Here is a 576,716-nt window from a genome sequence, read left to right as displayed (position 1 = left end):
ACACAATTTAGTAAGGTAGAAGTATATGAATTAGCTCTGCAAATATCCAAACTTTTATATGAATTAAAATATACCATACTCCACAGTTTATTATTTTCTAGCAACCAAATGATCAACATGGAAGAAGAATATAAATGATTTTGTGGGAGGTTATTTAATAGAAAAGCTTATACTGAAGAAGCAGTGTAGCCTAAGGGTTTCAGTTAAAAAAACTATGAGTGAGCCTATCAGTGAGCTTTCAGTTAAAAAAAAAAAAAAAACAGAGAAGAGAGTGCTAAATGAGAAAAATATGCAGCCAATAATAGTTTATCCAGCAAAGCTGTCATTCAAAATAGGAGAGGTAAAAAGCTTCCAGGACAAACAGAAACTAAAAGAATTTGTGATCACTAAACCAGCCTTCCAATAATATTAAAGGGGATCCTTAGCAAAGAGAGAGCCCAAAAGTAACACAGACCAGAAAGAAACAGAGACAATATACAGAAACAGTGACTTTGCAGGTAATACAATAACACTAAATTCATGTCTTTCAATAGTTACTCTGAATGTAAATGGGCTAAATGCCCCAATCAAAAGACACAGGGTATCAGATTGGATTAAAAAAAAAATGGGACGCCTGGATGGCTCAGTCGGTTAAGCGTCTGCCTTCAGCTCAGGTCATGATCCCAGGGTCCTGGGATCGAGTCCCACATCAGGGTCCTTGCTTGGCAGAGAACCTGCTTCTCCCTCTACCTGCTCTGCCTGCCACTCCCACTGCTTGTGCTCTCTCTCTCTCTCTCTCTGACAAAAAAATAAATAAAATCTTAAAAAAAAAGCAAGACGCATTGATATTGCTGTCTGCAAGAGACTCATTTTAGACCAAATTCACCTCTAGATTGAAAGTGAGAGGGTGGAAAACCATCTATCATGCCAATGGACATCAAAGGAAAACTGGGGTGACAATCCTTATATCCGACAAGTTATATTTTAAACCAAAGAATTATAATAGGCAAGGAAGGGTGCTATATCATAATTAAAGGGTCTATCCAACAGGAAGACCTAACAATTGTAAATATTTATGCCCCTAACATGGGAGCAGCCAATTATATAAACCAATTAATAAAAGAATTAAAGAAACACATTGATAACAATAAAATAAGAGTAGGGGACTTTAACACCCCACTCATTGAAATGAACAGGTCATCTAACCAGAAGATCAACAAGGAAATAAGGGCTTTGAATGACGCACTGGACCAGATGGACTTCACCAATATATTCAGAGCATTCCATCCTAAAGCAACAGAATACACATTCTTCTCAAGTGCACATGGAACCTTCTCCAGAATAGATCACATACTGGGTCACAAATCATGTCTCAACTGGCAACAAAAGATTGGGATCATTCCCTGCATATTTTTCAGACCACAGTGCTTTGAAACTTGAACTCAATCACAAAAGGAAATTTGGAAAGAACTCAAATACATGGAGGTTGAAGAGCATCCTTCTAAAGATTGAATGGGTCAACCTGGAAATTAAAGAAGAATTTTAAAAAATCATGGAAACAAATGAAATGAAAACAACTATTCACAACCTTTGGGATGCTGCAAAGGCAGTCCTAAGAGGGAAGTATATAGCAATACAAGTCTTTCTCAAGAAACAAGAAAGGTCTCAAATACACAACTTAACCCTACACCTAAAGGAGCTGGAGAAAGAACAGCAAATAAAGCCAAAACCCAGCAGGAGAAGAGAATAAAGATCAGAGCAGAAATCAATGAAATAGAAACCAAAAGAATAGTAGAACAGATCAACAAAACTGGGAGTTGGTTCTTTGAGAGAATTAATAAGATTGATAAACCCCTGGCCAGACTTATCAAAAAGATAAACCCCTGGCCAGACTTATCATTCCAAATAAATGGAATGAAAGAGGAGAGATCACAACCAACATCAAAGAAATACAATTATAAGAATATATTATGAGCAACTATATGCCAACAAATTAGGCAATTTGGAAGAAATGGATGAATTCCTAGAAACGTAATAAACTACCAAAACTGAAACAGGAAGAAATAGAAAACCTGAACAAACCCATAACCAGCAAGAAAATTGAAGCAGTAATCAAAAATCTCCCAACAATGAAGAGTCCAGGGCTAGATGGCTTCCCAGAGGAATTCTACCAAACATTTAAAGAAGAATTAATACCTATTCTTCTGAAACTGTTTCAAAAAATAGAAATGGAAGGAAAACTTCCAGACTCTTTCTATGAGGCCAACATTACCTTGATCCCCAAACAAGACAAAGACCCCCACCAAAAAGGAGAATTAAAGATAAATATCCCTGATGAACATGGATGCCAAAACTCTCACCAAGACACTAGCCAGTAGGATCCAACAGTACATTAAAAGGATTATTGACCATGACCACGTGGGATTTATGCCTGGGCCACAAAGGTGGTTCAACATCCACAAATCAATCAATGTGATACACTACGTTAATAAAAGAAAGGACAAGAACCATATGAACCTCTCAATAGATGCAGAAAATGCATTTGACAAAGTACAGCATTCTTTCTTGATTAAAGCTCTGCACAGTGTAGGGATAGAGGGAAAATACCTCAATTTCATAAGAGCCATTTATGAAAAGCCCACAGCAAATATCATTCTCAATGGGGAAAAGCTGAGAGCTTTCCCCCTAAGGTCAGGAACACAACAGGGATGTGCACCCTCAGCCCTGTTGTTCAACATAGTACTAGAAGTCCTGGCCTCAGCAGACAAAAAAAGAAATCAAAAGCTTCTGAATCAGCAAAGAAGAAGTCAAACTCTTACTCTCTGCAGTTGACTTGATACTCTATATGAAAAACTCAAAAGACTCCACCCCAAAATTGCTGAATTCCTGTATGAGTACTAGCAAAGTGGCAGGATATAAAATCAATGCACAGAAATCAGTTGCATTTCTATACACTAACAAACAGAAGAAAAAGAAATTAAGGAGTCAATCCCATTTACAATTGCACCCAAAACCATAAGATACCTAGGAATGAACCTAATGAAAGAGGCAAAAGATCTGTATTCTGAAAACTATAGAACACTCATGAAAGAAATTGAGGAAGACACAAAGAAATGGAAAAACATTCCATGTTCATGGATTGGAAGAACAAATATTGTTAAAATGTCTATGCTACCTAGAGCAATCTACACATTCAATGCAATCCCTATCAAAATACCATCAACTTTTTTTCACAGAGCTGGAACAAATAATCCTAAAATTTGTATGGAACCAGAAAAGACCCCAAATAGCCAAAGGAAGGTTGAAAAAGAAAAATAAAGCTGGTGGCATCACAATTTTGGACTTCAAGCTCTATTACAAAGCTGTAATCATCAAGACAGTATGGTACTGGCACAAAAACAGACACATAGATCAACGGGACAGAATAGAGAATCCAGAAATGGACCCTCAACTCTATGGTCAACTAATCTTCAACAAAGCAGGAAAGAATATCCAATGGAAAAAGGTCTGTTCAACAAATGGTGTTGGGAAAATTGGACAGCCACATGCAGAAGAATGAAACTGGACCATTTCCTTATACCATACACAAAAATACTCAAAATGGATGAAAGACCTAAATGTGAGACAGGAATCCATCAAAGTCCTAGAGGAGAACACAGGCAGTAAGTAACATCTTTGACATTCGTCATAGCAACTTCTTAGTAGATAGGTGTGCTGAGACAAGGGAAACAAAGGCAAAAATGAACTACTGGGACTTCAGCAAGATAAAGAGCCTTTGCACAGCAAAGGAAACAGTTGACAAAACCAAAAGACAACCAACAGAATGGGAGGAGATATTTGAAAATGTCTTATCAGATAAAGGGCTAGTATCCAAAATCTATAAAGAACTTATCAAATTCAACACCCAAAGAACAAATAATCCAATCAAGAAATGGGCAGAAGACATGAACAGACATTTCTGCAAAGAAGACATCCAAATGGCCAACAGACACATAAAAAAGTGCTCAACATCACTTGGATTAGGGAAATACAAATCAAAACCCCACTGAGATACCACTCACACCAGTCAGAATGGCTAAAATTAACAAGTTAGGAAAGGACAGATGCTGGTGAGGATATGGAGAAAGGGGAACTCTTTTGCACTGTTGGTGGAAATGCAAGCTGGTGTAGCTACTCTGGAAAACAGTATGGAGGTTCCTGAAAAAGTTTAAAATAGAGCTATCCTATGACTCAGCAATTGCACTACTAGGTATTTACTCCTAAGATACAAATGCAGTATCCGAAGGGGCACCTGCACCCCAATGTCCATAGCAGCAATGTCCACAATAGCCGAACTATGGAAAGAGCCTAGATGTCCATCAACAGATGAATGGATACAGAAGATGTGGTATATATACAATGGAATACTACTCAGCCATCAAAAAAAAAATGAAATCTTGCCATTTGCGACAACGTGGATGGAACTAGAGGGTATTATGCTAAGAAAGGTAAGTCAGTCAGAGAAAGACAATTATTATATGATTTTACTCATATGTGGAATTTAAGAAACAAAACAGAGGATCACAGGGAAAGGAGGGAAAAATAAAACAAGGTGAAATCAGGGAGACAAACCATAAGTGACTCTTAATCACAGGAAACAAACTGAGGGTTGCTGGAGGGCGATGGTAACTGTGTGATGGACATTAAGGAGAGCATGTGATGTAATGATACTAGGTATTATATAAGATTAATGAATCACTGAACTCTACCTCTGAAACTAATAATACACTATATGTTATTTAATTGAATTTAAATTTAAAAAAAGATTTACTCAAGAGATTAATACAGATAATTAGAAGCTTGCAAAATTGTTGGGAATATTGGAGGAATGAGAATCAGGGAAAGCTACTGCAAAATCTCAGGTTTACTCCCAAATTTTAGAGAATCAGGAAGTTGCAGGACACATAAGAAACTACCACGAGTGATCAAAGCTCCCTGTCACAGAGACGCATGGCTTGCAAGAATGCTGTGAGTCCACCAAAGCACATGCTACTTCCTTCTGCTGTGAGAGGAGCAATAGTATCACTTCTATCTCTCTTCTGCCCTCCAAACATCATTTGAGTAGCTTTTGTTGTCTGTGGCTAACATGGAACTCTGCTGGCAAGGTTAGATACAAAGAAATGCAATGAAGGATATGGGAATGCTGATGAGTTGGGAATAACCATATGGGATAGTCTGTTCCTTTGACTACTCAGCATTCTTACACATCTATGCATGTTGAACTTCCAAATTACAAGATTAACAGTATCAGTCTTCTGTCTAAATTGGTGAAAATCTTTCTCATGGAATTGGAGATGTGCTTACCCTCTTTCCAAATATGGGAAACCCATCAGGCACTGTATCCATTTCTGTGTGATGCTCATTCCTCTTTGAAGTCACTCATAATCCTCCTTATATCCAGTAATCTGAAGACTAATTATAAATTTAATCACTACCAATATGCATTATATGTTACACTAGTGGAAGGGACAGAAGGTATATTAAAAAAACTAGTGCACACACAGAGATATTACCTAAGAAAGCAAGAGGAAAATATTCATAATCAATATAGCCTTCATTTATGCACTTAGTATTAGATTAGAATTGATATTTGTGACTTCATTCACTACTTATTCATTGTCAATTTGATCTCAGTAGGGATGTTTACTGGTTTTGTTCTTTACCAAGTTGACTGATCCAAACTTTCATTCTTGGTGTCCCACCTGTACTGGGTTGTTGTAGATTCCATTTAGTTTTACCACTGAATGTGGAAGTATTAAGAAAATCTTCTAGAATCTAGACATACCTTCATTGCATGTAACAACAACCCTACATCCCCATAATAATCTGATAAATCCCTTCAAATCATGCAGCAATCTTCTTCTTTGCCTCCTGGTTAGATGGCACTATGATAGTTAAATGAGTTCTCAATTACCCATTCATTGGAGCTATTTTTGTGTTTCCTGATGGTGGTACTCTTCATTATGAACCAAAAATTTAAACTAGAAATGCTTAAAGATGTAGGGCTATAATGGAAAAATTTTTTCAGTTGGATTACTATGAGTACTAGGGAAAGGAATCACTGCTGTACTCTGGTATAAGGCCTGTGTATTCTGTTATGGGAAAAACAGCATACAGTGGTTGTTTGTGTTTCAGAGAAAATAGAGCAATTTGTAGGACTGACTTCATTCTGAAAGGTGTTGTTTCCCAAGGAGATGGTCTATTATTCCTGAGTGATAGTTTCCATGGAAATACCAGTGGATCCATTGGATACCATATGATTGCTTTCCTTCTTTTTCTGTAAAATATTTCTGGAGCAGAAGTACAATGGGCAATGTGCCTTGAAAATGACTCATGTATTTAGTAAGTGTTAGATAGTAGTACTGACAAAAGTGTTGCAGGAGGAAAGATAAATCGATATCCATAGTAAGAGTCTATTTTAGTAAGGAACAAATCTTACTGCAATGATGTTAGCCATTGCATCAAAAAGGGAAACTCATGTTATTGAACCCATATATAATATCCATGGATATTCTATTGATAAACCAGTTAACTAAGCACAGGGTAGCTTGGGAAAGAGATGGGTAACTACCTAGATTATGTCATATTATGTACCTCAGAACAGAGTGTCTCCATTTCGTGGGCATTCACATGAAACATGACCTCACAACCTGTGTTCATTTATTTTTTTAAAAAGATTTTATTTACTTATTTGAGAGAGAGCGTGAGCAAGAAAGAGAGAGCACACAAGCAGGGGCAGAGGGAGAGGAAGAAGCAGACTCCCCACTGAGCAGGGAGCCCAATGTGGGGCTCGATCCCAGAACCCTGGGATTACGACCTGAGCCGAAGGCAGAAGCTTAACCAACTGAGCCACCCAGGCACCCCACCTGTGTTCATTTAAATTGCCTGTTCTATATACTTCATTCCCAGACCCCATATCAGCAGTCCTCCAGCCTTGGTCAATTAGTCATTGATAATTAATCACTATATATTCATATCTTTGGTAATCTCTCATGGCAGACAAACTACACAAGATGACTAATCAATTTTCTATCCACCAAGAAGATTTCCTTTTCCTGATGCTCCTCAGAGCCACTCACTCCTAAACCGTCTTTTTCTGGTTTGTGTCCACATCCTATGGAACCATTCAGCTTTTCATGAGGAATTCTGCAGGATGCCTTAAGTGCAGATAGAGAGAGGGGTGGTAATACAGCAAAAGGAGATGTGATAGGTGTGTGAGCTTACCTGTATAACTCATTTGTAATTTCAGGACTTACTCAAGTCTGATCATGTATATTCCAATTCACCTGTAAAGTTTGGTAGATCAGAAAATACCCAGAGCACATTAAACAAATCAGGCCACATGGTCATTTATTTTTCCATTGTCAGCAGTTCTGTCTCAACCTAAGCACAGTGACAAGCTAGAAACTGTTTTTGAAAAGGTCATTTGCCATTTTCAAAGGAGAATATGTGTATGCTGGAAAACCCTTGGGACTGGCTCTGTTTTTCTCACCCTAGAGTTGCCTGAATTTCCATTCATCATCCCTACCTGTCACAGATCTTTCAAACACAGTTGGATCTCTATGATCTTAAGGCCCAAGTGGCACAGCAACTCATGCCACTGCCTTAATCTGCTGCAAAACCTTCCATTGCTCTGGGCTCTGCTAAAATTTTGCAACTATTAGTGTTATTTAGTAAATACATCAGTAATCTGTAGTAAATATTGTTTACAGAAGTAAGATGAGCTCATCAAGGGCTGTGCTTCTTAGTTGTTGGATACAAGATGAAGCAACGGGCTTTCCTTTTGGTCGGGTAACTCTTCATGCCTTGGATTATTATTCCCCTGGAAGCTTCATTAAGGTGGCAGGTTCCTGAATTTTTGTGGAGACTATCTCCTACCCTCCGGCACCTATGTGTCTTATCAAGGCATCTACTCTATTGGCTAATTTCTATTCACCAGCTCTGATTAATATAATTTCATCATTTTAGTAGACCAGTAACTGGAAGGTGAGCAAGGTCCCTGCAAGCTAGATTATGAAACAGAGCTGAAGAATTTATATAGTTCAACATAACCTTGAGGTAAAGGAATGAAGATATACTATTGTCTCTGAACAGTGAAAGCAAATTAGTTCTTGTAGACTTTGGCCATGGCATAGAGAAAGAGATTTTTCAAAGAACTGCATACTGGGTTCCAGGGGCTTTGCTGATTCATTCCTGTAATACACGTACTTCTGGAATAGTAAACTCAATGAGAATCAATAGTAGATTTAAATTACAATAAGACTGTCATTCTCCAAGATCTGTCTTCTTTTTTTCTCCACCTAAAAAAATCTATTTAACATTTGTGGGTAATTGATAGAGAACTGCACAAATTCAGTGTGCACAATTTGATCAGTTTGGACATACACTGTACACCCATGATACCATCAACACAGTCAAGGTAGTAGACCTATCCAACAGACCCCAGTTTCCTGGTATTTCTTTGTTTTGGCTTTATTTTGTGGTAAGAACACTTAATACAAGATCTATCCCCTTAACAAATTTTGAAATGCACAATACCAAAGTGTTAGTGATATGTACTATGTTGTATAGCAGATCTCCGGAACTTATTCATCTAGCATAGCAAACTTTATATCCATTGAATACGAACTTCCCATTCTCCTCATTCCTAGCTCCTGGCAACCACTATTCTTTGCTTCTATGCGTTTGACTATTTTAGATACTTCATGTACTATTTGTCCTTCTGTGACTGGCTTATTTCACTTAGCATAATGTCCTGTAGCTCCATGCATGTTGTCAAAAATGGCAAGATTTCCTCCTATTTTCAGGCTGAATAATATTCCATCATATGTATATATTATATTTTCTTTATCCTTTCATCTGTTGATGGACAGTTGGGTTGTTTCTATATTTTAACTATTATGAATGATACTGCAGTGAACATGAGAGTGCAGATATATCTCTTTAAGATCTGAATTTCAATTCATTTGGATATATACCCAGATTTCTGGATCATATGGAAGTTCCATTTTTAATTTTTTGAGGAATCTCCATGGTTTTTTTCTTCCAAGTTTTTATTTAAATTCCAGTTAGTTAACATACAGTGTATTTGTTTCATGTGTAGGATTTAGTGATTCATCACTTAAATACAACACCCAGTGCTCATCACTGGTGTCCTCCTTAATACCCATCACCCATTTAACCTATCCTCTTGCCCATCTCCCTTCCAGCAATCCTCAATTTATTCTCTATAGTTAAGAGTCAGCTTTCTGGTTTACCTCTCTTTTTTCCTCTATGTTCATCTGTTATGTTTCTTAAATTCCACATAGGAGTGAAATCATATAGTATTTGTCTTTCTCTGACTGACTTGCTTAATATAATACTCTCTAGCTCCATCCATGTCATTGCAAATGGCAAGATTTCATTCTTTATGATGGCTGAGTAATATTCCTCTGTGTGTGTGTGTGTATGTGTGTGTGTGTGTGTGTGTGTGTGTGTGTACCACCTCTTTTTCCATTCATCAGTCAATGGACATTTGGACTCTTTCCATAATTTGGCTATTTTTGATAATGCTGCTATAAACATTGGGGTATATGTATCCCTTCGAATCAGTATTTTTGTATTCTTTGGGTAAATACCTAGTAGTGCAATTGCTGGATCATAGGTTAGTTCTATTTTTAAATTTTGAGGAACGTCCATACTGTTTTCCAGAGTAGTTGCACCAGCTTGCTTTCCCACCAACAGTGTAACGGGGTTCCCCTTTCTCCACATCCCTGCCAACACCTGTTGCTTCATGTCTTGTCAATTTTAGTCATTCTGACAAGTGTGAGGTGACATCCCATTGTAGTTTTTATTTCTATTTCCCTGATGATGAGTGATGTTGAGCATCTTTTCATGTGTCTGTTAGCCATCTGGATGTCTTCTTTAGGAAAATGTCTATGCATGTCTTCTGCCCATTTTGCAACAAAATTATTTATCTTTCAGGTATTCAGTTTTATAAGTTCTTTATGTATTTTGGATACTACCCCTTTATCAGATATATCATTTGCAAATATCTTCTCCCATTCTGAAGGCTGCCTTTTAATTTTGTTGTTTCTTTTGCTTTGCAGAAGCTTTTTATCTTGATGAAATCCCAATAATTTATTTTTGCTTTTGTTTCCCTTGCCTCAGGAGACCTATCTAGGAAGAAGTTGCTACAGCCCATGTCAAAGAAGTTACTTACTTCCTGTGTTCTCCTCTAGGATTTTGATGGTTTCCTTTCTCACATTAGGTCTTTCATCCATTTTGAATTTATTTTTGTGTATAGTGTAAGAAAGTCATTCAGTTTCATTCTTTTGCATGTTGTTGTCCAGTTTTCCCAACACCATTTGTTGAAGAGACTGTCTTTTTTCCATTGGATATCTTTCCTGTTTTGTTGAAGATTAGTTGACCATAGAGTTGAGGGTCCATTTCTAGGTTCTCTCTTCTGTTCCATTGACCTATGTGTCTGTTTTTGTTCCAGTACCATACTGTTTTGATCACTAGAGCATTTTAATATATCTTGAAGTCCAGAATTGTGATGCCTCTGGCTTTGCTTTTCTTTTTCAAGATTGCTTTGGCTATTCAGGCTATTTTATTTGATAAAAACCCTCAACAAAATGAGAATAAAGACAACATACCTCAATATCATAAATGCCATATATGAAAAACCCACAGCTAATATCATCTTCAATGGGGGAAAACTGAGAATCTTTCCTCTACAGTCAGAAACAAGAAAGTGATGTCCACTCTCAGGACTGTTATTTAACATAGTACTGGAAGTCCTAGCCTCAGCAATCAGACAACAAAAAGAAATAAAAGGCTTTCAAATCAGCAAAGAAGAAGTCAAACTTTCACTATTTGCAGATGACATGATACTGTATGTAGAAAACCTGAAAGACTCTACCAAAAATTTGCTAGAACTGATACATGAATTCAGTAAAGTTGCAGGATACAAAATCAATGTAGAGAAATCTGTATAGAAATCTGTTTCTATACACCACTAATGAAGCAGTGGAAAGAGAAACCAAGGAATCAGTCCTATTTACAATTGCACCCAAAACGATAAGATCCTAGGAATCAACCAAATCAAAGAGGTAAAAGATCTTTACCCTGAAAACTATAAAACACTTAGGAAAGAAATTGAAGATGACACAAAGAAATGTAAAAACATTCCATGTTCATGGGTTGAAAGAACAAATATTGTTAAAATGTCTATCCTACCTAAAGCAATCTACACATTTAATGCAATCCCATCAAAATATCACCAGAGTTTTTTTTTTAATATGGTTTCTTTTTTTTTAAGATTTTATTTATTTATTTATTTATTTATTTATTTATTTGAGAGAGAGCATGAGAGGGGGGAGGGTCAGAGGGAGAAGCAGGATCCCTGCTGAGCAGGGAGCCCGATGCGGGACCCGGGATCATGACCTGAGCCGAAGGCAGTCCCTTAACCAACTGAACCACCCAGGCGCCCTCACCAGAGTTTTTTACAGAGCCAGAACACACAATCCAAACATTTCTATGGATCCACATGTTTTCATAGCTGCTGCACCAATTTACATTCCCACCAACAGTGTACAAGGATTGTAGTTTCTCCACAACCTACTAACACCTATTATTGTTTAAAAAACTTAACAGCTATCTGTCTTCTTTACATCACAAATAGGTAAACTTGAATGTTAGAATGAACAACTCTGTCTTTGAGGTCTTGGATAGTGGCACCAATCTCTACATTGCTTCCAGGGATTTAGTAATTGTTTTTGGTTTGTTATCTTTGCTGGGAAGAGGAAGTTATAGGGTCTTAAACTTGACTCTTCCTACCCTAATATCAGTAAATTTATGGATCAGGGAACCAAAGTGGGAATGATTCCAACTTACAACCATTGCAAATTTATATATAGTTATCGAGGGGAGAAAAGAGCCATTGTGTGTTTGCAGACCCATTGTAAGAGAGACCCAGGCTGAAATATCATTATCACCTGACCTAAGTCTCCACTATGACCTGTGATTTATATTACTATTTTGGGAACCCACATATTAATAATACAGGAAATCCCAGAAGATCTGGTTATTTTTTGCCCAGAGAATCATCATTATCTTTACAATTAACTACAATTTCTTTTATTAAAATATTTATGAAAATATTTGAGGTAGTGATGCATAATGCTTCCTCAGGTGAATCCAACTTTCCATTTATTTGAGAGACTTTGAGTCTGTGATGTGGTTCTTATCTGGAAATTGGGTGAAAGATTATGGTTTTCCATTGTAGTGGCTTGAGGTAAGTATCTAATCTTCATTCCTAAAATACGACTTTAAGAAGTTGACCTACTTTAATTCAGGTCAGTAGCATCTTGCAGTGATCTCTGTGAGTCAACAATTCTTACTACAAAATTGAACATGCTTCTAAATATTAGGATAAGCACACTCACTTTTTGTTACATGCTGCTCTTGTCTCTGTGCCTCCAAGATCCTGGAGGTGATACCTGGAGTTGAGAATGTAAAGCCCTGAGCTTGTCATTATTTGGGGAAAGGTCAGAAACCAGATCACCTGAGTCCTTATAATCATACTTCCACCATAAAGCCCTAATATAGCAGCTGCTTGGACATTCCAAATCTTGTCTTCAGTAGGTACTTTGTTCCATTCAAACACCTGTGATAATTTAACTCGTTTGCCCCTGCATGCTATAGGTTACAAGTATTCCATTTTCCACTGGTAGCGAGGTCATCATTTAATCAAACTACATTAAATAACCAATCTTTGATTGCCATTTTTGAGCTTCTATTTTGTCAAACCATTTAGATACTTAACACAATGCCAGTCACAGTTCTGTCAGAAGAACAGTCTCCTAATAAGAGAAAGGCATTTAATTCAGGGAATTATATGTTCACAAAAGCATCAAGTGTACTGGAGAATCAATAATCAGGGAAAGCTGCTACTAGCTCTGTTTCTCTATCAGGTTTCTGAAAATCAGGAAGCTGGGGAACCAATTATCTTATCTGACTGCAAAGCTGAAATTCACAACTTAGAGAGTACTCAGAGGTTAATGAAAGACTTTATGTCTGCGGCAGCCCATACAGCTGCCTGTCATTCATTGCTGGAGGAGCAAAATGATCTCTTATAAGATTTTTGTCATATTCTGTCCCTTGAAAGCAAACCACCAGGTCCAGTGCCCATTCAAGGAAGAGGGCATAGATAGCAGGAGGAAGAAGTCATTTGGGGTTATTTTAGAAAGATCCTCCACAAGGTGGTAAAAGTAATTCCTTCTATCAGAAAAAATGGTATTCTAGAAAAGACGTGGGTGATAGGGAAAAAATGAAATTGATGAAATAGGCAAGTGGCAAATTGTGGGGAATATTTTAGTATCCTAGTGAAATGACAGGAGAGCTTTTATAAGAGAGACACACTGTTCCTGTGTTGTGGCTAAGGAATGCTAATATTTGTCACCAGAGAGATTCCAGAACAAAAGGGCTTCAAGTGCCTCAGCAAAGGCCTGACAGCTTACAGAGGAACACAGCACTGGCCTGCAGTGGTGGGGACACTTGTTCCTATCCCACAGGTGTGCTGCTGCCAGAGAGATCCTTGCAGCCTCACCTGCCTGCCAAGTATGAACAGGGACATAAGAGGCAAATGACAGAGGGCAATATCAATGCATCTGGGTGCCCAATGGTCAAAGAAATATGAAACAAAGCACCTGGCACAGGGGGCTCAGAGAAAAACAGAACTGAACATGACAGATAGTTTGCACAAATAGTACTGAGAACATTACAAAATTAAAATTAAAGCTTAAAAAGACTTTGTAAAAGAAAAAAAAACATCATTATAATGGAATCAAATTATTCTGTAGGCAAGTGGAAAGAATGTTAAGAATCAAGAACTAAATCAGTGACCTAGAATATCAAGTTAAAGAAATTGTTCTCTGAAAATAGTGAGACACAAAATAGGATGAGATGGATATAACGGATGCTTAAAATGTAAATAATATAAATTCTAGAAGAAAAAGTAATGGAGAAATAACAAGCAGTTAATAAGTAAAGTGTGTGAATAATGCTGCAGTGACCGTAGGGATGTATATTCTTTGGGTAAATACCCAGTAGCAGAATTACTGGATCATATGGTAATTCTATTTTTAATTTTTGAGGAATCTCCATACTATTTTCCCCTGTGGCTGCAGCAGTTTGCATTCCCATCAACAGTGCACAAGTGTCTTTTTCTCCACATCCTCACCAACACTTGTTTTTCGTGTTTTTTATTTTAACCATTCTGACCAGTATGAGGTGATATCTCATTGTGGGTTTTTTTTTTTTAAGATTTTGTTTATTTATTAGAGAGAGAAAGAGAGCACAAGGAGGGTGAGGGGCAAAGGGAGAAGCAGACTCCCCTGCTGAGCAGGGAGACGGATGCAGCCTCGATCCTGGGACTCCGGGATCATGACCTGAGATGAAGACAGACACCCAACTGACTGAACCACCCAGGTTCCCCTCATTGTGATTTTGATTTGCTTTTCCCTGATGAGTGATGTTGAGCATATTTTCATGTGTTTGTTGGCCGTCTGTATGTCTTCTTAGGAGAAATGTCTGTTCATGTCTACTGCCCATTTTTTTTTAATTGATTTATTTTTATGGTGTTGAGTTGTATAAGTTCTTTATATATTTTGGATACTAACCACTTTTTAGATATGTCATTTGTAAATATCTTCTCCCATTAAGTAAGCTGTCTTTTTGTTTTGAATGTTTCCTTTGTGCAAAAGCTTTTTATTTTGATTTAGTCCTAATAACTTATTTTTGATTTTGTTTCCCTGGCCTCAGGAGACATATCTAGAAAGATGTTGCCATGGCCAATGTCAGAGAAATGAGTGCTTGTGCTCTCTTCTAGGATTTTTATCATTTCAGGCTTCAGATTTAGATCTTAAATTCATTTTGAGTTTATTTTTGTGTATGGTGTGAGAAGTGGTCCAGTTTCATTCTTTTCCATGCAGCTGTCCAGGTTTCCCACCATTTTGTGAAGAGACTGTCTTTTTCCCCTTGCATATTCTTGCTTCCTTTGTCATAAATTAATTGACCATACAGTCATGGGTTTATTCTAGGGTCTCTATTTTGTTCCATTGATCTATGTGGCTATTTTTGTGCTGGTACCATACTGTTTTGATTACTACAGCTTTGTAGTATATCTTGAAATTGGGGATTGTTATATCTCCAGTTTTGTTCCTCTTTTTCAACATTGGTTTCACTATTTGGGGTCTTTTGTGATTCCATACAAATTTTTAGGATTGTTTGCTCTAATTCTGTGAAAAATGCTGTTGGTGTTTTGATAGGGATTGTATTAAATGTGTAGATCACTTTGGGTAGTATAGACATTTTAACAATATTTGTTCTTCCAATCCATGAGCATTGGAATATCTTTCCATTTGTGTCATCTTCAATGTCCTTCATCAGTGTTTTCTAGTTTTCAGAGTATAGGTATCTCACTTCCTTGGTTAAGTTTATTCCTAGGTATTTTATTCTTTTTGGTGTAATTGTGAATGTGGTTGTTTTCTTACTTTCTCTTTCTGCTACATCGTATTGGTGCATAGACATGCAAAAAATGAAAACAAAATGTAAAAATCCTGTTTTTTTTCGTTTTTATCCTTTCTCTTGTTGATGTGATGTATCATGCAGATATATTGGCAAATATTGAACCATACTTGCATCCTAGGAATGAATTCCACTTGATCGTAGTGTATGATTTTTTTAATGTTTTGTTGGATTAGGTTTGCTAATATTTTGTGAGGATTTCTGCATTTATGTTCATTAGAGATGTTGGTCAGTAGTACTCTTTTTTTGTAGTGTCATTATCTGGTTTTGGTATTAAGGTAATGATGGCCTTGAAGAATACATTTGGAAGCTTTCCTTCCTCTTTTATTTTTTGGAATAGTTTGAGAAGAATAGGAATGAACTCTTCTTTAAATGTTTGGTAAATTCACCTGTGAAGCCATCTGGTCCTGGACTTTTGTTTGTTGGGGAGTTTTCTGATTATGGATTCAATTTCATCACTGTTAATCAATGTGTTCAAATTTCCTATGTCTTCCAGGTTCTGTTTTGGGATCTTATATGTTTCTAGGAATTTATTCATTTCTTCTAGGTTGTCCAGTTGGTTGACATATAATTTTTCATAATATTCTCTTGTAATACTTTGAATATCTGTGATGTCAGTTGTTATTTTTTCTCTTTCCTTTCTAATTTTGTTTGAGTCCTCTCTTCTGTTTTTGTTTTTGTTTTTTGATAAGTCTGGCTGAAAGCTTATCAATTTTTTTAAAATTTTATTTTATCGTTATGTTAGTCACCATATAATACATCTTTAGTTTTTGATGTAGTGTTCCATGATTCACTGTTTTCGTGTAACACCCAGTACTCCATGAAGTACGTGTCCTCCTTAATACCCATCACCGGGCTAACCCATCCCCCCGCCCCCTCCCCTCTAGAACCCTCAATTTGTTTCTTGAAGTCCATAGTCTCTCATGGTTCATCTCCCCCTCTGATTTCCCCCCCTTCATTTTTCCTTTCCTTCTCCTAATGTCCTCCATGCTATTCCTCATGTTCCACAAATAAGTGAAACCATATGATAATTGACTTTCTCTGCTTGACTTATTTCACTTAGCATAATCTCCTCCAGTCCCATCCATGTTGATGTAAAAGTTGGGTATTCATCCTTTCTGATGGCTGAGTAATATTCCATTGTATATATGGACCACATCTGAAAGTTTATTAATTTGTTGATCTTTTCAAAGAACCAGCTCCTGGTTTCATTGATCAGTTCTACTGTTCTTTTTAGTTTTTATTTTGTTTAATTTTACTCTCATCTTTATTATTTCCTTCCTTCTACTGGTTTTGCATTTTGTTTATTCTTTTTCCTAGCTCCTTTAGGTCTAAAGTTAGGTTGTTTATTTGACATTTTACTTGCTTCTTGAGGTAAGCCCGTATTGCTGTAAAATTCCCTCTTAGAATACCTTTTGCTACATCCTCCAAATTTTGGATTTTTTTTTTTTCATTTTCATTTGTCACTATTTTTTTTTATTTCCTCTTTGATTTCTTGGTTGACCTATTCCTTGTTTAGTAGCATGATATTTACCTTCATGTATTTGTGTTCTTTCCAGACTTTTTCTTTTGGTTGATTTCTAGTTTCTTAGCACTGTGGTCAGAAAAGACTACAATCTTTTTAAATTTGTTGAGACTTATTTTGTGGCCTAACATATAATCTCTTCTGGAGAACGTTCCGTGTGTACTATAAAAGAATGTGTTCTGCTGTTTTATGATGGGATGTTCTGAATATACCTGTTAGATCCATCTGGTCCAATGTGTCATTCAAAGCCACCATTTAGTTGTTGATTTTCTTTTTGGGTAATCTATCCATTGATGTAAGGGGGTGTGAAAGTCCCCTACTATTATTGTATTACTATCAATTTCTTCCTTTATGTTTCTTAGTAGTTGCTTTATGTATTTAGGTGCTCTCATGTGTGCATAAATATTTACAATTATTTTATCTTCTTATTGAATTTTTCCCTCTATGATTATGTAGTGTTCTTTGTTTCTTGTTAACATTCTTTGTTTTAAAGTCTATTTTTTTCTGATATAAGTATTGTTACTCCAGCTTTTTTTTTCATTTCCATTTGTATGATAAGTGCTTTTCCATCCCTTCACTTTCGATCTACATGTATCTTTAGGTCTGAAATGAATCTCTTGTAGGTAGCATGTAGATGGGTTTTGCTTTTTTATCCATTCCATCACCCTATGTCTTTTGATTAGAGCATTTAGTCCATTTACATTCAAAGCAATTACTGATAGGTATGTACTTATTGCTGTTTTGTTACTTGTTTTATGATTGTTTTGTAGTTCTTCTCTGTTCCCTTTCTTGCTTTCTTCTCTCACAGTCTTTCTTTGTCTAGTGATATACTTATATTCCTTTTCCTTTATTTTTTTGCATATCTATTTTTGGTTTTTGATTTGTGCTTACCATTATGTTTATATATAACATCTTATACATATAGCAGTCTATATTAAGTTGATGGTCACTTAAGTTTGAACCCATTTCAAAAGCACTAAATTTTTACTCCTCTCCTTCCTACATTTTAGGTGTGTGGTGTCATACTTTATACCCTTCTGTATTATGAATCTCTTGGCTGGTTTTTATAGATCTATTTAATTTTACCTCTTCTGTGCTTTTTAATTTTCTTACTCCTGCTTATGGCCTTTCCACTTAAAAAAATCCCATTTAAACATTTCTTGTAAGGCTAGTTTAGAAACTATGAATTCCTTTAACTTATGTTAAATGTGCGGGAAACTCATTATCTCTTCTTCTATGCTCAATGATAGCCTCAATGGATAGAGTATTCTTGATTGCAGGGTTTCTTTCTTTCTTTCTTTCAGCACTTTTAATATACCATGCGACTCTCTTCTGGCCCGCAAAGTTTCTGCTGAAAAATCAGCTGATAGCCTTATGGGGTTTCCCTTGTATGTAACTGTTTTCTTTTCTCTTGCTGCTTTTAGAATTCTCTGTTTATCACTACTTTTTGCTATTTTAATTACTGTGTATCTTGGTGTACATCTCCTTGAGTTGATTTTGTTGGGGACTCCGTCTCCTGGATCTGGATTTCAGTTTCTTTCCCTACATTTGGGAAGTTTTCAGCTTTTTTTTTTTTTCAAATAAATTTTCCACCTCTCTCCCCCTTCTCTCTCTTCTCCTTCTGGGATCTTTATAATGTGAACATTACTATGCTTGATGGTGTCACTGAGTTTTCTTAATCAATTCTCATTTTTTATTACTTTTCAGCTTGATTGCTTTCCATTACTGTTTTCCAGATCGCTGATCCATTCTTCTGCTTCCTCTAATCTACTATTTATTTCCTCTAGTGTATTTTTAATTTCAGTTATTGAGTGTTCATCTATGATTCGTTCTTTTTTATGTTTATCTCTTTGTTGAGTGTATCACTGAGATCCTCCACTCTTTTCTCAAGTCCATTGAGTATCTTTATGATCATTACTTTAAATTTGCTATCAGACATATTACTTATCTCTGTTTCACTTAACTCTCTTGCTGCGATTTTGTCCTGTTCTTTCATTTGAGACCTAGTCTTCTGTCTCCACATTTTATCTAACTCTCTATTTTTATGTGTTAGGAAAGTCAGCTATGTCTCCTGCTATTGAAAGTAGTGACCTTATGAAGAGGTTCTATAGTGCCCTGCATTGCAGTGTTCCCTGATTACCGGAATCTGACACCTCAAGGGTGTCTCCTATGTATGTTGTGTATTCCCTACCATTGTGGCTAAGCTGCATTTGCCTTCAGTCCAATCATCTACAATGGCTCTCTCTCTGCCTATTGTGGGTAGGGTTTAGTCCCTGTGTTTAATGGGCTACCTGGGCTGCCTAAAGCTTGATTTGGGTTAGACCAAGCATTTGCCACAGCTGTGGTAGCACCAAAGTTCAGAGCACTGTCCTTGTGTTGTCCCTGAGAAGTTTCACTGGTGGACTGGGCCTTCAGGCCAGCCAGATCTGCCCTTTGCCCACTGCTTGGGCCACAGCAGAACTCAAGTGTGTGGTTTTCTTCCCCTCTCCCTAGGCAAGAGTCAGCTGGGGTGGTGCTGACCTCTGGAGGCTGCTTGCACACTGCCATCCTTGTGGTACCACTTTGGATGGACCCCTGCCAAGGTCAGATTGGATGAGGCAGGCCTGCAGGAGAATGGAGGGGTAAAGACATGCTGTTAGCAAACTAGATGGAGAGTGTTCAGGCTGCACTTGTTCCCACAGGTGTCTACATATCTAGGCTGAGGGGTGCAGGAGGGAATTGGTGCCTTCCAGCTCTTTTGTTCTTCTAGAAGTCTCCCAAATATCCCTGCCCCGCCAGCATATGCTCTGAAATAAACAAGTCTTCCTTCCATTTACTCCAGGTGTTTTTCAAACTGCTGCTTTGCTGTATCTCAGCAGGGCTATTATTTATGCTGTCTCTTTAAGGGTAGGAACTCAGTTTCTTTTCACCCTCCTGCTCTCCCAGAGCTGACCCCACTAATTTTTAAAATTCCAGGAGTTAAGCCCCACTGATTGTAAGAACTTTTGAGGTTACACCCCTCTCATTTTAAAAGTTAAATATTACAGAGATTTGTCTTCCCAGTGCAGGTCCCTCATGCCTGGGGTACCTGGTGTGCCTGACTTGAGGTCTGTTCTTCTCCTGTCTCCACACTTGCAGCCTCCCTTCCTCCCATGGACAGTCCTACAAGTTAGTTGGCTCCCGACCACATCTCCACCCTTTTTGCCCTCCTTGATGTGGCCTCTTCTCTACATTTATCTGTGGAGAGTCCGTTTTGCCAGGCTTCAGGTTATTTTCTGAATTATTTACACTAATGTGGGTGTTATTTAGGTGTATCCAGGGGAACTAGGTGAGCCTAAGATCTTCCTACTCTGCCATTTTCTCCAAAAGTCCTCTTTTCTCATTTATTATTATTATTATTTTTCTTTCTCCTGTTCAGCATGATTGCTTTCCATTATTTTATCCTCCAGGTTGCTAATCCATCTTCTACTTCCCCTAGTCTGCTCCTTATTCCTTCTAGTGTATTTTTTATTTCAGTTATTGAGTCCTTCATCTCCAATTGCTTCTTCTTTATATTTTCTAGCTCTTTGTTGAGGGTCTCACTCCAGTAGTCCCTGCTCTTTAAGAGAAAGGGACAGCTGATTCTATCCTAGTTTTAAGTATGGGGTATTTAATTGAGGCCTTATCAGTGCTATGAAAAAGAGCTTTCTGCAGTGATGGACATGTTCCATATTTCTCCTATCCAGTACAGTAGCCAGCAGTTAGCTACTGAGTACTTGATGTGGTAGTATCTATCATGGTAGATAGTGCAGCCTCAGCTAATCAGTGTAATATCATCTGACCACCGTGATTACTTCAAGAATGGTCATGTAACCTGACTCAGATCATTGAGACTCATGGAGTTTTCTGAGGATCTCGAGAGAGAGAATTTTTCTTCCTCTTTTGGAAAAGATGCTTTTGGCAATATCCCTAGATGTGGATGAGGCATCATGTAATCTCAGGAGTAATTGGGAGCCACTCTGGAAATATGAAAGGTAGCTATTTTAAAAATAGGTAGACATGATTCAAGACAATGTAAACAGAAATAAACCAGTTTTTTTAATGTTAATCTACTGAATCCAATCAAGTTTGTAGTTGAACTTACTTCTATATTTTCTGGTAACATCGCCATAAAATCACTCTTATTGTTAAACACATCTGCGATGGGTCTTCTCTTGTATCTGAGTATATCCTGATTCAATATTTGTAATGTGGAATATTGTGTATCAATTAATATATAACTGTTTTAGTTGAACTAAAATGAGTTCTAAGAAATATTTTTAAAGCAAGAAAGCAAGACACAAAAGAGAATATGTGATATCACATTTAAATGAATGATTTTTAAAAATCCCTGTAAGCGGCAGTTTACAGACAAGTAAGCGGGGGAGGCTGGGGTGGTCTATATGGTAATGGATTAGAGTTGGAAACATCAGTGTCAACTCATGTTTAGTTTAATATAGATAAACATGGTTACTAGAAATATTTATAGGTATGCATATATACAGGAGTTAGTATACATCTCTATTTCCTTGTTCTATCCTAAAATTTCAGAAAAAGACATTAGGTAAAAATTAAGGTAATATGAATAAAATATAGACTTTGTTAATAATGTGTCAATATTTGTTAATAAATGCACCACACTAATATAAAATGTTAATAGGGAAAACCAAGTTTGGAGTACATGAGAACTTTCTGTATGATGTTTATTTAAAAATCCCTATATATGTGTTACTGTGGAATTTAAGATGGAGAATAGTATACAGTTATGCACAGTGGCCATGTAGTAAAGATTGAGGTAGTGAGAAATGGGAAGAAAGAGTTAGAAGAAAAAACACTGAAGCAAAAGGGAAAATATCCAAGGCATAAATTAATCAAGGCATGGAATATAAAATACATCAGTGATGTTGTAAAAATAGTTAAATATACTTGTGAACAAAAAATATTTTAAGAATAAATGACAGTATTGATGAAAGGATGAATCAGATTTTCTTCCTGTATTTCTGTCATTTTTTTTGTAGTATCTGTAGTAAAATATCAGAAACAAATAATGTTGAAACTCATTGAGAGAAAAACATAATTTTGGGTACCATCAACAGAAGTTATGATTCAACAGATCTGGGGTTACTTCTCATAGAACCTGTGTTTTTAGCACCCTCCCAATATTTCTCATATACAAATAAGTATAAGAAACAAACATAAATGCAGTGAGTGTCAATAACGTTTGGTAAATCTCACCCTTCAGAGACTATAGATTCTTGAAGAAGAGTGTAATTAATTGTCAAGTTCGAGGGACTTGCAGGAATTGACATTTTATTGATTTTTAGAGATTGAATAGGATTTTATAGTTGTGAGGAAAAGAACAGATCCCACAGCCAAGGCAGAAAGGATGGAACGAAGCACTTTATATGTTATGGAACCTGGACTGGATCGCCTGACAGAAGAACCAAGTGGCACTCGGAGATCTTGGAGGATAGGAGGTTTATTTAACACTGGCAGGCCCAGAGGAGAGTGGTCTCCAAAGGTCTGAGCCCTGAGCACAAACAAAGGGGGCAATTTATACACTTCTACTTCTGCACACTTGGCACTTTTGGCACTTTTGGCACGTGCGCGAAGGGGGGCAGGGAGAAGGACACATACTGGTGCGTGCGGGAAGCAGAGCAGGGAGAAAAACCTGGAAGAGCCCTGGGGCAAGTACTGGAACTCTCTCACTGGCTTGTTTGGCCATCTTAGGACATAGATTTTCCTTATCATTCCCCCTTTTGATGCCCCTTTATATACCTAGTTTACAGGGCATCATCTTCATCTTCTAAGGGGCGATAATGAGTGAGGAGTAACTGGAGTCTAATTTTAGCAATTTGAGTGGTAATAAACCTAGTAAGGGCATTAAGAATACAAGGACTAAATGCCACTATGAGGAGAAGCAATAGGAGGGGGCCAATGAGGGGGGGTGAACCAAGGGAACCATAGGTGAGAGGGTATCCCACCAAGTTGTCGGCTGGAGTGTTTCCCACCAGTGATGTACTCATTCCTGTAATTGGGTCAGAGTTTCTCCGACCACCCCTGACTCATTAGCAGAGAAACAACATTCCTCCTGTAGGAAGAGGCAGAGCCCCCCTTGCACAGCCATGAGCAAGTTAAGGCCGCATCTGTTTTGGAGGACCACTGCAGCCAGTGAATCGAGTTGGCACTGCAGGGCCAGGGCCAACTGAGTGAGGGCAGAAAAAAATCTGCCATGAGTTGTTGAGTTAACCCCTGGTACTGAACCTGAGACATCCCGGCACCACTGGCGCTGAGGGCAACACCTGATGCAGCCAGCAGGCTCACAATAAGAGGGATGGCTGTGGGGGAGCCTCAAGGGTGCCTAGGAGGTCTCCATATGAGTGGGGCATCGCTCCCAGGGAGGACTGAAAGGTTGGGTAAGAGACTGACAAGTGTGCAGGATTGATTGTGCAGGGTGATGCAGCTGTATACAACTTGATCACAAGCTAAAAAAGTGTTGTTAGGCACACAGACCCGACTATGGCCCGTGATGGGAGAGGAAGAGTTGCCATACAGCGGTACTGGGGCCAGAAAGGGATACTCTGAGGTCCCTGGTGCCAAGGTGGGAGGTGACACGGTAGATTGGTTGAGGATGACACCTAGGTATTGGATGGGACCGGGCTACATACAGATCCAGCAGTCAGATGCTAGAGCTGGATTTGAGTGGTTAAGCGCTTGGTGGGAGGCGTTAATCATACCTAACAGTTGCGCTATAGATGCTTGCAGCGTGTGGATGGGGGACCCAGGGATGTGCCAGGGTGAGTTATTTTCTTTCTGACTCTGGGGGTTGACTGTAAGGCTTGGAGTGAACATGGACTTAATCATAAATTTGGCCATGGGGTCGATTCCCATAGGGTGATAGTGCCCCAACAGGGGAATGATTCCTGTAGCCCATGATGTGGCATTGGGTTCTAAGACTGAGAGGGTGAGCAGTGTACAGTGATTGTTAGAGCAAGAGGATGGGGTGGCCTTGCATGACAAGGAAATCTGGATGTCACTGTGATGTTTGAGGTGCCACCACCTACCTGGTGGACCATCATTCCATTCCTGACCAAGTTGCCACCCATGACTCACAACCCCAGGCTTGCGAGCAGAACTGAGGGGAAGTGTTTGACTGTTGAGGTGTAGGGCCCCCACAGATGTACATATCTACCAGCTGGTAACCTGAGGGAGGGCCATGGTAGGAACACCATCTATGAGGTTCCCAGGAGGTATCAAGAAGCTGGCATCCATCAAAATGGAGGTTGACCTTTGGTGTTTGCCCATCCCAGGTGGAAGAAGTCAGTGGGGGCACTGGTGCGGGATTAAGGGGGATAAGCTGGACAGTCCATTTGCCAGTAACGGTGATACGAGAGTTTGCTCCCCTTGCCTGGTCAGTGCAAGCTAGAGGCAGTCAGGAGGAATAGCACACCAGGTAGCAGAAGACCAGGACTGACTGGGGCCAGGAAAACCGTGGTGAAATGTGCTCAGGGGTAGACAGACAGCAGAGGACCAGTAAAAGTGGGATTTATCACCTTAGGTAGAGGGAGCCATCATGGCCAACCTGTCAGCAGAAGAAATCCGTGGACAAGTAAGTGCAGTAATATACCCTAGGGACACCCAATAAGCAAAGACAATAGTAAGCCTCTGGGGGAAAGTCCAGTCAGGCGGGGCAACAGTGTAGAGTTTGACTCCCAAGATGAGGGAACTCACGCCGATGAGAGCCAGGGACCACAGTGAGCAGGTCTCCATCAGTTGGTGGGGTCTTATTGAAGGTGAAGCTGGAGTGGGTTCATGAAGTCTGGCTGGAGACTCTGCTGGCGCGGCTCCTCGTCTGAATGATAAGCTTTCTTCACTCTGGAGTGGTGGACCCACAGGTGACACCTGAGACCTTGAGGGCAGTAGGGGCAGTTAGAACAACAGTGCGGGGCCCTGTCCACTGTGGTCCACTAATCTTTGACCCAAATTGAGTCCCCTGTCTGGAAGGAGTGTACCTTAGACCCTAAAGAGATTGGGGCCCTCAATGGTGTACTTTCGTAATTTATTTAGGATGGCCCCCCAGGGTTTGAAGCTGCTCCTTTATCCCTTTATCTTCAACCTGATGCAAGTTTCCTGGAAGGCCTCCCAAGCACGGGGGAGGCCGTCCATATATTAAATCAAATGGGCAGAAAACTGATGTCCTGGGCATGCAGCGAGCACGCAGGAGAGCTAGGGGTAGCAGATCGAGCCATGGGAGGTTAGTCTCCTGACAAAACTTTGCTAAGGTTCCCTTGAGGGTACAGTTCATTCGCTTTATTTTCCCTGAATTTTGGGGCCAGTAAGCGGTGTGGAATCTCCAAGTGATGTAGAGAGATCTGGTCAAGACCTGTACAATGTCTGCCACAAATGTGGGTCCATTGTCACCATGGATTGTTAATGGCAGGCCAAACCGGGGCATGATCTCCCGCAAGAGGACTTTAGCTACTTCCCAGCTTTGCTTCATCCTGGTCAGGAAGGCTTCGACCCACCCAGAGTATGTGCATACTATTACTAGGAGATATCTGAACCCCCTGCTTGGCTGCACATCTGTGAAGTCTACCTCTAGATCTTCGAAGGGGGTTGCTCCATCCTCTGGACACCTGGTGGGGGCCATGGTGCAGACCGAGCATTATTTTTAGCACATGTTATGCATCATTCACTCGTTGCTCAGCATAGTGCTGGCAGCTGACTGATGTAGTAGTGCTTCTTGAGAAGGGCCTCTAATGCAGTTTTTTCCAGATGAGTGAGTTGGTGGTATTCCTTGACTAGATGCTCTCTAGTTACTGTTGAAACAACATGTGCCCATCTGGCATTATCCACCATCCCTTTTCAGTCAGAGTGGCCCCCTCAGCCATGGCCCATTCCTTTTCCTTTTTAGTGTAACTGGGCAGAGGGACTTCTTCTGGGGGTGTTAGGGCCATGGTGAGGGAAGGGGCTCTGTCTATGTTCTCACTGGCTGTGGTCTTCGCTGCCTCATCAGCCAGATGATTTCCCCATGTTATGGGGCTGTCTCCTTTTTGGTGTCCCTTAACAGTGCAGAATTGCTAACTCCTTTGGAAGCCACACGGCTTTGAGGAGTCTTCTCAGTATCTCCTCCTTGTTCTTGATAGTTTTTTCCTGTGGCAGTTAGGAGGCCCCCTTCCTTTTTTATTTTTTTAAGATTTTATTTATTTGAGAGAAAGAATGAGAGAGAGAGAGCACATGAGAGGGGTAGGGTCAGAGGGAGAAGCAGACTCCCTGCTGAGCAGGGAGCCTGATGTGGGACTCAATCCCAGGACTCCAGGATCATGACCTGAGCCGAAGGCAGTCTCTTAACCAACTGAGCCACCCAGGCACCCACGAGGCCCCTTTCCTTGTAGGTGGCTCCATGTATATGTACAGTAGCAAAGGCATACCGAAAGTCAGTATAGACGTTGACTCGTTTGCCTTCACTGAGGGTGAGGGCTCGGACTAAGGCATATAACTCAGCCCGTTGAGCTGACCATCCAGCTGGTAATGCCTTAGCTTCTAGGACTTCAGTGGTGTGGTTACTACATAACCCGCTTTCCGGGCACCCTCTTGTAGGTAACTGCTGCCATTGCTGAACAGCGTGAGCTCTGGATTCTTTATGGCTTGATCCCACAGATCTGGGTGGCTCATGCAGACTTCATCAGTCACCTCAAAGCAGTCATGATCTTGTTCCCCCTCTTCCATGGGGAGAAAGGTTGCTGGATTTAATGTCCTTACTGTTTCAAGAGTGACCCACGGGTTTTTGCAGAGGAGCCCTGGGTATTGTGTTAGCCAAGAGTTGGAAAGGAAGTGGTGCCCTTGTGCGTTCATGAGGGACACAACTGCATGAGGGACCTTCACATTAAGTTCTTACCCAAGGGTAAGTTCTTTCCTCCTTGATGAGTTGGACTGTGGAAGCCAGCGCCCTGAGGCATGGTGGCCATCCTGCTGCCACAGGGCCCAGCTTCTTTGACAGGTAAGCAATTGGCCATTGCCAGGGTCCAACAGTCTGGGTGAGTACCCTGAGCGCTATTTTTTTCCTTTTCATGCACAAAGAGATTGAAGGGTTTTTCTACATCTGGTAGGCCCAGGGCTGGAGCCCTCCCCGGGGTGGTCTTTATCTCTGTGAAAGTGGCTTCTGCTTCCTCAGTCCAGGCAGGGGCTTCTCGATCTGGTCCCCTTAAGAGATCATAAAGGGGTCTTGCTATTGCTGAGAACCCAGGGATCCAGATGCGGCAGAGTCCTGCAGCCCCCAGGAATTCTCGTAGGCCCCTTTTTGTTTGGGGCTGTGGCAGGGAGATGATGACCCTTTTCCTCTCTGGCCCTAGTTCTCTTTTCCCTTGGGTGAGGAGGAAACCAAGGTTGGACCTGTTGTTGGCAGATTTGTGCCTTCTTCCATGAGGCTCAGTATCCCAAGTCTGACAGGAGCTGTAGGAGCACCTTGGTGCCTTTTGTGCAGTCTTCTTGTGTGTCATTGGCAAGGAGGAGGTCATCCACATACTGGAGGAGGGTGCATCGTGTGGCCTCTCTTGGGAAGCTGGCGAGGTCCACGGCCAGCACTTCCCTAAAGAGGGTTGGTGAGTTTTTAAACCCCTGTGGGAGGCACATCCAAGTCAGTTGTCTCTGGCGCCCTGTATCAGGTTCAGTCCATTCAAAGGCAAACAGTGGCTGGCTCGGGGGAGCTAAGCAGAGGCAGAAGGCATCCTTCAAATCTAGGCAAGTGAACCATCTGGCAGACCAAGGAGGGTATATGGATTCGGGACCAAGGATGGGATTTGGCCAAGGAGGGTGTATGGATTTGGGACCACTGGGTGCAGAGAGATGGTCACCTTGCTGATGGCCTGCAGGTCTTGAACTGGTTGGTATCCCCTTCCTGGCTTCTTGACTGGCAGGAGTGGCGTATTCCAGGCTGACTGGCACTCGACTAGAATACCTGCTTCTTTGAGTTTGGTCAGATGTTCTTGGATGCCAATCATATCTTCTTGTGGAAGGGGGTATTGCCTTTGCCTCTGAGGTTGGGCTCCTGGGATCAGTTCAATAATGATAGGGGCCCAATTCTGGGCTAGTCCAGGCAGGTTGTTTTCAGCCCAAACTGAAGGGAAGGCGAGTCTGAACTCCGGCAGGCTGCTCAACTGGGCCTGGGCAGAGAATAGCCTCCATTCTTCTTTCCTTGGTGTGGTAATTGCTAGTATTAGAGACCCCGTCTCCCCTTGCCTTGGGTTCAATTAGAGGCTAGTGTGTCCAGTGGGTTCAAAGGTTATTTGAACCCTAAGCTCGGAGAGTATGTCTTGGCCCAGGAGAGGGATGGGGTAATCAGGCAGATAAAGGAATTCATGTCAGACCTTGTGGCCCCCAAGTTCGCACTGGTGAGCCTGGCAAAAGGGCTGTTGTATCACCCGCATCCCGGTGGCCCCAAGGATGGTTGCCGTCCTTTTGGTGAAAGGGGCCACTGGGGAAGTGACAACAGAGTGCTCGGCCCCAGTATCAACCATAAGAGTCACTGGTTGGCCCCCCACCTTCATTCTGACTGTGGGCTCATGGAGACCTTTCATTTTTCTTCTTCTCTCCTCTGTGTTAAACAGGGTGTGGAGTAACTGTTGGCAGTCTTCCCATATTGGCTGATGAGTCTGGAATAGGGATTATATGAGGTCTACCATAGCCTGTGATTTCTCAGAGTAGGATGGGTGTTATGTTTCCACTTGAGGAGGTCAGTGGTGGAGAAGGGCTGATAATACATCATGGAATGGCCGGGTTGGACCATCCCATCTTCATCACGCCTCTCGTGTTCCCACCTCTCTTGTACTGGCATTTGGAGGGTGCTTGCTCCTGGCCTGGGGCACAGCCTGGCTGCTGGTCCTAGAGAAAGGACGTCCATGGTGACGTCCCTGTGTGCGGTGGTGCAGAGACAGACAAAGGGGGGGTGCCTCCTGAGGTGAGGAGACCAATCAGATGCCCATCTGGCTGTGTCCCGAAGGAGCTTAGATGAAGCTTAGCCATAGCGGTCTCAGCATTGTGACTTATAATCAGAAACTATTCCGATGCCACCATAGACCGTATGCCATTCACCATGGAATTGCAGACAGGCCCACTCAGACTCCATAGGCTTCTGGGGATCTTAAGGGTGCCTACCCGTGGAGTCACAGAATCAGTCCACTTGAACAAGCCGGGTTGGACTGCACATTCACTCACACATTCACACTCCAGAAGTTATTACATTCCCTCCCTGGGAATCCCTACCTGTGAGACCTCTAAGAGGTCTCCTGGAAGTGATCAGGCTCCCCTTCCACCCCAGTGGGGGTGGGCCTGTCTGGGTCCTGGGGCTCCAGGCCTTACCAGAATCCGACGTTGGGACCAGGTCCTCACCTGCCAGGTCTCCTTGAGTCCGGCAGGAACAGCAGAGCAGAGACATTGACATTGATAGAGTTAAGACACAGAACATTTCCATCCACAAAGATCCCTCTTGTTGTACTTTTATAATTACATCTACTTCCCTCTCACCTGCACCACCTCAGCCCCTGGCAACCACTCATCCATTCTCTCATTCCATTTCAAGAATGTTATAAAGATGGAACCATACAGTTTGTGATTTGGGGATTTTTTTTTTTTTCCACTGAGCACCATACCCTGGAGATTTATCCAGGTTGTTGTATCTACTGATAATTCATTTCTTTTTATTGCTAAGGAATATTCCGTGCTTTAGATGTTTCACAGTTTTCATAATTAACTCTGTCTACTTCACTTCCAGGTAGACATAGAAGTCTAGGTTTCCCACTCAGGTGGGTCCAAGGGTGAATGGGTGATGGTTATTGCTGGGTAGGGGGTAGGAGTCCTAATTCTCCAATAGCTCTCTATTGATTCCTTCCTGACCCTGAGAGCTATGTTTGCCTCATAACTGCTTCCAAGTAGCCATCACTGACACTGGATGGGGAGGGCTTGTTACCACCTGCAGTGATGAAAGTCCTAGCTCTCTACTTAGTTTCCTCTGATGCCACCATAGTAAGGGGTAGGCCTTGCTAGAAGTTTAGTCTAACCTCTTGGCCTTTGCTGGAGCCAAAGTTTTTGTGTGTTTTTGTCTGGAGTAGGGCGATTATTGTTTAAAAGTTTGTTGTCATACTAGTCTTTCTCATTTTGGGTTCTTTGGCTAAGGAGAGCAGGCTTTTGAGCACCCATTGGCATTTCCAGTTTGCTTGATTCTACAGCTTCAAGTCTGAAATACATGAGGAGCAAAGAAAACACAGGGAACTCTCCACCATGTCATTCTTTGAATCCAAATATTTCTAGCTGGTCTGCTTTCTTCTTTCCCCTATTCAGAATCTTCTTGTATTTGCTTTATATAACACCCGTTGTTTTTAGTGGGAAAAATAGGGGAAGGATGCATACTCTGTCTTCCCAGATGCAGAAGCATTTTCCTAGTTTATGCAATTGGGAAAAATTCTGAATACAGTTAAAATGAAATGTCTTTCTAATCTGTGTCTATATGGGGTGACCTGATTTTGCTGGAGAAAAAAAAAATCATACAATTACATAACTGATCATTTAATTTCATTAATGAAGACTTGGTCTTTGGCTTTCATTCTACAATTCCCTGTAAGTTCTATTTTTCTCTTATTTAGATAACAATTTCCTAACTTCTCTCTTTGAATCTCTAGTAAACTTTTCTCCCTGTACTTTGCTCTCAACTGGTAACTTTATTCATTAATACATTAATACTTTATTCATCAATATTCAGTAACACCTTATTCATAATATGTTAATTTAACTAATAATTATTCATTAATACTTTATTCATGAATGCATTATACCATTCTAAGAATAAGTATAAATATCTAAGAATATCCATAAATGAGGACATGTCTTAGAATTAGTGGTGCCTAACAATCACTTTCAGCAAAGTGACAGTCGTAATATAGTTGTCATTGGTTACATTGGACAGTTTTAGCTATTCATACTGTTATCATTTCTCTGTCTAAATCTAAAAACACACTATTAATAAGCTCAAAATAATATAAGGGGTAAAAAGTGTGGAGTGTTTAATTGTCGACATTTTTTCTTTCTTGGCAGTATGTAAAATAAAGTTGCATCTTACAATTTACCACGTCTTACATTTGATGAGACATAATGTATTATGAAATTAAAAACAATCTGAGATGTCACTCCATTTGTGCAAATACATATTTCTACATAGGTAGATGAATGGACAGACAGATAGATACTTCAAACACATGCAGTGGCTGGTCAGGGAAAAGAGCTTTATTTATATTCACAGAAAGACAGCTGCCAGAATAACATTATAACATAGGTCCCCTATGCCCAGCAACCCTGTAGATTGGCACAATGTGTGCCAGATGGAGAAATTACCTACACAATTGGCAGATTTCATTTGGTAGGTGAAGGAATTAGAAAAAAATGAATTTTTTTTTTTGCATTTATAAAGAGAAAAAAAAATCCCTGCCCCCTTTCCTGAGAGAGATTCCTGAAGATGTAATGGAAAGAATTTGCACTCTAGTTCTTTTGTATATATATAAATAAATCTCTTTAGGGGCCAAATAAGCCCAGTGTGTCCAGCATTCACAACCTAGGGATGTCACCAAGGGCCTGGGATTCATCTCTTTTGAAGTATAAATACCTAGGAGGATAACACTAAAGTCTTCTGGAAATCTCTGGGATATTCAGTCACTTTGAGAGTTAACATAAATGCCTATTCCACGATGTAACCATTTGGCTCTTGGGAAGACACTAGATTTATTAGCTTTTTGTGAGAGCAATTAACTTCATCAGGGAAACAAATGAGTACAGATCTAATCTAAATGTTTCTAGAGGAAATGAAAGCAAACATTCTCTGTATTTATACTATATACATTTCTATGTTTCATGGACCTAAGGCTTTGTTATGGAAACCCTGAAAATTCTAGGGAAGATTAATTTTCCCACAGTTATATAATGCTAAAATGACACTCTTTCTGTCTCGATTTCATCTGCAGTTCCAAGATAGAACATACCAATTTGTTCTAGTGCCAACTTTATTTATTACACTGGGAACTGTGTTTCCTAGAATCTCCCTAACCTGTATATTTCCACCTTAGATTTGGATAAAAGAGGAAATCTCAGGAAATTAGGGAAGTTAAAGGGAAACAGTAACCATTACTCTTGGAAGGAACTAAAAGTGAGAGGAGTGACAAATAGATGAAGTGCTCAGCTTTTGCTCATTCTACTCTGCTCCGCATCAAACTCTTCTTCCCAAATGCTGATCCTGGGGACAAGCAGAGGCAGTAGCCACACTGAGACCCCAGCTTCACACAGACCTCTCTATAATTCCCTTTATACTGTCTTTGTAAAGCCGTTGAACTTGCTTGGCTTCCCAGATGTCCTCTGCACCAGTGCTTCAGAAATGACAGTTTAGTGACTTTTCTGTGATCCTACAACACTCCCCTCTGTAAGTTCACTTTCCCAGCAACTCCCACTCTTATGTAAAGCAGGGGCTATATTATCTACAGCCCCACTGCCCACTTTCCTTTTTTAAAATAAAGCTCTGTTGAAACAGAACTATGCATTTGTTTATGTATTGTTTATAGCTGTTTTGTGTTGCAGAGGAGAGTGGAGTAGTTGTAACAGAAAACTTTTTGGCCCACAAAGCCAAAAATATGTACTATCTGGCTCTTTGCTGAAAAATTTGTTGACCGGTGGTGTGAAGTATTAATTCCTACAATAGAGCCCATATCCCACATGGTTCTTCTTTCTGGACTGAATCCTTACTGATATGTCACCTAACCAGGACAAATAAAGGAGGTGGCTAATCAATTGACCTAGTAATTCTTTGTTGACCCCCACTACCCACCTCTCAAAATTTTAGAGGCTCAGAATGCAGGTAACAATTGGAGAAGGAATGTTGCTGGAACAAAATTGTGAAGGGCTGTAGGGTTTTCCTTGTCCACTGTTGCCCCATCCTACTCATGAACACACATACACACTTGAGAAGCAGGGATATTCCTAATAACATCAAGCCTAGTTAGGGTGTGAGATGGAGGTGAGAGTGAATTTAAGGAAACTACCATGAGTGTGAGACTAAAGACTTGTAACTGATTCAGACTTAATGGGTGGGGAATCTGGTTGATGCTGCCTATGGTACCAAATAGATGACTGTGTTAGGAAAGTAACTGTACTCCCATTACAACTTCAATAAGGACGCATGTTTCCCATGGAACAGATAGAAGAACTGTAGAGACATCAGCATGGGATTAGTTTAGAAATATCTTCTTCCAAGATGGCTTCCTTCAAGGAATAGGAGGAGTTCAGCAAAAAGATTGGAAGTGTTCCATATAATGAAGTAGACAGAGGAGAGTATCTTCTCTCGGAATTACTCCTTGTCATTGCAATCATGCTTTCTTCCTACCACCTCTAGCAAAGATAATCTTGTATAGTTTATCCATAATATCTATTTTGCTAAATCCAATGACCACTCTTTTGTTCTCTTATTCAATAGCTTAGCAGCTTTTAAATATTTGACATAATTGACTATTCTGTCCTTCTTAAAATACTTTCCTCTCTTAGCTTTAGTAACACCACACTTTCCTGGCTTTTTGTTACCCCACTAAGTCCCCCTTGCCAATCTCCTTCACTGGTTTGACCTTCTATGCCTAAATTCTAAATATCGGAGGACCTTGAGCTTGGCTCTGGACCTCTCCTCTTCCTATCTACCTACCCCTTTCCATATGTGACATCATCAGATTCCATAACTTAAAATTCCATCAACATGCTAATAATTTCCAAATTGATCTCATCAGCCCTTATCTCTTCCCTGAGCCCCAATTCATATAGCCAATACTTTCCATCTTCGTTTGGGCTTCTAAAAAATATCTTATATGTAATATATCCAAAAGCATATACACTTCCTAATTTAAATAAATATTGCCACATCCCATTCAGTTCTCAAGCCAACCCAGAGTCTGTTTGCTTGTTCTATTCCTTTGTACCCAACTCATATCCAATTCATTGGCAAACAAAATTAGTACTACCACCACCAAAGATCACCAATTCATCCTTCTGTCTATATTTGCAATGCTGTCACCTAATGTAAGTGATCAGCATTTTCCATGTGAACTGGAATCACTTCTTCACTGATTTTCCTGCTTCCATTCCTACCCCCTCCTCTGCCCAATCCATTCTACATATAACAACCAGGAAAATATTAAATTGTAGATCAGATCATTTCCTCCCTAGCTTAAAATGCTTTCTATTAGAATAAAATTGATTCTTTTTATTATGACTTCTAAGAATTTACCTGATTTTTGTCTTTGCCCTCTTGTCTCAATTCTACAAAGGAATAGGAAACAGCATGTTGCCGCTGGGAAAATGCAAATACTTTAATATGGCTGAGGATAAAACCTGTGGAAATTTGGAAAGTGATGACACTGGAAACATATGAAGGATCAAAGTGAGAAGGACTTAGGAACTTAAAAGTTCAGATCCTCTGAAGAATTTGAGCAATACAATGACTAGATCAAAAATTACATGAGCATTTTTAAGACCAATTGATTGGAACTAAATCAGCTTTTCTTGTCTTAAATAGTGATTTTTTAAACAATGGTTCAGATTCATGTTTGTAGTAGATGTTTTAAGTGACCCACTCATTCTGTCAGCCTTCCTCTGATTTCAGCAGCAGCTGTAGTGGACAGTTGCTGCACGATACCAGCTTTCTATCTTCAAGGTCTCTCCACTCTGGATTCTCTGTTTCAGTGTTTCCCTGGAGGCAGCAGGTCTTTCAGCTTGGGATGTGAGACACTTACTGTCCTGACAGGCAATGCTCAAGTAACAGGAGTCTGCAATCCGACTGTTAGGCTTTCAACACATTTACTCAGAATCCTCCTTTGTCCACAGTGGTAACCAGCTTGAGAACTCATCTTTATTGGTTTTTCTTTTACTTTCTTGTTCATCTTGCTCATTCATTCTTAATTCCTGGAATTTCCTCCCAAATAAACTACCTGCACCCAAGTCCTTGTCTTAGTCTCTGCTTTAAGTGGAACCCCAAAATACCTTCCTTTTTTTTTTCAAGAACTATTGAGAACATTATGCAATGTGTTAAGAAAAAGTCATTAAAAAGACATGTCATATAATAGTGGCAATTCTTCTAAGAGTATAATTAGAAATCTATGGGACAAAAAAGAAACACCAACAATATTAACACTCTTTTCTACATTCTGTAGCCATGTCTGTTTTTTCCCCTAGTTATTACAACTGACATGAGGTGGCTTTCAGCTAATCATAGAATTATTATTTGTTCCAAGATTTATTTCTTATGTCATTGCTATGTCAAACTTCTCTGAAACTAAATAATCTTCAGTTATGAAAGAGGAGAAAAGAAAATGTGTTATGACAAAGGGCTTACAATTGGATTTTGCTTTTTTGTATTTTGCATTTCAAGATTCAAGATTGGTGGTGGTATTGGTGGTGGTACTTTTCCCAGCATTTTTTTGTTTCATTTTGTTCTTACTCCCCTTCCCCTATATGCCTTAATCTATTTTTTTCTTCTGTTCAAGTAGATATAGGCCATGTTGAGATTAGCATAGCATAAAACATGTCTTTTAATTTTAGAGTTGTTGTTTCTGCCTAATTGCCTTGGCAAATGGTGTTCTAATATTAATTTTTTCCACCTTTTATTGATATAATTATTGATTAAGGAGAGCAACTGAATTATGACAGGTTCAATGAACTAGGCCCATAAGACAATTTAGACACAAAGAAGTGTTAATCATTATCTAATTAAAAGCAAAAGCTTCTGAACCCTCCTACACTGACTACCCTTTCACCCCACTCTGTAGCACATGATTTCTTAGTAGAGAAAATAAAATTTTGAGATGAAATTAATGGGTAAAAATCAAATGACCTTTTGGTAATTTCTAAGACTATCAGTTTAGATGTACATGCAGATTGCCACAGTAAGCCAAAATCTAAGAGGAAAGAATGAAGTAGAAAGGTGGCTTTCCTCATCTTATAAGCTGCAGGAGAGCAGGGGCTGTGTCTGGCTTATGTGATACATACTAGGATGTTTGGTAACAGCTGCTGGTTCTCAATGTGCCCTTACAAGGTCATTGTGAGCATTCTTTATATAAAGCATATAAGATTATTGAGTACCAAGCATATGTATACACACACACACACACACACACACACACACACACAGGTGCAAAATAAATGTCTTTTTTTTTTTTTTTTGGTATCCCCTATTTCTTGTTTGGTGATCAGAGTATCAATCACTGCTCTCTGTTGAAGGTTAAAAGTAATTTTAGTCCATGAACTAGTTTAGATAGGATACAAAGATTGACACCCCTTTTGTTGTGCAATAAGAAAAAGTTTTTAGCTTTTGAAGCCCTCAAAGTCTTCTAAGTAAGTACTACTTTAATGGTCCAGAATACGGATCTCATTAACAACTGTGTTTCTGTGTGCCTGTAGGCAGGCTACATAATTTGAAATTATTCTTGCTACCTGTAATGTTCTATTTACACCTTTTAGCATATAAAGGCCTTTAGCATATCATTGATAGACTGACAATTAAAAATTAGTTCTTAATTTTAAGTAAAGATATTCTGGAAATTCAGATACTGAGAAGTAATCTATGTATTTTTCTGATTTTCTTAGTGGTTAAAAGGAGATAACTTTATATCTATTTACTTGAATATTTTAAACTGGATCTCAGAGCAAAACTTTGAAATTGATTTATTACATTAATTTTGTTTAGTATTCAGAATACTTTAAAATCACATTACTGCTATTGTATGCCACTCTTCCAAAACGGATTCTCTTAAGGTTATTTTGGAAGAGTATTAACAGCTTATAATTCATGATAAATGGCAAAATGATTGTTGGTAGAGACTGAGTTGAATATTACCAGTATAAGATGACATCGTGCTTAAGAAAGAGGTATGCATCTTTTGGAAACACAAAATATGTCTTTTGGATAACTAAACTGTTGATAAACTTTGGTATGAATATTTAATGACCAAAAAATTATTATTTTTATGGGTCTGTAATTTCCTCATAGACAGTGTTAAAAAAATTGGGAGACAAAAACAAAACTTTTAAAAATCTTTATTTAGCATTAGAAGAGTGTTAGACTCCATCAGAAATGCCAACTGGAGTTTAAGAGGTTATGTCATGCTAATGTTACTTCAGTGATGTGCATGAGTATTCTGACGTGTGGTTTGTGTCCTGAAGGTACTTGACAGCTTGTAGGATTTTGATTTTTAACACTCACCTCTGATCACTGAAAAATCTGAGTTATGGTCCACACAGCAGCTTGCTAGAAATATGTCTAAGACCCACTAGAGATTCTGGGAATTGTTTTACTAAAGTCTTTGTTTGCACTGTCCCTAATGCACTGGAAAGAAAATCAAAATAACACATAAACACACAAAAATTTCCATGACTTCTGGTGTTTTCCCTGGAAAGACAGATAATATGATTTTTTATTGCCTTCTGCTTACAGAGATTGTTAGAAGGGCAGACAAACCAGGCTAAAAATATAATCTAGAAAAATGTATATTAAAACTTGAAATTTTGCTGGTTATTTGGGGTTGCTAAGTGTTAGTAAATGATCAAGCATTAGTAAATGATTCCCTTGTTTATATAACATTTCTTCAGTTGTTATGGGCCAAGGCCCCTCTAAAGGATCTAGAAGAAGATTCAGAGGAATAAGCTAACTTTCTGAATAATAAGATGACAAGAATTTGAGAACTTTCCTTAGGCTGAGGATGAAAGGGGATTTGTTTGCTTTCTGGAAGGTGTTTGCTAGGATTGGTGGAAGAGAAAATTAAAGGGACCAAATGCAGAGAGTAAGAGCAGTTCCCACTGGTTGTTGCTATAGAAAAGGAATTTCTCCCGAAGGTAACACCTCTTCATGGTAGACATGGCTGAGAGACTTAATATTTTAATTTTTTAAATTTATTTTATTTTTTAAAATTTTATTTTATTTTATTATGTTATGTTAGTCACCATACAATACATCATTAGTTTTTCATGTAGTGATCCACAATTCATTGTTTTCATATAACACCCAGTGCTCCATGCGCTACGTGCCCTCCTTAATATTCATCACTGGGCTAACCCAGCCCCCTGGCCCCTCCGCTCTAAAACCCTCAGTTTGTTTCTTGGAGTCCATAGTCTCTCATGGTTCATCTCCCCCTCTGATTCCACCCCCCCCTTCATTTTTCCCTTCCTTCTCCTAATGTGTTTCTGGTTTCTAATTCATTGATCTCTGCTGTAATCTTAATTATTTATCTTCTAATGCATGGCTTAGGCATCATTTGTTGCTTTTTCTCTAGTTCTTTAAGGTGTAAAGTTAGTTGGTGAATTTGGGATTTTTCTATTTTTTTGAGTAAGGCTTGGATGGCTATGTATTTCCCCCCTAGGACTGCCTTTACAGTATCCCATAAGTTTTGGACCGATGTGTTTTCGTTCTCATTGGTTTCCATGAATTGTTTAAGTTCTTCTTTGATTTCTTGGTTGACCCAAACATTCTTGAGCAGAGTGGTCTTTAGCTTCCAAGTTTTTTAATTTCTTCCAAATTTTGTCTTGTGATTGAGTTCCAGTTTTAAAGCATTATGGTCTGAGAATATTCAGGGACTAATCTCAATCTTTTGGTATTGGATGAGACCTGATTTGTGACCTAGTATGTGGTCTATTCTGGAGAAAGTTCCATGTGCGCTCAAGAAGAATGAGTATTCCGTTGCTTTAGGATAGAATGTTCTATATATATATCTATGAGGTCCATCTGGTCCAGTGTGTCATTCAAAGCTCTTATTTCTTTGTTGATTTTCTGCTTAAATGATCTGTCTATTGCTGAGACTGGAGTATTGAGGTCTGCTACAATTAACGTATTGTTATCAATACGACTCTTTATTTTGGTTAACTGGTGGCTTATGTAGATGGCTGCTCCCATGTTGGGTGTGTAGATATTTACAATTGTTAGATCTCCTTGTTGGATAGACACTTTAAGGATGATATAGTGTCCCTCTGTGTCTCTAACTAAAGTCTTTAGCTTAAAATCTAATTTGTCTGATATAAGAAGTACTACCCCAGCTTTCTTTTGAGGTCCGTTGGCATGGAAGATGGCTCTCCATCCCTTCACTTTCAGTTTGGATATATCTTTCGGTTTAAAATAAATCTCTTGTAGACAGCATATGGATGGGTCCCGTCTTTTTATCCAGTCTGCAACCCTGTGCCATTTTATGGGAGTATTTAGGCCATTCACGTTCAGAGTGATTATTGAAAGATATGAATTTATTGTCATCATGTTGTCTGTGAAGACCTTGTTTCTATAGATTGTCTCTGTAAATTTCTGTTCTGTATCATTCTTGGGGTCTTTCTCCTTTTATAGAACCCCGCTTAATATTTCTTGCAGGTCCGGCCTAGTGGTCACATATTCTTTCAGTTTCTGCTGGTCTTGGAAGCTCTGCATCCCTCCATCCATTCTATATGACAGCCTTACCAGATAAAGTATCCTTGGTTGCATGTTCTTCTCATTTAGCACCCTGAATATGTCTTGCCAGCCCTTCCTGCCTTGCCAGGTCTCTGTGGATAGGTCTGACATTATTCTGATGTTCCTCCCTCTGTACATAAGGCATCTCTTCCCCCTAACTGCCCTTAAGATGGTTTCCTTGGTTCTAAGATTTGCAAGTTTTACTATTACATGCCAGGGTGTTGGCCTGTTTTCCTTGATCTTGGGAGGGGTCCTCTCTGCCTCTAAGACATGAATGTTTGTTTCATTCCCCAGATCAGGGAAGTTCTCAGCTACGATTTGCTCAAATATATCTTCTAGTCCTCTCTTTCTCTCCCCCTGCTTCAGGGATCCCAATAATTCTGACATTGGAACATTTCGTGGTGTCACCTATTTCTCTGATTCTATTTTCATGGATTTTGAGTTGCTTTTACCTGGCCTCCTCTTCTTCCTTCTTTTCTATCAATTGGTCTTCTAGATCACTAATTTGTTCTTCTGCCTCACTTACCCCTAGCTGTTAGATTATCTAGATTAGATCGGATCTCATTGATATCATTTTTAAGTTCTGCCAATTCAGCTTTCATTTCTGCCCTTAGAGACTCTATGTTGCCATTAGTTGATTTCTCCATTCTAACTATTGTCTTCACAACCACTACCCTGAATTCCATGTCTGACATCTTGGTTATATCTGTATCTATTTGTAAATCTGTGGCAAAAGTCACAGTCTCTGAGTCTTTCCTATTTTGGGGGTTCCTCCTCCTATGCATTCTGGTGAGGGGTGATTGAAGGAATGTACAGAGTCCAAATTATTGACCAAAACCCAAGCAAGATGCACATGTTTTATAGGGACCTTAAGGTTGCTGGCCTCTTATTCTCCCAGCCTGTCTTCTGGGGGAGGGACCTGCCTTATGTAACTCAGGCAACCCTGTTTGGGCAGAGTTGCCCTGCCCTCTGTGGAGGGGCGAGAATGGACTCAGTGAAAACCAGTTTTGGGGGGCTTTTGTTCTCTGGAGGCTTTCCCTGGTGGCTTTCCGTGTCTCTTCCAAGAGTCAGAGCAGAAGAGATCATTTTCAACGCTCTGCCTCAGAGCAGAGATCACAGTCTGTTCTTCAGCAAGCTCTCCAGGCCACACTATCTCTATTTCTGTCTGTGCTACTATAAACTGCAGCATCTTGGGTTGTGCGCCCCTCAGCAGGGCTCCCAGTCTTCGCCTCCATGTTCGGGCAGGTCTCTGCCCTTTGTGCTTCTAAAACCACCGGCCACCCCCAGTTCGCACATGTGGCCCTGCCACTCCAGGTTTCAGTATGGGGGGCTACCCTAAATTCCTTTCCCCACCACGACCGGTCTCAGAGTCTGTGCCCGGTCCCCAGCGTGGGAGGCCTTTGTGCTCCTGTGTTATTTCACCTTCCCAGTGCCAGCACTTATGGCAGCTCCCTCCCCCTTCCCTTTATCTTCCAATATCTGCCCTTGGAATCATGGCTTTCCACTTCGTACCTCGAAACCAACCACCTGTGATATTCTGTTGGGGAGTTTCAGATATATCTTCTTACATCTCAGGCTGATTTCGTGGATGTTCAGAGTGGTCTGGTAGATATCCTGCTCAATTCCATGGGCCAGCTGGAATTGGGTCCCCTACTCCTCCGCCATCTTTCTTGGGCATCTCAGACTTAATATTTTTAAATAGAATGTATTCAATTTAAGGGGAGCCTGAGTGGCTCAGTCAGTTGAGCTTCTGACTCTTGATTTCAGTACAGGTCATGGTCTCAGGCTCTGTTCTTGGCTCAGAGACTGCTGGAGATTCTCTCTCTCCCTCTGCCCCTCCCCTGCTCACAGGTGTGGTGCATGCTCTCTCTCTCTCTCTCAAATAGATAAATAAAATCTTTTAAAAATGTATTCAATTTAAAATTACTCTTAAATTTTAGAATAAAAAAATGGAAGTGAAACTAAAGGAATTGCTACACTTTACTGAGATTTTCTAATCTGGTTGGTGAGAAGAATCACTCTTCCAGATCTTATATAAACCCCAAGAACCTCTTATTTATCCTTTTGGGAGGGGAAGAATAGAGAGTTTCTCTTCAGTACTCCATCTTGAGAGCTCTAGTTACCTTGGTCTCCATGGGTTTCCAACTCCATCTTCCTAATTCAGGAAGTCCACAGGATTCTGCCAGGATTCCCACTCTTTGTGCTGCAGTCTCCTAACTCTCAAAGCCACAGGCATCACAGAGCTCATCCCATTTTCCCCATCTCTCAGTGATAACTGTCCTTCCTGCCTGATATCCACTATATTTCAAACCATTATTTCAATATATTTTGTCCATTATTTGGTTGTTTTAGGTGGGAGAGTAAATCCTCCCCATTATTCTATCTTGGCTAGAAGCAGCGGCTCCAACTTGATATTTATGCAAATAAAAGACTGTTTTTCAAATTGTGCTGTTGCTATGGATGGTTTAGCATTGTTTCTTTAACTGCTTCACTAATTCTCTAACTTTTAAAGACTAACTGAAGCATTAAATAAAATATTAGATGGTGAAGGGCACCTGGCGGGCTCAGTTGATTAAGCGGCTGCCTTCAGCTCAGGTCATGATCCCAGGGTCCTGGGATCGAGCCCCACATTGGGCTCCCTGCTCAGTGAGGAGTCTGCTTTTCCCTCTCCCTCTGCCCCTCCCCCCTGCTTGTGCTCTCTCTCTCAAACAGATAACATCTTTTACAAAAATTAGATGGTGAAGCCTTGACGGAATGAAAGATGCCAAGTAAGTATTTGTAATTTTAAGAAAGATGATTTGTAGGGCATATGTTCTGGTTTTAGAATAGGACATCATATCTGTATTTGCCTTTTTTGAACCTAAAGCTAAACATTGTAATGCTTCTACTGTTTTTGTATAGTGTTCATATACAAAACAAGCCTATGTTCTATTAAAGCAACAATAATGTGTCTCCTATTCACAATGTGCATTCATCATCAAGCCTAGGGTTTAGTAAATAGAAGACACTTCATAAATGTTGAATTAATATACAGTTTTGAGAACTGTATATTATGGAATTTATATAGTTTTAAGAACATATCAAAATTAAAATTCTTGAAAACATACTTTAAATACTGCTTGAAGAGAGCTACATCAATATGCTTTTAATAAAGTTTACCCATCTCTGGGAATTTTGCAAGAACTAATTAGTAGCACGTTTATATACATGAGAGATTTGTGGTCACTCCCTTGTAAATTCACATATTCATTGTCACATTCATTTGGCCCAAACTTGTCTTATTACTTCACCTAGATGCAGGAAGCTCAGAAATGTCTTCCTGTCTGCCTAGGAGGAAAACAAACACACACAAAAATTTACTGATTAGCATATAATATTGTCTCTAGATCAGTTGCCAAGTATCTAAGAATTAAGTCAATTTGTGCAGGCAACTTAAAAAAGGACAGTTTACTTATAGAGTTCTTCAATTTTCTTCCCCTTCTTCTCCTCCTCCTCCTTCTTTTTACAATCCAGAGGTCTTTTATTTATTTTTTTTAGACCTACCATGGATGAATTCATAGGAAATGAGTTCCAGCAGCTCAGACTTCTTTGTATTGTTTCTCACAAAATACGCTTCTCTGAGTGGAGCCGGCTAGCATTTCAGTTGAACACAAGTAACTTTCTCTTTGGCTTCCTTCTTTTTCTGATTATTTTCCTTTACATGCTTCAGAAAGCTATTTTGGCTCTTAGAGTGCTTAACATATGCTCAATACAACACTGATTCTCTTGGCAAGAATCTTACCCTTGTTTGTTTACAACAATGCCAATAGCATTCTGGGTAACACTGTACACTCTTTCAGTTTTGCCATGGTAACATTTGTGGGGCATAACTTTTTGAACAGTGCCAGTTCCCTTGATGTCCACAATATCACCTTTCTTGTAGGTTTGCATATATGTGGCCGAAGGAACGACTCCATGTTTTCTAAAAGGCCTAGAGAACATACAGCAGGTGCCTCTCCTCTTTCTCTTTGTGTTGGTCATTCTGTCAACTCACTGGAAGATGGTGGTTCCGGCCACAAGGCCTTCAATTTTATTCTTACCACTATACTCCAAAGTATTTTCTTCATATAATCATTAAATTACAAATATAAAAAGCTCACTCCAAGCAAGAAAGCATAACAATCACATATATGCATTTTAGCTCTGTTGAGCTCTTATTCCATCTACTTTCTGATAAATTGCTGTTTGTAAATATTGTATCAATGTCTGTTGAACCCACATGATGCATCTGTTAAAAATTGATTTAACTGAGATACATAGGGTGAAGTTTATCTTTTCCTTATTTTACCTTTAAGGACATACCAATAGAACCATTCCTTTTTAAAAAAAATTCAACATTTTATTACTTTAATAAGGGTTATTGGAATGTCTTTATGCTACTATTCCTAGAGAACAGACATGTGTACTGTGAATATATGAGACCAGTACAGAAGCATACAAATGGCACACATAAAGTTAACAATCTCAAAATAAAAATACTAATTTGAAAAGATATATGCACCCCTGTGTTTTCTGGAGCATTATTTATAATAGTCAAGATATGGAAGCAACCTAATTGTCCACTAATAAACAAATGGATAAGGAAGTATAGATGCAATGGGATATTACATAGCCATAAAAAAGGATGAGATTGTGCTATTTGAGACAACATGGATGGACCTAGAAGCTATTATGCTAAGTGAAATAAGTCATTATTCCATATGAGAAAGACAAATACCATATGATTTCATTCATGTGGAATCTAAAAAATAAATGAAAAAATAAAAAGCCGTATCAGACCCATAAATGCAGAGAACAAACTGATGGTTGCCAGAGGCAAGGGGTCTGGGGAGGTTGACAAAATGGGTGAAGTGGAATAGGAGATACAGGCTTCCAGTTATGCAGTGAATAAGTCATTGGAATAAAAGGCACAGCATAAGGGATATAGTCAATGATATTATAACAGTGTTGTGTGGTGACAGATGGTAGCTACACTTGTGGTGAGCACAGTATAGCATATAGAGAAGTTGAATTACTATGTTGTACACCTGAAACTAATGAAACGTGTGTCAACAATATTCAAATATTTTATTAATTTTTAATATTTGAATTGTTATTAAAAGGACATGAAAAATGAATAACAAAATTAAGTCTTTATTGCAAAATACATAACATTTGAAATTTTTTAAAAAAGATTTTTATTTATTTATTTGACAGAGACACAGGGAAAGAGGGAACACAAGCAGGGGGAGTGGGAGAGGGAGAAGCAGACTTCCCGCCGAGCAGGGAGCCCGATATGGGGCTCGATCGCAGGATCCCGGGATCGTGACCTGAGCCGAAGGCAGACGCTCAACGCCTGAACCACCCAGGTACCCCTGAATTTTTTTTAAAGTTAGTAATTTTAGCATAGACCTACTGTTAGAATTTGTACCTCCAAAATTATTAAAATATTTTAATCCCTAAAAATAAGTTTAGGTCATTTGTGCTTAAATTCTAACTTCATATTTTATATACAAATTTGGTATCTAACTTAATATATGATAATTCTGCTCAGATAATATGTTTTCAACAGTCCACATTTTGTGCTTCAAAAAGTAAATTTTTGGGGTGCCTGGGTGGCTCAGTCAGTTAAGTGACAGATTCTTGGTTTTGGCTCAGGTCATGATCTTGTGGTTGTGGGATCGAGCCCCATGTCCAGCTCTATGCTCAGTGCAGAGTCTGCTTCAGATTCATTCTCTCTCTCTCAAATAAACAAAATCTTTTAAAAAATTTCATTCCAAATATAACTAAGAAATATAAGCAAAACATTACAGAATAAAATCATGTAGGATTTGGTCTCCATAATATACAAATGAAGAAACTGCTTACTACTGGCTAAGATGAATCAGTAACTCAAGACTTGAGTTATAACTTAAGATTTGTGAAGAGGGCCGCCTGGGTGGCTCAGTCGGTTGACCATCTGACTCTTGAATTCTGTGCAGGTCATGATCTCAAGGTTGTGAGATGAGCTCCACACTGGGGGTGGAGCCTGCTTGAGATCCTCCCTCTGTCTCTGTGCCCGCCCCCCCACTGGTATACTCTTTCTCTCTTGCTCTCAAAAAATAAAAGGAAGGAAGGAAGGAAGGAAGGAAAGAAGGAAGGAAGGAAGGAAGGAAGGAAGGAAGGAAGGAAGGAAGGAAGGAAGGAAAAAGGAAAGGGAAAAAAGAAAAAGAAAAAAATTGTAAAAAAAAAACTACAAATTCTGGATTCAGACACCCTTGAATTCAAATTTTGGTTCTTTTGTTAAATTTCTGTGTGATGGTGTGTAAGTTATTTAATCTTCCTAACTCAATCTTTCATTTATAAAATGGGGATAATAATACATGAATTTCAGAGTTGCTGTGATGTTTAAATGAAATAATGACTGTAAAGCAGCGAATACGTGGCTCAATAGAATTTTAGTTATTACTACTAAATTCCTGTCTCTGATAGTAATAATAATGTCATTTTTTTTCCAGTTGCAGACTTAGCAAATTATCTTCAAACTAAGATAGTATCGAAAGGTTTGCTTGGTTTTGTTTTCCTTTGCATACCATCATTAGTGGATTGAGTTTTGGCAAGGAGGTTTCCTATTAAGACAATTTCTTGAAATTGTTTAACACGTAAAAAATGTCATTTAAACACAGAAGTAATTATATTGTAATTGAACATAACAAAGGGTAGAAATTTAAAAGTGATGTAGACTTCAAAAATTTCCTGTGTTAGAAAACTGCCAGCAGGAAGATGGTTAATTTTAGGGCTGTTGTCATTTTAAATCATCTAGGCAGAACTCAGAGGTCTGAGAAGTATCTTTCCACGCATTTTCCACTCTCAGAGCTTTATATTGAGAGAAATAGTTCCATTTTCTTGTCAATGATAGTATCCAGTTGCCAAAATATAATTACTTGAAAACAGTCTTCAAGAGCTATTTTTCACTTTACAGGAAAAAGAAATATCTATGCTCTGTCCACTTACTTACACATTAAATAATAAAGGTCCATTAAGAAAAATAAAAAATGCTTGGTCACAAAAATCAGTCTTTGTTCTGCACATTACTTCATTTTATTTTAACAAATTTATTGAGATAATTCACATACCATATAGTTCACTGATTTCTGCTTATTACTTCTTGAACAAGATATACCTAAGCCCATGCAATCTAAGCTTCCAAAGATAAAAGCTAAATAAATATATATTAAATACTAAATCCATAAAAAAAGTCTAGAGTAGAACAGAGTAGGTGCACAGGAGGAGACAGATATTTACAACTTTTTTTCCCTCAAGACATTAACGTTTAGAGGAAATAGACATATGTACACAGGTATTTAAAATACTGAAACATAATGTTATATGTAACAGAAGAGAGATCATAAGATATTCAATGATGATTAAAAATCAACTACATGACATAAAATTGAGTTAGGAATTTGAGGGAAGAATACATATTTCACACTAGACTAGTCAGAATTTCCTAGATGAGATAAGATTTATGTTGGGGGTTTAAAGAAGATAAAGGGGAACGGAAATGTCCTGGGTAAAGATGAAAGAAGGCGTAAAATTATGAACAGAAGCAAAGAAGTGGGAAACAGTAAGACGCCTTCAAGGAACAATGTGAGGGAAAAAAAAGAAATCAGCCAGAGTGAAGTGTTCCTCTTGAGGAACACTACAATATATTCTGCAACTGGGATATTCCTGAGTAAGGTTGTTAGCCAGCACTTCCACAAAACCACAGGATATGTAGCATAGTTTCCTGAAATGTTGCATTTTTACAGGAGTTAATGAATTGAAAATACGACTTTTGTTTTTAGAAACTCAGATATATTAAATGTAATCTAAGTCATTTTTAACTGTTCCATGGCTCCCGCAAAATCCACAAGTATGTGCTCATTCTCCTTAGCCATTTGAGTAATTTTGTGGACAAACCTGAGTATTGAGACTTGAAGGAAACATGGCTGATGAGATCCATTGGGTTTAGCCTGTGGAGGAACTTGAATGCCAGATAAATGAGTGGACTTTACTCAGTAGGAGTGAGAAGGCTTTGAAAAAAGCTAAACAAACAGCTGGGGAAACATGAAAAAGTATTTTAGAAAGTTACTAAGGCAACTTAATATACAGGATGGATAAATGAGGAGAGATTATAGGCTGAGACCCGCTTAGAAGATGCAAATACCAATGATTTATTGAGAGTTGCACTGTTTTGAGAGCCAGTTCCAGGTATGATTCATAAAAAACTGTTTAGGGCCCTTTCTTACTAATTTAAAATCTAAGAACTGTTTGTAGTCAGAGAGAAATACTACAAAGGCAGTAGACTTGCCTTTAAGGAAACACGGTGACACTAAATTAGTTGATAGTGCTATGTTATTTCTAAACTGGACTAATAGAAAATTTTAGCCACTGATAATCTGTGTTGAATTCTTCATCAGAAAACAAGTGCCTTCCAAATAAATTTTATCAGATGTCATTCAAGAAATACATCTCATTTTATATGAGAAATTAGACTCAATCATAAACTACCCTAAGTCACAAATGTTCATCTGATCATCTATCTTTTAAGAAAAATATCAATGTTCTGAAATCATTCTCAAAAAATTAGGGATTACCTCAAAAAGCGGTAATGTTTTTTGAGGACTAGTATTCTTGGTGGAATGTTTAATGAACAGTTTAGTTGTGGTTCCTTGGCAGAATGAAGAGGTCTTGGAATGGTAAAAACCATGAGGAAGTAAATGGCAAAGTCAGGTTTCTGGATCTCTGCTGTAGCCCACACAAGCCTTCAGCCACATTTAATTCTCCCCATTTCTGCAGATAGTAAAACATTCTTTCACAGGAAGTAAAGAAGCTACCATGAGAATAAAAGGTCTTAGGGTACCTCATCAGGCCTAAGTTCCCCTGGATGATAAGGCTGTTATTTTGGGCTTTTATTCATCTTCTTTGGAGCATGGAACCTTGATTCATAGTAAGTAGGACCTCAATTTCTTGAAGCTGCCAGGATAACCTATATTCTGGCTACTACTTCTTCACAAATGCTTACAACATGGTGTATGGTGAAATCCCTGATTAAAAACGCAAAATGTTTTTATATGTTTCTGAAGAGTGGTAAACTACTTAGTTTAAATGCTCCTTTGTTCATTTTCCACTCAAATCATCTAAGAATCAAGCTTCACAACCCCAGAGTATACATAACTGGGAGTGGGATAAAGTGGGCTGGGGATGCCTAGGACCAGTTATGTTCGCATTAGAAATGACTCAGAAATAGTTTCTCTTCTTGATTCTTCCCTTGTGCTTCTCTTCATATGGTCTTTCTAGAAGATATGGGTATTCTTAACTCCTGGAAATCAGTTCTTCCTTCAAAATGGGTCTAAGCATAAAACCAGAAGTATGCTATTAATATCAAAGGAATATTCAAGTTAAAGAAGGTTTTATATGCAAATATATATATTGATAGGGCATTGTTAGGTGCCACAGGAACTTGGGAAATCTGTTCTCCTTCTGTAGTCCAAATGTTTAAGGATCAACTACAGAAACATATTATGTAAGAAAGAATGATGAACAACTGTAGTACAATGGCAATTTTTAGTCAGATTTTAAAAGCATATGAAGTCCTGACAATTAAGTGGTATGACTTATATTTAATATTTTCAAGGGATATATAAGTGATATATCTGAAAAACTTCTTAATTTTCAACATGACATATATACTTAGGCAAGTAAATTTAGGTGTTCAGAAAGAAAACAAAGAGCAGCCAAATTTCTGCAGGATTCACAGGAGCACATGTATTTGAGTAATGTTAACTCAGAACATGAAGGAAATTTAGTTAAAATTCAGATTTAAGATAACTCCATTTCCATTTTAAAGGGCTCCTTCAAATGAATAATATAGAAGTGATATATAATTAAAATTATAAAATATAAAACATATTTTAAATACTATAAAATGTGAATACTTACATGCTTCCAGAAAAAAAAATTTTAGAGAAAATACAAAGAAATAATATATTTTACTACATAAACATATGTAGTATGTTTTTTAATCTAAAAACACTGTAAAATTTAAGTGGGGAATTGCTAGCTAGAAATGGCATATAAAATATATGTAACAAAGGGTAAAATGTCCAATAAGAAAGCTTTTATGAACCATTAACAACAACCAAAAAAATGAATACTTCAATATGAAAAAAGACAAAAGAAATGAACGGTTCACTTAAAATACAAATTCCAAACATCTGGAACTAAAGTTCAACTTTATTAATATTTTTAAAAGTACACTTAAATAAGTTAACCATTTTTTTAAATAGTAAATTGGAAAAATTTGAAAAGTGTGGGGGGAGCTTAGTGCCTAGTATTAGCTAGACAGAAGGAACATTTTTTTATAGGATTTATTTATTTTAGAGAGAGTGAGCGGAAGGGAGGGGCAGAGGGAGAAAGAGGGAGAGAGAATCTCAAGCAGACTCCCCACTAAGCGTAGAGCCCCCATGGGGCTCAATCTCAGAATCTTGATATCAAGACCTGAGCCAAAATCAAGAGTCAGACACTTAACCAACTGAGCCACTCAGGCACCCCAACAGAAGGAATATTTTTAAGCACCCCTGGAATAAATGTGAATTAAGATCAGCATCTTAACAGACAGTAAGTAATATCTATCATGAGCAGAAAAATTATGATTTTTTTATCTATTCCCCATCCTAAGAATATTTTAGAAAATTCTAATAAGTGATAAAATATCAAAATATTACTTTAATTTCAGAAAAGTTGGAAATTTTTAAATTGTCCAACAGCAGGTGAAAGGTCAAATAAATTATACATCTCGTAACAGATCAATTAACCAATGAAAACTTATTCTTGGAAAGAGTGCTTTTTGATATGAACAAAACGTCCAGTATATCCTTAAGTGACAAAAATAATATAAACTTTTTTTAGTACAATTCTGATTTCAAACATGAGTGTTGCTTGCTAGGATATTCCCAGATCCTCATGCCTTTAGGGTTTATCCTTCTTATAATTATATAACAGAATATTAAAATTAAACTATTCTCCGGGCATCTGTCTGGCTCAGTCGTGGAGCATGCAACCCTTGGTCTCATGGTTGTGAGTTCGAGCCCCACACTGTGTGTAGAGATTACTTAAAAATAGAATCTTTAAAAAAAAATTCTGGTTGTAGTTTCAGCTAAAACCCCAAGACAGTTTTGTGGGACCACCATACAGACTTGTAAAGGAAGGTACCAAGGAACATTTATCCTCAGGTTGAAGAGATTAAAAGGCCCAGAATTACAGATCAGAAGAGAATTGAGAGAGGTTTGCTGAGGTGTGGTGAATGACACTTACAAGATGGAGAAGTGGGGGCGCTTGCCCCCAACTCGTGCTTAGAAGAGGGACTGACAAAGACCTGCAGAGAGTTTAACATATGAACCTAGTATTTCAGAGAACACAGTGAACTTGTCTCTGCCTCATGCGCAAGACGTTCAAAGTGCTAGGACCTGGCTGGCTTGTTTCTCTGACAGCAGTTGGTGGCATTGGCCAGCCTACATTCTTAGAGTCTTTCTGGACAAAAGCTATATGTGTTAACTGTGGGCCAGGGTGATTGGCCCATCTGCATGATGGTTAACACACATGCTTTATGGCAGGGTGAACAACTGGATTTCTCGAGGCTGAAGAAAGAGTCAGAAGCCAGAGATGAAATTTTCTCACATGAAGAGAACTGTTGATGAGAGATCCAAAGCAATAGTTTAGCATCTCTAAAGAGCCCAGGAAAGTGCCTACAAAAGTGAGGGTCAACTTTAAAATGCTCTCTAGTCCAAGAATACCTCACACAACCCTGGAAAGAAAAGTAGGACTTTTCCTGCCCCTTTCTACCACCCTAACCTTGTCCCCCCACAACTCTGACAAGGATGGGAACTGAGAATGTCAAGATGGCGGGGGAGATAACTGCAGAGCAAGTCAGCAAAGAGAAAAGACAAGGAGGCATCCTGTGGACATTTAAAATGTTGTTTATTATACTGGACTAGATGTACTAATTCCTATACTGTTTTTATTGTCAGGAAATGATTAGAAAATAAAACTTTTTTCAAATTTCACCTAGAGTCAAGGAAGAAATTGGCCTCAAATAATAAAATTAAAGGATCAACAGAACAGGAATATAGTTGCTTTCACACCGCATCAGACAGGCCATGCTTGTTCACTGTAGCTGTTATACACAAACTGCCTCATGTGCTTTGGAGAATCCGGCATCCAGCTCTCTCTCTCCCTCCCCCAGTATCTCCAGGAACTCTCTAGATCTATATAATGTGTTCTTGTTCCTGTCTTATTCTTTGTAGATGCTTTTTTCTCTCTGCCTTACACTAACCCCAAACATTAGAACACTTCCCTTGATATTTGACAAATAACCCCCACAAAGGCAGTTAGTGTTTAATAGACTCTTGCTGACAGTTTTGGGTTATAAGCAGGGAGTAGTTTTCTGTGTAATATAAAAGTTAGTTTGAAATTAAACGTTAGACATGGCAGATTCTAGACATTCCTTGGCCATATCCATCTCCTGGAACTTCACTCTGGTCAGTTTCTAACTCTCAAGTTGCCCACCCCCAGCTATGTTGCTTTCATACTCTTAGGAGACCCTCTTTATAGGGTTTCTGCCTCTTCCAGTTATTCGTTGTGGAACCTGGATCAGATTACTTAACATCTCCTGTCTTATCTTCTTTATATACTAAATTGGGATGCTTTCAGTAGCTACTTCACACTGGAAGATTAAACAGGTCAACACATATAAAGCAATTCATATAGTGCTCAGCACAGAATAGATATCAAAATACTCAAAATATAATAAAGTCATTAAGGTAATAATTTAAATATCATAAAGTACTTTGGATATTCTACTCATTGTTATTATGCCCTAGAGGGTGAGGTTGTATGCGAGTGGTCTCCTTCTCCTATAAAGGCAATTCCTCAAAGTATTTTTCTAAATGAAACAGTTCTTACCCCAATAGAATATGTTACTTCCTTGTAAATAGTATTATTTTTCTTTCCAGGATATTTATGTAAAAATATAAAGTAAAAACATTGGTAGGAGATCTACTAAAATATTAGATTGTGTATTTCCAGACATAAGAGTATGAAAGACTACTTAATTCTCCATGCATATTGGATTTTATAGCTAAAACCTGAATTTCTTTTTTAAAGTCAGAGATCTTACTCATTTCCGTGCTTTACTAATTGATGTCCAAAGATATAAGCAATCAAGGAGCATAATCAAAGAAGGTATGGGACATTGAGGGTGGCTTTTTAGGACCCCTCTTCCTGCATCAGATGTTCACTCTCTGGCTCAGAGTAATAGATGAGGTCTCCAAGTAAGGTTTAGTCGTATTACCGAACAGCAAAGTGAGTGTTCCAGCCATGAAATATCTCCATTTTATATCCCAGTTTTAATGGCATTTTCTAGGGAGTCAGTTCACACCGCATAAATCCAGAGATTGTGTTTACTTACTATAAGCAATATTTATCCAGGAATATCCTATTAAAAACTTTAAATAGGTGAAGGCTTATCATCCTAGCAAATATCATGACCCTACCTTGAGCTACAGTCACTATGTCCACAAGTACATTAGTCTGAATCATCAGTCTTCCTTTCTTTCCCCGGCGGCATTCTCCTGATGTCTGGGGGATTGGATTACTGGCTGGCTGCTTTAACATCTTTTACCAATTCTTTTTGACCTCAGTGTTTCTTTGCCACATATTTCTCATTGTTATTATATGTCTTACTCCATTTTCTTTAATATTTTCAATAGGGAATAGCGTTTCTAATGCCATGATGACCACCATGATTTGAAGGCCCCGTGAGGGTAGGAATAAAGCATGTTCACAGTGACTGTATCTCTATCTTGATATCATTTTGCGATCTCAAGTACTGTTTATCTTCAATTGTGCAGTTACTTGAAACTTTTTGTATGATTTGATGGAGACATTGAATTGAATATTCAAGGTTTCTAAAGTCCAATTCTCTTCCTCCCCTGGATAACCAGTTTTAACATGTTTTCTATCAATCAGGTTCAGCTCAGCTTCCTAATGCATTACCATATCCTGGGGAGCATCATTTGCTTTAAGTCTGGTTTTCATTTTAATTTTACCAGTGAAATTACTGACCCTCTAGTATTTGATTTAGCTGCAGCAGAGATTCATGCAACATTTGGCACCCCATGCTTTAGTAAACCTTACAGTATCTTTCAGGGCCATGTGTTTCTTCTTTTTTTCAGATTACAGATTAATGGGAAACCAGTTTTTTTCCAGCGAAAAGCAGTCCACTGATTTTTCTCCCAATATTGGCTATTAATCAGCACCATATCTGAGAGAGTGGCACTGGCAAAGTTCCTTCCCTCTCCAATGCTTCCAGACTGGTTTCTGGTTTTTGTTTGTTTTGCTCCAAGAGAGGGCTGGACTCTCTCCTCAGGAAACCTGGACTTCTACAAAGACTCACTCATCTTTCCTATTCAGTCCTGTCTAGGCTTTATCTCAGGGCGGTGGAAGGGACTGGGGCCAGCTCATGGGCTCCTGCTGGGTCCAGAGCCATATGAGGTTGGTCTGACTCTTACTCAGTTCACAGGTGGGTAAGACTCCCCCTCCACAGCTTTGGCCTTTGGTGCTGGATCCCACAGCTCCCACAGAAGCACTTCTGTTCACAGACAGATGCTGAATTTTAGTTGTTAAAAGGGCATGCAAAAAAGAGGGAAGTCTTATGCTTCCACGATGCTAATGTCCTATGGTGATACATTTGAAAGTGCTTTGAAAATTTAAATATTAGGCATTATTACTGACTCATAATGATTGCCAATGATTCACCCCCAGTTTGAGCATGTGCATTTGTAACATGTCTGTCCTTCCCATTTTCCCTATCTCTCCTTTTCAATTATTTTAGCAATTTGTCATAAATTGGTTACTTAATAACTATAATTCTGTTTAGTGATAATCACCAGAGTTTAGTTTAGATCATCCAACATAGATGGACGTAAATACTGCCACCTTCCTGTCTTTGAGCCCTTGTACTCTGGGGGGAAGAAAAGGAAAAAAAAGAACACAGTAAAATTAATAATAAATACTACAGTAATAGAGGCAACAGGGCAAAGCCCAAGGAGAGATGGATGTCCCAAATGGGGAGTACTGGCCATAGTTCACTTGCATGGGTCTGGTAGTCTGGGTAGCCCATGACTGGTGACAATTTATTGCAGACTTCATCACTTTAATGAGTATTTGATACAGAAATGAAGAATATAGACTCTTTTCCAGATGACCAATTCTTTAGATGATATGTATGAAACAGTACATTTAAACATCATAGGTTAGAGTCTATGGATTCTTTCTTAATTGAAATTGGGAGACATATCTATTTTAGGTAAAATAAAACCAATACTAGCCAGTGTATGACTTACTATGATTGTGAATTTATAAGAATTTAAGCTATGTCATCTGGTTTTATTCTATATAATTGAATTCAGATAATGATATGATAACACATTTTTTCCAGATTATAAAAAAAAAATCTGGAAACAGGAAAAAAGTTGAGAAATATAGAAAACACAAATATATAATAATATCCAACCAGTCCATCTCCTACTGAGTAATTCACTGTTAGTGTTTTGGCAAATACAATTACAGGAAGGAAAATTTTTAAATGACTTCCTCTCCTGATTTCTCTTTCTGAAGACACAGACACTCTTTCTAAAGATAAGAATTAGGGTCTGGACAAGTCATACTAACTTGGGTTCTAAATGGAGCTCAGGCAGTTTAACCTTTATCTGCTTCCTCCCCAGAGTGGAAGATGAAGGAACGATAAAGCCCACACCAAGCATTTTATTCATCGCATATATTTCCACGTAGAAATAATGAATATAAGACTAATTAGTGGTAAGATGGCCTACAATTCATTTATTCAACATGTAAATACTAACTTACAAAATTTAGACTTTGCTACTAAAAGACATTACACATTACACATTTTCAGTGGAATATTCTAAAACGATTGAATCATTAATATAGGCAGAGTATAAATCTGCATTCCAGAAACTGGCATGCACAAATTTCTTAGTCCTTATATTTTTTCATCTATAGAATTAATATGATGCAAGAATATACTTTAATTCTAGTCTTAAAGGTATTCAATTGAAGGGTGATTTTATTTAAAGCTTTTTAATCAACTGGATAGAACTTTTAAGTGCCCAGTGAAAAGATGCCAGATGCAAGAATACCAAAGAGCAGTTTTCCTTGGTGTATTAAATTGAGATAAGGGGATCTTCTCAGGATCAATCAGAACCTGGCTTTTCTCTGCCTCACTACCATAATACTATGGGTGATGGTATTATCCCATCCTCCATTATAGGTTAATCCAATAATCAAATAATCAAAGCTCATACATTTTTACAATTATGTATCAGGAGGAAAGAATGCTTAAATATTACACGTCCTTCCACTACTCCTCTGTAATGCATGTTTCATGTTTTCTTGCCACATAGAGTTATCAAGCCAATAATAGGAATAGTAAAATCCATTTTGGCCCCTGAAACAAAATCTGATTTTAGTTTATCAGTAATCCACTGAAAGAGGAGGAAAAGCAACATCTCCCAAAAAACTGACATGGAGGTGAAGTTGATACGCAGGAAGGTTTTGAAAACCTTGTTCCATCTCAACATTCCTCATACCCTTATCTTAACACATACACAATGCCTGCATCTCTGCTTCTGAAACATGTGGTGGCTTTCAGCTAGTGTATAAGGAAAAAGAATGTGAACATATAAAGCATTACCTCTTATGACATATTCCACCCAATATATTTTCCAGCTGTACCTGAATCTGTGGACAGATGTTTCTTAGCAGTAACTTTTAGCTACCTACAGTGTTCTCATGCGTTCTCATTTATGTTTACAGCATTTCCTTGCTTTAGATACAAATGCCTTTAAATATTTGTTGAATGCTTTTCTTTTGGATACTTTGAAATGATTTTTATCAAGCTAGCGGATATTCTGTCAGGCTGTGACAGACCCCCAGACATTCTCAGCTTGATTCTGTCTAGCAGAATACATCTAGTCTTACTCAAATCCTATTTCCTTCTCTCCAGGCCCTCACCTTATCCCACACTCACTTTCTTTTCATTTTTCATTTTTATTTGGGCTCAGGGACATTAAATATTGAAAAGCGGAGATGAGCTTTAAAAATTAGAAGGGAATAGGGAAGAATGAGGGGGGGAAATCGGAGGGGGAGACAAACCATGAGAGACGATGGACTCTGAAAAACAAACTGAGGGTTCTAGAGGGGAGAGGGGTGGGAGGATGGGTTAGCCTGGTGATGGGTATTAAAGAGGGCACGTTCTGCATGGAGCACTGGGTGTTATGAACAAACAATGAATCATGGAACACTACATCAAAAACAAATGATGTAATATATGGTGATTAACATAACACTAAAAAGATTTAAAAAAATTAGAAGGGAAGAAATAAAATGGCAAAATATTGGAGAAAAATCACTTTTTATTGGCTTGTTTTATATTTATATACTTGTTTTATAGTAACTTACCTTGTTCACTCTTCCCTGTACCTAAAACAGAGAAAACTATCCAAAGTATCTGAAATGAGTACTACATATCTTAATCTTTATTTATATTTACAAGAATAAACATGCTCCCCTTAATGATACAGATATGTGCTTGAAAGACTGGAAAATAGAGTGATAATGAGGTCACTACTGGAAACTGGGGTCTGATTATCTCACCAGTTCAAAGTCCCTGAAATTATCCCCCCCAAAAAAGGGAAGCTTTTTGGGGGGAGCTCAGTTGTGTAAGTCTACTGCCAAATTCCTTTTCCTTTAAAGGCACATATAATCTTCTGTCCAACCAATTTAGAAGGTATGCAGGAAAGAGTTAACAAGCAGGCCTGAGCCTGCTATCTTTAGAAAGGACTGCTTGCAAGGTCTGCCCTTGGTTAGAGTATAGGAACTTAAGTCTAAAACAGTTCCCTATATTGATATAAAGTGTCCATAAATGACAAGAGTGGCTTATTATACCTAATCTGTACAAACAACATTGTTCCTGCTGCACACCTACTTTCCATCAGGGAGTCTGAAATTTTGAGACTGCTAGGAGGAAGGTACCATGTGACCATTCTCCAATTAAAAACCCAGGGCACTGAGTTTCTAATGAGCTTCCCTGGTAGACAACACTTCACACATGTTGTCAAACTCATTGCAGGAGGGATTAACTCACTGTTGTGACTTCACTGAGAGAGACTCTTAGAAGCTGGTTCCCTGCAGATTTTACCTTATGTGCCTTATTAGTTGCTGATTTTGCTTTGTATCCTTTTTGTTTTTTTTTCTTTATGTTGTCTCAAAAAAATCTTTTCAACTTTTTTTACTATTCTTTTTTTATTTTATGTTAATCACCATACATTACATCATTAGTTTTTGATGTAGTGTTCCATGAGTCATTGTTTGCATATAACACCCAGTGCTCTATTCAATACGTGCCCTCTTTAATACCCATCACCAGGCTAACCCATCCCCCCCACTAGAACCCTCAGTTTGTTTCTCAGAGTCCATAGTTTCTCATGGTTTGTCTCCCCCTCCAATTCCCCCCCCTTCATTTTTCCCTTCCTACTATCTTTTTTTTTTAACATATAATGTATTATTTATTTCAGAGGTACAGGTCTGTGATTCAACAGTCTTACACAATTCACAGCGCTCACCATAGCACATACTAGCACATACCCTCCCTAATGTCTATCACCCAGTCACCCCAACCCCCACCACTCCAGCAATCCACAGTTTGTTTCCTGAGATTAAGAATTCCTGATATCAGTGAGATCATATGATACATGTCTTTTCTCTGACTTATTTCACTCAGCATAATACCCTCCAGTTCAATCCACGTCACTGCAAATGGCCGGATTTCATTCCTTTTGACGGCTGCATAATATTCCAGTGTGTGTGTGTGTGTGTGTGTGTGTGTGTGTGTATGTATGTGTGTGTGTGTGTGTGTGTGTGTGTATATACCACATCTTCTTTATCCATCTATTGATGGACATCTTGGCTCTTTACATAGTTTGGCTACTGTGGACATTGCTGCTATAAACATCGGGGTGCATGTACCCCTTTGGATCCCTACATTTGTATCTTTGGGGTAAATACCCAGTAGTGCAATTGCTGGATCACATGGTAGCTCTATTTTCAACTTTTTGAGGAACCTCCATACTATTTTCCGGAGTGGCTGCACCAGCTTGCATTCCCACCAACAGTGTAGGAGGGTTCCCCTTTCTCCACATCCCTGCCAACATCTGTAGTTTCTGACTTGTTAATTTTAGCCATTCTGACTGGTGTGAGGTGGTATCTCAATGAGGTTTTGATTTGGATTTCCCTGATGCCGAGCGATGTTGAGCACTTTTTCATGTGTCTGTTGGCCATTTGGATGTCTTCTTTAGAAAAATGTCTGTTCATGTCTTCTGCCCATTTCTTGATTGGATTATTTGTTCTTTGGGTGTTGAGTTGGGTAAGTTCTTTATACATTTTGGATACTAGCCCTTTATCTGATATGTCATGCCCAGGTTTGATGATCTACTGGAAGAATTCTTGCTATAATATTAGCTGTGAATACACTATATGCTAAGTCCTCTGAATCCTTCCAGTAAATCACCAAACCTGGGCATGTTCTTGAGGACCTCTGACACAAAAGGTTGACTGAAATGTCCACGTGAAGATATATAGATTCTAAATAAAAATATTTATTGAATACATTCTATGTGAATGGAATTATGTAAAGTGAAACCAAGGCAAGTGTGGACTTATTTTAAGAAATTCATAGTATAGTGGCTATCCATGCATATATAAAAAGAATATTCAATTAATTCACTCAAAGCAGAATAAGGAATCTATAAGAAGCTTATTTCAAAGACAGTTTTGAAGATGTAGACACATCATCTTGTTTAAATTGCCAGGAAAGCTAAAAACCTGTAAGTTAGTTAGCCTTAAAGGAACAAGTAGGTTTTGACAGGTTATGATACCTGGAGACAGGAGAAAGGGAGTTTTAAAAGGTCTCACTTAGAGTTTCCCTTGAAACTTTGCAAATGGATAGGAGGTATAATAAAGTGAAATACAGAGCATATTGAGGACATAAAAAAATAATACTTATTGTTACTTATGAAACAAAGTAGAAATTTCAATCTTCTTGGTTAAAATCCTAATAATTTGAATGCTTTATTTATAACTCTGTTCCATGCAAAATTAAAGGATTATTATAGAAGGACCATCAAAATCCCCTAGCATTTTAAAAGTGTTCTTTTTAAACTCGGGTACAGAACTTATGTTCTACCAGCTTCTAATTATGCTTTTTCTTTTCTACCTCTCCTTTGTTCAGGTCCATCATGAGTGAGAGATGGGACTCAAACTCTTCAGAAAACTGGCATGACATTTGGAGTGTCAATGACACAAAGTATCACCTATATTCAGATATCAATATCACCTATGTGGACTACTATCTTCACCAGCCTCAAGTGGCAGCAATCTTCATTATTTCCTACTTTCTGATCTTCTTCCTGTGCATGGTGGGAAATACAGTGGTTTGCTTTACTGTAATGAGGAACAAACATATGCATACAGTCACTAATCTCTTTATCTTGAACCTGGCAATAAGTGATTTACTGGTTGGCATATTTTGTATGCCTATCACGCTGCTGGACAATATCATAACAGGTATGTTGACTTGTGTACAGTGCAAGGATGATAGGAGGAAACTTCTGTCCCCTATCCCTGCACCGATGGCAGGGCCATCCATTCATTTGCAAATATTTATGGAGTTCCAAGAATTGCTCCGGGTACCTGCCCTCATAGAGTCTACATTCTGAAGGAGGAGAAAGAAAATGAGCAAATAGATATAACATAAGTAGTCAGAGGTTAATAAGAATTAGGGATAAAAAATAAAGCAGGTAACAGAGAGGGAGAGTAGAAACTCATTTTTAGGGTATTCACTGGAAGGTCATCAGAAAATGAGATCTAACATTTCTTACTAAAGACTTTGAATTTGCTTGATATAGTTCAGGGCACCTATAATGTGTTAGAATTATTGGTAATAGTATGCACTGTAAAGTTCAAGGAAGTGGTTAAGTGTGGTTTCAACTGATCCAATGTCTTCAATTTAACAGGCAGATATTGAGGCCCTCTTGTGGTTAGCTAGGGAGATTTCCAATAGTTTTTGAGGGAAGATGGAGCAGCAGTCCCAATGATTTCTCAAAAAGTGGTTGTTCATCAGTGATAATGTACGTATGCAACAAAAGTCACTTCACATTGTAGTGGTGGTTAGAGTACTACCCTAGAGTACTTCTGGCCTATATTACTACTTCTCTAGTACTACCTTATATACCCTGGAAGTGCAGGGGCACTGTATCTCCAGCTCCCAGAACCATTTTGGCGCATAGTACCTGCTTAACAAGTATTTGTTGTATTAATTAATGAACAGTATTCAAGATATTCATATTCCAAATCTGTATAAGAAAAAAAACGATGGAATGTGGGTGGGGGATGGGGTAACTGGGTGATGGGCATTCAGGAGGGCACTTGAAGTAAGGAGCACTGGGTGTTGTATGCAACTGTTGAATCACTAAATTCTACCTCTGAAGATAATAATACAGTACATGTTAATTAAACTGAATTTAAATTTAAAAAATTTTAAATGATACCATAGTTGCATATCAAAAATATTTAGAGCAGCCATGAGCCCTATTGTAGTTCTTAGCCTTTCATAGCATTATCAGTTTACTGAAGAATAAGAGGTTTCTCTTTAGACTTGACTTCTGTTTCCTTCCTTTCTCTGGAGTGGGAGCCGGGGAGAGTTTAAGAGTGCCTCTTTTAGCATCTGTACTCATAGATTCTGCATTTTTGTGAGGTCTAGCATTAAAAAAATATTTATCGAGAATGTACATTTTTAAGATACTGTGCTAGGCAAAAAGAATGAAAGAATTGATTTAAATTATTGTTATTGCTCTCAAGAAACTTATTTTGCCAGTAAGAAATGCTCTCAGTATCTCCCTCCTATAAGTATTTATAATGAAATTATTATCTCAACTTTTCCATACACATTATTACCCTTCCTTACCCCTGATTCCCATTTGCGGGAGGCAGCCACATTCAGCATGTTGCCTTTATTTTCTGTAGTTACTCTCCTATTTCTAAGCAACCTGTTTCCATTATTATGTATTATCTTCACACGTGGGAGATGTACTTTGGTTGTCTTAATCCTCTCCTACCACAAGAGGAAGTGTCCCTCACCAGACTCCACTGAAATGATACACAGCAAAAGAACATAAATCCATAGAAACTGTCAGATACTGCTGAGTGTGAAGTTGGGAAAGCAGGATTAGCGGGAATCATGTACAAATGCAATCAGATGCATTTATATAGACATACAAATACACATTCACACTCTTTCCCAATGTAATGATAATTTTTTGTTGTCAGTATGCAGAGAATACATTCCTATTGTTTCATGTAGCTTAGCCCTGCTGAGGCATGTTGAGTGCTAGGGCATCAATTTCTTTCTTATAAAATGTTTTCTTGGATTTAATAAGGGCATCGTGTTTTGATTTACTTAGTTTGGGGTACGTATATTTAAGTAATATATTCTCAAATTGTCTTCCAGGAGTGTTAATTTCTTGTAAATACCTTCAAACATATCAGGCAACATGTGAATTGCATCTTTTTTCTAGATATTCCCCCCCCTGCCCCAGCTATGCTCTCTACCCTATGGTCCCTATTCAGACATTTTGCTCTTCAGGCAAGGAGCTCAGCAGCTACTGCTCTGGGATGTCCCTTCACTGAGAACCTAACGATTCTCTTCACCTCTCTTAGTGCTTGATCCCCTGTTTTCTGGAGGCATGTCTTCTTTCTTGGTTTATTTGTCTATCACTTTCCTGAGAAAGTGTGCATTAAGATTAAAAAAAAATTTGAGATCTGGTTGTCTGTAATTATCATTATTCTGCCCTCATATTTGATTTATAGTTAGCTGTATAAAGTATTCAAGACTGGACATTTTAACAGAGATGTCTCTATTGTTACTGCTGAGAAACCTGATACTACTGCTAAAAAATCTAAATGACATTACACTCTTGCTTTTATCCTGATTTGCATTTTGTTTTTTCTCCTGAAAACTCCTGGAACTTCTCTTTATCTTTAGTGTTCTGAATTTCAGGCAATTATGCCTTGGAAAAGTCTTGTTATTTTTCATTTATTGTGTTGGAGACAAACCAGGTACTTCCATTCAAAAATAGAATGCTTCTTAATCCTGGGGAATTTTCTTGTATAATTCTCTTCCATTTTACTTTTTTCAATTCCTATTAGATAGTGGAGGTTCTGGCTTGCCGTTTTTTTAAATCTTTTTCATTTTCTGTCCTTATTCCATTTTCAAAGATTTTCTCAATTTTCTAGACATATTGAGTTCTACATTTGTCATATTTTAAATTCTTTGAGCTATTTTTATTTTCTGCATGTTTCTTATACTGTCATGCACATTTCATGGATAAAATTTGTTGTATCTGAGGTTTATTTTTTGTTTTTATTTTAATTCCAGTTAGTTGTTATATTACTTTCAGGTGTACAATATAGTGATTCAAAAATTACACACATTACCTGGTGCTCATCATGCCAAGTGCACTCCTTAATCCCCATCACTTACTTAACTCATCCTCCTACCCACCTCCCCTCTGATGACCATCAGTTTGTTCTCTATAGTTAAGACCCTGTTTCTTGGTTTGTTTTTTTTTCCTATGCTTGTTTGTTTTGTTTCTTAAATTCCACATAGGAGTGAAATCATATGGTATTTGTCTTTTTCTGACAGGCTTACTTCACTTAGCATGATACTCTCTAGGTCCACCCATGTAGTTGCAAATGGCAAGATTTCTTTTTTTTTTTTGTGGCTGAATAATATTCAGCCTTTGCATGTACACACACACATATATATACACACATCTGTGTGTGTGTGTGTATATATATGTGTGTGTATATATATATATACACACACATATACCACATTGCGTCTACATACATAGACATACCACATCGCAGATATATATATACACACACACACACACCACATCTTCTTTATCTATCTATCATCTATCTATCTATATACCACATCTTGTTTATCCATTCATCAATCAGTGGACACGTGGGCTGTTTTCCTGATGGTAAGTGCTGATGAGCATCTTTCATGCGCCTATTGGCCTCCTGTATGTTGTCATTGGAGAAATGTCTGTTCATGTCTTCTGCCCATTTTTTAATGGGGTTATTTGGTTTGGGGGTGTTAAGCTGTTTATCTTCTCCCGTCACATAGGTTGCCTTTTAGTTTTGTTGATTGTTTCCTTCGCTGTGCCAAAGCTTTCTATTTTGATAAAGTCCCAATAGTTTATTTTTGTGTTTCCTTTGCCTCAGGAGACATATCTAGAAAAAAGTTGCTATGATGTCGGAGAAATTACTGCCTGTGTTCTCTTCTAGGATTGTTATGGTTTCAAGTCTTTAATACATTTCAAGTTTATTTCTGTGTATGGTATAAGAAAGTGGCCCAGTTTTCCCAACACTATTTGTTGAAGAGACTGTCTTTTTCCCACTGGATATTCTTTCCTGCTTTGTTGAAGATTAACTGGCTATATAATTGTGGGTTTATTTTTGGGTTTTCTATTTTGTTTCATTGATCTGTGTGTCTAATTTTCTGCCAGTACAATACTGTTTTGATTACTACAGCTTTGTAATATAACTTGAAGTCCAGAATTGTGATGCCTCCAGCTTTTTCTTTTTCAAGATTGCTTTGGTTATTTGGGGTCTTTTGTGGTTCCATACAAATTTTAGGATTGTTTGTTCTAGTTCTGTGAAAAGTGCTCTTTGTATTTTTATAGGCATTGGGAGTATAAACATTTTCACAATATTCGTTTTTCCAATCCATGAGCATGAAATGTCTTTCCATTTCTTTGTGTCCTCTTCAGATTCTTTCATCAGTGTTTTATGGTTTCCAGAGTACAGGTCTTTCACCTCTTTGGTTAGGTTTCTTCCTAGGTATCTTATTTGTGGTGCAATTTTAAATGGGATTGTTTTCTTAATTTTTCTTTCTGCTGCTTCATTACTAGTATATAGAAATGCAACAGATTTCTGTACATTGATTTTGTATCCTTTACTGAATTCGTGTATCAGTCCTAGCAGTTTTTTGGCGGAGTCTTTCAGATTTTCAGTATAGAGCATCAGGTCATCTGCAAATAGTGAAAGTTTTACTTCTTCCTTACTGATTTGGATGCCTTTTACTTCTTTTTCTTGTCTGATTGCTGTGGCTAGGACTTATGGTACTATGTTGAAAAAAAGTGGTGAGGGTGGACATCCTTCTCTATACATCTGGCTCTTTTCATCTACTTGATTCATACTGGTTTTCTGTTAAGTTTCTTTTTTCCTATTTGTTATAGTCACTTCTATATTTGAGGTTTCCCTTATGTCAATTGCTACTTAGCTGCTTGTGTTTCAAAGTGAGACACAGTGTGGCTGTCTTGGACCTCTGCCTGCCTTAGGTTTGAGGTTTGGCCCACTCTCAGCTTCTTTAGTTTGCGCCACTCGCTGGGAAATCCACGACTGTCAAAATCTGCACATCAGTGTTCTTGGAAGGATCACATTCCCCAGAAGGAAATTCTCTGATCTATTGCTAGAGGAATCATAAGACTGGCTGCTGCATTCCAGAGCTCAGTGGGTCCCTGGGCAACAGAACTGAGTGCAGAGTATATATTTTTACTTAATCCTTGTGCATCATTGTGGTACCCACTCCTAGTGAGTCAGAGTCTAGAGCCCCTTTGCTTCCACCTCCTCAGAGAGTAACTTCCATCCTTCTGCTGGCCAGGGGAAAAGCAAGTGGCATCTGATTACATTTATTCATAATTCAGCCCCATTGTCTTATTTTCCCAGCTTCACATTCTTTCTATTTGAGTTTTCTTTTCCCTAGTGCTTTCATTTTAGTGGAATTTAGTGAGGGAGGTGAGATAAATCATATGCTTTTTTTTTTGACCAAAGGCTATTCACACTCCTTTTTGCTTTTTTTGTTTAATATTGTAACAGCCAAATAATTTTAGGACTGGGAAAACATGCTCTCTCTTGGTTTCTATTCAGTAGAGTAACTCAAGCATCTATTTTAAAATGGTCTGGATAGATGACAAAATATTTTCTTTTAGATATGCTTGGATTATTTAGATTTTGGGGGAATATTTTAAATTAGGTAAAAATAGGGGCACCTGACTCAGTTGGTTAAGCATCTGCCTTCAGCTCAGGTCACTATCCCAGGGTCCTGGGATCGAGTCCCATGTCGGGGGCTTCCTGCTCAGTGGGGAGCCTGCTTCTCACTCTCCCTCTGTCTGCCACTCTCTCTCTCTCTGTCAAATAAATAAATAAAATCTAAAAAAAAAATAGGTAAAAATAAATTGCATGATCTTTTAAAAAAAAAGAATGTTGCCTATTCCTCAGATTTTTAAATTTTATCTTTTGGGAAACTAGAATAGTTGCTTATTTTCCTATAATAGCAGATGGGTGGTTATTTCCTTTATAAACATTTCAGTAAATGAGGTTTGATTAGAAAGTAATTCAAATAGACTACTTTTGTAAAGTGCTCTTGATTCTCAAAGTATGTTTTAGTCAGCTCAGGCTGCTATAACAAAATACCATAGACTAGGTGGCTTAAACAACAGATATTTATTTTCTCACTATTTCAGAGGCAAGAAGTCTGACATCAGGGTGATACATGGTCAGGTTGTTGGTGAGGGTCCTTTTTTTGGTTTGTAGACAGCCGCCTTCTTGCTGTGTGCTCGCATGGACTTTCCTCAATGCATGTTCATGGAAAGGAAAGCTCTCTCTCTTCTAATGGCACTAATCCCATCATGTAGGTACCACCCTTGTGGCACTATCTAAAAATATTTATTTTCCAGAGGCCCCTCCTCCAAATACACTAGGGCTTAAGGCTTCAATATATGCATCTGAACGGGGAAGGGGCACAAACATTCACTCTATAACAATGTACCTCTGAGGTAAATTGTCTCATTACATTATATATGAATAAATTCTAATCTTATTTATTCTACATGTACCTCCTGTTCCTCATAATTTATGGGGTATATTTCCAAATTATAAAACCAATATTCTTCCTGTCTTATTCATTTAAAGGGCTTTATTGCATAAGGGTTAATGGTTTAGGCTCTGGAACCATACAGCTGGGGTTGAAATCCTAAATATGCTAACTAGCTGTGGCAAGGTATGTGATATTTGTGTATTTATTACTTATTCTATATCATGAGGAGGAGAATAAAGCCTTCAAAAGCCTTGGGGAATTAGATAAATTAATAGATACAAAGCACTTACTACAGTGCCTAGAAGTTATAACTGACATTAGTAGTAGTATATTAAAAAGTTATAATTAAGTTCTGACATTAGTAGTAGTATACTAAAAATAGAGCTCTGGAGATATTAATGAAAATAATGGAAAACAATGACTGTTCCCTGGACATCATTTAGGAAATAGTTGCATCAGTTTTGATTTCATGCTTTTCTGTTCATATTTTTGGTGAAATTTAAAAAAAAATATATATGATCTATTCAAAGACTGTTTCATATCCCTTTCAGGATGGCCCTTTGGAAGCACAGTGTGCAAGATCAGTGGATTCATCCAAGGAATATCAGTCGCAGCTTCAGTCTTTACTTTGGTTGCGATAGCTGTGGATAGGTAAGTCGGTACCAAAATCTGAATCTAGTGAAAACTGTATAATCTATTAAATTTGGTTATATCTGCCCAAAATTATATTTATAATATCTACTCTTTTAAGAGCATGGCATATATCTGCTAAAGGTTTAGTAATAAACTAAAACTATTAAAATTTCCATTTTTTAAATTAAATAATTAGGGATGACATGTGTCTTAGTTTGTACTGCTGTCACAAGATGCCAGAGAGTGTGTCTGAAACAACAGAAATTTGTTTCTCACAGTTCTGGAGGCTGGGCTGTCCAAGGTCAGGATGCCAGGAGCTTCTGTGTCTGGTGAGAGACCTTTTCCTGGTTTTGCAAAAGGCCATCTTCTCTGTGGAACCAGGAGCTCTAGTCTCCTCTTTTTACACTAATCCCATCCTGGGGACACCACCCTCTTGATCTCATCTGAACCGAATTACCTCCATCTACCATTTGAAACCCTAACCCTTATTCGAGGAATGAATTTTGGGGGGACACAAACATAAAGTCCATACCATCATAGTTATACTGTTTTTCACTAGAACCTTCAATTTTCTAATGGTGGAAATGTGGTGAAATAAACCTGAAATTTTATCCAGATTTTAAGAGAAAATGTACTAATACATTCATTTACACATAGTGTTGAGGTGTGCCTGTACTGGGCATATATCATCTAAAACATATCAGACAGGGGGCACCTGGGTGACTCAGATGTTAGGTGTCTGCCTTCAGCTCAGATCACAATCTCCAGGTCCTAGGATTGAGCCCCACGTCGGGCTCTCTGTTCAGCAGGGAGTCTGCCTCTTCCCCTGCTTGTGCTGTTTCTCAAATGAATAAATACAATCTTAAAAAATAAAACAAATTAGACAAAGTGCTACCTAAAGAAGCCCACACTCTGGCAGAGGTAGACAGACACATTAACAAATACTTACAAATAATACTCTCTAACATAACAACTGTACAAAGGAGAAAGTGATCAAGTTACCTCTCAGGACAGAGAGTGTTGGGTTCACCTCCTGATCCCTCAAGATTTAGAAATTAACCTTGAGAAGAAACAGAGGAAAGAGCATCTCTTAAGACAGGGATATATATATAGGGCACTTGAAATAGGAGGATATTTATCAAGAGAAGTGCAGAGAGGCAGGCCAGCTAGAACATGGGAGGGTGGAATGGCACATTAGGTGTGACCACCCGTAGGTTTTCTATGGGCCTGTCTTCCATTCGTCCTGAAGACAGCAGGGAGCTACTGAAGTCTTTTATACGGGGGAAATAATGACTAGATTTTCAATTTAGAAAAACAGAAAGGGTTTGGAGTTGTGTAAGATTGGAGAAAGGAAGAACAGTTAAACTTCTGTAACAACCTAGATGGGAGAGGATGTAAGGCAATGGCAATTAAGAGAGATTTGAGAGGGAAACCGAACCATGACCCCAAAATATGTAAAATGCTATATAGAATTGTTGACATCAAAAAACAACTTGGTAGATTCTATTTTCAATATTAATCTAAGAACCTATCTTATAGATCTAGCTTTTTGGTTTCCATATAAAGAGAACAGAATTTACAATATATGCTAACCAACAAATGCCAAAGATAGCTTTTTACATTAAAATTTGGGAGCTAATTATTTCCAAATTTACTACATCCTGTTACTACTAATTTTTTGCATACTAATTTATACTAGTAAATAATGCTACTACTAAATTATTTTGTTATGAATGTTTGTAATACTATTACAATTATTTGTTATCTCTACTGTGAATAAAAAAACTAATATCCTTTGCATTTTCTACTTGAATCTTGAGCTTATCAGGTTTACTTGCACATTGCATTTAGCATTAAATATCCCTAAATTTCTCTTTCACTGTTTCTAGGATGACTCCTAAACAGAGATTTCATTTTAAAAAGGTTAAAACAATAAGTATATTGTGCTATATTTATTCAATGGATAACTGTATGCTGGCTAAAATCAATTAACTAGGTCAATGTATATCAAAATGCATAAATTTCAAAAGCATACAATCTCAAAGCTATAAATTGATACATATAATATGGTGCCATAATATAGAATTTAAAATGTTATAAATGCGGACTAATACTGTCAAAGCATAAAAATACCGACAGGAAGGATATATAGCAACTTTAGGATTTCTGAGGAAAATGGAATAGGATTAGGATTGCATAGCGCTACCAAAAAAATTTCATCTGTATCTGTCACATTTTAGGTCTTTTAAAAAGTGATGAAACTACGGTCCCCTGCCGTGACATACCCTTTGCTCTCTGCCTTCACATCCATGTATCATTTCTCTATATTTCAGTTATCTATTGCAATATAACAAGTCACCTCCCAAGACAAACCACTTAGTGGCTCATGATGCTCATGAATCTATAATGAGGGAAGCTTCACTGATTGGAAACATATACCCTGTCTCTGCTCCACTTGGCATCAGAGAGGGAGTTCTAAGGCCAGGAATGCAGCCTTCCCCTTATGTTGGTGCCCAGACTGGGAAGCCTTGAACAGCTAGGAGATAGAACTGGGGCTTCCCAAGCACTACATGGGCTCCACTGCATGGCAGCTTCAAGGTAGCTGAACTTCTCATATCAGTCCAAGGCATGTGTGTCCTAAGAGAGTGTGCCAGTGAAAGTCATGCAGTGTCCCTTCTGCATCCTATTCATTAAGTGAGTCACATAGTGCATTCAATGGACTTTGGAAAGCATGTTCAAGAATTTAGACCTGTTTTAAAACCACCACACCTTCATCTCTCTCTGAACTACTGGCACCAAAATGCCTTTCTCAGGGTCTCTTCTACAAAAAAATCTCCCAAACCTATTTCTCCAGATGAAGTTTTTCTCCTAAATTTCATATCTATGCTTCTGAATAACTTCACCTGAACATCCAACAACAACCACCTCAAAATAAACAGACCCAGAATTGAACTTTCTTCACTACCAGTCCTCCACAAAAAAACTAAACGAAAAGCTCTTTTTCCCATTTTCCCCAGTCAGGGAATGGCAGGATCACATATCCAATCTAAGTGAAAATCTTGAGATTTATCCTTGAACCTTCCTCTTCTCTCCAACTTCTTTCTAGTCACTCTTCAAACCCCATCAATTCTGGTTGCTCACTGGTCCTGAACAAGGCACCATCCCCCATTGCTTGAGATAGAATACTGAGATTTTTTTTTTCCCCTAACTGGTTGTCATGATTAATTTTACATGTGAACTTGACTGTGTCATGGGGAGCCCAGATATTTGATCAAACATTATTCTGGGTGTGCCTGGCGAGACTAACATTTGAATCAATAGGCTGAGTAAAAGATTGCCCTCCCTAATCTGGGTGGCCCTTATTCAGTCAGCTGAAGGCCCAAATACAAACAAAAAGGCTGACCTTCCTGCAAGTAAGAGAGCATTCCTCCTGCCTGACTTTTTGAGCTGAGGCATCAGTCTTTTTCTTTCTTCCAACTCGAACTACCTTAGCTCTTCTGGGGTTTGAGCCTGATGGCTTTTAGAGTGTAACTTATATCCATGGCTGTCCTGTTCTCAAGCCTTCGGATATGAACTGGAACTATACCATTGGCTCTCCTGTGTCTCCATTTTGCCAACTGCAGATCTTGGGACTTCTCAACTTCCATAACCGCATGAGCCAATCCCTTAAAATAAATATCTTTCTATATACTTACACATACTGTTGGCTCTGTTTCCCTAGAGAACCCTGACTAATGCAGTGGCCAAGTCTAAACTCTAGCATGATTTTAGCATAATTACACAATATTTTCATTGACTATTTCCTGGCAGAGAGCATTTTCTTCATGTTCATCTTTGTCTCTTTGAATATATCTATGTATTTGTTGAATAAATGAAAAAATATGTGAAGCCCCAATAGTTGGTTTACAAAAAGAACAAGATACCTAGAATTGTGCCTATGAAGTTACCCATAATTTAAGGATGAGTAGATGGGGAGACTCATTAATTAGAAGACTAAAAGAAAATTTGGAGGTTAAGACAGCAGACTTTACACATGAAATAAAGGACAACAGAGCAATCAATGTTCAAGTTAATTAGTATATGAAGAGTTGTCAGATAAATTAATATGGAGTTGGGCGCCTGGGTGGCTCAGTTGGTTAAGCGACTGCCTTCGGCTCAGGTCATGATCCTGGAGTCCAGGGATCGAGTCCCGCATCGGGCTCCCTGCTCAGCAGGGAGTCTGCTTCTCCCTCTGACCCTCCCCCCTCTCATGTGCTCTCTCTCTCTCATTCTCGCTCTCTCAAATAAATAAATAAAATCTTTAAAAAAAATTAATATGGAGTTGCTGCTGAGCCACTAAAAGCTTTGTTTTCTTACCTGCAGATCTGGAAAGTAATAATTTTCATATTTCCACTTTACAGAGTCATTACAAAAACCAAAGATTAAATAGGTGATAGTACTTTGGAAAATATAGTATTCTATAGATGTATATGGTATGATTATAATTATCATAGCGAGTATGAATAATAATGCCAAGACTCGCAATAGCAAAATTGCAGTTAAATGAAATCAGGGTTATGCTATGTACTGACATTGAATTTCCATGCTCATCAGAGGACATAGAACTTCTGGAAGGCATGAAATCAGAACTCATAATGGAAACTCTCAGACTGTTATAGCTGTGAATCAAGCCACCAAAACACTTACTGGCCTAAAACAAAAATGCTTAAACATTTGTCATGATTCTATGGTTTGGTTGGGTGCCTCTGTGCCATCACTCAGGCTTCTATTTATGTCATGCTTGCTAATGTTCAATTGGCCAAGCACAAAGATGACATGGGAAGGGAGCACAATAGGTCATGAAGGAGAGTTTAACAATATGGACTCTGGAGCCAAACTACCTGTGTTAAAATTATGTGTAGTTGTGGGCAAGATTTTTTTACTTTTTCTAAGCCTATTTTGCCATCTTTTAAGTGGGGAAGTTTAAAAAGAGTCTGGAACAGAATACTAAATATTCATGTTCAATATCTGCTAGTTACCATGGTCACCTATTATTAATAGTGACTAATATAGTGTCTGATACTCAACTTATTCATATTTTGACTTGAAATTTGTATCAGTCACAAAAAATATCAATGCATGCTTCTCTATTGCTAATGGTAACTTTATGTTTTTGAGGGGAACATGAGTGGGAGAATTAAGTTTAATTCACAACTTGGTCAGAAGGTATAAGGCAGTGCTCCACTGATACTTACCTTTAACTGCAGGTTCTGGTGCATTGTCTACCCTTTTAAACCAAAGTTCACTATCAAGACAGCATTTGTCATTATTGTGATCATCTGGGTCCTGGCCATTGTCATTATGTCCCCATCTGCAATAATGTTACATGTACAAGAAGAAAAATATTACCAAGTGAAACTCAACTCCCAGAATAAAACCAGTCCAGTCTACTGGTGCCGGGAAGACTGGCCAAATCAGGAAATGAGGAAGATCTACACCACCGTGCTATTTGCCAACATCTACCTGGTTCCCCTGTCCCTCATTGTCATCATGTATGGAAGGATTGGAATTTCACTCTTCAAGATGACAGTGCCCCACACAGGCAAACAGAACCAGGAACAGTGGCACATGGTGTCCAAGAAGAAGCAGAAGGTCATTAAAATGCTCCTGATCGTGGCCCTGCTTTTTATTCTCTCCTGGCTGCCTCTGTGGACACTGATGATGCTCTCAGACTACGCTGACCTGTCTCCAAATGAACTACGGGTCATCAATATCTACATCTACCCTTTTGCACACTGGCTGGCCTTTTGCAACAGCAGCGTCAATCCCATCATTTATGGTTTCTTCAATGAGAATTTTCACCGTGCTTTCCAAGATGCTTTTCACCTCCAGCTCTGCCAAAAAAGAGCAAGACCCAAGGAAACCTACACCCTAAGAGCTAAAGACAATGTGATTATAAATACGTCTCATCAGTTAGCCCAGGTACCTACCGTTCAAAATTCACATGAGGAAAATTTGCCTTGTAGGAAAAGTGCTGAAAAACCCAAACAAGAATTGATGATGGAAGAATTAGGGGAAGCTATCCACAGCAATGAGATTTTAAAAGAGCTGGTATGATGATTTTAACTATACTGTGTGTTATATATGGAAATACTCTTGCTTTAACTTTGTACTTCAATTGTTTCTGAGAATGTTCTAAAGAAAACATGTACTGAAAGACCTCTATGAACAGAAATGAAAAAAAAGCTGTCTTATGTTCATATTCAATCTTATGGTATATAAAATATATAGATACATACAACTTTGCCTGGATAAATCCATTTTCTAGGAATAATTTTCAAAGCTTGACCTTTTCCATTTTAGCCATTTGTATATGAGTCAAACCTGTGTATTTTGGGTATACCAATAAAGACAACATACACACATACCCATTTTCCCCAAATGGTGATAAATGGGCAATTCTTTGCATAAGAGTACATTTTGTCAATCCATCTTTACTTTTGGGGTTGGAATTTTAGACTGCAGAATTATTTGTGCTTTTAAAATACACTTAGCCTTCTTAGAAATAAGAACTACAATAGCAAATAGACACTATTTCTTTGTGTTTAAAGGTTGATTGTTTTTTCTTTTAAAGTTGGTGAAATCATAACATTGTTGACTTTTTAATATTTTCATAAATAGGGGTGCCTGTGTGGCTCAGTTGGTTAAGCATCCGACTCTTGTCAAATATTTTTTATTATTTTTAAATAGCCAATATATAGTACATCATTAGTTTTTGATTTCAGCTCAGGTCATGATCTCGGAGTCCTGGGATCCAGCCTGTGTTGGGCTCCTAGCTCAGCAGGAAGTCTGCTTCTCCCTCTGCCCCTCCCCCTGCTCGTGCTCTCTCTCTCTCTTTCTCTCTCAAATGAATAAATCTTTAAAAAAAATATTTTCATAAATAAAATTCATGCCCTAGCTGAACCCATGTTTCTTACAGAGGTGACTCAGGATCCCAATTTGACCCCCTCTCTGAAAGAATCTCTGACATAAAGAAGCAAATCCTTGAACAATGCAGCAGTTGGCAGAAGAATGACAACTCTCCTTTCTAGTGTTTAGTCAAAGACGTTCAACAATCATTAAAAGACTCCCATAAAGTCTGTACAGAACAGGGCCAATTATTCCAGATTTCCTGCTGGGCACAGCATTTAAGCCTGGCACTCTTACTGAATTTATAAGTTAGTACCACTGTTAAAAAAGAGACTCGCAAACCCTTGGATTCTACTATGTTTCAATTATGTAATGATAACAGCTGTAAATGCTAGCTTTTACTCTAGGGTAAGATTAGTCCCTAGAAAGTTTGAAAATATAATAGATAGTTTGGCAAATAAAAATAAATCTCTTGGTTTAGACCTGTTGTGTTTTTCCAGTTATTTATGTGGTTCAAGCTAAAAGTCTTTTAACATTATAGGCCTTTGAGAAAATAACTGTTGAGTTTTCAACTGAATTGAGCTATGTGGTATCTGAATATACAAGTGTTATTTCCTGCAACCAGGAAGGGCAACTTCTGAAGTTTATGTATAGAATTTGATCTTCTATTCCTTTGCCCTCATTTACCAAAATACTATGTACAGTAGATGTTGAAGACTATTTTGTTAGACTATTTTCTGATGGGCATCCTCACATTCTACCAGCCCCTCAAACTCATAACTAAACCCCACACCCTTACCTGTCATTAACCTAACTTTTATCCACTTTAACCCCCTTTCACATGTGTGTTTCCACCAACAGTCTGCTTATGACCATGAAGGTATTATCTAAGGTGACATTTTTTTAAACTTTTTTTAAAGATTTTATTTATTTATTTGACAGAGAGAGACACAGCGAGAGAGGGAATACAAGCAGGGGGAATGGGAGAGGGAGAAGCAGGCTTCCTGCCCAGCAGGGAGCCTGATGCAGGGCTCGATCCCAGGACCCTGGGATCATGACCTGAGCCGAAGGCAGCCGCTTAATGACTGAGCCACCCAGGCGCCCCGGTGATATATTTTCTTTACCATGCTCATTTTCTTAAATCCTCACAAGCAGAGTTGTTAATACCCATATTTTTACTAACAGCCTGTTCAAGACAACCTAAGCCACAGAGTATTGTTTCCAGACCTTTAGACCCAATGAAATTTGCCTGACTGGATTTAAGAATTTCTTGGGATTGGTGAACCTTTTTTCTTCCATGTTCTCCCTTTTTGAACAGATATGCCATATAAATGTTACTCCATGCTTGTCCCACCATTGTGTTTTGGGAGCAAATAACCTGCTTCTTTAGTTTTAGAGGTCCATAGATGGACAGAAATTGTGCCACTAAATTTGTGGTATTCTTTTTTATAGTTAATTCTTTGGTACATTCGAAGTGTATTTTTCATAAGAGAAAAATATAAATTTTTTTATGGTATTTAAGCAGTTTTTCCATTCAATCATCTCTCTGCCTGGTTTGTGCTCATTAAGAGATTCTAGATAGAGAATGCCCTCCCTTCTAGGTAGCAGCCAGCTCTACTGGATTGGTTGCCTGTGCTACTCCCTTGCTTAGGGGCTGTGCTGTGATGCATTGCCTCCCTCTGGGTAGGAAGTTTGGGGGGTGGGGTGGGGGCTGGCCTTTGAAGTATACCATGTACAGATTAAACACAAGTTCAATTCAGCAAATGCATAAAATAAGAAAAATCCAGCTTTGATGAATTTATACAGAAAGTTGTACTCCGAAGAACATAAAAAGCTATATGAATTTCAGTATAGATATGTTTTATGTTTCAGTTTCTAATCACAACATGGAACAAGGATCAGCATGGTCAGTGGTTAAGACCAGCACAGCACAAAGGCAGTATGTGTGGTAGTTAGGATGACAGATATTAGGGAAGGGCAGACAGGTTCAAATCAAGGATTCTCTGCTTGTTACCAACTGCATGAGTATGTGCAAATTACTTAATCCCTCTGTGTGCTGGTGTCTTCAGCTGTAAAACTGCGTGATAATAGTACCTGTTCGTAAGGTTGTCCTTAAATGAGTTATATTACATAAAGCATTTGAAATAGTGCTTAGTCTTCAAATAATCATGTGTGTAATTTATGTACCAAATATTCAAGTGGAAAAAGTCAAAATTTCTTACTGGATAAAAAAATAAAAGTAAAGGGAGTTTCTTCACTTGATACATAATCCCTGAGTATTTGTGTATAAGCTTTTACTTATGTCACATACTGACTGACTTACAGAGGCTGACATATATATGTAACATATAAATACTAATTAAAGGGAAAATGGAAAAAAGTAAATGTAAGTGAACATCTCAAGCCTGGATGAAAGACAGTGGGCTAAAAATGGATAAGAAATATGCATCTCTTCTCTGTACATAGCATATGTGTTTTCTCATGTTTTTGTCTTCCTCTTTAAACTACGGACTTCTGAGGGTGAAGAAGCAGCTTTTTAATCTTTGCATCTCTAGAGCTCAGCATGTTGTCCTGAACACGTAGGTGAATAATAACTGATTTTAAGTAAATTGAATATCAGAACAAGTATTCTTATGCATTTGTTACTCTACCATCTTCATTAGGATAGAACATTATGATCTGTAACTGTGAATTGTAATAAAATAAATAAAACATTTCCCTAATAAGAACTATTGTTTTTCAATTAAATATTTCTCATAAACAAATACATTACTGAAGGACTCAGAACAGTACTTTTGATTTTACTGTAAAATCCAAAGTAAATGATGAGTAAAATTTCAGATAAAGAACTTTGCCAGGAATTTTATTACTAGTTTTTTAAATTAGTTATTTAATATAATTTCTGAAAATATATTTTAAAAATTTTAGAGTCTGACTTCTGAGTAAGATGGTGGAGTAGGAGGATCCTAAGCTTACCTCATCCCATGGATATACCTAGATAACACCCACATCAGTGTAAATAAGCCAGAAAACAACCCAAAGACTGGCAGAACAGACTCTATACCTAAATGTAGAGAAGTAGGCCACATCGAAAAAGGTAGGAAGGGCTGATGTATAGTCAGAAATCAAACTGACCGGCAAGACTGTCCATGGGAGGGAGGAACACCACAGGCATGAGAAAAGGAGAAGAGCAGACCTCACATCAGCCACCCCAGGCATCGAGGGCCCACACAGGAAGACGAATCCCCACGTTTGGCTTTGAAACCAGAGGGTTTTAACTTTGTGAGTTCTTACAGTCAGTGGGGCTTAACAATTAGAAGCTTAAAAATAGTGGACTCCCCTCTGGGAGAGCTGGAGGGCGATAGGAAACTGAATCCCCGTCCTTAAAGAGACAGCGTAATAAACAGCCCCACTGATATACAGCATAGAAACAGAAGTTTGAAAAACACCTATGGTATATGGGAAAAAAGATTTGTTTACTAATCTTAGAGTATGTGCTAGAGGGGCAGGGATCTTTAGGACACTTTAAGAACAGAATTGCTGACAGGTGCTATTTCCCTCACTCACCTCAGCACACCCAGCCCCTGTGCTCTTCCCCAGCCTGCCCCCACCAGCTGGGCCTCACCAGTTCTCCAAAACAACTACAGATCCCTCCCACAGCAGACCAGGACACACAGCTGGCCCCACACTGTCTTGTAAGCTGGACTCTTCCAACCCACCATCAGCAAGAGTCCATCTAAAGCATGGCATTGTGCAAGCAACACCTAGAGGGGCTGGCACCAGTCCAAAGTGACTCCTACCCAGGGAGAGGAAGAAAACCACACATAAAACTTTGGGTCCCAGACATTTGGTCTGATTGCAGTCCCCGCCAACCAAAAAAAGCTTCTCAGGGCACAACACAGGAGAGTGCCCTGCAGATTGGTGTGACCACAGCTCTGACAAACCCTGCTCTGACCCAACTCAAGCCTAAGGCAGCCCAGGTGGCCCACCAACACCACAGGGACCAAACTGCCTACAACAGGTAAAGAGAACTATTGTGGACAATTGGACTGAAGACTAATTCAGCTTAGTCATAACAGTAGGGCACAGACACAGCACACAGAGGAGACACCCCTGAAACACCAGGTCCCAGTGACTAGGGGGAGTCAGTGGAGGCACTATAGGGCCTCTTCTTCATATGGCCACTACTTTCAAGAGCAGGAGACATAGGTGACTTCACTAACACACAGAAACAGACACAGAGAGTTAGACAAAATGAGGAGACAGAGGAATAGGTCCCAAATGAAATAACAGGACAAAATCACAGCAAGAGAGCTTAATGAAATGGACATAATGTGCCTGATAGAGAATTTAAAGTAATGGTCATAAATATAAACAATGGACTTGAGAAAAGAGTGGAGGACCTCCGTGAGACCCTCAACAAAGAGAAAACATAAAAAGGAACCAATTAGAGATGAGAATTCAATAAGTGAATTTAAAAATACATGAGAGAATAAATAGTAGACTACAGGAAGCAGAAGGGATCAACAACCTGGAGAATAAGGTAATGGAAATCAAGCTGAATAGGAGAAAGAAAAAATAAAAATAAAAAATGAAAATAGACTAAGGGAAATCAGTGACACCATCAAACATAATAACATTTGAATTATAGGGATCCCAGAAGGAGGAGGGACAGAAGGGGGGGCAGAAAATTTATTTGAAGAAATAATAGCTGAAAACTTCCCAAATCTGAGGAAGGAAACAGAAATCCAGATTCAGAAGGCACAGAGTCCCCAACAAAATCAACCCAGGGAGGTGCACACCAAGACATACAGTAATTAAAATAGCAAAAAGTAGTGATAAACAAAGAATTCCAAAAGCAACAAGAGAAAACAGTTACATACAAGGGGAACCCCATAAGGCTTTCAGCTCACTTTTCAGCAGAAACTTTGCAGACCAGAATAGAGTGACATGATATATTCAAAGTGGTGAAAGAAAAAGCCTAGAAGCAAGAATACTCCATCAATCAAGGTTATCATTAAGTATACAAGAAGAGATGAAGAGTTTCCCAGAAAAATATAAGTTAAAGGAATTCATCAGCACTAAACAAGCCTTACAAGAAATGATAAATGGGATTCCTTGAGTGGAAAGGAAAGACCATAAGCAGGAATAAGAAAAAAAGGACACACAGGGATAAAATTAAGTATACCTATAAAAAGGGAATCACAAAGTAAAATGATGTAAAGTATGACACTATATACCTAAAATGTGGGGAGGAAAGAGAAGTAAAAATTTAGTACTTTTAGAATGAGTTCAAACTTAATGATTTAAATGACTGCTATATGCATAAGATGTTATATATAAACATAGTAAGCACACACACACACACACAAAACAGAAATACATATGCAAAAAATAAAGAGAAAGGAATACAAGTATATCACTATAGAAAGCCAGCAAACCATGAGAGCAAGAAAACAAAGGAAAGAGAACTGCAAAAAACAATCATAAAACAAGTAACAAAATGGCAATAAGTACATATCTATCAATAATTACTTTGAATGTAAATAGACTAAATACCCCAATCAAAAGACATACGGTGACAGAATGGATAACAAAAAAAGCAAGACCCATCCATATGCTACCTACAAGAGACTCATTTCAGACCCAAAGACACATGCAGATTGAAAGTGAAGGAATAGAAAAGCATTTATCATGCAAATGGAAGTGAAAAGAAAGCTGGGGTAGCAGTACTTACATCAGAAAAAGATAGATTTTGAAAAAAAGACTATCACAAGAGACAAAGAAGGACACTACATAATCATAAAGGAAACAACCAACAAAAAGATATAACAATTGTCAATATTCATGCACCCAACACGGGAGCACCTAAATATATAAAGCAACTACTAAGAAACATAAAGGAAGAAATTGATAGTAATACAATAATAGAGTAGGGGACTTTCACACCTCACTTACATCAATGAATAGATTACCCAAACAGAAAATCAACAACTAAACGGTGGCTTTGAATGACACATTGGACCAGACAGACTTAACAGGTACTTTCAGATCATTCCATCATAAAACAGCAGAATACACATTCTTTTTAAGTTCACATGGGACATTTTCCAGAACAGATTATATGTTAGGCCACAAAATAAGTCTTGGCAAATACAAAAAGATCGAAGTTTTTCTGACCACAGTGCTATGAAACTATAAATCAACCAAAAGAAAGTCTGGAAAGAACACAAATACATGGAGATAAATAACATTCTACTAAACAAGAAATGGGTCAACCAAGAAATCAAAGAGGAAATCAAAAAATACCTGGTGACAAATGAAAATGAAAAAACAACAGTCCAAAATTTGGGGGATGCAGCAAAAGATATTCTAAGAGGGAAGTTTACGGCAATACAGGCTTACCTCAAGAAGCAAGCAAAATGTCAAATAAATAACCTAACTTTAGACCTAAAGGAGCTAGAAAAAAACAAACAAAATGCAAAACCAGTAGAAGGAAGGAAATAATAAAGATGAGAGCAAAAGTAAACAAAATAGAAACAAAAAACCCACAACGAAACAGATCAAAATAGAAATAAAAAAACCCACAATGAAACCAGGAGCTGGTTCTTTGAACAGATCAGCAAAATTGATACACTTTAGCCAGACTCATCAAAAACAAAAACAAAAACAAAACAGAGACAGAGAGAGGACTCAACCAAATCAGAAATGAAAGAGGAGAAATTACCACTGACACCACAGAAATACAAAGGATTATAAGAAATTATTATGAAAAAGTATATGCCAACAAAGTGGACAACCTAGAAGAAATAGATAAATATAGAAACATAACTTCCTAAAACTGAATCAGGAAGATACAGAAAATTTGAACAAACCAATTACCAGCAATGAAATAAAATCAGTAATCAAAAAATTCCCAACAAACAAAAGCTCAGGGCTAGATGGCTTCACAGGTGAAATCTATCAAACATTTAAAGAAAAGTTAATACCTGTTTTTCTCAAACTATTATAAAAAATAAAAGAGGAAGGAAAGCTTCCAAATTCAACCTATGGGGCCAGCATTACCCTGATACCAAAACCAGATAAAGACACTGCAAAAAACTGAACTACATACAGGCCAATATCTCTCATGAACATAGATGTAAAAATCCTCAACAAAATACAAGCAAATTAAATCCAACCATACATTTTAAAAATTCATTCACCACAATCAAGTGGGATTTATTCCTGGGATGTGAGGATGGCTCAATATTCACAAATCAATCAGCATGATACCTCACATCAACAAGGAAAGAAAAAAAAATATGATTATTTTGACAGAGGCAGAAAAAGCATTTGACAAGTACAACATCCACTCATGACAAAAACCCTCAACAAAACAGGTTTAGAGGAAAACATGCCTCAACATAATAAAGGCCATATATGAAAAGCCCACAGTCACCATCATACTCAATGGTGAAAACCTGAGAACTTTCCCTCTAAGATCAGGTTCAGGACAAGGATGCCCACTCTTACCACTTTTATTCAACATAGTATTACAAGCCCTAGCCACAGCCATCAGACAACAAAAAGAGATAAAAGGCATCCAAACTGGTAAGGAAAAAGTCAAACTTTCCTTATTTGCAGATGCATATTATATTTAGGAAATCCTAAAGACTCCATTAAAAACTACTAGAACTGAAAAATGAATTCAGTAAGGATACAAAATCAATATAGAGAAATCTGTTACATTTCTATATACAGTAGCAGAAAGGAAATTAAGAAAATACCACTAATTATAATTGCACAAAAAGTAATAAAATACCTAGGAATACACCTCACCGAGGAGGTGAAAGACTTATACTCTAAAAACTATAAAACACTGATGAAAGAAACTGAGGATGACACAAATAGAAAGGTATTCCATGTTCACAGATTGGAAGAACAAATGGTGTTAAAATGTCCACACTACCCAAAGCAATCTACACATTTAATGCAATTCCTATCAAAATAGCAATAGCATGTTTCACAAAACCAAAACAAATAATCCTAAAATTAGTGTGGAGCCACAAAAGACCCTAAATAGCCAAAGCAATCTTGAAAAAGAAAAAACATAACTGGAGCTATTATGGTCTCAGATTTCTAGTTTTATTACAGAGCTATAGTATTCAAAACATTATCATACTGGCACAAAAATAGATACATAGATCAACAGAACAGAATAGAAAGCCTAGAAATAAACCCACAATTATGTGGTCAATTAATCTTTGACAAAGAGGTAAGAATATGCAGTGGGAAAAAGACGACTTCTGTAACAAACGGTGTTGGGAAAACTGGACAGCCACATGCAAAAGAATAAAAATGAACCACTTTCTTACACCATACTAAAACAAAACAAAACAAAACAAAACCTCAAAATAGATTAAAGATCTAAATGTGAGACCTGAAACCATAAAATCCTACAAAAGATCACAGGCAATAATTTCTCTTACATCAGCCATAGCAACATTATTCTAGATATGTCTCCTGAGGTAAGGGAAGCAAAAGCAAAGATAAACTATTGGGGCTACATCAAAATAAAAAGCTTCTGCACAGCAAAGGAAATAATCAACAAAACTAAAAGACAACTTACTAAATAGGAGAAGATATTTGCAAATGACATATCCAATAAGGGATTAGTATCCAAAATGTATAAAGAACTTCTACAACTCAACACCAAAAAGCCAAATAATCCAATTTGAAAAGGGCAGAAGACATGAACATTTCTCCAGAGAAGACATAGAGGCCAACAAACACATGAAAAGATGCTCAATATCACTCATCATCAGGAAATCATCAAAACTACAATCAGATATCACCTTACATCTGTCAGAATGGCTAAAATCAATAGGACAAGAAACAAGTGTTGGCAAGGATGTGGGGAAAAAGGAACCCTCATGCACTGTTGGTAGGAATGCAAATTGGTGCAGCCACCATGGAAGACGGTATGGAGATTCTTCAAAAAATTAAAAACAGAGCTACCATATGATCCAGTAATTCTATTACTGGGTATTTACCCAAAGAAAATGAAAACACTAATTCAAAGAGATAGGTGCACCCCTGTGTTTATTGTAACATTATTTACAATAGCCAAATTATGGAAGCAACCCAAATGTCCATCCACAGATGGATGGATTAAAAAAACGGTATGTATATATATATATATATATATATACATACACACACACACAATGGAATATTCCTCAGCCATAAAAAAGAATGAGATCTTGCCATTTGCAACAACATAGATGGATCTAGAGGGTATAATGCTAAGCGAAATAGATCAGCCAGAGAAAGACAAATACTGTATGATTTCTTTCATGTGTTGAATTTAAGAAACAAAACAAATGAAGAAAAAAAGGAGTCAAACAAAAAAATAGACTCTTTATTATAGAGAACAAACTAGTGGTTGCCAGAGGAGAGGTGAGTGGGGGGGATGGGTAAAGTAGGTGGAGGGGATGAAGCGTACACTTATCTTGATGAGCACTGAGTAACGTACAGAATTGCTGAATCACTATTTTGTACATATGAAATCAGTGTAACTACCAGAGAAGTTATTGTTTATCCCCATTCTTACAGATATAAAAACTGGAACTTAGAGACATCAAGTAACTTATACAGCCAAACTCGAAGTAAGCTCTGAATGGGATATAGGTCCATGTTTTCCAAAGCCTATGCTCTTTTATCAGCTCATACTTCCATAATGGAGCTTCCTTAAATGTTCCAACATCATACATATTTCTTACCTCTCAGTATTTCTTATAAATACCTAGTAGCAGCAGAGTAACCAGAAAGATGTGTTTTCTCACCAAAATTGCAGGGGAGAGAACACAATGATAAACAATGCATAATTAATCTCAGATGAATCTAATATTTTACTTAGAATACATTTTTTAGGCCATTTTTTTCCATATAGTAATTTTACTTCTGACAAAGACTACTAAGGGAATAAAGAAATAAAAACAAAGAAAGTGAAAACACTAATTCAAAAAGATAGATGCACACCTATGTTTACTGCAGCATTACTTACAATAGCCAAGATATGGAAGCAGCCCAAGTGTCCATTGACAGATGAAAGGATAAAGAAGCAGTGTGTGTGTGTGTGTGTGTGTGTGTGTGTGTGTGTGTACACACACACACACACAATGGAATACTTATTCAGCCATAAAAATCTTGCCATTTACAACATGGATGGATCTAGAGTGTATAATGCTAGTCTGTCAAAGAAAGACAAATACCATGTGATTTCACCCATATATGGAATTTAAGAAACAAAACAAAACAAAACAAAAAAGAGATAAACAAAAGAACAGACTCTTCACTATAGAGAATAAACTGGTTGTTACCAGAGGGGAGGTGAAGGGGGCTGGGTGAAATAGGTGAAGGGGATTAAGAGTACACTCATCATGATGAGCACTGAGTAATGCATAGAATTGTTCAATCACTATACTGTACACCTGAAATGAATATCACACTGTCCATTAATTGGAATTTAAAAAATTTAATTAAAAAATGAGTTTTCTATCAAAAGAAAGCTGATACAAAACTAAAATTTGTTTCTTATGTTAAAAAGAAAATGTTTTAGGATTATTGGTCTTTTTTCTAAGATTTTATTTATTTATTTGGGAGGGAGAGAGAACAGAGGGAGAGCAAGAGGGAGAAGCAGACTCCCTGCTGAGCAAGAAGACTGACACGGGACTTGATCCCAGGACCCTGAGATCACCACCAGAGCCAAAGGCAGAGGGGTTAACTGACTGAGCCACCCAGGCGCCCCCTAGGATTACTGGTCTTTTTTTACAGGAAATTACAAACAAACGTTTTTCTTTACCTTCTATGTAATCTACCTGGAAAAACAAAGATTCTGTTTTGTCTTTATTAGGCCTTTGATTACTTACTGGAAAAAAACTGAATCTATTCAATATTAGAAGAACTAAGACTTTTTAACAACTAGTTAACTTTCTGAATTTGCCTATGATGCCTTTAAATGCCACCTTGGTTAAATGGTTAACTAACTATTGTTTCATAATGACCAGTGATCCTATTTAATCAAATGTCCAGATCTTTTGGTATTTGTTGATACACTTCCCAAAATCAAATTCTGAAATAAAGTCTTTTTTTTTTTTTAAGATTTTATTTATTTATTTGACAGAGAGAGAGACCCAGCGAGAGAGGGAACACAAGCAGGGGGAGCAGGAGAGGGAGAAGAAGGCTTCCTGCGGAGCAGGGAGCCTGACATGGGGCTCGATCCCAGGACCCTAGGATCACGACCCGAGCCGAAGGCAGACGCTTAACAACTGAGCCACCCAGGTGCCCCTGAAATAAAGTCTTATAACCTCAAAAAGGGTCCCTGGAACAAGTCAAAGGATTTGTTCTCCTCATAAAAGAGAGATACTAAATAGATGTATTTGATATGTTAAATTACATGGGAAACATTGTCAAATAATTGATGCTAAACCTTCCTAGATTATATTTGTAGAAATAAATATTAAAATAAGCATTCTAGAAATTGTAGGGAACTCCTAAAAATCTGATCTGTCCTGGTATGTTATCCCTTATAATTCTAGTTATTATCTTGAAGTGCTGTATGTCACAGAAATAACCAAATTTCCTTGTCAATTGCATATTTAAACATTGTGAAAAAAATAAAAAATAAAAAACCCTTTTCAGAGTTCTTGTTTGCTGGTTAATCTCCTAAACTAAAAATAATGTTATTGCTCATTCAAGGCAGTTTGGTATAAAGGGCACAGACTGGATTTGTAGGCCCTGGGATTTTAACTCTGCAACTTGCCACCTGTATAATTACAGGAAATTTTCTAAGCTATTATAGGACTTATTTTCCTTATTGATGAAAGAGAAAAAACACATCACATTATTTATAGCAAATAACACAGGATTTCATATATACAGAAAACTGACTATTACCAGTATAAGCAACAATTAATTTCCAGATATTTGAGTTTGAATGTACATAAGTAACAACTTATTATTTAAGCCCAAGGACCAGAGACATTAGTGCAAAGATAGTCTATCAATATTTAAAAGCCTTAAGTAGGCTTACTGGAACATAAGTAAATGTTTTCCAGTCTTAAGTACTTAAAATCGATCATGTTCCGATTACAGCGTATTTCATCTTGTAATGTTCAAAAAAAATTTATCTTTCTTTTTATGAAATTTCAGTTTTTCTGAAGGAAATGATGCTTTGTATGGTTTTTTTTTGGACTGATTGCATTGCACTCTGTTATTACTCATGAGTAATAGGAAGTGTATGTGCCATTAGGTAAATATTCCAAAGCACTCTTTATGAAGACAATTTTGAGGGAGGCTGGACAATTACAAGTCATCTCCAAGTTTTATTACTCCAGCAGACATATTACTGCATAAGCATTTTAATATAAATTTTAAGTTATAGAAGTAAACTTTACATCGAACTACCAGAAATAAAGCCACATGAATTACTCTAATTTTGTGATTTAAAAATTCTAAAAACAAATACCCAGTCTCTTGAAGGGAAAAATAAAATTGCAGATCCTGAGAAAATATTTTCTAATTTTAAGATATACAATTTTATCCTCTCAGAGAGTCACGGAATATAGGAATTCAAAGGAAGCTTAGACAGCAAGTATGTCCTTATAACTCCAAAAAATTTCACTCAGTCTTAAAAACATCCAAGCTGGTGTAAAATAGTTTACTAGCCTGAATCTTGGAGCTAAAACACCTGTATCCTTTGGGAGAAAAAGGTTTTATTTTGAAGAAGAGTAAAGCAATAAGCAAAGATAAATTCTATAGATGAGGGAAGACAGAAACAGCAAGAGGATAACGTAGAAACATTCCCCTCAAGAGAAATTTAGAAAGCTAAGGATTTCCTTGACTATAATTAAGGCTTTGCATATGGAGCACCTGTTCCTGGGATTGCAGAGTAACTTGCAGAGCAGACAGTCTTCAGTTAGGCACTGGGAGTCCACTTCCTCAGCACTGGATCTATTACTTCTGCATCTTTAGCCTGCTAGTCGCCCCTTTTGTGGGGATAGAGCCTTACGCAGCTCTGAGTTGACTAGTCTTGTCTTGTCCTTTCTATGGTACTGCTCCGCTCTAGCTGGACTGCATGGAAGAAGTCTCTAGTTCCGGGAAGGACAGCAGGAGAAAAGTTCAGGGCCATTGTCTAATTCTGGGTTGGAAATCCCACTCGTTTCTCTATTCCTGTCATTGAGAGTCCTTGAAAACAATGAATAAATGGAGGTTGGTCCTTAGCAATGACATATACTAGTGTGTGATTTCTTCCTTCTCCTGCCATTAGTTAGCTGCCTAATGATCACTGTGAATTAAGTAAATAAACACTCTGATCACCTAATATGTGTGAGGAACTATACCAGATTCTGGAGATTAAAAAGTACAGAAAACACAGAGCTGTCTCCAGGCAGCTCAGAGTTTAGTGGATCTCAGAAAATAGGCAGGCTTTATCTTCCGATATAATAGCTGAAGGGCAATAGGGGAAATGCATCCAAGTGAATTAAGCAAAGAATAACAACCCAGAGAAGGTAGAACCCAGAATGTCCAACTCAGCCTGAAGGAGATAAAGACATTTGCACTGAAGGAGTGACATTGAACCCAATGCTCAGAAGTGCAAAGAGGCAGAAGTGGCAGAGGGTTAAACAGGCATAACAGCATTGAGTTGGACATAGGACAGCTGGAAAGGAACCTGGTATGTTCAGGCAAGAAGGAAATTGTGGCAGGAAGAAGGAGCAATTAGTGTGAGAAAGGAAACTGGAACCAGATTCAAATGGTATTCTATAACCAGGTAAGACCTATAATAGGTCTTCCTAGTAGAGTCTCTTCTTCTTCCTCTGTTTTCTTCTTATTTTCATACATTGCATCTTTGGTTTTCCTCCAGCCTTCTTTCCTTTTCTTCAACTTGAGATCTTTTCAGAGAAAAGCATGGCTACATTTAATCACAGCACTGTTTGCTTTTGGCCTTCTCAGAGAATGGATTTGATTAAGTAAAAATACACTTGCTGGGGCACCTGGGTGGCTCAGTCATTAAGCGTCTGCCTTCGACTCAGGTCATGATCCCAGGGTCCTGGGATGGAGCCTGACATCGGGCTCCCTGCTCCGCGGGAAGGCTGCTTCTCCCTCCCCCACTCCTCCTGCTTGTGTTCCCTCTTTCGCGGTGTCTCTCTCTGTCAAATAAATAAAATCTTTCAAAAAAAAAATACACTTGCTGCCTTTGCACAGCCATTGGCAATAAACCCCTTCTCAACTGGAGTGTGTGCTGTATTTGGCTATGCGGCAGCTGGTCACCATGGTCTGAACCAATTGAGGACAGTTAAACAAAATATATTTCATCAATGAGCTGAGCTCAAATAAGAGAAACCATACTGGTTTTCCTGATGAGCTCCAGACTCAGTCTGTGGACTCCTTCTTCCCTGTGCTTCGAGAGGGTCTCTATAGCAGGTCCCACAGCCTTTCTGGTCATTCTCAGTTAGTAAATAACCTATTTTTCTGGGCATTGAAATTTTAATCCAGTGAAGTACAATTTTAAAACCCTCATAAATGGCTCCCCTTGTAGCTCATGTGCACTCAAGGCAGAGAAATATATACCGAGCAGCAGGGGCCTCTTCATTTCTCCTTCCCTCTCCTGCCAGTGGCTGTTTGCGGCTCCTCCAGGATCATTGAGCCTGGAGAAATGGCCACGTTAGTGATGGAGAAGAGGTAGGGAAACAGAAAATGTCCTACTTGATGGGTGAAAATTTCTTCCAGCGATCTGGTTTTATGTGCCTTGTGTGTGACAGCCATATAGTTAGCAAGTAGCTAATTCATTCTCACCTAGAATATACATGACCATTCCCTAGCTGCAGGATGGCCTCATCCCACTGGCCACTTTTACACTTGGTTTCCGCATTCAGTCCTGCATACCTAGCCTCCCTCATACTGGGGTCACTTGGTAGGACTGCTCCGGGGAGGGAGGAGTCCTCTTCAGCATGACGCTACTCAAGAGATATGTGTTGAATCAAATGGAAACAGATAGCTTTCATACAAAACTTGCTGTTACAAACCTATGTTTATGGACCAAAAGGACATTTTGAGAAGAAAAAATATCCATGCTCCTGCCGTCAGGAATTTATGCTTGCTGTTCTCTTTGCTTCTAAGACTCTTCCTTGGAACTGCATGGCTTGCTCCCTTACCTTTTAAGAAATAGTCCCACTTAGAGCCAGGTTTTCCCTGGAAGACATCAAAGCTGAATTCTAGGTTTCATTATGGCTATTCTAACCAGCTAAAGTTACTAAAGCACTAGGAGCTTGGAGGCATCCTGGTATGCCAGACTTTGACAGGACCTAATTGAAGACCCTTTCCCAACCAATGTCCTGTGGACATATTCCCTCCTCTCCAGAGTAATAGTTTTCAATCTTCTACAAGCATGTCCATCACGACCGTCCTGTGGTAGAACCATAGTAAGGAGCACTCGACAGATATTGGTTGAACAAATAACTGAAACAATGTAAACCAAGTTTTCCCTCGTACCCACAAATGTCAAGTGTTTTCATGACAGGTTGTAATTCAAAGAGTAAATTGGGAAGGAAAGGGATGCCTGGGTGGTTCAGTCATTAAGCATCTGCCTTCAGCTCAGGTCATAATCCCAGGGTCCTGGGATTGAGACCCACATTGGGCTCTCTGTTTGGCGGGAAGCCTGCTTCTCCCTCTCCCACTCCCCCTGCTTGTGTTCCCTCTCTCGCTGTGTCTCTCTCTGTCAAATAAATAAATAAAAATCTTTTAAAAAAAATTGGGAAGGAAAATAATGATGTTGATTTTAAATTAGATTGCGAAAAGTGTTTACAAATTTTTGACAGATTTTGTGATGTAGATATTCTCTCTCTGATACCATTATCATGTAAGAAGCAAAATAGAGCTTTCCAAAGAATCATACAAGTAACCCAATTTACTATTTACCGCTACAATTTGATGAAATGAAAAGGTACAAATTTGTACTAAAACACTAAAAGGGATCTTTGTTTTAAAATATTGTACTTAGCAGAGAATCTGTAACAGAACAAGCTGAGCTAATTTACATTGGCAATTATGTTGAATCTAGTTCATTCAAAATTATACACAGAGCACTGTGTGTATATTTGCATACATGTGTTTTTCTGTAAAATTCCCAAATGTCTACTGGTGTCTCAGCTTGAGGAAAACATTTTCAACAGAGATATCAAAACTTCCCAGGTTGAAAAAAATCTATTGGTTTTAGGCTTTAATGTGAGCTTACCACATTTGCTTTCTGACTTCCATCCAAATATCTACAACCCCCCTTTTGAAAACACATTTTTGATCAGTCCATTCTCCTACTTAATGATTAATGATAATTTCCCCAGCATCTACATAATAAAGCCCAAGGTCTGAACACATTCAAATGTACAAGGCAACTCTCAATCCACCAGTAACCTACTCTGCAAAGCTCACCTCTTACTATTTCTTTCCATGTACCAGATTAGCCTAGCCCCGAAGCCTACAAACTTTTTTCTCACATACCTGCATTTTTGCTCATGATGTGGTCTTTGTTAATAAATAAATAAGCAAAAAATGATTTTAAAAAGTTTTTAAAAAATACCAGAACACGCGAGAGCTGGTAATTCTAAAATAATCTCGCTATTTTATAGATGAAATTGAAAGGGTCAGAAAAGATCCTCCATGCACAATTGCCATAGAATTTATCAATTTTACTGCCATTGACTGCTCTTGTCCAATTATCTAGAGGCAAACTTTCCACATGCGCACTGTCATCCTTCTCATCCATTCAAGGACTGTCTCTTGTGTTCATCTGCCTCTCTCTCACACATCATAAATTCCCCACCTCATTCTTTGCTGGACTGTCTTGAGAATCAAACATACCGTATAATCTGCAATCCTTAAAAACACCACACACAAACTTTCTCCTGATTTCTCATCTCTTTCCAGGTCCCTCTGCTTCTCTTTACAGCAAAATCCTCAAGAGGTTTGTTAAAGTGAGTGTGTCTCCACTTTCTCTACTCATTCTCTGTGAAGATTCCGTCAGTCAGTCTTTCACCTCCACCACTCCATCAAAAGTGCTCCAGTCAAGGTCCAGTCAAGGTCACCACTGACCACCATGTTGCTGCCCAATGGCCCATGATCAGGCCTTATTTATTATCAGTAGCATTACTGCCAGTTGATCATTCCTTCTTCCTGAAAACACTTTTTCTACTTAGCTTTTAATTATTACTCCCAAGGAGTTTATCTCCTCCCTTACTCAAAATACATTCCCATTGTCCTTTCTGGCACTTCTCTCCTGTTAGAGACCAGGAACTCACTTTCTTTCTTTCTTTCTTTCTTTTTTCCTTTCTGAGACTTCAATTTCATATGCCAGACAACAGAAAATCCACATAGCAATTAAGAGCATTATATGGTAGACCTATGGAGGTGATGTGATTGGATGTGATTAGAAGATTATTCCATTTATTTCCATTTATATGGAAGTAACAGACAAAAGCCCAATCCAGGAAAAAGGAAGAACTTTTTACTTGTTTTGGGATGGCCTTAACTGACATGGAGAGAGAAATACTTGAAAGCTTACAGAGAGAAAAACCCATAACACTGAGAGATTGAAAGGCAGTGGGAGGAAAAAAACAGAATAATTTAAGATAATGGTTCTTTTGACAAGCTAATCCAATACGGTTTGAAAGATTTTTCGCTTTATACCTTTACATACATAAAACAACAATTGGGGCAAACGATTTGTAGGGGAAAATTCCACAGTCAAGTAGAATCATAGTACCAAATTAAATATGCCTTGGCTTACTGGGGTTTGTGGAAGAAACAGGTTGAAATGTTTTTTGTAGATGATGCTGCAGGCAAGTTGGGTTGAAAGGGGAAGAAACATACTTTCATAGAAGCCCACGTTGCCTTTTCTTTGAAAAAAAATAAATGCACACTGGATATTGTTACTAGCGCTGTCATTTTCAGCAGGTGGTATGTCCCCTCACTGTGTTATCTGGGCTGTCTTCAGTGAACACCTGCCAGAGCTCCCGGACAAGACATGAAAGGGCCTTAGCTACTCTTTCCTCGGTTATCGGGGGCGGGGGGGGAGGGGAGATGGGGGGAACTAATTAGAAGCTGTCCTGCATCAGTTCTCAATTTTGGGCATAGAGTGGAAGAGGTCAGCCTGACATAAAGTACTGTGTTACTGACAAAGGAGAAAGTGAAGATGGAAGGGGCTTGGAGAAGGAGTGGGGTCACCTGTCAATGCAGAGAGGAAGTCAGGTATGACTTTTGAAATACAGCCTAATAGGGGTATCGGGCAGTTTTCTAAAGCCACTATTCATCTGTTTTATCGCATTTGCAAAGCGTACTAAATCTGACATCTATTGACAGCTCTGTCTCCAAGTTAGAGAATGAAGAAACAGACCGGCCTTTTCATTGTTCCCCATTGTTTCCAGAGACGGCAGTTTTCCGCTGACTCTCCCTTTTTTGTGAGTCTGCATCTATTGGGTTCTGTTCAATTTCTGGTTCAGCCCTTGGCTCAGTATCCCTTCGCTTCCCTTCAAACTTGGATGCCAGTGCACATACAGCCGCACGGAAAAGGATTCCTTTTCGTTATGAGTATACTCTGGGCACACGTGCTTTGGATTTATGCCAACGCTTCTAACAGCAGCCCGATCATATCCGCCCCCTCAAAATCCAGTTCGATCTGAAGTCTTTGCTGAGAAATCCAGAAATAAATGATCCTTCCATGTTTTGGATTATGACAGCATGTTTTCTGAGCGGCAGGTATACCAGATCCGTCATCTGCTGTCATCCACTGTTTCCTAATGGTCCCGTGAGTTTTCTCGTTTCCCTAGTGAAAATAAGTTTGATTTCATGCTTTTGTTTTAAATGCTTTTGGCTCTACCCCATGCTGAACATACAGCAGGGACTCAACAGGTGCTGGGTTGAATTATGCATTCTGACTGATTTCGGAAGAGAATCTGGTAAAATCACAGAAATGCACACTTCTCTGTGCATAACTCTCTGGGATGTTTTCTTCAGAGTGTCCTTGTATCTGTTGTTGTGAAAGAGGGGAACTGAGAATTAGGGTTTCTGTGGCACAAAATTTTGAATTTTTCTAGGGTGAGGTTCAAGAGGTGTCATATGAGCACAAGAGGTTAGAAGAATTCTGATTTCACATAGAAAACATTGTATGGATATGAAGGACCTTGAAATTATGACCTCAAAGTGGCAAAGTCAAAGGCTGCTCTGACTGGCAGACCTGAGCCAAGGGCTGCTCACGGAATTCAGTGTGGGGCATAAGCGAGCAAACTTGGGGCAAAGAGAGAGGGAGTTTCCTATGGGGCTCTCCGATCAAGGTCAATGCTGTATAACCTGTGTGCCAAGAAAGATTATAGATGAAGAGAGGAGTGAGAAAATTGGGCCACCTCTTGATCATCCAGACTTATCCCAGTGCTCAAAATAAAGTAGACTGATATATGGGAACTGCTAGTTGCTGGCCTATGATTCTTGCCAACTCCAGAACTTTATCTTTTGTCCTTGAGAATCTAATAAACCCCAAAGAACACTAATGTCAAGTAGATTGATGGTCTTACGGATTTATATGGACACATAAAGACAAATCCTTATGTCTACAGCATTTACCATTTCAAGGAAGGGAAAACCTGAATTTGATCTCTAAATAATTTTGCAATTAATTTGCTATCATTGAATATGCTTGGGAAGCTGATGTAACATGTAGCATGAAATAAGGATGTGTGATACATATTTTAAAAATTGAACATATTTTAAGTACTTAAAGTTTTTCGAGAAACAGTTCTGATTATCTTCCTTGTATCTCATAATGACATTAAAATTTTAATACAGAACATGCAAAAAGCAATAAATGTATAGCATTGCTGAGAACAGGAGATTGTAATCAGCTTATCAAGTACTTTTTGCAAATATATGGAAAATGGGAAGTGGATAGAATCCCACTGATGGATAAACTACAAAAGAATACAGAACACACAGAGAGGAAGATTACAGAGAACCGAGGAACATTTTTCCTGAACAAGCAAGGTTTTCCAGTTCTGACAACCTACTCCTCACCTTTCATGTCCTCTCCTTCTACCACCAAATACAGAGGCATTTGCCTATAGGCTGGATTATAACTGTGGTATGTATATGCTGCTGACAAAAACAGAAACATAAACTGTTTTAGTTGTTAGTTTTAAATGTGTTGAAATAGGTCCTTTAAGATCAATGCCCTATAAATTCAAACATAAAATCAAATTTTTAAAAGAAACATAAAATTGATGGAATTGAGGTTTCCTAGCACATGCAATGACAACACGTCAAGGACCACAGAAGACAGACATACCTGTTTCCACTCTGTCCTGGATTTGCTACTACCTAGAAAGTCACTCGCACATCTTCTGAAACTATAGTTCCAAATCAATTTTTCTATACATCAGCCGAAATCCCTTGTTTTCCCTTTTCTCCAAATATGAACATGAGCAAAGCCGATCACAGGCATCAAGGAGGACCACATATGCTAAACCATCCCTTGCGAATACCTTAAGTTCTTTTGCTTATGGTACTTACTTAGGTCTGGCTTTGCTGTGTGTATAGCCCTATGGCTGTACTGCATGATGTTCTCAACCACTACAGGGGTAATTACAGAAAGACCACAAGGCCATCTGTTTGCTCCTCCTGTGCCGATCAATGTCTTATTCTCTCCTCCCTGAGAGAATCAGGGTAATTATAAATAATAGGAAAAATACTGCATACCATAATTTCTAATTAGTATACAAGCCTATAGTGCTTAGAACAGCTGGGAGCAAGGGAAGGGCATGACACTATCTATTTTGCTTTGTGCTCATTTGCTGAACTGTTAGGTATCCTCAGACAACGTAGTCTTTTCATTCACTGCTTTACCATTGGCTATATGCTTGGAGCCTTATGAGTATTTTTGTGAATTGCTTCCATTACGTCTTTGATGTCTCATCTATAAACAAACACCAAGGTGCCAGGCATCTTAATGACACTAAAAGCAAAATTACCATGAGATAGTTTTATCCCATTTTATATTGTAAACTTAGCATTGTCAGTGATTTTTTTTATTCTCAGAAACTTTATGGATTTGTTACTGAATATTTAATAAACTTAAGTACCTAACATTTAATAAACTTAAGCACCTCAAGTTTTTCATCTTTGAAATGACAAAAGGAGCGGTTTTTCTACTATCTTTTCAACTGAAATATCACACCAAGGTGTAAAACAAACAACAAAAATGGAATTTCCCCATTGGAATGGAGATGAAGCTTCCAGCCTTGTCTGCACCCTCCCACACCTCCCAAGTGTCCCTCTCAGGCCTCTGTGCTTTGGAAAGCACATCTGAAACCACCAGCCAGGTCATCTTTAAGTTTGTTTTCAAATCTTAATATCCAGATGGTGTAAAAACAGGAAGCCCAATGCCACAACTCACAAGGGATCATGCTATTTAACAGGAGAGAGATACATCATGTCCATAAAATTTGCACTTGGTGAACATTGATTAATAAAGGTGACATACTAGGAAAGCCATGTTTCAGTGTGAGATTAAAACCATTAAGAAGGAACCAAGAACTTCAAAAGCCTTTCTACTCAAAGTGTGGTCCTCAGAGCAGCATCACCTACTAGAAATGCAGGCTCTCAGGCCCTGCGCCACACATACTGATCAGAATCTGAATTTTAACAAGATATGTAGGTGATTCATTTTATCTTGAGAGTTTGAGGTTAAGCAATACTAAAGTAGTGGCTCCCAATGCTGGCTGCCCATTAGAATCACCTGGAGAATTTTAAAGAAACACTGATAGTGCTGACCATCCCCAGATATTCTTTTAGTTGGTCTGTAGTGGGACAGTGATAGTTTTATACAATTTCCAGATGACTTAAACATGCAGCCAGGAGTGAAAAACACCACTCTAAATAAACAACAGAATCCCCTACTCAAGAAAATTAAGAAAATCTCCCAGGCAAAACCAAACAGCAGGCATGTTTCCATCTGGCCCCCAGAGGGGAGACTAGACATTGTGATTAATGACTGAGACACTATTAAAAAGCATGCGTGTCACCTAATAGTGATCTGACAAGCTTCGATGGAATGTGTTCTGGCATTCTGAAGCAAGTTTCTGAAGATGTCAAAACTCCTCTGACAAACTGATGGCTGAGTCTTGTGGAGACAGAGATATAAAAACATTAACTATGAAAAATGAAGAGATAGATGACTAAGATAGTTTCAAGGGATTTTGATTTTCAGATCATAAACTATGAAAACAAACTTGGACACGTGTGGCTAACCATCTCATGAAGGATGAAACAAACATTATTTTTTTTAAGTTAAATAAGAGTTAATTTGTCCATGACTGATTCCTTCCAGGTTCTTTATTCAGAGAAGATGTTGGCCTCCAACAGAGCTTTATGGAAACCAACTAGAGCCAAAACCTTAAGGCAATTAATTCAAGAATATTAAGGAGGCAGATGAGGCCCCCTACACACCATGCTATATAGCTAAAAATGCAAGACTTAAAGCATAGACCACTCATTACAATGCAAGAAGAGGGACTCATGATCTTCCAAACAATGAATGTGAAGTGGCAAAATTGGCCTAGATCCTAACCCATGATTATGATACAGTAGCAGCTCTTACTTCAGTAATCATGAAGCTCAAGTTCCATATCATGACAAACAGAGTCTCTCTCCTGGAATCTGATGTCTGGTGTGATAAGATCCCTATGTACTATTCCAGAATTTTATGGGCAGCGCTATTACCCGCACACACCTCATACTGATACTCTCTCTGTGAGTCTGTCCCCACAAGTACCATTCGATAGGACTGGATGTGTTGTGATTGCCAATGTTTTCTCAACAAATATGTTTGCTGGAGAACTGTGAAAATTATCAATAAAGATACAGAATGAAATTTGTAGGAAAGAGATGAAAATATCCAAAGAAAACCGGAAGATGGGTACTATGGAAACTGTGATATTTAATTTCATGTATTAACTTGGCTGGGCCATGTGTCCAGATATATGACTAAACGTTATTGTGGACATCTCTGTGAGGCTGTTTTTGGATGAAATCAGCAGATGCTGAGTAAAGCAAATGCTCTCCATATTGTGGGTGGCCTTCACCCAGTCAGTTGAATGCCTGAACAGAACAAAAGACTGACTTCCTCCAAGCTAGAGAGAATTCTTGCTAGCAGATAGCTTGCATGGGTCTCCAGCCTGCCAGCCCACCCTGCAGATTTCAGATTTGCCAATTTCTATAATCACATAATCACGTGGGCCAATTCCTTAAAATAAACACACACACACACACACACGCACGTGCACACGCACACACACACACACACACACACCCTATTGGTTCTGCTTCTCTGGAGAACACTGACAAATACAGAGCAGGCACAACATAGGGGGAAAATGTTTTCAAACAATCCTAGTAGGAAACAAAGGAGCCAAGTATCAGGAGCAATAATTTGGAATTTAAAGTCTATATGCCAATTCACAGAATGTGGGGATAAACCTAAATTTGAAGGGTTTACTCCTAGTGACAAACAGGTCATTGGTATCACTGAGATGAGGACACTGAACTTAAAAAGGCAATATCACATAGATCAAATATAGGTTATTTGTAAGAAATCAATAAAATTATTCATATGCAATAATTAATGGTTAAGAAGCAAAAATTCTAAAGAAGTAAAAAAAAAATGTTACTGTCTCTTCATCTATAACAAAATGAATTTGAGCCAGATAATTTTTTTCTTTTTTTTTTAGCCAGATAATTTCTAAACATGCTCTGAGAGATTAACATAAAGGATTAGATGGTCGAAACAGACACCTACAAATCAGATCTCCCCTCGTATCAGGCTTTACTGATAATTTCAAGGATACAAGCATTTGTGAGGCCCATGTGAAGGAGGAAACGTCTGGAACCCCCAGTGCAACATCTAGATATGCTATGGCCCCACACCATATGATGTGGGTGATCTCTTTGCTACATATTTCTCAGATATATTTTCATTATTTGTCTTACAACAACTTCTGTCATACTTTATTAACAGATTCCCTCTACAAAGGGTATTAATCATGAGCATATCCCTTCACAAATCTTTTGATATTCTCTCTATAGCTCAATTATTTTTTTTCCTCCATCACCCAGAGTAATTAGAAATTTTTTACAAGTATTGAGGGAGTAGAGCAAGATGGCGGAGGAGTAGGAGACCTGGATTTCGTCTGGTCTCAGGAATTCAGCTGGATAGGGATCAAACCATTCTGAACACCTACAAACTCAACAGGAGATCGAAGAGAAGAATAGCAACAACTCTCTGAACAGAAAAGCGACCACATTCTGGAAGGTAGGACGTGAGGAGAAGTGAATCCGAGGCGATATTCAGGATGATAGACGGCGGGGGAGGGGGCCTCTGTCGGCTACTACCGGCAAGTGATAGAGCCGCGGAGCACAAAATCGGAACTTTTAGAAGTCGGCTCTGCTGAGGGACGTCGCTCCAGTGGCTAAGCGGGGGGGGGTGGAACCCTCACGGGTCAGTGTGGTCTCAGGACCCTCGGGGTCACAGAAAGACCGGGGGTGCCTGAGTGCGGCAGAGCTCCTGGGTATCAGAGCGGGGAAGCCAGCTGTAGAGACGAAGCCAAGGTGTGGGCTCTCAGCTCGGGGTTGCCATAAACTGTGATCCGTGGCCCAGTCGGGCCACTGCTCCTCCAGCAGGGACCCAACAAGCGGCAGAGCTGGGGAGACTCCCCTCCCTCCCCTGGGAGGAGAGGTGCAGGAGTGCACTGGTTTTGGAGATTCCACAGCGAGTCGGGTGCCAGAGATAGAAACACTCGGTCACAGGCCGGGTGAGCACAGAGTGCGGCCAGAGACCGGGGACACGGGAGTGACTCACTGCTTTTCTCTGGGGATGCACTGAGGAGTGGGGCCCCGAGTTCTCGGCTCCTCCAGGACGGAGATTGGGAGGCTGCCATTCTCACTCTTGTCCTCCAAAGCTGTGCTGAAAGCTTGCAGGGAACAAAATCTCCCGAGAGCAAACCCGAGCAGATTACTTTGCCCAGACAAAAAGGGTAGGGCAATTCTGCCTCCCGCAAAGATATTTGGGAACCACGGCAACAGGCCCCTCCCCCAGAAGATCAGCAAGAACAGCCAGCCAAGACCAAGTTTACCGATCAATGAGAATGGCAGAACTCCAGCGCTAGGGGAATACTGCACATAGAATTCATGGCTTTTTTACCATGATTCTTTAGTCTATCAAAAAATTTTTTTAAATGTCTTTTATTTTTCTTTTTCCCTTTTTCAACCAACATCTTATCAATCCCTTTTTTAAAAAAAATTTTTATTTTTCATTTTTAGAGTCATATTCTATCCCTTCATAGTAGTTACCCTTCTTTTTGGCATATATATATATAAGTTGTTCTCTCTTTAAAATTTTGAGATACAGTTCCGTCTAACAGATCAAAATATACCCTAAATCTCTAGTGTATGGCTTTGTTCTAGTCTCCTGCCTGATCACATTCTCTCCCCTTTTCTTTCTTTCTTTTTTTTTAATCCTCTTCTTTCTTTTTTCAAACAACTTCTTATCAATTCCTTTTATAAATTTTTTTATAATTTTCATCTTTACAGTCATATTCCATCCCTTCATCATATCAACCCTTATTTTGTACATATATGTCTTTCTTTCTTTAAAATTTTGGGAGGCACTTTCTTCTAACAGACCAAAATACACCCAAAATCTAGTGTGTGGCACTGATCTATGCACCAGCCTGAACATATTTGATCATATTCTATTTTTTTTGTTTTGTTCTGTTTTTGTTTGTTTTTATCTTTTTCTTTTTCTTTTTTTCCCCCTCTTTCTTTTTTCTTTCTTTTCCCCTGATTTCAGGTCTTTTCTGATTTGTTTAGAGTATATTTTCTGGGGACATTGTTACCCCATTAGCATTTTGTTCTCTCATTCATCTATTCCCTGGACAAAATGACAAGATGGAAAAAATCACCTCAACAAAAAGAACAAGAGGTAGTACCATCTGCCAGGGACCTACGCAATACGGACATTAGTACAATGTTGGACCTAGAGTTCAGAATCATGATTTTAAAAGATACTAGCTGGGCTTGAAAAAAGCATGGAAGTTATTAGAGAAGCCCTTTCTGGAGAAATAAAAGAACAAAAATCTAACCAAGTTAAAATCAAAAAGGCTATTAATGAGGTGCAATCAAAAATGGGGGCACAAAGTGCCAGGATAAATGAGGCAGAAGAGAGAATCAGCTATATAGAAGACCAAATGATGGAAAATAAAGAAGCTGAGAAAAAGAGAGATAAACAACTACTGGATCACGAGGGCAGAATTCGAGAGATAAGTGATACCATAAGACGAAACAACATTAGAATAATTGGGATCCCAGAAGAAGAAGAAAGAGAGAGAGGGGCAGAAGGTATATTGGAGCAAATTATAACAGAGAACTTCCCTAATGTGGGGAAGGAAAAAGGCATCAAAATCCAGGAGGCACAGAGACCCATCTCAAAATCAATAAAAATAGGTCAACACCCTGACATCTAACAGTAAAACTTATGAGTCTCAGAGACAAAGAGAAAATCCTGAAAGCAGCTCGGGAGAAGAGATATGTAACCTATAATGGTAGAAACATTAGATTGGCAACAGACCTATCCACAGAGACCTGGTAGCCCAGAAAGGACTGGCATGATATCTTCAGAGCACTAAATGAGAAAAATATGCAGCCAAGAATACCATATCCAGCTAGGCTGTCACTGAAAATAGGAGAGATCAAAAGCTTCCAGGACAAACAAAAACTAAAGCAATTTGCAAATACAAAACCAGCCCTACAAGAAATACTGAAAGGGGTCCTCTCAGCAAAGAGAGAGCCTAAAAGCAGCATAGACCAGAAAGGAACACAGACAATATACAGTAACAGTCACCTTATAGGCAATACAGTGCCATTAAATTCATATCTTTCAATAGTTACCCTGAATGTAAATGGGGTAAATGCCCCAGTGAAAAGACACAGGCTATCAGATTGGATTAAAAAACAAGACCCATCAATATGCTGTCTGCAAGAGACTCATTTTAGACCCAAAGACACCTCCAGATTGAAAGTGAGGGGGTGGAAAACCATTTACCATGCTAATGGACACCAACAGAAAGCTGGGGTGGCAATCCTTAAATCAGATAAATTAGATTTTAAACCAAAGACTATAATAAGAGATGAGGAAGGACACTATATCCTACTTAAAGGGTCTATCCAACAAGAAGATCTAACAATTGTAAATATCTATGCCCCTAACATGGGAGCAGCCAATTATATAAGCCAATTAATAACAAAAGCAAAGAAACACATCGACAACAATACAATAATAGTAGGGGACTTTAACACCCCCCTGACTGAAATGGACAGATCATCTAAGCAAATGATCAACAAGGAAATAAAGACTTTAAGTGACACACTGGACCAAATGGACTTCACAGACATAGTCAGAACATTCCATCCCAAAGCAATGGAATACACATTCTTCTCTAGTGCCCATGGAACATTCTCCAGAATAGATCACATCCTAGGTCACAAACCAGGTCTCAACTGGTACCAAAAGATTGGGATTATTCCCTGCATATTTTCAGACCACAGTGCTTTGAAACTAGAACTCAATCACAGGAGGAAAGTCGGAAAGAACTCAAAGACATGGAGGCTAAAGAGCATCCTACTAAAGAATGGATGTGTCAACCAGGAAATTAAAGAAGAATTAAAAAATTCACGGAAACCAATGAAAATGAAAACACAACTGTTCAAAATCTTTGGGATGCAGCAAAGGCAGTCCTGAGAGGAAAGTATATAGCAATACAAGCCTTTCTCAAGAAACAAGAAAGGTCTCAAATACACAACCTAACCCTACACCTAAAGGAGCTAGAGAAAAAACAGCAAATAAAGCCTAAACCCAGCAGGAGAAGAGAAATAATAAAGATCAGAGCAGAAATCAATGAAATAGAAACCAAAAGAACAGTAGAACAGATCAACGAAACTAGGAGCTGGTTCTTTGAAAGAATTAACAAGATTGATAAACCCCTGGCCAGACTTATCAAAAAGAAAAGAGAAATGACCCAAATCAACAAAATCATGAATGAAAGAGGAGAGATCACAACCAACACCAAAGAAACACAAACAATTATAAGAACATATTATGAGCAACTCTATGCCAGCAAATTAGATAACCTGGAAGAAATGGATGCACTCCTAGAGATGTATCAACTACCAAAATTGAACTAGGAAGAAAGAGAAAACCTGGACAGACCTATAACCACTAAGGAAATTGAAGCAGTCATCAATAATCTCCCAACAAACAAAAGCCCAGGGCCAGATGGCTTCCTAGGGGAATTCTACCAAACATTTAAAGAAGAATTAATACCTATTCTCCTGAAACTGTTCCAAAAAAAAGAAATGGAAGGAAAACTTCCAAATTTGTTTTATGAGGCCACCATTACCTTGATCCCCAAACCAGACAAAGACCCCATCAAAAAGGAGAATTACAGACCAATATCCTTGATGAACAGGGATGCAAAAATTCTCACCAAAATACTAGCCAACAGGATTCAACAGTACATTAAAAGGATTATTCACCACGACCAAATGGGATTTATCCCTGGGCTGCAAGGTTGGTTCAACATCCACAAATCAATCAACGTGATATAATACATTAACAAATGAAAGAACAAGAATCATATGATCCTCTCAATACATGCAGAAAAAGCATTTGACAAATTACAGGATACTTTCTTGATCAAAACTCTTCAGAGTATATGCATAGAGGGTACATACCTCAATATCATAAAAGCCATCTATGAAAAGCCTACAGTGAATATCATTCTCAATGGGGAAAAACTGAGAGCTTTCCCCCTAAGGTCAGGAACGTGGCAGGGATGTCCACTATCACCACTGCTATTCAACGTAGTATTAAAAGTCCTAGCCACAGCAATCACACAACAAAAAGAAATCAAAGGCATCCAAATCGGCAAAGAAGTCAAACTCTCACTGTTTGCAGATGATATGATACTTTATGTGGAAAACCCAAAAGACTCCACCCCAAAACTGCTAGAACTCATACAGGAATTCAGTCAAGTGGCAGGATATAAAATCAATGCCCAAAAATCAGTGGCATTCCTATACACCAACAACAAGACAGAAGAGAGAGAAATTAAGGAGTCAATCCCATTTACAATTGCACCCAAAACCCATAAGACACCTAGGAATAAATCTAGCCAAAGAGGCAAAGTATCTGTACTCAGAAAACTATAAAATACTCATGAAAGAAATTGAGGAAGACACAAAGAAATGGAAAAACATTCCATGCTCATGGATTGGAAGAGCAAATATTGTGAAGATATCAATGCTACCTAGAGCAATCTACACATTCAATTCAATCCCCATCAAAATACCATCCACTTTTTTCAAAGAAATGGAACAAATAATCCTAAAATTTGTATGGAACCAGAAGAGACCCCAAATAGCCAGAGGAATGTTGAAAAAGCAAAGCCAAGCTGCGGCATCACAATTCCGGATTTCCAGCTCTATTACAAAGCTGTCATCATCCAGACAGTACGGTACTGGCACAAAAACAGACACATAGATCAGTGGAACAGAATAGAGAGCCCAGAAATGGACCCTCAACTCTATGGTCAACTAATCTTTGACAAAGCAGGAAAGAATGTCCAATGGAAAAAAGACAGTCTCTTCAACAAATGGTGTTGGGAAAATTGGACAGCCACATGCAGAAGAATGAAACTGGACCATTTCCTTACACCACACACAAAAATAGACTCCAAATGGTTGGAAGACCTAAATGTGAGACAGGAGTCCATCAAAATCCTAAAGGAGAACACAGGCAGCAACCTCTTCGACCTCAGCCGCAGCAACTTCTTCCTAGAAACATCACCAAAAGCACGGGAAGCCAGGGCAAAAATGAACTATTGGGATTTCATCAAGATAAAAAGCTTTTGCACAGCAAAAGAAACAGTCCACAAAACCAAAAGACAACTGACAGAATGGGAGAAGTTATTTGCAAATGACATATCAGATAAAGGGCTAGTATCCAAAATCTACAAAGAACTTATCAAACTCAACACCCAAAGAATAATCAAATCAAGAAATAGGCAGAAGACATGAACAGACATTATCCCAAAGATATTTGCAAATGACATATCAGATAAAGGGCTAGTATCCAAAATCTATAAAGAACTTATCAAACTCAACACCCAAAGAACAAATAATCCAATCAAGAAATGGGCAGAAGACATGAACAGACATTTTTCCAAAGAAGACATCCAAATGGCCAACAGACACATGAAAATGTGCTCAACATCGCTCGGCATCAGGGAAATCCAAATCAAAACCTCAATGAGATACCACCTCACACCAGTCAGAATGGCTAAAATTAACAAGTCAGGAAACGACAGATGTTGGCGGGGATGTGGAGAAAGGGGAACCCTCCTACACTGTTGGTGGGAAGGCAAGCTGGTGCAGCCACTCTGGAAAACAGTATGGAGGTTCCTCAAACAGTTGAAAATAGAGCTACCATATGATCCAGCAATTGCACTACTGGGTATTTACCCCAAAGATTCAAATGTAGGGATCCGAAGGGGTACGTGCACCCTGATGTTTATAGCAGCAATGTCCACAATAGTCAACCTGTGGAAAGAGCCAAGATGTCCATCGACAGATGAATGGATAAAGAAGATGTGGTATATATATATATATATACACACACAATGGAATATTATGCAGCCAACAAAAGGAATGAGATCTTGCCATTTGCAAGGACGTGGATGGAACTGGAGGGTATTATGCTGAGTGAAATAAGTCAATCAGAGAAAGACATGTATCAAATGACCTCACTGATATGAGGCATTCTTGATCCCAGGAAACAAACTGAGGGTTGCTGGAGTGGTGGGGAGTGGGAGGGATGGGGTGGCTGGGTGATGGACATTGGGGAGGGTATGTGCTATGGTGAGCGCTGTGAATTGTGCAAGACTGTTGAATCACACATCTGTACCTCTGAAACAAATAATGCAACATATGTTAAGAAAAAAAAAAAAGGATAGCAGTAGGGGAAGAATGAAGGGGGGTAAATCGGAGGGGGAGGCGAACCATGAGAGACGATGGACTCTGAAAACAAACTGAGGGTTCTAGAGGGGAGAGGGGTGGGGGGATGGGTTAGCCTGGTGATGGGTATTAAAGAGGGCACATTCTGCATGGAGCACTGGGTGTTATGCACAAATAATGAATCATGGAACACTACATCACAAACTAATGATGTAATGTATGGTGATTAACATAACAATAAAAAATTTAAAGTTAAAAAAAGGAAATTTTTTACAAGTATTGTTGGAGACAGTTTATCAACTGTGATTTTTTTTTAAGATTTTGTTTATTTATTTGCCAGAGGGAGAGAGAAAGAGAGAGAGGGAGGGAGGGAGGGAGGGAGAGCACAAGCAGGGGGAGTGGCAGACAGAGGGAGAAGCAGCTCCACTGAGCAAGGAGCCTGATGCAGGACTTGATCCCAGGGTCCTGGGATCATGACCTGAGCCGAAGGCAGACGCTTAACGACTGAGCCACCCAGGTGCCCAAGACTTTAACACTCTTATGAACTAGAGATAACTGGGGCAAGGGGGAGGGGCTATGGGCATGCTCCAAGAGCAGGCATAAAGTAGATGGGGTATTGGGCTCCTTATCTTGGGTAAGGAATGCAGGGTCTTGTTCACCTTTGAAATAGCACTGGGAGTTTTTACCATGGATTTGTTCTCTCTGATGTGGTTGGGCTATTTCCTGGTCTGGTAGAGGCTTTTACAGTTTTTGCATTCCCCATGTTCCCTTGAAATCCTTAACTACTGAGGTTTTTGTATTTTTCTGTAATTCTGACACCTCCTAAGAAGTTCTGCAAGTGGGCATGTAGGACAAAGCTTAGGGAAGGGACGGGGTGGCAGGATGGATAGCTGGGGGACTAAAATGACTTGTGTCACAAAGCTATGTCTGTCTTTGTCTGGGGACCCCTAACTCTGTTTACACAGAGATATCCTGCCCTGACTTGGGCTTACCATGTAGCGTTCTCATCAATGCACCCCCTAGCCTGGCTTACCTGTAAGTCTTTTTTCCTTCCTATGTAGGAAAAACCCAGATCTTCTCTGGGGGCTCCTTCCCTGTGAGTCTCCTTTACTCTCACTTTGCCAACTCAATTCTGACACCATCTACCCAGGGATGGCATCAGATCCCATGTTAAGTCTGTCCCCCAGGACTGCTCTCCATCCTGCTCCCTCCCCCTCGGACTGGAGTTGAGAGCCCAACTTATCGCCTGAGCTTAAGACCAACCAGCTACAGACTGGAGATTCCAATAACCTTAGGTTCGCTCTCGCCACTCATAGAACACAGGGAAAGAGTTACTTAAATTTCCAGTCTATTAAAGAAACAAAGACAGAAGGAAATGTAGATAAAATTAAATATCCTTATAACATGCAGCCATTGACAAGTATTTTGTGGCAGAGTATAATGTTCCTCCGGGAAGCTCCCAACTGTCTTAACGTTGATGCCTTGCTGGGGGGAAAAACAACCTTGGTTGGACAATAGCAAAGGCCTCCAGTATCCTGTGAGTCTTCTTTCACATATGAAAATCCTTTTGGAAGTTCCCTTATCTTTACTTCTTCCCACCCCAAAGTATATAATCAGTTTCCCCTCACAATCTTGGGGCAGCAGCTCTTTCTGCCCACAGGTCCTGTCCCTGCGCTTTAGTAAAACCACCTGTTTTGCACCAAAGACAGCTCAAGCATTCTTTCTTGGCCGTTGGCTTAGGACCCCACCAAACACACCAACATCCCAAAACTACATCAAAGGGATAGGATAAAGGATTCAGATGAACAGCCAGATGAGATAAATGAATAAGGTCAGGAAGGACCCTAAAAACAGGAGCTTCTGTCACCTGGAGTTGGGGTGAGTCATCCACCTGGTGTGGATGTGTTCACCAACCTGGAAGTTCTCCAAACCCTGTCTTTTTGGATTTTTATGGAGGAAGCTTCATTATATAGGTATGATTGATGTCATCATTGGCCGTTAGCTCTTGATGCAACTTCTAGCTCCTCTTCCCTCCCCAGAGGTTGTGTGGGTGGAGTACTGAAAGTTCCAACCCTCTAATCACAGGGTGTGTGCCCGGCCAACCAGCCCCCAGCCTCAGGTTACCTAAGGGCTTTCCAAAAGTCATCCACTAACATAACAAAAAATACCTTGAATACTCTTATCACTGGAAATTCCAAGGGTTTTAGGAGTTGGTCCCAGGGACAGGGTCGAAAACCAAATACATGTATATATATCTTTTTATAAATCACAATATCACACACTCCTAGATTGACCTTTAAAGACATAAGATTTCATAGTGTTCAGAATAACCAACAGTTGGGGCGTCTGGGTGGCTCAGTCGTTAAGCGTCTGCCTTCGGCTCAGGTCATGATCCCAGGGTCCTGGGATCGAGCCCCACATCGGGCTCCCTGCTCCGCGGGGAGCCTGCTTCTCCCTCTCTCACTCCCCCTGCTTGTGTTCCCTCTCTTGCTGTGTGTCTCTCTCTCTGTCAAATAAATAAATAAAATCTTTAAAAAAAAATAGCCAATATAGTCTGTCCATGGGTGAGGGCACAAGCTATCTCCCAGCATTAAACTCACTTTACTAGTCCATTCACTTACAGCATTGATCATCAAAACTATGAGCCATCAGGCAGTCCTGTGTCACTACATTTATCCAGAAAATTGTGATGGAATCTTTAGATAAAGCTTTTAAGTTCTTCTCTGGAGAATACAGTTCCAGCGATTTCCCTAGCATCAGCCATTAGACATAGATTTGTTACTAATAGATTTTATGTAAACTATATTTATTAATGTAGTAATAATGCTAACTAAATATAGTACTATTTAACTATGCCAATAAATAAGTAAATTACCTAGCAATAACTAATATTAGTATTATCTCTTGCTCTGAGGTGCTCCCTCAGAAATTCCTCACTTCATTCCTTCCCCTGGTCAGGCACTCTTCACTTTAGGAGCACCGCTTCCATTGCCAAGATCTCTAGTTTCCAGTGATAACAAGTCCTAACACAACTCCTTCCCTCAGTGCTCAGCCTTTTTGGTGCTGTTTAACCATAGAACCAGCTATACTCTCATTCTTACTAATGCTTCTCCTTGACTCTACTGAAGGCAGTTGTTGGATATACATTTGTACAAGATTTTAGCCATTAATCTCGGTAGTTCCTAACTGCAACTATTCTGACTTCTGACTTCAATACCACTGTCTGCAAAGTTTTTTTCTGCAATTGATTTATGTTCTGCATTTTCTATTTCTCTCTTTGTGTTCTAGCAGTGGAGTCTAAATTCTTCTTTGCTTGTGCTTATGAAGGAGTCTAACTTTTATGTCAGAGGATTCCTCAAGGGTTTTGGGACTCTCCCACTATGTTCTTTAGTCATTAAAAAAAAAAAAAAAAAAAGCAGGGGGAGAGAAATCTGTCCCACTGGAGGGATTTATAATTATTCAAAATGTAAATGACTTGCTGGTAGCCTCAGAAAGGAGAGAACAATGCTAAATTGATTCTTTGGCTTTGTTACAATCCTAGGCTTCACATGGCCACAAAACCTCACTAGACAATATGTAATATTGCTCAACTGAGCTAAAATATTATGGCATATGTTATCAGCGGTGGGCCACAGAGCCTTACAATCTAGGAGTCAGCCCATTTTGCAGATAAAATCACTTGCTACTATACAAAACAAATACAAAACCAGACAATTTCAGGCTGAGTACAGAATAGTAGACAGTGGAGTCCAGCTTTTGCAGAGTGAACAAAATCTCTGAATGAGCAATTAATTGCATGATTCTCTGGAGTCTCTGATTTTGTCCCTAGAATCACAAGAGGCTTTTACACAATGAAATTGACTATAGCCTCTCCCCAGCTTCAGTAATTCCATTTTAAAACAAACAACAAAACAAACACCTGACTAACTTGTCTCCAGGACAGTAAGAACTGAACTCCAAAAGTTTGTCATAAAGATGAGAAGTTTATTTTTCCTTGGGATAAAGCCAATTAGCTAACGCGAATGGCTACCCTGATTACCAAGTAGATTTAGGATAAACACCGTGTGACATATGGTGCTGTCAAGTCCTCTTACTTGAGGATTAGTTATTGCTCACCTGTGAACATGTATGTAATGGGTTGTATCTGCCTGGCTATATAAGACGGTGAGATTTCTCTCTGTCTTTACAGTCTTTGTAGTGAATTGCCTATAATGCACATCACATTCTGATTTAATGCTTATTCAGTAATAAAACTTATCTTCTTTCTCTTCTATGATTTTGGAGAGGTTTTCTGGTTTGACAAGAGATTTTGCTTTTAATTATGTTTCCCCAGTACATACAGACCACTCCTACTGTTTCAGAACAAGTATTCACTTTGTGGGGAGGTGTGTCAGTTACCCTTCTCAGAGTCAGTCCGTCAATGCCCCGCCTTTGTCAAATAGGGGAGGTCAGCTGTCATACCATCAGGAGAGACCTGCTCAAGGAAGCTCTCAGCCACTTGGACATCAGTCATCAAGCACAATGCCTTCCATTCTGCAGTATCTGTCATACTAATGTACCAATAATGATTTGGCAGCCTTCTGCTAGTATTCTCCGTAAAGAGGCTTAGTTCTTAACAGAATACCCTAGGGATTCTGTAGTCGCATAGCCGTGGCTTCCCCCTAGCTGTTTAGATTTTTATCAATTTAATTACTTTTGAATGAATATATCTTTGCAGGTAGCCAAAAGAGCACTGGGAGGCTTTACAAGGGAAAAACAGTATTACTGAGTTTTTTTCCTCCAACTGCCACATCTTTTAGAGGGCTGTGAAGAAAATGTTCACTAATTTCCTCTCTGCCTGCTTTTTTCTACCTACTCTTTTCCTACCTACTTAGGCATTTCACCCAGATCTAAGTCTATTTCCACCATATCCCATGGTTAAGATTCCCCTCCCCCACCCCTGTAATCTGTCCAAGGCTCTTCCTACTTCAGTCCAAAGCTGGGTAGGCAGCCAACCTGACATCTGAGTCCTCATCATTTTTTTACATCTCAGTCTGTTTGAGCTGCTGTAACAAAATACCACAGACTGGGTGGCTTAAACAACATTTATGTCTCACAGTTCTGGAGGCTGGGAAGTCCAAGATCAAGGTGCTGGGAGATTCAGTTCTTGGTGAGGACCCTCTTCCTGGCTTTCCAGACTTTCACTGTGGCCTCTCTTCTTATATGGTCACTGACCCCATCATGGCAGCACTACCCTCACAAGCTCATCTAAACCTAAATATCTCCTAAAAGCCCACCTCCTAATACTATCCCACTGAGGGTCAGGGCTTCAAAATAAGAATTCTGAGGAGGACACAAACATTCAGTTCATAACTCATTCCATCCTTTTTTCTTACCAAAAATTGTATTAGCCATTGTTCATGGGTCTAAAAAACAGTCCTGTCATAGTGACAATCTGATAATTGAAAGAATTGGGTTGTCCAGATGCCCACAGATCAGAAATCTTGCTCAGAATTAAGAATTACTAATTATCTCAAGGGTATAAAAATTAAGAAGTACAGGTAGAGCCTGGAGAAATCTCAGATCTCTAGTGTGGTTCCCCAGGTCCTATCTTGCTGCCCCAAGATGGGAGAGTGGTTTATGCTGAAAACGTAAATTATATGAATACAGGATGGTTGAGACTAGGTTTTCTTTGGCCATAAAATAATATGTACTATGGTTAAGAGTCTCTTATGTTTGTCTCCCTCTCTGATTCATCTTGTTCTATTTTCCCTCCCTTCCCCTATGCTCCTCTGCCTTGTTTCTTAAATTCCACATATGAAGGAGATCATATAATTGTCTGTCTCTGATGGACTTATTTCACTTAGCATAATACCCTCTAGCTCTATCCATGTCATTGCAAATGGCAAGAATTCATTTTTTTTTTGATGGCTGAGTGGTATTCCATTGTGTGTGTGTGTGTGTGTGTGTGTGTGTGTGTGTGTGTGTGTGTGTATATATATATATATATATATATATTACAGGGATTGTAAACTAAGGGAAACATGGATACATTTTAGAACATCCAAAAGGAAGCAAGGAGAACAATGAAGCCATTTTATATGAAGAACATTTGAAGACTTTAAGATTAGTTCATCCAGGAAAAGACCAAAACAAGAATCAAGCATAGAAATTAACGGAGCAAGATTTCACCTTAGAAACAAACTTTTCAAGTAATTAGAGCTCTCTAGACAGAAACAGAAACTTTCTGATTTGTGAGCAAAGCTGGAAAAGATGGCACCCAAACCCCTATTTCTGATAGTCTATATTTCATTCCAATATAGAAAAACTTACATAAGCAAAGTAACTCCCAAAGTCTAGGAAACATATTTTTTGTTTAGCCAAAAAATTCATTTGAGACTTTACGTAACTTCAGAGGAATTGTTGATGTAAATATAGTTATTAATAGCACTGAAGATCAGAACACAATAGTGACTAACATTTAACAGAAAAGAAGAAACATTAAATGCCAAGATTTTTATGTCCTTTTATAATGTATGCTTAACTATTCAGTAGAGATAATATCTTCCTCCCTCTGAAGATCATCATTAATATAAAATATGACATTTCTGACAAATAACCAACTCTAAGGAAATCTAGTAATTTTATGGACAAACTACCAATTTAATTTCTTTTGACAGTATGTTTATAGATAAATATCCTAATTCACCAAAGTAACTTTTACTACTCCTTCATAAGCAACTATTTTCTGGCCTCCTTAACATGCAGATTAGTAGCTATTCCTTTATTTCTGCATTCTCTTAGCACACATCTTGGAGAAAAGGGTACTAAACTATTGTAACCACATTTGGGAGTAGTTACTTGTAAAAGCTCACTCACGATTTGAGAGGTTTTTTTTGTTTTTGTTTTTGTTTTTATGTTATGTTAGTCACCATACAATACATCATTAGTTTTTGATGTAGTGATCCGGGATTCATTGTTTTCGTATAACACCCGGTGCTCCACGCAGTACGTGCCCTCCTTAATGCCCATCGCCAGACTAACCCATCCCCCCACCCCCTCCCCTCTAAAACCCTCGGTTTGTTTCTCAGAGTCCATAGTCTCTCATGGTTCATCTCTCCCTCCGATCCCCCCCTTCATTTTCCCCTTCCTTCTCCTAATGTCCTCCATGTTATTCCTTATGTTCCACAAATAAGTGAAACCACATGATAATTGACTTTCTCTGCTTGACTTATTTCACTTAGCATAATCTCCTCCAGTCCCATCCATGTTGATGTGAAAGTTGGGTATTCATCCTTTCTGATGGCTGAGTAATATTCCATTGTATATATGGACCACATCTTCTTTTTTTTCTTTTTTTGATGTTGATTCTGTTTTTTTTTACTTTAATTTTATTATGTTATGTTAGTCACCATACAATACATCATTAGTTTCTGATGTAGTGATCCACGATCCATTGTTTTCTCATAACACCCAGTGCTCCATGCAGTAATACCCATCACAGGGCTAGCCCATCCCCCACCCCCCTCCCCTCTAAAACCCTCAGTTTGTTTCTCAGAGTCCATCGTCTCTCATGGTTCATCTCCCCTTCTGATTCCCCCCCCCTTCATTTTTCCCTTCCTTCTCCTAATGTCCTCCATGCTATTCCTTATGTTGCACAAATAAGTGAAACCATATGATAATTGACTTTCTCTGCTTGACTCATTTCACTTAGCATAATCTCCTCCAGTCCCACCCATGGTGATGTAAAAGTTGGGTATTCATCCTTTCTGATGGCAAAAGACTCCACCCAAAATTAATAGAACTCATACAGCAATTCAGTAATGTGGCAGGATACAAAATACAGAAATCAGTTGCTTTCTTATACACTAACAATGCTTCTGTAGAAAGAGAAATTAGAGAAACAATTCCATTTACAATAGCACCAAAAACCATAAGATACCTCGGAATAAACCTAACCGAAGAGGTAAAGGATCTATACTCCAGGAACTATAGAACACTCATGAAAGAAATTGAAAATGACACAAAAAGATGGAAAAACATTCCATGCTCATGGATTGGAAGAACAAGTATTGTTAAAATGTCTATGCTACCCAGAGCAATCTATACCTTCGACGCCATCCCGATTAAAATTACAATGACACTTTTCAAAGGGCTGGAACAGACAATCCTAAAATTTGTATGGAATCAGAAAAGACCCCGAATTGCCAAGGAAATGTTGAAAAAGAAAAACAAAGCTGGGGGCATCACATTGCCGGATTTCAAGCTATATTACAAAGCAGTGATCACCAAGACAGCAGGTACTGGCACAAAAACAGACATATAGACCAATGGAACAGAATAGAGAGCCCAGATAAGGACCCTCAACTCTATGGTCAACTAATCTTCGACAAAGCAGGAAAAAATATGCAATGGAAAAAAAAGAGTCTCTTCAATAAATGGTGCTGGGAAAATTGGACAGCCACATGCAGAAGAATGAAACTCGACCATTCTCTAACACCATACACAAAGATAAACTCAAAATGGATGAAAGACCTCAACGTGAGACAGGAATCCATCAAAATCCTAGAGGAGAACATAGGCAGTCACCTCTTTGACATTGGCCACAGCAACTTCTTTCAAGTTACATCTCCAAAGGCTAGTGAAACAAAAGCAAAAATGAACTTTTGGGACTTCATCAAGATAAAAAGCTTCTGCACAGCAAAGGAAACAGTCAACAAAACAAAGAGGCAACCCCCAGAATGGGAGAAGATATTTGCAAATGACACTACAGATAAAGGGCTGGCATCCAAGACCTATAAAGAACTTCTCAAATTCAACACCCAAAAAACAAATAATCAAGTCAAAAAATGGGCAGAAGACATGAGAGTTCTTTCCTCTGTGTGTTCATCACGTAGCATGTTATGCCTTTTTCACAACTCGAAAATTCCAGAACTGTGTACTCCTAAAATTGCAACATACTGATTTAGGCCCAGAAAATACAGAGATAGTATACAATCATGCACTTGCTGCAGGGGAATACATCATAATTAGGCGAGGCAATTTAGTAAATTTTGTTTGTCAAGATCACTAGAGGGTATAAATTCTATCTGAGCTTCACAATATTTTCTAGGCCTTACCCACTTTTATGAATCCACTTCCATTTTTTACCCCCAATTCCATTTTGTGAATAGGAATTGTTAAGGGCTTTTAAACAAGGATACTGTGGTGTCTCATGGAAAATTTAGGGCATCTTCTGAAGTGTCCATCAAGCTCATACCCATATTTTTTAAAACCCTTATTGCAGGTGTAGCCACCAACATTCATGCTTGTACCATTGCATTTCTGGAAATAATTGAGCAAGCCTGGAATGTATACCTGACTCAAGATGGGTTAGTGAGGTGAGAAGCAAAGAATAAAACAGGGTCCTCAGATGAATGATAGGTCATGAATCTCTAGGCGTCTGAACAGGATTGCCAACAATTTGAGAAACCACCTACTCCTCTGCCTGTGTCAACTACACTCAGCCTCTCTGGGCTCTTGTTTCTTCCCCTATAACATGGATCTCTCTGACCTGGAGATGACACCATCAGGTAAGCAAAGAACATGTAGAGAGAATTCCAAGTGCCTTCTCCATGCTGTCTGGCTCAGCGTGGGCCAAGAGTGCAATCTCTTTCCCCAAATTCCTCCTCAGTATTACTCAACACAGAGGACTTAATGACATTGTGTTCACTGATCTGTAGATGTTCATCCTGTCCAGATGTAAACTAAGACTCTGAAAAATGATGCCACGCTCAGAACGATGGAGGTAGAAGCACTATTAGGTCCCCATCATGTATCTCCCAAGTCCTTACCATTTTCTCTTTGCTGTATGGCACTGTTCTCTACTATCAGATGCATTTAACTGGTGATAGGGAAATGAAATGGAATGACAAGCTGTGTTCTGTAGAGAATGGAGAGCCTGGAGATAGAAAATAAATTTCTGCCAAACCAAGAGAGTAAACAGATAGCAAACAACCTTCATTAACTTTGTCTTCAGTTACTTTGGATTTTTCAATGGCACAAATCTCTCCTTAGAGAAACCTAATTTTTATATAAATATATGTAAGATGAATACAAGAAAATTATATCATGAGATTCCAAATGAAACCTCTAGAAAAAGATGTGAATAGCTGGAATCCAAAAGAACCTCTAAAATCATCTGCAAGCTCTCTGCCTAGTAAGTGCTTTCCCCTTCAGAGAGTGAACCAAATGCAGAGACAGAAGAACCTTACATGGACTGCATTCACTTTCTACTGAACACCTGAATTGAGGTTAAAACATGCTCTAACATTAAAATCACATTTTTCAAAGGGTCTTTATTTTTTATCTCATTATTATCTCTTTTTAGCTCTCACTAAAAAAGACAGGTTCAATGATACTTACTAGCAAACTTTTAAAAACAATTATGGCTAAATTTTATGAGTAATCAAAATTAGCCTCTATTTTACAGATGAAGAATTCCTCAAGGTCACACAGATAGTTTGTAATAAGTCAAGTCTGGGAATCAGGTCCCCTAATAGAGAGTTGAATGCTATGTCTACCGTAAGTCACTGTCTTTGCTGAACTCAGAGTAAAACAAGACAAATAAAAACATAGGGTACTATAAAAACAAAAAAACAAACAAAAAACACATAATTTTGGTGAATTAGGTTTTTTTTAAAGATTTTATTTATTCATTTTGAGAGAGAGAGAGAGAGCACAAGCAGAGGGAGAGGCGGAGGCAGAGGGAGAAGCAGACTCCCCGCTAAGCTGGGAGCCTGATGTGGGGCTTGATCCCAGGACCCTGGGATCATGACCTGAGCTGAAGGCAGACGCTTAACAACTGAGCCACCCAGGCACCCCTGGTGAATTAGCTTTTAATTTCAATTATTTCCTCAATGACATGCCTTAATTTGTTTTAATAACTAATTATGTGCCAGACACTCTTCCAAATGATTTTATATTAACTCATTCAATACCAATTTAATACAGCAGATAATCAGATTAAAGAAGTCAGAGAAGAATGTGCCTATGAGGTAAGCAGTATTGCTACCCCCATTTTACCCATGAGGAAACAGGCTCAGAATGTTAAGTTGTCCACAGTTACATAGACAGGGAGTGGTGGCTCTGTGATGTGAACCCAGAACCTCCAAATAACTACTACATTATGCAGAATCCTCAGTGACCCTATAAAGCATTCAGTGTCTCCCACTTGAAATGCCCCACTTCAAGACGGGCATCACGGCTTCACTGTTTAATCATATCTTACGTATACTTTCCTTTTAATTTTTTAAATTTATTTTAAAACTTGAAGAGACACTAAAATAAAGTCACCTATAATTCTACCAATAACCTAAAAGCTAGCACTGTTCTCATTTTCGTTTTGGAATATTTCTGTCTTTTCTCAGACTTTCTATTCTTTTTTCTTTTTTTTTATAAATATGAACCGTTTTTCATTCAAGCTTCCGTGTCTGTGGGTAGAGATAAAATCCTGTTTTCATAAGTCCCCAGGCCCAAGTACTTCTGAAAGTCCCTACGGGGATCCAGCACATGCTAGCACGTAAACTAAACACCCAGCATTATGCCCCAGCCAACATGGTTCTCCCACCGGGTGCTGCTATCCTGCAAATGCCACAATTCCAAATGGAATGTCCCTTCTTTCCATTGGTCACCGTGGTCTCCACTGGCCACCACTGTCACCCTACCACGTGTCACCACTGGTATTTTAGATCCCACAAATTGCCAAAGCGCACGGCAAACAAGCTGAGGAAAGTAGAAGACCCTTCCCTGGCAGGATGAGTGTATAAATGAGGAAACCCCCGAGACACCTGCTTGGTCCACAGTGGTTTGCAAAGTTTCACCCTAGCAACTGTTTTCCGTTTCTCCTCCAGCTTGCATGCAGCGTGGATCTGTACAGTGTCAGCCCCCATGCGAATCACAGGTTCTGGTTGGGCTCACTGAGGCTTCGTATTCACAGAAGGGGCCTGAATCCTCCACACAAAGACTTCTTGGCCTAACTGGCTCATGTGTCAGACAGAGACAACAAGCTTGAGTATCCCGCAAGAGGCCCCTTATTTGCCAGCAAGTAAATTATTGTGAACTTGATGTGTTGTTGTCTCTTCCTCCTGGCTTGGGTCCTGCGCCCATCTGTACTACATCCTTTAACACATTCCCTTCTTGGTAGCAAGTATTCTTGTTTTTTGTATTTTCTCTGTTGCAAGACAAAAATGATATAACAGCCCTTTTTAAGTATTTTCTATCGTCAGTGACACTGAATGCTTGCTATGTTTGTTAGCCATTATTATTTGCTCAATAATCTATATATGCCTTTTAGACTATCGTGTAAGATACTACTGCTCAGCTAAATCAGTTCATGAGAACCCTCCATATGTTAAGAATTTATTATTTTACTGGCTTCGTTAATTTTTATATGAATAATTTCCTCTTTTTAAAATAAGAGCATCTCTTAGCTGAATGGTATCTTGTATCTATTTAAACAGAAGTTTACATAAATCATTGTTTTAGGAAATTGAAAAATTCTGTTTGTGAGCGAATAACCATGATGTGATTTTCCTTCAGCTGAGAAGAGATGGAATTGATAAACTTGTGCTGTTGACTCCAGAGCAAGGACACCACAAGGACTTGGAATAAGTCCTCCAGGAGAAAATATAGAAGTGCTGCAGGAACATTTGAAAGACTGATGGAATAATGCAAAGTAATCATTTGCAAAGTTCTTATTTTTCTTCCCAGGTCCAGAAAAGTTATGCATCTTGCTCTTTTTGTGACATGCCTACTAGAAAATAGGGAGGGCTGGCTCTCAGTGGCCCTTACTCAAAAAAGAAAAAAAATGTAATTAGAAATGATCACCGTCGGTCATTTGGGTTATAAACGAGTGGTTAGGACAGCATCCCCATTGGAAGCAGTTGCCGGGCTCTCACTGTTCATGAAGCTTCTTTGTGAACAGGAGTGACTCTGTTCCTAAGATGGAGGAACCGGACAGCAGGGGCATTTCAACTAAGGCAGGACCTGGGCCACCTGTCCACACAACACCTGGCAGTCACCTAGTATTATTTATATTATTTTGAGTGGAAGTCTTTTTTCTTTGGCAAGCTCTCTTTTTTGGTATTCTGAATATATATATTCTCTATCACTTTTTTTTTTTTAAAGATTTTATTTATTTATTCATGAGAGACAGAGAGAGAGAGAGGCAGAGGGAGAAGCAGGCTCCCAAGGAGCAGGGATCCTGACGCGGGACTCGATCCCAGGACTCCAGGATCATGACCTGAGCCGAAGGCAGACGCTTAACCATCTGAGCCACCCAGGCGCCCCTCTCTATCACTTTTAAAAGAATCAAGTAATTAAGGAGGATGCGGAAAAGGAGTTACTCTTGATTGTGGTAAGATTTCTAAAACAGCTGTATTTGTATATCCGAGACCGTTCTCTTCACACATGAATGAAAATCGACTGAGTATAAAATTATGACATCATAAATTTCCTCTCAGAATTGCATTTTCGGAAATTTAGCACTGTGCAGGAAAATTTAGTCAGACTGACTTCTGCCACATGGCTATCTATTTTGGTCTTGGTTTTTTATTGCTTACATTTTTTAAACTGAATTCTGGGTGAGCTTTTTGTTTTTAAATTTCAAGACTAATGCTTTCATCAAATTTAATGAGAATATGGAGAATTCTTGCAGTGTCAAGCCTCAAGGTTGTTGTTTATATGCTTATTTTAATCAAAAAATTTTCCTCTCTCATAGATTTCATTATTATTTTGGCTTCATTTTTTTTTTTTTCTGCTTGGGCGTGCTTGCTTTCTAAGATCTGATCCCCACTTTATACCGTACATTTTTTCCATCACTCCTCTAATCTGCCTCCTCTTTGCGTTCATCAGTGGTCTTTTGCTGCTATGGCTAATTTTAAACATGAAACAAATTAGATGTTAAGGCAAATAGCATTACTAGCAATAAAATCAGCAATTATAGGATGAGAAAAGATGTATTTCACAAGAAAATTTTTAAAATTCTGATGGTAAAAAAAATAAAAAATAAAAATTCTGATCTTATATGCAAGTATATGCAGATAAAAATATAGCCCCCAAATATATAAAGTCTATATTGACAGATCTGCAGATCTGTGTAAGATAATCCTCAGAACTGGTGACTACGTTACCTTACGTGGTAAAAGGGACACTGAAAATGTGATTAGGGTGAAGGACCCAGAAATGGGGAGATTACCCTGGGTTAATACAGGTGGGTCCAATAGAATCACATGAGTACTCAAAAGCAGATCTTTCCTAGCTATTGTCAGAGAAAGATGGCAGCATGGGAAAGATCTGATACTGCCCCATTGCTGTTATTGAAATGTAGGGGACTATGTGCAAGGACCAGAGAGAGGTCTCTGGAAGCTGGAAAGGCAAGGAAATGTAGTCTCTTCTTGAGCCTCCAGAAAGGAATGCCTGCTGACACCTTGATTTTAGCTCAATGATACGTATATTGGACTTCTGACCTACAGAATGATAACATAATAAAGTTGGATTGTTTTAAGCTATATGCATATATATATATATATATATATATATATATATATATAAGATAGATATGTTGTTATAGTAATTAAACAAGGAAGCCATTAAATCAAGGTGGTTCAAATGCCTTGGTAGCCTATATAAGCAAACCAAAACCTAATCAGAGTAAATGCACTCAACTAGGCTTTCCCAAATAAGGAAAACTCTTAAGCTATAACCAATCAAATAATTTCCTTGCTTTGCTTCCTGGTCTTTCTATAAAAACCTCTCTCCTGGCTCCTGTTCTGGGAGCAACCCTAACCACTTTCAGTTTGGCGCTGTCATATTGGAACAGATGTATGCTCAAACTCCTGAAAATTTTATTATGCCTCAGCTTCTCTTTTAACAATATCTATATCTATCTCTACATCTTTGTATCTATTCAAATTCCTATTTCCCACTCCAACCCGAAACCATAGGGTCCATTCTAGAATTCCAGCATCCCCCTTTGCTCATTTATAACTTCTTTCTCTGACAATGAGAAACCTGGGTATGTTTATCTAAAATATATATACTTACTTGTTCAACAATAGTACGCGTGGAAAGTAATTTCAAAATTGCTAACTCAAACTTCCATGAGAAAAAAACTTACCAACTGTTTGTATATAGTTCCTTCTGGCTTTGGCCCTATGGTATCTAGTAGAAAGGCTGCTTTACCAAATGACTTAAGTCAGCTCCCTTCCTTCCCGCCACAGGTGAATTTCTCAACCTCTCGGCAGCCACTTCCTAGTCAGCATCTCTGCCTCTGGGTTAGGATCACTTAGGAATCACCAAATGCCTACAGCAGAAAAGCAGCTGAGGCGATTAGGCTCACTTCTCTGTGTTTCTTTCTCGGGTATTTTTACCTCATTTTTTGGGTTACCTTGTCTCTTTTGAACTTTTTCGGTTCAAAGGCCCAGAAGATTGCTAAAACCTCTCTAGCTTCTTAACTTTTTAACAACCATTTTCTGCTTGGCTTGTAAGTATCTCTAACCATGCAGCTTACAAAGCAACAGATGCTTCAAAAGAAAGGTGGTAAAGAATGTCAAGCTGGGGGCGCCTGGGTGGTTCAGTGAGTTAAGCTCAGGTCATGATCCCAGGGGCCAGCGGGGAGTCTGCTTCTCCCTCTGACCCTCCCCCCTGCTTGTGCTCTCCCTTGCTCTCTCTCTCAAATAAATAAATAAAATCTTAAAAAAAAAAAAAAGGAGAACGTGAAGCGCATCTCAGTGAGTTCCATTCTCCTCTGGAATCTTAGCTTCTTAAGTGTTGGCTGCCTTAGTTGCATTCCAAAGCTTTCAAACAGATGGAGTATTGTTTTGTTCTCCTTCAGCTTTTCAGTGGTTAGTGGGAACATGGTCAGCAACAAGCTAGTCCTGAGAGCTACAAGGGGGAATCTCCAAAGCCTGTAACTGTTTCACTGGGTAGTATTCCTAGTGTTTAGTTTTAGTTTGTGTTTCTCAGTTAATCCAAAGTGAACAGCCTGCAACTGTAACATCTTCTGTCCCTATTTCTTATGGGGGATTATGTTTGGTTTTAAATGGTATTGCACTTCTTTGCCATTTTAGACCTTTTTTTTCAGATTTTATTTATTTATTTGACAGAGAGAGTGAGAGAGCACAAGCAGGGGGAGCAGTAGAAGGAGAGGGAGAAGCAGGCTCCCCACTGAGCAGGGAGCCCGATGTAGGGCTTGATCCCAGGACCCTGAGATCGTGACCTGAGCTGAAGGCAGACGCTTAATGACTGAGCCACCCAGGGGCCCCCAGATATAGGTTCCTAGTAGGAAGAGAAAAGTACCCGCAGTCTGCAGACTTGCCTTATGATCCAGCAATCCCACTACTGGGTATTTACCAAAGAATACAAAAATACTAATTCAAGGGGATACATGCACCCTATGCTTATAGCAGCATTATTTACAATAACCAACATATGGAAGCAGCCCGTGTTCATTAATTGATAAATGGATAAAGAAGATGTGAGATATGTGTATGTGTGTATACACACACAATGAAATATTATTTAGACATAAAAAAGAATGAAATCTTGCCATTTACGATGACATGGCTAGAGCTAGAGAATATAATTCTAAGCGAAATAAGACAGAGAGAGACAAACACCATATGATTTCACTCATATGTGGAATTTAAGAAACAAAACAAACAAGCAAAGGGGGAAAAAATATCCCACCAGCGAGAGGGATGGGAGGATGGGTTAAATGGGTGATGGTGATTAAGGGGTGTACTTGTGATAAGCACAGGGGGATATATGCAAGTGTTGAATTACTGTATTACACACCCAATATAACACTGTATGTAAACTAGCTGAAATTAAAATAAAAACTTTAAGTAAAAAAAAAAAAAATGACCAGGGCATATTTCGTTAATGTGAAGATATCTTGGAAACTCCTCTTTCACTGTTCCCATTAACTTGGCAAAATATAGAACTAACAAATTAATAGAATCAATATAAAGAATATAAACTAATTCTCCCTATTAACACGTACTTCTCTTGCCAGTTATGTCTTTCCTTTCATATGCAAAGCAGTCAGTCATGTTTCATTTAGCCTGATTTTGTCAGGTGAGACACGGGTCAGGGAGTAAAGGAGGTAGAGCTGGCTATGAGATTTCAGAGTCCTTGAAGCATGCACTTACTCACTTACTCATCAAATACTCATCTAACAATGTGAGAGTGTTAAGAAAATAAAAGTGACATGACATAAGCCATATTTTCAAGAAGGCTTGTTGTTTTGGAGGACAGATATCTTTATAAACAGATTTTACACAAAGAATAAAAATAATCAATTTGTGTGGTGCTTCACAGGTTATACCATATTCTTGCATGCAATATATAAATTAACTCCTATACAAATGGTATTTTAAATGTCTATCTTCAGTGTATGAAATACTACATGTAAATGTTAGTAAAGATGGTTACTCCCAGGCAGCATATAAAAGTAAGAAGAGAGAATTGACTGAGGGGTGAGGAGAAATGCCCTTTCCTCTGGTCCAGTAGAATTATCAATAGACACCAAAGAATACAATAGTGGAACAATGTACTTTATATCTTTTCCATTCATTTGCCAACCATGTGCCTTCTTTGTGCACTCACACTTTAGGGGAGTAAAATCTTTTTTCCTCTATGATTCTTAGGCAGATCTTCTGTCTCCAGTGTTCTCTGGAACATGAGACTTATAAACTGACCCACCATCCTATTCTATTTGGAAGAAGACAAGATCTACATAAAACTCTTTAGGTTTCCTGTTTTAACCTGCATTCTGCCTATACTCCAGAATCTACTGCTTTATTTTTACATATGGCAAAAGTGCCCACCTTTAAGTAGCTACGGCAGAGTAGAAACCTAATAAAGATTCATCGGATGGATAAATTATCAGCCAGTAGTTCATATTAGCCACTCATTTCAAAAGTGCTGTGTGTTAGACACAGTTCTAATGCATCTCAAGATGGCCTCAACTAATCCTCAGACATGAATATTTTCACTATCATCCTCATTTTATAAAGGAGAAAATGAAAGCACAGAGAAATAAAGTAGCTTAACAAAGGTCCCGTAACTTGTAACTGAGATGGGATCAGGAAGTCTGACTCCAAATACCATGTCCTCAAACATGATGCTATATGCTGCCCTTCTCATTTGAACAATTGTATACATATTTTCGTTAAGAATGTCTTAATTTGATTAGTCATTGAGATCCATGGGTTTTTTTTTTCCAAATGTATTACACTTCTCAATTTTATTCTGAAACAACAAAACGAACTCTTAGTGCTTCAATAAATATCTCAGTGTCGATCACCTTCAGCCTACATTTTAACTGCAAAAATCACACCAAGGATTCTTATACCTCAAACTCCAGATCCTGGTAAGATTCAGCTGCAAACAGAATATTCCTAACATCAAAATAACAGCTAGCTTGAGAACACTAATTACTATCACTTTAATTCTCCAACATTGAGATATAGAAGACTCACAGTGAAGAGAATATTTTCATTGAAATTTTCTCAATGTAATCACTTACCAAAGTAAAAATTTCAAAAGCATGTAAAATAATCTTTTAAAATAGACTACTATATCAGGAATGTCTACCACTATTAAATGGTTCAATAGAGAAAAATGCCTTGAAGCATTTCATGTTCTGAAAAATTATCTTATAAAGATGATTGACATCAATTTTTTTTGTCATCCAATATCACACAAATCATCGGCAATGTCACAACAGTTTCACTGAATTCTTATTAAGTTCTACTGGTCACTATTATATATACATAATATATATGATTACTATTTATTCACAGACATGATTACTATTAATTTACAGAATTGTTTTTCTTGATTTTTTTTGTAAAGTCATCGAAAAGCATGGACAAAATCATTTAAGTTTTTACATGAAATTGTGAAATTTTGCTTAAGTAGATGTCATTTCATATTTTTTGTTTCTAAATAAATATTGACTTTGAATAGTATCCATTCTGCATTTATGTTTGCAAGTGTTTTCACTAACAACTCATTTAGTTTCAGAGAACGGAGACTTATTCAAGTTACTTGGAGAAATGAAGCTCATTGTAAGGCTGCCCATGTCCACTATAAGGTACACAGGCATCTCAGGAAAGGCAAAGATATTGGTAATTCACAATCCAATTCCTCCCCCTCCAACCCCCAGCAGCAAGAGCTGGTGGAACCGTCTGTGGTACTTCTCATAAACGTGATGCTGAGACTGGGAAGACACTCATTTCCAATTAAGGTAACTAAGAGTATATCCTCAGTTCTAAGATCTAAGAAAACTCTTATCCTTTGATGTATTATATTGTAAGCAGATTGTCTCAAATAAGAATTAGGCAATGTTGCTTCAGAGACATGAACTAACATGTTGTCTCTGAAAGAAAACATTTTGGATAATATTAATTAAGGTACCATGTTCAGGGTAACAAATGAAGGGTGGTATAGGGTGTGGGAGAAAAGGATGTGTAGGAAAAGATACTTCATATATAACTCTTTTCTTATACATATATTCTAGCTTGCTCATTGTAGCTCCATGCCAGAGCTCAGTAGAATTTTGCAGGACATTTTGGCTTGACTCAGTCAATCTTTTTCACCCATATTGAAACAACCTCCCTGCTAACATACAAGACCACAGTTCCAAGGTCATAGTATGTTTTGAGGTCGCTTTATTTCTCTAATGAAAGTAAATAAAAACTTCTATTTTGCCATCCATTTTAGCCATCTTCTTAACTCTGCGTTATCTAAAAATTAGCAACATAACAGAGAGAAAAACATGAACTTTGGATACTGCCTGACCTTGCCAGATTATTCACACCACTTGGGTTGCCAAGAACAGTCATCCTCAGGTACACTTATATGAATAAAATGGAAAGCAACATGGAGGTACGCCTTCATAGATTCTTAATATCATGTCCATATTTTGCATTGCTTGTATACTAGTGTTCCATGGCTGCTGTAATAAATTACCACAATCTTGGTGACTTAAAAACAACAGAAATGTATTCCTGCACAGTTCTGGAGGCCAGGATCTAAACTCAAGCTTTTGGTCGGGCCACACTTCCTCCCGAGGCTATAGGGGAGAAGCCATTCATTGCTTCTTCCTGTTTCTGGGGGCTACCAGCACTCCTTGGCTGGTGACCACACCATTCCAATATTCAAGGCCACATTCTTCAAATTTCTCTCTGCTCCACCATTGTGCCACTTTCTCTTGTGTGTGTGTAGTCAAATTTCCCTCTGCCTCCCTCTTACTTTTAAAAATACATGGGATTGTATTTAGGCCCACTCTAGTAATCCAGTTTACTCTCTTCATCTCAAAATCCATAATTTAATCATATCTGCAAAGATCTTGTTTTCTTATGAGATAACATTCACAGATTCCAGGAATTAGGACACGGAAATATTTTGGGGGGCAATTTTCAGCGTACCCCAATTTGTTAGTTGGTTGACAAGTAAAAGCAAAGAAATAGAACCTCAGCTGGGTCTAAATTATCTTTCTTAAACTTCCTCAAGCAGCCTTGGGGTCTGACCCAGCTTGGAGACATACCAGGATCCTAATGGTGGATCTGTAAAGTACTCTTGAGAAGACTTAGGGAGATGACTCAATTTCTCCATTTTGTAAGAGAAATATTACATTCATTTAACTTATGTAACAGTTTTTTTTTAATTAGCATAGTATAGTATAACCTTGATTCTAAGATCTACATTCATTTTCCTTACTAATGTTTTTTAAATCAGAATGTGACTTTTCATCAATGAGTACCTTTTCTACGGTAGTTTTAAAACTCTGTTGCCCACGAGAAAGCTATAATTAAATTGATGATGCATCAGATTTGATATACTCTCATTAAAAGATAGTATGTCAATATCTATCTTCCAAAATAATTATGAAGACTTCACGAATCAATGGCCATGTAGATATAAATATATTATATCCAGTAGAAAGCAGTGTTTCTGTTACAAGAGAGGCACATTCTACTGTGAGTCAAGAATAATTTCTCAGATTATCCTATAGTTTAATGAAATATTCCTCAAGGTAATTCAACTCCATTAATTTTGAATACAGTTATCCCAAGATTTCTGATAATCAATAATGTTTTCTTCATACAGTATTAATCCTAGAGCTACATTATGTGGTTATATCAACAATATTCAGATCTTATTGAAATTATTTCCATAGTACACTAATGACCTGAGAACAAATCTCATGACCTTGAATGTGGAATATTGGGAGTTGTGGAAACAAGAATGAATCTATTTATTCTTTTTTTTTTTTTTTGCTTTATTCCTAATAGGCAATGACTCTACATGCTAATAGCTATAGTCAAATAAATGATGCTTTAGGGGGGAATTCAATTCACCCCTTATACTCTAAGTATGAGTTAATGCTGCTTATTCATGATGCTGTGTATCACAGAATTAGGCATTTCCATAACTGTTGAACTACTAAATTGGCAGTTCTCCATTGATAAGCATGGTGATAATTTCCTGCAATCATTAAAATCTAGCACTTGTTAGAAATTAAATGCCAAATATGTAAAATCTATCCACATCTCCTAAGTCACACTCATGATGAAGGAATTATTAGATTATTTCTGGTTAAATCAGCATCCTATACCTATAGAATTGATGATTTAACCCTTGACCCCACTGACATCTCCAGATACTGCTACCATTGTTGAGAATCAGCTTAAAAAGCCAGTTAACCCTTCTCTTTACATCTTTCCAACTATAATTTTATGCAGTAATTGAATATTTATCAGGAAAAGACACAAACATTGGTTTGTTTGTTTTCAAACCAACCTCTAGAGGAGCAACTTCCATTCAAAGTTCAATAAGAACAAGGAACTTGCCTGTTCTGTTCACTATTATGTTCTGCAGAGCCTAGCACAGTTCTTGTACAAATATTCAGTAATTATTGGATGAATCAACTAACCAATTAATCAGTTACTCATAGTAAAACACTAGGTCTTATAACTGAGAAAAAAATGTAGATACAGATACATTGTTTACCCTGGGATAATTTTCATTTTATCCTTACAACTCAGTATTGATCTGTATATAATTTATATGTTGACAATTAAACAGCAATTTAGGAAATTGTGGATATTTTTAATATGTATGTTTAAACAATCTAAATCCTATTATCTGTTGCAAATGTATTGGTATAAAATATGTATTTTTCTAAAAATTCTGAATAATTGATATAATCAGCATGGAGATGAATGCAAAAAAAATTATATTAAGTTGAAATGCCTGCTAATGTAATAAAAATTCATCTAAGACCCAAGTTTTCTCCTAATGAAAATATAGTATGTAAATTATTTGAAGTAATATCTTAAAAATTAGAGCTACAAAGATATGATTTTACTTCCTTATAATTTAAATTTGAATTAAAATAAAATGGTAAAAAGTTTAACTGCAGCTAAATATATAACCTCACCTTTTAAAAAAATATACCTATATATATTTTAAAGATTTTATTTATTTGACAGAGAGAGAGCACAGTAGGAGGAGTGGCAGAGGGACAGGGAGGAACAGACTCTCCACTGAGCAGGAAGCCCAACCTGGAGCTGGAGCCCAAAGTCGGGCGGGGGGGCGGCTTGATCCCAGGACCCTGGAATCATGACCCAGGCTGAAGGCAGACACACTTAACCAACTGAGCCACCCAGGAGTCCCTTAAATATATTTTTTAAAGATTTTATTTGTCTTAGAGAGTGAGTGAGCAGGGGAGGAGCAGAAGGAGAGGAGAGGAAGATAATTTCTAGCCGACTCTGTATCAGCACAGAGCCTGAAATCATGACCTGACCTGAAACCAAGAGTCAGTCACTTAACTGACTGAGCCACCCAGGCACTCCCCCTAACCTTACCTTTTTTACATGTTGTCTATTCCTCCAGCCACCGTGGAGCCCACACTGAATTAAGTTCAGGGTAAAAGTCTGTCTTGTATGGGAAGCTGGGAATTAGAATTTGTTCCAGTGAAAGAAACTAAAACTAAAAAAATAAAAACAAGGTGCAAAAAAAGTTAAAAAAAGTAATATAGTTGAGTCTTTAGGGGTACATAGGATCAAAACCAGGAAAGAAAAACTGTCACTGTTTCCATTAACAGTGTTTTCCATAAATAATGATAAATAATGGTATCTCAGGGATGATTTTGCTGATCCGAATTGTTAAACAGGTAATACCTTCCTCCCTCATTGTTTCGTGTGCGCTGATACCACCACATCTTTCCCACCAAACCAGTTCTGTGAAGTTGGATTATCAAGATTGAAGAGGACGGTTGACACACAAAATCACAAGTATTTATTGATTATCTTATTGTGCCAAATCATAGTAGGTTCAGTGGAGAGATGGTGGTTGTAACTGAGGAGGGTTTTAGAGTTTGGCACCAACAGAACATTCTCTTAGCTGCAAGGGTTAGTGTGTGTTGGCTATATTCAAAAAACAAGAGGATGTCAGCAAAAGAGAAGAGAATATAAGGCCACAAGGAAGAATAAGCCAAGGGAGTTCAAGTTACAAGTCAGGATAACTTAGAGGTGCTAAGTATTTTCAACTCATACTGCCACTTGGTGTAGGGACAGGTGGACTGACATATGGGCAGGAGGCTGAGCGGAACCTCTGTCAAACACTGCAGGTTAATGTGATCTATCGAAATAGACTCCACATGGAATCACAAAATGTTAGAGTAGAAAAACTAATACATTTCCAACTGGTATAAGGCAGTTTAGGTATTCGACAGATATAGCTATATTCATGTGGTTCATAATGTTTTCTCTTAGTTTTTATTAATAATTTTATTTTTTAAATTTTTAAAAAGATTTTATTTATTTATTTGACAGAGAGAGAGAGAGAGACAGTGAGAGAGGGAACACAAGCAGGGGGAGTGGGAGAGGGAGAAGCAGGCTTCCCGCTGAGCGGGGAGCCCGATGCAGGGCTTGATCCCAGGACCCCCAGATCATGGCCTGAGCCGAAGGCAGACGCTTAACCAACTGAGCCACCCAGGTGCCCCAGTAATAATTTTAAACAGAGAAAAGGAAGAAAAACAGTAAGAGCTACTATGAATTGTTGAGTGCTTATTATGTGTGAAGCATAGTACCAAATACAGTTGACCCTTGAACACTGGGGTTAGGGGTGCCAACCTCCCCCACAATTAAAAACCCATGAATAAATTTTGACTCCCCAAAAACATTACTAGTAGCTTACTGTTGACTGGAAGCCTTACTGATTGCATAAACAATTAACACATATTTTTATATGTATTATATACTGTATTTTTACAGTAAAGTTAGCTAAAGAAAATGTTACTAAGAAAATCATAAAGAAGAGAAAATACGTTTACAGTACTGTATTTCTATAAAAAATATCCAGGTATAAGTGGGCCCACATAGTCCAAACCCATTTTATTCAAGGGTCAACTCTACATATACTATTTTGTTTGTGAGATAGGAATTATTTTTTTAAAAGATTTTTATTTATTTATGTGAGAGAGAGAGACACAGCGAGAGAGCTCAAACAGGGAGCGGCAGGTAGAGGGAGAAGCAGGCTCCCCACTGAGCAAGGAGCCTGATGCGGTACTCGATCCCAGGGCCCTGAGATCATGACCTGAGCCAAAGGCAGACGCTTAACCAACTGAGCCACCCAGGCGTCGCCAGAGGAACATTTTCTTATAGAGAAAAGTTTTTAATGGTAACTTTCTTCTCGTGGCTATAACTTTGTTATTAAATTTATCTTATCAAAGCAGATTAATTTAGGTTACTCAGTAAGTCCTTTGCCTATGTAATCTAATCCTAAAACAACTTTTCTCCGGTCTCATTTTTCCAAAATTGTAATATGCTATCTTGCCTCTGCAAAGACAATGATACTGACCTGTCTCCAGTGAAAAGTACACTTTCATTTTTTAACCTTAAATAGACTCTTCTAATCCAATCATAGTCCTAACAAACTAAAAATGTTAACCAAACAATTCTAACTGTACTAACCATAGTAATCAAATTTACTTTAAATACAAGAAAATTATTTCTATCTTTGTCTTTTTCTTTACTCACTCTGAGAACTGGAGAGACGCTTCCCTCTTAAGTATTTAACACTTAATTCTATGGACATGATTAGTATTCAACATATATTGTATAATGTTTTCCATATGTTTAAGAATTTTAGGTATTTATTCCTTAATACACTATTATGCATAACTGAGTAATTTCTAAAGATTACGAAAAAATTTGAGAAAATAGAGGTCATCAGAAAAGAACTTTAACTCACTTCTGCCACCATATTTACCAACCCACCAAAGTTGTATGCACCATGTGGGTGACAGTGGACAAACATATCTCTTGTTCTACTGTATATCAATGCCTCCACTTGGAATCTGCTTCCCACCCTCCTACCTAGTGAAATACACTGTTCCTGGAATCTTTCTGTTCTTTCTTGTGGCGTCAAGTTCTTTCCCTTCTCTGGGATCATTCCCTTCTGCATGCTGTTACAACTTTCACGTTCATGAAGATTTCCCCCTGCTACCACCTCTCCCAGGCACTGCCAAATTCTCAGTTTTCCTTAGACAGTTCTTGAAAGGGTTATCCACATTTGCTGCGCCTCTTCTCCTCTCTCATTCTCTCTGGAAACATTCCAATCAGCATTTTTTCCAACCACTCCACTCAAAACCCTTTCACTGTGATCACACGTGAACCCATGCTATCAGACTCAGTGGTCAATTCTCAGTCTTCACCTTCCTTAAGCTGTTAACAGTTTTGTTTTGTTTTGTTTTTGGTTTGTCACTCCCTTCTCGAATTCCTTTTTCATTTGATTTCCTTGAAACTCCTCTCTTGTTTCTCCTCCTGTCTCCCTGGCCATTCCTTTCCACTGTCCTTTGTTATTCCTTTATAATATTAGCAATCTCTGTGACTTGGCATGGACCAGGGCTCAATCCTTGGATTTCTCCCCTCAAATACTCAATTGTTAAAGAAATCTGTCCTGTAATTTAAATACCATCAAAATACTGTACAAGCCCAAATTTGTATGTCTAGAGAAGACAACTACCCTGAATTCTAGTTTCAAATGTCCCAATGCCTATTGAGCAAAGGTACTTGAATGTCTAACATGGATGTCTACTACAGACAATTCAGATGTAGCATGTATCCAACAAGACTTAACTACACCCCTTTCAACATACTTCTCCATCACTGTTCTCCTCAGTATATGGCATCTCTTTTCTTCCAGTAGCTTGGGTCAAAAGCCTGAAAATCTCCGTTGGTTTATCTTCTTCTCTCATACTGCTCTAATCTATTAGGAAATCTTATCAGCTCTAACTTCAAAATGCATCAGAATCAGACTACTTCTCCCTAAGTTCAGTATTACCCACCCATTTCAGGATACTGGTCTTTCACCTTAACTATTTTTGTAATCTCTTAGCCAGTCTCCCTGTTTCAACCTCTGCCTCACTATATTATAGTTTGCCCGGAAGCCTTAGCAGTCCTTCTAAAGCAAGATGTCAGGTCACATCACTCTTCTGGTTAAAACCCTCCAGTGTCTTTCCACCTGTCTCAGAATACAACCATACCCTCACCATGGAGTATAAGGACCTACGTGACCCACCCTTGCCCAGCTCCACTCTCTCTCGGCATTCATTTCCAACCAATCAATCCTCGTGCACATTTCTGCAGCCATACTAGCCTCTGTGTTCTTTCTCAAATACATAAGACATACTTCTCTCCAGGCATATATTTGCTGTTTCCTCTTCCCAGAATAAGTCAATTAGATTTTGGTTCAAATGTCACTTCATCAGAGGGGCTTTTTTTGGCTACCATATATCAAATAGCAGCATCCCTCATCACTATGTATCCTCAGGGCCCTGGCTTTATTACTTCATACTCAAGATTACCACCTGAATGTTTATGGAGTCTCTTCCTACTATAATGTAAGGTCTTGAAAGTAAGGACTTTATCTCTACTATGCCTAGAACATGGTAAGCACTCAATACACTTTTGTTTGATGAATGAATTGCATATCTTGAAATTTGGGGGATAAAATAATTTTCTAAGTAGAATATTTATCTTGCTCCTAAATTTATAATCTTTTTATAAATCCTATGTAAGGAAAGTAATGACCAGAGGGGAAGGCTTTCCATTTTTTCAGGTAACTATAATACATAAATCAAACCATGTTTGAAGAGTACAATATTTCAGACTACACAATATATTTTCTCATGTTTTTTTCTTTGATGTTAAAAAGAGTCATAGAAGAAGTTTTGAAAGGCCAAAATGATTCTTATATTCTTATGTATTATAAGTAAAAGACCAGTCATAGGAGTAATACAAAGCAGGTAAAGGCTTTTAAAGCTCCAAGAGGCCTTTCAAACTCAATTGGCTACATGGATAAGAGAGCTAACATGAAAGAGTGAAACAGGCCAATTAAAAACTGAAAGATAAAGTAGGAATATGTCGAACTGGAGGTTGTACGCTCAGTCTAAAGGTATTAGTATTCAACAACAATAATAAAAAACCTCTGTAAGTAAAAATAAATGTATATTTGTAGATATTCCCAAATATGGTCAGTTTGTAAAAGATATCAGAGGAAGAATATCCTAAGATAGCCTGTGAAAGATATAAGAAATGTATCAGAGGAAACAGCAAGTATCACAGAGCTACAAGGTTTCCTATCGGAAATTAAGAGTGAATCTTCGTAAAAGCTGAATGCAGAGTACCAGATTCAGGAATTCAAATGTAGATGAGAGTAGGATTCTATTCTGTGGTTAAATGAAAAGGAGAACTTAAAAGAATATCTACCCATCCCATTTAGGAAAATAAGGGGAAAGAGAATTGTAATCCTTTCCACAATGTTTTTTAAAAATATTATTACAACTAATTGCTGGTCATTACTCCTCCTCAGGGTAGAAAGTTAAGGATTCACAGAGCTCCTAATTATATTCATTTTGGGCTTCATGTATCAGTTGACATATAGAGACTCTAATCATAAGTGTACGCATTTGTGAAGTGAATTTTTCAATGTCATTCTTATTACCCAAATAGCTCATCTTTTATGCTCAAGTTCACTTTAATGTGCCAGCAGAGCATATCCAGGTGCTACAAATAACTAGAAGTTCTTAGACCTGATTTGCAGAGTGAAGCTAAGCCCTTGATAAAACTGTCGCAGAGAGCTAATATAAAGCTAAATCTTCCCATGAGAAATGAAATATAAATTAGAAACTACTATAATCCAAAATTCATTTCAATCAATGTTAGTGCTAAGAATTTTTTTTGTTTTCTTTTAAAAAATCAGTATATATTATTGTTATATAGCAAATAAATGTTCTTGTGCCAGATAATGCTGTAGCAGAAAGGGCTTGAATAATTTTCTGGAGAGTCTGCTACAACCTAGTGTCCTCCAGAAGCTTTCAAATGATGAAGCATTTCCCAATTTGCATATCTAAAGCAATGAAGTATATAATGTAAATTAAGCACATGAGCATTTTATTAGCAAGCTCCCTTGCACACATGCATGCATGCACATGCACGCACATGAATATGAATACACATATATTCATTCATACAGTGAATGAACGTTTAAGAGAAGTTTAAAATTAAGATTAGCTCAATTGGTTCCCAGTAAAAACAGTCAACATCAGAGCATAATAATCATAATTTCTCTTGCAACTCTAAGATTTCATATCAAGTAGGAAATATAGAGGGTTCTCCTCCCTGTGATGTCCACATAGTTGTGTGTGTCTACCTGGTACATTAGGTGATCATCTCCTCTTTTTCTCACTCTTCTGTGTCCTACTACCAAAGATGAAAGCACTCTTTCAAAAAGGAGATTAATATTCTTCTTTCCTTTTTTAAATTTCCAAAAAAGGCACAAGAAGAAAATGATGATTATGGTCAAGGACCAGGAAACAAAGTATGGAGCTATTCTAGACCAAAGATGAGGAGCTGCTAAATGGGGTAGGCGGGTGAGGGAGAGACAACAGTAATACTCAGCATTGTTCCGACTGAGCTTTAGCTAGACTTTTGAAGGCATGCACCATGGAGAACAGTCATTTTGTATCCATAATGCTACAGAAGACCAGAAGCACTCCTTAGTTTAGCAGCACTTTCAAGGCAGTTGGAGGGAGACACTATTTCAAACTGGTATAATAAATCTCCCATAATCTCTTGGGGGGCACATCCCAGATACCTTAAGTTGCTGCTAGTGATTGGTTCAGAGTCCTGGGTTGACTTCACTCTTACACACTGATAAGCTCGCCATGAGAACAGTTGGCTGCTGCTGAATTGTTTGAAGTGTGTTCGTTTTTAGCTTTATTCACTAGTTGATTTATAAAATAATTTTCACGTTTTTCTTTTTCTTTGAAGGTATATTTTATCTTCCAGACAGCATAAATTCTGTATTTATAGGTGAACTTATTGCACACTCTCTTCCTTTCTCTTTTGCTCTTTCTCTACGATCTAGGGGAAATCTAACAAATATGCTGGACTAGAGATTATTATTTTGGACCAAGAGATTTACTTCTCACCAAGAGGGTGTAGGTAGCAGCTTTTCTCCCACAAAAAAAAGTTGAGTTCCTTGGTAAGGAAGCCTGCCTTTCTCATCATTGCAATCCCTGTGTCCTCACACGGCAAGCCTCAAAAAAATAATTGTTTAGTTCTAAACTGTTAAGTTCTAAACGATTGTCTACACAATCTGAGGATTGTCTAATTAACCTATGGTGGCTTTAAAATATAAAAAATGGGGGCGCCTGGGTGACTCAGTCATTAAACGTCTGCCTTCAGCTCAGGTCATGATCCCAGGGTCCTGGGATTGAGCCCCGCATCAGGCTCCCTGCTCAGCAGGAAGCCTGCTTCTCCCTCTCCCACTCCCCCTGCTTGTGTTCCCTCTCTCTCTGTGTCTCTCTCTGTCAAATAAATAAATAAAATCTTTAAAAAATAAAAAATAAAATATATAAAAATGGTTCTGGTTCTGAGATTGTGGTTAAATGATTTGTTCTTTAACAATTTTATTTACTCATTTTTTTAATTTCAGCTATTATCTATTTAATGCCTATTGTATCAGGAGCTGTTCCCTACAGCAGCGAATCTATCCTCAGGGAGCTGACAATTTAGAGGAAGATGACACACCGTAAATAAGCCAGCAAATAAATATATAATATGCAATGTGGCACCAAGTTCAATGGTAAAGCTAAAACTGCTGTGCTAGCAGATGCCATTTAACAGATGTTAGGGAAGACCACTTGAAGGAAGAGGGAGCATGAACTATTTATCTGTGGAAGAGCATTTTAGACAGAGGGAATGAGAAGTATAAAGGTCCTGTGGCAGGAGTGTGTTTAACACACTCAAGGAACAGCACAGAAGCCAATGTGGCTGTAGAGTGGTGAGGTCGTGAGTGTATGAGTGTGGCAGAGGTTCAGAGGGCTATGTTCAAGTAGGGAGAGCGAGCGTGCAGGACCTTTCAGCCTTGTTCAGACCATACAATGATGCCAAAGGAAAATTTTAAGCAGAAGAGTAAGACCCAGCTAATATTTTTGAAGGCTCAATGTGGATGCTGGGTGGAGAGACACAAAGGATCTTGGATAGAAAAGGCTAATTAAAGCTAATGAACCAGGCAGAAGTGTTCAGATTGTGGATACAGTCAGTTCTTGTTACCCACAGAAGTTATGTTCTATAAAGTTGCTAGGAACACTGAATAAGCAAATTCTGAACAACTGTTCCTGGGATATATATGCTTAGGCTACTGTGAGCTTCTGGTCACAATATTTTCATCAACCAATCAATACATTTTTTGTATTATATGCATATCTGTTTGAAGACACCTTATTTAATGTATATCTTGTTGAATCACTACCGTTGAATTCAGTCAACAGCACTATCACTCATGCTTATCTAGCACATGGATTTTCTCTTTAAGGCACATCACAGCCCTCCTACATGTAGGAACACTGGACAGCACTTCAACATCTTGGGCAGGGGCCATTTTAAACAGCGAAATCAACAAAACCAAAAAGTACACTGGTTCGTAGTATGAGAGCTGACATGATAATGCAGTGTCACCTCGTTGCATTGCAGCTGTAAATACGATGTAGGGTGACTCACATTTTTGGCTACACTGTGCATGTCTGCAAAAGCACTTTGGGTATTGATTTGGAGATAACAAATGTTAGTGTGTAGGTGAATTCACAGATAGTTGCCTTGAATAGTGAGGATCAACTCTACTTTGTATGTAGGGCTAGTCAGATTTGCTGATTACTTGAAATTCTTTGTTTTCTTTTAAATTCTATCTCCTATTTTTTCATTCCTTGTTCAATAGTTTATTCCTCTAATTCACTTAATTTTAATCTGAAAAACTGGATCCATAAAAATTTTCACAAGTTTTATACTACAGTGAAATACTCATTTAGTTCAGCTGTTTGTATAGAGGAAGTATTTCCAACCTGGTTTTTTTTTTTTTGGTTTTGTTTTGTTTTGTTTTGTTTTGTTTTGCTAAAACTGGAAATAGGATGCAGAGAAAGTTGCTAGCAGTTAAAGAGTTTACAATATTGAACTAAACTGGACTGTGTTCCTCAAAAGAGTCCTAAGAATCTAAATTTCTTTTCTAAGCAAAGGGGAAAATGATTTTTGTTTTTAAAATTTGCTTGATACTTTAGCAATCTCTTTGGAATTTCCAGTCTATAATGTAGTCAGTTATCTTTGCAAACATTTATTTGAAGTCACGTGAGAAGGTTCCAGAAAATATTTTGTTGCATTAAATATTGAAGTCCTGTCAGGTACCCTCGCATCCCTAGTCCCTTTCCCATGCATTTTCTTTTTATCATTTTAACATGCTATATATTTACTTGTATACTTATTATTCCTACTAAAAAGCAATTTCCAAGAAAAAAGTCTATTTTATTTACTCCAGTGCCTAGAACAGTGTCAGGCTTATGATAGGTGACCACTAAATATTTCTTGAATAAATGAATGAATGAGTACCCAAATTAAAGAATGACAGTGGTAAGTCCCATTTATAAACCATCTCTTTATGTCACATACTACCAAGTGTTAACCGTGCTTTTAGTAAAAAGCCCTGCTGAAATGTTTAAAGACACATTTTTTTGTCACCATTTAGTTCAATACCATTCCCTTATTGGAAATGTCTGGATCTAAATTATTGAAAGATTGAGTATCGATTGCTTGAATATCTTGCTTTCATTAACATACATATTTGTTTTTTTGAATGTCAGACTTTTTATTGCATGGTTTATCATATTTAAGGAAACTATTTTTTGATCTCTGTTTATAATAGAAATTCTACAACTCTTTTGAATAATGTTACCCCATTTCTTTGATGGATGAGAAAAAGTCCAAACTTCATGAGAAGGTGACAAATGAGGGAATTCATCTCTGTAAATTTGTTTTAGAGCTAAAAAGCCAAGAACACCATAGAAGATATCTATACAAGAAACACTTATAGGCATTCAGTCCTTAGTCATGCATTTAGTGACTCTACCTGCTCCTTCTTCTGCACCTTGGGTGAAAATAATATTTATGTTTTTGAAAACCTTCCTAAACCTTTTCTTGATATTTCTCAAAATGTAGTTTATGGACACTGTACTCAAACTACTTGGAGGAGTTTGTTGAAAAATCAGCTTCCTTATTCCATTTGTAAAACTTGGATAATTAAAATATTCACCTAATATGTTAGGACTACATGAGTTAATAGAATGCAGGTGTGATATTTGAAACATATTAGATATTCAAAAAATGGAAATCAAAGAGTCTATTTTATACTTATTTTCAACCATGCCTTAAACACAGTCTTGCACGTTATGGGTGCTTGACAAATGTAGTTTGTTTTAATTACAAGAGGATGATGCTTGTTGGAATTCAGATTATAGATGAGTGAATATATATAGGCACTGATATGAATTAGAAGCAGGCATGTTTTTCTTACGTTATACTCAAGTTCTACAGGAAGTCATTCATGTTTTTTTTTCCAAAAATATTTATTGAACACCTACTATGGATCAAGCACAGCTCAAGGGCTACTTCAGTGAACAAAATAAGCCAAAATTCCCAATGTAGCATATATTCAAGTAAGGACACTATTAGTACGTTTTAGAGTATGTTAGAAGGTCACACACACACACGCACCTGTGCACACACACACACACTCTTCTTTAGTCAGTCACACTTAGAGCCTGACATATGGAAAAGGAGACAGTTAAATAGAATGAAAAGGGAAAGAAATAGTATAATAGAGATTATCTATATCTGGATTCTCCCACTTTTTCCTAGATTATGACCTACTTATCTCATTGTTTCAGTCCAAACAGTATCGCAAAGATCTCTATGCTTCTTGTTCCAAGGTTCTAAGTTCCTAAGTTCCTAACTAAGGATAGAAAAGCAAAAAGATTAATTTTTCCCACTAAATTTCTATGATTATTTAGAAAGACTCTCAATAGTTCATAAATCAACAATGCTGGACACAAGGTACAATGCTAGGCTCTCTGTGGACATAGTATCATCTTTCAAGAAGCCATTTTCTCTTTTCTACAGAGAGAGCATTCCTTCCCCACCCAAAGAGATAGCTCTTATATATATTTATGATTTTTCTGATAAAGCAAAGTAAGATTTAGGATACTTGCCAGAATAGATTTAATTCTATAGCAAAAATTGCCTGTCTGGTCTAGAGCTGTTTGGGTTATGTCTGCCTGTAAGCAACAAATGGTACATAACTCAGTAAATTCAGGTAAAATGCTCATAGTTCACCCTGTCACCTTTCAATATCAGTCAACTCTCAATACCTGTTTAAAGTCTCCGTATTTCATTCCACCTTCTCTGATCTATTCAGCCTACACTGAACTGTCCAGCTTCTGAAATTCTATGTACTATTTATGTGAGCATTTACTTATCATCTCTCTTGATTTGCCATGTAAAAGTTTTCTGTTTATGTGGCATATCTTTGCAATAGGACTGTAAAATCCTTTAAGTCAGTGATTTTTTTTTTCCCCTCTTTATTTCCAAACATAAGCATTTAGCAAAGGTCTGGGTGAATTTGACTAAAGCCTATTCACCAAAAAATAGTTCACCAAAGATCTCAGAACATAGGGAAATCTTGTCCTTAGGGAACATGCAGAAGAGAATAAAACATTTACATGAATAACTGTAATATGGTAAAAAAATCTACCAAGTGCCATCAGATTCATAGAGACAAATTACAATTCTTTTTATTTAAATTCAATTAACCAACATATAGTACATCATTAGTTTTTGATGTAGTGTTTATTGATTCATTAGTTGTGCATAACACCCAGTGCTCATCACATCACATGCCCTCCTTAATTGCCCATCACGCATTTACCCCATCCCTCCACCCACCTCCCCTTCCCCAACCCTCAGTTTGTTTCCCAGAGTCAAGAGTCTCTCATTGTCTGTCTCCCTGATTTCTTCCCAGTTTTCCCTCCCTTCCCCCATGATCCTCTGTGCTAGTTTTTATATTCCACATATGAGTGAAACCATATAATTGTCTTTTTCCGATTGACTTACTTCACTTAGCATAATACTCTCTAGTTCCACCCATGTCAATGGAAATGGTAGGTATTCATCCTTTCTGATGGCTAAGGAATTTTCCATTGTATATATGAACCATATCTTCTTTATCTATTCATCTGTTAAAGTACATTTTGGCTCCTTCCACATATTGTGGACATTGCTGCTATGAACATGGGGGTGCAGGTACCCCTTCTTTTCACTACATCTGTATCTTTGGGATACAAACCCAGTAGTACAATTGCTGGGTCATAAGGTAGCTCTATTTTTAACTTCTTGAGGAACCTCCATACTGTTTTCCGGAGTGGCTATACCAGCTTGCATTCCCACCAACAGTGTAAGAGGGTTCCCCTTTCTCTGCATCCCCACCAACATTTGTTGTTTCCTGACTTGTTAATTTTAGCCATTCTGACTGGTGTGAAGTGGTATCTCATTGTGGTTTTGATTTGTATTTCCCTCATGCTGAGTGATGTTGAGCTTCTTTTCATGTGTCTCTTAGCCATCTGGATGTCTTCTTCGGAAAAAAGTCTATTCATGTCTTCTGCCCATGTTTTAACTGGATTATTTGTTTTTGGTGTGTTGAGTTTGATAAGTTCTTTATAGATTTTGGACACACTAACCCTGTGTTCTCCTCTAGGATTTTGATGGATTCCTGAGACAAAGTACAATTGATTTCAGTAAAGGGAAATGTTACTTTCAGTTTGGTAAGAGGAGTGGGGTGGATGATAGGAAGAGATTTTCAAATAAAAACAACAATGTAATCGATGACTCAGCAATAAGAAAGTGAAAAACAAATAGCAAACATTTTCAGTGGTATGTTGAAGACTAGTGGGAAATAAAATTAGAAAGGAAGCTTGAAAATAGACTGTGGAAGTCTTGAATACCAGACTGAGGATTTTTGCTTTCCTAGGCTGGGTCAACACTAGGGTGTTTGAGCAAGGATGTGATATCATCACAGCTGTGCTTTGACTAAATCAATCTGCCATCAAAGAATAATAGAGACACTAAAATGAAGAGTAGATATAACAAAATCTTTTCTCTGTAGAGTAAATGAAAACACTCAAATGCTGATTGTTACTTGAGGGGAATGATTAAGCTCTTGGTTTCCTGAAGTTTGGGTACAGATACTGCTTTTAGGATTACCATCCAGAGCAAGTCATATTACCTTTCTTGTCTTCTCTTTGTAAAATGGGGAATGAGATAGATCATTTTGTATTGCAGCAGACTCCCATTGAGAAGCCAAGTTCTGGGCCCATTTTCATCAGTAATTAGCTATGTGATTTGGGGTAGGATCATAAAATCTCCAACTGTTGTATTTTCAGTGTGATAAAATTAGATTCTTTCTAAAAGTTTTTTGAGCTCAAAAATTCAAATCTTGATTCAGTTAAATCAAAATATGATCACACTATGATCATTACAGGGATGCTCAGAATAATTAGGCATAGCATAGAGTAATTTTATATTTAAATCTGTAATTAAATGAAAACATTATAAAAAATTTTATTGATACCATGCTCAATTTGATTAAAAAATATTTAATGAATCCCCCTGTTAAGTGTGAATTCTAGTTGAGTGGAGTAACCAGTCACTTTACCTAAAACCTGTTCATTCCAAACCAACTGATTTGTTTTACCTAATGACAAACTCATGTAAAATTCACTCTTTTGGATTTCTCCAGATGTCCCCAAAATATGAAAAGGATATGTATGTTGAAAAATGAAAACAATTTCTAAATGGTTTGATAAAAAAATCTAAAAGATCTACCTACATGGAGAATGCAATGTATTCATCAATTAATAGATTCAATATTATTTAGATGTCAGATCTCCTCAGTTTGATCTATAGATTTAACAAAATCCCAGTCAATACAACTAATATTTGGTCAGTATATACCATGCTGACCATGCTATGTTAAACATTTTACATGTGGTATCCCACTTAATGTTCCACACAGTTCTATGAATTAGGTACTAGGATTATCGGCATTTATAACTGAATAGGATAAAGCATAGAGCTGTCAAGACTTACCCACGATCAAGACTTAACCAGTGGTAAAAGACTGCAACATCCTTTTTGGGGCGCCTGGGTGGCTCAGTTGGTTAAGCGACTGCCTTCGGCTCAGGTCATGATCCTGGAGTCCCGGGATGGAGTCCCCGCATCCGGCTCCCTGCTCAGCAGGGAGTCTGCTTCTCCCTCTGACCCTCCCCCCTCTCATGTACTCTCTCTCTCTCATTCTCTCTCAAAATAAATAATAAATAAATCTTTAAAAAAAAAAAAAAAAGACTTAACCAGTGGTGGAGCACGTATGACCACTGGCTGGCTGATTCCAGAGCCTGTTCTTTTAACCACTGCAGCTACAATACAATGGCTAATATTTATTGATTACTATCAGCCAGGCACTATTCTAAGCATCTCACATATATTAACTCATTTCTTTCTCACAAAATCCTTTGACCTACATACTATGATTATTTTCATTTTATAGGTGAGGATTCTAAAGCAGAGAGCAGTTAGTGACTTACCTGATGTCAAGAAGCTGTCTGAGCCAGTGACTTGGGCTGCTGTTGGTCAGCAAAGAGCTCATGTTTTAATCACCATACTACATGTGCCTTTCCATGTACAGTACGCATCCTGCCTCTTTCTACAGAGAGAATCTTCAAGATTTTCTAGAAAATTCCCTATATTCTATATTATCTCACTTTGGAGCAAGAGAAAACAAAAAGCAGTTGCCAACCCATGAATGGACACTTTCCTAAAGAATTTTATGATTATCTCCACTTGAGGATTTAAAAAAAATCATTTTAACTATGTATTAAGTCTATTTTTTTATTTTTATATGCCACAAATGGGTGACAATTTTGACCAGTCAACAGACCTGACCCCAGAAAGTTTTTGTCTCTCATATGAACCAGGCTTTGCCCATGTAAGATAAAACACATTAGCCAATAATTAGTCTAGAGCTCCACTCCTCTCATGAGGGAGCAAGATAATATTAACAGTAATAATATGGCCAACCTAAGATCTGATAGTCTTAGGAGATAAAAGTGGGTGAGAAGTGGGTTTCTTCTGAAAGAAGGAAATAGGAGTGAGGCATGGAAGTTTTGACATCAGCCAAAGATCTGAGCAGGACTGCTGTGGGGGCGCATCTTCCTTCTCCAGCTGATGCTTTGAGAACCACTGATTTCTCCCAGAAGCACAGGCCCAGGTTTGTAAAAGCTCCTGTGCAGCTGTACCATAGTCCACAAGGGGTCACTAGCAGCACATGCGTTGCCAGCCACATCCATCATGACAAACACCTAGGTCAAATCACAAGAGTGTCCTGGCCATGGGAGGAAAATAGAAATACGAATCCTAAGTACAACTCTTTTTTTTTTTTTTTTAATTTGTTCTACAGTGTCCAATAAATGAGCCCATGTTCTTCCTTAAGTATCTGATGCAAAAATTGCTGGCTTTGGATCACATAAATAGTTGAGACAGGATTTAGTTAAAATAAATTAAAATTAAAATTGGCATTCAAATATCATTTTTAGTAGAGTTCTGCCCACTGGTTACAGTGACAACTGTAACTCACATAGAGGTTGACGGGTATCCTGATTGTGAAGTAATGGGGTACAAAATGACAGGCACTCTCACGGCTAGGTTTTTGAAGCTCTAAAGTGAAAAGCATGCCTCTCCCTCCTAAACAGGATTTTCACAATATCAGAAATTTATCTTTTAAGCCTGGACACAAAAAATGGAATTAACTATACTCAGTTCAGTGCACATCATTATTATCAACAATCCCTGCAAAACTCTTGTTTATATTTTTCTTCTTCTTCCTCAGTCTCTGTTATGTGCTTCAAGGATGTCTTAAAAGAATGCCTTACTGTAGCATTTAATGTTATCTTACTTGCCTGTTTTGCTAACTTACATAATTAAGGCTGTGTTTATAGATCTGTGGCTTCCTATTTTCTCAAATGTGTAAAAAAAAAAAAGTTTTAATTATTTTGCTAATAATTATTACATAATAGTCTAAAACATATGTATCTTTGTATGTGTCAGGTTTCCTCATTGATTTATGCATTAATGTGTCCAGGACTGAAATGTTGAAAGGGTATGTTCATACTTAGGTGTACTAAGAACCCCTGGAATGCTTTCCAGAAGGGCTGTGCCAAGCTACACTCCCACCGGCAGCGCATCCCAGTTTCCTCTTTCTCCACTGCTGTATTTACATCTGACATTATCCACCGTATTCCCAGTTTTGACCAGCATTGGGCATATAAAAAAGGACTTCATCACCACTGTAGTTTGGAATTCAGTTAGCAAAGAATACATGCAACTTTTTTTTTTTTGAGAGAGAGAGAGAGAGAGCGCACGCAAGTGGGGAGGACAGAGAGAGAAGAAGGGTCTCTGCGCAGCAGGGAGCCCCATGTGGGGCTCGATCCCAGGACCCTGGGATCATGACCCGAGCTGAAGGCAGAAGCTTAACGACTGAGCCACCCAGGCGCCCCTACAAGCAACTTTTGAAGAGAAAAATTTCAAGATCTCATAAAGGATATTATAAATGATCTGAAGAAATGGGGAGGTATACTATGTCCAAAGACAGTATGAATTCATGTTGTAAATACACAAAATATTACTAGTTTTAATTTTCTATACTATCTGATATTCATTAATTTGTTAATCTGACTACTCTGTGCATCCTCATCCAAAAACCCATCTGGACTTTTTTTTGAGGAATAGGAAATATATATTCTAAAGTCAATGTGGACTAGTTAAGGGTTTGAAAAGATAATTTCGGTTTTGCAAAAAAAAAAAAAAAAAAAGAGCAAAGCAACGGGATGAGTCATACACTGAGATCAAAATAGGATGATATCTTATGAACAGACAGCACAGAAATAGCCTTATGTTTAAATTGGATATGGATATATGACCAAGGTAGCCCTGCCAACTGAAGGAGAACAAACTGTGATACGTGGTGCTGAGAAAACTCTTTAGTTTATATGGAGAAAAATAGAGCTGGGCCCCATTTGACATCATGTGGGAAAGTACACTTCAGAAGGACTGATGACCTGAATGAGAAAGGAAAACAAATCCAATAGAGGAAAATATTCAACATTTGTGAAATTGGCACCAGAGAAGGACTTCTTACTAGAAATTATATGTTTAAAAATTTAGATGGATTTGCTTATATCAAAATCAGTGATTTCTATTAAAAATACACAATGTTAACATACAGATGACAGAATAATCAAAGATACCTATTCAAAACTGGCAACGTTTAATCTGTATTATAATTAGATCGTAGCATATGAAATTGTCAATTTTTGACCTACAAGAATAGCAATTACATATGGCTTGAGCTAGAACAAGAAACTCTTTCCTAGCCTAAGAAAAATAGGAAAAGAAAAAGAAAATAAACAAAGGATAGGAATAGGGCAGAGAAGGAAAACCTCAAATGGCTATAAGATAGTATTTAAAACAACCAAATTCATTAGTAAGAAGAAAAAAATAAAACATGGTAGTATGCAAATTCCATTATATCACTTAATAATTTAATCATGTGTTACCTTAAAAATGAGTCTAAGGACATACCTCAAACGGATATAAATACCAAGGAAGCACTCAGCTAGGTTCAAGTTAATGCTTGTAATCAAACGCATGTAACTTCCATACGCACGTTTTCAGTAGGAGACAGAGGAGACAGTCGATTGTCAGTAGAGGGTAAGTAAGATGAAGAAGGTACTTAGGGATTAAGAGAAAGAACGATGGAGCTTGACTCCTGTCAGGACTCCAGCCCTAGCTCTTCCCACTGTAGGATTTTAACAAAGTTCATTCTGGTCTAAATCCTGAGGTCCTCCTCTATAAATCTGCAGTAATTGCAGCACATAGCTCAGTGTTGTGAGAATTAAATGACAGAACACACAAACAGGGCTTCACTAAATGCTTGGTATATAATGTATACAATGTAGGGTTCATTAGGGTTACCTGAAGCAGTGCATTCCTTTTCTTTAGGCATGCCTATTTTGTTAAAACTTCTAATATTTTTATTTCTAATTGCAACAACTTTTTATTTTTATTTTTTTTAAAGATTTTTATTTGTTTGACAGAGAGAGACACAGCGAGAGAGGGAACACAAGCAGGGGGAGTGGGAGAGGGAGAAGCAGACCTCCCACCAAGCAAGGAGCCCGATGCGGGACTCGATGCCAGGACCCTGGGATCAGGACCTGAGCGGAAGGCAGACGCTTAACGACTGAGCCACCCAGGCGCCCCCCCCCTCTTTTTTTTTTCTAATTGCAACAACTTTTTAGATTGTAGTGTAAATTTAGGATACCATATCCTAGAAGAAAATTCTAGTCTGTACAGTATCATAATATATCCAATATAAAATCTACACAATATTTGTCTTAAACTAGGCGTATATCTAAATTTACCATAAGCTGATCCCGCATCGGGCTCCCTGCTCTGAGGGGAGCCTGCTTCTCCCTCCCCCTCTGCCTGCAGCTCCCCCTGCTTGTGCTCTGTCAGGTAAAATCTTTAAAGATAAATAAATTTACCACAAGTATCATTGTTCAAGCAAGATAGATTTCTAATTTTTTATCTCAGGAGTTTCTTCACATGTTTTGGGGGGGGCTGGGAGGAGGAGGGGCATTGGCAGAATCAAAGTATTAGCCAAAAGATGTAAATCTTTATTAATATTCATGGAACGCTCAGGCAGAAAGCAAGTTGCAAGCATCGGATATGAAGAAAGGAGGTGGGTAGTCAGGATAAAGGAGGAAAGAAGAAAGGCAAGTCAACTGAAAATAGAAGACAAATAGCATAAGGCACTGCTTTACTCCATATCTTACTTAAATCAGCTCATCTGTTTCCAAAGTATTCTGCTATCCCGAGAATAATAACAGGCAACCATTAATAATGATTCTAGATTGGGCATGAATACACTATTTCATATAGACAGCATCTTATAAATATTTTCACCCCAACTTGTAGATGACAAACTGAGGCACAGAGTATTAAATACCCAAAAAGTGATAATTCATGATTTGAGTCAAAATCTGTGTGACCCCAAAGCCTATGCTGTACTTTCCCAAACAACTTCCCAAGAAAAAAAACAACATAAAGGGGATTCCGAGGAACCTCTGATGGCCATCCCTGAGAGCTACTGAGAGGCTGACTCAAAATGACACTGCTCTATTCATAAAACCTACCTGAACAACTTCATAACATTGCTCTCTCAAAAACATGGTGGGAGGGGCGCCTGGGTGGCTTAGTCGTTTTAGTGTCTGCCTTTGGCTCAGGTCATGATCTCAGGGTCCTGGGATCAAGCCCCCCATGGGGGGGGGGTCCCTGCTCAGCAGGGAGTCTGCTTCTCTCTCTCCCTCTGCCACTACCCCCTGCTCATGCTCTTTCTCTGACTAGCTCTCTCTCAAATAAAATCTTAAAAAAAAAAAAAAGTATTTCCCATGGTGGGAAATACATCTCTCACCAGGGGAGACAGAAGCCTGGTGAGAAGTAAAATCAGTGACCCACATCATGCTATTCTTTCAATCCCAGTGCAATTTACTCTAGTGATTGTCTATTTAAGGAAAAAAGAAATTTTTTTTTTTTGCTAATAAAAATCCTCTTGCAGTCAAAGACCTAACAAATGTATACAGAGCCCTGAGGTTTGAAGTGAACCTTTTGAAATATAATTTGAAACATTAATTTTAATTAACTGAACAAATATTTTAATAGTATATGCTAGTTGATACCCAGTCAGGCACAATTTCCTACTGGGCCGGAAACTGCAATTCCTTAATTTCTGTTATTACTAGATAATAACATTCATTTTTATTCATTCATTCAGATAAATCAAATTGGATAGGAGGATTCATTAGCTCTACTTACAAAAGCTATGAATGTGTAGGCATGCTGTTATTTGCCCCTAGAAATGGTCTCCCCTCAGCTTTGCTTATCTGTATGATCTGTAAAGAAAGAGGGAAAGATCTGTGGATGTGGATGTGCCATCCTATCTGGGACCAACTTTTTTGTACCTTTAACACACAGTGTGCATACCTTCCAGCAAACATCAATTTATATATCTGTGTCACCCACCGTACATAATTTGACAATTCAGTATTGGGAATACAAAGGTGAGCAAGACAGATGTAGTTCCTGCCCCCCTGTACAATATATTCTAGTCGGTGACATATGTAAATTACAAATAAAAACAAGACAATGAACAAATAAAATGATAGAAAAGTACTGTGTAGAATAACGTAACAAAGAAAACAAGAGGTGACCTCATTTAGATATATTCATAAAGAAAGAACTTTCAGCAGAGCTAACATTTTCTCATGCTGAGAACTGAAGGCTAAGAGGAAAATAATCATTTAAAGAACATTCCAGGCACAGGAAGCTGTGTGTGCTACAGCCCTGTGGTATGGGAGGTTTCGCTGTGTCGGAGGAACTGAGAAGCATCCAACTGGGTGAAAAGTCATGATGGAGAGAAGGAAAAGCAAAATGAACTTGCAGAGATGGGTAGCACCGGATCATGGAGGACCTTGCAGGCCATACTTGGAGATTTTATTCTAAATGCAATCAGAAGTACCTCACTTGGTTAGGATGGGAGGGGAATAGGATTCTGATTTGAGGTTTAAGAGAAATCACTTTAACTGGCCTGTGGAATGTGGATTGTCAAGAAAATAAGTCGGAGATTATTTATCATCCAGGTGAGTGATGATGGTAACCAAGACTCAGGTGGCTTCTACAATTAGGAATTCAGTAAGTGAGGGCAGGTGAGATGAATAAATTGTGGCTCTATCTAATCAACAAGCTGTCAGAACCAAGTCCTTTGGAAGATGTACTTCAATGACAGGAAGCAAATATTGAGGCTAAATGCGTCACTAGTTTAGTGGAAGCGCAAACACTCCAGAGAACAACAGGAAACCCAAATGACTTAGGAAAATGATGTGGGAAACAAAGGCAGAAGAAAAATTATTAAATTTCCTTACTACTTACAGCCCATTGACAGTCCTTAAAACAGGCAGAGTGACATTCCTCTAGGGACTCAACTCTCAATGTTAATACTTTGCTAAGGGCAAAAGGCAATCCTAGCCCGACACCCCCCATCCCAGGATCCTCTAAGTCTACTTTAACATATAGAAATTCTTTTGGAAACCTCCTTTATCTCTAAACCCCCAAGATATATGTTGGCAATCATCCCCCAAGCATATGGCCCACCGATATACATCTGAAGGGTGTCATGACTAAGGTTTTATTAGGCTGTAATAAATGACCTTTCCCAATAACAGCGAGCCCCTTCGAGGTCCTAGAAACCTTGCTTCCAAAATTCCTCAGAGACTTATGCTATCCCTAACCCCCTCCCAACTTGCAAGTATATAATGGGCCACTCCTCATGACCCCAGTGCAGCGCTTCCTGCCCACGGGTCCTGCCCCTGTGCTTTAATAAAACCACCTTTTTGCACCAAAGACAGATCAAGAATTCTTTCTTGGCCATCGGCTTCAAACCCTAATGTCTTTCCTACAGCAGAAAAGTTTTTAATTATCGAGTTTCCCTAAGTATAGACACTTACTTCATCTTACTGTGGAATCCTTCCTGCCAGAGTACTTATTTGAATTTGCTATTTATAGTTAACACATCATTGGTGTGACATTTGAAGTGCTATCATAAAAATTAATACTGTGGCTGAACCTATTCTGACTCTTCAAGGCCTAAACTTTTAGAGAGCACCTACCAGGAACTCAGCAGGGCCTTTTTCCTCCATTTTCTCATTGAATTCTCACTGTGAAGTAGAGATAATCACCCCCATGTTAAAACAAAGAAACACATATTCAAAACCCTTCAGTGTAGGTCTCATAGAGTATGAATTCTATTCTAAGTTTGCCTGACCAGAAAGACTACTGTATTTTTACTCCATGCTGACTCTTACTTGCAATTTGTTACAAATTGAGAGGTTGTCTGAAGCTTCATTAAGCTTCTACATTTGTATAAATTAGATTTATTTGAATCTATGCATAATTTGCCAATTTATATAAATGAGTATATAAATTCCTCAGTCTTCATTACCATCCAATCTAATTTAGCAAAGCTTATCACTCACTAGAGTTGGGAAATGATGACAAGTAAATATTGGCCATAAAAGTCACTCAGAGCCAATGAACTAAGTTTAGTAATTTCTTAAACCTAATAAAGCAACATGTTAGCATACTGAACAAGCTTGATGAGCATGCTCCTTAACATCTTGATATTTTAAGTGAATTCTTGTGTAATACTAGAAATAAAAAAAGAAATCATTCTTGATGCCTTTATATTTTCCTGGCACTCACAATCTTTTTCTCTTTTCTACATTATTTACATTAGATAATGTCAGAATTGAGTTCAGTTGTAGAGACCCAGCTGGTGTCCAAGAATGGCTCAGTAGTGTTGGAAAAAAACACGATCATAATTGGTACCAGGATCCTACTGTTATTTGTGAAGGGGTCATGATTTACTAACATGTAAGTGTTCCTCACACTGCTCCCCTCCGGCTCTGGAACCCAAAAGGGAATCTTGGTTAACTCAGCTCTTGGAATTTTTTACTGACTCAGAATCAAGGCAATAGGTAAAGAGAGCTACAACTAGAAAGGCAGTTGGGAACTAGGGAGGATGACACCCAGAGTGGTGATAGCAATCTGCATAATAAAAACCCATGTAAGAGAGAGCCTGGCAAAATCTACTGGGGCCTTTATGGCCTTGGGGATTTGTCTCTGAGAGGGACTGCCACAGGTACAGAGTGAAAAAGACTGAAAAGTGTGCAAGAGGCTTTTCATATTTCTGTGGGTGGCGATTTACCTCCTGCCAATTTTTTTAAGATTCAAAATTTGGAATTCCTGTTTAATTATAATTTGGCAGTTGGACTATTTCTTTGGGTGCGACTATAGGTTCAGATGGAGGTAGAAGAGGTCCAAGATTACCTAGGTTATATTTTAAAATTGGAGGGAACTGGTGGGGATTATTCAAAGTGAAATAAGTCAAGCAGAGAAAGACAATCATCATCCGGTTTCACTCATATGTGGAACGTAAGGAATAGTGCGGAGGACCACAGGGGGAGGGAAAAAGGAATGGGAAGAAATCAGAGAGGGAGACAAACCATGAGAGACTCTGGACTCCGGGAACCAAACTGAGGGTTACAGAAGGGAGGGGGATGGGGGGATGGGGGAACCAGGTGCTGGGTATTAAGTAGGGCACGTGTGGTGATGAGCACTGGGTGTTATATGCAACTAGTGAATCGTTGAACACTACATCAAAAGCTAATGATGTACTATATGTTGCTAACTGAACATAATAAAAAAATTGATATTCGCATAGTTGAGGGAACAGAAACAGAAAAAAAAAAAAACAAGTTCCATATCCTCTGAATCTTGAAAAAGAATTTGAAGTTCACAAGCAGTTAATAGTGGAGAGTTTTCCACATATTTGTGTTTACTTTATTACTTAGCAAATGCTGTATTAAATGATTTGCATACCTGATGTCACTGAATAGCTAAAAGCTTTTACAAGCAAGGGAGACTGGCCCTAGAGCCGTTACTTTGTGCATGCCCACAAAGCTAGTATATGGAATAGGGAGGGTATAAACACAGGTGTCTGATTTCAAAGCCATTCCACTTTCTACTCCACCATATTGATAATTTATATATCTTCTGAAGTCCATGTCAGAAACAATCTAACACATTACAAAAGATGCCCAATAAATTATATTTATACTTGTGTATTTTATATTACTTAGCATATATTGAACAGAGGAGGTGCTTTAAAATCTCTTCTGTATTCAAAACATGTTTAATAGTCTTCAAAGTGGAAAGAGACAGTTCTTTTGAGGATCTATGTTTAAAAACTTTCTGGGAGAATGCCAGTTGAAGGTATACTCTTGAGCCAAAAACTAGATTTTAAAATGCAAAATTGAGTTAAATATTTTCAGCATTCTTTGGACAAGTAGTTTAGCTTTCCAACTTAAATAAGAAATATTCTCAAGTTACTCGAGGGAAATATAGCCAAGGGATATAGACGTTAAGGAAGTGCTATCTAAGGCAGTCCTCAGACCAGCACTACCAATATTGTTGTAGTTTTTGAACATGGGTGAGGTCCGGAGCCCATGGCTAGGAAAGAATTCTTGAAAATTCTTCGGTGCAAAAGGTGATTTTTATTTTGTTTTTTTTTAAGATTTTATTTATTTATTTGAGAGAGAGAGAATGAGAGATAGAGAGCACGAGAGGGAAGACGGTCAGAGGGAGAAGCAGACTCCCTGCCGAGCAGGGAGCCCGATGTGGGACTCCATCCCGGGACTCCAGGATCATGACCTGAGCCAAAGGCAGTCGCTTAACCAACTGAGCCACCCAGGCGCCCAAAAGGTGATTTTATTAAAGCATGGGGACAGGACCCGTGGGCAGAAAGAGCTGCTGCCCTGGGGGTGTCAGGGATGGCCGATGATATACCTGGGAGTTGGGGGAGATAGGGAAAAAGGGAGGTACCCAAAAGGACTTTGATTTGCTAAAGAGGACTCTCAGGATACTGGAGGCCTTGCTATTGTCAAGTTGCTCCCTCAATAAACATCACTGGGCAGCTTTTTAGAAATGCAAATTATGAGATCTGGCCCCAAAGCCAGTGAGTCAGAATTTTGGGGATGGGGACACAAGACAGACTGGAGCCACACTTGTGAGCATGGCAGAAGACATGGACATAGACAGCTGAATCACTGTATACCTGAAATTAATGCAACATTGTGTATCAATTTTACTTCAATTAAAGAAAACATAGCTTCTAATAGACCCAATATGAAACAACATAATATAGTCCTAAATATGCCTTTAAAAAGTAAACAAACCAGTTGAGTAAGGAAAGGGTTAAGGTATAGGCAGGGAGAGATAGGAGGCCCCTGACTCCCCTGACCAGGCTCACAGAAATCCCAAATGTGGAGAAATGCTGAGGAGTAGAAAACCACAGATAGGGGAACAAAGCAGACCACCTGGCCCTGGATGTCAAGGAGCATATTTTGGGGCAGCTACATTGTAATCCCAGAAAAATGAGCAGACCTTGAAGAAGTAAACCATTAAGGATGTGATCGCTAGTCCTTGCTCAGACCAAGTCTGCACAAGAATCTGAAGGCCACAAGCTTCCCAGTCAGTTCTCCATAAAAGACTGACACTAAAAGCCTTAATGGCAACCCATTCGGGACCTCTGTCACTCTAGAGCTTTTTTCTTTCCTTTCTGCTCTCACCTCCACTTAATAGACTTTCACTTCACCTTTTGCGAGATTCATTCTTTGACTCCGTTTAGACAAGAATCAAGCAATCGTGCAACACAGTGAGGTCTAAATCGTGTCTGAATGTGTTTGAATTGCATTCAGACTCCAAAGAAAACGTATGCATCCCCCTCCCTGAAGGTAGATAGAGTGGTGAGCTGACAGAAGTGAGGGAAAGTAGGGAAAAGAAGAAGAGAGGGAAAGGGAAGACAAGAGGGAGGGCAAAAGAAAGCCTATCAGTCTGTGGAAACTGAAGAAACACTGGAGAAAGGAAGGGGAGAAAAGATCCTGGAAGTTGAATGTCCAGAAGGGAACGTGCAAAAGAGAGAGCTAAAGAATACATTACAAAGAGTTCCCTGAGTTCTTGGTGACATTGTGCTGCCAGTCGAATCATGTGCTCCACAACCAGCAGTGATACAAATGATACAATTCATTCTAGAACGAATCCTGTGCTTTTTGTTTTTCCTGACTACCCTCAATGACCTCATCATGGGATTTTAGGAAGAGGATGATGATTAGGAAAATCTAGATAAGGAAATTTCTCATTTAATGAAATTGAATATGAACTCTAAGAATATATATTCAGTTAATTAAATTGGACAATTAAAGTCTTAGAGGAGCTGTACTTCTACTTGGCTTTTTTGTCAGCTTGTTGGTTTTGATCATTTTAATATTCACTGGTATTTTCATGAGAAAAAAAAAAAACCCACCTAATTAAAAAGTTAAAATTTGAGGAAAGTCAAGTTGCTGTTAGTGTAGTAACTAGGGATTAGCTGGGGGCGGGGCGGGCGGCGCAGGGAAGGGAAAGGTAAAACTGCAATCCAAAATGAAGGTTAAACACTATTTTAAAATTATGATTATGAATTCAATCTGATAATTAGCCATATCCCATGTGTTATCAAAGGTATCTAGATATTGCTATTGAGTTGTATTATTTATTTTTTGCTCCAAAGAAAGGAGTGGACGCCAGTAATGTTTTTCTGCCGTTGGACCACCTCTGAAGAACAAGCACCTGCCTTTTTTTTTTTTTTTTTTGAAAAACAGAGTAAACACTCAGAATAAGTGTGTGGGGGAGAGGGGTCTGTGATACATTTGATGAATTACCAATGCAATTACCTTTATAAAATTAAGTTTGTCTTGTGAAAATAAAGGGAACCTCATTTAAAATGGAGACTCCCTGAAGGGGGCGCTCTCACCCACGTACCACTCACAGTCTGCATAACCAACCAGCAGCAAGAGGGAAGACGACGATTATTTTGACAAGAAAGGGCACCTTTCACACAGGAATTTTATTTCCTGTCTTCCAGAAAATGAACAAATATCCCTCCCCGCCCAGCAACAATATACTATTGCTTGCAGCCAATGAGAAACCACCGCAACTTCAGTGAACTCTTGTTCTTCTCCAAAAAATTTTTGTTCAAAACAACCTTCCCTAATTTCCTCCTAAAATGTAGTTAAAGCTGACCTTCTATTGGTCCCTTTAGATTTGCCTATGGTTCACCATAGTTTGCTTTTCCCAAATTGCAATCCCTCTGCTATTGCCAAGTAAACTTTTTTTTTTTTTTTACTCTTTGCTGTGTTTAAAATTAACAGAATTTGTGTCAAAAACAAACAAAAAAACCCCAGAGAGGTCACCATAAGTATTTATATTAAAATATTATATTAAAATATTTCGTCCACACTTATAGACCCAAAGCATAGTAAGCATTTCCCAAAGTTCATTTTAAGGAACAGTAATCCCATTAGATATTTTTCAAAAAAGGAGGAGGAAGATGTTTTATAGTCAAGTAAGTTTGGGGGAAAATATACATTATGGGAGCCTCCTGTAGTACCGAGAGCAAGTACCATGGGACACTATTCTTGAATCAACATACTGGTTCATTCTGCAGAGCTCAGATAGTATTACTAACAATATGCACTATCTAGTAATTTCCTATGTTAAAAATTATTCTTGCTAACAAGGTGCTAAGCTTTTTTACTAGTATTTAAAAATTTGCAACTTCTAAATTCTGAGGTTTAAGGGCAAGTATTTCTATTGCTATGCTTTAATTTGATTCTAACTTATGTTATACTTTACAAGACTTATAATTGACTTAAACATGTTCAAGTCTATGTAAAGTCCTGCAGCTAAGAAATCTGTTTAATTTTGTTTTACCTGGACCTTTCTTTCCCAACAGTCTGACCATATTTTAAACAATTGGTTTGTGTTTTTACTCTTTTCTTCTGCATTTTTTTAAGCCACTTCAATAAATATTATTTTAAGTTACAAAACTATTGTGGACTCTGTAATCAAGATGCAAATGGCAGGGGGACATAGCATAGAGAGATGCAACGTTAGTTCTGGGCCAAACGTTCACTTGCGTTTCTCTCTTTTCTCATAACTTTCTCAGAGTATATGGTCTTTTAAGTCTATTTTAATGTCTAATTTGTGCCTGTGGCCACACTCATTGTTATAGCTGCTCTAGAACGAATGCATTGGAGGAAAAGATAATATCAAGAAGATGAAAGAATTATATTTTGATCTTTAGAGATTTCATAATCCTGTTCCTGCAAGTATTTATTAAACCTCTTTCCTATCTGTCTGAATAGTATGCAGGAGTGAGATGGAGCAGTAAGAGTTGAGAGAGAGGTTATCACAGGTCACAAGAAATTTTCTATCTAATAACAGAGACCAAATATTTGAGGAAAATAATCAGTAAAGTTGGAGCAGGTGCTATTCTCAGTCTAGAGATTACAATACAAAAGACCAAGTTCCTGGAAGGTTGGAGTTCGGTCTGACAGAAAGCATAATGATCTTCAAAAACCGGAAGGATGCCAGTACATGTATATTTAATATGTGAAGAATATTCATGTATTCACTTTGTATATATACACATTAGATTTTGGCTAGTGAGTTATTATTTTAAAATGCATTTTCTCTTCCAGGACTTCTGGTAAGCTTGCAATCAGCTCTTTATGCTTTTTGATGATTAATGGTTATATTATTACACTAGTTAGATATTAAAGAAAGCAAGGTCTCAAACATAGCCAATTGGTAGAATTTCCCCTTAGCGCTGACAGAAAAGGAATGTATTAGCTTTCTCATTTTGCTGGAAGTACTGCTTTAATGCATGTAACTGTCATTCATTCCTTTCACTGCTACATGACAGTCCATTGTGTGAATATATCAAAATAGACTTATTTGTTCTACTGTAGATGATCTTTCTGTATTTTCCATGTCTTGTACTTACAAACCATGTTGCTAGGGACACAGTTCCTGGTGCAAATACACAAGGATTTCTCTAGAGTATACACCCAGGAGTAGAACTGCTGGGTTGAAGGCCTATGCACCTTCATTACTGTTAAAATGCCCAGTGGTTTTTCATAAATATAACCAAGTTATACTCCCTGAAACAATGTACAACAGTTGCCATTGCTCTACTATTTTGCCATCATTGGGACTTTTGTCCTTTAATATTTTGTCAATCTGATGGGTATAAAATAGTTTTTGATTGTGGCTTTCATTTGAATTTTTATGATTGCCCAGATCAAACATTTTTCTGTATTTGTGTTATCTTCTGTGAAAGGGCTTCCTGTTTTTTCCCCCAATTTTTTTCTATTGAATTATCTTTCTTTTATTGACTGTAGACATACCTTATTCTAGATCACAAATCCTTTAGATTATATGTGTTTCAAATATTTTCCGCTGATCTCAGCCTAACTGCCTTTTTCTCTGCAGGTCTTTTAATTGAAAATAAGGGTTAATTTTAAAGTCATCAATCTTGTATCTTGCTAAAAAATTATTTGCTATTCTGAGGACATAATATTTATTTATATTAACTTTTTAAGCTTTAAAATTTTACTTTTGTCTTTTAGTCTTCAACCTACCTGTATAGATGGGGTGATGCAAGAATCCCATTTAATGTTCTCCTATATGGATGCCTAAGTGTCCCAGTACCATTTATTAAAAATCTTCTTTACCTACCAGTCTGCAATGCCACACATACAGTTTTGTTTTTAAGACAAAAATAGGATGTTTCTATCTATAATTTGTACCAAACCCTTTTTTACATAGTAATCTATCTCTCATAACTGTCAATATATTGATGCCTACTTCATTACTTTAAATGGTCGACAGACATTTGTTGAATGAAATGGTCACAATTTCAACAATCCTTTTGTTAATAACCAAGTTGTTTCTATTCTTTGCCATTAAATATGTCATATCAAATATCCTAGTACATTTATTTTTGCAACTTTTAAGTATGTTTTTGTAGAAGGCATTTTGAAAAGCAAAAATATTGGATCAAAAAGGTGACTGTGTGAAGGAGGAGATAGAGGCTTCCAGTTGTGGAATGAATAAGTCATGGGGATGAAAGGTGGAGCATAGGGAGTAGTCAATGGTATTGCGACAGTGTTGTATGGTGACAGATGGCAGCTACACTTGAGCATAGCAAAAGGTAGAGAGTTGTCAAATCACTGTGTTGTACACCTGAAACTAGTGTAGCATTGTGTGTCAACTATACTTCAATTAAAAACATTTATAAAAAGAAGTCAGATGAAAATTACAACCTAGGGAATATAGTCAATAATACTGAAGTAATCTTGTATGGTGACAGATGGGGACTACATGTAGTATTGAGCGATGTATACAACTGTTGAATCACTGGGCTATACACCTGAAACTAACATAACATTGTAGGTCAACTGTACTTCGATATGAAAAAAATTTAAAAAACCCAAAGGGTGTCTATTTGCAATATTGGTATTTTCAAATCGCTCTCAGAATTGTCCCAGTTTACACTCCCACTAGCGATGAATTTCCAGGCCTTTTTCCCATGATTCTTGGCAACGTTATGAATTATCACTTTAGTCACTGCGATTCTGAAAGGTGAAAATTATACTGTACCATTATTTTAATATCTTTGATTTTTATGGGCTTCAGATTGTATAGCATTTTATAGGCTTTCTTGATGAATTTATCTTCTACCTATTTTTCCAGATCTTTTCAAATCTGTTTTTCATCTTTTCTTTTCATTCCCTTTACCCTGATATCTCTTCATCACCACTTCACATTTTACATGTTTATATTTATTGATCATTGGCGCGAGCCAAGCTACTCATGCTGTTTGACAAAGTCCAAGTACGGGGGACAATCCTGAAGATCAGGAGACTCCACAGCTGGCTCCTGCTACTTCCTTTCATTTTATTTGCGGCAATCTTTATAATCATGGGATTTTTTCTGGGGTTTCATGATAAAATGATTTATAAACTTAGTTATGCCTATGCAAGCAATCATAATGAAACTGATTCCAAAAAAGGCTGACGATGGGCCAAGAAGTAAAATTACCCAATGTCCTCCGATCTGTAATTCATCTAACATGAGCAACGCGGAGTTCTTTGATAAGCTTCGTTTAAGGGAGCTGTTGGATCCAGGCCCAGTAAAAATTCCTGTTGATGAGATTCCTCAGGCACCTCTGAAACATCAGGATTCTAGGAAAGGAAAATCTCATGTCATTCCCACAGTACAGGGACCTCCCTATGTTGCATACAAAATAGGAGGCCACCTTTGGTATGCCCCTCAAGGCAAGCCCTGGAGTAGGATTAACTTCCTTACCCCTACTCCTCCCATTCCTTATACTGGAGTTGATGATGAGGACAGGAACAAATGGTGTAAGATTAAAGGAAAAAAGGGTGAGGGCATCATCTGTCGGCCTCTGGGTAAAGATTAAGAGGAGTAATCCTCCGTGGTGTCTATGGAGCAAGGACAAGAGACGAAAACATATAGAAATGGAATAAGTACTTTGATAAGATAGGGTGCACACATTGTAAGCTGCCTTTGGAGAAAGAATAAACTTAAGATAAACCTTTGAACAAGAGGAAAAATATAACTTTTTCGCTTTAGCACACAATAGCAGATAGGTCACGCTTTGTCTCGCACTGTCACGCTCTGTTTAGCACCTTTGTTTTTAAATCCGAAATGGTTGCAATAAAATGTAAAAAACAAAATCACATGTTATGAAAGAATGGAAAAACAAGGAGATATTCTAATGAATAAATAAAGTTCCTCCGAGGCTATCAGGGAGGAGATGCTTCCAACCCGATCCTTTGTCTGTGTCTCCTCACTCGCCGACGCCAACCTTTCCTTCAAGGACCCTTCCCCTGCTGGAGCTGGACTCCGGCAGATCATCTGTCTCACCACTTGAATGAAAGTTCCTGAGAGTGAGGACTTTGCTTTTCTCATTTATTTTTATGGTCTAGCACAGGGATCGGTGAGCAACAGCTTCTGGGTCAAACACAGCCCACTGCCGGGTTCTGCCAACAGCTCTGCTGGAGCACAGCCATGCCCATTCCTCCTGTACCTGCTCTAGCTGCTTTCGTGCTACAGTGCACAGAAGTTGCAACGGAGACTTTATGGCCTGCACAGCCAAAAATGTTTACTATCTAATCCTTCAAAGAAAAAAAGTTTGCCCAACCTGGCCTAGAAAACTACCATACCATTAGTAAAATGAATACATGAAAGAGAAAGAAAGATAAATAGGTTTGTAGATGTTCTTTATGTATGAAGGCTATCACTCATTTTAGTCAATATAATTGATTTTCTTAGATTTGTTTGATATTCGACTTCCAATGTCCAAGAATTTTAAGTTTTAATGTGGTTACATGTATCAACATTTTATTCAGTGGTTTCAGGATTTGATGAGATGCTAATAAAGCCCCACCCGATACCATCATCCTTCCCCACATAAATTCAGTTAAGTGTTCTTTGTGGACTAATAGAGAATTGTTGAAAGAAGGGATATTCTTTAGGTACTGAAAAAAAGGCACTTCACTTAATAGAAGGGTTTGTTCAAAACATTTATTCCATAAATGGAGATTATTCTATCATTCAGATCCTCCATATTATATTATTCCTACTCGATCTGCCAGACTGAGAAATATACGTTTAACATCACCCACTTCTACCATACAATTGTATTATGTTCCTCTTTATCATAATACATGTCTAAATCAGAGAAATTTTTTAAAATATTGTAAAGCAGGGGTAAAATCTTATCACAGTTTCTCTTGGTTTATTTTCAAATAGCTTTTATCCTTTGGTAATAATCAAGAGGTTATCAATAAAAGTCTAAATTTTTTCTTCTGTATGATAGGGATATTAACTCATTTCATTTGCTTCCACTCAAAATATTTGTAAAAGTTTATTCATCTTTCTTGGTGAAATAACATTTTGCAGGTCACATGTTCTATTTTTGTAATAGCAACAATGCCTTAAAACCTGGATTAACTCTTGTTTTGAATGTTATGTGAGTGAATAAATAGGATTAGCAATCTCAAGTGTTACCTTCATCACCTGGTTAGAAAAAGGAGGAGATTATGTTTGAGAAAGGATTTTATAAACTCTCCTGGGCAATTAAAATGCATGGTTTCATAATTATTGACATCATGTTATACCTACTGGCTGCAACGAGAGAGAGAGAGAGAGAGAGAGAGACAGAGCGAGAGAGAATGTGTGTATAGAGACTTTCTTCCTTTAACTTGTTCTCCCTTGCGTGTAAATAATGAGCCATCAGAAATTGTAAGGAAATCTACAGCTCGCTTTCAAAAAAATTGCTGACAGCTCTGTGTTCCACCTTCAGATTTAAAGCAATCTAACATTTGACCAGAAATGAGTTGCATGATTGTGTATTATTCATCTGTGGCCTTTCAAAGGGAAAATTCTTGCCAGAGGACAACTGGAGTGTAAGATAAAATATACATGAACTTAAATGAAAGCCGGAATTCTGAGGCTTTGGAGAAAGAGATCACAACTCATATGTACTTAAACTAATCTCATCCAAAAGGGATAAATTGCTCTACATGAATTCTTATTTTAAAATAACAAATGTGAAACAGTATCTTCCAAGACTGTTTCCCTTTATAAAATTTCTATACAGCGAGGCAACTCCCCAAGGACATCAACATGGCTCCTAACCAAGTTGGCGAGGCTCCAAATGGGTCCTCTAGACATAAATACAAAACAATCCACTGAATCCACACATGAGGCTCTGTGGGTGATGCCAGGTCCTTGATGTTTGCTAAACCTGTGTCCATTTTATTCTTTAGGAACTACAGGCACAGTGCTCAAGGACAGTGTGCTTTTCAGGGGCCTATACAATTTTGAAACCAGAAAATATTGGCTCAGCAAATAGGATAAAATAAGGATTAACAAATATTTAGTGGTCAACAAAACATAACTTTATGCTAGCTACACTATTTGGTATTAATAAGATTTCTATTATATTTGGGAACTATTTATAAACTCAATTTTCTTCACTTTGCAAGAATTTACACACTGACCTGATTTGAGAGAAATCAGAGCCACTTATTAATTGCTCATAGCCAAATATTTTTCAAAACAATATTACAATCATTTTTTTGTGTCAAGTATTATATGTAATGTAGGTGTATACATTTTAATGCACTTAATGTGTTATAAAGCCAGAAATCTACTGAGCAATTTTATCTCCACCCTTTTCCTTTTATGTGCTGTTGACCCCTGAACACTTGAAATTCATCTTCTCAGTACTTCATCTATCACTTAGTCTAATTGCTTTCATCCCTTTTCAGGATTTCCTGCCAGAGCCTCCTGGTGGTGGAAATGAAGACAGCCAGGTAAGTGAGACTGGCTTCCACAGAAAAGTGCCTGGTGCTTCCTTCCAGAGGAAAGATTAGAAGCCTGGAAAGAGAGGCGTCAGGAGTTTTGGGGGCAGCATAGAGCACTCCCAGAAGTAGCTGTTTGAAATAGTGAGGTTTGGGGGAGGACACTTATGAAAAGGACCTTTTAAAAAGATACACTTTTTGTTGTATGGCAACCTGTTCTCTCTCCTCTTCAGCCACACAGGTACTATCCACAGGCTTCAGTAAAACTACTTTGGAGTCTCAAATGCTGCCCTTTGCAGGAACAGGAAGGGAAACGTGTGTGTGCATGCACCCTACTGCCTGAGAGCAACTGACATGTAATCAATGGGAAGATAAGACTACAACCATAGAATACAAAGAATCCACATGCTAACAGAAGTATCTGGAAATTACTTTGCTGTGGTGGTTGTTTTCTACTCTGTGCTCTTTTCTTCATGATTGTCAACCACATACTAGCCCACCTGGTGAATGAGGATGTGATACAATATTTCTCCCATCTCTAAATTTCAACTATAATTATTAAATGCCTCTTTGCATGAGATAAAATTTGCATAAATTCAGTGTTACATAATACTAGAGTAATCTGTTTCAGATACTTTTAGGGGTGCTGTGGTAGAATATGCCCATCTATACATAATACAAATGACTAGTTACTTGAAGGAATAAAATATCAATGAAACTCAATATAGTATGTTACTGATATTTGTGAATTGCTGAAATGTGAAACTGTCACAGTTTTAACTGGGAAGATGCTGGGACACAAACCAAATGAATGCAAATCATAAAATTGTCTTCAATGCCCCTAAGAAGATGCCTAATTCTAGTGGAGAAAAGTAACACTTCATATACGGTAAAGTGATAACAGAAACAGGCATACAGTGCTTACTATGCTCAACGTGTTTTATTCATAAGTCTATTAGCCTATTGTAGGCCTCCTAGGTGTTTGTAGTTTCTACATCTTACAAATGAGTAGGCAGCAGCAGGAGTGATGATGTAAACCACCCAAAGCTAGTACAGAAGTTCTACAGAGCTAGTAAAGCTGTAGAGCAGCATCCAAAACCAGGTGGTCCAGCTCGACCTAAAGCCCCTTATCTCTCCGATAATCATTGTTAGTAGAGAAAAATACAGCACACTCAATTTCCATCGACTATCTCTTGTTTGAGAGACATTTTCAATTCTCTCTCTCCCTTGAAGACCATTCTCTTTTTTTCCCTGAAAATGCACATATTGAAGACTTGCCTTTAAAAAAAAAAAAAAGTGTGTTTGGTCCTTTATCTAAATCTTCATCTTTGTTTTTTGTTTTTTAATCTTTAGTTTGCCAATTTCCACCATGCCGAGTACTGCTTTGATTTGTCTCTGTGTAAATCTCAAGCTTCTCTTCTTCCCCATTGCACACTGTAGCAGGTGCTTTGAGACCTGGGGCTTAACTCTTCTGTGTCCTTACCTTTCTTAGGGCTTCGCTGCAAAATTTTAACATAAACATAACGACTCATATTGAAGTAAATTTACATATAGTGAGCCACTGTAAGTAGAACTTGGAATTAGGACAGCATTGCGAAACTTAGGGTTTTTATCAAATTTTTTTTTTTTGTATATTGCATTCTATTCAAATAACCACTTCAAGTGGGACCCTAAAGCCCTTCAAAGGCCTCAGTAACATTTTTGTCCCTCAGGGCCCTACCTCTTCTCAACTAGAATTAAGCATCTACTTAGGGGCATTGAAGACCATTTTATGATTTGCATTCATTTGGTTTGCGTCCCAGCATGTCCCCAGTTAAAATTGTGACAATTTGTAAGGAGTACCAGATACAAAATATATTCCGACAACTATTAACCTAAAACATAAGTGCAGGGTGGGTAATAATTTAACATAAAGCAGATATATATATCCTGAATGTGATCACTTGTCATATAAGAAACCAATGCCAAAAAAACTATCTTTTAGCTAAATGAGCTTTTGGCGATTTTTAAATTTTCTCTGGTTATTACATCTTCTCACTTTAAGAGTTTACCCACCTCTTAGTCTTTTTTTTTTCCCCTCCTAACAACAGTACTGAAAACATTTAACACTTACAAAATGTCAGAAGATCGGGCATCAAGACAAGTTTTCATGCAGACATGTATTTCTGTCTATATTTATCTGAAATTGTTGGTCAACAAGGTAAATTTTGCAAATGGCTAACTTTATCGATGAAGTAAATTCATCCTTGATTTATAAACATTTTTATTGCATTATTAAAGAAGGATGTCAAGTACTTCTTCCTTTTTTAGATAGAAAAGATGGAACATAATTTAAATCATGACTTTATCAATAAAACTTAAGTGACCTCATCAATGAAATTTGCTGTGTGAAGTTTGAATCTTTTCTGTTAGTCTGTCTTTTCTGTTAAGCGGTCATTCATAATTTCTGTTATTGTGTCTACTTAATCATTCATTGATGTATCCCTTCATTCATTATTTGGCATCCTCGGCATCTAGTACTGAGCTGGAAGAAGGCCTTCCGCTTTATAAATTTTACAGTCCAATAAAGGAGACAGACAAGCAATAAGAATGTCATTTCATTATTAAAGTAGTTGAAGTCTGTACATGGTACACTGGAAATACCGAAGAGTCAGTGTGGGAAGAGGCAGAAAAAGTCTGAGATAGTTTTCCATTATGAAAAGGAGTGAAAAGAGGTGAACGGGGAGTGGTTTTGGGGGGAGGCGCAGACTTAGGACGAGGAGCAGCGGAAGCTGCTCCGCGTGATGAGCTACTGAAGACGTGGGAGGAGGAGGAGGAGGTGATCAGACTTCTGCTTTCAAAACGCTATAGCTACCTGTAAGAGTACGTTGGAAAGCTTTCGTTTTTTTCAATTGAGAATATTCATACTGTAGATCTAACTTGAGAAAGTAAATGTTCTCCGTTACTGTCAAAGAGTTATCCAAATGGAAAATCTGAAGAGTATGGTTTTAGTCTAACAGAGGCTCTAATATGATATCAGGACAGTGGTTCTAGGAGGTTCCAGAAGAGATTCCAATAGGAATATCAGCTTTACTTCAGAGTCCTATAATTTGCAGCCCTGATTTCTTCTGTGACCGCCAAAATTTGGTCCCGGATTGTTTTTCTGTACATGATGATGAATACTGGTATGTCATTTCTTCTATTAAGTATCTGCTTTTAAATAATACATGTTATATGTGTACATGTCTATTAGTCTTTACTCTAGCTACCTATGTAATTAAAGAGCTACAATGAATTGGCAATAACTCAAATGTGATTCCAGAAGTAGGAATTGTGCCAAAACAAGAAACCAACCAATTCCAGTTTTTTTTTTTTTTTTTTTTTTTTTTTTTATAATATGAAGGTAGGCAGAGGGTTGAGCAGTCCATTGTAAGAAAAGTCTGGTAAGCAGGACAAAGTAGAGATGACCACACAGCCCCAGTGCCCAGTCTTGAGAATAAAACCTTCATGTGATCCCATCAAGTAGAATGAAATAGTCGCGAAATAGGAGGGAAACCAAAAGCATATTGCAATAACCAGCAACCAGGACTTAACAGACATGGGCAAAGAGAAAAAAGAGGCTCTAAAAATGTAAGTATTGGGGGCGCCTGGGTGGCTCAGTTGGTTAAGCGACTGCCTTTGGCTTAGGTCATGATCCTGGAGTCCCGGGATGGAGTCCCACATCGGGCTCCCTGCTCAGCAAAGGAGCCTGCTTCTCCCTCTGACCCTCCCCCCTCTCGTGTACTTTCTCTCTCTCTCTCTCTCTCTCATTCTCTCTCTCAAATAAATAAATAAAAATTTTTTAAAAATGTAAGTATTGGAGGATCAAAGAAAAGTTGGTGGTGCCGGGGGCTGGGGGGGGGGGGAGGAACAGGGTCTTTATATTGTTTTATTCATTTAATCATTCGACATTCAACACAAACTTGAGTGCCTGCCAGTTACTCTAAGTGTTTGAACACAAAACAGATGACCCTGCCTTTGTAGAACTTATATTTTAATAAAGGAAAGTCATTAATGTGATAAATTAGAAGGTAGTAAATGCTACAGAAAAAGGAAAAGTAGAACAGAGTAAGACTGGGGGTCCTGTGGGGAGGGGTATGGGTTGCTGTGCTAGAGAGAATGGCCAAGGGTCCCCATTGAGCAGGTGACTTTTGAACAAGCACTAGAAAGAGGGGAGAGATTCAGCCACTGGATATCTTCAGAAAGAGCTCCTGGCAGAGAGTACAGCTAACGCGCATGCTCTAATGCAGACCTAGAGCTGGAAAGTCTGCAGGAGAGGAAAGAGGCTGCTCTCACCGGCACAGAGAGACTAGTAAGAAAGGAGAGGAGTGAAGGAAAGAGTTTGGAGGTGGGGTGGGATATACAGGGGGCAGATGCACGTAGACCATCAATTGTCATCCCAAATATTCTGAGTAAAACAAAGAGCTACCCAGGGCAAGGGTAGTTAGAAGAAGAGCTAGGAAGTGATAATGATGCAGACCGAAAAGGAGTTGCTGCTGCTGGTTTTGAAGATACCACAAGCAGAGGAATGCACCCAGGTTGCTGCCAGAAGCTGGAAAAGGCAAGGAAATGCATTCTGTTCTTGAGCCTCCAGAAAGCAGTGCAGGCCTCTGACACCTTCATATTGGCTTGAGTCTTGTGTTACACCTCTGACCGGCAGAACTATAAGATAATAATGAAACAGACACAAATAATAATTTGTATTGTTTAAGCCAGTAAGTTTGTGGCAATTTGCTATAGCAGCAATAGAAAAGGAACACAGGGAGGCATGGGTGACTGATTTGGGCATGAGACACTCAGAGGAATGAAAATTCTGGAAGAAAGAGGCTGGGGGACAATACGGTGGGAAGAATTTAACTTTGGGCTTTTCCTGTGAGGAATTTATATCACTGTTCAAGTGGAAATGTCAAGGAAGTACATGGAGTTCAGAAGAGCATAGGGGCTAGAGAAATAAATTTGGGAGTTTAAAATACCAGCTATGAGATGCTTTTTAAAGACAGAAGACTAGACAATATCACCAGCCTATCTTACTGCATTTAGAAATCCCTGTCTAGGTTGCTTTAGTCCAGTTACCCAGATTCCACTCATCGCTTAGAAGTGAATTCAACAGTATGGATACAAATTTTTTTTCCACCTAGTAGTTTAAAAATATTCTAATAATGTGATCAAAATAAGGGCTGTGAATTTCAGGTCACTGGGCTTAATTATTTTAGTTTTCCCCATGGAAATCATGTTCTCAACTGGAAGCAATGAATTGGTTATCCCTGGCCAAGCAAATCTGCAGAACCCGTAAGCAGAGAAAGGCAAGGGCAGGTGAGAGAGGTGTGCCTCTTATAAGGAATGGTTACGCACAATTATTTACTCGCTCTGTAAACATCTGCTGAGCACCAGTGTCTGCAAGACTTTTGGGTAAATAAAGATTGCGACATGGCCCTTGCTGTCTTTCACGAAAATCAAAACCACAGAGAGTGGACCAAAGGAAAAAAAAAAAAAAAGCTTTTCACAGGGCCTAAAAAAGCTGGAGTTGGTTCTATGCGGACAATAAGGGTATCAAGATAGATCTGGGCTGAGATTTTGTGAGATAGGAATATAAGAAGTTGCAGAGGGACTCCGAGATATGAAAGAGAAACCAGACACGCTTGGCTGAGTTGGTGTCGTTTTGGTAGGTCAGTTGCCTCCACGACGGGAAATCTGACGGTAGGGTGATCATAATGTTGGAAAAAACAGAAACAGACAATCCCAAGGCAATTGCGATCATTCCCTTTAGGGAATGATTCGGATTAGGCAGAGACCGTGGGGACAGAGAGGAGGGAACAGACACAGGAGACATTTCGGAAGTAGAATCAACAGGACAAGGAAGCTGATGGAATACGCAGAGCAAAAGAACAAGAGTGGAAAGTACATAGGCTAAGTCTAGGGGGACACACAGACCATCAAGCTACCGTTATGGGTAAGGGTGTCCTCATTCGGTCTTAACAGGCTACAGTGCTGGGGGGGGCAGCAGAGGTCAACTACCCAGCAGACATTTGCACATGTGTCTGTGGCTTGGAACAGAAGGTTTATACACAGAGATTTGGGAGTCAACTTTTTCTAAGCGGTGAGGAGCTGGAGGAGCCAGCCAAAGGGGCTACGAAGGAGGAGTCAGAGATCCTACAAAATCCCTCTGACTCACAGATTGCATAATGTCAATAAAAGGGAAATTGGCAAAGCTGATGACATGAAAATTAAGAAGGTTTACTTGTAATAAAAAACATTTGTAATAGCATTAAAAAAAAAAAAACCTTTTCAGACACATGAACTCATTTGATTTACACTAGCAGTCTGTTAGAAAGGATCCTAATTCTATTTTGTAGATGAGGGAACGAAGAGAAGTTAAAAGTCCCACAGTTCATGAAAGCAAAGTTGTCTGGGATCCAATCCTAGACTGTTTTCACTAGACCATGAAAGGCTATGGAGAATCTGGGAAAAGTAAGTCCTTAAAATGACCCATTAGGTCTTGGTGATTTTCCATCAGACCTTCTCTCCTACTACTCACCCCTCAAACACTCCCATCCAGCTCACTGAACTCATTGTTTCCTGAACATGCCAGACATTATTCTACCTGAGGGCCTTTGCACTGGTCACTTATTCCTCCTGGAATGTTCTTAAATAAAAATCCTCTGGGCGGGGGGCGGGGGGGGAGGACCACCACTAAAATAAAAAAGACCAATATCACATAAATAAGGAAACAGAAGTACTAACTCCACACACAATTATGGAAATACATGGACAGACAGGGACATAGAGGAACACATGCCTTATATAAGTGGTTCACAGAAAGAAATCTTAAGTTTATCTGGCAGGACATAAGAAGTGCATTACAAGGGTGCATCATATGTAAACAGAGGACAGACAAATATAGGTCCACTGCTCCAACAGATGCAGATAAACCTACCATGTCTAATTTATAATACAAATAGATTTCATGGGACTCTTAAATCACAGTTACCAACAGAAGTATGCCACCAGTCATTAAGCATCTGCCTTCGGCTCAGGTCATGATCCCAGGGTCCTAGGATCGAGTCCCGCATCGGGCTCCCTGCTCTGCTGGAGGCCTGCTTCTCCCTCTCCCACTCCCCCTGCTTACGTTCCCTCTCTTGCTGTCTCACTCTCTCTCTCTGTCAAATAAATAAAATATTAAAAAAAAAATATGCCACCAACCACCATGGTAGACAGAAATACAGGACTGGGGACAGCTCTGGCTGCCTCCAGCCCTTCAGTCCATGCAACAAAAAGAACTCTAAAATCATGGGATGCTCACTTTGGAGCACCAATGAGAGCAGAAAATGATCAGTAAATGCATTTTACAGCTGCCTCAGTTAAAAAGCTCCATGATCTATGGGACTTACTATGGAATTACCATTTAGCCTACAACCCTATGGCCACTGGATATATAGCGAGATTTAATGGATGATTAAAAAGAATTACAACTGGGGACGCCTGGGTGGCTCGGTCGGTTAGGCGTCTGCCTTCGGCTCAGGTCATGATCCCAGGATCCTGGGATCAAGTCCCGCATCGGGCTCCTTGCTCAGCGGGGAGCCTGCTTCTCCCTCTGCTTGTGCGCTCTCTCTCTCTCTCTCTGACAAATGAATAAATAAAAAAATCTTAAAAAAAAAAAAAAAAGAATTACAACTGATAGAAAGACAAGGGAGTTTTCGATAGGCCCCGGATGTGGCTTGCTTTATGCTACATCAAAGCGATTACCAAAAGATAGTCCTCATACGATGTTAAGCACTTCTGCCCCAGATGTAGGAAAAAGGGAGGCATCAATACACAGCAAAGCTTCCCTAGAATGCAGCAACAAAAACAGAGACAATTCTGTCTCCTTATAGGATATTGTTGCTCACAGACATGGAAACACTTTGGGACTACAGGGGCTGGTGGACAGCTACAATTAAAAGAAAATCCAGGCCCTTCTCCCAAGGACATACTTAAGAATAAGTGGAGGAAAGGGACATACCAGCCAGGTCTCATATTGCAGATTAGAACACTGCTGTAGACTTCATCCAATTCTTGTGCCCCTGCTCGCTTGTGCAATGGCCACGTTTGCACTTGTCCTTATAAGACAAGTCGGATACCTGCACTCAGTTGCACCATCGGTTAAGATACAAATGTGGAGTGTCAATCTTGTTTCCTGCATAAATTCCTCATAATCACCAATATTCTCCTAATTTTTTGTCTTGCCAAGTCAACCAAATACTTCACCTATTGCCACCACAGAAATGGCCATAGCAATAACAGGACTCCACTATCGCGCAGAAACTTGACTACACTAGCCGCTTGATTAGCACAGCATTAAGAGAGTCAGATTATTCCCATTAGGGAAGAGAGAGATGCACCAAATACTGGTGTCTCCTACTAGACTCCCCAGAATCTCCTAACAATCTAGACTTGGCACAATTCATGGGGGAGGATGATCCAGAAATTACCCCGCTGGTTGAAGGAGCCTGGGAAGACCTCTCAGAAGATACGTTAGATGATGACACCTGGCCACAACAGGTACCTGCTGGTTGGTCTGAGTGCCAACATGTGGTGACTCCCGTGAGGCATCTGCATTTCAATGACTGCTTCTTAACTGAACTAGCAGCAGCACTAGCAACTTTATAGGGACAAATGACTCAACTAATATTTATTGGCTTTTAATATACTAATGTCACTGTCTACAAGGGCTGATGGATCAGAAAGATAATGGAGGACATAACTTTAGGTTACAAATATACCCACCTGTACCACGTGATAGCCCAGATTTGGTGTCTGGTCTTACGTATTACAGCCATAAATATGGCCGATATCCTGATGAGCTCAGGAGATACCAATAATACTTTAGCCCTAAATACCATATACCTAGACCACAAAACCAGCCTACACTGAAACTCAATTTTTCAAATCATGCCCCAACCATACCAGTACTGCCTATAAACATACCAGGTTATATTTTATACAACAACCTCTTCCTCTTTTCAGAGCTAATTATATATGCACATAAGTCTACTAAAAAAAAAAGGCAGCTTTAAGACACTTTTGCACTTACAGTGAGGATATTAAGCTTTGCCAACAAACTTTTTATTCGCTGCACACCTTTACCAAGCTATACATAAATCACTTAGTACAGGATTGCAGACAAAATGATAAAGTGTGAAAGACCAGAATTATGTTCATTCAATGAAGACTTTAATAGTGTCTCAAACCAACAGGCCACTCACATTAAAAATAAAACTTTAAGTGAAAACATAGAATCCACCACATCCATTAAATTTAAAAATATTACCATCCTGCCTAATCTCTCCACACAAACATATGTACTGAACATAGAGCCATATACTGCAGGGTATCCAGACATCACACGCATGAACCCTTATCATATACTCAGACAAATCCCTTGTCAACACATGGTATGAATTTTGGTACCAACTGGACATGGAACAAGAGGATTATATAGGAGAAATATGAATATAAATACTGATGAATATGACAAATATGAATATCTTGAAATTATTACTAGTAAACCCTCATCATATCACTTTCCATACTTTAATACACCCCTAGACAAGGTTCCAGTGCCAATGGGATACCCAAGGAATTACAACATATCCAGAAATGAAAATTCACATACTATGATTGTTATTGAACAGATTTTCCAAGCTTTTCATTCTTTGGCAATTTTTATAGGAGACATAAAGATACACAATGGGCTAACATACGTGGCACTTGGTATGCCAAGGTTTCACCAACCTATTTAACACCTGAAGAATTTTATAAAAGAGATAATAGAACATTCACAGCTGCTAATTGGATTGGAAGTTAAAAAGAGGACCAACCTTGCTTGTGCAGCCAGATCTCTGCTTCACACATCAAGCTAGACCTGATTGACGTGTACCCCAAACAAGCGTTATAGGGAACCATATTATATGCCAGCATTGGATATTAAATGCCTGAGAAGCCTTAAAAGTCATTTTACCACACATCTACACAGGGACAATGCTACAAGACCAATGCTTTTAAAACAATTCTTGTATGCTTTTAACTGAAACTTAGAGCAGCACGCACAAAGGGTATTTTTACACAGAATATTCAGGGAACAAGCACCTAAACTATCCATGTGGAAAAATTGAGATTTTAAAACAATGGTTTGCAGGGTGGGGGCATTACCCTGATGGACTAACAAATTGCTCTATAGCAGGACTGATAAGCTCAAACTCAGGGCTGATACCTTCTGCAAACCAAATCGTAACAGGACGGAATCAAAGCTCTTGAGCAATGCTCTAATTAGGCAACTCCCACCTAATGGGATAGAAGAATTTACACTTCAATAATCCAGGATATGGTATACAGTGGAATGGGGACACAAGAGTTCCACATGGATGCCATACAACAGCTCCATCATTGGAGATCTCCCCACAGCAATATATCATCATCATCATTGCACCATGCCCTCATGAAATTGACAGCTCTTCTAATGAGTACACTTTTGGACACGATCCAGGCTTATCAAAAATTGGATGCAATATTACGTGGACTATTTCTAGGGATCACGTTTATGGCTTTAAGGATTACCTGTTATGGAGTCTGCTACTGCAGACTAACATCACAACTTCTAAACTACCAGTTAATATAACTAATTGTTCGAAATATGAGCACCCGGTAGTTTAAAGGGTTCCCAGAATAGTCTACGACACCCATTCAATCCTATCTAAATAAGATCCGGCACAGGCGAGGTAAATGGGGTCGTAGGATCTCTACCTGTGATCATACCCCAGATAATTTTAATAGCCTTGCAGCTATGAGTCCAGTCACTGTAGGTCCTTTCATACCTACACGGTATAAGACACAACTTGATTGCTCCAATGCTATCCCACCTCTGACACATCTTTTTGTAAATTTTTAATACGATTGGCAGTATAATGGTACCTCAGTATCCAAATCTGAAGTCATAGGTTATACAACAACAAAGGAAGTGATCATACCAGTATGTCCAGTTAGATTCAATGTATTTTTACTATCCTTTGGTTAATAAAAACCTCAATTATACACAGAAGATCACCAGCATGGTGGGAAATGTTGGGAATGGATTTTAATTCAGGCTTAGGAACACAGATTGATCCAGGTATGCAACAATATTTTTTTTCATTGATCCAACCATCTGATGCTTAATGGGTAGAATACATGATTGGCACAGCATCCTATCTATGATAATATAACCAGAACTAATTCATCTGTACCGATTTACACAGCTAGAGTCATCACCTTCGACAAATGTGGTGTATTGCCTAATAGTCCAGACACATTTATTATTGAGAAGGGATGTTGGAATACTATACACTATATGAGAACCTTCCATTGGAAGCCGGAATGGACACATGGCATTACCAACCCAACACCAAAGCTCCTCAAGCCAGATAGGCTTGAACCTATATTACTTAACCCCATGAGAATTATACTCAAACCTATGCCACAGAGAGTTGAAATAACCTTACAAAGGAACGATCCAATTTGTTCTATATACTACCTGAATGTAAGATTTATGCAACAGAGCTAGGAACTGCTCAACCTACCACCCATCAACAGAATTAGACTTGGAAAGCTTCTACAATTCTGGTAGGAAGAGGCATCACCTCTAACTTAATTATCTCTGAAATTCAGTAAGCAGAAATGCAGACTATTAAGCAGGAGCTATTTGCATTTAAAAAGCATGTTAACCCTCTACTTAATGCAGTGGAAATTTATGTTCCAAAATCTCCTCAGCATTCAGAGAACTGCATTCCATTGTCTCAACTATGCATGATTACCATGCCTACCAACTGGAATTTAACTTTAACATTGACCATAAAGGTCCAAGCCCTCCAACAAAATTTACTTAATCTTAGAAATTTCTAGGTGAGAGAACAATTAAAAAATTGTTGCTACAGAATCAATAACCTACTGGAGAAAGCATGGAATGATATCAGAAATGTTACTGTAACAGGCAAAATGTATTCTTCTGACTAGACAGTCTCTTACAGTTAGACACCTCCAGACCATCAGGTTGTGACAATACAGGATAATGTAAACATTCATTGTAAGGACTATTGGGGGGGAGGGTCAAAGCTTATTAGCAGATGACACATATGTTCTACCACAGTAACATACATGGTAACACAGCATTTCTGGCAACACATACACTCCTGTGGATTGATGGATATTTATTGCCCAAAGAGATGGCATTTCAATGGCCTAATAACATGTATTATACCTGGCATGGATTTAAAATACAGGCTAATCTTTATCCTCTCACAAAAATATCCATTGAAACTTTATTCTCAGACATGAGATAATTTACCTGGATAATTTGTGCTAATAACTCCTTAGAGGTCACATTCTGCGGTCATACTAGGATGAATGATATTATCATCACCATAGACACTGAGTATATTTAAATATTGCATGCTTTTAATAGGACACTTAATAATGTTACCCAAAATGGGTAACTTTATCTCAGAATATTTATATATTTTCCAGAATCCTATCACACTGAAGTAACAGAAACGCCTTGGGTAAAAACAAAATTGATAAAGTTTCAGATGAAAACTTAGAAGGGCTCCAAGCAGCCATAAAACCTTGACCCACAAGCTAACCCATTCTGAACATGTGCACCGGTCATCCGTGCAGCCTCAGCACTCAACACCACCAACTTAGCTGCCCTGAACAAAGATCTACAAAACGTACACAATAAATGTTCCTTTCTAGAATGGTTGACAAAACCTTTCAAATAGGTGATAGACTCATGATCTGACTATAGCCCTTTGAAAAACTTTAGAAATGGCATAGAATTATCTCTCTATTCATGTTTGGGAATTCATTAAGGAAATCCTTCTATTGCTTTCAGCTATTATTTTTGTTAAATATCTTATTAAACAATATTAGAATGTTACACATCCTCAGGCTTCAGAAAAAACAATCACAGAAAGACTAGGATTAACCATACATTTGCCATTCTTTCCTGGATGCACTGAAAGCCTATACTGAAGGTTCCATATGTATTTTTGGACCTTGATCTACCTATACTTGGTAACATGATTTTTGTTTCATTTATTTGATTGCTTTGCTGATCGTTAACTTACCTTAAATTTAGATTTAGTTTTTCTTCTGACTTCATTCTTATTAGCTATAACTGAGTTATATTAGCAGAATGGCACTATTGACCTGGTTTAAGACCTACTTGATTCTTGCATGACCCTTACAGATTAGTCATAAGGAATCACTGGGTGGGAGAGAGAGAGAGCAAAATGGAGTCATGCATGACAAGCAGGGACGCAAGCGGCCAAGGGTGTTGAGCTAAGACCAGGTATGGCCAAAACCAGCATGGGCCGACAACATACCCAGCGCTGATAACCAGGAGAACCAGAGGAGGTCTGCAAGGTCCAAGACTGACAAAACTCCTTTAAAAAGGGAGAATTTTGCAGCAAACTGTCCGATGTTCTAGACACTGACCCTCTCACATCTGACCACATCAAAAAGGCAACTGCTGCCTAAGTCTCTGTGCAATTGACCTCTGAGCGGAACAGACATCCTTCACCCCTTGCAGGTAACAAGCAGCAAGTGCCAATAGCTGACTTGGAGCAGACCAAGTCCTGATCCCAGCTGCGTGCTCACAGACTGACTTCACATTTGGTTCATTAACTTCCTACCCCTTGTTCTATCTTGTTTGTGGTGGGACTAACAACCACCATAGAAACCAAGTTAAACATGTGGTGAAAGGTCATTGAGTTTGGAATCCTGACCAGCTTTACAATTAGGTTAACCTTGCTTTGTGATTGAATAAAGCTGTTGCGTGGAAAGACAGAACTCATGTGTGAGGCCTTCACAGGGCGCTCAGGACTCTGGAACTTTTCATAAGGAACCGCAGAGTGAGCTTTTAATCATCTTTCAAGGTTAAGAGTGAAGCCAAATCAGACTCACCTGCAATACCTATAGATACAGGATGCTTCCTCTCTTCTTGAGTTCCCCCAAAATATCCTGAGATTCCCGAACCTGCCAGGAGGTGACCTTCCTTATTCACCTGGTAAGGTTCCTGGGAACCCTGTAAGCAAGAAATCAGGCTGATTTTTTTTCCGCAGGGGCTTCGTTGGCTCCATAAAGTCAACCTTAGTTCCTTAAAGCTGTCTGGTCATATCTGATACTATGCAGGTCTTTCTCAAATAGGACATTCCACTCAAAGCCTTGGTAATCTAATCAATGTTTCCAGTGGTGTCATGTTATAAGGAGAACAGATTCTTATTGAACCTCGAGGGGAGGGGGGGCAGGGGATGGGTGAAACAGGTGATGGGGATTAAGGAGGGCACCTGATGAGCACCAGGTGATGTATAGAAATGTTGAATCATTAAGCTGTACACCTGAAACTAATATACCACTTTGTTAGACAACTAGAATTGAAATAAAAACGTAAAAAATAATAATTGATTTCCCATTTTGTCATTGCCACAAGCCCCATCCAAACCCTTCTAGATATGAACTTGCATCTAATTCCCAGCTCCCACCTAGCATTAATACCCCCAGGGCCTGTACTTGTATTATTCTCCAGGGAACCAGCAGCTGCATAGGTTCCCATTTTGCATGACCCACGAAGATGGGTTTCACTCCTCAGATACCCAACCTGAATCTGCCTGTCATTGCAGTTAGATCCAGATCCTGTAAAACATCTGTGCCCAAATTATACTCAGGGATGGGGGAAATATGCGCAACAAAACAGCAGGGAGGAAGCCTGCCAACTGTAGGTAGGGATTAGCTTGTCTGGCCTTGCCAATCTGTCCCCATAACCATAAATAGCCTTTATGTCTCCCTGAAATTTTGAGGGGGCTTCCAAAGATAAGTGTGCTTTCAGCTCCACTCTTTATTAGAGCTAGTAGGGTCTGTCCGTTAGTGCCAGACCAGTAAATGGTTAATTCACCATGGGGCCTCCGGCTGCCCCCTATTACATACGCTAGAGGGCACGACACTGGCTTAGCCCCCAGTCTCTAGTGGTAGGGGATATCCACCTCTTTATTGGAGGGGCACTCTGCGACACCCCTGGCTTCTTAAGACTTCCTTCAAGGGAGTAAACTGCTTTCCCTTAGGCAACACCTTCTTTAGGCTTAGCAAAACCAAATTAGGTTGTTTGTCTAGATTTTCTCTCAGGGTTCCAGATATTAGCTCTTGCCACAACTGTTTACCAGATGGGCCCCCTTTCCATTTTATTATCGGCAATATCCTTTGTTTTTCCCTGTTTTTCAATCCATCTATTTCCCTTTTGACAGATTCTTTAGGCTTTCCTGAAGTCAGCCACCCAGAGACTACTGTAGTGACCGGCTAAGCAAGCATAGGGCAAGGACAGATACTACAGGCACCATGCCGTGCCCCCCGCTGACGGTAACAAACGGTCTTCAATATCATCTTCCCAGGATCCCACAGTGAAGACACCTGAGCTGCCACCCCTTCTCGGCCCTTCCCTTGGTGCTTCCCCACCCGTTTCAGACAGGATAGCTAGCAATCCCACGGTGTTTTTAGGGCATCTGTACTCAAGCACTGGTCCAAAATGCTCAGAACACCTGGCCAAGTGCCCCCACATGGCGGTGGCTGGCCAGCTTGGGTGCTCCCCCAGGAACAAAGGGCTTTCCGCCGCTCAGCCCCGTCTCTCATGCTTGTTTCTTTCTCGGTATCCAGTGGAGTAACCAATTGTTAGAGGGTGGAGGAGGGTCAGTAATGTATCCTCCACTTGAGAAGGCATTGCAATACCAGAAAAAGAAGCGAGCCCCTCCATACCGTTCACACAGTTTTACCCAGGGTAACTTACAGACAGGGACAATCAAGCAGGCGGTCGGACCACCAAACAAGCCAAGCAGCACTCCTATTCGCTGCCACTATCTGGACCTTAATCCCCAGCTTTTATGGAGCGAGGAGCACAGCGGAGAGGTTACAGGGTAGTTATCTAAAGTGGCGCCATCTGTGTGACCCAGGGGAGAACAAGAGGGAGGACCAAAGGCAGAATCAATGTTCCCAGCGCTCCTACGAGGAACCTTAGTGTCTTGGTGAAGAAGATGGGCAACTTTTTATGCTCTTGCCATTTATCAAGATGGGGGAATTCAAGGAGTAATTCTAATACCTAGGTGAACTCTCTGATGATTTTGCAGAAACTGATAGCATTTTGGTTTGTTTTAGAATTTGTGTTTTTGATGGCAAATTCATTTTAGATTATGCTTTCTTTGCTCGGTAGGCAGTATTTTAATTAATTTTTGAATATTGTCGTTAGATCTAAATAAATTTCTCAAGTATCAGGGCCCAAAACGAATGTTTTCTGATACTAGTTGATGTGTTGATAGTGCCTATGTACCCTTGGGCGGTTTTTATATTTTATTGCATTTTAAAAAGTAGTTTTACTTTAACCTTTTACTTTTACCCTTTGAATACTTCTGTCACAAGTGATGTCCTTTTTGGTTGTCCACGCTTCATCATTCTTCAAGTGATTTTTTTCTATCATATTTAAGCAGCTTATTCATGATAAGCTATGTTTAAAGGAATGACTTGATATTTCTGCAAAGTGTATTAATGTAAATACATGAAAAACATTTTATTTGCTAATAATCTGGGGCATTATTTCATCACGGGCCATTTTTGCAGAAATACAGAATTAATCGTCATTCTTTAGTTTGACTACTTATTGTTTGTCAAGGGAGAGTGGACGTAATTAGCTAAAATTTTTCAAAACCGATGACTGGAGATCATTTTTAATGAGTTTGTCCCTCCTATTAATTTTTAAAGCCAAAGTGCTTGTCTTTAGGATTCCTGACACTATGTTCTTTACCGCCATTAAGGAGACTCAGTGACCATGATTCAAACTAGCTGTGGACCCTATAGGAAAGCTGTGGTTTGGTCACTTAATGAAGAGGAGGAGGAGGAGCATGGGGGTAATATAAGGACAATGATGATACTTAATATTTATTGAGAGCTACTAGGTGTCAAGCCCCGTGCTAACAACTTTACTTTCTCGCTTCTCATGGCAATCACGCAATGATGTTTGACAGTTCTGCCTCCCATTTTACAGGTGAGGAAGCTGACTATAGTCTGGTCACCCAGGATCATTCAGGTGTAAGGGTACAGGCGCAGTTCCAACCTGAGCTGGTCTGCTTTTGCCCTTTAGGCTGGTAACCGTGACAATACAGTACGTCCCTGTGACATAAGGAAAGCTGCCACCCCACCGCCCACCACCTCCTTGATGCCCTGCTTCTGCCCATGCTCCCGACTCCGGTGTCACGTGTTCCCAGCAGTCCTCAGGTCGTCAGGGTTCTAAAGCTGCTGGGCAGCTTTTCTTTAAAAACCACTCTGAGATTGCAAATTTGAAAGACAGAAGTCCCCGCCCCCCTCTTCCTCCTCGTACATCCTAGCATTATTGCCCTTTCCTCTCTGCATCTTCATAGTTCTGGGGGATGGATTTAAGCAAAAAGCCACCACTCATAGTCTCCCTTTCTTTTAATTAAAAAAAATATTGTGATACACCTTGGTGTGAGGATAGGAGACACCGTCGCTTTCTTTGAGCCTCTTTGGACAAAGTCCAAGTAGCTAATGAATTTGACACTATTTCAACTTCGTAGGAGGAAAGAAAAGTTTTCATTGCTCAGCGATGAATGTGATGATAAGATCTAGATCGAGCCGGGTCTAGATTTTGTTAACGTTTTTATTGCTACGTGCTCTCAATACAACAAACGGCATCAGTAGTGTACACCTGGATAAAAAGGAATTTTTAGCCGAGTAGAAAAGGAAGCTCAAAGATCAGAAGTATAACAAATAGATACATCTTTCTGGGAGGTGTATGTGTGTGATCATCTTTCTCTGCGTTCTCCTGTGGACCAGATGCATACATATGCAAGCAAACTAGAGAGAATTTCGTTCTGGGGAAACTTTGAGGGGGGTGGAAATGACTTCTACTTGAGGCTCAGAGATTGTTTGATGATCTGGAATTCACCTAATTCATTGAAACTTTAAAAGTCTTGCACGAAGTAGCAGCGATTCTTTAGAGGTATAGAGGCAACAGGTGAAGCTGTGAGGCAAAAGTCCTTGCACATTCTGTGCTTACAGAGGTTAACATCTCTAGAGTTCATTTGCATTATATAGTTTTAGACAGTTCAGGAACTGACCTCAAGAACATTATGCTCACAACAACACTTCCTTTTTTTCTTTTCAGTATTGATCTCTTTCAGATCCTTTAAAAAAATGTTTCTAATTCACTATTTCATTAAACAGCTATCTGGGCCTCTACTATTTTGTTTCAACGAAAGGGAACAAGTCATTAACTTTGTATCAACTACTTTAAAAATGCAAAAAGTCTGCGTGACATCAAATTTGTCGAATTCTAGCTCTTTGCTTTGGCTGTTGTTGTTCGCTGACCTTTCTCCTCCACGCACAAAATGCGCATCTCTAATTATGTCTCTCTAGTTTACCGAAATATGTCATTGATATTAGCGTAAATATTTAGTACATAAAAATACTATCAAGAAAAAAAATCAACTTTTAATAAATATCTTCAGTTCTGAATTCTATATACAAGTACTTTACATCTACTCCCTGGAGAGAGCATTTCTGGCTTCACTGTGAGCAAGGTGACCACTGACATAAATTACTAGCACATGATTGCAGTCAGATGCATTGTGGTTGTGAACATTTGAATATGGACCATGCAGAAAATAAATATTGCGACCACTGACAAATCCTTTCTTGAATTTTCCTCCAAAGCCCCAAAGCCCTATTATTATACTCGGGTGTCAATTCTAGTTCGATGATGCTTTTCTCAGCTACCAACATACAAACAAATTATCTCAAAACATTTTTCTTTTGTTATTATTACAGTACATTGAGTATAGCCGTTTGTATATGTCAACAAAGGGAAAAGACAAATCAACACAAGAACCCAGGACACTTCGGAGGTGCTTATTGAGGTCCTGGTAAGAGGGTTTTAATTTCGTCTTGCACAGGCTAACTTACTAGTCTCTGTCCCTGTGAGCCCTAGTCGACTGACACATCAATCCTACTTTTTATTTAAAAAGTGGAAGGTAATAGGGAAGCTGGAATCTGTATATCCGCAGCATTTGTGACTTTTCTTTTTCCGTAATTTAGGTATCGCACTGTTGATTAGACAAAACCACACAACAAAACCCTTTGTCAGTAGCTACAATTCTAACTTCTTATTGATAAAATTCTGCTTCGAAAATCAACCCATAGAACGTCAAATAAGGCAATACTCAACAACAGGCACCTAGAACATCCAGAAATGTAATATAGTAAACAATCATTTGAGAACACATCTCTTAAAATAATACTGATTTCTGCAATATACAGTATTTACACAACAGCTGCAAATTCGCTCATACAATACTTCTAATATAGATAAATAGGAATACAAGTCTAAGAATTTTTTGCTCCATTTCCAAAATATTTTGTTAAAGTGTAAACTGTTGGCACCTCTTTTTTTTTATTTTTAGTGTAACTTAAAAAAAAAAAAAAAAATCAGCCGAGATACATAATTGGTTCCAGTCCCTCTGCAGCATGAGAGAGTGACCAACACACTTAGCAACTTACTTTCCTTCTATTAATCATCTTTGGTGCTTTCTTCCAATGACTTCTGGTAAATGAGTCAATGTGGAACAAAAGGAGGATGAAAGCAACGAGAAAGTGAACCAGCACTTTTTGCTCTTCACTCACAGACAAAATGAGTTGACAATTTACGGAGATGTACACTTTCAACAAGCTGTATGCACCACAGGGAGAGGGGGCCTGTCCAGGGTTCTCCTCTGATTTCGAGCCTTGGAGGTTCGCGTTCTCATCTTTCCAAAGCGGATGATCTGACCGGATGGCTCTTGTCAGCAATTTTGTCACCTTTCTTTGAGGTTCTTGCCTGAGAAGCAGCACCCGTGGAATCACTCACTGCGAGGAGGCGGGCAGTAGGCACTTCTGAGGAGGAGTTGAGGGCGCCACTCCTGGTGGCCGGGGACACCAGTCTCAGAGTCCTACTTGCTGCTTGCTGAGCTCTCCTCTGGGGGAAATTAGCACCATCAGGTTTACTGTGTGGCCTGGAAGCAGTGAAGGCATTTGGACCTCCCACTGAAGACAGCCTACTCAGAGATTTCTTCTCTGCAGGGGGCTCCGGATGGTAAGGAACCAAAGATGTAGGCATCACTAGAGCTCCAGGGAGGTCGCTAGGGTTAAAGACAGCATCACCGTGAGTTTCCGCAGCTTCTGGAAGGTACGGGGGTGGCAGGGTGCTACTGCGCTTACTGCATGACTCACAACATAACTTGTTATAACCTGGTATGGAGCAGTATCGCGTCAGCACCTCCATTTGACAGAATATGGACTTGTCTCCCAAACACGGCTCATCTGCAAAGGTTCAAAGACAACACACACATCGAAACAGAAAACAAAAGGAAGAAATGAAAACTGTTTCGGAATATAAAAAATTTCAAGTAAAATCTGACATTAATTGGGAGTTGCCCAAATGAGCCTTTGCATTAAAAATACGAAGCTTCGTGGTGACAATGTAAACCTGGTGCATCCACTGTGGACAACAGTACAGATACTCTTCAAAAAAAATTTAAAAATATAACTACCATATGATCCAGTAAGTCCCAAAAGTATGTATCGGAAGAAAAGGAAAACACTAATTCCAAAAGATATCTGCACCCCCATATTGACTGCAGCATTGTTTACAATAGCCAAGATATGGAAAAAACTTAACTATCAATGGATGGATGAATGGATAAAGAAATTGTGGTGTATGTATACAGTGGAATATTATTCAGATATAAAAAAGAATGAAAGCTTGCCATTTACAACATGGATGGACCTTGAGGACATTATGTTAAATGAAATAAGTCAGACCAAGATGGACAAATACTGCATGGTCTCACTTGTATCTGGAATCTAAAAACAAAAGCTCCTTGATGCAGTGATTGGTGTTTGCCAGTGGCGGGGGTTGGAGTGGGTGAAATGGGTGAAGGGGGCCAAAAGGTAGAAATTTCCAGTTATAAAATACATGTCATGGGCGTGTAATGTACACATGGTGACTACAGTTCATAATACTGTATGGCATATTTAAAAACTGCTAAGAGAATAGGTCTTAACAGTTCTCATGGTAAGAAAAAATAATTTTATAACTATATATAGTGATAGACATTAGCTAGACTTATGGTTGTGATCACTTTATAATATATAAAAATATCAAATCATTATATTATACACCTGAAACTAATATGCTATATGTCAATTATACCTCAATAAACAAATATGAACATTTAGATAAATTCACTAAAATAAGTAGTTTTTTTCTGTGCAAAGCACTTGGGTTGACCACCATTTTCATATCTCCATCAAGTCTGCAGACTGAAGGTACTTTTCTCTTCCTAGGAGGAACCTATATCTGATTTTATTTTTATTTATTTATTTTTAAAGATTTTATTTATTTCTTTGACAGAGAGAGTGAGAGAGCACAAGCAGGGGGAGTAGTAGAAGGAGAGGGAGAAGCAGGTTTCCCCCTGAGCAAGGAGCCCGATGCGGGGATTGATCCCAGGACCCCGGGATCATGACCTGAGCCAAAGGCAGACGCTTAACCATCTGAGCCATCCAGGCGCCCCTATATCTGATTTTAGAATGAGGAAATAGGATTCATTTTGCCACAGATATTTTTTAGGATATAAAGGGACTTTTTTTTTTAAACTTTATGCTATTTCTGGCTTTCTAATAGATTAGCTTCTACATTAAATTTAAATTTAAAATCAAAATAAATCCTGGGGTGCCTGGGCTCAGTTGGTTAAGTGTCTGACTCATGATTTCGGCTCAGGTCACGATCTCAGGGTTTTGAGCTCAAGCCCCGCATCAGGTTCTCTGCTCATCAGGGGAATCTGCCTGGGATTCTCTCTCTCCCTCTCCCTCTGCCCCTCCCCCCTGCTCGCTCTCTCTCTCTCTCTCTCTCATAAACCTTTAAAAAAACCATAATAAACAGGGGCATCTGGGTGGCTCAGTTGGTTAAGCGTCTGACTCTTGATTTCAGCTCAGGTCACGATCTCAGGGTCCTGGGATTGAGCCCAGCGTCAGGCTCAGTGCTTAGCAGGCACCTGCTTGAGATTCTCTCTGCCTTTGCCCCTCCCCCTTGCTTGCTCGCTCTCTCTCCAAAATAAAGTCTTTTAAAAAATAATAAATAAATAAATAAATAAATAAATTCTAAGGCCCTATTGGAACAAATTAAATCTTAAAAACATATTACCAAAAGAAAAACCAAGGTAACATCCAGAGTCAATGCAATAGTTTCATTTTTACTATCAAATATTCTCAGACTATTATTTAAAAGCATAAATTTGGGTAAAGTGTGCCAACTTTCTTTTGACTCATTCATAGTTTTTAAATTTAATTTCACTGAATCGATAACACTTTACGTTTAAAGAGTACTAAAGTAACACTCAAAACATTTGATGCACGTGTGTACACTCTTTTTATTATTTTTAAATTTTTTTTGAGTACAGGTTATAAGAATTAGATTTCAAAAAATCCAAATGTTGAACTCATGGACACATTAGTTTGTACTTATTTTCATCCATTTTAGGGCACATCCTATGCAGAGCCCACCAACATCGTGCAACAACTATGTCTGATTTGTAAACACAAAGAATTGTAAATGGTGGCACTTATGTACTATAATCACTTAAAATTACAATGTATTATTGGGGAATGCTGCTCTATTGCTAGGTAAGGAACCTGTATATAAATGGCTAGAGAAATTAAAGAATCTTTTTTTTCTAAAGTTTGAAAAAAAAAAAAGGTCATTTGGCAAGACCGAGAGAGCTAAAATTACCACCTATATGTTACCAATTACCAATTATAAAATTAATTATAAAACTACCCATTAGAGTTATAATACCATGTCCCATTCCAAATTTTGGAATGACCTGTGTTTGCCTGGCATTTACGGATCTACTAGATAGTATGACATGTCTGAATATTTCATATTAGCTAAGGTAATCATCTAATTATGTTGTGAATGCCTGCACATCACATTAATTGGAGTCCCCTCAAATATCCCTATTATTTCTGAATTACTTTTTCCATGCGTATTATCTTAAAAAAAGAATATTGATTTCTTCTTCCTGTATGTTTAAGGCTCTAGGCCCTGTGATGAGAGGACTTTATTTGACCCTGTACTCCCTGTTCCCTCTGACCCGTCACCCCCTCACCCCCTTTCCATGGCCCAGCTCAAAGCATAACCTAGTCTCTCTGTGTTAGAGGAGTTCATGTACAAGGCTCGCCTCTGTGTGAGCACCTCAGCACTGCAAGGACTGGCTCAAAACATGATCTAGTTAGGGCCATTCTGTATAGACGAGGAAAAGGATGAGATATTCTGAGAAAAAAGAAAAAAGAGATAAGAGCAAAGGGATACATTCACTTTATGGTAATTTGTTTCAGGATAGATGGGCAGAGCTTAACAGCGACAATGAAATCGTACAATCAAAATGGGGCTTAGGGAAAGGACTCACATGACAAACCCAATCAGTAAATTAAGGAAGCTTTTCAGCCTTCTAGTTCCATGCCCAGATCATTATACGAGGTTCAGGAAAAGGGTATTACACATAGTCTCAAAAAGTCATTTGATTTTAACTGCAGTGTGAGACTGATGGGAATTATTAGTTGAAATGTGTGATAGAAATGTATGGCCTGGGGCGCCTGGGTGGCTCAGCCGTTGAGCGTCTGCCTTCGGCTCAGGCCATGATGCCAGGGTCCTGGGATCGAGCCCCGCATCGGGCTCCCTGCTCCGCAGGAAGCCTGCTTCTCCCTCTCCCACTCCCCCTGCTGTGTTCCCTCTCTCGCTGTGTCTCTCTCTGTCAAATAAATAAATAAAATCTTCAAAAAAAAAAAAAAAAAAAAAGAGAGAAATGTATGGCCTTTTAGACCTCATAGAATTGGCTGTCAGACCTGGATGTCAGAGCAATACAGCCCCTAAAACATTGTGGAATCCCTGCGTAGTTATGCCATGTTATCTGTACCTCTATTCTACAATCAGACAGTCTCGTTTAGCCAGAGGAAGAGGATCAAGCGATTCTTGCTGACAACTGGGCATATTTGCAGAAATGCATCGCTCTACCAACTATTAAGAACAGTCAAGTGTACTCACAAAGTTTTTAGCCTCTTGGAAGTAATACAGAAGAGTAAAATATTATGGCAACAGTAAACTTCACAGCTTCTAACTGGGTAAAGTTTGTTCTGTTGGCTTTGTCTTGTGTTTTAAATTTTCAACTATATTTTCCAGAGAAAAATGATTAACTATCTAAGTCCTTTGTCTCCCCCTCATGGCCATACTTGTTCTTGCTACCACCATTTCAAATGAAAATTTATAATGCAATAGTTTATAAGGTTTACAACTTGACCTGAAATTTCCTCAAAAAAAAAAAAAAGACATTTGATTAAACAGTGCCTTGACAATTTTCTTGAAAAAAGAAAGTACCACGCAGCAGATGTCAATATTTAGTTAATGGCTTCCTAGGCTGTAGGCCATAAAAAGGCAACTTCTTTAGTTCCAAGTCTCACTAGTGTAACAGCAACATCCAGTTGTCATTAGCTACAGACTCAGGGAAGCGGCGTTTAAGGGGAAGCTTGTGATGGCAGAAGTGGGGTGGGTGAGGAAACAGGAGAAAGGGGAGATGGTGTGAGGTGGGGAAGAGAGAGAGAACAGACAGCAGACGGCGCAGTGCGGGGGACAAGAAGAAAGAGCCAGGCACAGTCTGAGAGCAGAGACGTGGGGGCTAGGAGGAAGAAAGAAGGTGAGGAAGACGAGGGATGGAGAGGAGAGAGACGGGAGTGAGGGAGACGAAGAGACAGATACAGACAGAGTGGGCGAGAAAGGCAGAGGGACAAGGAGGGGGAGAGAGGGCAGGAGGACCCCGAGGAAGGGCCAGGTGGGCGTGAAGGAGAGACACAGGCAGACACAGGAGGTGGACAGAGCTGCGGAGATGTCAGGGAGAGACAGAGGTCAATAAGGAAAAAGGAGACAGGAAGAGATGAGGAGAGAGACAAGAGGAGACAAAAAGAAGGAGAAAAACAGGAGATGAGGGTGGGGGGAGAGGGAGAATGTGGAAGAGGGAGACGAGGTCAGAAAGCACGTGTGACAGACGCAGAGAAAAGTGAGCAACCGCAGGAGGCAGACGACAGCAAGTCGGAGACAGGCAGCCAGGCTGGACCAGCACAGAGAACGAGACAGAGGACAGCAAATGGAGATACAAAATGAGGCAGAGGACAGAGAAGGATGTAGACAGAGGGAGCACAGAAAAGGAGGAAGAGGGACAGAGTGACAGAAATGGCTGCCATCCCATACATATTTCCTGTCAAAACAGCAAACTGATATATCGTTTAAAATACACTCTGCGCTTGTGAAATAGCAAGGAGGAAGGTTAGGCAAACGTTTGCAGGCGTGCAAGTGTCTATTCCCAAACTGCCTTGCTGAAGGGCATGTATATGGATGGAGAGGTAATAGAAATGGCTTTGGTTTTTGTTGTTGTTTTTTTGTTTGTACTTATAAAGATTTATTTATTTACTTGACAGAGAGAGACACAGCAGCGAGAGAGGGAGCACAAGCAGGGGGAGTGGGAGAGGGAGAAGCAGGCTTCCCGCTGAGCAGGGAGCCCAATGCGGGACTCGATCCCAGGACCCTGGGATCATGACCTGAGCCGAAGGCAGACCCTTAACGACTGAGCCACCCAGGCGCCCCACAGAAATGGCTTTGTGAATGGCACTGATCATCCACATGTCTAAACTGGATAATTACAGAAAAAATATTTCAAAACTTTCTGCAATATTATGCCTTTTACAATGATGCTAAATTACAAAGGCACAGAGAGAAAATAAGTAGCTTCTACCTGAAAAACAAATCGACAGCAGATTCACAGACGCGACGTGCCCTCACCCTGACAGGAACCAGGGATGCCACTGGGGTTATGCTACCTCGCTGGCATGGGACACTGCCTCAAACACTGATATGAAAGAAGAGGATTAGGCTCATGTGTCAGGGGTGTGCTCCTTAGGTTATTTTTGGATAAGCAAACAGAAATTCCAGAGTTTGTCCTGAAATTCTGGTTTTTGAGGCTTCAAAACCATTGTCAGAACAGTGAAACCAATTGGCATCACACCTACCATTACAGGGAGGCAGCTGACACGCTCTGACGGCCTCGGGCTTCTCCCCTGCACAGTGGTCTCCCACCCTGCAGAGGACCTGCCTCACCTCCGTTCCTTCCCCGCAGGTTACCGAACACTAGAGAAACAAAGGCTATGGTTATAGAGGTTTATTCCACCAAAGACCACCTTTCTCCCTGTGGATGCACATGCGCACGCGCACGCACACACACACACACGCGCGCTTGCACAGCTCTGTAGTTCCTTCTCCATTTTGTTTGGAGACAGATAATCATAGGTTTAGAACCTGACTGCAAGACTGACCAGCCTGGGCACATGGCAGCTTCTCTGAAAGCTGGGAAGGTTATAACTTGCCTCAGGACTGTTGGACTAAACGAAGGCAAAGGGACAGTCTGTAAAGCATTTGTGCCCCACAGGCAGTAAGCAAGTGACAGGCAAGAGGCCATTATTGTAATGTTAATACTTGCAAAAGTTCTCCCAAAACAGTAGTGGCCCCTCTTTTCAGGGAGAGATCCTGTTACTGACCTTCCTGTTCTTTCACCTTCCTTACTGATGGTAGAACTTACTGGCAGGCTACCTTGGTTAATTCAACCTCTTTGGAACTATGATTATTTTATTCCCATCAATTAATTTCTTTAATGAAGGGGCTAACTGCTCTAAAATTAAGTCCAGGACCATCTAAGCCATTGTTCCAGGTAGGAGCTAGAGAGGAGGGACCTTTGTTCCAGGACCCTGAGGAGGAGATGGGAGTTATCTTTCTGGTCCCATGCAGGTGACCTTCACTCGCCTGTTCCTTCCTTCCTGGGCCTGCTTTCCACTTCCTCCTTCATTCTCTGCTTTGTGATGTCCTTTCCTCCTATAAACTTTTCTCCTTTTGAATTTTTAGAAATACCAAAGGTGTGGGATTCATTCAGGCCACACGATACTGAGGCAGCAAACAAACATCAGCTGGGCAGGTCCTGGCTGTGTAGTGCGGAAGCAACACAGAGTCTTCGAGAAATGTGTGGACCAGCTGCAGCACCGACTCCAAGACAGAAGTTACAGTATTCTGTCTTGAATGGCACACTAGAGGTCGGCCTCTTTGTTTTGGAATGTAGAGGGAGGACTGTGGGAAAGGCAGCCCTGGCAGGTGGTATTTTGGACCCTGGAGATGAGCCCTAGTGGAGGAGGAGGAGGTGGTGAGTCAGGAGGTGGGGGTAGGGCCATCAGCGAAAAGGTGGGGAGACTCCATTGAGAATGGTCTTTTTGGAATAGCAAGGAGGTTCTCAAACTGGAACACAGAGTTGGAATAAAGAACAACAGAGCAAGAAGAGTTAGCGTGGGACTTGTTGTGGTGAACATTTTGCAATATATACCAATACTGAATCATTACCGTGTACACCTGAAACTGATATATAGTGTTATGTCAGTTAGACCTGAAGAAATAAAAGGAGGAGGAGTGGGGGTGGGGGTTGGAGGAGGCCGAGGGGGAGGAGAAGGAGAAGAGTTACCATGGTGCCAAACGGGGCAGGGCCCTGCATTCACTGTCAGGCGTTTGGAATTCATCCCGTAGGAATGGTGTGAAGTCAACGAAGACAGGAAACAGGAGACCAGTCAACTTTAGACGTGCCTCTATGTCACAACACACCCAAAGGTGGTTTGCCCCTACCAACTCATCCTAAATGCGAGCACTGTTCTAAAACCCTGTTTCCTGGCACCTCCAGGTGCTTGACGATGACACAATCTGTGGCCGCATCTCAACTCACACAACGCCTACCTGATACGTGAGCCAAATTAAAAATACGCCACGCAGGCTTCCGCGCGTGCACACAGTCAGTCTCTCAGTCTCTCAGTCTCTCTCTCTCTTGGGCGCGCGCCCACCTCGTTCCAGGGCCCTGTTTTCCAGTGGGAGGGGCAGGGCACGCGGTTGCAGGGCCTCCGGTTGTCTGGCCGGTCGGCAGAGCAGTACTTGCTGTGCACGGAGCGGTTGGTGCCGTCGTGGAGCGGCTGCAGGCAGCGCACGGTGCGGAGCTGGTAGCCGGAACTCCCGCAGGTTCTGGTGCAGTGCTCCCACTCCTCGGCGACCCAGCTGCAGCGCGGGGGGGGGGGGGGGGGTAGAGGGGGGCACACAGTTAGCGGCTGCCGCGCGCACCCTCCTGCCCTGAGCCCTGGGTGACGGGCAGCCCCGGGGGGTGGGGGCACGCTCCGGCTCAGGAAGCAGTTTCAGAAAGAGGGACGCATCCACCAAGTCCAAAGTCTGAGCATTTTCTAACAGCAATAGGCCCGACACTTCTGTGTTTAATGCCTGGGTATTTTTCTGTCTCCCTGTGATCTGGCATAACCTCTTTCTCTAAAGGAGGATCCACCGACAGAGGGTTTCTGAAACTCATCTGAAGGTTGCTGGGTTAGGTGCGGGCAGCATGGCAGTTTTTCAGAAACACACCAGCGGGCTCTCAGCCACACTGCCTCAAGGTGTTAATCATCTGAAAGGAAATTTAGAAAGACAATCCATCTGATACTTGCTGAGACAAACTGCTTTGGCGGCTGCTGCTTTTCCATGAAATCCTGAGTTTCCTCACGATTTAAGAATCTGAGATGACAGTTTCATTTCTACAATTGCCCCCGAGAAGGCTGCCTGATGTACCTATCCTGTTTGGAAAATTCAGTTCTTCATAGCGGCCCTTATGAGGCCCGACAAAAAGGTAAAGGTAGTGTGCATCCGGGGCTTGAATGCACCTGATAGAAAGATTTCTAAAAAGATATTTTCAAAAAAGATTTCCCATGAGACATTCCCCAATTCTGGGGCGACGTCAATGGCCCCAGCACTCTCCACATCGGCTGTGGCTGCATTATCAGGGACAGGTCTCCATGACATGTGGCTACGTGTGGTCCCAAGGGGCCGTCCCCAGCGATTCCATCTGGTTCCTCAATCTGTCAGAATGTACTTGAGGATACTCTTTATCCTTTCCAGAGTTACTTTCCCTCTGCCTTTTTTTTTCTTTTCACATATATGGGGCATCAAAATATAACCGTGCTAAAACCTTGGCAGTCTTTGCTATCCCCAGCTTAGGATGGCTTTGACGAGTGTCAAACTGGCAGTAGAATGTTTGTGGCAACTAAGCAATTGTAAAGCCCTCAATAGCAACTCTCATTTGAAGACAGATATTATATGAGAAGTATACATTTCGTAGTCAAAGATACTCCTGGTTAAGTTTAGTCCCTCCTGGAATTCCTAGAATGACAACAAAGGAGAAAAATGGCATAAATCCACAAAGGTAAAAAAAAAAAAAAAATTGGATAGAATGCCCCAAAAGATAAGCAGTGGGACATATGGCTACCAGCTCCGCAGACCTAAGAGGGATGAAGTTTAACTCAGCCGTAGAAGCTGGCAAGCAGACTGACTTGGTGGCAGAACTCCAGGAACGTGCTGGATTGTGGCCGCAGGTGGAAAGTGTACACTGCGAAACTGGGTGAAGGCAGGGCTGAAAACAGGGAACTGAGGAAAAGTCTGCATGCAAACACGTCCACCTCCTGATCCTTACCCCCACCTGTGGATTGCCCCTCCTCTAACCCAGCAGAAGGTCTGACGTTTATCCTTGGTGGAAGATGAACGAGACCTTTAGCTTGTGGACAACAGACATAGTCAAAAGACAATAGAGAAAGAGACCAGAGTGAAAACAGGGGCTAGAATCCACAACTGGAATGGTGCAATGACTTCCAGAACAGCTATCAAATGTAAGAATCCACAACTGGAATGGTGCAATGACTTCCAGAACAGCTATCAAATAGGCTTATGCTCCCTAGGCAGACGATTGATGCTGCTCTTTGGCATTGGATCATTTCCTTAAAAAGCCCTAAATATACACTGAGGGTCTTCAATGAAAGAGTCCAGCCAGCTTGTCCTACAGTGAAGCCCACCAGCAAGCAAGTCTTGACCATAAAGCAAACTTCCAAGCAGCCTTTTAATACTGTATTCTGACGTGCATGAAGAGCCAGCAATCAGCGGACACAGAAAAGCCTCTAACACAAATCATGGAGGGGGAAAAAACAAACAGAGGAAAAGAACTCAAAAGAAATAATGCATGGAAAAGAAAATCTTTAATATCATAAAACAGATAAAAGAATATTTACGTCTGTGAAATAAGCATCCAATGCCTTAAAAAAGGAACACGTGAGGAACAAAACAGAGTGCTTGGATATTAAAGTGCTCTTGGATAGTAACACAATAGTAAAAATGAAAAATTCAGCAAGTAGAACCATAAACAATAGATGAGAAAAGAAAAGAGAATCAGATCTGTTTAAGAATCCTAACTACAAATATCTTAGAAAGAATATTGAAAAAATAGGGGAAAACTTTCAAAGAAAAAACACAGGAAAATGTCCCAGAGATGAAAGATACTGGTTTTGTGTTTTAAAAAGTCTTTGAGTACACAGCACAATGGATGAGAAAAGTAGAGCATCGACAGGCAGTTCTATCACTGTGAAATTTCAGGACATCGGGAACAAAGAGAAGATCCTACAAACTTTGAATGACAAACAAAAACAGAAAGCGTTGGGAACCAGAAGAGTAAATGACTTTGCAACAGCAACATGGGAATCTAGAAAACAATGGAACAATGGTTTCAAAATTCTGAAGGAAAATACATTACGGTTTGGAATTCTATGTGTGTGTATCCCAACGATCAAGAGTGAGAGAAGAAAGACTTCCTATACTCTTATACTTTAACCTCTTAGCTACTTTTCTTAGATGTAAGAGAATTTTTAAGACAAAAATTTTCACTTTGTATATACATTTTTCATGAAGCTACTGGACGACATGATTACCAGAACAAGTGAATACAAGAAAAGGTAAGAAGACAAGAAATGCAGGAATTGGGAGATCCGATGCAAAGGAGAGGCAGTAGGATTATCTAGGAAGAGGTAAAAAGACACCCCAGGACGAACAGAAGTCCAGGGCAGAGCTGGAACACACAAAATTCTCTAAGAGATATCTCTCAGAAGTTGCACGTAACAGGATACTTGAGTGTTTAGTATTTATAGGAGATTGATACTCATGGAAGACAGTATGGGGATGAATTAGTGAAAAGTAGTAGAAAACAAAGCATAAAAATAAAAATATTCATTAATTCTCAAGAAAGGAAGTTTCACAAGGAAAGAAAGAGCAGCAAATGACTCACCTCTTGGGACAGACAGAAGTCATTAAGACAATATAAACTCTGAAGATTAATATCAGTAAAAGGTAGGTTATAACAATATTGGGAATACTGGGGAAGAGAGAAGTCTGGGCTCGGTGTATATTTGGGGACGGATTGTAAAAGAATGCTCAACCCTTCACTTTCCACATTGGAAATTCAATATACATAATATACATAATATCCAAAACCTCCCCCACCCCCCAAAACCAAAAAATGATAAAAACATTTTACTTAAGAGAGCTAGAAACAAGGAGTTACCCAATATCAAAAGAAGCATCATAGCTGGAACGTGGTTGTTTTTGAGAAGCAGGAGTACGGTAAAGGGCAGGGAAACACAGCTCTATATAATTCCTGTGAAATGATCTGACTCTTTAAACCAGGTACGTTTATTAGCTTTGACCAAAAATAAAATTACAACTAAAAAGAACTAGAGACATTGAAATCCCTCTCACGTTGTGCTCAGGACGTGATAGTTAAAATAAGTGCTTACAGTGGATGTGTACACTCTTGAATATTGCACATCCTTCTAATAGGTTTTGGCTTCTTGTTGACCTCGCAGAAGCTGCGGTGAACCATCTTATTATCACTTTTCCTACGGCATCCGTATTTAGTGTACTGGAAACCTAGGAAAGGATACACATTTCTTTGGGTTTACTCACTTATTCATCCTGTTACATATGTGGTCATTCAGTCATTCATTCAACAAATATTGACTGAGGATGCACAGGAAGCCAGGCATTGCTGTAGATGCTGAAGGTCCAGAAGTCAATTAAATAAACAAAATCCTTAACTTTTCAGGGCCTACATTTAATAAAGTACAAATGATTAAATATAGTTGTGTTCATGTGCTAATGAACTAGACCCCCGAACACACAGTCTAGTGTGAGGGACAGATCTGAACAACCACTGTGACAGTACCAGGGACACAGGCTTTTAGAGGGTTATGTACATAATTTACTGTAGAGGGCACCAAAGGAGCACAGAGGGGAGGGTCTCAACTTAGCCGGAGGAGGGGCAGGGACTGCTCACAAGATCCGCACTTCTTGATCAGCATCTTCAAGTTCAAACAGTGTCGGGTAAAGGGAAGGAAGCAGAAGAATACTCCAAGCGAAGGAAAGGACATGTTAAAAACGGCAGGTCTGTTTGAAGGGCTGAAGTTTCCTGTGTGAGGGGGATAGGAGATAGGAAAGAATCTAATCCTAAAAGCCTCGAGTGCCAGACTAGCGTTTGGACTTTTTATCTTGGCGGTCACTGGGAGTTTTTGAAGGTCTCCCCACTCACCAACCCTGACATCTGTAAATAATTAATTAATTAAATTAAAAAAAAAAATCCCAAACCTACAAAAATGTTGTAAGGAAAGCACAATGAACATTGTTATGCCTTGCGTCTAAATTAACCTTGTATTACGGGTCACTGTATTTGAGGTGCATATGTATATATTTTTACATATGTAATAGCTTAATTATAATATGCAATATATATAATATACATAAAATTTTGCCAAATCCTTTGAGAGTAAGTTGCTGGCATCCTGATCCTTCACTTGTAAATACTCAGGCATACTGCCCATAACAAGTACATCTCCTACATAATTCTTAAAACCAGAATATTTAACACAGATATAGTACTATTATCTAATATAGAGACCAAATTCAAAATTTGCCAGTTGCCCCTATCATGTTCTTCATAGCAATGTTTTCCCAATCAAGGATTATGCAGTGCATTTAGCTGTCATGGAATTAAGCAGGAATAGTTTCTGAGCCTCTTTTTATCTTGGATATTTTTGAGATGTGCAGGCCATTTGTTTTGTAAAATGTCCCATAATTTAGGTTTATTTAATTGCCTCCTAGTGATTAGATTCAGGTCAAAAACACTTTTGACAAGAATACTACATAAATGATGTGGTGTCTTCAGGACAACACATTAGGAGGCTACAAGATTTAAATCAGACAAATACTGTAACTACTCATTTGGTCATTCATTCAGTCATTCATTCAAGATTACCCTGGAAATAAAGGAAGAGAAGAAAATCAAATTAGCTGACTAGTTAAAAGACTTTTGCAATAATCTTCCCTTCCAAAATCATGAAGGAAACCTGGTGAGGAAGGAACAGATGTGGTAGATATTAAAAAGGTGTGTCTGACAAACCTTGTAACCAAGTAGATGCTGAGGGAGCAGCAAAAGAGAAGATTCAAATTAAACATGCATTTTGTAATGGATTAAGTGTCATTTTAAATAATTAAAAACATTTTATGTCCCCTTCACCTCAAAAAAAAAAGCCTCTTTAAAAATACATCCTTGGGGCAGCTGGGTGGCTCAGTCGGTTAAGCGTCTGCCTTCCACTCAGGTCATGCTCCCAGGGTCCTGGGATCGAGTCCTGCATCGGGCTCCCTGCTCAGCCTGCTTCTCCCTCTCTCTCTGGCTCGCCCCTGCTTGTGCTCTCTCTCTCTCTCTCTCTCGGTCAAATAAATAAAATGTTTAAAAAAATAAAAATAAATAAATAAATAGTACATCCTTGAATTTAGAATTATAAAATAAATGGTTGACGCATGCATTCCCTACTCTGAATAATTTTTTTGTTCTTGGTTACTCAGCATCATGACTCAGCCCTTTGCCTTCTCCTGCCTGTTGGGGAAAATTCCCTCTAGACCAGCTCAGTTCTGGAGCGTTTATTGTTCAGAAGCAGAGGAATGGATGCAGTGAAAAACTGAAAAACTCTGCAAACGACTTAATGGGATTTACTGGAGAAAGGGCAGAAAGGCAGCACAATGGAGTAAGAGCATGTAGCCAGAAGCCAGACCACCTGGGTCTGTATCTTAGGGTCGGCAAACGACTTCTCCCTGTCCTTCAGTTTTCCAATCAGTACAACAGAGATAATCATAGTGCTGACCTCACAGAGCCATTTTGAGTATTCATGCACTAATATAGAGAACGTTTAAAACATTTAAAACAGTACCTGCCACCTGGTACAACTAATAGCTCTTTTATTACTAACACTTATAGAAAAGAAATGCACAGGTATGGAAAGCAAAAGTGGAAAAGAAGAAGAAAGGCCAGAACCACAGGACACTGCATTTGGGTGAGTCTGGGAAAAGTAAAGTCATTAAAAGTACCACCATATGAGTATGAGGGAAAAGGGCAAGAGGATTTTAAGAAGGTTTACCATTGTTAGGAACAGACTCCCATCCATCCTTTGTAGATTTAGAGATTTCAGTAAAAATGCTTTGTACTTATGTTTTGGTTGTTATGTTTGGTATTTCTCAGATAATGGCCTCAATTAGAGGCAATCTTTAAGGGAAAAGCACCATAACTGGCCTTCTATGAATTACACTGAACGTACTAAATGGGTACAATTGTTACCTCCACCACAGGGTTTGGAACACTGAGACCAGCTCTTCAAAGCCCACTCAAAAGTATCTAATTCTTCCTGGATGACATTGTTGCTGCTGATTGTAGGTGCAGAATCTTCATGAATGATGTACTTATATGTCAGGCTGGAGTGGGTATCGTTCTCCTGAGGGATGATCTAATGGATACATGAAATAGATAGGTAAGTCACCTGAAGGGGTTTTACATTTTCAATAAAAATTATAACTATTTCAGAACAGTTGTCCTATTAAAACTGGAAAACTTTCAAGCAGTTTCTAAAAATATGTTTCTCTTTCTATCAACTGAAGTATAAGGATGCTCTCTTTAAGAAAAAAAAATGTAAACATATAAAACTTTGACCATAAAAAAATAGAGGTATAAGAGTTTATATAATAAAAATAATACATTTTCAATGAGATTCACTGTGGATTTCCTTAAGTTATATATCTCCCTACTGCATTTGAAAATTATTCTTTAAAATAGTTGTTTTGTCATAAAGACAAAGATAATAATGTTCTCTCCAGAAAATGTACACATTATGGAAAAATACAAAGAAAATGAAAATTGTCCATGATTCCACTAAACCAGAGAAAACCAAAGTCACTTCTAAAACAAAACTTTTAGAAATAGCTTTTGTTTGAGAAATTGAGCAATATTGAACCCACTAGGATGAAGGATTTGGTTATCTGGGTTCTTTTCTCTGTTTTTCCCTTAGTCTTTGTTTTCAAAACAACATTACAAACCAAGCATTGACCCTTACACTCTAGCCAGATGCCTACAGCTTCCACCCCAGACAGCTATTGCCATGCTCTTGGGCTCCCAGCCTGGGGTTCCAGCCCTTTAGAGAGGAAAAGAAAGGTCATGGTGATACAGCAGTGCTTGTCCACAACCCCACTGTCCTAGCTACAAATCTCCTCCTTATCTCTAGCTCACGTTGTTCCCTGCAGGTGCCCTGCTATCAGTGGACAGAGCCCTGAGGTAGGCTAGCATGGCGGTTAATGGCAGGGCTCTGAGGCCAGACCCCTGGGCCATCAGAAGACTGCAGTGTAATTATGGGAGTGAAACGGACCTTCTGAGCTCCAGCCATTCAAACTTAATAAAATTTTGATTAGTGTATATTTTTGCTATAAAGTTATATAACCTATGAAACAGAATGATAGAAATAAACGCACAGAAACATGAATAATGTTTGACATAGATGAAAAGATACCTTAATGGAAAAAAAGACCATTTCTTTTTCAACAAATGGTACCAGAACAAGTCATTGTGGTGGCTTTAAAAATGTGTCCGCAAACCCTTCGATATTTTCCTTCTCAATGAGTAGGGCTTAATTCCTCTCCCCTTCACTGTGGGCTGGACTCAGTGACTTGCTTCCAGCAAACAGACAACAGCAGCATGGATGGGATGTTACTCCCAAGATTTGGTTTAAAAAGACAGTCTCTGTCTTGGCTGCACTCTGTAACTTGGATCACTCATTCCAGTGGAAGCCAGCTGTCATGTGATAAGGATACTTAGGGAGTCTAAGGAGAAGCTCATGTAGTGAAGAATGCAAGCCCACCAGCCACCACATGGGAAAGCTTAGACGCAATCTTCTAAGGCCTTCCAACAGCCCTGTGATTGAGTAGGGAAGCAGATGTCCCCGCTGGAGCCTTGGGGTGACTAGCCACAGCTACTGGCAACCTCATGAGATGCCCTGAGCCATAGCTAGTCATTGCAGCAGCTCCCAGTGGCCTGACCTACAGAGGCTATGAGATAATAAATGCCGCTTTGTGTTTAGCTAAGATGGTCAGGGTGATTTGTTATGCAGCAATAGGTAATATAGACATCCACATGCAAAAATAAGCACCTAACACATTACACAAAATTTATATAAAAATCAACTCAAAATGTAAAATATAAAACTATAAAACTTCTAGCAAAAAATAAGAAAATGCTCTAACACTGGATTAGGCAGAAATACACATACACACATACACACACACACACACACACACACACACACACACCAGAATCTTGATCCATAAAAGAACAAATAATTGATAAATTAGACTTCAGGATACTTAAAATATTTTGCTCTGTGAAAGACACTGTTAAGAGGACAAAAAGAAACTATAGAAGAAGATATTTGACAAATCATATTATTTCATAAAGGACATATCAAGTATATATAAAGAACTCTTAAAACTCAACAAAAAAGATAAAACAACCTGCTTTATGACTAACATAACAATAAAGTAAAATTAAAAAAAAAACCTACTTTAACAATGGGCAAAAGATTTGGACAGACACTTTGCCAAATAATTTTCAAAGAAAGAAAAAACATCCTTGGGATTGAGTGGGGATATTTGGTTTTAAATTAGGATAATATTTTTTATAATTTGATAAATTACATACAGAATCCAACAGTATTCTTCAAACCAGGTAGATGTCTTCTGCTTTCATCCATGAAGGAGTAATAGAGTTGCCTTGCTGATATTAAAAACAATAAAACTGGACAGAACAGATGAGGGAATTTTTTTGTGGGGGAGGGCAATGAATAATACAGCGAAGAACAGTGATGCTGTGAGAAAGAGAAATGGGCCAGGTCCTGGCTTCCTGACAGGGTCAGGTTGTGGGCCCTGCACAGGGAGCACGAGCCTAAGCCAAGACAGCAGTCTCAAGGAGCTGAGGGATGGAGAGTGGGGTTTGGAACTTGCAGGGAGGGCCCTAAAGAAGAAGGGGCTGCACAGAGGGATGACCCAGAAGCTGCATGCATCCTAGACGGAAGGCTGGTCTGTGCATGCCCAGGCCAAGACACCATGCTGTCTACCAGCGAATAGCTGCTGTGGGGCTGGGAGCAGGACAGAGACACCCAAGGTCCGGTGGTGCTAGGGAGATAGGAGTTCTTATCTAGCCAGATGAAGAGGCCTCGCTAACACTTCAGGTATTCAGCTAAAGCATCAAAAAGGCCATGCTATAAGAATAAGGACAAACTTGAAACAGATCAGCCCTAACAAAGAATAAATCAGGCTTCACAGATCAGGAGGAAATGACAGCCAGAACAAAACCCCACAGCCTGTAAAGAAGGCAACCAAATGCCCTACAACTTACCAACTATATAATTGGTATACACTTAACTATAATTCCAGTATACACTTAAAAAATTGTAAGAAGCAGGAAAATGTGACTCATAATCCAGGAAAAAAAAAAAAGCAGCCCATAGAAACAGACAACATGAAGACACAGGACTTAAAGGAAACGTTAGACATAATGAGTGAAATATATGGAAATCTCAGCATAGGAATGGAAACGATACTTTTTTATTTAAAAAAAAAAAGGACCAAATGGAAATTCTAGAAAGGAAAAGAACACCATCTGACATGAAAAATTTACTGGATGGGCTCAACAACAGATTGGAGACCACATAAGACACAGTCAGCGAACTTGAACACGGCTCAATAGCAATTATCCAATCTGAAGAGCAGAGAAAAAGTGATTACAAAAGGATGGACAAAGCCCAGAAGGCGTATGGAACAATTTCAACTGGGTTAGCATATGTGTAAATGAGTCCTAGGAGTGAGAGATGGGGGAAAAACACACTTGGCACACAATGGAAAATCAACACAAATTTGGTGTAAAACAACAACAACAACAACAACAACAAAAACCCATCAACTTAAATCACCAAGATGCTTGGTGAACCCCAAGCCAGACACAAAGAACCTCACAAACTAAGCATATCACAGTCAAATGGCTTGACAAACAATGAAACAAAACAAAAAGATGAAGAGAAAATCTTTAAAAAGCAGTCGGGGAAAGTGGATGCTTCACATGCAGAGGAGCAATATGAATGGGGCTGACTTCTCATCATAAATGATGGGTTGTAGAAGACAAACGTTATGAGTCGAAAGATAGTTCCTGTACGTTGGCCCCTACTTTGTTTGTTTCTTCACAGCAGGCTGAGAGCCTTTAGCTCAGAAGCCCGCTGGCACCAAACTCAAAGTTTTACATACCCAGTTCTTTTCAATCCAGCCCAAACAGGCATATTTTTAGCCTGTTAGAACCTGCTTGCTTAGCAAACCCTGATGAAACTGCACTGGCCATTTGCTAACTATAGAGGGGTCTGTGGCTGTAAGGATCCCAAGCTGCTGCTGCTCTCAGGAGCTCTCAGAGCAGACTCCCCACTGAGCTGCTGATTGACATCACCGCACCAAAAACACCCCCTCTCCAATCCCTTCTGTCCCAGGAGTTCCCTTCTGCCTCTCTCTGGTGGCCGACCTGCAAACCTGTTAAGGGGGCAATAAAGCCAGGGCGCACTGCTGGCACCCCATGGTCACATCTACCTCCCTAATCGGCCCTCCAGTTCCTTCAACTCCCCTATAACAGCGTAAAAACATCTTTAAAGTGCTAACACACCACACACACACACACACACACACACACACAGCACTAGCTACCAAAATGTTTATACCTGCTGAAGATATCTTCTAAGAATGAGGGTGAAATACAGATATTTTCAGATAATTGGAAGTTGAGAGAATTCTTTGCTAGCATGCACACCCACACCACAAGAAATGCTAAAGGATGTTCTCTATATCAAAGGTAAATGATACTAGATGGAAAGTCAGATTTACAGGGAAGAGGGAAGAGCATCAGAAACGGTAACTATGTGGGTAAATATAAAAATCTATCTCATCTTTTGTCTCTAATAGATAATGGATTACTGGAAGTCAGGAATCATAATACTACGTTATTGGGTTTATAATGTACATATAATAAAATATATGACAAAGTTGCACAAAGAGTAGAGAGGGACAGATAAATGGAATTATAAAAAACAAGTAACTAACTATTCAATGTTCAAGATAAAAGTGTTTTCAGATAAATTAATTATAAAATTATAGAACCAACTACATAGTAAGCCTGTAATACCACATACCAAAACAATAACAGGATCGTGTAAAGGTCCATCTGTGTGAAGAGTTTCAATGTCATCTTCAATGTTATAGTCCCATTCCACACCAAGATCTATGAAGGTCCGCGACTTGGCTTCCTCTCCTTTGCCATTTAAAATATAGTGGCCTGTAGCCTGGTTCTTAATAGCTAGAGGGAGAAAAATGGGTAACCAGCATACATTTTATTTGATCATATTACAGGTTTGATGACCCACAGCAAGTCTATCCCTTTCTATAAATGAAAGACTGTTTATTAGCATCAAAGCAATCAAAATGAGTGTTAGTTCTGATATGACTCCCATTCCCTTCATTTGGCCTTCAAAATCCTCAAGCAGCACTCCTAACTAGTCAAAAACAATAGCAAGATGGTTAAATAAGGGAGATAAAAATTGACAAATATTCCCATTTGAAAGGACTGTCAAAGAGGTTAACAGTTTCTAACCCATTCCTGTATATTTCCTCAGAAAGCTGGGCATATTTAGAAAATTATGGATACTTCTATAATCATTAACACAAATCATTTATGCTAGGATAGCACATAACATAATGTGCTACTGTGTTATCTCTTCCAAGTTAGTAAAAGTATTGATAGGTACCCAACATAAGTTGAACTAATTTTTAGACCAACAAACAATTAGTTCTTATGTCTGTGAAATTCCAAGGCCACGTCCCTACTTGATATGGCTAGAAAAAGCTGTCTATTGGTGATAGAGTTCTTAATGCATTATTGATCTACTATATATTATTTAAAAATGCTTTCTCTAATAGATAAAACATAACAAATTGGATTTCAAAGTTGGCAGGTATTTACCAGCATATAATCAGTTAGAAAATAAAATTTCATGTTATTACCATTCCTGAAAATGTGTAGATAACATGAGTAATTTTAGTTAAATACATTTATTCCTCTTGAGTTTTTTTAAACTATCTCATGTTTCCAGAGTTAATAATCTGAGTTCTAGGACAAAAAATAAGGAATATGAATTATTGGAAAAAGAACTATGGCTGACTGCTAGATCATTAAGGAATCTAGTAGTGAATTTAATTTAAATACTAAAAAAAATTCTATGAAACACCATAAAATAATTCATTTTTTAAGTCACACATTTAAAAGAAAAGCAATTTGAGACAAATTTTCATGGGGTTGACAGATGATGCTTTCATTTCAGAGAACTTCCTCGTGCTTTAATAGGTCAGGGAATCTGTGGAAGTCATGCTTACGTTTGTACATACACTTTGAAAACAAACCCTTTAGGATGACATTTTTATGTGATCCTCTCATAAAGGAGGAAAAGAATTCTTAACAGCCATGCAAATGGATCTGCATGTGTCAGGCAGAAACTCAACACATCACAGATACTGGCTTTTCAGTAAAAGAACTTAAAATGCAATAAAAGTAAGGAGAGGCATATAGTATGGCATCAACCAAAATATCAGAACTAATTTGCCAACATAACTATGGCAAATTTTTTTTCTGATATTCTTCCTTAATTTAGTGCATTTTATTAACATATTTATTTTCCTCATCCCCTAATACAGAGCAAAAATGCATAATAAACTTGTTAAATAACCTTTCTTCATATAAATAATGAACCAACCCAGGTTTCACCAAAAATTAAAGCTCTATTTTTGAATATTTTTTATTTTAAAGAAAGAAGAGTGGGGAGAAATGACCAACAAAAACCACATAGTAATGATTTATATGGAATTCCGAATCTTGCATATCTATGTATATATACACATATACATACAGATCCACATACGTCTACACACACATATACCTCTCTCTCTATATGATTTCTTTGACATTTCTCTAAGTGCATGCTAAAGCAAAGCCAGCAGACAGAAACACTTACCAAGAATATGAGGAGAAGCCTCGTCTTCTTGGATTAACACATGTCTAGCACCCGGGGGTATATCAAACATCTTAAGGTACCCTTTGCATGTGTAGTAAATATCGGAGAAAGCAAAGAAGAAAACAAAAGCAACAACCATGGTTAGCCGAGCATGAAATTCTTACTGCTTCTGCATGCAGAAGAGGGCATCCATAAACTCAAAGAAGCAGTTTCAGGAATGAACTTCAAAGCACTGGTCGTTTTTGTGACAATGGGCATGAGATTAGAGGAAACCCTTCTTTTTTTTTTTTTTAAAGGTATTAAGAAGGGGGGAGTTGATCTTGTTTCTAACCTATCAGTCATTTATCTTGTATTGAACTGTGAATTGTGTCAACAACAATTCAGGCAAATTTCCTGTGTCCCTCTATGTGAGTTTAGGTTTTCTGTTGTTGTTGTCATTGCTGTTAAATTTATTTATTTATTTATTTTTGAGTACAGCTGACACACACAATGTTACATTAGTTTCAGGTGCACAACATGGTACAACATAGTGATTTGTCAAGTTTATACATTACACTATTTTAGTTTTCTAAACCACCCTTTTGAAGTGGGGCCAGTTTTTAGCATACTTTGTTGGTGAACTTTTTGAGATATTTTATCTGTCTGTATATTATTTTAAAAGCTTAAGGGCAAGTATAGATAGCTAAACTTCTAATTAATGAAATATCTTCATATTGAAAGCCTGCTTTGTTCTAAAGAGATTTCAAAACAAGGATCAGTGAGTGGCTTTCATTTTTCTTGTGATCAGCCATTAATTTTAAAGCCTTGAACAAGTTTTATTATGGGAAAGTTTTAAAGTATATTTTTTAGATTTGACCAAACCATTTGGTTGGAAAATGCCGCAAGTTATGTCTTACTTACACTGCCTTAAAAATGTGCCCTAAACTCAATCTTCTAATCTAGAAATCATTAAATCAATATGCTTAATTGATTGCCTTGGGTTATAAAATCTTGTATCAATCCTATTACAGTCAATGTCATATGAAACAAATCTTAGTATTATCACATGTCCTAAAAATTATCTTAAGATCACTTAGAATTAAGATCCTAACTTCAAATCAACAATAGGACAAGTAGAAATCAAGACGTTTTATCCAGGAAATATAAATTAATATAGGGAGATGCTGCAACTGACACCTTACATATGAAACATTCAACTCACACACTACAGGATGAGTGTGACAGAAATTCAGTTATAAATACACAATTGCCAATGTTCTCAGAAAGAAGTATGTTTGTCATTTCCATATGGACAATAAATATCTACCTGTGGGTACATTTACTCAACCTTTTCCCAATATTTATTACTGTCTTAACTCAATGGCATAGTCATTTTGGGGTCGGGGTTTTCAGTACCTGAGTCTGGGTAAAGTCGAGTCCAGGAACCGCAGCATGTTTGTCTGAGTGTGCAATGGCTAGACGGAACATGTTTAAGATGCCGACCAAGCACAGCAAAACAGCTTGATGCCATTTATGGATGCCCATCTTTCTGCAGTTTGCTACAACTTACCCAGTACATTTTTAGCTTCCCTTGTTTCAGCAAGAGAAATATTACGAGCTCCTTTGGGTAAAGTGAAGGCGCCTCTTGTCTTCCCTTAAATAGAATGTTTTTAATTAGTGAAGGTTTCATGTTTATCAAAGTCTTGCTGTTTCATTGACTATACTATAAGTTATATAGATTCTATTAGGTAAGATATCAAATAATCGGTAATTTTATGTGTTGAAGTCAAAATGCATTTTTAATAGTTAGCTAATGCCAATAAAAAGTTAATAGTCAATGAAAGTAAGACTAAGAATGAATGAGAAATGATAAAGGTGATTGGAAGTTGAATACTTGCAGATTTCATTTTCCAGCAACTTGAATTCTGTATGGCACCTCTTGCTTAAATGTTTCCCTGTTGGAAAACGTTAATTAGTCTATTGAGTGACTATGATGACAACACCAGTGCAAAGAAATGGATGTTAGATTATCTTTGAACAGTCTGAATCTGTATGACTGAGAAAACCTTTCTTCTCTCCTGACCTTGAGTTGCAGGTTTAGTCTAATTTTTGACTTATCTGAAAAAAACGCACCACGACCTCATACCACAGAATGGATGATTAATGGATGGATGATTAATGGCAAAAACTTTTTTCCTTACATTAATTTACTCTGGAAATAAAATAATATGAGTGATTTCATACCAAAAAGAATAATATAGCTGCCATAGAGAAAGCACAGTTAATTGCTTCACAATAAGATGAAGAAAATTATATGTTACTCCACCAAAACCACAATATATCATTTTAGTTCTGTGAATGTTCTTAAAGTAATATCATCAGCCAGAAATGGCAATATTTGTTTTTTAACCATTTAACTATTAAATGATCATACAGGAATATCAAAACCATCAGTAACGAAAGACACTTTGGAGTGACCTAGCTCTCTGCCCCACTCAATGTGTCAAAGAGCAAAACTGGTCTGTGTGCACTTGGCTTGCGCTGGGGTAGCTGAGGTCTAACAAGAGTACAAAGAACTAGAGAATTATTCCATTTGGATGAAGACTACCTTTTTTATACTTTCTCTTCTTCTAAAAGGGAAAATCACCGCCATGACAATGTGCTCAAAGTAAATCAGTTTCTTATCTTTATTTTTGTTTTGTCTTATTTTGTCATTTTACCAGAGACTATACCAACTGAATGGGGATGACGAAAGAGAAGCTTCTCAAGGGAAGCACCACATCAAATGTATCTTTAAATGCTGAATTCCCAGAGACATTTTCCCCATAAATGCTTATTGAATAACTGAATAATATTTGTCACAAACTAAAACAGATCATTCCGTAATAAATGTTTGTATCCAAATCTCTTATGAAAATTCCAGTGAACGATTATGAAACTACTCATAATTTTACATATTATGTCTGTTTTTTTTTTTTCCCCATCTGCTGAAACTTCACTGTATGCCTAAGTCCAGGCATTGACTCTAAAATAAACACTAACATTCACACACACAAACAGTCATACCTCAGGGTTGTTTTTGGTTGTGTACCTAATTTTGTGTAATATAAAACTTTTAAAATCATGTGAAATATGGAGTCTAGATTTGTAGATTTATAGATAGGATAAACTTGTTCACCTTTAAAATAAAAGAAGCAAAGCTCATGCAATATTTTAAAAGTTGTATTTAAAATTTTGTGATTTTTTTTTTGTAACTTCTGAACAACAGTTTATGTGAACAGAAAATTCAAAATAAGCCTCAATTCTAATAAGTAGGTCTAATGTGTTTTATTAAAAACACAAAATAGGGGCACCTGGGTGGCTCAGTCGGTTAAGCGTCCGACTCTTGATTTCTGTTCGGGTCATGATCTCAGAGGTCGGGAGATCAAGCCCTGAGCTGGGCTGCACACTGAGTGGGGAGTCTGCCCGGGATTCTCTCTCCTTGTTCCTCTGCCCCTCCCCGCTTGCATACACACTCTCTCATTCACTCTCAAAATAAATAAATAAATAAAATAAACAAACAAACAAAAACACAAAATAAAACAAAACATATTTTAGCTAACTACTATAATTGATATTGATTTTATTTGTTTCTTATTTAAATTAAGTAGACACTCTTTCATCATGGATGCCATGGAGTATGAATTCAGTCCAAGTGTTTTTATTTTTGTTTTTGGTTTTTAGTTCCTTAAAAGGCAATCTGGGGTGTCTGGGTGGCTCATTCGGTTAACCGTCTGCTTTCAGCTCAGGTCATGATGCTGGGGCCCCGCGTCGGGCTCCCCAAACAGTGGGGAGTCTGCTTCGTTCTCCCCAAAGACTGGGGAGTCTGCTTCTCCCTCTCTCTCTGTCTCTCCCCCCGCTGATGCTCGTTCTGTCTCTCACGTGCTTGCTCTCCCTCTCTCTCTCAAATATATAAATAAAATCTTAAAAAAAAAAGAAAAGAAAAGGTAATCTGAATAAAAATAAATCAGCAGCTAATTTTTTGTTATGTTTATAGGGAAAATGTTACATTCCTAAAAGAAGTCCCAAAAAGTATAAATCATGGAGAAGGATACCCGATTCATGAGAGACCCCATCTTACCAAGCTTCTTGGGAGTTCTGGTAAATGTCCCCTTTACGGTTCGACAATGAGAATTATCTCCTCCACAGACGCCACACTTATCCTCAACCTTAGTAGAACCAATTTCTTTATCACAGCCCACTTTCTGGAAAGAGAAGATGTTAAACGTGACTAATTTCAATGTGCCAAGTGAAGGTCAGCATCCTAGACAAGGACAAACCATTTGTTTTATCGTGAGCCCACAGTGACATAGTCTGACCAAACCTTGACTCAAGCTCTGATTTTTTTAATGCCTCAATCTTTTTGAAGAACTACTATGAAGTCAAATGACTTGTACTCTAGGTTAAAATCTACTCTAGGATACATTCCCCCAGTCTAACGAAATATTTACCCCATCACACATAGTCATGACCCATTGAACATTTATTAAGCACAGATATTGTCATTGATGCTGAGAAGACAAAAAGACAAAAAGTGTTTTTCCCCTGTTGCTCTCCTATTTGGAAAAATGAGTAATAAAACGATGAGCTGGGCATTAGCATAAGCTTTATAAGCTGGCTAGGGATGCAAAACAAAACTTTACAAAAAATAAAGTAAGACGAAATCAGAGGGAGACAAACCGTAAGAGACTCTGAACTCTAGGAAGCAAGCTGAGGGTTGCTGGAGGGGAGGGGGATGAGGGGCTGGGGGAACTGGGTGATGGACACATGATGTAATGAGCACTGTGTATTATATAAGACTGATGAATCACTAAACTCTACCTCTGAAACTAAAAACAAACCAAACCAACCAACAAACAAAAAAAACTTTACGAAGGGCTGGATATTTTCATAGGGCCCTGTCAAAAGGCATTTCAAGAATGCAGAGGGATAAAAACAGAGCCATGGAAATTGTATGCTCATGGAAAGTGGGTTCTGAGAGCAATACTGAAGCCATGTTTAAGCCAATGGAAAGTTAGTACTGTACAAGAGGGGAAGAACAGTGAAAGATTTGCAAAGCACAGGCCACGAAAGACCTCGAATATCAGGCAGAGTTTACATTTTCACAGAAACTTTAACAGGGAACCACGGAAGGTTTTCTGAACTGGGGCAGGCCCCTTCATGGAAATCAGCGCAGGGTAAGGGGACATGATAGGCCACTGCACTCAGAAGTTTGGAATGAAAACGGGCAGAGACAATGATGACCACACGTTTGATGTACTGTGGGAGGGTGAGAGGTGGACAAAAGTCAGATTCTACTTTCAGGGGAAATTCATTTCAAATGCGAAGTCTCTGCATTCTTGAGATTCATTCCTACAACACTTTGGTTGTGCTGAAGTGAAGAAGAAACAGAGAGGAGTCACGTGTTCAGTAAATAACGCTGATTTCATGTCAATTCAACTCGGGAACATGAACAAGAAAGTCAACTGCAGTTTTTTATAAAAAAGAGTCTCAGTAGGGCAAAACCCGGTTTTTGCATCTTCGCCTCTTTTGTTCTGAGGTGGAATTCAGTGTTTAAACTTAGAATCAATTGGAAAGTAAGAGAGAGAGCAGGAGAGACAGAGGGGGAGAGAGAATTTCTATTACTTTTTAAATAAAAGATAAAATACACTTAGCATTGCGTTTTTGAAAACAGCTCCATAGTGGAAAAGTAGATGACTACTAGTAAAATACTCAAAGCAAAAAAGGCACTATCCATCCTAAGCTGTTGTATCCCCAACCAGAGGGATCAGAGTAATTTAGAAAAGGCATTTGGCTGGAAGAAGACGAAATCATATTTAAATCTCGATTCTGCCAATGGCCAAACATTGATGTGAAAAGTGAAAATTTCTCCCGCATTTGGTTTAGGCCTCCTCAGCTAGTCCTAGATTCTCATTTTAATGTGATTTTACAGATGAGACGGGGTTAAGATCTTTTGAAAACATGCAGGTGAACGAATGTCAAAGCAGAATTGCACAACGGCGCAGGAAGCTTCCAGGGATGCCATGTGAACTCACCACACACTCTCCCCGCACACATATGCTGTACGGATCTTTGTAAGAACAGTGCGTTCCATCCAGCACCAGCTGTTTCATATACACCACATCTCCAGTCTCTCTGGATTGGCAGTAAAGGTGGCATCTTTTCCTGGCTGCAAAGATGGAGGATTAAATCGACCATGTACATAAAGTGACATATTTGCACACTACAGTGATTTTATTTTTAAAATACAGAGTTTCCGCACGATGTCCTGAAAACAAAACATTGTATGAATAAATAAAAGAAAGAGTAGCAGAAAAGGATAGATACTTGGCTTACAACTGATCTAAACTGTGAAACTTCTGAGAGTGAAAAGTGGCTGAATTAATAACTGCACAGGAATGACTGGGACTGTCCCAGGCAAAGCAGGTTGGATGTCAACCACGGATTTAACCACAGCTCTTTAATAAACTTTAATTCAGAACCAATTTCATTTTAGTGACACTTAGAGAATTAAAAGCGTTTCTCTTTTGTTTGAACCGATGACCTAGGATGGTTTATGCCTCATGTAGGATCTCATTAGTTAAATGTAATATAATTTATGTGACTCGCTTCACCGAAACAGATAAAAATTAATGCATTTCTTCTTAATGCAGGGCAACTTGGAATTCCCGTGTGGATGCAATCTTTCCTTTAAAACAGCTTTTAAACTGAACTCGTCAGTGTATTGAGTCATATGGTAACCATGTCACTATTTTGTTTCATCCACCCAACTACGAAGTACGGTGAGACATTCCTATTAAAGAGGGCACGTTCTGCATGGAGCACTGGGTGTTATATGCAAACAATGAATCGTGGAACACTACATCAAAAACTCATGATGTAATGTATGGTGACTAACATAACATAATAAAAAAAAAATTCAGAGGTATGAAGTGAAACGCTAACAGGGAATCCCCAAGTGTCTTTTCTAATAACTAGGGTAACGGTACAAAAGTAAAAGGTTATGACGTGCCTTTTGTTCTCAAGTCATGATCTTCTTGTTTCTCAGTTCTAAAGGAAATGTGGTGTTTCCCTGGTTATTCGGAAAGGAAAGATCACAGTATTCTAGAGCGTTTCCTAGTAGAAGGATGTCAGTCAAATGAGGAAACTCAACATGTCTCCACGGGTCTTTCCAGCAGTGACAGTGGGAATGCCGTTGGCCAGGAACTAGCCCACAGTCCTCACCTCTCTAGAGAAAGGACTACGCTAGCCCTGTTCTTGGAAACCCAGCAGGACTTACCCCTATAAACACCAAGTTTTCTAATTTACCAAGTAAGGACCCAGAGTCCCAGGGATTGGTGTTGACAAGGCTTACACTCTGAGTCCCCATCCACACAGTGGGAAAGACAGCGAGCATCTACTCACAGTCGGGATGTTCGTATGGCAACCAGTGGTGTTTGGTATTCTGGAATTCGAAGTGGGAGTTACGCTGTTGGCACTGCTGCGCTCTGAAGTCCTCAAAGTGTTTTGGGCATTCTTCTGTATTACAAAGCTGGTACTCAAAATTAACACCAGGACAATCCTGACCACCGTTGATGGGCCTAAAAGAAAAGACAACATTGAAAAAGGCCCTTTGGCTCTGGGCCAGCAGTTGAAGCTTGCAGACACAGTGTGGAAGGCAGAAAGCCAGAGCTGCTGAGCTATGGGCACAAAGGGAATGAACTCATGCTTCCTAATTTCCATCCCTCTCCAAAAGCACCATCCTCCCCCTATGTGTGTTTGTCTGGGACGGGGTGGGGAAGCGGAGACCAAAAACTCAACTTAAGTCAGCATTTCAAACGGTATATTTTGAATGCACAGTGAAATATATAAAGAAATTTTAAAAAAACATATGTCTGGACCGAGGAAAATTATATTTTCTCCCATGCATAAAACATGTACATGTAACCCAAAGACATTTGATCACAGCTCTATGTCTTAGTTTTCTCCTATGCAGAATGAGAAAAATAATCCCCTCTTTCTTAGAGAAACATGCAGAGGACTGCATACGTTAACATATTTAACATACTTACAACAGAGCATGGCTCATGGTGAACTTTAGCTGCCCTTATGATAATTTTTATCGTTTATATTACTCCCACTAACACTACCAGCATCTCTTCCCATGAAAACAGGTATGTGACATTTGATATTTTTTATGAAAAATTTTCTCAGAACCATCCTGCTGCCGGAGACTAAAGAAGGCGCTTTCCTTACATGGTAAACCCTAGACCAGAAAGAAGGTCCTAAGGTTTGCTGAGCGCACAAGAGGGATTCACTATATTTAGTCTGAGTGAGTGAATAGGGAGCTGTTCCCCCAGTTCCTTGGTCTTCTTTCACCATCTTTCTGTGGTCCTGCTCCTCTGTGTTGCTCTCCTAACCCCAGAGGGAGTGAGCCCCCGGCTGGAGCTGCTCCCGGCGCTGACAGGCTGACACACCTGGGCTTCCTGCAGTGTCCCTCCCAGCACTGGGGCCCAGGCCTTAACAGCACAGGGACGGGCCTTCCCTGCCTAGCTCCTGAAGACTTCTAAATAGCAACGGCTTCCAAAATCTCTAATCTTTGCTTGAGCCTCAACTTTGCCATTGACGACTCTTCACAAGATTGATGAATGGAGATTTATCCCAAATAGACACTTAAACCCCTAATTTTCATGTTTTGTGTTTGACATGTACTTCGTGAAACAGAATATTAATAACAGAATACTGGAGCATTTTCTGGTCTACCCAAAAATAACTAGAATTACAGGAGTTTACTCACGTGGGATTATTACACTGGCGCGTTCTGAAACGGACACCAGTTCCGCATGTCCGGGAACAGGAGCCAAATTTGGTCCAGGATCCCCAGTTGCCATCTTGTTTTTGTTGATTAGCATTCTTCCACATGCAGTGGCCCTTATAGCACCACTGAGGAAAATGACAAAAGGCAATTATGAAAATCATGCCTAAGCCAAAGCTCAAGTTATTACACAACTACCACCAGTTAAAGGCCTTTATTCCTTTTCTGCCCCCAGGTAAAAATGCATTTAAAATGAACCCAGCTCAATTATAACAATAAGGTACCCTATAGAGGATAATGTAGACTTGCATTTTTAAGTATAAAATGAAAAAAAAATCACTCACTCAGACAAGTTTTTAAATGATACATTTACAGTGAATATCAAACAAAACCATTAAGAATGATATGAGGCCCCAACTTGCATAGTAGGAAGTATTCTACCCTTCATCCCTCATTAGCTAGATTACCAGGGTTGTTTAAAAAATATATGCCTTAACTTTGGAATTAATTAACATATCTAAACATATACAGTGTTCAAAACACTTAGGTTTGTTTCTAAATTTTCCAATCACAATGATTCTGAGAGATAGATAGGTCATTTGTTATCTTTACATCTTTAGATCAGGAATATTGAGACCCAGAAATGATCATGAGGAGGGTAAGACCAACTGACCAGGAAGTAATTAAATGGGAACTATTGAACCTTGATACTACAGAGGCACCTAGCTTATAGTACCTAGGACAGAGCAGGTCCTCAACAGGTATTAGTTCTTTTCCCTTTCAACATTTTGACTTCCTTTTTTGTCCTACTTACAATAAAAATGTTTCTTAATACTCAGATTTGGTAAATTTAAACATAACACAAATATATTTAGAGAAGTTGGATGTTCAGAGTTGATTTACAGGATATATTTTTCATAAAGCAAAAATGAATCAACTCATTGTTGCTCTTGTTTTTTTAGTCAAAAGTTTGTAACACTGAATTTTTCCAGAGCAACACACTGTATGTAATATGTTTAGCATAATACCTAACAAAGTTTAAACACCCATAATGGCAGATTTTATTTTTATTATTATCATTTTTATGCTTGTAATTCTCAGAGCAAATACAGTTCATACACATTTGAAGTAGAGCTCTAAATGGCTTTAAAAGAACTAAAAGCTACATAAATCTTCCTTGCCGCTTTTAGAACTGTCTACAGTATCTTATTTCCAAACTAGTCATGGCTCTTCAACTTGAGTTCTTAACATGTCTTTGTTTTGGGTTTGGTGATCTTTCCCCTTATGAGTAGCGTAGATTGGCCCCTGGCCACTTTCTGAGCATTCAATCTTGACTACACAATTTGAGATTTAAAACCGCTGGGCATCTTTCCCCAAGGAACAAGGCCAAATCTTCTGTATAAATTCACATGACTTTATTTCTGGACAACTTTCACAAGGAGTGGGACGCCAGCAAGTAAATCAAATCCCGTTAGCAGGGGCCCAGATATTCTGCTGAACTGCTGCTTCCTATTCTATCAGGAACAGCCAAACAGTGGTCTCAAAGATGGTAGGTCCTAATCCCCCAAATCTGTAAATGTCCTTATTTGGAAAATGGTCTTTGCAGATGTGATTTGGTTAAGGATTTTGAGATGGAGAGGTGATCCTGGATTATTATCCAGGTGGGTTCTAAATGCCAGCACAGCACCTGTATTCTTTTAAGAGAGGGGCAGAGGGAAATTTGCACACAGAAGAGAAAGGGACACTGTGGCCACAGAAGCAGAGACTGGAATGGTACAGCCACAAATCAAGGAATGCAGGCAGCCCCCAGAAGCTGGAAGACGCAAGAAGAGATCCTCCCCTAGAGCCTCTGGAGAGAGTATGATCCACACAACTATTTTGGCTCAGTGAAACTGATTTTGGACTTCTGGCTCCTAGAACTATAAGAGAATATCATTTCTGTTTTTTTCAGGAGCCAAGGTTGTGTGTGGTAATTTGCCATCGAAGCCCTAGGAAACAATGCTACTGCATTATCATAATGAAACCCCATACACCATGGTTGGTATAAGAATGACTACAGCAAGGGTCATAATTTTCCAGGTTTCTAAAGATGATGGTGATGAAACCTAGATTAGATTTTCATTGTATAAATAGATATACTCACTTTTCCAACAGCACACTCAGTCCCATCAAGTGGGGGTCCCTTTTTTGTCTTACAAAAGTAGGGATTATCAGGATGGCTACACCACAGCTGTTTACATGGGTCAAATGTTCGGAACTGGAAGAGAGAATCAGGATCTCAATGAAATAGAGATGGCATGTCATACCAACATATATCTGAGAGTATCTTCTAGACACTTTCTTCATGTCATGTTCCTTGGGTGTTTTAATTTTAAATTAACAGTCATAGTTGTGGCATGATAAGAAAAAAAAAATACTGCCTAAGAATTAATTCCAAGGAAAGAATACTTTTATTCTGCTTTTCTAAAATATCAATGATAAACAATAATTTGTCTGCGACTCTCTGGCTGACTTCAACATTTCTGCATACCATTTCTATTTTATGGTTTTCAGACAATATGGGAATTTTAAAGAATTTGTAAATATTATGACCATTTTAAATATGAAAACTTATTAAGATGGTTTTACAGCTCTCAAGTTATCAAAACTGCTTCTCTTTATCCCTGTAGTTATGAACTGGCCAGATTATAAACAATACTGAGCTGATTAAAAGCAGAAAATATTTATAAGTCTTGCTACACGAGATAAGGTGTCCTAGGTGTAACAAAATCTCAATACATTCATGTAGTTTATAACATACTTTCCATATATTTAATCCTCAAAACAATCCATGACTGAGACTGAAAGTTATAAGGTAAGGCTTTAGTTACGGTTATAGGTTATAAGTGAGATAGTAACAGTCAGACTAGAGTCTTAGTATTCTTATTTGTGAGAATGTTTTTGTTTTCCTAAAACACCACATTATAATATCCAAATGGATGTGGAAGCACACATATTTGTGTGTGGTCTTTACTTGTCTGATCTCTTTGTAACTAGAAATATCTTACCATTATCTAGATTTGAAAAAAAAAATACCAGTTTATCCACATATTTATTGTTTACAGCACTAATTACCTGCATATAGCCTATGGTCACAGCTTTTATTTTTTTAAATTGTACTCATTTTGGACCTGGGTTTTTTTTTTTTTTTTTTTTTGGTTCTAATCCCTATTACTTAATGTAGAAATTGTACTTTTCCATGACATTGAGCCAAAGCTTTAGAATTCTCAGGTCGAAAGCATTAACGCAGGTAATGAGGCGCTGACAGCATGTACCTTATACACAGACCAAATGGCTGCAGACAGCTCTATATGGAAGATTTCAAACAGCGATCAACTTCTTTTCAATATCTTGAAATACTTAATTTTTTGCTCTAACATATAAAGCTTGCTCCAACATATAAAAAGCCCCTCCTTTCTCCCCCCTGCCTTTTTTAATGAACTACTAAAGCTCAATGTAGAAATTTAGTGAAACATAGCCCTAATGTGCACAGCCACATGGAGGACTGGCTTTACTGGACCCCATTTACCATGTGCCTGCATTGTGCTAAGCACTGTAATTATGGTATCAAATTTAATCCTGATCCCAATTCTACGAGATAAATACTATCATTATCCATATTTTACACCCAAGTAAACTAAGAGAGATTGAATAAAGTGCTCAAACTCATCTATTTAGTAAGTAGGAGATCCAGATTCTGACAACCCACCTAGCCTGAGTATGAAACCCATATTCCTGACCTTCATGCTATACCATAGGACTCTCACATAAGAATATATGAGGATGACCCTTCCCTATGGTCACAGCTACATGAAATCCTGGCAAACAAACTAATGAAAAGCAACCAAATGAAGGCTTAGAAGCCATCTCCGAAGGTCACAAAAACTAAGGGAGCAACAGAGCATAAAGCTTTATAGCCTGACAATCTTAGTTTCAATATCTAGCTCCCCTACTGACCAGACGCGTGATTTAAGCAAATTGCTTAATCTCTGTAAATCTTGGCTTTTTCATCTGTAAAGTAAAAATATACCAACTCCCCTCTAGTCTGCTAAGGATTAAATAAGATAATATATTCAAAGCTCTTAGCTTCAGCACAGTGACACAACAAACACAAAGTCATCGATAGATACTCTTCTGCTTGCACCAGTGAGTCTATAAAGCTCACCAAATAGGAGCTACGCAAATAGATTTCAAGATGCAAAAATCTCAATTGACTGAGTGACATACCGCAGTGCACATTTTATAACCAACCCCAAAGTCAAAACGACATTGCTCATCCATAGAGTAATTGATTCCAGGAAGTTCTGGGAGTTTGGGCCAATCATGTTCAAAAGGGTCATCAAGGAGACAGTCATAGGAACTGTAGAAAGGAAAATATTTCATGTCATTAAATGTTCTTTTTTTTTTTAACACAGCCTAATGAAAAACTATTCTTAGGTTACAGACTCTGGAATTTCATCCAATCATATAGCAAGATCACAGAGTCATACCTTTTAAGGTTTTTGGTTTCACTTCCATTCAGGAAAAGACCCATCATCCTTATTCATCCCCCAAAAGAAGCCAAACATGACTCTGGAATACAGTAGAATGGTGACAGCCTTATTCATGACCCTTGCGGGAATCCCACACAGTATGGTGGCACAGATCCCGGCCCCTATCCTACAGGGAAAATGAGGCACTCTCTGCAGGTATCACATGACCGTCCTCTCTCTCCTCATCCCCAACTCAAGTTTGACCACCCAGTCAAAGATTCCATAAGGAGTTTACTAAAAGGAGACCACAGTTAAAAATTCTCTTAAATTCTAGGCTTACGGCTTAAAATACTGTGATTACATTACAGGATCATTGTGCCAAAAGCTCTGAGTTATAAGAAAATGTTTATCATGAGCAATAATTCTCATTCACTGGGAGTTTGGTTAAGATCGAGGTCCTAAAAGACAGTTTCACGTCTGTGTTATGCTACGACATAAATGCTCTCAGGACACACAGAAGGGGACATACTGGATGTATCTCTTCAGTTCTTGGCCACTGCACCGGGACCAGTGGTAACGATGAAACGCTGCTTGCACCAAGGGGGCCATGACACTCCCCATAGCGGTCTCATCACCACACCTGTTGCCTTGTCCGTCGTGCTCCATTCCCAGCCTACAATAAAAGTGAGACCTCACCAGTAAGAATCAGAGGGGCCATGGATTTTGCTTGATTCCAATCTTGGAAATAAATTCGGGGAATATGCATTTTATAAATTAACGTGGCTTCTGCGGAGGAGTCCCAGAGACTGTGAAATAGAGAATAATCTGACAGAAATGTCTTTCTTGTCCCATAGCTATGGAAAGCACAGGGGTATCTCTGCAAGCCAGAGTCACTTATTTAGTTTCAGTGCGTGACCTCTTCCCTGTTTTCAGCTCCTCACACTTGGCAAGGAATGAGAGTTGCATGCTGGCATGTACTCTGCCCAAAGTGTGAACAATACTGAGAGAAGCAGGGAAGAAAAGACCTTTTTTTTGGCTTTATAGCTGTCAACAGTGACTTACACATGGCCAGTCTCATGAGCTACTACAAAAGCAGATGAAAAACCATCCTCATGATTCAGGGTACAGCTTCTCACTGGATGACACATGCCTGTGACTGGAGCATATCCTGTAGAGAATAACAATTACTTTTATTTTCATTTTATGAGAAAGCCCATTAAGAACTACTACTGGACCTTTGCCTAGGAAGAAAAAAAAAGAGCTTTTCAGGAAACAGAGGCAGTATTATTTCGCTGCTAGCATTGTACCACATTCTCTTGGGAAAGCCACACACAGGTAATGGTCTCTAAAAAGATTCACTGGGTCTGCGTTTTCTCCTTCCCTAAGGGAAGGAACTGCCTGGGGTTACTATTCTGTTCTGCCCACCAACAAAGCCCTGTCTTTCTGTTTTTAGTGAATGGTCCTTCCTATTATGGTACTGATAAAGGGAGCCAGAAATTCCATCAACGTTGAAAAGAAACTCATCTGTCCACTTTTTTTCCGAAGTCTACATCAGAATTTATTAGATAAATGGAAGCTGACTTTGGAAGAAAGCTCTTTGGCAGCAATCATTTCTCATGGCATCTCCTTTCCCTTTCTGAGCAGTTAGTGGAAATCACATTGCATTTTACAGCATCCCCTCCACACCCCAAATGCACAGTCATTATTTTAAAGGCAAGTATAATATATTAGAGCATTTAAGTGGCATTAACATTGTGAATTGTGAATTCCACAGAAGTCACTGGAAGCAATAGAAAGAAAGTGTATGCTTGGCTGATGCATGGTGGAAAGTGGTGCATGGTGGAAAGGGAGCTGAACATTTGAACAGACTACTTGATTTAGGATTATTTTTTAAAAGTCATGCCCTTAAGTTTTTCTTCTGCATATTAATAGAAATACCTTGCATTCCAGCAGGTCCAAAGTCTTGCCTGGTTAAGAAAATTGCATGATCATGGTGTTCAGAGTGGTTCGGATCAGACTTTTGTTGTTGGCAAGCCCAGCGACACACGTTCTCCAAGCTCCTGGATGGGTTTCCCCTTTCTATGAGGCTGATGGACTAAGAGGAAACAGAGCGTCGAAGAAGTGCTTAACACTTTCCCAAAGGCTTCCTTTCATCACTTGCTCTGACGTCAACATTTGGAAGTGCAATATTTCAAAGATGTTCAATAATATTATTTAGGGCTTATGCATATATCTGCTCTTGTTTGGGAATTATAAATGCCCATGAAGGATATGTGAATGATGATCGATGGTACCTGCGTGAAAGGTGACTGACACATTTATGGGAATACGTAACTCTGACATTTGCTATCGTGGGGCAACTCAATGTTAATCATTGGGGTAAGAATTCTAGTAGTCCATTTCCTAATTCAGCTCAGATTTCTTAGTTTTATAGATATTAAAAAAAAAAAAGAGGAAACAATTCTGGTGTGAGACTTATCCAGAGTTGTTAAAGTGAAAGGTCTTTAATTAAAATTTTTATTTTTATTTTTATTGGCCCAGAATTGATCAACAAATGTGAAGAATATAAATTCTTCAATGAGCTGGCAAAGCTGGTCAAATCTTCATTTCGGGAGGTGGTCAAATTACATAAACCTTACACTGAAGAAAGCAACTCCCCCTTTTTCTAACCTCGGAGCGATGAAGAGAGATGTACTCTTATCTGGCAAGTCACAAGCAATGGATTGGCATGGCCTGGAATGTTGCTACTACCACATTATGATCAGGAGTTAAAAGTTCAGAGGGAAAAGGGCCCATCCTTCAAGAACCCAGTATCCATACTTCCCGGAATAGTTCTAATAGAATAAGAAATTGAATTTGGAACCCCAAATTAGTCTCTACTTGCCTGACCGGCTGAGAGTTTTGTTACATTTCAGCAAATATCATTATCAGTGTTTACATTCTGAATAAAATTAGCTTGGTTTATTACATGCTGATCACATACTTTTCCAAACAAATCATATAACAACCAGTTGAAGGCTATTAACATCTCCAGCTGGAGTTGACTTGTATTTAGTGTTAGTAACACAAAGTAGGTCAGGTTTACGGAATACAGTAGAGATCAATGACACTCTTTCATCAGAAAATGATAAGTGGGTGTTAAATACATAATGAAATGCAAACACATGGATTTTTTTCCTGTTTGCTAACTGCATGATTTCCTTAGTATTTCATAATCAGGAGGATTAATTATGGGAAGGGGCACATAATCTTAAATATCAAGAAAATTGCCAAGTTAGGCACTTTCTCAAAGGAAGAAACCACGGTTATCCATTCCATTATTTCCAAGGACAAGGACACATCTACTGCCATTTTAAAGCCAGCTGAAGTTAGTTACATTATATGAAATTCCTACTGTGTGCATTTTGACCTTTTTTGTTTTCAAAAAGGATTAAAGCTCTTCTAAGTGAATAGCCACTGTATACTTCATTTTTCTTAAGTGGAACAAGATACATGTAAAATATTTTAACAAATCATGAGAGAGAAAGGATCTCTGCTATTTTTCTTCACTGATATATTCAAAGCACCTAGAAAGCATCTGACACACAGTAGGCACTCAGCATAGATGTTGTGAATTAATAAACGGTTCATGAATTTGACAATAATGGGAGACTGAGGAAATTCTCTTTCCTCAAAATGGCATCCATTTGTTTTCACTCATATAGTCATACCTAGCGCCAGGATCACTACCTATGACTCCATTAGATAGATAAGCAGAGCAAATGGGATCAGCACAAAAATCATTATCTGCTCAGATTGGGAGGTCCATGCTGATTGTGGCAGTTTCCCTTCCTCAGTTAGGTCTCTGTGAGACATTAATACCACATGGTAGCTAGAGCTACAGAAATTTAGTCTTCTGTTTGCCAGCCCAGTCCTTCACGTTCATAGTTCACATATTTTAAGACATTTTACCTTTGCGTAACCCAGCATTATCATGCGCACCAGGACCACATTTATATGCACTCCAAGGGACTCATCGTGGTAAATTTCATTCACCTGGAAACAAAGCAGATCGTTGCTAAAAGAAAGGTGACATGATGATTTCATGAAATGTACAACATTTCAGGGGTCAGCCATGTAATCACAAGTACTAGAGTCAAGTTACTTTTTTTTAAATTTGGTCTAAGTTGAACTCTCTTACCTTTAGCTTTGAAACAATCCCCAGATATGTGAATTACTGATTTTGTAAACCCCACGGTACAATGAACAATGGAGAATATACCTTAAAAGGGCTTCATTCAACTATTGTTGTGTTAGAAAGAGTCCAGTGTGTTATATTTACATATAATACTCATCAAAAGCAACCACAAGTGGGTGACTCTGAGAAGAGTCTACTAGCTGAGCATAACCACAGCCCCGTAGAGGAAAACAGACAGCAGGCATTTGTCTGGGTGCTCATGTCACCACCAGGGGTCTGACGTCAGGCTGGGAGAGCCCAACGAAATGGAGTTGGTATGCAGGAGCTATGGTGGTTCATCTGCAGGCCAGGAAGTGGGCAGCCCTCCCAGTGCTCCCCCTCTAGGAGTGGGGCAGCTGAATCAATAATTATTAAGAAGTCCTTCAACATTTGAATTACTAAGGTGAACGTATGAGTGCATATTAGATAATATCACCCTTAAGTATAGCTCAGAAAAACTAAGTTGAGTCACTCCTTTTATTTAATTTTTTAAAGTTGGGCTGAAATTTCTAAAAGCGATTTGGTATACTTTAAAATCATAGATATTAGAATTTAAGCAACCTCACAGTTCATAGCCCAACACAGACTTATATAGATGAGCAAGATGAAGACGGTAGAGGTTAACTGGTATGCAAAACCCACAGTCAACTGTTGGCAGATATGAATCTAAAGGGGACCATTATTGTGTCTTCTGATTAAGCTGGTGCAAAATCAGTGTGTGTAAAGGTTGCTTATTAAGTTGGCAAATGCTAGCAGGAATGGGAAAGGTGGAATTATCTGACTAGATTACAAAAATTCTTAGCTATTCCCAGGGACAGGGACCAAACATTTGTCACAATAACTAAAACAGGGATGGAAAACTAACTGCAATTCAACTTGAGATCCAGGAGACTTGTTGGACTGTAAGTGCAGCAAATGGAAAACCTATAGAGAAAAGAAAACCATAATCTCATAGAGAGAGACTTTAAAAAGAAATCTAACTTAAGAATGATAGAATGTTCTAAAAAGCTCCCCAACAAAATTCATGAATCATAAAATTGCAAATTACCACAATGACCAAGAAACAGGAGCAAGAAATCCCAACTGAAATATTTCAAGAATCTAATGGAACTGCACAGAACACCTTACAAAATCAAGGCCTGAAATACGACTAAAGGCATACTTACTAAATTTGTATGGAATAAAAGAGAGGACAGCTAAGATGGAGGTAAAAAAAAAAAAAAGCTGCAGAAATGAGTATATACTAAAGAAGACTAAGTACAGTTTGACAAGAGAAGATGCAAAATCCTCCAAAGTGGAAAAATGCACTATTTACATACACACACATAGAGTTTACAAATGCACATACACACAGAGAATGGCAAGACCCAATTCAAGATAAGCCAAGTTAAAAAAAAAAAAAAACACCTCTGCAATGTGCTCTTTTGTGGCACAGGTGTGCAGACAGGCAGTCCAGGAGGAAGCCATCCCTTTGGGGCCAGGGTATCCTTGAAGTATTGAGTACATTTTATCTATGATGTCTTATAAAAGAGAAGTTGACAAAGATGAATGTATCCAGAAAAGAGCAAAAAGCAAGAAGCCTCGAAAATGTGTCACATAAAGAAGGGGAGACACAGTGGCCAAGAGCCTAACACTGGACACCGATAGTCTCATTGACCTCTTGGTTCAACCCCTCATTGTTGTATGGTCTCCATCTTTCTTCGCCTTGGTCAAAAGGGCATAATAAGAATACTACCAGACTGGGCTGGTGCAAGAATTAAAAGATTCAACTCATGCAAACAGATTGCTCAAAAAATTCACGAGTGAGAAGGAGAGAGGGACATTAGGGAACAGCAGAATATGGGAAACAGAAAAGAAAAACCTAGAAAGAAGACTTAATAGCTGCCATATGGAAAAGGGGTTCAATTTATTTGATATATCTACAGAAAATAAATAAAAACCATGGGTTTAAACTGAGAGGGGTAGAGTCCAGGTCAATATAAGAAAAGACCAAATGCTGGACCAAAAAACTGTGATTTCTTACGACCTTTTTGGTCACAGGCACATTGTCTTATCTTACTCCATACATGCTTGATTGTAGTCCGAATCCCCTTCCTCTTCTGGATTAATTATCTGATAAGAAATTCCTAACATTTTAATTCCAATACAAGTAAAAGTCTGAAGCCAGGCATGTCACTAACACATTCATCCAGAGACTCAGGGGCATTCCAAAAGTCTTCTCGTAAGGCAGATGCTTTGAATTAGTAACATGGCTGCATCACACATACTCAGCTTCACATAATTGAAATGTAAATGCATTTGCTGTTAAAAAAAAGAAAAAAAAGAAAAAACCCAAAAGCACAAAATAGGGAACGATAAAATTTTAAATGAAAGAAAAGTAAAAAAAAAATAATTTCTAGAGCAGAGATGATGGAAGGAGGGCCACTGCCGAGCAGCAGTGACAACTGTACTTTAAAATGCAGGAGACACTGGGCATCTAGGTGGCTCAGTTGTTAGGTGTCTGCCTTCGGCTCGGGTCATGATCCCAGGGTCCTGGGATCGAGCCCCACATCAGGCTCCCTGCTCGGCGGAAAGCCTGCTTCTCCCTCTCCCACTCCCCCTGCTTGAGTTCCCTCTCTTGCTATGTCTCTCTCTGTCAAATAAATAAAATCTTTAAAAAAATTAAAAGTTAAAAAATAAATAAATAAAATGCAGGAGACACTTACATCAGAAATCTTAGACTCGTACCATGGAGGAAAGGTGGCAACAATGACAAATAGCTTATGAGAGTTGAGTTAGTATAGTGTATAATCACCCTAAATTAGTAAATTCATCTGTATCCTGGGGAAATTTAAAATCAGTACAATACCAAGGAAGTCCAATGGACAAAATTTATGTTCCCCATGGTAATAGTACATCATAAAATGATGGAATAGAAGGACACTTCTTTAAAAGTCAAAGTTACCATTCACCAAATGAAAAGTATTGTTTAACAAAAGTCACTATGAAGCCAGGCTAATTAGATAGCAGGGTATGCCAGCAGAAACCAAATCAAAAATCAGTCAGGGAAACTTTTAGGTCAGCACACACTTGTGAAACCATCACAGGACATACATAAATTATTATGGGTAGAAATCACCAAATACAAGGCAATGGTATGTACACAAAGCAGAAAGTATTCCTTCAATATGGCAAACCATCACACATTAGATGTCAATGCAAAGTGCTAGATATCACTTATTATCCTGCTTTTCAAAGTTAAAAAAAATACATTATTCTCTTTAAAATGTACTTAATAATTTGGCTACTTTTCATCTTGCTAGGCCTTATTAATAAGAGGATGCAATGTTTTTATACTCAGAGGCCTACAGGATATGATGAGTTGAAGAAATAATCAGCACCATAGGATAAGATATTCAAAGACCTGGATTCTCTCCCAGCTATGCCACTGAAAAACTGAGTGATTCTGGGCTAATCACTTAACCTCTCTGGGCTTCTGTTTTCTCACTGGCAAATTATGACTGGACTTGCTCTGCCTGCTTCAAAGGGTTGTTGTCCAAATCTAGCAAAATGCCACACAATTGCCTTCAGAAAAACACAAAGAACTTTAGCACCCTTCCATCTATTCTTGGGAAAGATTTTAAAGACTTATGGGTGTATTTTCATAATCTACATGAAAAGAACAAGAAATACAACTGCCTCCTTCTTAGTTTTATCTTAAAGCGACTGCAAGACTCTTACACTTGAAATCTCAATTGAATGAAAGATGTGATTTAAATTTTATCTATAAAAAAAAACTATGGGAAAAATCATTTGACACTTAAATTTTTTCAAAAATACTGTCGTAATGTACAAAACTCTTTCCAGCAGATGGCAGTATGCACATTTTTGAGGGGGGTAAAGGCTGCTTAATACACCTGGAGGTATTTACTCAGCAGTTGCTAATGTCTGCCTCTTCCTATATTTATGCATAAATAAAATAACTTCCTTAAAATTAAATAAGAGTTTTAAAATATTCTAGCCTAAGGAAAACATTGAGTCATTTGACTCTTGAAAGCAAAGGAAAAATATTGAAGACATCTTTAATTTAGATTGTTTTTCAATGTCATCTATTAAAACATATGAGGCATAGAGAAACTCCCAGAATCTGACTACAAATTAATCACAGATTTTTAACAATCAATAAATTATATACAGAATGAACTAAAAACATATCCTACTGAATGAACCACTTGAGTCTGTCAAGATGAACTAAAATAATATTTGTTAAGAAAGCATTTTTACAACTCTTAGTGACAAGGAAAGCAATTTTTTTCCTAAGTAAAAGCAACAACATCAAACAAAAACAACAGCTAACATTATACAGAGCTTTTCAGATTTTAGACACTGCACTAAAAATTTTATATTCATTCAAGTAATCCTTGCAACAACTTTAGAGATATTATCATTTCCATTTTACATCTAAGATGTTGAGGCCCAGAGAAGTCAAGTAACTGGCCCAAGATCACACAGTTGATAGACACAGCAAAGGATGAAAACCTAGGCAGTCTGACTCCAGAGTCAGTAGTGCTAACCATCTCGCTATACTTTCACAGACCCGCAGACCACAGCACCGTCACTCTACACAAAACAGCTGGTTCTAGAATAATCGATAGTGATTTGCTATCCCTGAATTTAAGAAATTGGTGTGTGAGCATATTGAGAAAGAGGACTCAGCAACTCCCCTTTTTTTCCATAATCTTCCTTCATGTAAATTTTAAGGAAATGAGGAATTGAACTCTGAATTTACTATAATGATTTTTTTTTTAATGATCAATATGATGGTATTCTAAAAATACTAGGAAAAAGAAAGAGATGCTAGAGCAGATCACTGGAAAAACTGAGTAAAAAAAGAAAAGATAGGGCTGAAATTTATAACCAGTGTTTTTGGTATGTAAGCATAAATATTCTAAGAAGTCACATATTTGACACAATGTAATGCAAATCTATGTAAAACCAAATATTCTTTTACCACGTGAGCCAATCTATTAGAATGTGTGTAGATTTTCTGTGAGGTGTTCAGGTTTGACCTTAGAGCTTTTATTAAGTTACCTGAAAGAAGGGGTAAACAGAACATTAACTCAATTTTCAGATGACCTTAAATTAGAAGGGGTTGCCAATGATGTGAAGGGGGGGGAAAAAAAGGTAAAACCAAGTCAAGTATTCCTTTCCTTGAAAGGAAAATTCCTTCCAGGTTTGTTCCCGGACAGGACAATTTCTTCCAGGACATTTCCCTGGCAGGACAGTCTGACCTGCTTTGTCTGACTAGCTGATGAACAGCTTTGTCTGGCTTCAACAAAGCAACACTCATTTTTCTTTTAGATGGGTGGATTAGGTCTTGAGAGACAGTATGGCTGAGTGGTTAAGAGCATGTGCTCTGCAGCCAGATTACCTCGGTTTGATCTTGGCTATGTGACCTTGGCCATTTTATTTGCCTCTGTGCTTCAGTCTTCTCACCTGTGAAATGGGCTAATTATAATAGTGTCCTTATAGGATTGTTGAGAGGAATAAATGAGCTCATATATGTTACAGAGCTTAATAGTGCTGGCCCTTGCAAGTGAAAAATCAAAAAAGTGTTAGCCATCATTAATACCATTATTCATACAGAAGAAAATAAATGATACCCAAGTGTGATTTTTAAAAAGAGAGAGAGAGAGACTTGGTTTCTGGAAGGCAAACAAGTAATGACAAGATAGCCTAGGTAATTTGGGCTGGACATACAAGCATTCTGAAACGAACTGGGAAGAAACAGTACTCTCTCCACAACTCATCTCTTGCAGAGCTAAAAAGTTCCAAACACACACCTATGTGGATTCTCAGTCCATACTCTACATTCCTTTTACTCAGAGTAGGTAGCTGACTCTTTTCTCTTCTCACCTCCAATCACAGACTAATAATAACTACCTTTATTAATAGTCTTATCAAATATTTACTGAACAGTTACCATGTGTCCAATTGTCCTTGGGGCAGGACACTGACCAGTAACTGAGTTTGAGTCTCTGTTCTTATCATGACTATGTTCTAAAAGGTAAAATAAGTTATATGCATGGACAAAAATCAATAAATACAAAAAAAAAGACATGCAGACAAGGTCATATCAGATAGGAATTGGTGCTCTGAAGGAAATAAATCTGAGTGATGAGACAGATGACCAGAGGGAGAGGAAGAAGCTACTTAGGACTGAGTAGTCAGAGGAGGGAGACCCACAGTCACGAGGTTATGTCTGAAGAGCAAGTGCAAGAAACCCAACCCACATTATCGCAATAGCTCAACGCCCTGCAAAGGAGACATCTTTATCACCACTTTAGAAAGAGACTGAGACCCACAGAGGTTACAGGATTTTACCCCAAAAGATTAGCACAAATAAATTCAGATAAGTCTATGTGAGGCTGATGGCTGTTCTTTTTTCACAACTACCTTGGCTTGCCTTTTTCTTTCTGTCCCAGTGGAAGTGCTAAGTCTCTAGCTGCTTCTGCTCCAAATAATCTGCTCCAAAAAATTAACTCTTTATTGCTTGTATTCAATCTCTCCCTTTCATGGAGTTCCTTTTCCTCTTTAATTAACGTTCTCATTCTCCCTCATCATGAAAAACCAACCCATCTACAGTGCTCAGCACCATGTAGTACTATTTGGAAGCATGTTCTCCAATGACACTATTCTGTTTCTTTAGTGATATTAGCTCCCTTTTCTCTGCCTAGCTCACATGTCAGTGTGCCTCAAAGTTTTATTTTCAACACTTGTCTCTTCTCTGTGCTCTCCCTGCAATATATCATTCACTGCTATTTCTTCAATCAATACCTATAGGCTGATGAGCTCCAAATGTTGATGTCTGTAACACTGATTCATCTCTCCCATGCTCCAGAGCCATGTTTTCAACTCCAGTTGTAAAAGAACTACCTATTGGGAATATATCTATATATCTCAAAGTACACTTGTCTTCTCTCCAAAGTCTGTTCTCTCAATATTCTACACAGTCGAAGACTAAACCATCCTTGATTCCCTCCTCTTCTGCAAATACTGCAGTCAGTCTGTTACCCAGTCCTGTGGACATCTCTCAAGTCTATCTCTTTCTGTCCACAGCCAGGAGCTAGTATCCATCCTGAGTTGAACTGTCGCAATAACCTGTTAAATCTTTTGCAAATGTTTGCGTTTGGGTAATTTGGGCCCATGTCAGTAGTCCTCCAGAAGGGCAGATTATAAGGGTCAGATGGTTGTTTTCAATAAGCATGAGTCTGTCCTTTTATGTTAATTATGACTTTACCTCCTTTAAGCATCAAAGGAGCTTTGGGTGGACCAAGAAGAGGCAATTCAGCTACAGGGACTTAAAAACTCTTCCAGCCTTTAGTGAAAGCATACCAAAAGCCTAGGTAGAACTGATTCCCTTTCATCAAGAATGAGAATGAATGATTCCCTCAACAAACTAAAAAGCTTTTCTGTGTTTTAGGACCCTGGGAAAAATAAAGACTGCTATAAATCTGGGAGGGATAAGGTCAGTCTGATATTTGTAGCATAACAAAGGAAAAATGAGTGAATGTCAGGAAGGAGATTTGGGGCTTCAGAAACAAAGGGGAAAAGGGCACCTGGGTGGCTCAGTCCGTTAAGGGCTCCCTGCTCAGCAGGGAGTCTGCTTCTCCCTCTGCCTCTCCCCCTGCTTGTGCTCATGCACTCTCTCTCTCTCTCTCAAAAATAAATAAATAAAATCTTTAAAAAAAAAAAAAGAAACAAAAGGGAAGGGGAAAGAGGAAGCTGAGATGCTTCAGTAAATCAAAGGGACCTCTGAGGCAGCACTGTGTGGTCATCCTGTTGTTATGTTAATTTAACCTGTGATGTTCAGACTCTTCTAGAACTATGGGTCCAGGATATTCCAGGGAAGGTATGCATGTTTATATAAGGGATGGTCAAACTGACCCATGCTTACTCCAGTCTGTCTCTGTGACCTGTTATGGTCAATCCACACTGGGGAAATTAAGACAATTTGTTGAGGCTGGATGATGCAGTATAAACCACAAGGGGTTTGGAGCCAGAGAGACTATGAGTTGTGATCAAGTCATTCATCTTCTTTTTCTTTTTTTAAAGATTTTATTTATTTGAGAGAGAGAGAGCATGTGAGAGAGCACGGCAGAGGGAGAGGGAGAAGCAGGCTCCCCGCTGAGCAGGGAGCCCGACGTGGGGCCCATTCCCAGGACTCTGAGATCATGACCTGAGCTGAAGGCAAATGCTTAAACAATTGAGCCACCCAGGCGCCCAAAGTCACTCATCTTTAAAACCCTTTGACTCTTCATTAGCAAGATGAAATTCAAATACCTTAGAATGGCACGAACATTTTTCTAAAGGTAACTCCAGCTTCCCTGTCCAGCCTCATTTTCTGTCATCTCCCCTAAATACCCTTCAATTTTACCTATAGACAAGCCTCTCCATTGGCTCCAAAGACACCATGAACTACCACTGTTAGTATTTTTTCCAGTCTGTTCCCCATCTTCCAAGAGCCATCATCTCCTTTTCTAGCAGGGAAATGCCAATTTATTCTCTAAAGTCCAACTCAAATGGCATCTCCTCTATGAAGACTCCACCTGCCACTAGCATTATTTGCCAAACCACATCCCTTTCTTCTCAATTCATGCTTACATAATCATTTATAACTAAATCTTTTCAAGAAATTATCAAATTTTATTATTATTTGTTGATATCACCTGCCTGTTAGAACTAGCTCCTTGTGAAAAGGAGCTACAATTTTATTAATTTTTGTCTCCCTAGAAGCACACAGGACTTGGCCTATGGGAAGGTATGTCTGTTGGGTGAAATCAATGTCTAGAGGATTGATGTCAATTCTAATGTAAGAAATGGATTAAAGATAATGACCCAAAATAGACAACTGCTTCATGATTTGCCTAGGTTGCCTGAACATGCATACTCCCCAGACAAATCTGCCTTGCACTCCATGTTCAGTGTTTTAAGAATCATTAGTTGAGAAATCAAATGCAGTGCAGAGATTTAATCATCATTAATTAACCAGTAGCCACATGTATCTGCTAACACTTGAAAAAGTCTATTATTAATGCTTTGTTAGGACCAGAGTACTTACACAGAGTATAGATTTTCTTTTAAAAATATTAGGTAGGGAAGCCTGCCATGTCTACATGACACAACAATGTTATTAGTTCACTGTACATAAGTAGCCAATTTCAGTATAAAAAAGACTTAATGAGTTCTCCTTAATTATTAATGATTACTTGGAAATATGATTATTTCTCATACTTTTAAATTAATTGTTTTCTTTTCACTTGATAAATCCTGAGATTAAAGCATGGACTCAATTCTCTGCAGAACACTGAAAATTTTAATAGGCACAAAAGACCCAGATCACTTCCTAGATCTTAGTATATGACAACGATACCTGCCACAGAAAGCAAAGTGTTGATGACAGGGACCATCTGGCATAGTGAAAACAACACACCCTCCTAAAAACAGAATCTGCTTCATCGCCCTATTACAGAGAATCTTAAAAAAGATTGCTGATTGATTTGATTCAGTCAGGCAAGTAACTGAATTCTCATTTCAATGACTTGAATGGTATTGTATTTTATTTTTAAAGATTTTATTTATTTATTTGACAGAGAGACACAGCGAGAGCAGGAACACAAGCAGGGGGAGTGGGAGAGGGAGAAGCAGGCTTCCCGCTGAGCAGGGAGCCCGATGTGGGACTCGATCCCAGGACCCTGGGATCATGACCTGAGCCAAAGGCAGACGTTTAACGACTGAGCCACCCAGGCGCCCTTGAATGGTATTTTAATAAGACACAGAAACAGGTAAAAGAAAAGACATCAGAATTTGATCTGGCTTTTTTTTTTTTAACATATAATGTATTATTTGCTTCAGAGGTACAGATCTGTGATTCAACAGTCTTGAGAAATGAGCACTTTTATGACACGGTTTTTAGGCTATAAGTCCTGTTAGTTTTAGAAAATTTGAAGATCTAAAAAAACAAAGTAGAAAAAGAAAAATAAGCCATTTTAACCTAATACAAAGACAGTAACTTAACAATTTATTGTATTTTTTTTTCATTTTATTGTAGGTTACTAAATGTTTAGTGTTTATTCACTTTAAAAGTTTAACATAAAAATTCTTAATATTCTTCATAATTATCATTTTAATGATAATTAGAAGTAGCACTTAGATATGTTTATGTTTAATATTTCATGTGGTAAAATCCATATTTTTAATTTTGATCAAGTGATCAAGTGATCAATTTTGATCACAACCTAAGGAGACAATTATTCTTATATCTTTTACAATGAAGTTCAAAAAGCCACTGTACCTGTTTTTTGCAGGATTTTTAAAAAGTTACAGCACTCCGCTTCTAATACTTTTATTAAATATTTTTAAACTATGTTTTATATATAAAAATGCATATATATGTAATTGGTGATTTTCACACCTATATAACTATCATGCTATTCGAGAAATAGAACCAGAGGGGAAGAATGAAGGGGGGGGAATCGGAGGGGGGAGATGAACCATGAGAGACTATGGACTCTTGAGAAACAAACTGAGGGTTCTAGAGGGGAGAGGGGTGGGGGGATGGGTTAGCCCGGTGATGGGTATTAAGGAGGGCATGTACTGCGTGGAGCACTGGGTGTTATACGCAAACAGTGAATCATGGAACACTACATCAAAAACTAAAGATGTAATGTATGGTGATTAACATAACATAATAAAAAGAATCAATTTATAAGCAAAAAAAAAAGATTTTGATCTGGCAAGGGATACACAAAATGCCTTGACTTTGTAACAAACGCAGTAAAGTTTAGGGAGGCAGCAGAGCACTGGGCTCCGAAGGCAGAGAGATCTATCTGGGCTCAAGATCTGGCCATGCCACCTATTAGCTGGAAGACTCTGGGAAAGTCACCTAACCTCTCTAAATCTCAATCTCCTCATTTACAAACTAAGACTAAAAGTGAACATATTTAGGGCTGAGGAATGTTAATTCATGTAAAATATTTAGCATAGGACCAGGCCAAAGCAAAGGTTAAAAGTTACTTGGTATAAGCCTTCATGCTTAACAACATGAAATCATTCTTTTGAACCTGCACTTGAACTAGATGGTTTCAAACACCTTCAAAGATTTCATCACTAACCCTGATTCCACACAATCTGTTTTTTTTTCCATAGACCACTCCATCTACATAAAGGGCACCATCATCATCCAATAGCGTTCAAGCCAGAAAATTTTAAGTCACCCCTTTCCCTCAGCCCCTATCTGCTCCCCTGGCAAATCCTATTGATTCTACCATAAATACTCCCTTGTTAGAGCAATCACCACTGTCCAATAAGCCATCATCTCTTACCTACACATCTACAATTGATATCCAATTGGTCTGCCTTCATTCTAAACCTCTCCAACCTATTCTTTACAAAACAGCAAGAGGCCTTCAATGGCTTTCCCTTAATTTACCTAAAACTGAATGCAAGCTCCTCCTGCGATCTTAAAGGTGCTAATCTTCTTTAAGCTCCACCTGACTCCTTGCGTGTCAGACTCAAAGCACAGTGGCTTTGTTTAGCAACTACAACACAGGTCATTGTTCAGTGGCTGGTTCTCTCTTTTACTCTCAGTTTAAACATCACTTCTTGGTCCAAGGCTTTCTTTACCATCATGGTTATATAAAATCCCTATCATCTACTTGCTCTGTTATTCCTTTTCCAAGCAAACTGCTGGTTCCATGCATTGCTCTTAGCATAACCTATGATGTATTTATTTGATTTCTCCACCAGTCTGTAATCTCAGGATGGACAGAAAATAAATCTTTTGTGTTCACCTCTATATACCTGGTATATAGCATTCAAGTATTTGTTAAAACAATGAATCAATTAAAATTTTGCTGCATGTTTACTCTGTGTCAGGCACTGTTTTGTTTTATTGGGACTTTTTTTGTGTGTTTCTTTAGACTTCAGTTTTTAGAGCCATTTCAGGTTTAAAGAAAAATTGAGTGGCAAGTGCAGAGAGTTCCCATATACCCGTTTACCTCCTCACATATTAGGATAACACCTTGCATTAGGGTGGTACATGCCTTGCAATTGATGAATCAGTATTGATACGTTATTATCCACTATAGTCCATAGTTTGCAGTAGGGTTCACTCCTTGTGTTCTATAGTTCAATGAGTTTTGACAAAAACATAAGGTCTTTATACGCCACATATATCCATTATATAGAATAGTTTCACTTCCATGCAAATGCCCTGTGAGCCACTTCTTCATCTCTCTCTCCCTCTCCCTGATCCCCTGATGTTTTTCTTGTTTGATGTGTCAGACACTGTTTTTGATGTTGTAAATATGAAGCTTAATAATGGACAGCAATTGCACTCAGGGTGAAATACGGTAAATACTAGTTTGGTATTACAGCGACTGAAAGAAACTCTGGTATCCAAAAGAATTAGAGTAGATGGAACACATATCTTTTATGTCTTTTTAATTGACATTCACTTAATAAAAGTTTAACCAATTCCAATAAAAAAAATAAAATGGCATGATTTTACAGAACCAGCTTGCCCTTCTTTCAAATCAAACTAATATTTAGAGGAATTGTTTTCATTTCATCACCTTTACAAACTCTGTGTTTCCTGGTCTTCACCTGCTAAGAACTTCTTTGTATCCTCCCAATGTCTTAAACATGGTAAATACCCATCCATTGTCGGTTCAATAATTGGTTTTTAAAACAGAACTGAACAAAGAGAAACCCTCATTGAGGAGTTGTATAATTGCTATCTATCTTGATTTTATTTTGCATCGATTTCCTTCAAGCAACCAAACTCAAACAGGAGATGTGAATGTTCAAATCTCCTCTCTGCCTGGATTTCCCTATCACCCATCTCCAAAGATCTAACTTCTACTTACCATTCAAGGCCAAGTTCATATATACATCTTCCTCATATCCTTCCTCATTCCCATACTTCAAAGATATCTCTAATATTCTGCCCCTATAGCACCCAATCTATATTTCCTTTCAATCAATCAGTATTTTCTAGGTTTCATTATACATATTCATAAACCTAATTTCTCCTAGTGAAGTGCATCCTCAAAGGGAAAAACATTTCTGTGATAAAAGAAGTTTTCGGGCTTGAATAATAGGGTGCTAAGAAAGCGAAGGACAAATAGGCAAGACTGAATTTGTTTGCTATAATCTCTGAAGGTACCTGAGAGAGAACCACACTGAAACAGAAATGCAATTTTAAGTAAAATCTCATCAATCTTGTCGTATGTAAGTTATACTTTAATAAAAGTTGATGTACAAGAGTTATGTTCTATAGTATTTCAATACTGATTTTATTTACTATTAAATCACATATTCATTGCATATTTTCCTCATGTGTGGTTAGCAAAAATACACAAGCCATTCCTTTTGACTACTTATCTCTATCCATAACTGAACTCTCCAAAAAAGATCATTTTATATTATAATCTTTAAAGGTTACTAGAAAAATAAATGAAACAAGGGAAAGCATAAAATCAGGAGTTCTTTTGTTACATTTATTTTTAACTTCATTCTGAAATAATTTTAGACTCACAAAAAAAGGAACAAAAATAATATAAAGTATTCCTATATACCCTTTACCAAGCTTCTCCAAATTTAACATTTTTCATAACAGATCAATGAAACCAGGAGCTGGTTCTTTGAAAAAGTTAATAAAATTGATAAACCTCCAGCCAGACTTATCAAAAAGAGAGAGAGTGAGAACTCAAACAAATAAAATCACAAATGAGAGAGGAGAAATAACAACCAACCCACCACAGAAATACAAACAATTATAAGAGAATATTTTTTAAAGAGCTATATGCCAACAAACTAGACAACCTGGAAGAAATGGATAAATTCCTAGGAACATATAAACTACCAAAACCAAAACAGGAAGAAATAGAAAACTTGAACAGACTGATAACCAGCAAAGAAATTGAATCAGTAATCACAAAAACTAACAAACAAAAGTCCAGGGCCAAATGGCTTCACGGGTGAATTTTACCAAACATTTAAGGAAGAGTTCATTCCTATTCTCCTCAAACTATTCCAAAAAATAGAAAATGGAGGAAAACGTCCCAATTCAGTCTATGAGTCCAGCTTTACACTGATACCAAAACCAGATAAAGACTCTACTGAAAAAGAGAACTACAGGCCAACATCTCTGATGGACATAGATGCAAAAATTCTTAATAAAATACTAGCAAACTAAATCCAACAATACACTTCCAAAAATCATTCACTATGACCAAGTGGGATTTATTCCTGGCTTGCCAGGGTGGTTCAATCAATCAACGTGATACATCATATCAATAAGAGGAAGGATAAGAACCATATGATCATTTCAGTAGATGCAGAAAAAGTACTTGACAAAATACAATATCAATTCATGATAATAAAAAAAAACCCTCAACAAAGTAGGCTTAGAGGAAATATACCTCAACATAATAAAGACCATATATGAAAAACCCACAGCTAATATCATCCTTAATGGGGAAAAACAGAGCTTTTCCTCTATGGTCAGGAACAAGACAGGAACGTCTGCGCTCACCACTGTTATTTAGTACAGTACTAGAAGTCCTAGCCATAGCAATCAGACAACAAAAAGAAACAAAAGGCATCCAACTCACCAAGGAAGAAGTAAAACTGTCACTATTTGCAGATGACATCAGACCATACATAGAAAACCCAAAAGACCACCAAAAAACTACCAGAACTGACACAAAAATTCAGCAAAGTTACAGGATACAATATCAACATACAGAATCTGTTGCATTTCTCTACACCAATAATGAAGCAGCAGAAAGAGAAATTAAGGAATTAATTCCATATACAATTGCACCAAAAATAATAAGATACTTAGGAATGAACCTAACCAAAGTGGTTAAAGACCACTTTGAAAACTAAAATACTAATGAAAAAATTGAAGATGACACAAAGAAATGGGAAGACATTCCATGCTCGGGGATCAGAACAACAAATATTGTTAAAATGTCTATGTTACCCAAAGCAATCTACACATTTAATCCCTATCAAAATACCAACAACATTTTTTTCACAGAGATAGAACAAACAATCCTAAAATTTGTACGGAACCACAAAAGATCCTGAATAGCCAATCTTGAAAAAGAAAAGTAAAGCTGGAGGCAACACAGTTTTGGACTTCAAGTTATATTACAAAGCTATAGTGATCAAAAGAGTATGGTAATGGCCCAAAATTAGACACACAGATCAACAGAATAAAAAACTCAGAAATGAACCCACAATTTTACAGTCAATTAAGCTTCAAAAAAGCAGGGAAGAATATCCAATGGGTAAAAGAGTCTCTTCAACAAATGATGTTGGAAAAACTGGACAGCAACATGCAAAAGAATGAAACTGGACCACTTTCTTACATCATACACAAAAATAAACTCAAAATGGATGTAATGAAAAGACCTAAATGTCAGACATGAAACAATTAAAATTCCAGAGGAAACACAGGTGGTAACCTCTTTGACATTTCCTATAACAACTTCTTTCTAGATAGGTCTCCTGAATCCTGAAGGGATTCAAAACAAAGCATAGGGAAACATAAGCAAAAATAAATTATTGGGACTTCATCAAAATAAAAAGCTTCTGCACAGCAAAGGAAACAATCAACAAAACTAAAAGTCAACCTACGAAATGGGAGAAGATATTTGCAAATGACATATCTGATAAAGGTTTAGTATCCAAAATATATAAAGAACTTATCAAACTCAACACCCAAAAAATGAATAATCCAATTAAAAATGGCCAGAAGACATGAACTGACATTTTTCCAAAGAAGAGATATAGATGGTTGACAGACATATGAACATCACTCATCATCAGGGAAATACAAATCAAAACCACCATGAGATATCACCGCACACCTGTCAGAATGGCTAAAATAAACAACACAAGAAACAACACGTGTTGTAGAGGATGTGGAGAAAGGGAAGCCTTCTTGCACTGTTGGTGGGAATGCAAACTGGTGCAGCCACTCTGGAAAAGCCACTCTGGAAAAGGAGGGTCCTTAAAAAGTTAAAAATAGAACTACCCTATGATCCAGCAATTGCACTAGTAGGTATTTACCCAAAGAATACAAAAATACTAATTCAAAATGGTACATGCACCCCAATGTTTATGGCAGCATTATCTATAACAGCCAAATTATGGGAACAGCCCAAATGTGCAATGACTAATAAATGGATAAAGAAGAAGTGGTGTATATATATATATATATATATATATATATATATGTATATATATATATATATATATATACACACAATGGATTATTACTCAGCCATAAAAAAGAATGAAATCTTGACATTTGCAACAATGTGGATGGAGCTAGAGTATCATGCCAAGCAAAGTAAGTCAGAGAAAGACAAATACCTTATGATTTCACTCACATGTGGAATTTAAGAAGCAAAACAAAGGAGCAAAGGGAAAAAAAAAGAGAAAGAGAGGCAAACCAAGAAACTGACTCCTAACTATGGAGAACAAACCAATGGTTACCAGAGGGAGGATAGGTGGGGAAGTGGGTTAAACAGGTGATGGGGATTAAGGAGTGCACTTGTGATGAGCATGGGGTGATGTATGGAAGTGCTGAATCACTACATTGTACACCTGAAACTAATATTACACTCTATGTTAACTAACTGGAATTTACATAAAAATTAAAAAAAAAAAAGAAACAGTATAAGGGTACTAAAGCCCATTAGGTAGAAATTAGCAAGTCAAGAGATTTTTTTTAAAAAACTATATTCAGATCAAGGAAAAGTTGTTACCTGCCTAGAATACTCAGAGTTCAATAAAGCAAGCTTTATGGTTATTCACATGATAACAGATTTCTGGCAATAGGGTTTGAATATAAAATATAAAGAAAAACTGCTGGAGAAATTTCCAGGATAGTCCAACTACTTATATTTTTCACTCTAAGAAATTTCATTTCTATTTCTTTATTTTCAAAGATTTCTTCCCAGGGGCACCTGGGTGGCTCAGTTGGTTAAGCGTCTGCCTTCGGCTCAGGTCATGATCGCAGGGTCCTGGGATCGAGCCCCGCATCGGGCTCCCTGCTCCGCGGGGAGCCTGCTTCTCCCTCTGCCTCTGCCCCTGCCCCTCTCCCTGCTCATGCACTCTCTCTCTCTGTCAAATAAATAAATGAAATCTTAAAAAAAAAAAAAAGATTTCTTCCCAGTCTTTTCTCTCAATTCTTTCTTTTTATTGTCTTACTAGTGATTTTTAGCTAAGGGTGTTCATCCAAATTACCTACTGTGCTTAGAAAACACTAACTCTTAGCCATCAGGGAAATTCAAATGAAAACCACACTGAGATACCACCTTACACCAGTTAGAATGGCAAAAATTGACAAGGCAAGAAACAACAAATGTTGGAGAGGTTGTGGAGAAATGGGAACCCTCTCACACTGTTGGTAGGAATGCAAGTTGGTACAGCCACTTTGTAAAACAGTGTGGAGGTGCCTCAAAAAATTAAAAATAGAGCTACCCTATGACCCAGCAATTGCACTGCTGGGTATTTACGCCAAAGACACAGATATTGTGAAAAGAAGGGCCGTATGCACCCCAATGTTCATAGCAGCAATGTCCACAATAGCCAAACTGTGGAAAGAGCCGAGACGCCCTTCAACAGATGAACGGATAAAGAAGACGTGGTCCAAAAATACAATGGAATATTACTCAGCCATCAGAACGGATGAATACCCAACTTTTCCATCAACATGGATGGGACTGGAGGAGATTATGCTAAGTGAAATAAGTCAAGCAGAGAAAGTCAATTATCATATGGTTTCACTTAGTTGTGGAACATAAGGAATAACATGGAGGACATTAGGAGAAGGAAGGGAAAAATGGAGGGAATTCAGAGGGGCAGATGAACCAAGAGAGACTATGGACTCTGGGAAACAAACTGAGGGTTTTAGAGGGAGGGGGGTGGGTGGCTAGCCTGGTGATGGGTATTAAGGAGGGCACGTACTGCCTGGAGCACTGGGTGTTATACAGAAACAATGGATCGTGGAACACGACATCAAAAACTAATGATGTACTGTATGGTGACTAACATAACATAATAAAATAAAATTTAAAAAAAAGAAAGAAAGAAAACACTAACTCTTAGGCCTGTATACCAAACACTCCTGAATCAGAAGCTCTTTCTTGACTCAGAACTTCTGCAATTAATGATCCATTTGCCTGGATCACTCTTTTCCCAGCTCCTTGCCAAGCTCTCGTCCTCCCAGAATCTCTGTATCTCTGTCCACATAATATTCCTCCTCGTTCTAACCTCCTATCCCAAATACTCCCCACACTGCCTCTTCTCTCCTTGACAGTATCTCTTTACTCTTATTTATTTTTCTTCCCAACAGTTATTATTACCTAAACTTACATATTTATTTCTTCTTTGACTATCACCTGTTTCCTCTTTCAAGCTCCAAAAAAGGCAGAGAATCTTCTACTGTGTTTCTTGGGAAATTTTCTAAGCCTAAAATGGCCTTGTACACAGTAGGCAATGGATCAATATTTGCATAATGAGACATGCCGCATTGCTGAGAACCACTTTCTGGCCGAGTCAGCCATGTTACAAAATAGCAAAACTAAAATTTCTTAACATAACAAGATATGATATGAGATCCTAACAAAGGCTTAACACATATCACATACATCTTATTTGAAACAGAAAAAGCTTGCCAAGAATCTAGTCATTAGTCATGCTGTTTTAGAATATATTCAGATCTGTTTATTTCTTCTTTATAGATGAGACTTGGATAAATTTCAAGATCCACAAAAAAGAAGGAGTTAAAAATAAAAGGAGATGGAAGGCAGCTGAACTACCTCCTCCTTCACAGATTCAGAGAAGCCAGGGGTGTGGGTAGAGGACACCCCCTCTCCCTCTTAGACAGTTATAGCAAAATCATCTTGGGGCCCGTTCAGATTTGTTCACTTGACCCTTAAACTTCCTGAGAGAAGTGCTAATTTAGTGAGCTGCCTTTCCTGTGTCCAAACTGCCAGATTCACATAGCAAATCACTTTAGAACTTTACCACACTCATATATACAATCATTACTGTCATTAGGCAATATGGCCTTGGAACAGATGAAATACAGTTGTGTCCAATTCACATGGCTAATTTAAAATAGCAGATAAATGAGGGGAGGTCTGTGGGGATGGGCAAAATAGGTGAAGGGAATTAAGAGGTACAAACCCCTAGTTATAAAATAAATAAGTCACAAGATGGACATCATAGGGGAAAAATAAATAAATAGCAGATAAATTTAAAAAATGCTTAACATGGGGTGCCTGGGTGGCTCAGTCAGTTAAGCGTCTGCCTTCGGCTCAGGTCATGATCTCAGGGTCCTGGGATTGAGCCCCACATGGGGCTCCCTACTCAGTGAGGAGTCTGCTTGTCCCTCTCCCTCTGCCCCTCCCCGCATTCATTCTCACGCTCTCTCAGTCTCTGTCTCTCCCTCTCAAATAAATAAATAAAATCTTTAAAAAAAAGAGTTTGACATTACTCCTGACATATGTTTCAAGTGTTATTATTGGAGTGTTATTACTGTCTCCCCAAAACCCTGCCTACATCAATTATTCCAGATGCAATGAACTTTTTAAGTTTTAAGATTTTCTCTACTATAGTTCCATTCTCTGATGCACTATTAACTTTAGAATAATTTCTAGTATTTGAGACAAAGACTCAGTCTATTATCTAAACTTTTTAACAGACTTAAAAATAGAACAACCCTTTTGAGTGTTATTAAACCTAAAATGTGGCACTTTGTTCTCTGACACCCTTCAAATTAGAATTACTGTCTGGCAAATGTATTTTATCCATTTCTACTTTCTTGTCAAAAGATTCTACTTAGAAATCCTTTATATTTTCATGGGCCCTTCAAAAGACAAAAGCAAACAGCAAAAAACACAATAGAAGAACAAAGCCCTAAGGATCCAGCTTAACTCCCAACTTCATGAATTACAGAATTAATGAACATCCTATTGAGCCTTTCGATTTTATAAACAGATTTTATTTTAATTTTTTGTTATGTGAATCACCATACATCTTTAGTTTTTGATGTAGTGTTCCATGATTCATTGTTTGCGTATAACACCCAGTGCTCCATTCAGTACATGCCCTCTTTAATACCCATCACCAGGCTAACCCATCCCCCCACCCCCCTCCCCCCTAGAACCCTCAGTTTGTTTTTCAGAGTCCATCGTCTCTCATGGTTTGTCTCCCCCTCCAATTCCCCCCCTTCATTCTTCCCCTCCTGCTATCTTCTTTTTTTTTCTTCTTAACATATATTGCATTATTTGTTTCAGAGGTACAGGTCTGTGATTCAACAGTCTTGCACAATTCACTGCACTCACCATAGCACATACCCTCCCCAATGTCTATCACCCAGCCACCCCATCCCTCCCACCACCCCCCCCAGATTTTATAAACATTTCAGAAATGAAATCCCTTTGTCGAAGGCCACAGAGCCAATGGGTAACAGAACTAGAATGAAAATGCCTCCTCAATCTCAATTTGATACTCTTAACACTTTGCAACTTGGATGACTGTTGTCATAGATGCCTTCTCCAAAGTCTCATAGCACTTATACTATAGCACCTGTCACGTAAGTCTCAACAATAGCATTGTCTTTATTGCTCAACTTAAAAAAAATTCCTATGTATTTCTCTTTTCTGCTTGACTAAATTATAAGTTCTGTGAAGATAAGAACCATATCAAATCTCTGCTACATGATGCCAAGAGCCATCTGTAGTCCTGAGCACCAGGATGGAGCCTAATAAGTCTATAACGACTGGCTGCCCTCCCTGGTGGTAGGACAAACCAGCCTAGGGGTACAATGAATGATGTGAGTGGGAATAGCATCTCCCTAGGGATTTGGAAGTAAATTTCATGTGGAAAGCTAAAATATGATTGTTTCCTTCTGCATGTATACACAGGACAGTGACTTGTATTTAGCCATTTAATCCTCCCAACATGCCTAGTAAAGTAAGTCCTATTAGTTTTCTCGTTATGCAGATGGAGAGACTGAAGCAGGCTCAGAGAGGAGAAACAGCATGCCCAGAGTTTCTCCACTAGTAAGACAGACAAAAAATGAATGATCAGTAGTCGAAGACATTCATGTAATTCACAAATAATGATCCTCTATACACATCTATTGTCAAAGCTAATAATTTGTTTTCTGTGTGATGTTCAGTATACATAACAGGAAGTGGTGCCAATGAGCAAACAGAAATAATTTCTGTACTCCCTTTCCATCTCACAGACACATGGCAGGTGTATGTGTAATTTTATAAATTGGCATCTCAATAAACAAAAATATATTTAACATATAGGCTTAAATATTAGTATAAATAAAATGATGATTAATACAATTAATAATTATTCTTCTCCATTATAATTATTTGAAATCTAATCTTAAGCTTGGAAAGAAACAATATAGATACCCAAAGAAATTAACTTAAAAATCAAAAGCTGGAAAAAAGAGAATAGGCTTGGGTAATAAATTTGCTAGATCAATAAAATAGGTATTTTATAATTCTAGGAGGTAAAATATATAAAACAGAGTGCACTATTATCTCAATTATCTTTTCGAAGTAGGTGGTTTAGGTACTATTTCTCCTCAATTGCTCTCTGCCAATTCACAAGGAGAAAGAGAATCCCAGTTCTAGGATGTGCACCAAATTTCTTCTGCATATGCTTAAGGCTCATAAAGGAGAAAAAAAGAGAAAACGTAAAGAGCTCTTGCTGAGTGCAGTGCAGCAGTGCGCCCTGGGCAGGCTGTGCTCTGTACGGGTATTACCTTCAGTCGTATGATGTTGAAAGATACCACTCTTATTCAAAAGCCCTGGCAACAAGCATCCACACAAAGTTATCAGGCCTAAATCATTCTTTGTCATCCTGGGATACAAAATGATGCTATTTCATCCTTCATGGTCCATATCAAGGCAGGTGGACAAAGTCACGAGAGTTTTGATTAACCCCAGAACAAACTGAAAATCATAATTCCTGCTATAGTTCAATCTTACTATGACTTTTTCAGTTTATGATTTTCCCCTTGATGAAAATGGAAAACTAGCTGATCACCCAAAAGAAAATTTTGCTTCGTGCTTTCTTCATTTTTGCATTCTTGTATGTTAAATATGGAGATTGAGATTTGAATTTAATGCAATTAGGTGTACAGTTTGGGTGTGGGGGGGCAGCCGTGTGGGTCCTCACATAGGATTCCAAAAGATACTAACACAACAGGAGAAGTGAATTAAAAGATCACAAAGACTCAGAGAGGAGGGGCTACTCACAATGTTCATCAGGGTGAGGAGGTAGTTCTGGACGTGCTCTTTGCCGTGGAAGCGGACCACGGAGTCGTCCACCCCCAGCAGCACCTCGATGTTGTAATCATTCTCTCCCGTGTGTCTGCGGCGTCTCACTGCCTCCTTCAGCTGCTGGTCAATGCTGCTGGAAATAGGACCTACATCGTCAAGGCCTCCCAGATTCGACTCTAGTAAGAAACAAAAGGAACTCAGGCATTTCAGCTTCCCCAAGGGGCCTTCTGACAACTTTTTACAAAAAAAGAATCTTCTAGGGGGTCTAACATTATAATCCATAGTCACTGAGATGCTGCTTTTCAGTTTATTCTTCAAATACTGAATACATGCATGTGATTGGACAGATCTATAAATTCAGCATGGAAGAGCAACACTGAGGATTACTGTACAGAAAGCAGGTGCCATCATGCCAGACCGAATGTTCCATGAGCATAACAGTGTGTACATCCTTGTGTAGCTGCATCCTCAGCGCAGAGAGTGGATATAGACAGAACAGCTACTAAGTAGTTATTAAATAAATGGAGATTATAAATTAAAAAATCATGTGTTGATAAGTTTATTGTGGTTAATTGGAGTTGTTATAATCCTGGGGGGGGGGCAGATAAAATTTGTATCACGTAAGTTTAAATCACTCCTTTGCTAGTAGCCTTAATTTAAAAACCAAATTCGAGCGTGGCAACACAAAAGCAGCTAGTTGTATAATTATCAGTCACCATAAAGGACTTTATTTCTTATGAGTATGATTTTCTAGTGAATGCCGCTAGGAGACACTACAGGTCTCCACAGATGTACTGGCCATCATCTGGATAGCATGTCAGTGCCATAGCTATATATGTGAATGTGTGAGACATCAAAGTAAGAAGTTAGTCAGAAAATATATCCAAAGAAAAATAAAAGAAGAAACATTTTTTTCATTTTATACAGTTGAAGGAATTTAATATTACTTTCCCAATGGACCACACACACACACACACACACACACACACACACACACACGAGATACAAATGTCCATATACATCTATCTATCTATTCATCTATCTATCGAGATAGAGAGTGAGAGAGGCATTCTCAGGTTCTAAATCTTGATTATCTGCTTTCAGATTTCCATATTTTTGGTGAAGAAAAATGTTTTCGTGAAATGAAAAATAAAATTTATCACGTGGATGCTAAAATAAAAGATATTATTCAAAACTGTTGGTATAAAACCGAAAGTAGATTCATTTCCATTTCAAATATATATAAGCTGGAAAGGATTTTATTTTACAAACTGCCTTGATGTCTATAACAACCTCCCATATCTAAAAACAAGTTTGACAGAGCCCATTCTGACTCATGCTTTATATGGAAGGCTTACTTAATGCTGCACTGGGGCCCGTAAGCCGTTTGAATCGGCGTCTGACATTAACAAATAGGCATTTTCCTCCCCACTTTTGCGGTTTTAACAAAGTTGGGGGGGGAGGTGTCTCTTGGCCAGGAAAATTGATGACCAAGCCCTAGACATATGGGATTAGAAGTAGTAGAAGTACAGATCTTACTCACACCCTTTCCACTATTAAAAAACACACAGAGGGGCGTTTGGGTGGCTCAGTCACTAAGTGTCTGCGTTCAGCTCAGGTCATGATCCCAGGTCCTGGGATCGAGCCCCGCATCGGGCTCCCTGCTCCGCGGGAAGCCTGCTTCTCCCTCTCCCACTCCCCCTGCTTGTGTTCCCTCTCTCGCTATGTCTCTCTCTGTCAAATAAATAAATAAAATCTTCAAACACACACACACACACACACACACACACACAGAAACACCAGCACCCACCCCTGCAAGTATGGGCATAAGCTCTGAATATGACTACTCAGGTTTGAAAGCTATCCTGTAATTCACTTTGACCCAAGCCCAAATGCTAGATCATTAGCTGGGAATTTTCTTCTCATCGGGGAATCACATTGACTCCACAATACATAAATAGCTCTTACCACCATCCACATCAAACAGAAAGTTTTCCTCAAAAGTTGCTTTTAAGAGCTGCAACCCACATTGAGGGCAAGACACTACACCTGCAAACAGCTTTACCTAATTCAACCTCAAGTCTTCTCACACACTTGGGAAAGTGAAAGGATGTGATAGCTAATGTACAAATAGGAAACTCATACATGAGCTCCCAGTTCTAAAAATGGCTCTTTTTGGCAGAACTGCCAGTGACAGTGTCCAATGCAAATATACTAGCCATGTCATCATATCATTAAATCTGATGCATGAATGGAGAAGATTGAATACTTATTTCAGAAAGACAGTTCCATTCTGCTCTAACACACCTTTGGTTTGGTCTTTGAATCCCTCCTTAAATAGGTGGTTTTCTGGTAAGAGAAGAAAATCTCTTTTTTCATTGCATGAGGAAGCTGGAAAGGAAGAAGGAAGCCTTTTTCCTTCAATCATTGCCCTGATTCAGTCATAATACTTCTGTCCCTAATTCCCCCTGAGCACTACAGCGCCCTTTCTATGATTCCTAAAGTAGGCAGTATCAAACATTGCAAAGACAGTGAAAGAATTTCTGGCACTTTTTATCTATACACATCAGTAGGAATTACAGACATTTCTGAGGCTGTGAAATATCTTCACTCATAACGAATTATTCCCAGTAGGCCCACTTTGCAATGTAATTGTCATGGGCTTTGTAATCAGACACACACTTCAAATCCTGCCAGTGGCTATCCTATATGATTTTATTTAGGATGCTTACCATTTCTAAACCTCACTTTCCTCACCTGTAAAAATGGGATAATCCCTACTTTGCAGATTTGCTGTGAAGAGATGATTATAGTAAAAGCACTATGTACAGTGCTTAGATATAAGTGCTCAACAAATAGTATTCACTGTTACTACTGTCATGATGATGATGGTGGTGGTGGTGATTTCCCATTAAGAGAAGTCTTCTACACCTTTTTTTAGCTTTTTACATTTTGTTTTATATATCAGAAATTAAATAGTTACATTTTTTAAAATAGAGATAAGAAAAAAATCTAGACTTAGTGAAGGGAAATCTAAACTGCTGATAACTTTAGAAAGAATGAAGGTTAACAATATTTCCTGCAGAGCATTAAATAGGTACAAGGAGAAAAGAATCTAGAATGTTTACCTTCAGGTAAATTAGGATGAAATCCAATGAGACAAGCTTGTTTAGTAGATTAAAAACCTAATATGAAATTGGAAAGAGTTAGCCAATAGATGGCACTGATCTTCACTCAATGTATATTTACTGAGTACCCATACATGTCAGACCCTGAGAAGGTAAAAAACTACTTGGTACCTCTTTAGGTGTTAACTCTGGGAACCACACAGTTGTACTGGGTTTATATTCAGAATGGAGCTGAGTTCGTATCATGTAGTCACAAACCATTATCTAGGCTTGAAAGACTTACACCATTTCTAGTTTAAGCAGATCTAATCAGGGTATTAGAACATGCCTTTCAGTAATAGTTCACACCTTTATAAAACTTCAAAGTTTAAAAGCTGACACCTGCTTTGATAAAATTTAAGATGCCTCTATGTCTAATTCTGAATTATTTCTGTGCCCCATCAAATATAAGAACAGGAATAATTAAAGGTGAGTATCCTCTTAATCATGTCCAAACACCCGCCCATCAAATCTGTTTACTGCTAAAAGGACTGAAAGGAATCACAGAGGAGGCCATAGGCAAGTTCCAGAAGCATAAACAGAGTGACATTTTGCATTGGGAGTAGCAAACTAGACCTGTGGGGGCATTCTGCTGGCATCCCCTTAAGTAAGTGCATTCAAGGTGACTTGAACGGCTGTAGCTGAGTTGGACAGCAGAGGGTGATTGAAGTGATAATAGAATCAGTGGGAAGAGCATCTTTAAGATAAATAAATAAATAAGGCTCTGCAGCAGGTGCAGTGTGCATCATTCCAGAAAAGTGATGCTCAGAGTACCTTCCAAGCTTCACAGAAATATCAAAGGCAATCATTCTTAGTACTGAGAGTGAGTTTCCTTTTTTGAAACTTCTTTGAAACTTAACATTTTGAGTTACTGATAAGAATTAATTACTATCTGGAAACATTTTGATTGCACCCATTTTTGTCCCCTCTAGCTTCCCAATTGTTGTATATGAATTTTCAGAAAGAGAATAATTTTACTACAAAGTTTATTTTTATTGAAGATATATTGGGGGCACTCTGGGTGATCAACTAAGTCACAGTAAATATAGTTATTTTTAGTGTTAAAGACAGGATGGTACCTAGTGTTAAATAAGAATTTTGAACTTCCTAAACAGATAAAGTAAATTTATAAGTTGTTTTGCTGATTATGAACACATGGGCTTAAGACATTTTCAGGATGGAGCATGGCATGTTTACATAACTAATCACTTTTATAGGAAGTCTAAGTGTAGATTGGTGAAATCACTCCCACCCTGGAAGAACTTCTATAGTCCGAAAACTGATAGGAGACAAAGGTAAAATTGGAAAACTATATAAGTTTTGATCAAGTTCTGAATCTGATACAAATACATCTGGGGTTGGAAAGCAATCTCAAACATACTGTGATAGAGACTGTGATAGAATCATCTATTCTCTATCCATTCTCTCTTCCCTAAGGAGTAGAATTCTAATTTTATTTGAGGCGGTCATAAACCCAGCTAAAAGTCATTCGCAGTCTCTCTTGGGACTAAGCACCCCACATGACTAAGAACAATTCAATCAGAAATAAGCAGAAGTATTGCTTATACTTCAGTGGCTTAAATTGGCTGGTATGAAAGGTTTCCACCAATGCTCCTCAAAGGAGTGTGATTCCTCTTCGTAAGTTAGACCCTTTGGTCCCTTACTCAGTATTCCTTCCTGCTTCCTGGAACATGGACATGATGTCAGGAGTTCTACGAAGTAACCTTAGAATCAAGGCATGTGCTTAGGATGATAGGGGAGCTATAAAGAAGAGATCTGACCCCACGATGACTGTGGAGCGGGCATCCCAGCCCTGCAGTGCGAGCACCAGACTTTGTTACACATGGGGGATATTGCACTTCCATCAGGGTTAGGGTAAGTTTGGGTTTTCTTTTATATGTCACCGAATCTAGCCCTAATAGATAGGACATTGACAATAATTTTATTATATAAATTCCTAATGCTCTCCTGCTCCATTTGGGAATACAAGTTAATTTTCATGTGGATAAGTGAATGGTAAAGTAAGGTTCAGTTTACCAAAATGTCCCAGCTTTCTTTGTAGTGCACCGATTTCAGAAATAAGGAAAGAAATGTTTTACCAGTAACCATAAACATAGGATGAGTCTATATGTATAAATTTAACATTCTTCGTGAACAGAATACGGTTGTGAAAATGAAGTGACCGGGATGCCACAAGCTGGATTTTCCAATAGTAGGTGGAGATCCTAAGATCAGAGCTAAAAATAGGTGCAAAATTCAACAAATGTCGTATGTTAACATCAGAAGCAGAGAGGAGTTAAATTGTGTTGACTTGTTAAATCAACCAATAGTTATTTTTCCATTGACATCTTTTTAAAAAATTTATATTTTTATAATTCTTAAAAAGATACACTAACAGCACCTCTATATATGGGGGCATCATTTCACCAAGATATAAAAGATTTCTGTGAAAAACAGATTAATCCTTCACCAACTGGGAAATTCCATAATGACAGTTCAAAGAACTATAGTCAGGCCAATTTATGATGTCAATTCTGAAGTCTCATTAAGTAACTGTTGCTTTTTTTAAAAAAAGACATTACCATTGAATGAATATTAGTTTCCGTGATTTCTTTTCCCCAAGTTCTAATTCTAAAGTACACGTTTGCTTTTGTTTTTACTGACTACTTTAAGGGATAGCATACAGCATTTTTTTTTTTAAATGGAAGACGTCTTACCCTTCAAGTGAAACAAATAACGTTTTTATGGTTTGAGTTTATGATCATTAGCAAATAAAAAAGAAAAGTCACCTCAATGTCCAATATATATGACATTCTGACTTTTAGTGTGAATCTCTTGTATGTCAGTTAAAATGTTTTAAGCTGCAAACAAAACTTGCAAGTGTTTTAAGCAACTAGGAAACATATTAGTTTGCATTACAAGAGGCCCAGAAGTCAGGTGATTCCTGGGTTAATCGGTTTATCGACAGATCACCAGGTAAGCAGTTTTCTCCATCTTTCATATCCTGCCATTCCTGGTGAATCAACTTTGTTCCCAGATCAGCTTCTTTGATTATTTCAAAATGGCAGCACCAATTCCAACATCATAGCCAGGTACCACAATTTGTGTCTTCCTGTACATGTTTCTTCAGAATAGGCAAAAATCTTTCCTAGAAGCCCAGTACCTTTAACTATAAGTTTCAGTGGCCAGAATTCAGTCACATGCCCATGCAAAAATCATTCACAGATAAGGAGAACAGAACCCCACCTACATCTTAGTCCCATCAGAAATCAGCCCCTGTAACTGAGGCTGGCCTCCCCTGAAGATGAAGAGGGGAGGCCTTGAAACAAAAAAAAAAAGAGAGAGGAAAACCAGTGTTGTACAGGCAACCCACACTGCTGAATTCTCCTTTTCAGAGCCTCCTCTTCCCGCATTCCCTACCACTGGTCTTTCACTGGTCTCCTTTATTCTTAGTTTGTATTGATGCAGTTTGTGTTTCGTTTCTGTTATTGCAATCTGTTGGCTTAGAGATGACTCCTGCATTCTCTTGCAAGGTACAGTCCTTCCCATGGTAGGGGACTCTCATCATTGCTGCTTGCCTAGCCCATTCCAATTGTTTCTTGAATAAATTACTGAAATGTTTGGGCATGGGCAGAGTTGTCAAACAAAATACAATATACTCTGTTAAATTCAAATTTCATATATACAACACTTTTAAAAATATAAATATGTCCTAAACATTGCATGGGATGTGACTAATACTATAAACTTATTCAATGTTCATCTGAAATTCAAATTTAAATGAGAATCCTGTATCTTATCTGCTAAATCTGGCAACTGTAAGGTGTGGGGTGATCTATCTTTCTCTAGGAGGTCCACGTAGTTACAGGGTTTTATGCCCGCCCACCTTCAATTCCCTCCTCCACCCCTGTATACTCAGCTCTGGTAGTGGGTATTGACCCAGGGATGACCAAGTACTATATTCCATTTACTTGACTCTAGTGATCAGTTATTGGATGGGAAATGGTCTAAGTTATAACAATTAAACAATGACCTAGGATTATTTTATTTGGAGTTACTAGGAAAGAGAAATTCCCTCTACTAAGCTTGAAACTGGAAGAATATAACATGGAATCTGCTTGGGACTAGCATGGGGATAGTTGTTGATCTGCGTTTAATGCAAGAAGACGAAAGAGAAGATTACTAATGGAGAGAATAGATTATGCTCCGTTGACAACTTTCAGCCACTGAATTCAACCATTCCTGAAACCTTGGTCTTTTCAATTTCATGAGTCAATAAACTATTGCCACCTCATTTTCTCTCTTACGACTTAAATTTTTTTTTTTTTTTGCTTAAGAAAGTTTGATGTTAGTTCCTAACAACTGAAACTAAAATAACCCTAATATATAAACCCATCGATACCCTTCCTGCTATAGTCATCAATTGTCCTCATCTTCCTTCCCACTCTTTTTTAATTAACTATTCTTGGGCTATACAGTTCTTTGAAAAGTTTGATATGTTTTGTTTAATCTCCCAAATTAATCATTTTCTTCTCTTTATCTCAGTTGAAATGAAGGGCTTTGCTACCAGTGATCTGTTTCCTAGTGTGTTTCTTCTGTTGCTCTTATTCATCTAAAACTATAAACTTAAGTTTGAAGGACAGCACAGTTTTTCATTTCCAAATATTATCCCTCTGTACACTGAATAGCATTTTAATTAACATCTCACCTCTTCTTGACGAAATTATATTCCTTCTAACTTCTGGTTTTTGTAGATGACCTCTCCTAAATCCAAGAGTAGAGGAAGGAGTCCCTACACTCAATGTACGAGAGTACATTTTAGTAATCTGACACTGCTAGAAGGTAAAGTTTTCTAAGTAAGCTCCACTTCATAAAGGAGAGAGAGAATTGCATTTCACAGCGGCCAATTTCAAAGCTCAAATTATGTCCATCAGTACAATTATGTTCTATGCACAGCTGACTGTAAGATAAAGGCATCATTCAGGTGGGCCTGATCTAATCTCATGAGTCATTAAAAGCTCAAACCTTTCCCTGACTGGTTGCAGAAGAGAAGGTCAAAAATGTGAACTATGAAAAGGAAATGAGGTACCACTGCTGGCTTTGAAGATGAAGGGAGCCTGTGCAAGGATCGGAGAGAGATTTCTAGTTGCTGACAGTGAACCCTAGTCAATAACTAGCAAGGAAATGGGGACCTCAGTCCCACAACAACAAGAATCTGAATTCTGCCAATAGTGGGAATGAGTTTGGCAGTGGATTCTTTCTTAGAGCCTCCAGACAGGAGTTCAACCTGGTTAGAACCTTGATTTTGGCCTCACAATAGCTAAGCACAGAACCCAGTCCAGTCACCTTAGATTCTGATCTATAGAACGGTGAGTTAATAAATGCGTTCTTGGTGGTTTGTTATGCAACAATAGAAAAATAATACAAAGAGAACAGAGCTCTAGGCCCAGCTCTGCTATGCTCCATCTGTAATGATTTGGGAGAGATGCCAAAATTATCTGGGCCTCAGTTTCCTTATGTATAAAATAAACGGGTTGTGCTAGAGGATCACTAAAATCTTCTTCCTGGCTGAATTTCCATAATTAATCATTGGACCATGATTTCACTATTTTAGATGATTAAAGTTGCTTTCTTGATCATAAATGATTGATCATTCTTATAATTAACTTGTTGCTAAATCCTTGGTCAAGGATATGAATCACAATTAAAACATTGCACATGGAAAAATGTGCTACACTATAAGACAAACTGCATTATGATATAAATACTTGTGACAATGGAGAAGTCTAGTAATTTATTACAATAAAACATAATCTTCTCATTTACCATTTAAACTGGTAAGAACAGATACTACACTTGATCTTAGCCAAAATGCTGAGAAACGATTCGTTTACCATTTAAATAAGAGCTCAGAGTGTTCAGAAAGTCTGGAGGCATAGAACAATGTATATAATATCATCAAGGACATACTCAGTTTCTTCTGTGAAAAATAAAGTATTATCTACGCTTCCAGATTTGGTAGACAACCTATAAAAGGTTTAGTAAAGGGGACTTTTAGATTATTTAAGTATTTACACATCCACAACACCAACCAGAATCTATCCTAAGTGATTAAAAACTCATTTTATGCCTTTTTGCTGTTTTGCAGTAAAATTTTACTATGCTACTGCCAATAACTTTTTACCAAAGTTATAAAAACATGGAATTAAAAATGCATATTACCCATAAAATGAAAATACTGAAATGGTCATCTACGTTTTTTAAATCTGAAGTCGTATGCTCCCTTAAATAATACTGATCAAACACTTTTGACTTATGTTCAGATGAAAGGTTTTTTTAAACGAATTGTGATTTATTCATATTCCTCAGCAATAAAAAAGAATAAACTATGGATACACAACTAATACAGAGAAATCAGTAGCATTTCTATACACTAACAATGAAGTCGCATAAAGAGAAATTTAAAAAACAACACCATTCATGATTGCACAAAAAAGAATAAAATACCTAGGAATAAATTGAACCAAAGAGGTGAAAGACTCATACTCTCAAAACTATAAAACGCTGATGAAAGAAACTGAAGATAACACAAACAAATGGAAAGATCTTCCACACTCATGGACTGGAAGAATTAATATTGTTAAGATATTGTTTTAATTATATTGAATTATAACAATTGAATTATATTGAATTAATATTGTTAAAATGTCCATATTCCCCAAAGCATTCTACAGATTCAATGCCATCCCTATGAAAATACCAACAGCATTTTTCACAGAACTAGAGCAAATAATACTAAAATCCGTATAGAACCACAGAGGATCCTGAGTAGCCAAAGCAATCCTGAGAAAGAACAAAGCTGGAAGTATCACAATTCCAGATTTTAAGATGTAGTACAAAGCTGTATCAATCTAAACAATATGGTACTGATACAAAAATAGATACATAGATCAATGGAACTGAATAGAGGGCCCAGAAATAAACCCACACACACATGGTCAATTCATGTATGACAAAGGAGGCAAGGGTATACAGTGGGGAAAAGACAGTCTTTATAATAAATGGTGCTGGGAAAACGGGACCGCTACATGTAGCAGAATGAAACTGGACCACATTCTAACACCATACACAAAAAGAAGGCTCAAAATGGATTAAAGACCTAACCGTTAGACCTGAAACCATAAAAATCCTAGAAGAGAAAAACATAGGCAGTAATTTCTCTGACACTGACCACAACAACATTTTTCTAGTTAAGTCTCCTAAGGCAAGGGAAACAAAAGCAAAAACAAACTACTGGGACTACACCAAAAAAACCACTTTTCCTCAGTGAAGGAAACCATCAACAGAACAAGAAGACAACCTACTGAATGGGAGAAGATATTTGCAAATGATATGTTCGAGAAGGGGTTAATACCCAAAATATAGAAAGGTTAATTTTATAATCCTATCATTAATGTCATCAGTATATTTAAGCCCTAGTAATTATTTAAGATAAATCATGACAGAACAGTATTTGCTATCAAATACTAGGATTGGAATAGTTTAACTCCTAAGCCAAAAATAACATTATCCAAGTTAAATTTAATAACATGGCATGTTTTGCATTAAAAAAAAATTGTTGAGCCATTCCTAAAGTGAATTTCCATTAAAGACACTTATTTGCTAAAATAAAACTATTCTTAATCTAACAAATAAAACCCACCAGAGGGAAAGAAATATTGTTGTATTTACATTTTACTCATATAAATACATGCCTATAATACATTCTCCCACATAGTCCTGATCATATGGAAGCCAAAAAATCAAGCATGTTTTTATACCTCCTGTTTTGTAAACAGCTATTCTTTAACGGCTGTTTTCATGCATTGTTTTCTAACATTTCTGTCACTATGGATCAGTTTTGACTGATTGATTTTGCTCATCATTTTGGGTTGCGTTTATCTATTCCTTTGCATGCTTACTAATTTCGATCACATGTCCGACATAATGAATCTTACCTTGCTGGTTGCTGATGTATTCCTATTCCTGTAAATATTTTTTTTTTAAAGATTTTATTTATTTGACAGAGAGAGACATAATGAGAGAGGGAACACAAGCAGGGGGAGTGGGAGAGGGAGAAGCAGGCCTCCTGCGGAGCAGGGAGCCCGATGCAGGGCTCGATCCCAGCACCCCGGGATCATGACCCGAGCCGAAGGCAGACCCAACTATTGAGCCACCCAGGTGCCCCTCCTGTAAATATTCTTGAGCTTTATTCTTGGATGCAGTCAAATTACCTGAAAACAGTTTGGTCCTTTCAAGTCTTGCTTTTAAGATAAATCAGAAAGGACTAGAGCAGTGCTCATCTAGAGCTAATTGTTCACCACTACTGAGGGAAGACTTTTCTGTGTGCTCCATCCAATGCTGGGTGAATCATGAGACATTCCAGTCCGTGTAGTTTGAACAAGCACTATTTGCAGCCCCATGCAAGCATGGGCACTGTTTGTTACCTCTAAACCCCTCAGGTGGTGGTTCTTTTCCAACCTTTGCAAAATTCCTCACATATATGTGCTGATTAGGACTTGACTAAATACTAGAGGAGAACCTGTTCAGATCGTCAGAGTTCTACCTCTGCATAGTTCTCTTGTCGCGTATAGTTCTATCAACTCTGGCCACCTACATCTCCCAGACTCTCAGCTCTGGCTTCTCTACTCTGAATGTCTCTCGGGCTCAGCCTGGTTGTCCTTCCCTGAGATTCAGACTAAAAACCCTCTAGGCAGTAAACTGTGGAGTACTGCTGAGGCCCACTTCATTTGTTTCTCATCTCCTAGGAATCCCTATCCTTCACTGCCTGATACCTGGTATCTTGCAAACCGCTGTTTCATTTATTTTGTCCATTTCTGGTTGTTTAAATCAGGAGGGTAAATCAGTCTTTGTTGTTCCATCTTGGCCAAGAGCAGAAGTTCATTTAATTTGGTTTTGCTAAGAACATATGGTAGTTTAGAAACTTGGATTTATAGGTATGTTACTCTGTAACATGACTTAGAATTTTCTACAGCAATTCAGCTTTCCCTAAATAGCTTTCTATACACATTTACTTGGACTTGTGGAAGTTAGGCAGCAGTAAAATGTTCAGTGTAAAAACCCTGACAACACTCTTAATTAAGAAAAAAAAATCATACTTTCATAAGATATTAAATCTCCTTGAATATGTTATTGCAACATATGATATCATATGCAAAAAAGAGACATTTAAAGGTTGAGCAGCCCTTAGGCGATCTCAAAAAATATGTATACTCTGTTCACCTTACTCCTAAAACAATCTGAATTTCTTTGTTCATTAAAAGCTGGCTGAGCCAGGAGGTACTGTAAATGTGTTTACAGAAAGAAACTGTCTTCCAAGAGTAGCCCCCTCTCAAAAAAGCTGCTTGTTACTTAACACAAACATGGAGGAAAATAAAAAAGTCAAAACCTTAGCAAACATAGGTATCACCTTACAGTCCAAAAAACACAATGTTTGAAATACTGGCTGAAAATATTTTCACTGAGTTTTGTAAAGAATTATAAACTAGGTTTTTTTAAAAAAAATCATATGTAGGTGAGAGAAAATTGGGGGTGAACTGCAGGAAGTCATGTTTCAGCAGTGAAGGTGAGAAATAAATCCTTTAATCAGGGTTCACTGTGGGACATTTCCTAAAATCAACAACAAGGGCTCCAACAAGTTGGGATGAAACTGCTCACTCAAAAAAGAAATCATCTCGTGAAAAGGACAGTGAGACCTTTTTGCATTTTTAGTTCAAGAAATCTAAACATTTATACTTTCAGCTCAAATCGAGGAATAGCATATTTGATGGGTTAACGTAGATGTAGTGAAAACATTTCACCACTGACTGTCATCAAAGTCAATAAATACCGATATTTTCTTCAAGTATCAGACGGGAAATCCAGAGAAGTCTGTTTCTAAGTGAATGTGAGCTGATTTCATCTCAACTCATTCAGTAGTTCTGAAGATCTAATAGTTTGGTTATACAAAAAGAAGCCTCACAAATGCACTGGGTGTTATGCACAAACAATGAATCATGGAACACTACATCAAAAACTAATGATGTAATGTATGGTGATTAACATAACAATAAAAAATTTAAAAAAAGAAGCCTCACAAATGGAAATACTAGGATTATTAGCAATTATTAGCATTCCTTTCTCTGCTCACTCCCTCTGTACTTGATTTCCTTACTCTGCTCCTCACTTCCTTGCAGCACCCATCTATTTCCAAACACTTCTTGAGCACCTTTTTAGCATGAAATCTGACCTAGCTTCTGGGAATAAAAGGTGAATAATCCCAGTTCCTGTCATTGAGGCAGTCACAGTTATATAGGGGGGAGAGACAGATAAACAGATACTTTGATAGTAGGTAAGTATGTAACTGAAGAAGAACCAACTTACTCTACTAGAATAAATCTAGACTATTTCAATAGAGGAGGTGATACCTGAGCTGGATTTTAAAAGACTCACAGAAGTTAGACATGTGGAGAAAGAGGGAGGGCCATTCCAGGCAATGACACACGTGCAGAAGACCTGAAAAGGACTGACAAATGGGGAGAACTCCAAAAATGATGGAACAAAAATAAGTGAAGATTTTTGTCGAGAGATATGGTCACTAAGGGAGGCTGAAGTGAGATCATGAAGAAATCTTAAATCATTTACACACAGGCTTAGAGCTGGGTTTGCTGGGGGTCATTCTGGATCATGCCTGTTATCCTGGCATAATATATTAGTAATGTTTTCTTGCACTCTCAAATGTGGCCTAGTTTGAACAACAAATCAAGTGGTCAGCTTCCTTACAGGTCTCTTGGTATCAGAATGTGATTTTTAGAAGGAGGGCTAAAGCTATATAAGTCTCCTTTGTGCACTTACGTCCAATGATAAGGGAGGCACCGCAATAATAGGCCTTCCGTGTTCTGTTGCAGTGATGTTCCTTCCCCAGTTGTGCAAACAGGGGTGGTGAATACGATTATGTGGCAGTCAACATCCATTCCAACCTCCATGCGTTGCCTGCCCCTGCAGAGGCGGGGACTACACCCCCATGTGCTTGCAGCAAGGATTCCAGGTGAGCGTTGGGTTATGCCAGCTAGGCTGAGTTTTGAAATCAGGAGTAGCGAATGTGGTTGGGGAGATGCTGCAGGGCTGAGGTGCTCTGTAGCAGCCTCCTACGTCTAGCTGTGGTCTGCGTGGAGGCTGCGAGGAAAGTGCAGAGCAGCAGAGCCTGTTGTCATCTTCAGAGAAGTCTTCGTCCTTGGAGTCACAGGTGCGGTGGCAGCTCGCTCATTTCCCCCTTCCCTGGCCTGAGCCTTAAGAGCAGCTACCTGGGTGGGCCACTGGCTCTATCATTCTAAGAACAAGCCCTGGAGCTCGAGCCTAGCGGCCACTCCCCCAACCCTTCCAACAATTTAATGCACACTTAATTCTTTATATTAAATCGTTTCATGCTTAAAATAGCTAGTGTGGTTTCAATTTCCTGGAACTGAACCTTGACATAAATATGGGAAGTTATTTAACAAAACTGGGCCTCAAATCCACAGCCATGTAATGAGAGGGCTGGGCTATTCAGTGATCTGCAACATCTCTCTTACCTCTAGGATTTGCTTCTGTGATTCTGTAATTTTGTCAGGTTTGCTGAATACCTCCCTCCATTCTTCCTCTCCTGCAGCCCTCAGGGACTGCTTCCAACCTGGCCTCTAGCTTACATTTCCATATAATCATTTCACTAAGATCACTATTAATAAACTTTTTGTAGTCAGAAAATGCACCAAAAGCCATAGGATGTGTACAAGACAGCCACCTATCCATTTAACAAATATTTATTGAGGACCTATCCGTGCCAGGTGCTCCTAAGGAATATTTTATAAACTCCTTGACCTTGTTTCAAGCATTTGTTTAGATAAAACATTCCTGGAAGTGTATTTTGTCTTGGTCTTGTTTGCAATTTAATAATAACCATCACTCCCCCAACCTCTAGATACCCCCTCTCTACCCCTCTTCGTTCTGGGCTTCAGTCAGTTCCACGGCTTCTTTATAGAAAATGAACTGAGTCAAATCAGGATTTCTTTTTCCTTCTCTCTAGACCAGTGTCTCCATTTCCAGCCCATTTTGCTTTCCTTAATAGGATGAATCAGCACACATTTTTTTCCCTGATGTGGTCTTTCAACTCCACCATTTTGTTCTTCTTTATTCTTAGTTTTCCATATGTGTCTTCAGGTGGTCCTTTGCTGGAGCCTGTGCTCCTTACCAATTGGCTGACAATCACCCAAGGTCCTTTGCTTTCATATTCCCTTGGACAAATCAGTCATCGAATTTTAATACCTTTTTAACCTTAAGTTACAGATCCTGAGTTACAGAACATTTCTACGTTGCTATTCCAATGTCTTCTCACTATAATTCTCAAAGCATTACCTTATCTCAACATGATAACCCTTTCACAATCTTCTTGTACTTCCTCTCCAGGCAATCAAAACTCTGATGTCATTTTTACTTTGCTTGCCTCGTCAGGCCATTCCCAAGTTCTGGTAATTCTTGCTACATGCTATTCTTAGATTTGCCCTTCTATCTGCAATTCTGCATCCAGTATCATATCCCAGGGTCTATATTGGACTCTGTCTTCTCTTTCCCTATTTTCTGTCTCCACCTATCCTATGTTCGGCCACTTAGATGATCTCCTTTAAACGTTATCACAAGAGCTTTGGTAGTGCAAATTTCCTTTCCTCACTAAATCTAAACCTTTTGTCAGTGGCCAAACATTTCACTATACCTAAACTACATATCACTTATTGTAGTCTGGTTTCATTTTTCCTCTAGAAGAGTTAACCTAATTGTCATTACACAATCTACTCATTTTTGCCCTTTTACTTATTTCATCAGCCTAGAATGTTGTCTACCTGAACTAAACAGTATCTCAAAAAAATCCTTAAAGGAACTCACCAAAGTGTTTCCTGTTCACGGATCACCACATGTGACTCTAATCAATACATTAAGCAGTCCTAGAGGACTTCCTAATAATATCTGTAAAGCCAAAACTTGAAAAAATAAAAAAGTGTTGAAGGGTAAACTCATATGCTATATTTTCTTTCTTGCTCAATGAATATCAGAATTAAATCCCTGGTAAAGCAAAGAATAGTCACAGATAATAAAACTCACCACAGCACATAACTTCATATAGCAACAAACCTGAAAGCTGGGTATGTACTGCATAATATTTGTTATAACACAGTTGTACTCACAGAAGCATATGATATATGAGAGTTATTTCACCTTTATCCTATTTACTTTGCAACTCTTCCTTATATTGATTTCATGGTACTGTAGACAGAGGGAAATAAATAAATGTTCTTGAATGCAGAAAACTTGATAATTAATGACTGCATCCATTTTTTTAAAAATGGGGAAATATGCTAAAAAGTAGCCCAGTGAGCCTGACCACATTAAGCGATCAATAAATGTTTGTTAATAAATGAGTAAGACAGCAGGTAAACTGTTTAAAGAAAATGGAGATAGAAACAGATGACAACCTATCAGTGTACACAAAGTGGAAGAATGGAAAAAAATATAATAACTAATTGTTACTGAGGCTTCTGACAGTACTAGAAATAACACCAAAGAAAAATTGGAGACATATATCCAGAGGTAGGTATACAATTAAATAAATTCTGTCTTATAATGCATACAATATCTATGATATTATAATTCATGTACATATATATCTGTAACATAGTTAATCCTCATTATTCATGGATCTTTCTATTTGTGAATTTGCTTATTCAATAAAAGTTATTTATAACCCCGAGGTCAACACTGTCAGTGCTTTCTCAGTCATCTGTGGACATGCACAGAGTGGACAAAAAAATTTCAATAAAACAAGAAGAGAAAATTTTAAAAAATTATGACTTATGTGGGAGAAATAAATGTGTCACTATTTCCAGATGACACTGTGTTTACAGAAATCCAAAAGAATCTACAGGTCAACTATTAGAATTCATAAATGAACTAATAAGCAAATCACTGAATACAGAGCCAAAAAAAAAATCACTTGAATTTTATATATTAACAGCAAAGGATGAGAAAATTTATCAATAAAAACAATACCATTTAAAAGAGTATAAAAAATGAAAGTCTTAGGAAAATTGAGCTAGGATGTGCTAGACCTCTACATTGAGAACTATAAACATGACTTAAAGACAATGAGCCACAGAGTTGGAGAAAATATTTGTGTAACACATATCTGACAAAGTATTCACATCCAGAATATATAAGTACTCCTACAAAACAATAATAAGATAGACATTCAATTCTTTTTTATTATGTTATGTTAATCACCATACATTACATCTTTAGTTTTTGATGTAGTGTTCCATGATTCATTGTTTGCGTATAACACCCAGTGCTCCATTCAGTACGTGCCCTCTTTAATACCCATTATCAAGCTAACATATCCCCCCACCCCCCTCCCCTCTAGAACCCTCAGTTTGTTTCTCAGAGTCCATAGTCTCTCATGGTTCGTCTCCCCCTCCAATATCCCCCCCTTCATTTTTCTCTTCCTGTTATCTTTTTTTTTAACATATAATGTTAAAAGTGTCCTTAACATTGCATTTCACAAAAACAGCAGTGTATATATGTTTATCTTTCAAACATACCACTGAAGTAATGCATTTCCATAGTAGTTAATAGTTATTATATGCATTATAGCCAAGACGTGTATATAAAGGTTTTCCACATCTTTAGACATCAGGAAAAACAAATTAAAGCCAGATAAAATATACCTGCTACAATAACTAAAACTGGAATAGGATTTGATCAACTGTAACACTCACACACTGCAGGTGGGAATGCCTATTAGGATACTAGTTTGTAAACCATCTGGCATTATCTACTAAAGGTGAACACATGCATACCCCAAGACACAGCAATTCTACTCCTATATAAAAACTAAACAGAAATGAGTGCATATGAGTGCCCACCATAATACATGTACAAGAATATTCATAGCTACTTATCATAGCTAAAACTAGAAAATAGATTGGGTGAATAAATTATGGTAAATGGGTTTGATGGAAGAGTATACGGCGATAAAAGAGAACAAATTGCTACAACATGCAGCAACATGGATTAACCTCATGGATATAATGTTAAGTTAAAGAGACCAGACAAAAAAAGAATAAATACTGTATGACTGATTCCATTTATATTACATATATTAATTTCATGAAAAAGCCAAAATACACTATGTTAACAGAATTCAGAATGGTGATTACCTCTGATGGATATTGAACTAGGAGACAGCACAAGGTAAGCTTTTGGGATGGTGGAAATGTTCCACCACTTGTAAGGGTTAGATTTGTAAAAATTAATTGAGCTGAAAACGTAAAGATTTGTGAATGTTACCGTAAGTTTATTATAGATCAAGACAAAACGACAAAAAATAAAACAAGGTTTAAACATAAATCTCGTCTATCATATGTTAATGCCTTGTCTGACACAAGTATAGAAATACGCAACTTGGGAGAACATAAAATTCCCTGAAGGATAAAATAGAGCAATCTGAATTGATGCAAAATAATTTATGCAAGAGTGGCAAAAGGCCTCCCACAAAGACTGCCTTCTTTCCTCCCAAAAAAGTGACTTGATAAGAAAACACTTTAAATCAAGCCACCGAGTATAGCTCCTGGGGGTGGAATGTCTGGTGAACATAAGCCTAGTAGAGTACACAGGACGTCTGCCAGGGTTCTGTCACAGAATGCGTATGAGATCATTCCTCATAAGGTCTCCCCTCCATACTCCTGACATGATATAAACTGCTTTGGTATTTATGTATGCTGGACACTTCTTCAGTATACTTTATAGGTTTTTAAATAAAACCAGCTGGCACTTTAAATACCCTTATGGGAAAAAAAAAAGTTTTCTCTGCAGCACACTTGTGTGCATTAGAATCCCCTAATTCTTGGGTCTCCACCCCGACATTTTCCGGCAGTCAGTCTGCAGTGGGCCTTAGAATCTGCATTTCAAGAAGCACTCCAGGACCCCCTGAGTCAAGTGGTTTGAGTTACCCATTTGAGGTATACTGCTCTATACTACTGTATCAACTATTCATTTTCAGTTCATTTGTTTATTTTAAAAATACAGTGTCTTTTCTCTGTGTGATCTTAGTTTGGATGACAGAACTTAATACAATATGCAATAAACTATATATGTGCTTATCTTTCAAATATATCATAAATCTCTTATCGGCTATTTAGATTTTATCTTTCTCTGTCACCTCAGTGTAACAACATTAACCTATTCAATAATCCAAGAGGGAAAGTAACTGAAATAATGCCTTTCCATATTAATTAATAATTATTATATGCATAGAATGATTTTTCACTATTAATTTTTTATTAGTAAGAGAGATAACTCAGACTTGGACCAGAGCTATCTGAATCTGCTAACACATAAATTCAGGGTTAATGGAATTCAATCATTTAAAAGACCAATGCGCACTGTTAAAATATAGAGGAGAAATTATAACATGGATTTACCTGGCCTGAATGAAAGACAGAGGTGCGAGGCTTTCCAAAGGAAACAAAAAGAAAAGAAAAAGACAAAACAGGAAACAAAGAAAGAAAAATCTGACAAAGACTGAAGAGACTAGAGAGGAATAAATAACCTGCAATTTAAATTGAGACGGACTAGATAAAAATCAGAACCTTCTGATTGTTGTTTTAAGTGAGAGAGCAAAAATGTCCTAGGAACACATGCATTGAACATGGTGGAAAGTAGAGGTACACCATTCAACAGAATTAATGTTTACTGCTGGGAAAATAATTTCTTAAATAAGCAACTAAGAGAAAACAAAACAAAATAAAATGGGGAACCAGATTAATATTAGTTATATTATGAGCCTTGGAAAATGCCCGTGACTTTTTGGCTTCTGCCCCAATATGAGAAGGAGATGCCCAGCCATGAGATATACCCTGGGCCTTAAGATATTATTGTGCAAATAATGAATGAAGATTAGTGAATTGTTTTGAGTTTCTCCAAGATACAGCATATAGTTATTCAGACTATTGTGTTTTCAATTTATACTAATTAAACTATGAGTTAATATTTTAATAACATTTAGTATAATGAGCAGGAAAAAAATCAGCAAATGCTATAGCGAAAATCTACTATGGGGAAAAGGCCATATGAAAATATATATATATATACGTAATTGCTAAATCTTTCAGTGAAAGAACACAATTATTTCCCCCCCTTCCACTGAACCCCCCACTGATACTGGGCACCATTTGAATCTGAAGGTGCTAGAAACACTAAGACCTTGTTTGGTTTAATAATAACATTACTGAGGATATCCCAGCAATGCTGACAAAATACATACTACCTACCAAGCACTTAAAATGCTAAATGAATGAACACATCCCAATTATTAGTAATTCTATCAATGTTCATGCACGTCACCACTTTACTATATAACAAACACATTATCAATGAATTATCATCCCGGGTGAAAACAAAACTGTCTTTTAGCTTTGAGAAGCTCCCAAACTTAGGAAGCCACACTGAAAGACAGTATTATCATCGTTAGGATTAATTTGTATGTAATTAATACCTACTTTTTATTACAGAATTGTAAGGAGAATTCTAAGGGGAGGAGGACAGAAAAATGGAGCAAATCATTATCCCAACTTCCAATGTGAAAAAGGCACTTGCAGCTTGCTGATCTCACCAGGTTATTTACAGTGGATGATGACAGTCCTAATTTTTCCAATTATTTTTTCACTGGCATAAGACTATATAGTTACAGAATCACTGTGACTACTTTGATGGCCTTTGCCTTTATTTATCCCTGTATAGGTCTTGTGCGCAATACAATCTTATGACAATGCCTTATACTACCAGTGGATATTTTTCCCTTGAATCCCCTATTCTCTAACAGTGACCAAGAGTGTAATCACGATGTAGCTTATATCAAGCAATGCTGTAGCTTGCTGAAAAGAGTATACATGCTCAACCTGAAAGGTCAGGGTCTCATAAGATTCTAAAGGAGTTAACACATGTCAAAAGGAGACTTCTTTTCAGAGACTTTTATATCCTAATTTTTGACTGCTTGACATGGCAAAGTATTTTGTACAAATATAATTACCTGCTTGAATTTCTTCATGTAAGTAAAGACATCTTTCAAGAGAGACTGAGTAATAAATGTTTTTTGTTGAAATTTAGTTTTACACAAACGGACATGCATTACCAAAGAGAAGAATGCCAGTGGTTTTCTGTATTATGAAATGCACAGACACACCCAACACACACACACACACACACACACACACACACATTTCAAATTAAAAGACTACATAATATTTATATTTTGCTCATTGGCACCTCCTAGACTATCAACCCTAAGATATTTTCTTCCATTACTTTTAATACTAATATTTGTATTGTATAATAAAAATTTGCCAATTGAACTATTCTTTCAAAATATATTTTAAATATAAATACTCATAAATATCTCTACTTTCCCTCTTTGGTATAAAACAAGCATATTCTATATCTATTGCAATAAAAGATTTTTCTTCAACATTCCAATTTTATCTTTCCTTATTTAACATACATCTCATGAACAACAAGACTAATACTTCACAGTCTAGGCACCATTGTAACAGTTTTTAAAATATTAATTAATCTTCCCAGCAACTTTATGAAATATTATTGTCTCCATGTTAGAGACAGGCTACAGATAAAGCAAGTTGCCTAAAATAACACAATTAGGTAGACATGCTGCTGTTTGAACTCAGGAAGGCTGGTCCTACGTTTCTGAGCTATCCACAGTTTGAACTTCTTCAGGTCAAACAACAGCAACAACATAAGGAGTACAAAACAAACTTCTCAAAAAATTACATGAAAATGATGGCTATCCTTTAATATTTTAAAGACCCTTATTTTACAGAAGATTTACCCATCATAACAAAATACGAGCAAGGACATGAAAGGTCAAGGAACCTCGCCGTCATCAAGTCCACAGGGATGTATGAATGAATACAAGGAATCAATAAACATGAAAAAGTCAAGTTCAAAACACAGACCCATACATGCATGCACGCACACAGGAAGAAGAGAGTAAAAGGATATATAGTAAAAAAGAATTTCTTTTTTAAATGTTTCTGTTTATTTTTTTTTTAATGTTAAGCAGGCTCCACGCCCAACATGCGGCTTGAACGCAACAACCCCGAGATCAAAAGTCTCGTGCTCTATGGACTGAGCCAGCCAGCTGCCCCTTAAGTTGTTTATTTTCCCCCCAATTTTGAGTACTATTATAACTAGAAAAAAAAATCAGTAAATATTACACAAAAGAAAACAAATGGACAAAAGGGCAGATTTATGTGCAAGTTCTCAAGAATCTTATTTAATATGTACAAGAATATATACTACCTCCAAGAAGCTTCTTTTTTTTAGCTACAATAGCACTTTATAAGTATGTCTACCTTGCAATTTCTACATGTACCTAAGTTTCTGTTTGTTTTGCCTCCCCTTTTCGTTCTGTAAACTTTTTGAGGAAATGACCATGATTCATCCTATTTGCATCCACTGCGCCTACACAATACAAGGCCTGGCACGTAAGGAGGCATTCAGTAAATGATGGTTGAGGAATTTCGTACTTGTGGGGAAAAAACACCTAAGGCAATAGTGTCCTCTACCACATATGAACAAATTGTCTCAGAGGCTAATATCTACCAGATATAACCTCATAATTGCATAAAGATACACCTAGCTGTGTGGTCATAAGGACAACAGGTTATCGGGTAGAAAAATGAGAGGCATTTCTCACACAGCTGGAAAATCACTCAAATTCCAACCTCCTTGTATTTCTGGTAAATATTTTACTCATACTTGACAAACTGTTTTTAGAAACCTTTCCCACATCACAATGTCATTCGTGTTTCCCATGAGTCTTTATGCCTGCCTTTATTATATGCATAATAGAACTACGTTATAGTATTATTTGTGACTGTTTTATTTGGCTGCACTGGAAGCTCCCTGAAGGCACGTATACATCAGGACCCCTGCATATAGTCTTGCAGGTAGTGGACTGCACAAGGGCACCACATTTAAAGAGATGCCGTAAACATCACGGATATCATAGATTGGTATATTTATATCATCAATTTTCTGGTGTGACAGTGAAGTTTCTTGTAAAGAAAGTACTTCATTTTCTAATTTAAAATTCCTGGAACTTAGGAAGTACTCAAAAAATGTTTATATAAACAAACACACCAAGAACTGAACCAATAACTCATGCACAAAAATTAATATACTAAATATTGGTTTTATCTTTCAAATTGACATGTGAGGAAAAAACAAATCCAATATGATAGATAACACAGATTAAAACGTGATAAAATGAAAGGTATTCTGGCAATAAATATTCATGAATTTTATGGTCTGAAGACATGTAAAGCAAATTCTCTCTAACGTGAGTATCGTAAGTTCTATCATTACACCTCAACACTAATGGTAGCAACATGCGAAGCTGGGTTTAGGAATTTTCCGTCTCTCACAGTGCTTATAAGCTTTCATGTCATAAAGCATGATTAGCACTCCTATTTAGGCTTAAATACATGTTTTTACTTTCAGATCTTCAAGGGCACTGTATCCAAGAGATTCGTAAACAGGACAAGAAGCCTTAACAACCTGACAAAATAGCCTGTATTTCTTGGCTCTATTTCATTTAATCAGTATTTTCTGACTATGTGTTGTATATAAATGCTATGCTGAGTACTAGCATTCCTTAGGCAGATTTATGTCACCAAACTTATTCCTTAGCAAGATTATTGCTTTTCACTATTTTGATATTTACTGTTGGGTAGGATAGAAGATACCACTAACCTGCATGTTGTGAAATTTTTAAATTTAATCCAGGTTGCCAGAGGTATAATATAACTAAATCCAGGTTTCACATGGTCCCTGCTCTGAATGAAGGGGTATATCCAGATTTTCCAAGCTATGCTCTTTAGAGTTCCTTTTAGTAAACTCCCTTTGCATTTAAATGCATGCCATACATATATTGTGAATCTCAGCAGGGAAAAATATAAATAGGTTAGAATTTCCAAAAGTGATGAATGTTATCAAGCCACAAATTTGGGAAGCATTACAAAACTCAAGGGAGATGAACAGAAAGAAAACCAGACCAAGGAAGTGAAATCCAAAGACAAAGGGAAAATTGTAGAATCAATCATAAAGAAAAAGAAATATCACTTTCAAAGGAACAATGTGACCGGCAACTTGACTTCTCACTAGAGATGATGAAAGTCAAAAGGCAGTGGAATCATATTTTTAAGGTGCTAAAAGAACATATTCTATTAAAATAACCTTCAAAAGTAGGGGGAAAAAAGTTATTCTCAGATAGGTAATACTAAAATAAATAGTCAAAACCATTGTCAACAGACCCACAGGAAAAGTTATACTAAAGGTCATTCTTTAAACAAAAGGAAAGTAATATCTGATGAAAACTTGTATGGAGAGGAATGAAGAGCAACAGACAAAGTGGATAAATAAAAATCAATCTTGATCTTTTTTGGAGAGGGTGTTGAAAAATATATGTAGAATTAAAACATATCACAGAAATAATCTAAATGATGGTAGGGAGGTAAATGGAATTAAACTGTTGTAAGATTCTAGTATTTTCTCAGAAAGTATCAAAAATTATATTAGACTATAAGTAAAGTCTGTGTGTTGTAATTTTGGCATAAACATTAGGTGAATATAAAGGAATATTTATGTAAATAGCTAACTGAAGGGGGAAATGGAATAATAAAAAAAATACTTGAGTAATGAAAAAGAGGGCAAAAAAGTGGAGAAAGAGGAAGACAAATAGGAACAAAAAATTAAGAAAGATACCCATATCAATCTATGGGTAGATATAATCCCAGATATACCATTAATGATTGTTCTGGGGTAGGACTGTATCCCCAAAAAAGATATATTTAAGTCTCAAATGCTGGTACCTGTGAACATAACCTTATTTGGAAGTAGTATCATTGCAGATGTAATCAAGTTAAGATATGATCACACTGAATTAGGATGGGCTCCAATTCAATGATTGGTGTCCTTATAAGGAGAGGTAAATTTGGATACATACACACAGGCAGAGAACATCCTGTGAAGGTGGAAGCAGAGTTTGGAGGGATGTGTCTACAAACCAAAGAAAGCTAAGGATTCCCAGCAACACCAGAAACTGGGAGAGAGGAATGGAATGGATTCTCCCTTGGAACCCCCAGAAGGAACCAATCCTACTGACATCTAGATTTCAGACATCTAGCCTACAGACTACAGAAGAATAAATGTTTTTTTAGACCCCCAGTTTGTAGTACTTTGTTATGGAAGCCCTAGGAAACTAATACAATTACATTAAGTGGAAACTGAATATATGTTTGAATTAAAAAACAAAGACTGCCATACTACATAAGAAAAACAAAATTTAAAAAGCGGCAGTTATGGGGCACCTGGGTGACTTAAGCTCTGATTCTTGATTTTGGTTCAGGTCATGATCTCTTGGAGTTGTGAGATCAAGCCCCGAGTACATTAAGATTCTCCTTCCCTCTCCCTCTGCCCCCCACCCCCGCCAAAAGCAGCAATATGCTGCTTACGAAAGACATACCTTAAATACTAAGAAAGGTTAAAAATGAAAGGATGGAAAAAGAAAATAAAGATGTAGCTCTACTAATATCAGATAAGCTAGACTTTAAAGCAAAGAGCTTACTAAAAAAAAAAATTTTAAAAATCCAATCCATTAGGAAATACAGCAATTAAAAATATATAGCAATTTTAAATTTACATGCAACTTATTTTATAGCTTAATAATATATAAAGCAGAAACTGATAAAATTAAAATGAGAAAAAACACCCTTTAATCATAGTGGGTAATTTTAACACAACTAATACTGAAGAACAGATTTATAAAAACAGTACATTTCTAGATGACATGAACAACACAATTAACAAAACTGACTTGGTAACAAACAGCACTGTATCCAACAATGACAGAATTCACATTCTTTTCAAGTGATCATAGAACTTTTGTCTATTGCTGGACCATAACATTTTATGCTGGGCCATAAAGCAAGCCTGAACAGATTTCAGAGAACTGAAATCATTGGGAATTGAGCAAGAAATCAAAGCAAAATGACAACTAGAAATCTTCAAACATGGAAATTAAACAATATACTCATTAACCATGTGGTGAAGAAGAAATCACAGTGGAAATTTAGAAAATATTTTGAATTGAATAAGAGCATATTAGAATTTGTGGGATGCACATAAGGCTGTACTTACAGGGAAAATTTATAACCTTGAATGCCTAAATTGGAAAATGAAGAAAGAGTAAATATTTACTTCCTAAATATTCATCTCAAGAAAAGGAAAAACAAATTAAGTCATTAAACTAGATAAAGTAATAGAAAAGCAGAAAAAAATAGAAACAAACATATAATAGAAAAAAAATCAACACAGCCAAAAATTAAATCTGCATAAAGAATGATGGATTAGAGGACTTCTACAAAAATCTGTCAGAGAGAGACAAGATACAAATCCCAAACATAAGAAATAAAAAAGGGAATACCATTAGAGAGCCTTAAAAAAAAAACCTGTAAAAATAAGATGAGATCACAAGCTTAATGCCAATAAACTTTATAAGAAATAAACAAATACTTGAACAACACATTTTATTAAAAATGACACAAAAAGAAACAGAAAATGTGAATTGTATTACATCTATTAAGAAAATTGAATATGTCATTAAAAACCTATCCTGAAACTCAAAGGATTCTATGGACAAACTATGAAAATTAATAACTGAATTTAGCAAGAAAAGTGAATATAAAAATAATTTTTCTATATGCCAGAAACACACAAAATTTTTTTAAAGATAGAATTCACAATGGCATCAAGAAACATCAGATGACCAGGAATGTCTCTAACAAAAGATATGCAATACTTGTATACTGAAAAGAATAAAATGGTATTGAGAGACAATAAGTTCTATCTAAATAAGTAAAATGATTAACTGTGTTCGTGGCTTGGAAAGTTCATTATTATAAAGATGCCCATTCTTGCCAAATTAATCTACAGATTCAGCACAATCCCAATAAAAATATCAGTAAGTATTCTTTTGTGAAAGCCAGCAAAAATTTTAAAAAATTGCAGGGCAATACAAAGGGTCAAAAACAGCCATGGTAATTTTAAAAAGTAACACAGATTTGAAAAATTTACACCACCACATATCAAAGTCTATGAGAAAGTTAAACCAGTTAAAACAGCACAACGCTACAGCAAAGACTGACAAAGAGGCCAACAAAAAAGAACAGAGTCCAGAACAGTCCCACAGATGTGTGATCACTCAAAATACAAGACAACACTACCATGAAATGGGAAATGAATGGCCTTTTCTGTAAATGCTGCTAAGTCAACTGGACATCCATATGGGGACAAAAATGAATCTTGAGCCATACCTCACATAAAACACACAAAAAAAACAAAAGCAGAGGGTTTCAAATCTAAATATGAAAGAAAAAACAGGAGAGCATTTAAATGAAAACAGAGACCAACTTCATTACTTTAAGAGGCAAAAATTCTTTAAGAGGCCACGAAAACCCTATGTTAACTCCACGTAACCTATGTAAAATGGAGTTTCACACAGAAACATATAAAACTACACGTAAGACTCCATGTTAACTATAGGAAAATTTTGCTACATTTGATTTTAAGATCTGTTCATCAAAAGACCCTATTTAAGTGAAAAGTAAGCCACAAATGTGAGCAAAGATCTTTGTTACATATATGTATTTTGTATATATATTTATCTAAAAAAGTATTCATGTGCATAGAGAACTCCTATTCCACAAATCGATAACAAAAGCATACACTCCAATAGAAAAATGGATAAAACACTTAGGCAATTAACCAAAGTGGATATTCAAAGGATCAATAAACATGATAAGATGTTTAGCCTTAATAATCACAAGGAAATGTTAATAACCAGAATGAGATATCACTACACACCTCCAGAATGGCTGAAAGTAAAATAATAACAACAATAACAACAATACAAAGTGTTGATGAGGATGTGAAACAAGTAGATTTCTCAAACACTTTCTGTTAATAACATATACTGATAAAGCCACTCTGAAAACTGGAACTATCTAATAAAGCTGAATATGTGATACAGAAATTTCACTCCTAGGTATATACCCGCCAAAAATATATACGTATGTGCACCAAATATATGCACAAGAATGTTCATAACAGCTCTGTTTACAATAGCCCAAAATGGAAACAACCCAGTCCATTTACAATAAAATGGATAAAGAAATTGTGGTACGCTCATGCAACAGAAAATTATACAGCAGTAAGGATGAGGTCTAACTACACACATATGGATGAATTTCACAGAAATAGCCCTGAGTAAAAGAAATCAGACACAAAAAAACTACATACCATGCGATTTTATTTATTAAAAGTTCAAAATCAGGCAAAACTAACTTATGGTGTTTGAAGTCAAAATAGTGGTGCAGGAAGTGTCTTGGGGTGCTGACAACGCTGTAGGTCAAATACAAATTGTGACACATTCATGCAAAGACTCATGATTCCACAACTTAATGAGGAATCTTCTAAAATAAGCATAGTACCCATTTTTTCATTTCCCCAGACAGAATGTGGTAAAAGAATCTAAAAAAAAACAAATGTTTTCAAAGCCCATAGTTATGTTAGTAATATATATATAAAAAAAGCACATACTTTGCAAGTATTCTATATTTCTATATGTTTTTTCATTTTGACAAAATTAAAAACATGTATTTATTTAATTAAACAACTGAGTGGTAGCCTATTTGTTCTATTGCATGTTTGGGACTAGCGCTCTCTCTCTCTCTTTTCTTTGGTATAGAATTCCCTATTATTATTTTCCTGCTATGCTTTGAGTCATCCAAGCCAGGAGTTGTTTTTAGCATTAAGCAGCTAACCCAGAGGCAAAGAAAACCAGTCACAAGAGATTATCTCCCTCAGGACTATACTAGAATTATTACACATATGAATTATTTAAAAATTGGATAATTTTATGTGGCAATAGGAAGAAAGTTATAAATAGAAAAGAGCAAAAGATGTCACTAATTATTAACTAGGCAATATGAAAATAAACGCTTCCATAAATAGATTTTTATATTTTTTCCTTACACTAAATTTTCTTCCACTTCTGTTTCTTCCATCCTGTCCACATTGGTGGATTATTTATTGCTATTTCAGTTATATATTTCAAGAGAATGAGGTGACTGATTATATTTTTGCATAGTTGCTTGGTTTAAAATGCCGTGAAAAGAATTTATTTTTAAATTTGAAAGCTGTTACTATGGCATCAAAAAAATGACAACAGAAATGACTAGCAAAGAAATACTCTAAACAACACCTTTAGTTCTAGTGATTATAATCATCTAAGACCTCTTGCCCTTGATCCAAGCAATTACTAGCTTTAAATGAGAGTAGATATTTCTAAGAAACCCCAAAAGCTACTATCTGAGTTTTATTGTTCTAGTTCTACATTAATGTCTTAAGAAATGCTTCCCATATCTCACGGATTACTACATGAAAGGAGATCATTGTCTATAGTCTCTGTTCTGAGCCACTGGCCCTGAAATGTTTCCTCCCACCGCATTTCTTGATTTAGACCTTCCTGGCTATCTATTTTATTACCAGTTCTCCCATTTCTTTAATTTCTAGCATTATCTCACACTTCAGACTTTGTGTTAGGCACTGTCTGCCTGCCCCACAACTAGAACTCAGTAATTGGCCTCTAGCAACCTGGAGTAAATATTTTATCCCTGTGAGTTAGCAAACTGGCCCAGCAGGTTGCCTTTGCCACAAGGAATTACCCCCAAGCAGCTAATGCCCTTGTGGAGATTCAGTCCATTCAATACTACAAATATTTCTTGAGGGCCTACTATGTGTCCAGCACTCTGCCAGGTGCTAAAAAAGAAAATGATGAGTAAAACAGAGTCTTGGCTTTTTGAGAGCTTTGATGAAAAAGCCAGAGCTTAAAAAAGTAAATGCACAGATATATGATCACAGACTGTAATGAGTGCTAGGAAGAGAAAGTTCTTGGTATAAGAACACTCTCAGGGCATATGACGGTTGGCCTGCCCCAGTCTGCAGGGTCAGGAGGGGCTTCCGAGGAAGTGACATTCAGACAAAATCTAAAGAACGATAATTAGGCAGGGAGCCATAGCAGGCAGGAACTTGCATAGCAGGATAAGGATTTGTGTCCATGAAAGGGAGGAACTTTCTTTTGGGAAATTATTAAATAATTAACCAAAGATAAGGGGATGGGAGAAAACTCTGACATTTTGAAAGAGAACACTAAATTAAAATGTATTCCAGTGCAAGGATTGTTTCACTGCAAAGGAGAAAACTAATCACTCTTATTTTCAATGTTGCCAAGAATCTCTCTGTGCCTCAAAAAAAGAAACTGAAAAAGGACCCAGGATCAGGACATGATGTGGCATGAAATTCTGCAAAGGAAAATACAGATGACAAAGGGGAAAGGTGCAAAGTTAGATATCATTTTATATGGAGAAGCAGACAGGGTCAAAATGCCATATACCAGAGGTAGGGCGGTAATAGAAACAGGAGAGGCAAGTTTAAGGTGAACATAATATATAAACTTGCTAAATCACAACGTTATGCACCTGATACTAAGGTAATGTCATGTGTCAATTATACCCCCCAAATTAAAAATACATACATAAATAATTTTTTAAAAAGATGGACATCAAAAGAGGGCCCTTAGGTAAGTCAGAGTTTGCAAGTTTTAAACACATATGCTCAAATATATGTAACAGGTTATATCAGCGCTATATACTGTTCCATATAAGTAAAACACAAAAGAATAAGCATTTGAAGTTAGAGCAATTTCATTCACAATATCATATGCAGGGGGAAAAAATATATTTACCCAGAGAAGCAGAATGACACAGCAGTTCTTTTTTCACTCGTCTCTACTTTCTATTTAAGTTGGACAGCTCCTGTGATTCACAGATATCATCAAGAAGAGTACCCAACATTAACCCCCACACAGGTTGCACACAATTATTCCAAATTAGCCTGGACATCCGATAAACACCTGTCACTGCGGAGTCAGGGAGGTAAGGTGGACAGGGCGCTGGACTTGAGTCCTGACAGAATGTCTCTGAAGGCCTAAGCAACTGAACCTCTTGACAGTGAGTCTCAAACAAGACAGTGCATTAGAATCACCTGGAGGGCTTATGAAAACACAGGCTGCTTGGTCCCACCTCCACACTTTCTGGCTCACTAGGTCTGGGTTGGAGCCTGAAAAGTGCATTTCTAACCCCTTTCTAGGTGAGGCTGTTATTTCTGATTTTGAGAGTCTCTGCTCTAAGGGTACGTTTCCTTATTTGCAAAATGAGGATATTACTGCCTCCAAGGCCCACCTCACAGAGTTATTGAATAAAATCAGTATGTCCTCTAAGGATATAAAGTGTTTCATATTTTTCTTATATCGCACTACGATACAAGGATGGCATCTTTGAGGGACTGAATGCCTACATTTGATTAATAAAATGAGACTATGTGAGCATAAGAGAGTAATGATCATGTACCTAGAAATTTTTCCATAGGTGGCATTCATTTAAGTGACACAGATAAACAGGAATTCAAATATTGAAAAAGAGAGGAAGACTAGATAGGTAGTTAATTACGTAGCCAGGACTCTTAACATTATTTTACCAGATATTAAAAAATTAAAATTCTTCCAAATACTTGCAAATAACTGCTGTCCAAGCCATCCCCTGAGCATTGGCAGGCCCACCAAGGCATCTCAAAGGAAAATGCCTGTCATAGGCATAGGGACTGCCACCACCCTGCCCCAGCCCCTGTGTCAATGCCTCTTCTGATGAGGGTGCTCCCCTGCCACATTGGCCGTTAAATGCTTTGAATATCACCCTTAGGAAGGAGAGGGGATGGGATGGTTGTTAGCTCCTTGAACACATCTTTCTGGATCATTCCATTGCAAATGGGTTCTTCCTCTGCATCTTTATCTTCCATCATATAAGAAGTTCCAGGAGATCGGGCAAGTATAATGGAGAAAGGAGAAACACCAAAGTGGAAAAGGGACTTAGGGCTATATGTTGTTGCAGAATAACTTCACTTGGGTATTGCTAAAACCTACTCAGAAAAGTCAATTTAAGTCAATTTAGAGAGGCCTAAAGGAGAAAGGACACGGCAGTCACAGAGCATGACTGGTCTACATCTGCCTCTCTGTACCAGCATTTTCCAAATCTATGTAAACTTTCCTCTACAAATGCTGCAAGTATTCCAAATTGCCATCTAGTGTGACATAATTCCATTGCAGCAGCTCTGCCACCTTGAGCTAGTTAGGTCTACAGCCTTGATATTTTGAGTGGCCTTTGACATTGCCAAGCAGTGGACAAAAATAAGGAATTTCTACTCTGGAGCTAGGTCAATGTGGTCTCTACTTGTGCTCAGAGAAAGGACATTTTCTCCATTATCTCAGTTCGTATTTCTGAGCTCAAAAACTGTGATTCGCTAACCCACAACAAAAAACTGGAAATAAGAATGAATGATTGCTCTGAATTTCTTCAAATATTTATCCCTGAATAAACTACTTCAAACTGAGCTGACTCTTCATACATAATCTGAATAATGCAGAGGTGAAGAATGCATGCTTAGAGTCATAAGAAACATCATTCCAGGAAATGTTTTCTAGAAAAATTCTCTTCCATAGATGGAACTGAAATGGATCATGTATGAATGATTCCATCTGAATTTATAAAAATCTCACCCATATTAAAAGATTGGTGTCTCTGACTAAATTCCTTTTTTGGTTTCCACAAAAAATGGTAGCATTCTTTGTATCTACCTTAATTGTAGCTACAAGGCACTGGATACAACAACTAAAGCATTTAATAAACCATAAGGCACTGAAATGGTATATTTTCAAATCAGTGTTAAGAGTCAAAATGGCTATTTTTCTTCCTGTATTCACTAGAGAATGTGGTAGGAACACTTGTGTATTCTCTGTGTTTGAGAAACAACTACTTCTAAAGGTTGGTCAGCTAGTGCAGAGCAAAAGGCACATGTGTAACATTATGAAGAAATGCTCTTCTCCAGTTTGCATTCCCACCAACACCACCTTTTTCTCCACATCCTCACCAACACTTATCACTTGTTGTTTCTTGTAAAAAAGTTAAAAATAGAATTACCCTATGATCTAGTAATCGCGCTATGGGATATTTACCCCCAAAATACAAAAACATGAATACAAAAGGACACATGCACCCCTATGTTTATTGCAGCATTATTTATAATAGCTAAATTATGGAAACAGCCTGAGTGTCCACTGGCAGATGAATGGATAAAGAAGTGGTGCTATATGTATGTATATATGTGTGTGTGTATAATATATATATAACATATATATATATGATGGAATATTATATATATGTGATGGAATATTACTCAGCCATAAAAAGAATGAAATTGGCCATTTGCAATGACATGGATGGAGCTAGAAGGTATAATGCTAAGTGAAATAAGTCAGTCAGAGAAAGACAAATACTGCATGATTTCACTCATACGCAGAATTTAAGAAACAAAACAAAAAAAAGAGAGAGAGAGAGAGAGAGAGACAAACCAAGAAACAGACTCTTAACTATACAGAACAAACATGGTTACTGGAGGGGAGGTGGGCAGGGGCATGGGTGAAATAGGTGATGGGGATTAAGGAGTGCACTTGTCCTGATGAGCACTGGGTGATATATGGAAGTGTTGAATCACTACATTGTACACCTGAAACTAATATCACACTGTATGTTAACTACACAGGAATTAAAATTTTAAATAAAAAGGAAATGTTCTTAAGTAGATATGGAAACTAACTGAAAAAATACAAGTAAACTTAAGAAAAAATGAGGAAATCCATAAAACACAGTACTGTAAATAGTGAAAGTTACAAAGAAATGCTACTCAGTCTGAACTATATAAAAGGATGGGTCACTATTTGTGCTCTTGGGGCATTGCATGAAATCTACAGTATCCTTTTATTGACAGAATCTTACTGTAACTTTTTAAAGCCTTCACAAATTTTCAGTGGTAATGGAAAACAGAAAAATACATTGCAAACACAGTAACAGTGCATAAATGTTAGAGAGTAAAATAATAGGTGCTGAATTTGGCATTTCAGAAATATAACATGTCTATTTCTATAAGCCAGAGTGGGGAGGGAACAAGTAGGCAAATGTGGGACAACATAAAATAGGGCACATGTACAGAAAATCTGTATAAGAACACTTTAATCAGTGTTTGTTGAACATCTTTGGCTCTTAAAATGACAGTGTTTTTAGGATCTCCAGAGAAGAGTAAAAGGAGGAAGAGCAGATAGATACTAATGTTTTGGGGGCAGAGAAGGCTCTTAGTGTGACACAGCAAGCTTTTTAACCTAACCAAATAACTATTTAATAACTTAAAAAATAAAAAGGCAATTCAACAAAGCAGGTAGATAATCAGGGGAGAGGGGAGGCATAGGTGCGAACATAATGGCTGTTCCTTTAATCTGGAGAGAAGTTTAGATTTCCAAAAAATATACCTAAATGGAACTGAGCCTTGAACTGATTGTACTCATTGGAATCACAAATATTTGTCATTTACAAATAGAGTTTTCAAGTATTTTAAAATCGATTACAGTGAACTATGTCAGTTTTTCTGAATGATATGAATGGGCAGTTAATTATAGATTTTTATGACCAGGATTTCCTCTCTTCAGCTGAAAATCAACATCCAAAATAATATCATTTAAATTGATGAGAGGCAGCATGTAGTACTTGACAAGGGCTATACATTAGAAACTGGACAAAAGGGATTACCGTTACTAGCTTTGTCAATTTCTAGCTATGCGAATAAGTTATTTACTCTCACTGAACTTGAGATATTTCAGTAAAATGAGGATAACAATACAATCTATTTCATACATATCATTCCTTTATGTATTAACTCACTAGACTGTAAGATCTCTGAAGAGAAGAACCAAGACTGTTTGGTCCATCCTTATGAACTTAGTTCTCAGTATATAACAGACACACTTTTTCTTTTCTTTCTTTTTTTTTTTTGGCAAATAAACTTAAGAAAACATTTGTAGGGGCGCCTGGGTGGCTCAGTCGTTAAGCGTCTGCCTTCGGCTCAGGTCATGATCCCCGGGTCCTGGGATGAGCCCCACATTGGGCTCCCTGCTCAGCGGGAAGCCTGCTTCTCCCTCTCCCACTCCCCCTGCTTGTGTTCCCTCTCTCGCTCTCTCTCTGTCAAATAAATAAATAAAATCTTTAAAAAAAAAGAAAAGAAAATACTTGTAAAGCACCTAAAATATCAGGCACTATGCTAAGTGCTTGGAGAATAAAATAAAGTTATATAGCTAAGTGTTTATCAAAGTGCCTAAAACATGGTAAACTTAAAATGAATGTTTCTAGATGTCCAGTCCCACCTCCCCCTATTTAAGAGACTTGTGGGAGTCCAGAGTGTTCCCCAGGATTTCAACAAATTCCCAAGGACTAGTTAGTACTTTTTCATGGCCCCTCATTCCCTGAAGAATGTGTCCTTTACATCTCATGCTAAGATACCAAGTTCATTCCTTTCTCTGGCTCCCAAAGAAAATCCTCTTTCAACAAATATTTGGCAAGTTTAGTTACTTTCTTAAGTTTTTCGGGGAAGGGTGGCTCAACCGTCTATCCTTTCAATGTACCCAACCTCCTCAGTGGTCCTCCTTGTCTTCCTTTTCTGTGGCCCCAAGCAAATTCATCTTTTTTTCTCTGCTCACATACAAGTCCAGTATGATTAGGCTTCTGTATCTTTTTTCCAACAAAGGCTGATCCCTTCCTAAAAGAGAATTCTCAAATCATGTAATAAATATAATATAATATAATATAATATAATTATAATAAATATAAATGTTTTCACCACCTAGTTATATTACCTACTATTTTTATAATTATATCATCATCATTAGCAGAAACTTCCATTGCTAATTCTGAATAGAACCACATGAAGTCATCTTAGATGGGCTATTAATAGTCTGAGATCCTATGCAAAAGGCAGCTTTCATTATATACTGCTAAAATATAAGTGCTCTTTCATATAACTGTATATGACATCTCCAAACCATTGTCAACATGATTTGGAATTTATATTTGCAGTCACAGAAGTCACAATAACTAACGCTACACCAACTGTCTTAGCATTGCATTTGCTGTGTAACAAATCACCACAAACTAAGCAGTTTAAATCAACACTCATTTGTTAATTTATAGACTTGTAGGTCTGAGTCTGAGCAGGGCTGAACTGGTCTTGTAGGTCAGAGTTTGGGCAGGGCTCAACTGGTTTTTTGGGTTGTTTTGTTTTGTTTTTCAGGTGTGCACAAAGCTGAAATCAAGATGTCAGCCATGCTGAGGGTTCTCATCTGAACATTGGAGTCATCTTCCAAATTCATAGGTGGTTGGCATACTTTATTTCCTTGCAGCTGTATAACAGAGTTCCCAGTTTTCTTGCCAGCTCTCAACCAAGACTTCAACTGCTAGAGGCTTCCTTCAATTCCTTGCCATGAGGCCCCCAGAGGCAGCTCACAACATGGCTTCTTACTTTCTTCCAGGCCAGCCGGAGCACATATCTCTAATATGTCACCTTCTTTTAGCAGGTCCTTAACTGGGGTCAAGCTCACCCAGGAAAATTTTCCTTTCGATATCCCATCACATTCATAGGTTCTGCCCACACTCGGGGGAGGAGATTGATTATACAGGGCATGTGCACCAGGGGGGTAGAAATCCTGGGGCCACCTTAGAATCCTACTTACCACACCAGTTTTCCTGAACACTCTCCTCCACAGAGCAACCAGTGATCCTGAATGCACCTCTTCCCTGGAAGCCAGGGTCAAGGTGAAGCCAGGGACTGAAACTCAAATGAAATAGCTCACTTCCATCTATTTCACATACTGGACTTCCTGACAGATAATTATGCTTTAATAAGTTGTTATCCGGGTAAATAAAACTGTTTAATAAACCTTGGACCAGATAAATCACTTAGAGATCACCCAGTTACCAAAACCTCTTCCTTCATTAACATTCCATGATTTTATAAGAAATAAGTTCAAATCAATCATAGAGCCAATAGTCTAAAATTTATGATAGAGTGAAAGAGCATTTAATTTTCAATCAACTGGACTCAAGTTCTGCATATACCAATTATTTGTTCCGAAATTCTGGGAAATCTAGAGTATCATTCACTTCAGTTTTCACAGTAAAAGTGGTGATAGTAATTGTAGTAATAATAAAAATCTTCAGGGGCGCCTGGGTGGCTCAGTTGGTTAAGCGACTGCCTTCGGCTCGGGTCATGATCCTGGAGTCCAGCGATCGAGTCCCGCATCGGGCTCCCTGCTCAGCGGGAAGTCTGCTTCTCCCTCTGGCCCTCCCCCCTCTCATGTACTCTCTCTCTCAAATAAATAAATAATCTTATAAAAAAATAAAAATAAAAATAAAAATCTTCATAAGATTATCATGAAGATCAAATAAGATAATGCATATAATATAGTATAAAATGGTATATGTGTGTAGTTATTGTGTATATTATCAGTATTATCACTGGCACGCTTCCAGTTTGTTCAATGGAAAACCAGCGTTTTTATCGGCCAGCTCCTCTTTCTTCTTGTTCCACCTCACTCACGCCTATTCTGTATCAGTGGAGGTGGACAAGAGCAACAGAACATGTTGCTGTGAAGCAGTAATAATTGGTGAGGACGCGGGAGGCCTCTGTGATGTACCAGTCAGAGAGTATGCACGTAATTCCAATCGGAACACATTTTATAGTAGGGCCAGTGGGATGCCCAAACACATCCTATACATATTTACAATATTCTTAAGGATATACTGAAATGGATACGCTGAGAAGTTGTCTACCCAAACCCCAAACAAATGCCCCAACTGTGGCTCAAGTACTGTTACAATAGAAAAGACCAGTGGGAGCCACTGAGGCACTGCATCCTTAAAAACAAGAGTAAACTTTAAAAAAATTACTGTATTCTTATTGAGCCATTCAGAGAAGATTACTACACACAAAGACCTAAAGAACTCCAGAGTGATGATTGCTGTCACTTCTCCATTTAACTCTCCAATCTGAGCTAGTGTAGAAGATAAATGGGTTTTAAAGAATGATAGGGAGTTTGTATACAAGTAATAAGTGGTGATGATAATTATAGCTGCTGTTCAGATACTGTTACTGGATAAAACTGACATAGCCTGTTTCACCTATGCAGTTTTCATTTGATAAATGTATTACCTTTTTTCCTCTACCCTGTCAAGAATACCACCAGCAGACTGTTTTCACCTGTCAAGGCCAGCAGTTTACGTGGGCCATTCTGCCTCAGGGATACAACAAATCTCACACAGTCCCACAGTATGTACCACTTTAAAGGTCTTTAATACTGACTTCGTGTTACTGACAGGTTCTAGAAAGCTGGAAATTGTTATTATTCCATACGACACTCTGAAACAAACGTGTGGCAGAGACTGAGAAAGAAATCTCATAGAAATACCTGATCTTGCCACCTCAGAGAAGTTTTTAAGAGTCCACTGGTTTAGAGAAAATCAGCATACTTCTTTCACAGTAGAGAACAAGTTGCTCTATCTTGTATACCCAACCACCGAGAAGGAGTAAGAACATCTAGTTAGCCACTCTGACTTTGGAAATGACATTTATCACTGACCCATTGTCCAGATTATTTTAAAAAGTTGCCAGTTTTGAGGGGCCCAGGGTAAAAAAAAATATTCTCCCACTTGGCCAAGATACAGTGCAAGTTGCTTTATTTCTAGTATTCATGATCAGACGATTGTGTTTAATAAGAGAATCACAGCAGAGTCCTCTGTGTTTTATGGTATAGTAATAAGGCCAACTATACCTAAGCAAATAACCTTTATTTATTTTTTTATAAATCTTTTTTTTAATTTTTTATTTATTTATTTGAGAGAGAGAGAGTGAGAGACAGAGAGCATGAGAGGGAAGAGGGTCAGAGGGAGAAGCAGACTCTCCGCTGAGCAGGGAGCCCGATGTGGGGACTCCAGGATCATGACCTGAGCCGAAGGCAGTCGCTTAACCCACTGAGCCACCCAGGCGCCCAACCTTTATTTTTGAGAAAATATCTCCTAGCTTCCTACTGATGTCTGGTAAAACTGAATGTCTGATTACAGGATGCCAAATAACCATGGAAGTTGATCTTTTATTCTTGAATTAAGTGTTATCTGATTAATTTTGATTTTATGACAGGCATATCTAACAGACCCCCATCTCCATCAACCAATGAAAGTGATGTATATGGGATCAGATCCTGATGGCAAAAATTGTTGATCATTCTGTTCACATGACCCAGTACAAATGCTCCTAACACTTTTCTTCTTCCTTAATTCATACCTTTTATGTTTCTGGGGAGTTCCTCTTCACTAATTAGCTAAGGATGGAAAACCTCTGGCCTTTCTTATTGATGCTCCTACAAGATATACAGGAACCATGCCAAAGCAGACTGTGAGAGTGTTACAGGCTCATTCAGAGATAGAGATAAAAACAATGAAGAATGATAGTCCACAGCTGGCTGAATTTAAGCACTATGCCTCACTTTCTATTTAATCTGGAAGGAGCTATAGCCCAAGGTTAGGATCTACATACCAATTCCTTGGTTGTCTGGTCAAGTAATCAGTCATGAAAGAAATGAAATTGGAATTTTGGTGACCAAGAAGTTCAAAGAAAAAGTTAGGAGAGATTTTTTGGAATAGGCCCAGGATCTGAGGATATCTGTATTTCGTATAAATATTAATCAAAAGGCTCCGTGCAGAAGAGGTTCTTAATCAGATGGGCTGGCTAACTCCTTCTGGACATGTCAGTTATTCTCCTTGTGAAACCAGCTCAGCACTCTAGTGGCAGTAAATAAAGCTGTGCATGGGACAAAAATAGGAACTTAATCTCAACAAGGCTAGTCTGGATCTCACTTCTGTTCATGGCCCAACTTACCAAGTACAGGATCCATTCCCATGATGTGATACATTAAAGAAGATAGCTTCATAACATACTGCACATCATGGCACACATACTTTATGATGAAATTTGTATGGCACACTAGAGCAAACAGACAAGAATACTTGGTGCAAAGCTAAGGGAATCATTGTCACAACATGCAGATGATCCGATTATGGTACATGAAAGTGCCATGTCAAACAAGTTGAAAATCATCATATATTAAGAGGACCAACCTGATTGATCACACCATCTAATTTTACTGTGGAAGATTTAGCAATCGTTCTCACAGAAACAGAAACTTGTTTGGCATTTAGATTTATTTTTATTGTTTAACATGAGCCTCCCAGCATCACCATCCAAATTCCTTAGACAACCATATATATCTCACATAATGATGCCTCCAACAAATGAGTTCAGTTGGAGCAAAAACAAATAAATAAATAATAATGAAACAGGCTATCATTTAAGATTCATTCTTTTTTTTTGTATGCGTCCCAAAGAATGACCTTTTGAAAGCTTAGTTTGGGAAATAAAACATTGTGAGACTGAGCTACTCTCTTGCATGAAATTTTATGCTATGAACCAGTTAATGACATATGATACTATTCAACAAGAGCCAAAATGTAAAAATCCATGAGTTGAGTCTTTAAAAATTATATGCAATGACTAAATATCAGTTTTTCCCCTGACCTTGTGATTCTGCGTACTGCTGACTTAGATATTTTAATAAAAAAGAGAGGAATCTATCAGCAGGGAACACAATACTTCCACTGTATGAGAAGCTGAAACTGTATGACCAAGTCATTTTAACCTCTTCATTGGCTAAGATGCTTGCTTGGTGAAGGCAAGGAGAACACAGTGGATAAAAGAAGCTACAAATGTAAGTTATGACCCAAAAGCCAATGAAGAAAAAAGCTTGCAATGATATACATGCACACTTTGTCATTTTCTCTCACTTTTTCTTTATTTCCCCTATTATGATATGAGTAAGGAGGTATCTATATTTACCATTTGATCTACAGGTTATGGAATATTTAGATGACAATATAACAAAGCTGGGAAAAAACCAGACCTGATCACGGCCCCTTGACATGTATGATTTTAAGATATCACCCATTAGTGTTATGAACAAATAATGAATCATGGAACACTACATCGAAAACAAATGATGTCATATATGGTGATTAACATAACAATAAAAAATTAAAAAATAATACTATTAGCAAATGCAAAAAACAAAAAACAAAAAACAAAACAAAACAAAAAAGGTATCACCCATTAGGATATAAGTGGACCCGTAGCTATATTCAGGGAATTCTACATTTCCATTAAGAAGGGGATATTCAGAATTGTATATATGGTGGGAAGAGTGTCCTTGGGAGCCAAAGGGCAGAATCTACTGCTGATCTTTCTCTTTTTTTCTGCTCAGTATCTCTGAAGGCAACTCCAACAAGCTCCCAACCATAGGACATTTGCTTCTGAACACAGAAGTAAGCATAGACCCCATACTAAGCCAATCAAATTCCTTTTTAAAAAAATTTAATCTTTAAAAGAACACTGAAGGAACTGATGTGGCTGTTGGAACTGAGTCATCCAACCCTAGCTCTCAGAGTATGGCCATGATTCTCATGAAGATCTCAACATTGCTACATTGTTCTAAATCTAGCACCTGTTTGTTCAGCTATGTACTTCTTTGAACTATGCGGGATACTTTCAATTAATTCTTTTTTATTTGTTTGTTTAGGTGGTATGGTCATATTCTGTTGTTTGTAGGCAAATAATTGTAAGATGAAATGCCTGAGAACTCACAGATCTAACTTGCCAAACCACTTCCTCCTCCTTAAATTCCCATTCACAGTTATCTCAGAAAGCCCCAAATCTGAGTTGGGATTCTAAAACATACCAGTAATTCTGTAACCTAGCTATGGAGCAAGAATCACCCATAAAATGTATTAACAATACATACACTTAAGCAACACCCCCTAATGTATTAAACCAGAATATCTGGTGTATTTCTCACAAATCCCATGGACTAGTATGTAATATACTTCATATTAAGGATTGAGACCTACAGTTCGATTAGACTTTCCAACTGAAATCTGGAACCCATTGGACAATTGGGTCAATATCATATTCAAATGCATTCAGTATCATATTCAAATATATTTTTACATCTTCAGTCACCAGTTTATAAATTATAACTTTTAAACTTCTATAACGGCTAAACTTTTCATCTAGGCAGTTTTTTAAAATACCTCTAGGATTTGCAGTGCAATAGAACTTAGCATAGTTTAACTCTTACTTAAATGATCTCCTACTAGACAAATAGTTCTTTCCTTGAAGCAAAATTTATAGCCTTACAGTATATCCAGTGAATAAAAATTTCTTCTGTTTCAAGAAGAAATGTTTTTCCCACTATTTTTATTTACAGCTGGTATATCCACATTACAAAGTAAATGACAGCAGTTCATTTCTGGTATGGCTGAGTAGTTTCTATCCAACCAACTCACTTATAGATAACAACTATAAACACTAGACAAATCGGTAAAACAGCTTTCTGAAGTCACTGGAAAATAAGCAAGTGTAGGAATAAAATGAAGGGAATTGAAACTTGGAAGGATGGAATGGCACACTGAATAAGTTTTCCGGTTTTACAGCTTTTCTTTCTGAGGGAGATCCACATGGGGATGGCTGAAACTTGAACGGGAACCTATAGTTTTACTGCTTCAAATTCAAGTATGGGGTTTGAGCACCAAAGCACCTCAAGACCGGGGCAGGATGGGAAAAGGTTTGATCCAAAGTTCTACTCTGCTCAGGATGGGAAAAGGTTTGATTCACAAAAATAAAAACCACAGAAGGTGATCTCAAAGTTCTACTCTGCTCAAATCTCTGGCTGACCCTTGTACTATGTGTATTTGGGGCAAACTAAGCAGCCAGCTAAGGCTAAAAGAAATGAAGAGAGATTACAGTTTAGAATTTGATTCCAGCCAAACAAACAAAAATACCAATACCATCCGGTTGAATATAACAGAATTCAGAAGCTCTATAATGTATCCCTCAAAATGTCCAAGATGCATCTCCCATTACTTAGATATGTAAAGAAATAAGAAAGTGTGATGCATAATCAAGACAAAAGGCAACCAAATGACACCAAATCTGAGATGAAGCAGATGTTAGAATTAGAATACAAAGATTATATAATTCCTCAGTGATATAAAGGAGAATATGCTCATAATGAATACAAAGGTAGAAAAGCACAACAGAAAATGAAAGAGAACTAAAAGCTACAATACTAAATATGCAGTAGTAATTTTTTTTAATCAAGGGAATAGGCTTAACATATATTGGAAATGACAGACAAAAGAGTCAGTGAACTTGAAAACAGACCAACAAAAAATATCTAAAAAGAACAGAGGAAAAGATCTGAAAAAAATAAACAGAAACTTCAGTGATCTGTGAAACAATATCCAAAGGTATAACATACATGTAAATGGACTATGAGAAAGAGAATAAAGCAAGAAAGAATTGGTTGAAAAGTTATTTGAAAAAATTATGACCAAAAATTTCTAAAATTTGGTGGAAGACAGAAATTTTAAAATTCAAGAAACTCTGTGAATTACAAAAAGGATAAAGAGAAATACTACCCATAGGCATTTTATAGTCACACTGCTAAAACCACAAATAATAGTAGATCTTGAAAGCAGTAAAGGAAAAATAGCATAGCATATACAGGAGAATAATGATATAAAATTATCTCCAACTCGGGGCACCTGGGTGGCTCAGTCTGTTAGGCATCTGCCTTCGGTTCAGGTCATGATCCCAGGGTCCTGGGATTGAGTCCCGCATCGGGCTCCCTGCTCGGCGGGAAGCCTGCTTCTCCGTCTCCCTCTGCCTGCCGCTCCCCCTGCTCGTGCTTGCTCTCTCTCGCTCTCTCTCTGTCAGACAAATAAATGATATCTTAAAAAAAAAAAAATCTCCGACTCTAATCAGAAACAATGGAGGCCCAAACTATAGAATAACATCATAAAGCGCTAAAGAAAAATACTGTCAATTAAAAATCTATTGAAAATAGCCTTCAAGAATGGAGGCAACATGAAAAACATCTTCAGGTAATTAAAAATTAAGGTATAAGGTAGATCTGCACTACAAGAAATACTAAAGTTCTTGGGGCTGAAGGGAAATGATACCAGGTAAAATTCAGATATTATGGAAAGAATAATGTTCACCATAAAGATAAATATGTGGGTAAATATATATAAATATACAGCACGTTTGTACTCCCAATTTCTTAAAAACACATTGTTTAAAGCAAAAAATACACCAAATTGTGGAGTTCATAACATATGTGTAGGTAATATCTGTTATAACTACAGCATAATGGAGAGGGGAGTAGTAAATGGGCCTATATGATGGCAAGGTTCTGATGTTTTACATAAATTGGTACGATATTAACTCCAAGCAGACTTGAAAATTAAAACATTATATACATATATACATATATATAGAGAGAAATAGAATCCCTAAGTAACCATCAAAAAATAAAGTGACATAGCTAAAAAGATAAGAAATTAGAATAGAATTACATAAAATAGTCCATTAATCCAAGAGAAGGCAAGAAAGGAGGTACACAGGGACAAAGGGCAAGAAAGAACAGAAAAAGTAAAACATTACACAGACTTCCAACCATACGAATAATTACTTTAAACAAAATGTTCTATATAAAAGGCAGAGATAATTATAAGGGGTAAAAAAAACATAATAACAAAAAAAGCTAGACCAAACTATATGCTAAGATGCAGGATGAAAGTAAAAATATGGAAAAAGAGACAGCATGTATAAAGTAAGCATAAGATAGCTGAGTGGCTATATTAATAAAGAAAAAGCAGATCTCAAAAAAAGGCAAAGTATGAAAATTTCATAATTATAAAAAATTTTAATTACAAAGTCTTAAAACTTTTGGACATTCCCAATTTATCAGGAACATATAAAAATAAATTGCACTTAATTACGTTTAAACCTCATTGAATTATGTCACTTTCATGTATTTTTCATACTTGTTAAGTATTCCATAACCTAATTGTTAGAGAAAATGCTCCTGAATTAGTGCATCTACATTTGTGGTGCTCATGTTTTATATGTAACATTGCTCATTTCCATCTATCATCTATACACATACACACTTGCTATGAAGTTATAACAAAAAGCCAACTAATTCCTCTATCGGGTATTTCCTTGAAAAGTCTCCACACTCAGTCAAGAGATGACAATTCTTGGTAATCCCCCTTAAATAGATCAATAACCAACCAAGTTATTTCCCATAATCAGTAACCAAAACAGAGTTTTATTTTTTTCTTTCATGTTTTTTCACTCCATCCAAATTTGTGTTTGTGTATATGGATGCATATATATGGTCATATGTTTATACATATACATGTCTTCTTATTTTAAAAGCACATTTCATCCATCTGTGTCACTCCAGCCATACCAAATGCTTACCCAGAAGTATTGGCAAAGAACATTTGCAAAGACAAAAGCAAGCAACAGGAAGCAAGGATCGTGTGTTCCTTTATTTCTATAATTGTTTTCTTTTTCATTAACCTTATGATCAACGCAATTAAAGAGAGAAATAATCTTATTTTTCAAATCTGTTTTCAAATTGTAGAATAAGGAGTGGACAGAGAGAGTGACTGAGAGAGAGAAAGAGAAAGAGAGGGAGAGCTAGAGAGGGGCAACTGGACAAAATACCCAGGGCACTATTACAATGTTTTCATGAGCCACTTACAAATGAAACAGTAGATAACTTTTCCAACACTGTGTATCTACTTGGTTTAAGGCTAGGATTCAAATGTAGGCAGTCTAACCAGAGAGTCTGCCCTTTAAACCCATTGTACCATTTCATCAAAAATAATGAAGGTATAAAAACACTGCGATGTTTTAAGGGTTTATAATGAAGCGTATCTTTATGGCAAGCTAGCATTTAAGGAAATTTTATCCACTGCCCCTCCTATTTAAAAGTTAAGGTGAGGGCGCCTGGGTGGCTCAGTTGGTTAAACGACTGCCTTCGGCTCAGGTCATGATCCTGGAGTCCCAGGATCGAGTCCCGCATCGGGCTCCCTGCTCTGCGAGGAGCCTGCTTCTCCCTCTGACCCTTCCCCCTCTCATGTACTCTCTCTCTCTCATTCTCGCTCTCTGAAATAAATAAATCTTTAAAAAAAAAAAGTTAAGGTGAATGATAAAAATATAATATCTACTTAAAACATCAGAATTCATTTAGAAAAATAAATAGTTAATGCTATACAAAAATCTCAAGAACCTGTTCCTCAGGTAAAAAAAATCAACTAATTGATCAGCTGATTAGTGGGTTGATTCCATCTGCCATGTGTTTTCTTGATACCAATCATAACAAAGTTTCAGAAGTCTTAAAATAAGAGGGCTACTTCATCCCTCAAGATAGTAGACATTATCAAGATAGAAATTACCAATTAGAATTTCTTCTTAAATTCTGAGTACATTCCCTTTAGAGGACTAAAATCTATTAACTGATATAAAGTATTAAATAACTAAGATTTATAAGATATTTACAGGCTGCAAAATGCATTTCAAATGAGCATTTTATTTAATCCTCATAACAATCATGTGAGATAGGAATCCCCGGTTACTAGACTCACTTCACGGACCATGAAACCGAGGCCCACAGAAGTCTAGACATGCTCCCTAGCCACACGACTGGTAACTGTCAGAATTACAGCTGTTCTTTTTTTAAAAAAAAAGATCTTATTTATTTATTTGAGAGAGAGAATGAGATAGAGAGAGAGAGAATGAGAGAGGGGAGGGTCAGAGGGCGAAGCAGGCTCCCCGCTGAGCAGGGAGCCCGATGCAGGACTCGATCCCAGAACTCCAGGATCATGACCCAAGCCGAAGGCAGTGGCTTAACCAACTGAGCCACCCAGGCGCCCCAGAATTACAGCTGTTCTTAAGCCTGTGATTTGAACCTCATACTTAGTCAACCATACTTGCTACCCCTTACATTTATCATAAGTAATTACAAAAATTCTTAAATGGCAAATATCTCTCACAAACAATGGAATCACAAAGCAGGTACTATGCAACTGACAGTTTTTGTGTTCAAACCTCCTAAGTGAAAGTTGGGTGTCAAGCCTCCTGTAGGTGGACATTTTGAGGAAGGGAGTCCGGCTGGAAGGTACTTATTAGGGTTGTGGTGAGTCTTCTCTCCCTCTAGCTATCCTGCACAAGATTAATTCGCACCTAGAGGCATCTATAGTTTTGGGGTGAACGTGCTATAGTGAATACAGTATTATCAAAATTTCCCATTGAAATTAACTAGAATTTGGTTACATAAGTGGTGCTGGTCGACATAAGTGGCACTGGTCAAAAAACAACAACAACAACAAAGGGGTCAGTCTCTTCCTAGTTGATTAAAAGGCTCAGACTCAAAAATGCTATGTAATTGCTGTCTCAAAGTATATAATTAACAAAAGATGAAAAAGTGGCTTTTTTACAAGTTCTAAAGAATGTTATTTAGCAACATCAGACACGAAAGAAGTAATTTTCTAACATCAAAGTATGAAAGCATAAATCCAGGTAATTACTAATTACTAGCAGCCAATCTCTGTTTCATTTGTCAGTGAGATAGAAAAGAACTGAAAGCATATTACACATTATTGCAGGAATAAGCCATTTGTTACATATAAAGACAGTATTAGTATCCACCATTGAAGAGCTATGTGCCCATTCTGAGATGCATTTTCATTTTCAGTAGAGATGATGGTTCTACTCTGTCTAAACCCTTTCATTGCATTCCTATTTCTCTGGGACAAATGGAAATAATGTGTAAGGTATCTATCTAGCCACTGCAGGAGCTCCATCAGCGTCAACAGAAGAGATTCTAAATCATTTGTTATCAGAGTAGATGGTCTTATTTGCAGTCAGCATTAGGCAACTCCAAATTTCACTTCCAGTGAAAAGAATAATGGAGGGGAGGAAAGGAGAGGGGGCTCTCTTAAATAAAGGCAGCTAGGACATTTTGTTTAATTGTACATTTATACCAGATAAGACAGATACCATTCTTTTTTTTAAATTTTTTATTGTTATGTTAATCACCATACATTACATCATTAGTTCTTGATGTCGTGTTCCATGATTCATTGTTTGTGCATAACACCCCGTGCTCCACGCAGAACGCGCCCTCTTGAGTACCCATCACCAGGCTAACCCATCCCCCCATCCCCCTCCCCTCTAGAACCCTCAGTTTGTTTTTCAGAGTCCATCAAGACAGATACAATTCTAAAAGCATCTTCCCTCTGGGAGAATAACATTTTCTTTAGTGGCCTTCTGCCATGTGAATATAAAACAGTTTTTGGAAGGAAGTAGTAAATTAAAAAGAAAGACCTACAGTGTTGATATACGGATAAATTATAAAAATAGCTCTCCTAAACTTGTTTTACAGTCCATAAATGACCAATTCATCTTCAAATCCTTGGACAAGAAAGCCAAAAATGCTGCGGCTGGTCACTAGGTGTCACAGTAAGGAGGGGGCGGGGGAAGAGGAGAGGGGGAGGAAAAGAAAAGGAAGAAGCAGACCAAATGGAGGACCTTTGCTACACTTGGTCCTGAGAAAACACACAGTGGATGGAGTCAACCAACTCATCAGCTGATCAATTAATTGTTTTTTTTTCCCCTATAAATTAGTCAAATAGGCTGAGTCTTCAATTATTTAATTGGCAACCTTGCTTTTTTTATTTAAATTCAATTAGCCAACATATAGTACATCATTAGTTTCAGATACCGAGTTGCTTTGAAAAGCAACAAAATCCTGAGTGTCATTCCGGTATAGATCTTTACCACAAAAGTACTAATCATAATCAAATAGTAAAGAAATACTAAGAACTTTAAAATGCTGCCCAAAGAATACCTAGAAATGCTACATGAAATATAACCGACATTATTTTAAATGGAAACCTGACCTGGCAATAAAAGAGAAGTCCCCATTACCAAAAACTAAGAAAGAACTGGAAGTCTTTCAGGTGTAAGCCACATTCAGCAGCCAGGTGAGGAAGGATGTTAGGGCAGGGAGGGAACACGGAGAGGGAGAATAGCAGCCACCTCAGCAAAACCGGGGCACAGATTTACAGACCCCAAGGAGGCTAGGAAAAAAGGACAGGGGCGCAGAGATCAAGTCAGGACCATGAAAAGACTGAGCCATCTGTAAACAGGAGAATAGTTAAAACCTGTCCATTAGCAGAGGCAGAACACAGGAAGTCTTCTCAGCCTGAATGCTGCTATGACAAATCCCGTTGCTGGTCTGCCATGTCATAGCTGTAATTGCAACTGGGAGGCTTGCACCCCAGCCCCCACCTGCCAATGTCGAGTCAAAGGCTGGTGCTCTCCCAACCTCAAACCCTCATCTGGCAATATAGGCCTGCCAAGGTTCTGCCAGGTCATACTCCTGGGTATTTCGGTCTATGATCACACCAGAAGAGGAACTGGTAGGTCCGCAGTCAATGCCGCTTAAAAGCACTCCAGCCCAGATGTTAAGATCCCTCTCCCAGAGCCTGTCATCAGGACCTGCTAGAGTTGTTGCGCTGCCCTAGGATGCGGATGGGCAACAGAGGGGCTGTCCCTGCCATCCCATATGTTTTCCCTAACATGCTTCAGTAACGTGTATGTGCTGCCTGGCCATTTATCTTTGCCAATCTAATAATGGTCTTTCAACTTCTAAACTGTTACATTAGAAAAAAAGGTAAGTTTCTTTCTTGCTCAAGTCACTGCATTCTGGAATCTCTTGTTGCAGCAGTTTAGCCTATATTCTAACCGGAAGGAAAAAAAAAAAGCTACATTCTGTCAGGGGTCTCTAAGACACCTGCAGGTTTGATAGTTCACCTGGACTCACAGGACTCAACATATTACAGTGCTTATGGCTATGACTTACACAGTGGAAGGATACAAAGAAAAATCAGCAAAAGGAAAAGGCATATGAGGTGAAGTGCTGAGGAAACCGGGCTCAAGCTTCCAAGAGTCCTCTCTGAGTGGAGTCACACATGACGTGCCTGATTCCTCCAGGATGAGTTGTGACCACACATAAGAAAAGTTGTCTGCCAGGGAAACTCATTAGAGACTCAGGTTTTTATTGAGGGTTAGTCACATAGGCAATCTCCGCCTGGCACATACCCAAATCCCAGATTCCCAGAAAGAAAGCAGGTGTTCAGCATCTACCACAGTGTTTATATACTTTCGGCACAGTGAGCACATTTTGGGGATGGTGGAAACCTGAAATTCAAGTTCTCGGATGCCAGCCAAGGGCTAATCTTGCAGGCAGGCCTTTCAAAGGACAGCAATCTTAGGACTGCAGTTAACTCTTTCCGCACATAGAATAAAATATAGTAAAAATATAAAAACATTCCCAAGAATCATTCATATTAAAATTTGTGAATGAATACCCAGATAGGAAGACGTACAAAGGAACGAATAGTAGGGCTTTAACTGTACCTATAATGTTTTATTAAAAAGAAAAGAAAGATCCAAAGCACCTATGGGAAAATATTGATAGCTATTTAAATTTATGATGCATAAGTAAGTGTCCGTAATTTTATTTGTGTTCATTTTGTACCTTTGAAATATTTAAAAGATGAAAGTAAAAAAATTAAAAACATACAAAAGGGAAACTATCTCTCATCAGAGCATATCATATAGAAATGACTATGCAACCGGAGAAACAGCTAAGAATCAACCCAAATGTCCCAAGATTAAGATAAAAAAGTTGTAAGGTCGATAAAAGTATATCAAATTCAAAAAAAAATTTCCTGACAGGGGGCGCTGGGTGGTTCAGTTTTGGGCGTCTCCAGCTCAGGTCCTGATCCGAGGATCCTGGGATTGAGCCCCGCATCAGGCTCCCTGCTCAGCGGGAAGCATGCTCCTCCCTCTTCCACTCCCCCTGCTTGTGTTTCCTATCTCGCTGCATCTCTCTTTGTCAAATAAATAAGTAAAATCTTTAAAAAAAAATTTCCTGAGAAATGTTTTAGAATGATAATAAGTACCGTGAAAGAGAATCTGAGTTTAAAGCAATATTAAATAGTCATCCATCAGCCAATCAATCATGAATGCCCCACACATCATTCTAACCATAAAGCCACAAAGTTCTTTACATAGCCTAGAAACGTTACCGACAAAGTAATAGGAGAGGAAACCACCCAGAACTCCAACGTACGATAGTTAATTAGCTAACAATTTACTTCCATTTTCCTAATGATGGAGAGGCGAAGAGCAGGAGAAGCTAGGAACATGCACATGTATGCATGTGTATACACTTGCAAGAAAAAGACAGAAAGACAGATGGGAAGAGAAGAGAGGACTCAGGACAGGGGAGGCAAAGAATGAATATGAATGAAGGAGAATATATCTCTGGTGTCTACCACTAATTCTGATATTTCCAAATCTAAAATGCCCTAGAGGTACAAACATCCTATGTTTTCAAATAATACTTTTTCATTATGCTTTTTCAAGGTGTTTGACCAAGTTCAGCTTATACAAAGAATGTAAAATAACTAAAGCCATACTTAAGCAAGTAGGAAGTACCAGAAGATTTAGAGAGTGATCACAACCCTGTAGTATTAATTTGAGAAGGCCTGCAGAAGAATTACATTGTGAAATATTAACCAACTCTGGAAGCCCCTGAGGTTTTCTGCATGACCATTTATATTTAAAATAATAAGCACACTGATCTTATGGTGGTGATGATGATGCACCAGGTGTTGTTCAAAGTATCTTATCTCATTTAATTCTTGAAAGAACCCAACAGGGAAGACAGTCTTTCTTCCCTCGTTCACATGTGCAGAAATGAAGGCCCTGAAAGTTTAAGTAAATTGTGTAAGGCTAGAGCCCAGATTCACCTGGCAGCTTAGATCCAAAGCCTGTATTTTTAACTTTCCCTATTTCACTCACTTCATTTCCTATTATCTCATACTTTATGAAAACATAATATTCAACCAAAAATAACTACATTTCCTATACTGATTACTCATAATTCTGGCAAAGCTAATGTTATTATACAGGAAGGAGCAAAAGGGTATGTTTCTCCTGTGAATTAAAAGGAGGCCTCAGTAGTATTTCTCCCATACCAGTCTTCTAAAGCATAGCAAAAACACCTGTGTGGGAAAGCGCCTCATTTCCTAGGCTGTTCTATAAATACCTGAATGCTATTTTTAGAAAGTAATAAAATAAACTGTTCCTGAAAATTGTCATGCCTTCCTAACTTCCCAATGATGACCCCTTTTTCCTGGGCTCCTAGAAAACAGAAATCCGGGCCAAACATTTTTTTTAGTTCCTTTTATGTCCAGGGCAATGGAAAATCACTATGAGCTCACAGGGATAAATAACCACCTTAGAAAAGCGTACTGATGAAATTCTAGGGCCCCAGACAAGGGCACTCCTCTCTTCCTGACTTCTAAAGCGGTCTCTGCTCATCACACTGCATCTGTGGTACTTGTTCCGTCTTGGGTGCTATTACTGAAATGGGACAGGAGAAATGCTTTACAGGGAAGAAACTCCTCTAAATAGCACTTTTCAGTTCTAAAATACTAAGTGGTTCATGTATATTATCTCTCTTCTACTGCTACAATGGGTGTTGGCCAAGTTAGGGTACAGGGTTGAGGGTTGGAGGAGGAAAGGGGAAGGGGAAGGGGTAGGAGAAGGGGGAAGGGAAGGGAAGGGGGAAGGGAAGGGAAGGGAAGGAAAGGAAAGGAGGAGAGAGAGAGAGAGAGAAAGAGGAGAGAGAAAGGAAGGGAGGGAGGGAGGAAGGGAGGGAAGGAAAGAAAGAAAAGAAGGAAGGAAGGATGAAAGGAAGGAAGGAAGAAGGGGAGGAAGGAAGAAGGGAAGGAAGGAAGGAAGAAGGGAAGGAAGGAAGGAAGAAAAAGAAAGAAAGAAAAAGAAAGAAAGAAAGAAAGAAAGAAAGAAAGAAAGAAAGAAAGAAAGAAAGAAAGAAAGAAAGAAAGAAAGAAAGAAAGAAAGAAAAGAATGATTTCTGGCAAAAGAAATAGCATTCCTTGGGAATCTAATGTACAGTAGGGTGACTGTAGTTAATAATGCTGTTTTGTATGTTTGCAATTTGCTGAGAGGGTAGATGTTAAGAAGTCTAAAGCCCCTTACCCCCCCCCAAAAAAAGTAAGCGTGTGAGGTGATGGTTGTGTTAACTTGTTTGTGGGAATTATTTCATTTCACAACATGTAGGGCGGTGAATCTCTTCTACATGATACTGTAATGATTGATTCATGACATGTATTGGGCAAAATCTATAGAATTGTTCAAAAAAAGTAAACTTTAATGTAAGCAATAGAATTAGTTAATAATAAGTTATCAATACTGGATCATCAATTGCAACAAATTCACCACACCAATGCAAGATGGTAATTATAGGAGAAACTGTGTATAGATGTGGGGAGGGAGGACATGGGAACTCTATATCTCTTGCAAACTTTTTCTGTAAACATAAAACTGCTCTAAAAATAAAGTCTATAAAAAGAAAGAAAGAAATGGTATTCCCAAAGCCCCACACTGAAGAGAAAGTTTAGCAGTCCAGGAATTGAAATTTCGGTACAGCTGGACTCTCAAAAGTGAGACAGAGAGAAAGAAAAACAAAGTAGATGGGAATAGGAGAGGGGACACAGAACAGGGGAAACAAAGAATGAATATTAATAAAAGAATATATTTCTGGTGTCTACCACTAATAGGTGGTAATAGACTAGGCCAACTGGGAAAGTTACAGTCAGATCATCAAAGCTCTTGAGCATCTGGGTGTCTCAGTCGGTTGGGCATCTGCCTTCGGCTCAGGTCCTGATACCAGCATCCTGGGATAGAGTCCCGCGTGTGGCTCCCTGCTCAGCTGGGAGCCTGCTTCTTCCTCTCCCTCTGCTCCTCCCCACTGCTCATGTGCTTGCTCTCTTTCGCTCATAAATAAATAAATAAATAAATAAATAAAATTTAAAGAGATCGTCAAAGCCCTGTGAGTCAGGACAAGAAGAGGCTTGGAGGGGACAAGAGTAGAGGGTCTGGAGAGAGGGGCAGAGGAATCATGAGAAGCCACTGAAATGGTGAAAGCATCACTGTGACTACAGTTTGGCTAATGAACTTGAGGGGCACCATATGGAATTGTCAATATTCAATTGTTTTGGACCTACACAAGTGGCAATTACCTATGATTCAACCTCATTAAAACTTTCCTAAGAGGAAGCAGAACTGGAGACCAGACAACCATTACACAGTGTGGCTAAAAAATGAGGAAACACCACACAGTGACAGTGAGCATGTGGTTACTGAAGCAGACAAGCTGGATGACAACATGTTAAGGCTATTACAGATGGGCTGTCTGCGTAGGACCAAAAAAAAAAAAAAAAAAAAGGTTAACTAAATGACCTAAAATCTGGGTTCCAGAGTTTGAAGGAACCTTGGGAAATATAACAACTAACTCTAATCACCCAACCCTACCTTATTTTTGCAATTGGAAAAATGGTGTATTTTCACCCTTTCGTTTAAAAAAAATATATTATGAGTATGTTCCCGGTGCCAGGCTCTGTGCTGAACACCATGACTATAAAGAAGCTTCAAGGAGCTTTAAATCTGATATACCCTCTTGGAGGGTGGTTACAAGCCCAACAGAGAAGTAAGCCCCTTAGATCTCTGTGCTAGTGGCAAATGAGGACCAAAACTCCTACGTTCTAACTCCTGGAGACCCAGATTGTTTGTACTGTCCTGTGCTGCACAGATTTCCTAAGCTTTGTTTGAGAAAGGCAGCCACAGCTAGGTCCCTTAGCCTCTCCATGCCATCCAGGAACAAGAGGGGCAGCAAGGAGGGAAATTAAGTCGGCAAGCACAACGCTGCTCCCTTCCACAGCCCTCCCTACTGTGGTGGTCCCGTTGCTGCGTGAGCTCAGGGTGCCTCTATGTGTAGATCTACTCTTCCCTAAGTAGAGCCCCATCTATCACTACCCTACCCCATCCATTTCTTCTTGCCTTCCTACAAATCAAAAAAATTCCACCCTCTTAATCCACAGTATTGGAAAAATTGCATGATTACATCATAACATCATTTTGTACTGAAATTCACTTTCCCCGAAAATTCAAATTACCCTTATAGTTTTGTCCATGCATGTCCCTCACAGAGGCTCTAGGGAAATGTGCTAGCTAGGTTTAAAGCACATCACCTATTTTCTCCAAGGACAGTTCTAGTGGGGGAAAAAGCTAGAAAAAGAGGCCAAGAGAATAAAGGAAATTCTTCCACTGACTTCTTTGCCTGAACCCAATTTCTTTCTTTTTTCACGTTTTTCACTCCAGGTTATTTCAAAGATAACTGGAGGTAGCAACTTTATTTTATTTCTAGCAGTCAGGTACTAGAAAGGAAATTTTGACACACACTTTCTCTTGAAACAATTGCTCCTAGAAAACATTCTACTTTTATCTTTCAGATATTTTGCAGTGGAAATAGTATTCCCCATTTCCTTTCCTTCTTCTTATGATCTGGAGTTTTTAGATCGGAATTGGAACCTGTCATGAGATATGATCTTTTTTTTTCTTTTTTTACAATATTATTGGCTATATTCCCTATGCTATATTTTTCGTCTCTGTGATTTATTTATTTTATAACTGGTTTGTATAAAGGTTTGTACCTTTTTATCCCCTTCACTTATTTTGCCTGTCCCTCTGTGCCCCCTCCCTTCTGGCAACCACCAGTTTCTCTATATTTACAGGTCTGTTTCTTATGTTTCTTTGTTCATTTGTTTGGTTTTCTTTTTTTAGATTCCACCTACAAGTGACATTATATGGTATTTGTCTTTCTCCGTTTGACTTATTTTATTAGCTTAACACCCTCTAGGTCAATGCATGTTGTCACGAACGGCAAGATGTCATTCTTTTTTATGGCTGAGTAATACTCCATTACACACACACACACACACACACACACACACACACACACACACGACATCTCTATCCATTCATCTATTGATGAACACTTGGGTTGCTTCCACAACTTGGCTATTGTAAATAATGCTGCAATGAACATAAGGTATATATATCTTTTCGAATTAGTGTTTTCATTTTCTTTAGATACCCAGTAATGGAATTACTTAACTATAATGGTATATCTATCTTTAGAGATACCATCTTTATATACTTGGAACCAGAATAAGCAGAAAAACCCGAACTAAAATATTCACTAATTCTCTCAGTCTAATAGAATTTTCTCTTTGTTGTCTTAACTTTTTAAACATAAAATGCATGGATATATCACTACATTTTAAAAAACAGCAATAAAAAGTAAGCAAAAGTCTCCTCTCACCATCTCATCTCCCAATTATTACTCTACTCACAAAGGAAATCATTGGTATTTGTGTTCTCCCTGCCACCAATTTTGTCATTAAAGTCAAGAGCTAAATCTTGTTACTCTCAAACATAATATTGTGACATGTAATGATAAAATAACATAATCAATCCTTTCATATACAGAATATGTATATAAACTCAGAATTTAGGAAATTAAAAAATGTAGAGAACATTTATCTCATAATAATAAAATCAAATACACTTATTTTAAGAATATACATAATGCTGGATCAATTAAAATGATAATCCAGGATAGGAAATAGTGTTAAGAATATCAACTCTTCCATTTTCACATATGACTAGATAAAATCATCAGCACAAATCATGTATTAAGTTTTTGGAATTTTTTCCTTTTTTTAAGGAACTTAACTTGAAAAGAAGCTATGTTCATGCAAAGAATAGTCGTAAATTAAAAGTAAACAGCCTAAACAGTCTATATCTGGACATAAATACTGACTCTTTTTTTTCACACTGATTTTCCCACAGGAAGGAACAGATTAAAGGGTGGATTACTTCAAGCACTATAAAGGTCTCTAGACTGACCCCACTCTTAGAGGGAACTCTTTCAGGGGAATAATGCTATAAAGAACAGTGAAAGCCCAAGAAAACCCACAACTGAGCCCTTCAGAGGGCCCTCATTCACAGTCCTCATTGACTGCCCTGGCCTCTCTGAGGGAATTCAAAATAATTCACTGCCCACCATAATACTGAATTCACAACAGAGAGGAAAAAAGATGATGGAGCTGCTTTGCATCTGTTTAATTTTTTACAGAAATGTTAAAGGGGTTAATCTTCTACAAGTCCAGTCATGTGCTTTCACAAAGGACCAAGAAAGGAGTCGCAAAGCCCGCCATGACTCAAAGGGAGGCTCTTTGTGTCTTCTTTTCTGCAGTATGTCTGACAAAGAGGCTGCCTAAGTTCCTAGGCTTCTGGCTCCTGCCTGGATTCTGAAGTCAGTGAATCAACAATGATGTCATTGCTTCGGAAGACCACTTTTGGCTGAGATAATGAAGATCTCTTCACCCAGAGCATTATCATCTTGGTGGCATACATTTCCTAAGCTTTTACATACAAAAGAATCCTACTTGATCAGACCTTTTTGCTTTATTTTCTGCATTATTGGAAAGAAAGCATTTGGGGACATGTCTCCTTCTCACCAAAACATAGCTTTTTAAGTTTAGCGAGTAGATGCTATTGAACTAGACTGATTTACTCAGACATTTAAGAGGGGGAAAGATTATGCTTTTTTAATGAGAGATAGGTCTGTTGTTCAATGTATATTCTGTTATTAAAATTCTACTAGTTGGTAGGCAACATACATCGTTACATAAACAAGATCCATTTCTCCCTCCTTTTGTTGCCAATATATGTATGCATATGGCTTGGGAAAGCACCTTAAATTACCCAAAGAATATTAAAACAGCTTGAGGACAGTTATTCCCCCCAGATTTTTAAAATAATGGACCCTTTTCAAAACCCTGTAAAAGCTTTGGAAGCTCTCGGGGAGATAGACAGATAGGCACATACATACAAAATTGGTGCCCTTGCAGACTAAGAAACTCTGCTTTACAGAGTACAATTTCATTGGAAAAGAAAAATTCTGTCCAGCTCTTTTTGAAAAGTATTTATGTACAACAACAACTTTCTTAATAGAGTGAGCATTTTCTCAAAACATTTTCTAATTTCCCCTTCTAAAGTGTCTTATAGTAAGCTCTTCTCTAATTATATACAATGTTAGTTATGAAAAAGTAGACTTAAATTATTATAAGCAAGAAAATTGAAGGAAAATAAAATACTGATTTTGATTCTCAATAGAGAATATTAGATGAGGTTAGACAAAATGAGTTGGATATGAATTAAAATAGCCAAACCATATGTGCCAGGGGTTGAAGCAAATTATCTCATTTAGTCCTCAGATATGAAACAAATATTACTATCCCCACATTTCAGATCCTACAAAACCCAAGGCAGGCATTTATTCTCTTCTCAAAAATATGATCTAGAGTTTTCTAGGTAACGTCTGATAGAAGGATACATTCCAACTTTTCAAAAGGAAGAGCTATGCAGCCCAGCACATATAAAGACAAATGAGAAGGTGAGGTGGGGGAAAATGTGTGTTTGGGAATTTAGGGTTCAGCAGAGCCAAAGCACAGAGTGTCTGGTGGGGCAGTGGGAGTCCCTAATGAGTAGCAAGAGAGCTAAAATAGGGGAGTTCCAGTCACGGAGGACAATGCTAAAAAGTATATGTATTTTATCGAATAGCAAATGGGGAATGACTAAAAAATTTTTAGACTAAACAGTGACATAAAGTATTTCAGTTTACAAAGATCATTACATCTTCAATCAAAAGCAGCAACCTCTAAAACAGAGTACCAGGGTACTTATATTCAAAACATATATAAAAATAGCTGCTGGGGCACCTGGGTGGCCTCAGTTGGTTAAGCATCTGACTCTTGATTTCAGCCCAAGTTATGATCTCTGGGTTGTGAGATAGAGCTCCACATTGGGCTCTGCACTCAGCAGGGAGTCAGTTTGAGATTCTCTCCCTCTCCCACTGCTGCATGCATGCTGTCTGCCTCTTTCTCTCTCAAATAAATAAATCTTTAAAAATATATCAAATTTACCCACTTAAAAAAAAAAACGTACATCTCATCAGGAGCCAAATTTTCTCCTTTTCCTGGAAGACGGGCACTTGGCATTACTTTTGAAGCACAAGGTGCTGGGATACTTACAATTGTTTCATGATTTCAAAAACAAATGATACAATTTATGCTTTCTGTATATTTTATAAAAAGCAGAGCAAAACAAAACAAAACAAGCGAACAAAACTAAGTAATACATATAACAAAGAACCCTTATCTCTGCCCCCTCCCTGAATCCTATACTCAGAGACTAGATAGGGGTCAGGGATGGTGTAAGGCATTCTGTTGTGCACCTTACTTTGAAATTTCAACAGTTAAACATGCAATGGTTATAATGATCACGAACAGCAACACATGAAAGTAGCCCTGTAAAAATGGTTTGCTCTGCTTCTCAAAATTCATTCAATCCTATCCCCTCCTCCTTTTTTACAGAAAAGTAGACACGTTGGATGTCCTCATCACCTCTCACCTAGATTACTCCAGCAAACTCCAAACTGCCTGCAATCTCCCACCCCTCTATTCTGTACCCCACGTGGATGACAGCTAGAGCTTCTAAAATACATAACATACTAGAGGGGAGGGGGGTAGGGGGATGGGTTAGCCTGGTGATGGGTACTGAGGAGGGCACGTTCTGCATGGAGCACTGGGTGTTATGAACAAACAATGAATCATGGAACACTGCACCAAAAACTAATGATGTAATATATGGTGATTAACATAACAATAAAAAATTAAAAAAAAAGGAAAAAAAAAATAAATAAAATACATAACATACTACATCACTTCAGTGAGTACATTAGGGACTTTTTTTCTTTGCTTTATTTTTTTTAACTTGTAAAGTAAGGGTCTTTGCAATCTAGCACTAACCGGCCTTTCCTGAGACAAATATGAGAAAAGGACACAACTATTGTTTTTGGCAGGGGTAAGAAAGGAAAAGGGAAAGATGTGAGAGACATGATGGGTTGACTGCCCATCTTGTGTACGGCACCGTATCATTAACGGCACCTTGAGGTAAGAAGAATTTCCATTTTATAAATGAGGCAAGTGTATCTGAAGAAATGGTCCAAAGTTCCTAAGGTCACAGACCTAATCAACAGTAGAACCACTACTTGAATTCACGTCTGTCAGGCTCCAAAACCCACACCAAATAAAACTTATGGAATATTCAATGGAGATGATACTTGAGACCATAAAAGAACATCTCTTTTGAAACTATGTAGAATAAAACTGAATATGAGGGGAAATGCCCTACTAAAAGGTAAGAAAAGAGAGTCCAAATAACTGATCAGAGATAGGAAGAGATAAGGAGGCAAAAGTGGTAACAGAAGCCAAGCCAAGATAACAGAAAACTCAGAGAAACAATATCTTATCAAATGTCATGAAGAGGTCCAAGAGAATGAGCTCTGAGAAGAAAACTGTTGAAATTTGTATGGGTCTTTCAGTATCTGCGGGAAACTCTTTACGTTAGTGCTGAGGATGACAGCCAAGCTCAGTGGGAGCTGGATGAGAGACAAAGTGATAAGAAGGAGGGGGTAAAAGGAGATATGTTCTTTACAGAAATTTGGCAATGATGGTGATGAAAAACAACAACAAAGGGGCAAAAGGGCCAAAATTCCAGTCAAATATTTATGAAGACAGAAGAGACCTAGATCATCTATCTGTACATACATCTGCATTTCCCACTTGAGACCGAGTATCTTTATGAAAGTCCATAAAGATGAAAAATGAAAGTCTTTAGAATAAGAGGAAGAAATAGTGACTAAGTAAACAAATTCTACATCCTAAATCTGGAGCACCCCACAATCTCTTCTGTGCTGTGCATCCCATTCCTGAGTCCCGTTCAACCACTGCCCTCTGACGCTCAGACAATGTAATGAAGTCCCCTCAAACCATCAGCAGGGGACTTCTTTACATAGTCTGGGTTTGATAAATAGACATATGATCCCTTTGGATCATCTTATCATTTTCCCCTATGAATCCTTAACACTGTGGGCCTTCTTAGATGTCACACTGGCTGTCCTACATAGTTGGACATTTCATTTTTGACCTTCCTGACAAATTTCAGTTGAAAGCTCCTTTTGTTCAGTTTTAAAGATACTTAACATTTCTGACTATCAAATTCAGGTATTCATTTATTTAATCAATACGTGCTGAAGACCTTCTCTGGGCTAGGCTTTGTACTAGACCTTAAATAAGCAATGTTGAGCAAAAAGGAACAACTGGAGTAATCCCACCTATTTTATGTCATGTAATTCTTAGGAGACTCAAATGAAGTGAGGCTTATGAAAGAACTTTGAAAACTATTAAGATGATACATACCATGGTGCAAATCCTTGACCTGTGCTGTCCATTACAAAAGCAATCAGTCACAGGCAGCTCCTTAAATTACATTAATTAAAATTAAAATTAGGGGTGCCTGGGTGGCTCAGTCAGTTAAGGGTCTGCCTTCAGCTCAGGTCATGATCCTGGGGTCCCAGGACCGAGCCCCACATTGGGCTCCTGCTCCTCGGGGAGCCTGCTTCTCCCTCTCCCCCTGTCTGCCGCTCCCCCTCCCCCTGTCTGCCGCTCCCCCTGCTTGTGTACTTGCTCTCTCTCTCTCTCTGTCAAATAAATAAACAAAATCTTTTAAAAATTTAAAATTAAAAAATTAAAATTAAAAATTCAGTTCCTCAGTCCACTAATGGATACATATGACTAGTGGCTACCATACTGAACAGCATTGATGTAGAACATTTTCATCATCTCAGAAAATTCTATTGGAAAGCAATTTCCTAGAAGCTGAAAGCAGAAACACAGAAGAGATCATGTGCATGATAGCAAAGGGAGAAAAACAGAGTGATGCTTTGATAAAAATATAACAAATCACATGCTCAAAGAAAAATAGCTGATGATTCTTGTAACATTTTAAAACTACCACAAAGAGAAAATGTAGTCTTAATAAAGGAATGGTAAGAGGTAACTTTTACTGAGTGCTTCAGGAGTCCCCAGAACTAAAACTGAGTGCCTTACATTAAATATCAGATTAATCCAAAGAACAATCCTTTGAAATAAGTGCTATTATTTTCTCTGCCTTGTAGATGAAGAGAATGAGGCACTGATAGATTAAGTAACTTGACATAGGTACAAAGCTTCTTAACAGATAGACTTTGGGTTAAAACTATACAAAAGGAAAAGAAAATGTTTACCACCCAATGACAGTGTAGACATTGAATCAACCTGGTTGAATTCTTATTATGTAAAAAAAGCCCTGAGGTAATAGGATTTATACATGTGCCTTCACACACTCCAGCCTTCACTGGTATTGCTAAAGTCACAAAACATGTTTTCTAAATCAGTCATTATAATGCTAATTACATAATGGTTTAGTATAATTATATGTTTCTTTACCAATCTTTATTGAAGTATACTCTACTCTTGGATGGGAAAGCACACACTGAGTACCCAATACACCAAAATAATGTATCTTGTGTCAATAATATACTAGGTGTTCCTCTAAAACTCATCATTTAATTTCTTATTATGTCTTCATAGGTTTTTTTAAAAGATTTTATTTATTTATTTGACAGAGAGAGAACACAAGCAGGGGGGAAGGGCAGAGGGAGAACCAGATTCCCTACTGAGCAGGGCGCCTGACACAGGGCTCCATCCCCAGACCCTGAGATCATGACCTGAGCCAAAGGTAGATGCTTAACTAATTGAGCCACCCAGGCACCCCTGTCTTCATAGTTTTTGAAGACATAAACTATGGACTCCTACTCCATCTCTCATAAATGTTTTAGCTTTCTTATGAACTAGCTGAAAAATGTGACCTCTTTTTCGTTCTCTGTGAGATAGGAAAGAGTAGATTGTTAGAAATACATGTTAATAGTCTTGTATCAAAAAAGAAAAAGTCACCACTGAGATTTCTGATTTCTTTAACGTTCTAAAGATCCGGTTTGAAGATCTAATTTTAAAACTGGCTCAAAAGATCAGATTCAAATGTTTGAATCTGTTTTTACAGGATATCCTTGGCTGACTTTATGCTAAAAAAATTTAACACAGTTGGACTGTCTTCCTTTGGCTATGAAACACCTTTCACAGGAATGGCCATTAAGGTGGGGTTAGAGTATGTGTGGAAAGGGGTTTGAACAGAGAATGTGTGTGAACCCATTTTAATGCAACATGTTCTTATATTAATCAAAATATGCTTTCTGAAATAATCACTTATATTCTGGCCCTATACATAGAAATATAAGGGATATTCTCAAGGGACTAAACACTGAGCACTTCCGGTTTTCCATTTCCGTTAGTTTTCCTGCTGTATATCACATTCAAGTTGTTCTTTAAGCCTTAGTCACTGGATCTGAGTACCTGAAGCAAGAAACTGCCTTCATGACTGGCCTTATTAATTTTTCCTTTGTTATTGCCAAGAATTGAAGAAGACTAAAACAGATGACCTCCCTATTTCAAATGAAGGAGGACTGGACATGGTACCTTTGTCACTTTTAACACCATTCTTCTATCTCTGGACCAAAAGTTTAACAAATCTGCAAAAGTAAGTATAAGGACTCATGATGATTATACTTTTATGCTCTGTTTTGCATAAAAAAATCACCTACTAGTTTTAATCCTATCATGAATAAAACATCAGGTTTCTATATTCACAAAGAGATCTGATTTTTTTCTTTTAATCACAAATTCTGTGGAATTTGGGATAAAATTCTATATTTGCAGATATTAGTTAGAAAAAGAAAATAATAGCCACGTAGTATTAAGACTTCAAGTTTAGAGGTATAGATATGGACAAACTGAAAATTCTAGGGTTCTCCTAGTGACTCAGGATGTCAAAGCCATATTTGTGACGCAATTTATTTTTTTTTAGATTTTTTTATTATTATTTATTTCTTTTACAGAGAGAGAGAGCTTGAGGAGGGAGGAGCAGGAGGAGAGGGACAAGCAGACTCCAAGCTAAGCACAGAGCCTGACATGGGGCTCAATCCCACAACCATGAGATCAGGACCTGAGCTGAAAGCGAGAGTTGGATGCTTTAACCGACTGAGCCACCCAGGCACCCCTGTGATGCAATTTAGATCATGTGGTAAGGTATGCTTGAGTTATGAAGGTAAAAAATTTTTTTTCTGACACTGATTCCATTTGTAACCCTGTTTTTCACTATTTTGCATTTGACATTCTATCATTCTTCATCCAAACTAACATGTATAAAACGAGGGGAAAAGATTCTAACAAGAGCCTTTTCAACAACCCTTTGATATATATGGTTTCTGCAACTACAGCAATGTGGATCACAGAAAAATGATAACTTGTGCAACGGGAAGGATATTTGGACAATATAGTGTTTATTCTTCTCTGTGTTTGTGTGTAGATGACTCGCTGATCATCCCCAACAGTGGCTGGGAGGCCTTGAGTGAGGGGGAGTAAAGAGAGAAGAAGGGGACCATTGCATCAAGAATAAAAGGAAACTCAGGTGCCTGGGTGGCTCAGTCAGTTAAGCGACTGCCTTCGGCTCAGGTCATGATCCTGGAGTCCCGGGATCGAGTTCCGCATCGGGCTCCCTGCTTGGCAGGGAGTCTGCTTCTCCCTCTGACCCTCCCCCCTCATGCTCTCTCTCTCTCTCATTCTTTCTCTCTCAAATAAATAAAATCTCTAAAAAAAAAAAAAAAAGGAATAAAAGGAAACTCAGTATTCAGCTTCTGGAGTTCAAGTAAGATTTTTCCAAAGAAAAGAGATTGGTAAGCAAGGCTATATGGGCAGAAAGGATATTGTAATTCTCTTGGTTCTCACATAACAAATCAACACCAGGCCTGGAGGCCAGAAAACACTGTTTTTTTATATGCATGCTTGGTTTTTATTTGTGTTTTCCTTCTATGAGAGGAAAGTCCTGGCCATCGTAAGTCTTAGGCATGAGACTGGCGTTTAATCAGAGGAAGGAAAAGGCAAGTCGGGCCCTTTTGATCTTGCACTACTTCTGGGACAAGGGAGACAAACGGGCATGAGGAGACAGTAGTTCTGATTTCTTCCCAGTTCCCTTCAAGGCCAAGTCTCAGAAGAGAAGGGACATGGTATTAAAACATACAGATCTATGGGGATCTCCAAGCACCAAAGCCTTTTTTCCTGCTCTGTCTTGGGGGCTCTGGAAAGAGAACACCTCAGGGGCTGCTAGCCCATCCATCTAGTTGCAGCCAAGGAAGTCACAACTCCCCTTGGTTCATGTGCTGCAAGAAGAGCAATATGAGTTTCCCGGGGAGCCTGTAAAAAGGGCTGCTAAACCCAGGCTCAATGTGGTCCCACAGCAGACTGCAGTGGACCACGTGGGCTGATGCATAAGGGTCCTCGCCAAACTCAGGATGGTCTGCTGCACCAGGGAGACCAGCCTCTAGTCAAGTTGAGAAACACCTGCAGGGAAAGCCAAGAGGGGCGGCAGCGGCCAGGCAGACGCGGGAATATCAGTCCGGTGGGGTCCACTCAGCCAGCCAAAGAAACCCACATACTAGTTAACATAGAAAACTCCTGTACAAGATCAAAATGTGATGCATTCCACCTTGTAGGATAGCTGGGCTTCTCCCCCTGCTTTTTCTTTGTTTTCTCCATGAATATTTGTATAGAATTAACATGTGCTGCAATGGAAACTACTCTATTAATGAAAGGAAGGTCAATTTTCATAATCCCTAGTATTTAGAATAAATTCATGGCTTCCCATTTACTTAAGGTCTATTCGGGATACAAAACTTGAACTTAATGCTAATTACTTGAGTTGCTTTATCAAAGTTGTCATAAGGTCACAAAAAGAAAAAACAGAGAGGAGTGATGCTCTTATGTACGCTGTGAGTTGAGGTCTGAGTTGCAACATAAAATGAGGCATATAACTGGGAAAGATGAAAACTCCATAAAAGTTGGGGTTTAATTGAGAATAAAAATCTGAATGATTACTGCAATAATTATTTTAACATCCACGCTCCAGATCTCAAATCTATAAAAAATAATCTCATTCTATATCATAAATGTTCATTAATATTTTGTATACATCTGAGATGACAAGGGTGTTAGAACATTTCTTCCATAAATTTAAGAGAAAGAGTACTGGTGAGTGATGGAGGGATGCCCATGGGAACTCAGATGATAGCAATACTATAACAACCACACAAATGCTTCTGCTGACTTCTCAAATGTTGGGTCATCACAGATGAGAGAAGGATGCTGTAGAAGACAAAAAAAAAAAAAAATCTAGCCTGCTGAACTTAATTATACCTCCTTTAAATATAAATAGGGTGGTACATATACCCTACCAAGCAGTGGTTTCCCTAGGACTTCCCACTGGACTCAAAAGCCAAGCCCAAGATCACAGAATGAAATAGGGCAATGTTTACTTGCATCAAATTCCTATGTTGACTTTATCTAAATGTGTCATCCAAGATGGAGAATGAAGAAATTAAAAATCTGTCCTAATACCCTAATTTCTTACGACTAGAAGGCTGTCCAGTGGCATTTTATTAGTATGAGGATCATGGCATAGGATGTAAAGAGAATCTACTTTTATCACCCACTCATCTCACCAAAAGGGGCTTACACATTGCTTTTATCCCTTTAGTATATGGAGTAAGACCAGACAGAACATGAAAACATGACAAAACCTGCCAAAGTGCTGAGACCGAGAACTGAAGTTAGAATGCAGAGTGTTAATACCACACAGACCTTATTCTTCACACTTCAAGAACACACAGCAAATCTGTAAAGCACACTCAAGAGAAACAAAGTCTTCCACAGGAATTGGCTAAAAAATACCCACAATTAAAGACTGTCCTTTGAACAGGAATATACACAAAGGCTTAGGATACTTGGCTTATTAATCAGAGCTCTAAAATAACAAATATCTCAGCCTAAAAGCAAAGAACAAGTTAATGGGACATATAAGTGCTTATAATAGTTGTGAAAGATAAACAAACAGGGGAGCCTGGGTGCCGCAGTCGGTTAAACGTCCAACTCTTGATTTCAGCTCAGGTCATGATCTCAGGGTCTTGAGATTGAGCCCTGCGGTAGGCTCCGCACTCAACGGGGAGTCTGCTTGAGATTCTCTCCCTGTCCCTCTGCCCCTACCCTTCTCTCTGTCTCTCTAATAAATAAATAAATCTTAAAAAAAGATAAACAAAACCAGTTTGAACTAATGTCTCAATCAGACTTATCAAATATTTTTTCAAGATACTCAGTAAGGTACTGGAAAGTAATATAAGAATATGCTATATATAATTACTTATCTCCAGTAAACTTTATAGTCTCACTTAGGGAAATGGTTCCAATCAATCCTAAAATAAATCTTTCCACCTTATACAAAATCCCAAGTTCAAGAACTTCCATTAAGATTTTTTAAATTTAGGGGTACCTGGGTGGCTCAGTCAATTAGCGTCTGCCTTCGGTTCAGGTCATGATCCCGGGGTCCTGGGATTGAGCCGTGCATCAGGCTCCCTGCTCTGCGGGAAGCCTGCTTTTCCCTCTCCCACTCCCCCTGCTTGTGTTCCCTCTCTTGCTGTCTCTCTCTGTCAAATAAATAAAATCTTTAAAAAAAAAAAAGAATTTTTAAATTTAGATAGATATTTAGACCAGATGGACTACAGCTGAAAATCAGAGTGAATTTTCTGGTTATCTAGAAAGAACGAAACCAAGGATTCAGCTCTCCTTGCAGAATCATGCATTAGAAGAACAATTATTTTAGCCTGATTATAGCCCTCATATTTTAAAATCACAGTTCCCATAATCTAACCACCAATGATTTTCAAATAGAAATAATATTCTGTGCTACACTTATTTTTCCCAATTGTTCTATTTTTCTTCAACATATATCACTAACTTCCACTTCATTGACCTGAAAGATGCCCCTGCAGGGACAGGGATATAAAGATCCCATAAAGAGAGAGAGGACTGAGAATGACACACCTGAATCCTCCGTAGGGAAGTAAAGAACCCGTGCACAAAAAAAAAAAAAAAAAAATTATTTACAAAATACCAAAGTGAAGTGAATAGCATTGATCCTCATAAATAATTGTACATTTAAAGTTAACAGCTGATGATCCAGTAAGAAAAAGAAAACAATGAAAGACATATATAAATAAAACATACCTTACAGCAAATTATCTTCTTTAAAAATATTAATCATGTTAGAAACAGAAATAATGAAATAAAAGGTTACTAAACCTCCAGAAATATTTGAGTTCCTTACAATATGCTTCCCACTTACCAACATGAAAGTTTATAAATAAGTTGTACATGGAAAGAAATTACATACAGGTTTTAAAATGTGTTTAAGCAGGCATACTTGGCATGTGCAGGGTCAAAATGTACTTAATATTTTATTAAAAATAGAGTCTATCCCTCCTAAGTAAAAGCAGTTCATGTGAATGAAATCAAACACTAAAGTGTACTTTGATACTAGGATATACTTTATATTCAGAAATAACAAATACATTTTCAACACTAACAAAGATTTCTTGGTAATCGTTCTTTCATGAGTCAATAATTGATAGTTAATTCTTCTTTCTTTAAAATTTCATTTATTTATTTGAGACAGAAAGAGAGAGCACGAGTGGGAGGAGGGGCAGAAGGAGAAGCAGACTCCCCAGTGGGCAGGGAGCCTGCCGTGGGGCTCATCCCTAGGACCCTGAGATCATGACCTGAGCCAAAGGCAGACGCTTAACAGACTGAGCCACCCAGGTGCCCCGATACAGTTACTGCTGAGTAGGCAATCATTTAATTTAAGAATCAATGTCCAGCCTATATTATCTGCTTTGGCTTTGTACCCTAATATTAATTGTTTTCAATTTTGTTTCAATCACCTAGATATATCTAAAAACTTCAAATTCTCTTTGTCCTTTAATGTCATATCAATAACTAAATAGTAATCCAGAAGCTCTCAATTCTCAATACAGTTTGTATCTTTCCATATTCAATTCTTTATTAGAAAAAAAATGGAGTTACATTTGTAACACTTTAATCCTAGTCTATATAAATAAACTCCTTTCCTGGTATCCATGAAGTGATAGAATAGGCCCCATAAGACATTTGAATACAAGGAAATAAAGTATTAGCCTATAACTTTCACATCTGAAAGATCTTCAACCATCACTCTGCTTCCTGATTATTTCATGTAACAACTCAATCTTTAATTGCCTTCTTTTTGCCAATAATTATTATAAATACATGGATTATGAAATATGCAAAACCAACCTAAAAAGAAATTACATAAATATAAGTAGTATTTCCATATGAATCACTGGTAGTAGCTTTGACAAATGGCTGACCCTAGATTATATTATAAACTAAACTGTGCAGCTGAGTAAAAATGAGTAAAATTTATCATTTAACATCTACCTAAAAGAATGGCTGCTATTTGACAGATCTTAATAATTTAGTAACATTGCTTCATGCCTCACTTTAACAAGAAAAGATGCAAAAATTAATTTCTCTCATTTGATTTTTTTTCTTTTTTTGTGTCTTGCAAAGCCCACTACTGTTTCTCTTTGACTGGGGCATAGGTCATGAGAACTTCCAAATACAATAGGTTATAGCACCTACTGACTTTTCTATAGATTCAAGGAAGGGCTCTGCCTAGGAAGTTCCTAGAGTCACTAAAATAAGAAATAGTCTTCCCATTATTCTAGTGCTTGTTTCATAGTTTCATTCCCTGGCAACCAGGAGCAACTCCCAAATCATTTCTGACTTGTACATGTTTCCCACCTGGGACAAAGACACTCCTTCACAGCACCATGACAACCACACCAGCAACACAAGCGCTTGGGTTCGTGCAGGAAAATGAAAATCCTGAAAGGAAGCTAGGAGATAAAGGCTTACTATTCCTTGTTTCCCACTGGTAGGAAGTAATTACAAAAATTACTTTAACACAAAGCTTCTGGTGAGTGAATAGTTCGTAATTTGATGGGAGAAGCTTAAGGGCCTAGGGGATTAAATAAAAAATATGAAAAGCTGAATGATGTCATCCAAGCACAGCTCCCCCTTCCCCCCAAAATAGATTGCCTAAAGCAAACTTCTTATGGGCGACAATGTAGACATTCTTCAGAGATGGTCAGGGGTATGTTTTGTTTTTCATCTAAGTTTAGACTCAGATGATTGATTTAACAGTGGAGGTGAACTTTATGACTCTTTATTGGTTGATTAACCATGTTGTTACCAAATAAAATTTCAAAAACCAGTAAAATATAAACTTGTTTTGTCCAAACTGAATGTCCAGAAATGGATGTGATTCCCATCCTCCCAAAGCAGAAATCAAAAAGAAAAAAAAGTGAAATTCAACTCTCCCCCCATGATGAAGTAGATAAGGGTTCTTTTGACAAGTTTTTTATCATAAGCATGAACAGTTTATGATGAAAGGATGGTATTTCTTTGCTAGAAACTGGCAGTACTAGGTGTTATAAACACCTGCCAATTCTACATTGGAAGAGATTATTTACACTGCCAAACGTAAAACTGTTTTAGGTCTTAAAAGAGTAATTCTAAAGCAGAGTACTGCATCTGTGATTTTACAAGTTCAATATTTTTAAACAGTTCTTCACACTTTTCCACATTTCAAAAAACAATACAACTTCCTTATGAAGAGGTGAGGAAAGAGAATCTATGTAATATATGGAAATGGTTGCAGGTTTGTGTTATTGTTGAATCACAGCATATATTATCTCAACAAGTTCAAAGCTGTGAGTGACTTTTATTGGAAACCCAGATAAATATTTTAAGAGGATAAGGAATCAAAATAGATGTTTGCTTTTCATCAAGTGGAATAGCTTAGGGCTCCTGAGTGTGGTAGAAGCATATTTTCTGCTTTACGTTTAGTTTTGTTTTTGTGTTTTGAGGACACAATGTCCTCTTCTCCTGTAGTGATAGGTAGCAAATATCTTTCACGGGCTTCCAACTCTGTGCAAGGAACACCTTCTGATTCTCATTGATATGAACTTGGAAAAGAGAGGGTAGAAGGCAAGCAGAGACATTCCATGCATCCACGAGCCAATACCTGTTCCCTGACTCCAAGCTAACCTTCACCCATCCCTACCCCAACATGTATATAAGGGCATTCATTCATTGACTCTGACACATGATTATGAAAATATACTGTGCATTTTTTTATTCATTCACTTTTCCAGTGGATCTTTGAACTCAAATATCCAAAATTACACCCACTTGTCATCCTCCATCAAGCCTATTTCTATTTCTCATTTTAAATACCTGAATTCTGGAAAGAGAATCCTCTAGTCTTTCAGATCAGGATTCTGAGTCATCCTTGTTCACTCTCTCTCTCCACCCCCAATATATACCACATCAAATAACCCCATCAGTTCTACTTCAGTCTCAATCCAATTTGGCTCCTTCTCTCCGTCTCACTTGTATCACTTAGTTCAGAACATAATTGGTTTTAATTTAGCATACTTGCTCCAAACTATGGAAACTAAATGAATGTCAGTTCTGAGTTGCTAAGCTGACAAAGCAACACATGTGGCCAGGCAATTATGGAGACAACTAGCAAAATACAGCAGGATGTTTATTTATAGGGGCCCTAACGCTGAAACTCTTGTTGGGTGAGAAGTTCTTTATTTATGATAACGACTCCTGATGACTTGCTGTCAGAGAAATTTATGAAGAGCGTGTCCCTCAAATGCATTTCTAAGTACATCTTATGTATTTTAATCCTCTTCTAATAACTTGTTGAAGAAAGACTGCATGTGGCTCCTAAAATAATATCCTGAGTTGATCCAGACAAAGCACTATTTTATATGATACTATAGCTTTCATGTATAAATCAATATTCCTTCTAAACCTAGAATCTGTTCAGTTCTACATCTGAGAATGATGGAATAAGGTATAAAAATATATTCTTAATTTCGGTTGGAAAGTATGTAGCCCATGAAAAAGCGTGGCTCTCAGTCATGTGACCACGAAGTTAAAAGAAGAATTTTAAAGTTAAAGTATAGTACTTAAAGTTCTGAATCTGAATCTTTTACCCTAAGAAGACAATTTACATTTCTGAAGTATATGGTTATAATTTAAGATTCTCAAAAGGAAGTAAATTGATAATCACTAGCAACTCAGTTCAATCAGAACCTCTTAAGTAAGAAAATAAAAGTTGTTATGCTCATACTAAAGTTTATCATGGAACATATGTTATATATTGGGTCAAGTTTTAAAGTAATCACAAATTAAGAAAGGAACCCCTCCTCCTGTGACCGATAACTGCTGAAAACCTTTCCAAAACGTATTTTATGGCTTACTTCAACTATAAATTAATCTTCTTTTCACAATTGAAAAATTAAAAATAAAGTCTTCAGTGTCTGCATTCTTAAAAACAACTCATAAAATCAGAGTAAGCTGAGGCTGATGCTACTTGATATTTTAAATAATTTCCTAAATTAATGTCCAAAATTGCCTTAATCTCATCTAATTCTCATAAATTTATATGCTCTGACTACTAAATTATTTTTCTTAATCTAGTGTCTAAAAATACAATAGGTATTAAACATAGTATTTCTCACAATTTTCTTATTTCGATTGAAAAAATCTCTTCTTCTCTGTAAATATTAGACTACTAAAAAGTACCAGGACTGATATTTATAGAAATGGATACCCTCAGGGACTGAAATGGAGCAACAGAGTACAGCTTGGTGAGACTACTGGTATGACGGAAGGAGCAACTGGGAGGAAAGTCATAGTGACTTACGTATTAAGGACGTTCCAGTCCTCAACTACAGTTCTGTAATATGTGGGCTACGCTTTTCTAAAAGATATTTAACCACTGCCTCACAAAAGCTATTAGATATCATTAACTAAACTATAGAAAAAGTACTGTATCCTATTATCTATCCCTTGACATAACCAGTGTTCTGATTTAGAATGACATTCTTAAAACATGAAAATATGAATGAGAGCTAATAGGAATGTATTCACAACATGAAGACAAGCAATGCCTAACTGTTCAACTTTAAAATCCTAACATGTAAATCTTTGTACAAAATAAGTAACATTAATAATTAATAGCAATAACAACAGCTAGCACTGGTTAACCATCTACTATTGCTGAGGGTTACAGTCAACAATTTGCATATATTATTTCCAAGACTTCTTACAATTGTGCAAAGTATTTTAACCCTTTATTCACAGATAAACTGAGGCTCAGAAAGGTTAACTACTAATCTAAGGTAACAGAACAACTTGATGTTTTAAAGCTATTATTCGCATCTGTCTAAATGCACAGTGTACTACTCTCTTCTGATCACACCACAGTGACCCTCTAAGATAGGCACACATTTCATAGTACTGTATCTATTAATTCAGTGCTGTTGCTTCAAATCAGAAATTTCTCAAAAACTCTTCAGGCCGAGTTCATTTTAAATTTATTTTAAATTGTACTATTCCATCAGTTTGGCATATTAAGGGAAACGTATCTGAAAATCAAACTTGGTAACAACTCTCAGGAGGCAAGGTATCATGAATCAAGAATCTAGATTGTTAAATTAAGAAGATTATTTATATTCCTGACATTTTCCCTGGGGGAAATTTCTATTACCTCTAATTCAGATAGTTGGCCTGACAAAAGGAAATATAGACTTTTTGAAATTTGGTTATAAAAACATAGATTCTCAAATTTCCTTTCTTTTCCGTAAAGGGAACTTCTATACCCAACTTATAAAAACATCTCTTTAATAACAAATTACTTTCAGATTTCATTAAAACACACAAAACTAGAAAAGCTTCACATGCCATAATTTAATTGACTTTAGTGATCCAGCCTATTTTGAAATAAAATTTGGCAGAATCATTCAACTCATTCTCTCTCCTATATTGTAAAAAGGTTTGCAAAATAGCCCTTAAAGTCAAATATCATTCTTATTTTCAAATGTGTCAATCACATATCTACCTCTTTGCCATGTCAATATATCTCATTTTAGAAGTTTGTAAATAATACTAATAACTCATAATTTAGATACTTCTAGAAAACAAAAATATCTTCAAGTTTTAACAGAAGTGAGAGAAAAGATAATTTTAATGTGAAACTTTAATAGAAGTCATAAATTGCAAACATATTGGGCACACAATAATGCACTGGAATAAAATAATATCAATAACACTATATTCCGCTATGGGTTTAAAAAAAAGGCGGGCCATATTTCATGATTTATAAAGTTTTTTCACTATCTCCACATTATGCAAGAACACATGACTATAACACTCTCTTAACTGATTGGGAGAGTTGTTTTCATCATATCTTAAAATTATGGTTAATTATTAAGCCTTGTCAAAGATGCCTACCTCTGTATTGGCAGTCGTGGGACATGTTTACGGGAGCCCGTTCTACTGCTGATCTCTTGTAGACAACATGAATCCTTCCATTTTTTTCCTCCATCTGCTTACCTCTTTCCAAAGGTTCAATGAAATACTCCTCATCATCACTTTTTATCATTCCAGCCTAGAGAAAGCATAAAATGTGTTAATTTTAAAAAAAGAAATATCTGTCATCTTTAGCTCACAAGTACCTTTTTAAATGGCAAGAATATAATTTGTGAAAACTCATGCTTTTTCTTTCCACTTTTGGCTATAAATTTAATGTGGTTAAGTAATTCATATAAGATAGAAATTCGTAAATGGTAGGAATAAAATAATTCATTAAAGTATAACAAGAAAGGAATAAGAAAATTACACAATGTATCATTTCATTAGACTGCAAAAGATGTTTTTTATATATTTGTTTTTATATATAAAAGATGCATTTATATATTCTACTTGGCATTTTATCTCTAAAAGAAATCTTATAGGGGAAATAAACTCAAGAAACATCTCCAATATCCCACAATCATCCATTGTGGAGCTGCTGCCCACGCATGGTTAGTATTTTTTTTAACTCATTTACATTTTCCTTCCATACCACTATGGTATGAGAAGAATGAGTTCCTTTAAAAAGCCTCTTTAGGGGCGCCTGAGTGGCTCAGTCGTTAAGCTTCTGCCTTCAGCTCAGGTCATGATTCCAGGGTCCTGGGATCGAGCCCCGCATTGGCATCAGGCTCCCTGCTCTGCGGGAGGCCTGCTTCTCCCTCTCCCACTCCCCCTGCTTGTGTTCCCTCTTTCGCTGTGTCTCTCTCTGTCAAATAAATAAATAAAATCTTTTAAAAAATAAAAATAAATAAATAAATAAATAAATAAAAAATGAAAAGCCTCTTTAAGCTTCAGTGGAAACGCTGCATTTCCAATATTTATTAATTTGAAGAACTCACTCATATTTGTCCTATCTTAAACTAACACTTGATGATTTTATACATTATTTTTCCCTCCTCAAGCCTCATCCTTCCATACTAAAAAAGTTATGCTTGCATTCATTGCCTTCTACCTCACTAATATTTAGAGTCTTTTTCTGGAGGTTTCCTCTTTTATTTAGAAAATACCAGGACTATATTCAGTACTAGAGCTGGATAGAAATGATGGTTTTTGTCTGAAATTGGCTCCTCATTAGGTATCAAGTCCACATTACAGTCAACTAGTTACAGCTCATATTTCTAATTTAAAGGTCATGCATTAATATGTAGCATTAATTTAAATTTCTGTGCTTTTATTTGAAAATAAAGTTGAAGAAGTAACTTGTGTTAGTGTGGGAATTGTAATTATTTTGGAAATACACATTGGATCTAGAAGTAAGTCATATTTTTCTTCTGAGGCCCTTGGCTTATTCTCCATTTTCAAATACAAGATCACTGGCTCTCATGAAACATGGGCTGGGCCTTGGGGATGCTCATCCCTTCTAGCTGTCGCTGTAACGGTTCCACCACTCTCTGTTGAGCAATAGAGACATGAAAGGTAGGTACACCTTCCCAAATGGCATTTGTTTACAGCAAATATGCCTGACTGTAGCTTTTCTATTGCATTCAAATCTGTTCCCTGGTTTCCATTCTGACTTCTTCCACCTGGCATGCTCTATGCCCTCCTTCCCCTGTGTAAGCTTCACGAGGAGGTCTTGGAAGCTAGGGTGTTCCCATCATCCCCCTGATGCTGTGCACAAACAGCCCTTGACTTTATGTGACCATGGCTCATGAGAAAACATCGCCACTGCTCCTTCACCATGCTTAGTCCTTACCCTCTTGAAGAAACTTCTAGCCTTCACTAAAAAGAACACTGAGCTGATGGGCATTGGATATTCATGCTGACCTTCGAGACCTAACTCCCATAATTTGGAGTTGTTTTCTCATCTGGTCAATCACTCTTCCCCTACTCCTGTACCGTGAAATGCAGTGTTTTTTACTAGGGGCCTGATTAATCTTTACCCTTCAGAGCTGTTCCTACTGTCAATGGATCTCCTCCACAAATGTAATTTCCAACATTTTTCTCATGCTTTCTAGTTGTCATTTTAATCTCTTTAGCATTGGTGTCCTATTCGTCTATCTCTTTTAACCAGTAATTTCAACATCACTGTTTTTGCCCCTCTCAAGCATGTATGGTTTAATAACGTTCATAAAACACATCCAAACTAAGCACAAACAGTACCATGTCCAAGGCTTAAATGTCCACGCTCATCACTCATGCCATCCATTGGTGGTAGGCAGTATTAAAGTATTAACTGGCTTTATCTTGAAAACAGTGGTCTGTTGATATACATTTAAGTTTATAAACTGAGGTTTATCAGCATGGGGCTTATTCATTTTTATTCTAGTCTTTTCTTTGCACCAAATCCATCCAGTCACCATGTTCTATAAAGTTTCTTACTTTCTTACCCCATCCTTCTATTTCCACCACCACTTCCTTAGTTACAGACCTCATCATTGCTCATCTGGATTACAGAACTGCCTCCCATCTTGAGACTTCCCATAAATCATAATGTTTCTCCCAGATGAGTGCCTAACTGTTGATGGAAACAGTGGTCAATGAAGCAACTCTGAGCACTGGGCAATGGCTAGTGTGGACACTTGAAAGTGATGGGGAGGCAGTGAGGATTAGCTCACATGCCTTTAAAAAACATTTCTACATACCTTCTATTGCAAATATTCAAATCCCAGGCCCCATGATATTACTTTCCCCACCAAGCCAGATTCCATTTCCTGGCTCTCTTTTTGCAGTTGGCTGTGAACCGTGTTACTGTATCCTACCCAGGGAAGTAAGTGGTAGTGGTGAATACCAAGAATAGGGCTAGCTCAATAAATCCTCCCATGTGGGCTTCCTTAGGCTGTTTCCATTATGACTGGGCAAACACAGGTAACACAAAAATTTAACACAGCTAAGCCTCTCCCTTAGAAGGCAATGAAAATTTAAGCTAAGCTGAGGTGATATCAGTGGCAAGGCAATGCTGGGTCACATGACCCTCGACAACTCCATGGTCAAAAAATCTAAGAGCCTACCCTTTTATTCATTAATTTAAGCAAAGCTTAATTCAAAAAGTACCTGATCTAAAGCACCATACTAACTCTGAGAAACAAACTGAGGGATCTAGAGGGGAGGGGGTGGGGGGATGGGTTAGCCTGGTGACGGGTATTAAGGAGGGCGCGCATTGCATGGAGCACTGGGTGTTATACGCAAATAATGAATCATGGAACACTACATCAAAAACCACACAAAAAAAGTATAGGGGCTATCTCTGTATTACTTCTTAAAATTGTGTGTGAATCTAAAATTATCTCAAAATAACAATTTTAATTAAGAAAATATATATGATAAAAAAATTAAATAAATAAAACACCATTCTAGACACAACAGTAAATAAAAGCTTCTCAAAGATATGGTTTGTTTGCCCTCTAGTTTAGGGTAATCTAGTCAAATAAACAAAATATATACCTACTGGTATTCAGTGAGGTACGTTACAGAAAGTCCAAAAAGTAAGTGATACCGCCCTTGAGACTCAAATCAAGTGAGATTTTTTTCCCCCACAAGTTTACTACACACACACCACATTGTCAGTAGGAGCTGTTCATTCTATATCCAAAATGACTTAAAATCTATTCCAACTGAAATATCGCTAGTCTCCATGGGGACTTCACTTTGGCCACTGCTATTGTCCACAGTGTCTCACATTCTCCTATAGCACAGAAGCCAAAATGGCTCTTGTAAGCTATCATATTATTTTAGACAAATGAGAATGTGGTAACAAATGAGCAGGATGTGTAATAGCTCAACACATAAGGCGCTTTGTTCTTGCTCACATAAAAGCTCAGGATAGTTCTAGGTCAGCTGGGAAGGGGTTCTGTTCCACACAGCCATGCAGGTGTCCATGCTGAAAGTGGCTCTACCATTTCAAGAGGGGCTCCCAAGTTTGCCCAGTCAGAAGGCAAACAGCATGAGGAAGCCCCCACAGGAGGTTTTTATGAGCTAGTCCGAGTCGTGGGGCTATTCACCACCACTCACCATGTAGCTATTTACCACTACCATTTACTTCCATGCATAAGATACAGTCACACAGCTCCAAGCCCACTGCAAAGAGAACCAGGAAATGGAATCTGGCTGGGTGCCCAGGGAGAAGAGACAAGTGGATTTTAATGAACAGATGGCAGTCTCAACTTCAAATAAGATCATGTCACGCCTTTGCTTAAAACACTTCAATTGCTTCCCATTGCACTTAAAACCACACTCCTCATGGCCTTCAGCGCCTGCGCCTCATCTGGCCCTGCCCATCAACCTCAGGCGGCGCCACACTCACCTGGCTTACGATGCACCATCCTCAGGGCCTCTGCCCAGTTCTGTTTTTCCTTTGGTATTTCCAACCTCCTTATTGCCTCGGGCCTTTGAAATGCTGTTGGTTCTACTTAGAAGGCTCCTCTCCCAATATACCACACTTTCCTTAGTGGGCTATTTTTCATTCTCTGGGGGTCTCAGCTTAAATGTGAATTCCTTAGAAATGACTTCCTTACCTCTACATACATTAGGTACTCCCGTCTAAATTAGGACACATCTTAGCTCATCATTCTGACTCAGAGCTGTGTGCTCTTTGATCTCATGACCCTTCACACAAATTTCAGGTCATTTTACCTAAATGTTAAATGTATTATCCTCTGTCTCCCCAAGGGCACTGTCAACTCCTGAGGCAGACTCTCTTCATTCGTCTTGGCCTCCATAAGCCCCAGAACTACTGTTAGTACAAAATATGTCTCCAACCCATTTTTTTATGAAAAGCTACAGGAATGAATGGTATAAGTGAGGGGATAACAACTTTTCAGACTTGTAGTGGTCTTCAAAAGGTGGTGTGAGAGAAGGCATGAGAAGTGAGACCGTTCAGGCTTGAGCAAGGTTCTGAAGTGCAAAAGCCTAACACAAGCTTGAGGGCAGTGAGTAACCCGCTCATTCAGAGTAGTCTGTGTGGAGCAGTTCTGGGAAATGAAGCAATGGAGGACTCATGTCCCTCGAGTCTGAACTCTAACATGCAGAATGAGAACAACCACGACAACAGTGGATCAGTGGATGAGAACAAAGTGGTTTGGGAAGATTGATCTGACAACTACCTGACAGAGGGAAGAAAAGACTAGAAAGCAAGCAACATGAGGTTAAGTCAAAGTCCAGGAGGCAGAAGTGACGATGGGAGGAGAAAAGGGGAAAGAGGAGGGAAAAGGAATGAAGAGTAATTACAGGAGAAAGTAAATACTTGGTGCCTTTTAAAACCTAAGTTCCTTCTGCTTTTACAGACTCCCCTTCTCACTCAGATGAATAACCAAAGTTCTTATGAGGCCCACTGAGCTTCCTCTGCTCTTGGCACCACCACCTCTTGGGCCTGTCTCCTTACTCACTGTTGCTAGCTCCACTCCAGCCACAGGCTCTTTACTGATCCCTTTTGTTTTTGTTTCTGTTTTGTTTTGTTTTTAACAAGGCCTAGCCTAGGTGATTGTCACCCTTTCAGAACATAAGCTTCACCAAGCATGGCTTTTGTCCCATTCACTGCTGCATCCCAGGGCCCAGAACAGTGCCTGAGTCAACGTAGGTGTCTAATATTTGAGGGAGAAGAAATTAACGTAAGCAATGGGCAAATGAAAATAAACCCTCTTAGGGGTTTCCTCTTAGGGGAAGTTGAAAAGGAATGGCAAGAGGATATGGGAGGAACACAGAGAAGAGTGTATGGGCATCTCAGCCAGAGAGAGTTTTATCAAAATAAAAGTAACTGCAGTAAAGAAGACACAAAGAATGAGGACTGTGGGAAGGAAATTAAAAAAACGTATCTAATTAGAGTGACAGGGGCTGAAGAGATATTAAAAAGAGTTATGGGGGGCGCCTGGGTGGCTCAGTCATTAAGCCTCTGCCTTCAGCTCAGGTCATGATCCCAGGGTCCTGGGATCGAGCCCCGCATCGGGCTTCCTGCTCTGCGGGGAGCCTGCTTCTCCCTCCCCCACTCCCCCTGTTTGTGTTCCTGCTCTAGCTTTCTCTCTCTCTGTTAAATAAATAAATAAAATCTTAATAAATAAATAAATAAATAAATAAATAAATAACTAGCTATGGAAGAGGAAGTGGTCAAACCATATATATATCAGATCCTAGTCAGAGCCATTACGGGTAGATTTTTTCTGCTGCTCTTTCTACCACACTATATTGATTTCTCTCACTTAGTAGCTACCAAATATAGGGTGACTATTCAAAAAGTACTCATGTTTTTAGACTAGACCACCCCAAGCAGAAAATCATCAGTACTAACAGTTAAGTACTGAAGGCTCTTTTATCCACTGAGATATTCATTTAGGGAGTCATGCATTCAGTGGACATTGTTGGAAGTCCAAAGACCATGCACTGTCACACCCCAACATTAAATAACACACTCCTGCTCTCAGATCCCCAGTTTGATTTCACAATAGAATACAAGAGAGTGACTTAGAGGAATAAAACCCAACATATAAAACGAAAAAGTCTCAGACTGTGTCCTTCCAAGTACTGGGATTATGTATCATGCTGCCAGGTATTTACAACTTTGAAATTTTAACTTAGGAATTTTTAGAAATGTCACACATAAGAAGACATATAGTTCTAGAAGATTCTGTTAAACAGATGCAATCATTTTTAACCCATCTTCAATGTTACTTAAATGATGTATGATATCAAGGTAATATTTTATAAATTCCCCTTTGTGACACAAAGCCCTCCACATTTACCATTCTCTACTCCCATGTAACAATTCAGGAAATATTTATTGTATTTCTCAAACTATTTCCCAAAATTTAACATAAATGAAGTTTTAAAATATTTATTATGTTGAGGACAGCATTAAGTGTATTATATTAAACACATTTTATTTTTTAATTAAGTCTTCACACGGGCCCTTTGACAGCATTTTGGAGGGAATATTTATAAAACAATAATCTAGGCTAAAAATCCAGCTGCATAATTCCCCTCTCATCTGGTCAACTCTTCCAGCTACCTCACTCAACAAACACTGCCAAGAATCCAGAATTAAGCCAAATAGCCTCTGAGGATGGAAACAGCTATCACAAAGGCCACACTCCTTACTCACTAGGAGGGGTCCTCACAGCTTTATTTGACACCCAATTCTAATAAACCAGGTTAGATAGTTTCCTAATTCTCATCAGAGTGTAAATGGCAAACAAGAGTAAGGGGTGTGGGATATAGGGACTTTCAGGTGAGATAATGTCTATGAATGCCCTTTGCAAACTATAAAGCCCTACAAAAAAGGTAAAACTCAAGTCTCTATATGTTGATAACAATAAACATCAGTCACTAAGAAAAGACTAAACTGAGTTAACTTGGTTTAAGATAAAAATCAGTATAAAAGATATTTTAAAGACTTCCAACAAGAATTACTAAGGTTTTCTTGAAAACTCTGTGCCAGATAATCTAAATAACTTACGCTATGGAAACATTCCATTTTTAACTGTGACACCTAAATACTGTTTTACTGCAGTGATTCTTGAATCTATTAAGGAAAGAGAGCAGAACTAGGTAGATTTGTGTAGATGTCAGGAAACATGTGCCAAATAATAGAACACATTATTGAAGCTGACGTCAACCAGATATCCATTGTTTTGTGCTAAATTGGTTACCATGTTATACTAGGTCATAGCATAGAAAAGCAATAATAAATTTCACACACCTATTTTTTGGTTTTTTGCTTTTTAAAATGTCTATTAAGTTTTAAACTAGTTTATTTGAACTTAGTTTTAAATGTCTAGAAGAGGCTCTGAGAAAATTTTACATTAATGTTGTGTGTGTATGTGAGAGAGAATAATTGTAGATATAATATTCAAGAAAGACTATCATTATACCTTAGTGGTACAACAGCTCCATGTTAATTCACGAAGTTTCCTTGAAAACACATTTTGAGACTTGCCACTTCACTATGATGCTTCCTCCAACATTTATTCTATCAGTGTACCCATAGACACATTGCCTGGTCCCATTTTATCATCAGAATGGACAGATGTTATTACGATTTCCAAATCTTTCCTGAATTTCAAGGAGTATTTCAATGATATCCCTAAAATTTCTACAGAGGAGACATTGAGGAAGACAAAAGAGTTGAGAAAGGCAAGAAAATAGTGAGTAGAACTGATTCAAAGCCGTATCTGGTAAGCAAAGACAACATTTCTTTTTTACATTAAAGAAACTTAATTATTTGAGATGTATTTGGAGAGAGTTTATGAAAATGAAGAAGTAACTAAAATATTCCCCAAGCCATGTCACTGATTTCCATAAAGTTTTCCCTTATTCCAAAGCCAGAAAAAACTTTTACTACTTTGGATTCCAGCATTTTATTTTTATGTCTATGGTACTTATCATTGTCAATTTTTATTTTAATCATTTACGTTTTAACTATGCAAGTCCCTGGAGATTAAAAGATGCTGAGTAAGGTGTCAGCTGAATCAAAATATAAATCTGATTAAATTCCAGATTTATATTTAGGTTTGGCTGGCATTTCATTTAACAATGATCCTCCTGGAGATGACTTCTGAATCTCAACAGCATCTAACATAATCCCTTGCAAACTGATAACACTAAATGTATATTTGCAGAATCTGTTCTATGAAGGGGGTGAACAGGCTCTCCTATTCAGGCAGGTATTATGATTAGAGCCCTAAATTAAAAAAGAGAGAGAGTGATTGCAACCATCTTGACTCAATTAATTTTGATTCAATTAATTGTTAAAGCAAATGGATCTAACCTTAACCAGCAATACTAGACATAATCATGTCAGTTCTTCAATTAAAAAGCATAATCTCCAACCCTCCAAGTTCCCTGATTATCAAAATCTAGATTGCAAGAAATAAAATTCTAGGAAGATTTCCTGAAGACTAAAGGATTTTCTATATATTCAGTTTAATTCCTCTTATTTACTCTAATCTCTACTACCAGCCCCTGCCTCAGTTAAGCCATGCTACGGTTATTTGGGCCCCTAAATCAAACAGTTTTCACTCAACTATGCAAAGTGTTAAAGCCATCAAACTATTATGAAGGAGATTATACCAAAAAGCCCTAAGAAGCCCATTATTGTAATAACAGCATGTTGTTGAGGACCTCTCTCAATATCATACATTGTTTGCTACATGAGAATCCAGGAAGAAAAATCTCTCAGATTTTAGTAATAGGAACAATTTTGCTTCTTCTGAAAAACTGGTTTATTTCTATTTCATAAGCATTGTAATTATGTAACTAACAATATCTGTAAGAAAATTTGAAGTCAAATGTTTATTCTAACTTTAAGACAATCTTGTGCCATGAATCCTTAGATATCAACCTTCTTTTGGACATCAGTTTCCCTTCCCTTATTTTCCCTTCTTGTTGACTTATTCTATAAGTCAAGATACATTGCCACGTATCTTTTCATATTGAAAGAGGTAGGTACTTGTTGAATGAAACTACATGCCCTATATACTTCAAGTTAAAACTAAGACAGCATTATGGCTTAATCAGAAACAAGAAAGCATAGTGTTCTGGAAATGTATAAATTATAGGATTAAATATATTAACAATGGTTAGTGTTATCCAATATTTCACAAATATGCTGGCATGACGTACCTCAACAGTCATGATAAGTTTGGTGCTGAATATTCATAAATGTAAAATATCCAAAAATGTTAAATCACAGAATTTTCTTCGTGGAAGAAAACCGAAAAACCCAAATTATGCAACACTCTTAAGTATCTTTTGCAGTTTAAAAGTCAATGTAGTGGTTGAACAATGTAAAAAGAAAGTGGGTGGACTGTGGCTCGCCCACAGCTACAATGCTACTGCACCTGTACAGTTATAGAGGGAAAGAATGCGGTACAACAGGGAAGCGAGGGAGAAAGGGTGTGAGGGGGACTGAATGTCAAGATGGGTGGGAGGAGAACTTTCCCTAGTCCTCATTTTCAGAAAGTCTTAAAAATCTCTAGTAAAATGATTTTCGTAAGTGTTTGACATTTATGGACTTTTATGGCATATAAAATACTGTATTCATTTAAAGAAAAGCTTTATTCCTCTTCATAAAGAGGATAAATCACCCCTTAGTGTATCTGATTTTTTCCTCGAGTTTTCACATTAAGGCATTTTATCTAGTAATCTTCCTGAGTCAAGAGGAGGTTTCTAATACATACAAGAAAATGGCTAAGAAAAGACTTAAATTAGGTGACTAAAACCCTGACAGAATCAAAGACTGCAAACATTCATTTTTGTTAACAAGAGAAATTCGGAAAACCAATAGATCCTTTCCAACTAAATGCTCAGGATTTCCTTTATAATCTTACCATTAACCCATTAACATACCTAACTACTAGGCTTAAAGATAAGACGAACCTACCTCATCTTAGCGTAAAGAAGGAAACTAGCTTGGCTGACAAGATTTGGGTTCTGGACATAGCTTTGCTATTCACTAGCATGACTTTCGAAAAGTCATATAAACTCTTTGGAGCTCAGTTTTATAATCTGAAAAATTACGAGAGTTTTACTAGGTAATCTCTAAAATGATCTCCAATTAAATGATCTTTCAATGTTAGATCTCCCAGGAAAGATGGGAATTTGAAAGGCTGGTCCCTGCCAACATCCCAAGACCTGCTTATTCACATGATAAGTAACTTGAAATATGACTATAAGACTAATGTAAAGTAGGTCGCAAACTTTAGTGTGCCAAAGAAACTGGGTCCCAACCTCAGAGACTTTCCATGTTCCAACCCAGAGAGTCTGATTCAAAAGGACTGGGATGGAGATCAGAAATCTGCAATTTTAACAAGCACTTCAGATCCTGCAAATAGTAGTAGTCTGGAAATTATAGTTTGAGAAAAACTGCTTAACAAATAATGTGCCAATCAAAATGAATTTCTGGATATTTATTCCCTTACTCTAAAAACAAATTTTAAGAAGATGGCTATTTAAAGGAAACATGAGTCAATGGAATCTATGAATTGAACTCTGTATAATTAAAATACATAACAGTCATCTACTAAAGATAAAATATGTATACATTTCTTGGATTTTTAGGAGTTTGTAGAAAGAGTCAGGGTGTCTTAACAGTTTTAAGAAACAAACAAAAAAAGTTATAAGAAACAAATTAAAAATCATATTCTTTCATTTAGTATAAAATAAATATCTACTAACAGTTGTCACAGGAGAGAAAAAGCTTTATAAATTCAACAATTAAAAAACAGTTCAAGGGGAATGTAAAATCCAAAAGAACCTAACTTTTTTACCCTTGAAATTATTCAAAATAGCATTATAATACATAGCAAAATACATAATCATTCCAAACCTTCTTGAGTCACAGAGATTAATTATTAAACCTAGGATTGTGCATATTACATTTTGAGGACACAAACTGAAGATATGTTTACTGTTCCTGAAAAGAATGTAGGTCACAATTAACATTAATAGTGTTAAAATTTAGTAATGACAGGTATAATTTAAAGTATAGAAATTTTGCTTGTAAATAGGAGTTCAATCCAGATCAGTTCAACTATTCCTTTAGCACTTACTATTTTTCTGCCATTGGGTGGATACTGGCAAGCCCTATCGTGGTCAATGTTTCCTAGGGTAGTGTTTCTCAAACTCTAAAGTATAAATGAATCACCTGGAGATCTTGTCAATGCAGAGTCTGATTTAGCACTCTTAAATTCTATATTTCTAATAAACTCCCAGATCATGTTCATGCTTCTGGTCCCTGTATGACACTTTGAGTAACAAGGTCATGGGACATTTCAACCTGATTGAGTTAAACAGAGGAAATCCCATGAATTAGATAGAGGTCAATGTGGCAGATTTTATTTACCGAAGATGGCCTACAGCACAATCTTCCATCCCACATTGGTTTTGTCAGTATGAGCTTGATACTTCCTGTCAAAAGGTAGAATTTAACTGCCCTCCCTTGAATCCAGGCCAGCTTTTATGACTTACTATTATATTTATCAAAATAATGTAGTAGAGGTGTCACTGTGTGATTTCTCAGCCTAGCTGGGGAGAAGCCTTGCAGGTTCTGCCTCAGTCCCAAGGACCACTCTCTCTCCACATGTCCCCTCTCAGATCCAGCTGCCACACTGAGAAGCCCAAGCCATATGAAGAGGCCATGTGCAGGCACTCTGGTAACAGCTGAGGCCTTCGAATCACTCAGCCCAGCCACCAGACATGCAAATGAAGAACCCAGCTCCTTAGAGTCCCAACACTCAGCCATTCAAATCACTCTTGTCTTTTGAGCATTTCCAGATGAGGACCCAGACATTCTGGAGCAAAGACAAATCATCCACACTTGTCCTCTGAATTCCTGACATACAAAATCCATGAACATAATAAAGTAGCTGTTATTTGGCACCCTAAATTTGGGTGGTTTGGTACACAACAATGGAAAGCTGAAAGAACGGAGTTAGAGTTAAGAAAGAAAAAGAACACCTAGTGAATAAAAGCAATATACTTGATCCTTACATAGTATTTTGAAGTGTTTGAGACAAAGTTGTATAGTGAAGACAGGGAAGGTCTGATGATAGAGACAAAGCTTCCAAAACTGTTACAAGAACTCAAGGGAAAAGTCTGGCCGGAACAGAAGGTAAGTCCCGAGATGAGGCATGAGATTATAACAGAAACTGAGTGGGAACAATAGCAAAGGAAACTAGAAGGCATCAGCAACAAATAAATAGCAACCAACTAGAAACCCAAGAACATATAAAGGAATTTATTTTTTTTAAAGATTTTATTTATTTATTTCAGAGAAAGAGAGATGAGAGATAGAGAGCACGAGAGGGAAGAGGGTCAGAGGGAAAAGTAGACTCCCCGCTGAGCAGGGAGCCCGATGTGGGACTCGATCCCGGAACTCCAGGATCATGACCTGAGCTGAAGGCAGTTGCTTAACCAACTGAGCCACCCAGGCACCCGAACATATAAAGGAATTTAAAAATGGAACATGGACTGTTAAGATTTTAGGGTAGTTTCTGTAACATCAATGAAAACTTTCACCAGCAAAACATAATCAAAACATAAATCAAACTAAAGCAAACAAAGAAAAAGTTGTGAGGAGAGAAACAGAAGTGATGCAAATAGACAGAATACCGAGTGGGCATAAATAAGAAAACAAAGAGAGAATTATGGTGCAATGCTACAATGACTCATGGAATCCTGTGATACTTCCTCTAAACAAAAATTTTTGAGTTCCTACTGTGGGTCATTCATTGTTCCAGGAACTGGGAGTACAGTGAGGAATATGACAAAGTCACCATTCCATAAAGCTTAAAATGCTAGGGAAAACAACAGACAAGTAAGTAAGTGATGTATTTTCATATAGTGAAAAAGTATTATGAAGAAAATATAGCAGGATAAAGGAACAGAGATATTCAAGGGGAGAGGAATGGGAAAGATCTAGAAGATGTGCATATGCTGAATATAAACAAAAAAGAGCCTCTGAAGAGCAAGTAGTAATGAGAGAAAAAGCCAAGAGTCGTTATGCATAAAGTAGCCAACAGATGAGAAGAAAGCCCAAGATAGCTTCCTAACCCCAACCACAGTCCACCAGGTGTTGGGTCAGAAATTTGGGAGTCATTCTTGATCCTTCTGTAGCAGAGGCTGCTGGTACTCACCAGTACTTGTGTTTCCCTCATCCTTCTAGACATACAGGAGAACTATACTTCCCAGCCTTCTCTGTAATTAGGTATGTCCAGATATCAGCCAATGCAATGTGGGTGAAAATGACATATGCCACATCTTAGTCTGGCCTGTAATACCCTCCCCCAGCATCCTCCATGTCAGAGGATGGGAGAAGAGAAAGGTTAGGTATTTGTCTCTATCTTCCTTTCCCACCACATCATACATCTGACAGTGGTATGCCTCAGGTACCTTTTACCATGGCCCCAATTTTTAATACCATGTCCCTACCTTATCTATCCCTTGTGGCCTTGGGACAATAACAACATCCACCTCTTGAAAGGCTCTGGGTGCCTCATCATCCCACATTGGTTCCCTTATCCCTGCCCACATCTCTTTAAAGAGTCCCTTCAGGAAACTCTTCTCAGTTAAACCTCTTATAGAATGGCACTGCTCCCTACCAGGACCCTGACAGATATTCTACTCTACTTCATTAAAAGTTTACATTAAATAAAGAATATTTCACTGAGGTATTAAAGAGAACTAATAACAATGATAGAACTTTAAAACTGAGGAGTGATCTTGGAAATCAACCTTGAGTCCTTCCACCTTATTTCATACCAATGGGACCAACAACCAGTAATGGAATTTCCCTTTTACATTGTCTAGTTATTCTATTTAGCTTACACCAAAAGAAAATAAATGCCAAATTTTTCATATTTTTCAGAACAATTATTTAGGAGATTCATAGTATTTTCAGGAAAAAAAATAACAAGATCCGATTCTCAAAATTAACACTCAGAAACTAGTTCTCCTTTGGAACAGGAGCCACCTCAGCTGGAACGAAAGAACATATATTTCTCAGTTCTCATTCTTTCAATGAAACCCGACTCTGTTTATAGAGCTGCCAAATGGCTGAAACAGCCCCAAACAGTTTACAGTATTGAAATATACTGACTTTTTTCCCTGATGATCTTCTTATGATGGAAAAAACAAGCTTTAACCACAGCTGACCCTGATCATTAATGTCAGCTCCTGATCAAAAGCCACACCCTGCCTGCAAGTCACATTAAAATGCTAAAGCATCTCTCCAGCTAGTTTAGTAGCAGCCAATGTCCACTATCAAGCTCTGTGGATACAGACTTTTTCTAGTTCCCTCCTTCCCTCTAAATTTACACTTGCTCTGCAGCACTCACCTCACGTCTTGAGTTTCTTCTGATGTTCTTGCCCTGAGATGCAGCAGTAGCTAATACACCATCTCAAGAAAAGGAGGTTTATCTGTCAAAGAACCTATACCTTGCTTCAAAATAAGCCTTGACCCTGACAGATTAAATATGAGGCTAAAGCATTTGTTGTTTTGAATAGCCACATTTGTTGATCTAATGTCTGTCAGGCACAGAGTCCAGTGATTCACACAATTGTATTTAATCCTCCTGAACCTTTCTTTGCACACCTGTGCTATATGAAAAGTGTGACATCACACGAACATGGTATCATTCTATGACAAAATTTATTGAAGTTACGTGCTGGCATTAAAATATGTCTCTCAATGTCACAAACTTTGTTAAGTAGTATGCTTATGCATAAATGATTTTCCAAGCATTTACAGTTATTATTTCTTACAAAATCTCTGAAGAATAAGAGCTGTGCTTTCCATTATGTATGCCAGCCGATTAATGCTTTTTATTCTTTTTAAATTGTAAATGTAAATCACAGAGATATGAGTAGGGATTAGAAAAAGATTGTTTTCAACAACAAAGCATGGTTTTTATAGAATGGCTGGCCTCTATTGCTCCCTATTACTATTCTGTACATCAACCAACTAGACTAATAAGATAAAATCCTAGTGAAAGCGTAGCTGGCCGTAGCTGGTGGTACATACTAACTACCAAATACAGATGACAAGCCTCTGCTTTCAAACCCAAGCACATCCTGATCTTTAAATAGCCGCTTAAGGAAAGCGTAAAGAGACCAATGCTGGTCAGCACCCTGAGATTCATATGCTACAAACAAATGGAGCCTCACTTCCATTCAACATGTAGGAAGTACCCCAAAAGAAGTTAGTTATGTACCTAAGTGTTTGAGTTCCACATATATGGTACTGTAAAAGTGATAACAACATCAATTTAAACTTATATAGCCCATTCCATATTTATTTGTTCTCTCAATCTTTAAAACCTTCTTGTGCTATTTAAATACTAGGACTGAAGTTAAACAACATGCCCAAGGTCATGTAGTAAGTGACACAGCTAGAATTTTAACCCGTATCTTTCAACTCCTAACCTGATGTTCTTTCTACTTTTTGCAAATATTGAACCACCCCTGCAGCCTAGGAATAAATCTGACTTGATCGTGATGAATAATTCTTTTAATGTACTGTTGGATTCAATTTGCTAGTATCTTGTTGAGAATTTTTGCATCCATGTTTATCAGGGTTATTGGCCTATAATTCTCCTTTATAGTAGGGTCTTTGTCTGGTTTTGGAATCAAGGTAATGCTGGCCTCATAGAATGAGTTTGGAAGTTTTCCTTTCATTTCTGTTGTTTGGAACAGTTTGAGAAGAGTAAGTATTAACGCTTCTTTAAATGTCTAGTAGAATTCCCCTAGGAAGCCATCTGGCCCTGACTTTTGTTTGTTGGGAGATTGATTACTGATTCAATTTCTTTGCTGGTATTGAGTCTATTCAAATTTTCTATTTCTTCCTATTTCATTTTTGGTAGTTTATGTGTTTCTAGGAATTTATCCATTTATTCCAGATTGCCCAATTTGTTGGCATATAGTTTTTCATAATATTCTCTTATAATTGTTTGTATTTTTGTGTTGTTGGTTGTGATCTCTCCTCTTTCATTCATGATTTAAAAGATCTTAGATCCATAAGAAATGCAAATCCTGGAGCTCTACTGTAGACCAACTAAATCACACACTCTGAGGTTGGGTCCTATGGTAGGCAGAATGCTAAGGTGGCCCCCATTAATTTATGACTGGCAAAGATTTAAAAGAAAAATAATCCTCAGTTCTTCAAAATTATGGAGAAACAAACATTCTTAAACATTAGTATTGGAATTACAAATTATTACAGCCTTTCAGGAAGACAGTTTGATAGCGTGGATTCTTAAAAATGCACATATCCTTTGACTCAGCGTTTCCACTTGTAGGAATTTGAATTTACATGTGCCAAGTGGGATAATAAATAAGGATTAAATATTTCTTTTTTTTTTTAAGATTTTATTTATTTGACAGAGACAGAGACAGCGAAAGCAGGAACACAAGCAGGGGGCGTGGGAGAGAGAGAAGCAGGCTTCCCGCTGAGCAGGGAGCCCGATGTGGGACTCGATCCCAGGACCCTGGGATCATGACCTGAGCCGAAGGCAGCCGCCTAACGACTGAACCACCCAGGCGCCCAAGGATTAAATATTTCAATTATAGCACAACGACATTTAAATTTTGTTAGGTATTTGTACTGCCATGGAAAGAGGCTGAACTCTAATGTTTAGCAAATAGCAAAATGTCATCAATAGTTTGCTCTACTTCATTTTAGTTTTAATAAAAAATCATGTGTATAAATACATATAAATACCCCTTAAGAGACCAACAGTCTATTCTCATTAATCATGGTCATTTCATTTTATAAAGAACAAATGAACACTGAGCTAGCAAATGCTGAACCATTGCTCCTAGGGGAAATATGGGGTTTAATTCCTAAAAGCCTCTGGTCACAACATTTTCATCAAGCAATCAGCATATAACTCTGCTTTCGATGTGTTTCTATTTACAGACAACTTATTTAAATACATTACTGATTCATTAACATGGAGCTCATGGCCAACAGCATTATAATTCATGCCTGAACAAAGCTTCCCTAACGTATTTTGTCCATAAGGCACGCCACGGCCTCCTTGCGCTCAAGATTATTAGCCAGAACTTCAGCACTCCACTTGGAGACCATTTCAAACAGTGAAATCACCAATAAAAAACACAAAACTGCAAAAAAAAATGTGGCACTAAGTAAACCGCAAGAAGGATACTTGTTACAGCCGGAGAACTGAAACAAGAAGGCAGAGAGTTACCTTGTTTGACCTCAACCAGGAACACGCACGTTTGGGCAACTCAAAATTTCTGCTGCTCTGTGCATGTCCATGAATGATGGCAAAAACACCCCAGTGTTGATTCTGGTGGTACAAATAAATATTAGCAAGTAAGCGAATTTGCAAGTATGCAATCTGTGAGTAATGAGGCTTATGTAACAACATGTCAACTGAAGTCACGTTTATGTACAGTATTCCTGAATTTCTCAACAATGAACATGTATAAAAAGGAAAAAGAAGTTTCTTTCCATTTTGAAAGAATAAAGAGGAATACATTTCACAGCTCAGATACAGCAAAGCCTATCCTCTGCCTAAACTGTGGATAGTTACATTAACTCTGTTAGAAGTATATGTTAACTTTTGAAACTTCTAATTGGCTGTCAGTTCCTTCAAGATAGTACATGGCATTTAGGAGGTGCTCCATAAATGGATGCATTTCCCGATTGGATGCTTTTCCTCAAATGTCAGTTTGTCCATGCTGCTCATATTATAAAACATTCTTCGATAAGGCAACAATTAAAAGTAGAGCTAAGAGTTGTGATATGGGCATTTTGCAAAACTCCTTCACATAGAAATCACCACTTAACACTAAATCTCATCAGGGAAGTCATCTTTGGGAAAGAAAACTAGTCTCTTTAATAAGAATCACCATGGAAGCACCGCATCACGAGAACCATCTGACATCAAAGACTTGTCAACCAACTTCCTAAAATATTCTCAAAGTAACTGGATATTTATATAAAACAAACAAACCTCTACACCAATTTATGGAAACAAAGATGATCACACTGCTAGTCTTTTGCCCATGGATCTGTATGCCCATGGATTTTATGGCCATGAACTGAATCCAATTTCTATCACTATTGATCATTCTCAAGTAAGTGTACAGGTTGAAAAATTGACACAGAATACATTCTGCAAGGTTGTGTGGTCAACAATATTCCAAAGCTCTCAGCCAGGTCTCAATATTGGTCCACTATGAACCAGTCCTCCATGGGGTCATGACTGCAGAAGCAATACTAGGATGAGCTCTCCTAGAGCCACGCGGCTTTGATTATTTCTAACAATCCTGAGTACTAACAATACTAACAATAACTCAGACCCATAAAGTGAAGAAAACAAGAATTTCTTCTGGTCTCACCCTGCTAGGTAAAGTCCTGTGGTATATTTATTAAGGTCATTTTATTAACAATAGGTAACACATTAATAGCAGTTAATGGCAAAATATAGGAAGTTTGGAGAAAACAAATAAAGGTATCCTTACTACTTATATGATTCTTTCTATTAAATAGGATGGGTGTTAAGTGTGATGTAACTGTTCCATTTTTTTGAATTCCCACAGATGTTTTGGTTTTTTGTTCCTTTTGAGTTTTAGCTATTGTGACTTAGAGTGAGGTTCAGCCAGAGTAAATGGACAGTACCTTCCTTTACATGTATGAAAATTAGGGCCCAGGGGAGCAGCATGGCTGCACACAGAGCTAACGGGGTAAGACAAGGATTCATAGTCCCATTAACAAAGCCTGCTGAAAGGCTGAATGTATGATATTGTTCCTTCTTTTGTGTAGAAAAATTCTAAAGTAGTGTTTCTCAAACTTTTTGGTCTTAGGACGCTTTTAAGTCTCTTTAAAATTATTGAGGAACCCAAAGAGCCTGTGTTTGTATAGCTTATGTTTCTTGGTATTTATTCTATTAAGAATTAATAGAAATAATTTAGCAAATTTATAAAAATAGTAAAAAATAGCTAAAATTCATAAAATATTTTTAATTCACTTAAAAATAAAATAATGAGTTCATTACCTGGCAAAATAAATAATATATGTTATGGGGGAAAAAAGCCATGATTTTCAAAACAAAAAAAAATTTAGTGCAAAGAGTGCACTGTTTTATATTTTTGCAAATCTTTTCATGTCTGACTTAAGAGAAGACAGCTGGATTCTCCCACCTGCTTCTGAATTCAATCTGTTATAATATCTACCACACCTATTGCAGCCTCTGGAAACTCAACTGTATACTTGAATGAGAATGACAATGAAAGAAACAAGTGATGTTTTAGTATCATTATGGAAATAATCTTGAACTCACAGAATCCCTGGAAGGATCTCAAGGACAAAGAGTGACCAACCTGTCAGGTTTAGCAGGATTATCCTAGTTTTATTTTTTTTTTAGTTTTTATTTAACTTCCAGTTAGTTAACATACAGTACAATATTAGTTTCAGGTGTACAATATAGTGATTCAACACTTCCATACAACACCTGGTGCTCAATGCAACAAGGACCCTCCTTAATCCCCATCACCTATTTCACCCACCCCCCACCAACCTCCCCTCTGGTGACCATCAGTTTGTTCTCTGGAGTTCAGAGTCTGTTTCTTGGTTTGCCTCTCTCTCTCTTTTTTTCCCTTTTGTTCATTTGTTTTGTTTCTTAAATTCCACAAAGGAGTGAAATCATATGGCATCTGTCTTTCTCTGACTCACTTATTTTGCTTAGCATGATACTCTCTAGCTAGTTTTAGCACGAAATCCCATGTCCTGGGGAAAATCCTTAGTCTGAGGCAAACCAAGAAGACTGGTCACGGTATTACACCCTAAGAATAGTGTGCTAAAACAAAATTTAAAAGATCAACTTGCTTAAGATCACAACATCCACAGACTACTGCTATGTCTTCAAAAACACAGGGCTACCTAACTCCTGGGTATGCATGTATTCGTTGGGAGTTTTATACAGTGCATATTAATAATGTACTAATTTGAAATCAGTGGAATCTTCTAAGTAACAAATACCTAAGCATATAAAAGTAGAGGCTTGATATGGTATATTAGGAAAAGTCAAAATTACACTATCTTTAATTTTCCGTGGTTTGGGACCTTGGGAATGAACTAATGTAATTTAATAAATGGCAATTAAAATATATTTATTTTTTGAAAGAAAAGTAGTCTGCACCATTTTATTAAGTACTTATTCACAAAATGCAATCATTCAGAATTCTATCACAGTAACTAATTACCTTAGACAACAAAAAATATTTAGCTTCCTGAGAATTAGCTCATTTTTATTTATTTTTTTAGAATTAGTTCATTTTTTAAAATGCTTTACTGAATAAAGTATATTAACTTTGCTTTATGACATTCAAATGCCAAGCCACATGTTTTCCCTCCATCACCTTCAGTTCCTCTTAAATGAAATTGTGTATGAGTAAGTCTTTAGTCAAATAATGCAGTCATCTGTTTCCATCATTTTTTCCTTTTTTTAGATGAAGGATTTCTTAAATGTTATGTATATAACAACTAACAGTACTAGTATGATCTTTTAACAATTCCTAAGATCCTTTTTTTAAAACATGAATGACAAAATCATATTACTTAGATTAAAATGTTATAAGAAATCACCATCGTAACCAGTGATTTTCCTTCATGTGAGATATTTTACATTATTGAATTGGCAACAGACATTCATTTCAAGCTCAAGACATTTTTCTTGCCATCTTTCTCACAAAATTAAATGTGTACCTACAGTTGCTATGTTACTGGTATAAGCCTTACCTTGGCATAGTAATTTTGTTTAAATAAATCATTTTCTGAAAAGGTGTTTGCTGAAACTTTAAAATGTATTTCCAAAAGCAATAATCCCCTTACAGAAAAAAATGTGTCTCCCTTCTCCAATTTTTTTGAGGTATTTTTTTATTCTTCAATTGTCTGTAAGGTCATTAAGAAGGATATTTATGATTTTTTATAAAAGAGTATGTCTCATAATGTCAGTGCAAAATTTCAGAAGATATGCAGAACATGATTTAATAGCTTTTCTATTTCAAATTTTCAAAAGCAAACTATTTTACCACTAATATTTCAAACTCCACAATTTTGATAAAGGTCATTTGTAATTGCCTGAGAGAATAATAATTATATGATATGAATAATGTAAAAAAGCATCAAATAGGCAAAGATAAGGTAAGCATCACAGTATTTTTCAAACACATTTCAAAAGGGACAAAGGTCTGAATTCCATTTGGTAGTCATGCATCAAAATCTGGTAAAAGTGTAGAATCTAAAAGTTATGTTTATTGTAGATCAACTGCTCTATTGCAGAAACCACACTCACACACTAATGTCCCTGCCAGTTTCTCCAAATTTTAGCTTACTCTCCAACAACTTTTCAAGGGGGAAAAATTACTTTCCCGCTTAAAAACGTCCACGGGTGTCTGTTCCTAGAAGATGAAGCCTAAACTTCTTAGCAGAAGTATATCATGCTCATTCAGTCCCCCAAACACCTCATCTGTTGCCAATTCATTCCTTCAACAAGTAGGCCTAGATGCCTATCAGCACCTGGCCCACAGCTATGCTCAACCACACGTTTTGTATCAGTAACAGCAAGTGGATACATGAAGTAAGACAGGAGTTGAGGGTTCGTGAATAATTATTTAAATTATATCACTGTTTGGGAGAGACAGGGATCCAGCTCCATGTGGATGAAGTGGGGCATAAAGCCCTCCATTTCTCCACTCTGGAAAGACGCTGAGCAGGTCCACCAGGTTCAGACCCTGAGGCTAAGGCAGAGGAATGGAGTAACACTTTGATGTCTACACATTACAAAGAGTTGATTTAGAAACTGCATGGTTTCCAACTCTTGTGGATGCCCACAGATTATACAAACCCACTTTAATTATTCTCTGGACTTTTTGTTATCAAAAATTGCAGTCCCATTACTTACAATTGCCCATTATTCACCCTATGTGCCAACAATCCTCTCCAGATTAGGAGCATCCTGCTTCTATTAGAATGGTTTTCTCATCAGAGGTTGCATCTTTGTCATGAGGAAAAGGCTAAACACAGTGTTGGTCTTGGTTTATTCATCAATCAACTCAATACTACAGCTACCGGTGTAAATATTCATAGCCTTTCCATACACAGAACAATTTTCTGGTGTTCCCAAACACATTAAAATGAAACAGAAGCCTTAACAAAAGGTCCTCAGTAAGTGGCTACATTTGTTGATTTTGCAACTTAATGATGTTGAGGCCTCTGAGCCACTCCTGTGGCCTCTTCCTCATGGACACTAGATGACTGCTGCAGCTTCAGCCATCATGTTTGCTTTAGATTCTGTGGGTCAGGATTCCAGACAGGGCCCAAAAAGGATGGTTTGTCTTTGCTCCATAATGTCTAGGGACTAGCTGGGACAATTCAATGGGCTGGGAGGGCCTCGAATGGCTGAGGTCTGGAATCATCTGAAGGCTCTTCACTCTCACGTCTGGCACCTAGAAGGCGGTATATCAAAGACCTGCCTCTCCACATGACTGGGGCTTCTCACGGCATGGTGGCTGGGTTCCAAGAGAGACACCTGAGGGGAGCAACCAAGAGAATCACCCAGATGGAGAGCACTGAAGAGGGATTACTCAGAATGCCAGGAAAGGCAGCATTAGATGAAAAAGCTTACTGATATATGTTAACTAGTAGCAAGAAAGAGGCAGTTTTCTGGGGGGTTTTTTTCATCTTGAAATTAGATCTTGGGCTGTTACTTGGGAAATTACTTGTCACTCATATAGAAAGGGATGACAAATATCCTTAAGTTCCAAAACTAGACCACCACCAGAAGCTCTTTGTCTATGGGGTAGTCACCTAAGATCTCTAAACTCGTTTCCTCCATGTAATATAATAATAAAAGGATTATTATAGTATATACTGATATAATGCTACAATAACAATGTAATTGAACAATAATACTACCTTGCTTAATTAATGTGAACATTAAATAACTTAGCCATCATGATGTCTGGAACATGAGAAGTAATTTTCATGATTTAGTTCCCTGTTCTTATCTGCCTGGTGAAATCCTATTCAGTCATTGCAACCCAGCTAAAAGACATGTACAGCAAAAACTCCCTCCCTCACTACAGCAAAGTCAGTTCCTTCCATGTTCCCCACAAGTCCATTACAGCACTTCAATACGATGTTATAATTATGCAGTTATCCATTCAATGAATATTTGTCAAATGCCTACCATGTGTCGAGAACTGTGCTTTAGAATAGTTGTACAATGTTTAGTAAAAACAGTCTGAGTCCCTACGATCACAAAGTTTACTCTCTAATGTTTGCACCCAAACAATTCCTTGACTGAGAGTCACCACTGTATCTTACTCAGCTCACCCCATGGCATTGGGGTGACATTCTCACAAATGTTTTTTGAATCAATTTCCCACAAAAGACAGAGTAGCTTAATCCTTGTTCACAGCTAGTTGATTGTTAGGCAATCAAACACAACCTGTATTAAAATAAATTATTGCAATATTAACAGGTAATGTCTCCATTTAGGGGGATCTGAGATCCCAGAGACACTAGAATGGAAAGAGAAAGAAAGAAAGAAAGAAAAGAAAGAAAAGAAAGAAAAGAAAGAAAAGAAAGAAAAGAAAGAAAGAAAGAAAGAAAGAAAGAAAGAAAGAAAGAAAGAAAGAGAAAGAAAGAAAGAAAGAAAGAGAAAGAAAAAAGAAAGAAAGAAAGAAGAAAGAAAGAAAGAAAGAAAGAAAGAAAGGGAGGGAGGAAAGAAAGGAGAGAAAAAGAGGGAGGGAAGGAGGGAAAGAGAGAAAGAGAAAGGAAAGAAAAGAAAGAAAGGGAAAAAAGAAAGAAAGAAAGAGATATAGAAAGATCAATCAATCCAGAAAACCTCATTCATATTCCCAGTTCAACCAATCCTATTTCATGTTTTTACTATTATTAGGTCCATGATTCCTCAAAATCCTGGCAGTAGAAAAGAATGATAGTGGTCATTTTGGTGGTCCTCTGTGGTCATTCAGCTGTAATCTATGGGTGACCAGTTGCAACCTACACAAGCCTAATGGTCTGCAAAACAGCTACACAAAGAAGCTAAAGTCCTGTAATTATGGAATTGAAACACGCAGGTGAGTAATCACCCTAAGGAATAGTCCTTGTACTTATCACCACATCCCACAAGAAACTTCCAAAGCAGCTCAGGTATGGGCTGCATAGGCAGCCAGCTAGAGGACAAACACCACGTAGCTACTGCTGTGTGTCTGAGAACGGGCCCGGCGCTACTGCTGTGTGTCTAAGTGAGAACGGGCCCGGGGCTACTGCTGTGTGTCTAAGTGAGAACGGGCCCAGGGTAAGTGAGAACGGGCCCGGGGCTACTGCTGTGTGTCTAAGTGAGAACGGGCCCGGGGCTACTGCTGTGTGTCTAAGTGAGAACGGGCCCGGGGCTACTGCTGTGTGTCTAAGTGAGAACGGGCCCGGGGTAAGTGAGAACAGGCCCGGGGCTACTGCTGTGTGTCTAAGTGAGAACGGGCCCGGGGCTACTGCTGTGTATCTAAGTGAGAACGGGCCCGGCACTGACTTCCCTTCGGAGGAGAAAATACAAACACATAGATGCAGAGACAGTTCCTTCTCCTGTTCCTAGAAAAACAAGTAAGGAAAGAATTCCCTGCTACCCTCACCAAATTCTAAATGGAGAAGGGAAAGAGGTACGCAAATCTCTGTGTGTGACGCATGATAAAAATTTATTCCTCTCATGTCTTTCCAAGATCATAAAAAATAAGTTGGTAGCTGTCATCGTGGTCTTATCCTGGACATTTAAGGATAAACATTAAACACCTTGGGGTATTTTTTTTCCAATTTAAAGCTAAACCCAGGTTTATAAATACCATCTGTGTTAAAAGTAATGTGCTCACATGTGAATTCCTTGAACTTTTTAAATCCAGGGATTTGTGTATGGGCATTTGTGTTTAGATGTATGCTGAGTGTTCTTTCATTTGCCTTGTTTTGTGTGAAGTTATAAGCACGTTTTAAGGAATTAAGTGTTCAGTTAACAAAGTCTCACACATGAAAATGGCATATCTGAATGCTGGATATAATCTGAGGAAAACACCATTGCTTATCAAGGTGACTTTGCAAGCTGGGATGCAAACTGAAGGAAGTACAGGGTAAATTCAGATCACAACACCAGATCATTCAAAACTGCCAAAAAGTGGAAACAGGCCAAATGCCCCTCCCCTGAAGACCAGATAGCCATACAATGAAATAGTATTCTGCAATGAGAAGCAATGAAGACCTGATGCGTGCAACCACACGGATGAAACTTGAAAACATACGAAGTAAGAGAAGTTGGTCACAAAAGAACATACATTGTACCATTCCATTACAGGAAATGTCTAGAACAGTCAAGTCCAAAGAGACTGAACATTGATGAGTGGGCTCGTAGAACTGAGGGAGGAGGGAAAGGGATGCTGGGGGGAAACGGGGACTGACTGCTAATGGGTACAGGGTTTCTGTCTGGGGGGGCGAAAGTGTTCTAAAATTCACTGTGGCGATGGCTGCACAATTCTGTAAACAGACTAGAAACCACTAACTTTAAACAGGTGAATCATAGGATACATGAATTATAGTTCAGTAAAGGTGATACAAATTGGATAAGACTTTGTAGTAGGAAATGACACAGGTATCTGTTTCGTGTATTAAAAAGGGCACACAATAAATAATTGCCCATAGTTTTAAGAATACATCTGGAAGAACAAAGAGGGAAGCAAAACCGGGAAAGAGAACTCTTCTCCTGAGCCTATGCCACAGACTCAACTTCCCGGATCTTAGCCGACTGGTGAGGCCCCCAAATGTCTTAATAACCTGTGGCAAAGTTTCTCCACCTGCTTCAGAGCCCCAGTTATATACACAGTCCCTAATCCTGGGGGAAAGCAGGCCTAGAAGAGTGAAAGAGAAGGATTTTTTAAAATGCATTTTATTTTGAAAGGTTAAATAGGAAAACAGAGCCAATAAGAACAGAAGAGCAAATGTTACTTTTATCAGCAAGGCCTGGTTGTAAAAAAGAGATTAGCTAAACAAACGTAAAGTCCATGGGGTAGAGGACTTTCCTTAATGAAATCAAAGGCCCACACCAGCCAGTGTTAAATACACTTTAGAAAAATGCTGCCAAGTGCTGCCACCTTAACTCAGGATAAAATTTCAGAAGACAATTTGATTTTCCTATCAACCACGTTAGGTGCCTTGCCTAGGTTTATGAATTATTTTTTTTAAAGATTTTATTTATTTATCTTACAGGGAGAGACACAGAGAGAGAGGGAACACAAGCAGGGGGAGTGGGAGAGCGAGAAGCAGGCTCCCCGCTGAGCAGGCAGCCCGATGTGGGGCTCGATCCCAGGACCCTGGGATCATGACCTGAGCTGGAGGCAGACGCTTAACGACTGAGCTACCCAGGCACCCCTAGGTTTATGAATTATTAAAGAAAGATTTCAGTTAAATATAAAAATTACATGAAGAATATATTATATACAATGCTTAGGCTATCATTCATTGGAAGAAGTTGCAGGTAAATTAATAAAATATGAAGGGTTTGCATCCATCAGGATGCTCAGAGCGCCAAATAACAGAAAAGAAAACTATAAGAAATGGAAACAGAGACCCACCTTGGCTCCCTGCTCCCCCACCTCTCCCTCTCCCTCTGCCCCTCCCCCCCACTCATATCCCCCTGTCTCAAATAAATAAAAAAATCTTAAAAAAAAAAAAAGAAAGAAATGGCAACAGGAAATAATAAGAAGTTATGTGCAGGGAGTGCTCAGCTGCTCAACCTGACCTCAAGGATCCAGGACTTTCGGTCTTTCCATCTTGCCCCATATTCCAATCTCTCTGATGTCTCCAAGGGCCGCAGTTCTAGGTGTCAGTGACCGACAAGTCCACATTCAAAAAATAAAGAAAAGAAAAGGAAGGCAGGAGGGGAGGAAGAAATGAAGGAAGGAAGGAGGGAAGGGAAGGGCAGGGAAGCAAATAAGGCATTTTCTTATATTTGGGACATTCTTTTCAAACATCCACTGGCCAACTTGCCCTCAGCTCAGAGGGCCAGGTTTGGCCGCATGACCATGCTTAAACCGATCCCTAGCAAACGGAATGAGACCACAGTGACTGGCTCATTCCAACCATGATTTGTCCCTGGAGCTGGGAAGGAGAGGTCAGCCCCCAAAATCAGCAGGGAGGGTAGAACGATGAACAAAGTCAGGGCTCTTCCAGGATGGAAGATGAGCAACCATCACAAAGGAAAGGTGATCAGAGTGGTGAGTGATCCAAACAGCACCTTAATATGCAAAACAAATAAAACGAGGCTCTTTAACCTTCAGGGGGGAAGGCTACTGAATCTTCAAATATGTGAAGGATCATGTGAAAGAGAAGATCCCTGATTAATCTGAGTCCGTACAAACTGTCTCCAACAGTAAATTCAGGGCAGACCCGTGAGAGGGCAGTAATTCGACTATTCACATCAAGGCTGACTCACCATCTATTGAGAACATAGTCTTTGGATAGAAGGTTGAACTAACTAATCTAAGTTTAGCTGAGTCAAGCATGTAGGAAGCTTGCCCTACATAACTTCCTTCCTTATCCGCCTTAACAAATCTGCCAATTCAAGTTAAAAACCTAAAATGATGTTTGTAAATGGCAAGAAAAAAAACAACAGAAATGTCAAACAGCCTTTCCTTGAATCTGACTATATAACAAAGAAAATAAAGAAAATTCAGAGAGGGCTAAAGCAATTGTAAACATGAGTGCCATTTTCTTTTCATTCCTCTTGTATTCTTCACTCCCAGCTCCATTGCCATCACAGGCAACTCTTCCTACAGCTGGTCTAAGTAGAACAGATTGCAGATCAGACAAGGGCTCTAGTCTCAGCCAGACTTTACTAAATAAATACCAGTATCTAAGAATTCCTTATGCCTTTCTTTGCTGTTACTCTAACCGCCAACATAAGCGAGTAAAAGGAGCAACGCAAGAGATGCCATTAAGACCATGGGGGTAGGGGAGACCCTTACGTCCAATCACATTCCTCTTCTCTTCCCATTTCCATTCTGACCTGTTTTCATGCAGCTAATATTGATGATTAGTTATACAAATAATAAGATCTCAACCCAAATTTATTTGGCTTTAAGAACCTAACTTCAGTCAATTGTGAGCAAAGTTATTAAGTTTATATTCAATTACTGCAAAATCTGAGTCAGGACATTCTCCCTGACAACATATTTGGAAAATAATTTAACAAAATGTAGATGTGAGATTTACTTAGGTTGTTCCTGTGCTCCAAAACAACTCAGATTTTGAGATGTAAAACAAAAAGGACCAAATTTAATTGAGAAAAGTCTTTGGAAAAAAAAAAGAGAGAAAAGCCTTTGATCCAAACTCCCCTTCATCTTAATTATTTACATATTTGTTTACACATCTGATGGCAGATATTAAACTATGAGCACTACTGGCTTTAAAAGGCAAAACTTCTGACCCTAATGCAGCAATTGTCAGAGATAGTTTGTCGTTTCCTTTATTTCAGAGAGGAAAATGATAGCCACCCCACTTAGCTCATGTCTAAAAGTGTAGCCACTTCTCTCTCTGCTGCCTGGAGATTTCCCCAGTGTGATATTTGCCAAGCACAACACATTGCTACTTACACAGAACTTTCACCAAAGACCTAGACCTACCGTTTCCAACCTAAATAGCTACTGCTTGAGTATAAACCCAATAGGAACTTCTCTGTTTTTCTCTCACCTGATCTTCTGCCCATCCTGTATGCCCTTCACCTATTGCTCACCCCCACCAGAGGAAGTTAACAAAGTTTAAGACAAGCACCTCACTTGACTGGGCCACTGCTAAGGCCCAGGGAGGGGTCCTTAACAAGGTTTCCATGATGCATCTCAAGTTTGCAAAAATTAGGTTCTTTAACCTCAACTTGTTAAGACTGCTGTCTCTTTCACTTTGATATTCACTCTATCACACTTGGGCTTATGTTGCATTTTCAGGATCTGTGTAGATAGAAATTGAGTTGGGTATATATTCAGTATGGGTTCAGTGGGATATATTTTTGTGGTTCAGAGTAACTTTCTTGTATAGTTCGGTTATTCCTAGTTGTCCACACAGTAGAATTGTTTTGCTGGGTGATGACACAAAAACATCAGTAACAAACTGATTTTATGGTCATCAACTCAAAGATCATTTGTTTGATTTTTAAAAAGATTTTATTTATTTATTGAGAAAGTGTGTGCAAGTGGGGAAAGGGCAGAGAGAATCTCAAGCAACTCAGCGTGGAGCCCAACATGGGCCTCAATCTCATGACCTTGAGATCATGACCTGAGACGAAATCAAGAGTCAGGTGCTTAACCAACTGAGCCACCCAGGAGCCCCTCAAAGATTATTTATGATTAGTCACTGTGTGTGAAAACTTGAAATGCTTTGAAATCACAGAGCTCACATATGAAAATTTGAAAGATGCTTTCCACATTTTGGCAATAATCCTAAAAACTTGCATGACATTATCAGTAATAGGCTGTGATACTAAAATAACTTCTCTCAATTTGTTGATAATAAAAATATAATTTTGATGGGTCATGATATATACTGAATTATCTTTCCACTGTCTCTGTAGAATATGACTTTACAAAATTGTTATAATATGAAGAAGCAATCCGAGAGTAAGCACCCTCCCTCAAAAAAAGTTGAGGAAAAAGTGTTAAATAAGTACAACATGTGTCTTGATACAATTGTGTTTTTTTCCAGAATTTTGTGATATTTGTGGCATTTTTTTAGTTCTGTACCTTGTAATTTCTCATGGTTTCTTTCTCATTCTAAATAATCACATTAGCACCTATTTTTGTATTAACAGTTTTGCATTATTTATCTTTAAAAGAACCCCCACACTGATGAAACTTCAGATCCCACAAAACCTAGAGCCATGTTTGTCTTATTCTTGAAAATGCTATCTTCCCTTGGCTTTTGGGGAATCATACTCTCCTTGTTTTCCTCCTACCTTACTGACTACTCCTTGTCAGTCTCATTTACTAGATCCTTCTCAAACCATAAAAGTAGAAGTGCATGAAAATTCTGTCCTGGGCTGCCTCCTCCTTTCTGACAATTCACTTCCTGTAGGTGACCCCATCCAATCCCATGGCTCGAAAGAGCATCTTCCAACTGTTGATGTCACGTACATCTCCAGCCCTAACCTCTCTGTGGGGCTCTGTCTTGGTTACACAGCTGTCTACTCAACACCCCCACAGAATATCTAACAGGAGTCTCAAATTCTCCCTGGACAAAACAGAACTCCTGAGTTTCCTGTCTAAGCCCACTGCCCCCCCAGGGGTTCCCGTCTCAGGAGATGGCCCACTAGTGCTTTCCCTCAAATCTAAAATCTGAGAGTGATCGCTGTTTCCTCTTCCTTTCACTCCACAGGTCACGTTCACCAGCAAGTCTTGACAAGCTACCCTCAGTATACCCCGAATCTGTTACTTCTTTCCCTCTCCCTCGTTGCTACCATAATCCAAGCCACCATTATCTCTCACCTGGAAAACAAGAGCCTCTGCCTTATACTCTTGACCTTCCCCCATTCTATTTGTTACACAGCCAGGTGATCTTTTTTTTTTTTTTTTTTAAGTAAATCATACTATATCATCCTTCTCCTTAAAATGCTCCATGACCCCCCATTACACCTAAAATTGCCTTTTTACTCTGGCTTACAAAGCCATCCAAGATCTGACTTCTTCCCATCTCTTTGGCTTTGCCTTCTAACGCCATCCCCATAGCTCACTGACCTTCTTAGCAGTTTTCTCCACCAAATATGTTTTGCCCCCAATCTTCCTGATTTTCCCCCACACTTTGCACTTTCTTTTCTTCAGCTCTCAACCTAAATATTATCTCTTCCTGACCACCTCAAATGCCTCAGTCATTTCCTGTCACATCACCCTATTTTATTTCTCTGCATCACACTTAGACCTCTGCTAGCCTGAGAGTTTTCTGTATGTTTATTGGCTTACTATCTGTCTCTCCCCAGAAACCCTGCATGACATTTTCACCATGATGTCCCCACCAGCTGAAACAGTGTTTCACATACCTTCTTAAGCCCTCAATACACTGTTCTGAAAAATGGCACTAATGATCTCGACTACCTGTGTCTCCTACTCCAGGCCTGTCTCAAAAATTATACTGTTTGGTTTGAAAAAAAGGTGGACAAAGCTGATACCACAACTTTCTTCACATGACCACTGCTCGAAACCATATTTTTTCACTTCAGAGAGGCACTGAACCACATAATTGGCTTCTATGGTCATAAATATACTTCAGGAGCCATACAACCAGGCTCTGGAACTATGGAAAAGTAAGGCACTCCTGCCCTAAAAAAAAGATACCCTGTTTTGTTTTTCAGGTGAGATTTGTTTATTGTGTCTCCGCAAGAGGCATCAAAACTACAAAAACTTGGGGTACCTGGGTGGTTCAGTCAGTTAAGCATTTGACTCTTGATTTCAGCTCAGGCTGTGATCTCAGGGTTACGATCTCAAGGTCATGAGATCGAGCCCTACGTTGGGCTCCTTGGGCTCCACACTCAGCAGGGAGTCTGCCTGAGATTCTCTCTCTCTCCCTCTACCCCTCCCCCCACTCTCTCTCTCTCTCGAAAATAGATAAATCTTTAAAAAACTACAAAAACTTACATTTAATACATTCTCAAATTGCTGTTCTTTGTGGAATTCCTTCACAACCTGGTGTTTTACCAGGCCTGTGTACAAGTAGCAGTTGGTTTGTCATAGAGAATTTGTCCTAGGCTTTCAATGGTGCCAATGCCACAGATGCACATAAAGGCTGCCATGATCATGCCATCTAAGAAAGCCTATGGTAAACTACAATCTGCGGCAAATGTCTTACCACTACAGAAGTGTAGACTACGTGAAGCTTTTCTCAATCAGTATTACTGGGCCATTCCATTTGGGTGGCTGGTCATCAGGACCATCTCTCTTGCTGGCTTTGCTAAGGAGGCCTTCCTAAGAGCACAGCAGGAGGAACCAGATACATAAAAACAGTATGTCAACTGCTGCCACCCATCATTACCCTCAGAAAAAGAAGAAATGAGAGGAACAGAAGAGGGCGTGCAGGGAGGAAGAGGAAAAGGAAGGAAGGAGGGAGGGAGGGAAAAAAAGGAAGGAAGAAAGAAGAAAGGAAGGAGGGAGGGAAGGAAAAGGAAAGAAACAGCATCAAATAAGATGTTCCAAAAGAAAATAGCACTAACACACAATTTCCATTATTTTCACTGTACAGACAGACTGCAGACAAGTGAAAGGATAGCATGCCTTTGCATGAAATCATCTACAGACATTTAGGGGTGTCAAAGCCTAATTCTGGCCAGAGAAGTTGGCCAGATATCCCAAACTGGAGAGGATCAAATCTGACCCAATCCTGGCTGGATCTACAGATTCTTGAAGGTCAAGTAACATTTAGCACGCAGTGACTGCCTGGCTAAAGTGGATCTGAGCTACTCGGAACAGATGTCAGTTAAAAAAAAAAAAAAAAAGCAAAAAACAAAATAGTTGTTAATGGGAAAAGAATGACACAGATTTCTCAATCATGTCTGAGGTCATTTCTTACTAGCAGATTCCAAATGGTAGCAAACCAGGAGTATCCTAGATTGACAATCAAAAGAAAATATATGAACCTAAATTTTAAAAGATAGGTATGGAAGCACGAGTGGAAAAGCTAGCCCTATTCTAGTGCCAATATATTCAGAAATAAGGCCAGTGTGATTTTATGACATAAACCGAACATTTTTCAGACCCAGAAATTTGTAACTACAGATACAGAAATAGAATGATACCAAGGGGGGGGGGAAAGTTTGTTACACTAACTGGCTCCAAATATTTTTCAAAATTTCAAAGTAATGAAACCAAAGCCTGATATATTTCTAAGGATTTTCATAAATAAATTACTCATGTTGAAGGAAATACAATCCACTCACTGTGTTCATATGTAAACAGAGCATTATTGAAGATTTTAAACAGTAAACAATATTTTTAAGGTTTGAGGGATTTTTTTCCCTTTATTCAAGGAGTCATTTATAAAAACTGAAACTGATTATAAAATCAAAAGCTTGTGTTTTGAAATCTTTAAAAGTACTGGCCAGCTATAAACTTTATCATCTGTAAAGTTATCATGTATAACAACAGAATCATGTTATAATATATATAATATGCTTTTTATTAACATAATTAATATAACATAATTTAATAAATATAGTCATAGTATGTATACCAGTTCGTGTATACATACATAGTATGTATACATTAACATAATTAATATAACATAATTTAATAAATATAGTCATAGTATGTATACCAGTATGTATACCAGTTAATTATTAACATAATTAACATAACATAATTTAATAAATATAGTCATAGTATGTATACCAGTTCGTGTATACCATACCAATATGGGTATTATTTCTTTCATAAAACTGATCTTTCTCTTTTTTCTCATAAACAAAATTGTCCCAATTACCTTGAGGAAGTGAAAGCTGGAATGCTGACAATTTACATTTCAAATCGCTTCTAAATGAAACTGTTTGCTTGAGCTGCCATTATCTGGCTAGGTAACACCACATTAGCACCTGAGTCCACCAACACTTAAGACCCTCCCTTTGAAACTGCCTCTGCAAGGAACCTCATTTTTTTTTTTTTTTAAATAAGCTCTAGGCCCAGAGTGGGACTTGAGCTCACAACCTTGCGATCAAAGAGTCTCATGCTCTACAGATGGAGCCAGCCTGTTGCCCCCAGCTTTAATCTTTCAACTAAGTTCGTTAATAAATCAAATTCACTACTGGTCTGAGTCACCTCCAGTTCTCATAATACATATGCAGACTGGAGCCTATTTTCCGTATCTGAGTTGATGGTGTCTCTGCAGTATAGTTAGCCTTAGTCATACACTCCTATAAAATACAACGGATTCCCTTGCCTTTGGTACCCTTCCACCACCTCCTTCAAAGCCTCTCCCATAGGTTTGGTTTCACAGGTAATTTGCTATAATTTGTTGTTGAAAGGACTGGAACTACTAAATTAACAAAATCCGAGGGTATGGGGAATCATGATTAGAAAGTATATAGTAATAATGAGTGTGATTACATTATTAATTATATTATTATTAATATGCTCACATTAGGGGCACCTGGGTGGCCTAAGTGGATTAAGCATCTGCCTTCAGCTCAGGTCATGATCTTAGGGTACTGGGATCGAGCCCCACATGGGCTCCTTGCTCAGCGGGGAGTCTGCTTCTCTCTCTCACTCTCCCTCTGGGCTCTCCCTCTCTCTTTCTCAAATGAATAAATAAAATCTTTAAAAAAATAATATGCTCATATTAAAATATAAGGTCATGTTTGGATTCCACCCCACTGCAAGTATGGGGGAGGTTTGCAAACCACCCCATTGCAAGTATAAATTGCTGAAAAGGGTTTATAGTGGTTTGGAAGACAAGCTGTGGTTTCTGACAAACCTAAATAGAAATCCCAACAAGTTCAGTTTTCTCATCTGCAGAATTGGGATCGGTACAGTAATTACCCCAGAGTTGCTTCAAGGATGGATGGTGCAACGCTTAGCACAAGCTTGACACACAGCACTTAACACTTATTATCTAGTTGTTCCTAGATAATATACCTGAGCTTAAAAATTACCTCAATAAAATCAGTAGATTGAAGAAGACCAGGAGAAGAGTATTAACAGTTGTAAGAGGATGAAACAAAGAAATAGTCCACGGTGGTTGGCCTGGAGGTTGTAGGACTAGTGGAGGAGAAACAAGGTCTAAAATGTGGGAAGCCAGAATCTGGACTGTGGGAAAGTCTTCCCATCCCCAGATGTGTACAATTTTAAGTAAAAGCACTGATTTCCACCAACACCGGCTCAGAATGGAAATTTTCCCCTGTCAGAAGTATATTTGAAAATTCAACATATGTAATTATGAACACTGTGTCCTGGTGTTTTTCTTTTTTGATGAGAAATGTATGAGATTGAATTTATCAGAATTCCTGTATTTGTAAGGCACAAACTAGTAGCAACACTGCAAACAGTGGAGAGGACTGTCTGCCCATGCTATAGGCATCTCAATTATCAATAATAAAACACAAATTCTGCTTAACCAGGCCAGAAGAAAAATGGACTTAACTCTCTATATATACTCTACAAAAATGATACGGTGCAAACGCTGACAAAGAGACAAAGTATGGGAGCCAAGAAAGAGGAAAAAAACATACAGAGATATGTCAAGCAGTTACTTAATAAAAATATTTTGTGTCTCCCAGAGTTTCTGATATTAGTGATATCTGTCAGCTTTATCAAATTTGTAACTTTTCTCCTGCCAAATACTCATTACTGTATCTAACGTTTTTCATTTCTAAGGTTGTATTAATTTTTCTAAAATGCGGTCTGCAAAATTATACAAGTCTCAGAATCCACCCCTGAATTTAGTATGCCCTGTATACCCTGTATACCACTATGCACTACTGTGCATAGTGAGTTGCTTAAATGTCTCCTGTATCCTACAATCAAAGAAGAAATACATTTTAAGCCATTTCTAAGTGATCTTTAAAAGTACTCAGATCTGCTGAAAATGCTGTATAATTCACTTACACCCACTTATTCTTACCAACATTTACTTCCTTGTGATCCCAACTTTCCCTGCTAGGCCGCCTGCTGAAGAGGAACTATGGAGAAAAACGGGCACTTTCTGCATACCATGCTGCTTAGAATAGTAGGCTGCTCTTGTACTGTTGGTTCATTATTTATATTTGTATGTTTGCTTTTTCACTGTTCTGCTTTTAAACAGAGTGCTCACTGCGTAGCGCTCCAAACCAACACAGGGAGGAATTACAAAAGGGTCAAAAGACATAAGAAAGTCCTTGAGGAACTTACTAAAGTGAACATATTCAAAATGCCGTTTATTGGAAGATCACAGTCTTAAACTGGTAGAAATAACCATGGAAGGAAAATACCCAAAATGTAAACAGTGGAGGTCTTTGAGTTGTGGGGGTGTGAGCATTTTTTCTTCTTAGAAGTTTGAAATATCTTTTAGCACTTCTAAATGCTAAGTGAAATAAAGATGTGCTACAGTTACAACAAAAAACAAATGAAGTAAGCTCTTATCTAGTAACCTGAAATGCTCTACATTACTGAATGAATTTTATTAGGCTCTATTTGCTCATTGTTAACAGGCATTACTTAGAAGAAACTGGCAGAACAAAGCCAAGATTGGAGAAATGTCATTTACATTTACAGGCTGAAAATCATTAAAGACAAAAACAGTAATAAAACTCTAATTCATTTGCAATATGTGGGAACAAAATCACTTTGATTTTTATAGATTTGGGATCTGGTATCTCATCAGGCAGAGAGGAATGAGAACTGCTCCAAATTAGACAGTAAGCTTCTTGAATTACTTAATATAGATTTTTGGGTGCTTTAAATAGAAGTGGCTGTTTTACTTTCAGTGGAATGCAGTAGTTGATAGGTAAGTCACTAAAACTGGGAGATGTCAAAAGATGCTTCCATGTCACCAATGAACAAACATTTATTGAGGACTGACTATGCGCTAAGAATGCTGCCCCCGCTATCCTTTGTCGGTAGCACACTACTATTCCTTTGTGTCCTGATGTGTAAAGGTGACAGAGATAACCAGTTGCAGGTCAAAGATAAACACATTCCCCAGCCTGGATGTTTACTATTTTAGAATCATGAAAGTCTGATTCCAAGCCAACCTATATCCTTAAAACATAGAGCACACTTTACATCCTTCTCTCACAGTCTGATTTTTGTTCATGAAATAAACTCATTTATAATAAAGGCAAGTTGCGTGACTGATCTTTAGGAGAGAGGATGCAAAGCAGAGAGTGAAGAACAACAGAGGACAGAGAGTCCCTGGCACTGATTGACTGCTTCCTTTTTCACTTTAGTGACTAAAGTCTATCCCACACCAAACATGAGAGCAGGGCTTTTTTTTTTTTTTTAAAGATTTATTTATGTATTTTAGAAGGAGAGAGAGAGAGAGAGAGAGAGAGAACAGGGGGCAGAGGGTCAGAGGGAGAGGGAGAGAGAGTCTTCAGCAGACTCTGTGCTGAGCTTGGAGCCCAACGCCGGGTTCAACCTTATGACCCTGAGATCAGTACCTGACCCCAAACCAAGAGCCCAACACTTAACCAACTGTCCCATCCCAACACCCCAAGAGCAGGACTTTAATTGGGTGAGTCTAGGGCTGGTAATATTTGGAGGTGGAGGTAGTGGTTCTCATAGTGATAAAGAAAAAGAACTGACAAATTCATTTTCTTACTGTCAGGAGAGTAGACAGAATCCCAGAGCTGTGTTTAAGACTACTAAAGTGTAGGATATACATCACTGAAATAACAGGTTTCAAATATCCAGTTTACAGCAGCCAATCATCCCAGAGGTCTAAATTCTCCAAATTATAGTGTCCCCCCACTGCTTCCCTCCCTCCCTCCCTCTGAAATATGGCCACATATGCAACTAGATACTAAATGATCACAATGTTAATTAAAAACAAAGACTAAATTCCCCTCCGCTCCTTGCCTGAAAGACAGTAGCAGACGAAAAATGCTTGGAGTTAAGTATAGGAAATTGACAAAAGAATAGGAACGGGTTCCTCAAAAAATTAAAAATAAAAATACCATATGATCCAGTAATTCCACTACTGGGTATTTACCCAAAGAAAACAAAAACACTATTTGAAAGATACATGCACCCTATGTTTATTGCAGCATTATTTACAAGAGCCAAGATATGGAAACAACCCAGGTGTCTATTGGTAGATAACAGATGAAGATGTATATATGCACAATAGAATATTACTCAGCCTAAAAAAGGATGAGATCTTGCCATTTGCGACAACATGAATGAATCTAAAGGGTAATAGGCAAAGTGAAATAAGTCAGAGAAAGACAAAGACAAATACCTTATGATTTCACTTATATGTGGAGCCCCAAAACAAAACAAATGAATAAAGAAACAAACAAAAAGCAGAAATAAGAAATGGGCAGAAGACATGAACAAAGATTTCTCCAAAGAAGACATACAAATAGCCAAAAGACACATGAAAAAAATACTCAACATCACTCAGCATCAGAGAAATACAAGTTAAAACCACAATGAGATACCACCTCACACTTGTCAGAATGGCTACAATTAACAAGTCAGGAAACAACAGATGCTGGCAAGGATACAGGAAAAGGGGAACCCTCCTACACTGCTGGTGGGAATGCAAGCTGGTGCAGCCACTCTGGAAAACAGTGTGGAGGTTCCTCAAAAAGGTGAAAATAGAACTATCCTACAACCCAGCAATGGCACTACTAGGTATTTATCCAAAGGATACAAAAATAGTGATTCAAAGGGGCATCTGCACCCCAATGTTTATAGCAGCAATGTCCACAACAGCCAAACTATGGAAAGAGTCCAGATGTCCATGGACAGACGAATGAATAAAGAAGATGTGGCATACACACACACACACACACACACACACACACACACACACACACACACACACACACACACACATATATAAAATGGAATATTACTCAGCCATCAAAAAAGAACAAAATCTTGCCATTTGCAATGACATGGCAACATGGATGGAGCTAGAGTGTATTATGCTAAGTGAAATAAGTCAGTCAGAGAAAGACAAATACCATATGATTTCACTTGTATGTGGAATTTAAGAAACAAAACAGATGAACATAGGGGAAGGGAAGGAAAAATAAAATAAGATGAAAATTGAGAGGGAGGCAAACCATAGGAGATGCTGAACTCTAGAAAACAAACAGGGTTGCTGGAGGGGTGGCCGGTGGTGGGGTGGTGTAATTGGGAACTAAGGAGGGCAGCTGATGCAATGAGCACTGGGAGTTCTATGCAACTGCTGAATCACTAAATTCTACCCCGGGTAAGTAATAATACACTATATGTTAACTAAATTGAATTTAAATAAAGAATTTTTTTAAAAAGCAGAAACAGACCTATAAATACAGAGAATAAACTGATGGTTGCCTGAGGGGAGGAGGTGGGAGGATGGGCAAAATGGGTGAGGAGGAGTGGGAAATACAGCCTTCCAGATATGGGATGAATAAATCATGGGAGGAAAAGGTACAGCATAGAGAATGCAGTCCGTGGGATTCTAACAGTGTTGTATGGTGACAGAGGGTAGCTACACTTGTGGTGAGCACAGTATAACAATTAAATGTGTCCGATTAGTAAGCTGCACACCTGAAGCCAATGTAACATTGTGTGTCAACTATATTTAAATTTTTTATCATATGACCTCACTGATATGAGGAATTCTTAATCTCAGGAAACAAACTGAGGGTTGCTGGAGTGGTTGGGGGGGTGGGAGGGATGGGGTGGCTGGGTGATAGACACTGGGGAGGGTATGTGCTATGGTGAGCGCTGTGAATTGTGCAAGACTGTTGAATCACAGATCTGTACCCCTGAAACAAATAATGCATTATATGTTAAAAAAAAAAAAGAAGAAGAAGAAGATAGCAGGAAGGGAAAAATGAAGGGGGGGAAGTCGGAGGCGGAGACAAACCATGAGAGACGATGGACTCTGAGAAACAAACAGGGTTCTAGAGGGGAGGTGGGTGGGGGGATGGGTTAGCCTGGTGATGGGTATTAAGGAGAGCACGTTCTGCGTGGAGCACTGGGTATTATGCGCAAACAATGAATCATGGAACACTACATCAAAGACTAATGATGTAATGTATGGTGATTAACGTAATACAGGGAAGGAAAAAGGAAAAAAAGAATAGGAACAGAAAATATGGCCAAAATAGATATCTAAAAAGGTCTGGTATTGAGGTGTAAGTGGTTAAATAAAAGCAGATGGGGTTTTCAGAATAGGGATATTTTATAACACTCTTTGGGTTTAGTTTCTTTTTGGGAATTTGAATGAGTTATGATTCAATGAATAACGGAATGAATGATGAAATCTATGAACTCTTCTAAAAAATGGCCCTATAACACATTTTCTTACATTACTCCAGGTTTTTCTAAGCTATCCTGAAGCCTTCTCCATGATCCCCCCGTTAAGATCTTCTAAAGTAAATAGTGATCATGATTTTGAACAGGTACTTAGTGGCACCTCTGGATATCAGAAAGGGTTTCTATTGAAGGTGCTACACCATTTTCAGTAAGAGTAGGACTAAATGTAACAAGAACCTTGAAACAACACTTCAGTATTCTATTGGACACTGTGACCAGAAGTACGTAATTTTATCAAGTTCACTTTGTTTACTGCCCATAGGACATCAATTGCCACAAACTAGCAGAACATGGGAAATATTAATGAAAAATGCTAATAAAAAACAATTTTGTATACAAAAAGTCCTTGTGAGTTTTCAAAGGTACATAATATAAACCATTAAATACAAAAACTACTATTAGATAAGGAATGTGTGAGACATGTGCTGAACCAGATCAATATTATTTTAAGTTTGGAGTTAGGGGAAGGAGGCCTAGGATTAGGGAAGAGACTGAAACCAGGGAGTGAAGCTAAGACAGAACTGTTAATTTGCTCTGTGCAGATACCGGAAAATGGCTTTCCTAGTGTATAACAATGCCTGGTCATCGAGAATCTTTTGGATAAAATTTAAAAATTTATTTACTTAATATTTCAACTCTGAAACGGTCATACAAATCCACATGGTCAGAAAGGAAGAGACTTTTAAAAAGAAATCCTTAGGGATAAGTATAAAATTGTCAAAACCAATGTTTTTAGCATAGCATCATGATCAAGAGCCTAGGGTTTTAAAGCTGGACAGACCCAAGTCTGAACATTGTGTCCACTAGTAGGGAAAGTTTCATTTAACTTCTCAAAGCCTCAGTTTCATCATCTGTGAAAATGGGAGAATGATAAGATTAAATGAGAAAATGAATAAGAAATCCAGTGCCTTGTACATATAAGTCTCCAATTATACTTAATATTACTAAGAGCTATAACCCTAATATCAATAATGATACTATTATCATAGAGTTGTGTTATCAGGGGAAGATTTTAATATTTCAAATTCTTAAACAGAACCAGGAACAAATGTTAAATATTAAAAGTATTTCCTTTTGTTAAAAATGAAGGGGGGGAAATCGGAGGGGGAGATGAACCATGAGAGACTATGGACTCTGAGCAACAAGCTGAGGGTTCTAGAGGGGAGGGGGGTGGGAGGATGGGTTAGCCTGGTGATGGGTATTAAAGAGGACACGTATTGAATGGAGCACTGGGTGTTATACGCAAACAATGAATCACGGAACACTACATCAAAAACTAATGATGTAATGTACGGTGATTAACATAATAAAATTAAAAAAAAATAAAGAAAAAAAACTGGTCATTAGTCCATTTTTAACCAGATTCGGTCATCTTAAATAGTCACAGATTTCTGTTTCTCTTTATTGGAGCTGGTCAAGATGAATTTTCTAGTTATCTTGCCCTTCTGTAGAGTTACAGAGCTGAGGAAGGGATGATAAGTCTGTAACATATATCACATGAATATGTGTGTATGTTTTAAAAATTTGAGACAATTTCAAAAGCCACTAGAACTTCAAAAAATTCAAAGAAAGGAAAAAAATTGGCTTCAAGAATGTCAGTTTTAGAGGCCCCCACATGAAGATTTAAAAAAAAAAAATAAAGCTTGCAACAATCGTAAGTGTCCAAGCTCAAAGGTCTACCAATTCTTTAAAAAATTAATTAGATTCATAATTTACAACAAAATCATATATTAATAAAATCCATAAACATCCTACAACCATATAAAAAACAGGCCTAAAATTGAAAAAAAAAAGTAAGTTGTTACCTATATCTAATTTGAAAAATACTTTTAGCTCTCATGTGTCAGGAAGAAGAATTTGCCACAACTTATGCTGGGTAAGGCAAAAAAAAAATACCCTTATTATTTTATAAGACTAAAGGGATATTCAAACATTGAAGACATCAATATAAAACAATGTCACCCATTTACAAATCAAGAAATACAAAAATGTTCACAAACTTTGACTAAGATAGCTCCCTGTGGGAATTCAGTATAAGACCATAAATCAAAAGAATCATGAAGCCATGGGTGTTCAGAAGCATGGTCAGCACATCATTACCTATAATATCAATAACCAGAAAGAAGCTAAATGTCTTGTAATAAAGCAAAGGCTAAATCAATTTGGAATATTTAATTAACATCAACAAACACGAGTTGAACGTGTTTATACGCCAGGCACATCACTAGTACATGATAGTCTCGCTCCCAACATGGTCTAATTCTCACATATGAATTTGATGAAATATGATAAAGGTATTATGAAGAATGTAAAAACAGGTAAACCTTTATGGCAAAAGTTAATATATAAAAACATGAAAAAGAAAATATGAAATATAATTGTTTGTATACATAGTACAATATAAAAAGTTGACGGAGTAGAAAGAAATACAATCATGAGAATAATAATTAGTAGTTAATTATAGGGTGTTCACTAATCCATTATCACCAATCTTAATTTGACAGGTTGTTTCTCATACCATCTGTTATGCATCAAACATCATTCTTAAACATTTTTTTTTAGTGGACAGTAGATATTTTCTCCTGTCAATTCCATCTGTTTGTAGCATCACATGCTATATAGCAGAAATGCTAGTATGCTCAGAAAATGGACATAAGCAACTAATAGAGATTCTGAAACTGACAAACCTACGCCTTCTAAAAGAGAGCCTGGTAAGCAAGAGGATTTTAAATATATTCTTAGGACAAATGATAAAAGTCTCAAGCTCATACTCTTTTAACATCTCTATTAAAACAAATCTAATTTCTCTGCTCAATTCACATGTGCAAGATTGACGGACTTCCCTGTCCTGGTTTAACTAGCCACGTGTTGAAGGATATTGTCTGGAAAACACACATTATTTCCTTTCTTTACTTCATCCTTTATTGCTCCTTTCCTCTTCTTACTTATTCAGTCATTTGACACATATTTATCATGCACTTGCTATATCCCGGATACTCTTCCGAGCACTAAGGGTTAAGTAGTGAATAGAAAAAAATTCCTATCCTCGTAGAACTCACATTGCAGGTAAGGAGATATAAAAATAAAAATAATTTCAGGTCATGATAACAGCTGTGAAGAAATAAAGCAGGTGAGTGGTTAAAGAGAGACAGGGGAGGGGACCTGCTGTTTTGATTCTCTGGAGAGGCAATATCGGAGCAGAAGCCTGAATAAAGTGAGGGATTGATACAGTCACCAACCTCAGGGGACTGTCAACACTTGTATCAACTTAAGCAATATTATACTTCCCTCTTGAGAAACATAAACCAGAGAGATGATTTATACTTGTTTCCCTTCTGTGCTGTTAATTCTAAAAAGTCTAGTCATAGCCCATGGCTTCTGGAACAATGTATAGTCATGATGACTGACAGCCAAAGGGTAGCTAATCCCAAGCACACCAAACACGAGTGCGTGTTACACCAGTATACTTGGTTCATAGTTCTGAAATGTCCAAATTCTCAAAAAGCCAAATGCCTTCATGTTTTTGGCAGGTTATCTTATGCTTAAGTATTTATACCAAATAAAACATATATTGTAACCATTTGAAGAGAAAGAATTTCTATCTGGACCAAAGAAAGAATAAGACAAAAGCCACAATGAAGCGCAGGGCTAATTATTCTAATGAAGTATCTTCCCACATGTCCCCACATCTCTAGCTACACTACAAGAGTATCCATTCTCCATTCTCTACCCTGCCATTAACCAAATAGAAGCCTCACTGAAAAGGATCAAGAGCTCTGTGTTTCATCAATTTAACATCCCAGCATTAGCACCGGCCAAGGAGACACAGCCCGGCTGCCAAGACAAACAAATGGGGTTTGGCAGCAGGGGGGCCAGTTGCTGGAGACAGCCCTCCAGTCTAAACTTCTTAAGGAGTCGGTATAAGCGTGCTTTTATTGAAAAGGTGCTGCTCCATCTAAAAAGCACAGATTCAGTTCAAACACTGCCACCTTTCACGGGCTGTGTTGGCTTAAGGTGTGTGCAGCTCAGTGACTGAGCATAACCTGCGTCACTGCTACCTGTTGCTCGCTTTTTTAATCACCAAACCAAAACTTTTGGAGCAACACTGAACACTAGCTGTTTTATCAAAAAGAAAATACGAGTGAAGAAGGATGCTGGACCACAGAGCCTTTCCCTGCCTCCACCCCAACCTCATCCAAATAGGGAGTAACCGTAGGTGAATAAGTGATTATAGGTCCCCTCTGTTTCTCTGGCCTGGGAACAGATTTAAATTTAGTATGGGCTATCACCCCTTCATTTCTCTTCTTCCGTTTCTCAGCAACCAAACATTTCTGAAAGGTTAAGCTTGGGGGCAGGGGGGCGGGAGTTCAGTTTTGAAATCTACAAAAACTGCAAATATTTTACAGAAAATTCTAAATTTTGGTGCCATTTTTTTTTTTGAAATGTCTTTTTTTTTCTTAGCTTACCACTAACAAACATTTATTGAACACCTACTCTGTGCTGAACTCTAGAGAAGGTGCCAGGGATACAAAAAGGAATATGGCCCCACTCTCCTCGAGGATGTAGCAATCTAATTCAGTCAAATACTTTTCGTAACAACTAAAAATAAAAATTACAGCATCCTGAAAGTTTGAGATTTGAGTTCCCAAGAATGTGCAAGAAGAATCTCTATAAAGTAATGTACCGGAATTCCATGAGCCAGTTTGGAAAGGTAGTCTCATGACTTAATGTTCAAACTGCATAACCATCATCCTAGAAGTTTTAGGCATTTATTTAAACCGTGTGTCATAAAAGAATATTCAACTATTCACAGTAATAATGAACCGCCCTCACAGGAGTGGCAGGAGTATTTCATTCATCCATCCTCTAAGGGTTGGGCCTCTAAGATACACCAAGTGCTCCCTTCTAGGTGCTGGGAATATGATGATAAATAAGACAGAAAACATCCCACCCTCATGGAGTTTACAACCCAGGTGGAGAGGAAGAATATTATAAATAAATGAACAATATTGGTCAGTCAGTGACAATTTCGATGACAAAAATTAACCTGAGTCCTGGGAAGATTTGGGGTGAAGAGGCAAGTACTGGGAACACTTGTAAGAAAGGGTCATCTAGGGAAGCTTTTCTGCAGAAGCAGAACTTGAGCAAAGATCTGAAGACATAACAAGAGCCAACCATGTAGAAGGAGTGGCTGGCAGAGGGACCAGCAAGAGGAAGAAATGAGCTTAATGAGCTCCAGGAAGAACAAGAAGGCCAACGTGGCTGGAATGTAGTTCCCCAGGGCGGAGTGTCAAGACTAGGGTTAGTCTCAGCCAACGTCCAGATCATGCAAGGCCTTGTAGACCACAGAAAGGAGTTTGGATTTTATTCCAATGGTAATGGGAGTCTATGGGGGTGGGAAGGTTGAACGGGACGGGGGTAGGGTGGGTAGCATGATCCGATTTACTTGTTTTAAAAGCCAGTCTGGCTGCATTCATTTATCCAAATATTTGTTGAGCATTTACTCTACTCTAGATCCTGCAGATAGAGTGAACAAAAAAAGGCAAAACCTCTACTTTCATAAAGTTTAGGCACAGGATGGAGATTCAAGGGGCAATTAACACAAAGCAAACAAGCCAGTTTAATATGTCCAGTGATGAAAAATTCTATGGACAAAAAGAGAATGAAGAGGTCGAACAAGATAATGGAACATGCTATTTCAGACAGGTTGATTGGATTACTCTAATAGAGTGACAGAGATCAGGGAAAAAGCATTCCAGGCAGGCAAACAGACCGTGCAAAGGTCCAGAAAAGGAACATGCTTAGCTTGTGGCTGGTGCTATGACCCTGGGGGGAATGGAGAAGGAGAGGCTAGAGAGATAGCCTGTGGTAGTCATTGCTGCCTTGTGGGCCATGGTAGTCTGGGTTATATTCTGAATGACAAGGAAGACCACTGGACAGCTGTGAACAGAGGAGTGACGATCTGATCTACATTTTGAAAGCACTGGTCTGACTGCTGGGTGGAGAAAAGATGGTAAGGCCAAGAACAGGGTAACAGGATTTCCTGTTAGAGCAGAGCAGATTTGAGTGGCTTGGACAGGAGGATATGGTCAGATTCTGCATATACTCTGGAGGCAAAGACAAGAGAATTTGCTGATGGACAGGATGTGGGGTGAGAAAGAATAAGAGTCCTGCAGGATGATTCTAATGCTTTTGTCTTGACTGAGACGCTGTTTCTAGTTAACCTCTTACCTCTCTGAATGCATCTTCTATAAAGACACAGAAGATGTTCCATTTAAATGGGTTCCATTTAACCTAATGTTATTTGCCCAAGTTCTATCCTTGGCCATCATCTCTTCCCTGTCTATATACTCCTCCTGATCATTTCCATTTATACCCATCGCTTCAACTATAGCTCAATGATGATTCCCAGCTAAGAGAGTAAGAATAGGTTGTAATTTAGGGTGGGGTAGACCGAGACTCAATTCCAAGTTCCACCATTTCCGGCTATAATCTGAGGTCATATATGTGACCTCTCTGAATCTGCTTTCTCATTTCTCAATTATAGATGGTAACACCTCAAGGGGATACTGAGACAATTAAATATGTTAACCTTACCGAATCCCTGGCACACTGGAAGTACTGCAGCTTTATTTTAAGGTTGTATTTTACTTTATTTTAATCTCTATCTCCAGCTCAAAGCCCCCTCAAAAGAGCTTGTTCCTCTCCTCTATTTTCCATACAGTCACCCAAAGCTGAAGTCTGAGTCACCCTAGGCTCTGCTGGCCTGTTATCTCAGGTTATACCACTTCCCACTGAATCTACTACAGTACCTTCTTCTGACTTCTCCCCAGTGTGATGCCAAGGATTGTCCTAAAATACAAAATCATGTCACTCCTTATAAAAAAGCTATGGATAGCTTCTGATCATTTAAACAAGATTCAAACATAATAATATGTTCTAAAGATACACTGGTATCAGCCCCATGGTACATCTCCAACTTACTCCCCCGCACTATGCCATCTTCACTCTATATTCTTTTTTTTTTTTTAAGATTTTTATTTATTTATTTATTTGACAGAGAGAAACACAGCGAGAGAGGGAACACAAGCAGGGGGAGTGGAAGAGGGAGAAGCAGGCTTCCCGCGGAGCAGGGAGCCCGACGCGGGGCTCGATCCCAGGACCCTGGGACCATGACCTGAGCCCAAGGTAGACGCTTAACACCTGAGCCACCCAGGTGCCCCTTCACTCTATATTCTTACAATTTAAAAGAGTCAAACAAACCTAAAAATTTGTATGGAACCACAAAAGACACCAAATAGCCAAAGCAATATTGAAAAAGAAAAGCAAACCTGGAGGCATTATAATTCAGGACTTCAAGTTATATTACAAAGCTCTAGGGATCCAGACAGTATGGTACTGACACAAAAACATAGGTGAATGGAACAGAATAGAAAACCCAGAAATGGACCCTCAACTCTATGGTCAACTAATCTTCATCAAAGCAGGAAAGAATATCCAGTGGAAAAAAGTCTCTTCAACAAACTGTACTGGGAAAACTGGACAGCCACATGCAAAAGAATGAAACTGGACCACTTTCTTGTACCACACACAAAAAGAAATTCTGAGAGAAAAAAATAAATGAATAAATTCAAAATGGATGAAAGACCTAAATGTAAGACAGGAAACCATCAAAATCCTAGAGGAGAACACAGGCAGCAACCTCTTTGACATTGACTGTAGCAACTTTTTACTACATATGTCTCTGGAGGCAAGGAAAGCAAAAGGAAAAAGAAACTACAGGGACCTCATCAAGATTAAAAGCTTCTGCACAGTGAAGGAAACAATCAACAAAACTAAAAGGCAACTTTCGGAATGAGAGAAGATATTTGCAAATGGCATAGCTGACAATGGGTTAGTGTCCAAAATCTATAAAGAACTTATCAAACTCAACACCCCAAAAACAAATAATCCAGTTAAAACATGGGCAGAAGACATGAACAGACATTTTTCCGAAGAAGACATCCAGATGAAAAGAAGCTCAACATCATTCGGCGTCAGGGAAATACAAATCAAAACCACAATGAGATATCACCTCACACCTGTCAGAATGGCTAAAATTAACAAGTCAGGAAACAACAGGTGTTGTCAAGGATGCAGAGAAGGGGAACCCTCTTACACTGTTAGTGGGAATGCAAACCGGTGCAGTCACTCTGGAAAACAGTATGGAGGTTCCTCAGAAAGCTAAAAATAGAATTCCCCTACAATCCAGCAATTACACTAGTAGGTATTTACCCAAAGGATGCAAAAATACTGATTCAAAGGGATACATGCACCTCAATGATTATAGCAACATTGTCTACAATAGCCAAGATATGAAAAGAGCCCAAATGTCCAACCAATGGATAAAGAAAAACACATACATACAATGGAAATATCACTCAGCGATCAACATTTGCAACGATGTGGATAGATCTAGAAAGTATTATGCTAAGCAAAATAAGTCAGTCAGAAAAAAAAAATAAGTCAGTCAGAGAAAGACAAATACCATATGATTTCACTCATATGTGGAATTTAAGAAACAAAACATGAATATATATTAAAAAGGGAGGGAGGCAAACCAGGAAACATACTTTTAACTACAGAGAACAAACTGAGGGTTACTGGAGGGGAGGTGGGGGGTGGCGGTTAAATGCGTGATGGATTAAGGAGGGCACTAGTAGTGATGAGCATTGGGTGTTGTAAAATTATTAAACGAAAAAATCAAAACACGTAAAAAAAAAAAAGCCACACCGTCCCCTTCCACCATGATACATCCAATGCTATTTCTTCTGCTTAAAATATGTTCCTTCCTCCCAGATCCCCAAATTCTATACCTATTAGCCCCTTAAGTTCAAGCCTTACCTCCTCTGAAGCATCTCCATGCACTATGTCCCAGGTAGGTTTGTAACCCTTTAGGTGACGCCACAGTAGCAAGTAGGCATCACTTTATTACTGCCCTCACTACATCTCACTGGAATGGTTTGCTTACTTGTACAGTGCCCGCATTAGACTACCATCCTTGAAGACAGAACAAACAGCTCAGGATTCATCTTTGTATCCTCAGTGCCTACCACAAAACAGTAACCCTGTAGTCCAATTACATACTGATGTTCGAGGAGATGAAGACATATCCCAACATCACATGGCCTGTATTACCAGAGTGAGTAAGATTATGAACCTTGGCCCATTGGCTCCAACAGCCATAACTTCTCAAAAATAGAATCATGTAAAGATATTTTATTTTTTTAAGGTTTTATTTATTCATTTGACAGAGAGAGAGAGCACACAAGCAGGGGGAGCAGCAGAGGGAGAGGGAGAAGCAGGCTCCCCGCTGAGCAGGAAGCCTGATGTGGGCCTCGATCTCAGGACCCTGGGAACATGACCTGAGCTGACAGCAGATGCTTAACTGACTGAGCCACCCAGGCGCCCCATAAGATATATTATTTTAGTAATCCTTCAGAAATTTTCAGAATTTGAAAAAAAATCTATGTAGTGCTCAAGAAAAGTCTTTGTTGTATCTATAGTCAAATCATAAACTATTTTCAATCCCTTCATTTACAAACTATAACTCAACAACAACAAAATATGAACAATATACAGAGCAAGAATCTGGTTGGCAAAGTTTCACAATTATCATGGTTATGATGCTCATGGAATTTCTAATTTTTTTCACAGTAATCATCACCCAAAGTTTATAGGAGTCTTGAAGAACAATAAATCAGGACAACAGCCAAAAATTCTTTTCAAATAAAAATACTTTAGTGGCAAATGTAATTATTTCACAGTTCAGTTTTCATTGTCTGAAAGTGCTTCATAATTTTGCTATAAATTACCCACATGGCAATTATATAAATGAGAAACTAGATGTATCATTTATTTTAAGGAGGAGCCATATGTAAATGATAGGTCTGGAATAAAAATACTGGATTAATAAAAGCATTATCCAAATACAAACAGTTATGTAACACTTTCCTTTAAGGTTTAAATAATGCCTTAGGAAAATCATATCATTTCTTTCAGACACCAATGCATTAAACAGACCATAATAAAGTTAAATTAAGAATGTTAAATTTCACACATGTATTAAAACAAAAAAGCAAACAAACTGGAGACTAGAATTTGAATCTTCCTGACTGGTTTACTGCTAATTTTGCCATCCACTTGACATGATCCCTCCCTTCGAGGGCCAGTCACACTTTTGAGTTGAACTACACCTCATTTGGGGCGCCTGGGTGGCTCAGTCATTAAGCGTCTGCCTTGGGCTCAGGTCATGATCCCAGGGTCCTGGGATGGAGCCCCGTATCAGGCTCCCTGCTCGGCGGGAGGCCTGCTTCTCCCTCTCCCACTCACCTTGCTTGTGTTCCCTCTTTTTTTTTTTAAAGATTTTATTTGTTTATTCGAGAGAGCGAGAATGAGAAAGAGAGAGAGCACATGAGAGGGGGGAGGGTCAGAGGGAGAAGCAGACTCTCCGCTGAGCAGGGAGTCCCATGCGGGACTCGATCCCGGGACTCCAGGATCATGACCTGAGCCGAAGGCAGTCGCTTAACCAACTGAGCCACCCAGGTGCCCCGCTTGTGTTCCCTCTTTCGCTGTGTCTCTCTCTGTCAAATAAATAAATAAAATCTTAAAAAAAAAAAAAACTGCACCTCATTTATTTTTCACATTTAGGGGATGAAGGCAATCTCCTAGGTCTCAGTAAGAAGATAGCACAGCATCTTTCCTACAAAGAATAATCACTAGAGAAATGTTCAGAGTTTTCCACATACCATTTCCTACAGTACATACATATAAATCATACCACAATCATATAATTTAAACCCTACTCATCAATCATTATCTACTTAACAAGTTAGCACTCTTGCCCCCCCTAGTGGATGAATGAATACAAAACTGTGATTGTTTTACTCAGAAAGCTAAAACCCAAGCCTGAAGTGTATGCATGTATATTCAGAAATAGGCTTATAAGACAGATACACTAACAATGGACCAGTTAACAACACAGTCCAAGAGGCTCCTGAATACTTAGATGAAGACTGCCATACTAGGAGTGAAAAGAGATGATTTGAATTCCAACTGCAACCCACAGGAGCAATGTAGACTCAGGTTAGTTTTTTAACATCCGAGGCTCCACTTCACCATCTCCAAAATGAGGCTGATAATAGTGACTTCTTAAGTTTGTTGTGAGAATTAAGCAGCAGCATATGTGAAGTGCCTTGCACAGTGGCTGGCACACAGCAGACCTTTAATAAAATCAGCATCCTTCCCTTCATGCTGTGTCACCCCTCACATCTCAATGGCCGCCCTCCTCAGGTCTCTCAGACCGCTCCTCCCAAGCATTCTCCCTATGGGCCTTATTTTCTAAGATATTCTTCCTTGGAGAAGGCTTCCAATTTGTGTACAAGATGAGAAGAGCAAGCTGAGAAAGGCTCATGCTCAATATCATTTTAGCCCAGGCAGAAAATACTGGTTCTCTTGCTGGTTTCATTCTGATCATTTGGATTCTAGCCTTTTCAGCATATCCTCTGATTTATTTTACAGGCAAAATGGCTTAGCTACACTGACTTGGTTTCTCCATCTCTTATATAATCCAATTGCTATGTTTTCTCATGGGTACAATTAGAATTACCAAGACTATTTTTTTAAAATTCCTCTACATTTCAAACTGAATAATAATAATAATAAGTGTATAACAGCATGTCTATTCTCTTATATATCCATGACTTAGAGCAGTGGTTCTCAAAGGCCGGTCCAGGAACCCCCTAGAAATCCTGAGACCCATTCTCTTAAAGGGGCTCTTCAAGGTCAAAACTATTCTCATCACAATATGCAGATCTTTTTGCCTTTTTTTTAACTGTGATGAAATTTGCACTAATGGTGCAAAAGCAATGGTGAGTAAAACTTCTGGCTGCTTAGCATGAATCCAGGCAATGGCACCTAACCTCACTAGTAGTCATTGTATTCTTTACCTCCACACACTTACAGTACTAACAATAATTTTTAAAAAGCCAGTTGAACTTAACAATGTCTTAATAAAGCAGTAATAGTTAATTTTATTAAATATTTAGCCTTAAGTACAAAATTCTTAATATTCTGTGACATAAAAAGGAAGGGCACAGGCATACTCCACTTGGACTGCATACCAGAACATAAGAAATATCTCAAGGAACATCACTTATGCAATTGTTTGAAGTGTGACCGGAATGAGCCACTTTTTTCATGGAACACAACTTTCACTTAAAATAACAACTCACATAAATTATGGTTATTCAAACGGGTATTTGGCAAACATCTTGAAAAGGAATAAAGTGAGCCTGCCTCTTCAAGGAAAACAATCGACAAGACTAGTTGCCAATGATAAACTTGAGGCTTTCAAGTGAAAAGGAGAATTTGAGAGTGCTTTTATCTGCTACTGTGAGCTTGACGGCCTCCCAACACTGCAAGACGTTTTCTGAATTGATCTGTGAATACAATAACAAATGCTAATATTGTAGTATCTCATAACTAAGTGAACCAATATGTTCCAAATGAAATTGTACAATCATACATAGCTAAAGGATCCATTGAAAGGGCCACAAGGATTTTAATATAACAGAGTACAAAAATATTTGATATGGTGTCAGATTCCACACTGCAACTAACCTTTTTAAAATGCTACCATTTGTTGAGTTTTAGTTCGGATAAAAGAATATCCTCAATTATCTGAAAAGGTATTAAAATACTTCTTTCTTTTCTAACTGTATATGTTTGCAAGACCAAATTTCATTTATGTCAACCAAAACAGTATCTTAAAATGCAAAAGCAGATATAAAAACCCAGCAGTCTTCTATTAGGACAAATACTAAAGAGGTTTGCACAAATGAAAACCAATGCCATTCTTCTTTCCAATTATTTTTTAAATAGAGCTATTTTTTGTAAAAAGTTATTTATGTTATCATATAATAGCTTTATTTTTTTTATTTCAAAGGAATTAATCAATCTTTTAACATTTTCTCAGCTTTAATTTCTAACATAGTAAATGTAGATAGAAATAATGTGCATAAACAAAGTCCCTGAGGTTTTCAGTACTTTTTCAGAGCATAAGAGTTCCAAGGTCAAATGTTTGAGAACCACTGCACTTAGAGCAACCAAGATTCCTCACTCACCCACTGAAGAAGGCTACCAATAGGGATCGAGAACTTCTCCCTCAGTTTGAAGTTAGAATGTCAGACACTATGCGACAGAGAGCAGATACTTAAAATTCCTAAAATAAATACAAGGAAGACCTAAAAATGAGAACTGAGTTCTGAAAGTGATATTATTTCATCACATCTGGAAATCTTGGTCCAGGAAAAAATGAGATGAGGCTTGACAATATAAAAGACAAAAAGGAGTAATAATGTTTTCATAAATATTCTGATATTCATACATTCTCAATTCCATTACATCTCTTGTTTTTTGCCAAGGCCAAAATTGTATGCCCCATAGGAGAAAAGATGCCTATAAAAAACAAACTACATACTGATCATTTTTCTTCTGAAAATAAAATGTTATCCTCTGTTACGGTAGAACACATGCCAAACGCAGAAAGCTCCCCAGTGAAATATCTCTTAAGAACACGCAAAGCAATTCACTGTAGATTTATACAGTATGTTAAGGACATAAACAGTGCTTTTGAACATAAAAGTTACTCATACGTTTTTTCTTCCATGAAAAGCAGTTTGTTTTCTGACTGTTTTCACCAAAATAGACTAATTAACCTACAAGTTCATGTTATAAATTCCTTTCAAGTTAAGACTCTAACAATGTTATCTTGTCCCTTCCCCAATATATATTTGAAGAAAGGTATTAAAATTAGATTCCATTTAAAGGACGTATTGCCTCCTTTTGCAGTTCTAGTGAACCCCCAAGGTATAACAGAAAAGTTGTGCTACTGAGTGCTCTCATGAGAATAACTACTGGGTATGCCTCACAGAAAATAGTCAAGAGGAAGCATAAGAGTAATTCTTTATTTATAAATAGTTCACACTGACAGCTATAGAATGACTTAAGTGCTTTAGGAAACTGGCTAATGATTTGTTTTACATTAAAACATTAGTCAATCTGAGGTACCACAGACTTTGTTATAATACTTGATGATCATGAATATGTGTGAGGGAAAAAGTCACTTAAAATTTAGCATGGGGGCACTTGGGTGGCTCAGTCGTTAAGTGTCTGCCTTCAGCTCAGGTCATGATCCCAGGGCCCTGGGATCAAGCCCCACATTGGGCTCTCTGCTCAGCGGGAAGCCTGCTTCTCCCTCTTTTACTCCCCCTGCTTGTGTTCCCTCTCTCGCTGTCTCTCTCTGTCAAATAAATAAAATCTTAAAAAATAAAATAAAAATAAAAATAAATAAAATTTAGCATGAAGTACAGCCAGACAAAAATCTGTAATTTACAACAAAGGTAACTTGGTACTCCATTTCCAAACTTCTAAGAAGAATGAAATGTCAATATTAACAAGTACAATGATAACTAGCTTATGCAGAGACTTGCTTCTCAACATGTGTACTCAAAGCAACAGATCCTAGAGATCTCGTTAAAAAGCACATCCAGGAAGATAGAGAGGGTAGATATAATTTTACTCCACCTAGGGATTCTTTCCATGAAGTATAACTGAATACGCTGGACATTATATATACAACAAACATAAAACTCTGAAGATGGAGAGAAGAGAAACTGGCTAGAGACCTCAGGATCCATGGTGAGATGTTGGGCTTTCATTGTGCCTCATATTTTCCAGACTTGGAGTAGAAAAACTGGCAAGTTGGAAAAAATAGGGACAGACAAAAAACAAAAGCCCCAACAAAAGACTGCTTCTTCAGCCAAAGGACCAGGAGAAAGTCAACCTCAGAAGACAGAAAACCTTACATAATAACAGCTCTACTCCAGCCAAACACCACAGGAAAAAAAAAAAAAATGTGGCCCCACACAAACCGACACTAACACAGGCCAAGTAAAGAGCCTGGACTTCCCTTCTTTCAATGCCATAATGAGTCACCACTACACTCCAGCTGATGTGTGAGAAAAAGCCAAGTGGGGAGGTAGGACTTTCATCTCCACTAGTCAGTAACCAGCCCTTCCCCAGCCCCTTGTGTTACTAGTCGAGATCACATGGGATCTCCACTGGTAACAAAACTCCCACCTTCTACCCAGAAGAACGAGGCATCCATCCCTCTACCCACATGATCAAACTATATGCTGACTTCAAGCTGTCTATAAACTTACATCGACTATAACAGTATATGCAAGTTGAAAGCAAAAAAAAAAAGAAAAGATATACCATGTAAGCATCAATCAAAGGAACTCAGGAGTGGCTATATTAATATCTGATAAAGTAGACTTGAGAACAAAGAAAATTACCAGACACAGAAAGGGATATTACATAATGATAAAATCATCCATCCATCAAGAAAATGTAGCAATCTTACAAGTACTCAACAAATAACAGCACTATGGAATATGTTATGCAAAACTGATATAACTGAAAGAAGAAATAGACAAATCCACAATTACAGTTGCTATCTTCAATAAGCCTCTTGCAAGAACTGACAGAACAACTACAATAAAGTCAGCAAAGATAGAGAAGAACTTAACAACACCATCAACCAACAGGATCTAATCAGTATTTATACAACATTCCACCCAAGAACAGGAAAATATACATACTTTCAAGAGCACACAGAAAATATACCAAGATAAATCATACCCTGGTCCAAAAAAAAACTTAACAAATTTAAAATAATTGAAATTAGACTGAGTGTTTTTCTGACTACAATGAAAGCAAACTAAAAATAATAGGAATATCACCCAAACACTTAGAAACCAAACAATTACTATAAATAATCCATGAATCAAAGAGAAAGTCTCAAGGGAAATAAAAAAAAAACATATTGAACTGAATGAACATACAACCTATCAAAATTTGTGGGACTTAGCCAAAGCAGGAGAGAGAGGGAAATTTATAGTATGAAATGAACACGTTAGATGAGAGGGATAGTCTCAAATCAATAATCTAGGCTCTTACCTAAAGAAACTAGAAAAAGAAGAGTAAAATAAACCCAAAGCATGTAGACAGAGGAAATAATAAAAAGTAGAAATCAATGAAATGAAAAAAGAAACGCAACAGGAAAAATCAATGAAACAAAGAGTTGGTTCTTTGAAAACATCAATGAAATTCACAAGCCCCCAAAAAGACTGACAATGAAAAAAAGAGAAGACACAAATTACTAATATCAGGAATGAAACAGGAGATTCATTCAAGACCCTGCAGACATCAAACGGATAATAAGGGAATACAATGAACTCCGTAAACATAAATTTGACAATGTAGACAAAATAAACTACTTTCTCAAAAAACATTAAACTAACATAAGTCATCCAATGCAAAAGACATTATTTAAATATTCCTATAACTATTAGGGCAATTAAATTCATAACTTTAAAACCCTCCTTCCCACACACACACAAAAGGAATCTACAGGCCCAGAAAGTTTTACTGAAGAATTCCTCAAAATGGTTAAAGAGGAATTAACATCAATTTCATACAATCTCTTCCAAAAAACAAAAAGAGGAAGAAGGAACACTTATCAGTTCATTTTATGAAGCTAATTACCTGATACCAAAACCAGACAGTTAAAAAAAAAAAACCTCCATATCAATATCTTTATGAATGTTGAATACAAATATTCTTAATAAAGTATTAGCAAACAGGATTCAACAATATAACAATATAAGGAATTATACAACAGTCATGAGGTTTATCCCAGGGATGCAAGGCTGGTTCAATATTTGAAAGAAAATCGATCAACCAATAAAATCTACCACATTAAGAGGACAAAAAAGAAAAATCACATGATCAGATCAATTGATGCAGGAAATCATTAGACAAAATTCAACACCTGTTTATGATAAAAATGCTCAGAAAGATAGGAACAGAAGGGAACTTCCTCAACTTGATAAAGAGTATCTTCAAAAAACATATAAATAACATTATACTTAATAGTGAAATATAGTTAATGATGAAATGGTAACATTATATTTAATGGTAATGGCTTTTCCTTTAAGATTAAGAACAAGGCAAAGATGTCTGTTCTCAGCCCTCTTATATAATACGTGTAAGACGAGGACATAAAAGACATGCAAATTGTAAACGAAGAAATAAAACTGTCCCTAATTCCAGATGATATGGTTGTCTATGTAGAAAATCCCAAGGAATCTATCAAAAAAATTCAGAAGTAATAAGTAAGTTTAGCAAGGTAGCATGATACAAGATACACATGTAAAAATGAATTATATTTTTATATAAGTGATGAATGCATAGACACTAAAATTAAAAAAACAACACAATACCATTTACAACCACACTCAGGAGAAAAAAAGAAAAAATACTAGTAGGTGTAAATCTAAGAAAACACGTACGGGAAGTATATGCTGAAAACTACACAATACTGATGAAATAAATCAAAAAAGATCTAAAGAAATGGAAAGACAAAGTGGGATCATAGATTGAAGATACAGCATAGTACAGAAGGCAATTCTCTCCAGACTTTTTCTTTTTGCATTTATTTTTTTATTTTTTTATTATGTTAGTCACCATACATTACATCATTAGTTTTTGATGTAGTGTTCCATGATTCACTGTTTGCATATAACACCCAGTGCTCCATTCAGTACGTGCCCTCTTTAATACCTATCACCAGGCTAACCCATCCCCCCACCCCCCTCCCCTCTAGCATTTTATATAAGTTCAATATAAGTCCTATCAAAATCCAAGCAACAGGGCACCTGGGTGACTCAGTCAGTTAAGCATCAGACTCCTGATGTTTGGCTCAGGTCATGATCTCGAGGTTGTAAGATCAAGCCCTGCATCATGTTCCACATTCAGTGGGGAGTCTGCTTGAGATTCTCCCTCTCCCTCTGCCCCTCCCCCCACTTGCGCGCGCTCTCTCTCTCTCAAATAAATGCATTTTTAAAAATCCAAGCAACATTTTTTATAGCTACATGATTACTTTAAATTTTATAAAGAAAGGCAAAGGAACTGGGATAGCTGAAACTATTTTGAAAAAAATAATAAAGTGGAAGTAACCTATCTAAATAGATTACTACACAGACAAAAATTCCAAAAATTTCTAGGAAACAAAGTATTTTGAGTTTGTCAAGGAATTCTTTTTTTTTTAAGATTTTATTTATTTATTTGAAAGAGAGAGAGAGACAGAGCACAACCAGGGGGAGAGGAAGAGGGAGAGGGAGAAGCAGACTCCCCGCTGAGCAGGGAGCCCAATGCAGGGCTCGATCCCCGGACCCTGGGATCATGACCTGAGCTGAAGGCAGACGCTTAACCATCTGAGCCACTCAGGTGCCCCAAGGGATTCTTAAATAAGACACAAAAAGCATGAGTATAAAAGAAAATATCAATAAAATAGAGAGCAAAATGAAAAACTTTTGCTCTTTGGGCGCCTGGGTGGCTCAGTTGGTTAAGCGACTGCCTTCAGCTCAGGTCATGATCCTGGAGTTCCGGGATCGAGTCCCACATCCGGCTCCCTGCTCAGCAGGGAGTCTGCTTCTCCCTCTGATCCTCTTCCCTCTCGTGCTCTCTATCTCTCATTCTCTCTCTCTCAAAAATAAATAAATAAAATCTTAAAAAAAAAAAGAAAGAAAAACTTTTGCTCTTTAAAAAAAACTAAGTAAATGAAAAGGCTAGCTACAGACAGAAGAAAATACAATATTTGTATCCAGAATGTAAAAGATTTCTTAAACTCAAGAAGGCAATCTGTTTTTTAAAATTGGCAAAAGATTTGTAGTTAAATCATAGAAGAAGATATATAAATGACAAGTACACACATGGATAAAATCCTCAACATCATTATAGTCATTATAGCAATAAAAATAATCAAAACCTTAATGAGATATCCCTATTCACTCACAAGAATAGCTGAAATTTAAAAAAACTGACATTACCTATTGTTGGCAAGGATGTAGAGGAACTGGAACTCTCTTACCTTGCTATGAGCAAAGAAAAATGGTGAAGCCAATTCATAAAATAGTTTTGGCAGTTTGTTATAAAGTTAAATACATACCTATTATATGATCCAGCCATTTTATCCCTAAATACTTGCTTAAATGAAATGAAAACCTGTCCATACAAAGACTTTTACCCAAATGTTCATAGCAGCCTTATTTGTAACAGCCGAAAAAAATTAAAAGAATCCAAATGTCTTTCAAGTGAGGAATGGATAAACAAATTTTGATGTATCTCTACAGTGGAATAGTATTCTGCAGTAAAAATATACAAATTATGGATTCAGGAATAACATGGCTGAATCTCAAGAGCATTATGACAAGTGAAAGAACCCAAACTCACACACACAAAATACCTACTGTATGATTTCATTTGTATAAGATTCTAGACGAGGCAAAATTATAGTGAAAGAAAGCAGATCAGCGGTTGCTGGAGGTAAAGGAAGGGTACTGATGGTTAAGGAACATGAGGAAACGTTTTCTATATCATGACTGTGCTCAGATGGCTCTATGATTGTGTAACACTGTCAGAATTTATCAAATAGTTCACCTAAAATCGGAGAATTTCACTGTATCTCAGTAACACCTCAGTGAATCTGATTTTTTAAATTCTAAAGTTAAACTAACCTAGTCTTGGTGAGAGCAGTATCAGTAATTAATCTTCTAATAAAAGTTTCAGTTTCATTTCTGTTGGTAGTGAGCCTCTCCCTTTCTCATTTCTCTTTCTCTCAGAAGAATGAAAGTCCCTCAGCAATGAATTCTAGGAAATACACTTTTCATGTACCTCCAAGGTAGACACAGAACACATCTCGTCAACCCTGGTGTCAGGCGGAGAACAAATCTGTTGCTAACAGTGGTTTTCAGAGAGGTTTACACTGCCTCAAGCGTCCATCCTCACTGATACAGAATACAATGATTTGGATACAAGCGTCGGGGGGAGGAGTACCCAAATCTCATTAATATTAATATAGCATTTATTGTCACATTCCTATTCTAAAATAACCTTGGCTCCTTCTCCCCTTCCCCATCCAATCTAACCCAATCCTATTCTCCTCCCTTAAACACATTGGAATTGCTGTAATGTGTAAAAAATAAAGGCAAAAGAATAATAAACCTTTAGAAACCTAACACTAAGTCACTAAATTATAGTGCATGTTACATATAAGGGTATTAGCCTTGTTTTCCTTATGCGTGAAATTTTTGCTGTGATGTCCTGAAAGCTACTGGCCTCCTTTTTAAATATATGTATATATATATTTTTTAATTATACATATATGTAATTTTTTCAATATCATTCATTAAACAAACAACTACCTTTACCTTTTCAAAACTCAAAAGCCGGACCCTCTCTGTCTTACCAGAATACTCCCTGAGTAGAACAGGCTTAAAGCAGAAGAACAAAAGACCAACAGACAGATGAGTGTGTCTGAGTCTTACTGACGCACAGATGGGGTTACATTTGAGTCACTGCATCTCCTCTGCATTCCTACACCAGACCAGAGATGGGGCCAGGAAAATTCAATTCCCTTGAATTTCTATACTTACCTTATCAGAAATGAGGTGGATCTCCTAGGCTCTTTACAGCAAATGTGTAAGGCCCACAAGATTTCTTAGGAAAAACTAGGACTTGCTGATGATGGTGAAGATCTCACCATTCCTGCAATGGCAGGGAGTGTGCAGAAACTGGTGGGGAGGGTGATGGCTATTGTTCTGATTACAGCCCACATTAAAGGTGGGCACCTAAAGGATGCTCAAGCAACAAAGCAGCCAAATGACTGCTAGAGACCACTCCTAGGAATCGATTTCTAAAAGTAGAAGCCCCCCCGCAAATTCAGCTTGAAAACTGCTAGATTATAAATGCCAGTCCCTTTCAATTCTTTCTCCTCCTTTTATCTATTTCCCACATTACAAAAATTGTAAAAACTGAGTATCTGCATGGGGTTGGAATGCTCAAAACTTTCTGAGAGTACTGTGTGAAATGTTAAGTTAGATGAAATGGGTTAAAAGAAGAAATGTCGGAGTGCCTGGGTGGCTCAGTCATTAAGTGTCTGCCTTCGGCTCAGGTCATGATCCCAGGGTCCTGGGATCAAGCCGCACATCGGGCTCCCTGCTCCGCAGGAAGCCTGCTTCTCCCTCTCCCACTCCCCCTGCTTGTGTTCCCTCTCTCGCTGTGTCTCTCTCCGTCAAATAAATAAAATCTTTAAAAATAAATAAATAAAAGGAGAAATGTAACATGTTATACTTCTGATTATTTCTGCAGCCACCAGGTTTTCATTAAGCCTCAGGCATGTGGGTTTGTGATTATTTTCATGACAACACACACTAAAACAGGGGAACAAGATCTGTATTTTAAAGAAATGCAATCTTCCAAAATTTCTCCACATCATCCAATACACTGCTCTTGCAGGTTTTGCTTACAATTCTGTTATTCCATTTCTTGAATCTCTACAGATGTGTTGATCACAGTGATTCATTCAAAGGGCTTACACTAAAAATTTTTTGTAGTTTAGACTAGAGTCCCTTTATCAAGTAGTGATTTCAGATCTGATATAAATCTTAAAAACTTGAGCAGATCATGGAATATAGAAAAAAAATCAATTTTATGTGCATTCTAATACCAAATGTTAGTAATTTTTTGCCTGTATCACCTTCAAGCATTAATTACTTGTGTTCTGGTTTAACAGGTTATTGATTTTGTTAAAGATCATTGAGAAAATATGTTCCCAATAAAATCGTTCAAGGAATCTTTCTGCCAGTTCTCTTCCCAACTTTCCCTTTTTTAAGTTACTCTAATTTTCAACCTCTGATTTCTTTTCTTGTCTCTCTGGAGATATATTTGCTGATTCTAGCCACTTTTTAGTATTTTCTAAATTTCTAGCAGAAGCAACAACTGTGTATCTACCCTCATGAAAGCACTGTGTGTATAGATTTACACGTTATCTACTCTAAGCCAGACCCAAACACACACACACAGACACAAAAACCCTATAGTAAATATTACTTCTGCTTTATAAATGAGGAAAATATGACCTACAGAAGTCAGTTAAATTTTCCAAATGTAACAAAGTTTCTAGATGGCAGAGGCTTTACCCAGTTCTAATTTACTTCAAAACCTAATACTTATCTTTACCAGTTCTAATTTACCCAGGCTTTACCCAGTTCTAATTTACTTTAAAACCTAATGCCTATTTCATTGTCATGGTAGGTATTGAGACCACCCTAGTTAAAACTATCATATTTTGATATTCATACATTCTACTTATATCTCTACTTAGTCCAGTACAGAGAGGGCCATCCGGCTGCCATTTGCAAATGAAATAAAATGTTTTGAATTCACATGTTCTATGTCTATTTCATAGACAACTGACAATCTAGCTCTCCATCCAGTCTCTGCAGCAAGGACCTCTTCCAATACTAATTTGTAGCCTCTTCCAATACTAATAAACACAAGGCTTTGGGCATGTATTTTTTGGAGTGCATCAAGAGGACCAAAAAGTAGTAAAACCAAATTTTCAAATAGGCAGATATCTGATACCAAAAAAGTTGAATCAAAAATAGGAGAAACAAAAATGTTTCTTCTCCGAAACAGACTGAATTACCAGATGGAAGAAAGAGTTCAAGAACAAAGAGTATCCAGTTCATAACTTGAGGGAAGAATCTAGGCATCTGATGGTTAATATGCTACTTAGAACGGGTGGTATGCTGGCGTGGATGGAATGCTTCGCCCCCACTCTCTGATGCTTTTCACTTCTCATGTGCTCTATCACATCCTTATTCCCCTTCAGTGTCTTTAGCTTAAATGGGTGGGAGAGGAAAATAGATCTTTGTAAATAATAAATGCTCAATAAGCTATCAATTGTCTGTTGACTAGATTTAATGAAAACTGTACTCATCCTTATCTCGATGTAAGAGCTTATTTTAAGCTCTTACAGCTTATTTCATTTTGGAAATGTTTTACCAGTGTAAAATAACTCCATCTTGTGGATTGTCATGACCATGGCATTCAGATCTCACCTTTCTTCAAGTTCATAAAGACAGGACTAGCATCAGCCTGATCCTTTCCAACCTTCACAGTCTGGAGAATGTTTGTTTCCCACTGGATAGTCATCCTCACAAGCATCCCTCTGTGTAGGGATATAAAACTGCCTGACCCTCCCAACATCAGCACCATGATCAGAGTTAGCTGTTCCAGCCCACCAAGACCAACACTGCTTAATGTTAGAGGCAGTTGGTTTTCCTGTGGGTGGTACACCAGCCCTAATAACTTTTAATTCCATTGACATTTCTAAGAGGGAGGATACTAAACTTAGAGAGGAAGTAAACTTTAAAGTGAAATATGGGCAAATGGGGGCACATGGGCACCCCCCCTCTTATTGGGCCTTCTGCACACTCTTCTCCCATTTGATTTCTGAAGATGATAATTATGATTCTATACATTTCAACTCAAACACATCTAAGACATAACCTGTTCTAACAATAAACACTCAACCAGACATTAGTAAAAATCTTCCACTTTGATCCCATATTTTGAAAGCTCAAAACTTCAAGGGACTTCTCCTCTCCCTTCACTTCGCACAGGAAGAATCTCTGATATCCAGTATTTCTTTCTGGTGTCATCCCAGTTTCTCGCCTTTGGTAGTTGTCAGAGCCTTGAATTCAAAGCACACTCTGATTATCTAAAGGGAAGTTATCAGATGTTAAGTGCATAAACCCAATAATTGAAGCTTTCTTCCTGTTATAATTCACAAATTTAAGATGGAAGGAAGAAAAAGCTGTTGGAAACGTTTTATCCTAAAGACAAACGTAAATGTATTTTATCCTTTCACTTAACACCATAGAAACCGCTACTCTGGAAATAGGTATAGAAATACTACCAAACAATCCAGAATATGTTTTGTGTCATGACTAAAAATGTGTAATAAGGAAGTCCTCAATATGCAGTAGAATTAACTCCTTACTTTCTAGTTTAATAGGTTACTACTTCTGTTCTACTGAATGTAGCTACAAACACACTCTTTTGTAGAGCTTACAAAACACTTTTCTATCTCTTACATTTTTATGGAAATTATATAACTGAAGATACATCAATGAGAATCTTTTACTTACTATGAATTATTGAATATTAAATATTAAAATATTTTATCAGAAGATAGCTCACAAAATTATTAACCCAGAAGAATATCATAAAATATCAGCTGAACTTTTTAAAGGAAAGTGTATTTTTACACTCTTAAATATACCACATCATCAGATTTACAAATATTCATGGGTTCTGTGACTACAGAGCATGAGGATGTAAAATATAACCAAGTGTCCTCCAACAAAATCTCATCTTTTCTTGTTCTAGGTTAATGATCATCATCAGAAAAATAATGTCTGTTTACATTAATTATTGGCCAGCTAATATTAACATTACCCAGAAGTTTGTCTAAATAATTTGAACAAAAAAAAATGTAAATACTTACTGCTGAATTTATGCCACTAAAGATAAGCCATTATTTGTTCTTTATGGATCTTTCCTTAGCTCAGTCAAAGGATAAAAAACCCACTAGGTTTGCTTTTCCTGCTTGAGACTTTCAAAAGCTGTGGTAATTTGAAAAATACAGATTTCAGTTATGTGGCCCTTCCATGTCTAGCCTCTCTATTTGCGCATGTGGATGCTTCTGCAGATGATTATAACTATGTATATGCAGGCATAACTAAAAGAATAGTATGCAACCAGCCCCCCCCGCCCCCGCAATATTACCTAGAGTAAAACACATCCTTTGTCTTATACAGCCAGCTACTATCTACTGAGGCTGGCAATATTTATTTTGCTCAAAAGTAGACACTCAGTTTCTGATTGCTGTATTCCATCCTGGTTTAACTGCTCCCCATAACTTTTTATGCAACCCTCAGTGCCTTTGGCAACAGAAGGTGGGCATCCTGGCATCCTTCCTATTATATAACCAATAGTGTTAGTTTCACTCATGGTTAATTTTTTTTAAGTGACATTACAATTCAAACCATCTTACGTTGAGAAAAACAGATGGGATAAAAAGGTTTTTTACTAGAAAATCCCGGGGAAAAAACACTTTGTTTTCAGAAGAAAAAATACATGCATGAAAAAACAACTTTCAAGGGAATATGGGATGAAACCATAGTCTTGGTGCATCTACTATACTGTATTTATCAGAGAATACTGATTTATTCCAAACAAAAACAAGGAAAAAATAAAACATTCTAGCTCACCCTGGAATACTCTCATATTAAAAAAATATGCTATTAATATATGAGCTGCATCTAAAACTAAAATGTTAGTCAAGAATGTAGAAGTAGAAGTCGTTCATAAACTTGCCTTTCTCATTAACTTCCATATAAAGTTACCTAATATTTTCAATGAAAACAGAATCCTTGGTCACTTTAATAGAAGTATGGTTTAAGAGTAAATCATCTGAATGGTCAATATTACAATAATTCAATTCCAAACCTTTGAACTAATTATACATAATTCTTCCTTCTTTGACACTATGCATCCACACTCAGGATTTTCCAGAGTGTGGTGCGGAGACTACCTGCATCATAATCATCTGGGGTGCTTGATAAAACTAGAATCTTGAACCCCCACTGACCTACCAAATCAAAATCTCTGGAAGGCAACCCACACATCTGTATTTTTAGCAATCACCCCAAGGTAACACTCATGCCAAATGAAGTTTGAGAACCACTGACCTGGAACTTGAAAGATCTATAAATGACTTCAGAAGACATTTTTTTATTCTTCTCTCTAGTGTGTCAACCACAATGAGAAGTTTCTTCCCGTTATTAAAACATAATGAGAATCTATCTAAAACAATCTATTTACAAATGAAGTGGCAAGCTTCAGATTTTTATTGAGAGCACTTGTACATGTTTTTAATTATACTAAATCAAGTCCTGGGTCAGAAACCAAACAGTACGCCAAAGGGAAAAGTTTATTTCAGCAGGAGAATCTCCTCCTCCTGATAGGTAAGACTATTCACATGAGTCAATGCAACTTCTACTCAAACAAAATGATGTGAGAACACACTTCCATGCCTAAGAAAATAAACTGCCTTCATTAATGACCAAAAAATTATTTTCCATATTAGGCTGACCTCAGCACTTGTCATGTATTATACCCCAAAATAATGCGTCTTTGAGGAACACTTTTATTTCTTTAAATTTTCTCTTTGAGAAAGAGACATTCTGTAGAATGTCATTCAATATGTCAACCATAAGAGTAGTGAATTAAGGGAAAAAGTGGAAGAGATCACCCAAAAGCACTGTGTAAAATATGTATGAGTATGTGAGTATGTATATCTGCATATGCATGTGGGTATAGATTCAGACTTAGTTTTAGAGGCCATGCAAGCCCATATTTTCACTTTTTTGAAAGAACTACAAAGTGGCATCACTGCCTATAGCAGGCTTCTCGTGTTTGCCTGCCTAGCATCCCTGTTCCCTTCTTGTGGTAACCATATCTCATGCTTCTTATGGAGAGCGACCCCTCCGAAGTCTACGTGGCTCTGGTAGACCACTCAATCACCATGCTAGCTTCCAAAGGATAACCCAATTCAAGATGACCTAACTGGAATTTCACTCCCAAGAATCTGAATCTAGAGAAAGGCCATACAGGATGGTGACAGTTAGAACCCAACCATCTCAATCTCCCAGGAAATGGATTTTGACTGAGAGCCCTTGAGCATCCTGGTTCCTGCCCTTTTGAAGCTTGGCTGTTTAGGTTTTCCTTCAATTTCTGTGAGTCACCTAATAAACTTCCAGTATATTCCATTTTTCTTCATGCTAACCAATAGATTTCCCTTGCTGTCAACCATAAACCCAACCAGTAAGGGTGGAATATGCTGAGAACACACCTTTTTTTTGATCCACTATTTGCAGGGCACTGTTTCTCAATGAGAATTTAAACCACTACAAAATCCCAGCACTTGCTCCATAAAAATCCTTTATGGATTGATGGAAAATCAAAAGCCACACTTGCATTTATCCTACTAGCCTAACATGAAACTCTATAAGTACTTGTCTATTTTCCATCTAAGGACTTGACGTCTCTTGTTATTAATGCCCAATACAGATTTAAATGCCCTTGTCTCTTTGACCTGCATGTTAAATACTTTATTGCCCATCTCCATGGGTAATAAAAATAAATGCATTTATGCACATGTACTTATGCTGATTTTTAAAAGTCATATATGCCCTTTCACATCAAGTATGTGACTTTTAGCTTAGAGTATACACAAATAACACAATAACAAGGAAATGCACAGTATCATTCACCATGCTTAATAATATGCACACTTACATGTCCAATTCAAAAAGTATATCTATGCACTGCAATAAACAAACACATGCACATTATAAAATACACATAAATATGGAAGTCCCTCGATATAAATATATTTCCACTTGGCCTCCAAATCTCCTCTCTACTACTACTACTAAGACCTTGGGGTGTTAACTTCTATTCTGTATCTCAGCAGTGACTCATTCACGCTAATGGTTTTTGAAGAAGCCTCTAAGCAGGCAGAGGAGGAGAGTTAAAATAGATTAGCAATTAAAATCTCCCACCAGGAACTCTTGGACTGAAAAACTGAGTTATTTTCATTTTACTTTTCTAAGATATTTTTCAAGGCAACTCTAGAAAACAAGTATGGTCACATGAGGAAGATGAGTCAAAGACAATCTAAATGACTTCCTAATATCTGAGAAAAAGAAGCACTGGGAGAAATATTTTACATTTATAAGAGAGAAACTCTGAAATATCATCTAGCTGATTCAGGCGTGAACAAACATCATTTCATGATACCAGTACTTGAGTCAAAATCACCTGTAGCTATTCATTAGTGGATTCTCTAAGAATATCTTCCTAGGAACACTATTTTGACATCATTTTAGTTAAGAAGAGCCCTTGAAACAAAAAGTATTGTGTAATTTAATGTTTTTCATCAATTTAAACTTGACCCTAAGTTTAAATCCTTTAGTTTCCATAAATATTCTACCCTCAGAATTGTGTTTCCTTTGCTCAGCCACTTGTGTTGTCTCTTCCTCTAGCTCCTACTCTTCACGTTCCCTAAACATAGGTGTTCTCTGGGTATGCAGGGTCAGAGGGTGCTCAGAGAATCTCTGCACCTTCTGCTTGGTTTTGTTATGAACCTAAAATTGCTAATAAAAAATAAATAAAATCTACTTTAAAAATAGGCTCTATGCTTCAGCTCTCCTATCTGGACATCCTCAGTTCTATCATCCACTGTCCCCACTTCGGTTACCTCCTTTATGCCCCTGTCTTCCAAATTCCTCCCCCAGGCCATGTGTTCCCTCCAGAGTTTCCCCCAACCTCCAGCTGTCTGCTAAACATCTCCATCTGCACATCCTGTTGGCAGTTCACATTCAGTGTGTCTTGGGGGGGAATCTATCAAACGTTTTTCTTCTCCTGTTCTTCTGTTTTCCATATTCTCCAGTCATGCCTTCTCAAAACTCTGCTGATCTGTGATGGCCCTACCCACACCCTCCTACTCTCTCTCCAACCAAATTCGTTGCCAAATTGTAGGAATTCTACTCAGTAATGTTATGCAATCTTTCCCCTTTCACTCTGTCCACAGTTACTTCTCTAGTTCCTAATCATACTACCTATTATTGTATTGTATTGTATTGTATTGTATTGTTACATCGTGGCTGTTGCATGAGGCTTCAGACTGCTCTCCACTACTTCCCCTTCACTTCTGGTTCACTCCCCACCATGTAACCTATTTAATTACTTCTTGAATATAATTCCAATCAGGACACTCTTCTTTATCGCCACTAGGAAGCTCCTTGTATGTGCTATGATGAAGCCAACTAAGTTTTCACTATCTTCCTTCCTTCCCCATACTTGCCATGTCCATGTCTTTACTTCTATATTTTCCTCTGTTCAGACTGGCATTCCCTCTCTTTCCTATCTATGCTTCAGTATTAAATATTCTTTAAGACTCCCCTCCCTGAAGTCTTCCTGGACCCCTAGGATCATTCTTATCAGTCTGTCCTCTGAATGCCCACCTGCCTCTTTCCCCTTCCCCTTCTCCCTTTCTTTCCCAATATCTCCCTTTCATGTTCACTGGTATGACAGTTATTTCTATAACCCCCCAGGTTGCCTGGGCTTACCCATCTCTGGACATGGATGGGTCTCATTAACAGTAATAACTTAGATGTCACCAACTCCTGGACCTGCTGACATAGGATTCCTAGGCCCATACAAGTCACAAGTATTGTTCGGAGACTCCAAAACATGTTTCCCATACACTTGTAAACAAGCCTCTTCTCATTGCGGTTTTTATTTAGATGCCCTCCTATATTTCCATGGGGCTCAGACATAAATCCACTGAGGGCTACAGCATTAAAAAATATATATGAATAACAAACATTATTATCCTATGCTCAGAACTGTTCTGTCCCTCAATGCCCAAGACCAAGTCAAGCTCAGAATAGCTTGATTCTTCTTTCCTCAGGTAAGCTCTCTCTCAGGAGGCTCATCGATTTTCACGCAACAGGCTTCCCCGGGCTTAAACCAACCAGTCTACCAGCTGTGCCCCCTATTTGTCTATACTTCTGCTTAGACTCAAACTGTAGTCACTATTCCTTGCTCTCCTATAAATTCCCCAAAACCCATGTTTAAACAATCTATATCCTCCCCAAAACATTTCACCTCGTTTCTAATACACAATCAGCTCTAAATGGTAAAATAAAATAAAATAAACAAGTAACCCAAATTAAGGATTATTTAACAACATTAAATATCAATCCAAATATTTATAACCTTCTTGTCAGATAACGCAGGCCCATATTTGGGCCTAGTTCTACATAGAGATTAACCTTTCTTCTCTATTTTTCTAATATTCACACTCCCTCAAAATAGCAAGTTATCTTTTGGAATCAGTTTAAAAAGATGGGAATGAGAACTTGGTACTCAGTTTACAGGGTCGTTATTAAACATAATACATAAAAGTACTTAACAGAGATTCTGGCATGTAATCGGTATTAACTAAACATTAGTTTATATTATTCTCATTGTAAAAGCAAGATTTACTTAATTGTTCCAAAACAAATTCTATAAAGAAACACCTCAAAAGTAACTATTTCTTAAATTATACATAAAAGAATCACAAATACTATACATTGCCTAAATTCTTTCTCAATAATTTCCTCTATTTCAATTGAAGTTATTCATAGCTTTTAATTATTTACTTCCATTACTATAATAAAGAGCAGTTACCAGAAAAATCAAGCCAGAGTAACCACACAGAAATGAATGCTTTCAGTAAGCAAGGAAAATGACTTCAATGAGTTCCCAGACTCATTAACTATAACATTGTTCTACCTAGATCTCTGAAATAAACTCAGAATAGGTATCTAGATTTCCATTTGAGATGTCCCCAAAACTTCCCCCTCAAACAGAGCTTTAAATGTCCCCTTCAACATACAGGGAAATAGTACCCAAGAATTTAAAGTAAAAACATTGGGGACTCTATAGAAACCAAGCTTAAGTGACATGGCAGCTTAAATTGCTGGAACGAATACAATCGAAGAAGACCCCAAGGAAGGGACATTTCACAATCACATAGGAAATGGTATATCCTCTCTCCTACACACAAATCTATAATTGGAAAAACAGACTGAAAGCCCTTCCTCCCACCATTGACCTTCTGAGTAGAAGCAGTGGGCCAAACTTCATCCTCAATATTCACCACAAATTCTGATCTTTTTAACACCTGGTCCAGCCTGCAAATAATCTAAATTAAACTTAATCCAGTTAGTTTCTCACCATTCAACTTACATTGCACTTTCAGGAAATTTCCTCTCTCTCTCAGAACAGATTAAGCAGCACCTCTTAACATTGTCCTAGGAACAATCTGACGAGATGAAGAGAACACTTGCATGTTGAGGACACGTTCACACAACACTTGAGGTTAGTTGAGACTCTGAGGCCAAAACCAGAAAGGGTATCCAAGCTACCTACAAAGTCTATTATTCACATCAGGTACTGTGGTGAGAAAACAATGATCCTCTGAAATTAGACCATTCTCATTAGTTAACTTTAGAATAAATACAGGATGATTATACTTATCAAACTGAACACTTACATCTCTCCCACACAGGTTCTATTCTATTCAATCACTGCACCTTGTGTAACAGCTATCTTGGAAACTGGTAGAGAAATGAATCATAACCAACAAAAAAAGAACAATCTTCATTTCTGACAATGTTAAAACTGTTAAAATGTTTTTAAAAGGTTAAAGTCATTATAAAAGTTAAAACGTTAACTTCAAACTTAAAAAAAAAAAGAAGAAAGAAATATCTAAGGCTGAGCAAATACAAAAGTGAGCTTGTTTCCCAACAATAGCAATTGTTCAACAGAATTGTTTTGTCTTAAAAATACAAAATCCCAACCATAACCCCACCATATAGAAAGTGTTCTTATATTTTCAGATTTTTTTTAAAGATTTTATTTATTTATTTGACAGAGAGACACAGAGAAAGAGGGAACACAAGCAGGAGGAGTGGGAGAGGGAGAAGCAGGCTTCCCGCAGAGCAGGGAGCCTGATGCGGGGCTTGATCCCAGGACCCTGGGATAACGACCGGAGCCGAAGGCAGACGCTTAACCGACTGAGCCACTCAGGTGCCCCTATTTTCAGATATTTTTGATAGAACATAGGTCTTCTATCAAAACAAAAAAGAAGGAATAATAATGCCTGAATTTAATAACCTGTTAACTTTATAGGAGTCTTGGGCATTACCCAATAATCTCTCATATAGCAAAGAGTAAAGACCTGACTATTCTAAAAGTTGAATCAGAGAAAAGAAGAAAAATGTAGGCAGAGTGTATATTCAATCTACATTTGGCACATGCATTAAAAGAAAAAAAAATTCTACTTCCAATGAATTTTGAGGCAATTTCTTTACAACTTTATAAAAGTAACACAGGTCCAGAGTAATAACTCCTTTTTTTCCTGCAAAGCAGTTTCTGGAGTTCTTACCTGTTTATACAAGTAAGTTACCTGTTTGAAAAAAGGACACTGTTATCCTATAAATTTGACAACCATTTTGTTTTCCAGTATTACAAAGACAAATTAAACCTGACAGTAAAATTGTATGCAAGCGTCACTGTCAAATTAGAATGAAATCTGCAAGAAAATTTATCGTCTACCTGTGTAAGGTAACACGTGAAGCAATTCTACACATTACATTAAATTTTAATTAAGATTAAATATGAATAATGTATTGGAAAACTTTTAAACAGGTTTTTTAAATAAGTGCATGACTCATTCCTGTTGCCTGTTATTTTTAAAAATTAGTGAAAATATTAATATGCAGCCCACTCAAACACGACTCATTTGGACACTGAGTTATTTCCATGCATAATCTGAACCATATCTTTAACATGTAACTTGATTATAATAAGGCCATCTTAAAAGACAACGATAACATGAAAATGTGACTTACATGTGCAAATATTGAGTTGTCTCTCAAGTACAGATGATTGATCAAGTTTTGATTTATATAAGTAGGGCCTACAATTGTTATAACTTGAGTTTAGCTCCAACTGGAAAAAATAATAATCTGCCAGATTTAATGTATCTTGTTTTCTATTGTCAGGAAACGAGAATAGTATAACCTACTGTATTTCCTTTTAAGCTTTGGCCGCCAATAACTTTAGAGCAACCTTTATTTCCCGAGTGTGTTATCTTACTCAGTTCATAGACTGGAAAAGATTCCTTTAAGTTTCCCTCACATAGTCTTTGTTCTGATCTTTCCCTAAATGACTTAGCGGGCATTATCCTAATACGTGATATGCTCTCATCCTTTCAGAAGGAAGTGAAAGGGAGAGACTGCAACAAAAAGAGAAAGTGAAGGAAGGATGGGGAGGGAGGAAGACAGGCAGGAAGAAGGCAGGACCGTGTGCAGGCACCTAGACACACTTGACCCTCAGACCTGTCACAGATCTGCTATTGTGGTTGTGAAAACAACACTAGACTCTTTCTAAATCAGTACCTGTTGACAATGTCTTGTGATTTTTAAAAATGAGGCAATGACGATGCTGTATAAACTATAAAAACTGAGCATATTTAAGAAGAACAATAACTAACTTTATTGAAGACTTATTATGTCCCAGGCACTGTACCAAGTGCTTACATGGATTATTTATGGCTCACAATAACCTGTGCAACAGGTTCTATTCTAATTAAATTAGTTATTATTATCACCATTTTACTAAGGAGGAAATGAGACTTAAAGGTGGTTTCACGCCTAGTAAGTGGTGAAGTTACCCTGTTAACTCCAGAGTCAATGCACGTACCCAGTGTGCTGTCTTCACTGTTATTAAACTAAATGTGTCTTGTTAGTGTGATATGTATTTTCTGAAGTACATAACTGGTATTAGGCTTCATGAGAACGAGGCATAGGGCAGCCAGCTCAAATAAAATACAGAAATGGATAATCATTTTATATTGCCAAACCAAGCATTTGAGTCAGCTGAGGAGAAGGGAAAAAACAGAACTGGGCAGAATGGGAAGCTGCGCTCAGACCTCTTGGAAGTACTCCGGATTCATAACCAGGTGCTAGATAGGGAAAACGCTGGAGACAGGAGTTGTGAGACCTGGTTTCCAGTTCTTTCTCAGCTGCTCATCAGAAATGTGTGACACTGATTTCCTCACTCAACTTCTCTGGGCATCCGTTCCCTGACCTATAAAACAACAGAAATGGTTCTACAACCGCCAAAGACCCCGTAGCACCACGACTAAAACTGTGGGAGGACACACAGGCCTTCATATCCCTGTGAGGCAAGCTCACAGCTCCCGAGGGGTCTACCCAGGAAAGGGCATCTACTCAGAGAGAGTCTTAGGACCCCATCCTATTTAGTGAGAGGAAATACTTCTTCTTCGAGAGATCCCACTTCATTGAGGAAGGATACTCCATAGATCAGACAGAAGACCCACAAGGAAGCAGTGACCAGATGCTCCTTCCACCAAGAAGTGCTCCACCACCCCAGTATAACTTAGGAAAACCCCCTCTCCTCAGATTTCTCCCTGAAACCCCACCAATTATTAGAGAGGCATCTGAACTTGAAAGACAGAACAAAACCATCACTGAGACAATTAGGGTAATTCAGAAAAGAGGCTGGCTATCAGCTATACTTAATGTGGAATAGTTCGATCACCTTGATAGAAGAGACACTTAAATTAAGCAAGTTTGGGGAATAAATTTGCTTTCTTTTGCCCTCACCCTCCAAAGAAAGGGAAATGGGCCAAGTCAAGGTCAGACTTAAGTAAAACTGTGAGGAACAGTCAACGTATGGTCTTTTTCTTGCCTTCATCTGCTTCCTGACGGTCTATTTTGGCGTGCATTGTCCCATCCTTCGCAGCCTCCCCTGACATGTGCTTCCCGTTCACAGTCCCCGTCACCTGTCCTTTCTGCCATCCCTTCAGTGTGCTTCAGGAGCAGGTTTGCTCCACGGCTAATGTGATTTGATCTATGCTAGAAACTCAGAGCTAGAGAATATGATATTCAAGTTTTCTAAAACAGTATAAATTCCAGGCAAAAGGACTATGAGCTGGGAGTGGAGGGTGGGGGACTTTCTGATCCCCCTAAATCATCTCCATGTACCTGTGAATAGCACGAATCAAACTCCCCCTGAAAAGAAACATGGGGGTGGAGGAGGGGGTCAGTGAGTTATCACAAAAGAATTTAAGAGTCTGGGCTTAGCCAGCACCAGCCTTCTAGGGCTTCACCCCAAGCAGGAAATTGCTGCACTGCTCCGCGGCTTCCCTCCACCGGTGCCCAGGCAGCTGGCCAATTCACTAACCCTTTCCCTGGCCTCGCACAGACCGCATCGTCCATGCAACCCTGGCCCCACGGTAACCCTGGCTGGCTTGAGAGGAGTTGGCAGAGAGAGTCCAGGGCATGCTATTTAAAGCTATAAGCAGCTACTGTGAACAGAGATGAGCTGCTTTAGCAGCAGAGGATAACGCTAGACGCAGAAGATTTTCACTTGCCCTAAAGAATTCACTCACCTCCTGTGGCTAGGCACCCAAATTTGACAGGAAACAGCTCAGTTCCATTTACTAATACTAGTACTCATCTATCTATCCCATCCAGCAACTTTTTCACAATGAAGTTGCTTGATTTCAAATGCCTAGATTCAATTTCCAACATCAAAATATACTAATGATTTTTGTGATTGTGTGTGTGTATATACATATATACACACACATATAAAATAATTACATATGTATGTATAATAATATACTCACACCTAAATACTAACAGGGACTATTTTATGTAAACATATACACATACATCTTCATGTATGTATGATTATACATAGGGAATACATATATAAAGAGAGATCCATATATGCTTCCGTGTTTGAATTCAGGTTACCCGAGCTACCGGAAATATTAGGAATACCCTCTGGGAACCAGGATTAGGTAACAATCAAAGGTACGTGTTCTGAATGCAGGTATTCAGGTCTTCCAGGAGACAAGGACAAGACACTCACTTCTCTGGATTCCTAATCCATAAACAGGAACTGTTCTCAGGATTAAGATCATTCCTGTAAAGGACAGATCTATGCCTGGCACACAGAGTCAGCGCTCAGAGATTTTAACTCATATTAGTATTATGATAAAACATCTATGGTAGCTCTGGAGGACTACTGTGACAGATTAGTTTTCTTCAGGAAGTCAAATTTTATCTCACCCAACTCAGAATCTCCCCCGCCGCCCCTCCCCCCTCCCCCGCGGTAGTTTCCTTGTCCTCTTCATAAAACGTGCTCATCAAGCACCTTATCTAGGGAATTCCTCTTCGTGTTTTAAAATTCAGCTTATCTACCATTTCCGGGAAACCTTCCCTGACCCCTAGCCTAGGTCTGATGACCCTGTTACCTTTTTCATAAAACAATGTCCCTTTCCTTTATATCTCTATTTATTCAGTTGGGTGACTTTAAAAAGTAATGTCTCTATTTCCCACTCTAAGATAAACTTCAAGGGGGGCAAATACTATGCCTGCTTCTGCTCACTGCAGCATCCCTAGCACTGAAAAGTACATAGCACACAGTCAATGCTCAATAAATATTTACTGAATGAATGAATGAGTTAGCCAGATATCAATCAATCTATTTGTTCCCTCCTAAGAAGCACCAAGAGAGAGAACTCACTCACAGGAATATAAAGAATCCTGGGAGTTACCAAGAGACACAAAAATTGGAAAAACTGGTACTTGCCTGAAAGAAGTCAAACCATCCAAGAAACTGAAGAGGTGTGGCTTTTTGTACTTGGCTTGAGAATCTTTATAACATTCCATCAAGGAGAAACCACAAAAAGAAATGAAAAGTTACAAAGCAGAGTTTTAGGTACCAACGGAGAAGGACGGAGAGGAAGTCTACGCAGAGAATGCATTTATTCCATTAAGGTTCAAGAAACCTGGAAGGTGACAGCAAGCAGATTACAGAGCCATGAGACTTACATTCCGTGTTCTCATTCATTCAGGAATTCATCAGATACTTATTGCACACTTACTATATATCAGGAATGGTGCCTGGTTTTATGGATACCAGGAGTAAGCATGACAGACACAGTTCCAACACTCATGGAGTTTCTAGTTGAGCACAGGGGAAAAAGGCATTAAACAGATAATTTATATGTGACCAGCACTCAGAAAGGAGAACTATAGGTTGCTATAGTAACAACGTTGCCTGGAAAGTCAGTATATGAGCATATTTTGTTTTCTTCCAAGGAATTTATCCAAAGAATAATATTTTTATAATGTCTTTTTAAAAATTATATCTTTTCTTAAGCAACAATTTACCATGCTGATTTGTATCTATTCTTGCTACTTAACAGGAGTAAATTAATTTAAGAGAAGCACTACACTTCAACTATGAATTTAAGTGTGGGTTTGGGTCAAGATGATGTTGTCCCTTCACTAGCTTATATGTGAAAGAAGAGGAGAGAGAAAATGAGGGGGGGGGAAAGCTTAGTTATGAAAACCACAGCACTAAAACACAATTCAGAAGGGTAGAGTTAATTTATACGAAATCTTAGGAACCTTCAACTTTGAAGCTCATAGCACTCCCTTCATTTGTGAAAGTTACACAAAGGGAATTCTAAACACATTAAAGAAAGATCTATAATTCACCTTTCAAAAGTAGTACTCAATTCCCCATTCCAATATTTATACCACTCAGTCTATCAATATTGATTTTTTGAGTACATACTATGTGCCAAGCATTGTTAAAGACCCACAGGAAAGAATTCTTATCCTCAGTAGAGAAACCCATGCTCTCCCTACAATAAATATACAAAATAAATTCAAGATAAATTTGAGACATGGAGCACCTGGATGGCTCAGTTGGTTAAGCATCTGACTTTTGATTTTGGCTCAGTTCATGATCTCAGGGTCGTGGGATCGAGCCCCACATTGGGCTCTGCACTCAGCACAGAGTCTTTTTGGGATTCTCTCTCTCCCTCTCCCTCTGCCCCCTCCCCCGTGCTAAATAAATAAATAAATAAATAAATAAATAAATAATGTTAAATCTTTTTTAAAAAAAGATAAATTTGAGATGCCAATAATGGATAATGGATACAAATAAGATTTAAAACACTAATATAGTGTAAAGTGACTAGGGCTGCTATTTTAGCTAAAATGGCCAGGAAAATCCTTTTTGAGGAAATGTAATTTAACACTTGAAGTGATGAGAAGGAACCTCTATTTAAAGATCTAGAACAGGGGCGCCTGGGTGGCTCAGTCGGTTAAGTGACTGCCTCCGGCTCAGGTCATGATCCTGGAGTCCCAGGATCGTGGAGTCCTGCATCAGGCTCCCTGCTCAGCAGGGAGTCTGCTTCTCCCTCTGACCCTCCCCCCTCTCATGTGCTCTCTCTCTCTCAAATAAATAAATAAAATTAAAAAAAAAAAGATCTAGAACAGAATATTCTGAGCAGGAAAAAAAAAAAGGCAGCCTTTCCAATAGGCCTGAGATGGGGACAATTTGGATTATTTAAAAGACAAAAGTAAGATCAGTGTGGCTGAAATATAGTGAACAAGGGCATAATATCAGAGAAGTATGCTAAGACTAGATTTTATAGAACACGGGTTCTCTTTTTTTTTTTTTTAAAGATTTTATTTATTTATTTGACAGAGAGAGACAGCCAGAGAGAGAACACGGCAGGGTAAGTGGGAGAGAGAGAGGCAGGCTTCCCACAGAGCAGGGAGCCCGACGCGGGGCTCGATCCCAGGACCCTGGGATCATGACCTGAGCTGAAGGCAGATGCTTAATGACTGAGCCACCCAGGCGCCCCGAGAACACGGGTTCTCAAAATGTAGTGTCACTTGGGAACTTGTTAGGAGAAAGAAAACTGTCAGGCTCCTGGGCAGACCTGCTGAATCAGAAACCCCAGGTGGCACCCAGAAATCTATGTTCTGACAAGTCATCCATAAGATTACCATGCCCACTACGGTTAGAGACCCCTTAGAAAGAACAATGATTCTCCAACCCAGCTGCATATTAGAATCATCTGGAGCAGCATTTAATTTACATAGGCTGAGCCTTACCCCAGAGCAAATGAATCGGTATCTCTGGGCTTGGTGTCTAGGTATCTACATTTTCTTTAAGGCTCTTTAGATGATCACAATACACAATGATTACTGAAATTACTAACATAGGGTCTTAAAAGTTATGGTAAGAAGTTTCAATTTTAATGGGACATAACTGAAAGCTTTTAAACAAATTTCATCAAATTTAGCTTCTGCTCCTATCAGAAGGATAAAGAGGGGCAAAATAGAACAAAAAGACCCAGTTAGGAGGACACTATACTATCCCCTTAGGAGGTCACTATACTAACCAAGGTTGCAGCATTGGAGATTTCATAAGTAGATTCAGAACATATTTTATAGAAAAATCTTAAGACTATGGATTTGATGGGAGAGATGAGGAAAGAAAAGGCATCCAGCAGAAGCCCAGGTTTTTGGCCTAAGAAATAGCTGCCCAGACTTTTTGGAGGAAATCATGTAGGCATGGCTATCAAGGATTGATCTTTGGCCCTTTTAAGTCTGAGATGGCTGTTAGACATCCAGCTGGAGATGATGAATAGGCAGCAGGATACGAATACAAGTCTGGAGCACAGAGGAGAGGTCAGGGTGCACATGGAGTCACCACTGTATAGATGATATCTGAAGCCTTAAAATCAGATGATATTATCTAAGTTGAAAGCATACTTACAGAAGAGGGTGAGTAAAGCACAGAGCTGGTGGAGGTAGGTGTATGGACAGAGAACAAGGTTGATTCATGGAAACCCGAGGAGAGTGATGATCCCAGAATGTTAAAGCACAGGACAACTGAAGATCTTATGGCCTCTGTGTTGCCTCATGGCATAGCCCCACCCCCAGTTCTTGAAAGCAAAGTGGCTTTAGAACCTCACAAGCACTTCTTTTGACTACTGGCCTCTGAATAACATGAGTATCCACTTCAAAGCTTCACCGACCATGAGGAAATCTTTACAAGAATCAAAGAAGGGATCCAAACATCAGACATATTAAGTGGCTTGTCCATATTCATACAGTTTCTGTATTCTGCCAAAACGTGGCCTGGGGATGGCACTCAATGGTGCTTCCAAGAATATGTAGCCTCCAGGCAAGGGGACCAAGAGAGGAAGCTGTAGCTAGGCACAGTTAATCCAATCTGGGACTGGAACTGATCTGTGCTGAGTCAGATTGGCTGGGATTATGAGTGGGCAGTGGGCAAGGGCCAAAGCAGTACTACAAATCAAAATAAAATAAAATAAAATAAAATAAAATAAAATAAAATAAAATAAAATAAAATAAAATAAAACCTTGAAATTCCTTACCAGAGAAGCAGGTCAGTTGGGAAGAACCAGTATCCAGTATCATTGCACACAAACAAGAAACAGTTGAGTTATGGAGTGTGGCACTAACTGAAAATTTGTTAGAAATGCAAACTTTCAGACCCCTTGACAGACTTACTAAATCAGAAACTGAGACAACACCTCGCAATCTATGTTTTAATAAGCTATCCAGGAGATGCTGGTGCCCACTAAGGTCAAAAGCCCCTTGGAGAGAACAATGATTCTCAACTTTCACTACATATTCCTCAAATGTAACATATGAGGAGATCTTCCAGGGAAATGCTGCATCAATAGAGCTGGTACAACATTCCCATGTTGAAGTAACTTGGTAGGTACTTCCCTAACAGCATATCCAAGGGACAGTCCCTCTTGCTCTTAATATTTTATAAAAACATAACTATATTTCTCTCTATAGATATACACATACACACACATATACATGTGTATGTGTATATGCATGTATATGTATGTGTATATATGTGAATATACATATTTCTCTTATTTCCACATTTTGTTGGGAGTCAAGGTGAAACATCTCCCAAAATTGTAATAGCTTGGGTTGTAATAGTTGGGTTCTTTGGAGCCTTCAAGAACACAAGACTTAGTCATAGTGGATTAAAAATAAATTTTATAAAAAAGTAAGTAGAGAAAGCATTAGTAGAAAGTAACCATATCTCAACATTTGGCAAAGTAATACTCATATATGCAAGGTCCCCCACCCCAGACCACGATTAACGAATAATGGTCAAGTATGATGCTTTGATTTCTTCGTTGGCCAGGAATACACTGCCTATAACAAACTTAGTTATAGAGTCATAGAAGAGCAGTCCTAACATGAATCTCAGAAAGCTTATAGTCAACAATTTCCTAATTTTAGATCCATGGGCTGTAGGAACCAGTAGAGGCAGTAACGGAAATCTGGGAATGGTTATCGCTATGGTATAAGGCGGACCAAAATTCTAATAGGTCCAAGAATGACTTAATCTTTTTATCAGAGATCACCAATGGGTATAGAGGGAAAGTAAGTTGTACTCACTGGTGATTTTGACCAGCAATTTTGTATGTTTTTATTATTAACAGAAAAGAAAAATGATTTATTACTTAATAAGCACAGTTTGGTTTACATCATATTTCAAAACATAAGGTCCACCAGGTGGAACAGAAAGAATCACCGATCTAATCTGAACTCTGAGTTTTTAAGTATGGGGAGGGAGGAGTAACAATGAAGTTCCATAAATACGGCCCTAATTTTAAAACATTCTCCTAGAGGCATATGTTTCTAAAATTTTTCCAAGCACAGCTATAAAAAGAGGCCTTCCCTGAAAATATTAGATCAATGGTTAGAATCTAGGACCAATATGGTTCAGAATCTTACCTCATCATTATCCTGAGTTTAGGTTTGGTATGAGAGCTGAAGTCAAAAGTAGCAATGACATGTGGCTGACCAAACACAGACGGAGCTCTCACAGTGATTTAATTATATCTGGATCCACATCACTCTTTTTGGTCTGTTTTCTTGTCCTAGGGGCCAGTTAATCCCATCCTCACAGCCAGGTATGAAAAATAAAGGACTATATGAAACCAGGCAGGAAAGCAGGAAATACTGACACCCTCTAGGCACAATCAAGTATTCTGCAAGTTTAAAGGAATTAGTACCCCAAGATTCTAATCACTATGTTAAAAGCATCCTGTTTCACAGATAATGCTAAATGAAACTTTTCCCACTGTGTTTGGGTTGCTAACATTTGCAGAATCCCTCACTAAGTGCTGTTCTTCATTTTCTCTTGGGCTTTGCACGCTCAGACTGGGTCCCCACTATGTTCATATGACACCCTAGCATTTAATAGCACGGTCTTCTCAATCTATAACAATCTTTCATTTTTAGGGACATCACTAGGCAGAAGTAGGTCTTCCAGAAATATCTTAAAAATTCACCATGACCCCTAAAGTCTACTTTGATAATGTCATTTAAGTTCAAAAATGCACTTTCTCATAGCTAGAGTTAGGGACCCACCATGCCACCTTACTCTCCATTCCCCACAATTGCCTCCACAAAGTTGTAGAAAATGCATACTCTTTGCTGTATTTTTTTTTTAAGAAAAACTGCGGACTGGAAAAAAAATAGATATAAGACAGCATATTGACTGCCATCGCCTGATGAAAGAGATATGAAATGAACAAGGATGGCAAGACTCTGAACAACAGTATTATATCACCTAATGCCATAGAACTCTTTATCACTACTCCCCCAAAAAAAGTCTCACTCTGAGATTCATAATTTAAAATATTTCACAAAACAAAAAGCACGAGAGGAATATTAAAATTACAGCTTATGCCTGGTTAAATCCATTCTGGCCAGAGTGTGGGCTATCTCATACCATTCTAGGGAAATTTTCCTGAAGTAGTTTGCTGCCTGTTAGGTACAAGGAATGACTGAGAGGTCAACTGCATAAAACAGAAGTATTACAATAATAATAACAATAAAAGGTCAATCATGAATGGTTACTACATCTTTGTCAACGCTAAAGAACCTAGTTAAGTGGAACAAGATATTTTCACTTCCTATTTCTAAGTAAAACCTAAGAACTTTCTATATATGGCAGAGCTATATATAAATAAGATGGTGAAGAGTGAGTTTCCCATCCTTAGAAGTCTTCAGGAGGGCGGAGGTTAGAGTTTCCCCTCAGAGCCGATGATAAAGGAGCCCTACATCAGGTGGAGAAGGTGATGTGAACATTACAGGATTTTCCCCGAGGTATTCACTTCAGAGAAGACTGAATTTTCCACAAATTAGGTCATAGGCTGCAGTATTTCTTATTTTGCAAACTTAATCATTAACTATTATTATTACATAAACAATCATTAACTATTATTAATCACAAAATAGGAAGGACAAATCATTTTAAATTGAAAAAAAGAAGTTAAAGGACTGAGGTAATAATCATCCATTTCCTAGGCACCAGGCTGTGTGAGAGATGCCCTAACAGTCTTGGCAAGGTCTTGACCTCCACTTTACTGAAGGAAAGAGACCTGAGAAGGTTAACTCACTTGTTGAAGGTCACAGTCTGGTAGGCGGCGGAACTGGAGTTAGGTCTGATTCTACACCAATGCTCTACCTGCTCTCACCAGGAGCCATTTCCCTCAACCGTTTTACACAAGTTTAGACTTCTGTCATCAATAGGAGTTACATTTTTCCAAACTGAACTCTTTCAAACTATCATAACTCTAAATAGCTTAGCCGGTGTTCCTCTTCACTGGTGTTTATTGATTATGCTCACCACAAACCTCAAAATTTAGTATCTTCTAAACATTTTGTAGAAGTAGGCTGTAACAATCTAGATCATGCTTTTCAAAACCTATCAGGCTATATATAATGTCCTTTTTTATTCTAACATCACTAACTCTAAAGTTAGACCTCAGTACAACTATATATCCCTGTTGAAGATCAATAAACTAGAATTTTCAGAAATTTATTACAATTATGGAAAACTTGAACTTGTTTATCACAGGACTCACAAGCCACATTAAGACTACTAATAATGTCTTGATACATTTAGTGTAGCCTAGTATTGCTTAAAAGTTAATCAAGTTTTTTGAAAATAATTATTAAAAAAAAACACCAAGTGATTAAAGTCCCTTGTTTCAGGGACGACTGGGTGGCTCAGTCAGTTAAGTGTCTACCTTCAGCTCAGGTCATGATCCCAGGGTCCTGGGATCGAGCCCCATGTCGGGCTCCCTGCTTCTCCCTCTGCCTGTTATTCCCCCTACTTGTGTGCAAACTCTGTCTCTCTCTCTCTCTCTCTGACAAATAAACGAATAAAATCTCTAAAAATCAGTAATATCGCTAAATGACATTAGTAATACTCCTTGGGGAATGGCAAGAAGTAAGAGATATGAGCACTGACAATAAGAAAGTGAGGAAAACACCTCAGGTGGAAGAAATAATAGTCGTAGCAGGAGGTTTACTAAATGGCACAATCACTGATCAAACTTGAAAGGCTGAAGAACCCAGATGATGGAAAAAGTCAGATTTTTCAAAGTCAAATTTCATAACCGTCTGAGATAAAATTTGGGGAACAAACTCTAGAAAAAAGTTACTATGAAAAAACCTCCCTAAACTCCAGAGGAAAAGGCCCCATGACTTCAGAGAAACTTTTTTCTTTTTTTTTTTTTAACTATTTTATTTATTTATTTGACAGAGAGAGAGCACAAGCAGGGGGAGCAGCAGAGGGAGAGGGAGAAGCAGGCTCCCCGCTGAGTGGGGACCCTGATGCAGCACTGGATCCCAGGACCCTGGGATCATGACCTGAGCAGAAGGCAGACGCTTAACCACCTGAGCCACCCAGGCGCCCCCCAGAGAAACTTTTCTGTGAAGAAAAGGAACATCATTAAGGAACAGGATCCTCGCCCTCCTCCCATCCTGAATGTCCGTGCAGTCCTGTTACTATCAGTGACCCAGTCACTGATTTATGCTCCTTTTTCTTTCTCTCTCTCCCTTTTGTATCATATTCAGATAAACACTGACCCTCCTATGTATTTGTTATATATGTTACAAAGTTCATGAAATCAACTTCCGCGTCCTCCCTTCATTCTTAGGGCCAGCGTGTGCAGACCTCCAACAAGGCTCCTACTTTCTTCAGAGGCTCCTCCTCCCACCCACTCCATCCCCACCGTCATCGGGGATTATCTGAACATAAATGTTTATCTTTTCAAATCTCTTGTACCACAAATATTGCTTCCTCCAGGAAGCCTTCCACCATCCTTCCAGGCAGAAACAATCTTTTCACCCTCCGAGCTCTCACATCTCATGTGGTCTAGGCTTACAACATATAAAACAGTGTGCCTTGTACTTCCGGTCGGCTACGGCGCATCTCCTTTCCAGTGCCCTTGGAAAACCAAGGTATGCCTGACTTACCTTCAGTATTTACCACAGGCATCAGTATAGCACTTTACATAGCCTAGTGCTTCAAAATGCTTTGTTAACTTGATCAGTACTCCTGGAAGCAAAGATTAAGTCAAAAGAAGAACACGGTTTTCACAGGTGAAAAACTTTGAGACTGGATTTCACTTACAGTTTAGAACTCTGTGACCTCAAAACCTGATTATGCACAAGGGCATCATATCAATACCAAGCTGTCCTCTTGTTCTTGTTTTATTATGATGACTTACTCAGAAGAAGGTATTTTAAGATGTGGTCAGCACTATTTTCACAGTTCTTAAAGCATGTCTTGAGTATCTTGAAAAATCTGTCCTGGAGTAAAGAAGTCATGGTTGTCAAGACATTGGGAAGAAGCATTACTTGCCAAGCTGACTGCAGAAAGAAAAAGTACTTCTGCTGCCCCTTTTATTTTGTTTTTCCATGTCTGTCCAAAGAAAGATTTGTAGCATCATATTTACATTTTCCCCAATTTTTAACTCATCTTTAAACTTAATTTTTAAAAAATTTACTATACCAGTGTTATGGGAGATAATGGAAACAAATCATCATCAAAATGATATAAATCAAATAATAAGTATTGTACAGGTGATATTCATAAATAAACATGAATAATTTAGATTAACTACAAAATAACTATTATGAAGAAATATTTGCAAAATTTAAAAACACTTCTGACAGGTTTTTTTTTGTTTTTTTTCTTTCACTTCCTACTCTATTCCCAGCTCATGTCCTTGGATATTCTTTGTATAAGATTAACTAAATCACACAAGAGAAATAGAGCCAAAAAAATTGGGAAAGACTTGACATATGTATGATTCTCGACTTATGCAAATCAGATACAAAATGTGAAAATGATCAAGGACTATGCCAAACCTTGCCTCTTTCCCCCAGATAAGCACATACCGGCTGCCTTTATATTTGAGAAAGGGGGCAGAGTGGGAAATGTACCCAACCTCAAAGACACACAACTAGGTAAACAGCGACAGCTCCCAAAGGGCCACAGCTTAACCAAATCTCAGGAAAGAAGCAATGAGGCCCGCCATGGTACTGGTTCTCCCAGACTAACTGAACTGGAGAACTTGCATCCATTCTTCATTTTGAAAGGGACCAGTGCCTGCTGCTTTTTTTTTTTTTCCTTCTACTTCTGGAAATGAAAGGGTTTAGGGGCTTTAAGCTCCTTCTAATCCTGCATTGCTAAAATAGCCTGGTGTAGGTGCCTGGAAGTAAAACAAGGTTTCAGTCCTTTGTTCCTCAAACCATCTAATGTCTCTGAAATCAGCATATAAACCATAAACAGACAAATCTCCCCCTGTCCCATAAATAAAATGCATGACACCTTTCATAGACGTGTTCCATGGGAGGTGATGCACCTTCAGCAAATCAGGCTCCTCTCACAAAAGCAGATGTTTGAATATCAACATCTAAAGATCAGCCCTCAAAAACCCTCTTTTCTAAATCCACTATAAATAACTACAGACTTGTATCCATTTTTAGTATCAAACATTTCTTTTACTAGATTGAGCTGTATTTACAATCACAGGTCAAATGTTCTTAATCCCGGGCACACTGGCTCATAATACTTTTTTAGACAGACTTTTTAAAAACTGCTTCTGCAGCTAGACTTACTGAAATAGGCATGGCAAGAACACACTGTCGAGGGGACCAAATCCCAAAGCAAAAGTCTCAAGGCAGGGGAGTCCTAAGGCTGTTTTCTTTATAGGTTTGCAACTGTTGTCCAAGACTTCATTGGGCCATGCCCCAAATCTACGAAAGATAAAATACCTCCAATATTAACCAGATGTGACTATCGGATATTTCAAAAAAGAGGCCCTATTTATGGTTTCCAAATGGTTCACCTCAAGCTTCCAAGACCCCTTGCCCTAACAGTGAAGATCCCTGCCGGACGCCTCCAGCAGCCTAAAAGTGGTCTAGAGTGAGAACAGGGCAGGAAGAAGAGACACTGGGAGAAAGAGCATCTCCCACCTGTGTTTTAGGCAGGCCTTTCCTGAGTTATCCGTTTCGCATATTACTTTAGTAGGTAACCCCTAGTGATTTCATTGGAAGGAAGAATTCCAAATGTTAAAAAAATGCTGAAAATTTTTGTCCTAGATAGACTCCCTTGATCATAAAATCAGCCCACAAGGAAATCACTGAGCTGGATAACCCAGGAAAAGCCATTAGCAGTCAGCTCTTCCACTCCCAACCAGGTCCCTCTGATGCTAATCCAGGGGAATTAACAGAGCAATATTGTTCCAGCAAGTCTAGAGAAATTCAGTGTCCTTATGTTATGAAATACATGAAATAAAGCCTACTAACCAAACAACCCTTTATTTTGGCACATTTATAGACCACAAAATATGATTGTGAGCTGCCACTGCTCGTAGGGGAGATTTAATGGTGTTCCAGAGTAAATGCCAGGACTCTGTGGAATAAAGAAATCTATTTTCAGCTGGGATTCTCAGCCAGAAGTGTCTTCCCACTAAGAAGTGTGTGAAATTTCAGAAATGTCGAAGCAGAGAGGAAAAGCATGTCGACACCCTCCAGCCAAAGACCACCAGCAGCACATCTGCAGTGGACAAGCTGGGTTTATTCCATGTTGCACGGAGGGAGAATGCACACCAGAGGGAAGCATGAGCATTTCAGTAAAAGAGCGTGAGAAAGAACCTATTAACAGGACTTGGGCTTCGGTTGGGTAATTGGAATGGGCGGGGGGAGGTCTAGAGAAGCTGGGCTTTGTTCTAGATTAGATGCAACAGAAAGCAGGGACGAGGGGCGCCTGGGTGGCTCAGTCGGTTAAGCGGCTGCATTCAGCTCAGGTCATGATCCCAGGGTCCTGGGATCGAGACCCGCATCAGGCTCGCAGGGAGCCTACTTCTCCCTCTCCCTCTGCCTGCCTCTCTGTCTACTTGTTCTCTCTCTCTATCTCTCTGTCAAATAAATAAATGAAAATCTTTAAAAAAAAAAAAAGAAAGAAAGCAGGGACGATTCAATGACTGAACATCTCAGTAGTTCTTACCTACAGGTAAGGACAGACTAGAGCAAGAATAAAGCTGTAAGTGGTAAAGAATTAACAGTCACTCATAAATGATCATCTTGCAAAGAAAAGGAAAAGGTCACACTGGACAGGAACAGATTAATTATTCTTGGCCACACTGGGTAAGAATCACTGTCAATTCCTTTGTGCAGAAGACTCTGATGTTGATTTCAGAAACCCAGAGAATAATATTTTAGTTATGATGCATATCAATGTCTAGATCACATTCTAGACATTGGCTTTGGATATGTCACTTGAGGCATCTTTCTGTCCTCTTCAATCAAGCCTTTATTAAAGCACCTTTCCTTTGACCATTTCATACAGTTACCTGGGATAGGTAAACTCTATCTTACTATTTCAGTCAAGTAGCTGATATCCAGAGGGGTAAAAACAGCTTAAGTGTCGCTGCTTGCTTTTCTTTCTTTTTTTTTTTTTAAGATTTTATTTATTTATTTGACAGAGAGAGACACAGCGAGAGAGGGAACACAAGCAGGGGGAGTAAGAGAGGGAGAAGCAGGCTTCCCGCCGAGCAGGGAGCCTGACGCAGGGCTTGATCCTAGGACCCGGGGATCATGACCTGAGCTGAAGGCAGACACTTAATGACTGAGCCACCCAGGCAAACTATCTGTGGTGCAGACAATGTTTTCTTTTCTCCCAATTGGTCTTGGACTATTTTGTAAAACACAACAGAAATTAATTATTAGAGAAGGGTGCCTGGGTGGCACAGTTGGTTAAGCCGCCTCTTGTCCGACTCTTGGTTTCAATTCAGGCCATGATCTCAGGGTCCTGAAATCGAGTCCCGAATCAGGGTCCCTGCTCAGCGGCCAGCCTGCTTCTCCCTCTCCCTCTGCCACTCCCCCTGCTTGCGCATTCTCTCACACACACTCTCTCTCTCTCTCTCTAATAAAATAAATAAATTATTTTAAAAAATGATAAAATAAAACACCAGCCCCATTTTTTAAAATTATTTGACCCAGTACAAATACAACAATTGTCAAATTGGTATAAGAGTTTCTATATATAATCTCACTTTCGGTATTTATCTTTTCACAAGCCTGAGTCTGTGGACACACTTTGAGTACCACTTGTTTTTAAATTTATTTTATTTTTTTTTAAGATTTTTATTTATTTGAGAGAGAGAGAATGAGAGAGAGAGAGAGCACATGAGATGGGGGAGGGTCAGAGGGAGAAGCAGATTCCCTGCCAAGCAGGGAGCCCAATGCGGGACTCGATCCCGGGACTCCAGGATCATGACCTGAGCCGAAGGCAGTTGCTTAACCAACCGAGCCACCCAGGCGCCCTTGTTTTTAAATTTAATTAAAGCATTCTGCTTACAACAAATTAATTCTGTCTGAGAGTGCTGCCCATTTCAAATTCACATAGCATGCCACAAGCTTGCATTAGAGAAAAGAGATGTAAGGAGTTTCACCAAGGGAGAAAGCCTTACTATGAAACCTCCAACCGCAGTGAAATCTATGTTCCTGTGGCTGTTTCTTATGTGCAACAGCTTCGAAGGACACATGGAGAAAGTCAGATCACGGGAATACCATCGAAAACCGATGTAACCAAAAGGATTCAACTTCCCATCCAGGCAAAGCTTCAATGACACTGTCTTCCATATCAGCAGACTTAACTATATACTTTCTGGGCAGGTATTTTTCCACTGTTATCTTTAGGCCAAATGGGGCTGTACTTTCTACTAGACCTACTTGGATCTGATTATAGTCCCAGAGTCTCCCAGGGCAATGGCTTGATAGCCCATCAGGTTAATCCTCAGGCATCTATGTTATCTCAGTATCCCTGCTTCCCTTTCTGAGGCCAAGAAGGTTAAGCTTAAATCCCTATATAGCCAGTTAAAGGGAAAAAGGGGTTTAGGAATCAGCAAATCAGCCAAGTTTATTTACATTCCCTTCAATTAAACTTCCTACTTCATCTCTGCTAAGGGCTTATCCCATCCAATGCAATTCTACAATTTTAAGAACTTGTTTCCAACTTAATGAAGTAGTCCTGCTGTTAGCCCTCTGGTTTGTTGATTCGCTCCCCATAATCCTGCTTGCTGTTCTTCCTGCCATCATCTTCACTTTTCCTCCTGGCACATGGCTACTGTGAACTGGAAGCTCTAGAAAAGGCTTCATTCCGCCTACCCACAGAGTCAGCACTGCCTTCTCTAGAGGCCAGACCCACCCTTTTCCTGGATCGAGCTGAAGGCGTAGGCCAATTATCTCTGGTTCAAAACTCTGTCCTATTCATATCTCCAGAACATATTTCCCTTAACTACAATTTTTCAAGTTAAACGTGATTCTAACATATATATGTATATATACATATGCCGGATATTTTGACATTTAAATTTCATGACAAATTTAACATCTTTGAGCTGCATGAGGATGGTAACCACTATTCCTTCCACCATTTCACAGTGCCTAGAATAGCACTTGGTTCATTACCAGCTCCTATAAATATTGTTTAATTAATTAATTAATGGATCAAAGATGGAACAAATGACTACTTTCAGTGTGCAGTGGTAGTATAGTACACACACACACTCAATATCAATTTACACATGATGCTAACACCGTATCTTAAAAATGAAAAATCAAAGAATCCTAATAATTAACATTCATTCAGACTTTATATCTATTTTCCTCTACTTTATAACAACTTGTTATGGCCCCAGATTTCTCATATCTATGATTCAATAATCTGACATATATGGTAAGAAAAATACTGGTTGCTAAGTCAGATATAAAAATCACTGTGATGATGCATTAAAGTAAGTTCCTTGCCTTTTACCTTCCTTAAACTGATTTTCAAGCCAATATCCCACATTTCAAATCTTAACTGAGAAGGTAAACGTACGTAATTTTTTACGCTATAAAATGAAGAAAATAACACTGAATTAAGTTTTATATTCAATGTATTTTACTTAAAAGTATTACAAAATAGTACCTTTTGTATGATTTGTGTTCTTTTCTATCTTAGTAGTTACTGAATCACACTTTCTCAATGAATACTTTGAACTTCATCTTCTAGAAAGTACTTTCTTTTTTATTTCTATTCAATGACTTAATTAATTCACATCTATTCAACCTTTGTAGAGAACGAGAATTCAAGCAATTCCTTATGTCTTCAAACCCCAGAATACGGTCTAGCACCAAATGCAAATGCACAGATCCTAATCTAATGCAGTCCCACTTGAACACTTGGACCTGCTACATGTCCTCTGCTCAGTTTTCTGCACTGGCTCTTAAAACCCTACAGAGCATCAAGAGGCAGGACAAGACTGCAAAAATAAAGCCTAAAACAATGACCTCACCAGCATTTGGTAAAACATGTATCATACCTCCTCTGGGTTGGGCCTACACATACAGAGAACAATAGCAAAAACTTCATGGTATTGTTGGAGGACCAGCTAAGGTAGAATAATTATAAGCAGGAACATAAGGAATATTTTGAGAACTCCCAGAACAGTGGCAAAACAAAGGGAATAGCTCTGAACTCCCAAGAAACAGCAGCCTGGCAACCCTAGAAAGAAAAATGGTTGCTTTTTTGAACAAAGTCAACTGTGGATGGAGGAGGTATAAACATTGACACACTTTCCAAATAACATCTGGAGTAACGAAACAAAAATATTTCACATCTGCAGAGTGTGTAGAGAAAGGTCAGTTACTATTGGCCTCAACAACAAAACTGAAGAGCAATATATGGGTATTTTAGTTGAAAATAAAGAAAAACCTGACTCAAAGCCACGATGCAGAGATAACTACATCTCATGTTTGTAAAGTAATGTGATTTGAACAAATTCTGACAAAGGATCTGCTCATTTCCCATTTTAGCATTCTGTGGGGAAGCGAAAGAATGCATTCAAAATACTTTCTTTAAGAAGATATCCAAAGTTTCCACATAAGAAGTGAAATACTATCATTTTGGAGGAATCTACATTTCTTCAGAAAATTTTCAGAATGCTTTGAAAGAAATAAGGAAATAAAACTCCCCAATGTAACACAAGTGAAAATGTAAGCAAAAAATGCTAAAATAGGTATCTTTTGCTTCTCAGAATAATGCTGTCTTCGTGGCAAAATGAAGCCAAAGCACACATCTTTGACTGTAAAATGCTTTCTCGAGCTCCTTCCTGAACTTAAAATATAAGAGTAAGGCTTCCTTTCCACCTCTACCTTCCAAACCATGCTGGAGCCATGCTGCACTCCCACACACCTGCAAACACATACCCACAAAAGGGAAGAAGTCTTACCAGACCATCACAGTTGCTAATGGCAACAGAGGTTCCTGGAATGTCCATGATGTCACCAACATAAGCACAGTTAGTCTGCAAAGGCTCTGTTTTCCAGATTCTTTCTGAAGCATTTCCTGCTTGATGATCATTAATGGGGTCAGTTATATTCTCAGGCACCAGAGATGTCTCGTGCCATTCCACAACAGCCCCAGGAGCTACTAGCTGAGTGTTGGGCCTTAGTCGCAGATGAAAATCTCTTCCAAATGCTGTGATGTTAAAGAACAATTGCTCAGAGTTGGAAGACACGTCCCTCGGTGACCTCCTTTTGTTATTTGCAGAAAGAATATGGGAGAGATAGTGTCCTTCAAAATTTGTGCTGACTGGAGTCACCAGTTCATACTCACTCTGTCTCTTTATTGGTAAATCTGTGGGGTGAAAAATAGAATTGTAGAACCCTGTGTGACAAGAGAACACAGGAGAACATAGCATAGGCATAAAGCGCCCCACCTCACAAGGCTGTACCTCAACTTGCACAATAAATATATTCCTGAATCATCTCATTAAGCATGAAATTTTGAGAACTCGAATCATTTCTCAACTATACTTAGGTAACTCTGGGTTCAATGAATCATTTTCTTTTTAAAAAATGTACTACAGTGTGAATATTCGTATCTCATTTATACGTTTGAGGATATAAATATAGTAAGTTTCCATAAATGATATCTGGTTTGCTTATCATCAAGACATGCTCCCAATTCATATATTATTGGCATAACTGACACCTGCTACAGATTTTTAATGAAGTTGCTATTACGTAGAAGAAATTTTTTTTGATTGTTTAATTTTTTCCCTGTAAAAATTCTAGAATTTATACTAATTATAATAGCTACTTTATGTTGCATTTACCATTGGCCCATAATTTTATACACTGTAGTTTATGGTGCTGTAGTTTATATAGAATTTTTCCATCATAACAAACCTAACAATCACACTTCATGGGTGAGGAAACTGAGATTCAGGAAGTATGTGCTCAAGGTCAAGTAACTGTGAAGCTCAGATAGGAATCCAAGTCATACGCCAAAGCCCATACACTCATTCTGTTCCATTGAGTTGTGTCCCATAAATCACAGAACATTTTCAGAAAACGAGGAGAATGGGTAAAAAAAAAAAAAAAAGTAGATATCATAATCTAGAAATTAAATATGCAGATGCTGGTCAGTTAAGCGCAAATGGTATTGTCATTTTGCACCAAATTCCGTACATGGGACAGATACTCATTTTAACATGAATGTCTATTTGGAGTCCACCTTACATCACAGTGGCCTGCTACAGGTTAAACTCAATTTCACAATTACTGCCCCTCGTTTAGCCAAATATATTATGCCTGCTAAAATGCAAACACGCTGGGGAAAGATAACTCATTGAATAAACCATTTATCCTTTATTAAAAATGATTTGGAAGCAAGACAGTGGATCCTGGAAAAGAACATGAGGACAAGCATGAGAAAAGAAGACAAGCAAAATCTGATAACAGAAATGAAAAAGTCCCCCACCTTCATGATTCTAGCCTAAGACTAGTCCCGCAGTATGTAAAAGTACCCTGAAAAAAATTCTATGACCCATGAACACTTCTCACCTAGAGCAATTACACGGATGTCATCCAATAAATGAAAGTGTAAGACTCATAACTGAACTATAACCTATGATCTTAAAGTAACCTTATAGAACATGTGCACTCTTTTCCTGCCTTTTAAATACTTCACACAGTGTATAAAGTACCAGAAGACAAATGAAGGCATTTTACAACTTGGAAATTCTTTGAGTGCATGTTTATTATCATTATGCCATTTAGAATGGCCAATGAATTTAAACAAAACACCCTTCTTTATTAAATGCACAGATCAAATAACATTGCTATAAATATTTATTAGACAGAGGAGTGAGGACTGTCACATCATAAAGTGAAGCCCGCCTCCAGCCCTGGGACGCACAGCAACAGCATGATCCCCCCTTTGTGGTTTCTCTGGACCATCGTCAAGGACCCACACTAGGCATCAGCGTATGCACAGATGCAAAGATGTAGTCTCTCTTACAGCCAAATCCCTGGAGAATACTTTTAGTAACTTCTGGCTTATAGAAAGAACTCAAAACTTTAGGGAATGAACTTGAGTGTTGCAGGAGCAGAGTGATGGAGGGAAAGGCTTCCATAGTAAGGGATGAATCAGGCTCTTGGATGTGGACTGACAAAGCCTAGCCCCAATTAAGTATAAATTCCTTAAGGAAAAGAAACCCCCCCATTCAGCTTGGTATTTCCAATACCATCTAATACAAGATTTTGTACACACCAAGGTCTCTTGTAAGTAGGATCTGTTTAACATGTATTAAGTTAGTAATGCAGGTAACCGGAGAACCTTTGCTTTGTCTATGCTGTTATACACTAACTTACAAGACATACTCCCTAATAAAAAAAAAAAAAAAAAAAAAAAAAAAAAGACATACTACCTGAGGTCCAAGGGCATCTGGCTGCACCAGTAATCCCACTTACAACTCCTTCTCTAACTATGCATTTACTGTTTCAAAGTGAAGGAAATTTCCCATCTCCACTGAAGGAAATTCACACAACCAAAGTCTAGACAATATACTGATGCCTGGATTAAGTGACTAGAGAACTAGAAAATTTAGGAAGAATGCAAGGAGGCTCCTCCACACCCAGGAGGACACCCAGGGCCTCATGCTTACAGCAAACCATGCATCCCAGATTCTCTGGGACAGTTCCATTTTTCCACTGTCAGACAGTATGTTCTGCATTTTTATTCAAAATAAAGAAGGCATATTTCTATAGACCTTTGTCTTCCCTGATGCTAAATAACAAATCATTCCTAAAATGTACACATAAGACACATTGCTGAAATTAAACCCAAAATGAGTAATTTTCCAGTTGGGAATTATTGTAACCAAGGGAGAAGATGCACTTAGTAACCCATCAGGCTACCATCCCCCTAGACAATAGTTAGCAGAACTGACAAAGGAGCTATCAGGTCACCTGCCATTTATTGGCAGGATAAATACTGGGCACTGTGCTTTGTGTTCAAGAATATACCAGCTCGGGGCGCCTGGGTGGCTCAGTCGTTAGGCGTCTGTCTGCCTTCGGCTCAGGTCATGATCCCAGGTCCTGGGATCGAGCTCCGCATCGGGTTCCCTGCTCCGCGGGAAGCCTGCTTCTCCCTCTCCCACTCCCCCTGCTTGTGTTCCCTCTCTCGCTGTGTCTCTCTCTGTCAAATAAATAAATAAAATCTTAAAAAAAAAAAAAAAGAATATACCATCTCTATGGCACCTAGGTGGCTCAACTGGTTAAGTGTCTGAGTCAGCTCAGGTATGATCCCAGGGTGCTGGGATCGAGCCCCACATTGGGCTCCCTGCTTAGTGGGGAGTCTGCTTCTCCCTCTCCCTCTGCTGCTCCCCCTGCTTGTGTTCTCTCTCTCTCTGTCAAATAAACAAATGAATTTTTTTAAAAAAAAGAATATACCATCTCTAATTCTCTCAGCAATCACAGCAGGTGGGTGTTACTACCCCTAGTTTATAAATGAAAAAGCAGGCCTAGGAGGCCTGACACATTGCAAGCAAGAAGCCAAAAGAAAAATTCAATTTTGATCATTTTGACACTGAAGACCACACTCCTATGCTCTTATTCACTTCAGAATAGATGGAACATCTTGCTGTCCATTTCTAATTTAAGATCTGACTTACAAAGGAAAACTACCACAAGAATGACGACGTTCTGCCTACCCGCAACCAGCCAACCAATTTTTCCTCCAGTGAAGTTTCAAAAATTTCTGTAAAAGGCTCTTAAATTCTCGGTCTTCAGGAGGGGAAAAAAAGGGGAGGGGGATGGTGGGGAAAGCTCAAAGCTATCAAAAGTATTTTCATCTCAGATTACAAGCATACAGGCAAATCAAATTATATCCAGTGTTAACTTACTTCATTCAGAAGTTACACACCTCACAGGCCCAAATCCTTCCACAAAGCAGTACAGCCTATGGATAAGGAAGGAACTACACTGTCAGAAAGCACCAAGTTAAGTCAGTGCATGACCCTGAACAAATTCTTTGGTTTCTCTTAGGCTCAGTGTCCTCAACTGTTAACTGGAGGCTAGTAATACTTCCAGCTCATAGTTCTAGTGAGAGGTTTAAACGAGATTACACAGAGGATGCAATAAATATGAGCTATTGAACACTTAAATGTAAGTTAGCTACTCATTAAAATATTGCCCACGTGCAGTTTTAAGATGTGAAACTATACACTTGTCAGCAGAGATGGCTGAAGGGCCACGGCAATTGGTATATAAAGGTCTTTGTGGGCCATAAATTCTACAAGCACAAATGGCCAGAGCCACCGTAAAGCCACACTGTGGTCACTAAGTCACCTGAACAGGACTCAGAAGCAGTGAGCCTTCCACAACCGACTGGCGTCTAGGCATGCATGGTCCACCTTCCTCCAGCTAAGACGGAGATGTTGTTTGTGATCTTACCAAGGAGCAAACCTCCCCACCTTGTGCACCAACCCCTAACCCCTCTCGCCTTTGCGAGAACAGTTTTTGCACCTGTCCTCTCTTCTTTCTTAATCAGTCTCCCCACATCACTAGATCATTCCCATCAACAAATAAATAAGCAGCCGTCTTCTCTCTCACCTTTAATAAAAACCGCCTTGATGCCACATCCCGCTCTGGCTAATATGCCAGCACTTCACTACCCTTTAGAGCAAAATGCTCCAAAAGACTGACTACAAGAGATGTCTCCAATTCCTCTCTTCCCATTCTTGTTCTTTCTTGAGGTCACTAGGGACACCATGTTGCTGAAACCAATGGTCAAGACTCCCTCTCCTTACTTGCTGTTTCAGCAGATACTGACCCAGCTTATTTCTCCTTCCTTCCTGAAATATGTTCCTTATTTAGCTTCCAGGACATCTTTCTCTTCTGGCTCTCCTCTTTCCTCAGTGGTCTCCCCTCCTCATTCTCCCTTCCTCACGTCCCTTGATTTCCATGACTTGTATACACCGCAGAGCCACAGGACCTGGTCCATGGACTCCTCTCTTCTGCAACTACCCTCCGCAGCATGGTAAGTTCATCCCATCCCATGAGTTTGAGTGCCTTCACAATCGCTTATCTCCAGCCCTGGCTTCATCCATGGGTTCCTCTCTTGTCAACTCCATTGCCCTCTCCAGGTGGACATTCCCTAAGCACTTCAACTTAACATTTCCAGAAGTAAACTTCCTATCTCCCTGCTCCCAAGTCAGTAATTGGCAACTCTATCCTCCTAGCTACTCAGACCCAAAACCTGACTAAACTACCCTTAACTCTCATCACATCACAAATCAAATCTTTCAACAAATTCTATTGACTCAGCCTTTAAGATATCTCCAAACAGTGACCGCAGCTCACCACCAGCCTGGCTATTACCCTAGTCCAGGCCATTGGTCCCAGTTTTGAACGAGCCCCATACCTATTCTCCTTGCTTCTGCTCCTCCCCTTCATAAATTATCCTCAAAATAAAGCCAGAGTAATTAAAGAAGCAGGTCAAGTTCCTCTTCTCCTCAAAATCCATCACAGAATAAAATGGGTTTGCTTTGTCCTGCAGCCTGGCACTGAGAATTCTCACATCTCAAGGTCACTATGATTGCTTTCCTCTGGGATCTCCCTCCTTAATTTCTTCAGGTTTGTGCTTTAATGTGACCCTCTCTCAGTGAGGTGTGTCCTGACCAGTATCCATCTCATCACTCTCTAACCCCTTTCCCCATTTTACTTTTCCCCACAAAACTTGTCACTCACTCTCTGACATACCATAAATTGTATTTATGTTTACTTATTGTTTCTCCCACTAGCATATAAGCTCCACGAGGGCACAGATTTTTACCTGTTCTCTTTACTACTGTTTCCCAGTGCCTAAAATAGAATCTGAAATCACTATAAATACCTGTGAATGAATGAATGGATGAGAGCAGTTTGAGCCTGAGGGTATATCTAGAATTAAAATGCACCATCTTTTCCCCCAATAGCAAGTTATCACCAAGCGATCAATGACAGCCAACTACACAAGTTGTCATATACTTCTACAACCAGAATTTTGCTTGCAAATGTTATTTCTACTTCTCACGGCTCTTTCTGACCAGTAAGTCAAACATATCATAGTATCCAGGTCTTACATTTAAGCTACTAAGAACCAGAAGGTGGATCTAGTCATTAAAACAGATCTCCTGGAATGCAGACACAGTGCCCCTCATATTTAGAAGCAAGGAGCAGGAAATCAGCCCCACTCTGCAATCCCTTTAGATATTCACAGAATATCTATACAGGTCAAAAATAAGAGAGACCTTGAAAATCATCTAATCTTTGCCTCTTTCTTACAATGAAAGCATCTCAAGTAGGTGATTTCCTTTTACATTAGAGATGGAGTGCCTTTAACCTGCTCCTGCCTCTGTGAAAAGAGATTTTTCTCTGACTCTCCTGGGCCGCTCCCTCTCTTAGCTCACCCTTCTCCTGGTAATGAGGAGTGATGTCTGTGATTTGTCAGCCTGGTGAAAAATAAGAAGTTCACAGAGCTCAGTGCTTCCCTCCTCACTCTTCTTCCTGGGAAGGATCCTGATAAGTACACGTTGTCTCCCACGTCGTGGGGCAAGCCCTGTCCTAGCCCAGCGGGGCCGGACACAGGCCGGCTGGGGTACGCACTTCCTGTCAAAGGGAGAGCCTCCTGCTACCCAGGCCTTGTTTGTAAAAGATATTTTTACTACATCTTTATATCTGCTATTTCTAACTTATTCCCTCAAGCAAGTGAGAGGCGTATGTTTTCATTCAGGATCTCCTCAGAAACTCAAACTACCTTTAAGAAAAAGTATTGTTGTATCTTCAGTGGATGACTAAATTATAACACTAACAATTCTCCTTGTCAGAGAATTCTCTAAAGTCCTCATTTGAGAGTTTAACTTAATGCCTTCTTCCTCCTTGGGCTAAATCAAAGAGACACATTCCTGTGTGTGTGTGTGTGTGTGTGTGTGTGTGTGTGTGTGTGTGTGAGAGAGAGAGAGAGAGAGAGAGAGAGATGTGTATACATCTGTATACACACACATACACACACTAATATTAAGCATAACCTACATCAAAGTATTTGAGGAGGGGCGCCTGGATGGCTCAGTGGTTAAGCATCTGCCGTTGGCTCAGGTCATGATCCCAGTGTCCTGGGATCAAGACCCGCATCAGGCTCCCTGCTCCGCGGAAAGCCTGCTTCTCCCTCTGCCCACTCCCCCTGCTTGTGTTCCCTCTCTCGCTCTATCTCTCTCTCTGTCAAATAAATAAAATAAATAAAATAAATAAATAAATAAATAAATAAATAAATAAATAAATAAGTATTTGAGGAGGCCATGTTCTGTTTCCATATACTTCAAGACCTTTTGGCTAATCCAACTTTTCATTTTAATATTAACCACCTTAGAATTTTCTCAGTTTCAAAATTGTAGCCATTTCTGAGACTTCGGGCTCTTTTCCACATGTCTGTGTACTGCACATAACAGACCCTCAGTAAATACATGTTCAAGGAAAAAGAACCTGCTTCACACAAACTTGAACATGGCAGTTCTCTGCCTAGAATAATGTGTCATACCTTCTCTTCTCCACTAAAATATCTAAACTAAACTTCTCGTTTTCACCCTAAATATTCAGCTTGCCTTCCTGACTTCACTGTTTATGTTCACCCTAAATATTCAGCTTGCCTTCCTGACTTCACTGTTTATGTGCTGATTCTCCCAAAGCTCCAGCTTAGAAAACTGACTTTATATCACTTTCCCCCCATTTAATATCATTCAAGTCCTACTATTTTCTCCTTAGAAATTTCTGTCAAACTAATCCCATTTCTTCCAATTGCTTCAAGTCCTTGCCACCACACACTGTAAACCACGAGATGCCAAGTCCAAATTCCCCAACATAATTTCTCACAGCCAAATATTGTATAAATTGTACCAAAATATTATCTGAATTACTCCCAGGAAAACTGTTTTAAAGTCCCATATGTAAAACGCCTAAATTCTGCCACTTACTACCTTTGTGATTTTGGTCACTTAAGACTTCTCTGTCAGTTCTAATCTGTTAAATGAGGGTAATAGTATTTTATTCATAGCTTTGTAAAAACTAACTGGCCTAGTCTAAAGTGTTTAGGACACTATTTGGCACACATGAAGGGCTCGATAAATGTCAGGTATTAATATTACTGGATTATTCTCTCTGAACAGTTTCAACGGTTCATCATCACTTCAAAGATAAAACAGTTTCAGAAAACTGATCGCTTTTTTTCCATGTTAGACATGAAAATTGCTTTAAAGACCTCCACTAATCAAATCCTCTCACTTCACAAATAAGGAACTGAAACTCGCAGACTGGGTAATTGAACCCAAAACTGAACTGTCATTTAAGGCCCTATGCGCTCTGTCCCTAACTTCTTTGCAACATCATCTCCCATACTGGCCTACTGAAACATTCCGTTTGGCCTAGACCCAACTTAATCACGCCTCTCCTCAAAGTCCTTCTCCACCATTCGCCCCCAGGGAAAGGACTGCTCCTTCCCCTCCATCCATACAAATCCAACCGGGCCTACAGGGCCTATCTCAAGCCCCATCTCTCCCAAGAAACCTTCCCTGCTATCTTGTCCAGACTACAGACCTGCTGGTCTAGGCTGCTTAGAGCTCATCATCACACATTATCTGTATAAAAGTTCTAAAAATCTGTATGGCAGAAAAGTTATATGCTTACGTCTTGTCCTTTCAGAGATTTTAGGCTCTTTAGGATGGAGGTGTGGTATCTTAACTATGTTTAAATGTCCCCAGCATACAGCAGTCTTTGGGGGAAAAAAATCAATGGCAATTTTGGAAGTGGGGATTCTTGAGAGGGAGTGCTTTCACAGTATACCACTGTGGCCCAAGCTCTGGGATCATCTTAATTCCCTCATGCATTCAGTCTCAGAAGCTCACAACTGAGGACGGGCAGCTTGGTATCCATCTAATACGTTGGGCAATGATACCCAAATGTCTCCTAGAGGTTACTAGATGTCCCCAGCACATTACAAAGACCACACTATAGAACAGTAAGAGAACAGAAGTGTTCGGTAGTATAATCAACATTACTTAGACCTCAAGTGACTACAGTACAAAGCTCACACATATTATAGCAATCTTTAGTTGATCTAATGAAGCCCAAAGCTACTCCTGGCATACAAAATATTGGAATACTTGTGATTGATGCAATATGGCTTGAGTTCCCAAGCAAGGAAGGGAGAAGGTGGGGTAAGACGGTTGATTACCGAAGGTCTGGAGCGGGAAGTACTGCGTTTAAATTCTGATTTCAAGCTGATGTGCATTTTGGCCTCTGCAAGCAAATTATCAAAATTAAGGCTCAGAGAGGTTGCCTGTAAAATAATGGACTCAAACAAGGTAAGGCACATAAAAGACTTAGTCCAGCTAGTAACAATGTAATAAAAGAAAAATTAGCTGAGGCTATTATCACCGTGACCATCCCCATCCAGCTAGAGCTATAGAAGATGGAAGTGGGCTTCCGAGTCCTTCCACGTCCCGGCACCTCTCAGGCCTCTCCCATGTCCACTCCAGCCCCAGCCTGGTGTTTCTGATATGGGTAGAAGGGATCCTCAGCTCCATGACAACCGAGGGCCTGAAGTCCGGGCTAGCCGTAACAACCCATACTCTGTTACCCCGCCCCGACACTAGGATCCTCTCCCAAGAATTGGTTGGTGACTATTAAAGAGGCAGTTTACACAGGCAACTTCCTTTTTCAGGTACAAATGCTCAGTATGCAACAATCTGGCCACAAGAAGGAAATCGTATAAGCTTTTTCAAGATCTGCTAAAGAAGCCGCTCCAACAACAACATTTCCAAATCCTTTGCTGAGGGTCGGAGAATGACTTTCATCAGAAATGACAGGAGCCAGCTGCTCTAGGAAAAATGTGAGCAGTGTGATGAGTGGACCTTAAAGAGGACACCACGCGCTGAAGGGCTTCCCAAAGCCGTAAACACAAACGGAGAAGGGGACACATCTTCACTGAAAGGCAATTAAAAGTTAGTTGTGATACTTGCTGAACTCCTGAGCAGAGCCAAGGTCTCTTCCCCCTCACTTCATCTCCTCCAGGCTCTTATCATCGCAAGGCAGAGAACCTCTTTGAAGTCTTTTATTTTAATTGCAAACCTACTTTCACAGTCAAAGATTTTTTAACAAGCTATTGGAGAAAAAAGAGAAAGCTTTTTTTTTTCCTTTTACTCATTAAGAAAGAACAAATAGTCGTGAACTTAAAAATTCTTCTCATTTTTTTAAATCTCGTTTTTTCATAAATATTTGTTGCAATTGCACAATGTTTACGTTCAAGAGAGTCACTTAGGAAAGAACAGCACATTCTTTAGTGTTCCAGAACATGAAATCAGGTAAGAGAAGATCTTTCAAGGGAAAAAAAAAAAAGAAGAAGAAGAAGAAGAAGAAGAAAAATGTCCAAGTATTTTCTTGGTTTGCTACATCTTAAAATGATCAAATAATCAATAACAGAATAAGTAGAGAAGATATATATATATATATATATTTTTTTTTTTTACGTGAGGCCCCAATGCCAAAATGTTAACATTCCGATCTTAGTTTTTAAAAGAAGCACATCTAATGGTTACATTTATCATCCCTGGAAGTTTTACAGATTCAAGAGCTATATTAGACATTCTATAAATTAATATTTCTCATATACCTCACAATTTTTTGATGGATAATACTTTTAAAAGACTAATATTGAGCCTAGAATTTAAAGCCAGGAAAAATAAGCATTTGTCCCCCTGGGCCAAAGGCTGAGGAAAATATGACAGACCAGAAATGCAAACAGCATTTTTAAAGGTCTTCACTGAAACTTACTTGTGGTGATTACATTTTCCAAATCTACAATAGTCTGGCTCACAGTATGACAAAAGTATGAAAAACGGGGACAGTGCACTGGGCCACTGTATTAGCTTCCTATTACTGCTATAACAAATTGCCACAAACTTGGCGACTTAAAACAATATATATGTATTACCCTACAGTTCTGGAGGTCAGAAGTCTGAAATAGGTCACAGGGGTCTAAAATCAAGGTGTCAGCAGGGCTGCATTTCTTCAAGAAGCTCTGGGAATAATCTGTTTCCTTGACTTTCCAAACTTCCAGAGGCCACAGGTGTTCCCTGGCTCCTGGGTCCCTGCCTTCATCTTCAAAGCCAGAAACATCAGACCAAGTCCTTTCTTATGCTGCCATCTCTCTAGTTTTGTCTTTTTGTCTCCCTCTTCTATTTATGAGGACAGACCTTGGAAAATCTGGGCTAATCTCCCTATTTAAAGGCCAACCGATTAGCAACCTTAATTCCATCAGCAAACTTAACTCCTCTAGGCCGTGTAACATCACATACTCATGAGCTCCAGGGATTCGGATGTAGACACCCCTGGGGGGCCATATTCTACCTACCACAGCTGCCAGTTCCCATGCAATGTGCCGGGAAGCCCTCAGGCTGTGGCATGATTACATGTGTGCTCCCCAGCATCCATCCTCCTTTTTCTTTAACTGCACCCCAGGGTTCCCTCAGGTTAACCATCCTGCATTCCACTCTTAGTCCCTGTAAATCAAGAGTGAAATGACCCAATCCAGGTCAATCCGAGCACTGCATCCCCTGCCACACCAAATGGTTCCAGGATAAGCTTATGACTCAAGCCAAGCAGCCAATCTAACCACCCTCCCCCAGGACATTTTGCTGGGGCTATCAGAAAACAAGTGTTCTGTCTAGTGGGGAGAAAGCTAGAATGAAAGCCTAGAGATGCTGGTGACAGTCTTTGCCACAACCTGAGAGGCCACCAATCATATCCTGATAAAGAAATAGAGCCAACGCAGGAAAATTAGAAAGAAAGAAGAGTCGGGGGAGGAAAGAGAGGGATTTCTGACATTGTTTGAGCCCTCTGTTCAGCTATACCTGACTCTGATTACCTGATCAATTTTGTTTTCCTTAACCAGTGTCAACTGGGTTCCTGTTATTTGCATCCAAATGAGTCATGATTAATACAGGAACTTTCTCTCACTGAAGTGGAAAGGACTTTCCATAAACAAGATGAAAAGAAGAAAGAATTCTGTCCAGTATACATGAAATAAAGTTGGCCTGGAGTCTATACGGGGAGTAATCGTTTTGCACCATTCATTCCTTACCCAACTCCCCCCTTACTGCCATATTCCAATGAATTAAGCAATACTATATTGAGATATCAACTTTAAGATAATACATGAAAATAGAACTCTCAAAGAGCTGTCACATGGTGAGCTGAGTGGCTGGAGAGTTTACAAGTCCTTGACACAGTAAATTAGGATTCCTGGAAATTCATGGTGGTAGGCAGACCTATCAAAAATGTACGGAGTAGAATGGGGTGGCTCTCATTGAGTAAAAGTGTTTTTTTAAAAAGCACAAGACTAAGATATACTAATAATAGCTATTATCCTAGCTTGCTTCCCATGTGCCAGCACTTTATGAATCCTTTACAATTCTATGAACTAAGTAGTAGTAGTATGCCTATGTTTACACAGAAGAAAGAGATGCTTTGAGAGGTTAAAGTCAGCTAGAAAGTAGTAAACTACACAGTGAACAACAGTCTGTGCCCCTGACCATTCAATGGAAGAAAGGTAATGAATACTAATAGGTCCTCTACTGGATAGGCTGGTTATGTTTTAGAGTAAGGAATGGACTTTACATGTAAAAGAAAGAGATTTTTACATATAAAAGAGAACTCAAGCTCATATGATGAATGATTTCAATCATTCTTTTTATGTGCATTGCACATATAAAAATATAAATGCTAAATACAAAGAAAGATTGTAGGAAATGTGATTTAACATCTAAGATCCCAGTATCTGAAGATTCATATATTTAATCCTATCTTACTACCTACGAGTTTCCTAAATGTTATTTTTGTTTTATCAGTCACTTCAAAAACAAGATAGACTGTTTCATGCTGGTCACAATTTATTCTAAATTCCATAAAGATTCATCATGCTGAATTTGTGGCAATCATTTTTATAAACAAGAGACTTGACATGACCACAAAATCTCTCCTAAGGATTTACAGTTAGTCAGCAAAATCATGTAAACATATTTGGAAAATTAGGATGGATAAATTACTTGTGGGAACAGAGATTCCTAAACTAGAAAACTCTTCCCACGCCTTACTACCCGTTCTAAAGAATAATACAATTCTCAAATTCTATGAAGTGGATGAATCTTTTCATAGTACTACTAAAGTTTACAAAACGTTTTTATAATTGATCATACTTTTGGGTACTTGATAACTAGAAAAATGATTAATTCATTACATATTTCAAAGATTGCATAATCAAGTATTTAAAAATTATATTCAGATTTAGGGAGAACAGAGCCAAAACTAATTTAAAACTGAAATTTTTAAAAATCAACACTTCCCTACACCACTAGTAAAAGTTCAGATCATACAAACTTCTTAAAAAGCCATCTGTCAAAACGTATCATGTTAATTTGGTTTTACTCAGCAATCAGCTTCTAGGGCTTTCTCCTAAAGTAGTCATTTGAAAAGCCGGCAGCTATCTATATAAAACACTGTGTGGTAACATTCATTATCATGAGAAAATGGGTGTCACTAGGGAAGTAAGTACATAAATTAAGGTTTATCAGGATAATGAGATTAAAACTATGTTTATAAGGATTTTGTAATGCTATGGTAAACTATATTAAAATAGCAAACAAAACAAAAACACATATACAAAAAATAATCCACACAATCTGTGTACTGAAAGATGACTGAGCAAGAATATGCTAAATTGTAACAGTTTGGTACTTAACATGATTGTCAAAAATCTGGGGAATACAGAAAAACTAAAGACAATTTTAATGTGCACATGTAAACCATCTCTATTCAGAAGAAAAACTAATGAAAAAGAATAATTCAACAATTTCTAATAATAGACGTAGCACAGCTTAGGAGTAAAAGCTGGTCTCTATTGGAGCAACACAAAGAGAAGGTTCCCAAAATTCTGTCATTAGAGTTCCATCTAAGTCATCCCTGTCAATATATCCAGTCCAAGTAACATAACCAAATCCTTCATATTGAAACCACTCATGATTTTACCAGGCAATTTGGAATTGTCCCTAATGGCTTTCCAAGGTAATCTGGATTGGCTACCCACAAGCCAAGAATACTCAGAGATAATCATCCTGGAAGCAGAAGTGACCATGGGGATTTCTTAACATTTCTGAGCAATATTATGATTATTTGGTATAATGACAAGAAAAAACAGTGAAAGTATGGGGAAGAAATATTTCAGCTAAACAGCACTAATAATTTGCTGGTAATAGATTAACATGCTACACTAAGTAACATCTTCATCCTCAAAGCTTAAAGCATTTAATATTAGCCATTATGATGCTCAATGGAGAGATGGAAGCTAAACCAGTGAAGTCAAACACATGATCTTTAGGTACAAGAAAGAACAATGGCTATATAGGTAGCTAAAATTCTAAATTTTATGAAGGATCCCTTTAAACCCCTTTAAATCACACTTTAAATCACAATATTGCTGCTGGTAAATTGGTAGATTTTAATCTTAGGTTATCTTATCTCCCCTGATGCCTGAAACAGAGATCTCAAGTAGACATTAGTGCAAAATTAGTGGGCATTCCAAACCTGCACGTAATTCAGTTCAATTTACCAAATCTTATTGAACAGAAACAGAAAAGTGTAAGAAACCAATAAACCTAGCTCCGTGAGCTTTGTGTGGAATGAAAAGAGAAGTCACAAGGAGCCTTGATAACACTGAATAATTAATTGTATAGCCATTATCACCATCCTCATTTTCTTAGGGACCAATTAAACATGGAGAGGGGCACAGAACAAGAGCATTTAAGAAAAGTCAGAACACTAGGTGAATCCCAATCCCTGCTTACTAGATCTATGCACTGAATAACAAATATTTGAGGACCCACGAGGTACCAAGCCCAATCTTATATACCGGGGATACAGCAATCATCAAGACAAAGTGTTTGCTCTCATGAGGTCTACACCAGTAGAAATGCCTACTATAAACCAAGGACTAGGGGAAGTGACTCGCACTAAACCTTCAAAACCAAATAAATACCTGCAAATGATGAACCAATATTTCTCAGTAAACTGGATATTTGAGAGGACAAGATTAGCGACTTTATTTTGTTAAGAATGAAATATAATGGAATTTGAGACTTGGAAACAGAAATAGGGCAGAGAAAGATAGATATGCCCTGATTCCAAGAGAGGGGGTAAGTGAGGGAACTCAGCCCAACACTAAAGCCTCACAATGATTTTTCCTCTAATGATACTCAGGCAATTTCAGAGTGGTAGCTTATGAAACAAAGGATTCAGAGAATTCTTTTGCAGATCTTACAGAAATCTCTGATTTCTACAGGACCATGATTATTTCCTAAGCCACATGTGTCACAGAGCAAGACTCCTTATCCAATCAGGCCAGCCAACCAACTGCCCACAATTACCCTAGGCAATCCTACCAAGGCCATACTCTGAGTTAGAATGAAAGAGCTCCCTGATATGCCACAGAAGTATGTTAATGACCTCAGGAAACACACTTACACATATATACACAATGCATATGCATTCACACATGTGTCTATATGTATATACGTGTCTGTATGTATACATGTATGAGTGTATATATGTGTGGGTGTAGACAGGTAGGTAGGTAAGCCATTCCTCTTTGGTTGACCAAGGAGCAGAGAAGTAGGTCGGAGTTCAAAGCCTATTTGCCCATTTTCTCTAGGGTGAATCATACTTGCCCACATACCAAGAAGGCATTTTTCCACTGGGTTGGAGAGAGAAGGAAAGAAGCAAAGGCCCGTTAACACACTACGTAGGTGATATTTCTATACACAGTCTAACCTGCCCTCATCGCAACCGCCTTCTCTCTACCTAAATAAAAGCCTTCCGACTCTAGGGGTTGAAGCATTTTAGACATATTTTTTATTGCTTTAAGCACATATTGCATGACTATATTTATTAAAAACACTTCAAAACTGGCAAAATTAACCTATCCTGTCAGAAGTCAAGAGTGGTTACCCATCATGTGGGGATAGTGCAAAGAAGGTAGCACAAGTGCTAGTAATGTTGTACTTATTGAGCCAAATGCTAGTCACCAGGAGTGATCCCTTCCTGAAGGATCAGCAAGGTGTACACTCATAAGCACTATCCTGCATGTATAGTATATCTCAATAGAAACTATTTTTTTAATTCAGCTTCCTAATAATTTGTGGTTTGTCACTAATCAATAGTTATCTCTTCCTTAGACATTAAATTATACAAAAATCATTCAGAACCATGGACTTTTCTCTAGCCAATTTGGAGACCAATAAAAATAATTAATTCTACAAGCCTTATTAATCTTTCCTAATTGTACCGCTGATCAAATAGCACCTCCAAGCAGTTATATAAAACCACTTTTAAAATAATTCTTGGGAAAAAATTACTTAATTATATGTAGAGGAGGGCATTTTACCAAACTTTCAGGTTAACAACCCCTTTGCACGTTGGGAAAAGGGAAAGAAATCTCATTCTTATACACAGATTTTTTTTAAAGGTATTTTTAAATCCCTTTTAAGTGCTACATAAATGATTATATCCCAAAGCCAAATGATAGCTATACTTTTACTATCACAAGACTCATGTGTCAAACCTATTTTTATCTTTATTTCTTCTCTTCACTCAACCTGAAAATGATGAATAAAAATGACAGTAATAAAAAAGAGAAACCCTATAAAGCAGAGGAACTTGGGAGCAAGAAAATCTCCAGCAACACAATCTGAGTCCCCCGCCCTCCCCTCTTCCACACTGCTACTCATCTTCCTCTACCAAATTTAAGCACACCTGTACCACTTTTTTCTCTATAGAAACCTGCAACTGAAGTAATTTATATTAACAAAAGGACTGGACCAAAGTCGAACTCAGGGCCTCTTACAGGAGAACATGCTGATTCTATCTGAAAATTTAATCAAAGCATATATTTTATTCCTTTGATAGAATGGGTCATCTTTTTTACAGAATGGGTAATTTTTGATAGAATGGGTCATCTTTTTTCTTTTTTTTTTTTTTTGGCAGGGCTCGAACTCACAACCCAGAGCTCAAAACCTGAGCTGAGATCAAGAGTTGGACGCTTAACCAACAAAGCCACCCAGGCGCCCCTAGGATGGGCCATCTTAACACAGCTTTTTAATGTACATATTGAAAAGTTGGGATGTTTAAGGAATCAAATGTTTAAGCAATAAAAAAGGAAGACAGTTTTCTTTTTTACTTGTTTGAGGATTTTTTTTTAAGTCCTTCTTTAAAAAGATATATATTCATGACTGAATGTTATCAGCTACACATAACAAATGTCTCTTCACAGGCACTGTATATTAAATACAGTTCTCAGTCACTGTCCTCCCCTCTGTCCTACTCTTACTATGGAGGTCTAAGCTTGGAGAAGAGTTCCAACAATGCGAAACACTGCACAGGAAAGGAGCATTCTGACATATGCTGAGAGACGGCTACATATGGACACCTCTGGGCCTGGATCTTCCGGTCCCTGCGTTAGTGTACAAGTATGGAATCCTCCCAGCTCGCCACTATGCACTCTAGCTGGTAGCTTAGAACCTCTCAAGCCTCATTTTCTCCAAATCTGAAACAGGCACAATGGTGTCTCTACCTCGTGTGTGCTTGTGAGAGTTAGACGACACAATGCGCACAAAGCAATTAATACAGTGCCCGACGCACAGCACACAGGCAATGACAGGTAACTATGTTTGTAGTAATCAAAACTTTTCACTTCAAAGATGACTTTACAATATCACCTGACAAATACAGAATTTAAAGAGACTAATACACTGCCAAAAGGAAAATTTATCTTTTAAAGTAATCTAAGTTAAATGTATATAAAAAGACTCTGAACGGAGCCTGGCTTCTGGCCAGATGACTTTCAGTCTCTGAATTCAGCACAAATATTATTATAAATAGCTTCAAAAAAAGATCATGTGGACTTGGGAGTGACCGGTTACAAGTCACTTATACTCTCTGAGCCTCAGTCTTCTCACCCATAAAATAGGAATAATTCCCACATCATCAGGTAATACTGAGGTTTTAGACATTATTTTTAAAGTGCCTAACAATATCTTGCACCTTAGTAGATAATTACTGTAAAGCAGATGGAATAAGAGAAGTCCTCAGAGGTCTTATAACAAAACTGGAAAATTTTTTAAGAGAAAAATTTTCATCCTCTTTCATTTTTCCCTCCTTTGTAGCATTCTTACACTTTGCCTTCTGTTCTAATCAGATGTGTTCCTCCTAATGCTCCACGAGTTGATTTGATTTGACTTATCTCCATGTCTTCTATCAACCTCTACATCATCCTCCAAGTATCCACCAGTGGCTTGTCCAGGAACAGTAAAAACCTGATGCATTACAAGTCCAACGGCAGAATTTTTATATTCCTTTAAATCCGTCTGAAGAAAGTGGGGCCCTCCTCCCGAAAGAGGAAGAGAAGAACAGAAATGCTCCTGAACTCCAAATTACTTTTTTAACCACAAACAGGAGAAATTTCAGAAACAATATTTTAATTAGCTTATTTCATTCTCTACTATCTACCAAGATAAGAATGACATCTGAGAACAAGGCTTACCTATTTGCACCATTTCTTCATTCCCAGCCTGTAAAGGAGGGGGAAAAGTAAAAAGAAACAGTTACTGGGTTTCATCTTATCACCTTGTACGTTCTATTTCTACCAGTAATGCTTTTCAGGAGCTAATCGGGAGATGCGGGATATGATGGGACTGGTGCCTAAAGGCTGCGCCTTGGTTTGCAGGTTCTTGTGGCTAGAGAATGAGCCAATTCAATAACAGTCTGGAACGGGGAGTTGTTTGCCCGTTTTAATTTTAATATTTATAAGCCAGCAAAAATAAATACTGCCATTCAATATTCTTTTCTTAAAACTCGGATACTGGGTGAGGATTAGCAAAGAAAGTCTCCGTATTCATATGCGTGACAAGAAACCTAAAAGGAGCCCGATATATCAGAGTTGAGGTCAAAAATCAACTAGACAATCTTCTACTTTTTTTTAACCTATGGCCACACCAGGCAGACCAGAGAAGCTACAAAAACTCACAGAGAAATTCTGTGCCCAAAGTCCCACCGGCCCTGAGCTGATGTGATTTACAACAAACGGCTCGGGGCTCCGCTCGTCCCGCCGAGCCTTCTCAAGGACTCTTCAGAGAGCATCGAGCTTCACCTTGAGTCTCCAAAGGGTGGGGGCTGGGCCGAAAAGCAACATAGCTGCACTCAACTTAGCTTTAAAAGAGGAGGAGTTGTGCGGAGGGGGAGGGGAGTAACGCGCCCGGCGCCTCCAGCCTCTACCCAGGAAAATGCAGGGCAGGAAACGTCCCCAGTCCCCCTCCCCAACTGTCAAACCCCAGCCCGGCCGCGGTCCTCCCAGGACACGTGTCTACTGGATCGCTCCCTGGCCGGCCCAAGGACTTCCTGAAACCCCCGCCTCCGGCTGCCCGAAAAAGCTGTGAGTCAGTGAGGAGGAGAGAAAGCCCCGCGAACCCGACTCCGGCGGCAGCAACCAGAGCACTGGGATCCTGGACCCAGCGTTCAGAACTTCATTCAAGCGCCCAGACCGCCCTCCGGAAAGGGGAAACCCAGATGGCCGGGCGAGGATGCGAATTGGCTGCATTTTGTCACCAGGAATTGTTACGAATGCCGCAAAGGGGGGGGGGGAGCCCTAGGTGTGACAAGCCTGGGCTCCCAGAGTGGGAGTCACAACCCACCCCTGCAATTCAAGCCCCCACCCCAGAAAACCCCGCACGAGGCGCCCAGCCCTCAAACACCGTTCCTGAAGGCACAAGATAACAGGGAAGGGTGGGAGGGGGGAGGAGGAAGAGAGGAGGGGAAAGAGGGGAGGAACTTTTTCGGGAAAAGGTTGGGTTTGAGTTTTTTATTGTTATTATTTTCCACTTACTTGTCCATCAGCTGAAGTCCTAACCTCTACCAGAGCGGCTGCTATCAACCAAAGTGACAGGAGAACCATCACGAGTCGAGTTCACTTTTCAACTACTGGGCAAAGCAAATGCCCAGAGCAAACCCCCCCCAAAATAAGTTTCTTTAAAAAAAAAAGAAAGAAAGAAAGAAAGAAAGAAAAAGAAAAAAAATGCAGAATAAAAAAAAAACTGATCTTCTGTGATTTGCTTCAATGAAAATGAAATTTGAGCTCTGAGACTGGCCCCCTCTGCTCTGCAGTTCTTTCCACTTCACCTTCTCACCCCGTTCTCCCAAACAGAGTGTGCAGGAGCGAGAAGGTGCTGCGAGCCGGGCACGGGCTGCGCCGGGAGAGGGGGAAGGGACGAGGGGCTTCCAACTATCTCTGCCCAAAGCGGCTTTTCCTGGGCTTTTCGAGCACCATTGGTTCCTAAGGTTAGCGCGGAGAATGCTTGGGTGCCCTGGAGCACAGCAGGGGGAAGTATTAGCGAGAGAGACGAGCGAGCGGGAGCGGGAGAAAGAGGCAGGGAGAGGGCGACTCCGCCGCTCACACAGAGGTGGGGGCGGGAGGAGCCGAAGGGGAGGAGGAGGAGGCTGGCGGAGGAGGTGGGAGGAGTGGGTCGCTAGCCGGCTCCTGTTGCTCTCAGTGCGGCGGTCTGCTGTCTGCCGGCGACCCGCCGGGCGCTAATAAGGCGGCCGGAGCCCCCCGGGCGGCCCCTCCCGCCGCGGCGCCCACGTCACGCGGGGCCGGGGCCCGCGCCCCCCGCGCCCGCCGGCAGGGCCGGGGCGGGCGCGGCCGGCGCGGGAGGACGGCAAGGAGTGGGGAGGAGTGGGGACGGTTCCGCAGGCGGCCAGCCCCAGGCGGGGTCGGGGTTTGAAACCGCTTAGGTGGGGACTCGTGTGGCGGGGGGTCGACCACCCCCCTCCCCGAGATCCTCTCCTGCCCCCGCCAGATGGGCTAGGGGAAGGGGGCGGTCCAGGGAAGCCGCTGGTCCCTACTGGCGGGACCGGCGTTGAGTTAATTATAGGAAGGGGGAGGGTCCAAGGGCCGCTCCTGGGCTTTAGGAAATTCACCTCCCTCCAAACTCCAGTGTCCTCCCAGCTAGGGAAAAGACTCCCCGGAAAGAACCCCAAGAACCTCCAGGGCTTAACGACGCGGCTAAATGCCCTACCAGACGCCTACCACGTTTTGTGGGGGTGGCCCTTCCCCACTTTTAAGTTCTTGTTTATGCTTTACTCGTTTATATTACTTTTGAAAGATACCATGTCTCTTCCTTGACTCACCCGGATGCTTCCGTTTATCACTAGAGTACACAGGCCTCAGCGTCTCTTCCTCCCAACAAGATTAAGTTATCAAATGATTTCTGCCCACTGTGCTCGAAGCTTCCTGGGAAGAGATGACACCAACCTGGGCTCCAGGGCCCTGAAGATGTGAAGAGACTTGGCTGGAATCCATGCCCAGGATGGCTTCCTGAGGTAGACAGATCCCTGTGGGTGCTTTCTTGGGAGCAGAGGACTGGAAAAGGGAGTATTTCCACCCTCCTCTGACCAGTTTCGGATCCTCCCTCCCCAGAACAGACCATGAGAGAGGGGTGATTAGGCACAACCTTAGGTGTAATCCTCAAAACTTCAACTGGAGTCTTGAAAAGGCCTACCTAAAATAAAATGTGTAGAAGCTAATGTTTATTTTGCGAAGGGATTCTTCAGTAAATCATAGTTGTTTTCTTTTTTAAAAAATGGTGCGGAGTCTGGAGGTTTCTTATACTTTGATTCATTATTTAAGGGTTGCATCTTTAACTTACACATGGCAAGATTCTGTGTTCACTGGTGTGTTATCTGCTAAGTCTTCTCAAAATCATGTATATGGGACGCTTATATGTACAAATGAGAAACCAGATAACTAAATGGCCAGATAACCTAAATACCCCCAATAGGGTATTAGGTTAATTAGTTTTGGGGTGGAATTATAATTAGACCCCAGCACTGAAATATGCTAAGTTACTTTTTCCCTTCAATTAAAGCCTTCAGCATGTTTGTAACCTGTCATTGACTTTCTATCCAGGAGTGATTTGCTGAATTTTATACCTAGTTTTCTCAGTCATTAAAAAGAAATAATCCTCTGGATGTTTCGGTGGCTCAGGTCATGATCCCAGGGTCCTCCCATAAGTCCCACATCGCTCCTTACTCAATGGGGATCCTGCATCTCCCTCTGCCTCATTCTCTCTTTCTGACAAATAAATAAAATCTTAAAAAAAAAAAAAAAGAATCCTCATGTTCTATAAGTAAAAAGTATGTCAATTTACACTGACAAGTAAAAGAATACTAGAGTACAAGTCAGAAAACCTGGGTTCTAGGCCCAGCTTGGTCTGTTTGACCTTGACAAGTCACCAGACTATTTTGGTTTTCCCCCATGAGATATTTCAGCTCTAAAAGTTCTCTGATTTTAAGTAATAACAAATACTGTATTTAGACATGGCATTACAGTAGTCCTTTTTGTGTTAAATTTTACGAAGTTCCGACATTTGTTATCATAACCTCTGGCACAACAAGCAATTCATATGGCTTTCATGAAAACAGTGGCTTCAGACATTTGGGGCCATGACCACAGAGAGAAATGTATTTTACATTGTGACCCAGTAAAAATTTCGTGATTCAGTACATGCTACACGCAACAACTCTGATATTTTCTATCCTATTTGTTTCCTGGGTTCTCCCCCTCCAAATCTGGTCAGGATCCACTTCATTGCTTTCCCGACTCAGTGAATCATGACCTTCATTCTGACAAACATGGATTTGAGAGCTTACAAGAAGCTTTATACTTCCTGGATTCTAAATGAGTTAAGTTCAGATTAATAAGTTTCTCCCAATATACTCTAAGACAAACTTTCTCAAAGTATGTCCTGGAATGTTAAATGTTTTACACACACACACACACACAAATTCTCTGACAGTCAACTAAAATTTGTAACGTACCCAGATAAACAACATGAAATGGATTTCTTTATTTCAGAACTTCACAGGGACTTTGATATCCTAAGCACACTGTGAGTCTTCCAGAGAGAGATATAGTGCTCTACGGTCCTCAGACTGATTTGACCACAGAATGCTTTTTTTCTTAGGCTTTATCTTCTGAAGAACACACTACGTGGAGAAATGCCATTGCAAAGACCAATTATTAAAGTAAAATGAACTCTGAGTCAGATAGGTAGGATTCACATGCAGATTCAGCTTGAATTTCTCAATCTAAAATTAATTTAATAATTCTGCTTTTGCAAAATGTTCATGAAAATTAACAGAACCTTGCATGTAAACTGTTTAGCACGTGGTCTAGAACATAATAAGGGCCTAAATGAAGATTTTTTTTACTTGAAACTATATGGCATATGTACAGATGGCTCAATGGGAATGAAATATGGCGAATTCTAAGAAAAGTAGGAAAATGTAAAGAGCTAAAATGTGATGAACTTTTAATTTTACCAGACATAATGCAGGGAATCAAAAGCAAAGCTGTTATTAAGTTCCTTTCACAAACTGACCCCTATGTGCCTGCTTCGAAGTAAATTCCTGCCTTTCCCTCCATGTTTTTTTGCCTCTAGCTCGTGCTGTTTCCCACACTCACGTCCATGTGCTAGCTCAAATACTAAACCAATGCTTGTAGTAGGTTTTCTTTCAAAATATGTTTGAAGTAGAGAAATAATTTCAAAAGTAGTCATATATATGTAGTCTCCCTAATTGTGAAATCAGTCCCTTTAAGACTTAAGTTTCAGGAAATCAGTTGATGTATGGACATTTTAATCTGTGCATCCTCATATTGGCAACAATTAACTAAGCAGGAGAGTGTGTGTGTGTGTGTGTGTGTGTGTGTGTGTGTGTGTGTGTGTGTGTGTGTGTTTTCCATTTGAGGCTGACTGGTCAATGTTGTATATCTTGTCATAATTTGACAATAATTTCATACTCCATGTGTATTGTGTTTTAAACATATAAACAAATTTTTGTCATTTCTGACAGCAAAAAAATTCATTTATAATTTGTTGTTTTGCTGTTTACCTTTCCCACACTTTTTTTTATAAGACTTGTTTTTAGAGCAGTGTAAGGTTCACAGCAGAGCTGAGGAGGAGATGGAGATTTCTCATAGACCCCCTGCCCCTGCACGACAGAACCTCCACTAATATCAGCACCCTCCAAACTGTAACAAAAGAGTGCTACATTAATTAGAATTGATGAAGCTGTACTGACACATCATAACCACCCAAAGTCCATAGTTGACATATGGTTCACTCTTGTTTTTGTATATTCTATGGATTTGGACAAATGTATAATGGACTGTATATCCATCATTATCATACAGAGTATTTTCACTGCCCTAAAAATCCTCTATGCTCTGCCTACTCATCCCTCCCCATCCCCCAACCCCTGGCAACCACTCATCTTTTTTACTGTCTCCATAGTTTTGCCTTTTTTCAGAATGTCATATAGTTGGGATCATGCAGTGTGTGGCCTTTTCGGATTGTCTTCTTTCACTTAGTAGTACGCATTTAAGTTTCCTCCATGTCTTTTCATGGCTTGATTGCTCATTTCTTTTTAGTGTTCAATAACATTCCATTGCCTGGATATACCCCAGGTTATGCATGCCGCTACTGGAGGACGTCTGGGTTGCTTTCAAGATTGGCAATTATAAATAGAACTGCTAGAAACATCCATGTGCGGGGTTTTGTGTGGATATAAGTTTTCAACTTCTTTGGGTAAATACCAAGGATCATGATTGCTGGATCATATGGTAGACATATATTTAATTTTATAAGAAACTGCCAAACTGTCTTCCAAAGTGGCTGTACCATTTTGCATTCTCACCAGTGAGGAATACATGAGAGTTCCTGTTGTTCCACATCTTTGTCAGTATTTGGTGGTGTCAGTTTTCCAGATTTTGACCATTCCTATACCTATAGGTATAGGAATGACCTATACCAATAGGTATAGATTGGTATCTCATGGTTGTTTTAATTTGCATTTCTCTGAAGCCACGTAAGGTAGAGCATCTTTTCATGTGCTTCTTTGCCATCTGTGTATCTTCTTTGCTAAAGTGTCTGCTAAGGTCTTTGGCCCACTTTTTAATTGGGTTGTTTATTTTCTCATTGTTGAGTTTTAGTTCTTTGTGTATTTTAGAGAATAGTTCTTTATCTTTATTTGCAAAAAATCTTTTGCAAATATTTTCTCCCAGTTTCTGGCTTGTCTTCTTATTCTCTTGACCTTGTCTTTCACAGAGCACAAGTTTTTAATTTTAATTAAGTGTTTTCCCATACTTTTCATATATCTATGACCTCCTGTCAATATTAATTAGATAGATCATAATTTTTATGTCTTTCCCATGGTCAAATAAATCTGAGAAATTCTGTACTCAACTTTGTTCAAAATATAAGTACAGAATTTATCGCATCATAATTAATCAGATTTATATCTGCCCCTTCCTCTAAATTGCAAGTTCCTTGAGGACACTGACCTCTGCTTTATTCACTTTCAATTATAGGTATCTAGACATATTTCCATCCCATGTAAGTACAGAGAACTGTACTACTTCCTGAGCATGTCCAGGGAAAATCATGTCCTTTTTTCCCTACCTGGTGATGAGCTTTATTCCAGGCCCTGGAATTCTTAGCTTCTAGAACCAACACAGAGAAACACGAGAGTAGGTATGTGGAACTGACCATTATAAGAACGTGAGAGCTGGGGCTATTGGCTATCTTCTCCACTTCTCCCACCCCTATAGCCTCAAAGAACACTGCTACGAGATGCATTTTCTCATAGCAAAATGAGGAAATGGGGCTGATAGCATCACATATGGAATTAGTTTGCTGCTCATTAAGGATAAGAGTCTTCCCCTCACATAGCACCCTCCCCTGTTTTATGTAATACTGATTTTCATTTGTGGATCAGAGACTCAGGCATGCTGTGTATACATTACTGTTAGTATTTTTAACCAAGCTGTTAGGTTGGTTAGGAGTTAGGATGCTAACTTTTCATACCCATAGAATAGAGCCTGGCACATAGTAGGCACTCAAACAATATTTGTTCAATAAATGAGGGAGGGAATATTTCCTGTTTCTACTTAGCAGAGTGAAATGAATATATATATATATTTTCCCTCCTATTATCAGTGAATAAGCTATTTCCAACTTGACCTTTTTTACAGGAGTTTTTGGAAGTCCCACTGAAAGAAAAAAAATTAAACAGGAAAATTTATGAATACAAGGATCAAGAAATTAGAAATGGAAAAGCCTTACTAGGTCATCAAGTTCATTCTTTGGTTTGTGGTTGAGGCAGTGTTGTTCCCACCGTCTTTTCCTTCGGAGGAAAACCATTATCTTATGTGGATAAACTTGGACATCCAGAATTTTTTGTATTTCATGATTTGCTTTTGGAAGAATCATTCCACCACGGGACGAGACTTGAGGGAAAATTATTCCTCATGTTCCTTGATTTTCCTTTTTCTTGACTTGGGATTATTCATTGTACCCCTATCTTTGATTAGCACCATAAATAGCCTTCTTTTCTTAATAAAGCTTGAGTTAACAATTGATGTATTTAACTGTTTATACCTAACATAAACAGATATTACCATCTACCTTCCATTACTTTCATAATCTTTCTCTTTTCTTCAAGTTTTTGAAATATTTTTTGCTTGGAAGAAGCAAAAAAGCTTAAAAGATCAGTCTTCTTGGGGGTTAAACAGAAATAAGATAATACTTAAAATTTAAAATTCTTCCAAATATTCCTTGATATGGCACAACTCAATAGTTATAGCTATTTGGGGCACCTGGGTGGCTCAGTCGTTAAGCATCTGCCTTCAGCTCAGGTCATGATCCCAGGGTCCTGGGTTTGAACCCCATATCAGGGCTCCTTGCTCGGCAGGAAGCCTGCTTCTCCCTCTCTCACTCTCCAAGCTTGTGTTCTCTCTCTCGCTGTGTCTCTCTCTGTCAAATAAATAAAATCTTAAAAAAAAACAACAACAACTATTTAAAAAAAATAGTTATAGCTATTCTATTAGTGAAGCATTGAGAATTATCATCAGATTACTTTGCATTTATGCCATAATTTCCCTCTTGATAGTTCAAGGAACTCCACTATAGTGGAACTCAGGATAAAACAGATGAATATTTAGGACTACTGAATGTAGTCAATGTATTCTCCTGGAGAAGTTCAAAATCAGAGATGTGGCACAATGCTTTTCATATAGTTGACTATGCAATAAATATATGATAAATTTAGTTAAATATCTAACCGACTCCTACTAATTATACCAACCCTTATATTTTGAAATGCCACCAAATTGTTAACTTCAAAACTGTATGTTGTTTTCTGTAATTCTCAACTCAATGATACATAACATTTGGGAGGTACTTCACAGTACAAAAGTCTATGAATTAATTACCATTTTTTAAAAAAATAGAGTAGAATTTACCATTTTCAATGGAACTCAACAGAATGTATTGAGGGAGAGAAAGCTCTAGCAAATTAGCACTTACAGCTCGTAAATTGAGTTCTCTTACAGGAGAACGTAAGTTACTTGCAAGCCAGAGACTTAATTAAGTGTTCTGAATTTACGCTAGAGTCAAAACCAGATGAAATGGTTTTCTGTGGAAAAAAGCTATATTAAAATTACAGTTGGGAGAATCCTTCCACTTAAGGAAGATTTCCTACTGTTAGTTAACAAAGCAAGTTCTGCAATAAAATTTCCTGTGGGTTTTTGAGATTAGGATACTTGACTCTCTCCATGATGTCTAAAAGCAAAGAAATAGAATCAGACATCTTCTAGATATCCAGTCCAATGATTACACAGAAAATCACGGTTATGTTATACGGTGAGGCAAGTGTATTTTGCACAGCATTGCAACACATTTGAACCAACAGAGCTTATATTTTATTGTTAACTTTCTGAACCCACATTTTGTATCCATTGACTGGCAAAGTGTTCACAAAATGTTTATAACGGTTTTATCTTTTTTTCTATGGGAAAAACAAACTTTGCATTCCTCTCAGTTATCAAAAGTCATCCCCAATTTTACCACGTAAAAACAACTTTTCAATAAGATTAGTTCTTGAGTTCTCGGAGTGTTATATTCATTCACTTAGGCAGCAATTAACTTTTTCCAGACTAGAATTAGGAATAATTTGCATAGAGAAAATGGGCAGAAAACAATCCACCACAGAAATGAAAAATTAGTTATGAAATCAACAACCAGTCTTAGACTATCTCTTAAGAAAACACAATTCACAATCTTAGAATCTAGCTTTTTTAGGAAAAACAAAAAACAGAAATAAAAAAAACAAAACAAAACAAAGAAGCCTGAACTCTGATCTGGAAAGACTTAGGTTTTTATCTGAATCTAGCTTTTTTAGGGAAAAAAAAAAAGAATGAAACAAAAACAATAACAAAACAAAGAAGCCCAAACTCTGATCTGGAAAAACTTGGGTTTTTATCTGAAGAGATTCTCAGCCAGATGATAAGTCAGATGCATCAATCTAGAAATTGTTGCTGCTCTTACTTGGTTGCTATTATTACAAAAGTTCATTTATTTTAAGAAAAAAAAAACTAAGATTTATGTCTAGGGTCTTTATTCTGTTATTGTCACACTAAACAAAGCAAGAACCCAGAAGCTACCACTATTCTGGCAAGTTCAAATGATAAATGCCTAGTGGAGACAGTTCAAATGTGAAATTATAGAACCATGTTAGTAGTCCGATGTCATCTCAAAGACAGGCAAACATTTCAGAAAAAACATTTACCATCAATGTAACTTTATACAGAATCAAATATTCTAATGACACTTAAATGCTTTTTACACATTAGGGAAAAAATTCTCCAAAATAGTCTCCATTTTGTTTTTATTAATCATTCAAATTGTTAATAGCATAAGGAAGTAATGCAAGTCTATAAACTTCAGTCAATCCTCAAATTTATTGACTCAGTGGAAAAAAAAGTTCCAATATATGAACTAAATACCTGCTTGTGACGATTCATGCCGAAAACATATCTCCATTTACTGTGGTGTTTTCTTCCCACTTATTAGAAGAAACGTTAAGATGACCTGTGGAGGTTTTTTTAAAATGCACATTTGTGTTGTTATGATGGGCACTGGGTGATGTATGGAAGTGTTGAATCACTATATTGTACACCTGAAACTAACAGAACACTGTATGTTAACAACACTAGAATTAACATTTTTTTAAATGCACATTTATGGGCAACTCCCAGCTATTCTGATTCAGTAGATCTGCTGTGGAAACTTGGCATCCGTATTTTTCCAAAGTTACACGGATAATTCAATCTAAATTGTGTCCAAAGACTTGCTGCTCAAACTTTTAGGTACCTAAGAAATGCAAATTCTGATGCAGCAAGTTTAGGGTAGGGCAGTTCTAAGGAGTTCCCAGGTGATGGTGACATAGCTTGTCCTCGGAAAACACTGTGTCACAAGACCCTAGCGCATGCTACTTAGAGATAATTACAGAAAATAGGACCAGTGACATTAAAACCAAGCATGAGCTATTTAGAATAACATCTAATTTTGTCCCCTATACCTTACTAAATATCCATTGGACACAATCAACATATAACTCAGAACTGGGTAGAAATAAGCCCAGGGAAGCATCTCTGCGGCACTGATTGGGAGATTAAATGTGCTTTTATTAAAAAGTCACTGAGCCGTGTTCTTTCTTACACACCGAGCGTGTTAAATAAAACCAGTTTAAGAATGGTTAATTATTAGTTCTTAAAAAAATTAATCACAGTCCGCAATCTACAGTCTCTCTTAGGCATGTTTGTTGCCCACAGGAACACGACAGACATTTCCTTTTGAGGTGCCACATTTCTGAACTAGTCATGCAATGAGCATCCGGCACTGAGGCTGGAGATGTGCCTACAATGGGATCTCCATTAGCAGCTGGCCCAAAATAAGTATTCGAATTCAAGGAACTGTCTGAGGCTCTTCATCTTTAAGAAAAGGAAGTTGAAGGACTTAGTTGATTCTTTTATTGAGAGACTAACCACAAGGCACTTGGTAGCTACTATAGTGTGAGGGACTTTGATTAATTATAAAAATGATTTGGCTGATACAAGTCAGAGTAAGTCTTAAGTAATTCTAATGTTCTAGCATATGATCCAAGCCCATATAGATGTTTCTTAGATTCATGATGCCCGTTTTTCTCTCACATCCATATAATAGGGTCTCTTTAAATCCTGTTAATGGGGATATAAATGTTCCATTAATCTCTTTGGTCATTCTAGAAAGTGCTGTTCTTTCATCCTCTGCAAGAATAGATGAAGTGTTCCCATGATTAATACACAGATAGAGAGAAGCCTTACTGAGAGCATTCTATACAAAGATGTGAACTATCTATGAAGCAGCACATATTTATTTGTTTTCTTCTCTTACTATTCTTTTTCACTATATCCTCTCCACCTCCAACCCCCATCTCAACACACACACATACCAAGTTCTGTGTTCTCTTGCTTCAAGAAAAGGCTAAAAAGAGAAAGAAATGTCCCACATACCGCTTGTCTTCTTGCTTTTGTTTTCCAGAAGCTTAGGGGAAGAGAAGTGGGGGGCCTCTCTCGACTGGTGAGACAGAGAGAGAGATTTTGGACATCTAGTTTCTCATAAGGCCTGGGAAGCCAAGGTCCATGGAGACAGCAAGGTGTTGGAAGGGTCGGGCTGCCACTGGGCCTGGGGAAGCTGAAACCCAGGCACCTGTGCTCCCCACCACATCACAAAGGCCGAGGACATAGGGCGTCTCAAAGGCAACCTGTGCCACCCAAACCTAGCGAGGCTACTCTCTGTGTTTTGGTGAGTGTGAAATTGCACGAAATAAGACCAAGTAACTGAGATTGAATTTTTTGCCAGCCCAGAGATCTGGGGATTTAAAGATGTTTTAACTAAATTTAAATAAAATAAAGAAAAGTAACATTGCTTGAACACCCCAATTATTGCAAATCATACATGCTAAACCTAAATCTGTCCATTCTAGGCATGAGGTTATAATAGGGAAGTGGTGTCCACCCATATTTATAGCAATACTTAAGAAGTTTCACTAAGTTGAGACTTTACAAAATTTAAAAAAAATTGGTGAGAAAAATCAAATCCATACCATGAATGAAGAGTTCATATGTATTTTACCACATGGTCAGTGTAGGTGCAAACAAATACAAAGTATACAGTGAAACTCTAATATAAACCACACTTACTTTACACTAAGGAATTGGTGAGAATCTTTGGAGTGGCTAAGAGAACAGTTGCCTTACACCTAACTGGGTCTTGATTTACTTCCCTGCATTGTTTAAGCTTGGTTGATTATTTGTGTAACTCAAGCTAATTTGTTTCTTGTTAATTTCAGAGAGACCAGTTGCTTTCCTCTTTCAAGAACCTCTTTGCTGAAAGATGTTATGCTTTGCCATAGCAAATGTTCACAGTTACATTTAAAGTCATTACCAACTGATTTCTCTAGAGTTCCAGAGGTTTTCTCCTTCTTATAGACTTTAGAAATGCCAGTAATGTACTGTATTTATTCTGGGAGAGATGTCCAATTGCTTAGCCCTGCAGCATTCTAGCCTGGGGCCTCTTCACCCTGTTGTGGCAGAGGGAGGGGCACTTAAAATTGCAGTCAGTGGAAAGAATTAGTTCTAAATCAGAATCCCAGGTGCAAAGCAGTTCTTTGGGGAGAAGAACAGAACCTCCATAACAGGGTCTATTCACATGTAATGATTTTCACTTTGAACCACTATCACATGGACTATCAAGGTACTCCTCACTGTTCCATTGTAATATGTGCATGAAGCTAAGCAAGCATATTCACAAAACTCCATTTCCTGTAGGCAAAGAGAAGCTGAAAATATCACTGGCAGATAATCCACATTTAAACATGAAAAAGTCATTTATCACTGAAATGTATTCATCTATGAAAATACTTTCCACAGAATACCCCATCAAGGCCCAATTCAGTGACATATTCTAAACTCCAGTTCTTCAAGTAGTATAGTTGTCCTAAAAGAATATCATACATTTGGTTCATTACCTTACATATGCGTCTATTGCCAAATATTTTCCCATAAGTATCAGTGACTTCAAAAGGGAAATCTTATTTTAACCAGTCAGAGAAAGCCCATTGTTATCAAAAAGCTATGCATAAATGATGAGCCATCTTAGGAAGATGTCTGAAACAACTATTGCATTAATGTAAGTAAAACATTCTAGAGTGGCATTTTAACAAATGCTCTGGGATTATAACTTTTTCATACTCATTGAGCTTGGTGAAAACGAAACAAAATAAAACAAAATCCTGAAAAACATGCAAACTAGAGTCTCCTTCATTTGCTGACTGACAAGAATAACTAAATACGCAGCATCTATTTATTTCGGTAAACAGAGTTCTCAGAAAAACCGTGAAAAGTGTTACGATTTTATTTGAGCCAAACCTACTTCCTTCCAGTGCCTTTTGGACTAGATGGTAATTCTACCCTACCCACTACCCTATTAGGCTTGTAATTCTTTCCAAACCCCTACCTCCATGCAAAGAAAAACCTGATATAAAGTCTTTATCCTTGGGGCGCCTGGGTGGCTCAGTCCTTAAGCGTCTGCCTTCGGCTCAGGTCACGATCCCAGGGTCCTGGGATCTAGCCCCTCATTGGGCTCCCTGCTCCGCGGGGAAGCCTGCTTCTCCCTCTCTTACTCCCCCTGCTTGTGTTCCCTCTCTCACTGTGTCTCTCTCTGTCAAATAAATAAATAAAATCTTAAAAAAAAAAGTCTTTATCCTTGTTAGTTGATTTGACTTCAAATTAAATTCATTTACCCATCTTACTGTGTGAAACTATTACTTTTATCTGTTTATATATGTAATATAGTACATATTTATTATATATACCTGTACACATATATGTAACAAAGTATAATGTTAACATCATATATATATCCTAAATATTATAATGCTACTATAATTAAAATATAAAGATTATTTATACTTGTGATATTGTGATCCATAAGAAATATATATATTTGGTCATTCAGATGACCAAAATATATTTGTCATATAAGTTTGGTCTTCATCCACAGTTCTTGGCTCACAGTTCTTAAATACCTTGGAATTCCCTGGTATTGATCCATAAGAGCAATGGGAGCATCTTTTGTTATAATATTTGGTTTCCTGTCCTCAATTCCTGAAAATACTTCAGAGCCATAAAAGTGACCTGTTATTCACAACTGGGTTTATGTTAATGAAGTTGATTTTTGGAAAACCTCTGAGGTTAGGGGATAATTGCCATGGGTAAGAAGCACAGAAGAGAGGGTTGAAAATTTCAGTCCCACCCCCTGAGTTCCTGGGAAGGAAGGGGGCTAGAGGTTGAATCCATCCCCAATGGCCAATGACTTAATCAATCATGCCTATGTAATGAAGCTTTCATAAAAACCCAAAAGGAGGGGGCTCATAGAGATACAAGGTTGGTGAACCAAAATGCTTTCAGGAACCACTGTGTAGCCAGAGGGCAGGAGTGCAAGAGCACCTGGATCTGGGGCGCCAAAGAGACCAGGTTCTGCCACTCACTGCTGATAAAATCCAAAGGCAAAGAAACGAGTGATGGTGAAAGGAGAAAGGAATTTAGTTTAGTGAGGCCAACACCAGGAAGACAGCAGACTAGTGTTTTAGATTATCTCCAAAGTGCTGAAAATACTTCCAGGTTTATATGGGGCACAGGTTGGTGGGTACGTGCAGGTGGGCAGTAAAGGTCAAATTGACCATTGTCTTGGGGTCAGTCACACAGGTCTTGCTGACTCAGGGCAGTCTTTATTACTTGAGGGAGTAGTTTTAGTTCCCATCTGAGAATGTTTTGCCGGCAGGGTCTTTTGCCTGAGTTAAGAGATAAGCTGGGAAGAAGATTTTCATCATTTGGAAAGTTTGAGGTCAAAACAAAGGTAGTTGAAGTCCCAGACTCCACGAGGACAGAAGTTCTTTTGTTCAGGACCTCCCTCTATGTATCTCTTCATCTTTCTATTGATTTGTGACCTTTAATATCCTTTATAATAAATCAGTAATCTAGCACATAAACAAGTTTCTGAGTCCTGTGAACTGTTCTAGCAAATTAATTGAACCCACGGAGGGGATAGTGAAAACCTCTGACTTATAGCCAATTGGTCAGAATATGGGTAACAACCTGAGATTGTGATTGACATCTAAAGTGGAGGGCTATTTTGTGGGACTGAGCCTTTTACCTGTGGAATCTAATGCCATCTCTGGGTAGGCTGAATTGAGCTGAATTGAATTGAATTCTCAAACACCCTGCTGATATCTAAGAACTGCTTGTTGGTACAGGGAAGCCTACACACACACACACACACACACACACACACACACACACACACACACACACACACTGGAATTGGGTTCAGGACCCAAAAGAATATTCATTTATCATGACAACATAGTGACAATGTAATGTTGTATAAAACATATAACATTATATATTCACATATACACACACATAAAATCTAGCAATTTTTATTATTGTAGCATTATAATATCTCAGGGTTTGGTTTTACTTTGGTTTTACTTTGTTTTTGCCTAAAACTTTCTAAGTTCCTCACATTTTAAAAAAGGAAAGTAGCAAACAAGGGAGAGGCAAAGGAAGGAGAGGAAGAAAAGGAGGAGAACAGAAGGAAAAAGAAAAATAACATTGGAATTATAACTGGCACGTACCTTGTGAAGAACTCTATCTTTATAAAATTAAATCCTCCCTTCCATGAATGTGATATGCCTTTCCATTTAGGTCTTTTCCAGGACTTTGTAAATTTCCATAAATTTTCTCCTTATCACTACTGCTCATTACTTCTTAAATTTATCCATAGTTTTTTTTTTTAAAGATTTTATTTATTTATTTGACAGAGAGAGACACAGCGAGAGAGGGAACACAAGCAGGGGGAGTGGGAGAGGGAGAAGCAGGCTTCCCGCCGAGCAGGGAGCCCAATGCGGGGCTCGATCCCAGGACCCTGGGACCATGACCTGAGCCGAAGGCAGACGCTTAACGACTGGGCCACCCAGGTGCCCCTAAATTTATCCATAATGATTTTGTTGACATTGTGAATGAAGTCTTTTATTTTCATTGTATTTTTCAAGTTGCTAGTAGTTATAAAGCTGATATTTTAATTTCCATCTGCTTAAGTCCTTTGTATACATCTCAATTGGTTCAGCATTCTAGAAGGAGTAGCAAGTAAGGTCATGAGAGTCATGTATTGCCCTCTCCCACACCAAACACCCAACAAATATTTATTGTAGATATTTGCCCTTGGCCTATGGCTGTTATGCACTGCTTCATAAATTTCCTGACCTCAAGACATTCTTACTTTCTGGTTTAGTTCCTATTTGATCACGGTATGCTATTATATTAAAATCATGTATTAAATTCATTAATATTTATGAATGCTTACATTGTCATAATGGAAATAGAACTGCAACCTTTTGCACTTTGTAAGATTTTGCTATTAGGCTTATATTAGCTGAATTAGAAAATTTCCTTCTTTCCTAGGCTCTTCATATTAACTCTTCTTTGAAAGTTTAAAAAGAATTCACCTGTAAAACTATCAGGACAAGAGCCTTTAAGAAAACCCACACTATTTAATTAGTTCTCTAGATGTTAGTCTTTTGAGGTTTTCTAATTATTTTAGAATTGATCTTATAATTAATGTTGCATAATATATTATACATCATTAAGATGTTTAACATTAACATAGTTCTATAAGTCTATTTTAAATTTTTTATAGATTATCATATTAATGTAAATTCTTTTTTTGTTTAGATTTACCAGGACATTACATATTTTTGTTTTTTAAAAAGCCAGTTTCTAGCTTTTATGAACACCTATAGATTTTCAATTTCTAGTTACTTATTTTACCTTTTGTATTAATTAGGTTTTTCCTGATTTCCTTAAATTTGAGTACTCATTTTCAAATGTTTTGAGGTTTTTTAATCATTTATTTTCATTCATTTGTATTTAATAATAGAAACATGTAGAGTATCACTTTCTAGAATAGCTTTGGCCCTTTACTGTAAGCTTTGATAGATTGAATTTTTATTGTTCTTATTTTCTGTGTAGTCTCTATCTAGACTATCTGGAATTTTTCTCTTTTATTCAAAAGTTACTTAGCAGTAACTGAATTTGTTTTCTCTAAGCTTATGCTATTAGTTTCCCTTTATTTTTTATTTTGCTTGTGTTCATGAGCCCATTTTAGTTTCAGACTCAAGACTTTATTCAGCTCTTTAAAATTTTATCATTAGTTCTCCTTGGCTTCTCTTTCTCTTTCTGAAGTCTCTATCATATGTATAACGAATTTCTTACTTCTCTCTATACCTCATATTTCATTTCATCACTTTTATCTCTGTTTCTCTTTATTTAGGCTCTTGGAGAGTTAGTTTATTGGACATGTCAAACTTTTAAAATTCAATTTACTATAATATATAAACCTTTCTTCACTATCTCTTTCATTGCTTTTAATTTGGCACCATTTTTTAAAAATTTTATTATTTATTTATTTATTTATTTATTTATTTATTTATTTGACAGAGAGAGTGAGAGAGCACAAGAAGGGGGAGCAGCAGACAAGAGGGAGACGCAGACTCCCCACTATGCAGGGAGCCCGATGCAGGGCTCAATCCCAGGACCCTGGGATCATGACCTGAGCCGAAGGCAGATGCTTAACTGACTGAGCCACCTAGGCACAGCCCTGGCACCCATTTTTAAAAAAAAATCTTTAAATTATAGTTAAGTTGTTTTTAGATAGGTCTCTTTTAATCAGTGACCATTTTGGTTACATAAATGTAGTGTTTTTTTAAATCTTGCTGAGTCACAAGAAATTTCAAAATGTATTCCTGTTTCTTCTAGTAAGTTCTAATGCTTCAGAGCAGTCCCCTTCCTTTGTACTAAAATAACTATGTGCCTGATGATTTTTTTCTGTCTCCTCAGGCACACCTGTGGCAAAGGAAATTCTCTTGTTGTCTACAATTAGAAGCTGATAGGGAACTGTTAAAAACTGTATGAGTCTCTCTGTTCAAACCTTTCTAGCATAAAAACACATAAATATGAAGAGTTGAGATTTACTATAATCATACTTTGCTAGTTCAGAGGTACAGTGGCCTGGGGAGAAATAGGAAGTATCTGAAGCCAAAGATAGCAAGTAGTAGCCAGGAATTAGCTGGCAGAGGACCACCATTCTTTGCCTGGCATAGTTACATTTGTTAGGAGCCAGCCAAAGAAGAGCCCTACTTCTTACCTACTGGGCCAAGTAGGCAGGGAGTAAATGCCACTTTGGGCATCTCTGCTTGCCATGACCTCCTGGAACCAATTGTTTTTCCCAGAAGCAGTAATAGGATCCATATTGTTCTGCTGACTTTGGATGGGGGAAAAGGAGAAAAGGCTCGTGGTTAACATGGATGTTGCCAGGCCTTTTGCACTTGCTCTTAATACTTCACCTATAGAGGATCTTGTGTCCAATCAACCATTTCTTCATTTCAGTCCTATTTATTCAAGCAACTAAAAACTTCTAAGCTTCTCAAGTGAGAAAATCCCTGCTTCCGGGGTTATCAGAATCAGCAAAAGTTATTTCTTAATTTCATAATCCACTGGTCATTTCCATTCAAGTCATACGATCATTAGTCATATGTGCTTAATTAATCATCTTTGTTAATATAGGATTTTTTGTTTTGTTTTTGCACTAATGGATGTAGTTCCATGCTTTCTTTTATATTTCTACCTCTGGTTGTGAAGTTTCTGAAAACAGTGTTAAACAACTGGGTCAGTTTGTCTTTCAACATCTGGGAAAATGCTAGACTTATGTTGGTCCATGAATGGAAGAAAATTCTATGCTATTCTCTTCACCTTTTCCTAGCTTCCAGCATCTTCCAAAACAGCTGCAAAGAGAGTTTTATTCCAGCATTTCAAAGATCCCTTTAGCCTTTTTTGTTCAAATATATTTCTCTCAATGGATTAACAATACTCCATTCGACTACAATGTTCAGAAAAAAATTGTATTTTTAATCTAAAGATAGACTACATTGGAGGTTAATTCTTTATAACAAAAGGAACAATTTCATTTGTAGATTGAAACAATTAAATAATAATATTACTGTAAGACATACATACTTCTGGACAGTAAAAGCTATAAAAATATGAAGGAATAAGTTAAATATTTTCAGATAAAATATAAAGAAAATAAAGGAAAAGACAAGATAAAATCCTCTTAAGATAAATCATCAGAAATATATCTTTTAGATCCTTATTTATAAAATCTATTTCTTTCCCCCCAAAATTTCCCTCTTAAACTTCTGGTATCCAATCCCTTACAGATATCCCAATTACCACCAAATTGTACCTGAACACCACAATGCATTTTAAAAAGGAGACACTTCTGTGAATGCAACCAATAATTCAAACATTTCTCTTTTTAACTCGGAGGTACTGATCATGCATGTTCAGTGATCCACTCACAAAAATGTCATAAATCAACTCACTATACTCTGCCATGACACTTCTGGGAAAAACAACAACTCCACCTTTGTGCTCATGTAGTCAGCCATGGGGAATTTTCCTCACCTGTACATTTCAAAATGTATTATCTTAGACCAATATGTAACAGATTGTAATGTTCTAAGAAAATGCCTTTCCTATAAATCCTTTTGGATATTCACCGGGTACTGGAAGACAGGTTTAGTGATAACTAGGAAACACAGGCAGAGATGACATAAGCTACCATCCCTTTATGGATTAGCTTCATCTAAATCAAGAAAGAAAACTGGCTATATAAAAGCCAGGTTACTGGGGCACCTGGGTGGCTCAGTCGTTAAGCGTCTGCCTTCGGCTCAGGTCATGATCCCAGGGTCCTGGGATCAAGCCCCGCATTGGGCTCCCTGCTCTGCGGGAAGCCTGCTTCTCCCTCTCCCACTCCCCCTGCTTGTGTTCTCTCTCTGGCTGTCTCTCTCAGTTGAAATAAATAAAATCTTTTAAAAAAATAAATAAAAAATAAAAGCCAGGTTACAGATATTAGGATGATACATCTCCAATAGCCATCCCATTGATTGCTTGATTATGAGCCGATCTGGTGTGCTAAATTAATACTCCCTCCCTCCTACACTCGTGTTGAAAAGATTTTCCTGAAATCGTTTAGTTCAATTCAAACAATCAGTTTAGGGAACTGTATCAGTAAGGAATGATTTTGACTTCATAGAACAGAAGCTCTTCTAAGAGTGACACTATTTGCCCCAGACAACTAGAAGTCTGACAGCAGTCTCTTCGGGCTAGAGTAGGTACTTATAAATATTATCAAGGATCTGGCGCTCCATTTTTCTACCCTGCTCTCCTTAGTGTGTGGACCTCATCCTCCTTACTATGGCCTCCTGGGCACAAAAGTATTGCTGCACTCTAGGCATAGAACTGATATTACAGGGAGGAAGAGAAAAAAAAAGATAGTGAAGAACTGTGGGTATCCATAATTAAGGAGACAAAATCTTCCCCATGACTAGCAAATACTCACTGACCACAGCTGTGTCACATTGCCATCTCTGCTTCAGGGATGTCTGGGATATTGAATTATTTTAGGTGGGTTCAACTGCTCGCAACAAAATTGGGAACTTTCAGCAACAAAAATAAAAATTAGATATTGAACAAAGAACATTATCTGCTAAACAGGCTTTCAGTAGCACATTGTGGGAGGCCCTGGTTGTATAACAACTGATTGTTATTGGTGAACATGAGTTGCATGTATTGGCTCTCTCACTATCTGAACAACTTGAATATTATATTTTAAATAATCACTTAATAGATTTTGTTTCATGTACATTTAAATATATTAAATGTATTTTTCTTCACATGGATGATTTAAAATAATTTATATGATATACTTACTGATATTCACTGATAAAATCCCTATTTAATTTACTACTTCAGGTTTTTTTTTTAAGATTTTATTTATTTATTTCACAAAGAGAGAGAGATAGCAAGAGCAGGAACACAAGCAGGGGGAGTGCGAGAGGGAGAAGCAGGATTCCTGCTGAGCGGGGAGCCCGATGCGGGGCTCGATCCCAGGACCCTGGGATCATGACCTGAGCCGAAGGCAGACGCTTTAACGACTGAGCCACCCAGGCGCCCCACTACTTCAGATCTTTTACACTATCTTCAAGAACACAATTTCTTCCAACCATTTAATGTTTCAGAATATCCCACTTGATAGTGACTTTATTGAGAATCTCAAAGGCATTCCTTCTTCTATAACTTCATCTCTCCTCCTCAAAAGCAGTACTTAACCTTGCCTTTTGTCTATGAGAAGGACAAGTAAAGGTCAGCCCTCCATTTCAAGGTTACTCATGCAAATTTGCTGTTTTTAAAAAATGTTTTATTTTAGAATAGTTTGTGATTTACAAAAAAGTTGCAGGGAATTCCCATAAGCCCCACATCCAGTTTCCACTGTTAACATCTGACCTTAGTATGGTACAATTGTCACAATAAATGAGCCAAGACTGATACATTGTTAACTAACGTCCATACTTCATTCAGATTTTCTTTGTTTGTACCTGATGCCCCTTTTCTGTTCTAGGATCTCATTCAGGATACCATATCAGTTGTCATGTTTGCTTAGTTTCCCTCGGCTGTGACAGTTTTTCAGACTTTTCTCATTTTTGATGACTTGACAGTTTTGGGGAGTACTGATCATTTGGTAAAATGTCTCACAAATGAAATCTGGTATTTTTCTAATGGTTACACGTTATAAGTTGTGGGGAGAAAGATCACAGAATAAAATGTCATTTTCATCATATCAATCAAGGGTACATACTATCAACATGAATTTATTGTAGATGTTAACCTTTATCACCTGGTTGAGGTAGTGTTTTCAGGTTTCTTTCTTGTGAAATTATCTTTTTTTATTTTTGGAAAGAAGTCACTAGATATAGTACGCACTTAAGAAGTAGGGAGCTATTCCCCTACTCCTTTCTTGAGGGCAGAGTATCAATGTAAATTACTTGGAATTCTTCTGCATGGGAGATTTGTCTATTTCTCCCCATTGGCTCATACATTCGACCATTTATTTATAACAGTATGGATATGTGGGCACTTTCTATTTTGGATTACAATCCAATACTATATTGTTTCATTGCTCAAATTATGCCACTTTGGGCCATTGGGAGTTCTTTCAGTTGGTTGCTGTGTCCCTATGACATACTACTATCATGGGTATCTGTGTTTTTGTTCATTTCGCTTTCTTTCATTGTGGCACTAAAAGATGCCCCAAGATCATCTTGTATATTTCCTGCCATAGCCGTGGCCTTGGCTTCTTTTATTGGAGAGTGGTGTTAGAAATCAAGGGGTCAGGTGCAACCTTACTTTTAAGTAGCAGTCGTGATATAGTGAGAAGTGCACCTGAATTGGACTCAAACTTGGAATGAGAAAAAAAGAGGTTCAAAGCCTGGTTCTATCACTTCCTATGTTATCTGGGCTATGTTACTTAGTGTCTCTGCCCCTTAGCTCCCTCCTATGTAGGAGTATTAATAATAGCTAATTCCTAGAGAATGGGGCTTCTCAACCTTGGCAATGTTGACTTATGTGCAAGAGGATTCTTTGTTGTGAGAATTGTACATGTGCTTTGTGCATTACTTAGCAGCATCTCTGGCCTCCACCCACTAGATGCCAGTAGCATGCACCAGCCATGATCCTCAAAAATGTCTCCAGACATTGCCAAATGTTCCCTGGGGGGCAAAATTGTCCCTCGTTGAGAATACTTACCATGTGTCAGGCATTAAGTATTCCAAATATATCATTTTTTAAATACTCACAAAAATCCCATGAGATTGATTCTATTTTACAAAAAAACAAAAAGGTAAAGGAAAAAGTAAGAAGCTTGCCCAAATTTTCATAGCTAAACAGGTATGGTGCTGTGGTTTGAGCCCAGACAATCTGACTTTGAAACTCATGGTCTTAGCAGCAATACCACAACTGCTTCTGTAAAGATATAATAATTCTGCTCTCACAGAGCCGTAGTAAGAATTAAATGCCATTTACAAGAACATCACACATGATGCTTAAAATAGAGGAGACATACAGTAAATGCTAGAAGAATCTATATCTGAACTCATCCAGGCTCCACACCAAGCTTGCTCTATTTCCTATTCCCCTTCTAGTGTTTACCTTTAGTTCTTCCTTCTGCAAGTTTCCTACCTTCTGCCTATAAACAGGCTCAGCTCTTTTCCAACTGAAGAGAGAAAATCTTTCCCTTGGGTAGGTTTCTCTTTTCAAGTTACCAAACAAATATTTTAACATCGCATTCCTATTTATTCTCCCTTCATTATCATTCCCTCATTTCATAATGTTTTAAAATCTTGATCCATTTCTGCCTATGAGCTCCTATTGGCCTGGGTCAAGGTGATCACACTAGAAGGTGCTGGCACTAGGAGGAGCTTGAGGGGCATAGACTTCCACCACCGCTTTGCACAGATGAGAAAGCTGAAGCAAGAAATGTTCCATGTCTTGCCAAGGACATAGAACTACTGTGAGCTTAGCTTTTTTCTGCAAAAGTCCTTCATGATCTCATCTCTATTGGTCTCTGCTTCACATGAAGCTGCTCAACACTCCCCCTTATCTCATTTCATTAATAATGTTCTCTTCCATGACCTCAAGATTCATATACATTTCTCTCCAATTTTTTCTCTTACCTCGTCATATCCTGAGCCATAGACACACATCTTTAATCGCCTAGGGAACAATAGTGCTTAGATGTCCTACAACTCCCTGAAACATCTACAAAGTAGAAGTCATCATCTTTCTTACTAAAGTATTCCTTTTAACATCCTGATCTTTCTCGATGGGAAACTTAAATCATTGTTATCTCTTCTATTTTTATCTCCATCATCCTCATATCAAATCTCTGTCAAATTCTATACATTTTTACTTCTGTAGTCTTTAATATAGTTCCATTTAATTCCAGGTTTTATTATCCTAATTTGAGCTTTCTTTATTGCCTGGGACATTTACATAATTCAATGAATAGCTTCCTACTTCAGCCTTTCCTTCCCTAATAATTTTGAAAATCATGACAGATTAAACTTTTTAAAACACACCCCTCATAATGATAGGCTACTCAAAAACTCTCAGTATTTCTGCATTACTAAGACCTGTGCACTTTTTTTTTTTAGTATATGTGCTGCCGAAGCGAGCACAGACCTGTGCACTTTAATACAGTAGCCACTAACCTGCTGTGGCTTTTGAGCCCTTGAAATGTGGTTATTAGAAAGTGAGACAGGCTGGAAGTGTAAAATGCACTGGGTTTTGAAAACAGTACAAAAAGATTAAGCAAAATATCTTTATACTAATTTTTATACAGGTTAAATGCTGAATTGGTAATATTATGGATGTGTTAGGTTAGAGAACATTATTAAAATTAATTTTACCTTTATTAAGTTATTAATAGAAATTTAAAATTACACTTATATTTCTTTGGACAGGTGATGGCCTAGACAAGTAAGCATACACTCAGCTTTTCATGCAAAATCCACTATAATTTCTCATGTTTCTTTCCCAACTGCTTTTCCATTATTTATATATATGTTGGTGTGAGTTTGTGTCTCTCCATTCAGTTCAGACAATTGGTATTCCCTGACCATACCCCCAATCTTTACCACTTTCATGCCTTTGCTCATGTGGTTCACCCCTAATACAGCTCCCTGCCTTCCATTCCTGCCTATTAGGATTCTTTCATTATGGAATAACTAAAACCTAATACAAGAAAGCATAACCAAGAAGACATTTTATTGGCTGTGTAGCTGAAAAGTCTTGATGTCAGTTTGAGGAAACTACTGGAAGCTTGAATAATGTTATCAAGATGTGAGATTCTTTCTCATTCTATCTCAACCCCCTTCTACCCTGCTTCGTCTCATACTTTCTTCACCTCTCACTTCTGCTTTTCTTTGCGTTGGCTTCAACTTACTTTCAAGATCTCTCCATGCAGGAAACTCCTGTAGCTCCAAGTTTAACAGCCCTAAAAGAGAAAGCTCCTTTTCACTGCATGGGGTCTTATATCTTCAAGGTAATAACTATTATCTGACTGGTCAGGTTTGGGCCACATGCAAATCATGAAACAAGAATGGGGTCAACCTGACCCAAACCATAGAGTCTGAGGGTAGAAGATAGGTTATGCCTGGAGGAAAATCAAAGTGATGATACCAGAAGACGGGAAATGGTTTTAGAGCAGATGAAACTAACAGGTGTAACTGACATTATCAAAACTCTACAGTTCTTCAAAGTTTATCTCAAATGACTTTTCATAATTGAAACCTTCCACCTCCTAAATTGGATGTGGTTTCTCCCTTCTTTAATTTCCCAATCCATACTGTTTGTTCTTCTCCTGTGGCAATTGCCATATTTAAATTGCTTTATCTTTATTTCTGTGATCATATTTACTCTGTTTCCTCCAATCCTCGTTTTATAAAAGTACCCCTGATAAGGCCTTCATGAGCTATTGAGTGCATAACCGAAATCACACATATGTTGAATTGAATAGACTTGTTTGTTAACATTGAATCTTTTCAGGTAGGAAGTTCACGCACCTAAGGAAAAACTAGAACCATAAGCAATTAAAAGTCATTTACTATAGTTAATATCATTTCCTACAATAAACATTGTTACTTTTATAATACAAAAAAATATAAAAAACAAACTGCTCTTTTGCCTACAAATCTAGATAGGACATTAAAACATTAATCATACTATTAGGATTTAAAAGTAATTTCACATAATACCATCCCTTTCAATTTGCAACTTGAAAACAGAATACAGTGGTTCCATACTTAATTGACAGACAACGTTCACTCCTCCCTCTGCATGGTATAGTCTTATATTATTTACCAGTGTGTTTCCTTCCCAAAATAAATTCTATATGACCTTGAGGACAGTAGTGGTTTTTACTACACCTCTTACATCACCTAGTGCAGTGCTTTATACACAATAATAATGATAAAAATAACACACTAAAATCCATTATTTCATTTAAGACCAGTCTTACAAGTTGTATAATGTCATTCCTACTTGGTCCTCATTTTACAGATGATGAAAATGAGACTCTGAGAGACTAAGTAACTTGCCCAAGATTATACACAGAATAAGCAGCAAAGCCAGGATTTGAGCCCAAGCAGTTTGGTTCCAGAACCCACTCTGAACCAAGAAAAGTCGATATATGTGCTGGTCCTGGGTCAGTGTCTACCACATTCATTTCTTCTCTTTATCTGCTCTTCTCTACATTCTAAGGAATCTGATTCTTGCAGCCTGTGTTTCTCAAGCTTCTTTGTTAACCGGCTTCTCCTTGCAATGAGAGGCAGTAGAGGGATACTGGAAGATGAGAGAATGGGACAAAGCAGATTTGCCCCCTCTTTTTTGCCTTGGGCAGCATCTCCACTCCGGACTCTAGCTCCTGTCAGACTGTCCTGCCACGGCTCCAGCTTCTGCCATGTGGCCCTGGCATATCCTGGACCTTCTCCTTGTCCCTTCCAGCCCGGGGTCCAAAACTTCTTGCTAATCTTTGCCTCACTGACCTCTGTTTGGCTTGTCTCTCTTCCTAAATCTCTTTAACCAATCCTATGGATTAAATTACCTGTTTCGAATATTGACATCTTCCACAAAACATCTCCTCAGGGAAATATTGCCCAGAAGAACACCTGCTGGGTTTTAGACCCAAACTTCAGGCTTTATGACTCTCAATACAATGTCTTTTGATTGATATTTATAAATATATTTGTATTTATGTCCCAAGCCTCTATAGACCATTTTATTTTATTATTTTTATTTTTTTTAAAGATTTTATTTATTGATTTGAGAGAGAGAGAATGAGAGATAGAAAGCACGAGAGGGAAAGAGGGTCAGAGGGAGAAGCAGACTCCCTGCTGAGCAGGAAGCCCGATGTGGGACTCGATCCTGCGACTCCAGGATCATGACCGGAGCCGAAGGCAGTCGCTTAACCAATTGAGCCACCCAGGCGGCCCTAGACCATTTTAAATAAAACAAAGTTCCCTAGTGTGAGGAGAAAGCCTTGCATTATATTCCAAATACCAATGGTAGAACAACAGAATCACGTGTGGGTGTTTTAGAAAGTGTGCCAACACCAACGACTATGTCACTCTTAGAGCCCTGACCTCATGTTTCTTTGCAATTGATCTCCGCCAACCTATTTAGGCAGGCACTTACTTTGTTTACTGAATAGCTCCAACTTTCAGAACAATTTTTGACATAAAGTGGGTGCTCATTAAATATTTGGTTAAATTAATATTAGATTCCTTAGTTATTTCATCTATAAATGTCAGAATTTTCACAACAACCTGTGACTGAATTGTAAATTAATCACTTTTTGATACTTTTTGCAATTACTGCTTTAAAAGTCAAGATGTTCTCTGATTGAAGAGGGGAAACCATAGAGATGTATGGAAGAATTTATTTCTGGCCCACAATCGCCCAATCACGTATTACTTTAGAGCGTTTCCTAAAAACCCCAAAGATCCTCAGATGTCCAAAGAAAGAGAGAAGGGACCTTTCTAAAACCATTAAAAAAAAAAGCAGAGGATGAAATTGAGTCCCTGGATTTCCTCCCTACCGGCTCTAGTACAAGGATCAGGAGACTTTTTTGAGCAACAATCCAGTTTTGGCACAGATAGGCATAGCTTTGGATAGTCAATCTCCATTTCATCATGTGTGAAATGTGGAAGATAACATTTTATAAACTTTGGAGTTCCGTACCATTATCAGGGTGGAAGCAGCTATAACATTAAAATATTAAAAAAAATTAATATGCACCCTTAATTTACAGCCACGTCAATAACTCGACCATAGCATAGTCTACTGTAGTGAAATAGTCAAGTAATGGCAAGCCAAAAGCCCTCTCTAAAAACCTACTTATACCCATGAAAAACTAAAAATTTCTACCACTTCATAGTCTTTCAAATAGTGGTTCCCATGTCAAGAACAACAGAAGTTTTAAAAATATTCATTCCATCATTTATATCTGTTTTGTACTGCATACAGGAAATCAGTACTAGAGCTTAATTAGAACTGGAAATTAATATAAAGACAGGTTGATGACTGACCATCCTCGCGGAAGCAGGAGCTGAGGAACCTCTGAGTGGTAAGCTTCGCGCTATTTAAGCAGCCAGAAGAAAAAAGATCATCTAAAAAACCCCTAAAGGCTAAAATCGGAGGTACCAAAGGCTCAGAGAATGCAGGCACAGACTGTAAGTGATCCAGCCCCGAACGCGGAAGCCACCAGCTGCAAAACCTTTGTGGCCTCCCCTCTCCCAAGCAGGCACCATTCTCCCCCGTGCCCGAGGGCTGCACTGGAAAAACAGTTCTTAACTGATTTCGTCTGGGCTTATCTTAGGTCAGATTTTTTAAACTGGATCTCGCAGTGACCTTTTCCCTTCCTCACTGCCAATTTGATACGGTCTGTTTTTCACTCGCAGCGATGAGCTTCCTCCGGGCGAGGCTGTGCCTTCCCGGCCACCAGTCCGACGTTCAGGTAGGGACACTGCGGAGTTCTAGCTGTGAGGTCTCTGGGAGGTACTTTTGTCCTGAGCAAGTATAGACCCTGGATCCTCCGAGAAAAGGTCGGCATTGTCCCTTCGGAGTTCTCTTTTCTCACGGTAGCCTGGCAACCAAACTGCGTCTCTTTGATGGAGGGCGTTCCTACTAGAAAACAGCTTTATGAAAAGTGTCAGGGTCATCTTTAGAAACCCAAAGAAAACAAAACAAAACCCCCCAAAAAAGCCTACCACCAAGAAGGCAAAGGGGGGGGGGGAAAGAAACGCCGCGCACAACTCAATTATTCAGCCGCACACAACTGCGCCTGACAGGCCCTGCTAACAACACTCTTGAATTTAATTAAGTTTGTCCCGGCAGCCTGTGAACTGCTGGGCCAGACCTGCAGCAGTGGGATGAAAAGCTTGGAGGCAGACCCCGCGAGGCCATTGTTGATAAGCAAGGGCACGGCGCTCTGAGGTTAGGTAAATTCCCAGCCCCTCGCACATAAAGTGCCCTGGGGGATAACCTTTTGAAGGGAGCCTGAGAAGTTGGGTGGCCTGAGGGCAAAGACCGATGAGAACTGTTCCCACCAGCAACATGTCCGCCCTTTCTGGAGGCCTCGTGCTGAGGGGTAAAATGCCTGGCCTTTGGAACTGGGAAGTCAAACAATTAAATTCAAAGGCCGGCTCTGCCACTCAACTAGCTCCATTCGTTCCTTTATGGGTGTTGGCAAACCTCTCTGGGGCGGTTTCTGCCTTTGGAAGCTAGGAAGGTCAAAACCACCTGGAAGGCTGAGGGAAAATTGGTAAAACGCCTGAGGCTGTTGGCTCTCGGGACTCTTCGTTTCCCTGCCCAAATCCTCTAAGGTGTATTCCCCTTTGCTCTGTAATCCTTTCCAAACTTGGTAACCTAAGGGAGCATCTTCAAGCTACAGGACCGGAAGCACAGGCCTGTAGCCTCCCAGCGCCTCACGGATCTGCCTACCTGTGCGTGAGGTTTTCCCCTGGACTGACCTATCTTTTCCAGTGGTTCATCAAGATCCCATTCTAGTATCCCCAAAAGTCTGGTCTTTTTTTTTTTTTTTTTTTTTTGAGAGAGAGAGAAAGAATGAGAGAAAGCACGAGAGGGAAGAGGGTCAGAGGGCGAAGCAGACTCCCTGCTGAGCAGGGAGCCCGATGCGGGACTCGATCCAGGGACTCCAGGATCATGACCTGAGCTGAAGGCAGTCGCTTAACAAACTGAGCCACCCAGGCGCCCAAAAGTCTGGTCTTAATTCTGCCAGGGGGTTTCACCATTCCGGCCCGCTGGTTCTCACGGCACTTAGTAGTACGTCTCTCATTTGAAGACCCGTTAAATCGAGTGCTTTTTCCCAAACCCATCAACGATCTTCTCATGGGCATAGTTGGGTACCATTTACTTTTATATTATTCCAATATTTAAGTGAAGTGTTCGATAAATATCTAATTGATGAATGGACAATTTCCAGAACATCTTCATTTGAATCACTTTGAAATGTACATTTAAAATGTACTAGAAAGGATTTTTTTGGGGGGGGCACCTCCCCCAAATTATCACAGAGAACCTATGTAGAAATCAGTAAACCTAAAGCTTGAAACATGCTGAAGAATACTGGGTAAGAATAAAAGAGTTAGAAAGTGAATAAATACTAATTTCTGAATATATAGACAGTTTAACCAAAGTATGCTGGAAGCCCTGTTCTACTAAGATAAACCCAGTGAAGATACAGGATAGAGTAATTCAAAGACATTTCAGCTATTCAGGTATTTGCTAGCAGTTTCACTCCACTAAAAGAAAAAAAAAATCTTTATTTTAGTTTTATTTTGATCAGTTTGATTAAAACTACTTTGACTTGATTAAAAATAATTTGAAATTGTTAATATTATTTTAATTTAACAGGTTCTTCTCTTTCTGAAAAGTTTATTCCATCATTGAAAAAAGACACAATTAGAATCACAGATTTATAAAATTTTAGAATTCAAAAGTACCTTAAAGATTAGCTAGTCCTCCATCTTATTTTTTACAGGTGAGAAAACTAAGACCCAGACGTGAAGAAACTTGCCCAAGCCTTGCTATTGGAGCCAGACTAGAACTGAGTTCTGTTGTCTCCCCACTAAGATCGCTCTTTCCAGCACATCATTGAAAGGAAGAACCATCTGGTACTATGGAAATAATGGGAGACTTGGAAGAATGTGGACATCTTGCCAGTGTGGACATCTTCCACAATGAATCACCCTGCTTAGACCTAAACCTCTGGGAAGTTTAGGATAAAGGGAATCTCATTTCCTTCACAGTTGACCATAAAAACAAGTCTTCATTATTGTCATTATTCTTCCTATTATTATTAATTTAGTATTTGGCTAGAACTTAGAATTAAATCTTGACTTCTTATCATGGCCATTATGACCTCTGCCTTTCTCCTACCAGAACAATCCTCCAGCTATGCAAAGTGTGGTCCGTGCACCAATCCCCATCTGTGGAAGTGAGAGTAATAAACTGGTACAGCTTGTTAGCATTGCCACAACATTGACATGTATGATTGGTGGGCATATCTTCTTAAACAGGTTATATTGTTTGCCTATAGACCCACTTTCAATGAATGTGCAACAGCCTTTGTAATTCGTTTTTTTCCTGTCATGTTTGTTCTGATGTTACTTATTAAAATATAATTTTATTCTGCTGAATCTAAGAAATATGGGCCTGTACTTTGTATGTGATTTTCTTCATTTCATTTGTATGGCAATTTTGGGGTTTTGTAGAGGAACTGGGAATAAAACAAAATTGTTCTTCACCACAGATAGTTTGAGAAACTGTTCTAGAGACTTGCCCCTCATTCAGGCTCTAGCTCTCTTTCCTCCCCTCATGCCCCAACTCTTCCAGCCAGACAAGCTCTCTCTGCCTCTGCACTTAGAACTCCCTTTACTCTGAATGCCCTGCCCACAGGTCTCACAGCCATCTCCTTCTTCCACTCCTATCCCACTAAATGTGACCACCTCAGGTGGTCCTTGCCCACCAAGGACCTTCCTTGCCCATCCTGAGCAGCATGGCCCTTCTAATGGGGTCCTTCATGTTTACTCGATTAATGTTTAGCCTAGCTCTTACCATTATCTAAACTTCTCTTGCTTCTTTGTTTCTTAACTTGTTTATCATCTACAGGGATTTTATCTAGTTCACTATTATCTCCCTGATGCCGAGAATGGTACTTGGCATATGTTGTCACTGGACCAATATTTGTGGGATGTTACAGAAGGAAGCTCAGGGGGTTGTTTCAGGCCCCTTACAAAAATTACATTATTCTCATCCATTGCCATGGGCTTAAAAAGTAGCTATTATTATCCCCACTAACTGCTGAGGTATCTGACATTCAGAGCAATTAAGAAACCTAAGGTGACATGGTTATGGCCATGTTTATGATTCCTAAGCTTTTCAGTAAGGTAGGTACAAACCTCTTTCAAACACTGATATCTGTAGTAAGGTTTGAACATTAGAAGATAAGAGGTATTATTCAAGTATTTTGGAATATTCTCTGCTTCTGATATAGACAGCGGAGAGGTGTGTGACTCGTTTTAACCTGAAAACAGGAAAATGTTTGCTACTATCCATGAGTGATTTTATCTCATGAGGGTTGCTAGATTCAGCAAATGAACCTACAGGATTCCCAGTCAAATTTGAATTTCAGAAAAACAATAAAGAATTTTTTGGTGTGTGAGACATACTAGAAAATTATTTGTTGCTTATCTGAAATTCAAATTTAACTGGGCATCCTTTATTTTGTCTGGCAACAGTAATTTAGGGGTAAAAACAATAATGTTAGTCACAAAAATCAGTGGTCGTTCCACACACACACACACACACACACACACACACACACCCCAAAGTTAAAATATAGGTAAGGACATGTGGCAATAATAAGCAAATTTCTTTCAAAAAGATTTCTAGAAAGTTTCAAACACACCTCTGAAGTGCATTCCTAACAGGGCTCGGAGCACAGACAGACGTGGGTGGGATTATTTGCCAGAAATGAAACAAGTGTTTGTTTCAATGTGACAGATTTAAAAGGAACTAGGATAATTCATTATTTAAAAAGAAACAACTAAGGAGTGATTTGCTAACAGTAAATGAATATATGAGAATGATTATATAATAGTTATCAGCTGCTTTGAATTTTCACTGAGGTCAGAATCAGAAATGACTGAAGCTAGAGCATGAGGCATTTAATTTGTTTTGGATGTAGTATCTTACCGAGAGTAAAGTTTCTAAAAGTTTGTGTGTGGCATCCTTTGATAAAAAACACTCAATCTGGCTTCAGTCAGTTCCTTTGACAAGCCAAGACTGGTTTCAGCTGTAGGCCAAAGACACTGTGTCAGGGGCACCAAATGAAGAAAGACTGATTTGGATCTCATAGATGTAAGGAAATAAAAATGTCACCATATTCAAGATCAGGCTGCTAGGGTTTATTGTAGACTTTTCTAACTGAGCGTGAACACTGGTGTATCAAGTTGGCACAGGGCCTGCAGTGAGCTACTTTCGGGAAATGTTGTGTATCATAAGCCGATATAAGAGTCATGACACACATTTACAGGCCACAGAGAGGAAAGATCCTGATTATCTGGAGTTTGCCAACTTTACAAAATCAAGGAAAAGCCTCTCCTGTCATAGGTTTTTGTTGTTTGTTTTTTTTTTCTGACAGAGAGAGACACAGCGAGAGAGGGAACACAAGCGGGGAGAGTGGGAGAGGGAGAAGCAGGCTTCCCGCGGAGCAGGGAGCCCGATGCGGGGCTCGATCCCAGGACCCTGGGACCATGACCTGAGCCGAAGGCAGACGCTTAACGATGAGCCACCCAGGTGCCCCTCCTGTCACAGTTTTTAAAGAAATACCTACTGACAGATCTCAGAAGAGTGGTATTTTCCTGACAACACTTTGGAGCCTCTGTGTATCTGAATTTTGTATGAAGGCTTGAATGCATCCCCTGCTCCAATCTCTGAAGAAGCACCTGGCTGCAATACATGCCAAAAACCAGTCCTGCTGTCATGAGGGCTGAGATTGTGTGTCTCCGCACTGGCCAATGGCTGCTGGACCATGGATGTTCCAGAGTCCTAACTTAACATCAAGATGTGAGCAGTGGCCACAGCCACCAAGCAGCCTTAACCACCAAAATCCACAGGGCTATCCTTTAGGAGTCTAATGTACCAACACAGACAACCCTCTGGGGTATCTAGAAACAACCATCACCTCCAGTGATGGCTGAGCCCAGTTTAGATGGTTTCTGACTCTGAAATAAAAGGAAATTCCAGCTTACCTCTAATGCCTTTCTTAAATGTGCTTACCTTATTTCCCGACAACCCCTTAAAAGCTGTTTGGTTTTTGGGTGACTGTGGTTCAGTCTGCCTTTGGCTCAGGTCATGATCCCAGGGTCCTGGGATTGAGCCCCACATCAAGTCCCACATCAGGCTCCCACCTCTGCTTGTGCCCTCTCTCTCTCAAATAAATAAAATCTTTGCTAATAAAATATATTGATATTCTAGGAAAAATACATATATAAGTGGGAAAAATGGCCCATTATTCATACTGAACATATGACCAACATCAACATTATTAACTGAAATTGTTGGGACCCTTCATGCCAGGCCAGTGATGAAATATTGCTCTTGTGCTTAGACCTCAGGAATGCATAATCCTGCCTCAGTGTACCCATCCAACCTTATTTCTCACTGCTGACTAATAAGAACTTTGTGATCAAGGTATGCTGACAGCCCCAGCCCTCATGTGTGCACATCACACACACACACACACACACACACACACACGAAGCTCTTCCCATTTTTGTACCTTAGTTCAAGCACTTTCCTTGTCAAGAATTTCCTCCCTTCTCTTGCCCATATATCCATAGACCACCTACCCTCCCAGGGCCTACTCAAGGCTTTCCCTCAAAGCCCAGGGCCTCAATGGCCTTTACTTCCTTAAGTTTCTTTTTAATCCCTGCAGAACTATTAGCCCCTAGTATATCATCTTGCCCTCTTGTTGCCCACACATAATTCACCACTTCACTACATCAATATAAATTTATATAATGTCATCTCATTGCTGAGTTGTTTACGCATATCCCTTATTCTAGTATATTGAAATATTAAATATCTCATAGCTCTTTTATAACCTACAGTATCTATTATAAAATTGCCTGTTTCCTGATAATGAGTGAATTACATGAAAATTACTATGTGGGGCCTATTTGACTTTTTAAAAAATTAATATCCATAAAGCGTGAGATTTCTAAATGCTTTATTATCAGGAGATCAGGTGAAGGAAATGGAAAATGATTATGTAAAGGGCACTCTGGTTGATATTTTCCTTATATTATCAAATTTAATTCCTAAAATATACTATGAAGGGTATTATCATCCTTGCTTTTATGGATATGGAAATTAAGACTTGGACACATTAAATAATATATTCAGGGATATATACATACAATATATATATTTAGAGAGAGAGAGAGAGACACTGAGAGAGGGAGATAGGACAGAGAGAAAAGAATTTGAACTGATGCCTGTTTGACCTTTTTGGAATCTATGACAAATGTAAATTTATCTATTTTTCCTAAGTCTATTGTGACATGTCTATTATGTTCACAACCTTTGTCTGAGAATGAGGGGAAATTTCTTTATTTAAAAAAAAAAGGACATCAGAGTTCTGTTTTTTCAGTAGCACTCTAATGTTATTCAGTCTGCCTATGCATTTATACTTGGAATAACTACTCAAACACTGGATCATTGCTAGAATGATTAGCTGTTACTAAGCAAGTTCTATAGTAAAACAGATCAATTTTATAGTTAAAACTTCCTTAAATTTGGGTAACTACAGCACCTAACTTATTAGGTTATTGTGGGAGCGATAAGCTAATACACATAAAATATATGGCATATCCTAACCAGCACTAAACAAAAATTAACTGCTCTTACTATTATTATGTTGTTATTATTGCCAATCCATTTTCAACAAAGTTGATACTTTATTCAACAGTAAATTGTGTTCCATTCTCCATATATACCATTCTGGATCAGGATCTGAGATATTAGAAATTCTTCTCTGCAGGTTGCCTGATTTTCCTAATGAATTTGATTCCATATATTTTAGTATACAAAGAAGGCAAACTCCAAAGCGTGAGCTCTTTTCCTCAATTCTGCTCTGCCCCGGAAAGCTCCAATGAGGACAGGTGGAAAGTGCTTCAGACACTCTTAAAACATTCGGTGGAGCTGAAGGGACACAAATGGAGCAGAACCACGGTTCCACCGATCTCATTTCTAATCTCTTATTCTGCTTCCAAGCCTCACACTTACGGAAACAAAATGCACTTGCTTTCTAAGGTGACTTTTCTCTAAAAAGGAAATCTATAGGTGTGAAAAAGCACATCATCTTTAAAATACTTTCCTTTCTGAATTTCAAAATAGGATTTGAAGTATAAATAAGCAAGTGTTAGACTTTAAAATATGAGCAAACTTCTCAACTCAAAGATTTAATATTCAAACCCGAGCTCTCATTCCTAAAATATTCCTAATATTCTTGAAGAATGTATGTTTTTTTCTCTTTTGAAAAATGCAGTTTTCAGTTGAAATAAACGGGTTTTGACATATTCACAGGGATAGCACTTGGTAAATGCTATTGAATGAGAGATCCAGGAAACAGGACCAATAAATGTCACTGAACAAATGTAAAACAGAACTGTAGAGAAATCCTGAAGGCTTAAGGTGTTAGGACCATCTCTTCCATAAAAGGCTTCAATAATACATTTGCTACTGTTATAAATAATCATAACTTTAATGATCCCACGTGGAGGACAGTGCACCAAATACATGATAGCTAATGATTGGAGATATCTGTCAAACATTTTTCTTTCCATATTTAACAGGAGAAAATCAAATTTAATTTCATACATATGGGAATCCAAAGAGACATGAGATTCCCTCAAATATATTTTCTAATCCTGAAAATTATGGGGTGATCAGAAGGGAAGAAAAAAACATTTAGAAGTGGTTTAAAATTCATCATCCCTGGATTATATATGTATGAATGTATTTTAAATAATTCCTATAGCTGATAATCTACATTTAATTTCCTGATCAAAATGAAAAACTAAATATTTGTTGTATGATTTTATTTAAAAAAAGCCCACACAAGCTATGAAAATGAGCACTTCTAGTATAAAAGCCTATTGAACTGTAGATTTATTAAATATAATGAAATGAAATTCTGAGTAAACAAAAACACAGGCTCAAAGTCCACTGGATCATCTTTTTTTTTTTTTTCCTTCCCAACTAAACTCTGTGGCTATAGTTGTGTCAATGTTAGTCTGAAGCTATTTTCTTCTAATCTCTTATGGTTCCCAGCACATGTTGCCATGTTTCTCAGAGGGTGAGCTCTTGCCCCAGATGCCTGAGCACTGCAGTGAAATCTCCAAGATACCTGGTTGTGGCCCCTGGAGAGCAGAAGACAGGCTCAAGAAAGACCCTGGGTAGTTGTATTTTTTCTTTTCAGTATGAGGTAAATTTGCTGGAAGTTTTTAACAAAGAAAACAGTCCTTGGTTCATCTTGTTCATGTTTCGTTTTTTGTGTGGGTCTCGTCCCTCCTACAATAGGATGACATGTAAGCCATCTAGATTTAATATCTCAGGCCACTCTGATTTTCTCGGTGTCTGCTGAGCTTTTCTAGCAAATCATCACCCTAGACTTAATTTTGAACAATAAAAGCATGAGATATGAATGACTCCATGTGCTGTTAATCTATTCCTTTTCAGAGAACAAACTCCATAACTGTGTAAGATATTTCACTATTGTCCTGACAGTGGCTGAGTAAAACTTACTTTGAGGTACTTATTCAATGTATATTCTATGCTACATTTACAATGAGTTACTCACTTTATCAAAAAAAATCAAATTTTTTTGAAAATCAAACTATGATCCTTTCGGTCTAACACTAGATAAACTATGGTATGAATTCAAGAAAACAAACAAATAAAGCATATTATTAAAGTTATAAAATTGTACTAAGCAAAAGGCAAGTAAATCTAACTACAAAACAGCAAACTATACATATGTAAAACTAAATCTTATTAATTACACTTACTGATTGCATTTTATGTAAAGTTTGAACACTGCTATGCATGTTATTATGAAGTGAGATATAACTGGAATAAAGGTACAGAGCAAATTATAGGACAATTAAAGAAAGTCACAATAAAATATATCTAAGTAGCATGACTAGAAGGAAAAGCAATGAGAAGTGCTGAATAGTTGTAGCCTCAACAGTATGAAAATGGAAAGAGAAAAGGAAAAGGAAAAAAGTACTCACAGACAATTGGAAACATAAAATGTAAGACTGGACAGCCAAAGGAGATATTTAAACATCCCTAAGAAAGTTATCAAATGTCAAAATTATAATTTATAACTTTAATATTAAAAACATAATAAAATAAAAATGTGCAGTCAGAAAAATTCCAAAGACCCAGAACATGAAACAAATTAATCCAGGCCTGGAAATAATCAACGTGTAGGTAAATTATAATTTAAAATCTAATTCAATTCAGTATGTTGCCAGTTTGTGCCTATCCTCTAAAGTTGAAAATGCTGCAAACACACATAAAAGAGAAAGGAGGGATTTTAGAATGATTTGTTGAGTAAATATACTGCAGAGTTGCTTAGATTATGATCCCTAGTCCTTGTGTATGAGCTTCATCTAGCTATTTCTTAAAAATGCAAAAGTTATGGTCTTATCTACCCTGTAGAAGCAGAACAGATATGTAGGGAAGGAATAAGCAATTTTATCAAGCACACCAAAATATTCTTATGTTCACTAAAGTTTGCACGTCTTCCAGGACTTGATTTAATTGTAAAGGTAACTCTGCAGTATAGAAGATGAAAAAAGATCACAGATAAAGTTTTTACAGACAAATTCCCACCATAATTCAAGATATAACAAATTTTTCCTGGTAGCAAAAATAATTATTCTAATTTTCCAGAATTATAACGTAGAGATTAGATTGTATTAAGTCTGGGAAGACAAGTTGTGACCAAATAAATTTACATGTTTATTAAAAGTTATAAGGAAATATTTTAAGTTGTTTACTAACAAAATATTTTAACTACTGATTGTAGCAGACCAGTTTTCCATCTACCCCTGCCTCTGTAATAGAGGATTCATTGTGAAAAATATTGCTGAAAGATGTTCTCCCTCTTTGAAGAAATGAACAAATGCAGGGTTGTTGGTCGTATGATAAACTTGCTGGAACGTGAAAGACATCAGCCAGCTGAGGGAAAAGCTTAGAGATGCAAGACGACTGTCCCAGGTAAATAGAAAGAAGTGTTCTACTTAATCTTCAGACGAAAGCCAAGGCTAGATTAAGAATTTTGACTAAAGACAGTTTAAAAGTGTGGGCTGCTACATCAACAATATGGCTATATCCTAAAATATACCCCCACTATAAAAACATGAAGACACTGGGTAAAGAATGATAAGAATAACATTAAATGAATTGCTGAATTACAAGAAGGCAAAAGAAAGGGATCACCAAATATGTCATTTGTACCTCAGTTTTAAAAAAATCAACAAAGATCAAGCAAAACCAAACCAACCAACCAACCAACCAACCAACCAAAAATTCAATCTATCAATCATAAGCTGAAACCAGCATAGTAAGCAAAAGTGGAAAACAAGGCCAGCCTGAGGCTCCCTTACAATACCAGGAGCAAATATCACTGGGAACAAATGGTTGCACATGAAGGACCAATAAACCAAACCTAGCGCCTGCCCAACATAAAGTAACTGAATTAAAGCTCTTGCTTTGTACAACCAAATAGGTATTCCTTCTATAAAAATGTTGACAGAAATATTGGCCTACCAGGTCAGGAAACTGAAAGAAAATCTATTTATCTCAGAAACTCTAGGTGCAATAATAATAATAATGATAATAGCAATAATAATAGTCTCCACTGAGAATTGAAAATCACAAAGTTTTAAAAGTTCTTACCACCAGGAAAATATTTTAACTATGTGAGGTGATAAATGCTAACTGAATTTATTGTGGTGATATCACAATATATACATATATCAAATCATTATGTTGTATATCTTGGGATAATACAATATTATATGTCAATTATATCTCAAAACTGGGGAAAAAAAAGAAAATAGCAAAACTGCTCTCACACAGATCGAAGATTCAAATTTACATTACTCATGTGTTCATGGAAATTTCAAACTGAGAAACTAAGTGTATCTGGTCCCTGATTGAAAGACACCCCCTGGCAATGTTTGAAAAGAAAATGCCTGATAACTTCCAGAATTATTGAAAAATTATAAAACTTTTATTTTATAATTACAAAATTATATAAGACATTCCCTATATTTATAAGGAATATAGTCAATAATATTGAAACAATTTTGTATGATGACTAGACTTACTGTGGTGACCATTTTACAACATATATGAATATTGAATTACTATGTTGTACACCTGAAACTAATACAATATCGTATGTCAATTATTCTTCAATAAAAACAAACAAAAACCCTTTAAGACCAAGTAATCTCAATGCTACTTAAACTATGCCAGGGCATCAATAAAGAAGTATACCTTCCAAATTATATTCATTAGGTGAGTTTAACATTGATATAAAAACCACACACACATACATACATACCTACACATGCATATATATATACACACAACTACAGACCAATCTCATTTCTAAATATAGATATGAAATCTTAAATACAATATTAGCAAACAGAATCCAATAGTACATCAAGATCAGGTGGGTATTTTTTTTTAAAGATTTTATTTATTTATTTGAGAGAGAGAGAAAGAGAGAGCAGGGTAGGGGCAGAGGGAGAGAATCTCACTCAGACTCCATGCTGGGCACAGAGTCCAACCCAGGGTTCAGTCTCACAACCCTGTGATCATGACCTGAGCCAAAATCAAGAGTCGGACACCCAACTGACTGAGCCACCCAGGTGCCCCCCAAATGGGGATTGCAATGTTAGGAAATCCTTTAATAAAATTCATCCTACTAATAGATCTAGGGAAAAATTTATTTGATCATGTCCAAATATGGCCAGAAAGGCATTTCACATAAATCGACCTCAAATTATAAGAAAATATTTGATGAAATAGAAATTGGTAGATCTTTTCATAGTATGATAAATTATATATATATTCCTCAACCCAAAAGCCAGCACCTCACTTAATGGAGAAACAGGAGATGCATTCCTACTAAAGTGAAGAACAATACAAGGATACCCATTATCTTTCCTATAATCTGACACACCATTGAAGGTGCCAATCTAATTAAACAAGAGAAAGCAAATCCATACAGTGGAGCTTCCTACATAGTGTGCTTTAAGTGACAGGTATGCTAAATATTGTTCCCTTAGCCCTTGGAATGTCTGGGAGGGACAAGGCAATTGCCTTTGACCAGGGCAACCTAATGGACTTGTCCCAGTGATTCAGAGAATGAAGATTAGTTCTTATATGTGATGACCTGTTAAAAAGGTTGGAAAGCACTGTTTTAGAAAAATTCTTGTATTTGTTCTCTGGGAAATATGTACAAGAATGTTCATAAGAGCATAGATATTGTTGAAAAAACTAAAAACAATTCAAATGTCCATTGAAAGGCAATTGAATACATTGTGATACATTAATGCAATAGGACACTATATAGCTGTGACACAGATGAATCTCAAAAAGGGATGTTGGGTGAAAAAAGCAAGTTGCAATACAATATGTACTGCATAATCCCATTTTTTAAGTTGAGAAATCTGTATTTCCATATAACAAAAGGCAAGGAAATAATATACACAAAGCTCAGAGTAGTGGTCATCCTTCTGCTCAGTATGGGTTGAGCGAAAGGGGACTTCAAAGGGACCAGTAAGGTTCTATTTTTTTCTTCTTTTTAAAATTGAGGCGCCTGGGTGGCTCAGTTAGTTGAGTGACTGCTGAGGTCATGATCCTGGAGTCCTGGGATCGAGTCCCACATCGGGCTCCCTGCTCAGGGGACAGTCTGCTTCTCCCTCTCACCCTCCCCCCCTCATGCTCTCTCTCTCTCTCTCGCGCAAATAAATAAATAAAATCTTTAAAAAAACAAACTAAAATAAAAATATAAAATTGAGATATAATTGACATATAACATCATATTAATTTTAGGTGCACAACATAGCAATTTGAGATATCTTTCTATTTATATAGATGTATAAATCAAAATAGTTACAGTAAGTTTAGTTAACATTCATCACCAAACAATTTTTTTCCTTGTGATAAGAACTTTTAAGATCTAGTGTCTTAGCAAATTTCAAATATACAATACTGTGTTGGTAACTATAGTCACCACACTGCACACTCTATCCCTAGGGCTGTTTATCTTATAACTGGAAATTTGTACATTTAAACCCTTTCCACCATTTTGTGCTCCCCACCCTCACAGGTTCTATTTCTTAAGGTGCATGGTGGACACTTGGGAGTTTGCTTTATAATTGTTTTGGGGCATGTATATGTAAATATTGTCCTATTTTAAGAACAATTAGAAAAGGCATGGATATAAATTATCAGAAGCTAATATTTCTTTTAATCCTATTCTAATACTGTTAGCTTAACAAGGAAATATAGTTATTGATATTGTACAAATGATGTGCCCACATCTCATTTTTCAAAGAAGCACCACGGAGAGGCAAAGCATCCTGTCATTCTTTTCAGACAGCCACACCCTCCTACAGGTTGTTTGGGTCATGATGCCGTGACCAAGGCATCGTGATCCACCTGCTGCAATCAAACTCTAAATTATAGACAATATTTCTGGAATGAAATAGCCTCTCTAGGGCTGTCTGCTGTGGATCTGGCCCCATTAAATAAAAGAAAGCATTTGAGAACACCTAAAATGTTTATACTGGGATTGGGAACTTTGGTTCCTTGTCTCCTGGGGAATGATTGAAATAAGGTTTCTCCTTCTTTGCTACTACAGAAACAGCACATTTTAAAATTCTGTGATTGGACAGCAAAAATCCACCGCTTTTCCAATGCTTTATGGTTTCTCAGCAATAGTCCCATGTTTTATATGGGATGTTTATATAATAAACATGAGCGCAAATAAATTCAAATATTTGTATTGTTTAGATTTAACCACAGTACGATCAATTCGTTAAATGAAGCGGTATCTGTCAGATCCTGGTTTGTATCCGCTCTGTTACAGTCATATGGATCAGATCCCATGTGATATAATTTGCAGACTACCTTAGCAGCTGCTTTCGATATTCCTATCTTTTATGACTGGCTATTGTTCTTCAGTGATTCTTAGCTGCCTCTCTCAGGCAAGCCTGTATCTGCCATAATATCTTCAAACGAAGGTGCTCTTGTCCTCTGCTATTATCGAGAATCCAAAGAAGGGACCAAATAAATAATATATACACTCTGTCAACACCTACAAGGATACACCTGTCAACTGGTCATTCTTCCTTCTCCCTATGGAACTTATAGCCTAGTATCAAAAATTGGACCTCCACCAAGAATACCCAGGCTACAGCCCCTGTGCATTTCCATTTGGAACCATAGTTGTTGACCCAGTAAATTGCATAAACAACTGAGAAGCAGAACTCTGAGCAGGCCATTTGCTAGAGTGAAATGTTTTCTTGCCTGAACACCATACAATGCATTTCCTTTTAATTTGTGCAGATTATATAAGAAATTAAAGCACTCTTTCTGCATAGAATGATTGAATGAATCTTTCGCTTTTTTATTTTGCTTCTTTTTTTCCCCCAGGTAAATCCTGTCCTTTTTAATGCAAGTATTTTTTTTTTTAAAGATTTTATTTATTTGACAGAGAGAGACACAGCAAGAGAGGGAACACAAGCAGGGGGAGTGGGAGAGGGAGAAGCAGGCTTCCCGCAGAGCAGGGAGCCCGGACACGGGGCTCAATCCCAGGACCCTGGGATCATGACCTGAGCCTAAGGCAGACACTTAACGACTGAGCCACCCAGGCGCCCCTTTATGCAAGTACTTTTAAGTTGCTTTGGGGTATGTTCTTCACTTCAAGAAAGTTTTGGGGGCTTAAATTGCAGGGAGAATGATAAGATCTCAAGGCTTATTTGGCTGGTGATGTAAAAGATTGCTTAAGTGCAAAATAACAACATATCTCCACAGCAACTTTAGAAGTATGACATAGCACAGAGATCTTGAAAAGATGGATCAATGCATACTTCTCCTACAGAGATGTGTCTTTTGATTTTCTGCTCTTTCCTCCACCACCCCTACCCCCACGCACTGGTCTGAGGAAGATGAGTGGTTCGGAAGGTGCCCACTGCTTTCTTAGAACAGTAGAACCCTCACTTCTGCCCTTTACATCATCTTTGCCTTCCACTCTTTCCCCCTTTCTTGGGTTTGAAGAGTTCAGGTTTTGGGCAAGAGTAAATAAAGCCTAAAAGTGGAGTTGTCTCAAATACTGATAGTGAGAAGTTTTGTCCTGAGCATCATCCATTTTAGGGCCAAATAAAATAGCTCTAGGTCAAAGAGAAAGGAAATGGCACATCTCACAGAGTCTCATAACACAAGTTCAAGACCATATACCTTCCACAGCAAGGATGATATTCACAGGTATTCAGACACCATGGGGTCCCTCAGAATAGTGAACCATGTCTAATAATGCTGCTGACCTATCCCTTTAACTGACCATTTAAAAACTGAATCAATTTCCACTGTCCTTCCTGAGTTCTGAGATTTTAATACCAAGGCCTTCTTTCTATGGCTTCCTCCAGCCTTGAGGCTAATACACTGTCCCTCAGGCTCCTTGTCTCCACACTCCATCTGGAATCTCACTTCTCCTGCTTCCAAAACAATAGACTAGAAATAGGAATATATTTTCCAGGCTCTGTTCTGCTCTCTTCAGTGCCAAGGCAGTGGCTGGGGGGACATGGATGGACACAGGTCTAAGAAACCAACCAGAAAGACACTAATGACAACCTGGATAACTCAGACGCCTATGTTCCTCAGTTTCCACACCCAAATCTTATATTTTAATGGGTAGGAGATTAGATTTGGTTTGTGCGGTATCAGGTGTAGAAAATTACCTTTAAGACATTATGCAGTGAGCTCATGCTTGGAGAGTTAAAGGAGGCATTATCCTGCTAACGAGACACTGTCCAGAAGCCATGGAGATAGCCCTAGGAGCCCCTTCCTGTGCTCTTGTCTCCTATTACCTCTGCTGCTTTCTCTACTTACTAATCCTTGGCTTGCTCTCTCAGCTACTCCTCTGGCGTCCACCCTGCTCAGCTTCTGGCAAGCTTCCAGTTCTTGGCTTCCGCAGCCTCTTTGCTTGTGGAATGAGTCGGGTGCCTGCTCTAGTTTTTCTGGACTAACCTGGCAAAATCTGCCGTTTTGACCCTGTCCAGCCCTATGTTGCCATCTTGCTTGGATGTCCTTTTTCAAGAGTAGTTATAAAAACAGTGATAGAATTATTTTATGCTTCTTTGGAGCCTCCAGTTGCCTTTTTTTTTTTCTTAAAGCAATGTACCTTCTTACTTTTTGCCAGATTTTGGAATATATATCCTAATTTTAAACTTAGTCAATCTCTCTTCATTTTTTTAAACGATTTTATTTATCTGTCAGAGAGAGAGAGCGCGCACACAGCAGGGGGAGCGCCAGGCAGAGGGAGAAGCAGGCTCCCCGCTGAGCAAGGAGCTCAATGTGGGACTCGATCCCAGGACCCCAGGATCATGACCTGAGCCAAAGGCAGATGCTTAACCGACTAAGCAACGCAGGCGCCCCAGTAAATCTCTCTTCAAATGAAGATGAGCAGAAGCATCTTTTTAATGAATATAGTTCAATATATTTTAATAAATAAATTCAATTTAAATTCAAAATTTTGAATCTAAGTTTAAAGTTGTAATGAATAGATTCTAGGAAAGTATGACATATATCCCACCTGGCATATGAGAAATTTATTAATTGATACATCATCTAAATTTCAAGATCTTAGACATCAAAATCTGTATAGGAAATATTTTAAATGAGGGACAGCTGTATTGTAGTAGAATAAGCCCTGAAAATGTGTCAGAACACTTGTATTTCTGTTCTAATTCTGCCCTTTCAAGGCGAGTTGGCTTTTCTAAGTCTCAGTTTCTATTACCTGTAAAATAATAATGTGAATATTTAAAACTGCACAATATTTTATTTATAATCAGTACTGCTAATGTTATCAGACTTAATATAATTTCTGGTTTTTTGGCTCTTGTTCTGGCTCCTTGGAAAGATTCTTTCCCCATATTCTGAGACTCATCAGGGTAACTCTCGTATGTGCCGGCCAACTATGCAGTCACTCGTCTCACCGCACACTCGGGATATGCAGTCACTCGTCTCACCGCACACTCGGGATACGCAGTCACTTGTCTCATTGCACACTCAGGAACACACGGCCGCCTTCGCTGGCACTGCTGTGAACACGGGCAACATCAGCTCCCCTGGGTACCGTCTCCCCTTATGTGAAGGTACTGCCACGGTCTCCTCCATACAAGGTCTACTTGACTCCAGGTCTACTGAGGATCTCTTCTCTTCAAGAGAACCAGAACCAGACCAAAATGAGAGTGGTAAAATCAGATTGCATCGCTATAGGAACTAGTGAGGTAGGGAAAAGAGACCTCAGTATAGAACTAGGCTCTGTTTGGAACGCAGCATGGACAACCAGGGATTTACAGCCCAGGAGCAGGATGGGTGCCAGTGGATGAAAAATTTTAAGAGGAAACCTCAGGGGAAAGGGGGATTCTGGCGAAATCAACTCAATGAGCTTCTTGCTGCAAGCAGGCCAGGACGATCAGATGGCAAGCGTGTGGAGTGAGGAGTTTAATCAGACATTGAGGGTGATCAGATATTGAGGTTGAGGATTTTGTAAAACAGACTTAGCAAGGTTCTTGTTACAACCGGGTGTCGCCGGCCCGACAAGGATGGACCTCAAAGCTAAGGCCCAGAGGGCTTAGAGAAGGCTGACTCAAGTTCAAGGAAGGTGAGAGTCTGGCCACTCCTTAAGCTGGGAGCCCCTGCTGCTGCTTGTGAGCATCTCAGTGCCTGTGAGCCACGCCTGTCCCTGCCTTTTGAGGCCACTACTCCTTCACTTTAGTCTCCGCTACCAGGCTCCAAAGCACCCATGTCTCCCAACGGCGATCATTCTGGACACTTGAGGGACCAAATCTTTAGGGGGATGTATTTTTTTAGGAGAAACCTAAAGCTACTTCTCTTCATGCAGACGTTTTATTTTATTTTATTTTATTTTATTTTATTTTATTTTATTTTATTTTATTTTATTTTATATTTTATTTATTCGAGAGAGAGAGCAGGGGAAGGGTTGGGGGGGTAGACAGAGGAAGAGGGCATCTTAAGTAGACTCTGCACTGAGCACGGAGCCTGATGTGGGGCTCCATCTCCCGACCCTGAGATCACAACCTGAGCTGAAACCAAGAGTGAGACGCTTAACTGACTGTGCCACCCAGGCGCCCCCATGCCAGAGTTTTAATAAAACAACTTTTTTTCCCCTGGTTTACTTACACTTGTCCCCAGAAGACTTAGACACATGTCCATGGCGGGGGATGTGGGGAGAGAACCAATAACTAATATAAGTGACAAGACCATTCTACCCAGAGTCACTCTTTCCCTCCAACTCTGCTGTTTCATCTTGGGGTCCAGCTTGTGAGTGACTCCATCTTCTCAGGAGCCTACCTAGTCACTCATCTGAGCAGCCCCTCGGCAGGCTGCCCTCCACTTTCACTGCACGTGCTCAGGCATATCTAAATCCCAGCTTAGGTGCAAATCAAATCCCCTTAGTATAGTACACACAAAAAGTTTTTACAGTAATAAAGATTGAAAGAGGGGTCATGAACCATTTAAGGGGAGAGAAGATGTTGTACTTGGATTTCCCTTCCTGGTAGTTTCTAATGATTTTAGGCATTCTGGATGAGATTATTATTATAATTAAGCAATACTTTCAGCCCTAAGCTTTCTGGCTGCCAAGATGAACATAATGCAATCAACATGCTTCCAAATCTCACGAGCTTGTAATGCAAAATAAGGTTACATTTCTTTTAACATCCAAATCGATTTCAGGAAGCTCACTCTTGTACTGTGTTCCTCTTCCCAAGTGATTTCTGGGAATCTCTGAGGAATTGTTAGATGTTCTACCAATCCAACCTAGTGGTCTCTTCTCAGATCTGCCAGGTGTCTGGCCTCCCAACCTCTGCTCCAGAGCTCTTGCAGGTCACATCACATCATCTCATAAGTTGATTATCTGGGCTGCTCTCTCCCCATCCCAATTTTCTCCAGGCAGAGACATAGACCCCTTGGTTAATTCTCCAAAGGTGGCTAGGTCCTTGCTGCAGTGTTTTACAACATTTCATTTAATGCTAAAGTGACAACAGAAGTACATGATTTAGTGTCTCACATGGCTAATAGCAGGTATGTTTGAATTTTATAGGAATTGAGCACAACTTAATGGTCCCCACCTATATCTCAAGCAGCTTCCGAGAGCAGTTATCAAATGAACCTGCATCAGCTCTAGCCTCCAAGTTGTTCTCTTTGAGGGCAGTCCATGTCTCCAAGTCTAGTCTTACATACGACTCTTAATCTTGCAGAATGGAGGCTCTTCTCCTCCTCACTTTGAAAATCTCTTGTCTCCTACCCTTGTGAAATCATCGGTTGGAATATCATTTCCACCAAAAGAAGACACAATCCAGGGGCGCCTGGGTGGCTCAGTTGGTTAAGCGTCTGCCTTTGGCTCAGGTCATGATCTCAGGGTCCTGGGATCGAGCCCTACATCTGGCTCCCTGCTCAGGGAGGGAGTCTGCTTATCCCTCTCCCGCTGCCCCTCCCCCGTTCGTAAGCGTGTGTTCTCTCTTGCTCTGTCAAATAAATAAATAAAATATTTTTGAAAATTTAAAAAATTAAAAGAAGGCACAATCCTCCTCAACTTACGGGTTGTGATCTGTAGGGCCTCGACAGAATAATAATGGAAGCTAATAGATGGGATATGTCCTGAGCTCTATATTATTTAATCTTAACACCATATGACACCTGTCCACAGTTTGATCAAAATCTACGTTTCAGGGCGCCTGGGTGGGTCAGTCGGTTAAGCGTCTGTCTTTGGCTCAGGTCATGATCCCAGGGTCCTGGGATCAAGTCCGGCATCAGGCTCCCTGCTCAGCAGGGAGTCTGCTTCTCGCTCTTCCTCTGCAGCTCCACCCCACAATTGTGCTCTCTCGCTCTCAGATAAATAAAATCTTTAAAAAAATAAAAATAAAAGAAACACTTTAAAAAATTTGCATTTTATGTAATCATTATACTAATTTTTAAAGGTACAGTGAAATGAAGAAAAAAAATATATCAGCTTCTACTAGTGAACAAACACAAAAAATCTCAATTTGCAACATCTACATTCAGGGATAAGACACATCACAATACCTCCCAGAGGATTGGTACTTCTTTTACAGTGGGGTAACTCAAGAGTCTTACTGGTGACTTTCCTAAAATAAAATGTATCTGTTTAAAATTTTTTTTTATTTTAAAAATTTCTTCTATACCTTCAGAAGCCCCAAACCTACAGAAACTCATGAAGTGCAATTCTCTCATTTAAAATATTAAAGTTCTGGATTTATCAGATACTCTAGTGAATTACTAGGACTACCTCTCCTACTGTCGTTATTTATAGAAGTAATGTGTAAATATGTGAACTCCTCCTTGTGTCTCAAGCACTGTTATCATTATCTCACTTAATAGCTTATTAGGCTAATAAGCAACAGCTTATTGAGAGTTAGTGTTTTACTTTCATTTCATAAATGAAAAAACTGAAGCTTAGAGAGATTAAATAACCTATGCAATTCATGCAACTAACATATGGCAGAGCTGGTATCTGAAGCAAAATCATGTATGAACCATGACACCATGATTATTGAGAACCCATAGAAGTACAATGTTTTTCTGGGACCTTTGCATTTTCTGAGGACAGCTAATTAGTTGCAGACATCAAATATTCTGCTTTGGTCAAATTTAGATCACCTAACCAGAGCCTATGATGGCCTCAAAGGTAAACCCAACGTTCAGTTCTCTCAGTCTCTGGACAGGTGTCTACCAACGACCCAAAATGTCATAACTAAGCCCCAAAAGAGCCAACCTGTGTATGAGATGTGTTAAGTATGTCTCGGATTTCAGAAAACCCCACCTCCTTTTATTATTATTATTATTCATTACCTATCTTTGCAGATTGTGTTTCCTAACACTGGCATTTAGTTTCTCACATTTCTTATACCTTGTACAGTTTTAAAAATTAAATATATAAGTATTATATACTTTGATTAGAATATTTAATATTTATATTATAAGCATTAGATATAAATATTTTATATATCCAACTATTTTTTAAAGATTTATTTATTTATTTATTTATTTATTTATTTATTTATTTATCTATTTATTTTAGAGAGAGGGAAGGAGAGAGAGAGTGAGCGCATGAGAGGGAGGGGCAGGGGTACAGGAAGAGAGAATCTCAAGCCGACTCTGCGCTGAGCATGGAGCCCGATGCAGGTCTCGATCTCACTACACTGAGATCATGACTTGAGCCGAAACCAAGGGTTGGAGGCTTAAGTGACTGTGCCACCTAAGTGCCCCATATCCAACTATTTTAGTGTTCAATAACAGGATTTCTAAAATAGAAGTTTGAAAATATCTTCTTGGGTAGGTTTGACAGACAGCGAATTAAAAAAAATAAAAACACAGAAAACCTCATTAAATTTGAATTTCAGATAAATAACAAAGATTTCTTAGTAAAAGCATGTCCTATACAATATCTGGGACATATTTATACTAAAAAAAATACATTGCTTATCTTAAATTCAAATTTAACTGGGTGCCCTGCATTTATCTGGCAGACCTATTCTCTGGACACAAGCTTAAGTCTCTAAGCTGTTACTTTAATTTTGTCTACTGGTCATTTCGGGGTACTCCGTGAGAAATGAACACTTGTTGTTCCAATCTGTTTGGAAGTTCTGGTGTGGACCACTTAAATCCCTAAATGGCTTGGCAGGTCCCTGATAGTTATTTGCCATTACAGAGATTTATAGCATATGTGGATCTTGATCTGAACTGTAGTCAACTCAAGAAACTGTCTATGATACTCTGTTATTTTCTGCTGTGCCAAAGCCAAGGTAATTATGGATTTCTCTGGAGGAAAACACATCCATTGATTTTAAGTTGTTTTGGGGAAGTTAATTTAATGTAAGTTTCCTTCTGCCATGACTGTGACTTTCATATATTGTACACAACAGTTGGGTAGAAAACAAAATGCCTTTTGTTGAGAAGTCTGGTGTTTTGATGTTTTTGTTTGTTTAGCTTTAAGGAGGCAATTTGGGGAGAGGGGTTAGTGAAACGCAGAGGAAGTCAGTGGAGACTTGAAGCAAAGTCCTTCACCTTAGGGCACTGAACTCCTGAGGCACAGGTTAAACTTTGGTTTGGGGACTCTCATTTGCCTCCAGTGGCGATCTCAGCAGCCCACCACAGATGAGACAGAAACATGAACGCCCTTCTGTCACTCAGCTGATTTTGGCTCTCAGGACCTCATGAAACCAGCTCCACAGGAAAGCCTAATATTTGAACTTTTCATTCTTGATTCACTTTATTAGACAGCAGTGGAAATTAGCCTTGTACTAAATGCTGAAGAGAAAATGCAAAACACCTTATTAATTAGCCTTTGCCTTTCTCCCCTCTCCCCTCTTTAGATCGATGTTTTTAAAATAGTTTTTTTTTAAGATTTTATTTATTTATTTGACAGAGAGAGAGAGTGAGAGCAGAAACACAAGCAGGAGGGAGTGGGAGAAGGAGAAGCAGGCTTCCCACGGAGCAGGGAGCCCGATGCGGGGCTCGAACCCAGGACCCTGGGATCATGACCTGAGCCAAAGGCAGACGCTTAACGACTGAGCCACCCAGGCACCCCTACATCGATTTTTGAAGAAGCTATTTCTCCTTATTTCACTTGACTGACACTGAAACATGTTTGAAAATAAAGGTGATAAGAAGAAGGAAAATAAAAAAAGATAAGTTACAGGGAGACCACCCAAGAAAAATGTTTTTATATGCTATTAAATACTTTCCAGTCTTTTAAACTCATTTTTACTTCTGACCTGAACAGACTAGAACTGAATTTCTTAAATATTAAAAAAAAAAGGAAAATAACATAGTCTGTATCCAAATTCTTCACAGAACTTGTGGAGGAATCTATAATATGTTATAACATTATAGTTATATCCTGAAAAGCTTCTGCATAAATAAATATCGTTTAAAAAAGTAAGAATTTATTTTAAGATGGAAACTGTAATCAAATCCTCATTCTTTTCTTTTTTTGATGTTATAGAGTCAAAGCATTATCCAAATTCCGGTGAACCTCAACAGAGAGCAGCCTAGCTGGGGACTTCTAACCCAAACAAAAATCAAAAGTGGGAAATTGTGGTGGAAGAGAAGATTCAGAAATGAATCTATCCAAGTCTTTTATGTAAGTCTCATATCTGTCATCTCAGTATTGTAGAATGATATATGTATATACACATTTATACATACATAATCTCCGAGAGTTTATTCTCATGGAACAAATTGTTTGCTTACCATATTAACACAACATAGCCACAAATTCCACATGGCCTAATTTGAAAATAACCCTCATGCTAGGATCATAAGCTATTAAGTTCCCAAACTGACCACTCTCAAAATGAGCTGATCCTTGACTTCTATAGAGACGATCTAAACGCATCCTCTCTCCAGACAGAGGAAATGTGGCATTGTTTTGGTGGATGATGATTCATTCAGGATTGAGCAATCAAAAAGAAAGAAGGGAGACATTTCAAGCATGTGCTATTAGATTTCAGAAGACTCTATTTTCAAACGAAGGCCCAAAGGTGTCAAACTAAATATTTGGGAAGGAAGGTGGCTTCATGGCTTATATGTGAAAAACAGTGGATTCTAATCCTAGGGAGGGCCCCGATTAACTGCATGGAGGCAGCAAATCATAGAGCTCCTCTGAGTTAGCTTGTCTGCAATTCAGAGAATCACACTACCTCCTATCCCAAGAATACTAGGATCACCTAAGGAAATACATGTTAGGTAGTTTTACAATTTAAGAAAGCATATAAAGAACTAAAAGGAGAAAATCACTATAATGTGAACATTATAAAAATAATAATAATATTGTTTCTCTTATATAAAGGTTGCTAAGTGTGATGTATACTCGCTGGAATGGATGGGCTTTAGGAGGTCCTGGGCCTTTGTGACCCTGCACAACTAGGCAGATATGAAGCTGTGAAACAGCCCCATCAGGTATGTCCCAGAGGAATTCAACTGAACCCTTATTAAAAGCACCTAGCTTTACTTTTCTCAGCCTACTTCACCACAGACTTGTTTATTCAAGAAACATTTATTAATCACCTACATGCACAGGATGTTGTTTGCTCAATGCCAGGGTTTCAGCACCATTGACATTCTGAGCTAGATAATTCTTTGTGCTGGGCATTGTCCTGTGCATTGTAGGACGTAGAGCACTGTCCCTGGCCTCTCCCATCCAGATGCCAGTAGCACCCATTCCTGTCCTAGTTGTGATCAACAAAAATGTCTTCAAATGTTGCCGCATGTCCCCTTGAAGGTAAAATCAGCCCCAGTGGAGAACCAGTGCTCTATACCATGACAGAGTCCAGAACTTTATTCGACACAAGACTCACTTATGATGCTGGTTTGACATGTGAGTCCTGGGGCCCTACCTCCTGAGATTTAACCTGGCAAATCTGAGATGAAGACCAGTAATCCATACTTTTAACGGACTCCCCAAAGGACTGTGATATGGTAGAAACCTTGAAAAGCACGCTGCATGGGGAAGATAAAGGTTTTAAAAAGGGTGCTTTCTGGGGCACCTGGGTGGCTCAGTCATTAAGCATCTGCCTTCCACTTGGGACCCTGGGATTGAGCCTCGCATCAGGCTCCGTGCTCAGCGGGAAGACTGCTTCTCCCTCTTCCACTTCCCCTGCTTGTGTTCCCTCTCTCACTGTGTGTGTGTGTGTGTGTGTCTCTCTCTCTCTCTCTGTCAAATAAATAAATAAATAAATAAATAAATAAATAAATAAATAATAAATAAATAAATAAAATCTTTTAAAACAAAAGGGTGTTTTCTACTCTGAAGGAGTTGATCTTCCAGTAAGGAGGCCAGCCATATGCCTTGTGAACTTAAAGCACTGCAACCAGGGCAAAAAGTAGGTTCTAGGTGAGAAACATAAAAACCTACCACAGAGGGTTAGAGAACAAAAGATTGGTTTTCTTAGATTGGGGGGAGTTAGAAAAGTCTTCAAGTAGATGTCAAATTGTGAGTTTTGAAAGATGAATGAGATTTTTAGATGGTTTTGAGAGAAAAGGGGGCTCTTAGCAGAGGAAATGGCACAAAGGCAGAAAGCCTGAGAAATCTGTAACTAGAATCTAAGATCTACGCCCTCGAGATGTGTTTTGAGACAAATATGAAATACATCTAGTACTATGCCTGGCCCACAGCAAGCAGTGACCAAATGGCAGAGCCTTTATGATTACAATTATTCCAGTTATCCCTTCCCTAAAGGTAATACATTACTTCCCTTCAAGGAGGGAGAAGTTACCCAGCATAGCCGTACGGATCAGGAATCAGGCCATTCTCTGTTCCGTTTTGATGGGAGCAACAAAAAAGTTGTTCTGTTCATGGGTCAGTTTTATGAATTTTAACAGGGATGGAATAAAGGTGAGGCACTGGGAGGACATAATAGGAAGTAAATTAATCTTATAATTCAAAGATGACCCTGACATACCTTCTAAATCTTACTAATTTTTCTTAGGGAAGCTAGTTTCACTAAAGTATTTAATAAGAGATGTCAATCCTTGGTCAGGTGATGGCCCAGAGGAGCTATACTATTGAGTATACCTTCAGCACCAATTCTGGTTTTCTAAGATTAGAACTCACAATTTATTGCAGGGCTCCTGATGAGCCTCAGGTCTAGAGCTACTCTCATCACAGGCCACATCTCCCCTGGCCATTACGACTAAGTGTTTCCTGTCTATACTGAAGTGAATAAGCACCTTGGCTTTCCCCTTGAAATACCCAGGATGAATCTGGGGAAAATTCCGTCAAGCAACCTTGCAGCATTGATTTCTGTCATCCCACCATGGTACTTCTAAGGCCCTAAGAGTCCTATATTCAACCCTAACCCACTTCTCTTTATAAGTCATTGGTTCAAAACCATGTTGACCCCCTTTGGAGGCAAAGCCTACTTTTATAACATATTTTTTATAACCTCTGTACCTAGTAGAGTGCTTGGTGCATAAAGGTATTGGATAAAAGCTATTTTTTTGAGTGAATGATTTCATAAACGGACTATTCATCACTCCTGGTCAACTTAGGTTCCAAAGCTCTTGACTCCTAAATTGTTGTTTTAAACTCGGCTGCTCACGTAGCCTTGCTAGTTTAGGTCATGTTCATCTGAAACTACTCAAAGTTGTATTGTTTTTCAGCTAGAGTAGAAGAACAGACTTTCCTCTCTCCAAGCTCACCTCCCCTCCCCATTTTGGACACCCACTAGGCCCTGCTTTTGGTCACCAGCTCTAACTACTTTCCAGATTTCTCTGTTATTGAAAGATTGTGGAGATATTCTCAAGAGAATGGCGATGCTCCCATCGAGGCTCTTTAATGACATTCATATAAAACATTACATAATAAACATTGATTTTATATGCAACCATAATTCTCCACCAGAAGGCAGTTCCCAAACCCACAATACTTACTGCCTGAAACCCTCCTGCTGGAGGAATATCCATTTTCCTCATATTTGTTTTCAGTGAAAATTTAGAACAGCTGGACAGTCTTGTTTTCTATAAAATTCTATAATACAGTTTAAAAGAAATAATTCTAAATATAGAAGTTTTTTCCTAAATGTTATTATCTTTACAACTTTTCAGCTATCAGATTTCACACTGAACAAAAAATTCCAGTCAAAGACACATTATGGCCAAATGCAGAAAACAATAGTCATTTCTTTTTGAAAATAATAGCTATTGGTTATAAATAATAATGTGATATACGTTCAGGCTGGAAAATATAAACCACAGTGCCTAAATGACGTGCCTATATTAATGTATCTTGCCGTTATTCCATGACTTTTATCCATCCCAATCATAGTCTGTGTTTTCTATAAAATCATTTTCCCTCAATTTTTCTTTTCACGAGTAGAGCTGTTTTTTATTCTGGTACCAATTCTCTCACATGTTAGCCAGGTAAAATATTACCAACAGTAAAATAATCATACTCTATCACAAAATATGTATTTGTCTTACTAAAATCAGACAGAGGGTTGATGCCCTTCTGAGAAATCTCAACCGTCTGAGAGTATTAGTCTGTTCAGGCTGTTGTAACAAAATATCACACACGGAGTGGCTTGTTAACAACAGAAATTTATTTCCCACAGTTCTGGGCATTATTACTTCCCAAAGGCCTCCCCTCCTAATACCATCACCTTGTTAGAATTTCAACCTATGAATGTGGCGGGGGGGGGACACAAACATTCGGACCACGGCAAGGAGTAATTAAGACTATGGTTTCTGAGGTTAAACAAATATGCTTAAACACCATTTGCTAGCTCTGTGACTTTGGACAAATTTTTTTATCCCAGAAGTCTCAGTTTCCTGCTCTATACACTAAAAATAACAGTAGTGCCTACTTCACAAGATTGCTGAAGATATTAAATAAAATAATGTATCTAATGTTTATGAAAGCATGCCTCGAACAAAAGGAACAACAGTTTGTTAGCTGTCACTGTTTATCTCACTTTTTAATCAGTTCTCTGGTTTTGGTATAAAGTAAGTTAGCTAAACTTTGTTACCATGTATATACCTTCTTTGTGTGAAAATAATGCAATTCTTTTAAATTCATTTAAAAAAGCCCTTATTTTTAAATCATTCTATAAAACTGCTGAACATGAGAGGTTACAAAGGTGAACCACAAACGATCCTTGCTTTCACAGCACATAAAACTATTTTGAGGGACAATATTCAGATGTAAAGTGATTAAATAACTGAACAACGCAGTCCATAATTTAGTGTCAGAGTTAGGAATTCAGACGTAAATTCGGAAAGACGCTCTGAAAACTTAGAAAACGAAGTGGACTGGAGTAACCATGGAAAAGTTGAGATTTAGGCTGATAAAGGGGAAGGTTAGAGAAAAGAGCATGTTAACAAAGGATGGGATGAAGGGGGTAAAATATCTCAAAAAAAAAAAAAAAATTGTGAAGAGTGTGGCCCAGTGCAGGGTGTGCTCTGATAAAAACTGGAATGGAGTATCAGCTCCTCGGTGTACTTAATCAAGAGCACTTGACTGCCAAGTTGTAGAGCAGGCAATGGGCAACGATGCAGTGGCTTGAACAGATGAGTAACGGAGAAAGAGTAGTATTTTAAGAATGTTAGTTTGGGATGGTTGCAGGTTGGATAGAGGAAAGAGAAGGCCAAAGGCAGGAAAATCAGTTAGGAAACTATTACACTAATCCAGGAGGAAGGCAATGAAGTTCTGGAGTAAGCTGGTGACAGAAAGAAGCAGATGGTTGTCGTTTTGTCAAAGATGAATTGATAGGACTGGGCAAATGCATTGGCTATATGGGGTGAAGCGAACGGATGAGAAATTAGTTGCAATTCTAATCACAGAATCATAGGACAGATGTTTCCTCTTGCAGCCATCTCAGTCCTTTCCATCTACCCTGTCCTCTCAAAACGTGTACAAAATAGCTGGCCACCATGTTTGAGAATCTATGTTGTTTTTTAGATTCCCAGGGATATAGAACTGAAAGCCAAAATTCAGCAACACTGGCAGTGTACCTGTTGAGAGGGAAAGTTGAAAATCTGCGTAATCAGAAGATTTCAGATAATAGTCTATCTGCCCAACATTTTTCACCACACTCCTCCTTTACTCATAATGCCATTAAAAATGTTCAGTGTTCATTCCTGAAACCAACCCTGGACTTCTGGATCCAACAGTAGAGTCAATTATATGATTGCTTAAACATCAAAGCTTTTCCTCACTAATGTCCTTACCAGGGGACATAAATAGGCAGGTCTTTTCTCTCGGGTTGAGGCAAACGCCTATGTAGTTCAAACCAGCATACTGTACATTCCTGTGTGATTTTATGTGTTTTATCGTTGGCAGATGGAATATCTGCTTTTCCCATTGCTATCAATTGAATGTGTGCAGTGCACACCCTGCCCAAAGCAGACCTGTTTTGTCGGGCAGAAGTCAGGGCTCATTGCCCTGGGACAGCCCATTTCTTGGAAATGCTCATAGGATTTTCAGTTTCCCTTTTTGAGGTATACAAGGAAAATATTACCCTGGGGAAATATCAAAGGATTTCCTGACATCAGCCAGAGAAACAGGTGCACACATATTTGGTTTGATAAAAACAGGGGATACAAGTGCAGTGGCCATGGTCCAGGCATCTCATTCACCCTGCTCAACAGTTTCATGGTCCACACAGAAAACTTCTATCCTCAGTGATCACTGTCTCCATAACAAATTTGAACGCCTTAGTCTGGAATTCAAGTTCCTTCACAATCTGGCCCCAACTGACCTTTCCAACCATATTATGCACTACACCCATTCAAGATCCTGCCAAACTAAGCCACTTGCTGTTCCCTGATCCACAACCCAAGCCCTGTGCTTGCTTCTGTCCTTTCTTCAACTCAAAATAATCTTCCTCTATAACCCAGATTTCCAAATTCTTGGCATCCTAAAAGTCCTTTTCATTCACCGATCTATAAAGCTTTCTTCCTCCCCCAGGTGGAAATCAGCTCTCACTCCTTTATCCTCCCATTGCAAGTTACTTATATTTCTCTGATGGGACTTCCAAGTTCTACCTCAAAATGTGGTCAGTGATCTCACCTATGGATTGTATACATCTTAGGGAGTCTATGCCTAATTCATCTTTGAGTTCTTCATTATAAGGTCTTGCAGCTATAACATGATGGAAAGAATATTTGGAGTGAGATGACTTAGGTTCAAGTCTACCTCTTTCTGGCTGTGTCATCATCATCAAGACCCTTAAACTCTCTGACTATCAATTCATAAATTTCAATATATTTTTTAAGATTAGATATGATAATGGTATGAAACCATTTAATTTAAACTGTAAAAGATAAAATAGTTTAATATATTTTATGCTACCAGATTAATATTAATATATTATACAGGAAAAAATAGTGAAATAAGTCTATTTCCTGACATTGCTAGAAAGATGATTTATTCTTCTATATAACATCACACACCTGACCAATTCATTCCACAACTGGAACACCCCTGAATTGGACCTGCTCATGAGAAGATGACAAGTTAAAGTATGATCCTTTTACTAAACTTGCTAAGTCCTCCTCCCCTCGTCTCCTAATCATTGGTCTACCCTCTTGGCATTTTTATACTCCAGCCAGACTATGTTACAGTGATTCACAAAAGCTGCCAGTAAGGTAAAACTGAGGTGGTTCAAACACTGAAACCAAAAAGACTACCATTCACTTATTCAATCACTCATTCATTCAACAAGTATTTACTGAGTGTTCTTAAAGACCAGGCACCCTGCTAGGTTCTGGGGATAGAAAAATGAGTGAGACGAAGTTCCTTCTTGCTCTTGAGATGTTTACAGACTAGTAGAGGAGAAAATTAGCTTGATATCAATTTCACTGCAATATATAACCTGGTATGTTAGGTTTTGAAGTGAGGTAGAAATAGAGAGTGGTCAATAAAGAGCTTACCTGATGAAACTAATTCTATGGTTTATGATACCCATTCATCATCAAGAAAAACGTATTCATATTTCAGTGTGTCTTTAAAGGGCATTTAAGTTGAGTCTATTGTGAAAAAATGTGGATGGTGAGGATGTGATTTATGCCTGTTCTCCACACTCCATAGTGGACTTGAGTCTTGAAATTCCCTAGAGAAAGGTTTGCTTGAACCTCAAGAATTACACTAAGTATGTTTTTCATTGTCTCTAACCAAAAGCCAAAGCCGGAAAGTATTGAAAAGGAGAGACAAATCTCTTAGGGTTCTATTAACCAAGGGTAAAGGGGGAGAGTTGAAACAGAGAGGGTTAGATGTTGTTTAGTGTTGGAAAGAGAGGGATTCACACTCTGCCCCATTGGAGCAGATTGGGTGCACATGTGCATGCGTGTGTGTGTGTGTGTGTGTGTGTGTGTGTGTGTGTGTGTGTGTGTGTGTTGTAGGGAGAGATGATTGAACACACAGAAGTTTGGTCATATAAGGGTTGAGGCACACTTTGCCTTTCCTTCCTGGGAGCACCCTGAAAAAGGAAGCAAGGTCCTTGGATACCTGTCAACATGGTGGAGTGCAGAGCAGGGAGGCTGACAGGGAATGTTTAGTCTCAGGGGTCTCAGAAAGGACCAGGAAAACTTCCAAAATGTCACTATTCCCTAGAGCAGAGGAATAGTTTCTTTACAAAGTAACTATAATGATATGTAACATATAAATACAAATATTTGTGAAAATTCATGACATCATTTTTTTACTGACAATGAATGACAACTGGTGGATGTTATTTAACTCACTCTTAAGTTGTCTGAGCCGAGCATAATTTCCAGATCTGATTTTCTATAATAGTTTCTTGAGCTCAATTTGAGAAAAATCTAGGAGTTGTAAATGAAAATGCTGGGAACCAGTATTTTATTTTTATTTCACTGAGGTTCATGTAAGTTGAAATAACAAACACACAACTAGATTATCCATCTTCTTTACATATTCTCAGTCACTTATTTGGCACTATATTGAGACATCTTCTTGGTTCTAAATGATTTATATCTATGACATATGTCATCTTTGAAGACAATTCTTCAAGAACTCTTCTTATTATTGGACTACATTAATTTAGTGGTTTAAGGATCATATATGGTGCTTAGGTTTGCTCAGGCAGTTTCAGGATCACATACCCAGGAATTTCCCTGCTTCGTTCAGGGAAAAACAATGAACGTGGGGTGCCCACAAATGCTAAGGAATGACTCACAGTGGTTCAGTTCCAATCAGAGTTTTAAAATTCCTTCTTATAAATAAATAAATAAATAAATAAATAAATAAATAAATAAATAAAATTCTTGCTTCATTTCAAATTATTATGTTTTGTAGCCCCCTATGTGGTTTGTGTGCCAATACTTCTAAAATCTTATCTAATTTTCTGTGGTTTAGTAACATATTTATTTACTAATATGGTGTAGACATTTAATTGGATAAAAATAGGTCCTTGATCAATGCTATAGATGCTTATCTGAAGCAGTTTATCTATTAAGTATAATTTTTTTTCCAAAAATGTCTTTTTCTAAATTTTCAGTTATTGAGAAATATTCCATGGGTTTCATTCATCAATCAGCATTTGACTCTTATTAGTTAAACTGGAATATACTGACATTACTTTTAATTTTGTACAAATTTGTGTAATTGTACAAATAAGTGTACAGATAGAACACAGATATATATAGTGTATATATACACACCCATGTGTCTTGTGTATTTATACACGCCTATGTCCATATATATAGTACGTATATGTATACATGTTCAGATATATATATAATTGCACAGATAATATAAGGCAGCTAACTCACACCCACATACTATTTTTACAGCACACAGGAAAATTGTTTAGTACGTACATCAATAGTTTTTAAATACTCATACCTCTTGACCATTCATTCCACTTCTGTGATCTGTTCTAAGGAAGTAATTATAAATATACAAGAAATATTTGCCACTAAGATATTTATTGCGCCATTATTTGTGCCAGAGAAAAATTCAAAACTGTTCACATTTACTGAAGAGGAGAATGGATAGGTAACTGGTATTATAACTTTTTGAAGAACTGTCATGCAAAATGATGTTTACAAAGATTTTTTAACAACATGGAAAATGCTTATGTTGTGATGTTAGTTGAAAAAACATTAGACACAGAATTGCACATGTATAGATGGAAACTAGGAAGAAAGCAGAACTCTCAAATTATCCATTCTTCAGACATTTCACTTACTACTTAACTCTATTTCCATTACAGGAAGAAAGAGAAAAAAAAAACACACCTAAACATATAGAGGAATATTTGCCTGATCATAAATATCTAGGTACTTTAAAGGCTACAAACTTTAACTAAGTAAAAATTAGATTCCTTCAGCTATAATCCAGCACTTTACATAATTGCTGGTTATTTTTGACTAACTTCTTTAACTTTCCTGAGTCAATTTCATTCATAAAATAGTGGTGGTAATATCAAAATATCAAAATCTCACATCTTTGTGAGATTTTTGTGAGAACTGCAATATATTATTCTTGTGGCTAGAGTAAATCAGTGCCTGGGTTTTAGTGCTGAGTCACAACTTCCGAGTAATAAACACACTCATACCAATACACACACACACACACACACACACGTAACTCTTTAAATCAATAGGAGACAGAAACTTAAAGAAAAAAATTGATAATTTACAAACAAGAAAGTCAGTGTTTGAAAATAAAAATCTACATCCTACAAGGTCTAAGCCATCTCTCATAACATCATCATGAAACTCTTTCATAGGCCCTACATGAGCAATGTGAAAACCAACATACAGCTTGAGAAGCTTCTCAGGGATCTTGCCTCCATTATTAATAATTTCTCTTTCCTTTATTAATAATTGCTGCCTGGAAATTAGCCTAAGGTGACATTAAAGAAGCCAGAGGGTGATACTGCATCTGTTCTCAGAGCCTACTGCCCCCTGAATGATGCTCCCAACTTTCAAGCCAAAGAGCTACTAGAGGGTAGCTGAGATAGTCTCTCCCGTCCAGCATAATCCCATTAGAAGTCCACATCAGGCCAAATTCTCGACTGCCCCTCCCAACTGGCAATGTGAAAAAGCTCATGCCTCTGTGGTTTAGCTACCCGTTGTTTTGAATAATGACTTTTATGATGCCACAGGCTGCTAAGCCAAAATAATATGGGATCGTAAAAGAGGAATGCCTCCACTGAAAACGGTCTCCATACAAATGGCATTCAGAGACTAGCAGAGGGGAAATGAGGGCATCAACGGTTTTATCATTAACAGCAAGCAGGGCCAGCAGTCGAGGCCAATCAGGAGAGCTGATCCCCTTTGTGTCCTTTTTGAGTGGATAATCTCAAAGCAGAACATGGACTCCTGGGAATTTCCAGAGTTTATAACGTCTGACCTTGTACTCGTGGTGCCATAGTTAAGATTTTAAACTAGTTCTCTCTTCTTACGGTATTTGCTTGCCTCATGACACAGGCTACCCATGCTAGATTTGATAGAAAAGATACAGAAAATAAGAGATCAGGTCTAGTGTCTCTTTTCTGATATCACTCTGCTGGCAAGTAGGTTTTTCCTCCGTGACATGGAATAAACTTGGCTTCCAGTTTCATTCCTGCCTATGTACCTTTGGTGTTTCCTGAGAAGTTAGACCATCGCTAGCTGTGTCTGGAGGGCAATGCAGTGCCATATGCTTTCACATAGTCTCACTCTGTATGATCACTCCCATGAGATTTTTGAGACAGGAATCTGCATGATAACATCTTTAAACCTGGATAGACATTTGGTTGCACCTAAGAAGAATTTCATTTTTTCTTCTCAGATGGCTCAGTTAAAATAGGAGCTGGATGACAAAGACAGGGAACAGCTTCTATTCCTGGCATGAAAAAATTAGATGAAACACTTAGTGATGTCCTGGTATATAATTGATACTTTACAAACATTAATTCAATGGAGCTTTAGGAATCAGAGGTTTGAGAAGATTTCAATGAAATTGAAAACACATGCCTGGTAGGTTAATTCATGACTTATTGTGCAAAAATAGTCATTTGTGAGTCTTCGTATTGTTTGCATTCAGAACTGTACCAACTCAATTTACTGAACTGAGGATATATCAATATTGAAACTATCAAGAAGAATGTATATTCTATGAAGAATGTAGATCTGAAGGTTGTAGCATTCAAGTGTTTATACTAGAAGAGGTTTGAACCTAGTGAAATGGAGTCTCCCCATCACTGAGAAAGGAAGACAGGCAAGAAGTAAGCATGTTTATGTACTAATCTGAATTTGTATAAGATGGTGAATGTGTGAGCCCAAGAGTGCCAGGTTGACCCAAGCACAAGTTGGTGGGTGGGGACAAATCTGTTGGAAATAGGTAGTGACAACTGGAGTGGGAGACAGAGGAAAGACCGCTCAATAGAGTCTGAACATTAGGCTGATAATGTGAAATATTCGGTTTTGACAACTTAAACAATATTAATATTACACCTTTGTGTGTTAAAACCAGGATTTGCATGGTGGGATGGGAAAAGGAATGCATATGAGTGTAGGCATGTGTAACATTTATGACCACATCTTAAGTTAGAGACTGCTCTTGCACAAACTTATAAAAAGTCATTATACAATATTTAAGATACATGCAGGTTTAAAGAATAACATCTGCAGCTTAAAATGAAATATTATTATAATAAAATATTCCAGCTACCTCTCCCAGACTGAGCCACTCTCTCTCACCCTTGAATTAAAAAATATCTGAATTGGGTGTCATTTATTTCCATGCAGTTCTTTCTTTATATACTATCTGGGCATTAAACAACATATAGCGTTATTTTTAATTTAACTTTTCTTCACTGGATGCCATACTTTCAACTTATCTACCCTACTATCAGTCCTAAAGTCTGTGGTAGAGTCACATTTATCCTACCACCTGCTTACTCATGTTTAATAGCACAATTCTTTCCTCTCTCAACACCAGCACCACTAGTATGAGAACATTGATGAATGGCTCCATTTTCTCAGCAGGACTAAATATCTCACACGCAGTTTCACATAATTCTTTAAAAACTCCCGATGCTTGGGGTTACGTTAATTTAAGTTGTCCTGTTACAGAGAAGCAACGTGAAGTTCAGAATTGAAGTCCCAGCTCTGTTCACCACAGACTAAGTTTGGCAAGTCATTTGTCTTCCTAGAACTCATTTTGGTAACTTACAAAATGGAGGAGCTGAACGACATGTAAATTAGCTCCGTTGACCTTTCCAACTCTAATATTCTCCTTTTATTTCACTCTTTTCCTTCAGTATAGATAAACAGACTCTCCATCCCCATCATTAAATCATCTTTCTTTAAAACTCTCTTTTGTCATTTTCTTGAAACATTTACGGACCAATAGAGATGAGAATGTTTCTGCACATACTTCCCAAAGTATAAACTAAACCCATTTTAAAAAAGCATTTTCTGGTCAATTTTGTTCAAAGAACCTGTCTTAGCCTGCTTAGTATTCTGTGGGGTGTATTCAGGAGTCACTAATACTGCTACTGATAATCTGAACATGTGATATAACACCTTTTGCTAAGGTAGTCTTAATTTGAACCCCATCTAAGGTCATTACTAACCCAAGTATCTCAAAACTGGTATATTTCCACCTGTATGAAGTCTTCCCAGGAAAGGATGCAAGGATAGCATCTGCAAAGACACCAGTGTGGTGAGAATATGATTTCCATTCTCGTAGTTTATACACAATTGGCTGTTACTCCTGAAAAACAATCACTTTAAACAGAAACATTCCATGTTTAATCCCTGCCAATTTCATATTGAAAAGTGTGAGGAAAATCAATTAAACAACTTTTAAGTTCCAAGAAAATGAAATAAGAGTTTCCTCCATTATAAAAATGATCATTTACCATTTCTTTTCTTCCAATGAATGTAAAAAGTCATGTGCAGGAGTCTCCACTTAGGAAAAGTAGGTACATGGTTGATGGGAAGGCCAAGTGTGTGTTCTGTTTTTATTCATTGAATGCTATTTGCTTTATAGAGTATATATTTAGGGTCCCGGAAATTGGGGTACTTACTGAATTTAAAGAGAGAAACTTTCTATGAACAGACTCCGAGAACAAGGCTGAATTTTCAATATTCCGTGCTAATACACATTGAATAACTGTGACAGGCAACAAAAGGGGCACAACTCGGGAGGAATCAAGCATTCATTCATTTAAACAGTACTTCTCCAGTATAACTACTAATTTCAGCACAACAAACAATTACTGAATGTTGCTTGTATGCCTGGGATGGCTGGGGTGCTTGAAGTACCCATATGTAAAAAATAGATATACAGCTAGAGTCACACTCCATTAGTATATAGCTACGAGTTACATGTCATGGAAAAGCCTCCAGTTTCCCCTTTAGAGTAGGAAAGCAAGAAGAGTAGGAAGTAGGCATTTATAATCTCACCTTTAAAGATACAAACACTATACTGAAGAGTTCACTAAAATATTTTTGAGCCCATTCACATTTTGCTCAATCTAGAAGTAAACATTGTAAAAGTCTAGGAGTCTGTCCTAGTATCCAAGGGAACTGGAATTGAGGGGCATACTTTCCTTTATAATTAAAATCTTGACATCTTATTTTGAACTAACATCTTTATGAGGGGCATACTTTCCTTTATAATTAAAATCTTGACATCTTATTTTGAACTAACATCTTTATGAAGGAATTGTATTTTCTTTCTAATCACTATTTTACCTCTAGCAGACATTTACAATATTAAACTTTTTTTAAAAAGATATTTTCCAAAGAGCACCGGTAGAAATAGCAGTGCGCAGTGCCGCCTCTCCCTTACAAGTTGGAGTTAAGATAGTTAGCAATAGATGGTGAGAAATGGCACATTGCTGAGCTAATCACTGAATAGGAGTAAAACCACTTCTCAACAAGTGCACTATTTTCTTTCAAAATCATGAGACTTTTCATATTTAGCTTCCAAAATCTCATTACAATGTCTCCTTCTGGCAACTAAATTGGTTAACAATAAATAATTCATCAACCTCAAGAGGCTAAGAAAATTTTGAAAGGTGTTCTGGTTTAACAAAAGCACAATGATTTAGTTTATACAATGAACCAAGGAATTAAAAATAGGTGAAAAGTTCATATTTGTACTCTGGAAGGACTCTTGATGAATAATACAATAGCATTTCAATTGCATTATGCAAAATATTTGCTGGATCACATCACCTTTCTCCCCCCATTGAACATGGCTTTTTTTTTTTTGATATATGTACTGTCTAAATTTAATCAGATTAACTTCTCTTTGATACATTTCTTATATCCCTAAAACTTGCTCTTCCAGAGTAAACATTAAATTATATAAAGATCTATGGTCTTCATAACATCTCTGCTTAAATAGTTTGTTGCTCTCTGGAATATATTATTGGGAAAGATTATATGATACTCCTTCCTAGAACTCTTTAAGAGAATAATTTGTCTGCAGTCATTTACAACAGCTATAAAAATAAGCACTAGCCTGAATTTTCCTTCCTCCCCCCTTCCCTCCCTTCCTTTTTCACTTCTGCCTTCCTGTCCTTTTTCATGCCTTTGTTTTCCTTTTCCTAACTTTCCTCTTATTTTTCTCTCCTCAAACATATTGCAAGGTAGCCTGTTAGACGCTGGGAATCAAAAGATGAAGACGTCATGATCCTGTGGTATCTGTCGTGACATATAATAAGTACAAAATAATCCATGACAGAGTCCAGCTAGATAGACAAGCGTGGAGGACTGTATAAAACAGACGTCCCTGAGACTTGGTCTTTGAATTCAGCTGATACCCTTTGTCTGATTTCCATGAGGATCCATTAACCCCGCCCTGGCTGGGAAATCCCATCAAGATTAATTGGTCCCTCAGGCTAGACTGGCAATCAACGGCTGCAATGCTTCTAAAATTTCATTTTACAGATTTTTAACAGCCAAAGCTCTCCATTCTCCTTCTCACATTACCTCCCACGTTCCCACGCATTCAATCCCAACCCAGAGGCCACTGTCCTCCTCTTATTCTTCTATTCTTCCCGAGCTGCACAGCAGGCCTGCGGAGGAGGAAGACAGAAAACAGAAAACTTTTCAGTGTGGGCATCAAGCTGTCAGCCTGTTCCTGCCCTAGCACTGCGATCCGCTCCTCCCCCGCCAGTCCCCACCGGAGCACCACTTCCCCGGCCAATGCCCAAGACCGAAAGAAAACCCGCAATACAAGTCGGTCTCTCCGATTAAAACGAAAATTCCGCAGCGCCCTGACAATTCACTGAGAACACAAAGAAGAGTATTTCCGGGCAATACCCGCCTCCCCACCGGGGGGCCCCCGCTGCCCGGCGCGGGTGGAAGAAAAGGGCACGTGAGGGGAAAGGGAGGGGCGGAGCAGGTGTCTACCTCAGGCGCTGTTCACGCGCATGCGCACATATGGCTCCCTGGAGCCTCACCTCCACCTGCAAGAGAGATACCTGGTTACTCCCCATTTCACAGCAAGAAAGCGGAGGTGCAAAGACACGGTAGGTGCCGGAGCTAGAAAACCATCTCAAGTAGCACTCGAGTTTCTGGAGTACTTTAAGCGGACCTGCAGGCCATTTTAAGGTAATGCGGTAAATGATATTGCAGACATGTGCTTGGGGTACTAGCGAATCAAAAAAACTAGGAAACACCTTTCGAATGCTACTTCAGAAACCAACCTTCTCCTGCCCTCCTCCGGTCTGGAGAACAACTTGGAGAAACAGCCCTATGGAGCCTGCTCCAACACCAAATGACTACATGCCTCTTCCAGGTTCAGAACTACTCTTGACCTCAGCGATTTAATGACAGGCCGTGCTCATACACACACATCACCTAATATCCTTTTATATGTAGGTGGCCCCAAAGCCTTGGAGTTTGATTGCCACTGGGCAAAGTTATTTGTCCCTCTAGCCTTAAGTCTTTGGATAATTATTCCAACTCCTAACTTCCTCACCTCCATCCAATATTCACTGCACCACAGCAGCCTCGCCTAGTACTGGCAGAGTGTGCAGTCGGCTCCGTGGCATCTGTCAGATGCTTTTTACAAATTTTTAACATTTTTCCTCTGAAAAAGGAAGTATCTGCAAGATACCAGAGGATCTTTTAAAGAAGGTACTTAGGATAGATATGTTGCCCTTTTGTAAACATACAAAAGGGGGAGGTGGTAAGCATCATTAATATGCCAGGTATCCTTTGGTTCCACAAATTAAGCTAAAATTCTGCTAATTTTTGAGAAAAAAATGATAATGTAAAATAGTAGTAAATGCCAGTTTTTGTAGCTCTCCAACTCTCTGCAGTGACTGGATTTGGGCCATATGAGAATAATTTCTACTGTGAGATCAATATGGAAATGGAGAGAGAAACTTGATAAGCTATTCCCAGCCTGGTGATTTAGGAGTTAAATTTGAGAGCCGACACCCCAGCATTTGGTAATCCTCCCACCCCGTACAGTACTTGGCTGTAAATCTGTGAAGTAGCCTCCTTCCGGAAGTCAGGTTTTCTCATAATACCATAGTTGGTTAAGTATGTATGATGGTGAATTTAACAACTGAGTCCCTTGATTTTCAGAACAAATGGCACCCGCATGCTTGCTATTGACCTTCTGAATTGTAAGATATGCCAGGCCGCCATAAGCCATGCGGTGTTCAAATGACTCCCCCACTCCATGTTTGAGATGCTATCTACTCCATATGAAATGACAAGGCATAATTATATCAGAAAAAGAACACCCAAATATACACCCAAAATCATGCAAATGAACATTTTGAAATTCAGTGGTAATTTAGGAAGGTGGCCTCTAGTAGACTTCCTTTCCTTATACAGGCAAAGCTAACTCTTCTGTTCCAAAACAAACCTGAGGCTTGCTACAATTGTTCTCGCAACTAGTGAATCAGGAGTCAACTGCTGCTGCTAAAAGGAGGCTAAATCAGTTACGTGTTGGAGAAAAAAGGCTTTAGAATTCACAAATAATTGGAGAAATAACTAACATACTATGCTACAGTCAAATGGAAAGAGTGTACATTGTAAAAATTACCAACACAGAAAATTCACTTGGCTGTACTGCCTTTCCACACTGAAGCTCTAAGTATGGCTATTTGAATAGTCATGATACAGTCAGAGTTCCATCTGTCTTCAGATAAATCATTATACGCTCAACCAGAAGACTGAAATCCAGTTGCCCAAGGTCACATCACTATTAAGTTCTACTATTTGGATTCAATTCTATCCCTATCCAACATCAAATTGCATATTTTGTCAATTTCTTGGGTTCTTGAACTCAGGAAGGATTTCATAACAGAATAAGGAATATTGAGATTTGTGAAAATGATACACTTATGGATTAAAATATACTAGGAGAGATCTTTTTCTCCTTTTTTTCCATTCTCTTCTTTGCCTTTTTAAAAATTTTTTCCCTCCACTTTGGCTACCATTACCATGGAAGTGACAAGCCTAGACTTCAACTAGTAGAATTAATACAATTGGTGGTGGGAAAGACTGAATGAGAGAAGAGAACAGGAATCAAAGGGGAAACAAGAAAGGAAGAAGCAGAGAATATAAATACATGGATTTATAAATACTATTGTCAAAAGAAGCATCTCAGATTCAAACACTGCTTTGTAGAAAGTTGCTAACAAATAGGAAAGTATCTTCAGATGTTTGCAGAAGTTTTTCTTAAAAGTATTTTATTCACAATATTTTTGTTTTCACAATTTCTCTTGGGAGTGAAAAATAATGATTAGTGAATGCACTAAAATAACTGTGGTAGAAATCAATATTATTTTCCGATTTCAAGCTTATTAGAGATACTGTCCTGAGCTGAGCATCTTGCTATGATTCACTGTAATAAAATCCAAACTTTAAAAATTCTAGAAATGTTGGATTTACTCTACACTATACTGAAGTTTCATACACTTGGAAATTAACTTATTTTATATAGGAAAGACTTTTTCAAGTGACTACACTGCTTAAAATACAGTGGGAATAAAAATAGGGCAAAAGCAAAAACACAAATGAAACAATATCTTTTTGAGATGTTGAAGTTATGGTTAGGTCATGGAAACAATTAAAAAAAAAAAAACCCAACTGAGAGCTTAGATCTTTTTATCTTAACATCCACCAATATATGCTGTTTAAGTTATATCTGAAATAATCAATTTAGTGTTCTCTGACATAAAATGTGATTAATTTCCCAAAAAATTATGGTTTTGATTTTTCCCAACATATGAATTTAAATAAATGCTTTATGCATTCAACTTGAGAGCTGGAAAGAGGAAAAAATATTTTCTTATAAAGCAGGAAGAAGTAATTCATAAATATAAAAGCAGAAATTAATTTGAGCTAATTGAAAAGAAAAGAACAATTGAATTAAGTCATAATTATCTCAGGGTGTGTCTGCTCAGGGTCTATAAGAAGTCTACTCAGTCATGAGTTCTCCCATTTGATCCGAAGTCTAAGAAATTATGTCTCTGCCTTATTTCAGTTTACCAATTACCTGCCACTTAAATTATAAGAGATTTGGCTCTTTTAACTAAAGGCTACTTTTTTTTTTTTTTTTTTTTGGACAGAGAGAGAGTTAGCGAGAACAGGAACACAAGCAGGGGGAGTGGCAGAGGGAGAAGTAGACTCCTCACCGAGCAGGGAGCCCGATGTGGGACTCGATCCCAGGACCCTGGGATCATGACCTGAGCCAAAGGCAGACGCCTAATGGCTGAGCCACCCAGGCGCCCCAAGGCTACTTTTAAAAATAAGAATGACCTAGGTATTTTTGATTTGGAATGTACCACCAGTAAGGACCCCATTTCTCAAACTGTATCCCCTTTGGGGATTGTATTTGGCTGCATCAAGAGAAACCCAATGACACTAGTTTAATGGGATTCCCTAGAAACAGATTCGTAGATGGAGAGTTGCATTTGGAAGATTTAACTAGAAAATCCTCTCAGGATGTATACCTGTAACAAAGTGAGGAAGGCAAGGTTGGGCAGAGAAGCAGCAAATCTACAAGGTTACAAATGAGGCTTTAGCCAGTCCCCCAGCAAGTTTTGGAGCTGAATGATCTTTCAAAGTTGGTCCAACTTAAGGCAAAGGGCTTGGGCTTTTGTGTCCCCACATCCAACAGTCATTGCCTGTAGGCCACCCCCTTTGAGGTGACATAATTTTGAGCACAGAAATTCCTATAGCTGATAGCTGTTCCAGTGAGGGACACATCTCTGAGCAGTCAGTAGCTGTACTTGCCAGCAGATGATAGATATGTCCTCCTGAAGAAGGGCTCAGGGCTGAATGCCACCATATGCACTGCAAGAGTGCCCTTCTCCTGCTCAGATCCACTTGCTCTTACAGCAAGTTTGCCCATCTGCAAACAGCTTCTCCAGGATGCTGGTTGCTCTCATTTCCCGGGGAAATACAAAAAGAGAGTAAGCAAGTGTAGGAACTATACCTCAAGACTGTAATTGATCTCCAGTCAGTAACTAGTGCTTACCGTTCCCCTCTTCCACAACTCAGTCTAGAAGCCCTCAGCTTCAGCTAGAGCCTAGCACCTCTGCTGGTGGGGTGATCCATGCTGTCATCCCTGAGGAATCTGAATTTGGGGTTACCATGCCCTTGCATAGGCCATGGCTGCTATTCTTCACTGTTCACTGTTAAAACTGGGCATGGCGGCACCAAGAGACACCTTGATGGATTAACTGAGCACCAAACATTCTTCCCTGGCCCCCATCCATGCCTGGCTAGGACTGGATTATTTGGCTACCCTAAGGTACAAGGACTCACTTGCTTGAGATATGAGGGAAAAAATAAACTGGGGAACTGGGTGCGTTGAGTTATTAAAGAGAAATAATGAGAGGTGCAGGGTGACAAATCAAAATTCAAGGTAACATGTGGGCACCTGGGTGGCTCAGATGGTTAAGCGTCTGCCTTCGGCTCAGGTCATAATTTCAGGGTCCTGGGATTGAGTCCCACATCAGGCTCCTTGGGAGCCTGCTTCTCCCTCTGCTTCTCTCTCTCTCTCTCTCTCTTTCTGTCTGTCATGAATAAATAAATAAAATCTTAAAAAAAAATTCAAGGTAACATGCAAAAGCCAGAGGAGAGGGTGTCCTGGCAGCATTTAATAAAACCCATAATCTTTTGCAGATGAAAGGACAGAGTAAAAGAAGAGGCTCAGGACTTAGTTGTAAGAGTAGCAGAGTTTCATGGAAGGCTGAATTCTCAATGCTAGCAGGTCCCTTATGTCAAGGTCAGGATTCCAATCAGGAAAATGTGGGACAAAAGAGACTTGGGATGGGGATATCTGGATAGATGCATTGAGAAATGTAAAGTCCCAAATATCCTTTATGGGAGGATATGCTAGACCTGCATGAACAGCCAACTTCATCTTATATACAAATATACTGGGTCCATTGCTTAAGATTGAAATAGGCCTCAAATAAGGCAGGAGCCTTATAAGACAATGCTTGTCCCCTCAAGATCTACCTCTACAGCCTCTCTTGGTGACCCAACCAATATGAAGGATAAAATCCCAACCTAGTCCAATTTGAGATAAGGGAGTAGAGGGACTTTATATTGGCGTTGCTATAGTATCTGTCTAACATATCTCAGGAGGAACTTGGAATTTATGCAATAAACTGTATCTTGAGGGTTTTAGATCAAGGGAGTGAAATATTAAGTTGGATAAAGAAGCATCAATTAAAATGGGAGAATTTTGTCATAATACAGCATTTAACACTCAGGCAAAGACTTTGGGAGTTAGAATTAATACTTCATTGAAGAGACTGTCTTTTTTCCATTGGATATTTTTTTCCTGGAAAATTGGACAGCTATATACAGAAGAATGAAACTTGACCATTCTCTTACACCATACACAAAGGTAAACTCTAAATGGATGAAAAATCTTAATGTGAGACAGGAATCCATCAAAATCCTAGAGGAGAACGTAGGCAGTAACCTCTTTGACATCGGCCACAGCAGCTTCTTTCAAGATACATCTCCAAAGGCTAGTGAAACAAAAGCAAAAATGAACTTTTGGGACGTCATCAAGATAAAAAGCTTCTGCACAGCTCAAAGGAAAAGGTCAACAAAACAGAGGCAACCCACAGAATGAGAGAAGATTTTTGCAAATAACACTACAGACAAAGGGCTGATATCCAAAATCTATAAAGAACTTCTCAAACTCAACACCCAAAAAACAAATAATCAAGTCAAAAAATGGGCAGAAGACATGAACAGACACTTCTCCAAAGAAGACATACAAATGGCTAACAGACACATGAAAAAATGTTCATCATCATTAGCGATCAGGGAAATTCAAATCAAAAACACGAGATTGGGTAGGGTATGTGCTATGGTGAGCGCTGTGAATAGTGCAAGACTGTTGAATCACAAATCTGTACTTCTGAAACAAATAATGCAACATATGTTAAGAAAAAAGAAAAAGAAGAAGATAGCAGGAGGGGAAGAATGAAGGGGAGTAAGTCAGAGGGGGAGACGAACCATGAGAGATGATGGACTCTGAAAAACAAACTGAGGGTTCTAGAGGGGAGGGGGGTGGGGGGATGGGTTAGCCTGGTGATGGGTATTAAAAGGGGCGCGTTCTGCGTGGAGCACTGGGTGTTATGCACAAACAATGAATCATGGAACACTACATCAAAAACTAATGATGTAATATATGGTGATTAACATAACAATAAAAAATTTAAAAAAAACACATTGATATATCACCTTACAGCAGTTAGAATGGCAAAAATTAACAAGGCAGGAAACAACAAATGTTGGAGAGGATGGGGAGAAAGGGGAACCGGCTTACACTGTTGGTGGGAATGCAAGTTGGTACAGCCACTTTGGAAAAATTATTTGAGGTTCCTCAAATAATTAAAAATAGAGCTACCCTATGACCCGGCAATTGCATTACTGGGTATTTACCCCAAAGATACAGATGTAGTGAAAAGAAGGAGCACATGCACCCCAATGTTCATAGCAGCAATGTCCACAATAGCCAGATTGTGGAAGGAGCCAAGACGCCCTTCAACAGATGAATGGATAAAGATGTGGTCCAATATACAATGGAATATTACGCAGCCATCAGAAAGGATGAATACCCACCATTTGCATTGACATGGATGGGACTGGAGGGGATTATGCTAAGTGAAACAAGTCAAGCAGAGAAAGACAATTATATGGTTTCACTTATATGTGGAACATAAGGAATAGCGTGGAGGACATTAGGAGAAGGAAGGGAAAAATCAAGGGGGGGGAATCAGAGGGGGAGATGAACCGTGAGAGACTATGGACTCTGGGAAACAAACTGAGGGTTCTAGAGGGGAGGGGGTGGGGGAATGGGTGAGCCTGGTGATGGGTATTAAAGAGGGCACATTCTGCATGGAGCACTGGGTGTTATACGCAAACAATGAATCATGGAACACGACATCAAAAACTAATAATGTACTACTGTATGGTGACTAACATAATGTAATAAAATAATAAAAAAGAGAAAAGAAAAAAATACTTCATTAACATGGTTCTTGGAAGCTTGAGAAACATAATGGCTCACTATAAATGAAACATAAATGGCAGAACTACTGTGCTAGATGCTGGAGAAATGGATAAAAATGTTCAGAAAAGTAGATACTCTAGAGTGGATATACTACATAAGGCTATAAAACCCATCTGTAAAGGACCAGAGGAAACCCCTTTTAGTAAATGGGTAAGGAAATCAGTGGTGAGAAGGACATCCACATTACTGGGAAGGTTGGTGGTGGTGTCCTCTGTAGAACAGAGACAGGGGCATTAGATGTTATTACAGAACTAAATTCCCAAAGCAATGGAATCCAGGTGATGGTATTTAACTATTAGAAGCAAACTATGTGCAGTTATTGCAAGAGAGGCAAGGTTGAAGTGGTAGCCAGGAGTGGCCCAAACTATGGAGAAATATAGAGATAGTTAAAAATATATGATCTTCCTAGAGGCGTGGTGCAAAGGCAGCCAACATAGGTATTGCTTAATTTATATTATGACAAGAAATTGAGGAGGAATATTCAGGAGGTTGAAAGAAGCTGCCTGATGAAAAAGTCACAATCCCTGGCCCAGTTTCCAGGTCTGACCTAGTTTCCAGACCTTGAATCCAGTAACTCAGGGAGAGGCCAGATCCCTATGAGGAAAGACCCTGAAATACCAGGGCCTATGGCATTTACTTGAGTAACCATGAATTGGGGAAAGAATAATAGCAGGTTGTTTCAAAAGTTATTTGATATGGAGTATCAACTGATACTGATACCCAGATAACTGAAGTGCTACCATACTGACATCATTACTTGTAAGCTAACTCATGGAGTAGCTGAAATTCATAGTGGGTCCACTGGATCCACAGAACCATCTGGTAGACATTTCCTTGAAAGCTGTAGCATATTGAAATGGACTAAAAAAAAGGTGGACATACTTGAAAGTTCATACAACCCCACATTAGTTCCTTGACTGGTGGGGTAAGAATTATCCTAGTGGTGAAGGCTAAGTGGAAATGTCTGAAACTGGCCCACTCCAACAAAGCTAATGCATTTTTTAAGTTATCATATGCTGAGGGGAATAGTAGATATCAATTTCACTCTTGAAGACTTAAAAGAATTGATAGTCCCATCATATCCAATTAATACATAAGTCTGGTCCTTACAAAAACCACATGGATCATGACAGATGAAAATGGATGAATAAAAGCTTAAGCAAAGAAACCTCCATTTTTGTTGTGCTGAATGTGATATCTTTTCCTATTTTTAATTTTTTTGTGGGGACACTCCCTCCTATTTTCCATAGTGGCTGCACCAATCATACATTCCCACCAATAGTTCATGGGCTCCTTTTCCTCCACATCCTTGCCAATGCTTGTTATTTCTTGTCTTTTTGAGTCTAGCCATTCTGATGAGTGTAAGGTGATAGCTCATTGTGGTTTTGATTTGCATTTCCCTAGTGATGTTGAGCATCTTTTCATATGTCTGTTGGCCATCTGTATGTCTTCTTTGGAAAAATGTCTACTCATTTTTAATTGGATTATTTGTAGTTTTTTTGGTGTAGAGTTGCATAAGTTCTTTATATATTTTGGATATTAACCCTTTATTGGATATATCATTTGTAAATATCTTCCTCCCACTCAGTAGGTTGACTTTTCATTTGGTTGATAGTTTCCTTCTCTAAGCAAAAGCTTTTTATTTTGATGTAGTCCTAGTAGTTGGTTTTTGCTTTTGTTTCTCTTTCTGGAGGAGATAAATATAGAAAATTGTTGTTATGGCTGATGTCTATGTTTTCTCCTATGAGCTTTATGGTTTCACATTTAGGTCTTTGATCCGTTTTGAGTTTATTTTTGTGTGTTGTATAAGAAGGTGATGCAGTTTCATTATTTTACATGTAGCTGTCTAGTTTTTCCAGTACCATCTATTGAAGAGACTATCTTTTCCCCATTGTATATTTTTTCCTCCCTTGTCATTGATTAATTGACCATATAATCATGGGTTTATTTCAGGGCTTTCTGTTCTATTGCATTGGTCTTTATGTCTATTTTTGTGCCAGTGCCATACTGTTTTGATTACTAAAGCTTTGTAGTATGTCTTGAAATCTGGGATTGTGATGCCTCCAGCTTTGCTCTTCTTTCTCAAGATTGCTTTGGCTATTTGGGGCCTTTCTTGGTTCCATACAAATTTTAAGATTATTTGTTCTAGTTCAGTGAAAAATGCTGTTGGTATTTTGATAGGGGTTGCATTGAACCTGTAGATTGCTTTGTGGATTATAGTAGTATAGCCATTTTAACAATATTGGTTCTTCCAACCCATGAGCATGGAATATTTTTTCATTTGTTTGTGTCATCTTTAATTTCTTTCATCAGTGTGTTATATTTTTTGGAGTACAGGTCTTTCGCCTCCTTGGTTAAGTTTATTCCTAGATATTTTATTCTTTTTGGTACAGTTGCAAATGGAATTATTTTCTTAATCTCTCTTTCTACTACTTTGTTATTAGTGTGTAGAAACACAATTGATTTCTGGATATTAATTTTGTATCCTGCTACTACACTGAATTCACTTATTAGTTCTAATAGTTTTCTTTTTTAAGATTTTGTTTATTTCTTTGACAGAGAGAGACACAGCGAGAGAGGGAACACAAGCGGGGGGAGTAGGAGAGGGAGAAGCAGGCTTCCCCATGGGGCAGGCAGCCCAATGTGGGGCTCAATCCCAGGACCCTGGGATCATGACCTGAGCCAAAGGCAGATGTTTAACGACTGAGCTACCCAGGTGCCCCAACTTCTAATAGTTTTTTGATGGAGTCTTTAGAGTTTTCTATGTAACAGTATCATGTCATCTGCAAATTGTGACAGTTTAAATGTGATATCTTGACAAGAGCAAATTAACACAGCTTTGCATGTGGTATACAGCTGTTGATCCAGCAAATTTGCTCTTTTCCATTCTTATCAGAAAAGAGGATCAGAAGTAGTTTGTGTTCATGTGAGATGAACACCTATGGTCTTACCCTACAGCTTTGCTAAACTCTCTTACCTTCTATCATAATATAGTTCAAAGGGATCCAACTGTCAGAATGTTCTGCAGAACATTCCACTGATGCATTGTATCAGTGGCATTATGTTAATCAGACCAAGACCTACAAAATATATACACAAGACTTAGAAGATAGATAGGAAATAAACCCACCATATCAGTGAACTTTCAGGGTTCAGTGGTCTAGGACATATCACTCAACATGAAATGAGGATGAGAAATGCAGCAGCACATCATTTTGCAGTATTTCTACCATGTACATACAACAGATATAAATAACTTCTAAAGCATAGAAAAGAATAAAATGTAGCCTAATAATTAGAAGTTAGTGAGATCTTAGTACTTACTACCTTTGTTTTGAATATAAATAAGTTAATGGTAAGCTTATATGTTCATTTTTTTAAAGATTTTATTTTTAAGTAACCTCTCCACCGAACATGGAGCTTGAACTTACAACTCCAAGATCAAGAGTTGCAAGCTCTACCGACTGAGCCAGCAAGGCACACCATAGGTTAACTTTTTAATCATGACTGCACTGAACACAATTTTGGCTTGCAAAATTCCCAAAACTTTAACAATCAGTTCCTGTGAATTGGTTCAATTTGACCTTGGATTGTTGGCAGAGAGAGAATATCTTACCCCCCTTCTTCACTTACCATGACTACATTTACTACTCAGGGTAAAAGCATGGAAGATTTCCATGAAATGAAAAATGCTCTCATAGTCTATGGTGCTCACCCTGTTGGAGCTAGCCCATACCACAGAGACCCAGATGGCATACTTTCACTAAGCCTTCTTCTTTCGTGCTCTACTTCTCTTGACACATACTTCTTTGATCCTTATCATGCACAGTAAGTTCTGAAAAAAATTTTTTTTAATTTCTGAAAAATGCATTTGTTATTGAAATGAACATATTCTGTGTTTACATTGTCAAACATTGCAGATGACCACTCTGTGGAGTAAATTGTTCCAGAACTGAAATGGAAAAAGTCCAAAGCAATTGCAAATTATCCCAATTTCCTGCACTCTGAAGAAAAAGTAAGACAAGTGAGGGAAAGAACCCTGAGGATATAGCAGGTAACAGGCAATGAGGGCCCCTGCTCTGGGTCTACACTTGAGAGGACCCCGTTCAGGTGTGCAGTCATGCTCTTCTCACTGGGCAAAAAGTCTACAGGACTAAGGGAGGTGGCCACCAGAGTCCAGGCCTATCTGTTATAGACCACATTTCATGTTCAAATGGCCCTGAGCTTGTTTCAGGGCCTGTGCAGGCCTTATCTCCAGATTCTCACCTCTGAGGTGAACCTCTTCTGCACCCCTAGAGCAGATGGGTAGCCAAGAGGCTACTGGTTACCTAGTGGAGAGGAATTTGGATAGAACATATATACATACAAGGTCCTTCACAGTGTAAGACAGACCAAGGTGGGAAGAGGTCACACCATTGACCAGGCCTCCATTTGTAGTCTCGCCAGGGCCATCAAATGGTAGAGGTGAGCCTGGGGAAGAGTACTACAAATAGAGAGATCAGCAAGTAGAGATTTTCTCATCCTTGGTGTCAATCTTCTTAGTAACAACACAGAAATCACCATGCCTTCTCTCTTGACCCCATAGGTTAACCATCTTTTCTATATCTATGACCACTGAAGAAAGATGGTACCACTGTGACCAACCCCAACCCTCTCCACCCTGGTTCCTGTCAAAGCTAATCTAGGAGTTAACATTCAGAATTTTTTTTTAAATCAAGTCTCAGTCCCAGGTTTGTTACCTAAGAGACTTCTGACCTGCACATTCTCATGATTCATTAATTGTTTATTTGGGCCCCTCATAGGCTCCAACAATGCTCCATGTTCAGGTTTACTCCATATTCCTAGCGAAGCCTAAATCCTTTGGAAAATTCTCAATCCTAGCTTATGCTGATTTAGTGTTTCTGATGGTAATCTGTTTGTTCCAGGGCACATATGTACCTCATCAATGTGCATTGTTCCACACTGACTCTGAAAGGACCCCTGTGGGTATCGGCAATTGCTGCTTCCGATCAAGAAAGATCTGATTTCAGAGTCACTGCCATGTAGTGTTGGGCCTGTCTGTCATTGTTTTAAAAAGACCATACTCGGGGCGCCTGGGTGGCTCAGTCGGTTAAGCGGCTGCCTTCGGCTCAGGTCATGATCCCAGGGTCCTGGGATCGAGCCCCATGTCCGGCTCCCTGCTCAGCAGAGAGCCTGCTTCTCCCTCTCCCTCTGCCTGCCACTCTGCCTACTTGTGCTCTCTATCTCTCTGTCAAATAAATAAATAAAATCTTTAAAAAAAAAAAAAAAAAGACCATACTCTAGTGTATCATCACCATGTTTAGTGCTCTGTTTTCTGAGGTCACCAGCTCCTTGATACCAACCAAAGAATCAAGACATTGTGTGCATCTGCTGCCAAGTGCCATAATTTTTATCTTGTTTGAAGCCGGTGAGATGAGTCTGAGAGATTTCTTATTTAATCTCACCTTCCTTAGAAAACTTGCAAGGCTCAGGATGGAAAGTGATACTTAAAAAAAGAGGAAAGAAAATCTAAAGAGACATTAAACGCTAAGCCATCATAGTCTTTTTGAGAGTAGACTTACTTCCCATGTGAGTATATAGATGAATATAAATATAAATATGTAATTTGTTGTATTATGTATATGCATATATGTAATGTATATAATATATACATATATATAGTCATGTGTATGAATATTTGAGAGCAATGAAAAAAAATGGCACAGAACACAGAAGAGAGACCCTTTGGAACAAACCAGAGTATGACACATTTGTATTCTTTCCTAACTGGGTGAATGTCTCAAACAGGAAAGCAGTCTTCACAAGCAGAGCTCTTAGATGTCTCCTCCCACTGCTCTTACAATTGCCTGGACTATCTCTAGTGAACTTTATGAACCACTGGGTGCCCATCCTCTGGAAAGGCTTCCCCTGTTGTCTAATTTGTAGTGTTCGAGTCCTCAGGGTGCTTTTTCATTGGAGCCTTTCTTATGGTCAGTTCCTGGAGGAATTAATTCAGCTTAATTTTAGTAGCACACAGTAACACTTGTGCCTCTCTCAGTAACTTCTTTTAAATCATCCTCTAAATGAGGAAATTCTCTGTAGGACCTTACTGTCGCTAATTGCTCCCCAGTTGTAATCATCTTTGAAGGGAAACATCTGCTCTTGCCTTCAGGGAGAGGGCCTGGTTTGGGTTTTTTCTGGTCTCTCCCAGCCTTGATCTCCCTCTTCTTTACTTGGGGTTGTGTTGGTGGGGTAGATGATGATACCTTTTCCTCTCCTGGGAATAAAGCTCACGTAATTTAATCAACAAACAGTTAGTGTTCAACTCACTTCTTAGATTTCTGTTTGTCCTGCTGACATTGTTTGTAATCATTTGTAAGCATTTTGCTTACATTCCCTTTTCTTTGTTGTTTTAAATAGAAATTTCAAGTGGAGAGTAACCAAGTCTTTCTCCTCGTTATTTTAAAATCTAAGAAAAATAAACTTGCAAATCTATGTAACTTCATTAGCCATGACTACCAAATGGTAGGATGTGGAAAACTGACTTTGTGTGTAATATTGTCTTAGAATGGCTAATGTGAAAATAAACAAACCATGGTTATAAAATTGACATTTTGCTCATAGTTTATAAAACCAAATTAAAAAGGGGGAAGGTGTGTAATCATTTCTATTAATAGTTTGGGTACTTGTTGCAATTAAAGACCAATGAGATTTAAAGCTATTTCATACAGACTGTTGTATATATACCAAAGCCATTTCTTCAAAGACATTAAGGAAAAATAAGAGAAAGTATTTTAAAAAGAGGTAGGAAGCTATATATAACGCATACTGTGTATCTTTAAAATTAAGTCATTTTCTTCACCATTTAAACCTTCTTTAAAGTAAAGCTGCTTTATGTGTGTGTGTGTGTGTGTGTGTGTGTATAACTTGGATATACAGATTTGAATTAATCATAATATTTGGTTCCTGATACACTCTCACCACTGATCTATATATGGTCCCCCCTTGGTACACATGTATGAATATATTCTTAATAATATTAGCCTGTGTATTCCTACACCCATCATGAGAACTAGAATTTTAACAATAATTTATATATCCCTATGATTCTCCCTCATCCTGTTCCCCTTCAACTTCCACTCAAAGTAACTATTATCCTGAATCCCTTCCATATCATTCCCTTGTTTTTTAAAAGAATAAAAGTTTTAGGGCACATGGGTGGCTCAGTTGGTTAAGCATCCAACTCTTGGTTTTGCCTCAGGTCAAAATCTCAGGGTTGTGAGACTGAGTCCCACATCAGGCTCCATACTCAGCAGGGAGTTTGCTTGAAGATTCTCTCCCTCTGCCTCTTTCTCTCTCTCTCTCTCTCTCTCTCTCTCAAAATAAATAAATAAATAATAAATAAATCTTTTTTAAAAATTTAAATAAATTCTGAAGTTTTGTTTTATAAGTATTCCTCTAGAAATATTGTTTATTTTTGTTGTTTTTAAGTTTTTTAATGTATATCATATTGTATATAATGTTCTGGAATTTTTTTTACCAAATATTATATATTATATGAACATCCATATTGTTAGTTGTGGATAAAACTTTTTTTCCTATGTTTTGACTCTTTTAAAGCTTTTTTTCTTAATTTTTAAAATTTATATTCTTATAAGTTGTTTTTTTGAAGAATAAATGGATGACATATATCAGCTAAACACATTTGTAGAGTATTGAAAATATTATTATTAAATTCAAATGAAGCTGGCCCAAGATGATAGCTAATATTATGCTTTCACTCTGAATGGAAAGAACAAGACAAATATCTTTAAGAAAGCAGTTTTGCCTCAAAGCTGTTAACTAATTAATTAATACTAAGGTTTTTCAGCCATTCAAAAATATGAGATAAATTTTTTAAATGTATTTGAAGGATTATAGCGTTGCCAGTATAATTTAGCTTTCTACTAAGCTATTTTAACCAAAACATGAAACCAAAATCTTTATTTTTTTTCAAGATTTTATTTATTTTATTTATTTTTATTTATTTATTTATTTGAGAGAGAGAGAATGAGAGAGAGCACGAGAGGGAAGAGGGTCAGAGGGAGAAGCAGACTCCCTGCTGAGCAGGGAGTCCGATGCGGGACTCGATCCTGGGACTCCAGGATCATGACCTGAGCCGAAGGCAGTCGCTTAACCAACTGAGCCACCCAAAAACCAAAATCTTTAAACATCATGAGCCAAGGGCAAAAGTGAGACACAGGTGCCGACCATGTCCACCATCTTGCTGTGCCTATGCTACGGTTGGTACAAACAGCTGGTGCAGGTCGTGAGTGCAGGTGGTGAGAGGCTCTTTGTTGTATAAACAGTGAGAGGTCAACTTCCCAAATGGAACCTGGAAATCTAAATAATGCTCTCTTTCTGTATACATGCCTTTGATAGTGCCCTTTCTTAGTGATGCTCAGCTTGACCGTGTGACATACTTTGACCAATGGGGAGTACAAGCTCTACTCAAATAGCTATTTGAAAAAAAGTACTTGCACATTTCCTTTTCCTCCCTTGGAACCCTGTCTCTGCCATGAGACCTGATCATCATAGCCCACCTGCCTACCTATAACCTGGTGAGAAAAAAAATAGTTACTGTTTTAAGTTTTGGAGGGCTTTTTGTTGTTGTTTTGTTCTTGATGTTTATGATTTCCAACTGTGTGTCCCTCAAAGTGGTCTTCTTAGGTTCATCAGCCTGGGGGTTGCTGGGCAGTAATTGCTTTCTTTCTCAAACTCCACCCATGCTCCTTAAACAAATATTCTAGGATAGTTTTCCAGACTCTGGGACCAATGTCTTCTCGCTTATTTTTCCTACCCACAGTTCTCTGTCTGCTTTTTCTGTCATAGCTTCTTAATCCTTCTACTCCCATCTCCTAGTCAATTCTCCCTGTTGCTTTATTAACAGATCTTGATGGCACATTATAAACAGACCCAAAGGATTAAATACCAAAAAGCTGTTTTGTCTTTCTTTGAAGTCAGAGAGGCTTACTTTTCAAATGCTGCCAGAAGTGAAGACAGAGCTTGGGTGTTGAGATGGGAGTTAGAGGGGTGGGGGAAATACTGAGGCTCTCGGAATGCTCAGATCCCTCCAATGAAAAGAATAAGAAAAACAAAAAAGGTAAATAACCAAATTAGAACAAGTTGAATATTTTTTATCCTTCTATACAAGTACTTTTTGAAGGTATATGTATCTAAATTTCATGTTAATAACAATGATTCGTATCTTAAAAGACTTTATCTTCCTATGAGTTTCACCTATTTATGTTTACTAATGCTCAGATAGTATGTCACATGTATCACCACCATCCTGTCAGTCACATTAAACTACTTGGAATCTGACTCATTCTTCCTGCTTCCACTCACTCCTCCATGTCTACTGCCTATGAAGTTATTTGAGGATGCCTTAACATTGAAAGTATGGTGGGAAGCACAGAAAGATTTCTAATGATTGTGCTAGGACTACTATCTCCTGATTCTCCTGATATTACTAACTCCAGGGTGCTATATTTGAGCAGAGGTGGGGGGGAATAGTCTTCTTTCTACTGCTGTCTCATCCAGATTACTGTGTGCTGCCCAAAAAGCCCTCCTTGATGTCACAAGGTCAGGATTTGCTTCGAGTCCCTCTTTCCTTAAGTCTCAGAAACAATTCCATGACATTGCACTAGGATACAAGTACTTAAAACAGACACCTTACCGCCTTCTTCTGTAGCCCATCCCATTCTCCTCTTTGGCACTCAATCTTTCCCTTACTAATCAATCATGCAACTAGATACCTTCAGACCACCCACGATATTAGCTCATTAAATTTTCCTGTGTTTGCATGAATCTGTGGTAGATGCAACTTGGGCTCAAGGTGGGGTGGAACCCCCCCTTTATATTGCTTAGGAAGACTTTAATATGCTGTTACTGAACACATCACATTAATACTGTTCTTTCATCTTCACGCTCTCACCAAATAAAAAGATCATCATAGAAATGGATAGGTCTGAGTAATTTCCAATATCTCATTAAACTTTTTAGTCGTCATCCCTCTGGGCTTAAACTGTGAAGATAGAAAGGAACTCAAATAACCTCCCCCATCTCTGCTCCCCAACAAACCCACCACCCCCTGCATAGTGTGTGGTATGTAGAAGGCACTTAATACCTATTTGATGAAGGAAGGGATGTGCAAACCCTACCTACGCATCCACTTCCGATTCAAGTAACATGAAAGCAGCAGAAGTGGAATAAAGGAAAAGAAATAAATTTAAAATGGAGAGGACGTCTGTTGAAGGTGCCCAGAGAATTCACAAACACTAAAAGCAGGACATGGTATGATGGCTGCCAACGTAGAGCCAGAATGCACTGTTCTCTTCTCTTTCCCACCTCAAGCTCTGTATTCCCCTTTGTACAACCAGTGACTGGGTTGGGGAAAGAATTGTAACTACTGCCAGCTTTGCTTTTGTTCCAATTTTTCCAAATTCTTATCCCACTCTAGTTGTTTAGCGTTTATTCTCAACATAATCTATTTCACCACAGTATTCATCAACATATTCCCTTTAATAGCCAATGGCAAGACTGCCTTCATGGAGAAAATGAGGAAAAGCTTTTCTAGAGCTCAAAATGATGTACTGAAGAGGGAAATGACCTCTTATACCTTTATACAATAGAAATGCTTAAGAATTTTTTTAATATTAGCTGAGGTCTTACAAAAGGCAAAGAAAATAGAAACTAATTGGGTCTTGGAAGTGATAATAGAGCTGTTCAGACAGCCAGGTCAAGGGACGTATTCCAGCTTCCTCTGGAATAGCCCAAATTGGCCAGGGTCAGATTTATAAAAGAAAATCCAGGTGCTTTATTTGTGACTTCTAGTCTAGTGCTTTTGAAACCTAAACCATTTTGGATATTTTTTTATAACATATTAGAAAGCAAATTCTAAATGTCTTCAGTTGACAGTCCTAGTTTAAGGCTCCCTGTACCTGTTTTGAAACTACAGAGTTTTACCTTTATAGACTGTATACAGAGAAATCCCTATTTTCATTGTATGTATTACAAAGTTATGTCATTCCTTGTAATACACTTGGAGCAATTTAAATTTTCTTTTAGAACTTATAGACATTGGTGGATCAAAGAATCTGACCTTAAGCAAACAACTCTGTAAATTTAAAGAGTTTACAGTGCTAGTTCTAGAAGACTCCAAGGAGGTTGCTTTGCCAAGCCAAGGAATATCTTTGTTTTCTACTGAGTATATTATCTTCTCCTACACTACTTGCCCAAATCTTATACCCAAATCACACACTGATTATTTCAGTGGTGTATATTTCAGGCATTTAGGATTTCTTCATCATTCCAGGTTCACCTATCTTTTTTTTTGTTTATTTTTAAAGATTTTATTAATTTATTTGTCAGAGAGAGAGAGAGTGCACAAGCAGGGGGAGCGGCAGGCAGAGGGAGAAGCAGGCTCCCTGCTGAGCAGGGAGCCCGATGCCAGACTCAGTTCTAGGACCCTGGGATCATGACCTGAGCCGAAGGCAGACACTTAACGACTGAGCCACCCAGGTGCCCCAGGTTCACCTATCTTTACATCACCTCCCACAATAGTGAGGTAGATCTTCCCGTTCCCAGATACCACTTTTCTATCCTCTATTCCCAGATAGCTGAGAAATCTGTGGCTAAAAATAACAGCAAAAACTCATAAAAATATAATATCAAAGGGCTTGAAGACTAGAAGCATTTTTTAAATTATTCAGTCCACTATCTCAATTATAGTGAGGACATGAGGCTCCATAGAATCAAGTAGCTTGTTCGGATTATACCTAAAAAGCAGACCATTGCCACTAAAAAACATGACCTTCACATGACCTTCGCAAAGAACCTACACCTTTGTGTTTTAAGCTACTTCAGTTACCTAATCATGTAACTTAACCATTCAAACATTAGATGTTTGCAGAATCTCATGCAGTAGCTAAATAAATACAAAGTAACACTCGTCTGTATGCCTCTCTCCACTCTGAATGATATATCCTCAGCAAAACTAAGATACCAAAAAAGACTTTAATAATATACAAATGATAATTTAAAACCTTAACATCTATGATGTCTATGTACTTTCTATGCCAAATACTTTACATGTCTTGTTTATGAATCCTCATGATATTCTTAGGAAATAAGTATACTAAGTATAAGAAAATTGAGGATTAGAGAGGTCAAGTGATTTGCTTAGGATCACAGAGACAGTAGGTGACAGAGATAGGATTTGAACCCTAGTTTTCTCTATTCCAGAATCCATAGTCTTAACCACTATGCAAGTAGTTTGCTTATAGCCCTCTCCCTGAGATTTTTCGGGACTTTTTTAATGTTGATTTACATACAAGCTTACTTTTCAGTTCAGAAAAGATCAGAACTACAAAATAAAAGGAGTAGGGCCCTGTACCACATAACAGCACAAGGATTAATTGACAGAGCAGATTCTCAGAAGATACTAGCTGAGGCAGTTTTGAATTTCTGAAAATCTCCCCATAAAACTGTACGGAGCAATAACAATGGCAAAACCAAAAATCCATAGACAGCACCTCCCACAAAACTAGGGACAAGCTATCCTCACATAAGCTGGTAGAATCAAACCACTACCTGAACTGCTTTATCAGTGTCTATGTAAGAAGAATTGGGAGCATATGATGTTCATGAGATAGAGGAACCCCAAATCAGCAAAAGCACAATGGGCTGTTCTGAGAACAGTAGCTGAAACAAAGAGCGGTTTGGCAGGTTCCACTTTATGGGTCAGTACAAGGAGACTGCGCTACAACAGAAGTTTGTACAGAAGAGAAGTTTGCGGCTCTGTACTAAAACAAACAACAGAACAGGGACCTCTAGGCCTGTGAGCTGGGGAAGCCAACCTGGCCTACTTCTCCTGCCTGTAAGTTCAGAAAAATCCATTTCACTCGAAGTGAAAAAGATCACAGTGGAATGCAAAACAAAGGTATTATAACAAAAACAAAGGTGGGTGGGGAGGAACATTGTCCCTACAGACCTAAAAAGCATAGCAGGAAGATATATCAATCAGACATAGGTACACTGTAATACCATATTTTGAAACAATTTCTTAATTTCTTACAGACACCAATAAAATGACATACAGTAGGAAAAACAACTTAAATCTGAATCAGGAAAACTCCAAACTGAGGTGACTGAAGAGAAGGAAGATTTGAAGAGAACTGACAAAACTCAGGAAAGAATTATAATAATAGAAATAATTATTTCAGAAATGAAGACTAAATTAGGTGCAATACAGGAGCAAATAAACACAAGGGTAACTACTTTAAGAGACCTATCAGATGGAAAACTACTCAAGCAAAATAGACAGATTTAGAAGATAGGTAAATAAAATCTAACACACATGTAAATGTGTATGTTTAAGTGTATATAATAGGAGTTGAAGAAAAAAACTGAATACGACAAATATTAAAAAACAAAAAAAAAAACCCAACACCAAACACTTTTTTGAAACAACAGTAAAAAAAAAAAAAAAGTTAACACTGCATTTTGAAATGGCATACTTCATATCTGGGAAAACCAACACAGAACAGTTAATATCAAGATATATTCTACTAAAAGTACTGGACTTCCAAGGAAAAGAAAAATGCCCTGGGCATGCAGCCAAGGAGACAAGACTCCCATAAAGGTAAGAAAATGATATCATCATCATATTTTTCAACAGAAATTCTTTATTCCAGAAGACAATGGAGTAATAAATTTATGATTTTTTTAAAGAGATTTATTTGTTTATTTTAGAGAGAGAGAGAGACAGAGAGAGAGTGCAAGCAGGGGGAGGGGCAGAGAGAGAGGGAGAGGGAAAGAGAGAGAAAATCTCAAGCAGACTCCCCACTGAGCAGAGAGTCTGACGAGAGGCTCCATCTCATGACCCTGAGATCATGAGCTGGGCTGAAACCAAAAGTCGGAGCCACCCAAGTTTATGATTTTCAAGGAAAGTGTGAGCAAAGAACTTTATACAAATTGAAACTTTATAAAGGCCTAAAGGCCTTTTAGGATAAGCAAGGACTCAGAGAATATTCTTCTCATGAACACTTCTTGAGGAATGTGCTAGAGAATAAACTTCAGATTAATGGATGGTATAAGGAAGTAATATAATATGAAGTGGCTACATGCTCTGATGATGTAGATTCTCACTACAGCTATCAAAATGTGAGAGAAGAGGAAAGTATATGAAAAGTAGAACAAGCTCACTGATTTTTCTTATAGCAAATAAGTAATTATGTTAATGTAATTGAGAACCAGGATTTTTGATGTGAAATAAATGAGGCATTTATTTAAGATTAATAAGGTTAATCTTAAATAAATTCAGATTTATGTTGTTTATCATATTGTCTACCATTTTATTGGTATCTTTAAGAAATTAAGAAACTTAATTAAAACTCTGCAGCTCTGTTATGGACTGAATGTTTGTTACCCCAAAATTCATAGGTTGAGTCAATGCGCAGATTTTGGAAATATAATATCAAAGGCTCAATATTATGGTATTTGGAGTTGGAGTCTTTGGGAGGTAATTGGGTTACATTAGATCAGGGAGTGGGGCCCTCATGATGAGATTCATGGCCTTATAAAGAGACTTTCTCTTTCTCTCTCTCTCTTTCTGTCTCTGAATGCACCAAGGAAAGACCATGTTAAAAGGCAGCAGTGTGCAAGCCAGGGAGAGTTCTCACTAGAACTCAGCTATGTTGGCACCTTGATCTCAAACTTCCAGCCTCCAGAACTGTGAGAAAGTAAATTTCTGTTGTGTAAGCCACACAGTCTGTGGTATTTTGTTATGGCAGCCCAAGCTAAGACAACTCCAAAATATGATCTGGATAATATTCTAATGAACTTATACTATATTTTAATCTTTCATATATATATATATTATATATACATATATATATAATATATATAATCTTTTATCTTTCATAATTATATATTATATATAATATATATATAATCTTTTCATATATATGTAATCTAAGCTCTGTGCATTGAATCTGTCTAGAAACAATGACAACCCAATGACATTGAGAATACCTGTTTTCCTGATTATTCTCTGTACTGTTTTCCACTAAAAGGAACCAGAGCCCCTTGAAGAAATAGCTGATTCCACATCTAAGAAAGAAAAATGCAATATGAGTTAGAGCATCTAGTCATGCCAGAAAGCAAGGAAGCCATCAAAGTCTCCTGAGGTTAAGTGTAAAGAATTCGTAAACCATCCTCAAGAGGCTCCCATGGGTGACAGTAGAAATAATTTGAACATTAATAAAAATAATAACTAGAAAACATTGATACATACGTTCATTTTGTTTACATATAAATTCATATGTTCATTTTGGTCTTGTAAAGGACCCTTATTGGTCCTAAAGGATATTAGGGAACAATTCATTATTTTGAAAACAGTGAAAAAAAAGAAAAAGAAAAAAGCATTTATCATGTCTTCCTACACAAACATCAAGCAAATATTTAATGAGGAAAATTTCTCTTTAAAGAAATACTCCCAGATAATAAATGAAGAAGAAAAGATAAAATTTTCACTCTCATTGATACTAAAAAATCCAGGTAGTGATCATTAATGGTTGGTAACAGCACAACAGAGACAACCAAACATCATGTACCCCCTGATTAAAAAAAGAACATACCATCTATGAAGTAGTTTTGCAAAAATAAACAAACAAAGAATTGAACCTGAATCTTATCAATTCTCTAGAAAGAAATAACACATTTCAGGGAAAACAAAGGACAGAGGAGCATATGAAATGATACTACAGAGATGCAATTAGCAAAGTCCAGACTATGAGAAACTACAGAACATAAAATCTGGTATCTTCAATAAAAAGACAAAGGAAGGGAAACCTCTATAAATAAAAGAGACACACCAACCAGTCACAATGTGTGAATATCATTTGGATCCAATTCAAAATTATATATTTATAGTCACACATGTCTCCCTTGAGGTCATAAGCATAATGCAGGCAGCTTGACTGAATTGGGGGGCGGGAAGCAAACCAGGAAAATACACAGAAGAAAAAAGTTAATATTTTAAAATAATATACAGCAATATATGCTAAGAAGAGTACCTGGCATATAGGTAAATAACTAAGTAAGCATTAGGTAATATAATGAAAATGGCTAATAAATATAGTCCTTACTGTGTACCAGGCAGTGATCTATGTATAGTTTTTAAAAAATATTACCACATCTAATCCTCACAGCAACTCTATGAAATAGGTACCAATATTGGTTTTATTTTACAGATGAGGAAACCAGGGCACGCCTGTATTAAGTAACTTGCTTGGGATAAGCTAGTTGATGATGAAGTCAGACTGGAGGTCAAGCAGCCTGGTATCAGAAACTGCTCTTCACTACTACATTATACTACTCTTTATAATAAATGTTAGCACGCATTTTCTTAGGAAAGGGACCAGATCATATTTTTATTTTATATTTTCTATAGTATAGTACTTGTTGGATGTAAATGAATAAGATTCAATTCTGATCAACAGTCCCTTGCACTCTGGCCCAAGGGAAAAGGGAAGCAAGGGATTGTGGTTTCTTCTCTCCCCTCAACAGTGGAGTGAAAGTTGGAGGACTTTCAAAACTGATTTTAAGCAAAACAGTAAAAGTCGAAGTCAGAGTACCTTTTCCAAACGGATTGTTAGAGGAAGAAGATGTGTTGGATAGGTCAGGAGCCAAAGCGCAAGTTTTTATCTTCCTTACTATTTTTCCATGATAAAATTGTTTCATGCATCCATAAGTATGGGTTGGAATTCTTTGGAATAAATACCAGATTTAGATATGAACTAAAGATAGAATGCAATACCCACTTCAAATAATCTTCAACATTTGAAGAAATACGTTGGTATGTATATCCAAATCTGCCTTACCTTTTACCATGGCCACAAAACTAGGAATTCTATTTAATTTATAAAATACGGTATTTGGTAACCATATTTTACCAAACAGTATTTGGTAATTGTTGTTGTTGCTGCTGCTGTTAATCAAGAGAAATTTATTTTGCCAGTAGCTTAAATGAAACCAAATGTATTTATGGAAAATAGAGTATATACTGATTTTTTTTAGGGCTTGTCCTCCCAGTAGGTGGAGCTATAATGCTAGTAGACTGGGACAAGCAATCCTGACTCTGTTTCCTCTTTCTAAATCTGAGCACAGTAATGGAACGGCTCAAGCTTAGCCTAGAGATCCCTTGCCCCAGTATTTGTTCGGTATATTGGTTCTCAGCCCTCGTTGTGAGTCAAACTTATTTAGGTTGTGTTTTTTTTTTTTAAGTTTCCAATACTTAGGGGTACCCTAGGAAATGGGTATTTTTTTTTTTTTAAAGTACTCCTGTGACTCTATTTTACAGCCAAGATTAACAAGCTCTGGCCTGGTAGAGGAAAGAAAACACATTCAGAAGTAAGAACACAGAGGAGCAGGAATATCATAAAATAAAAGCCTTTTATAACAAGCATTTGTGAGTTTCGGCATGTCATCCAATAGACAAAACTGCAGACAATGTTTTTCATTTATAAAAACATGGTTCTGTTTGCCTAATTTTTGGAAAGTGAGAGATTTTGGTTTTATATTTTTAAAAAATCTCTTCCTCAGGCCTGAAAAAAATGTGTCGTGTATGACAGGCAATCTGTTAATGTGCACCTCCCATGGCCCCTTGCCTTTTACAATCAATTGAAGTTTGCCAGAAGTAGCAAACAAATACGGTGATTTCTGCAAGCTCTTTTCAGTTGTCCCATAACAAGCACTTTTTACTTTCTATAGCAGCTAAAAGACAGATCTTTGCCACACAGAGAAAGGTGATATTACTATTAAGCGCAAGGGATGAAAAAGGCAAGAGTGCAGGCATTTGAGAGGTAGACTCAATTTCCACCTTGACGTGTGGTTTTCATGGTTGTATAGGAAACACCAAAATCCTATTTCCACCATGACATTGCCAACAGAGTCTCACTTACTGTGAAGCTGATGAAACGTAACCTTCGGGGTATCTCCCTTGCACAGTCCATGCTAAGGCCATACAAGGAGCCCTAGAAATGTGTAAAAAAAAAAATTGCAAAATGTAAGATATTTTCACTGCATTTGATGAATTCACCACTGACTCTTGCCACTCGAATTTCTCGTCTGTCACACTTCCCCTTATATTGGGTGGTGTTGGAAGAGCCACAAGCATTTTGGGGATCTGGCTAAGAGCGATTTGAAGACAGTTAGTTTGGTTTAGTGGGCTATATGTCTGTGGTTTGCAGGCATTTCCATGTATCCTAAGTTATTGGTAGCAAGGTGTCCTATGTTAGTAAGTAGCAGAGCTAGGATTCACACTTGGCTCTGTCTGACTCTATAATGCTCTTAATATTTCCATTAGACTGCCCTTCATATGCTTAATGATCCACCAACAGACCTTTTTATGATTATCTTCAAGCTCCTTCCAGGAAGTGATATTATTTCCCTGCTCCTCTCTGGCTCTGAGGCTTTTTTTTTTTCCCCCTCTTTGTCCCCTCCTGTCTTCCCTGCACACTATACTCAATCCAAACTGGACTGCTCACCTATGCTGAAACATAACTTTGCTCATTCTCCTTCTTTGTCTAATTTTTTATTTCACTGGTTCTTGTCGACTTCTTATTGATTTGACCTAAGACACTGACATTGACAAAGAAAATACAAAACTTACATGTCACTACAATGAGGATATCAATGACACATTAGTTAATGAGTACCAATTCAAAGAGTATTTACAAATAATCATTATGCACACAAAAAAACTTGACATCTCACAGCTCATGTATGAAGGAAATATGAGTGAGGTTTTCCCAGATTTGACAATTTACATGACATTTCTAATAAGTTATGAAGCTGAGAGAAAATTTTCTATTAGTCATAAAAAACAATTTTATTAATCATTCTAAAAGAAAAATTAAATTATCTTTCTATCCTTTGTATAAAAGATGTTTTTACAAAATTGACTCCATATGAAAAGGCAGTACGAATTGTTACGTTCTTTTTCTAGATGTTGTAACACTTACGCTATGTGTCAGCTTTGTAAAATTTGTAATTTGTTGTATTTTTATTTTAAATAGCTATTCACTTCTGTAGCTTAATATTTTACATATAATTATGTATTCTTTTTCTTAAAAGGGGGCCCCCTAAATTTTGTAAGCCTCCAGCCGCACAAAACTTAGAATTACCCCAGAATGACAGTGAAGTGTTAATTAATAAAATATGTGTTACCAAGTTAAATGAGTTTATCCATTCACATCACAAACCCAAAATGTCAATTATTGGAGAAGTTATTAAAATTTAAAATTGAACGGAGAGTTTGCCTGGTTGCCTCTTGCTGTTTCCAGAGCAATGAATCCATATCCACTATCCATATTCTCCCTCTTTACATAAAAATACTATCCTGAACAGGTACCAGATACACAAACATCTTAGATAATTCTGAGTAAAAAGTGGCTACAATCTGCTTGAAAAAGAAATCATCGTGAATGCCAGCATTTGGTATATTAATTGTTCTCTAAAGGAAGATAATATAAATGCCAGAAAAATATATTGCCACTCTTACTACCCTCCCCTTACAACTGACTGATTCTTTGGATGGCTGTATACTAGTAGTTAATATTATAAGGAAAATGGAAATACTTTACTTAAAGAAACAAAAAGAAAATAGGACTAGGTAATAAATGGGAGAAAAGTGAGTAGTTGAATATTGTGTACATGGAGGAAAATCTGGAAGAAGTATGCATACCTAAAAATATATATACTTACATGGGATACAGGACTCACTTCCCTTTGGAGAATAAATTATATGGTCAAACTTTCACCCTATTTTTTCCACTGATACATATTTGAAAAAGTGATTTTCATTTTCCTCCTAGCTTCACAACAATCTTTATTATTATTCTAACTTTGTTCATTTTGGCATTTGTAAATTTTTTCAACAAAGTTGAGAGGTGCTAAATTAATGAGTGGCAGATAATTTCTAGAATATCTAAAGGCAGGAAATGCCTAAGCATTTGGGGCTCTTCCATCCACTGGATTACTTTCAACGAGAAGATCAGGAAAAGATGATATAACCTGCTAAATAGACTTCTTTCAGGAGATCAGAAAGAGCTATTGTCAGATCCTGTCTGATAAAGCATTTCAAGAGGAGGATTGAGCAAAGATAGAAAGAAGGCTAGACGCAACCTTCTTATAGTCCAAGTAGTCCTGGAAAGGAAGGATCATCTTTAAGAAACTAGACAACAGGAAGCACCAAACCAAGTGCAGATGCCTTCTGGGGCCAGTCTAGTCAATCCAAGTAAAGAGAGGGAAGTAACCCATTTCATCTGTTAGACATCGAAAGAAACAGGCTCCATATTGCTTGGAGGGTTGGAATAGAGTCTTTCAATTAGAAGTAGATGAAAGATAGGTCTCAAAGGCCTTTTTATTCTTAGAACCACCAAAACTTATGTTACAAGTCCAAATTTTTTTCCCATATAGTCAGAGGCCCTGGAACCTTGAAGTCTGTGGTTCTGGATTCAGAACTGGGGAGCAACATCAAGGACGCCTAATTAAAAACAAGGGAAACATTTCTAGTTTCTCATTCTTCCCCTCAGCCCCCCGCTAGCCCTTCCCAATTCCTCTCCCCTCTTTTGATCCTGGCGCAAAGAAGGTTCAAGTCAAAACAATAAATTGGTCAAATAACCTATCAATAATAAGACAGTATGCTTAAAAAGAATATCTAGCTTTTAAGTAAAAGATTCTAGAATGTGAAATTTGAAGGTGGATGCAAAGTTCAGGTCTAAAAATAGTTAGGTAATGGAAACTGGAGCAATTCCCTGAGCAAACTGGTAGCTGCCCCAGCTTTTATTATATCCCACTGGAGTGTGGGTCAGATGGTGCCCTAATGGCTTAAGGCTAACATCCCAGAGCTACTGTATGAGTGACACCTTTAATAGCAAGGCTACTAGTACTTAACCCATTTTTGCATCACAGATCTCTTTGAAAATATCATGAAAGCTTCTGATCCTCACTCTACCCCAATACACATATTCATTTACACACAAAATTGTGCATTCTCCTTAAAGTTCAAAGGCCACAGCTCATGAAGTGCTATAAACAGTATTAATGCCAAAAAAAAGTCAAAAGCAAACATGAAATCAAGAAATAACTCAGTTAGGACAAGAGTGTTAAACTCTTAATATCTTAAAAGAAAAAGCCATCCCGTGTCACCGTGGCTGCTCTCCAGCTACCAGTAAGAAATGGTAGTCATGGCAACACCTGCACTTGTGAGTATCTCAGCCGTCAGGGAAATATTTGATTTATACACCTATCATTTCCCACAAGATCTGATGATGTGAACGCCAGAATGCCAAGGAGAGGAAGGACTTGCAGCTATTTCACCAGGAGAACCAACGCAGAGTCTGCTGTCAGCTTTATAACAAGGCAAGGGGCCACAATAACAGTCATAAATACAGTACAAAGTAGGAAGGCTGAACCCCAAACTGGATGGTGGGCTCCCTCCAAAACTCTCTTCCACCTTATTGGACATGAAAAGGTAAAGGAAAAGAAGAAACACTTCTGCCTTTTGGTCACCTCTGCTGGCAAATCTGAAATTCCCTGTTACCTGAGAACGACAGCCAGCTGGCCAGGTCACACTCCTTGGGACAGTGTCCTCACTGCCTGACCCAACTTCTCCAATTAGGGCCTCATTTTCATTTAATTTGGAACACAAGACCAAGAATATTTTTGACCAAATGATAAAATTATAAGTGGCAGTTTGGTTTAGCAAATGTCGGTTCACATGAAGATTTTACAGTTGTCTTTGTAAGTGGAGGAGAATTTTCCCTCAAAGGACATGAGGATTATAAAGAAGTGGGCAGGAGAGATTGAAAAAGCATGCACAAGAACTCGCATTATTCCTCGCTTCTCTTTTAGCACAAACATTAGAACAGACAACTCGTGTGCTGTGGGTGAAGTCCTAGACTTGGGGAATTATCTGTAATTTTAGTAGATTTTTTTTTCTGAGAGAGAAAAAAAGCATTTAAATTTCACTGTCTGGAACAATTCAAATCCTTCCCTAGTACCTCCACAACAGCGAAGCACCTTTAAAGTCTGGTGTACCTTCTGCTACAGTGTTAGGACATATTAGCTCAAAATTTAAATATAAGAGCAGACACGGTGGTTCACACTTGCTCAGAATTTTTCTAACCTACATTCAGTAAAAATGGAAATTCCCTAGATTTGTTAGTAATTACAGCATTTGAAGTAAATTAGCAGGAATGTTTGCATGGATAGTACTAATTATCTTTCACTAGCAAAGACCTTGACTAGTTTTCAAGTTTTATAATTGTACTTTCCATAGAGATAGGGTACTTTATACTTTAAAGTACTTTAGCATATGAATATACTCAGGATAAACTAAAAAACAGGTTAGGCAATTATTATCCCATCTTGTGGGTAAACAGAAACCTGAGGAAGATCTAAGACTACCACTTGCTCAAGATTATTTAGAGAGACATTAGGTAGACATGAGTTATCTTGTCTAACTGACCAGGTGGGCTCTCTTTCTCTCTCTCTCTCTCCTGTTCTTTTCTTCTTACCACATTATATCTGTATAGTTCTTAAGACCGGAAAGTCTTGGTTTCTTCTCCCCATGCCCTGACTTGTCCCTTTTATACTTAACAATTGCCATCAGACGAGATTCTTCCTAATTTCAAGCTCTGAGTTCCCTTGTCTCCCCTGTGAAAAAACGTAATAGCTCTACTTGATTTGATTGATGATGATGATGCTACAGCAGCACTCGTACTAGTTGTAAAGCACAGATCTCTAACATAAAACAAATTAATGTCTTTGATTTCACTGACAGCTCACCACCGTTCTCCCAGCATGTAGGATGGTGCTTGGTACATAGGAAGTCATTTATGAGCATTAGTTGAATGAGTAAATGAAAGTCATTACTATTAGAGTTGGAAATTCAACTGTTTATCGCTGGGTGTGACCCTCAAACCTAAGGATCAGAAGTCCTTTCATAAATTTTTCTTTCCAGGAAGATGCCACGTTTCTAAGATAGAAATCAGAATTTACTATTTTTACTTTTTTTTTTTGATAAACAAGGGAGTGTCTTGGCCACCAACATCTTCCTCTTGAATCACAGCTCCTGAACCGCCTGATACCACATTTTCTTATAGTCTATTCTTCAGAAAGTGAAGATCTTTTAAAACAATAATCTTTTAAAAACTTAACTCAATTTGTATCATTTCTTAATTTAAAACCATCCAAATGGCTTTCCATTACACTTACAGGAATGTCTGACTTTTTAACTCCCAAGGTCCTAAGTGATCAGGTATCTGTGTTGAATAGTCATCATCACCACAGTAGTGCTACATTAAAAACAACCACAAGATGCAAGGACTTCAGTAATTTATTCTCACACATCTGTGAGTTGGCTAGTTGATTTGCTTCAGCCAAGCACTCCTGAAGCAGAACTGTTCAGGCTGAAGCAATTTGGAAGGTCCCACCAGCTTCTCTCATCCTTCTCCTGGGACCAGTGAATTAGCTGCAGTAGAAATGGAAATGTGCCAAGCCTCTTAAATCCTTTGCTCAGAATTGCCATCCTGTTGTCTCCTCTCACTTGCCATTAGCCAAAGAAAATCATCTAATTTCTTTGGACAATCTCAAGAGATATATTTTAATCTTGATGAGACAGTGAGAGGTACAGAATCGGGGCCAGTCATTCGATACATCACATACTTTAACCTCATCTTCTAATACTTTCTCCTATTTTAATCCTTCTATCCAGACTGGGATTTCTGTTTCTCCTCAAGTGTATGAGGCTCATCCCAACCTCAGGGCCCTGGCTTTTACCTTTCTCTCCCTCTGGAATGGGTTCCTCCTAGATATTCCATGGTTCAATCTCTCATTGTATCTAGATACATCTTAAATGCCAACTCCTTAGGAAGTCCTTCCCTGATTGCCATATCTAAAATAGCTGCCACACCTACCACCCATATATACACCCCATTATTTTCCATCCTGTTATCTTGCTTTCATTTTCTTCAGAGGAATTACCAAAAGCATTATTAAAAAAAAAAACAAAAAAAAAAACACTGTGTGTTTCTGGGTCTGTCTCCATCACTCTATTGCAAGTTCCTTGAGGGATCTATAAAAAATTTTGTCTTGCTCACCACTGTTCTCCCAGCATGTAGGATGGTGCTTGGTACATAGGAAGTCATTTATGAGTATTAGTTGAATGAGTAAATGAAAGTCATTACTATTAGAGATGGAAATTCAACTGTTTATCGCTGGGTGTGATCCTCGAACCTAAGGATCAGAAGTCCTTTCATAAATTTTCCTTTCCAGGAAGATGCAGATACACTCCAGGTTCCATGAAGAATTCTATTTCCCATGAATACCTTGTAATGTATTTGGCCATAGAATGAGGGAATGTGCATTTTTAATTAAGGAACCATAAATGCGTGCACACGGGGCAACATCAGGACATTCTGCTTACATGGAAGCAGAAAACCTCTCAGTTCTGCCAATAAAGAAGGCCCTTCGTCTGGCTGCTAATTCTCCAGGCAGGGTAGTGCTGTCTTATATTTTCTCTTAGCTGACAGAATCAAGAGAAAAAAACAAGATGTGAATTTTACCTGGACCCAAAAAAGGCCTCAAACAACACAGTTCAGGAATGATGCCAGCTCAAGGGAGGCATTTTTGGACTCTAAGAAACTATGTGGGCCTTCAGCATCTCCAGATCACACTAATAGGCCTCACAAGACTCTGTTTGGCTCCAAGGAGGCCATTAATGAAGTTCAGATTGAACCTGTGCAGTTTTCATTTTAAAATGTTTCCTTAAAATTTTACAGAGAGCTTAATTCTTATGACATTTTCAGAAACGGGAGCCAGCCTTTTGTTTGAAGACATAGTGCGATGTCTGCAGTAATGACAATGGCAATGACCGTAGTAATAATAGGGGCAACTGGAAGGCAAAAGGATATGAAACTTCAGGCTCCACCAGGTTAATTTAGGTATTTCTCTATAAGCGTGAAGGACTGCTAAAACAGAATAATGATCAACTCTCTTGGACTGTGTTGCATATTCTCTGCGGGTTCCCCCTCCCAACCCCCGCCCAGGGATGGAAAGGAGGAGAAGACAGAATGAGGCTGAAACTTCCCACCACTGTTTCTTCTTCTGATTCAGCATAGCTTTTACAAAAGCCCAGGTTCCAATAAAAATACCCATGCCAATATATTCTTCAAGGACAAAGAATGTCCTGCTCTGTCTTCATGATCACACTTGCATGTGGGGAAAATCCAGCAGTACACCTATGTGCCTAAACATTAGTAGAAAGAAACTGCCCTTCCCTTCCTTCCCCACCCCTTGTTTTTCTGAAATATTCTTCATTCATTGGAAGGGACAGATATGGAATGGGGCCATGAATATATGCCTTTCACTTCAAACTTTCTGTATTTTTGGTTTTAAGCAGGACTTGAATATTTAGGGCTGTGTAAATATAATAGATTTCCCGGTCAGATGGGCGTGGGGTGGGGTGGGGTGGGGGTACTTGGAGGTCAGTACTGAGAAAGAGTAAATGCCAAAAAATCCTGAAAAATCTTGGACATTGAACCACTCTCACAAAATAACGTAGCACTGAGTTACATGTAAATGAGTCAGGATTTAAAAATCAAGAGGGAAAATGTTCTGAATACATTGTGTTTTGGGTTCTACTAAATCCAAAACAATTTTTAAATATTTTGGAAAAAATACTTTTGGGATATGTTTGCTAACTCTAATACCTGGCCCTAGTGTTGTTCTTGCTGAGGGTTATTGGGAAGAGGGAAAAGTGAACTCTGGTTTTCAGATTGTAGGTAGACTTCAATGAAAAAACAAAACAGAAACAATAAAATGACAAAAATAGAAACATAGATCAATACAACAGAATAGAGATCCCAGAAATAAACACACGATTATATGGTCAATTAATTTATGACAAAGGAGGCAAAAATATACAATGGGAAAAATTCTCTTCAACAAATGGTGTTGGGAAAACTGGACAGCTACATGCACAAGAATGAACCTGGACCACTTTCTTATACTATATACAAAAATAAACTCAAAATGAATTAAAGATCTAAATGTGAGACCTAAAACCATAAAATTCCTAGAAGAAAACATAGGCAGTAATCTCTTTGACATCAGCTATAGGAACATCTTTCTAGATATAACTCCTTTGGCAAGGAAAACAAAAGCAAAATTAAACTACTGGGACTACACCAAAATAAAAAGCTTTTGCAAAGCAAAGGAAGCCATCAACAAAACAAAAAGACAACTCCCTGAATAGGAGAAGGTATTTGTAATTGATATATCCAATAGGGGATTACCATCCAAAATATATAGAGAATTTATACAATTCAACACACATACACACACAAACTAATAATCTGATTAAAAAATGGGCAGAAGGGTGCCTGGGTGGCTCAGTTGGTTAAGCGACTGCCTTCGGCTCAGGTCATGATCCTGGAGTCCCGGGATCGAGTCCCACATTGGGCTCCCTGCATGGCGGGGAGTCGGCTTCTCCCTCTGACCCTCTTCCCTCTCGTGCTCTCTATCTCTCATTCTCTCTCTCTAATAAATAAATAAAATCTTTAAAAAAATAAAATAAAATAATAAAAAATAAATAAAAAATGGGCAGAAGACATGAACAGACATTTTTCAAAAGAAAACATACAGATGGCCAACAGTCACATGAAAAGATGCTCAACATCACTTACCATCAGGGAAATGCAAATTAAAACCACAATGAGGTCACCTTACATCTGTCAAAGTGGCTAAAATCAAAAACACAAGAAATAAGTGTTGGCAAGGGTGTGAAGAAAAAGGAACCCTTATGCACTACTGATCCTCAAAAAATTAAAAATCGAATAACGTATGATCCAGTATTTCCACTACTGTGTATTTATGCAAGGAAAGTGAAAACACTAATTCAAAAAGATAAGTGCACCCCTCTGTTTATTGCAGCATTATTTACAATAGCCAGGATATGGAAGCGACCCATGTCTATCGATAGATGAATGGATAAAGAATATGTGGTACACAAGCTGCATAGCTTTGCCTCAACTTTCAAAAAAATTTTCAACAGTTGCTTTTGTGAGAACATTTAGACTTGCTGAAGATTCCATGTAATTTGTTCTGCTGAATCTTCCATATTTTAAACTTGTTTTGCTCTCTTCTTGTGATTTAGGTTGTTGTTCTATCCTTTATAATTAAACTCAAATTGAATATCCTTATCAACATGAAAAAAAGATATATGTAGATATGTATATATATATATATATATATATATATATATATATATATATATAAGGGATATTATTCGACCATAAAAAAGAATGAAATCTTGCCATTTGCAACAACATGGATGGATCTAGAGGGTATAATGCTAAGTGAAATTAGTCAGAGAGTTACAAATACCATACAATTTCACTCATATGTGAAATTTAAGAAACAAAACAAATGAACAAACAAAGAAGAAAAGAGACAAACAAAAAAACCCAGTTCAAATATAGAGAATAAACTGGTGGTTGCCAGAGGGGAGGTACGTGGTGGTGGTGGGGGTGAAATAGGTAAAGGTGATTGAGAATACACTTATTGTGATGAGCACTGAGTAATACGTAGAATTGTTGAATCATGATATTGTATACCTCAAATTAATATAACACTGTATATTAATTATACTGGAATTTTAATTAATTAATTATTTTAAAAAGAAGAAACACTAGCATGGGCTAGAAATAACCCTAATAATCCAAAGAACTAAATTATTGTTTAAATCATATAAAACAAAGAAACATGAATATTTTCTCTTTACATACATAAAATGAGCTCTTTGGTTCACTCATATTTGTATTCCCAGCATTCAGCACCTACGTGAAAAGAATGAATAAAATATTGAATACATTAGTGAGCAAGTGAATGGATCAATGAAGCCTGTAAGAGATATGACTCAAAATAATTTTGTATAAAGCATACCTCTGTTTTACAATTATGCATTATAATATTCAGCTAGTAACATCTCTGGGTATGTGTAAGAATTCTTACATAAAAGAAACAGAACCTATAAATTATCATCAGAAATTAGGTTTAGACCACGTGCATTGAAAAGGGCCTCAGGCCATACATCAGGGACGTCTACATCCCCAGGCTGGATTCCTGGATCCCTTCCTTTGTTACTCAAGGACATATTAAATATCAGCACTTTTTTTCTTATCTATTCAAGTTATAAGAAATCAACCTCCAGGCAATATATAAATTTTGCATTTTTTTTTGTTATCATCACTAGTATCACATGAAGTTTAAGCCATAAAGCACTGATTATATGTTGCTACTACTCTTCAACATTTAACCTTTGCACTAGCCAGTCAGCCTCCTTACTAGTCTATAAAATTGTCACATTCCTGAGTAAAGACCCAGAAAGATCAATGATACATACTTTCAGTAAATTCTCTTCCTTCTACAAGTTCAAAATATTTCTCTCAGAGCTCCATCCAAGTGCTCTGAACTCGCACAGCACTGTAAGACTGGGGCCCATAAGTCAATGCTAAATAATACCGTCCATTGCTCACTGTCACTGGTATCAGTCTTTTCTCTTCCATCAGTTATAAGTTTCTTCAGGGCAGAGTCTTTGTCCCTTGAGGTTCTCTTGTATCTTTCAGAGCACATAAGCAAAGCAGGTACTTGACACATAGTTAATGATTAAGAAATATGCTTTTAAACCAAGAATCACCAAAAGATAGGAGAGGGCTGCCAATGGATGACAGATTTCACAAAACTGAAAAATGAAAAGCAGGTGGAAGAGTGGTAACTGATGCAGCCCCTCGGGGGAGAACTTAGCTTGGATAAATGCTTGGAAAAAGGGCTGAGAAGAAAGGAAGCAACATATCTGGCAGAACTGCAGACAGAAAACCAATGTTAGGAGTGGTAAGGAAATGATGGGCTACAAACTTGGAATTAGTTGAAGGTCTGCATATAGTTGTCCCAACCCCATGTCCACACCAACACACCCCACTTCTCATGGAATAAGAGAAAGAGAAGTCGGGAATCTAATTTTAGACAAGAGGATGAAGGCTTTTTCTAGAGAAAATGAAGAATCCCGAGAACAAATGTCTGGTATTTTGACATTTTATGAGTCCTCTGGCTCTCTGATCACTAACAGGGCTGCCAACTGAAAATGGAATCAAACACAGAGGTCACAGCCAGATTTTTAATGGGCAATTGAAAATCATCATGCTTTTTAAAAAAATAAGGCCACAATGTGCAAGACATTCAACAAGATAAACAGGGGGAAAAATCCCAGAAGAAAAAGAAAAAACTGAGATCAGAGAATAATAGTAACAATAACAAAAATGATACCCTCCAATGTGTATACCAAACAGATTGATTGTCATTAATCATGCCACTATGAAAAGCAATGAAAGAAAACAAAGAGTTCTTGGAAACTAAGTATTTGAAAATCAGCAGAAAGTTTAGAAAATAAAATTAAAGACATCTCTCAAAAATAGAAAAAAAAAACAACAAAAGCTGAAAACATTTTTTTTTTAAAGCAAGAGACATAAAAGACAAATCTAGGAGATCTCACATCTGGTTGATAGGAGTTTCAGAAAAGGAAAAGAGAAAACAAAACAAAACCAAAACTTTGCTGGAGCTAAAGAACCATGAAGGCCCACCTTGAAAGGGCAAAGAGAACATCTAGCAATATGATTTTTAAAAATATCGACAGAAAAGCACATCATTATGAAATTTTAGAGTTCCAGAGGTAAAAAGAAGATCTTAAAATCTTCCAGAGAGTAGAAGGAAATGCAAAGAAATGAGAACCTGAATATCCTCAGACTTCTCATCTGTAACACTGGATGTTATATGGCAATGGGATATTTCTTCAAAATTCCAAGGAAAAATTGCAGCTTGCTCTTTCAATTTGGAGCTTTATGGTTCTTTATTTCTTTTTACAATGTCCTGTCCCAAGTTCTTTTTGTCTCTTTCCTGGGACACCTATTAGTCAAATGTTAGATAGCTCTAGTTTGTCTCTTACTTTTTTCGTAAATCTTAGAGCTCTTTGTCTGTTTCTATATCCTAAAAAACTATCAATTTTAAGTGTGGATTGATTAAAAACATATTCAGGCATGCATGGCTGCATATACTTGCCTTTTGTGCACCCTTTCTAGAAAGTACTTAAGGAGGCAGTAATCTTTACACCAAGGAGTACACCAAGAAAGAAAAGTTTTGTGACCTAAGACACAGTGGATCTTATTCAGAATCAAAGATGAAGGAACTCCCAAAACCATGGCTATGGCCTAGAGCCACTGGCCCAAAGTGCAACACAAGAATACTGGGGTCCATTTTTTTTTTTTTTTTTACAGCAAAATGGTTCTGATGAAGCTCTGTTAGGAAATATAATCATTTTGATAAGAAAGTCCTCTAACAAAATGAAAACAATTAGCAACTTTAGGGGACAAAATTTTAGCAGAAAAGAAATGCAAACCAAGCTCAATCCTTGACACTATGGGAAACATTTATTTCTTCTTTCTAATGCAAATATTGTTAAATGATGTACCTATAATTAAGATACATGATATTTTGCAAGGATCAGTGTAAAGCTGGAAGGAGGTATAAGAAATTAAATCCTCAACATCCTAACAGGAAGCAGAGAATGCAATATGTATAGATGTATTATTTAGCGACATGGAGGGAAGTGCAACAAAATAGTTTAAAATGGTTGCCTCTATAGCAACTGTATTGAGGGTGGGAAAGAGTAAAAAAAAATAGAAGTGTTTCCCCTTTGTTTTAATTCTTTTGTGTTTTATTTTACTTTCTAATGTGTGTGTATCTTTTTGTAAATATTTAAATTATGTTTAATTAAACAAATCCAAAGCATGAGATGATAGAGACGTGTTATAGTTATAATCACCTTCAACTTGATGATCAAGTTCAAAGGAAATGAAGACCACAATATCCAATACTGAGAGAGAATCCATTCCTTAGAGCTACCTGTCATGTTTCTGGCTCTTCTTAGAGCATGCTACAATGTGAATGTTTGTGGCCCCTCAAAATTTATGTGTTGAAATCCCAAATGCCAAAGATGATGGTATGAGGAGGTGGGGCCTTTCAGAAGTGCTATGGGGGTGAAGCCCTCATGAATGGGATTTATGCCTTATAAGAGACTCCAGAGAGATCCCTAGCCCCTTTCACCATGTGAGAACACAGTGAGAATGTGACAGCTTGAACCAGGAAGAGGGTCCATGGGCCAGAATGCAACCATGCCAGTACCTTGATCTTGGACTTCTCAGCCTTTAGAACCATGAGAGATAAATTTCTGTTTATCCGCCACACAGTCTGTGTTATTTTGTTATAGTAGCCCAAATGGACTAAGAGCAATATGCTATTGAAGAAGGAAAAGGAACAGAGCCTTCATAATGTTTACTTTGAGGAAGTATTGGATTTTAACTTTAACTTTCTGCCTATGATGGCATTCAGTACATGGATGAAAGAAAACTAATAACTAAAAAATTAGAATTTCATAGAGTCACATTGCCTAGGCAGTGTTTCTGAGTGCTACTAGTGAAGTGTCTCTTGTGTGAATCCGGACATTACTTGAATATGAGGGTCCAGGCGTGGTCTCCTGGAAAATAGTGACTATGGCACATTAACCTCCTCATTATTGAACATGATGAGTGAGCTCAATAAATATTTACTGAATTGAGTTGAATGTGAAGAAATGTCCTTACAATATCTTATTCTACAATATAAAGCAAGCAGTAGCAAGAAAAGTAGAAAATCTCTACTTTAGTACTTGACTATTTCCCCTTCATTTAATCTTATTTCTTTGAGTCCTAAGCATTCTTTTTTCTTTTTTAGAGAGAGAAAGAGAGAGTGCACACACGCATGAGTAGGGGGTGGGGAGGGCAGAGGGAAAGGGAGAGAGAGAGAATCTTAAGTGGGCTCCACGCCCAGAGAGGAGCCTGACACAGGCTCAATCTCATGACCCCAAGATCATGACCTGAGCCAAAGTCAAGAGTTGGACACTTAACTGACTGACCCACCCAGGTGCCCAGTCCTAAACATTCCTAACTTGCCAAGTATATATCTATTGTAAATTTCAAACGCCTTTCCTTTTGAAGCAAGCAGAAACATTATTGGGATTTGTTTTTAGTTTTGGAAATTTATTTTTCTCTATGGCAACAAATTACAAATTTTTACCTGAAAAAAATCTCCATGTGTGTTTTCTAAACTATGTATCTCCACAGTGCAAAATTTAATGGAGCAAATCTCAAAAATGTGCTTATAAAACCACTGCCTAACATTGGTTCCTTCTGTGATGGAGAACACACTAAAGAGTGTATTTAAATATCTCTAAAACACTTTCTTGTTTATTTTACATGTGGTTCAAATTATTAAAAAATTAGAAAACAATAATAAATATTTTAAAAGTTTCACATAACCTTAGTATTTATTCTAGATAATATTGTTAATGCTTTCGTTGCCAGATATTTTTGTGTAATAAATATGTGAATTATATATATTTGAATAAGATCCATAAATAAAATATGCTTTTCACAAAATTGATTCATATCCTTCTGTATCCTTCCTTTTTCATGAGCAAAGGTGTCATACAAATAATGTGTAACTAATATAAGCATATCAGAATAAGCCTCCTTGTGCATACATCTTTGAGTTCACGTGTTTTTATATCCTTAGGATACACTGCCTAAAATTGAATTTGTTGGGTCAAAGTATCTGCACATTTTGAAGACTTTTGCTTTGGAAAATTTGTCCTAGTTTACATCCCACCAGTAATTACAAAAATGCCCTTTTGTTCACATATTTTACAATGCTGGATATCATTATTCTTTTTAATCACTGCCACTATGTTTGATAAAAAATATGTAACTTGCATTTCTTTGATTATTACTGTTTGAACTTTATTTTTAGGGTTTATAGGACTTCTGTGAATTTTCTGTTCATGCTCGTTGTTATATTATTATTATGGTGTGAAAAGCTTTTAAGAAAGTTCCAACTTTCTTATTATGAATAACATTTCAGTTTCTTACAATTCTGGATTTTAAGCTAAGTTTTGGCAAATTAGTATGAACATTCATATGCAGAAGACTCACTAATGTTTTGCATTTGGAAAGCTTGCCAATGACAAACTGCTTCTTAGTCTTGTAGTAATAGTATGAAACTATGCTGAAATCTTATTTGTTTGCCATAGAAACAGAGGCAGGGGGACAGATCTATTGAAGATTATGATGATGATTTAAATTCTATTTCTTTATGAAAATGCTCTTTTGAAGGGCTTATAATTTTAAAATAAATCATCTCAGCTGTCTTAAAAATCCTTTTCCCCCATTTTTTATTCAAACACTTAACTAATATTTTCCCCAAACAAATCCATAACTTTTTCACTTGTTTTAAACTACTCTCAAATAACAAGGATTCAACTTTAGTAGCAAATATTGAAACATAGAGTGGTTTGTAATGGTCACTCTCCCTAGAGGTAACTCTTTCCTCTCCTCTCATCTTATCTTTCTCTTTCTCTCTCCTTTCCTTTCTTCTTGTCACTGTATTTCCTCATTAGTTTACCTAAATGGTTTTGGTTCACTATGATCACAAGAGAAGCATGCTGACTTAAAAATACAAGACAACATTGTAGTGGGTTGCATGGTGGCCCTCCAAAAGATGTGTCCATGTCAAATCAAATCCCTGGAAACTGTAAATGTTACCTCATTTTTAAGGAAAAGTCTTTACAGATGTAATTAAGTTAAAGATCTTAAGATGAAGATATCCTCCTGGATTATCTGGGCCCTAAATCCAATGAGCAGTGTCCTTATAAGAAGCATACAGGGGAGATGCTCACAGACAGAAGAGCAGCAGACAATGTGATCATTGAGGCAGAGATCAGAGTAATGCAGCCAAGGAACACCAAGGCATGCAAAGATTCACCAGAGGTTGGAAAATGCAAAAAACTGGATCTCTTCTAGGGCCTATGGAGAGATTGTAGCCCTTGAGTTCAGACTTCTGGCCTCCAGAACGTCAGAGAATAAATTTCTGTTTTAAGTGACCCAAGTTGTGACAATTTGTTATGGCAACCACAGAAAACTAATATAAGCACTAACACTCACCAACTGAAGTGGGATCTTCCTGAATTCTGGAAAGATAAATAAATAATCCTATAATTTGGCAAACTCTCTCTGGACAATGGGTAGTATCCAAAGTAGTGTTAAGAGTATAGACTCTGGGAGTGCCTGGTTGGCTCAGTCGGTTAAACATCCAACTTTTGATTTCAGCTCAGGTCATGATCTCCATGGTCCCAGGGTCAAGCCCCGCATCGGGCTCCCCACCCAACAGGGAGTTTGCTTGTCTCTCTCTCCCTCTGTCCCTCCCCCTACTCTCTCTCTCTCTCATTCAAATAAATAAATAAATCTTAAAAAAAAAAAAGAGTATAGACTCTGTAGGCTAGTTACCTAAATCTAAACTGGGCGACTTAGAACAATTTTATAAATCTCTCTGAGAGGGGGTTTTTTTCTTCTACAAAAAGGAAATGATTAATAGTACTACCTCAAAGAGATTGTTATAAAGATTAAATGTGTTGATATATTTAGATTTCTTAGATATTCCTAATAACTTAGCACATAGACATAATTAAGTAAATCTTACCTGTAATAAGCATTTTTTAATACTTGTGAACAATTCCATATAAGCCTGTATGGGTTTGCTAGGTCTGCTATAACAAAGTACCACAAATTGTATGGCTTTAACAACAGAAATTTATTATCTCACAGTTTGGGAGCCTAAAGGCCTGAAATCAAGTCTTAAGTCGTCAGTGTAAGTTCCATGTGAGAGCTGTGAGGGAAAGGTCTTGTTCTAGGTTTCTCTCCTTGACTCATAGATGGCCATCTTCTCCCTATGTCTCTTTGTATGGTCTTTTCTCTATGTGTGTCTGTCTGTATCCAAATTTCCCCTTTTAATAAGAACACAAATCATATTGGATTAGGGCCCACCCTAAAGACCTCATTTTAATTTGATTACCTCTGTAAAGGTCTAAGCACCACACAATTCAGAGATATGTTGTCAGATGGAACATGTATAGAGTTAAGTGTCTCCAGTGGTGTATCAACTTGATGTTATGTCATTAAAAAATAGTTGAAAGGACTTCAATTTCCAAATCCACACACAAGGAGCTTGGAAGTCACTACTCCATCCTAACAACAAGTCAAAGGTTGTTGTCAATAACTCTTCTTGGTTCCATAGGAGAGAGGAGGACATAGAACAAACTGTGGCCCACAAGACTGGAGAGACAGACAGACAAAAAAAGGGAGTAGTAGCTTACCTGAATAGACTCACAAGCAGAAACCACCATGGGAAACAGTGAAGGGATAGGAAAACCTGAACTGTAATTGATGAATTGTTAGAGGCTCAGTGCAGACAACTCTGAGAGTTAAAGACTTCAGGGAGAACCAGTCATATTGTGAGATGTGCCTCCAGGAGTTTTGCCAGCTTCCCACAGCCAATATTTCAGAAGAATCATCTTAGGCTTCTGGCAAGTGGGGGATGGGAGTGGAAGGAGGGGAGAGAATGACTTTGAAATATGCCAGAACACTCTGTTCCTATAATCAAGGCCTGACCTCAGGAGAAAGTAGTTAACCAGAGCCTAACCCGCTCGGGTATTTTCAGAGTCTAATAGATATGAAGAAGAGAAATATCCAACTATAGCCCACTTCAGAAGGGGAGGAAAACTTAAAAACACATGTGAAATTTACAGCCCAGAGGCATAGACACACTAAAACACTGAGACCTAATTGAAGAATATAGAACACTTCCCTTCCCCCTATATCTCACCACCACATTACTAACATTCTACTTAAAGCAGTTTCTTTTACCCAGTACATCATGTCCAGCTGTCAAGAAAAAATTACAAGGCATACCAAAAGGCAAAATTTGAAGAGACAAAGTAAGCATCAGAACCAGACATGGCAAGGATTTTGGAATTATCAGTCTGGCAATTTAAAACAACCATAATTAATATGCTAAGGGCTCTAATGGATAAAGTAGACAGCATGTAAGAACAGATGGGCAATGTAAACAGAGGGATGCAAATCCTAAGAAAGAACCATAAAGAAATGCTAGAGAGATAAAAAACACTATCACAGAAAAGAAGGATGCTTTAATGGGCTCATTAGTAGACTGGACACAGCTGAGGAAAAAAAAATCTTTGCATTAGAGATAAATAAATAGAATCCCTAACAACCAAAGAGAACAACAACTGAAAAAAATTTCACAATATCTAAAGATTATGGGAAAACTATAAAAGGTTTAACATATGTATAAAGGGAATACCAGGGGTGCCTGGGTTGTTCAGTCATTAAGTGTCTGCCTTCGACTCAGGTCATGATCCCAGGGTCCTGGGATGGAGCCCTACATAGGGCTCCCTGCTCCGCAGGAAGCCTGCTTCTCCCTCTCTCACTCCCCCTGCTTGTGTTTCCTCTCTTGCTGTGTCTCTCTCTGTCAAATAAATAAATAAAACCTTAAAAAAAAAGGAATACAAAAAAGAGAAGAAAGAGAGGCAGGAACAGAAGAAATTTGAAACAATAATGACAGAGAATTTCCCCAAATTAATGTCAGACACCAAACAACCAATCCAGGAAGGTCAGAGAACAGTAAGCAGGATAAACATAAAAATAAATAAATAAATAAATAAATAAATAAATAAATAAATAAATAAATAAAAATATACTTAGATATATCATTTTCAAATTACAGAAAATCAAAAATAAAGAAAAAATATTAAATGAAGCCAAAGGGGGGGGGGAACACATTTTACCTATAGAGGAACAAAGATAAGAATTATACCCACCTTCTCAAAAACCATGCAAGCAAGAATAGTGGAGTGCAATATTTGAACTGTTGAGAGAAAAAAACACCAACCTAGAATTCTGTGTCCTGCAAAATTATCTTTTAAAAGTGAAGGAAAAGTAAAGACAAGCAAGGGTTAAAGAAATTTGTTGCCAGTAGGCCTGCCTTACAATAAATAGTAAAAAGGAATTCTTTAGATGGAAGAAAAATAATGTAGGTCAAAAGCCCAAATCTACATAAAGAATTAATAATATTCCAAAAAAGAAAGCACCAGGCCAAGATTTAAGGAAGAAGTTATGTCAATTTCCTATAATCTCTTTCAGAGGATAGAAGCTAGAAGCAGAGGGAGTCCTTCCTAACTCATCCCATGAGACCAGAATTGCCCTAATATTAAAACCAGACATTACAAGATATTATAAGAGAAAAAAACTATAGGTCAATATCCCTCATGAACAAGGATATGAAAATCCTCAACAAAATATTAGCAAATTAAATCCAAGAAAAATATAAAAAAGAATGACAACCAATGGGTTTTATCCCAGGTAGGCAAGGCTGGTTAAACATTCAAAAATCTATTAATATAATCTATTATGTCAACAGATTAAAAAAGAAAAATCAGGGGCACCTGGGTGGCTCAGTCAGTTAAGCCTCTGCCTTTGGCTCAGGTCATGATCCCAGGACCCTGGGATCAATCTTTGTGTCAGTCTCCCTGCTCAGTGGAGAGTCTGTTTTTCCCTCTACCACTCCCCCACTGCTTGTGCACTCACTCACTCTCTTTCTCTCTCTCAAATAAATAAATAAAATATTTTTTAAAAATCACATGATCATAACAAAAGATACGGAAAATGCATTTCACAAAAATCCAACACCCATTAATAACAAAAACTCAGTAAACTAGGAAAAGAGGGGAACTTTCTCAACTTTCTAAAGACTATAAAAAACCTACAGCTAACATACTTAATAGTGAGAAACTCAAAGTTTTTCTGCTAAGATCAGGTACAAGACAAGGATATTCTCTCTCACCACTCCTTTTCAACATCGTATTAGATAGCCTTGCAAACGCAATGAGGTGAAAAAAGACAATAAAAGGTATACAGATTGAGAAGGATTACTTAAAACTGTTGGCCATTGAGGGTTCTGCCACAGGTTTGGAAGATGACGCCCAAGGGAAAAAGTGTTTCCAGGAAAGGGGGGAAGGGGGAGCATCCTCTGGGAGTGACAGTTCTGACAAGAAGGCTCAGGGTCCCAAAGGTGGTGGCAATACAGTAAAGGTCAGACACATTCTGTGTGAAAAACATGGGAAAATCATGGAAGCCATGGAAAAGTTGAAGTCTGGAATGAGAGTAAATGAAGTGGCCACACAGTATAGTGAAGATAAAGCCAGGCAAGGGGGTGACTTGGGTCAGATGACCAGAGGTTCCGTGGTGGGACAATTTCAGGAAGTAGCATTTGCCTTGCCTGTGAGTGGGCTGGACAAGCCTGTGTTTACAGACCCTCTGGTTAAGACAAAATTTGGATATCATATTATTATGGTTGAAGGAAGAAAATAAAGTTGTATGAAAGACTGAAAAAAAAAACTTTGTTCACAGATGACAAGAGTTTCTTTGTAGAAAATCAGAAAGAATTGACCAAAAAAAAAAAAGAAAACCCTCCTGAAACTAATAAGTAATTATAGCAAGGTTGCAGTATACAAGGTTAATATATAAAAATTGGTTGCTTTCCTATATGCCAACAATGGAAAGTAGAATTGGAAATTAGAAACATAATACCATTTATATGTGTACCCCCTAAAAGAAATAGGAACAAATCTAACAAAATATATGCAAGACATAAATAAGGAAAACTTCAAAACTCATAAATTAAATCAAAGAAATAAATGGAGATGTATTCCATGTTTGTGGATAGGAGGACTCAATATTTTCAAGATGTCAGTTTTTCCCAACCTGATCTATAGATTCAATGAAATTCCAATAAAAATCCCAGCAAGTTATTTTATGAATTCAATTAACTGATTCTAAAGTTTATATGGAGAAGCAAAAGACCCAGAATAGCCAACACAATATTGAGACAGAGCAAAGTTGGAGGACTGAAACCACCCAACTTCAACACTTGCTATAAGACTACAGTAATGAAGACTGTGGTATTGGTGAAGAATAGACAAGTACATCAGTGGAACAAAATAGAAAGCCCAGAAATAAAATCCCACAAATATAGTCAGCTGATCTTTGACAAGGAGTAAAAGCAATACAGTGGAGCAAAAATACTCTTCAACAAATGGTGCCAAAACAACTGGACATCCACCTGCAAAGAAATGAACCTAAATGTAAACCTTCCACCCTTTACAAAAAGTAACTCAAAATGGACCATACACATAAATGCAAAATGCAAACCTATAAAATTCCTAGAAGGCAATGTAGAAGAAAACCTAGGTGACCTTGGCTATAATGATGCATTTTTAGATACAACACCAAAGACATGATCCATGAAAGAAATAAAATATAAGCTATACTTCATTTAAATTAAAAACTGCTCTACAAAAAATAAAGCCAAGAGAATGAGAAGACAAGCCACAGACTGGGAGAAAATATTTGCAAAGACACATTTGATAAAACACTGTTATCTAAAATATGCAAAGAACACTTAAAGCACAATAATAAGAAAATAAACAACCTGATTAAAAAATGGGCCAAACCTTAACAGACATCTAACCAAAGAAGATATACAGAGGACAAATAAACATGAAAAGAGAAGATGCTCCACATCATATGTCATCTAGGAAATGCAAAAGAGAACAATGAAATACCACTGTGCACCTATTAAAATGGCCAGAATCTGGAACTCTGACAATATCAAATGCTGGCAGAAATGCAGAGTGACAGGAAATCTCATTCATTGCTGGTAGGAGTGCAAAATTGTACTTTGTCACTTTGGAAGACAGTTTGGTGGTTTATTACAAAACGAAACATACTCATACCATACAATCTAGCAATAGTGTTTCTTGGTATTTACAGAAGGAGTTAAAAACTTATATCTACACAAAGGTCTGCACATGAATGTTTATGGCAGCTTTTTTCACAATTGCCAAAGTTGGAAGCAAACAAGGTGTCCTTTAAGTAAGTGAATGGATAAATAAACTATGGTGTATCCAGACAATGGAATGTTATTCAGTACTAGAAAGAAATGAGCTACAAAGCCATAGAGAAACTTTAAATTCATATTACTAAGTGAAAAAAGCCAATCTGAGAAGGGTACGTATTGTATGATTCTAACTATATGACATTCTGGAAAAATAAAACCATGGATACAGTTTTAAAAATCAGTGATTACCAGGGATAAGGGGTGGGAAAGAGAGATGAATAGGCAGAGCATAGGGGATTTTTAGGGCAGTAAAAATATTCTGTATGAATGTATAATGATGGATATATGTCATTATACATCTGTTCAAACCCAGTGAATGTACAACACCAAGAACGAACCTTAAGGTAAACTATGGACTAATTATGATATGTCCATGTAGGTTCATCCTTGGTAGAAATGTACCACTCTGGTAAGGGATGTTGCTAATGGAGGAGGCTATGCATGTGTAGGAAGGGGGGTATACAGGCAATCTCTATACCTCCCTTTGAATTTTATCATAAACCTAAAACTGCTCTAAAAAAAATAAAGTTTGTTTTGGTTTTTTTTTTTAAGAAAAGAAAATGTCAGACAAAAAAAAAAATAGTTGAAGGGCCTTGGGAGTTATACCCTGAAGAAGAAAAGATACTCTCAACCTGCCTTAATAAATTTAAGAGTTTTATGTAGATTAAGCCACTGACTTTTCTTTGTACACCCTGAGAAGAGAATTACAAATAAGGAGAATTCAACTTAATATAAAGAAATACCTTCTAAATGTCAAATCTATCAGCTATGTGAGAGTAGTATCTATTCATGTCTTTCTATCTTTGTATGTCCAATGCCTACAAAATGCCTGGTACATGCAAAGTACTCAGCAAATATTTATTGAATGAAAAGTCAGTGAATTCCTTGTTTCTGGGATCTGAAGTATAGATTAGATAGATTCCTGGCAGGGCATTTGTGCATTGTGTTAATATGGAATAGAGCAATTGTTTTCAAATTTTTAATTGTTGTTTTCTTTTTAGTAGCAGAATTTTTTCTTTTTTTTTTTTTAATAGGAATTCTAACATGGGAACCCAACATATAAAACAGATAAAACCAGGGAAGTTTTATTGAATTGGCTGGCAGGAACCTAGATCCACAATGACCAAACCCTTCCCTTTGCCCTTATAATATCTCCAAGGAATAAAATCTCTGGTCAATTTTAAAATCCTAAGAATCTAGGAACTCTAGATACAAGTTCTAGTGCTAAAACTTAACTTTTAAACATAAGAATATTATACAAACTCTCTTTGCTCAATTTCTTCACAGGTAAACTAAAATGAGATTAGCTTATTACTGATTTTCCTTTCAAATCTAAAATTACATGAAGCAAATAAATATTTAAAACATAGTATACATGAGATGTCACATGAGAAGTTGAAAAGCAAAAAGCAGTATTTAATGAGTGCCTACAATATGTCAGACTTCAAGTCAGGTCCTTTATATTCAATAATTATAGGATTATAGTTCACAAAAAATTACTCTGAATGAGCTAAAAGAGAACCTCAAAGAGGAGACGGAATTTGAGTAAACCTTAAAAAGTTTCAATAGGTACAAAAAGGGAAAGAATGTTGTAAGCAAGAAGCTTAATTTTTTATTTTTTAAGAAATAGCGCTACAGTGAAGTGACTTCATGAAGAAATTGCAAAACCTACCAAGCATTACATCATAACTAATTAGAATCATGTTATGAGCATTAAGGGAAAAAATTGGTATTAGAAACAAATCTCCCACACCAGCAATGGGACAAATCAACACCATGTGTCTCCTGATATGGTCCATTCAGAAGAACACATCCCTCTGCACTTCCTGCCAGAAGCACACAACCTGAATCTAATCACGAGGAAATACTGACAAACCCAGAATGAGGGATATTCTACAACATACTTCAAAAATGTCAATGTCATGAAACACAAAGACTGGGGAACTGTTCCAGATGAAAAGACATGGCAACCAAATGAAACACATGATCTCGGATTTCATTTTTCTAAAAAGGACATTCTTGGGTCAATTTGAAAAATCTGAATAAGGACTGTACATTAGACAATTATAGTATATCAATGCTATTTGCCTAATTTTGATAATTGTACTTGGGTTATGCAAATAAATGGCCTTGTTTTTAGGATATACATGCTGAGGTATTTATGGGTAAGACTCATCATGTCCCCATCTTACTCTCAACTGGTTTAGAAAAAAAATCACACACCCCCCACACACAAACACACACACACACACAGAAAGAAAAGTATAAAGCAAATGTGGTAAACTGTTAATATGTGGGGAAACTTGGTGAAGTATATATAGGAATTTTTTCTACTATTCCTGCAACTTTTCTGGAGATCTGGAATCATATTGAAATTTAAAAAAAATAACTTAAAAAAAAACAAAGAGAAAAATAAAGTAATATTTCTGTCTGTGGAAGGAAGGAAAATTACTGAAGCTATGTTAACATACTAGAGGATTGGTATAATTCATACCAGGAAAGGTAGTTACTTGCTTAGGGAAATTATTTACAGGCCTCTTGGGAAGCATATGTGAAGCTTTCCATGAAAGAATTTTAGAAGAAAATGGTAAAATTTTATAATAGCTGAATTATTCTGCATAATGAAGCAAGAGAAATTTTTAGTTTCTGCAAACAAACAGGACAAGGGCTCAAAAATAAAAAGAAGAGAAGAATGTGAGTAAGCAATAGGGAAGAAAAAAGACCAAAAACTTAAAAACTGGGGCCTAAGGAAATAGCTAATAAGAAATGTCTTGAAAAGAGAGCAGTTAATGAAATCTCTGGACACCGATGTCTAATAATAAACTTTAAGGTATTTTTTTATATCATACTAGACTATAATCTTCCTCACTACCCCCAAATATTTAATAAAATTCTGCTATTTATAACCATCTTTTATTTGAAACACTTTGATTGAAATAGGAATGGGGGTCATAGCCTATGCTGGGCAAAGCAATCTCAGAAGAAAACAATTGCAGGAAGAGAAATATAGAGAAGGGACTGAGAATTCAGTGAATTTGTAAAATTACAAGAAAAGGTGACCAGAATACTATAAAACTTTCAAAATTCCTTAGCTAGTGGGAGGGGAAGAATTCCAAGTATCTCACAATATCCTTATGTGGCCAGGAGATTCAACCAATTGTTTTAAATATTAAAGGGCAAAGTGGCCTAAGAAGAAGGCTAGAAAGCTTCAGATTGTAAGACTGTACACACTTAGATTATATAAGCATACACAGATATTAAATAATATGATCTCCAAAACGTGATTTTTTTCCAACAAAATTACTTGTTAATATGATACCATAATTGCATGTCTGAGAATCTATCTGTGGTAACCAATCTTTAAGATGACCCCGAATAATTTTCATCTCCTGATGTTCATGTCCTCCTACACTTAATAGGGTGACCTGTGTAATCAAAATAAAAATTAGGGAGCATGACTTCTGAGGTAACTTCATAAAACACATTGTAGGTTCTGCCTTACTTTCTCTTAGGTCATTTGCCCTGAGCAAGACAGCCTCCACGTTGTGAGGACACGCAAGCAGCCCATGGAGAGGCCCACAAGATGAGGAAATAAGGTCTTCTATCAACAGCAAAGATCAACTTACCAGCAATGAGAGTCAGTCATGTTAGAAGCAGCTCCTCCAGCCCTACTCAAGCCTTCATAGCTCCAGCTAACATCTTGACTGCAATCTCATTATAGACCTTAAGCCAGAATCACCCTGCCAAGCTGCTCCTAAATGCCTGACCATAAAAACTGCAAGATAATGTTTGTAACTGTTTTAATATACTAAATGTTGGAGTAATTTGTTATACAGCAAACGATAATACACTCACCTAAAGTAATAATCAGAGAGGTTACCTAATAAGATTCATGTACAAGTATGTTCAACACAGCTTAATTTATAAAAGCAAAAATGGAACAACCTAAGTGTCCAAATAGAAAGGATTTTTTAATGAATTATTTTACAGCAATATCATAATTAAAGCTAAAATTTACTGGATCTTATGTCTCTCCAGGCACTGTCCTAGGAGGATATATTCTACAGCTATTAAAAATAATATTTTTGAAGAATATTTAACAACACAGTCATCATATAATGTTCTGTGAAATAAATAGCATATGAAATGATATATACAGTATGATTCCATGTTTTGTAAATATATATTTTATTTACCTACAAAATATATTTATAATTAAACATGTTTATTATATATTTACAAGCTGGAAGTTAAATACATACGTGCATATGCAAAAGAAAAACACTGGCAACTAATACAACAAATGTTAACAGTAGTTATCTCTGGTTAGAGTAGGAGTGATTTTAGTATTTAAAATTATCTTCTTTCGGGGTGCCTGGGTGGCTCAGTCGTTAAGCGTCTGCCTTCGGCTCAGGTCATGATCCCAGGGTCCTGGGATCAAGCCCTGCATTGGGCTCCCTGCTCCGTGGGAGGCCTGCTTCTCCCTCTCCCACTCCCCCTGCTTGTGTTCCCTTTCTCGCTGTCTCTCTTTCTGTCAAATAAATAAATAAAATCTCTTAAAAAAATTATCTTCCTTTATTTTTCTGTATTATTCTAAAATTTTCACAAAATAAATGTATTACTTTATCATCTCCTTTTTAAAAATAGTAATACAAAATTTGCCAGTGCACAAACTGTGGAAACAAAGGGTGGTGTGAGATTGTGCCCACTTGCAGAATTTGATTTCTGGAAAAGCCATCTAGTTCAACACCCTAATTTCATGGATGAAGGAACTGAGACCCAGGAGGGTTAGGTGATTCCTCTGAAGTTCACCTAGTTGGTAATGGCAAAACCTGAAGGGAAACTCAAGTTTCCTAGTTTCTGATCCAATGTACTCTTTACTATTCTATGTTACTGCCAAGAAATCAAAGACAAAGGCACCACAGGATCTCAAAAAAGGAAGAGGGAAAATTTGAGAAAAATGGCCAAGATAGAAATAATGGCCATCCAATTCAGAGCAGTCATCACTTGAAAAAGGAAAATCGTGTTCTAGGCAATTAGGCACCAACCTTCACTACTTGAACAAATCAGTATTTAAGGACTTTTATAGAGCTACCACAACAGGTGGCCTTAGTTCGACAAAGAGGGCAGGTGAGACCCAGCAAGACTTTGACCTGAACTGATCCATAACTAACCTCTTTATGGGCAAGTGAAAAGGTAAATGCTATTTCATGGCCTGATGAATGGGAGTCATACTGCTGCTGCCTCAGCCACTCTTACCACATCAGACAATGTGAATATGCTTTCTCTCTCTACCTCCCACTCATGCTGCCATGCGGAGCGTTGGACCCAGCCACAGCACAGGTATTTATAACGCCTTTGGAAGGAACTAAATGAAGAATGAAAGAGCCCCTCATATGAAGGAAAAACTCAACAGCTCTTTCCTTACAGAAGAGGCCTAGCTGGTTAGCAATTGGGACTTTATTTGTGTTTGGGGAAAATAGATTTTGGAAAAACTTTTATAGAAACCATAAAAACTATTTTCAAACATTTAGAGGATTCTACGTTTGTATGTACTCTGTTGCCTCTAGCTCTAGTAAAATTATCTAGAAATAAGCAAACAACAAACAAACAAAACCCACCTTTACTTCCATCTGTTTGTTACCTCTTGCATGGTAAAATGTTCCATCAGAAATGACAGACCCTCTACATGAAAACTTTTCAGAATGCTGGTATAGCATCAGAAGAAATTAATATTACAGCTTTTATGTAGTTACAGAATTTCCAAGGAAATTCTCAATATTTGGACTATGATCAAGTGTGGGATGTATGATGCTTTTCAGGAAATAAGAATCAACATGAAATGACTCAGAAACCTCAAAAGAATCTATCAAATTATCAGTAAGGAAGAATGCCTTCTTGGCTATTTAATTCTAAACATCAAATAAGATTTCTGGCTTTTGCTTTGCTGCTGAACAAAAACATAACTAAACTACTTCTCTTCTAAGAAGAGTATTTCTTCACCCAAGAGCCAAAAAATGAGGAGACCATTGTTTCAAGTGATGATAGGGATGTTTCCAAATATTGTTGACTGAAGGATGAGTGATCCAAAGGGGAAGGAGAAACTTGGTTGGCATATCTAACATGCTTGGTGACTTTCTGCTAGTTAGAAAAAGAGACTGGGGAAATTCCCTTACCATTAGGGAAGGATTTCATGGGTGGCATAACTCCACTGCATTTTATACTTTCTGTCCCCCAAACTAATACAAAAAAAATGACTTCTCAGGTCATTGAGCACATGACCAATTAACAGACAGGTGGGCCCTCTTTCCAATAAATCTGTGTGTATGTGCACACTTCGTATGTATAAGTAGGTGTATTTACATTATTGAAACTCATTTAAAAATTTATTTGATCTCTATTGATATTTTTTCTACCAATACAAATATATTTGTACTTAGTAAATAAAATACATACTTTCAAAGTATGTTTATACTGGCTGGCATTCTCTGGTCAGTTGCGGAATTAAGTGACCGCACTTGTGCTTCAAATGGATGAACACCCAACTGGGGAAATACACAATCTCAGACAACAGAGGCTTCCTATACAAACACACAGAAGACTTAGCTGTGCCTCCAGGAACCAGAGGTGAGGCCCCGCCTGCCCTGCTCTGGAGCTCCCATCAGGGCCCTCTTGGTTGACAGGGGTCTGTATCCAGTATCAATCATGCCTGAGCTGGTTTCTGAGATCCTACTTGGCTGAAGCTCAGGCAGAAGAGGCAGACAGACTTTGGATCATTCTGACCCATCTTGGCCCAACAAAGACTTGTTTGAAGTGTATAAGGCTGAGAAATCTCTTCTTGATGTCTTCTTAGGGAATATTTGTATCTGTTTGGGATGGCTGAGGTGTGGTCTTGCCTTAAGGTAAAAGGGAAAATCTCCCCAAATCATCAGTCTTTGAGATTCAGAACATTGCCAAATCAATCTCCTCTTTGAATGGTTCTATTTGTTTCATTCATACCTTCTGAACTGTGGAAGATAAGTTTACCACCCAGTTTCTAGGATGCTGTTTGGGGATTGTTTGTTTTCTTTTTCCTTTACACTACCCACAGTCCTGGATTCTGACCCTGAGCCTCCTCATATGTCAATACTTTCATATAAACTTGCACTGCCTCCTCATCTGTCAGTCACTTCTCTGGGGCATGCCACTGAGTCTCCATCATTCTCAAATACTGAGTTTTAAGTTGGTTTCCAGTGTTTCAATATTGTCCATCAAATTGCCATGAGTTGCCTAACTGAATTTCTTCACCTGCTCCTTACTTAGGAAAGAGTATTTTGGGGGGCAGTGGAGGGACAGAGGGAGAGAGAGAATTAGGAAAGAGTATTTTAAATTCTTGGTCCCTCAGGTTTTTTAATTTGTAATTCAAGATGGGACAGAGGATGATAGTAACAATTCTTCCAAACTCCAAAGATCTTCCTGACGACCAAATAAGAAAAATGTATAAGTAATTAGATTATAAAACTATAAATCATAATAGAAAGCTGAGGTAGTATATATTATATATATAATACATATATTATTATTATGAGAGATTATTACTATGCTGAGATATTACGTAGATATATATGTGTCTGTACTGGCTGGGAAAAGCCAGCTTCTCATATGGTCTGAACACCATTCTTTTTCTTCACACTGCTCTAATTGGAATTTCCTCTCTTCCTAAATCTGATTATCTGCCAGCCAGCCTGACTCCACCAAGGGTCACTTGTTCCAACACTAAACACCTGTGTGGCCTCAGACGAGTGACTTGGGCAAGAAAAATATTGAGGGTCTTCTAGGCTGGATATTAGACTTTTAGAGTAAGAAGCTGATTTGTACAAGGTAACACTGTAAATAGCAGACCAGAAAGAACTCTCATCTTTTGTCTTAGAGACCAGCCACCATCTCCTGCCCTATCCTGCTTCTCTAGGGTTACATCAAGGCAAGGAATTCAAAGATTATTGCCAAACTCAACATAGTCATACATTGTTTGTTAGTTTATCATGTCAAATGTGTCCATAGTTTCCTCTTAGAATTTTTGTGGGAATACCACAATTTTCTCCTCTGATGAAAAGCCTCAGATACTAGGCTCTGTTAATAAGTATTTTTATATTTTAATAGTCATATTAAACATTAAAATATTTAGTTCTATTTACATTTTTAACTTTTTATCTATTTTAAATCTTTTTTTCTGATTATAAAATTAATGCCTGCCTCCTTTAGGTGATTTCTTTTTTTTTAAGCTTTTATTTATTTATTTGAGAGAGAGTGAGAGAGAGAGAGAGAGAACGAGAGAGAGCGCATGAGCGAGGTGAGGGGCAGAGGGAGAACCAGGCTCTCCTCTGAGCAGGGAGCTCAAGGCGGGGCTCAATCCCAGGACTTCAGGATCATGAACTGAGCCAAAGGCAGAGGCTTAACCGACTGAGCCACCCAGGCGCCCTCCTTTAGATGATTTCTCGTCTACATTTCAGATTATTTTTTACAATCAATATTTTTATGTACTACTTGATACTTCCATAAATATGAATGCCTGTCTCACCACACTCTTAACAGCAGTAAATGCTATCTCTTTTGCAAATGGTTTAACTATTTTATTTCCATATTCCCTACCCTTACTTCTGCCTAAGGAACCAGTTCTTATTTGTTTAGATCAATTATCCAATTTTCTAACTAAATAAGATCTTTCATTTGTATAATTATTTTTTCAGTAAAAGAAAGTTTTATTCTATTTTTTATTTTTGTCCATGCTCAATTGGTTCTGCTTTTTTTCCCTTTAATTACCCATCAACTATGAGTTGGCTCTTTGTTCATTCTCCCTCAGATCTAAATGTCTCATCCTTGTGTTTAGCAAAGTGTCATGGTTAACAGATAGGCGTTGGAGTCTGACAGACTTCAGTTTGAATTCCTCTCTGTCACCTCCTGGCTATTTTCCTGGACCCATTAGGTGACCTCCCCAGGTCTCTTCTTCTTCCTCTGTAATGCACTGGTGTCCAGGAAGTAGTCATTCAACAGAAGCCATCATTGCCCTATTTTCTCAGTATTCTTTGAGCACTTCCAGTTAGTCCTCTACCTCACCAATTCTGTTTTCTGCATGTGATTTTGGTTCTTTATGTACTCTTTTGGTATTTTAATTCTTTAATTCTTCAGTTGATTCCTTCACTCATCTCTTACCTCTCTCAACCTGCTTCCCAATTTATTGCTTTTTCCATTAATTTTTTGTTTTCAAAGAGATCACATTTTCTTGGTATTCATTGGAGGCACAAAGAAGAACCTTCTATTGGTCTCTTCTCCTTCCTGTGGCAGATCTTTGTCAAAAACACGCTTCACCTCAACTCTGTTAAGGTACTGTACCTCTTTTTTTATATGGCAGATTATTTCCTTGTGTCCTCTGTTGCTTTGATCCTCCTGTACTTTGATGACAACTTTGGTAGGTGCCATGACTTGTCTGCTTGCTTTTTGGTAATGAAGAGTACTACAGTCACTTTAAAATAAAAAACATAGTCTTCATTCGGAAATTAGAAGTGTCCTGTCAGGAAATTAATCAGAATTGGGTTCCTCATATGCTTCAGGCTAGAAACTTGTAGTGGAAATGGGGTGAAGTGAATGGCCTCCTCCCTACTTTTCTGTACTCAATCTTCACCCTGCCTGGCTTACTAACCACTTCTGGACCCTTTCAGGTGAGATACAGAAAGAAGGAAGCATTAAGGGAGAATGGTCTTATTTAAATAGATACTCTTATAAGCTGCCTTCAGGCTCATTGGGACTAGCAGATATTTGAAGGTCTTTTTTCAGTGGGTGTGTTTGAGGGCTTTATGGTGACTTCCATCTCTCAGAGCCCCTGTCCTGCAGTTCTCTTGACCTAGGCAGATGTGTCTCTGTTTTGGGTAGTCCCTTGCAACTCATTCTGCAGCCCTTAAGAATTCAGGGCTCACCTGGGACTTCTTGCTGCTAGAGTCCTCCTTTCCTCCAGGCAGCCCCACTGGAGGGGACCTAAGATGATACCACCCTGGCTCTCTCTCCTGTCTGCCCACATCTGCTCCATAGCAAAGTCTACATGCTTCTTTGACCTGAAAAATTGGACACAGAATGCTTTGGTTTTCTCAGACATGGGTCAAGCACCCATCTTCTGTGAACACCCCCCACAAGCCCTCAGAGGGATCTTGTAGCAGCTCCTTGCACTGTGTTTGAGGGGAAGAAAGCAGAACCTTAATCCTTCCACCTCGTTTGTGTGCATGTATGTGCGGGCAAGGGAATGATCACTTTATAGTAACAGTTTCCTCTCCAAACAAGTATCTTCAAAAGTCACTTCCTGATCTCTTCTAAGAGCTCTGATTTGGCTGAGGGGTTCAAGGATCATAGAACAGGCAAGCAACCATTTCCATAGTATTGATCATGTTTTTTATTTTCTGTGGTGTGATGTTTTGACTTCTGGGGAGACCTATAGACATGGGAAGAAACTGCCCCTTCCAGGCTAGCCAATTCCTAAATATGGTAAGCAACTTACTTGGAAGAACATCGTTCATATTCAAACAAACCAATTCAGAGCCTATAACCTCAATCATCTCTTTATCAAACTCTCACCCATCAAGCCATTATTTTTCCTGCATTAAGTAACCCACGGCCAGGTAACTAGAGACCATCCCTGCAGCCCAGAGCCCACTATATTAAATAGCCAATTGTGAGCTGTTTACCCTACCCCACTTGGCTGTTCTTCCAGAAACCCCAATAAAGGTTCTGACCTAGGCTTTCTCCTTTGCCTCCTGACCAAAACCTGATGTTTCACTTGCGACCTTATGAGGCATGATATGCAGCCTTTCCTTGGGAAACATAAATAATAAATTTTCTTTCAATGGCATTGGCCATTCTTTTTCATCCCTCAGTCATGCCTCTATAAATTAAATCCCAGGTATAATTTTAATAAAATTGTAAAGCTGCATATGGAGATCTGTTTCATACTCACTTTGATGTCTGATGAATATCAATTTCACTGGAGTTGAAGCTTCAATTTTTATCATCTATTTATAAATTCATAATTAAGGTTTTTGATAGAATGCAGAGCTCAGGCTACAGTTCCACATATGCCCTCAAACTGTCCCTGGGATATGTTTGTTCATTCAGAAGCTGTTCAGCTGACATTCTGTCTGCCAGACAGTACACTGGGTGATGGGCATATAAAAACCATTGCCACACAAGGAAGTTTAATGTCTGCTCACACTAGATGCAGCTGATCACATAGAATCAGTGCCCTGGAGTAGATTGTCACTTAGACATAGAGGCAGAAACTGCCATATGATTTTCAGCACTGTATTTTTTAGTTAACCAATAAAAGAACACAGTATTCAATTGGTGTCTAAAGTCATAAAGAAGCCAAAGGCATAGTTATAGCATCATGGATCTGAGACTTTTTGTTGGAGGCATTTACCAAAACACCACCTCAAAGGGATATTAGATGAGAGCCAGCATGACAGTATTAAATCCAGCTACTATTTCAAAGGAGAGCTAGGGAAAGAGGGGGAGCCTAGTGACATTTGAAGAACATGGATACTGGTGATGGCTAATAAGAGAGAGGTTTGGAGGACATGATGAAGAATGGAGCCAGAAGACAGTTCTGAGTCAAAAAGCAGGTGGACACAGAGCTTTTTTATCTGGCTCTTGGGAGGTTGGACATGTTAAAAAGGGCATCTGGTGGAATAAACATTAGCCCAAGAGGCATGCACAAAAGCAGGTTACAGTTCCAGATGCTAATGCTGTCATGGTTCTAATAGTCTTTATAGAGTTAAGGACACTGTTTTCTTCCTTTTATAGGTCTAAACATATTAATCCGAAATCCTGGAATTGGGACTGATGGTGAGGAAATATTGCTAATGTCAAATTATGATCTAAAGACGAAGAGATAGGTTAAAAAGACCAGAAGGGGACAGGAGTTCAAGGGGCACTAGCCCTTAATAGGGCATCCTCATGTATCTGTAAGGGGTTAGAGTCAAATATTTCTCCCAGAAATTGATGTTCCAGGTTTATTTACTTGTTTCAAAAACTAGCTGAGTCTCCTGAGATCATCATCATCATCTTGTTCTAAAGCTGGCTACCCCTAGTTCTAAATAATGGAACATGATACATCCTGTGGTACAGAGGGAGACCTAAGGCTTCTTACCTTTTGTTGGTAGGGTAAGCAGTTAAAGAAGTTGGTACACTGTTCTCAAAACCCAGGGACCCTGTCTCTCTGAGAACTGAACAGCAATTAGTGAATGTTCTCTAATCTTCTTCTTCATATAAATGAAGCCTAAGGGTTGATATCAGTCCAGACAGCAAACTTCCTGAGTTGTTGCTGAAGATTGAAGGAACAGAACCCCTTGCCAGCAGTGGAGGTATGTGGAGCCAGGGAAAGATAATTTGATTAGAATTACAGTTTAAGGGGAAGTCAAGTCAAAACAAAGGTTTATACTCTGATCATGTGCCTAAATAGGTCTGTATAAGAGGAGAGGAGGCATGAGAAAAAGCTCAGTGTTTCATAGAACATGAAGAAGGTGAAGCAGACAGACCTAAAGGAATTCCCTATCCAAGAATTAATATATCCAAGGTAGCTCATTATGTAAATTCAAAGCCAACATTATAGGTGATGAAGGGGCAAAAGGGAAGTAGATCCCTTCCATGACTAAGGCAAAGAGATGAAACCATCTCTTTCCTCTTCCAACATTCACCCTCTCTCAGGCTGACTTTTCCCAGTTTTAACCCTTTAAGGTTGAGTTTGCTTGTTTTGTTTTTAAATCTGGCTTTACTTATTTGTTTAAACATGGCTTTACTTATTTGAAAGTTACTCATGAAAAATGAGCACACATAGTCTACATAAGCCTAGAGGTCATCTCAGATCCCATATTCAACTGAAGACAACTTGTAGATAATCCCTTGTAGCAAAGAAAGTATAGTCAAGAAATATTTCAGGACTGACTTTCACTGTTTATAATATTCCAATTCTCATAGCATTAAAGTTGGAGAAAGATTGTTCTACTCCTACACTACAGTATGAAAGTTAACACCTCTTTGGTCAAGAGATGGCTATGTAGTACTCACATTCAGAACAAATTTTGTATCCCAGATACAGAGCTGGAGTGGTTTCTAATTTAAAATTAGATGTTGAAGAAAATAAATCTGGATACTATTAAAAAAAAAAAAACTACACCTGTATCGGGCTAAAAAGGATTTTTTAAACAATTGTCAGGCCAACACATCATATTGTCAAACCCATAAACTGCTTCAAGAAACAGATGGAATTTATATCACAGATTCTCAAACCTCATGGGAGGGATCTTTGAATCCAATTAACCCTTTGGCAACAGTGTTTAATCTGGAGGGATATACTCAAAGCATCCAAAAACATTTTGTCTAGACTTACCCACTGCAAAATTTTCTATGGTACATTCTTCGGACAGGGCAACAGGGATCTAAGGCAATGGGCAGGCACTGATGGTATCATCCCAGAAGGTAGGTTCTCTTTTCACATATCCTCAAGCATATCTCCATAACAAGTTTATAAAACAGGTATTCCACCTCAGTTGGATCTGCCATTGAGTTTTGCTAGTATTTCTTTTTTTTTTTAAGATTTATTTATTTATTTTGAGAGAGTGAGAATGAGAGAGAGAGAGAGAAAGTACATGAGAGGGAGGAGGGTTGGAGGGAGAAGCAGGCTCCTCACTGAGCAGGGAGCCCAATGCGGGACTCGATCCCGGGACTCCAGGATCATGACCTGAGCCGAAGGCAGTTGCTTAACCAACTGAGCCACCCAGGTGCCCGAGTTTTGCTAGTATATCTAAGGCAAGTGTCAAGCCCCAAATTAAAAGAAAATATAAAAGCATGTTCATATGTGCTAAGCTACTACCAACAATATCCAAAGATGGCAAAAGCTGGAGAATTAGAACAGAATGTTTCACATAAATGTCCTTACTGCAATTTTTATAGTTATTTTCAACCAATTTTAGAAGAAACTGGAAGTTAAAAACAATCCATCCTCTTCATTATTTTATTAGCATTTTGGATATTATCTCCTTAAGTTGGTAAGCCAGGTCAGTTACAAATCAAGTTGATTCTCGTGGTTATAGGTTGCTTGCTGCTGCTGTACTTCGGGAGCAGAGTCAGGCCTCCTTCCCCAGAGGGCTCAATAACAAGCGTCCAGCCTTTTGGGTCTGAAACCACTTGGGTGTGGTCCTGTGCAAAGGCAGAGAAGAGGAATGGACAAGTGCCTCTCAAAGGTCAATGACAAAACTGCAGGTCTTAACCTGGTTTGCCTACAAACAGAAGCACTTCGTACACTGATGATGCTGGGAAGGGTAGGGAAGAAAAGAAAAGGGAGAAATTAGGTAAGCAAGGAACAAATTTAAAAAGGGAGAAATGGGAGAAATTAAAAGGCCAGTAGCAAATTTAAAAGGGAGGAAAATGAAAGCAGTTGATTCAGCAATTTATTGACCATATAGTTGAAAGGAGCCAAATAACAAGTTGAAAAAAATGTTGCTAGAAGGTAAGGATGTCCATTCTTGCCACTTTTACTCAACATAGTACTGGAAGTCCTAGCCACAGCAATCAGACAAGAAAAAGAAATAAAAGCCACCTAAATTGGTAAAGAAGAAGTAAAACTGTCTCTATTTGCAGATGACATGATACTATATATAGAAAACCCTGAAGACTCCACCAAAAAACTACCAGAACTGAAAAATGAATTCAGTTAGGTCACAGGATACAATCAATATACAGAAATCTATTGATTTCTATAAACTAACAATGAAGTAGAAGAAAGAGAAATTAAGAAAACAATCTCATTTTTTTTGCACCAAAAAGAATAAAATACCTAGGAATAAACTTAACCAAGGAGATAAAAGACCTATACTTTGAAAACTATAAAACATTGATGAAAGAAATTGAAGATGACACAAATGAACAGAAGGATATTCCATACTCACGGATTGGGAGAACCAATATTAATAAAATGTCCATCTACCCAAAGCAATCTACAGACTCAATGCAATCCCTATCAAAATATCGACAGCATTTTTCACAGAACTAAAACAAATAATCTTAAAATTTGTATGGAACTACAAAAGACCCCAGATAGTCAAAGCAGTCTTCAAAAAGAAGAATGAAGCTGGAGTATCATAATCCCAGATTTCAAAATACAGTAGCTATAATAATCAAAGCTGTAGTAATCAAAATAATATACCACTGGCACAAAAAGAGACATGTAGATCAGTGGAACAAAATAGAGTCCAGAAATAAACCCATGCTTATATGGTCAATCAATTTATGACAAAGGAGGCAAGAATATACAATGGGGAAAAGATAGTCTCTTCAATAAAGGGTGTTGGGGAAACTGGAAAGTTACACCAAAAGAATGAAACTGAAACACTCTTACATCATAAAGAAAAATAAACTCACATGGATTAAAGACCTAATGCGAGACCTGAAATCATAAAATTCCTAGGAGAAAACATAGGCCATAATTTTATTTTTATTTTATTTTTCTTGATATCAGCCACAGCAACATTTTTTAAATATGCCTCCTCTCACAAGGGAAACAAAAGCAAAATTAAGCTTTTGGGGTACACCAAAATAAAAAGCTTTTGCACAGGAAAGGAAACCATCAACAAAGCGAAGAAGAAATCTACTGACTGGGAGAAGGTATTTGCAAATGATACATCCAATAAGGGGTTACTATCCAAAATATATGAAGAATGTATACAACTCAACACCCCCAAAAAACAATTCTATTAAAAAATGGTCAGGGGTGTGCCTGTGTGGCTCAGTCAGTTAAGCGTCTGCCTTTGGCTCAGGTCATGATCTTGGGGTCCTGGGATTGAGTCCCACATTGGGCTCCCTGTTCAGCGAGGAGTCTGTGGGTAGTCTGCTTCTCCCTCTCCTTCTGCCTCTCCCCCCTGCTCATTCTCTCGGTTTCCCTCTCTCTCTCTCTCTCAAATAAATAAATAAAATCTTTTAAAAATATGGTGAGAGGACCTAAACAGATGTTTTTTCTGAAGAAGACAGACAGATGGCCAACAGACACATGAAAAGATGTTCAATATCACTAATCATCAGGGAAATGCAAATCAAAACCACAACGAGGTATCACTTTACACCTGTCAGAATGGCTTAAGTCAAAAACACAAAAAATAACAAGTGTTGGCAAGAATGTGGAGAAAGGGGACTCTCGAGCACTTTTAGTGAGAATGCAAATTGGGGCAGTCACTGTGGAAAACAGTATGGAGGTTCCTTTAAAAATTAAAAGTAGAATTACTATATGTCCAGTAATTCCACTACTAGGTATTTACCCAAAGAAAACAAAAACACTAATTCAAAAATATATATGCACCCCTGTATTTATTTCATGTTTACAATAGCCAAGATATGGAAGTAATCCAAGTGTCCATTGATAGATGAATGGATAAAGAAGATGTGGTATATACACACAATAGAATATTACTCAGCCATAAAAAAGAATGAAACCTTGCCATTTGCAACAATATAGATGGATCTAGAAGATATAATGTGAAGTGAAATAAGTCAGAGAAAGACAAATACCATATAATTTCACTCATATGTAGAATTTAAGAAACAAAACAAATGAACAGCAAGGAAGAAGAGACAAACAAAAAAACAGACTCAAATACAGAGAACAAACTGGTGGTTACCAGAAGGGAGGTGGGTGGGGGTTGGGTGAAATGAGTGAAGGGAAATAAGAGTACACTTACCTTGATGAGCACTGAGAAATGTATAGAATTGTTGAATCATGATATTGTACACCTCAAACTAATATAACACTGTATGTTAACTATACTTGAATAAAAAATTTTTAATTAAAAAATTTTATAAGTTGATAGAAAAAAGGCTGGAAAAAAATACTTCGAAATCTTATTTATGCTGGTGATTTTTCTTTTCAGTGCTTCCATCACCATTATTGAAGTATTTTACAGTTGTTTCTGACAATGTTTTATGTTCATTTCTTTAATAAACCTCTCTTACCTCCTTTGCCTAAGAATTTCCTCTAGAAATTGCCAGCTATGGTTCAACATGTTCATTTCTTTTTGAAGATTTTATTTATTTATTTGACAGAGAGAGACACAGCAAAAGTTCATTTTTATTAAAAGTAATCACTGACATTTGTAAATGGCTATACACTTTCCTAAACACACTTCTCAGGTATATCTCAGTTGCCATGACAACTGAGGTTATCCAGGTTATCAATATCACTGCCCCATTTTAAGATGAGAAAACTGAGACTTAACGAGACTGAGGGATTGACCAAAGGTCATTCACTCAGCTGGCCCTGCACTGACTTGGCTTGTGGCACTTTTTCATCTGTGCTGTTACTGCTCAGTAGGAAAAGCAAACTTTTGTAAATAAGTGATATGTGAAGAAGGGGGTCTCAGCAGCCTTACTGAATTAAAATATCTTTATTACAAAGATGCTTACCAAAAGTTTGTAGATAGCATACGGGAAAACCTGTTATAAGATTAAACAAACAAAATTAAGACAAATAATTAAACATGGTCTCTGATTTCAGCCTTATTTTAAAAACTTGATTGAAAGCAGTCTGGAAGGAATTTCACCTAAGTGTGAATAGTGATAAATAAGGGTCGATGGCACAGCATAGCAGTTAAGCATGAGACCTGAGAATTAGGCTGCCTACATATGAATCCTGATCACGCTTCTGATTAACCAAATGAGCACTGGGCAAGTAACTTAACCTGTGCTTCTATGTCCTCATCTTTATAATGAGGTCAATGATAGTATCTATCTCATTAAAATCATCATGAGAGTTAAAAGAATTAATATAAGAATTTAGAACAGTGCTTGTTACATGGTAATACCATATAAGTGCTAGCTATCATCCTATAGTGATGATTATTTTTAGGCAATACATATTATTTTAATTTTCCTCATTACATATTTTGAAATTTCCAAATTTTGAATATGTATATGTTAATTTAATGATTTAATAAAAAATAAAACTATGAAAATAGGGGCACCTGGGTGGCTCAGTCAGTTAAGAGTCTGCCTTCAGCTCAGGTCATGAACCCAGAGTCCTGGGATCGAGCTTCACATTTGGCTCCCTGCTCAGCGGAGAGCCTGCTTCTCCCTTTCCCTCTGAGCCCCCCACCCCCGCTCATCCTCACCCTCTCTCTCTCTCTCTCTCTATCTCAAATAAATAAAATCTTAAAAAAAAACCACTTTGAAAATAATAAAAAGTAACCAGCAACAGACATCCTTCCACTCTACTTTAACTGAAAGTTCTGTCCTATTAAGATTCAGAGTTCGTTTATAATGCTCTCCATTTTTTAGCTCCTTGGAAAATTTGTCTTACTGACAGGTAAGTTGCCTTGTTTGCTGAAGGAAAGCTATGTGAATTATAGCTCTCCCAAAGTCTCCCTGATGAAACCAGAGCAGATGTTTGAGAAAGTATTCAGGGTATCCAGGATCCCTTAAAGGGACAAGGTCCATCTTGAAATCATCAAGCAAAAGAAACAAACACCAATTTCCAGGTAACCTTGTGCAAATTAGATGGCAGGTAAATTAATCAAGTTTTCCTGACACTGAGTCTTTCACTTATACAACCGTTAGCAACTTGCTTTGGGCTATTAGTCTCACCGTAAATATGTGCTGAAGCAGATGCAAAAGCATTTACCCCCAAAGTTAACAAAACTAGATTCACAAGAAACATGGCACACACCAGACAACTGGGAACAAATACAGAAAGCAGGACTTCTTCCAACCAGATGCTTCTCAAAATATGTGGCAAACGTTTTAAAGAGTCCTGTAAGAATTTCAAGAACCATTCTTCTAGATGAAGAAAAGCACAGAAGGAATACAGACAAAGAGCAGATGGTATGCACAAGCTGTCTAAGATTTTGAAAGGAGAGATATTACAATTTGATAAAGTAGTGGCGGTTCCTGGACATTAAGGCAACACCCAGTGAATGTATTGTATTCCCATAGACTGCCCCCTGCCCCCCAGAGGCTCCATCCCTCAAATAGTGTCACATTTCTGTCTGCAGTGAGCTGGAAACACTGGATATAATCTGTCTGTATTCAAATTGTAATTTAATATCCCCAAATCAGCAATAACTAGGAATTGGATAATGATTATGTTATAATTAGCAATACATATTGAGCTCTCAAATTCCGTCCACTTGGCTTCTTTATGGGATTTTTAAACTATTTTTATTACAGTTGAAAATGTGACAGCGTTCTTTGTGATAATACACTGAACTATGCTTTATGACTATTTACTACCCATAAAGTACTCTGCTAACTACCATGAGGATGCACAGAAGTTGGCACTAACCTTGAGGAGATGAAACGAAACTGACAAAGCCAAGTACCTCAGTGGTCTAGAGCCACTTACCTCTACCTCTACCACCATTTTAGTAATTAAAAAGAGGAGAAGTGCCCGCATATGAAGCATAGCTTTTGGGCATCTATCAGTAAACAAATATTTCCTGAAAGACCTCCTGATGAGACAACGATTAGGGGGTAAAATTGGTATCAATTTGCCAATAATGTGTAGTTTCGGTTGGAATAGCACTAAAATGTTTGAGAGAAAAAATTAGCACTGTGTGCTGTTTTGAATTTTCTCCATCAGTTAGTTTTTGCTTATTGTAAAAATATAACAAAATAACTAAGGGTGAAAGAGAAAAAATTATTCTGATTATTTCTCTACTTTTCTAGCCATTAAGAACCTACCTATAGATAGATCGAAGGAATGCGAATGTTTTATACATAGGCCATGCTCTAAATGAGCATTTTCTACACGCTCTACTGCCTTGCTGAAAGTGGAAACGGACCAACACTGAACAAATCTAATTATATAGATTCTCCAAATTTATCATGATTTCCACCCATTAGAGTCTTACAGATAGTCTCTTTTCACTACCATAGCAGGTACAGAGCTGTGGCCAATCTATCCATCCAAGGGATCTATTAAAGTCTCTGCCATTTGATCAGGACTTTCCATTCCTGAGATTAATCTGCTTGACAAATTACACTGTCTCTCCTGCCAAAATGATATTTTCCTAATACAAATGCAACCTTGTGACAGAGTATGTTTCATTTTCTCCCTTATTTCAAACCCTGCTAGCTACCAGAGGACAATTTTCCCTTCTGACTGACAGCAAAAATAAATCTCTATGAGAAGGGAGATGGGAAAATAAAGCTTTCACACTGGAGGGCACAGATTTCCAATTCATATTCAAGAACTGATACCTAGGTCTCTTCTGGGGGTTTGGCTGTATTTTATTATAGCCAAGCGCTATACAGAAAAAAGAAAAGGATTTTTCAATATTTCATTAGGAATTGTGTTCATTGAGTTAATACCAATTTCTGTCTCAATCGCATTATGTACCCAGAAACTAGATGTAAAGAGAATGGTGCCACTTTGTTCTTGGCATGGGTCCTTCTACCCTTTCTAGCTATTATCCTATCTCTGCTTCCTGGTACTGGCTGCCTCCATTTCCTGCCTGCCCACCCCGTTCCATCCCTGGCATTCGGTTTCTGCACTCCTCTGCTTCCCTTCAACATAAAGTGCTCTTTTGATATTACCAGCAGCCATTTTCTAGCCAAAAAATAATGATATTCCCCTATCTTCTCTACTCTTAAGTTTCCTGCTGCATTCAGAACTCTCTTGATTTCTTCCTCTTTCTCTGATGACTGCTCTGTTTCTCTCTTCTTAGATAGTCCTCCGCTCCTCAATCCTGCTGTTTCTCCTTTCTCAAGGGTTTGTCCTTTGCTCTCCCTACTTTTCTCTCATACTGAAACAGTATGAGAGAAAAGTAGGGAGAGCAAAGGACAAACCCAGTGAGTTTATAACACCATCAACTATCTCCTGAGAAGATAATCCCCAAGTCTTCATCAACATTTATTTTCCCACCAGCCCCTCCTTACAAACAGCCACAGGGCATTTCCATTTGTATGACCTGCTATAATCTCAAATTCAACCATCAACCTATTAGAAACTGACCTCCTCATCTTTTCTCCAGATTAACTCTCCTTCCCCAGCACTCCACTTCTCTCCTTGATTTTACCATTAGTTCAGCTTGCCAACTCACAAAACATCTTTTTTCAAACCACTTTACTGAAGTATGAGGGACCTGTAAAAATTTGTGCATATTTAATATACATAACTCGATGAGTTTGGGGATAAGTGTACACCCATAAAACCATCACCATCGTCAAGGCTGTAGACATAACCCATTACCTCCCAAAGTTTCCTCTTTTATTATTTTTGTGTGTGTAATAAGAACACTTATCATAAGATCTTTTTAAAAAAACATTTTTACTACTTATTAGTCCCAGAATATAAACTTCAGCAGAGCACAGTCTTTCTTTTGTTCACTGAGGAAGGCTGAGGTTCTAGAAGAGTTCTTGGCATAAAGCAGGCTCTCAACAGGTATTTACTAAATGAATGAATTGTGAGTATTCAAAGACATAATGTATATAAAATGCTTAGCAGTACTTTGCAGGGCTAAGTCCTCAATAAATGTTACCCATCATTTATTATTATTATTAATACCATTATTCTTATAGATATATCTTATTACTCTTATTTTCAGTAGTTGCAGCATTAAAAAGATTACTGCCTGCATTTTTGTTACTGTTGTCTTGCATTTAGACATTTTTTTCGGTGCTTTATTTTTCTCCTTCATTTTAGGAGAGTAGGGACTTGGTTTGTCTTTGTCTTTTTTATCACTGGATCCCCAGCATCTATAACAACACAAAAGAAAATGTCTAAAGAATGATCTTTCCTGGTTTTGCAGAGTGGAGTCAAAGACAGAATAGGGAGGCAGAAATCTGGAGTAAAAGAATAATTCATCTTATTTATACATTGGTTTTGGTAGGCACTATATTTGGAGAAATTTTGGTAGTCTTCTGAACACTCAGTAAGTACCAACTGGTCTAAAGAGAACATTAAGAAATTTCTAATTCTAATCTTCACAAAGGTAGAGGGAAGGCATTTTCAATGAATTTGAACTGTTACAAAAACTGATCTAAGAATTGAATTATTTTGTGTCTCCGTAAGACTGTTACAACTTGATAAATATTCTTACTCAGTATCAACCGAAAAACAAAATGTAATAGCAAACAAACAGGATATTTACCCAAAGACTACAAAAACACAAATTAAAAGAGATGAATGCACCCCTATGTTTATTGCAGCGTTATTTATAATAGCCAAATTATGGAAACAACCAAGTATCCATTGATAGATGAACGGATAAAGAAGATGTGGTATATTATATTGAAATATATAATGGAATATACTCAGCCATAAAAAAGAATGAGATCTTGCCATTTGCAACAACATGGATGGATCTAGAGGGTATAATGCTAAGTGAAATAAGTCAGAGAAAGACAAATACCATATGATTTCACTCACATGTGAACTTTAAGAAACTAAACAAATGGACAAAGAAAAAAGAGACAAACCAAATAATAGACCCTTAACTGTGGAGAATAAGCTGGTGATTGCCAGATACCTACAGAGGGGAGTTCAGTGGAGGGATGGGTGAAATCGGTGAAGGGGATTAAGAGTACACCTATCATTATGAGCACTGAGCAATGTATAGAATTGTTGAATTGTCACTATATAGTACACCTGAAACTAATATAACACTGTATGTTTACTGGAATTAAATTTTTTTAAAAAGGCAAACAAACAGATATAATTATTTTACTTCTGCTTTGGTTTGCCATGTTCAAATGAGCTTTTAGGGTTTAGATTTGGGAATCTGTTTAGATTCCTTTGATCCATCTTGTTAGTTTATGTTGTTTCATTAATACAATTTATCTTCTTGTTTGTTTTCAGTATTTTATTTGCTACTTTTTTCTGTGTATTTAATTTCTCTTTTCCAACCTGATTTGGGCATGCTGGAAGGTACCATGTGTTGGAATTCAATGTTAGTACATCTCTGATTGTTAGGGAGAATCTTGCTTTTAATTCTTCAACTCTGATCGGTCTCCAAATTATAGCAAAATGCTGCAGAGTCTAGACTTTTATAGTGGGAAAATACTAGTCCATTTCCAGTTCTGACCCTTTCTAGCCATCTGACGTTGGAATGACTGCTGATGGTATCTAGGAGCCTTAGGTGGTGGTTAAAATACCTGACTCCAGAGCCAAACATCTTGAAGCGCTGCCTCAGTATTCTTACTTATAAAATGGACATGATAACAACGCCCACCACATAGGTCACAGGCATGAACTGAGTTAATAAATGAGAAGTGCTTAGAATGCTGCCTGTCATGTAGTAAGTAACGTTGTGAGAATTAAAAGGAATTAAGTGAGATGATGATGATGATGTTAACAATGATGGTAGCTAACATTTGAGAACCTGCCAGGCATCAGACCATATACGAACTCATTTAATCATCACAACAATCTTCTAAAGCATTGTCTAGTTACTATCCTTATTTTATAAATGAGAAAAATAAAATCCAGAGAAATGAAGTAAACTGAAAAAGGTCACACAGCTAATAAGTGATAGAATCCATTTTCAAAACCATGAAAACTGATGCAGATAAGCCTAGTACATGAGTAGGTCTTAATAAATGTTGTATATGATACCTTGCCAAGCTCCAACATCTACCTGAAAACTGTTTTATCTTGCAGTCATGTTTGACATTGTCTTGCAAAGTTCTATGCTGAGGGCATTTTCCTCTGTGTCTCATCAGTTCCTTAGCAATGTATCAATGTCTCAACGATCCCTTTCAAATGTTAGTTTATATATGACTAACAGATTTAGGGGTAAGATTAACCTTCTACCTTCATTTTTGCACCTATATCATGAAGGAAACGTATATAGCACAAAGGTTAACAACCTGAGTGCTGTCTGGGTTTGAACCTGGCTCTGCCATTTTCCAGCTGTAACCTTAGGCAAGGTCCTTCAGTAACTTGTGCAGCTTCAATTTCTTCATTCAGAAAATGGAGGCAATAGCAGAGTTGATTTCTTAAACTTTCTCTAAGTATTAAATGATATAATGCACCCAAAGCTCTTAGAATTATAATACAGATAATCACTAAATAACCATCAAAAGGAAGGGGGAGAGGGGCGCCTGGATGGCTCAGCTGGTTAGGCAAATGCCTTCGACTCCGGTCATGATCCTGGAGTCCCAGGATCGAGGACCGCATCGGGTTCCCTGCTCAGCAGGGAGTCTGCTTCTCCCTCTGACCCTCCCCCCTCTCATGCTCCCTCTCTCTATCTCATTCTCTCTCTCAAATAAATAAATAAAATCTTAAAAAAAAAAAAGGAAGGGGAAGAGAAATTTCTCCCTACGGTTTTCCAACACATGTTTCACCTGTAGGAAGAGTCACGGTCCTAAAGCCAACAAGACTAATTTCCCAGCAGTTGAGTCACTGATTGCTGCTACAGATCTGAAAATAAATATACATTAACACTGAATGTCTGACAAACTGGTCTCTGAATTTAAATATCACGTATTAGCTTTCTATATTTTTTAGTGAGCTCCATTGTTCATATATTTTTCACGATTCTCCACAGGACTAGATTTTCCTCAATAACTTCTCTCAATCCAGTATGTATTCACTCCATCCATGCCTTTCTCATTCCCATCTCACATGTGAGAGCTATACCTCTAATATCTGCCACATTCTCCTCACATAAATACAAAGGGATCTGACCTAAGGCTCTAGGGCCATCTTAAGGGACTGACTCACACAAAGAAATTCTTACTATTTCAGCATCTCCTCAATGTTGGATGACTGAACTAACCGTATGGCAAACTCAGCTTCAGTGAATAGTCTTCCTTAGGGTTGTTTTGTCCACAAAGACTTTCAAAGGCAGAGATATGAAAGTGGAAAATAGGAGCTTTGCCTAGCAGACCAACGCCATCAGTTTCACAATAGTGACAAAGCATTCTTCCCTCAGAAAGCATCAGCTGCTTTCTTCAAGAATGACCTGGTGGAGCCTCCTGAGAGCCTCCCCAGCCTTCAGCTATTGACTCCATGGCAAAAAGTGGAGGTTGGCATGCTTCCACCCAACCTCCTTCACACTCACTGACAGCTGAACAAGCTCCACACTTCTCTCTCCAAATGATTGGCAACACCAGCAGAAACTTGGAACAGTAGGCAGACAAAGAAAAACAATTTAATTTCTCTCTGACTGGCTCCTGCTTTCCAAATGTGACAGATTTTCTAACCAAATGGCTCATATTCTAGTCAGTTCAGACTAAAGTAGAAACAGGGTGAACAGTGACACCAAATGGTTAGAAAAGGGTGTTTATGAAGAAAGGGTGTTTATATCCCATCTCTCATCAGAAACGATTGGGGGCGGGGGGCTTACAGAGATAAATATTATGCAACAAGATAACAAATTAAAAGTAGGCGATAGATAAGGAAACAAAGTGCTTTGGGCCCTAATGGCATTCAAGGGAATAAAAGGCACAGCATAGGGAGTATAGTCAATGGTGCTATAGTATGGGGGCAGATAGCAGCTAACACAGAGAGAGGTTGCATCACTACATTGTACACCTGAAATAAATGTAACATGGTGTGTCAACTAAAGTTAAAAAAAAAAAAAACAACTAAAAATAAGTAAACTGAGAAAGAAAACCCCCCAAAGTTATTTAGGCTTAAAATGTCTTCAGGATAGTGGAAACATAAATAGATAATTTGAACCACTAATTTGACTTTAGTCTTTATAGCAGTGCATAGGAAAAGAGGAAAACTCTTCAGTTACAAAGAAATACAATTCTTCCTGAATCTACAGAAATTTCCAGTAAAGGGCTCTCTTAAATATCCATTAAAAAGTAAGGACCCTGTACCTCTGAAACAAATAATACATTATATGTTAAAAAAGAAAAAGAAGAAGAAGATAGCAGGAGGGGAAGAATGAAGGGGGGAAATCGGAGGGGGAGACGAACCATGAGAGACGATGGACTCTGAAAAACAAACTGAGGGTTCTAGAGGGGAGGGGGTAGGGGGATGGGTTAGCCTGGTGATGGGTATTAAAGAGGGCACATTCTGCGTGGAGCACTGGGTGTTATGCACAAACAATGAATCATGGAACACTACATCAAAAACTAATGATGTAATGTATGGTGACTAACATAACATAATAAAATTAAATTTAAAAAAAGTAAGGACCTTGGAAATGTACTTCACTCTTTGCTTTCTTTTTTTCTTCATGTGTGTCTTCATTTATGTCATTTTATATTCTCTAAATCTAATTTTGTTAACCTTTTATTTGGATTTTTTTTGGGTACGATTGGATCACACTTAATTACAGTCTGTACTCAGCCCCTGCCCAACTAAAACCAGACAAGTAGACAAGTAGATCAGTTGTTTGTAAGATTTTTTTTTTTTTAAGAAAATACATCAGTGGAAACCCCAGTGAGCAAGAAGGAAAACATGTAGGCATTGCTGTTTGGCATTATTAACCATTCATGATAATGTTCATAACATCTTTAATCGATGTATCAAATTGTTTTAAGTTGCATGAAAAGTTCATGTATTAATTTTTTTATTATGGATTTACTGAAGAAATGGTTGGCAGAGAGCATGTTAGAGAAAACAGAATTAAGTGATATGGACAGGGAATAACCTAGAAAAATAAAAAGAAATGGTAACTAAGGAGTATATGGAAGCTCCAACTGAAGAATAAGAAATGGGAAAGATGAGCATGGGGCAGGGGGAAAGGAGTGGGCTAAATCACAGGAAGCAAAACCATGGCTGACTATCAGGTTATTGGTGACTTAAGCCAAAAGAGGGAAATGAAGAACAAGATAAAAGAAACATATAGGAGATGGTGAGGAAAATAGAACTTCAAGTCAGGAAGAGAGGAAGTCTAAGAATGCTTTTAAAATAACAGCTGGAAATTTTAGCATACTCAAAGTTTAAAGTGCCAGAAAGTAAAGAGAATGTGGAAAGAAACAAGTAGTTAGCTCATAATGGACTCTTAAGAAACACTTGGTAGGCTTTGGTTGCTGTTGAGACAGAAAAGAGATAGGGGAGTGGAAACACGATTAGAATTTGTAGAGGAAAGAAACAGACTGAAATAATTTTTTTTTAATGTTTCATATTCTTTCCATGATGTGATGTAAAGGGATAATCAGAGAATTACTGGGATAATTGATGTGTAAGAAAATAAGGCCTCTGGTAAAAGACTAAATAAAATCCAATCTTTTCTCCATAAAAGAATAGGTTAACAGTGATTAATAATGTTTGAAAGTTCTCAAGTTGTCTGCTAGCCGTTTCTGAGACATCCAATCGAGCTCATTGTTAGAACTGCCTGCTTACCTCTTTTATCATAAGGAAATGAGAATCCTGAAAGCTCCTTCCTCTTCCACTTTGTTCACATCTCTGTCATATGATATAATTTTTTTAAAGACTTTATTTGTCAGAGAGAGAGTGAGCAAGAGAGCACAAACAGGGGGAGCAGCAGACAGAAGGAGAAGCAGGCTCCCTGCTGAGCAAGGAATCCCATGTGGGACTCGATCCCAGGACCCTAAGATCATGACCTGAGCCGAAGGTAGACGCTTAACCGACTGAGCCACCCAGGCATCCCTGGATATAAACTTTTATTGACTTTTTTTGACATGTATTTCCTCTACTAGACTGTGAGCCCTCCAGGCCCAGGGACTGTGCCATATTCTTCCTGTGTATTTGTGTTTAGTACCCAATATATTTCTCTTGTGTATTTATGTCCTGCCATTTCCAGGAAAGATTTAGTGTGTTCCTTGGTTTTTGCTGGGAGAACTTGCTTCTCTTAATCTTCACTATTTCACTTACTAGCAATCATTCATCCAGTTGCTCAATCCAAAAATACAGGAGTCATTCCTGATTCTTTTCTTTCTCTTTCTCTTCCCAGTTCATCCTCGATCAATTCCTGTTGGTTCCATATTCAGTGTAAATCTTGTACCATCATTTCTCACCACTTCACCATTACCACCCATCCTAGATTACAGGAACAGTTTCCTAGTTGGTCTCCCTGTATCCTCTTTTGTCCCTGGCAGTTTATTCTTTATAGATCAGCCAAAGTAATCCTTCAAATGCTAATCAAATCACATCATTCCCCAGATTAAAGTCCTCTAAAGTCTTCCCATTGTACTCGAACATTCCCTACAGTTTGGCTTCATTTCTTCCCCTTTTTCCCTTGTTCACTAGGGAACATCTATGACAGCTTTCCTGTTGTGAATTGAAGTCAACTCATTCTTGTTCCTTAATCCCATATCCTTGCATAGCTAACCCTTTCTAATCATTCATTCACAGAGCAAATGTTACTTCCTTGGGGGCATTTCTGACCACCTTTTCTAAAGGAGCACACAGATTGCCTCACTCTGTTTTATTTTCTTCATAGCACCTACTATTCTCTGAAATTATATACTCATTTGTTTTCTATTTCTCATGCCCAAATATGAACTCCCATAAAAGCATATACTTTGTCTATTCACTGTAGCCCTACATCCGCAGGATCCTGAACACATATAAGGTGCTCAATGAATAAATGCCAAATGAACAAATATGTATGTGGGACAATAGGTCCTGGGTTCATGGATAGACACTTTCTATTCATTATCTAAAACATATGCTAGGGCTGCCTGGGTGGCTCAGTCGTTAAGCGTCTGCCTTCAGCTCAGGTCATGATCCTGGAGTCCCGGGATCGAGCCCCGCATCGGGCTCCCTGCTCAGCGGGAAGCCTGCTTCTCCCTCTCCCACTCCCCCTGCTTGTGTTTCCTCTCTCGCTGTGTCTCTGTCAAATAAATAAATAAAATCTTCAAAACATAAAATAAAACATGCTAGTCGTATGTTTTGATTTCTTACATATAAAATTACTATCTTCCTTGAAAAAAGTATTAAATAAATGACAAGAAATTTGTAAAGACTAACACTTCTCAGAAAATGATGCTACACTAATGAAGTGAATTAAAGGAGTTTAGAGATGAAAAGAATTTTAAGAGGCCATCTATCAAATCTCACACTTCTTTTTTTTTTTTTTAATTTATTTTGAGAGAGAGAATGAGAGAGAGAGACAGCATGAGAGGAGGGAGGGTCAGAGGGAGAAGCAGACTCCCTGCTGAGCAGGGAGCCCGATGTGGGACTCGATCCTGGGACTCCAGGATCATGACCTGAGCCGAAGGCAGTCGCTCAACCAACTGAGCCACCCAGGCACCCCACTCACACTTACTTCTTGATTCCCGCTATACCAGACCTCTTTAACACTTTAGAGCAGGGGCACCCACTACCTCATAAGGCAGTCTGTCTCACTGTTAGAAGGCTAAAGTCATCAACCTGTGGTGACTATAATTAATAATACTGTATTGCATATTTGAAAGTTGCTACTAGAGTAGAACTTAAAAGTTCTCATCACAAGAAAAAAAATTCTGTAACTACAGATGGTGATGGAACTTACTATGATGATTATTTCACAATATATGTAAATATCAAATCATTATGTTGTATACTTGAAACTAATATAATGTTATATGTCAATTATGCCTCAAAAAATAAAGTTGTCATGCTAAACTAAAATATGCCTCTTTTCTGAGTCACAAACTCACATATCTACAGAAATCAGTTAAATAATAGTTACGTGAAGTTGGCCAGGGGTGGTGGCATTGGGGCAAACAAGAGAGCACTTGCCTAGTCTAAAGCAGGTCACTACCATTCCAAAACTGATGATTGTTGCCATGAAAGGAAGCAGACTGAATGTTGCCAAAGTGTTCTCAGTTTTCAAGAGAAGCTTGAAGAACAGATTTTTATGGGAAATGTCTCCATTTAAAAAACCCTGTATGGCTACATCAAAACTGGAAGACTGTTGGTTGATAAACTTCTAGTCTAAAGCATCATAAAAAAGCCTTCTCCATCTTCCCTTGGAGGATCCAGAATTTAAAGATATTTAGGATATCTCTCCTAATTTTCTTTTTTTAATCTATATTTTCTTGGCTAATGTAAACATTTTACAATTATGCTCTGATTTTTTATATGGCAAAAATCAAATAAGCAGATGGCTTTAAGAATCTACTAGATTAACTCAAATATTTAGGTTATACTTGAGTTAAAAACAAACAAACAAACAAAAAACTAAAGTAAATGGATACAGGGATGATTACAAGGCAAACAGCACTGTGGTAACATCTTTCCTTCTGGTATTTCATCTTGTGGCATCTTGTCCAGACCACATTTCAATCCTACCATTTTATGTACCATTAAGATTACTAGTTTCAAACTTCACACAGCACATCATGTACTCGAGGGAATTGACCCTCAGTGAACCACATGTTACATGATGAGTTTTAGTACAGCAAAATTAAGAGCATTATTTTAACACAAATATTATAGCTCACCCACATATTTTCAGAGCAGCACCCTATCTGACCCCAAAAGGAAACTTCCACTGTATTACATTGTACCATAATCATCATCTTTTTCTTATTTCACTCCCACCCTATTTATCTTTTTTAGAACATTCTTTTTGTGTGTGGACTAATAATGCGATTTAAGTTGAGGAAGACAATAATTAGTAAAGAAAAATAATAAATATCAAAAATTAATGATGTAATGTATGGTGATTAACATAACATAATAAAAAATTAATTAATTAATTAAAAAAGAAACATAAATAAATAACCATCCCAAAGCAAATATTTGGAATTTATTACTACCAATTTTTTATTACAAAAAAACCCACATTTTTTGTAATAAAAAATTGTAGATAATAAATGGTTAAATATCAGCAATTTCATATGGTTTAACATAGTAAATTTGAGGATAAAATTCAAAGTAACAAATCAGGGGACTTGTGTATTATTGGTAGAGTAAAATTTTTGAAACTTGATCATCTATGATTCCATACTTTTCCAGTAAATTATTTCTTAAATAAGACCTAAAATCAGGAAATTAAGTTGTGATTAAAATATGTTGTATTCTATTAATGGCAAATAAAATGTTCATATATTAAAAAATGATAAACAGACCTCAGAATATTATTACAGAACTGATGAAGGGAAGGAAGGAAGGAAGGAAGGAAGGAAGGAAGGAAGGGAGGAAGGCAGGCAGGCAGAAGAGGAGAGGAGAGGGAAGGAAGGAAAAATATAACTATAGTTCCATGTACAATTAAATAAAATGTGAATACATAATGCTTCTACTCTATGTGACTTAAGTTGAAAAGTAATAAAAGCACAAATAGACGATATCAAATATTTTTTAATTTCAAGGAATACATTTTTATGGAGCATGCTACAAATAAATATTAAATTATAACTAAGAAATATATACTTTTAGAGGTCACTGAGGTCACTGAGTGATTGCTTTTTCGACATTGTTTCTTGAATAGATGGAGGTAGTATGATCACTAAAAGATAAAATCTTACTGTGCTTTGGGGGAAAGACCAATCACCATGAGTAATAGCAAATGTTCAGAGAAACAGAACCAATAAGATATATATACAGAAAAAGAGAGAAAGAGTGATTGATTCAGTTGAAGAAATTGGTTCATGCAATTGTGGAAGGTAGCAAACCCAAAATCTGCAGGGCAGGCTTGAGACCCAGAGAAGAGGTGATATTGCAGTGTCAAGTGTGAAGGCAGTATGGATGCAGAATTCTTTCTTCCTCATGGGATCTATCTTTTCTCTTAAGGCCTTCAACTGATTGGATAGAACCATCCATATCATGGAGAATAATCTGTTTTGTTCAAAGTCTACTGATTTGAATATTAATCACATCCAAAATGTACCTTCACAGAAACATCTAGACTTATTTTGATCAAACAACTCAGTACCATAGTCTAGCCAAGCTGACGTGTAAAACTAATCACCACATAAAC

The 576,716-nt window shown here is 38.1% G+C and overlaps 2 protein-coding genes and 3 pseudogenes across 2 annotated transcripts; 2 read left to right on the top strand and 3 right to left on the bottom strand.

Annotated features, from left to right (window-relative positions):
- Positions 1-41,760: 41,760 nt before the first annotated feature.
- On the bottom strand, positions 41,761-43,625 carry LOC148164909 (large ribosomal subunit protein eL21 pseudogene; annotated as a pseudogene).
- Positions 43,626-60,019: 16,394 nt separating this feature from the next.
- On the top strand, positions 60,020-73,461 carry NPFFR2 (neuropeptide FF receptor 2). The gene is made up of 3 exons (XM_028100578.2): positions 60,020-60,347; positions 67,284-67,383; positions 72,612-73,461. Exons 1-3 carry the CDS (start codon positions 60,020-60,022, stop codon positions 73,459-73,461), a joined length of 1,278 nt encoding a protein of 425 aa, XP_027956379.2.
- A 108,236-nt stretch (positions 73,462-181,697) lies between these two features.
- Positions 181,698-430,835, bottom strand: ADAMTS3 (ADAM metallopeptidase with thrombospondin type 1 motif 3). Its single transcript, XM_088020731.1, has 22 exons — positions 430,767-430,835; positions 429,429-429,456; positions 410,695-411,101; positions 317,919-318,075; positions 243,275-243,474; positions 220,655-220,738; positions 218,642-218,798; positions 217,766-217,871; positions 217,233-217,376; positions 216,459-216,591; positions 214,336-214,449; positions 212,175-212,320; positions 210,803-210,978; positions 209,434-209,567; positions 207,480-207,603; positions 203,381-203,461; positions 201,509-201,672; positions 196,582-196,747; positions 193,712-193,844; positions 189,908-190,115; positions 188,048-188,165; positions 181,698-182,254 (listed from the first exon to the last, which is right to left on the bottom strand). Exons 1-22 carry the CDS (start codon positions 430,833-430,835, stop codon positions 181,698-181,700), a joined length of 3,606 nt encoding a protein of 1,201 aa, XP_087876857.1.
- LOC114206895 (U2 spliceosomal RNA) lies at positions 252,245-252,351 on the bottom strand (annotated as a pseudogene).
- A 112,069-nt stretch (positions 430,836-542,904) lies between the features above and the next one.
- On the top strand, positions 542,905-543,299 carry LOC114206861 (peptidyl-prolyl cis-trans isomerase NIMA-interacting 4 pseudogene; annotated as a pseudogene).
- Positions 543,300-576,716: the final 33,417 nt, after the last annotated feature.

Source organism: Eumetopias jubatus, unplaced genomic scaffold (genome assembly GCF_037043125.1).
Source record: "Eumetopias jubatus isolate StellerSeaLion01/CBP00866 unplaced genomic scaffold, mEumJub1_p1.0 scaffold_2, whole genome shotgun sequence".
In the NCBI taxonomy this organism is placed as follows: domain Eukaryota; kingdom Metazoa; phylum Chordata; class Mammalia; order Carnivora; family Otariidae; genus Eumetopias; species Eumetopias jubatus.
The sequence above is the reverse complement of the archived record's forward strand: the minus strand, read 5'-3'. Positions and strand labels throughout refer to the sequence as shown.

What these genes read in the sequence shown, in the direction of transcription:
- NPFFR2 (XM_028100578.2), top strand. Translation starts at nt 60,020, where the DNA reads ATGAGTGAGAGATGGGACTCAAACTCTTCAGAAAACTGGCATGACATT. An exon ending in GCTGGACAATATCATAACAG is followed by an intron (nt 60,348 to 67,283) that starts GTATGTTGACTT and finishes TATCCCTTTCAG; the next exon opens with GATGGCCCTTTGGAAGCACA. An exon ending in GTTGCGATAGCTGTGGATAG is followed by an intron (nt 67,384 to 72,611) that starts GTAAGTCGGTAC and finishes CTTTAACTGCAG; the next exon opens with GTTCTGGTGCATTGTCTACC.
- ADAMTS3 (XM_088020731.1), bottom strand. Translation starts at nt 430,835, where the DNA reads ATGGTTCTCCTGTCACTTTGGTTGATAGCAGCCGCTCTGGTAGAGGTT. An exon ending in GGACTTCAGCTGATGGACAA is followed by an intron (nt 429,457 to 430,766) that starts GTAAGTGGAAAA and finishes CCTCCTTTACAG; the next exon opens with GCTGGGAATGAAGAAATGGT. An exon ending in TCAGCTGCCTCCCTGTAATG is followed by an intron (nt 182,255 to 188,047) that starts GTAGGTGTGATG and finishes GAACCTTTGCAG; the next exon opens with ATGAGCCGTGTTTGGGAGAC.